This window comes from Mastigoproctus giganteus, chromosome 12, assembly GCF_048544385.1.
Source record: "Mastigoproctus giganteus isolate SK-2022 chromosome 12, ASM4854438v1, whole genome shotgun sequence".
NCBI lineage: Eukaryota > Metazoa > Arthropoda > Arachnida > Uropygi > Thelyphonidae > Mastigoproctus > Mastigoproctus giganteus.
In genome coordinates this window covers 100,262,430-100,743,993 of record NC_143586.1, presented here as the reverse complement: position 1 = coordinate 100,743,993, position 481,564 = coordinate 100,262,430, and the positions used below count along the sequence as shown (strand labels likewise).

The window sequence follows — 481,564 nt, the reverse complement described above, 5'->3', positions numbered from 1 at the left end:
ACTCTATTATTTTTCCACTCAATTATGCTAATATGCTTTGCTTTTATGAGAAACTATATTGGCTGAAATGCATTTCTGTAATTTATAAACAGTCCAGTGTAGACAAATAATACCAGCAGCTGGTATATTAAAAGAATTGTCCTCATAAAAGTAAAGATATTTTGTATTTTCAACTTAATATATGTAATGGAAATGAAACAATGGAAAATCTTAGAATTCTGCAGTACCCCATAAAAAAGTTGGCTTCTAATAATTCTTTTTAGCTATGTTGTAAATGGATGGGGAGTCACTAGCTTTTTTAAAAATGATTTTGGTGGACACATACAAAAAAAATAATTGCAACTTGCATTTATTTATACTGAAAGAATGGACTTACAGTTTACTAATTTGTGACTGACATTAACTAAGCTTGAAGGGGTGTCATCTGTTCAAACTGAGCATGTATCACAGTCTGCATACTGCTATCCACATAAGACAAATTATTACGCCACCTGGTAAGAATTTCGCGCAGATACTGCCACTGTGGCTTCCCAAAAGTGCGGTGCATAGTAGAACTAACTAAAACTCTCTTCTGCATTTGATCTATTTTAGCACGTACCATTTTTGTTCTTAAAACTGAAAAAAAAAAAAAAAAAAAAAAAAAGGAAAGTAACTATTATGGGCTAAATATTTACCTGTGTATCTATGTATAATTTCAATAAAAGAGTGAATGATTCCATACTGGGCACCTTTATGATAAAATTAGGTTAAGGGACTAATATTGCAGAAAACTTACAATTCTCTAATTATAATCCGTTTAGAATAATGGACTTTGTTAAAATAAAAATATAAATTTTTCACATACTCCAGCAAAAATATATATATATATATATTTTTTAAATATTTAAACACCAAAATTTAACCCATTCACGCTAGATTGCATATGACTGCTATGGACATTCTTAAGTGGCACTGACTTTCAGTTCTGACTTTTAAAAACCTGGATATTCATAGGCAAGAGGAAAACGGGTTTTTTGGGCAAAACAAGCAAAAACAGTTCGTTTATACTACTTGACTACATATGTATGCTATGTTTCATGAAATGTTTTGTGCAACACTGTGTTCTATTAATATTAATGTAATAAATAATTTTTTTTTTTTGTGTAGAACAATAAGTTGTTTTTTAGGGCCTATAAAAGTAATTTTTTAGGCTCAAAATCTCATATTTTGGTGCCCATTTCTAAAGCAAGAGTTCTCAAAACAAAAAATGAGTTTCTTGTAAAAAGCCAGAGTTTTTTTGAAGTTTACAGTGCACTCGAAATTAAATTTCACCAACAAAACAGAATTTTATATTAAAACTAGAATACCTGAAGCAAATATTTTGCCAAAACTGTTTCACAAGTAAAGATTAATATTGAAGTAATTACAAAAACCCTTCCTTCATCTACCTTCACTGCTAGCTAAGGTGTCAATGGGATAGACTTGTAAAAATGCAATAATTTTTTACGTGTATAACTATATGGTCCTTTAAAAAAATTTAAATTATTGCACAAAAATTAACTGGACTGGAAACTGCTACAAAAAGCTGTCCAGGACCAAAAATGCTAACTTTGTTGAAAGTCTGACCCTGTGATTTGATTACTATGATGACAAAAGCTAAGAACTTGTCTTCTCTTCAAAGTAAATGTCAGGTTAGTTTCACCAGAAATTAAATCAATTTTTTAGATTTGAAAATCAGCTGGAAAATTTTTTGGATATTCCCCTCCCCCTCTTAATTTTACTGCCAAATAAAACCTATTGCAAAAGGAATCAGGTCAAAAGTTTTAGTTTTTGAGTTATTCATGTTCAAAAAGCATTCTGGACAGAGAGAGAGAGAGACATAAGCAAATTATTATATAGTGAAGCCATATATTAGCTTACCAAAGATTTTTCTGTCTGTGCATTTCTGTTTGGATTGTCTCTTAAAAATCAATTGATTATGATTGCTTCAAGAAAGGTACTGTAGCAGACTTTTCACCTCTTCAGAAACACTGAATCAAAGTTTTATTTATAAAATGGCATTGCTTGTACAGACTTGGCTGTCAAGAGGATTTCCATAACTGCACCATTCTTTGACAGCATTACTATGAGGAATTATTAAAATGCCAAGAATGACTTTATATAAGTTTTCACATTTCGTGCTTTCTTGTGCACTGTCAGTTCCCCAACCAAAGACCACTGTAAAGAAGTTCTTTCATAATATACCTGATAGGCTCTCACACTGAAATTAGGTAACAGAACTGAAATATGTATTTCTTTACCTTCAATGATATTGAGAAGAGCCAATATCAATATCAATATCAATATCAAGAGCCAGAATCAATAAAGCAGAAACACACACACACACACACACTCACTCTCTCTCTCTCTCTCTCTCTCTCTCTCTCTCTCTCACACACACACACACACACACACACACACACACACACACACACACACACACACACACACACACACACACACACACACTTTGGATCAAAAAACTGTCATTGAATAGCACTACCAGATGACAAAATTGGTTCTCCAAATACAAATTATATTTAAGTTAAATAATAATATTTAACTTAAGCTTCCAAAAACTCAGTTGGCAACTTGCTAGATTAAAAGGGGTATGGAACTAACAGACTTTCAACTACCATAAGGAAATCCACTTTGCTCTTAGGAATTCATGTCACCTAACCATAAACTAAATCCACAATTTACCAAATTTATTCATAGTCTCATACAGTTTCTGATATGGGTGTTAAATATTTGAAGTTGTAACACTTCATTGGATTCTATCAGTATGAAAATCGTCTCTACAGTATATGTAAACCTGCAGTAACATGCATATGTTTTTACTGTATACATAAAAAGCTTACATTAAAAGTTTTACCACATCGACTTGTTTTAACATTCACAATGTACCGTCTCTCACTGGTCTTTTGAAATAGAGAAATAAGACAGCCTACTAATTTATTGACAAGGGAGGGCTGTGTTTTGGCTTCTGCTTCTTGACCACTGGCAAAGTGAGTTAGCAGATGAAAACATATAATTTATTTTCAAAGAAAACATAATAAATCCACAATATGATTAAAGATTTATTTTCTTTGAAAATAAATCTTTAATTATATTAGTTTTTATTAAACTTGAAGGTCTTATTAATCTTCATCATTTTATATATTGAGAGATGGTATCATCGCTAGGCCATAAGTATTCATTGCACTGGAAATGAACACCTGCAGAATAAAGTTTGCTTCTCGTCTCTACAGCTATCTGAATAATTATGGCAAACTATTCTGTTGTTTATCATGGCTATAATCTGTAATGAATTTTTAAAAAATTACTTTAACAGAGTTTTACTATTTTTTGGAAAAGAAAAAGACTGCACAAAATGGTATTTCTGTGAAAAGACAAAAATAAAAAAAAAAAAAACCACCCTAATATGACAGGCGGAAGAGTCAACCCGAGTCAAAAAAGATGGATTCATCATAAATTAAATAGGTGGCAGCTATGCCCACCCCCAACCTTAACTATTACATAACTTTCTCTATAGAAAGGCTAGGAAATTAAGATTCTCCCTAATTTCTCAGTCTTTTACTAACACCACTGAAAACTAACAACATCAGAAGTCAAATTTATTTCTTTTCTTTTTTATCATTATTTTTTAACTACTACTCACCATCAATTATGAAACCTTCCACTTCATCCGGCTTCAACAGTAATTCATTCTGAAGGGCTTCAAAAGGTAACTCCTTTTTATTCTCGGCCATTTGCATAAAAGTCAAAAGTCTCATTTTATGCATGTTTTGTTCATGTGATAATCCTATAAAAGAAAACTTTTAATAGAAAAGAAACAAAATACACATGAATTTAGTTGCTTTTTTTTCCTATAAACTGATTTACAGGCAGTAATTCAGTTGCAAAGATATTTTTATTAATATTAATCATAAAGTGTAATAAAGCCAGAGCTTTTGCTACAAAGCAAATGCAAAAATCCAGCAGGTCTTTAAAATTCCCAAAACCATCAACCAAAACTAACTTAGGAAGGCAACTTATTCCAATGATTAACAATCAATAAAGCAAATTTTCTAAAATCTGATCTTTAATTCTTCCCATTTAGCTTGAATTTATGGCTCTTGCCATTTCTTGCTCAATTCTTGCTCAGGGTTGCTCTTACCAAGAAAGGCATAAGTTCTGCAAATATTGCAGCGTCTGGAGATTAGGCACCTGCGAAGTGATCTGGTTGAGGTGTATAAGGCCTTGAAAGGTTTGAATAAGCTCAATGCTGATGGAATTCTTTCTCTTGCTGAGATTACATACCTGAGGGGGCATAAATTCAAATTGAGGAAAAGACAATTGCAGAATAGATGTGTGGAAATTTGCCTTTAGCCAGCGGGTGGTTGATTGCTGGAACAAACTTCCATCTGTCATTGCGGAAGTTGATAGCTTAAATAAATTCATAAATTCATAAAATAAACACACAAAAATATTGTGTGTGCACTGAGCATGCATAGCAGAAGTTAAATGAAACTTCTTTAGAATTTTTTGAAACATTTATTATTTCAATGTCGAATAATTATATCTAAAAAGGCGAGGATGATCTGCTCGACTGTTCGATCTCCATTTGCTCCTGCTCCCTTCTCTGGCTTCTTTGTTGAACTCCATCACACACTAATTTCGTCTGCTATTGAAGCTTAGATCTCTCCTTGGTCCTCAATGGAGGTAGTTGATTGGTTGAATTGCATGCCTTACAACGCTCACTATTAGTCTTCAGCATGTTCAATTATAAAATTTTTTCCTATGAAATTTTTTATGAAATAACAGTAGAGAATGATGAAAGAAATATTTTGATTTTTAAATTCGGACTGCTAGAAGCTGAGATAACGATTTAAAACAAAAATGCGACACACATGCGAATTGCACTGTAGGGGTACTGATTGCATCATCTGTCGCTACTATGTATGGTACCATGTCGCTCATGCCTAGTACGGAATGGTACAATGGCGGGGTGATGAATCATTTCATGTTGCATTTTCGTGGTGATTTTTGTCAATCCATGGACACAGGTTACTCCCATGTGAAAACTGCCTGGGACACACCTAAAGAAGTTACAGGCTGACATTTGACTTACCTTCTCTGGCTTCTTTGTTCAACTCCATTGCACACTAATTTCTTGAGCTGTCAAAATAGCTTAGATCTCTCCTTTGTACTCAATAGAGGTGGTCGCATTGCATGTATATGTGCTCTGTATGCCTTACAATGCTCACTATTAGTCTTCAGCATGTTGAATTATAAATTGTTTTCGTCAAAACTTTTTATGAAATACGGTAGAGAATGGTGAAAGAAATATTTTGGTTTTTAAATTTTTAAAATTGGACTGCTAGAAGCTGAGATATAGCAATTTAAAATGTAAACATGACACGCGTGGGAGTTACGATGTGGCCATGCTATACGGGGTACTGATTGCATCATGCATCACTGCCACATATGGCACTGTGCCGCTTGTTCCTGGTACGAAGTGGTACAATGGTGGGGGCAATGAATCATTCCATGTCGCATTTTTGTCAATCCATGGACGCAAGTAACTCCCATGTGAAAACTGCCTGGGGCGTGCCTAAAGAAGTTTCACTTCAAAATTTTACTCTCCCCTATTAAAGCGTTATAAACCTCTATCAGCTCCCCTCCTCCCACCACTAAGGCATCTAGTTATGAAGTACTCTAGACTACATTTTCAGCCTATTTTCACATGTGCCCCTTGCTTATCTCACCATGGAGTGTTACCCATCTCTGACCCTTTCACGACATTTGATGCCTTTATTTTATAGCTGCTATTTATGGGGGGATCCATACCTGGATTCCCCACCCACCCACTCTGAGCAATTATTTGATAGATAATTGACTGGATCTTATGGGGCCCTCCTTACCCTTATCTGCACTGCACAGAGAACTTAATTTCTGACTGTATCAAAACCCCCAAATCTCTTTCCTCTACCATTTTTAATTCAACTCTAAGTGCAAAAGTTATTTTGGGACTGTTATTTACCAGTGTAAAAACCAGCATTTTGCAGCATAATAACATAGGTGCCACTTATATGACAATTCCTGAAGCCTACTTAAGTCAACCAAATAAAAATTGTTTGACATTGTCATTAACCACTCTCCCAGTCTTCACATTATCTGCTAATTAACACTATGCTACCTGTATCCCTTTGTCAATGTAATTTAAGAAAATCAGCAACAGAAATGGTGCAAGCACTGATCTGAGGGGCTCCCACTCCTAACCATAATTCATTCATTCTGAAGAGTAGTCATTAATTAGTTCTTTGCCTCCTGTTGCAAAGTCATCCTGTTATCCAAGAATCCAGTGATCCCATATGTCCAAACTTATATATCACTTATCTTTCTTGGAGGGCGGTGTCAAATGCCTGTCAAAATTATAGCCAGCATTCAACATAGATGACACTATCATAATAGTTTATCACACTACAAGTGGTGTAGAAGTTGCATCTGAAGAACCTGACAGGTTCTCAGATGAAACTTCTGTATGAAAACCATAAAAAAAAAATAAAAAAAAAAAAAAAAAAAAAAATCACTTTAGAAACTTTCTTCTTCTTCAAGAGTAGTGTTTCCATTTACAACAGGTTATTTTTTGGTAGGGATTTTTTCCCACCATAAAGTGCGATTCAAGATGTCTTGGTCAGTTAAATTTCATGCTGTTGTACACTCCCGTACTCCATCCATCCATGTCCTCCTAGGTCTTCCTCTTCTTCTTCTTCCAGGAGGTATCCATTCCAAGTTAGCCTTTAGACATCTGGTTTCTTGCATCCGTTTTACATGTTCATACTATATTTAACGCTTTTCTTTCATAGTGTCAATAATATTATTTTCACTTCATTTTCTCTCTTATGTCTTCATTCCGTTTTCTGTCTCTTCTAGAACTTCTTGCTGAGCATCTCCAAAAATCCATTTCTGTGGAGATCAATTGGTTTTCCCCTCACCTATTCAACATCCAGGTTTCTGCTCCATACAATAGAAGACTTTGTACAATCCCGTACTCCATCCATCCATGTCCTCCTAGGTCTTCCTCTTCTCCTAGGAGGTATCCATTCCAGGATAGCCTTTGGATATCTGGTTTCTTGCATCTGTTTTACATGTCCATACCACGTTAAACGCTTTTCTTTCGTAATGTAAATAATATTCTTTTTCACTTCTATTTTCTTTCTTATGTCTTCACTCCATTTTTCTGTCTCTTCTAGAAGTTCTTTGCTGAGCGTCTCCAAAAATCCATTTCTGTGGAGATCAATTTGTTTTCCTCTCGCCTAGTCAATGTCCAGGTTTCTGCTCCATACAATAGAAGACTTTGTACAATCGTTTAAAGAGTTTGTTTTATTTAGAATATTTTTGCTCTATAGAACGGAATTCAACATGCCGATAGCCTTTCTGCCATCTGCAATTCTCTTATTGATCTCTGCTTGGGATGATGCATCACTTTGTAAGATTACTACTTTAGAAACTACTGTTATAAAAAATGTGACTATATTTAAGAAGTTAGAAAAAATTTCAAATTTTTAATCATTGGCTAATGCAGGAATCTTATTTTCAAGGATAACCTGACAGGTTACCTGCCATTACTGCTAATTCATTAACATTTCCAAATTGCATTAACCTTTCCAGGTTTTCCACTCCAATCATTTAAAATTAGAAGAAATTATCTAATTCCAGTTTCTTTATTTTTGCAATGATTGCTTTGGTTTCTTAAGTCATTTTTTCCTGTGCTTATTAAAAAAATTTCATTAGCTCTGCACTTCCTTTCTACTGTTTATGCGGTATCACTTCTTCTCCACATATTAACTATGTGCTCATTTAAACCATCAATTATGTATATAATTGATGGTTTGAAACCGTAACAGCATCACAAACCTGACATAAAGCTACAAAAGATTCTTCTTTAAGCAGAATCTTTTTATTTATAGAGTTTATTTCAACTTATGCATTACCATGAAACAAAGTTAAAATTTTGTTTTTAAGAACTTAGACAAAGAAGGAATCCAGTCTACCATTTTTAATTGAAAAGTTCTCAAATTTATGTTCCTTGTCAGTCTTTATATTATTCAAATGTTTTGAACTGGAAAACTAACAATCATGAGAAAGAACCTTAATTCTTTTCCTTTTCTGAAGTTTCTGGGCCGGTGCTGATAGCAAATGGAAGCTTGTTTGTTTGTTATTTGGTTTTTAGGAGCATTAGCAACTAAGGCCATATTGTTCCGGGGTATGCGGTTGTCATTCCCTGACCTTTCTGCATTTGGTGGTCACGGGCTCGAACCCCGGTCTAATCAAGAAGCGTGTGCTACGCACTATTGCTCCTACCCACCTAGCTACAGAGGCACCCTTAAGTGGAAGTTCTAACAATTATACTTCAGAGAATGGTTCTCAATCAACTTCTGCATTGTTTGACTGCAAAAATTCCTTATCTTCTAAAGAATTTTTTCACACTACCTCCAGTATTATTTGCTTGATGTAGATACCAGGTTGTTAGCCTTTGTAATATCAATCTACATAAATCTGAAGCTACTCTGTTTCATTCACAAGTGCACATGCGCACTCTCTCTCTCTCTCTCTCTCTCTCTCTCTCTCTCGAAATCTGCCTGTTAAATCTCCTAAAAGCTTCCACTGAGTCGTGGCAAAAGGAAAATATTTTTGGACCATCACAGCTTCGGAAAAATTGCTCAAATATAGTATCAATTTGTTATTTTAAAAAAAAATTGCATTTCAACAGCAGAATAGGATAATGATGACCTTTATGATCATTTTATATACTGTGATGACAAAGTGCCGGGGCTAATGAAAATATTTCTTCAAATCACAATTTATATTCTGTAAGAAAAATGTGAATCAGTAAAATCAAGGAATAGGTCTCACAAAAGTACAACCATTTTTAGAAAAACAAATAATGGGAGTGCAATGCCTGTACTCACAAGCAGTGACCAATACTTACAATTTTCTAATATCTGAAAAATTTATGAGCATGAGAAAACTTTCTATGACAATTATAATGGTGATAACTGACAAACAGATGCATAATTAAGATTTTCTTCAATGCTTTAACAATTTTTATACCTCTGATTTTTCCAGGAGTAAGCACCCTAAAATTAAACTGTTACCAGTTTTCAACAAGATTTTATTTAAAATGAATAGAGAATTTAATAAACTGTTGCATAATATGTTGGAAATAACTATCACATTCGCCTTGCTCATATAAATGCATTCACATACATGCAACTTCACAAATAAGTTCAATGGTGTAAATGCAGGTCTTGCTTTATTGTTCAGTACATCTAGAATAGATAGATTGTTTGCACAAGACTTATTCTTGGGTGCACCCCACATAAAAATCTGGAGGTGACAAAATAAGCACATTCTTCTCAGGAAAAGCATATATTCTTCTTCTCAGGACTGTAATATACAACTAATTTCACAATGAAACTTCCAAAATGAAATTTTCACAATGGAATTGTCTGAGGCTTATCACAGACATTCTTCCAGATATTACAGGCTAGGGCTTACTACAAGAGTCTAAAACAGTGATGGAATTGATATTCAAGTCCCACTTGTGAGTCAAGTGGACTGAATTTTGGTAAAGTCCAGTCATTCAACAACAAAATCATCTGTGTGCTCCCTCACAATGGGAAGACAGAGCAACTCTGGATTTAGCATCTACCCTCATGTGCAAGGCCTGAAATACTGCACCTAGTATACTGGAGGTGACTGCCCAGGTGTGAAAAGCATGAACCAACATAAGCAGTGGTTGGTGTGGCATCCAATATTGCATAAAAGAATACAACACCGTCTGTGTCACCAGGTAATATCATCCAGTGATACTGCACTTTGCTCATTAGAAGCTTGAAATGGCAAAACTCATGTTTAGTCTCAAGAGCAAAACTCTGGCAACTACCCTCTATTCCATCATGCAGTATAAATGATATATTTTGAGATTAAGATGGGCATCATGATGAAATCCAATATTCTTCACATTTTGTGAGTAAGTACAGTTTTAAAATGTTTTCTAAAGGCTAGCCACTAGGTAGTCCAATAGACTGCATTACTGGTAACTCTCTAGGAGGCATCCAGATCAGCTAGCATACAAAGGGTACTAGGAAAGTTTTGCAATACAGCTTTGTTTATTTAATTTTTTCAAAGTAATTTCCTCTATATTCAATACACCTCTCCATCCTCCGAAACCAATCTTTAAACCAGTTCTGCCAAGTTTCACTAGGGAGTAAAGCACACTCGTTGTCCCAAGCCCGTAGAAGGTCCTCATCACTGGAAAACCGCCTCCCTTTTAGCTTCATTTTCACATGCGGGAACAGTGCAAAGTCGCAGGGAGCAAGGTCTGGACTCTAGGGAGGGTGCTCGAGAAGTTTCAGTCCTGTCGTCGTCAAATATTCGGTGCAGGCTTTGGCGCGGTGAGCTGGAGCATTATCGTGATGGAGGTACCAGGTGTCCATTCTTCACTTTGGCCGCAGGTTCTTCATAGATCCAATGACTTTAGGCAGGCATTGTTCAGTATACCACTTAGCTGTGACTGTCTTCTGCGTGTCCAAAACGACACATTCCACTCGATTTGAAAAATACAGCTATCATTTTCTTCTTTACAGATCGGGATTTTCTGACAATTACGGGTGTGTCGTCATCATCAAAGACCCAAACTTTGTTTTGAGCCTTGGTTGGCAGATCGTAATAGTACAGCCAAGTCTCGTCACCTGTCACGATGTTGTTCACATACCGAGATTGTCCCTTATCAAACTTTAACATCTCCCGGCACCAAGTCACATGTCGTGTCATCTGCTCTTCAGTCAGTTGATGCAGCACCCAGAGAGAACAAAGTTTCTTCACGTGCAAATGATCTTGCAGAATCGAACGAATTGCTGGTGCATTTAGGCCCAAAGTATCCTCTATCTGTTGGTAGGTCACTCGCCTGTTTTCCTCAAGCATTTTCCTCAGAGCAGTAACGTTTTCCTCCGTAACTGACGTTCATGGCCTTCCCGGCCTCTCAGAATCCTCCAGAGTGAAATTTCCCCTTTGGAATTCTCTATACCACCTGAATATCATTGTACGATGTGGACAATCGTCATCTAGTACAAGAGTCATTTCTTCTAAGCACTGGTCTATGGTTAAACCACGCACAAAATTATACCGCAAAACTGTCCTTATCTCATTTCGTGACCACGATGCCATCGCAAGCACTTTACACTCTCACTACTAATGAATAACTGAGCCCATTGACTTGGTGCGGCGGCTACTATGCACGTATGAACATGTCTCAACATGCAGCAACAAGCAGCTTCCTGTCATTCATTGTTGCATCATATTGCAAAACTTTCCTAGTACCCTTTGTATAACCTTGCTGCCTCTACTCTAAGTGAGTAGGAGGGTGTTCAAGTAGTGTGTATGGAGGATGTACTGTCAAGGTTGCATTAGGTCAAGGAACAGGGTATATTCTTCTAGTGTGGCCATATCCAAAAATTTCATAAAACATTTACCCCACTTCTATTTTGCCCATATCTACACAATGCATCACAAATAATCATACTAACAGAAATTCCTCATTCATTTCATAAATATACGCACTCTTAGTTATAATTTCAATGCTGTCCATCTAAACCTATAATCTTCCAAGCCTCACTTCACTTACATTTTTGTTAATTGGGATTCTTACTTTTTTTTTTTTTTTAAATAAAAACCCCAATTATTGGTTGCCTCAACAGCTGCCCTGATTATTTGGCTCTGATTCCTTTTGCTTCAAAGGTGGTACTGTAGGCATATATTTGCTAGGGTATTCCTAATTTGGAATCTCCTCTTTTTGATCTCTGGCTTAAATCTCTCTATCCCATTCTGTCAAATTCAGCTGTTGCCTCTATTGTTCTCTCAACTCTGCTAATCACTTGGAACTCTGACTTCCTTTCTTTAAAATTTGACTTTTTATAGTCAAACTTTCATAATATTGAGATAGTTTTCCTTGGCAATTTTTATGTTCACAACTCCAGCTAGCTTCAGTTTTCTAGTCACATGGACCCAGCTGGTTGAAATACCGAAGCTTCTGCAACTATTAATGACCTCACACAACTTGCTCATTTACTTAATAGAATAGCAGGCAATCCTAACACTACGCCCAACATCCTTGATCTTTTTTCTCACTCACCAAAAACCCTTCAATTCAATTCACTGACATTCAATGTCAGTGGTTCTCTAGCACCTCAAATCACAACTTGGTGATGGTCTCTTCTCCACTGCAGCTTCTCTCTCATGGCAGCCTCATGTTGTTTGGCATTGTTTTTGTATATAGTGATAGGGAATTCAAATTTTTAATTCAGGTAGTTAGGTAGCTCTAACGTATAATTATAGAAACAGTAATACGCTTCACTGTTTCTATTAGTTAGCGTAGTATTGACATTTAATTTAATTTATTGATCTTATTAATTTAAAATATCATGCCCAAACTAGAGCAGCAAAGCAACGGGCACAAAGTGGCAGGAGTGCTGTGACTCGGGGGAGAACTGAGGGGGGGGCAATTCTCCAACATATCACAGCCTAAAAAAATGTGCAACATGCGAAATGTTTGCCGAACTATCTGGAACGGAACATGATATTGCCATGGGAGATGTCTTTGTGTGCGCGCGATGTAAGGAGTGTAAGGAAATCAGGCGACAACTCAGCATTGTTATGGGCCTATATGAGAGTTTGAAGGACAGGGTGGATGCCCTCGAAAGATCTAAACTGAGGGGCCCATCAGGCTCTCAGCTGCCCACATCAACGCTAGAGCTTGCACTTGGTCATCACGCAACACAGCGGCAACCCCCAAGGCAGAATGCACTGGTCCCACATGCACTAGTAGTTGTTGGTGACTCTATTGTCAGGGAGACGGGAAATATATTGTGTAAAAAGGATAGGTGGAACAGGACCAGGGTATGTCTGCCAGGGGCAAAGGTTGATGACGTTGTAGAGCAGATATCATCTTTTAGGGGCACAAAAGGTGATATAGTTATCACGTTGGCACTAATGATATTAAGAGTAGGAGACCGGCAGAATTACTTAACAAGTACAGGTCACTGATGAAAAAAAGCCGTGAGTTAGGGTTGAATTTGAAAGTGTCTGCAATTCTACCCAGACAGGATATGAGGGAGTATATGATGAGAGCCTTGTCGATCAATTCGGCCCTGGAAAGATTGTGCAAGGCTCAAGAAATAGAATTTTTTATAGCCTGGACTGTACTTGTTAACAGGAGAGACTGCTTCTACAGGGATGGGATACACTTAAATCGAAAGGGGGGCAAGAATATTTGCTGATGCTATCGAGGCAGTGTTAGGTGGGTCGGAAAACTGATAGCTTGGGGGGATACAAGGACTAATAGTTTAACAGTAGCCGTAGGCAGAGGTGAAGGTGATTCTTGCACAACTTCTATTAGAATAAGTAGCGACCTGGAGCAAGGGGTGTTGGGGGTTTCAGGAACGGATAGCAGTCATCGTGAAACAGGTGGGTATATGGGATGTGTTAGAGTAACTAAAAATAAGAATAGGTGCATATATACTTGCATGTATACCAATGCTAGAAGTATAGTAAATAAATTTGATGAATTTGAAGTGTTGGTCAAGACATCAAAGGCAGATATTGTTGGGATATCAAAGACGTGGTGTCACACAGATATAAGGAATGCCGAACTGGAATTTGGGGAGTACAATGTGTACAGAAAGGATAGACAGGATAGGAAGGGAGGAGGTGTTATGCTGTTAATAAAGAAAAACATAAAATCAAAAGAAGTGCATCCAGTTGATATAGATGAACAGTGCACTGTTGAGTCAGTTTGGTGTGACATAAGCACTGCGAAAGCAAAAATAAGAGTAGGAGTGTGTTATAGGCCTAATGACTCGAATGAGTACAATGAACAATTGTACAGAGAAATAGAGTGGGCTAGTAAATCGGAATGTCTTATAATGGGGGATTTTAACTTCCCAGATATTGACTGGAACTTGTGGGTTGGGCACTCACACACTAGTCAGAATTTTGTGGATTTATTGGATTGGTTTTTTTTTTTTTTTTAAGAGCATTAGCAACTAAGGCCATATTGCTCCGGGATATGCGGTGGTCATTCCCTGACCTTTCCACATCCTCCGTATTTGGTGGTGACGGGCTCGAACCCCGGTCTAATCCCAGAAGCGTGTGCTACGCACTGCTGCTCCTGCCCACCTGGCTACGGAAGAGCCTGGATTTATTGGATGATTGTTTTCTGCAGCAGCATGTTTGAGAGGCAACCAGAGAAAGTAATACTCTTGATCTGGTTATCAGCAGTGATCACTCATGTATTAGGAATTTGCAGATAAAAGAACCACTAGGTGGCAGTGATCACAGTGTACTGACGTGGGATTTACTTAAAGATTTAATTACCATCAGGGGTAAAGGAAAGGGTTTTTGCTTCCGTAAAGGTGAGTACACTGGTCTCCGACTGTTTTTAAATTCTGTACAGTGGGATCAACTGACAATGTTACCAACAGTAAATTCTAAGTGGGAAGCATTCAAGGAATTAATAGTGGAAGCTACTAAAAGTTTCATACCCATTAAGAAATATTGTTTAAGGTTTAGGCCTAAATGGTTGTCAAATGAACTAATGAGACTCGTAACAGAGAAGAAAAATGCATGGGATGCATATAAATTATGAAGCGACTCAGAAGCCTATGGCAGATATAAGTTAATCTGTAATCAGGTGACAAAGGAGGTTAGGCAGGCGAAGGCAGATTACGAGAAATCCTTGGCAAAAGATACTAAGAAAAACAGCAAGGATTTCTTTACTTATATAAACTCTAAAAGGAAGGGGATGAATCTGATTGGTCCACTTGACATCGATGGTTCGACTGTTGATGATCCTGCTTAGATAGCAAACAAACTGAATGAGTATTTTGCATCTACATTCACACGTGAGGAATTATTAAGTTTTGAAAATGGCAGAAGGTTATCAAATTGTAGCAGGGTGCTTAATGATTTTGTAATAACTGAGAGCAAAGTGGAAGAGTAATTGTTGAAGTTAAACATAAGAAAAGCACCTGGGGTGGATGGGATCTATCCAGTTATATTAAAGCAGGCGGCAAAGCAACTAAGCAAACCCTTAGCCATAATTATGAGAGCATCCTTGGACTCAGGGGAGGTTCCCACGGACTGGAGATGTGCAAATGTATCCCCAATTCACAAAGGGGGATTGAAGGGTGACACGAGTAATTACAGACCAGTTAGTTTAACTTCTGTTCCGGGTAAAATAATGGAGTCGCTGGTTAAAGATGCATTGCAGGATCATCTAGACAAGACTGCAGCAATAATTCAGACACAGCATGGGTTTGTTAAGGGAAAGTCTTGTCTGACAAATTTGATAGGATATTATGATGTGGTTACAAAGGAACTGGATGCAAAAAATAATTTTGATATCATATATTTGGATTTCAGGAAAGCTTTTGACACTGTTGCACATGGAAGACTATTGACAATGGATAAAAGGATGGTTAAGTGCGAGAAGACAGAGGGTGGTAATCAATGGATGCTGCTCTTCTTGGACTAATGTTATTAGTGGAGTCCCACAGGGTTCAGTGTTAGGTCCACTGTTGTTTTGTATATTTATCAATGATATTGATGAAGGTATATCAGGCTTAATGTCGAAGTTTGCAGATGATACAAAGGTTGGCAGGGTTGTTAATGACAGTAATGGCAGTGTGCTACTGCAACAGGATCTAGATAATTTGGGCAGATGGGCTAAGAAGTGGCAACTGAAGTTTAACCTTGACAAATGCAAAGTACTGCATATGGGTAGAAGTAACCCCAGAGAAACGTACCAACTGTGTGGTACTACACTAAAGGTGCTACACTTAAGGTGCTACCTGGGAGTAATTGTGCAGTCAGATAAGAAGTCTTCTGAGCAATGCAGACAGGCTGCCAGGGCAGGTCATGGGGTTTTGTCAATGATATACAGGAATTTTGCTAGCAGGGAAAAGTAGGTGATTATCCCTCTGTATAAGGCAATGGTCAGGCCACGCCTTGAGTACTGCGTACAGGTCTGGAGGCCTCATTTTAGGAAGGATGTAGATTTACTTGAGCGTGTACAGAGAAGGGCAACAAGATTGGTGAGGGGAATGAAGGGATCCTCTTACCAAGAGAGGCTTAAGTTCTGCAAATTGCAGTGGCTGGAGACTAGGCACCTGCGCGGTGATCTGATTGCGGTATACAAGGCCTTGAATGGGTTGAGCACGCTGAATTCTGATGGGATCCTTCCACTTGTTTTCCTTCTGCCTGAAAATTTACTCATATCCAACCAATTCCTAAACAGAAGCTCCAGGTCTTAACAGTATGTCTAAGCTTGTTCCAAAACCTATGCTCTTCTCTTCTTCACCTCTTACACTTTATAATTCCAAGGTGTTTTTTCTTCTGATTAAAAATTTACTCGTATCCAGCCAATTCCTAAACAGAGTGACAATTCCCTCCCATTCAATCATTGCCCCATTGAACTTACTTTCACTTGTTCCAAAATAATGCTGAAACTTATCAATTGCCAACTCAAACTATCTTGAAACCTTCCATCTAATCAATGATTACCAATATGGATTCCATCTCTATCAAGCCACTGGGAATATATTTGCTTATGGCCATCTTGAAAAAATTCAACAGAAGAATGGTGAAACCAAAGCTGCCACTCGGCCTTTCTAAGGATTTTGATTATGTTTGGCATAAAGGTCTTCTAAGTAATCTCCCATTATATGGACTGCCAAATGTTTTTTTGCAATTAGGCATTCTGTTTTCTTTCTGACAGCTCACTGTGGGTGATTGTAGTAAGTGCTCAGTATTCCAACTTCTCCACTAATGCTGGTGTTCCCAAAAGGTTCGGTTCTTTTTTCCTCTTTTTTTCCCTCTTGTATGTATTAATGACCTTCTTCCACTGACTGGAAATCCTATCCATAGTTTTGTTGATGACAACTTTCTACAATAACTTTTCAGTTTGAAAACTTGGCCCAATTCCTTAAATGCCAATATCCATGTAATTTGTCAATAATGCAAAGAAAACTTAACTTCAATCTTTCTAAAACTCATTCCTGTATTATTTCTCACAAAAAAGTCTACTGCTCCTATACTCATCTTTGATGATACTCTTATTTCTTGACAAAATCAGCTATCTCTATCAGGGATTACTGAAATTTCTAGTGTCTCATGGCAGAAGCACATCACAAGTATTGCTTCCTCTACACCAAAATCACTGCTTTCTTTTTTGCTCTCAGCATTATTCTTCTAACCAGATACCCAAATTCCAGTCAATGATGAAGTTTTCACCAGTCTGCAGCTGAATCTGCAGATAAATGAACCACTAGGTGGCAGTGATCACAGTGTGTTGAAGTGGGATTTACTCAAGGAGGTAACTACCATCAGAGGTAAAGGGAAGAGTTTTTGTTTTCGTAAAGGCGACTATGATGGTCTGAGACAGTATTTAAATTCTATACAGTGGGACCAACTGATGATGTTACCAACAGCAAACTCAAAATGGGAAGCATTCAAGGAACTAATCTTGGAAGCTACCAGGCTTTACATACTAACTAAGAAATATTGTTCAAGGTTTAGGCCTAAACGGTTGTCAGACGAACTGAGACATGTGGCAGAGAAGAAAAATGCATGGAATACATACAAATTAATGGGCGACATGGAAGCCTATGATAGATATAAGTTGGTCTGTAACCAAGTCACAAAGGAGATTAGGCAGGCAAAGGCAGCTACGAAAAATCTTTGGCAAAGGATGCAAAGAAAAACAGAAAAGAGTTCTTTACCTATTTAAACTCAAGAAGGAAAGGGATGAATCAGATTGGTCCACTGGATATTGATGGTTCAACAGTTGAGGATCCTGCTCAGGTGGCTAACAATCTAAACGAGTATTTTGCATCTACATTCACGCATGAGGAGTTATTCAGGAAGGAGAATGACGTAGGTAAAGTAGACATTGGCAGTGAACTAGATGATTTTGTAATAACTGAGAGGAAAGTGGAGGAGAGATTGTTGAGGATAAACATAAAAAAGGCACCTGGGGTGGATGGGATCTATCCAGTTATATTAAAGGAGGCAGCAAAGGAAGTAAGCAAACCCCTAGCCATAATTATGAGAGCTTCTTTGGACTCAGGGGAGGTACCCATAGACTGGAGATGTGCAAATGTAACCCCAATTCACAAAGGAGGATCAAAGGCTGACACAAGTAATTATAGACCTGTGAGCTTAACTTCTGTTCCAGGAAAATTAATGGAGGCACTGGTTAAAGAAGCACTGCTGGATCATCTAGACAAGACTTCAGCTATAGCTCAGATGCAGCATGGTTTTGTTAAGGGCAGGTCTTGCCTGACCAATTTGATTGGATACTATGATGTAGTCACAAAGAACTGGATGCAGGGAATAACTTTGATATTATATATTTGGATCTTAGAAAGGCTTTTGATACTGTTGCACATGGAAGACTGCTGCACAAATTGGAGCAGTGTGGCATTGGAGGCAAATTGCTGCTATGGATAAGGGGATGGTTGAGTGGCAGAAGACAGAGAGTGGTAATCAATGGACACTGCTCAACGTGGACTAATGTTATTAGTGGAGTTCCTCAGGGTTCAGTGTTGCGTCCGTTGTTGTTTTCGGTGTTTATGAATGATATTGATGATGGTATATCAAGTTTAATGTCCAAGTTTGCAGATGATACAAGGTTGGCAGGGCTGTTAAGGACACTACTGACGCTATGCTGCTGCAACAGGATCTGGAAAGGTTGAACAGATGGGCTGAGAGGTGGCAAATGAAGTTTAACATTGACAAATGTAAAGTACTACATATGGGAAACAGTAACCCCAGAGCAACGTATCAACTCTGTGGTAGTACACTGACAGTGGTGGAGAATGAAAAGGACCTGGGGGTAATTGTGCAGGCAGATATGAAGTTCTCTGAGCAGTGCAGACGAGCTGCAAGAGTAGCTCATGGTGTCTTGTCAATGATATACAGGAATTTTTCTAGCAGGGATAAGGAGGTGATTATTCCCTTGTATAAGGCAATGGTTAGGCCACATCTTGAGTACTGTATACAGGTCTGGAAGCCTCATTTCAAGAAGGATGTAGAGCTGCTGGAACGGGTACAGAGAAGGGCAACAAGATTAGTGAATGGAACAAAGGGTTGCTCTTACGAAGAAAGGCTTAAGTTTTGCAAATTACAGAGTCTGGAGACTAGGCACCGGCGAGGTGATCTGATAGAGGTGTATAAGGCTTTGAATGGTTTGAGCATGCTCAATGCCAATGGGATTCTTCCTCTTGCTCAGAATAATCACCTCAGAGGGCATAAATTCAAATTGAGGAAGGACGGATGTCGGATAGATGTGCGGAAATTTGCCTTTGGCCAGCGGATGCTTGGTTGGTGGAACCGACTTCCATCATTTGTTGTTGAAGTTGATAGCCTAAACAAATTTAAGGCTCAACTGGACAGGTATTTCGAACGAATGGAGGGGTGAAATGGGAGTGGTGTATTTTTTTTTTTTTTTTTTTTTTTTGGCTGATGTTGAATAAGCTTGCTTTCTTGCATCATATGCCTCTACTAATCCTAATGCTAATATAGCATGGAGAGAGTCAATGTAAATGAGCTTTCCATAAAGCAAAGTTTGTGCACCAGACAAAATTCAGTGAAATATGTCTATTACAGAACTTGCCCTGCACATAATGAAATCCTGTCCAATAAAGAAAAAACATGGTCCTGACACAAATGTATTTGAGAACTATGCTGGTCCCAAAACTTTTTTTTTAGAAATTTTACTGGTCCATATCTAAAAGACCGTGATCAACTGTTATAAACAACTACTCACTCTATACATATCTCAAATCAGCCCTAATGGAGTACTGCAACCACATCTGGGACAGTGTCCCAACACCTCTCATTAAGTTTCTAGACTCCACTAAAAAGAAGCAGTCAGGTAAATTCCTGCTTTATCTCTTACACAGTCTCTCCACACTCTGTCACAGAGATGTTCAGTATTGGTAGTATGCCTTTTCTATAGATACTTCCATGGATACTGTTCTTTTGAATTGGCATCTGTAATTCCTCATGCCCTTTCAAACTGGCTCAAATGCATGCTGCAACGTCTGCCATCCATTCACTATCCAACTCCAAACTCACAGAACCAACTTTTCCTCTTTCTCATTTATCCCTCCTACTTCTGTTTTCTGGAAGAACCTTCCTTCAAATTCTTTCCCAAAATTTCAATCTACAGAAATTCAAGTCTGATATCAATAAGTATCTTTTGTCTTCTCAGCCTTCAACCCATGGTGCCAAATCTATAGGTTCTAATACCTTTTATGACTCCATATCCAATGACATCATGTGCTCTCTTGCCATAGTTACCTAGGTACTCTTACCCAGTGAGTTGCACAATAAATGGATAACCCTGAATAATAAAAATGTTTTTATTAATTAATTTGTACATTAATTTTCTTAGTTATTAAATTGGACTCCTGTAAGTTAAATCAGATTTTCATAACTCTCCCACAGATTTCCCAATATGCTACTGCTTCCACATATTTGCAACTGCTTTTTTTAAATTCAGATGTTCAAAAGCACTAAGAAATTTGGGAACCAAATTTCTTAGTGATAAACAAATGTTAAAAAAAACATGGATTAGTAACATTAAAATACACCGATGAGCCAAAACACTATGACCACCTAACTAACATGATATTGGTCCTCCACTTGCAGTCAAAACAGCTCATACCTGGTGAGACATGGACACTACAAGATTTCTAAATGTGTCTTGTTATATCTGGTACCAACACATAACCAGCAGATCTTTTAACTCCTGTAAGGTCCGTGGTTGAGACACCGCAGATCGGAGTTGCTGTTCCAACACAAACCACAGATGCTCGATGGGATTGATGTCTGGGGAATTTGGAGTCCAGGGCAATACCTGGAAGTCTTCCTCATGTTCCACGAACTAGTCTCGAACAATCCAGGCGGTGTGGCATGGTGCATTATCCTGCTGAAAGATGGCACTGCCAGAGGGGAAGACCACTGCCACGAAAGGGTGTACCTGGTCAGCAATGATGTTTAGGTAGGTGGTAGACGTCAGAGTGCCCGGCACATGGATGACTGGACCCAGGGTATTCCAGCAAAACATCGCCCAAAGCATGACACCGCCACCACCGACTTGTTTTCCTCCCACAGTGCATCCAGGCAGCATCACTTCCCCAGGTAAATGACGCACACGTACCCAGCTGTCCACATGGTGCAACAAGAAACATGATTCGTCGGACCAGATGACCTTCTTCCAATCACATAAGGCCCAGTTTCAACGTGCGCATGCCCATTTTGGGGCTGTTGCCAACGAACTGTGGTTAGCATGGGCATTCGGAATGGCCTGTGGCTACGCAGCCCCATTTTCAGGGGGTTCGATATACTATGTGTTTTGACACATTACTCCCATCACCAGCATTCCAATTACCAGAGAGTTGCGTCGCAGTCGCCCTTCTATTACCATGTACCATCCAGGAGAGCCTTCGCTCACCTCGAGCATCGATGAGCCGTGGTCGTCCAACACCTCGCCAGCTGTTCGTGGGTTTCCCCCTCCTCGGACCACTTTCAGTAGGTACTAACTACGGCTGACCATGAGCACCCCACAACCGTGTTGTTTCGGATATGCTCTGACTCAGTCATCTGGCCATTACAATTTGGCCTTTGTCAAAACTCGCATAAGTCCGCTACCTTTCCCATCTGAAGAACAAGAATAACACTGATTAGTGGAGCTCAGTATCAGGTGTTTTTTATACCATGTCCTTACCTGGGCACGCACCGTAGTTCACCTGCAGTTGCTTCGATTTGCTTAGCGACTCACTGGTCGTAATGTTTTGGCTGATCAGTGTATATGCATTTTCCATATGTCCACACTTTATATATTGTATGGAAATTTGTTCAATTTTCAAAAATGAAAAATTAATTAAAAAACAATTTAATAAGCTGCAGGTCCTGAAATGCACAAAACTGCATATGCATGCACCTACTACTCATTTCTGTTTAGATTTGAACTTTTCAGGAATACGCAAATGACAATTATGGTAACACCATATGGTAACTGTTGTGGTGAAGGAATGTTTCCCTACAGCTTCACTCTGCGAAGCTGTAGAGAAAATCTTTAAAAAAAAAAAAAAACTTAATTTTTAATAACATTTGGTATAAACTAGTCTGTTTAACTTACAAGTTCAATCCTTTTTAGAAAGAGTTGAAAACATACCAAGCGAATGAACAAAGTCTCTATTTGCTTCATAAAACTGAAGGTAAGATGACAGCTTTTCTGATACAAAAATCGTCAGCAAATCATGGATTAATTCTCCTTCAAGGAAGCGAACTGGCTTCAGAGCTAACAAATGGTCCATCATAAATGTACTGGGATCACCAAGACATGCTACTATACACCTAATGTTGTGTAATAGAAAAGATAATTTACTAATCAATTATTTTTATGTATTGAGGATATTTAATTAAAGGCACATTTAAGAATATTTTCAAATGTAATTCTGGTATTTTTAAAGAATCCTCAGATGACACCATACATAGCTGATTTTTCCTGTCACCTTTTTGATTTTTTTTTTTTTTTTTTTTTTTGCTTATTTGAATTAATCTGTAGTATTTTATAAACAGTAAATACCTTAATATTCGTTGGGGAATACATTCCTCAAAATAATTATGAATATGTGGGATTTACTTGTTTGTTTGTTATTTGGTTTTTAGGAGCATTAGCAACTAAGGCCATATTGCTCCGGGAATATGTGGTGGTCATTCCCTGACCTTTCCCCATCCTCCATATTTCATGGTGATGGGCTCGAACCCCGGTTTAATCAAGAAGCGTGTGCTACGCACTGCTGCTGCTTCCCACCTGGCTACGGAGGCGCCCAGGGATTTACTTAAAGATGTAACTACCATCAGGGATAAGGGGAAGGGTTTTTGCTTTTGTAAAGGTGACTACAGTGGTCTCAGAGAAATTTAAATTCTATACAGTGATAATGTTACAGTGATCGACTGATGATGTTACCAAAGGTGAATTCTAAATGGGAAGCCTTCAGGGGTATAATCTTGGAGGGTACTAGGCTTTTTATACCAACTAAGAAATATGTTCAAGGTTTAGGCCTAGATGGATATCAGATGAATTAATGCAACTCGGGGCAAAAAAGAAAAATGCATGAGATGCTTATAAATTATCAGGTGGCACAGAAGCCTATGGCAGATATAAGCTAGTCTGTAATCAAGTCACAAAGGAGGTTAGGCAGGTGAAGGCAGATTATGAGAAATATTTGGCAAAGGATGAAAAGAAAAACAGCAAAGACTTCTTTACTTATGTACACTCTAGAAGGAAAGGGATGAATCAGATTGGTCCACTTAACACAGATGGATTTGCCTATTGATGATCATGGTCAGGTAGCTCATAAACTAAAGTATTTTGCATCTACTTTCACACATGAGGAGTTATTCAAGGAGGGGAATGCCAAACGTTTATCAAATTCTAACAGGGAGCTAAGTGATTTTGTACTGAGAGCAAAGGGGAGGAGAAATGGTTGAAGTTAAACATAAGGAAGGCACCTGGGGTGGATGGGATCTATCCAGTTATATTAAAGGAAGTAAGCAAACCCTTAGCCATTGAAAGCTTCAATGGACTCAGTGGAGGTCCCCAGGGACTGGAGATGTGCAGATGTGTCCCCAATTCACAAAGACGGAGATCAAAGGGTAACACAGGTAATTACAGACTGGAACAGAAGTTAGTCTAACTTCTGTTCCAGGGAAAATAATGGAGACACTGGTTAAGGAAGCAATGCAGAATCATGTAGACAAGACTGCAGTTATAGTTCAGATACAGCATGGGTTTGTTAAGAGGAACTCTTGTCTGACAAATTTGATTGGATACTATGATGTGGTCACAAAGGAATTATATGCAAAGAATAATTTTGATATCATATACTTGAATTTTAGGAAAGTTTTTGATATTGTGGCACAGGGAAGACTACTGTAAACATTGGAGCAGTATGGCATTAAGGGCAAGTTGCTACAATGGATAAAGGGATGGTTGAATGGAAGAAGACAGAGTGGTTATCAATGGACACTGCTTTTCATGGACTAAAGTTATTAGTCCCCCAAGGTTCGGAGTTGGGCCCATTGTTGTTTTCAATATTGTATCAATTTTCAGTATTTATATCAATTTTTGTTTATAACAAAAATTCATATAAAGACTATGACGATTTTATATAAAGAGTAAATAAAGAACATTCAACTTACCAACAATGATACTGTAAAGATAAAAAAAAAATTGTTAAAAAGTCATTATGGACATTTGTTTCATCTTTCATACAAATCCTTGTATGTTTCTTTGTAAGTGACCAAAATTGCCACCAATCCCCTTTAATTTTAGACTAAACGTCACTAAAGGGTCCATTTCAAATGTGTTGTCAGCCAGAGCTTTAGATGTGTCGAAAATCTCTAGTAGTGTCTTAAATGACAACCTTTGAATCCTATTATTCATTTCTTCCTTACTTCTTTCACCTCACTTTCTTTGAGAATATTAAAACCCTCTCCTCCAATATCTTGTGCCAAACTCACAATCCTCTGCTCCTCTTCTTCTACCAATATGACTTTCAGGTCTCCCACTCAATCAGGTAATAGCTTCCTCCAGAACATACAAGTCAATAGTTTGATCTCAACTATGATTCCTCTATATTTGTTATGCAGTCGGCAATGTACTTTTTCAAGCAATTGCTGACTGATATAGCGGAATCGCTTTACATCTGGTTCAGAATTCTCAAAAATGTGCAATGGGTATTATATGACTTAAATGTTACGATGAGATCCAAGTGCATCAGTCAAATCGGGTCTCACCTACACATCTGCAGCATAACTAAGTAGAGAGGTATGTGTATCTATATATGTTGGATATGTAAGTCTGTAAAGAAATTGGTCACAAAAATTTTGAAACCATGAATGTGAAACAGATATGCTATACATAATCAAAACTGCAAATATCAAGAGTTTACTTTTCACATTTTAAAGAAATAATTTCAAGATCTCAATGGCATACTCCTTAAACTGCTAAAACACTTTCTTAGATGATAAGATGCAATGAACCATAAGGCCTACCTACCCATGTTTCAGAACACAAATTCTGGGAAAAATTATTTTGTAGCTTATGCATGAAGCATAAATTCACATGTACTTACTAAATAAAATGTTAGTGTGGAATGAAGAATTCACTCATAATATGACTGAGGTTTTATCATAGATATGCTAAAACCTCAGTCACTACTGTCACACTTGAATACTCATGTAATGGTCTGAAGTTTCACTCTGTTCAAAGAGTGCGTCACTTTCAGTCCATTTAGGGCACTGCTGATTCAACACTTCTTGAAAGACTTGGCAAATGTCTTGTGTTTCACTAACTCCAACAAATTTTTAGCACAATCAGATGCCTAATATATTGTTGATTATTTGTCTTCTTGGTGTCAAATCATGATTTTATGCCTCTTTCATTTGGTCTACTTGTCATAATCAAATGCTAAAATGTCAAATGGTTGCAGCTAACTTTTGGAATCACACCTAATTACAGCCAGGGACTACAGGTAATTCAGTATTTAATTCAGTAATCATCCATTTTTTGTTGCCTCCATACACTTGTGAAAGTAACAAAAAGGACGATACTATAAGAGCCGGTGTTATTTTATTTTTTTTTAAAGGCCAGCTACATGTTTTGTCACACTTGATGCTCTTGTCTCTAGCCATGGCTAAAGATAAAAGTACTACTGCATGAATGCACCTTCTATACCTCTAGACCAGTGGTTCCCAAACTGTGCTTTGCAGATCCCAAGGGATATGTTGATAATTTCTGTAAATTTTACTTATTTATTTAAACAAAATCTAAATATCATTACAGACTGGATGTCACACCCAAAATGAAAATTCGGTTGACTACAATCACTCCCAACTTTAAAGGATGTTGTGAGACAAAAAAACACCATTCTTCACACTAGTAGCCTATGAGGTTGATTGCATACTCAAATATTGACTTTTTATTATTTTATTATTTGTGTAAGTCTGAAAAAGGTAGATTGTAAAATTCATTATCATTAAGCATTAAACTTCTAAACCTAATATATATAGGCCATGCGGAATTAAGATGACCTAAATAAGGCTGGCTTAATGACCAGAAGTGAATGAACACTAATGCCTATAGGTAAAAACCACAAAAAATAGGTAACAATCAAAAATTCGAACAATTAGAAATGTGTGTGCATGTGTGTGTGTGTGTGTTATATACAGGGTGTCTCAAAAATATTGATACAAACGTTTAGGGGAGGTAGATAACATCTAAAGGAATGTGAATCGCAGAGGAACCCATAACCAGAAACGTTAAGGCCTTGAATGGGTTGAGCATGCTGAATTCTGATGGGATCCTTCCACTTGTTCAGATTACGAACCTAAGGGGGCATAAATTCAAGTTAAGAAAAGACAGATGTAGAATAGATATGTGGAAATTTGCCTTTAGCCAGCGGGTGGTTAATTTTTTTTTTTTTTTTTTTTTTTTTTGATTTGGTAGTTGTTGGCGCATCGGCTTCTGTGGCCATATTGCACCTCCCAAGGTTTTTTGCAGTACTTTGATCCAAGCCCGAGGCGGGAATCGAACCCGCGACCTTTGGGTTGCCGGGCAGGTACTTTACCCACTCGGCTAGCCCGGTCGGCTGGGGGTGGTTAATTGCTGGAACAAACTTCCATCTGTCGTTGTGGAAGTTGATAGGTTGAATAAATTTAAGGAGGAACTGGACAGGCATTTGGAGGGAATGGTGTGATTTTTTTTTTTTTTTTTGTGTTGGCTGATGCTGCATAAGCTCATACACTTGCTTTCTTGCATCACATGCCACTGCTACTACGACATGGGAAAGTAGTAGCAGAGGCACAAGAAGCAGAAATGACACAAGACAGTAATTAGTGGCGAACATTTATTTTACATAATATTAACAATGGAGTATGAGATGGGTGCATTTCATGATGTTACAACAGATGCTTGAAGGTTCCACCATGAGACACGATGCATGCGTGACACTGACGCAGCATGGATTGGCAGACACGGTCGAACACACCTGGAGTTTCTTTGACAGTAGTGCAGACGAGTCTCGCCACGAGATACATTTGTCTCCACAGACGATTCATAGATGATAGATTTGAGGGCCCCCCACAGAAAGAAATCAAGGGTCGATAAATCAGATGAGCGTGGGGGGCCAGGCAATGGGTCCACCACGGTCAATCCATCGACACCCAAAACGCCTGTTCAAATGGTCACAAACACACCTTCCATAATGGGCAGGCGCCCCGTCATGTTGAAACCAAATTTTGTGTCTCACATTTGCTGGAACATCATCAAGTAACCCTGGTAGAACTTGTTCAAGAAAGATCCGATATTTAGCGGAGTTCATGCGGGATGGTAACAGGTATGGGCTGACTAAGCAGTCACCGACCATACCTGCCCACACATTTATTGCGAAGTGATGTTGTGCCGCATGGGGGCACACACCATGTGGGTTGTCGTGAGCCCACACATGAGCATTGTGCTGATTGAATAAGCCTTCCCGAGTGAAATAAGCCTCATCTGTGAACAAAACGTAGGCTGGAAAATTCAAGTCTTGAACAGTTTCTTAGAGAAACCACTGTGCAAAAGCCACACATGCAGGATGATCTTGGGGGAGCAGTAACTGAACCCTTCGGAGATGAAAGGGGTGTAAGAAATCGTCGTGCCAGACACGCTGTACACTGCAACAAGACACTCCTAAAGCAGAGGCAACGGCACGTGTGCTGGTAGTAGGATTATTCTGGATGGCATTCAATGCACTTTCTTCCATGGCAGGAGTTTGCATCGAACGTGGTCTGCCCGCACTACTCCTGTTACCTCTAAGTGACCCATAATCTCACAAATTTTGATGCACACACGCAAACAAATGGTGGTCCGTTACATGTCTGTCTGGGAAGTGTTCTCCATAAATTCGTTGAGCGGCTCGTCCATTCCCCTCTGCTAATCCATACATTGGGTGCATGTCTGCCAGCTCACAGTTCGTATATCGATGCATGCTCTTTGTGCGGCGACTACTGCTTGAATGAGTAAACCAGAAATTTTCCCTCTTGTGAACTGATGAACAGCGCCGTGTACCAACTTACGGTGACATTTCCGGTTATGGGTTCCTATGCGATTCACATTCCTTTAGATGTTATCTATCTCCCCTAAACATTTGTACCAATATTTTTGAGACACCCTGTATATCACACACACACACACACACACACACACACACACACACACACACACACACACACACACACACACACACACACACACACACACACACACACACACACATTTTAAACTCATTTCAAAGTATGTTACTCATCTTAAGTGCTGCCATCTCTTATCTATTTCTAAGTAATTGCAGACAGTTCATAAAGATGGCATCATGAAAATAGATTTTAAAATCGAAGAAAGAGATCATACTTATCAGTCATTATCCCATTTTGACTTACAAAATCTGAAATTGTCTGGACTTCGTCTGGAATTCAGATAAAGAAGGTGATGAAACTGAATCAAGTGATACAAGAAGACAGTGATAAGTGAAAAAAGAAGAAACGAATTAGTTCCTACAAATTTATGATTTTTTAAAAAAAATTCTGATTAGATTTTGGAAATAATTTCACTCTGATATTGGAAAATTAATCAAAATAAGAACAAATCAATGCATTTTTATATAAATGCTTTCGTTTAAAAAAAAATTGAAAAATTTTAAGTCATTCCTCGGGACTCCCAGAGTGCTTAAAAACTCACTCACAAAAAAGTTAAAAGTTAAAGCAGTTAGAGAGGAGAAAGTATTACTGCTGTGTGTGTGTGTGTGTGTGTGTGGTAGAACCCCAATTGTCTGAATTTAACCATGACAAAGGTGGTTTGGATAATCAAAAATTCAGATAACTGGATTATAAAAAAAAAAAAAAAAACTCTTACCCATAAAAAAAATTTATTAATTTAAATTATGATGGATATTACAATGCACTCTTATAGTTTAATAAATAATAAAAACCTTTTAAAGCAAGGGAAACATGAAAAATAAATAAATGCACAGTAATTATAAATTAAATTTTCAAAAAACTATATTAGAAAAAGTCTAACAATGATGTTTGTTCACCAGATGAAACTAGTTTTCTAGCTGCTAAGCCTCACGTGTTTCAGTGTAAAAAGATGTGGAGCATTACATTCATCCTGCTTTTCATATTACTTCATTGCTATTTCAAGGCAGTTGAAGGCTTCACTATGAGAGGGAGTCAATTCATCATTTTCTTCCTTATCTTTTTGAATACTGTCAACAATTTTCTGATCTGCCAAAATTTGGAAGCTATGATCATCCATTCTGTCACTTCAATTCCATCATCAGAACAACCAGGAATGCTATTAATAATTCAAGAAGTTCAACTCCCTTTTTTTTTTTTTTTTTTTTTCAGACTTCAACACTTTCCAATAAGCTTTGTTCAGGCTTTATACAATATTTTGGCTTTAAGACAGCTCCATGAATCAGCAAGCATGTAAGCACACTCAAGAATTTTATAAAGGTTCAACACAATTTTAATCACCATCACATAGTTAGTCTTCTCAATAGTTTCATGTACAGTTTAAGAATTTCAATAATCCCCAATCCATAGGTTGCAATAAAGGCTACATTTTGGGAGGAGGAACATGACTTTAAACTTTCCATCTTCATTCTACAAAAGTTCACTGATGATGCATTGTCTACAATGAGCAATACTTTCCCAAACTTTCCAATATTTTCTTGGTATTTTTTCACTTCAGGAATAAATGTCTTGTCATATCACTCCACATATAAATTAGGTGTTATATGCTTTGGTCTGATTCATATATGTCATGGATAAATTTTTCATATTCTTTAGAGCTTTTAGACATTTTGACTTGCCAATCAGAAGCAGATTTAAAACCTACTTTTGCCAAATGAATTAGCACAATACACCACTGTCACTCGATCCTTGCTCATTTTATAGCTGGGAGCAAAAGATTCACGTTTTGAGGTTTTTTGAGAAAGCCCTTTCCAGTTTAAAGATGCTTTGTTAGCATTATAAATAAAATTGGGATAAAGAATAACAATAAGTATATATCCAGTAAAAATATTTAATTATATACAACTACATCGGAGCTTTTGAGACAATCGTGTCTCTTTATCAACAAATTTGAAATTAACATATACAGTTATGCGTGCAGTGAGGCGAGTGAAGACACGTTATTCATTAAATTGGTATCTATTGTTGCTGCATGGAAAAATGCTAGAGTAATACAGCGCATGTCAGTGCAGCAACAATAGATACCAATTTAATGAATAACGTGCCTTCACTCGCCTCACTGCACGCATAACTGTATACGTTAATTTCAAATTTGTTGATAAAGAGACACGATTGTCTCAAAAGCTCCGATGTAGTTATCTATAATTAAATATTTTTACTGGATATATACTTATTGTTATTCTTTAACCATGGACACTAGTACTCCAGGCCCATTTGTCTTAAAATTGGGATAATTTTAATAAATGATGGCATTTCAGTAATGCATTCTTCGGCTGTTGTTGTTGTTATTTGGTTTTTAGGAGCATTAGCAACTAAGGCCATATTGCTCCGGGATATGCGGTGGTCATTCCCTGACCACCGCATCCTCATCCTCCGCTTTCCGCATCCTCCGTATTTGGTGGTGACGGGCTCGAACCCCGGTCTAATCAAGAAGCGTGTGCTACGCACTGCTGCTCCTTCCCACCTGGCTACGGAGGCGCCTGCATTCTTCGGCATTTTTCTTGTTAGCAGACAATTTCTCACCATGTATTTCATGCTCTTGTAAACCATTTCAAGATTTAAAATTACATAACCATTCAGAGCTGGCTTTAAAGTTGCTGTTGCCTCCTAACTCTATTAAGCATTAGCACTTTCTCAGGTCCTCAAATTGGCTTCCAGCTGATCTTTTTTGCATAAACCATTTGTACAATGTCTCTACTTTGTCATTATCAGCATTTTCATTGTTTTTCTGCTATAGCTAACACCTTCACTTTCTAATACAGAAATAAGATGAATAACTGACTTGCTATTCTTTTTAATGTCTAAAATTGTGACCAGCCAACAGCATATCTTTCGGTAATTTTCTTCCCTGATTCCCCTCTTTTTTCAACAAATTAATATTTCCACTTTGTCTGCCATTGTTATAACACATTTACCTGACCATAAATTTTTTATAGTCATGTAAATGTGTGCATGAAAATTAGAATGAGTTAGTTTGAAAATTAAACAAAACACAACACTAAACATTGACAAGTGGCTACAATGATGGCTAGGAAAAGACTGGAATAATGACCACATGAGCTGACTCAGTGAGTGGGGGGGGGCTTACAAAGGTCAATGCTCCACATTCCTTGGTTGCACTCATACAATTAATTGCAGTTCAGATAATCAGCACTGTGTGTGTGTGTGTAAAATGGTAAAAATAATGTTTAATAGTAAAAAACAAAGAAAGAAAGATGACCATGAATTTGCTTCTTCGCTCATTTTTCATTTTTTCTCTCAAAATGCTTATATATATATATATATATATAAAACTAAACAAACCAATAAAAGAATACATAAAAGGCTAGGATATGTGTGAAAAAGGCTAAATAAAAGAACTTTATATCCTCAGGATGTGATAAAGGAACTAGTACAGATTCTGGAACATTATGCTTTTGGAAAAATGTAATTGTGGAGTACTTATGTAACTAATTTAAAGTTAGTTCTTTATTGGAATTACTTAAGAAGATATCTCTTAAAGACAGGGGAAACAAGTATAATCAGGATGAAAAATGTCATGGCTTTGAACAGACCATTTAATAAAAGAGTGAAAACTTACTGACAAAGCTTAGAATGGGAGATGTAAATTGTGGGATATTACTGTTTGTCCTCCATAAAAACTCAGTTAGCATAACACATAAAACCATTCTGAGTGGTCTCGTTTCAATGCCCCTTGTCTAAAGAAAGAATTTCCAGTCCTTTCAATTGAGGCTGTTGTTGGCCAATGTCAAGAGAGGGAGTAGCTCCCCCTCCCCTGAGTTATTCTAGGTTTTTCAGGTCGCATAACAAAATAGCCCTATGAACAAACACTACTACAGGCAAAATATACAATATGGATATCATCAATGGACAACATCCTAAAAAGAGAAAATATGCCTCCTTTTTAAGTTTGCTCAGCCCTTTTACAGCCTTGCACACCTCAAGCATGCATGTGTCTAGTTTCCAAACTTTACAGCTTAGAAAAGTGGAGTCTTATCTAGCATGAGACTAATTGTACCCACAACTAGGTTTTTTTTTTTTTTTTTTTGTTTGTTTTTTTTGGTCCTCCTTTATACTCTTCCAAGCAAGTCAATATCTGCCCTGAACTGAGACTTCCACAACATCTGTACAGAGTATTCAAGATGTGGTCTGGCCACTGACTGGTACAATGGGATAATTACCTCTGTCTACCGGCAAAGTTCCCTCATATCAATGATAGTACCACATGCATTGTCCCTGCAGCCTTACTATAGTGTTAAGAAAACTTGGCATTATTACTGTATCTGAGAGTTAAGAATTACAAAATTATCTAACTATTAATACAAGATATTACTGTTAATAAATTTTACTCAAATCAGAGAACATACCTATGAGCATCATCTCTTGCTTGTGACGCATTATCTTCAGTATAAGTACTTAATAACTCAATCATCACCTTAGATGCCAACTCACTGCAAGTAAATCATATCTAATCCAATATTGTATTTAAATTCCTGAATAACACAAAATAAAATTACTTTAATATTTCTCTAATACTGCCATTTTTTTTTATTAGTATTAACAACTTTTATATGATTGATGCAAGGAAACTCAAAGCAAAAAAGGCCCTTTATTCTCATCTCTGTAGGAGCCTGTAACATAAATGATTCAATTCTACTAATGATTAAAACACAAAATTATTAAAATCTGATTAAATTTTACAATATTTGTAAGAGATTTAAGGATAACAGTTGCATTTTGTTATACTGAAATCAATCCGACAGCAAGAAGTGAAACAAAATGCAAAAGAAACCCTCCAGACAAAAAATAAGAAAAAAACAGATATAATAGTATGACCTGTTTATATAAAAAAAAATTAGCATCAGAGAAAGCTGTTCTTATCATTAATAAGGAAATGGAAACATGAAAGCTTGAAGTCCTTATTCTCTCTTTTAAGATGAAATGCACTATGAATCTATAAAATATTCATTGGAATTAGACAGAGGTATCCCAACTGACATTAATTAAACCAACATCAGATCAAGCGATGTGTGTGTGTGGGGGGGCAGGAGTTGCCATTTTAGCAACTGCCATTTGTGGATGTTGGGCATGCACTGGTATTGCAACAGAATGCTTCCGAACTGCATACACAAAGATCAAGCATCGATACATGCTAGTGTTTGCACATATAGTGGAGTATTCCAGTTTTGTAATGGCACACACTTTCCACTGTCCGTATGTATCCCTATCATGCCCAATAACATCGCCCTCTTCATACAAACATAAAGGTGCTGCTTTTACAATAACACTGTACCATAACTCCCAGTTTCTGATTAGATTCTGTTCACAGACACAGCATGCTACAAAGAAGAGGGAAGCACAAACTGCATAATCTCAACACCTGGGAAAAGAGGAAATCGATATGCAATATGCCATCTTACAAATAACACATGTACTTTCTGTAATTTAATTAAAATATTTAAATAATTTTACTTTTTTTTTTTAAATTGTTAAACAATACATTGAAAAAAAAAAAAAAAGGCATGTTAAGGGCATGTTATGCATTACAATTATGAAGAAATAAAAGCTTTCTCATACACAGCAAAGTTTCCCTTTCTTTTTTAGGGATGTTAGCATACAAACATAATGAACCTACTGTCTTCACCACGTCTGCCTGCCTGTCAGTCTCTCTCTACATGTAATAACTTGTATCCCGGTGGATGAATTTTCAAGAAATTTTATATTTGGACCTTTAAAAAGTTTTGTTGAGCCATCCTAAAATTCATAATATCAGACCAATAGAAATCCGGCAATTATTATTGCAAATTTTCATCATTATTATTTGCTAATTTTCTCATGTAAAAACTTGACACCCAGTGGATGAATTCTCATGAAATTTTATATTTGGGCCTTTTAGAAAGATTTGTTGAACCTTGCCAAATTTCCTTAAAATCAAACCATTAGAAATCTGGCAATTATTATTTATTTTTCATAACTGTCACACAGATACAGGCACTATTCACCTAGGCATTGATTCCACTAAAATCTGAAGATGTCTACAGGGATCTGCATCACTGCCTTCGAGGCTTTCCACAGTGCTGGAATAGATGATGGTTGCATGTCCATATGTCTCACTCGCCATTCCAAACAACAACTTAAGCAATCACCACTTGCCTGGCTAGTGGGTACCATGCCCAATGGGTCCATGGATTTATGTTGCTTGCGTGCACACCTGATGGCACGTTTCACCAGAAATTTGGACTCACTGACCAGCACAATCATTTCCAGTCTTCCATTGTCCAACCAGTTTGGCTTTTCATACCGCAAGACAAGCAGCATAGTCTATGAAGGATGGGGTTGTCATAATTCAGTGATCACCAAGTGTATATTGTATAATGTACCTGAAACACTCAATATTACATTTGCTGTCATGCACTGGTTGGAGGAATGAATGAATGGCAGATGCTCCTAAATGAAATGTTCTCGATTCATGCACGTCATTGTGTTTTACATTTTTTTGTTATAAATCATGAATTATTACTCTGCTAGTGCAGTTGAAATGTATAACACTGTGTGTGTGTGTGTGTGTGTGTGTGTGTGTGTGTGTGTGTGTGTGTGTGTGTGTATGTATAAACTACCTTGTTCAATCATTAATCGTTACATATGGTGCAAACTACTAGTATCTAGTCTCTCTGGTTGTGCAGTGTTATCACTTTTGCTTAATAAATTCACTTTAGGTTGGTTGGGTGTTACGGAGATCCCTTGGTATATTGAGTATTTCAGTCAAAACTTGCCACTTCGTGTATTATGCCTGTACAAATGCCACAGGCCAATTTGCATTGTTTTATGGACTGTACAACCAAGGAATAACTTGGAGGGGAACTCCCACTCACTCTGGCTGAAATAGGCTAACTGTAGCTTCAGCTGAAGAGGCATATGAGAATTCCTCCACTCTCCAGAAATGGAGAGTACTCCTAAAATAATCTGGTTTGCAGACAAGCTTTTTTTAGAACACATTGTTTGCATGTACATCCAGAAGTGCCTGAAATGAAACAATTCCTTTTCTTCTGGCCATAAGGAATTGTGAGATCCTGGGTAACACATGCAGACACAAATTTTACAATGTACAATTTGTGTCTGCACATGTACCCAGGACCACAGTCAGATCTCAGTAAAAAATGTTATAATAGGTACCTAGAATGACTACACTGGTGGCATACATGTGTGTGCATACACCGATCAGCCAAAACATTATGACCAGTGAGTCGATATGCAAATCGAAGCAACTGTAGGTGAACTGCAGGGCGTGGGCGGGTCGGGACACGGTATAAAAAACACCTGATACAGAGCTCTGCTATTCAGTGTTACTCTTGTTCTTCAAATGGGAAAGGCAGTGGACTTAAGCGAGTTTTACAAAGGCCAAATTGTAATGGCCAGACGACTGGGTTGGAGCATATCTGAAATGGCATGCCTGGTGGAATGCTCACAGTCAGCCATGGTTAGTACCTACCGAAAGTGTTCCGAGGAGGGGGAACCCACGAACCACCGGCAAGGTGTTGGACAACCACAGCTCATCGATGCTCGAGGTAAGCGAAGGCTCTCCCGGATGGTACGTGGCAACAGAAGGGCGAATGTAGCACAACTCGCCAGTAATTGGAATGCTTATGATCGGAGTAAAGTGTGTCACAGCACAGTACATCGAACCCTTCTGAAAATGGGGCTAGCGTAGCTGCAGGCCACTCCAAGTTCCCATGCTAACCACGTTCACTGGAGACAATGGGCACATGAGCATTGAAATTGGACCTTGAGTGATTGGAAGAAGGTCGCCTGGTCCGATGAATCAAGTTTCCTGTTGCACCATGTGAACGGCTGGGTCATTTAACTTGAGAAGTGATGGCACCTGGATGCACCGTGGGACAAAAACAATCCGATGGAGGCAATGTTCTGCTGGGATACCCTGGGTCCAGTCATCCATGTGTAGGGCAATCTGACGTCTACCACCTACCTAAACATCATTGCTGATCAGGTACACCCTTTCATGGCAATGGCCTTCCCCTCTGGCGGTGCGGTCTTTCAGCAGGATAATGCTGTTGTTGTTTTGGTTTTTAGGAGCATTAGCAACTAAGGCCATATTGCTCCAGGATATGCAATGGTCATTCCCTGACCTTTCCGCATTCTCCGTATTTGGTGGTGACGGGCTCAAACCCCAGTCTAATCAAGAAGCGTGTGCTACGCACTGCTGCTCCTTCCCACCTGGCTACGGAGGCACCTCAGGATAATGCGGCATGCCACATCCCCAGATTGTTTGAGACTGGTTCGCAGAACATGAGGAAGACTTCCAGGTATTACTCTGGCCTCCAAATTCCCCAGAGATCAATCCCATCGAGCATCTGTAGTTTGTGCTGGAACAGCAACTCCGATCTGTGGCGTCTCAACCACAGACCATACAAGAGTTAAAGGATCTGCTGGTTACGTGCTGGTACCAGATACTACAAGACACGTTTAGAAATCTTGTAGTGTCCATACCTCACCTCACGTGGAGGACCAACATCATATTAGGTAGGTGGTCATAATATTTTGTCTCATCAGTATACATGTATATTGACATCCCAGAAGACTGGTCTGAATACATCCTAATTTGCAGATGTACTGCAAAGTTGTGCTTCTACCGCTGTGGTGCAGCAGAGTTCCATCGTACAGAAATTATACATGGACACAGTGAATAAGTGTAACAGGTCTTGCAGCCCTGGGTATTTCCTCCAACTCCACAATGATCTTTTGAAACGCAAAACTGATTCTGTAAAGGCCAGAAAAGTGCAGTCTATGTAGTGTTGGGGTTTGTTGGTCTGTTGTTCATCTGGCCTCTTTGCTGTTTGGACTTGGAAGACAATGGGACATCTTTCAAGAGCTTGTCCAATTTAAGTGCTTTGCTCTATTTATTTTTATATACAGAGTGTTTCCCAATCGGCCTACCATATTTCAGGGGGTAATTTGGGAGGTAATATCGAGTAAAAGATATTAATATAATATTGGTCCAATTTTTATTACTATGTTTTACGAGATATACCTTAAGTAGAGAAAATCAGCATATCAATCTACGGAGCCACCTCCTCCCTTTCTAGAAAGTACAATAGAAAACACAATTCTCACTAAGTCTGATTTATGTAATGGAGATATAATATGGTAATGAAGATTTATGTGATCTAAAAAAAACGTTTTATACTTTGGTACACCCACTGGGTCAGAGGAGCTAACAATTAATCATTTTGACAATTAATAATCATCAACTGTATTTAGCAGTCATGCAGGTTTGGTACACAGTCCGCTAAAATGCTTTTCTTCAGCACTCTTGTGCTTGACCACTCAGCTACATTAGGCCAATACATCATTGCTGTTGCTACTGTTTAGTTTTCAACTTCACCCCATTATGAAGTTGGCCTGACAGTTGGTGGGTGTAAGAGCACTCAAAGTGAAAACACAAAATTATGCTTCCCCTCTATTCATATATAACACTTCTGATGAATACCTAATTTAAAACACAGTTGTTTGTAATTAGGAATTATAAATTTTGGAAATATTTAGGATTTAAATATCCCCACTATATAACAATCAATGATAACAACCTAATTTGTTTAACATGTAACAAGAACTATGAGGGGCATTCAATATATTATCTAGCTACCTATGAAGTAAATGAGATAGAGGCAAAAATCTGGTTTTATTTTTCAATGTAACTCCCCTGAACTTCAATACACTTGTTCCATTTTGTTGGCAATGAAATACCAGACAAATAAAATTCTTTGTCCTGTCCATCAATGAATGTAGAAACAGTAGACTTCAGTTCATTATCATCAGCAAAGTAATGTCCATGTAGGTTTTTCTTGAGGTGTCAAAACAGGAAATAGTCACGGGGGGGGGGGGGGGCAGATCCAAACTGTAAGGTGGATGGTAAAGTTGTGTAAAGTCACAGCCTCTCAAGCTGCAGCAAGCACATGTGACCTGTGCACTAGTGCATGGATAACTTTCCAGCACACCTCTGGAAAGTTATCCACGGCTCTTTCCTTTACGACATCCCTTAGGTCAGGCCTGGGCAAACTATGGCCCGCAGGCCACACATTTTTGTGCGGCCCGCGAGCTTTAATTGTATTTTCGAAAAAAGTTTACTTATTTTATGCCTTTTGCGACGCCTTTTTGAAAAATAAATTTGTATATGTAATACATTACAGGATTTGTCGACTTGTAAATTGTTTTATCATCTCTGTATTGTTCAAATTGAGATAGAATTTGAAATTGTGCACGAACCGGAGCGAGCCAACGGGCACTTTTATAATGGTATAATTTGTGATTATAAACTAACTGCACAAAACTATGGTAACAGACAACCGGTGATGACGAAAATGGCTTTGCTGCGGTGGCAGAGTAATAGGATAGGACTGCTGACCGGCCGCTGTTCCAATCTGTTTTCTCTGACGGTCCATCCCGCAGTTAGTTATCTTCAGTTATCATCTTGGTGCCAGTAGCAATAAAAATAATATTTACGCCCTTTTAAAAATGAATAAAAAATGAATAATTCAACAAGAGCATCATGTCTTCAATGACGAGTGGAACACAAAATATCACTTTGCTAATATAAATAACAAGACTATTTGTCTCATCTGCCGGGAGAGTGTCTCAGTGTTGAAAGAGTACAATATTAAAAGACATTTCACTACTAAACATTCCGAATATGGTGCCAATTTAACTCTGGAAGCAAGAAAGAAAACTGCTGATGGATTGATTCAAAATTTATTTAGTCAACAAAATGTGTTTACACGGCTAACTAAGGAACAAGAAGCTACTGTAGAGGCAAGTTTTGTTATTTCTCATATAATTGAAAAAAGCAACGAGCCTTTTTGTGATGGAGACTATATTAAAGAATGTATGACTGAAACTTGTGGAATTATATGTCCTGACATTAAACACAAATTTGAGAATATAAGTTTATCTCGGCGAACCGCAGTAAGATGAATTGAATGTATGGATACAAATTTGAATGAGCAATTATTATCAGTATTAGAATCCATAACATGGTACTCGATAGCTCTCGACGAAAGTAATGGCCAAAAGAATACTGCGCAGTTATTAATTTTCATACGTGGATGTACCTCAAATTTTCAAATTATTGAAGAGCTTCTTTCAATGGAATCTCTTAAAGACCAAACAATGGGAGCTGATATAATTGAAAAATGCTTAACAAGATATAATTTACAATGGAGCAAAATGGTAAGCGTAACAACTGACGGAGCACCAAGTTTGACAGGTAAAAATGTTGGAGCGTTAAAGAAAATTCAGGATAAAATTTGTGAAAATTATCCTGATAATTTAATTACAATTCATTGTATTATACATCAACAAGTATTATGTAAAAATGTGTTAAAAGTTCAACATGTCACATCTTGTATTATTAAACTAGTAAATTTAATATGATCGAGGGGCCTGAAATATAGTCAGGATTTAATACGATCGAGGGGCCTGAAACACAGACAATTTTCTTCAAGATATTGAATCCGAGTACACAGATGTTATTTGTTATTGTTTGTTATTTGGTTTTTAGGAGCATTAGCAACTAAGGCCATATTGCTCCGGGATATGCAGTGGTCATTCACTGACCTTCCCGCATCCTCCGTATTTGGTGGTCCGAGTACACAGATATTCCTTATCATAGCCAAATTCGATAGCTTAGCTTAGGAAAAGTTCTTTGGCAAGTATGGGATCTTAAAGATGACATCATTCTATTTTTAAAACTGAAAAACATTATGGACTTTCCCGAATTAACTGATAATAACTAGATTTGTGAATTTGCGTTTATCCTGAACATCGTGACACACTTAAATACTTTCAACACCGTGTTACAAGGGAAAAATTTATATGCCCATGATGTGGTAAAAAGTTTGAATGGATTTCAATTAAAACTCCAGTTGTTCCTTCGACATTTATTGATTAACAAGGTAGACCACTTTCCAACCATGAAGTTGCTGAAGATTCCAGAAAATAAATTTGAAAAATATTGTGAAATTATCAATGCTTTGAATGACGACGTTTCATGAAGATTTGGCGACTTCTGAAAAATTGAGACAAGTTTGGCAATAGTGCGCGACTCATTTTCAATAGAAATTGATAGTGCACCGAGTGAACCACAACTTCAGATTATAGATCTGCAGTGTGATACCGATTTAAGGGAATTTCACCGTCGTGAGGAAATCTGTAAATTTTACAATAAAGTAAACCCCCGCTTTTTGCGGGGGTTCCTGTGAAATGCCGCGAATACCGAAAATGCGAATACTGAGTTATGGCTCCCATAGTAATAAAGGGGTTCCGTTCCAAAGTATGAAATACATAAGAAAAACTAGTCTAAAATTTTGTCTATGTATGTATTATATGTACCTTCATAATATGACTATGTACATAGACAGTTAGAAATTTCAAACAAATCTTTCAAACCAGCGCCTTTGCTAGCAAAAAAACTTATCCCGCCAGTTCTATCACCAGTTTCGCTAAAGTGTTGATAAAGGAGTTTTGCCTTTTCACGAATGATGAGTGAACTTTAACGGAATTTTATTTTGAGTTCCGTCTTCTATCCACAGATTTAAAGCTTCTTCCATTTTTTCTAATTTAACGTCACGAGTTACAGAGCAAATTTTTGAAGCAATTAGTGCGTTTTCACGGACACTACGGCGGATTTTTTTCTTCCGATTTTTTGATTGATCGTACCGTTGACTCATTGATTGTATAATGTTTTGCCATTGAGGAGACACTTTCACCTTTAGAAATTTTGTCCAATAACTCAATTTTATTGGCTAATGTCATCACCTTCTTTGATCTTTTCACATTTCCCTTGTTATTCGTAGCCATATTTTTGAACGGGTTAGAAAGAACTTGTCCACAATAAAGTCACTTTCTTCCGTTAACACGCTCGAAAAAGTCTGTTTTACACCGCAAAAGGTTGATTTATCACTTTTGTAAGCATATCAATTTATAAATTGATAAATTTATTCAATTTATAAGCGTATAAATTAAAAGCAAACGACGAAACCTTCCATGACAAGCACACAACACATACTGAACAAGGATTAGCAAGAAACATCCACACTCGCGATTTTGTCACCCCCCCCCACCCACTGAGCACTGTTTTGACCAGGAAAGATAATTTTAGCCACGCCCATGTTTTTTTAAGGTGGAAAATGTTCACGGCACTTTAAAATTCACATTTTTTAAGATTACATTTTATATTAAATCAGTGATCGCGAATACGTGAAACTGCAAATACAGATACCGCGAATAGCTGGGGTTTACTGTACTCTTAATCAGGACAAATTTGACGAACTTAAAGATTTTTCCCGAAAAATGTTGGTTATTTTTGGATCAACCTACATATGTGAACAAACATTTTCCAGCATGAATCTAAATAAAAATTCTTTACGATCAAGCATCACTGATGAACATTTACAAGCAGTTTTAAGAATCTCAACTATAAAATTAACACCCAAAATTTAAAAAAAAATGTTAAAAGATGTAAAACAGTTCCATTCATCTCATTAAATTCTTGGTTGTTAGAGAATAACGAATTCTATTATTTGTACGATGTATGATCAGAAAGTTCAGGAAATGATGTATCGTTGCCCACACACAACGCTAGGAAGTAGACAGACTGCCCATAATTCACTGGCTGGTCTCTGTCAGTGGCGCCTTCTCTTCCTGGATAGAGACAAAAAAAAATAATAAATTAATTAAGGATGTAGTGAAGAGAATCAAAGAGATGAGTAAGAAATCCTACTCATCCTCCAGAGGTTGAGTAGGGAGATGACCTCACCTCGGGGGAACTTGTATCTTAAAAACGTGATATACAACTCCCAGGGGTCAGTGTTTCCAGTCATGGAGACCAGGTGCTCCAATGACTGTTTCTTCTTGGTTATAGGTTTGTGTAGTCATTCCTTAGCCTACAGTAGGTATTACGCAGGTCATTTACTTTACGGGGAAGCCAAGTAGGGCAAGCCTGTTGGAATTCTTTCCTCGCTGCATGAACTTGATGGCCGAGATGTTCCAGTGGGTTGCACCACCACCACCACAGGACGGCACTTGGGGAATGGTTTTGTTGATTGCTTTTGTCACTGGCATTGGTTATGATTGATTTTATTTTCCTCTGATCCTGGTTGTTGGTTGTGAGATTGTTGTTTCCAAGAATTTGAAGGGACCTTGAATTGTAGAATTAAAGAGATTCCAATCTGCTCTGGTTAGTGCATAGCAGATTATGTTGTTTCTAGGAGGCTGTGCTGCTTCTGTCGAGCATTGAAGGTTAAAAGTAGTCACTCAATGGTCGGAAGTTGTCCAAGGCTCGCGGACTAGCAAGTCAATGATCTGTCTTGTGGCTGTTGAGATAGATATCGTGGCCCTCCATATAGTGTTACTGAATGTGGGCAGGCTTTTGGGCTTATTAAGGATTATAAGAGAGGATGTAGCGAGGAAGTGTTCGAGTTGCAGGCTGTTGTGGTTGCCTGGGCTGAATTCCGAGTTACTGTGCCACATGCAGAATGACAGTTGATGTTAGCACAGAGAATAATCTTCCCATTGGGAGGCGGGTTTGGACTACTTGCAGATACCCGATGGCTGGAGCTATGCGCTCACCTGGGTGACTATAAAATTAACACCCAAAAACTTGCGGCCTGCCTTCTTTTTGTATTCCTAATGTGACCCTTCAGCCAAAAAGTTTGCCCAGGCCCGCCTTAGGTTGTACAGTAGGGATGCATACGATTCCCCAATAATTGTCTGCTTGTGTTCCAAGTAGTGAATGCATAAAATCCCTCGGCATCCCAAAAAATGATGGCTTACCAACTGAAGATCGCGTCAGACATTTTTCGGTTGGGGAGGAACCCGGGTGCTTCCATTGCATTGATTCTTGCTTGGCCTCAGGATCCCAGTGATCGGGAGATGAAAGTTTCAGGATCTCTTCCATAAAGCTATAAATTTTCCTCAACACCATACTCTGAATTAGCATTAGCAGAGCCATACGATGCAAGAAAGAACACTCCCATTTCACCCCTCCATTCATTCAAAATGCCTGTCCAGCTCTTAAATTTATTTAGGCTATCAACTTCCACAACAAAAGATGGAAGTCTCTTCCACCAATCAAATACATGCTGGCTAAAGGTAAATTTCCGCACATCTATTCTACAACTGTAGTTCCTCAATTTGAAACCGCCCCATCAGGTTCTGAATCTGAGCATGAGGAAGAATCCCATCAGCATTCAGATTGCTCAACCCATTCAAGGCCTTATACACCTCAATCAGATCACCGCACAGGTGCCTACTCTCCAGGCACTGCAATTTGTAGAACTTAAGCCTTTCTTGGTAAGAGCACCACCCTTTGTTCATCTAAGTATATGATATAAAAATTATTTTTGGCATTCAGTTCCTTTGTGACCACATCACAGTTGTTGTTATTTGGTTTTTAGGAGCATTAGCAACTAAGGCCATATTGCTCCAGGGATATGCGGTAGTCATTCCCTGATCTTTCCACATCCTCCATATTTGGTGGTCACAAGCTCGAACCACGATCTAATCAAGAAGCATGTGCTACGCACTGCTGCTCCTGCCCACCTGGCTACGGAGGCACCTCCACATCATAGTAACCAATCAAATTTGTCAGACAAGACCTCCCTTTAACAAACCCATGATGTGTTTTCACTATTACTGCAGTCTTGTCTAGATGATCTTGCAATTCTTCTTTAACCAGTGATTCCATTATTTTCCCCAGAACACAAGGTAAACTAACAGGGCTATAGTTACTTGTGTCACCTTTTGGACCCCCTTTGTGAACTGGTGATACATTTGCACACCTCCAGTCCATAGGGACCTCCCCCTGAGTCCAAGGAAGTTCTCGTAATTATGGCTAAGGGTTTGCTTACTTCCTTTGCTGCCTCCTTTAATATAACTGGATAGATCCCGTACACCTCAGATGCCTTTCTTATGTTTATCTTCAACAATTTCTCCTCCACTTTGCACTCATTTATTACAAAATCACTTAGCTCCCTGTTAGAGTTTGATAAACTTCCGGCATTCCCCTCATTGAATAACTCCTCATGTGTGAATGTTGATGGAAAATACTCATTCAGTTTATCAGCTACCTCAGCATGATCATCAATAGTCAACCCATCTTGTGAAGTGGTCCAATCTGATTCATCCCTTTCCTTCTAGAGTTTACATAAGTAAAAAACTCTTTGCTGTTTTCCTTTGCATCCTTTGCCAAAGATTTCCCGTAATCTGCCTTTGCCTGCTTAACTTCCTTTGTGACTTGATTACAGACTTGTTTACATCTGCCATAGGCTTCTGTGTCACCTGATACTTTATATGCATCCCATACATTTTGCTTCTCTGCCACAACCCTCATTACTTCATCTGACATCCATTTAGGCCTAAACTTTGAACAGTATTTCTTAGTTGGAATGAAAAGCCTAGTAGCCTCCAAAATTAAGTCCCTGAAGGCTTCCCATTCAGAAATCAATGTTGGTAACATCATCAGTTGATCCCACTGTACAGAATTTAAAAACTGTCTGAGACTCCTGTAGTCACCTTTATGAAAGCAAAAGCCCCTCCCTTTAGCCTTGATGGCAGTTACATCTTTAAGTAATTCCCACATCAGTACATTGTGATCACTGTCACCCAGTGGTTTCTTTATCTGCAAATTCTTAATGCATGAATAATCACTGCTGATAATCAGATCAAGAGTATTACTCCCTCTGATTGCCTCTCGAACATTTTGTTGTAGAAAACAGTCATCCAATAAATCCACAAAAGTCTTGCTCCTACACAAGGATCAGAAATCTGGGGACCCACCTTGCACTGACTTTACTCGTCCCTAAATCTTTATGGAGGATGGTTTTAACTGTTTCCTCAGATATGTCAGATTCTCTAGAGATTTGAGACACCTTTAAACATCTGTTATTTAGTACAAAGGTTTCCATAGCTTGGCACATTTCTGGAGTGGTCACTATCACAGGTCTTCCTGGATGTGGATCATCTTCAACGGATTCTCTACCCTACTTGGATTGTTTTCACCAGAATTTCATGTGGTACTCTGAAAGTGCACTTTTGCCATACATAGCCACCATCCTTTCATAAATGGCCTTTGGCCCATTTCCTTCTTTGGTGAGAAATTTGATGACTGAACAATGCTCCAATTTCAGCAAATCCATAATTTGATACAGGTGTCTTCCTACTTTCTGTTACAGCAACACAACCTAAAAACATAGCGAGATAAAAATTAGAGTGATTCAAGTTGAGATATGTAGGAACATGATAAATTATGAATCACTGAAATACTATTGGAAGTACCTTATGTAGATAATTTATTGAATGCCCCTCGTATCACTAAAACATGAAAAGGCCAAATTGATTGTAATTTATAATGAAAACTGATGCAGTGTGATAAATGGAATTACTTGACAAAATCCTGACTATACTTTAAACAGTTATACAGTCAGGATTTTGACTAACTGTATAATCATTATATAGTCAGTATTTTGACTAACTATAGTCATTACATAGTCAGGATTTTGACCTATATTGTCTCACAGAAACATGGATCCATTCTGGTGTTCTTAACTCAGAAATTGTCACTACAAATTTCAGAGGTGGGAGAGCTGAAATAATTTGTTCAAATAAACACTGAGTTCTTTCCTCCAAGTCATCTCCTATTACTGAAGGCAGGTACTGTCAAATAACAGTGACACATCAATGTACCTATTATCATTATGAACTGTGTCCTAACCACACACATTAGAAGTATTGTCATTGTTTTATCTCCTGCTCCAAAAGACATGCATCTCTTAAATAAACTTAAGTTCTCCCTAATGGAGATTGTACATTAATTCACACCTCAAACAAATTAATTGTTATTTGTAACCTCAACATTCATTGCCAACCAAGGTGGTCTTGAACAAAACAGTTGTCAACTTTCATTGAAAACAACTTCTATAACAGAACACGCATTTTCAAATCCAACCATACAATCATTTACTGCAACATCAAAATCAAAGTAGCAGGTATGATAAGTAACTTTTGCAAAGCCAACTGGTCCTGCATTACCAAATTCTAAAGTGCACAGGCACTTAAGGATGTTATCAAAGTTAATGGTCTCTCAGATAATTTCTTTTAATTAATTAACCAGAGTTACTATTCCACAATTTAGCAACCACAGCAACAAATTTCCAGTTTGGTTTTCAACTAATTTCAAGAATAAGATATGTTATAAAGTGTTGTACTACAACAGATTTTAAAAAATAATAATAAATAAAAATACAAGAATGAACTTTTCTTTACCCAACTCAAGAAACTCATACAAGAGACTAAAAGACTTAAGACTCAACATACCCATTATTTATATTGTTCAACAGTGTGGGATCTAGTTGAAATATGTAACCGTTTTGGAACTACATAGAGTAGTCTTCAAAGAGATATTCAATTTCTGCTCTCAGTGATCCTTTGGGTTATTTAATCTCAAACAAGATATGGCTAATTGTTTTTTGACTACTTTCAATCAGTTTACATGAATCTGACTCAAGAGCAAGACATCCAAAATGCTTTTTGGGCAACAACATTGTTATTAATATTAACAATCTCAAAACTAACTACTACGCTGGGCTAAAAAAGTATTCAAAGCATTTCAATAAGGGCCACATTATTCCAATCTTCAGAGCCAACACTAAAGACAGAGTTGAGAGCTATACAGAGGTTCATCATTCTCAACTGAAAAAATTTGAAACAAATAAACAAAAGCATATTTTAGACTTCTTTGCTCTATTCTCTACCCCTTACTCGAAGTGGCTTCACGAGGCAAGTGATGCTAACAAACTAACCTCACTGTCTCTTGGCAATTCATAACAAACACTGAACAGTGGCAGACAAGTAGATTTTCTTGCTATGGAATTGCAGACCCACTTCATTCCTGGCTAATTAACTATATAAGAAAGCACTGTGTTATCTGCCATGGATCCAGCTCAGTGGTTCATTCTTCTGTCTGCAATTCCCCTTAATAAATACCCTTTGCTGGGACCTCTACTTTTCAGCTTTTACCAACAACCTTGGAAGCAACAAAGTTAATACCAGAGTACAGCTATTAACATTTGCAAAAAACATGAAATTCTGTTCATCAATCAAAACTAAAGCATACACAAATTATATTCTTGCAAGTAATCAGCAAATCTGTTCACAAAATGGGCTACAGATAATTGCCTAGCATTCAAAATAGTCAAATGCAATTCATTATCTTTTAGAGAACCTTAGAAGGGCATTAGTAGAGGCATATGATCAACCATTTGCTGGCTAAAGGCAAATTTCGGCACATTTATTCTACAACTCTTTCCTCAATTTGAATTTATGCCCCCTCAGGCGTGGAATCTGAGCAAGAGGAAGAATCCCATCAGCATTGAGCATGCTCAAACCATTCAAGGCTTTATACACCTCAATCAGATCACCTCACAGGTGCCTAAGTCTCCAGACACTGTAATTTGCAAAATTTAAGCCTTTCTTTGTTCCACTCACCAATCTTGTTCCAGCAGCTCTACATCTTTCCTAAAATGAGGCCTCCAGACCTGTATGCAGCACTCAAGGTGTGACCCGACCATTGCTTTATACAATAGGATAATCACCTCCTTATCACTGCTAGCAAAATTCCTATAAATCATTGACTAGACCCCATTAGCTACTCTTGCATGAGTAATTTTGACAAATGTATTTGAATGTGATGACATCACATTCAAATACAGTTAAACTTCTCCTAACGGACACCTCTCATTAACGGACATTTTCAAATTCCCCAACTCACCTCCATTGGTTTTAACATGTTTGCAGCTTCTGTCTAGCGGACATTCTCTGTAACGGACGTGGGCAGGCAATCTGCACTGTTTCGTTTAGATTAGCACTTAATTTGATCTCCCCATAACGGACAGCGGGCGAGCTCACGGCCCTTTTTCTAGGAACGTTTCTTCCACGTATTGCCTCAATCGTGTGTTTATTTTCTATTTCCGATTCTCTGAATTTTATCAAGGTTTACGTCACGGTTCTAAACCCTTTTTCAAGAATTTTAAGGCTCGTGTAAAACTTCTGATGAATTCGGTGTGTGCAGGGGGGGAGAATATGGTCGGCCTTTCGTCTTTTCAGTTTCAGTTTTCAGTTTTGTTCAGTGTCGTGTGAAGTGCACAATGTATTCTCGTAAACATTTAACTTTAAAAGATAAAGTCGAACTCATTAATGCATAAGATAGGCAAAAAAATAGTGTTCGCAATCTCGCTACAAAATTCAAAATCAGGAAGACGCAGGTAAGCGACATCCTAAAGAAAAAAAATGAACTGCTCAAACAATTTTGGCAACACAGAAATGATCAGGTTCAAAAATCATTCCCAAAAACTGTTGGACTTCAAATTTGTCGCGCACGTGCTAAAAAAATTCCCATTAATGGGCCTATTATTAGGAAAAAGGCTTTGGAGGTTGCGAAATCTATGGGAGTAAATGAGTTCAAAGCTTCTGTGAGATGGCTAGACAAGTTCAAAACTCGGCATAAAATTTCTTGGAAAACCGTAAGTGGTGAAGGTGGATCAGTTGATACTGGGGTTGTAACAGAGTGGACCATCAAATTGGAAGATTTATGTTGTGATTTTGAAGCTAAGGATATTTACAACTGTGACAAAACAGGGTTGTTTTTTTAAAGCTCTTCCTGAAAAAACAATGAGTCTAAAAAACGAAAAGTGCCAAGGCAGAAAAATTTCTAAGGAACGCTTGACTGTACTATTGTGTACAAATATGCTGGGAGACTTTGAACAACCTCTTGTTATAGAAAACCCACAAAATCCTCGTTGTTTCAAGGGCATAAAGTTGAATCTTTTGGATGTTGACTGGAAGTCTAATAAAAAAGAGTGGATGACACGAGATATCATGAGCGAATGGATAAGTCACTTTAACCAAAACATGATTCGTCGAAACAGAAAAATTATTCTTTTCATGGATAATGCTGCATCTCACCAGCACATTGCATTGTCCAACATTCAAATCATTTTTCTGTCACCAAACACATCTGCAGAGTGTCAGACCTTGGATCAAGGGATAATAAAAAATTTTAAACTTCACTACAGAAAACGTGTTTTAAGACATCTCATTGCAAACATGAACGATGTAACATGTTCGAGTGACCTTGCAAAGAAAATCAGCATCCTAAATGCGATTTAATGGATTTCCTCTTCAGTCAACGCAATTAGAAAACAAACTGTCGTGAACTGTTTTGTAAACTCTGCCTTCTCAAACGCAAAAATTGAAGTTGTGAACAGCAGTGTGGAGCACCAAGAAGAACAAGAACTTCAACATCTATTGATAATGTACGATACTTCCGCTACAGGTGACCCTGGCTACAAAGATATAGACTCAAACCTCACTACAGAAGATGGTACAATTGATATCAACGACATTATCATCTATATTTTTCAAGAAGTTCCTCATGAGGATGAAGAAATGGAAGGAGGTCATTCTGTCGAAGAACATATTAACGACGAACCACCGATGAAAATAGAAGGGCTCATACAAATCAATCATTTAAAAATGTTTTTCGCCGCTGAAGAAGATACTGAAGGACTTTCGATGGTTTCTTCACTCCAAACAAATGTTGAAAACAAAATTATCAGCCAGAAGAAGGTGCAGAAGAAAATAAGTGATTACTGTATGCATTTTTCTTAAGATAAAGTCATAATATGCATAGCACAATTGTATATTATTTACAAAAATATTGTGAAAAATCTGTATATAATTTAATTTAATTTTACATTAAGTGTTTAACGATTTTTCTTTCTTTCTATTTTTTTTTTCCTCCCTCAGACTTCTTGTTAGTGGACACTTCTCTCTAACGGACACATTTTCGTTCCCCATGGCTGTCCGTTAAAGGGAAGTTTCACTGTACACAATTTGCCAGTAAGTCAAAAATGTATCAAACAAAGTATCTAGGCATTATTTTTAGCAACAACTACAGCTTTGAAACATGTGGCACATATACAGTAAACTGAGGGTCAAAGCACATGGACTTTATCAAAAGAAGCATATTTCATTTCAACCCTGATTTGCTGTTTTGATATCCAAAGCATTAGTGTTGCCTATGCCTAAATTTGCTTCCAGGCTTGGTGTACATTTAGAGATAAACCAAACTGAAATGATAAGAAAAGATTTATATGACACCTATCTTTTAAAGGACTGATGTTTTATCACAGATAGCACTACAAAGTTCTTTATAGTGCTATTTTGAATTTATGCCCCTTGAGAGCAGGAAGACTATCCTCCACCTCAATCTTCTCCACAATGTATCACGTAAAATTCAAGAACCAGAACTCCTACAGCAAATTCTAGATGACTAACTAAATACAAGAAAACTTTGTATATAACCAAAAACAAGAAAACCTTCCACATAAAGTGAACAAAGCTTAACCTGGCCAAGAACAGTGTCCTAAGCAGATCTTCAAACATTACAAACAATCTGGACCTGAACTTATCCCAAAGGCACAACAAATTTCCAAAATCTGCACAGGTTAATCAAATAACCATAGATTGTGGTCTTCAAACTTCTAGGAAAGTTATACATCAGATGGAACTCTGATGTGCTATACTCAATGAAAATTATTCATTCACTTTAGTGTAGTTCCCTTTCTGTGAAGTACATCAACTTCATTACGTCAACTAAACTTTGCTATTAAAAAGCAACTTCTGTTATACTGAACTGTATTTCTCAAGTGTTCATTAATGTTACTCTTTTAACATTTCAATTTCACGTATTAGGTGTTTCAAATAGATTGGTGTGTACAGGTGTGGGATGGTATGATGATACTGAAAAAGGATTCATTTGCTCTCTGTCTGAAGGAAATAGGCATTACTGTTAGTGCAGAGGAGACTGGGTTTATTAAAAGATGCACTGTTGATACAATCAAGTTATTTGTTATTGTTATTTGGTTTTTTTTTTTAGGAGCATTAGCAACTAAGGCCATATTGCTCCGGGGATATGCGATGGTCATTTCCTGACCTTTCTGCATCCTCCATATTTGGTGGTCACGGGCTTGAACCCTGGTCTAATCAAGAAGCATGTGCTACGCACTGCTGCTCCTGCCCACGGAGGCGCCAATACAATCAAGTAGAGATTATCATATGGAAATGGTGAAAATTTTTAAAATTGGTGCAAAGAAATAAAATCCATAACTGTGAGATGAAGACACCTAATTAATCAAATCTAAAAATAGATTAGAAAAATAGCTTGGAGAAAATAACATTCCATACAGCAATTCCATGCTAATAACAGAATGGTATGAACTAATAAATTTAAATAAGATGATTGGAAAGAAATATATTGATTTTCTTCTAAATGATCAGGGACTTACTATTCTTAGAGTGCTTTCTTACCACCCAGAACTAAATCCAACTGAACTCATTTGGACAAATGTAAAAAAATTGATTGGCTACAAAAACATTTTTAAACTTGATGACATAGAGGTGTTATGTGAACAAATATTTTGAAGAAATAGGGATAAAGGAATGGACTGCTTGGTGTCGAAACAAACAAAAAAAAAAAAAAAACAGAAACAGAATATTTTGAAAAAGACTAAAGAAAAAAATTTAAAAAAACAGCAATTAATACTGGAGATGATTCATCATCATAAACCATTAGTAAAGATGAATATCGTTTGCGCTGATGTCAAAGAAATTATGTACCTACACCTATTTCTATTTTCTTAAACTAATAGATAATTTTTGTATGCAGGCTTTTGAATGATGCTTTTCGGAAAATTATTTTAGATGGCCATTGGCATGATTTTGTAAGTAGTAATAAATATTACTTCATGAGGTATTATTTTTATATTCCTTTTAACATTAAATATATATTGAAGCACCTCATATAATTAAACTTCTATACCATTGACCTTGAAATGGCATCGTCCAATACTCAAGGCTGTGCATCAATCTAGTTGAAACACCTAATACATATACAAGGACTTTATTATGAAAACCCAAACACGAGAAGTATTAGAACCTATAATACAGTAAACCCCCACTATTCGCAGTATCTGTATTCGCGGTTTCGTGATCGCTGATTTAATATAAAATGAAATCTAAAAAAATGTGAATTTTAAGGCGCCGTGAATATTTTTTGCCATAAAAAACATGGGCATGGCTAAAATTATCTTTCCCGATCAAAACAGCATTCAGTGGGCGGGGGAAGAGGGGTGGCAAAATCGCGAGCGTGGATGTTTCTCGATAATCCTTGTTCAGTGTGTGTTATGCGCTTGTCATGGAAGGTTTCGTCGTTTGCTTTTAATTTATATGCTTATAAATTTAATAAATTTATCAATTTATAAATTGATATGCTTACAAAAGTGATAAATCTACTGTTTTGCAGTGTAAAACAGACTTTTTCGAGTGTGTTAACGGAAGAAAGTGCCTTTATTGTGGACAAGTTCTTTTTTACCCATACAAAAATATGGCTATGAATAACAAGGGAAATGTGAAAATATCAAAGAAGGTGATGACATTAGCGAATAAAATTGAGTTATTAGACAAAATTTCTAATGGTGAAAGTGTCTCTTCAGTGGCAAAACATTATAAAATCAATGAGTCAACGGTACGATCAATCAAAAAATCGGAAGAAAAAATCCAATGTAGTGTCTGTGAAAACATGGTAATTGCTTCAAAAATTTGCTCTGTAACTCGTGATGTTAAATTAGAAAAAAAAATGGAAAAGGCTTTAAATCTGTGGATAGAAGACGCAACTCAAAATTCCGTTAAGTTCACTCATCATTCGTGAAAAGGCAAAACTCCTTTATTAACACTAGCGAAACTGGTGATAGCACTGGTGGGATAAGTTTTTTTGCTAGCAAAGGCGCTGGTTTGAAAGATTTGTTTGAAATTTCTAATAAATATTACATTTAATATTAAATTGTTTCTTATTTTCATTTCGATGCCATATGCTTGCATTTTCACTATGTACTGTCTATGTACAGTCATATTATGAAGGTAATACATACATAAACATATAATACATACATAAACAAAATTTTAGACTAGTTTTTCTTATATATTTCATACTTTGGAACGGAACCCCTTTATTACTATGGGAGCCATAACTCAGTATTCGCAACATTTCTCAGGAATGTAACCCCCGCGAATAGCGGGGGTTTACTGTACTTAGTACCGTGCATGGGCTGAAGGTAGGGAAAGTGAAAGAAGATACAGGTAACCGTATAACACGGTAGTTAGGTTCCTACAAAATCTCGTGTAGTGCAAAACCATGTTATAAAGGATTATGAACCAATACAAAGGGGAGGGGGATTTCAATTTCAAAAGCTAACAAAAAAGTTAATTTTTATTAAAAACAGTAAAAATTAACGAACATCTTACAAACTGACACATGTTAGATAATATATGTTCATTTAATTTTCTTCCGCTTCATCACTGCTAAGCACAATCAAATGAGAATGTTTTCTCTGTTGCAGACCATCTTAACCTTAACTTTCTTCTGCAGCATCTATATTTCGTGTATCTTTGTTCTCTTTAAAAATCAGTAATCTGGGTTTGTTTGCTTTTGCTTGATAGATCTTTGCAAATTTTTAAATTTAACCTTTTTTATTTGCTTTCCAATATACCTGCAACACACTTTTATTTTCACCTTTCATTGCAGGATCTATAAACTATCATAAGTTTTATCATGCAATCTCCTGATGCGTTACTGCACATAACATTACACGATCTTTTGATGCCTTAAAACCTGATGCTCTTGTTTAAAATAAACGTTCTGTTGGGCATTTTTGTCCACCAAAGACCTATCTCATCGGCACTGAAAACCTGATGTGGTGTGTATCCGTGCCCTTCAATAATTTTTTGAAATCCTTCTGCATGCTTCTCATAGATTCATTATCAGCCGATGCACTTTCCCCTTGAATTCTTATGTTATGTAACGAGAAGCAGTTTTTAAATAGTCAAAAGAACCTTTATTGACAACAAAACTCCTGGTTAACAGAAGATTCTCCATTTTCTTTTAAATGGTTATAAATTTTTAGTGCCATTGCTGTCTAATGGGATCCATTTTTTACTGCTATTGTGAATCCAAATACTGAGTGCTTTTTCCATTTTCTCAATTATTGACGCTCAGGGACAAGCTGTCTTATTTGCGGAAATGAAAGATCCTGCAAGATCCTCATTTTTCTTTATGGTCTGGATTGTTGCTTCATTTAAATTTAAACTTTTTGCAACATGTGATACCTTTTGGTACAAGGCTGCTTGCTATACAAAGGGTACTAGGAAAGTTTTGCAATACAGCTTTGTTTACTTAATTTTTTCAAAGTAATTTCCTCTACATTCAATACACCTCTCCATCCTCCGAAACCAATCTTTAAACCAGTTCTGCCAAGTTTCACTAGGGAGTAAAGCACACTCGTTGTCCCAAGCCCGTAGAAGGTCCTCATCACTGGAAAACCACCTCCCTTTTAGCTTCATTTTCACATGCGGGAACAGTGCAAAGTCGCAGGGAGCAAGGTCTGTACTGTAGGAAGGGTGCTCGAGAAGTTTCAGTCTTGTCGTGGTCAAATATTCGGTGCAGGCTTTGGCGCGGTGAGCTGGAGCATTTTTGTGATGGAGGTACCAGGTGTCCATTCTTGACTTTGGCCGCAGGTTCTTCATAGATCCAATGACTTTAGGCAGGCATTGTTCAGTATACCACTTAGCTGTGACTGTCTTCTGCGTGTCCAAAACGACACGTTCCACAATTCCACTCGATTTGAAAAATACAGCTATCATTTTCTTCTTTACAGATCGGGATTTTCTGACAATTACGGGTGTGTCGTCATCATCAAAGACCCAAACTTTGTTTTTAGCCTTGGTCGGCAGATCGTAATAGTACAGCCAAGTCTCGTCACCTGTCACGATGTGGTTCACATACCGAGATTGTCCCTTATCAAACTTTTTTAACATCTCCGGGCACCAAGTCACACGTCGTGTCATCTGCTCTTCAGTCAGTTGATGCGGCACCCAGAGAGAACAAAGTTTCTTCACGTGCAAATGATCTTGCAGAATCGAACGAATTGCTGGTGCATTTAGGCCCAAAGTATCCTCTATCTGTTGGTAGGTCATTCGCCTGTTTTCGTCAAGCATTTTCCTCACAGCAGTAATGTTTTTCTCCGTAATTTATGTTCGTGGCCTTCCCGGCCTCTCAGAATCCTCCAGAGTGAAATTTCCCCTTTGGAATTCTCTATACCACCTGAATATCGTTGTACGATGTGGACAATCATCATCTAGTGCAAGAGTCATTTCTTCTAAGCACTGGTCTATGGTTAAACCACGCACGAAATTATACCGCAAAACTGTCCTTATCTCATTTCGTGACCACGATGCCATCGCAAGCACTTTACACACTCACTACTAATGAATAACTGAGCCCATCGACTTGGCGCGGCGGCTACTATGCACGTATGAACATGTCTCAACATGCAGTAACAAGCAGCTTCCTGTGATTCATTGTTGTGTCATATTGCAAAACTTTCCTAGTACCCTTTGTACTTAGGCTAAATATGGAGTCACTTAACATCAGCTTTTAAGTGTATATCATTAGATTATGTTGGTCCATAATTGAAAAATAAATAAATAAATAAAATAATAAATAAATAAATAACACATCTGTATATTTTATGACTGAAAACTGGAAGAAAACATTGGAAAATTGGACAACAAACCCAATTGTCAAAAATTCAGACATTACACCCAATTATTGGGTGTACTGTCGTTATTGAAAAAAATTAAATTGTAAGAGTTGGCAAGCAAGTATGCATATGGAAAAACACTACTTCGATTTCTGAAATGTCAAGGTACTAGTAGAAAGAACTAGGAAAACTAAAAGAACATTTTCACACCAGCAGAATTAAATGTCCTTAAATAGGAAGCAATTAACAGAAACAAAGATCAACAAATGAAGCATATACTTGAATGTTTTCATCACAGCTCAAATATGTATTCCAACAGTAGCAAAAATCCAATTAAGGAGTAATAGCCTAATCAATATGCTCAACTCTAGAAACAAACAATAAAATGTGTCAATGACAGTCATTTGTAACACAGCACCTTAAGAAAGAATATATAAATTTTCTGCAATATAGCAATAAGTTATTCTAATTGCAGATAAAAATAATAAAAAGCATTTTATCACACCAGGTGTGTGAAATCGAATACAAGACACTGATAACTTCAACAAACATTTGAATCAGCTATGAGTGAAAACAGAAGTTTTTTTTTTTTTAATTGAAAGTAAATGCAAAATACAAAAAAAAAAAGGAGGGAGCTTCAAATTTATCCCCAGGTGGCCAATAATGAATGGCTTAGCCTAGTGATTGTCACAATAGTATGAGGCTTTACAAGACTACCTGAAAATTCTGTAGCATGTTAATAGCCAGTTTATGATTAGGTAATAGGCGAGCATGCATTAGTTTGAATTTTTGTGCTCCAAAATGAAAGTGACTAATAGTTCATGTTTATAGCCTTCTTCTCCCACCAAGAGAATTTATACAAATTTTGATTTTTGAAAATGACAAGTGTAAAAACACATTTTTAAATTTAAATGTTACATTAAAATTAAGTATTTTGATTCATTGGAAAAAGGTCATGCATTGGTACACTGCCAACAGATTTTCAGAAATAATTGGACCTCTCAAGCCCCCCACCACCATGTGTTAACAATGGGAGTGTCACCACTGATGACCTAAGACTATTTTGAAGTCATTTGAACTAAAACCCTAACATTACCACCCAAAGACGTAAGTTTAAAAATGATATTACTGAAAGTTAAACTTAAATAGATGTCTTAATGACTAAGGTTTCTGATACTTAACAGCTATCATTTTTTTTTTAAATCAAAGTCTATATAGCTAACCTTTGTTTGCTTTCTAGTAGCATTTCATGCAGAAGTCTCAACAGCCTCTGGATTTTATCTGTACTGGTGTTCTGTTTTGACAACCAATTCTTCAGCTAAATTTTCATGGAACATGTGTTTTAATTAAATACTCTGATTATACAATGTAAAAGGAATAGCATCATGAATTATTTAACAGTATCCAGAAACAAATATAATTAAAAAACTGGATATGATGATTAATGTAATTTAAAAAATATATTAAAATCATAAAATATATATGACCCAAAGGAGGATTTCATATTATATTACATAACTCATATTCATTAAAATTGATTTTATGTTCCCAATTACATTAGTAGTGGCATGTCATGCAAGAAAACAAGTGTATGAGCTTATGCAGAATCAGCCAAAAAAAAAAAAAAAAAAAACACCACACCATTCCCTCCAAATGCCTTTCCAGTTCTTCCTTAAATTTATTTAACCTATCACCTTCCACAATGACAGATGGAAGTTTGTTCCGGCAATGAACCACCCGCTGGCTAAAGGCAAATTTCCGAACATCTATTCTACATCTCTCCATCCTCAATTTCAATTTATGACCCCTTAGGTTCGAAATCTGAACAAGTGGGAGGATCCATTCAGAATTCAACATGCTCAACCCATTCAAGGCCTTATACACCTCAATAAGATCACCGCGCAGGTGCCTAGTCTCCAGCGACTGCAATTTGCAGAACTTAAGCCTCTCTTGGTAAGAGGATCCCTTCATTCCCATCATCAATCTTGTTGCCCTTCTCTGTACACGCTCAAGCAAATCTACATCCTTCCTAAAATGAGGCCTCCAGACCTGTACACAGTACTCAAGGCATGGTCTGACCATTGCCTTATACAGAGATACAATCACCTCCTTTTCCCTGCTAGCAAAATTCCTATATATCATTGACAAAACCCCATGACCTGCCCTGGCAGCCTGTCTGCTTTGCTCAGAAAACTTCATAACTGACTGCACAATTACTCCCAGGTCTTTTTCATTTTCTACCACCATAAGTGTAGTACCACACAGTTGGTACGTTTCTCTGGGGTTACTTCTACCCATATGCAGTACTTTGTATTTGTCAAGGTTAAACTTCAGTTGCCACTTCTTAGCCCATCTGCCCAAATTTTCTAAATCCTGTTGCAGTAGCACACTGTCATTAACAACCCTGCCAACCTTTGTATCATCTGCAAACTTCGGCATTAAGCCTGATATACCTTCATCAATATCATTGATAAATATACAAAACAACAGAGGACCCAACAACGAACCCTGTGGGACTCCACTAATAACATTAGTCCACGAAGAGCAGCAACCACTGATTACAACCCCCTGTCTTCTCCCACTAAACCATCCTTTTATCCATTGCTGCAACTTACCCTTGATACCATTCTGCTCCAATTTGTACAATAGTCTTCCATGCGCAACAGTGTTAAAAGCTTTCCTGAAATCTAAATATATGATATCAAAATTATTTTTTGCATCCAGTTCCTTTGTAACCACATCATAATATCCTATCAAATTTGTCAGACAAGACTTTCCCTTAACAAATCCATGCTGTGTCTGAATTATTGCTGCAGTCTTGTCTAGATGATCCTGCAATGCATCTTTAACCAGTGACTCCATTATTTTACCCGGAACAGAAGTTAAACTAACTGGTTTGTAATTACTTGTGTCACCCTTCAATCCCCCTTTGTGAATTGGGGATACATTTGCACATCTCCAATTCATGGGGACCTCCCCTGAGTCCAAGGATGCTCTCATAATTATGGCTAGGGTTTGCTTAGTTGCTTTGCCGCCTCCTTTAATATAATTGGATAGATCCCATCCACCCCAGGTGCCTTTCTTATGTTTAACTTAAACAATTACTCCTCCACTTTGCTCTCAGTTTTTACAAAATCATTAAGCACCCTACTACAATTTGATAACCTTCTGCCATTTTCAAACCTGAATAACTCCTCGTGTGAATGTAGATGCAAAATACTCATTCAGTTTGTTTGCTATCTGAGGGGGATCATCAACAGTCGAACCATCGATATCAAGTGGACCAATCAGATTCATCCCCTTCCTTTTAGAGTTTATATAAGTAAAGAAATTCTTGCTGTTTTTCTTAGCATCCTCTGCCAAAGATTTCTCGTAATTTGCCTTCGCCTGCCTAACCTCCTTTGTCACCTGATTACAGACTAGCTTATATCTGCCATTTCTGAGTCGCTTGATAATTTATATGCATATCATGCATTTTTCTTCTCTGTCACAAGTCTCCTTAGTTCATTTGATAACATTTAGGCCTAAACCCTGAACAATATTTCATAAAAGGTATGAAACTCTTAGTAGCTTCCACAATTAATTCCTTGAATGCTTCCCACTTAGAATTTACTGTTGGTAACATCATCAGTTGATCCCACTGTACAGAATTTAAAAACTGTTTGAGACCACTGTACTCACTTTTATGGAAGCAAAAACTCCTTCATTTACCCCTGATGGTAATTATATCTTTTAAGTAAATTCCACATCAGTGCACTGTGATCACTGCCACCTAGTGGTTCCTTTATCTGCAAATTCTTAATACACAAATGATCACTGCTGATAACCAGATCAAGAGTATTACCCTCTCTGGTTGCCTCTCGAACATGCTGCTGCAGAAAACAATCATCCAATCTTCTTCTTCTTCTTTTTTGTCTTCGCCTTTTCCCACGTTATATGGGGTCGGCATTCAATGTTCTCAATTCACACTTTACATCCTCTTCTTCTCCTCTAGTTGGATCAACTTCTTAACTGGAAAAAAACTCATCCAATAAATCCACAAAAGTCTTACTAGTGTGTGAGTGACCAACCCACAAGTTCCAGTCAATATCTGGGAAGTTAAAATCCCCCATTATAAGACATTCCGATTTACTAGCCCACTATTTCTCTGTATAATTGTTCATTGTACTCATTCGAGTCACTAGGCCTATAACACACTCCTACTCTTATTTTTGCTTTCGCAATGCTTATGTCACACCAAACTGATTCAACAGTGCACTGTTCATCTTTATCAACTGGATGCACTTCTTTTGATTTTATGTTTTTCTTAATTAACAGCATGACACCTCCTCCCTTCCTATCCTTTCTGTACACATTGTACTCCCCAAATTCCAATTCTGCATTCCTAATGTTAGTGTGACACCAAGTCTGTGTTATCCCAAAAATATCTGCCTTTGATGTCTTGACCAACACTTCAAATTCATCAAATTTATTTACTATACTTCTAGCATTGGTATACATGCACCTATTTCTATTCCTAGTTACCCTGACACATCCCATATACCCACCTGTTTCACGATGACTACCATCAGTCCCTGAAACTCCCAGCACCCCTCGCTCCAGGTTGCTACTTATTCTAATAGAAGTTGTGCAAGAATCACCTTCACCTCTGCCTGTGGCTACTTTTAACCTTTTAGTCTGTGAATCCCCCCAAGCTAGCAGTTTTCCGACCCACCTAACACTGCCTCGATAGCATTAGCAAATATTTTTGCACCCTTTCTATTTAAGTGTATCCCATCCCTGTAGAAGCAGTCTCTCCTGTTAACAAGCACAGACAACGCTGAAAAAAATTCTACCTCTTGAGCCTTTCACATTCCCTCTAGGGCCAAATTGATTGACAAGGCTCTCATCATGTACTCCCTCCTATCGTGTCTGGGCAGAATTGCAGACACTTTCAAATTTAACCCTGACGCGACTTTTTCGCAACATTGACCTGTACTTGTTAAGTAAATCTGCACATCTCCTACTCTTAATGTCATTAGTGCCAACAGGTACAACAATATCACCTATTACACATTCTTCATGTCTTGCCTGAACTCTTATGTAATTTCAACTAGAAGCAATCCCTACCACCCACTTTTTACACAACTTAGTTCATCTCACCTGATAGAATATCATATCTGCTCACATCCATGATGCCAAAATCCAGGCTATCATTTGTTCCCAAGGAATGCCAATGCAATTATTTATATTAGGAAATTTACATGAATGAAACATGGCCCAATCTAAAGAATCTTCTCTGAGTGAACCACAATTGAGTTGCTGATATCAACATTATGTATCTGCCAGATGTGTTAAAAAATTAACAAAATAAAATAAAAATACCAAACATACACAGGAATGCAGACATTCTCTTTACACATTGTTATAAAAAAAATAATTGTTTTATTACAATTAAAAAAAAAATTGCAATAAAAAAATCATCTGTTAGCAATTAAAAAAAAGGTAAACTGCAGCCATTATCAATCAGGCTTCCATCCACTGCAGGATGGAAGCCTGAACCGAGTTATAACGAGGGCTTGCTGTAATGCTGTAGGTTATAGAAAAATACTATTATCACGAATGGAAGGTTTGTGGTGACTTGAAGTTGCTAACATACTTCTTGGGCAACACATGGGCTACACAAAATTCTCCTGCTTTCTATGCAAAAGGGCCAGCAGGGATAAAGCTGGTAACGGTTTTTGTATAAAGCTGATAGTTTTTGTATTAAAAAGGGGTGGTAAAAAAGGACTAATAACAAATAATACTTATGGAAAAAATGCATCAATGAGCTGATTGTCCTTAAGAGCTTATGCCATCACTACATATATAAAACTGGAACTAATTGACAGTTTAAGGTCATAGATAAAGAGGGATGCTGCTTTCCGAACACACTTCCATAATTTCCTGGAATAAGTGATGCTGAATCCCATACTGCTTTGTTTTCAACAGACCACAAATTATAACCTGCTGCAAGGTACAATTTCATAATCTTATATCTTTCAAGATGTTAATCAGCCCCCACTTCTAGAAAGTGAGTTAGCATTCAAGAACTGTTAAAAACTTTTTGGGCATTTATAAATCAAAAGACTGACTGTCAACAACATTCTTACTAGTTTCTAAAAACTAGGTTGCAATACAAGTGTGAAGGTTCATTTTCTGCACAGCCACTATGAATATCTTCTACAGAATCTTAGGTTTTGTGTGAAGAGGCAGGGTGAAAGGTTTTGCCAAGATATGGAGAACATAAGGTGGGGAAGATACCCTCTCTGAAGGTTCAGTGACACCTTCACGTTTACTAATGCCTTACATGCTTGGCAAGTTAATGGTAAGGAAAATTAAGTAGCTGCCACTGTATACTGATGTGAATCTTGTAAAAGGTGTATGCTTGAAGAAGCTTGCAAGCCTTAGCCTGGTTGTTCTGATGATACTGCTATATAACTGTCTCCCAGCAGCTGTAGGTTATGGAATAATGCTGCATTTCAAAGTCAGAAGACAAACTAATCATGTTCATGAACATATAACCCCAGGGGCTCACATCTGATGAGTATAGGCTTGCCCAAGGTCCTGGGCTGGATATTATCATTCTTCTCTTCTTGGTGATTCCCTTCTACTTTTGACTCTCTCTCTCTCTCTCTCTCTCTCTCTCTCTCTCTCTCTCTCTCTCTCTCTCTCTCTCTCTCAGGGTAACTTGGGAATTTTTTTTTTTTTTGGCTGGTGCAGCATAAGCCTCAGGTTTCCTTGCACCATGTAGCTAATAATAATAATAATAAATATCCAACAGTCTCTAATCCTTGAAATCTTTGGCTTGAAGACGGTAGTATAATGAGAAAACAAAATTTCTTATACAATGGACACTTTCCCATGTTGTGCAAATTTAATCTTGTTTACAGTTTCTTTGTAAAATATATGACAGGAGATGGGGGAGAAAGAATATTCAACACTGAGGGGACTTCCAGAAAAACGCCAACTTCTTGGATAAGATGCTAAGTTCTTACACATAACTAAATCCATGTTTCGCATTCTGAAGTGTGATTCAAATAATAACAAACAACAAGCATTATAAAAGTGCTACTCATATTTTCCTCAGATTTCATACACAATATACACTTGCCTTTACATAAAACATATACCTCTCACATTAAAAACTTGTAATATCTCGGATAATGAAAGCAAACTTTAAAATCAGCAAGAACAGAACCTTTGATAATTTTTTTTTTTTCTATTGCCAAATCATAATTAACTTCAAAATGTATTCTTCCTTAAATTCAATAGGAATTTTCAATAGGATATTTCTTTACTTTTCCCAAAGTTATACTTCACATACAATAAACAATGAAGAAATTAAAAACTACTATTCTTTTAACCATGAACATACTGACTGTTACTAATGAACCCAGCTTGAACAATATGTATTCTATGTATTGGTTTAACTTTACTAATGCAACCATGAATTATCTTCAATGGAAAAAGAAAAGTTTACCTTCCCACTTAAGACTGGTTTCTTCGTCTTTTAACCAACATTACCTCTAAAACCAATAAAAATACAATACGTGTACACATATTAAACTATACTGAAGTTACTAAGGTCTGATACAGCTGAGCAGCAAGGAGAAAGCGTGTAGTAGCACACATTCTTTAAGTGTAGTAGTAGTAGTAGTAGCAGTGGCATTTGATGCAAGAAAGCAAGTGTATGAGCTTATGCAGCATCAGCCAAAAAAAAAAATCACATCATTCCCTCCAAATGCCTGTCCAGTTCCTCCTTAAATTTATTCAACCTATAAACTTCCACAACGCCAGATGGAAGTTTGTTCCAGCAATTAACCACCCGCTAGCTAAAGGCAAATTTCCGCACATCTAATCTACATCTGTCTTTTCTTAATTTCAATTTATGCCCCCTTAGGTTCGTAATCTGAACAAGTGAAAGGATCCCATCAGAATTCAGCGTGCTCAACCCATTCAAGGCCTTATACACCTCAATCAGATCACCACGCAGTCTCCAGCCACTGCAATTTGCAGAACTTATGCCTCTCTTGGTAAGAGGTTCCCTTCATTCCCCTCACCAATCTTGTTGCCCTTCTCTGTACACACTCAAGTAAATCTACATCCTTCCTAAAATGAGGCCTCCAGATGTGTACGCAGTACTCAAGGCGTGGCCTGACCATTGCCTTATACAGAGGGATAATCACCTCCTTTTCCCTGCTAGCAAAATTCCTATATATCATTGAAAAACCCCATGACCTGCCCTGGCAGCCTGTCTGCATTGCTCAGAAAACTTCATATCTGACTGCACAATTACTCCCAGGTCTTTTTCATTTTCTAGCACCTTAAGTGTAGTACCACACAGTTGGTACGTTTCTCTGGGGTTACTTCTACCCATATGCAGCACTTTGCATTTGTCAAGGTTAAACTTCAGTTGCCACTTCTTAGCCCATCTGCCCAAATTATCTAGATCCTGTTGAAGTAGCACACTGCCATTATTGTCATTAACAATGCTGCCAACCTTTGTATCATCTGCAAACTTCGACATTAAGCCTGATATAACTTCATCAATATCATTGATAAATATACAAAACAACAGTGCACCTAACACCGAACCCTGTGGGACTCCACTAATAACATTAGTCCAAGAAGAGCAGCACCCATTGATTACCACCCTCTGTCTTCTTCCACTTAACCATTCTTTTATCCATTGTAGCAACTTACCCTTAATACCATTCTGCTCCAATTTGTACAATAGTCTTCCATGCGCAACAGTGTCAAAAGCTTTCCTGAAATCCAAATATATGATATCAAAATTATTTTTTGCATCCAGTTCCTTTGTAACCACATCGTAATATCCTATCAAATTTGTCAGACAAGACTTCCCCTTAACAAACCCATGCTGTGTCTGAATTATTGCTGCAGTCTTGTCTAGATGATCCTGCAAAGCATGTTTAACCAGTGACTCTATTATTTTACCCAGAACAGAAGTTAAACTAACTGGTCTGTAATTACTCGTGTCACCCTTCGATCCCCCTTTGTGAATTGGGGATACATTTACACATCTACAGTCCGTGGGAACCTCCCCTGAGTCCAAGGATGCTCTCTTAATTATGGCTAAGGGTTTGCTTAGTTGCTTTGCCGCCTCCTTTAATATAACTGGATAGATCCCATCCACCCCAGGTGCTTTTCTTATGTTTAACTTCAACAATTTCACCTCCACTTTGCTTTCAGTTATTACAAAATCATTAAGTATCCTGCCACAATTTGATAACCTTCTGCCATTTTCAAACCTTAATAATTCCTCATGTGTGAAGGTAGATGCAAAATACTCATTCAGTTTGTTTGCTATCTGAGCAGGACCATCAACAGTCGAACCATCGATGTCAAGTGGACCAATCAGATTCATCCCCTTCCTTTTAGAGTTTATATAAGAAAAGAAATCCTTGCTGTTTTTCTTAGCATCTTTTGCCAAGGATTTCTCGTAATCTGCCTTCGCCTGCCTAACCTCCTTTGTCACCTGATTACAGACTAGCTTATATCTCCCATAGGCTTCTGAGTCGCTTCATAATTTATAAGCATCCCATGCATTTTTCTTCTCTATTACGAGTCTTATTAGTTCATTTGATAACCATTTAGGCCTAAACCTTGAACAATATTTCTTAATACGTATGAAACTTTTAGTAGCATCCACGATTAATTCCTTGAATGCTTCCCACTTAGAATTTACTGTTGGTAACATCGTCAGTTTAACCCACTGTACAGAATTTAAAAACTGTCGGAGACCACTGTACTCACCTTTACGGAAGCAAAAACCCTTTCCTTTACCCCTGATGGTAATTAAATCTTTAAGTAAATCCTACATCAGTACACTGTGATCACTGCCACCTAGTGGTTCCTTTATCTGCAAATTCTTAATACACGAATGATCACTGCTGATAACCAGATCAAGAGTATTACTTTCTCTGGTTTCCTCTCGAACATGCTGCTGCAGAAAACAATCATCCAATAAATCCACAAAAGTCTGACTAGTATGTGAGTGACCAACCCACAAGTTCCAGTTAATATCTGGGAAGTTAAAATCCTCCATTATAAGACATTCCGGTTTACTAGCTCACTCTATTTCTCTGTACAATTGTACATTGTACTCATTCGAGTCATTAGGCCTATAACACACTCCTACTCTTATTTTTGCTTTCGCAGTGCTTATGTCACACCAAACTGACTCAACAGTGCACTGTTCAACTATATCAACTGGATGCACTTCTTTTGATTTTATGTTTTTCTTAATTAACAGCATAACACCTCCTCCCTTTCTATCCTTTCTGTACACATTGTACTCCCCAAATTCCAGTTCAGCATGCCTTATATCTGTGTGACACCACGTCTCTGCTATCCCAAAAATATCCGCCTTTGATGTCTTGACCAACACTTCAAATTCATCAAATTTATTTACTATACTTCTAGCATTGGTATACATGCAAGCATACATGCTCCTACTCTTATTCTTAGTTACACTAACACATATACCCACCTATGTCAGGATGACTGCCATCCGTCCCTGAAACCCCCCAACACCCCATGCTCCAGGTCGCCACTTATTTTAATAGAAGTTGTGCAAGAATCAACTTCACCTCTGCCTACGGCTACTGTTAAAATATTAGTCCTTGTATCCCCCCAAGCTAGCAGTTTTCCGACCCACCTAACACTGCCTCAATAGCATCAGCAAATATTCTTGCACTCTTTCCATTTAAGTGTATCCCATCCCTATAGAAGCAGTCTCTCCTGTTAACAAGTACAGTCCAGGCTGAAAAAAATTCTACCTCTTGAACCTTGCACATTCTTTCCAGGGCCGAATTGATCGACAAGGCTCTCATCATATACTCCTTTCTATCATGTCTGGGCAGAATTGCAGACACTTTCAAATTCAACCCTAATTCTCGGCTTTTGTTCAACAGTGACCTGTACTTGTTAAGTAATTCTGCCGGTCTCCTACTCCTAATATCATTAGTGCCAACGTGTACAACTATATCACCTTTTGTGCCCTTAAAAGATGATATCCGCTCTACAACGTCATCAACCTTTGCTCCGGCAGACATACCCTGGTCCTGTTCCACCTATCCTTTTTACAAAGCATGTTTCCCGTTTCCCTGACAATAGAGTCTCCAACAACTACTAGTTCCTGAGGGACCAGAGCATTCCGCCTTGGGGGTTGCCACTGTGTTGCGTGATGACCAAGTGCAGGCTCTGGCATTGATGTGGGCAGCTCAGAGCCTGATGGGCCCCTCAATTTAGATCTTTCGAGGGCATCCACCCTGTCCTTCAAACTCTCATATAGGCCCATAACAACGCTGAGTTGTCGCCTGATTTCCTTACACTCCTTACATCGCGCACACACAAAGATATCCCCCATGGCAATGTCATGTTCCGTTCCAGTGAGTTCGGCAAACATTTCACGTTGCACTATTTTTTAGGCTGATGTGTTAGGCTGTTTCTGGTTTATTGGGCTTTTCTGTTAGTGCAATCTGTTATTAATGAGTAGTCAAATCGATCTTATTGCATTTGTGATAGTACCAATAGCTGGAATTCTGTGGGTTTTATATTATTATGGTGAAGTGTGTTTTGCCTTCCATGAAATCTTTAATCATATAAAAAATACATGTATATTTTTAGAATCATTTCTTCATTATTTTTAAACTTCATAAACTTGTTATTCCATAACTCACTTGTGTTAGTTGCAATTTGTGTGTGCCATGTTCTTTGTTATTGATTGCTTATCTTTTTCAGTTTTAAATTTTACAATCCAAAAAAAAAAAAAAAGGCAATGAACTGAAATATCAATTAGTTAGTATGTGTATATTACAGTATCAATTAAGCTATGTATGCAAGCATAAATTTATTTTTATTTTGCTAACCTGCAGAAAATATTCTTATGATTTTTACATCATTTAATTTTGTTAATTGGTAAGATAATAAACTGTAAAATTGTGCTTTATATCTTTACTTTTATAACTTGTAGATAATATTCCTCCTATTTTTGCTTATTAGAACTGCTCGCCGTTTAATAGAATTAAAATTCAATTCACAAACACGATCACTTACTACTGCCGCTTACTACATATCGTATAGTGAACAATATTTTATTATGGAGAGTCCATCATAAAGTGATTTGATCGTACAGTGAACCAATCATAAAGTGGGGGTCCACTGTACTTTCCAGTCATGTGACTTGCCAGTTTCCATAAATGCATAGGTTACTTTATAAGCTGGAACAGGTTGGAATCACATGGAAAATCCTTAGATGGATAGCAGGGTGGCTTCAGGGCAGGAGGCAGCAGGTTGTGATAAATGGTTATTCCTCAGATTGGGTTGATGTAAGAAGTGGGTTTCCCCAAGGATCAGTATTAGGATCATTGTTGTTTTTGATTTTCATAAATGACACCAATGAAGGGATAGAGGGCATGATGTCTAAATTTGCAGCTGATGTAAAGATTGGTAGAGTAATTTATGATTGCCGCCAAGCAAAGCTTCTTCAGAATGACCTAGATAGACTTCAGAGATGGTCAGAAAAATGGCAGCTATGCTTTAATCCAGCAAAGTGTAACTTATACACTTGGCAGAGTTGAACTAAAGCTGGTAGTGGAGGAAAGGGACTTGGGTATTACAATACGGTCAGACATCAAGTTCTCCTAGCATTATAGACTGGTTGCAAGGAAGGCCCATAGTGTCCTATCGATGATTTATCAAACAATCGCCAGTAGAGATAAGGACATCATAATCCCATTATATAAGGCTACTGTTGGACCACACTTGGAATACTGCGTTCAAGTATGGAGACCGCACCTAAAGAAACACATTGTTCTTCTTGAAAGGGTCCAAAGACGGGTAACTCGCCTGGTGAGATTGGCAAAAGGGCACCCATATGAGGAAAGACTTAGAATATGTGGGTTGCAGAGCTTGGAAACTAGGCATCTTAGAGGAGACTTGATTGAGGTGTTTAAGGCTCTGAGAGGCATAAGCAAAATGAATAAGAATGAAATTTTCATGGTTATAAATGAGTCTAGAACTAGGGGCCATAATTTCAAGTTACGGGGGAGTTGTTTAGACTGGATTGCAGGAAGTTTTATTTTAGCCAGTGAGTTATAAATTACTGGAATAAGTTACCTACATGGGTGGTAGAAGCTGACAGTCTGGGGAAATTCAAAGATCGGCTGGATAATTACCTAAGGGAGGAGGGAAATGCATAGGTTGTCCATTTCCTTTTCTTTTATTAATTTTTTTTTAATTGTCTTATTATTATTATTAATTTGTTTTTATTCTTATTATTTTATTTATGTATTTTTTGTTGTTTTATTTTATTATTTTATTTTTTTGGCTGGTGCAGCATAAGCCATAGGCTTCCTTGCACCATGTGGCCATTACTAATACTAATTCAATTAGAGAAAAAAAATATCATGTCATAATTAACCTCATGCATAGCTTTTGTTTTGCATGGATCGCACAGAAAAGAAATTCAGTTTTACAGCTTTATCAACCTTTGCCTACAGGTATACCTTAAGTTTATAGGTAAGCTGCCTTTTCTTCCTTTATTTTACAGTACATTTTAACATTAATTCAGCTAACTTTTTTTTATTTAGTTCTGTTTAAACTTCAACTAAACAAACAACAATGTGTATTATAGCAAATACGGTGCCTACAATTATTTTAAAATATTAGTTAATAAATATCTAATTACCCTTTATTAGTTTCCTGGGGGAATTATTACCCAGCATAGGTTTCAAAAATTAAATTCTATAATCTTTGCTCTACCCATAGGGCTGAAACTCGCAATAGCTGGAACTAGAACAGTTGAATAGAGTAGAAAATATAGAAATAATTAGTTAATTTGGAAGGGGGGGGATATTTTGAAAACAAGCCCCCAAAAAATGTTAAAAATGGACAGGACTGAAGCAGGGAGGTTTTAAAAAAAATGCAAGAATCAAATTCTCTCCCAAGCCTTCATTAGAGCAGTAAATGTAAAGTTACTTCAGTTATAAAAGGGACCAAAAATGCATCTGATCATTTCATATTGTACTGATAAACAAAAGTAAGGACAGTCTTTAATTATATGCAAGCTAAACTTTCTTCATTGTTAAAATATTTTAACTGATAGTGAATACCAACAGACTGAGGCAGTCATCAAGTCGTCCCATATGGGATGAAAATACTGGTTTGGTGGATGCTGTCCAATGTTTCTGAAATTCATGTTGAGGTCTGTTAAAGTGAATGTGTTTAGATCTACTGTATCTATTACTACAATTAACTACTTGAATAACAAGTAATTTTTCATTTTGGATGTGCAAATATAGAAAAAAGATTGCTTTAAAAATTTGACATTTAGATATTTCAGGTTTAATATGAAGTTTTACTGAGGACATCTTTTTGTACCACTATAAAACAGCTCTTAAAAAAAAAAAAAAAAAAAAGCTTGAAGATATTATAAAACTGTGAACTTAAGAAGGCATAAATAAAGTGGTGGCTAGACAGTATACTTAACAGATTTAGTTTGATACAGATCAGAATACCCGAGTTTCAATTAAGAATGAATGAAAATACAATACTAAAACCTGAAAGTCACTTGGATGATCATGAGTGTGACCAAAAATCAAAATTGTTGTGAAAACAAGTTAAGGAAAGAAACCGCTTTTTGAGAACAAATTTCTTCTTTGTTCCACCTTACATGTTCTGTTGATGCTGATATCAAACTGATTTATACAAAAATCTGAATTATAACTGTTGCAATAACAATTTATGTAGCTAAACTAGTATGCTATGTAACTTCTTTTTTTTTTCTTTTTTTGTCCATAAGTTAAAAAGTCCAATGAGTAATGTTACCAGAGTTTCTGTGCACTAGCAAATTAATCCATATTAAGATGGGACTGAAATTTTTGCCCAGGGATTCACATTTCCCCTTCAAAAAATAAGACTATAAAAGATATTCTTTAAGTTTAAAAAAAAAAAAAATATTAATTAACAGAGATAGTATTATGCTGATAATAATAAAAAAAAGATTATTTTTTAAACAAAATATTACCTTAGCTACATCTGTAAATACAAGATGAATGCTGTCAGTCTGTCCTGCTACTTTTACTAGACTATAGTAGACCTCATAACGGAGAGGAGAAGACTCACCTAATCCCTCAAATAAGTTTTGCAACCTAAAAGCAAGCATATTCTATTACAGCTCATAATTTTTATTGAAAAATATAAATTTAATCAAAGTTTTGTAAGTTAAAAAAAAAAAGAAAAAAAAGTAAAGACCCAAATAATCTAATTTTTCACGTACAGTAATATACTTTTCAAGACAATGCTGGGTATTTTTCATTATTTTGCATTTCAGGTAATGTGGAGACTGGTATATTTCTTCAATAATACTTGAAGAAATATAATATACAGCAGACTCTCGATTTACCAGGACACTTAAAAACTCAAAATTAAAAAAAAAAAAAAAAAAAAAAACAACCAGAAATCATAAAATTCCAGTAATAACTAGAATAGGTATAAACAGATGTGAGACCAAATGTTTCGTTTGTTTTAGCGTGCTGCATCGATTGTTGTGTTCCGTCACACCGCAAAAGGACAAATTGTTTTGTTATTTATGTCAGAGATGTCGGATTTTTTTTTATAGTGTGTGTGTTTGTGCTTTTTTTTTTTTTTTTTTCAGAAATAGTGAAAACGCAAGAGTTGTGCTTTCAATTAAACAAAAACGTGAAATTATTCAAAAGTTAAAAAGTTAAAAACGGTGCATCCGTTAAATCTCTAATGAACCATTATAATGTTGGTGACCAAACCATATGCCACATTGTAAAAAATAAAGGGAAGCATTGTATTGGACACGTGGGTAGCGCATGGTAAGTTTTTTCATTTTCTATCTGTGGCCATACTTTTTACGTAGGTTGCTGAGCATTTTTTGATACAGCAAGTTCCCCCACTTACGTAGTAGCTTCGGACTTACTTTACATTATTTATATTTTTTATATGACTGAAGATTTCAGTGAAGGCGACACACATTTCACCATAATAACGTGAAAACCCACAGAATTCCAGCTATCAGTATTATTGCAAATGCATTAGGATCGAGTTTACTACCTGTTTATAATAGACTGCGCTAACAGAAAAACCCAATAAACCGGAGAGTGCAAATTGCTTTTATTGTCTGATGGCAGTGTCCTCCAGAAATGAACTTTAGTAAAATGTGAGTTCACTCGCATAATAGTGAGTTTTCGCCTTAACTCTGTGAAGTTCTTTTCAGAAAATTTAATTTTGAATGTTATCAGGGTGCCAACTAAGAGAATAAGTGACAGTGGTACTAGTAAATCTATCAAGAAAAGGAAAGCGATCAAGTTGGATCAGAAAATTAAAATAATAAGGATGCATGAAAATGGCCAAACATTAACAAGTATCACACGGAATTCAGATTTGTCAGTGGCAACGCTGAACGCAATAAAGGAGAAAGACAGAATACAAGAAGCGATCAGCACCAACGAAGTCAACTATAATAACAGGGCTACGAAATACATATCAGTTTTTACAGTACAATAACATGCATTTTTTCTTCCTTTTATGTTTTCTTTTCTTATGTGCCACTCCAGCTACTTCACTGCTGTCCCCAGATAAAGTTTTTAATTGAGCTAATTAAAAATATATAACTATCTTTCTTCATTCTTCTGAGGATATTACGTAGTTTTTGTAATTTTGGCATATCAGAGATCTAGTAGCAATATTTTATTAGTCATTCCTGAGTTACATAAAACTCGACTTACATTAGAAGTCCTGAAATGTATCTCTTACATATGCCGGAGACACTATTTTTGGATTATCCAATAAATCGATTATCCAGGAATTTTCTTTTACCATCTATACCAGAAAATCGAGTCTACTGTATTTCTTCAAGAATTATCAAGGGAAGTACCATTACCATCACATGCTTTAATGGGAAAAGAAGAGGAACCAAAGAACTAGAACCAAAGAATTGAAAACAGAATAGCAAGTATCACAGAAACCAACTTTGACTAGCTGTTTATTAAACTAGCACTGGAATGGGAATGGATTTTTTTTTTTTTTTTTAATGAAAACCACAAACAAGAGTTTGTGGCACATTACAAATATTGCTTCCTCTGCATCTAAAAAACTTGGTTTTCTCTTTTGGTGTCGGCGTTACTTTTCTTCCAAACAGCTGATCATTCTGTAAAAATCGCAAATCCGCCTTAACATGGAATATTGTTCCCACATCTGGGGTGGTGCCCCCAAAACCTCTCTCAGGCTTCTTGATTCCATTCAGAAGAGGACAGTTAGGTTAATTAATGATTCATCTCTAACAGAGTCTCTCCACTCGCTGTCTCATAGACATACTGTTTCTGCTGCATGCCTCTTCTACAGATATTTCGATGGGCAGTTCTTCTGAATTGGCTTCTATAATTCCCGCTCTCTCTTTAAAAACAGTCTGAACCCATGCCGCCACCAGCCAACATCCATATACATTGCATGTATACCAATGCTAGAAATATAGTAAATAAACTTGATGAATTTGAAGTGTTGGTCAAGACATCAAAGGCGGATATTGTTGGGATAGCAGAGATGTGGTGTCACACAGTTATAAGGAATGCTGAACTGGAATTTGGGGAGTACAATGTGTACAGAAAGGATAGACAGGATAGAAAGGGAGGAGGTGTTATGCTGTTAATTAAGAAAAACAAAATCAAAAGCAGTGCATCCAGTTGATATAGATGAACAGTGCACTGTTGAGTCAGTTTGGTGTGACATAAGCACTACGAAAGCAAAAATAAGAGTAGGAGTGTGTTATAGGCCTAATGACTCGAATGAGTACAATGAACAATTGTACAGAGAAATAGAGTGGGCTAGTAAATCAAAATGTCTTATAATGGGGGATTTTAACTTCCCAGATATTGACTGGAACTTGTGGGTTGGACACTCACACACTAGTCAGACTTTTGTGGATTTATTGGATGATTGTTTTCTGCAGCAGCATGTTCGAGAGGCAACCAGAGAAAGTAATAATACTCTTGATCTGGTTATCAGCAGTGATCACAGTGTACTGATGTGGAATTTACTTCAAGATTTAATTACCATCAGGGGTAAAGGAAAGGGTTTTTGCTTCCGTAAAGGTGAGTACAGTGGTCTCCGACAGTTTTCAAATTCTGTACAGTGGGATAAACTGACGATGTTACCAACAGTAAATTGTAAGTGGGAAGCATTCAAAGAATTAATCGTGGATGCTACTAAAAGTTTCATACCTATTAAGAAATATTGTTCAAGGTTTAGGCCTAAATGGTTATCTAATGAAATAATGAGACTCTTAACAGAGAAGAAAAATGCATACGATGCATATAAATTATCAAGCGACTCAGAAGCCTATGGCAGATATAAGCTAGTCTGTAATCAGGTCACAAAGGAGATTAGGCATGCAAAGGCAGATTACGAGAAACCCTTGGCAAAAGATGCTAAGAAAAACAGCAAGGATTTCTTTACTTATATAAACTCTAAAAGGAAGGGGATGAATCTGATTGGTCCATTTGACATCGATGGTTTGACTGTTGATGATCCTGCTCAGATAGCAAACAAACTGAATGAGTATTTTGCATCTACGTTCACACACGAGGAGTTATTAAGGTTTGGAAATGGCAGAAGGTTATCAAATTGTAGCAGGATACTTAATGATTTTGTAATAACTGAGAGCAAAGTGGAGGAGAAATTGTTGAAATTAAACATAAGAAAAGCAATAATAATTATGGCCAAGGGTTTGCAACTAAGCAAACCCTTGGCCATAATTATGAGAGCATCCTTGGACTCAGGGGAAGTTCCCACGGACTGGAGATGTGCAAATGTATCCCCAATTCACAAACGGGGATCGAAGGGTGACACGAGTAATTACAGATCAGTTAGTTTAACTTCTTTTCCGGGTAAAATAATGGTGTCACTGGTTAAACATGCATTGCAGGATCATCTAAACAAGACTGCAGCAATAATTCAGACACAGCATGGGTTTGTTAAGGGAAAGTCTTGTCTGACAAATTCGATAGGATATTATGATGTGGTTACAAAGGAACTGGATGCAAAAAATAAATTTGATATCATCTATTTGGATTTCAGGAAAGCTTTTGACACTTTTGCGCATGAAAGACTATTGTACAAATTGGAGCAGAATGGTATTAAGGGTAAGTTGCTACAATGGATAAAAGGATGCTTAAGTGGGAGAAGACAGAGGATGTTAATCAATGGGTGCTGCTCTTCGTGGACTAATGTTATTAGTGTCGGTAAAGGTTTCCACGTGTTTCAACTCCGCTAACCGTTCGTAATTTTCCCGCCTTTGTGATACGATATACCGTACTAGATAGCGTTAGTTGAACTTCGTTAGCAGTTAAATTGTACGTTTAAATAAATACATATAACGACTTAGATTACAAACGTAATATAATTACTTTTATTTAACATAATTAATTATACATATAACCACTTAGGTTACGTAACATAAATAATTAGTAAAAACAAATAATTAATACATAACTTGATACGAAAGTTATATAAAGGGATTTCGCAGATAACACTCGTTACTGAAACGTAAATATTTCGTAGATAACACTCGTTACTGAAACGTAAATATTCCGTAGATAACACTCGTTACTGAAACATAAATATAGCGTTATAACTGTGTTTGGATACAAGTTTAGGATTTAATTTTGTACAGAAATTGAAATTTTATTGAAAGTAAATCTAAATCATGACTCAAACCAGAGCAGCAAAGCAAAGGGCTCAAGCTAATGGGAATGCTGTGGCCCAGGGGAGAACTGAGGGGGGCAGTTGTCCTCTGAATCACAGCCCTGTAAGATGCACTATTTGCTTGATGTTTGCGGAGCAGTCAAGTATGGGACATGATACTGCCATGGGGGATGTCTTTGTGTGTGTGCGATGCAAGGAGTGTAAGGAGATAAGGCGACAACTCAGCGTTGTTATGGGCCTATATGAGAGCTTGAAGGATAGGGTGGATGCCCTCGAAGGATTACAAGTGAGGGGCCCATCAAGCTCTCAGCTGCCCACACCAATGCCAGAGCTTGCACTTGGTCATCGCGGAACACAGCGGCAACCCCCAAGGCAGAATGCGCTGGTCCCAAAGGAACTAGTAGTTGTTGGTGACTCTATTGTCAGGGAAACGGGAAACATGCTTTGTAAAAAGGATAGGTGGAATAGGACCAGGGTATGTCTGCCAGGGGCAAAAGTTGATGACGTTGTAGAGCGGATATCATCTTTTAAGGGCACAAAAGGTGATATAGTTGTACACGTTGGCACTAATGACATTAAGAGTAGGAGACCGGCGGAATTACTTGACAAGTACAGGTCACTGATGAAAAAAAGCCGTGAATTAGGGTTGAAATTGACAGTGTCTGCAATTCTGCCCAGACACATAGGAGGGAGTATATGATGAGAGCCCTGTCAATCAATTCAGCCCTGGAAAGATTGTGCAGGGCTCAAGGGGTAGAATTTTTTTCAGCCTGGTCTGTACTTGTTAACAGGAGAGACTGCTTCTACAGGGATGGGATACACTTAAATAGAAAGGGTGCAAGAATGTTTGCTGATGCTATCGAGGCAATGTTAGGTGGGTCGGAAAACTGCTAGATTGGGGGGATACAAGGACTAATAGATTAACAGTAGCCACTGGCAGAGGTGAAAGTGATTCTTGCACTGCTTCTATTGGAATGAGCCGCAGCCTGGAAAATAAGATGCAGGATATTTCAGAGACTGCTGGGAATCATTGGGGTACAAGTAAACACATGGGTTGTGTTAGGGTAGCTAAGAAAAAGAACAGGTGCATGTATACTTGTGTGTACACCAATGCTAGGAGTTTAGTAAATAAATTTGATGAATTTGAGGTATTGCTCAAAACATCAAAGGCAGATATTGTGGGGATTTCAGAGACGTGGTGTCACACAGATATAAGAAATGCAGAACTGGAATTTGGGGAGTACAATGTCTACAGAAAGGATAGACAGGATAGGAAGGGAGGAGGGGTTATGCTATTAGTTAAAAAACACATAAAATCCAAGGAAGTGAAGCCAGTCGACATCGCTGGACAGTGCAGTGTCGAGTCAGTTTGGTGTGACATAAGCATTGGGAGATCAAAATTGAGAGTAGGAGTGTGCTATAGGCCTAATGACTCTGATGAGTATAATAAGGAACTATACAGGGAAATAGAGTGGGCCAGTAAATCAGAGAGTCTTATAATGGGGGACTTTAATTTCCCAGATATTGACTGGAATTTGGGGGCTGGTCACTCACACAGTAGCAAGGCTTTTGTGGATTTATTGGATGATTGTTTTCTACATCAGCATGTTCGGGAGGCAACTAGAGGGAGTAATACTCTTGATTTGATTATCAGTAGTGATTCTTCATGCATTAAGAATCTGCAGATAAATGAACCACTTGGTGGCAGTGATCACAGTGTGCTGAAGTGGGAGTTACTCAAAGAGGTAACTACCATTAGGGGTAAAGGGAAGGGGTATTGCTTTTGTAAAGGCGACTACAATGGACTGAGACAGTATTTAAATTCTATACAGTGGGATCAACTGATGATATTGCCAACAGCAAATTCAAAATGGGAAGCATTCAAAGAACTTATCGCGGAAGCTACTAGGCTTTACATACCAACTAAGAAATATTGTTCAAGGTTTAGGCCTAAATGGTTGTCAGATGAACTAATGAGGCATATGGCAGAGAAGAAAAATGCATGGGATACATACAAATTAACACGTGACACGGACGCCTATGATAGATACAAGTTGATCTGTAACCAAGTTACAAAGGAGGTTAGGCAGGCGAAGGCAGATTACGAGAGATCCTTGGCAAGGGATGCGAAGAAAAACAGCAAAGAGTTCTTTACTTATGTAAACTCTAGAAGGAAGGGGATGAATCAGATTGGTCCACTTGAGATCGATGGGTCAACTGTTGATGACCCTGCTCGGGTAGCTAACAAACTAAATGAATATTTTGCATCGACATTCACACATGAGGAGTTATTCAGCGAGGGGAATGCCAGAGGTGTATTCAACTCTAGCAGTAAGCTAGAGAATCTTGTAATAACTGAGAGCAAAGTGGAGGAGAAATTGTTGAAGATAAACACAAGAAAGGCACCTGGGGTGGATGGGATCTATCCAGTTATATTAAAGGAGGCAGCAAAGGAGGTAAGCAAACCCTTAGCCATAATTATGAGAGCTTCCTTGGACTCGGGGGAGGTACCCATTGACTGGAGATGTGCAAATGTGACCCCAATTCACAAAGGGGGATCAAAGGCTGACACAAGTAATTATAGACCTGTGAGTTTAACTTCTGTTCCCGGAAAATTAATGGAGGCACTGGTGAAAGAAGCACTGCAGGATCATCTAGACAAGACTTCAGTTATAGCTAGGACACAGCATGGTTTTGTTAAGGGGAAGTCTTGCCTGACCAATTTGATTGGATACTATGATGCAGTCACAAAAGAACTGGATGCAGGGAATAACTTTGATATTATATACTTGGATCTTAGAAAGGCTTTTGATACTGTTGCACATGGAAGACTGCTGCACAAATTGGAGCAGTGTGGCATTGGAGGCAAGTTGCTGCTATGGATAAAGGGGTGGTTGAGGGGGAGAAGACAGAGAGTGGTAATCAATGGACACTGCTCATCGTGGACTAATGTTATTAGTGGAGTCCCTCAGGGTTCAGTATTGGGGCCTTTATTGTTTTCTGTATTTATAAATGATATTGATGATGGTATATCAGGCTTAATGGCCAAGTTTGCAGACGATACGAAGGTTGGCAGGGTTGTCAAGGACACTACTGACACTATGCTGCTGCAACAGGATTTGGAAAGGTTGAGCAGATGGGCTTCGAGGTGGCAAATGAAGTTTAACATTGACAAATGTAAAGTACTACATATGGGAAACAGCAACCCCAGAGCAACGTATCAACTCTGTGGTACTACACTGACAGTGGTAGAGAATGAAAGGGACCTGGGGGTGGTGGTGCAGGCAGATATGAAGTTCTCTGAGCAGTGCAGACGAGCTGCAAGAGTAGCTCATGGTGTATTGTCAATGATATATAGGAATTTTTCTAGCAGGGATAAGGAGGTGATTATTCCCTTGTATAAGGCAATGGTCAGGCCACACCTAGAGTACTGTATACAGGCCTGGAGGCCTCATTTCAGGAAGGATGTAGAGCTGCTGGAACGAGTACAGAGAAGGGCAACTAGATTGGTGAATGGGACAAAGGGGTTCTCTTACGAAGAAAGGCTTAAGTTTTGCAAATTACAGTGTCTGGAAACTAGGCACCAGCGGGGTGATCTGATAGAGGTGTACAAAGCCTTGAATGGTTTGAGCATGCTCAATGCTGATGGGATTCTTCCTCTAGCTCAGAAAAATCACCTGAGAGGGCATAAATTCAAATTGAGGAAAGACAGATGTAGGATAGATGTGCGGAAATTTGCCTTTAGCCAGCGGGTGGTTGGTGGGTGGAACAGACTTCCATCCCTTGTCGTGGAAGTTGATAGCCTAAATAAGTTTAAGGCTCAGCTGGACAGGTATTTCGAACGAACAGAGGGGTGAAGTGGAAGTGGTTATTTTTATTTATTTATGTTACTTTTTTTTTTTTTTTTTGGCTGATGCTGCATAAGCTTGCTTTCTTGCATCAAATGCCTCTACTAATGCTAATGCTAATGCTAGTGGAGTCCCACAGGGTTCGGTGTTGGGTCCACTGTTGTTTTGTATATTTATCAATGATATTGATGACGGTATATCAGGCTTAATGTCGAAGTTTGCAAATGATACAAAGGTTGGCAGGGTTGTTAATGACAGTAATGGCAGCGTGCTACTGCAACAGGATCTAGATAATTTGGGCAGATGGGCTAAGAAGTGGCAACTGAAGTTTAACCTTGACAAATGCGAAGTACTGCATATGGGTAGAAATAACCCCAGAGAAACAGTTGTTTGTTTGTTTGTTTGTTTGTTATTTGGCTTTTAGGAGCTAAGTTATTTTATGGCCATTATGGCAATATGGCCATTAGCAACTAAGGCCATATTGCTCCGGGGATATGCGGTGGTCATTCCCTGACCTTTCCGCATCCTCTGTATTTGATGTCATGGGTTCAAACCCCGGTCTAATCAAGAAGCATGTGCTATGCACTGCTGCTCCCGCCCACCTGGCTACGGAGGCTGGCATATAACAGGTACATCTGCTAGTTTTCATTATGAAAATACTGGTCTAGATCAGACTGTACAGAAGTGAGTTAAAAACAAGTGACAAGGTGACCAACTTGTTTTAAAAATCACATTTTTAACTCGTTTATTTTAAAGTCAATCATGGATAAAATTAACCACCCCATCAGAGCCTTGAGCACCCTAATTAGGTGGGGGGAGATGTGTATGCTACAAATCTGATTACTATTAAACAAAATATTATTAGGGCAAGAGGAGACAACAGACACTGATAGCAATCTCATAAGTCAACCAATGTTAAAAAGTGGATGGGAAAATGTGAGTTTTTGAAGCATTTTTTTGGGGGAGGGGGGAAACATTAAGTATGCCTACAGGCCAAAAAATTAGTAACCTTTATTCAATATCTAGTGGGCACCTTCTGCCTGAATGTTAGTGGCATGAGTATCACTATAACTATACAGTGGGTGTCTAGCCATGGATTTGATCATTCTTCCATCAAGGTATTTATCAGCTGCTGTATTGTGGTCAAGAGAGAACTACCCTTTCCAACATATCCCAGACATTCTCAACTGAATTCAGATCTGGAATTAGCCAGAATAGATGTTGGAAATGTTCCTTGAACCATTCAGATACAATTTTTGCATCTGTCCATCATGGACAATGCAACTGTCCATGATGGACAGTTGCATTGTCTTCCTGAATCCATCACAATCTGGGTAAAAATAAACATTGCTGAGTGAAGTTGGTGTGATAAAACAGAAAGGTATTCACTGGAAGTAACATGTTCTCATAATAACATGAGTGGACCCAGTCTGTACTAAAAGAACATACCATAACAGCACCTTTTTGAGCAGTAGACACGAAATAGTCTGAATGCATGGCTTTGTGAGGTTCCCGCCACACTTTCACCATTCCTTTGATGCAAAAAAAAAAAAAAAGTATATATATAGATCAACTCATCAGACAATATGATCTTTTTCAACTGTTCCACAGTCAAATTTTTTGATTTTTTTACAGAAAAAAATTGGGTTTTGTATAAGCATACTAATACTGCGAAATCCCAGATTCTTCACACTCCCATTGCATAGTTTGGTTGGAAATGGGTCTTTCTTTGCCTAAACTGAATTTTTCAGCCTTCTGATGCCCAATTTGCTTTAAATTTCTGAAATCGTGTTCTTGGACTACCAGCAGAAATGCTGCATTTCTTTCTTTTAGAGATGCTTCCTCCTTTCTTCTTCTTCCACTAACTGTATATTTCTGAGATGGTTGCACTCAACATACATACATAGTGATTTCCTTTGTGTTTGTAAATGTTGCTCCTGCTAAACATGAAGCATATTTATCTGATACTAAGAAACTTGTAATCATACCACGTGACAACTTACATTTGCAATCTGTTGTTTAATTACATGTTGACACCAATTGCAAAAGGTTTATAATTTTTGGCTGGTGAGTATAGTTAGTTAATATCAATCAATCAAGTGGACTATCTCAGACCAGTTAAATCTGCTGTTATGCAGATTTCACTGTTCACTCTGTACAAATTGCAAATCCACCCTACCATGAACTATTGTTCCCCCATCTGGGGTGGTACCACCAAAACCTCTCTCAGGCATTCTACATTTCATTCAAAAGAGGGCAGTTAGGTTAATTAATTAACAGTCTCTCCACTCTTTGTCTCATAGACGTTCTGTTTCTGCTGCATAACCTAGATGTCTCCTAGAGAGTTACTAATAGGTTTGGCCAACTATCTAGCGGCTGGTCTGCAAACACTGTTTTTGAGCCCTACATTTGAAATGTAAGGAATATCCAATCTTGACGGAGTCTGTAGAGTGATCTGCAATCTGGGTGGCCCTCAACTTTAAAGAAATAATGAAATTGTGCTGTAGTGACTAAACGGTCCACTTCAAGCTACAACTCGACCTCTGCTTACGTTGGTTCACAACTGGATGATCACCTGGGTATACTAAGTGCAGTATTTCAGGACTTGCACATGGTGGATAATACCCAGAGTTACCAACAGTCTCACCATCATTAAGGTGCAAGCAAAAAAGATTTTATTGTCACAGAATGTCCAGACTTCACTGAAATCTGGTCCACTTGATTCAAGTGTCACCAGATATCAGTCCCATCAGTGTTTTAGACTACTAGGTAGCAAGCCCTAAGTTGTCTTACCCGAGAGAATGTCTCTTACAAGCCTCAAGGCTGATCATGGGGAATATTTTGTTCCCTCCAAAAATTGATTAAGCTTGTTGTTACGTTCAACTTACAGACAAATACCATTATCCACAGTTCAGTCTAAGTTGCTAATATCTTTTTAAATTGCACAGCATCGCAAAATAAGCAAATCCACTATGCATTTAAAAATCTGAGACACTGCCAGGACAGCTGTATTTCATTTAAGTGAACACTGAAGCAGCGTATGGAAGAAAACCTCCACTTAAACACATATCAACCATTATGTGTGCATTCACCCAATTACTGGGTTACTAACCCTTTTCAATATTATAATATAGTATTGCAGGGGGATATTAATGCAGAAATTATATAGTCAGGTTTAAAGCACATTACAGCATTAAGCCAATGGTAGGGAAATTCTGTTTCCTCCAAAGATCAACTAAGCTTGGTTCTATGTGCAGCTTAAAATAAAATAAAATACTGTTACTGTTATCCGTATGTCCTTTACCATAGTTAGGCACATTATGGCCATTTGACCTTGTGCTGTAAAGTGCACAAACAAAACATATCCTTATGCTGAACTGTGGATAATGATACATCTCTGAATTGGACAAAAGGCCAAGTTAAATCAGTTTTTGTGGGAATGGAAGATTCCCTGTGGTCAGCTTGATGTGGTAATGCACTTTAAATCTGTCCATATTTAATTTCTGTGTTAATATCCCCTGCAATCCTATATTACAAAGCATGATATGTTTAGATATGTCTCCTCCTTACCTCCATGCACTAAGCTATTCACTCACTAACAATAGACTGTCATCATCAGCCAAAAATGAAGATACATTTTGATATTTAATTGTATTTAAAAATGTCAGCGTGCACTTAACATTTGTGTGCATCAAATTTTGTTTTAAAATTGGAAAAACTGAAAGTAAAATACCATATGGGAACCATGTAATGGGCAGCACACAAGTTTGACTGGCACCTTCATTTCAAAGAAGACGGAGTCTGTCAAGTGATGTGCAATCTGGGTGGCCTCAACTTTAAAGAAATAATGAAATTGTGTCTCAAATGAAAACTTGGGTACAAAATGCTGAAGATTAACTGCTGAAGAAACTATTCTTTTAGATCATGTTATTCCACTTAATGAAAACTTTGAACATCGGGTACATTTCTGCAAAGTTCATGTGGCAAGTGTTGAGAGAGGAATGAGGTAGACATCATTGGCAAGTTGTTCCCAATTTGTTTGAACACAAATAATGAATAAATATTTGAAATGTAGATTTCCATGTATGATCCTGAAACAAAACGGCATTCATCCCAGTGAAAGCCTCCCCCCCCCCAACCCACACAAAAAAAAAGTGCAGAAAGTATGCACTAAATGAAGGTCATGTTGCTGGCATTTCTAACTGAGGATGATGTTCACCACAAATACACTCCAGATGGGCAAACAATTAGAGTTCTACACTAAAGTTCTGAGATACCCTCATGATGTAGTTCAAAGAAAAAGACAGGAAAAAGTGGGATGACTCCAAAGACTTTGCTTCACCATGATAATACACCACTGCATTTGCTGCTACTTGAATATGATGGCTCAGCTTTCAGTGATTCCAAAATCAGCTTTCCCAAGAATGAGAAAATCATTGGACTAAGTGCATCACCTTAGAAGGACACTATTTTAAGAGCGATTAAAGTCATTCAATCTATGTTTATTATAACTATATCATAGCAGTCTGGATACTTTTTAAACAAACCTATCAAATATTGTACTGTCTCAGTTATACAATATAACATGATCTCTGTTAAATAGCACTACTGAATTTTGTTTACTAATAAATCAATAAGTAAATTCTATAAACAATAGCAGCTTATTTCTTTTATGGCAGTTAATACAGAAAAAGCTTGACAGTATTTATTACAATTATGAATAATAAAAAAGTATAAAAAAAATAAATTCTTACACTCTGAGACATACTAAACCCATCTTATTTGTGGGTGCTTTTGTCAGCTTCTCACAGAAAGCATAAATTAGATTTTCACTATCTTCAATAGGCACCATAATAAGGAGAGTAACAATGCTGTTTAACACAGCTTCTGTATCTAAAAATAGAAAAAAGCAATTTTATTATTATTATCATTAAATTTTTCAGAAAATTTTCAAACCTATATTAGAATTTGTGAAACTAATATTCAAATATTTGGGGGGGGGGAGCACAAAACCAAAAAAATACACATTTTTGGACATGCACAGGATGAATCAATGGAATAGGAATAGTCAGTCATGTGCTTCCAACGAACAATTTTAGCCAGTGAGTTATAAATTACTGGAATAAGTTGCCTACATGGGTGGTAGAGGCTGGCAGTTTGGGGAAATTCAAAGGTCATCTGGATAGTACCTTTGGGTCAGGGAAGCACATAGGATGATAGGTTTAATTTCCTTTTCTTTTACTAATTATTATTATTTATTTATTTTTTTTTTTTTTGTGACCCCCGCTTAACGCTGATAATTCGTTCCGGAAAAACAGAACGCTAAGTGAGCGCTGCATTTCCATAAGGTAACATATGTATTTGTGAGTTGCGGTCAGTGCCATAGGATATTTCCTAATCAATAATAAACAGTAGTGAAAAGATGCACAAATGTCGGTCAAAATATTTAATATTCAAATATTTGTACATATAAAATATTCTGCATTACATACATATATAATTATGTAGTAACTACTTACGTATCAAAATTAAACTTAAAATTCCAATTAAAATCATGAATTTAATTGATCTAAATTTATTTTAATTGATGAATTTAATCATGAAAAATGTGTCGATTTTGGGTTGAACTTTGGCCCTCTTCCAAATAAACTAAAAGGTGTATTAATTTTAACTCCCCCCGCAGCGTTACCACTTAACAATAAAGTCAACCGCTCCTTCGCCGCTTTGAAACCTGGCATGTTTTTTTCTTCTTTCAATATGAAACTTCTTTTAGGCATTCGTTTCCATAAAAGTCCTGCTTTGTCTATGTTAAAAACTTGTTGAGAAGTATACAGTAACACATAATACCTCTCTTCAATAATTATAACAAGTTCTTTTTTGAAAGTTTCGGCTCCTTAATCTGCACTTGCAGCTTCTCCCTGGATTTTAAATCTATTCAACCAGCCCTTACCAGTTTTAAATGGTTCCACATTTTTTTTTTTTTTAGGTCAGATTTTTTTAAGATCACCATATTGGCTAATCTCTTTCTCTCTCACTTTTTTTTTTTTTTTTTATAATATTTAACTTAACTGAATTCTGCATCGGATATTATCTTCAATAAAATTAGTCAAAGTCTTTCCATTTCAATCCTAATAACCGGCCTAGCCCTAGTTGCTTGCAGCTAGGGCTAGGCCGGTTATTAGGATTTAGCAGCGGGAACAGCTATCTTTCCCGCTGCTAAAATTAATTCTTTATTTTTTTATAATTGTTCTTACAGTTAAACTTGCAAGTCCTAAATTATGGCACACATCTGCTTGTCATTGATAGGAATCGATTCACTTCAAAACGTCTAATTTAATTTTCAAAATGTCTTTTTCGTACATTTATAGTCTTCGTACTGCACCCAGACATTGTTGCTTTTTCATTCTTATCGGCCATTATTAACTCTTCGAAAATGTAACTGCGTTGGTTGCATTAATTACGATACAATATTCGAGTAAACTGTCCGTTACGCACAATGTCTAATACTGTACTGAGTGATGACTAGACTTCAGATAAATGCATATAACGCAAATATTACAAGCAATATACTTGATAATTTTTTAAAATGTTGATCTCGGAACTATGTAACAAGTCACTGTACTGCAATTAAATTAGCACGCGAGAAAATTTCACTGAGCATGGGAAACATTTTAATGCTGTTTTGCTATTCATTTTCAAGCTATCGACTCCATCAAATGAAACGATTTCATTAAATATGCCAAAATGCAATCTGTAAAAGAGCGTTATAGTGATCTGTGACAGCGCTATAGTCAGATTGGTTTGGTTTAGATTTTTATTGGCGCATTAGCAACTAAGGCTATAATGTGCCAAAACCAGGTGATATATAAAAAAATATAAGCTTTCACTGACCTAATTACTTAGTCACCATGTCAAGATATAAAATAACAAAGGTATAAAATGTAGAAAAGATAAATCAATAAAGAAATAACAATAACATGTAAATTTTAAATACAAGTAAAAACATTTATTGATTGAAATGACACATAGTCATTGTTGGATAAAATCTGACTGAGTGTATATGGCTCAGCCAGATGATTAAAAGCGGTAAAACGGATATTGCTAAAATCTGGACAGTCAATTAAAATGTGTCTGATTGATAAAATTATGCCACAGGACTCACACATAGGAGGATCATCAGCCCTCGGCAAATACAAATGAGTCAAATGACTATGTCCTATGCAGGTCCGGGCAAGAACAACTCCTCACGATTCCTGCGCAGACTGCCACGGTTCAATTACAGGCTTGATACGATATAATTTATTCGTAGTCTGTCTATTCCATGAATCCTGCCATTGGGAGTATATCTTCTGGTGTATTATTTGCCTGTAGTCTGTATAGGTGACTGACAGGCAGTGATTATTATTGGGAATTGCTGATTTGGCTGCAGTGTCAGCCAAATCATTTGCCCTAATCCCAATGTGGCTGGGAATCCAGCAGAAGCGGATATCATATTCACATTCATGGAGAAAGTGAATCTTCTGCTGAATGCAAGACAGAACCAGATGAGGATTATATCTCACAGTTATCAAAGCCTGTAACAACACTGAGAGAGTCGGAATATAAAATGAACCGTTGGAAATGGCATTTACTAATGTGTTCCAAGGCTAACTCTATAGCGTGCAGCTCTGCAGTAAATATGCTGCATTCAGAGGGAGTCTGCTCCGACGTAGTGGTGTCTGTAAAGACAGCAGCAGATCCCACATGATTCCAACTTCGAGCCATCGGTGTAAACTGGCGCAAAGTCAGAATGTTCAGCTCGGTGTGCTGAATAAAGCTGCAAGTAGATGATGATGAAGTGTCCGACTTTCCCCAATTTCTAAGGGACAAGTCACATGCTGGAACATGGGAATGCCAGGGTGGAAGGGGTTGCTTTGGTGTTTGGGAAACCTTGTCTACTTGATCTTAAGTTCTTTGAGTAGCTCTTGGAGACGAATACCAAAAGGACGATTGGCAGTCTTACAGGTGTTGTACAAATTTTCCCATCGTGGCTCAAAAACGAATGGCACGTAGGATGGTCTGGCAGGGATTTCAGTTTTAAAGCATACTTTAGAGACAACTGCTTACGTCGAAGCGATAACGGTGGTTCGTTTGCTTCGACGTATAAGCTCTGGACAGGAGATGTTCGATATGATCCAATAGCGATGTGGAGAGCCTGATGATGGACAGGATACAGCCATCGAAGTACAGTCGCTGGCCGAATTGTATACCAGGGACCCATAATCTTGTCTGGATCGTACAAGCGCACAGTAAAGCCGGAGAAGGGTGCATCGGTCCGCACCTCAAGATGTAGAGGAGAGAGAGAGAGCACAGAATATTCAGGCCTCTTGTGCACTTTGTGTGGAGTTGACGGATGTGATCCAGAAAGCTCAACTTTTTATCAAATACGAGTCCCAAGAATTTTGTGTCCGCTGCTACTGGAATAGCATTTTGTCCGAGCCTTATAATTCAGGTTCAGGATGGAGATTATGCTTACGACAAAAGTGTAGGCAAATGGTCTGCTGTGGCGAGAACCTGAATCCATTAGATAGAGCCCAGGAATTTAGGTGATCAATGGCTTTTTGCAGTTGTCTTTCTATAACCCTCATGTCGCATGACTGACAAAATATGCTCAAGTCATCAACATAGAGAGCACTCTTTACAGTTGGAGGAAGTTGTTCGGTGATGGAATTTACTTTGATGGCAAAAAGCGTGACACTTAATACTGATCCTTGTGGTACTCCCTCCTCTTGACAGATGGAACAAGAGAGTGAGGATCCCACACAAACTTTGAAAGATCGATTGGCTAAAAAGTTTTTAATAAAAATGGGGAGATGCCCTCTAAGACCAAGGCTATGCAAATCTTTTAAGATGCCAAATCTCCAAGTTGTGTCACACGCTTTCTCCATGTCAAAGAATATAGACACCAAATGTTCACGTTTTAGGAAAGCATCCCGGATAGATGTTTCCAATCTAATAAGATGGTTGTTGTTGTTGTTATTTGGTTTTTAGGAGCATTAGCAACTAAGGCCATATTGCTCCGGGGATATGGTCATTCCCTGACCTTTCTGCATCCTCCGCATTTGGTAGTCACGGGCTTGAACCTTGGTCTAATCAAGAAGCGTGGCTACGCACTGCTGCTCCTGCCCACCTGGCTACCTAATAAGACGGTCCAGAGTGGACCAGTTCCGTTGGAAGCCGCACTGGATGTTAGACAGAAGGTCATTCAATTCTAAATGCCACATTAAACGAAAGTTAACCATTCTCTCTAGGATTTTGCACAGACAGCTAGTCAGAGCAATAGGACGATAATTAGTAGTTACTTTTGGATCCTTTCCTGGCTTAGCAAAGGCGAGAACGATTGCTTTGCACCAGGAATCCGGAAACTGCCCTTCAATAAAGATTCTATTATATAGAAGCAGCAGGTGATCCATAGATTTTGGTGAAAGATGCTTACTTGCCTTGGAAAGAGTGAGGGCTCTTTTCAGTTCCTGTATAGTGAATGCCCCATTGTAGGGATACAACGGGGCATTGTATCCCTACTCTTTAACTCATTAAATCTTTAAATCATTAACTCTTAGAGTTAAAATTAAGTGCCTGTTTTTCGATTTTATGTTTCAGGACCAGGAACTCTGGGGAATAGGAAGATGTCGCAGAGATGTTAGAAAATGTTTCCCCAAGAGAATTGACTATTGCAGTTGGATCTGTTATAGTGCATCCATTATAATCTAGGATCGAAGAATTGTGGGATGAATATTTTCCCTTCATTTTCCGGATTTTGTCCCAGACCAACTTAGTACTAGTGGACTCAGTAATTGATGAAGTAAAACGGATCCACGATTCCTTTTGACTCTGACGGCAGATGTAGCGTGCTTTGGCTCGTGCGCGTTTAAAGGCTATAAGGTTGGTCGTGGTATGATATCGGCGGAATATCCCCCACGCTTTGTTTTAAGCCTTTTTTGCTGCTGTGCATTGTGAATTCCATCATGGTTTGGGAAATAGTGGAAACCGGGCAGATGTTTTTGGGACGGCATTCGCAGCTGCTTAGACAATAATTTCTGTGATGTGCATTACTGCATCATTGATAGGCTCCTGACTGACGGTACTGAGGTCAAAATTTGCCTGATGTTGGAAGGCAGTCCAGTCAGCCTGATCAGTCTTCCACCATGGTAACCTGAAAGGAAGACACGGCTTCCCACTGTGTAACGAGGTTATCACAGGGAAATGATCACTTCCGTATGGGTTCTCCTCCACTTCCCAAGTGAGTGAAGAGAGTAGAGAAGGGGAGCAGATAGAAAGATCAATGGCAGAAAACGTACGGGTAGGCATGTGGAAGAATGTGTTGGTTCCCACATTTAGAAGGGAAAGGTCATTGTCATTTAGCATATGCTCTATGACTCGTCCCCTTCCATTATTGCTAGCACTACCCCACAGGGTGTTATGTCCATTAAATTTCCCTAGAAGTAAGAAAAGGAAGGCAACTGCGTTTCAAGATCATCAAGGTCTTCCTGGGAGATGTCAGTCCCAGGTGGAAAATAAATTAAACAGACAGTTAATAGAAATCCCACTGTAAGGCAAATTGCAACAGCCTCTATGCTGGTTGTAAGTAGCAAGGCCTGGTTGCCTACAAGGATAGCCACTCCTCCATGAGCAGGACCATCCGAAATTCTGTCCTTACGAAAAATTGTGATGTTATGCATGGTGGGGTCATCATTTGCCTTTATATAAGTCTCCTGGAAGCAAAAGCAAACTGGATCGTGCTTTTGCAGGAGGGCCTTGATGTCATCAATATTTGCCAGAATCCACAACAATTCCATTGTAGGAATTTAGCCATTATTTTGGCTTGGTGGGTCCATCAGGCGGCTTCCGAGGTGCCGAGGGCTTACTTTTGTCAGTCTTGGATTTATCTTTTTTGGGGAAGTGTGGACGCTCTCCCGTGTCCATTTCTTCCTCCGCAAAAAGTTCCAAGACTGATTCATCCAGTACCTCCTTATTCTCTACATCCATTGTTTCTAGTGTTACAGGTGGCTCTTCCGAACTTTTTAGCTTTTCTTTACCACTTGGTTCTGGTAGCGGTGGAGCACTAGGAGGTACGGATATAGGACTGGCAACCGATTGTGTTTTTTTGGTGGGCTTTTGTAAACTCAATAAATAGCATGCAATCTGAGTGAATGACTCTCTTGGTGGTATAGTCATCTCAGTTTGTGTACCGATAGTGCACTTAGCAGAAACCTTCTGGGCATATGAAGGTTTCCCGCTATTTATTGGTTGGATATGTTTTCTGGCCTCTGGGTAGGAGATATTCAGCTCTGTTTTCAGTTTTTGGATTTCTTTTTCATCCTTCCACTGCTGGCATGCTCTAGAGTAGGCGGGGTACTCTCCTTGGCAATTGACACAGATTGGTTTTGAAGCTGAAGATTCCTTGCTCTCGTGGTCTTTAACACCACATCGAGCACAGGCAGGGTTACCATGACAAGATGTTTGTGAGTGGTTGTATTTTTGGCATCTAAAACACCTCAGTGGGTTTGGGATATAAATCCTCACTGGGCAGTTTAGATAGCCTGCCTTGATGGAACTTGGAGGCCGTGGGGTGTTGAATGTGAGGATAAGAACTCGGGTAGGGACGAGATTTTCATCCTTATTGGAAGTTTAATGGGGCATAAACATCTAAGGCTATCGTGCGCCAAGTCTAAGGTAATAAAATATAAAAATATAAAATAGCATATCTAGTTAATATATTATAAACAAAAATATGGCATAAAACATTTACAATACATGAAACATTAGAGCAATCTAAATAAAACTATGTAGATTAATCAGTTGTAAAAAACTGAATACATCTGACACATTGTCATCGTCGGATAAAATCTGCCTGAGTGTATAAGGCTCAGACAGATGGGTAAAACATAAACAGCGTTCATTACTAAAATATGTACATTCGACTAAAATATGACGGATAGTTAAAATTGCTTTACAATGTCTACACACAGGACAATCATCAGCCCTCGGCAAATAAGAATGCGTCAGGTGAGAATGTCCTATGCGTAGCAAATGTGACCCTGCCAACCCTTCTATTCCTTTCTGCATAAAGAAGGGTGACACCTTTCCAACTGACTGCTCTCTGGTGGAATAGAGAATGAGGAAAAGCGGTGTCACTGATGGTGGTGGTGTATCCTCTTTTTGCAGATGTGTTTTCTGTGTCATCATCTCGATTAGGTAGGGGCCTTGTTGGGGCCCCAGAAGAAATAGGAATTAAATTACTCATATGAGTAAGATAAAAATTTCAGATGCCCTAAGTACCTCACCCACCACGGAGCCCTACGAGGGGACACCCACTCGTGAACAAGCAGGTACTGCGTACACGAATGGGACGCCAAGTTAGCTTAGGAGCACCATACCCACGTTTTCAATAAACCTTGATCCCATCCCAGGACCAAAGGGAGAGAAGACTTATTGGAACGCAGTCGACCCTAGCAGTAAGAACCACCCATCGATTGATCCCAGTCGGGCCAGTCCGGGACCACCCATCTTGTCAAAGCAGGAGCCAAAGTGGTGTATTAAGGCTGGGCCCCTCAACCACCAGGATCCCCCTTTCCGAATTCCATGGGTCGTGGCTGCACAAGCCGGATCCCAACAATGTAACCCTGGAACCAAGGTATGGGCGTTAGATCCCAGTGATGCTAATCTGGAAAACCAGCAGCATCACTGGGAGGTTCTCTCATCACGTACAGGTGCCCACATCGAGAGGCGTTATAATCAGATACGGATTATAATATAAGAATAGTGTTATAGCGAATCAGCATAAAGCAAACTGCGTTATAACGGGGGTCTGCTGTAACTGGCAACAGTGCAGTGTTATGCTTGTGGTAATACAAATAAAAGTAATATTTCTGATAGCAAAAATTTGAACACAACTTTTTGTTTAGAATAAACTGAAGTTTAAATAATATTTTGCCCAATTTAAACAAATGACAGTTTTTCAACAGTTCCTGTACACTTTCTACATATGTAAATTTTACCACAGTGTACATTTCTGTAATTTTGTTTGCCTTGCATAACCTAATTTGGCACTCATGCTTTTTGAGAGGTTTGATATGGTTACTGTTACTGGTTTGAGCTGCTGCTTTCTGTGAATCTATGTATTCTTTTCTGAGTTCTTCAGCTAGATTCAATATAAAATCTCTTCTCTTCATAACTTTCCCTGTCATCACTTCATTATAAATAATCCAAGCACTGACTACTGCAAGTTCTAATACATACAAAAGATTGAACTAGCCATGTACATGAACCAGCTTTGGTTGAATATTTTTTAGCAAACTGGCCTAAAATTTAAATCCAGTATTTTGTTTCATTGTAATACAATACTGTCACACTTTTTCATTGTACCATTACTTATTGCATGAAGTGTACAAAAGATATGTCATTTTTCATCAGAGTGAAATCTTCAAGTTTGAAATGGAGAGTTTTGAATCACCCTGTACAATAGTAACAGCCATATATTGCAAAGAAACAACAGGCTTTTGCAGCACTGGCCAGGGAAAAAAAAAAAAAAAAAAAAAGACACAATAAGAGAATACAAATTATTTGCTTCCCTTCTCACATAGGTAATTTATCCAGTTGACCTTTGAATTTATTCAAACTGTCAGCCTCAACTACTTGTGAAGGCAACCTGTTTCAGCAATGAACAACTCGCTGGCTAAAAGAAAACTTCCTAAAACTAGTCTAAACCTCTTCCCCTGTAATTGGAATTTATGCCTTTGAGTTCTTGAATTATCTAAAACAGCGAAATTTCCAGCCTTCCTTCATTTTGTAAACCCCTTTCCAGCCTTCCTTCATTTTGTAAACCCCTCTCAGAGCTTTACAAAATTCAATCAGGTCAACTCTGAGGTGCCTAATAAAAATTACAAGCAGGATTCACAGTTCTCACTTTAGTAGTATTTTTTTGGACTAATTTCTTTGCTAATTCTAAAACTGGTAAAGATGTTAACAGTGGTTACATTTCAACCTTGATTCCAAAATGGCTTAATTAGTTTTAGAAAATGGTTGACTAGCTGGATGCATACAGTCTTTCTTCAAATAAGGAAAGCCATTTGGTAGATATTTTGAAGTTGTGTCAGCTGCCAACCAAAACATTATATCAAATTTTTTTTGTTTTTTGGCCATATACTGGTGAATCAGCATCTAGTTTTAGTTGGAAATAGCTGCTCATCTATTGTAATGTTTGCTCCAGGTATATAGCAAAATAAATGTGCACCGTATTTCTGAAGCTAAAGCAAATTTATCATAATCTAGACACCCTTCCTTGAATAACGTATGCCAAATTTTATGAATTGCTCAATTTCATAAAATTTGTTATATGACATTGTAGTAGTGGCATGTGATGCAAGAAAGCAAGTGTTTGAGCTTATGAGGCATCAGTCAAAAAAAAAAAAAAAAAAAAGATTACGAAACAATCCCCTCTAAATATTTGTCCAGTTCCTCCTTAAATTTATTTAACTTTTCAACTTCTACAATGACGGATGGAAGTTTGTTCCAGCAATTAACCACCCGCTGACTAAAGGCAAATTTCTGCACATCAATTCTACATCTGTCTTTTCTTAATTTGAATTTATGCCCCCTTAGGTTCGTAATCTGAACAAGTGGAAGGATCCACTTGTTCAGCATCAGAATTCAGAGTGCTCAATCCATTCAAGGCATTATACATCTCAATCAGATCACCGTGCAGGTGCCTAGTCTCCAGCCGCTGCAATTTGCAGAACTTAAGCCTCTCTTTGTAAGAGGATCCCTTCATTCCCCTCACCAATCTTGTTGCCCTTCTCTGTACACACTCAAGCAAATCTACATCCTTCCTAAAATGAGGCCTCCAGACCTGCACGCAGTACTCAAGGCGTGGCCTGACCATTGCCTTATACAGAGGGACAATCACCTCCTTTTCCCTACTATCAAAATTCCTCTATATCATTGACAACACCCCATGACCTGCCCTGGCGGCCTGTCTGCATTGCTCAGAAAACTTCATATCTGACCACAATTACTCCCAGGTCTTGTTCATTTTCTACAACCTTAAGTGTAATACTACAGAGTTGGTACGTTTCTCTGGGGTTACTTGTACCCATGTGGAGTGCTTTGCATTTTTCAATGTTAAACTTCAGTTGCCACTTCTCAGCCCATCTGCCCAAATTTTCTAGATCCTGTTGCAGTATCCTTTGTCAGACAAGACTTTCCCTTAACAAACCCATGCTGTGTTTGAATTATTGCTGCAGTCTTGTCTAGATGATCTTGCAATGCATCTTTAATCAGCGATTCCATTATTTTACCCGGAACAGAAGTTAAACTAACTAGTCTTTAATTACTCGTGTCACCATTCAATCCCCCTTTGTGAATTGGGGACACATTTGCACATTTCCAATCCGTGGGGACCTCCCCTAAGTCCAAGTATGCTCTCATAATTATGGCTAAGGGTTTGCTTACTTCTTTTGCCACCTCCTTTAATATAACTGGATAGATCCCATCTACCCCAGGTGCCTTTCTTATGTTTAACTTCAACAATTTCTCCTCCACTTTGCTCTCAGTTATTAAAAATCATTAAGCACCCTGTTACAATTTTATAACCTGCTGCCATTTTCAAACCTTAATAATTCCTCATGTGTGAATGTAGATGCAAAATACTCATTCAGTGTTTGCTATCTGAACAGGAACATCAACAGTCGAACCATCGATATCAAGTGGACCAATCAGATTCATCCCCTTCCTTTTAGAGTTTATATAAGTAAAGAAATCCTTGCTGTTTTTCTTAGCATCCTTTGCCAAAGATTTCTCATAATCTGCCTTCGCCTGCCTAACTACCTCCTTTGTGACTTGATTACAGATTAGCTTATATATATCATAGGCTTCTGTGTCACCTGATAATTTATTGGCATCCCATGCATTTTTCTTCTCTGCCATGAGTCTCAGTTCATTTGACAACCATTTAGGCCTAAACCTTGAACAATATTTCTTAATAGGTATGAAACGTTTAGTAGCTTCCACTATTAATTCCTTGAATGCTTCCCACTTGCTGTTGGTAACATCATCAGTTGGTCCCACTGTACAGAATTTTAAGACTGTCTGAGACCACTGTAGTCACCTTTATGGAAGCAAAAACCGCTTCCTTTTCCCCTGATGGTAATTATATCTTTAAGTTAATCCCACATCAGTACACTGTGATCACTGCCACCTAATGGGTCCTTTATCTGCAAATTCTTAATACACGAATGCTCACTGCTGATAACCAGATAAAGAGTATTCCCTCTCTGGTTGCCTCTCGAACATGCTGCTGCAGAAAACAATCATCCAATAAATCCACAAAAGTCTTACTAGTGTGCGAGTGACAGACCCGTAAGTTCCAGTCTATATCTGGGAAGTTAAAATTCTCCATAATAGACATTCTGATTTACTAGCCCACTCACTCTATTTCTCTGTACAATTCTTCATTGTACTCATTCAAGTCATTAGGCCTATAACACACTCCTACTCTTATTTTTGCTTTCGCAGTGCTTATGTCACACCAAACTGACTCAACATTGCACTGTTCATCTATATCAACTGGATGCACTTCTTTTGATTTTATGTTTTTCTTAATTAACAGCATAACACCTCCTTCTCCCTTCCTATCCTGTCTATCCTCTTTCTGTACACATCGTATTCCCCAAATTCCAGTTCTGCATTCCTTATATCTGTACACCACGTCTCTGCTTTCCCAACAATTTGGTATCGTGAAAAAAATTGAGGCTCTCGAATACAGCTGACCAACCTATACAATTCTAAATTTCTAGCACAATATGCTCCTTGAGCTAAAAAGTTCAGCAATAAAAGCATCCAGTTCTTGAATGGATGTAGACCAATTATTATCCTTTAGTTGTTTTCACGCTTTGATTTCAGTGCAGTTCTGCATATATTTTATCACTGAAGCGTCTACAAATAAATGAAATGCACTTACCACAGAATCCATACACACATTTCCTTTTGCATAAGGAGAAGCCCAGGATTATTGTGAATCATTTCCTTTGTAGTGCATCCAGCTGAAGGACCATCAGATTTTATAACTTTCCATATGTGACCAGATTTTGAATTATGTTTGCTCACTGAAATGTATAGTTTTTACAAATGATGCCATGTATTATCATCTACAGCAGTGGTGTCCAACCTACAGCCTACAGCCCACAGGCCAGAACCGGCCAGCGATTAATTTTTATAAGGCCCCACCCCGAAGAAAGTGAACTAAAACAGCATCGATCGCCACTGCGTCTACAGGCATACAAGTGTCCAGCTTGACTGTGTACCTGTTTGACTGTGTCAAACAGGTACACAGTCAAGCATGTTCAATACAGATTAATTAATTATTAATCTGTATTGAATTTTAAAAAATCATTCTTAAAAATGTTTCAAAAGGGGAAAATCGATTTGGAGTGTTGTGTTTTTGATCCAGAGTGGACTGACGACTATTTCTTCATTGATTACCACGAAACAGCAGTGTGTTTTGGTGTGTCAGGAGACTGTGTGAGTTTTTAAAGAATATAATTTAAAATGACACTGATTCCAATCATAAATCTTATCATCAGCATAAAGGAGTGCTGTGAAACGAAAAGTGTTCAAAGTTACAAAATGAATTAAGAAAACAACAAAATATAGTGAAAACATATCAGTCAAGAAATTTATCTGCTGTACGTGACAGTTAACAAGTTTCACATTTAATCGCTTTTGAAAGTAAACCATTCAATGTTGGTAAATTTGTTAAATGTTGTTTGTTAAAAGTTGTGGAAGAAATTTGTCCGGAAAAACGAACAATGATACAAGACATTACAGCCAGGCCTCGCATAACACGAGTTCGATTAACGGGTTTTTTAGTTACCACTATTTAAAAAAATTATACCACTTTTCACATTTCCAGTTAACGCAATCTTTTTTTTTTTTTTATGTGATAGTTGAAAAAGATTTGAATCGCCCGTTAAGCTTACCGCGCGTCAGACGGGCAATAAACAAACATTTGCCTGCTGCCCACCTCGCTGTGTTCCATCCAACCATCGGAAGAAGACTTGTTATTTGTTTGTCTCCCACTAATAAAGTCAATGCAGACTTGCATTTAAAAATTCAAATTTTTAAATGAGCCAGATGAAAATGTTACCGAAGGAGATTAGTATTAGTAATGGCCGCATGGTGCAAGAAAGCCTATGGCTTAGGCTGCACAAGTAAAAAAAAAAAAAAAAAAAAAAAAAAACGAATAAAACAATGATAAAAAAAATAAATAATAATAATTAATAAAAGAACAGGAAATTAAACCTATCATCCTATGCGCTTCGCTTACACAAAGGTACTATCCAGATGACCTTTGAATTTCCCCAAACTGTCAGCCTCTACCATACATGTAGGCAACTTATTCCAGTAATTTATAACTCACTGACTAAAATTAAACTTCCTGCAGTCCAATCTAAACATTCCCCCCCCCCCATAACTTGAATTTATGTCCCCCTAGTTCTAGCATCATTTATAATCTTGAAAATTTCGTCCTCATTCATTTTAATGATGCCTCTTAGAGCCTTAAACACCTCAATCAAATCTCCTCTAAGGTGTCTAGTTTCCAAACTCTGCAACCCACATATTCGAAGTCTTTCATTATAAGGACACCCTTTTGCCGATCTCACCAGGCGAGTTAACCGTCTTTGCACCCTTTCAAGAAGCTCGATGTCTTTCTTTAGGTGCGGTCTCCATACTTGAACACAGTATTCCAAGTGTGATCTAACAAAAGCCTTATATAATGGGATTATTACGTCCCTATCTCTACTTGCAAAAGTTCGATAGATCATCGATAGGACACCATGGGCCTTCCTCGCAACCTGTTTACAATGCTCAGAGAATTTCATGTCTGACCGTATCATAACACCCAAGTCCCTTTCCTCCAGTACTGGGTTCAGTTGAACTCCACCAAGTGAATAAGTTATTTTGGGATTACTGTTTCCCAGGTGTAATACCTTACACTTTGTTAGATTAAAGCATAGCTGCCATTTTTCTGACCATTCCTGAAGTCTATCTAGGTCTCTCTGAAGGTCAACTTGACAGTGATCATTAACTACGCTAACAATTTTAACATTATCTGCAAATTTAGACATCACGCCCTCTATCCCTTCACAGATGTCGTTTATGAAAAATAAAAACAACAGTGGTCCTAATACTGATCCTTAGGGAACCCCACTTCTTACATCAACCCAATCTGAGGAACAGTGATTTATCACAACCCTCTGCCTCCTGCCCTGAAGCCATCCTGCTTATCCATCTAAGGATTTTCCCAGTGATTCCAACCTGTTCCAGCTTATAAAGCAACCACTCATGTGGGACTGAGTCAGAAGCTTTGCTGAAATCTAAATAAACAATGTCGAAATTATTCCCTAAATCCAGCTCGTGAGTAACCCTTTCAAAATAGCGAACCAGCTTTGTTAAACATGATTTTCCCTTTACAAAACCATGCTGAGTATCCTTGAGAATTTCAATTCGATCCAAATGATCCTGAATTCCACCCTTGATCATTACCTCCATGATTTTCCCTACCACTGAGGTCAGACTGACAGGTCGATAATTTCCCACTTCACTCTTAGAGCCACCCTTATGTATGGGTGGCTCTAAGAGTGAAGCATTGGCACTTTTCCAATCCAAGGGAATCTCCCCAGTCACATAATTTTTTTTTTTTTTTGGCTGATGCTGCATAAGCTTGCTTTCTTGCATCAAATGCCTCTACTAATGCTAATTAGCCTCAATGGTAGGCTCGAAAGTTTTTTCATTAAATAATCTTGTGAAATTTCAATATCATTAATTACATATTTTTCAATTTCGCTCCCACAATTTCCCATTGCCACAAAAGGTTTTTCATTTGTAAATATCGATGCAAAATAACTGGTGAGTTCATCTGCAACGGCAGCTGGTGTATTTAATACTATCCCGTTTCCCCTTACGTAAAGGTCCGATCTGGTTTATCCTGCTTTTCTTGGCATTTATATATGTGAAGAATTCTTTATCCCCCCCCCTCTTTGCTCTGTTTGCTAGTGATTTCTCATAAACTGCCTTTGCCTGTTGAACCTTTTCTGTGACTCTATTACAGATCATCTTGTAGCTGTTATAGGCTTCAGTACTTTTTATTGCTATGTAACCTTTCCATGCCACCTTTTTCTACTCAAGTAATGTGGCAACTTCACTATTCATCCAACTTGGAACCCTACTCATGGAGTATTTTTTTTTAATGGTAAATACGTATTCAAGGCATCTGTGATTAATGTTTTAAAAACATACCAAGGTTCAAATGTATTCATTCTCTGCACGATATCTACCCAGTTAATAGAGGCCATGTAGTACCTTAAGGCATCGTAATTTCCTTTTCTGAAATTATAACCCATTCCTTTTCCTTCTGCTGCTTTCTCTCTCTCTCTCTCTCTCTCTCTCTCTCTCTCTCTCTCTCTCTCTCCCCATCATCCACCGTAGAACTCCGTGATCATTTCCTGCTACTGGTTCCTCTACTGTCAGCCCTGTTATGTCATCTGATTCATGGGTGATGATGAAGTCTAGGATATTCTTTTCTGTAGTACTTACCCTGACATATTGATACAAATAACAGTCATCTAGTTGATTTAAAAATTTTTTTCCCCATGTCAAGTTTCCTTCCCATTTACTCCAATCAATTAGAGACAAATTCAAATCACCCATAATAAGACATTGACGCTTACTTTCCCATTCCATTTGCATGTAGAGGCTTTCATCATAATCTGCACAATCACCTGGTCTGTAGATTACTCCTACTCGCATTATACCTTTGTTTCCAACTATCTCACACCATACAGATTCTATACTAGCATGTGAAACATCTGAATCCGAGAAAGCTATCGTCGCACTCAGGCTGCCTCTGATAAGAAGCATTACCCCACCACCCCTTCTATCTACCCTATCCTTCCTAAATACATTATACAAGTCGTACTGAAACTCATCATCCCCAATCTCCAGGTGGCACCACGTCTCCGTAAGCCCTATTATCTCCGCGTTACTTGTTTTAACCAGCAGTTCGAATTCGCTCATTTTATTAACGACACTTCTAACATTAGCCTCTGGCTCCCAGTAGCCTCGTCAGCCAAGGCTGACGAGGCTAGTGGGAGCCAGACACGATCAAAGCCGCTAAGTGGATTTTTCTTATTTATTGATTTGAAATTATTGTTTTTCTAAAACTTTTGATTTAAATTTAGTAGTATAGCATTATTTTGTGATTTTCTGATTAATCTGGTGTATTTATTCTTTACTCGGCCTTGTATGTAATTGCATAAAAGTATTGGTAAGGGTATCAAATTCACGTGTTACAAGTTGCAGCTCCGCTCAACAAGAAGTTTTTTAGCCATATTGAGCCGCTTTATTGACCATTTTTTACATCAAATTATTTTCTATAAGTAGCTTATAGACCTAGTCAGGATCATTAGTTTATTCTGAATTGAGACAGCAAGATTTGTAAGTTAATTAATACTTAAGTGTCCGTAGATTTACCGTTCGTAACTTGCCGCCTTTGTTATACGATACGTTAAATTCCGAACTAGATAGCGTTAGTATAGTATAATATAATATTGTCAATTAATCAGTAAAATCTATTAAACTTGTTAAACTTCGTTGTCAATTAAATTGTACTTTTAACTAAATATAAATAACGACTTAGATTACAAGCATATCATAATTAATTAATACATAACTTGATACAAAAGTTATATAAAGGGAACTCATAGATAATTAATACTTGATACTGAAAAATATATATACCGTTATAACTGTGTTGAGATACAAGTTTAGGGTTGTAATTTTGTACTGAAATTGAAATTTTATTGAAATTAAATCGAAATTATGACTCAGACCAGAGCAGCAAAACAAAAGGCTCAAGCTAATGGGAGTGCTGTGGCTCAAAGGAGAACTGAGGGGGGCAGTTGCCCTCTGAATCACAGCCTTTTAAAATGCATTGCTTGCATGATGTTTGTGGAGCAATCAGGTACAGGACATGATATTGCCATGGGGGATGTCTTTGTGTGTGCACAATGCAAGGAGTGTCAACGAAATCAGGCAACAACTCAGCATTGTTATGGGCCTATATGAGAGCTTGAAGGACAGGGTGGATGCCCTCGAAGGAACTAAATTGAGGGACCCATCAAGCTCTCAGCTGCCCACATAAACGCCAGAGCTTGCACTTGTTCATCACGCAACACAGTGGCAACCCCCAAGGCAGAATGCGCTGGTCCCACAGGAACTAGTAGTTGATGGTGACTCTATTGTCAGGGAAACAGGGAACATGCTTTGTAAAAAGGATAGGTGGAACAGGAACCAGGGTATATCTGTAGTTTGTCTCGACAAACAATTATGCGATGAGTAGAAGATATTGGAAAGAATTTGTTCGAACAACTTTTGGAAAACATAAAACAAATGAAATATTTTAGTGTGGCACTGGATGAAAATATTCAATTTTAATGTTGTTAACTACCTGTTAATCCTTCTCCTGTCTCTTTAAAGCAAGCATCACATGCTCCAATTATCTGCTGCAGATTTATAACCAAACCTTCTGCATTTTCTTCAGAAATATCTGCTCCGACACTTTTTAAATACCATCTTAAATCTGAACACTGAAAATAATTAAGGTAAATGTTTAATAAAAATAAAAATAGTGAAATTTTATTATTTATAAAGCTTCAAAAACGTTCAACCCCATTTGACTTTCTTATGACCAAAGGCAAGAAATGAATTTTAAAAAATATTTCAATGAGTAGATACACCAACCATTTGCCAGACTGGTCAATTAAAAAAAATTGTAATGCATGTCAAGACTACTAAAGACAAAAATCAATCAATCAATTTTATATCCTTTTTATTTGTAAAAGAAGAAGTTTACCTCAATATGATATGTAGAACACTTCCATATAATACTCTCCATAAATTAAAACGAAAACAATTAAAAAATCGAAAATCTTATATTACAGTAAAAATTATTAAAAATCAAATGAACACAATTAAAAATTAATTTAACAAAAAAATTGCAAAACGATTTTCATTCCTGAATCTGACAATGCTTTTCAAACATATGTTGTGATCACAGGAATGAGAATTACTGAATAGGGGTGAGCATGGAACATAAATAGGGATTATTTGCCTTTGGTCAGAGATTAGATATGGCCGGCGAACATTAACAGAATTCTCATGAAATTTAATTTCGACGGTTTCTGCAATTCTTTCCACAAAACTATAAATTTTTCTCAACACCATACTCTGAATTAGCATTAGCAGAGGCATACGATGCAAGAAAGCAACATTATGCAGCATCAGCCAAAAAAAAAAAAAAAACTTCCCATTTCACCCCTCCATTCGTTCCAAATGCCTGTCCAGCTAAGCCTTAAATTTACTTAGGCTATCAACTTCCACAATGAAAGATGGAAGCCTGCTCCACCAATCAACTACCAGCGGGCTAAAGTCAAATTTCCGCACATCGCACATCTACAACTATCTTTCCTCAATTTGAAACCGTGGCCCCTCAGGTTCTTAGTCTGAGCAAGACGAAGAATCCCATCAGCATTCAGCTGCTCAACCCATTCAAGGCCTTATACAACTCAATCAGATCGCCTCGCAGGTGCCTACTCTCCAGGCACTGCAATTTGCAGAATTTACGCCTTTCTTGGTAAGAGCACACTCCCTTTGTTCCCCTCACCAGTGTTGTTGCACTTCTTTGTACTCGTTCTAGAAACTCTACATCATTCCTAAAATTAGGCCTCCTGGCCTGTACACAGTTTTTTTTTTTTTTTTGTTTGGTAGTTGTTGGCGCATCGGCTTCTGTGGCCATAGTGCACCTCCCAAGGTTTTTGCAGTACTTTGATCCAAGCCCAAGGCGGGAATCGAACCCGCGACCTTTGGGTTGCCAGGCAGGCACTTTACCCACCTGGCTAGCCCGGTCGGCGCCTGTACACAGTACTCTAGGTGTGGCTTGACTACTGTCTTGTATAACAGGATAATCACTTCCCTGTCCCTGCTAACAAAATTCCTATATATCATTGACAAGACTGCCCTGGCAGCCCATCTGCACTGCTCAGCGAGCTTCATATTTGACTGAACAATTATCCCCCGGTATTTTTCACTTTCCACTTCCTTCAGTTATCGCTACCCATATGCAGTACTTTGCATTTGTCAATGTTAAACTTCAGTTGCCACTTCTCAGCCCATTTTCCCAACTTATCTAGATCCAGTTGGAGTACCTTACTGTTATTAACAACCCTGCCAACCTTTGTGTCATCTGCAAACTTGGACATTAAACCTGATATATCCTCATCAATATCATTGATAAATATACAAAAACAACAATGGGCCCAAACCCTGGGGAACTCCAGTAACAACATTTGTCCACAAAGAGCAGTGTCCATTTATTACCACTCTCTGTCATCTCTCACTCAACCAGCCTTTTATCCATTGTAGCAACTTACCCTTAATGCCATACCTCTCCAATTTGTACAGAAGTCTTCCATGTGCAACAGTATCAAACGCTTTCCTGAAATCCATGTATATGATATAAAAATTATTTTTGGCATTCAGTTCCTTTGTGACCACATCATAGTTGTTGTTTGGTTTTCAGGAGCATTAGCAACTAAGGCCATATTGCTCCGGGGATATGCAGTGGTCATTCCCTAACCTTTCTGCATCCTCTGTATTTGATGGTCACGGGATCGAACCACGGTGTAATCAAGAAGCATGTGCTACGCACTGCTGCTCCTGCCCGCCTGGCTACAGAGGCACCTCCACATCACAGTAACTAATCAAATTTGTCAGACAAGATCTCCCTTTAACAAACCCATGCTGTGTCTTAACTATTACTGCAGTCTTGTCTAGATGATCCTGCAATGCTCCTTTAACCAGTGATTCCATTATTTTCCCAGGAACACAAGTTAAACTAACAGCTCTGTAGTTACTTGTGTCACCTTTTAAACCCCCTTTGTGAATTGATGGTACATTTGCACACCTCCAGTCCACAGTCCAGAGTCCAAGGAAGCTTGGCTAAGGGTTTGCTTACTTCCTTTGCTGCCTCCTATAATATAACTGGACAGATCCCGCCCATCCCAAGTACCTTCCTTATGTTTAACTGCAACAATTTCTCCTCCACTTTGCTCTCAATTATTACAAAATAACTTAGTTCCCTGTTAGCATTTGATAAACTTCTGGCACTCCCCTCATTTGTCAGCTACCTGAGCATGATCATCAATAGTCATTCCATCTATGTTAAGTGGTCCAATCTGATTCATCCCTTTCCTTCTATATAATAAGTAAAGAACTCTTTGCTGTTTTTCTTTGCATCCTTTGCCAGATTTCTCATAATATGCCTTCGCCTGCCTAACTTCCTTTGTGACTTGATTACAGACTAGTTTATACCTGCCACAGACTTCTGTGTCACCTGATACTTTATATGCATCCCATACATTCTTCTTCTCTGCAATGAGCCTCATTAATTCATCTGACATCCATTTAGGCCTAAACCTTGAACAGTATTTCTTAGTATTTCTCAGATGGAATGAAAAGCCTATTAGCCCCAAAATTAAGTTCATAAAGGCTTCCCATTCAGAATTCAACGTTGGTAACATCATCAGTTGATCCCACTGTACAGAATTTAAAAACTGTCCGAGACCTCTGTAGTCACCTTTACAAAAGCCCTTCCTTTTAGCCTTGATGGTAGCTACATCTTTAAATAATTTCCACATCAGTGCATTGTGATCACTGTCACTCTGTGGTTCCTTTATCTGCAAATTCTTAATGCATGAATAACCACTGCTGATAATCAGATCAAGAGTATTATTCCCCCTGGTTGCCTCTCCAAAATGTTGCCGTAGAAAACAGTCATCCAATAAATCCACAAAAGTCTTGCTAGTGTGCGTGTGACCAACCCACAAATTCCACTCAATCTCTGGGAAATTAAAACTCCTCATTATAAGACACTGATTTACTGGCCCACTATTTCTCTGCACAATTGCTGTTATACTCATCAGATTCATTATCTCATTTTTCCTTTCCCAGTGCTTATGTCACACCAAACAGTCAACATTGCATTGTCCACCAACATCAATTGGATGCACTTCCTTAGATTTTGTGTTTCTTATTTCTTACTGTAATGTAAGATCTTCGACTGTTTAATTGTTTTCGTTTTAATTTCTGGAGAATGTCATACTGAAGTGTTCATATTGAGATAAACTTCTCTTATTCTTTTACAAAAATTGATATCACATAGAACGTATTGAGCATTAAAGCTCTGGTTCATACTATCAAATATCGTTTTTATGAAAATAGAGTTTTGGAATCTTAAATCCTGCTTCTTTAACAATACAGTTTTCAAACAATATATTCTATAAATTCATAAAATTAACTTGACAAGCATTATTTCATTATTAGAATTTAGTATTTTTTTTTTCGCAATTTTATTTTTCAGAATTTAAAATGAAAGCCATAAAAAATAACTGACAAAAAAAAAATATATATATATATATTTTTTAAAGTTATATATATATTACTTATTACAATTACTTTCTGCTGAAATTAAAAACATTTTCTTACCTTGATCTTTAGAAATTAATATCATAGCAATGATTTTTTTTTTTGCTTCATATTTTTCTTTTATTAAGTGGTTGCTTTGTTAATTACTAAACTCCATAATTTTTAAGGAATTTCTAACATGGCAGAAAATTGATATTTAATTGAAATTTTTCCCAGTGAGTTCTTCTCTATGCACTGTTAAAATAAAGTATCTTATTTTAAATACAAAGTAATTTTTAAAAACTTCTACAACAAAATTGGCTCTTTTTGATAATTACTATACTCCATTTTCAGAATATTATAACATGACAGGAAATAGAATTTTTTTTGTCTAAAAATAAAATCGCTTATAAGGAAACAAACAGTCAGTTATTTTTCTAAATTTTTTTCGATCTAACTGGTAATTTCGGCCAATCATTAGAATGGGAAGTTATTGAAATTTGTTTTTCCTCTATCCAGAACTGGATCAGGAAGAATCATCTGCACAGAGCTACAAACTGGGAAATAAATGTGTGGCAGGCAGCTTGGAAACAACAATTTATAGATATTACAGATTATTTGCAACCTGGGTTACATAGTTTTCTATAAACATAACAGTTATACATTTTGATACATTTTATGTCTAATTAAACTTTTCTGGAGTACATAAGTTTTTTAAATATTTCTCATGATCATTTCAAGTAATGCTTCAAAGTATGTTATAAATCTTTCAGTAGGCACTTCTCTTTAAAGTAACTGTAGAAAGTTCATAACAACGCAGCAGCATGAAAATAGATTTTAAAATCAGAGGAGAAAGAGGAGATCATTCTTGTCAGCTATTATTGTACAATTTTGGCTTAAAAAAGCTGCAATTCTCTGGAACTCTGATCCAACAGAAATGTAACTGAATGATAATACATAACTAGATGCAGAAAGCAGCATTACATCAAAAAAAGAAGTGTAGAGTTTTTTTTTTTTTTTTTGCAATTTTTAAAAAAAATATTCTGATTATTATTGACAACTTCACGATAATGTTGGGCAACTAAGTCAAACTTCGTGTGACCGTATCATAATTCCCAAATCCCTTTCTTTCACTACTGATTTTAGTTCAACTCCACCAGGTGTATAAGTTATTTTGGGGTTACTGTTCCCCAGGTGTAAGACGATGCACTTTGCTGGATTAAAGCAAAGGTACCACTTTGATGACCATCCCTGGAGTCTATCTAGGTCACTCTCTGAAGAAGCTCTGCTTGGCAGTGATCATTAACTACTGTACCGATCATTACATCATCTGCAATATTGAAAAATCAAGCCCTGTATCCATTCATCAATGTCATTTAAGAAAATCACAAGAGTGGTCCCATTACTGATCCTTGGGGACGCACACTTCTTACATTAACCGAATCTGAGAAATAATCATTTATCATAACCCTCTACCTCCTGCCTTGAAACCATTCTACTATCTATCTAAGGATTTTCCCTGCAATTCCAACCAGTTCCAGCTTATAAAGTAACCATTCGTGTGGGACTGAGTCCAATGCTTTGATGAAATCTAAATAAACAATGTTGAAATTATTCTCTAAATTCAGCTCATGAGTGATCCTGTCAAAACAGCTAACCAGGTTTGTGAAACTATCCCCAGGGGCTCACATCTGGTGAGTATGGGCTTGGCACACCCAGGGTCCTGAGCTGGATATTATCATTCTTCTCTTTCTTGGTGATTTCCTTCTACTTTTGTTTGTTTCTCTCTCTCAGGGTAACTAGGGATTTTTTTTTTGGCTGGTGCAGCATAAGCCTCAAGCTTCCTTGCACCATATAGCTAATAATAAATAATAATAATAATGATTTTCCCTTTACAAAACCATCCTGTGTATCCTTCAGAATTCCATTTCTATCTAAATGATTCCGAATTACATTCCTTGTTCATTGCCTCCATGATTATCCCTACTACTGAATTAACTTGACCAATCGGTAATTTCCCACTACACTCTTAGAACCACCTTTCTGTGGCAACGTATTGCCACTCTTTGGCAATACATTGGCACTTTTCCAAACTAACAGAATCCCTCGAGTCCAATGGTGCTCTCATAATTAGTCTTAATGGTTCAATGAATCGACTTGCCGCCTCCCTTAAAATTTTAACATATATGCTATCAACCCCAGGAGTCTTACTCACCTGTAGGCTCAAAAGTTTTTTCATTAAATAAACGTGTGAAATTTCAACATCATTAATTACATTTTTTTTCAACTTTTAATTTCTCATTGACACAGGGTTTTTCTTCTGTAAATATTGATGCAAAGTAACCGTTGAATTCATCTGCAACTTCAGCTGGGGTATCTAATACTATCCTATGCCCATTACATAAGAGTCCGATCTGATTTGTCCTCTTCTTTGCATTTATATATATGAATTCCTTATCTCCACTCTTTGCCAGCAATTTCTCATAATTTGCCTTTGCCAGCCTAAACTTTTCTGTAGCCCTATTACAGATCAATTTGTAGCTGTTATAGGCTTCATTACTTTTTACTGCTCTAACTTTTCCATGCTGTCTTCTTCTGATCAAGTAATCTGGTAACTTTATTATTCAAACTTGGAATCCTCCTCACATGGAGTATTTTTTTAATGGTATATACACATTTCTGTATCCTTGTCACCTTGTCATTTGTCACCTTGAATGTGTACATATACACATTCAAGGTGTACATATACACATTCAAGGTGACAAATGTTTTAAAAAGGTATACCACAATTCAGTTGTATTCGCTCTCTGTAATATATCTACCCAGTTAATAGAGGCCATACAGCACCTTAAGCCTTCGTAATTTTCTTTCCTGAAATTAAAACCTTTTCCTAACTACTACTACTACCTCTCTCTCTCGTCATCGTCCACCGTAGAACTGAGTGATGACTTCCTGCTACTGGCTTCTGTACTGTCAGCCTTGTCATCTGGTTCATGGGTGATGATGAGGTCTAGAATATTCTTTTCCCTAATATTTTCAAATAACATTAATACAATTTGTACTGACAAAAGAAACGTCACTCACAGTTAACAATATTACATTGTTAACTGTGAGTGATCCATGATGTCTTCCTCAAGAAAACTTGATCCATGGTGTCTTCCTCGAGAAAGTATCCAGATGATAAACTTGCATTCATCTACAATAGGTATGATAGATCAAAAAAGGCTTCAGCAATTCCATCTTCAAAGAGTTCTGCATCCAATAAGTTGGGAGGCATGTTATCAGTGGTACAATCACACACTATATCTGGAAGGGTATAAGGTCTGACAACCTACTTAACATGTTTTTCAAATTTCCTGTCACACTGCAGAAAGCAAATGCACAACTACTACCCAGGTCTCCCATCCAGATTTTGACACCTGAATAGTGTATGAATGTGTAGTGAAAACGGCAGGCTGCACCACTGCTTCAGTTTCCTTTTTGTCAGTTTGTGAACTCCCCCACCATACTCAAAAACAACTCAGATTTATGTTGGAAACAGAGGATGCAGCAATATTAGTTTCATCAATGTATTTCCAAATTCAGGTTCAAATTTCAGTAGGAGTTTCTTCTGATAACTGTCTTCTTGCTGGTGACATTCCAAAAGGGTTTCAATGATAGAACGTTTAAATGGCATATTGCACAAGTTACCTTGATCAAATAGTACAGTTGAAGAATGTTGAGCTGTTGGAAACAGAAGTCTTTTGAAAAATTTTGCCTTATTTTTTTTTTTACTTAATTGACATATCACAATGCAAGGTCAATGAATAGTTTTAATAGTCCTATTCATATCTGCTAGCCTATTTTTAAATTTAGCTAAAGGCTTTTTAAGTTATGACTTAATAGCCATAGAGCCTTTGTATTGTTAATTTGGTATGAATATTGTATCTTGTAACCAACAACTCTTAGTGTAGTGAATGGTAGTGAAACTGCAGTGTTTTAATTTTGGTAAATAGGTAATTCAAATTCTAATATTACAGGTTGGCATATTTTTTTGTCAGCTAAGAATTCAATTAATAGATAATTATTACTTATTATAACTAATTTATAAATTACAAATGTAAGCATATAGTATAATACATAAAACAAACTTCAGTGTAATTATACAGGGTATTTCAAAAGTGATGGTCAATAATTTAAAGGTGAAACAGGCTACAATATGCAAAAAAAGCTTAGAAAACATGGGTCCTTAAGTGAATCGTTTTCGAGATATTGCACATTTCTAGTTGGGATCCACCACTGACTTGTTTGTTTAGGTTAGGTTATGCTCATTCTCTCCCTTTCCCCTCTCTCAACACTCTGAGACATAACAGGCATACTAGTACTTGGCAAAGGATAGTCAACATCGAAAGAGGTTACAGCAACGAAGGGTATGCGAACATGCACTTCATGTATGGTAAGGCCAACAGCAGTGCACTCGAGGCTGCACGTTTGTACCAAGAAGCATTTCCACACCGAAGGCAGCCCAACAGGTGCACATTCATCAGGGTACATCAATGCCTTAGAGAACATGGGCGCTTCACAAATGGAGTACGAGCGGGTAGGCCCAGAAGCATAACACCTGATGTTTTGAGTAAAGTGTATTAGAAAGAATATCCTGTGGTGTTGAAACCAAAAATTAAAAATATGTATTATCTTATGTTTAATAAAACCACCCTTAGCAAAGGACTCTCAGTTTTTTGCTAAACTAGTGCTCCCATAGTCAGCGGTGAATCTTAACAGAAAATGTGCATTATCTCGAAAACAGTTCATTTGCAGCCCAATGTTCACTGGGACTTTTTTTTGCTTATTTTAGTTTGTACAGTTTACCATTAAATTATTGACCATTTTTGAAACACCCTGTATATACAGGGTGAAATACGAAAAAAAAGCCTAGTAAACATGGGTCCTTAAGTGAATCGTTTTCAAGATATTGCACATTTCTAGTTGAGATCCACTAGGGCTTACAATACCGCGATCCCGGTAATTTTTTTCTTGTATTGAAATAGCGGTATTGATACAACAAATACCGATTTTTCTGTACTAATTTTAAAAAAATAATTGTTTATAATTTAATCACATAAAGGTTATAAAATCACCTTTATTTGATTAGGACGTTGCTATCTCTAGTAGCAAATGTTCGATAAATCATCGATAGGACACCATGCAACATTGCAACCTGTCCACAATTCTCTGACAACTTCATGTCTGACCATATCGTAACTCCCAAGTCCCGTTCCTCCGCTACTGACTTTAGTTCAACTCCACCAATTGTATAAGTAATTTTGAGTTGCTGTTCGCCAGGTGTAAGACCTTGCATTTTGCTGAATTAAAGCATAGCTGCCACTTTTCTGACCATCCTGGAAGTCTATCTAGGTCACTCTGAAGAAGCGCTGCTTGGCGGCGATCATTAACTACTCTACTGATCTTTACATCATCTGCAAGTTTAGACCTCGCAACCTCCATCCCTTCATAGATGTCATTTAAGATAATCAAACACAACAGTGGTCCCAATACTGATCCTTGGGGAACCCCACTTCTTACATTAACCCAATCTGAGGAATAACCATTTATCACAACAGTCTGCCTGGTGCCCTCGTGCTATCCATCTAAGGATTTTTCCCTATGATTCCAGCCTGCTCCAACTTATAAAGTAACCACTCATGTGGGACTGAATCAAATGATTTGCTGAAATACAAATAAACAATGTCAAAATTATCCCCTAAATCCAGCTCACGAGTGACCTGTCAAAATGGCTAACCAGATTTGTTAAACATGATTTTCTCTTTACAAAACCATGCTGTGTATCCTACAGAATTCCATTTCCATCTAAATGATCCTGAATTCCACCCTTGATCATTGCCTCCATGATTTTCCCTACTACTGAAGTTAGACTGGCTGGTCGGTAATTTCCTGTTACACTCCTAAAACTGCCTTGATGTTCCAATTTACACCAATCCAATGGAATCTCTCCTGAGTCCAGTGATGCTCTCATAACTAGCCTTAATGGTTCAATGCACTCACTTGCTGCCTCCTTTAAGATTATAGAGTATACACCTTCAACCACAGAAGCCTTATTCGCCTGTAGGCGCGAAAGTTTTCTCATTTCAAATTTCAACATCATTAATTACATTTTTTTCAACTTCACTTCCATAATATCTCATTGACACAAAGGGTTTTTTTATGTAAATATCAATGCAAAGTAACTGTTTTCATCTGCAACTTTAGCTATGCTATCTAATACTATCCCACGTCCATTACATAAGGGTCCAATCTGATTTGTCCTTCTTTTCTTTGCATTTACATATGTGAAGAATTCCTTAACTGCACTCTTTGCTCACTTCTTTATTTCTTATCCCCACTCTTTGCTCTCTCTCTCCCAGACTCAATAAAGATACTATAGTGAAAATTATACTTTTCTTAATAAAATGACCTTCTCCTTCAGAAAACGATGAACATAATTCAACCATGGAAGACCAACATTGAACCGAACATCAGTGTTCGCAAATTCTTTCCAAAATAAGAAATTGCCTGACTCCAATGAGATTTTAAAAGATGAACATGAGTTGGAAATTAATGAAATACTTAACTATTTTTGCTAAAAAAGTTCCTAGAAAATATGGACCGAGATAGTCTACAATTATCTCAGTACAATAGTACCAGAATAGAATTCGAAAGGGCATTTTCTGCCGTTAATCAAATACTGTATGTACCAAAATTAGGTCCATTTTAAACGATCATACTATTGATTGCTTATCTTTCTTAAGAACTCAATTTATTCGGATAGGTAGTGTGGATGCTTAAACATAACTAAACTTTGCAGTAACAATATGTATTTATTTTTTTTTAAGTTATTAATATACTGGCATAGACTAATAATCAAATAGACCACAGAACACTATTTTGGCGGAGTTAGCATTAGCATTACCATTAGTAGAGGCATATGATGCAAGAAAGCAAGCTTATGCAGCATCAGCCAAAAAAAAAAAAAAAAAAAAAACCACTCTCCCATTTCACTCCTCTGTTCTTTCCACATACCTGTCCAGCTCAGCCTTAAATTTATTTAGGCTATCAACTTCCGCAACAAAGGATGGAAGTCTGTTCCACTAAACAACTACCCGCTGGCTAAAGACAAACTTCCGCACATCTATCCTACATCTGTCTTTCCTCAATTTGAATTTATTCCCTCTCAGGTGATTATTCTGAGCAAGAGGAAGCATCCCATCAGCATTGAGCATGCTCAAACCACTCAAGACTTTATACACCTCAATCGGATCAGCTCGCAGGTTCCTAGTCTCCAGACACTAATTTACAAAATTTAAGCCCTTTCCTCTTAAGCGCAACCATTCGTTCCATTCACTAAACTTGTTGCCCTTCTCTGTACTCGTTCTAACAGCTCTACATCCTTCTTAAAATGAGGCCTCCAGACCTATATACAGTACTCAAGGTGTGACCTGACCATTGCCTTATACAAGGGGATAATCACCTCCTTATCCCTGCTAGAAAAATTCCTGTATATCATTGACAAGACACTATGAGCTACTCTTGCAGACCATCTGCACTGCTCAGTAAACTTCATATCTGCCTGCACAATTACCCCCAGGTCCTTTTCGTTCTCTACCAGTCAGTGTAGTACCACAGAGTTGATACGTCACTCTGGGGTTACTGCTTCCCATACGTAGTACTGTACATTTGTCAATGTTAAGCTTCATTTGCCACCTCTCAGCAAGCTGCTCAACATTTCTAGATCCTGTTGCAGCAGCGTACTGTCATTAGTGTCCTTAACAACCCTGCCAACCTTCGTATCATCTGCAAACTTGGACATTAAGCTTTATGTTAAGTTTGCATAGAAAAGTATGCATAGGGGTAATGACGTCTACGGTCTTATATACAATTTATCCTGGAGTACAGGAGCTGAAGGAAAGGGGGAAGCAAATCAATATCATAACTAAACTTACTTCCTTGTGTAATTTTTTTTATAATTATTGGTATTTCAAAATTTTTATTATTATTAAAATAAATAATAAAAGTTTATTTAAATAAATGATTATTATTATTATTAAAATAAATGACCATGGATCTGTGGTTGAAAAAGGGAACTTTAAAACAAGAAGCAAAGTACTTCTAGTAGTGCAACTGTGGTCGATGAATATGAACTCAATATTGTCACACTTCAAAGTGAGGATGAACAATCACAGCCTTTTTTCCCCCAAAAATCTGAAGTGAAAAAACAATGAAAGACCAACTAATGAAAGACCAAAACGAAAGTATGATGGCAGTACAGTATTTGAATTTCGGCTTTACATGTGTTGGAAATAAAGATGCTCCTGATGTATGTTCTCCACAAAATCATTCTTTTTAAAGCAGTTGATTATTATACTGTCTGAAACAATAACAATAAGGATCTGAGACATTTCACTTCAGCAGCAAATTGTTCTCTTCTATGTTGCAGATAAATAATGCCTTGGTCCAGTGGTTGCATAAAACTGATGATACTGAGTAAAACCAACAACTACATATTCGTAAATTTAAGTGCCTCAGCAGAACATGCTATGCAATAAACTAGAATCATTAAAATTTTCCATTTTCCTGAAGCCATTCTTCCATCCACACTCAATAACCAAAACAAACTTTGAATAACATCATAATCGCATGAAAATTGATAAAATTCTAAAACATCTTGGCCTGGATAATTTTCCAACCACAAGTGGGTGCAATTTTGTACTGCTGTCTACACTGCAGCATAACAGAATAATGGGTTGTTTTTTTTTACTTAATTTTCCACCATTAAAAGACTTCTCAAATGGAAATTGTTTTGTTTGGAAGCAAATTATAAAAAATACCTATCTTGTCATGATTAAAAATATCCTTTGGATTATATTTTTAAAGAATGGCTTGTATAGAACTGAAACAGTCTGTGGCCTTTTGTTTGTCAACTGATGCAGACTCACTGCAAACATTGTGAAAACTAAGTTATTCCTGTCCTTAAATCTTTGGAGCCAGCCAATGCTACATTTGAAGTTGTCAATTCCATATTGTTAAGATATATTGATAGATAATCAACCTTTTCTCACAAAACTGGACCTGATACTGTCAAATCAGATGATCAAATTTGTTTGTACCACTGAATAAGCTTTGCTTCTAACTCCCCATGTTTTGCACCACAAATTCATTCTTTTGTTTTTTATCGCCATTCCAGTGTTATGCACTTCAAGTTTTTTGTTTTTCAGTTTCATTGACAAAGCAGATAAAGGATGTTGTATTCTTCTGCAATGTCTGTTTTACTTCATTTCATCCGATCAACCTCCTGTATAAGTTTCAGTTTAATTTCCAGGATTAATTCTCTCTGCTTTCCCTTTTTTAGCATAACTGCTAGATGAGGTTTAATACAGACTTTAAATTAATTTAAAGACAAGCTCCAAAAGGATATCAGATATCAGCTCAGATCCTTTAAAAATTGCACAAAAGGCAACATAAAGTGCAACTAATCTACAATAGATGTTTTTCAGAGTTGTACTTATGTTGTAGCTACCAAAAACTGGCCTTGTTGTAAAAGTAAATTAAGAAGTCAATGCTATCTTTCAGGAAATGCAGACCTGGATAATCACATCTGGGTAGTGGGATTAAATATTTATAGAAAAACTGAACAGAAGTTTGTATTAAACATACAAAACCACATTTTCTCAAGGAGTAAAAAAGGACTTTGCAACATATATTTAACTGAGTTTTGCAATAAACAAATGTGTTTACTAAAAAAGCCTATCTTTTTGTAGAGGAATGACTTTGTCATTCCCCTCAAAAAAAAAAAGGCTTTTTTAGTAAACACAATTGCAACTAATCTACAATAGATGTTTTTCAGAGTTGTATTATGTTGTAGCTACCAAAAACTGGCCTTGCTGTTAAAAGTAAATTAAGAAGTCAACGTTATGTCAATGCTGTAGTCAGCTAAGTCAATGCTATAGGGGAATGACTTTGTCATTCCAATCAAAAAGATAGGCTTTTTTTAGTAAACATAGGCTTTTGTAGGAGAATGACAATGTCATTTCCCTACAAAACCTATTAACCAGGTTGTATTAATGAGATTCTTCTACTATATATATATATATCCAGTCAGAATCTTAATTAACTCAATTAAGGCCTTATGCAGACATCTAGTCTGCAAACTGTAACTTACAAAATTGAGTCTTTCCATAGGAATTGTCTTTAAACCAATAATTAACCTTTCTGTTTTTCACTATATCTTTAACAACAGATCCATAACCATCCTGATATGAACCTTCAAAACCTATTATAGAGCTCAACATGTATCCCAACCATGGCTACATATAATCAAAAGTAATTACCTCTTTGTCCCCACATCAAAATTCTTATAATTATAAAAAGCAGATTATGATGTCCTGGCAAACTGTCCATAATTGTGAGAAAACCCTCATGTCAGACTGCACAATCAGCTTCCTAGGACTTTTTTTTTCTTTCTCAACTGCTATATGTTTGTTCCCTAGTATTAAGATGATAATGTGGGATTAATATTACCTAAATGTAAAACTTTATATTTCCCAAACTTAAGTGCAATTTTTGAGTTCAATTGAGTAATTTAGGTCTTTCTTGGTTACTATCATTTATTAGCAATAATTAACCTTGCTGCTTTTCATTATACCTTTTATAATGGATCTATATCTATCATCAAATGAAAGTATACAGTTATAGTAGTAGTAGTGGCATGTGATGCAAGAAAGCAAGTGTGTGTCTTTTTTGGCTGAGCTTATGCAGCAACGGCCAAAAAAAAAAAAAAAAAAAAACACACCATTCCCTCCAAATGCCTGTCCAGTTCCTTGTTAAATTTATTTAACCTATCAACTTCCACAATGACGGATGGAAGTTTGTTCCAGCAATTAACCACCCGCTGACTAAAGGCAAATTTCTGCACATCAATTCTACATCTGTCTTTTCTTAATTTGAATTTATGCCCCCTTAGGTTCGTAATCTGAACAAGTGGAAGGATCCACTTGTTCAGCATCAGAATTCAGCGTGCTCAATCCATTCAAGGCATTATACACCTCAATCAGATCACCGTGCAGGTGCCTAGTCTCCAGCCACTGCAATTTGCAGAACTTAAGCCTCTCTTTGTAAGAGGATCCCTTCATTCCCCTCACCAATCTTATTGCCCTTCTCTGTGCACACTCAAGCAAATCTACATTCTCCCTAAAATGAGGCCTCGAGACCTGTACGCAGTACTCAAGGCGTAGCCTGACCATTGCCTTATACAGAGAAACAATCACCTCCTTTCCCCTGCTAGCAAAATTCCTATATATCATTGACAAAACCCCATGACCTGCCCTAGGAGTCTGACTGCATTGTTCAGAAAACTTCATATCTGACTGCACAATTACTCCCAGGTCTTTTTCATTTTCTACCATCTTAAGTGTAGTACCACAGTTGGTACATTTCTCTGGGGTTACTTCTTCCCATATGCAGTACTTTACATTTTGTCAAGGTTAAACTTCAGTTGCCACTTCTTAGCCCATCTGCCCAAATTATCTAGATCCTGTTGCAGTAGCACACTGCCATTACTGTCATTAACAACTCTGCCAACCTTTGTATCATCTGCAAACGTTACCAATAAGCCTGATATACCTTCATCAATATCACTGATAAATCCTTGCTGTTTTTCTTAGCATCCTTTGCCAAAGATTTCTCGTATTTGCCTTCGCCTGCCTAACCTCCTTTGTGACCTGATTACAGACTAGCTTATATCTGCCATAAGATTCTGAGTCGCTTGATAATTTATATGCATCCCATGCATTTTTCTTCTCTGTCACGAGTCTCATTAGTTCATTTGATAACCATTTAGGCCTAAACCTTGAACAATATTTCTTAATAGATATGAAACTTTTAGTAGCATCCACGATTAATTCCTTGAATGCTTCCCACTTAGAATTTACTGTTGGTAACATCGTCAGTTGATCCCACTGTACAGAATTTAAAAACTGTCTGAGACCACTATACTCACCTTTACGGAAGCAAAACCCTTTCCTTGGCCCCTGATGGTAATTATATCTTTAGTTAAAATCCAAATCAGTATACTGTGATCGTTGCCATATAGTGGTTCCTTTATCTGCAAATTCTTAATACACGAATGATCACTGCTGATAACCAAATCAAGAGTATTACCCTCTCTGGTTGCCTCTCGAACATGCTGCTGCAGAAAACAATCATCCAATAAATCCACAAAAGTCTTACTAGTGTGTGAGTGACCAACCCACAAATTCCGGTCAATATCTGGGAAGTTAAAATCCCCCATTATAAGACATTCTGATTTACTAGCCCACTATTTCTCTGTACAATTGTTCATTGTACTCATTCGAGTCATTAGGCCTATAACACACTCCTACTCTTATTTTTGCTTTCGCAGTGCTTAAGATGCAGGCTAACCATGGCTGCATATAAAGGAATAATTACATCGGTAATTATCATCAGCAACCTTTGTCATGAAAGCTTATGCCTTCATCAATATCATTAACATATATCAAGGAAACAATCAGAAACAAGTAATGTAACCTAGTCTCTCAGAGCAATAACCATTTCCTAATCAAAATATACTTTGACAAAATAATTCACATTCAGTTCCCTAGTATCAATCTCATAGGTTCTCAAACTTTCTTGATTCACGGCGCCCTTAATGTCTAAGTATTTTTTTTCACGGTGCCCCTAGTCCCAAAGAAATACTTAAAAGTTCCATTTATTAAGTAATTAGGTCCAAACAACTTAATAAGTAATTCTGAAACCATAAACTACCTTGAGCTAGTAGTTTTTTTTTTTTTTTATGAGAACCCCAAACACGAGAGGTATTATAACCTATAGTACTTAGTACCGTGCTTGGGTTGGAGGTTGAGAAGACGAAAGAAGATATTTGTTGATATTGGACTTGAACTTCTGTAGATTGTAATTTTCAGGAAATACGTATGAAGGAAGGTTGTTCCGGAAAACGGCAGTTGAATCAATAAATGAGGAAGATGAAAAGTTGGTTCTGTGAGTTTGAAGTTGGACAGTAAATGGCTGGTGGCGGCACGTGTTCGGACTGTTTTGAAAGAGAGAGCGGGAATTATAGAAGCCAATTCAGAAGAACAGTGCCCATGGAAGTATCTGTAGAAGAGGCATGCAGCAGAAACAGTGCGTCTATGAGAAAGCGAGTGGAGAGACTCTGTTAGAGATGAATCATTAATTAACCTAACTGCCCTCTTCTGAATGGAATCAAGAAGCCTGAGAGAGGTTTTGGGAGCACCACCCCAGATGTGGGAACAATATTCCATGGCAGGGCAGATTTGCGATTTATACAGAGTGAGCAGCTGTTTGGGAGAAAAGTAACGCTGAGAGCGAAAGAGAAAACCAAGTTTTTTAGATGCAGAGGAAGCAATATTTGTAATGTGCTTGTGCCAAGAGAGATTAGAAGTCAGGGTAATCCCCAAAAGAGATATATCATTTTGCCTAGAAATCGGAGTGTCACTAAAGAGAAGCATAGGAGCAGAAGAATCCTTTTTGCGAGATATAAGACAAGATTGAGTTTTAGAAGTGTTGAAATCAACTAAGTTGTCTTTGCTCCACTGGAGAATTACCTGAAGATCGGCATTTGAGGAATTGGCAGCAGATTTTCGAGAACTTGAAGCTGATTGAGCTGGACAAGGTTTCTCAAAATGGAAAGTTGAATGCAATGTGCTATCATCGGCAAAACTATGGATAGGATTTCCAGTCAATGGAAGAAGGTCATTGATATACAAGAGGAAAAGAGTGGGGGAAAGAACTGAACCTTGGGGGACACCGGCATTAGTGGAGAAGTTAGAAGACAGAGAGCCATCTACCATCACCCTCAGTGAGCGATCAGAGAGAAAACTGGATAACCAATTACTAAAAACAGTTGGCAAACCATAAGATGGAAGCTTGTTTAGAAGACCTTTATGCCAAACACGATCAAAAGCCTTTGAGATGTCAAGAGCAACTACTTGTGTTTCACCAAACCTTTCCATTGAATTAGTCCATAAATGGGTAACATAAGCCAGAATATCACCAGTGGATCGACACTGACGGAATCCATACTGGCGATCGTTGATCAGACGGAAGGTTTCTAGGTGGTTTAAGAGTTGGCGGTTAATTGATTTCTCCATTACTTTAGAAAGCGTAGAAGTAATTGCAATGGGACGATAATTGGATGGGAGGGATTTGTCACCCTTTTTAGGAACTGGCTGGATATGAGCAAATTTCCAAGCAGAAGGAAAAACACCTTTGGAATAAGAAAGTGAAAAAAGGCGGCAAAGAATAGGAGTAAGTTCAGGAGCACAGGTTTTGAGAACAAGTGGAGAAATACCTTCAGGACCTGGAGCTTTCTTAGCATCAAGATTCATCAAAATCCTTCTGATATTCTTTTGACGGAAGACCACAGGAGGCATTGAATGGAGCGTGTTAGGAATGGTGGGAGGTGTTTTACCAAGCTCATTAATACATGAGCTCGAAGAAAAATGGGATGCTAGCAGGTCAGCTTTATCCTTGGCTGAAGTGACAACAGAACCATCTGGTTTGGACAGAGGTGGGAGCAGAGATGGGCAAAAGTTGCGGCCAATAGCTTTGGCAAGAGACCAGAATGCTCGGCTACCATTAGGGCAAGAAGCAAGTTTTCTACTCTTAGCCTGTTCAAACTCTAGTTTGGACTGATTAATAACTGTTTTACAATTGTTGCGAGCTTTGGTGTAGGCAGAAAATGAAACTGAAGAAGTAGAAACAAGCCAATTACGATATGCAACGTTCTTCTCTTGGACAGCCTTAGCACATTTATTGGAAAACCAAGGTTTAGATAAAGGACGAGATTTTAAAGTGGAGTGTGGGATAAAGGATTCCATTCCTGCAAGAATAATTTCACTGACACGATCTGAGCAAACGTTGACATCAGAAGTTTTGAAACAGTAATCAGACCAAGGAAAAGAAGAAAAGAATCTCGCAGGTCATCCCATTTTGCATTCTTGTAATGCCAAACAATACGAGGTTGGGAATAGCCATGAGATAAAGGTTCCATTGGAGAAGAGACAATCACCAAGTTGTGATCTGAAGTGCCTAAAGGACCTCTCACTTCAACCTTGTACTTAGAAGGGTTGTTTGTGAGAAAAAGATCAAGCGTATTAGCTGTATGATTAGGATTGTCCGGTATTCTTGTAGGTAAATGAATAATCTGTGCTAGGTCATTAGTAATTGCAAAAGCCTCAGCATCTCGACCTGCTGGGTCGGTGTGACTAGAAAACGGAAGCCAGCTGGAGTTGTGAACGTTAAAATCACCAAGGAAAATTACCTCACTGTTAGGAAAGTTGGACTGGAGAAAGTCAAGTTGCAAAGAGAGGAAGTCAAAGAGCTCCAAGTGATTAGTGGAGTTGGGAGAACGGTAGAGACAACAGATGAATTTTACACAATGAGGTAGAGAGATTTTAAGCCAGAGAAGATCAAAGAGAGGAGATTCCAAATTGCCAAGTCTCTGACAGGGAATATCAGAACGGACATATGCACAAGTACCACCTTTGAGTCGAAAGGAATCATACAGCAAATAATTTGGACATCTGAGATGAGCAGTAGTTGAATCAACTGATAACTGAGATTCAGTCAGAAAAAGTACATGGGGTTTGGAAGACTGCAAGTGGAAATGGACATCATTGAGATTAGAATTGAGACCACGTATATTTGTGAAATGAATTAGGAAGTCCTTGGGAGGTTTAGATCTTTTCACAGATAGGCTTGCTCTATTATTTTGACAATTCATGGTGTATTCAATAGTAAGAAAAAGTGGGTGGGACATGCTGTATGAAGTAATGAAATTTTTGGATATGGCGTACATGTGGTAAGAATATACCCAGATCCTTGACATAACGTGGCCTCGACAATGCTCCCCGCATACACACTACTCGGACTCCCTCCAGTCACTATCTGGCAGAGTAGAGGTAGCAAGATTATACACTAGCTGATCCGGAAGCTTCCTAGAGAGTTACCAATAGGTTCAGTCCGGTGTACTAACTAGCGGCCGGCCTGCGAACACCGTTTTAGAGCTGTACCCTAGAAATGTAAGGAATATTGGATCTCGCCACGACATTCATCATAACCTCAAAAATCATCAATCATATTGCATGATGGAAGAGATAGGGAAGGGTTGGCCGGAACTTAGCTCTAGAGACTAAACATGGGTTCCATCACTTCAAACCTCCAATAAGCAAAGTGGTGGTATTTCACCGGTTGATGAGAGTCATCTACCACCTAGTACTGCCTGGTAACATAGAGGGGCGGCGTTCCTCCATGTGGTGTGGGCGCCACACCTCGACCCCTGCTTACGTTGGTTCACACCTGGGTGATCACCCACCATGTACTTGTGCATGAAGGTTATACCCAGGATTACTAACAGTCCCACCATCGTGAAGGTGCAAGCAGAGGATTTGGCTGTCATAGACCGTCCGGACTTGGCCGAAATTGGGTCCACTTTGACTTGAGTGTCACCCGAATATCAGTTCCATCAGCGTTTTAGACTCCCAGGTAGCAAGAACAGCTTGTCTGGGCATATCTGGGAGAATGTCTGTGACAATCTCAAGGACTGCAAGTTCCCGCGGCGTCAGACAGATGTCAAGTAAAGCTGTTTCCCTCAAATTTAAAATATCCGGTGGTGCCCCCCGTGAGTTTGATGTGGCACCACAGTGCAGTTTGGTAACCGCTGTCATAACTTATCAGATTAGCCATACATGATTTTCCTTTAACAAACCCATACTACTTTTCTTATACAATTTCATTTTTGTATGTCTAAACCATTTCACTCTTAAAACCACCTTTGTTAACTGGAGACCTTTTGCAAATCTCCAGTCCGATGGACTTCAGTCCAGAAGTACACACACACACAATTCATTGGGGTTTTAAATTCCATCCTGGAATTTAAATAGGATTTATTGTCAACCTATGCCTTGGGACCCTAAAGCCTGCTAAAAACTCATGCTTTGGGACCCTAAAGCCTGCTAAAAACTCATGCTTTGGGACCCTAAAACCTGCTAAATCATGGCTTGGGACTCATAAGAACAGGGGTACCCCAGTTTCATAGACTAAATAATACAATGTAAAAAGTTGTTCTTAATGCAATGACAATTCCACAACAATGATATACATAATAGGCTAATTGCAATTTGAATTTTTAACATAAGGTCGAAAATCTTGACGCACATCAAAACAGCAATAAAAAGTGTTTCCCAAAATAAAATTCGACGGCATTAAACTTCACATTAATAATTTAAATGTATTAGAATATTACATTAAAAAATCAGGAAAATAAAACCAACCTGTTCTTCAACCGAAACATCAATAAACGTCATCAAACTCATCTTATAAAAACGTGACGGCCAAAATACAGTAACAGCAAAAGGAAACACAATCGACACCTAGCGTGAATTATTCTGATGAATAGATGCCAATTTGTTTTTCCTTTCTGGATAAATACTGTTCTGAATTCGATAAAGTAAAATTACATGTACGTATATGGCTCGCCTCCGGAGAAACGGAATAAGGAAGTTGTAGGTAGGAGAAACAATTTACTAATCCTTTAATGAACACGAGTAATGCTTTAATGAACGCAGGTTTAATGAACACAACTAAATTACATAAAATAAGGCAAAACAAAACAAAATAGTAGCTTTCGAGTCAGAGAGACTCTTCATCAGCTGATCATAAACTTTAGTATCATACAAAGAATGTCTGGGCATGGTCATGTAAGGTAAACAAAGCGTGACACGAATGCAAGCAACAATCGCTGGTTAGAGCTAGATGTTTGTAGGTTGTGACTGCAATGCGCGTACGTGGGGTACGCGCCAACGTTTACACATTGTAGGATAACTGCCTCCATGATTGGATGAATACGTATGCCTTTATTGCGATTACAATCACCATGACAAATGCGATTACAATCATCATATTCACAGATGGTCGATGATTTCGATGTCTCGGCGTGGGTCAAGATCGCGTTGAGATAACCAAAAATATTCTGCGACTGAGGAGTGCTCCGAATCCGAAAACCGGATTGCCCTCTCATGTTCTGAGATCCGGTCTAGGAGCCTCCTGCCAAATTCCCCAATGTAGCAACCACCGCAGTCACGGCAGGCAATGCGATATACCGAGTCGCTCCGTAGCAAAGAGGGGTTGTTGGTTTTTACTGGGAAGTTGTAAACATTTTATACGGAGAGCGCGTAGAATTTTAGAGAGGCGATGTGAGAAGCCAGTGTAATGAGGATAAAGGCGGTCGAGATCGGGTCATCATAGTTGTGGGAGACCTTGGAGTGTGCGGCAAACTCACTAGCATACAGGTCATATTTTTCTAGAGCAGAGGTAGGGTAGTCACATTTAGACAGATCTGTTTTTTCTCTCGAATCTTAATCACGCCTTTCGTCTATGAAATAGGAATGGGTTCAGGCTAAGAAGTCGGTTGTGGGCATGTGTGCCTATTTATAGCTGGTGAATTAGCCGGTACACATAGGTTTACGGTAGACCGAGGTTCTTAAATGCGTGCCTTCGAACCGAACTAGAACATCTAGGGAGGAGTGGGCATTGTCCGACTGTAACTCGATAGTGAACTAGACGAAAGCCGATAGAGAGTTCAGGTGCTGTAAAAGCAGGGCTTCCGAGGCTTGGCCAATGATAACGAAGATATCATCGACGTTAAGACAGCAGAAGGCGATAGGAACTGGAAAGTTTAAACATTCGCGGCCTTGCAGCACTTCCATATGACAATATTCGCCTTGGGAGAGCTGACAGCCGCATCAATAGACATCTGCCTAAAGAGGGACTCTCCAAACAGGACTACACTGCCAGTCAAACACAAGTTGACAGAAATGCAAATGTCTTCGGCAGACAGTGGGGTTCTAAGAGTGATAATGAAGTTCTGAACAGAGACACAACATCAAACGAGGCCATAACTTGGTCTTCAGAGATGGTAATGTTAGAGATCAGGCGCAAGAACTTCCCATTGTTCAAGACAGTACGATAGACAGCCTACGAGGGAATATTGAAACAAGGGACAATTGGTCTGAAAGGAATGCCGGGCTTATGCACTTTTGGCAGTCGCAGGCGTGGGCAGCACAGTGGTATCGCACCGTCCTCCGCACACTGGGTGGAAAAGGCCCGGGTTCGAATCCCGTCGATGATGCGAGGTGCAAATGTGTCCCCAATTCACACAGGTGGATCGAAGGGTGACACGAGTAATTACAGACTAGTTAGTTTAACTTCTGTTCCGGGTAAAATAATGGAGTCACTGGTTAAAGATGCATTGCAGGATCATCTAGACAAGACTGCAGCAATAATTCAAACACAGCATGGGTTTGTTAAGGGAAAGTCTTGTCTGACAAATTTGATTGGTTATTATGATGTGGTCACTAAGGAACTGGATGCAAAAAATAATTTTGATATCATATACTTGGATTTCAGGAAAGCTTTTGACACTGTTGCGCATGTACAAATTGGAGCAGAATGGTATTAAGGGTAAGTTGCTACAATGGATAAAAGGATGGTTAAGTGGGAGAAGACAGAGGGTGGTAATCAATGGGTGCTGCTCTTCGTGGACTAATGTTATTAGTGGAGTCCCACTGGGTTCGATGTTGGGTCCACTGTTGTTTTGTATATTTATCAATGATATTGCTGAAGGTATATCAGGCTTAATGTCGAAGTTTGCAGATGACACAAAGGTTGGCAGGGTTGTTAATGACAGTAATGGCAGTGTGCTACTGCAACAGGATCTAGATAATTTGGGCAGATGGGCTAAGAAGTGGCAACTGAAGTTCAACCTTGACAAATGCAAAGTACTGCATATGGGTAGAAGTAACCCCAGAGAAACGTACCAACTGTGTGGTACTACACTTAAGGTGGTAGAAAATGAAAAAGACCTGGGAGTAATTGTGCAGTCAGATATGAAGTTTTCTGAGCAGTGCAGACAGGCTGCTAGGGCGGGTCATGGGGTTTTGTCAATGATATATAGGAATTTTGCTAGCAGGGAAAAGGAGGTGATTGTCCCTCTGTATAAGGCAATGGTCAGGCCACGCCTTGAGTACTGCGTACAGGTCTGGAGGCCTCATTTTAGGAAGGATGTAGATTTGCTTGAGCGTGTACAGAGAAGAGCAACACGATTGGTGAGGGGAATGAAGGGATTCTCTTACCAAGAGAGGCTTAAGTTCTGCAAATTGCAGTGGCTGGAGACTAGGCACCCGCGCGGTGATCTGATTGAGGTCTATAAGGCCTTGAATGGGTTGAGCACGGTGAATTCTGATGGGATTCTTCCACTTGTTCAGATTACGAACCTACGGGGACATAAGTTCAAATTAAGAAAGGACAGATGTAGAACAGATGTGCGGAAATTTGCCTTTAGCCAGCGGGTGGTTAATTGCTGGAACAAACTTCCATCTGTCGTTGTGGAAGTTGATAGGTTAAATAAATTTAAGGAGGAACTGGACAGGCATTTGGAGGGAATGGTGTGATTTTTTTTTTTTTTTTTGGCTGATGCTGCATAAGCTCCTACACTTGCTTTCTTGCATCATGTGCCACTACTACTACTACTACTACTACTACTGCATTAATGGGCTTTTTTCACTCCGTGGCGAGTTAATCGGTCTCAGGCGTAGATAACAAGGTTTTCCCCCATAAATTGGGGTTTTTTCATCCAGTAAGCAGGAAAATCAACCAGAGGACACACGGAATTTACAGACAAATAAATATATGGGTATATGTAACAAATTACGGGTGGCCCTAATACACTAATTTAAATTTTGAATTTTTTGAGTCTCAGGCGTAGATAGCAAGGTTTTCCAGCAGAAACTGGGGTTTTTCGTCCAGCAAAACAGACAAATCGAACATATAACACACGCAATTAACACACATAAGATGGCAGATGAATTTAATTATTCGACTGGCCTAAAAATAATAGTTAATAGTCCATAAAACTCCTGCGCGTGTAGCACAGTGGTATCGTCACTGTACTCGCCACACTGGGTGGAAAAGGCCCGGATTCCAATCCCGGTGAGGAACGTTAGTGAGCTTTTTTCACTCCGTGGCTGAGTTAGTCGGTCTCAGGCAAAGATAACAATATTTCTTCCCCCCCCCAGAAACTGGGGCTTTTTCGTCCAGCAAAACAGGCAAATTGACCAGAAAACACACGCAATTGACATACAAAATAAATATAGGGGTAGAGGAAATCATTTACGGGTGACTCTACCATCATAATTTAGTGCATAAAACTCTCTGCGCGGATAGCACAGTGGTATCATCACCATCCTCCCCACACTGGGTGGAAAAGGCCCATGTCCGAATCTCGTCGATGACGCGAGAAAGTTTAATGGGCTTGTTTCTCTTCATGGCTGAGTTAGTCGGTTTCAGGCGTAGTTATAAAGTTTTTTTTTTTTCCAGAACACTTTGAATGATTTTTTCATCCAGAAAAAAAAGGAAAATTGACCAGAGAACACACACAATTTGCAAACACGAAATACGGGTTTATGTATGAAAAATATAATAATAATAATAGTCCATAAAAGTCCACCCAAATATAATAATAGTCCATAAAAATGGGAAAGTTGACATCTAGTTACTTGCAGCTGCCAGCGTGTAGGTTTTGAAATATTCTTAGATTTTAACCAGCTGTAAATTAAATTGTTGACTGTAGCCTCCCATCGCTCCGAGACTATGATGGGAGGGTCATATACAGGTTCAAAAACGGAGCTGTAGTGCGGAAGGGACAGAGCTTTATCCTACTAGTCAAAATGATCTAGGACAAAGGTACGACGTCCCTTATCGGCCGAGAGAACGACAATGATATGATCCTTCCTAATTGAATTGAGAGAGTAAAGCTGACGGATGATGAGGTAATAGAAATAGTAATAGCAACAGAGCCATGCAATGCAAGAAAACAAGCATATGTTTGTAGCATCAGCCAACACAAAATTCACACAGTTATCTTTCCTCAATTTGAATTTGTGCCAGCTTAGTTAGGTAACATGAGAAATCGGAAGAATCCCATCAAAATTCATCGGGCTTAACCTAATCAAGGCTTTTTATACACCTATAAGATAATCTTGCAAGTGCGCTGAAATTTGCAGACCTTAAACCACTCTTGGTAACAGAACCCCTTGGTTCCCATTACCAATTTTGTTGGACTTCTTTGAACACGCTCAAACAAATCTACATCCTTCCTAAAATGACGCCTCCAGACCTGTACGCAGTGCTCATGCCATGGCCTGACAAATGACTTATTCAAAGAAATAACACCACTTTTTCCCTGCAAGAAAAATTCTCGTATATCGTTGAATAAAACCCATGACCCGCTTCGGCTGATTGTCTGCACTGTTGAGAAAACTTCATATCTGACTGCACAGTTACTACCAAGCCTCTTTCATTTTCTACCACCCTAAGTTTAGTACAACACAGTTGGTACGATTCTCTGGGGTTTCTTCTACCCATATACAATACTTTGCATTTGTCAATGTTCAACTTCTGTAACCACTTCTCATCCCATCTGTGCAAATTTTATAGATCCTGTTGCAGTAGCATACTACCATTAACAACCTTGCCAACCTTTGTATCATTTTTAAACTTCCACACTAAGCCTTATATACCTTTATCAAAATCATTGATAAATGTAGAAAGCAACAGTGGACCAAAAACTGAATATTGTGGGACTCCGCTAATAACATTAGTCTCCGAAGAGCAGCGTCCATTGATTATCACTCTCTATCTTCTCCCAATCAACCACCATTTTATCCATTGCAGCAATTTACCCTTAATACCATTCTGCTCCAATGTACACAGCAGTCTTTCATGAGCAACAGTGTCAAAAGATTTCCTGAAATTCAAGTAAATGATATCAAAACTCTTTTTTGCATTCGTTCCTTTGTGACCACATCATAGTATGCGATGAAATATGACAGAAAAGACTTTCCCTTAACAAACCCATGCTGTGTTTGAATTATTACTGCAGTCTTCTCTACATGATCCTGCAATGCATTTTGAACCAGTGACTCCATTATTTTCCCCAGAACAGCAGTTAAACTAACTGGTCAGTAATTACCCGTATCACTCTACGATCCCACTTTGTGAATTGGCGAAAAAGTTGCACAACTCCAGTTCGTGGGAACCTCCCCTGAGTCGAAGGATGTTTTCATAATTATGACTAAGGGACTGCTTAGTTCCTTTGCTGCATCCTTTAATATAATCCGATAGATTCCACCGCCCCAGGAGCCTTTCTAATGTTTAACTTCTACAATTTCACCTCCACTTTGCTCTCAGTTATTACAAAATCATTAAGCACCCTGTTACAGTTTGATAAACCTTTCGCATTTTCCTCTCTTAATACCTTCTCATGTGTGAATGTAGATGCAAAATACTGATCCAGATTGTTAGCTATCTGAGCAAGATCATCAATAGTCGAATCATCGATATCAAATGTACCAAACTGCTTCATCCCTTCCTTTTAGAGTTTATATAGCATTAGCATTAGTAGAGGCATTTGATGCAAGAAAGCAAGCTTATGCAGCATCAGCCAAAATAAAAAAAAAGTAACATAAATAAATAAAAATAACCACTTCCACTTCACCCCTCTGTTCGTTCGAAATACCTGTCCAGCTGAGCCTTAAACTTATTTAGGCTATCAACTTCCACGACAAGGGATGGAAGTCTATTCCACCTACCAACCACCCGCTGGCTAAAGGCAAATTTCCGCACATCTATCCTACATCTGTCTTTCCTCAATTTGAATTTATGCCCTCTCAGGTGATTATTCTGAGCAAGAGGAAGAATCCCATCAGCATTGAGCATGCTCAAACCATTCAAGGCTTTGTACACCTCTATCAGATCACCTCGCTGGTGCCTAGTTTCCAGACACTGTAATTCGCAAAACTTAAGCCTTTCTTCGTAAGAGCACCCCTTTGTCCCATTCACCAATCTAGTTGCCCTTCTCTCTACTCGTTCCAGCAGCTCTACATCCTTCTTGAAATGAGGCCTCCAGGCCTGTATACAGTACTCTAGGTGTGGCCTGACCATTGCCTTATACAAGGGAATAATCACCTCCTTATCCCTGCTAGAAAAAGTCCTATATATCATCGACAATACACCATGAGCTACTCTTGCAGCCCGTCTGCACTGCTCAGAGAACTTCATATCTGCCTGCACAACCACCCCCAGGTCCCTTTCACTCTCTACCACTGTCAGTGTAGTACCACACAGTTGATACGTTGCTCTGGGGTTGCTGTTTCCCATGTGTAGTACTTTACATTTGTCAATGTTAAACTTCATTTGCCACCTCGAAGCCCATCTGCTCAACCTTTCCAAATCGTGTTGCAGCAGCATAGTGTCAGTAGTGTCCTTGACAACCCTGCCAACCTTCGTATCGTCTGCAAACTTGGACATTAAGCCTGATATACCATCATCAATATCATTTATAAATACAGAAAACAATAAAGGACCCAACACTGAACCCTGAGGGACTCCACTAATAACATTAGTCCACGATGAGCAGTGTCCATTGATTACCACTCTCTGTCTTCTCCCCCTCAACCACCCCTTTATCCATAGCAGCAATTTATATAAGTAAAGAAGTCCCTGCTGTTTTTCATAGCATTCTTTGCCAAAGATTTCTCGGATTCTGTCTCTTCGCTTGCCTAATCTCCTTTGTGACTAGATTACTGACCAGCTTATATCTGCCATAGGCTTCTGTGTCGCCCAATAATTTTTATGCATCCCATGCATCTTTCTTCTCTGCCACGATTCTCATTAACTCAGTTGAAACCATTTAGGCCTAAACCTTGAACAATATTTCTTAATCGGTATGAAAAGCCTAGTAGCTTCCACGATTAATTCCTTGAATGCTTCCCACTTGGAATTTGGTGTTGGTAACATTATAGGTTGGTTCCACTTTACAGAATTGAAAAACTGTGTGACCACTGTACTCACCTTAAGGAAGCAAAACCCTTTCCTTTACCCCTGATGGTAATTATATCTTTAAGAAAATCCCACATCAGTACACTGTGATCACTGCCACCTAGTGGTTCCTTTATGTGCAAATTTTTAATACACGAAGAATCACTGCCGATCACCATATAAGTAGTGCTACCTTCTCTGGTTGCCTCTCGAACAAGCTGCTGCAAAAAAAAAAAAAAAAAAAAAAATCATCCAATAAATCCCCAAATCTTGCTAGTGTGCGTGCATCCAACCCACAAGTTCCAGTCTATACCCGGTAGGTTAAAATTTCCCATTAAAAGACATTCTCATTTACTGTCCCACTCTCTTTCTCTATACAATTGTTCGTTATACTCATTACAGTCATTAGGCCTATAATACACTCCTAGTCATATTTTTGCTTCCCCAGTGCTTATGTCACACCAAATGACTCGACATTGCGTTGTCCATCTATGTCAACTGGATGCACTTCCTTAGATTTAATGTTTTTCTTAATTAACAGCATAGCACTCCTCAAATTTCAATTCTGCATTCCTAATATCTCTCATAGTGTAAACAAATTATGGAGGCCCTAAAGTCTCGAAACTTTATTAGACAGTTCGACAGACAACTTGAGTAGTCGAGACCCGCTAATTTTCGTAAAGTCGCACAAATGCTACTAATTCATTGTGATTTTTCCTTGTAGTGGGTCTATGTATGTATGTATGTATGTAAGTATTTAACTGCCAAAGGCGGCACCCGGATATACATCCATCTCCACCAATTTAGCATATAGTACCATGTGTAAGTGTAAGTGTGTAAGTGCAAGTGTTAGTGTAAGTGTGTGCACACGTGTATGTAATGTGAAACAGGTTACTCTGCCAGGTGATATACTCTGCCCAATGGACTATCAGGTGATAGTCCATTGGGCAATTTCTACCTGGTGCCCATCCCTGGCACGAGGAGTTAAGCCTGGGTCTACTAACTCTGCGGTGCAGATTGCACCTAGATCCCGCACCCACCAGTAAGTGGGTGCCAGCAGTTCCGCTCCAGGGCTGTCCACACCCAAGAGCAAGCAAAAAAAAAAAAAAAAAAACATGCACCAACTAGGAGAATACTTCTTACTAGTGAGTGCAACAATCCCGCCTCATGGTCATTCCACAAAGCCTGCAAAAAAAAAAAAAAAGAAAAGAAAAAATTTTCTCCCCCCCCAAGACAGAAGGATTATCCATCCAGAGAAGGAGAAAAAAAAAAAAAAAGGGTACAGGTCTTTACTTAGCCTCCTTTTATTAAATGTCAACCTGCAAAACCGTTGAAATACAAAATTCCTTACATTAGACAGCCAAATTAATTCAGAACCCCCAATAAAATTAGGTACCAAATTAAATAAGTCTAATCTAAATTCGTCATAAAAATTGCATTCATATAAGATATGATCCCATATCTCCAACCTTCCACAAACACAGTAAGGATCTTCCACTAAACCAAATTGATGCATCTTACTTTTCAAGGAACCATGCCCCGTAATCAAATATGAGCATTCCATACTTGGATAAAACCTGCAATGCAATTATTCAAATTAAATTCGACACTAGGTATAAATAAATAAGTTACCCTACCAGTACTACTGGAATCCCAACGGTCCTGCCATAATTTAATTAATTTCACTAAAATTTCTTTATTCTGTTTGCTAATTGCAGAAGAAACTTCATTAGTAATCCCCATAAATGTAATTTGTTTTCCCTTACGTATAAAATAACAAAAAACTCTATCCACGACTGCTAAATCCAAATGCAATACCCCCGCAATCACCTGAAGAGCATTAGTCGAAACAGTCTTTAAAACACGCAAAATAGTTAACAACATTATTCTTTGTTTTGATAACAGATTTTGTTTAAATTTTACATTGACAGTACGAACGTACCAGATTGATGCAGCATACGACACAATCGGAATAAAAATAGCTTTATAATATAGATACAAAATGCGTTTACCTAATCCCCAATCTTTTCTGGTAACCCTAACTATAGAGGCAGTGTCATTTGTCATTTTCCTACATAAATAATTCAAAGGTTGTGAAAAGAATAACTTATCATCTAAGATAATCCAATAAAAATTTTACCTCGGAAACAAAAGGAATTTGTTTACTGTTTGCTAATAATCGAGGTGGTCTGTTGTAGTCTAATTTTCCTTTTAATAACATCATGACAGTTTTAGTAGATGAACCTTTTAGTTTGTTTAATGTAGCCGAATCAGTTAAATCCTGAATAATAACCTCAATTCTGCTTTCTAAGACTGCTCTAGTTCTCCCTGTCAGGCACAAAACCAAATCATCGGCATATGCCACCTTATAACAATTAGGGATTGTTCTACTTAACTACTGGTTTAAGACCAGATTCCATAAAATCGGACCCAACACAAATCCCTGTGGACAACCGCGATCAATAACTTTATTAAATGTTAGATGTTGGGATCTTATAATACAAATGTCTCGACAACTTGAGTAGTCGAGAGACCCGCTAATTTTCGTAAAGTCGCACAAATGCTACTAATTCATTGTGATTTTTCCTTGTAGTGGGTCTACTTTATTTCTGTCCCATATATTGAACAGTGGCATAAACAGCTTAATATTTTCTTTAAAGATACCGATATCACCAAAGATAGAGGTACCATTCTTGGTGATCTCTCTCTCTCTCTCTCTCTCTCTCTCTCTCTCTCTCTCTCTCTCTCTCTCTCTCTCTCTCTCTCTCTCTCTCACACACACACACACACACACACACATGGCGCCTCCGTAGCCGGGTGGGCAGGAGCAGCAGTGCGTAGCACACGCTTCTTGATTAGACCGGAGTTCGAGCCCGTGAACCACCAAATATGGAGGATGCGGAAAGGTCAGGGAATGACCACCGCATATCCCCTGAGCAATATGGCCTTAGTTGCTAATGCTCCTAAAAACCAAATAACAACAACAATAACATCTCACACACACACACACAGGGGGGTAACTCGGGAATTTTTTTTTTTTTGGCTGGTGCAGCATAAGCCTCAGGCTTCCTTGTACCATTGGCTAATAATAATAATAATATTAATAATAATAATTTCTTGCGGTGATTGCGACTCGTCTTACCAAAGTTCGACGCGATTTTCTCTGATTTTTTCTGATTCGTGTAAATCAACATAAAGCCTCAGTTCGTGCTTCTCGTTCAGCAGCGTCAGAATTAGCCTTTCATGCCCTTAACGAAAAACAAACTGAATGAGTATTTTGCATCCATATTGACACATGAAGAATTATTAAGGTTTGAAAATGGCAGAAGGTTATCAAATTGTAGCAGTGTGCTTAATGATTTTGTAATAACTTAGAGCAAAGTGGAGGAGAAATTGTTGAAGTTAAACATAAGAAAAGCACCTGGGGTGGATGGGATCTATCCAGTTATATCAAAGGAGGCGGCAAAGCAACTAAGCAAACCCTTAGACATAATTATGAGAGCATCCTTGGACTGAGGGAAAGTTCTCACGGACTGGAGATGTGCAAATGTATCCCCAATTCACAAAGGAGGATCGAAGGGTGACACGAGTAATTACAGACCAGTTAGTTTATTATTATTAGTATTATTATTATTATTATTATTATTATTATTATTATTATTATTATTAGCCATATAGTGCAAGGAAGCCTGAGGCTTATGCTGCATCAGCCAAAAAAAAAAAATTTCCGAGTTATAGAGAGAGAGAGAGAGAGAGAGAGAGAGAGAGAGAGAGAGAGAGAGAGAGAGAGAGAGAGAGAGAGCGAAGTAGAAGGGAATCACCAAGAAACAGAAGAATGGTGATATCCAGCTCAGGACACTGGGTGTGCCAAACCCATTCTCACCATATGTGAGCCCCTTGGTTTAACTTCTGTTCAGGGTAAAATAATGGATTCACTCGTTCAAGATGCATTGCAGGATCATCTAGACAAGACTGCAGCAATAATTCAGACACAGCTGGGTTTGTTAAGGGAAAGTCTTGTCTGACAAATTTGATAGGATATTATGATGTGGTTACAAAGGAACTGGATGCAAAAAATAATTTTGATATCATATATTTGGATTTCAGGAAAGCTTTTGACACTGTTGCGCATGAAAGTCTATTGTACAAATTGGAGCAGAATAGTATTAAGGGTAAGTTGCTACAATGGATAAAAGGATGGCTAAGTGGGAGAAGACAGAGGGTGGTAATCAATGGGTGCTGCTCTTCGTGGACTAATGTTATTAGTGGAGTCCCACAGGGTTCGGTGTTAGGTCCACTGTTGTTTTGTATATTTATTAATGATATTGATGAAGGTATATCAGGCTTAATGTCGAAGTTTGCAGATGACACAAAGGTCGGCCGGGTTGTTAATGACAGTAATGGCAGTGTTCTACTGCAACAGGATCTAGATAATTTGGGCAGATGGGCTAAGAAGTGGCAACCGAAGTTTAACCTTGACAAATGTAAAATACTGCATATGGGTAGAAGTAACCCCAGAGAAACGTACCAACTGTGTGGTACTACAGTTAAGGTGGTATAAAATTAAAAAAACCTGGAAGTAATTATGCAGGCAGATATTAAGTTTTCTGAGCAATGCAGACAGGCTGCCAGGGCAGGTCATGGGGTTTTTCAATGATATATAGGAATTTTGCTAGCAGGGAAAAGGAGGTGATTATCCCTCTGTATAAGGCAATGGTCAGGCCACGCCTTGAGTACTGCGTACAGGTCTGGAGGCCTCATTTTAGGAAGGATGTAGATTTACTTGAGTGTGTACAGAGAAGGGCAACAAGATTGGTGAGGGGAATGAAGGGATCCTCTTTCCAAAAGAGGCTTAAGTTCTGCAAATTGCAGTGGCTGGAGACTAGGCACCTGCGCGGTGATCTGATTGAGGTGTATAATGCCTTGAGCGGGTTGAACACGCTGAATTCTGATGGGATCCTTCCACTTGTTCAGATTACCAACCTAAGGGGCATAACTTTAAATTAAGAAAAGATAGATGTGCCGAAATTTGCCTTTAGCCAGCGGGTGTTTAATTTCTGGAACAAACTTCCATCTGTCGTTGTGGAAGTTGATAGGTTGAATAAATTTAAGGAGGAACTGGACAGGCATATGGAGGGAATGGTGTGATTTTTTTTTTTTTTTTTTTGGCTGATGCTGCATAAGCTCATACACATGCTTTCTTGCATGACTTGCCACTACTACTAGTGCTACTACTACTACTACGACTACACAAGTAGTTTCCAATTCACTCTCGTGTGATGTGAACCGTTCTCCACGCATAAGTTTCATGTCCATATCTACATTACGTTGCACTCGCTCTAATATCAACCCCTCACTTGTTTGAAATAGTTTCAGTTTTGTCTATATTGCGTGGTCCTGAAGTCGATTTTCTGTTTACAGGACGAAATATCCGAGTTTCAAGAAAAAAACAAAAAAACCCATGCTGTCCTCGGTAGAGATCGACTATCTTAACCTTGTTGTGAAAAAGACCCATAAAATTTCCACACGTCATCGACAGGATTCGATCTCAGGCGTTTTCCACTCGATGTGCGAAGGACGGCTATTCTACCATCTGTGCTACCCACGAGGGCTTCGAAACGTTTCATCTGATCAATAATCGCCAATATAAAATCAGTCAGTGTCGACCCACCGGTGTATTTCGGTTTATGTTACCCATCTATGAAAATTAAAGGGAAAAGTTTTGTGAATCTCAGCCAAACGCTCTTGACATTTTTAAGCCTTTTGATCGATTTTAGCATAGAATGTTTTCTTAACAAGTTTCCATCTTGGGACTGCAGATTGAATTTTTTATTGTAATTTAGTTTTCTTTCTGACTGCCTTCTCTAAGTGATGGTAGACGGCGTCTTGTCTACTACCTTCTACGCTAATGATGGTGTTACCCAAGGTTTAGTTCTTTTTGCCAATTGGAAATCATATCCATTGTTTTGCAGATGTAGCGCATTGCATTCCATCTTTCAGTATTAGAAACCTTTCCCTCCAAAAACAATCTCAACTTTCCGAATATCCTTCAATTCCTTAAATACTGATCTGTAGATGTTATCTAAAATAGCTAGATAACTTATTTAATTTCAAACTTTCTAAAACTTATTCCTGTCTTATCTGTCTCCAAGAGAGTTCGGTTCCTAAACATATTTTCGATCATGCGAGATTTCTAGGCAAGATCACGTCTCTGTTAGAAATACCCTGACTTCTAATCCCTCTTGGCACCAACACATCACTAATATTGATTTCTCTGCAATTTCAATCTTTCTAAAACTTATCCCTGTCTTATTTGTTTCCAAGCGAGTTATTCTGCACCCAAGCATATTTTCAATGATGCCGAGATTTCTAGACTAGATCCCACGTCTCGTTAGGAATACCCTGACTTCTAATCCCTCTTGGCATAAATACTCACTAATATTGCTTCCTCTGCATTGGCCCTTGTGGGGAGCACAGTTGGTATAATGATCGCTATCCCCACCCAAGAAAGGGTAGACCTGATTTCGAATCTGAATGACATGAGGAATTTTTATTTGTCCAAAGGGACTAAATTATTTGGTCTCGGGCAAGGGTAGCATGGTTTTTCCCTCCTGGAAACTCGTCTATTCACAAACAGCAAATCAATCACACACGCAATTTACATACATATTTCCATTTCGCAATATGGCCTCAGTTTCTGCATGCATATAATATGCCTACAACAACAAGAACTTGGGTTCGAATACCGGCAATGACACGGGATATTTATGGTCTTTTACACGTGGCTGAGTTAGTCTGCCTCATTCATGGGTAGTATGATTTTTTTCTCTCCAGAGCCTCGTTTTTTCGTTCAGCAAGCAGTAACTCGACCACAGGACACACGGAATACTTACACAGTGCCGGATTACCCATTAGGGCAATGAGGCACGTGCCTATGGGGCCCCAGGCTTTGGGAACCTCAAGCCAAGACATTTTCCTATAGTGTTCTAAAATAGATTAATGTTTTCAGTAAACATCATAAAAATCTTGATTAATTTAAGCGAAAATTTAAGCAAAAAATTCAAAAGTACAAAATTTCATTTATTTGCCACCTAACTTTTATTTATTTTTTATTCTTTTTTTTATTATTAATTTTTGGGGGCCCCCAAATATAATTTGCCTAGGGGCCCCAACTATCCTTAATCCGTCACTGTATTTACAGACTTAGGAAGTACCACAGAGTAGTAAGATAACTCTGTGTTATATACTGTGGTATATGGACTGTACTTAAAATGCCTGCAGCAACTAACCAGCCTAAGATGAGGTCTTACGTACGCCAAGAGTACAAAGATATTACTATTCTGTGACTTAAGTTATCTACCGAATTTAAACAGAAGGAACGGAACATTTATTCATACTTCTTTCAGTACATTCATTCAATATTTTAGTCACATGCTATATCTATTTGTGTTGAGTACAACATAATAAAAGAAACAAAACATAATTAAATAGTATAAACCGATTCATGAAGTGACGTTATATATAAGCCGACGAGTTTCAGTTTTGTTTCTATGCTTCAGGTGTGGCTACGTAATGGGGTTGTTGGTTGTTGAATAATGCTGAAATTGTGTTGTTTTTAGTATTTTTTGGGATAACACCTCCCCCCATTTTAAAATTAAAAATGGCAGAATGTAAGTTATTTTGATTATCTCTTATGTTAAAACTTATAGAAATGTGTGATAAATTTCTTTTCTGTAATTGAAACTGATGACACGTGTTCCGTATGCTCATAATAAATTGGGCATGGCAATAAAAATTAGAAATGAAGTTAATCTCTTCTTGCCCCTTCCCCAAAGTCGTTATAACTGAATTTTGGATTTTCATGTTTGAGAACTGGATTTAGTGAAAAGTTTATTATATTATTTAATGATATACTGATGTCTGTACTTGTGTCTTTGTAATGGCTTCGGTTGTGTCCGAGTGCTTTAGAATCGTAGTAGTGGCAAATGATGCAAAGGAAGCAAGCTAATGAAGTGTTAGCAACAAAAAAAAAATAACAAATAAAATAAAATAAATCATGGTTTGCTGTCCAAGGTGATATCTCTCTGTACATGAAAGGTCGAAATGGAAAATTTTACGAAACGGAACGCCATTTATATATATAACTCTGAATAGTCAAGTAATTTGATTTGGTCATTTTGCTCCTCTGAACTGTACGCGCATTATTTTTCTATTTATACAGATCCAACTGGTTGTGCAGATGTTGAAACCTTTGTTATTACTTGCTGATGCCGCCTAGCAAGTGTTAGACAAGTAGGAAAACTGCAAGTCTGTGGGGGAAAGGATACATTATTATTAGGCATATGGTGCTAGCCGGATGGGTAAAGTGCCTGCCTGGCAACCCAAAGGTCGCGGGTTCGAATCCCGCCTCGAGCTTGGATCAAAGTACTGCAAAAACCTTTGGAGGTGCATTATGGCCACAGAAGCCGATGTGCCAACAACTACCAAAAAAAAAAAAAAAAATGGTGCAAGGAAACCTAAGGCTTATGATGCTGCACCAGTCAAAAAATAAAAATTCCTGCGTTACCCTGAGAGAGAGAGAGAGCCCCGGGGGATCACATCTGGGAGTATGGGCTTGGCACACCTAGATCCTGAGCTGGATATCATCATTCTTCTCTTTCTAGATCACTCCCGTCTACTTTTGACTCTCTCTCTCTCTCTCTCTCTCTGGGTAATTCAGAAATTTTTTTTTTTGGTTGGTGCAGGTTTCAGGCTTCCTTGCACTGTATGGCTAATAATAATAATAATAAAGAGTCAGAAATAGAAGGAAATTGCCAAGAAAGAGAAGAATGATGATATCCAGCACAGGACCCTGTGTTTGCCAAGCCCATACTCCCCAGATGTGAGCCCCTTGGGTATAGATTAATTGTTAATAATTAATTGCAGCCATAACAAGTGGAAAAATTAATTCTTGCAGTTGGGTTGTGGAACAACCTGGAACATAAAGTGGAGTTATCAAGGGGGTTACTGGAAATCTTTATGGAACAAGCAAATTCAAGAGCTGTTTTAGTGTTACTAAGAATGCAAAGAGGCAGGCATTATTGTTTATTCTGGCATACAATTTGACTTCTTTTTTTTTTTTTTTTGCCATGAAATTTCATGCTTAATTATTTGGTATAAAAGTAGAAGTCATCTTTCACATCTCACATAGGGGTATATTACAGTAAGATCTGCATTAAGAAACATCATCTATGTTTTAATTTAATCACTTTTGCTCTTTCTTTTAAAAGTTGCATTTGACATTTACTGCTTTGCACTATAAAGAAAGCAGTAAGTGTATACAGTACCCCCTTAAATAGAAGGTCAGAAGACCAAAACTAACAGGCATAAGTCACAACGTGACATCACATTTATTGATGCTATATATGTATGTGGGAGGCTTTGATTATGTACCTAAGCCATTCCTTGATGATTGTTTAATCCTATACTGTAAATTGGCTTCTGTGAAAATAATCCTTCAATGTGGAAGTGCATTTTCTACAAGAAATTGACAATATCAAACATTTACTTTTAAAAAAGTAAACTGGAAAATATAACTCCAATTGAATTTCATGAAATTTCCTTCTCAGACAAAGAAGATGAACAAATTCTTGAATTTTAAAAGTCAAGCAACAACATGTTCATGTAAAAATATATATGTAATAAATTATAAATACAACCCCAGGGGCTTACATCTGTTGAGTATGGGATTGACAAACCCAGGGTCCTGAGCTGGATATCATCATTCTTCTCTTTCTGGTGATTCTTTTCTGCTTCTGACTTTCTCACTCAGAGTAACTCAGGAATTTTTTTTGGCTGCTGCAGCATAAGCCTCAGTCTTCCTTGTGCCATATGGCTAATAATACTAATAAAAATATTGGTATTAATTCATGTTTTTCTAACCCTGAGCTTCATGTTTTTCTAACCTTTAATTCTTGTTTAGTATTTTATAGTCCGAGTATAAGAAAGCCTTAAAATATAAGATAATTGTTTAGTGTTTCAAAAGTTAACTTATATGCTGGAATAGATGATACTTGCCTGTACACTGATGCTAGGAGCATATTAAATAAATTTGATGAATATGAAGTATGGATTAAGTCATCAAATATGAAAATTATAATGATATCTGAAGCAAGCCTGTGACTGCTAAATACGGTGCTCTTTCTTGTATTTTCTCTCTCTATTTTGTGAACTCCTCTGGACATGTGGTCGTCCTGGAGTATAAACAGAAAATTTATTTATTAATATAGGGATGCAGAATTTAGATATGTACAAAAAGGATATAGAGGAAATAAGTTATCATCCTTGTTAAGAAGGATTCTGAGACAGTAAATCCAGTTGACAGGTTGCTAATGTAATGTTGAGTCATTCAACAGTAGCAGACAAAAAAACTGCATCGCTTGTGAATTTTGCAAATAATGTGTTTTGTGCTGCATTGTGGGTTGCAGAAATGTTCAAAATGCATTTGTTAGATGGGATATATATCTCTGTGAATGAAATCCAATAAAAAGACTCCACCTGATATACCTAATTGCTACTAATTCCCAAAGGGTAAAATGCATAATTAATGGAAATATGAGAAATCGTGCAAATGGCAATCTGAAATGACAAGTTAGCGTCATAGTATTATGTACTGTAAATCAGCAAAATAAGTCCTCAATATTTTGTTGTTCTTCCTCGAGCTGCAATTACAGCCTTGCAACAATCTTGCATAGAGTTAATCAACTTCTGGATATACGGTTGCCCAATTTCGTCGTACCACGCATCCTTACAATGATCTCCTATGGCTGAATCCTACTTGTTGGCTTCTGAGCAAATTTAGATGACATTATGTAACAGCAATTTTCAATAGGGTTCAAAGGACTGTGGACGGCCAGTCCAACACTGTAATGCCAGCATTTCTGAGGTATGACTGTGCCTTAAGGGAGAAAAATGAGGGAATGCATTGGTGTAGGTATGTTTTAAGCTTTATGAGAGAAGAAAACAAACTCATCATTAAAAATAAATTGCATAAAACTTACCAATTTTTCTGTGTGGCAAGGTGCTGAGTTCTCATGAAAAATGTAGTTTTGGACGTCTGTGTGGTTGATCCCTAATAATGGGTTTCAGGCACTCCTCCAAGATAACAGTGTAGGTTTCTGCATTCACCGTTCTGTTAATAAACTTAATTTGCCCCCCTTTGCTTGTTATGCATCCGCACACCATCTGTCACGTGGGGAACTTTACAGTCGGTGTTATGCAGTCAGGATGGTATGCCTGCGATTTTCATCTTCTGACTTATTGCTTCCCATCCTAGCCATGCAGGTTAAATTTCGGTTTGTCAAAAAAGATGACGGTGTCCCATTGCTCTTTTGTCCATGAAACATGCATTTTAGCCCAAGCAAGTCGCTTCTTCCTCATTTGTTGGCTCAACAAAGGCTTCTTCTTGGGCTGATAGGCATGCATACCACATTCCAAAAGCAGTCTTTGAATAGTTCATGCACTTGTTTCAACATCAGAGGCCATCTCCAAGTCCAGTTTTAGATCAGGAGTACTGGCATGGTGATTGCGAAGGCATAGCCGTTTCAAATATCGATCTTGGGAAGGCGTAGTCACTCTCTTACAGCCTAATCCAGGTCTTCTCTTCACCTCGCCGATTTCACGCTTTAATTTCAGCACCAGGGATGCTGTTGGCTGGTGGCAGCCTATTTTATCAGCAATAGCACGATAGTGATAGTAGAAAGCGCTTCCTGGGTGAGAGCAATAGCTACACTTTTTTTTTTTCTTGGTGTCAATTGAACATATGGAGCCATGCTTACACCTCCGCGATACAGGATGAATGTGTACACCCTTCGAACGCCGTATTTATAGAAATGGCTGATGCAATACCTTGGAATTACTATCTGATGCAATACAAGTGTTATGTGACATAATACCTTTTCTTTGCAACAAACAAAATTATACGTTTCACTACAAATGTTATTTTTTTTTAAGGTGATGTAGTTTTTTTGTCTGCCACTGTAGTGCGACCAACACTGGGAACCAAAAATGAAAGTGGAAATATGTTATAGGCCAAATAATAATAACATTTATACTATATATACTAGTTATAACAGTTATATTATATAACTTTGAAAAATAATATGAACAGTTGTGTTCTTATTATGAACAGTGGAGCTGTAAATAAGATTGTCTTATCATTAGGATTTTAACTTTTCAGATGATGATTGGAACTGGTGGGTTGGTTGCTTACTCAGTATTAGAACATTACTTCATTTATTGGATGATTACTTTCTATACTAGCATGTTAGAGAAGTAGGAAGCGAAAGCAATACTCTTTATATGATTATCAGCAGTGACTCTTCATGTATCTCCTTCAGGAAAGGAACCACTAGGTGGCAGTAATCATAATATTTTGATATGGGATTTATTTAAAGATATAATTACTGTCAAAATCAAACAGAAGGAATTTTGCTTTTGTGAAGGTAATTGCAATGGCCATTGACATTTTTTAAATTCTTTTCCCTGATTGATGTGAGCAAATGCAGTGCTAAATGGGAATTGCTCAGGGAAGTAATTGTAGAAGCCCTTTATAGTAACTAAGGGTATTCTTCAATATTTAGACCTAAATGGATGTCACATGAACTGATAAGACTAACACTAATGGTAGAGAAGAAAAAATGCATTGGATTACTATATGTCAGGGGATACAGAAGCTAGAGGAAGTATACACTAGGCTTCAATCATGTTTTGAGTCATGCTGAAGTAGATTATGAGAAGTCTGATTAAAGAAAAGTAGTAAAGAATTCTTTGTAACACTAGATAGAATGGGACCATTTTGGTTCATGGATATGAATTTCATAATGATTGATCCTGTACAAGTTGCTGAGAAACTGAGTAAATATTTTGCATCATCTACATTCACATTTAAAGAATTTTGTGCAGATGGGGATACTAGAAGTGCACCTAATTCTAAGTGGGAGCTAAAACATTTTATGATAACAGAGGAATGTGAAAGAGAAATTGTTGAAGCTAAAAGTAAATAACACACTTGGACCAATTAAAAGAAGCAGCAAAAGAGGTAAGCAAAGATTTAGCCATAATTGTGAGAGCATGCTTGGATTTAGAAGAGGTTCCTGCAGGCTAAATATGTCTATCCTATTTGCTAACGAATAGGACAGACGTCCTATTCGTTAACCCTGAGTCAGTCACATGGGATCAATGAGACCCCCCAGACAATATTTCAGCCATTTGTGCTTCATCTGCTGAATCTACACAGCTGAAACTCTAATAGCTGTTTTTGAAAATATTTTCTATTATTTTACACTGAAAATTCCAGAAATCAACTAATTATTGCATTTTTAGAAAAATATTGATGATTAATTAATATAACCTAATTAATGCACATGTTGATGGGCATTTGTAATGTACAGTTATTGATACCAAGCGGGATTTATTGCTATGCATTAGCAGAGGCATATGATGCAAGAAAGCAAGCTTATACAGCATCAGCCAAAAAAACCAGTCCATTAGCTCCAGAAGTTTGACCAGCTCTTCCTTGAGTTTATTTAAGCTATCAACTCCCTTTAAGCTACCAACTTTCTTGCAGCCTGAGGCATAAGCCCTAATGCATTATAGTCAGTTCATCTTATACACCAGCAGGCATCTCTCATATTGTGGAGTTATACTTCATAACTGTTTTGCCATCATTACGTCACTTGGGTTTACATCATTACACCCACCCACCCACCGAAGAAGGGCAAAATAGTGCCAAAAAGGCCCTCAAACGATGCCGTCTGGGTGGTGGTATCCACTGAGAATAAGTTTTTTTTTTTTTGGCTGATGCTGTATAAGCTTGCTTTCTTGCATCATATGCCTATGCTAATGCTAATACTAATGCAAAGTAACAGTAGTCTTCTCCTTTAGGTGAAGCGTTACTTATTCGAAGTGCGCCTCCGTAGCCAGGTGGGCAGGAGCAGCAGTGCATAGCACACTTCTTGATTAGACCGCGGTTCGAGCCCGTGACCACCAAATACGGAGGATGCAGAAAGGTCAGGGAATGACCACCGCATATCCCCGGAGCAATATGGCCTTAGTTGCTAATGTTTCTAAAAAAAAAAAAAAACCAAAAACCAAACATTCAAAGTAGTGCAATATCATGGCAACTCATCGTGAAGGTATTCACAATATGAGATATGACTTAAACGATGCCGCCTTTGCAAATAATTTGCTAATCTAGAATTGGCAGTGTACTGATATGATGCATTTGCACTAACGTACATAGTCTAACTTTCTTGCAGCCTGAGGCATAGGTCCTAATGCATTATAGTTATCAACTTCCACGACAGATGGAAGTTTGTTCTAGCAATCAACTACCCACTGGCTAAAAGCAAATTTCCGCACATCTATTCTACAACTGTCTTTCCTTAGTTTGGATTTATTCCCCCTTAGATGCACAATCTGATCTAGAGGAAGAATCCCATCAGCATTGAGCTTTCTCAAACCATTCGAGGCTTTGTACACCTCAATCAGATCACCTTGCCGGTGTCTACTCTCCAGATGGTGCAATTTGCCTTTCTTGGTAAGAGCAACCCTTTGTTCCCCTCACCAATCTTGTTGCCCTTTTCTGTACTTGTTCCAGTAGCTCTACATCCTTCCTAAAATGAGGCCTGCAGACCTGTATATAGTACTCAAGGTGTGGCCTGACAATTGCCTTATACAAAAGGATAATCAGGGGCTAACATCTGGTGAGTATGGGCTTGGCATACCTAGGGTCCTGAGATGGATATCATTATTCTTCTTGTTCTTGGTGATTCCCTTCTACTTCTGACTTTTGTTTTTCTCTCTCTCACTCAGGGTAACTCAGAAATTTTACTTTGACTGGTGCAGCAAAATCCTCAGGCTTCCTTGTGCCATATGGCCAATAATAATAATAATAATCACTTTCTTATCCCTGCTAGCAAAATTCTTTTATATCATTGACAAGACCTCACTAGCTGCTCTGGCAGCTTGTTTGTACTGCTCAGAAAACTTCATATCTGAATGCACCAAGTTTTTTCATTATCTACCACCCTGAGTGAAGTACTATATGGTACATTTCTCTGCTACTAATATGCAGTAACCTCAGAGAAATGTACTGTGTGGTACTTCATAAGTAAATTTCAGCCCGCTCATGAACTCCGATAATCTGCTTTTAATCAGATTTAATCAGATAAGAAAAAACGGCGAAGGTAAAGAAAGCCAACATGAGAACCACGACAAACTTCAGGAAACTTTTAGCGGTCAAACACATTTCCTGGTACCACAGCTTCTCCCTGCATTCTCAGTAAACCTCTCCCTGAATTCAACTGAATTTTAACATTGACAAATGCAAAGTACTGCATATGAGTAGCAATAACCGAAGAGAAACATACCAACTGTGTAGTACTACACTCAGGGAAGTGGAAAGTGAAAAAGACCTGAAGGTAATTGTGCAGTCAAATATGAAGTTCGCTGAGCAGTGCAGACGGGCTGCCAGGGCAGGTCATGGAGTCTTGTCAATGATATATAGGAATTTTTCTAGCTGGGACAGGGAGGTCATTATCCTGTTATACAAGGCAATGGTCAAGCCACACCTAAAGTACTGTGTACAGGTCTCGAGTCCTCATTTTAGAAGGATGTAGAGTTGCTAGTATGAGTACAAAGAATGGCAACAAGAATGGCGAGGGGAAGAAAGGGATGCTCTTACCAAGAAAGGTTTAATTTCTGCAAATTGCAGCACCTGGAGAGTAGGCACCTGTAGGGTGTATAAGTCCTTGAATGGGTTGAGCAAGCTGAATGCTAATGAGATTCTTCCTCTTGCTCAGATTAAGAACCTGTGGAGGCACAGATTCAAATTGAGGAAAGACAGTTGTAGAATAGATGTGCAGAAATTTGCCTGTAGCCAGTGGGTAGTTGTTTGGTGGAACAGACTTCCATCCTTTGTTGTGGAAGTTGATAGCCTAAATAAATTTAAGGCTGAGCTGGACAGGTATTTGGAATGAATGGAGGGGTGAAATGGGAGTTTTTTTTTTTTTTTTTTTGACTGATGCTGCATAAGCTTGCTTTCTTGCATCATATGCCTCTACTAATGCTAAACAGATGGTGTGTGTGTGTGTGTGTTATCGATAACACTGTATTGATTAGTTTTTTTCTCATTATTAAAAGGAGATTATTGGAGTTCATGAGTGTTAATGCCTTTGCGGCTGAAATTTACTTACAGGTACACCCTCCAGACTGCTTCAGTCTTAGGGTGTTTATCCTCCCTTCCCTCTGTTTTAACCCGATAAAAAAACTACTTGTACTGCAATTACTGATAACACGCATTGTCTGTAGAAGTGGTTTCGTATCGGGTTAAAATAGCAAGTAGGGGAGATAAACTGAGGCAGCCTGGAGGGTGTATCCATAAGTAAATTTCAGCTCGCTCATGAACTTGTTACTACATTGTTATCAACTTCTACTGCCACTACCGATAACACGCACCATCTTTTTACCAGAATGCAGGGAGAAGCTGCATTTTTGACCAGGAAATGCTTTTGACCAGTAAAAGTTTCCCGTGGTTCTCATGTTGGCTTTCTTTACCTTAGCCATAGCATATTGTCATAATCCTGCCAACCTTTGTACTGTCTGCAAACTTGGATATTAAGCCTTATATACCTTCATCAATATCATTGATCAAATGGCAACCCTAGCTTTGTGACATTGATGCATCATCTAGGATCAAACCGTTGATGTGCACTTCACTTTTCATGCATCAAGTGCTCCTGTTACTGATAGAGTAGCATCTAATGAATCTAAGTTAGAGGCAGACTGGCCATAAGACACCGGGGAAACCCCCAGTGTTCTGGAGGCCGGTGTGATTTTAGCTGTAAACACTAGTATGAGGCATCTACAAGTTTTCTCTGGTAAGAATTTTTGACCCAGTCCACCTCTGGTAGAAGTGCATGGTTTTTAAATTTGCATTTTACTTGCCAACAAGGCTTAAAGGGAGTTTTAAAAAAAAATTAATTAAATATATATATTTTTAATATAACACGTGGAATTTAACAGTTGTGTTCAGAATAGATTGCAACTAAAGGTGGTTGAAAATTTTCAATTTTTTGCATGGCTGATTACAGGTTAGTGTGGGAAAAGGTGATCTTGTCTGACCAAACTGATTGACTACTATGATGTAGTCACAGAGGAACTGGATTCAAGAAATAATTTTGACATCATATACTTGGATTTCATTAAAGCTTTTGATACTCTTTCACGTGAATGTCTGCTGTACCAACTGAAACAGTGTAGCATTAGGAGAAATTTACTACTATAGATAAAGGGATGGTTAAGTGGCTGAAGACAGTAATTATTTAAAAGCCACTACTCTTTCTTGAGTAATGTTATTAGTGGAGTTTCTCAGGGTTTGGTGTCGGGCCACTTACTGTAACTATTAGTAAGGCCAAATGATATAAGGAGGCAGACTTTTTCTGATCAGCCAAAAAAAAAATAAAGTAATAATAAAATAAAAGAGAATAGTCATACTTGTTCCCATTTCTACAATGTGACCTTCCCTCTGATATTCTAATCATAGTTAGCTAAAACAGATATAGTGATGAACACTCAGATAAGCACTTTTTGGTCTTAGTCTCTTGTGTTGTAAACCCCACATAACAGCAAGGTAACCATCCAATTCTGTTATCCAGACTCACTGCCTTGGCAACATATTATAATGCAGTTTTATAGTTCACCAATGACTTGCTACTCATAGGTGCACTTCATGATATTCTATCTTTTTTTTTTATTTCTTGAAGTTTTATATATGTACCCCCTGGTTTTTATCTTATGATGAAGAACATGCCTTCCTCATTTATTTTGCTCAACATTTCAGCACTTTATACACCTCAGTCAGATCTCCCCATAGATATCTAGTTGTGAAACTTGCAGTCCACATCTTTTAAGCTATTCTTTATATGTGTATCAATATGCAGTTGTCATGAATCTGGTCATCCCTCCATGAATCCTTGAACCCTCTCCAGAAGTGCTATATCTTTTTTTGGTGCAGTCTCTAGACTTGAAAGTATAGCTGGATAAATTTTCCCCCCTCTCCCTAATAGCATAGGTCCAGTAAATCGTGGACAGGGCACCATGCACCTTCCTAGCTGACTGTTTATACTACCTGGAAAATTTCATGTCAGAATGAATCATAACACCCAAATATTTTTCATCTTGGAAAATTTTCCATGAGTGGTCCAGTTTTAGCTTCATAAACCTTAGTTGACATTTTTCAGACTACATATGCAACTGATCAAATGTTTTCTGAACCAGTGTGGCCTGCCTTCAATTAATCAGTAAACTTTGACAGATTCCCTTGGATGCCCTCATCAGTATTATTTATGAAAAGTAGAAATAGGAGGGAATACTTTGCTGAGCCCTTAGGGATTACACTAGTCCACCTTCAAGACTGACCATTTATGATAACCAACCCATGATCTGTGGGTAATTGTACAGTCATAAACACATCTTTTCACAAACTTACAGTCCACCATAGGATCTTACCAGCAACTCCAACTGCTTCCACTTTATATAGCAGACTTTCATAAGGTATAGTATGAAAAACCTTACTGAAGCCTAGATTATATAATGTCAAAATTATTACCTGCATTGAACTGTTTAATGACTAATCACAGTTTTTTTTATGCGATTGATCAGGCATGACATTCCCTTATCAAACCCGTGATTGGATCTACCATTATTTTTGAGGTGATCCTTAAATTACATTCTTAGTCATAGCTCTATGATCATCTTTATTACATAAGTCAAAACCACTGGCCTGTAGTTACCCAGCACTTCTTTAGCATCACTTCTGCTTCCAGTATTTATTATCAGCATTTGGTACACACATATCAAATTTAATGTCTAAGTTTGCTGATTATACAGAGGTAGTAAGCTGATTATACAAGACCTGGGAAATTAGGCAGATGGGCTGAAAATCACCAATTTTCATTAACATTGATAAATTCAAGTTTTTTTTCAGTTAGTAAGGTTCTGCACTGAAAGTAGTGGAGATTAAAAATGATCTGTGGGTAATTGTACAGTCAGACACGAAGTTTGCTGAGTATTGTAGACAGACTGTTATTATAGCTCATGAGGTTCTATCATGATATATACAGGAGTTTTGCTAGCAAGGAAAAATAAAACATTATCTCATTGCATAAGGAAGTGGTTAGGCCAAATCTTAGTACTGCCTATACATTGCAGTACTAAGATTTGCATAATGAATGTATATGCAGTACTGCATATGCATTCATTAGTTTCATTTTAGGAGGAATGTATACCTGTTGAAATGGGTGCAGAGAGCAACAAAATTAGTGAGGGATACAAATGGATACCCTTACCAAGAAGGACTTCAGTTCTGCAATTTACAGCACCTGGAAATATCAGCCACTTGCAACAAGACCTGATGGAAGTGTTTAAATTTTAAGTGGCTTGAGTAATCTGAATGTTGACAGCATTCTTACTTTTTGTTGGATGACACATCCCAAGGTTATGTGGATTTAAACTGGATAAGAATGGTTGCTAGATGGTTATGCATTTGCTTTCAGCCACAGTCTAGCTGATTGTTTAGTAACCTTCCACCTAGTGTTGCAGAAGTGGGTAGTTTGAATAAGTAGAGGTTGGACAGATTGTTAGGTGGTATGTACAGATGAGGTGGATAATAGCCTTAGCCATAATTATTTGATTGCTGATTGTTTAGTAAGCTTCCACCTAGTGTTGCAGAAGTGGGTAGTTTGAATAAAGTAGAGGTTGGACAGATTGTTAGGTGGTATGTACAGATGAGGTGGATAATAGCCTCAGCCATAATTATGTTGAATTAATGAAGCTCATGACAGAGAAGAAAAGTGCATGGGATGCATATAAATTATTAGGCGACCCAGAAGCCTATGGCAGATATAAGCTAGTCTATAATCAAGTCACAAAGGAGATTAGGCAGGCTAAGGCAGATTGCGAGAAATATTTGGCAAAGAAAAATAGCAGAGTTCTTTACTTATGTAAACTCTAGAAGGAAAGGGATGAATCAGATTGGTCCATTTAACATGGATGAGTTGACTATGTTTGTTTGTTTTGGTTTTTAGGAGCATTAGCAACTAAGGCCATATTGCTCCGGGATATGCGGTGGTCATTCCCTGACCTTTCCGCATCCTCCGTATTTGGTGGTGACGGGCTCGAACCCTGGTCTAATCAAGAAGCGTGTGCTACGCACTGCTGCTCCTTCCCACCTGGCTACGGAGGCGCCTGAGTTGACTATGAGAGCTTTCTTGGACTCAGGGGAAGTCCCTATGGACTGGAGGTGTGCAAATGTATCCCCAATTCACAAATTCAAAAGATGACAAGTAACTATAGACCTGTTAGTTTAACTTGTGTTCCGGGGAAAATAATGGAGTCACTGGTTAAAGAAACATTGCAGGATTATCTAGACAAGACTGCAGTAATAGTTAAGACACAGCATGGGTTTTTTAAAGGGAGGCCTTGTCAGACCAATCTGATTGGATACTATGATGTGGTCACAAAGGAACTGGATGCAAAAAATAATTTTGATATCATATACTTCGATTTCAGGAAAGATTTTGATACTGTTGCACATGGAAGACTGCTGTACAAATTGGAGCAGTATGGCATTAAGGACAAGTTGCTGCAATGAGTAAAGAGATGGTTGAGTGGGAGACGGCAGAGAGTGGTAATCAATGGACACTGCTCTTCATGGACTAATATTATTAGTGGAGTCCCCAGGATTCCGTGCTGGGCCCATTGTTGTTTTGTGTATTCATCAATTATTATTATTATTATTAATATCCATATGATGCAAGGAAGCCTGACGCTTATGCTGCACCAGGAAAAAAAAAAGTTCCTGAGTAACCCTGAGAGAGAGAGAGAGAGAGACAGAGAGTCAAAAGTAGAAGGGAATCACCAAGAAAGAGAAGAATGATGATATCCAGCTCAGGACCCTGGGTGTGCCAAGCCCATACTCACCAGATATGAGCCCCCGGGGTAATGATATTAATGAAGGTATATCAAGCTTAATGTCCAAGTTTGCAGATGATACAAAAATTGGCAGGATTGTTAACGACAGTAAAGACAGTATTCTACTCCAACTGGATCTAGATAAGTTGGGCATATGGGCTGAGAAGTGGCAACTGAAGTTTAACATTGACAGATGTGAAGTACTGCTTATGGGTTGCAGTAACCAAGAGAAACGGACCAAATGTGTAGTATTACGCTCAAGGAAGTGGAGAGTGAAAAAGCCCTGTGGGGGGGGGGGATAATTGTGCAGACAGATATGAAGTTCACTGAGTGGTGCAGACAGGCTGTCAGAACAGGTCATAGAGTCTTATCAATGATATATAGGAATTTAGCTACCAGGGACAAGGAGGTGATTATCTCGTTGTATAAGGTAATGTTCAGGCCAAACCTTGAGTACTGTGTTTGGTCTAGAGGCCTCACTTTAGGAAGGATGTAGAGTTGCTAGAATGAATACAAAGAAGGGCAACAAAATTGGTGAGGGGAACAAAGGGGTGCTCTTACCAAGATAAGATTAAGTTCTGCAAATTGCAGTGCCTGGAGAGTAGGCACATTCGAGGTAATTTGATTGAGGTGTATAAGGCCTTGAACGGGTTGGGCAAGCTCAATGCTGATGGGATTCTTCCTATTGCTCAGATTAAGAACTTGAGGGGGCATAGATTCAAATTGAGGAAAGACAGTTGTAGGGAAATTTGCCTTTAGTCAGTGGGTAGTTGATTGCTGGAACAGACTTCCATCTTTTGTTGTGGAAGTTGATAGCTTAAATAAATTTGAGGCTGAGCTGAACAGACATTTGGAGTGAATAGATTCGGTAATGGGATGTCTTTTTTTTTTTTTTTTTTGGCTGATGCTGCATAAGCTTGCTTTCTTGCATCATATGCCTCAACTAATGCTAACATTTTTTTTTTTTTGTCTAATACTATATAGCATTAGCAGCAGCAAAATGATCCAAGAAAGCAAGCTTATATGGCATCAGCCAAAAAAAAAAAAAAAACAGACACCTCCCATTTCACCTATTCATTCCCTGCAATTGTTTGACTAATTCTTCTTTGAAATTATTTAAGCTATCAACTTCCATGACAACAGATGGAAGTTTGTTCCAGCAGTCAACCACCACTGGCTAAAGGAAAACTTCCACATATCTATTCTACAACTCTCCTTCCACAGGTTGAATTTGTGTACTCTCTTGTGTGGTCTGAGCTAGAGGAAGAATCCCATGAGTGTTGAGCTTGCTCAATCCATTTAAAGCCTTAAACAGTCAGTTAGACTACCTTGCTGCCTGGTCTCCAGATGCTGTAGTTTGCAGAACTGAAGCCTTTTTTGGTAAGAGCAATCCTTTGTTCTACTCTATCAAACTTGTTTCCCTTTACTGTACCTGTTCCAGCAGCACCACATCCTTTCTGAAATGAGGCCTACAGATCTGTATGCAGTACTCAAGATGTGGCCTGACCATTGCCTTATACAATGGGATAATTACCTCTTTATCCCCATTAGCAAAATTCCTGTATATCACTGACAAAACCCCACGAGCTGTGCTGTAGCTTGTCTGCACTGTTCAAAGAATTTTAAATCTGACTGCACAATTATCCACAGGTCTTTTTCATTATCTACTGTCCTTATGTGTAGTACCACACAGTTGGTACATTACTCTGGGATTACTGCTACCTGTATGTGGTACTTTGAAGTAGTTTACTGTCATTAACCACTATGCCAACTTTTGTATCATCTGGAAACTTGAACATTAAACTTGATATGCATTGATAAATATAGAAAACAGTAATGGACCCAACACTAAACCCTGGGGGACTACAGGTAACCTGCCACCACAAACATTTTATTTTTCCTTAACAGCTCTCCCCCCTCATGTGAGGATGTCATCCCTTTCACACTTTCCTCTTCTAGTGTTTTTTTCCCCTTAGGGCCCTCCCTGACAAGCTCAGGTGCAGTCTAGGGTTTGTCCCTGCCAGAGAACTTTCTACCTGTACTACAGCCAGCTTCCTCCCTGAGGCCATTAGAGACCCCCTCCCCCGAGTAAATGCCAGAGGAACGACAACCCAAAACTACACTACACAAACTAACACTAAAACTCCTGCCTCTATTGTTTACAGAGTTTGTAGCATCACAATGTATATGTGGCTTGTAGGGGAACCCTCTGGTGCTGCTTGACAATATACACAATGCACTTTCTGTATACATTGTACGGGGGTCCCCAGTATCCGAGCCCTCACACTTATGATGTTGCAAATAATACATAAAAAAAATATATATGAAAACGTTAAAAACATAATAGTATCTATGTACTTTGTTTCAACTTACGTTGAAGCATTCCCACTACACACTTTACTATTTCTGCCCTGCTCTTCCTGCGAGCGTTCTGTTGACTCAGCTCCCTCTACCTACAGTCAGTTTCCCATTTTCAGTTGCTTATAGTAAATGCGTCTGATGTTTTTGATAATTTTTACATTAATTGAATTCTTAGTTTTCTTATTTTTATTAACTATGCATTTGAAGTGAAGTGCTGATGATGAAACATCACAAAAAAAAAAAAAAAAGACTGTGCAAAAGTTATGGTTTTGTTGTTAAATTATATCAATTTGGCTGCCAGGTGGCGCTTGATGAAGACGTAGACTTCTGTAGCTGCTGCAAGCCGATAAGTTTTCATTGAAATTTTATTGTATTTTTGATTAGTTAGCATATTAATTTGTGTTTTACAAATAGATTAAATAGGCTTAGTGGCATTCGTTAGCTTTTTTTTAAAATTTAGCTAGTGATTTTGTAAGTTACAACTCGCTACTCCTACTGCTGTCATAGGGGTGTTTTTGGCGGGAATATTGTAACGTAACCAGTAGCTCAGAAGAATAGTAAGGCTTAAATTGTAATAAATAAGTTTTTGAAGTGTTTAATCACCTTTTGGGCCTATACTGGTTGTATTTTTTGAACTGTTCACGTATTAATTTGTGTTTTACAAATAGATTAAGTAGGCGTAGTAGCGTTCATTAGCGTATTTTTTAAAATTTAGCTAGTGACTTTGTAAGTTGCAACTCGCTACTCTTACCACTATCGTATTTGTGTTTTGGCTGGAATATTGTAGCCGTAATCAGTAGTGTAGAAGAATAGTATAATTTTAATTTAAATAAATAATTATTTTTAAGGTTTTAATCACTTTTTGGGCATATATCTTTTGTATTTAGCTAAGGATATAACTAATTTAGTATTGTGATCGTTACAGTATAGCATAACTTGATAATGTATATCTCAAATTTGATGGCTAAGGTATAACGTAAAACTATATAGCAGAATACATATTACTGCATTAGCTTAGTATTGTATTGTATAGTCAAGTATAGAATAGTATAGTAAATTAATCAATTAAATTTATTAATCTTATTAATTTTCACTGTTAACTAATTAAATCGTATTTAAATGGAAATCGTGCCCCAGACTAGAGCAGCAAAGCAACGTTCACAAAGTAGCGGGAGTGCTGTGGCTTGGGGAAGAACCGAAGGGGGCGATTCTCCAGTGCATCACAGCCTAAAGAAATGTGCAACTTTTGAAATGTTTGCAGACCTTTCTGGGACGGGACATGATGCTGCCAAGGGGATGTCTTTGTGTGTACTCGACGTAAGCAGTGTGAAGAAGTTAGGTGCCAACTCAGCGTTATTATGGACCTTTATGAGAGCTTGAAGGACAGGGTAAATGCCCTCAAAGGACTTAAATTGGGGGACCCATCAAGCTCTCAGCTGCCCACATCAATGCCAGAGCTTGCACTAGATCATTAGTCAACACAATGGCAACCTTCAGGGCAGAAAGCAATGGTCCTACATGAGCTAGTTACCATCAGTGACTCTATTGTCAGGGGGACAGGAAATATATTGTGCAAAAAGGATAGGTGGAATAGGACCAGGGTGATATTGTTGTGCACGTTGAGACTAATGACATTAAGAGTAGGAGATATGCAGACTTACTTAACAAATAAGGTCAATTTTGAAAAAAAGTCGCGAGTTAGGGTTAAATTTGAAAGTGTCTGCAATTCTGCCCAGACATGATAGGTGAGAGTATATGATGAGAACCTTGTCAATCAGTTTGGCCCTGGAGAGATTGTGCTAGGCTCATGGAGTAGAATTTTTCATGGCGTGGTCTGTGCTTGTTAACAGGAGAGATTGTTTCTACAGGGATGGGATACACTTAAATCGAAAGGGTGCAAGAATATTTGCTGATGCTATTGAGGCAGTGTTAGGTGGGTCAGAAGACTCCTAGCTTGGGGGATTCACAGACTAATAGATTAACAGAAGTCACAGGCAGAGGTAAAAGTGATTCTTGCACTGCTTCTATTGGAATGAGCAGCAGCCTGCAAAGTGAGGTACTGGGGATTTCAAAGCTTACTGGGAGTCATCATGGAACAAATAAATACATGGGTTGTGTTACCCTAACACAACCCATGTTTAGTAAGAATAGGTGTACGTATATTTGCACCTACACTAATGCTAGTAAATAAATTTGATAAATTTGAAGTGCTGGTCAAGACATCAAAAGCAGATATTGTTGGGATATCAGAGACGTGGTTTCACACGGATATATGCACTGCAGAATTAGAACTTGGGAAGTACAATGTGTACAGAAAGGATAGACACGACAGGAAGGGAGGAGCGGTTATGCTGTTAGTTAAGAAACACGTAAAATCTAACAAAGTGCATCCAATTGACATTGGTGGACAATGCAATGTTGAGTCAATGTGGTGTGACATAAGCACTGGGAAATGGAAATTGAAGGTAGGTGTGTGTTGTTATAGGTGTGATGAATATAATGAGCAGTTGTGCAGAGAAATAGAGTGGGCCAGTAAATCGGAATGTCTTATAATGGGTGATTTTAACTTTCCAGATACTGACTGGAACTTGTGAGTTGGTCACTTGCACACTAGCAAGACTTTTGTGGATTTATTGGATGACTGTTTTCTACAGCAACGTTCTAAAGGCAACCACAGGGGGTAATACTGTTGATCTGATTATCAGCAGTGATTCTTCATGCATTAAGAATCTGCAGATAAAGGAATCACTATGTGGCAGTAATCACAGTATACTGATTGGGGTTTTACTTAAAGATGTAACTACAATCAGGGGTAAGGGGAAGGGTTTTTGCTTTTGTAAAGGTGAGTACAGCGGTCTCAGAGATTTTTTTAAATTCTCAGTGTGATCAACTGATGATGTTACCAACAGTGAATTCTAAATGGGAAGCCAAAAGGGATTTAATATTGGAGGGTACTAGACTTTTCACACCATAAGAAATACTGTTCTACATTTAGGTCCAAATGGATGTCACATGAACTAATGAGACTTGTGGAAGAAGAAAAATGCATGGGATGCATGTAAATTGTCAGGCGATACAAAAGCCTATGGTATATATAAGCTAGTCTGTAATCAAGTCACAAAGGAGGTTAGGCAAGCAAAGGCAGATTATGAGAAATCTTTGACAAAGGATGCAAAGAAAAACATCAAGATTTCTTTACTTATATAAATTCTAGAAGGAAGGGGATGAATCAGATTGGTCGACTTGACATCAATGGTTTGACTGTAGATGATCATTCTCAGATGGCTGCCAAACTAAATGAGTATTTTGAATCTACATTCACACATGAGGAGTTATTCAAGGAGGAGAGGGCCAGATGTGTTTATCAAACTTATAACTGAGAGCAAAGTGGAGGAGAAATTGTTGAAGTTAAACATAAGGAAGGCACCTGGGGTGGATGGGATCTATCCAGTTATATTAAATGAGGCAGCTAAGCAAACTCTTAGCCATAATTATGAAAGCTTCCTTGGACTCAGGGGAGGTACCCATATGCTGGAGATATGCAAATGTGTCCCCAGTTCACAAAGGGGATCGAAGGGTGACACAGGTAATTACAGTCTTGCTAGTCTAATTTCTGTTCCTGGGAAAATAAGGAGTCAATGGTCAAGGAAGCGATGCAGGATCATCTAGACAAGGCTGCAGTTATAGTTCAGACACAGGATGGGTTTGTTAAGGGGAAGTTTTGTCTGACAGATTTGATTGGATACCATGATGTGGTCACAAAGGAATTGGATGCAAAGAATAATTTTGATATCATATACTTGGATTTTAGGAAAGCTTTTGATACTATGGCATATGGAAGACTACTGTACAAAATGGAGCAGTATGGCATTAAGGGTAAGTCACTACAATGGACAAAAGGATGGTTGAGTGGGAGAAGACAGAGTGTGGTAATCAGTGGACACTGTTCTTCCTGGACTAATGTTATTAATGGAGTCTGCCAGGGTTCGGTGTTGGACCCATTGTTGTTTTTGGTATTTGTCAGTGATATAGTAGTAGTAGTAGTGGTAGTAGTGGCATGTGATGCAAGAAAGCAAGTGTATGAGCTTATGCAGCATCAGCCAAAAAAAAAAAAAAAAATCACACCATTCCCTCCAAATGCCTGTCCACTTCCTTCTTAAATTTATTCAACCTATCAACTTCCACAACAACAGATGGAAGTTTGTTCCAGCAATTAACCACCCGCTGGCTAAAGGCAAATTTCCGCACATTTATTCTACATCTGTCCTTTATTAATTTGAATTTATGCCCCCTTAGGTTCATAATCTGAACAAGTGGAAGGATCCCATCAGAATTCAGCGTGCTGAACCCATTCAAGGCCTTATACACCTCAATCAGATCACCGCGCAGGTGCCTAGTCTCCAGCCACTGCAATTTGCAGAACTTAAGCCTCTCTTGATAAGAGGATCCCTTCATTCCCGTCACCAATCTTGTTGCCCTTCTCTGTACACGCTCAAGTAAATCTACATCCTTCCTAAAATGAGTCCTCCAGACCTGTACGCAATACTCAAGGCGTGGCCTGACCATTGCCTTATACAGAGGGATAATCACCTCCTTCTCCCTGCTAGCAAAATTCCTATATATCATTGACAAAACCCCATGATCTGCCGTGGCAGCCTGTCTGCATTGCTCAGAAAACTTCATATCTGCCTGCACAATTACTCCCAGGTCTTTTTCATTTTCTAGCACCTTAAGTGTAGTACCACACAGTTGGTACGTTTCTCTGGGGTTACTTCTACCCATATGCAGTACTTTGCATTTGTCAAGGTTAAACTTCAGTTGCCATTTCTTAGCCCATCTGCCCAAATTATCCAGATCCTGTTGCAGTAGCACACTGCCATTACTGTCATTAACAACCCTGCCAACCTTTGTATCATCTGCAAACTTCAACATTAAGCCTGATATACCTTCATCAATATCATTGATAAATATACAAAACAACAGTGGACCTAACACCGAACTCTGTGGGACACCACTAATAACATTAGTCCAAGAAGAGCAGCACCCATTGATTACCACCCTCTGTCTTCTCCCACTTAACCATCCTTTTATCCATTGTAGCAACTTACCCTTAATACCATTCTGCTCCAATTTGTTCAATAGTCTTCCATGCGCAACAGTGTCAAAAGCTTTCCTGAAATCCAAATATATGATATCAAAATTATTTTTTGCATCCAGTTCCTTTGTAACCACATCATAATATCCTATCAAATTTGTCAGACAAGACTTTCCCTTAACAAACCCATGCTGTGTCTGAATTATTGCTGCAGTCTTGTCTAGATGATTCTGCAATGCATCTTTAACCAGTGACTCCATTATTTTACCAGGAACAGAAGTTAAACTAACTGGTCTGTAATTACTCGTGTCGCCCTTCGATCCCCCTTTGTGAATTGGGGATACATTTGCACATCTCCAGTCCGTGGGAACCTCCCCTGAGTCCAAGGACGCTCTCTTAATTATGGCAAAGGGTTTGCTTAGTTGCTTTGCCGCCTCCTTTAATATAACTGGATAGATCCCATCCACCCCAGGTGCTTTTCTTACGTTTAACTTCAACAATTTCTCTTCCACTTTGCTCTCAGTTATTCCAAAATCATTAAGTATCCTGCTACAATTGAAGCAGGATATTGAAGGTGTATCGGGGTTAATGTCTAAGTGGTTGGAACAGTTCCTGACTTCTCAGATCAATGAACAGCCAATAGCAGGGCAGAGATGGACAATCATGGAGAAGAACCTAATAGCTCCTGTAATCTTGAAAAAATTCAAGCAGGATGTGAGCGACCAACTACAATTAACAAATATGGACACTATGGAATCAGAACTGGAGGAACAGCAGTTACCAGAACTAGAACTGGAGAAGCCGAAGTCGAAACAGACAAGATCATGATATCTAGAATAGAAGAAAGAGAAGAGTAGAAAAAAGCCCTAACATAATTCGAGGGAATGGACCCCAGAAAGACCCACACCATACCAAATCTGAGACCCAACAGAATCATGTGGCAAGTCACACATCACCTCAATAGGCAAATAATATTGGATTATCTCAACAACAATGAAGTAACATTAGACAACATCTGCACAGCCAGTTACTGTGCTGCTATAGCAGTCACTAGGATTACTGGAAGGGAACCCACAGAACAACATAGCACAAAATGCAAAAACAAGAAACCGCCAGCCTGAGAAAGAAGGCTATACACCAGAAGAGATGAGTGAAGTTAGGCCAAGTGACCTAGTACCAACGGGGTAACAGAAGTAAGAAGCTGATCACAAAAGTGGAGGCCATCCTCAAGACAACATCCACAGCAAACATAAGACCTATAATCAGAGGATCGAAGATAATAATAAGTTGATTATAACAAGGTGTTACTGTATAAGTAAGTACCTTTTTTCTTCTTTTTTTTTATGCTACAAAAAATACATACTTTGTTTATTTTATTTTAGCTAAGTCATCAAAGAGAATCCAACCACTGTGGCATCCTCCCTGTTCAGATTCTCCAAAATTGAAACTATATAATAGTTTAACTAGGCAAAAGGTAATTTTTATTTTTTGATAATTTTTTTAACATTTGTGTGAATAATCTAAATATGGTAACAAATGATAAATTTCATTTCCAAGTAATGTTTATATTACTTTGAAATTACATTTTATATAATTATATAAACATAAAAAAATTATATTTACAAAAACATAAAATATTTCACTCTGCCTTTTTTTATATATATATATATATATATATATATATATATTTAAGATGGAAATAAGGTAACTAAATGTGATAATCCTCTGTGAAAGTCCACTGTTTACTTTAGAAAAAGATTAAATGAAACTAGGTTTCTGGGATGAATTAAAAATTATATAAATTGTTATTATGGATAGTGAAATTGAAAAAATTCAAAGCTGTATAAAAGGACTTAATGCATTATAATCACTCATATACTACAATAAATCCTCAACGGTGAAATTTATGACCCTAACCCCCAGGGAATCACTCAGAACACTTGCACTCAGAAAATGTATTAAATATTGTATATCAAATGTTAAAAAATAGTTGAAAACTCAGAAATTATTATGAAGAGGCTAAGTAAACTATAACCTTGTCCTGCACAAACTTAAGATAGATTGATACTCATCCTAAGAATGCTGAAAATTTGTGATCCAAGCCCGTGGAATTTACAACTCCAAATACATTAGATATTAACAACAGACTATTTTTAAACAGTTGATATAAACACCTATTCAAGGAGATGTTGTTAGTAAGGAAGACAAAGTCCTAAAAGAGAGAAAAGTGAAAATGGAATTAAAAGAAGGGACTGCCAGCGGTGTCTAAGCTTCTTAGGGATAGCTGCAACACCTGACATTTTAAATAAATTTCTAGAATTTTGCAACTGAGCTATGTTACAATTGTAAAAATACAACTGAATTGAAACTTAGTTAAATTAGTACTGAAGTTGCAGTCCTTCAAACAGTAGCTTGGTCATAATTGGTCTTTTACTTGTTCTATATTAATTCAGATAATGATAATAATTAGGCCTTGCCTACCATGAAAAAATGTGCTGAATATAGTGCATACCTTGTGCTCAAAGTTATTCACTGGCTATTCTGTGACACATTCATACCAATTCCAATCCCTCCTGATCAACAAACTCTTTGTCCAGGAAATGCATTGCTTACATAAGCATTTGGTACCGTAAATTATGTGGGTGATGACCTTCAACTGGTTATAGAATTTATCTCCACTGTAGTAATAGCATAACGTCAGTTGAAAATTTTAAAATATTACTTGAGATTTGCATATCACAAAATTATCTTACCAAGCAGAATACCAAAGACTTCATGAATATTAAAAACCACTATAATTTTTTAAAATTATTTATCCAAATAAAAAAATAATTAAATTTGTTTAGTAAATGAAATTATTCCTCACGAGAAATTGTACTTTTTATTTAATACTTCATTAAATGGAAATATCCACTTTTTTTAATCTTAAAAAATGATTGAAATAAAAATAAATAAAATATTGAAACCAAACTAAGTCTTTAAAATAAAGTACATGGCTTTTTTTGTCTTCAGCATAAATACGTATTGAAATGGCAGACATAATCATAATTTTTCATTTGATTTGTAATGTGGTAGTTAGCATTAGCACTAGTAGGGGCATGCGATGCAAGAAAGCAAGATTATACAGCATCAGCCAAAAAAAAAAAAAATTCCCATTTCACACATCCATTCGTTCTAAAAGTTCATCCAGTTCTTGAATTTATTTAAGCTGTCAACTTCCACAATGACAGAAAGAAATTTGTTCCAGCAATCAACTACCCAATGGCTTAATGCAAATTTCTGCATATCTATTCCACAGCTTTCTTTTCTCAGTTTGAATTTATGCACCCTCAGGTTCATAATCTGAGCAAGAGAAAGAATCCCATCAGCATTGATCCTGCTCAACCCATTCAAGGCCTTGTACACATCAATCAGATCACCTAACAGGTGCTGCAATATTGGTGCCCCTAACCCACAAAAATAATAAATAATTGCAGACAGTTATTTTAATATATTTAGTAATGTTCAATGAACACATAACAAAATACTGCTAAAGTAAAGAAAGCCAACACAAGAACCACGGGAAACTTTGGTAAACTTATACTGGGCAAACTTGTTTTCTGCTACTTCTGTTGGAGGTCATGGCACAAAAATGTTGGAGGTTTATTTGTGAATGTAAGATAGATAATATGGGGATAGATGATCCGGCAACCCTTTATTGGGGTGTGAAGAAGAAATAGCGTCTTCTATTGCGAGGAGCTGTGACTGCTATAAAGGCTTATTATTAAGTTGCATCTACATAATTAAATTTTCCTCCTTAATCAATAACCTTCCCCAACATAGTTATGGCTTTATCTGTGTGCCTTGTGGCTTTGTTTAGAACCAGGTTTCGTATACCCTGAACATAACAGATGAGATGGATAACCCATTTTTCTATTATATCGTGGTTTGAACCTGTTTTGCGTTGTGTACTAAAGAAGATTTAATTAATTATTATTTTTCTTCCCTAGCGCAATAGTTTTAATTGAACTTAATCAACCCCAGGTGATTACTGATGTGATCTGAGGACAGCAACGAGGCAGTATTGGTAACAAAACAATAATTTATTACTAATATATATAAACGCATTACAAAAGAAAAATACACATATATACTTTCCTCTTGCTCTCATAGCATTCATCTTCTTATTAAAATTAGAAGTTATTACAATTTCATTTATACCCTTTTAGTATTATACTGCTTTAACATTACCATGATTCCTTATAGTTACATTCCTCTTACAAGGGCCATGCAGTTAATATAACAATCTATAATATCCATAAAACATATATATATTTGGCTATTTGCCCTTGTTAAATATAAACTGGATACCAACATCTCTTTCACCCTTTGCTCCTCTGTTTAACTTTAAAACAGCTAATATTCCAGACATTTAATATTTAACATTTAATATTTGTGAACGTTTAACATTTAAGGCATTAATATTTTAAATATATACATTGGATTATCAAAGCTTTATGTTAACCAGTTAATTATCATGGTACCTATCTGTACCGCGACATATAATACAACTCATGTGTAACATACATAAACACATAGAAAGAAATCAACTTAGAAAGGAATCATCTTTTAAAACTGCGTCACCGTAATATTCCATTTAAACAATCTCTCGTTCTCATACATACATGATGAAACATTTCAGCTTACCGTTCTCCTGTATCTTTTCCCTTTCTTGCTTGCTTCCTTCAAACTTCCTCCTTCTCAGGGCATTTCCCTCTGTTTGTTTCTGCTGGCTGGAAATTACTTGGTTCCTTCAATACAATTTGCACTGGCGCGGTTTTTACTAGATAGTGTTTTTTCACTGTAACCAAAAATCGCGACTCTTTTAATCTTCTATCTAAGTCGAACTATTTTTAATTCTTCTCTCTTGAACTCTAATTTCTTTAATTCTAAATCTTCACACTCCTTATTATTCTCATTCTCTTTTCTATCTCTTTCTATTATTATTACTCCTGTTATTACTCTCTCTCTGCTTTTATATCAGGGTCAAACCCTTTTGTGCTTTTTTGCATCACTTGTCTCATTGGATGCTCGTGTTCCAAGGCCAAAAATCTTAGGTGGTCCGAGTATCATGTCATGGTCAAAGAATCTGTTGACTCTTCTTCTAAACCACTTAACGAGCAACAAACACTAGGTACGTCATGATTTTCTCGGTTGCTAAGAAGCCGTTGCCGACGCTGATGTTACTTTTGACCATCTTTGGGCAAGCGAAAATGTTATCCAATATCACAATCATTGAGAAAGAGCTCAAGGTATCTTGTTGTTTATGTGGGAAGACAATTTTTCCCCCGTTGTAGCATCCGGAGCGCTTGTGTGTTTACAAGGGAAGACACTTTCCTTGACTTTTCGTGACCTTACAGCGGAAGCTTTTACCATTGTACTGTACTGTACATGGCTTTCTCCTAAGCAAGGTTACGAGTGGGCATGGTCTTTAGAAGATATTTAATATCTTAATTCTAATTTTGAATAATATTTGTTTGATTTTACTGGTTTCTATCTTTGTTGATGGTATTGCAAATTTTATGAGTTTTAACGCGAAAAAATAAATATCAGCAATTAGGGAAACCAGACTAATACTTAATTTATGAATTACTAAAGATTTGATTTATCCGAAAAGAAAAAGGTGGGATTTATACCACTCGTAACACCTCAGTTTCTCCCTGCATTCTCATTAAACAGATGGTGCATGTTATCGGTAGTGGCAGTAGAAGTCGATAATGATGTATTGATTAGTTTTTGCTCATTATTAAAAGCAGATTATTGGAGTTCGCATGTGGGCTAAAATTTACTTGTAGGCACACCCTCCAGTCTTAAGGTGTTCCGCCCCCTTGCTGCTGTTTTAACCGATAGGAAAATGACTTCTACCGCCACTACTGATAACACACACTCACCATCTGTAGAAGTTGTTTTCCTATTTTAAAACAGAGGGGAAGATAAACACCCTAAGATTGAGGCAGTCTGGAGGGTGTACCCATAAATAAATTTCAGCCACAAAGGCATTACATTCATGAACTCCAATAATCTGCTTTTAATAATGAGAAAAAACTAATCAATACAACGTTATTGACTTCTACTGTCACTGCCGATAACACGCACCATCTGCTTATTGAGAATGCAGGGGGAGAAACTGCGGTAACGGGAAACAATTTGCCTGGTATAAGTTTACCGAAGTTTCCCATGGTTCTTGTGTTGGCTTTCTTTACCTTCGCCCAAAATACTTTTTAGAATTAAAGAATAACTATGTTCTAGCACATGACAATATAAAAAAAAAATGTCTTTTATTAGTATGTTTATAATTCTGTTTCTTATAATTTACAGCAGAAAACAAATAATTATATAATGGACAGGTAATGTGTATAGCAAAGTACAAAATAAAAATGTGAACAGTCATGCTTATTTTAAATTTTGTAAATTATTAAATTTCAGATTATTGTGCCCTCCCCTTGATTAAGACACCTTTGTGTGGTACACAGCCTGCACACCTGCATGTGGTAGCTCTGACTACCACCCTCCTAGCCTTTGTGTTGTCATTAACAAATATTAGAAACCACAAGGGGAGGATCCCAGTATTAAACTCTCTAGAACTTTACTCGATACTCCGGTCTACTCAAAGCAAAGACAGATCTAATCAAAGTTTGTCTTCTTACCATTGAAACAACCTTTTATCGACTACAGTATCTTTCTCCCAATGGCATATCATTGTTCCAGTTTATACAAAAGTTGTTTACTTGGAATAGTATCAAAGGTCTTACTGAAGTCTAAATATAGAGCATAGGCCAAAACTTTAATCAGATACTATGAAAATACAGGAAACCATAACAGTATGAAATCACTTACAAAGCATGAGGAAATACTTCAGTTTCAGGAGAACAAATATCTCTTGAATCTGTCGTGACATGGCACTGCAGACAAAGATGGTGTATTTCTTACATGTCCCCCAGAAAGCTTACTCAGTGATTTTCTTTGTGAAACAAAGTATACAGCTGCTGGTATCCAAAAATTCCAAACAAAATTCAACATTGAATTACCTTCTTGTACCACTGTGTACAAGAGGTATAATTATGAAGTTTGTGGAGATAGGTTGGGGAGATGGCAGACCAAATACATTAGAGGCTGATATTGGATGCATTCAAGCAGCATTTGTCATTGGCCCAAAGAGGTCATCACACTCTTAGATTTTATGAATAATCCTCCATTATGAATAACCAGAGGGTTATTCATAATGGATCAGGTGTACATTCCTTCAGTGACTAGAAATTTTCCTGTGTTGCAGTTGTGCATCACACAGGCGATAAACAAAGTGCACCAAGATATTCTGCTCGTAAAGGAAGAAATAGATTATCTGAGGTACCTGTAGGGCAAAAAGGTGTTCATATTGAACCTTTATAGATGAACTTGGCAATTTCTTACCGTTATGGCTTTGTATATTTTCTTAGTATTTGATTAAAGTTGTCAGCTATGTTTTGGCCCACCCTGTACTATATCAGAATTAGTCTTTGCATCCAGTTCGTTCATAATAATGTCATAATATATATCAGATCAGGATATAAATTCCCTTTCAGAGACCCAAGTATAATAACTCAATACTGCAATTCACCTGTGACTTATGCAGAGGGTTTATCCTACCAATCATACTGAATTCCCAATTCAACTTTCACACCTTTGTCCACCAAATCATGCAAAACTAATACTAATATACTACTACTAATAATAACACTTATACTAATTGAAGTGTTTAAGGCTGTAAAAGAGTTGAATAAATTAAATGCTGATGGCATCTTTACTCTTTCTCAGAGGACATGCACAAAAGAATGTAAATTTAAACTGAATATAGATGGATGGTTGCAGAACAGCTGTGGAAATTTGTCTTAAGCAGATTGATTGTCAGAATAAGCTTCCACTGTGCCCTTGACACTACTGAAAACGATACAGGGACTTCTCACATGATAAATGGCATAATATATCAATGTGCTCTGCTCAAATCCATGTTTTGTATTTCTTTTATTTGCCAATATAACAAAAATATAACTATAAAAATATGTATCAATATATATTTAAACTATAAATATTAATGTTATCACTTGTGATTAATAAATTTTAAAAAAAAATAATAATAATTTGCTATTTTGAATAGTGACGGTCAAAACTGAATGATTTCCACAATCAAATGAATAATCATTTGGTTATGAAATCAAAAACAACAAAAGTAAAAAAAAAAAAAAAAAAATTATGACAGCAGAGGGATCTGATGTAATGTTGATAAAGATTTGCCAAGTGGTATTATAAGAATTTCAGCTTTAGTTTTGTTAACATCAGTCAATCTTTCCTTCTCTTCTAACACACACATGCACGTGCACGTGTGCAAAGTTTAATTTAATGGATATAAGAAATATGAGAAATAAAGAAAATATAGTAGAGCAAACATTGGCAGCTGCAAAACATTTACCAACTGCATGTTGTTTGAATAAAGTATTGAACTAAATTAGAAATAGTATGCAGAAAGGCCAAGCCAAGTAAGATACAAAGAAAAACACTGCTTAACCACACTAAGAAAAGAGTATGGTGGGGGGGGGGAAAGTTGTTTGTTATTTAGGAGCATTAGCAACTAAGGCCATATTGCTCCGGGATATGCGGTGGTCATTCCCTGACCTTTCCGCATCCTCCGTATTTGGTGGTGATGGGCTCGAACCCCTGTCTAATCAAGAAGCGTGTGCTACGCACTGCTGCTCCTTCCCACCTGGCTATGGGGGTGGGGGAAGAAAGGTAAATTAAGAATGAGGGGTATTGTAGAAGAATGTGCCTAAATTAATTTAGAAATTATAGCCAATTAAAAACAAATTTATTGGTGCCACCTGAATGGCACCCCTGGTCAAATTGTGAAATACAGTCGATTCTGGTTATTTGGGACACATCGGGACTAGTGCATTTTGGCCCAACTAAGTGGCTGCCCCAATTATCCAAAGTTTCACGTAAATAGTTAAAAATACAATGGACCCCCCCCCCAGCTTTACAATTGGTTCAATGTACAATCAAATCACTTTATGATGGAGTCACCATAGTAAAGTACCATTGACTATACAATGTGTAGTAAGCACCAGTCATTGTGATCACGTTTGTGAACTGTATTTTAATTTTATTAAACAGCGATTCTAATTAGCGAAAATAGGAGGAATATTATCCACAGGCTATAAAAGTAGGCTCCTCCGTAGCCAGGTGGGAAGGAGCAGCAGTGCGTAGCACATGCTTCTTGATTAGACCGGGGTTCGAGCCCGTCACCACCAAATACGGAGGATGCGGAAAGGTCAGGGAATGACCACCGTATATCCCGGAGCAATATGGCCTTAGTTGCTAATGCTCCTAAAAACCAAATAACAACAACAACAGCTATAAAAGTAAAGATATATTAAGCACAAATTTACCCTTTATTACCTTACCAATTAAAAAATTTAAATGATACGTGAAAATCGGAAGAATATATGTGATAATTGGAATAATTAATACATACTGTAATATGTACATACTAACTAGTTGACATTTCTGTTCACTGACATTTGTGGGTGGGGGTTAAAATTTAAAACAGTAAAAAAGATAAGCAATCAATAACAAAGAACACAGCACACACACACAGATTGCAAGTAATACAATATGCGCATGTGAGAACGGAGTAACAAGTTACGAAGTTTTAAAAATAGAAATGAAGAGAAGATTCTGAAAATTAATTTTTTTATATGATTGAAGATTTCATGGAAGTGTAAATGCATTTCACCATAATAACCCACAGAATTCCAGTTGTCAGTATTATCTCAAATTCAATAAGATTGAGTTTACTATCCATTTATGATAGATTGCACTAACAGAAAAGCCCAATAGATGGGTGACTGCTAATTGTTTTATGGTTGTGACCTCCAGAAATCCGACCAAACCACGTGGTACGGTTGGAGACAATCATAGGGTAATCTCCAGTGCTGTGGTCTCCTGCCCCAATTAAATGGCATGTTGTCTCAATTAAGCAAAGTAAACCCTGGCTATTTTCTTGATTGGGTTCTGTTTTTCAAGATTTGCCCCAAATAAACGGCTGGCCCGATTAACCGGTGGCCCAAATAACCGGAATCCACTGTATTACTACAGCATGGAACTAAATATATGGAACTAAAAATCATAATGTGAAACAAAAACAAATCAAAACAAATAGATACTAAATGGTAATGGTGGCTTGGGATGTTAACAATGCCTATAATCTATATCCTGGTTATTTACTATTTAGCTTGCAAAGCCAAACTGGAAAATTTGGTTTCCAGTTTGGCTTTGCTTTGTGAGTGCTTTCTGCCAGCACATGTTATTTTCTCACTGCCTAAGGGCCACTGTTATGCAAATTATTGTATCAGCTCACTGATTATTTGTCAGTTGTGTTGATGCCTTGATTTGTTTAACGTTCAAAATGCAGTGGTTCCACAACCATTGTAGGCCTTGCAGTGCTCAGATGAGATGGGGCTTAATGGTTGGTCTGTTTTGATTTGTTTCTGTTTCACATTATGGTCCTGTTTCAGTAGGATTTTAGTTCCATATATATATTGTGTTATTTCACATAATTCATCCATGGATGCCATTTAGGGGGGGGGGTGCCACTAAGTTTGCTCTAATTATCTGTAATTTTGTTCTAATTGGCTATAATTTCTAAATTAATTTAGGAATGCATTCCTCTACAACAGTGTTTCCCAAACTTACAATAATCATGTACTTCTTTTGAGAATTTAATTTTTTTTACCAACGTACCCAATCTAGGGTATATGCTGGTAAGACTAAATAATTTAGTAGTAGTTTTTTTTAATACTGTTTTATATGGGCTAGAGCAAATACAATACATTATATGATATTCATTTGTTGATATATATAATGAAAGTTATATGTATATACTATAGAAGTAATTAAAAAAATTGAAGTAATAATAAAAATGTACAAACATTCTGATAGGACAGTGTGGATATATATATTTGGTGGATTCATACCAGTCTGAAATTAAAGTACACGTGTTATCTAGTGAAGAAAGCACACTTTTTAATACTTAATAAATTTAAATTGTTATATACCAAGAATTTTTTTTTTAACGTTTTACACAACAACTTTTAGCATTCACTGAGTAATAAAGGATTAGTCAAAATTTAACAATGTGGGCTTTTTGGAAAGACTGTTGTCACTGGCATTCTATAATTAACTCAATTACTATTCATGCATGCAACACAATAGATTCATTTGCAGAAAGGGAGACTGACAACAATCAGTAAACAAACATCATAATTATCAAGTGATTACTTCCCACAGATGACTATTAAAACGTTGCTTGGATCACTACATGTAACCCCTCCACACACAGAGAGAGAGAGAGAGAGAGAGAGAGAGAGAGAGAGAGAGAGAGAGAGAGAGAGAGAGAGAGAGAGAGAGAGAGAGAGAGAGAGAGAGAGAGAGAGAGCTAATAAGGATGCAAATCAAAATAACAAACCAGATCACTTGACAGTGCAGTCCAATAAAATTAGATGAAAGGAAGAAAAAGACAACTCGACAAATCACAGTTTATATAGTCCTATCATCTTTTATGATTCAATAAACTGAAATTGTTATTCTCACAAGAGAAGAGTTGTACACACTGCAACATATAAAAGGTTTGGGTTTTCAAGTTTTGATTCGATAAGGCGGCTGGTTCATTTAACCAACGATTCCTATTAGTGGAATCCACTGTATTAAATTTTAATGAATTGTTTTTTGCAGCTAAAAAAATTATAATAAAGTAAAATAAATAATTCTGCCATGTATTCTTTACAACCCTTTTGTGTACCCCTCGGGGTACACATACCACACTTTGGGAAACACTGCTCTACAATACAACATCATTCAACCATGGGTGTCATTCAGGGTGTGTGTGCTACTAAATTTGTTCTAGTTGGCTATAATTTCTAAATTAATTTAGTAATGCATTCCACTACAACACCCATATTCTTAGTTTCTTTCTGCCCCTTTCTTCCTATTCTTTTGCTCCTGTACTTAACTACTGCTTTTCTTTGTATTCATATCTTACTTGACTTGGCCTTTCCAAATGCCATTTCTAAGTTATTCAATATCACTATATACGAGAGGGTATCAAAAAGTTCACTCCCTGACCTACATATTCAGTAACTAACATGCAAAATTTCATTCCTATAGGTGATCGCACATTAGAGGTGGAGCCCAGAATCTGAGGAAGGATGCTGTGGTTGACAAAGTGGAGTATTGAACAGTAATCAAGTTCCTGCATTTGCAGGGCAAGAAAGCTCAGGAAATTGATGAAGAAATGAAAGCTGTGTATGGACAGAATTGTCAATCCTGCAGTATATTAAGCCCAGCAGTGTAAGATACTGCAGGACTTCAGCTTTAGTTTTGATAGCATCAGTTCAAACTTCTCCACTGTCCTTTCTTACTCATCATCAGCCATTTTCAATCCACTGCAGGATGAAGGCCTCTCCAGCAACTTTCCAGTTCCTTCTGTTTTGAGCACTGGCCATCCATTTACTACTCGAAAACTCATGAATTTCATCTATCCATCTCCGCCTTTGTCTTCCAGGTTTTCTTCTAGCTCCTCTTGGGTACCATTCTGTTATTTTTTTAGTCCATCTGTCATCATGTCTTCGAGCTATGTGTCCTGCCCAAGACCATTTTAGTTCTTTAGTTTTGATAAGAATGTCCTTTACTTGAGTTTGCTGCCTAATCCATGTGTTTCTTTTCTTATCTAACAGTCTGATTCCCAATATGATTCGTTCCATTCTTCGCTGTGTAGTTCTCAGCTTCTCTTCCATTCTTTTGGTGAGTGCCCAAGTTTCACTTCCATAAGTCATGGCGGGGAGTATACATTGATTCATTATTTTACGTTTCAGACAAACTGGGATATTGCTCTTCAGTATGTGACTATATTTCCTGAATGCTATCCATCCAAAATTTATTCTTCTCTTGACTTCCAGCCATTTATCATTATTACAGCTAATAACTTGTCCCAGATAAGTATATGACTCCACCTTTTCAATTACTGCTCCTTCAATCATTATTTCCCTTTCCGTGGCATACTTGTTCATCATTACTTTTGTTTTAGCCATATTCATCTTTAGTCCAAAATCCTTACTAACTGTGCATAACTGATTAAGATTTTCCTCTAATTCTTTGGGATCGTGGCTTATGACCACAATGTCATCTGGAAATCGTAAATGGTTTAGGTACTCTCCGTTCACATTGACTCCTTTCTGCGACCAGTCTAATCTTCTGAAAGCTTCCTCAAGGGCAGCAGTAAACAGCTTCGGAGATATTGTGTCTCCTTGTCGAACTCCTTTCTCGATTTTAAATTTGCTACTGTCTTTGTCTAGTCTAATAAAGGATGTAGCACTCTCATATATTTTCTTCAAAATCATAATATATGGAGTATCTATGCCTTGTCTTTCCAGTGCCCGAAACATTGCCTTATGCTGTATGGAGTCAAATGCCTTTTCATAATCCACAAATGCCAGGCATAATGGTGTTTTATATTCATTTGCTTTCTCCATTAGCTGTGATATTACGTGAAGGTGATCCATAGTTGAGAATCCTGTCCTAAAGCCAGCTTGCTCTTTCGGTTGATTCTCATCAAGTATTCTTTCTAATCTGTTAGTAATGACCCTTGTGAACAACTTGTAGATATGGGATAACAAGCTAATTGGTCTATAATTTCCAATTTCTGATTTATCTCCTTTCTTATGCAGCAAAACTATGATTGCATTATTCCACTGCTTAGGCATCACACCTTTTCTAATGCACTTTGTGAAGAGCCTTACCAGTTTTTGTGTTATGTCTCTTCCTCCCAATTTTAACAACTCTACAGTAACTTCATCTTCCCCCGGGGCTTTCCGATTCTTCATTTTCTTCAATGCATGTTCTACTTCATCAGGAAGAATATCGGGTATGTCGTATGTGTTGCTACTTTGCAATCCATCTTCCCCACTGCTGGTATCATTCCCTCACTCCTTGTATAATTCTCTATAGTAGTCTTCTGCTATTTGAATTATGCCTTCTCTGCTGTTTATAAGTACACCATCGCTATTCTTCAGTTTCAGTATCATTTCTCTTTCTGTATTACTGCTCATGGCTGCTGATTTAAATCCTTTGTTTTCCCTTAATGCTTGTTCTACTTTTCTTGTGTTAAATCTTCTTATGTCCTCTCTGAGTCTCTTTCTAATGGCTTTGCATAACTCAGTATACTCAATTTTCTCCCTGTCAGTGTTTTTCTTGCTCTTCATTTGTCGTCTTTGGTTCATCATGACAAGTGTTTCTTGACTAATTTTTTCTTCTTTGGATTTCTGTTTCCCTATAGGTTTCTTGGGCTTTATCACTTTCAGAAAGTTGTAATATTCCTCGTCGATATCTTGGTCCTGAGCAGTCTGCAGAAGCTCAAACTTTCTTACTCATTTTATTTTATTTTTTAACTTTTATTTTATTTTATTTTTTCCATTTTTATAATCAAATAATTTCATAATTGGTTTTGAAAATGCCATAATCATAATTGCCATAATTTTGAATGAATGTTGCATTTTATCTCATGGTCAAAGAGAAACACGGAGGAATGGAGATATGTTGTTTGGTTTTTAGGAGCATTAGCAACTAAGGCCATATTGCTCTGGGGATATGCAGTGGTCATTCCCTGATTTTTCCGCATCCTCCGTATTTGGTGGTCACGGGCTCGAACCCCAGTCTAATCAAGAAGCATGTGCTACGCACTGTTGCTCCTACCCCCTAGCTACGGAGGCGCTGGCATGGGGATAACTTCCTCTTTGACCTTGGGATAAAATGCAATGCTTGTTCATTATGTAATGTTTATTGTGCCAGTTCTTTATAAAAGTGTATAGAATCCAAATTTATATAACATTAAATGCTGTTAATACCATTAAAACTGTTTATTGTAGGTCAGAGTAGTAGTAGAGACATATGATGCAAGAAAGCAAGCTTTTGTTGCATAAGCAAAAAAAAAACCATTTCACACATCCATATCCTTGAAAAGTTTGTCCAGTTCCTCCTTGAATTTCCATAATGATGAAAATTTGTTCCATCAATCAATCACCCACTGTCTAAAGGCAAATTTCCGCACATCTATTCTACAACTGTCCTTCCTCAATTTGAATTTATGCAACCTAAGGTTCATAATCTGAGCAAGAGGAAGAATCCCAACAGAATTGAGCCTTCTCAACCCATTCAAGGCCTTATACACCTCAATCAGATCACCTTGCAGGTGCCTAGTCTCCAAACGCTGCAGTTTGCAGAAATTAAGCCTTTCTTGGTAAGAGAATCCCTTCATTCCCCTGACCGATCTTGTTGCCCTTCTCTGTACTCGCTCAAGCAACTCTACATCCTTCCTAAAAATGAGGCCCAGACCTATACGCAGTACTCATTGCCTTGTACCCTTACCATTGCTGTATACAAAGGGATAATCACCTTGTTTTCCCTACTAGCAAAATTCCTGTATATCATTGATAATATCCCATAATCTGCTCTGGCAGCCTCTCTGCATTGCTCAGAAAACCGGATATGTGACTGTACAATTACTCAGAGGTCTTTTTCATTCTTTACTTCTCAGCCCATGTGCCCAACTTTTCTAGATCCTGTTGCAGTGTACTGTCATTAACAACCCTGCAAACCTTTGTATCATCTGCAAACTTGGACATTAAGCCTGATATACCTTTATCAATATCATTTATAAATATACAAAACAACAGTGGGCTCAACATCTCATGGTCAAAGAACCCTGGGGGACTCCACTAATAACACGAAATGCAGCAGTATTAACGAAACAAACATAAACTGGTTAATATGGTCTTTAAATAAAAGCTCATATTAACCAGTTTGCATCTGTAATGAACTTAATAAAACTTAGATATCAATTAAGGGTGAAACAGTAGAGTAGAGTGTTGAGGAAGTGGGTGATTTGAATAAATTTATAGGATTGGAAAAATAAGAGGTGTAGCTATTAAATAATGAGACTGCATGCTCAGCCACTACACACCAAGTGCCACTTATGAAACAATGGCAAAGCAGTTGACCTTGAACCTTTCTTTGGTTGTCTGCCAAGGCACTTTCCAGCACACTCATTTGCTTTGCAGTGAGACTGGTTTTTACTATGTGTGTTTTTGCTGTTTGCTGGAAAAATGAACAAAAGAATTGAACAACAAACCAACCTCAAATTTTTAAGAAAACTGAAGAAAACAACAATTGAAAGTTATTTTTTCTTTAGTTTTGTTACGTCAAGTTTATGGAGAAGATGCTGTGTCAAGCGCTGCATGTTTTGCATGGCATAAAAGATTTTTTATAAGGAAGAGAGAATGTGGAAAACAATGAATGATCAGGCTGTCCAGTATCCATGAAAACTGATGAAAATGCAGACCGGGTAAGGACATTGATTAGAAAGATCAGTGTTTAAACATTAGAATCGTTGCTTCAGAACTCACTATGGACAAAGAAACAGATAAATTTTAACAGAAAATTTAGGCATGAGAAAAGTCTGTGCAAGGATGGTGCCAAAAATTTTGAATAAAGACCAAAGAATGAGAAGACTTCAAGTTTGTAAAGATGTTTTGCAGAAAATTTGAGACAAGATGACTTTCAGAAACATTTCTATGTTTGGAAGAAACATATGGAACTGTGTGTGTAAGCCCAATGCAATTATTTTGAAGGGGATAACTTGTAAGGTATGAAATATTTCATCATGTTTTTTTTATTTCAGCAGGCTTATTATTTAAATTGGGTAATTTTTTTTTTTTGGCTGATGGTGTATGAGCTTGCCTCTCTGCATTATTTTGCCTGTACTGATACTAATTCATTTTGCTTGATCCTTGAAATATGGATTTAAACTCCCTTAGAGAAATAGCCTTCATTTACTGATAGGCCAGATGCTTCTGCAATTTTATTTTTCAAATTATATTTCTCAGCAGGAGATGAGAGATGCCTTTTGATTGTTACTGGGTCATCAAGCATTTTGCTAATTTGGTGCCTGCATCCCACTGTTACAGTGCCAAATAGTACTGAAATGAACATCTGAAACGGAGAGGGGGGGGGTAACACATTATGAATAAGAAGCACTATACTTATATTTTAGAAAATTTCTGCAATTTCTGGTTTTATTTAGTACTGAGGCTGCCCGAGATAGTGGCCTCCTCAATTAGAGAGAAATCAGTGCCCTTTTGAAAAACTATCTTTTCTTTTATTTTGCTTGTTTTCTGAAATTATGGATGTAGCACCTCATATAGTAATGAGGTGCTACATCCTTTGTATATAAACATATACAAACTTAATTTCTGATAGCATTAAAAAAAAAACCTCTTCACGAGCATTACCACAGGTTTTAGACCTATTAATGTTTTCAAAAAAGTTAAACTGCATTTTTGATCTGTTAATTAAAAAGAAAAATACATGTGAATATTTAAGAGAAAATTTTTGAAGTTATTTTTCTACATTCTTTATTTGAACTTGAAAATGTGTTCATTTTATAGGAAGAATTCATTCCCCAGTTTGGAAAGAAAGTATTATGGTACAGTTGTGGGCCCACTGTATACGATGCTTCTCACATGGGTCATGCCAGGTAAAAGGAGAAACAAATTTTATTTTAAAATTAATATATTTCAGTAGGAAAGGTGTTAAACTGATGGTTTTATTTTTAAATATTGTTTTATAGTGTATTTGTTCTTTTTTACCAAACAAATTTAAAAAATTAAGATATGTGAATTTTTCTCGGCATGATCAGTATTTGTTAAAAGGAGAGACTTTATATAGAGATGGGATATGTTTAAACAGAAGGTGTGCAAGAGCTATATGCTCATACAGATTCTTACACATTGAAAAACTGAAATTTTATTCTGGCTTGAATTTTATTATATTTATTATTAAGAATACTTAATTTGCTATTCAGAGCATATTTGAAGTAGTGTAATACTGATGTAATTTGTTTGAAAGCAGAGTATGCTCCGTGTCTTTACACAAAATAGTTATTTTCTTTGCCTTTTCTCTGTGATGCATGAACTTACCACCTTAGAGCTCATGAATGGTTTATGTTCCATCTATGTACAAAATCTTGTTTGTAACAGCTGTTTGCAACCTGAATGCATTTTCTAATAGTAACAATTAAATAGTTCTTAGGTTTCTAGCTTAGCTCACAAAAGTCATAACCCATAATATAAAATTGAAAATTTCAATTTTAAAGTAATAGAAAATAATACAATTGCAGCATTAATAATTAAACAAATAGAACAGTAAAGTTAATAACCTGGATGGAGATTTCACCTTATGGAATTAGAAACAACTTTCTAAATATGGAAAACTATATTTAGAACCAGAAGAGGCATAAAATAGCACTTTTGCCTATATAGTTATCAGCCTGCAGCAGCCTACTTTCACTAAGTTTCATGTTGTATCTCTTTACAGTTAGGTAACATAATATAATGCAATGCATACATTATCTAACTTGTATATGCATCTCTTTTTTTTTTTTTTTTTTTTTTTTATAATTCCTAGTGCTGTAAGTTTTAACTATTACACTGTGCTTTGGAGCAGGAATGGATATCCAATAACAGCACTATGTAATAATGCTGACAATAAGATCAATCTTGACCAATAATAAGGTAAGATGGACTATTGTAGACAAGAATAAGAGATTGATAAGGTCTTTAATGGATAGCACACATTCCATAAAAGAAGCAAACAACTTTAAAAACTTATTATGCTAGTTACAATACTTGTTTAGTGGTGAGATATATGTTATTGTGGGATAAATTGAGTTTTATGTGGTAAGATGCTAATACACTTCCACTTGAATACTTTTCATCACACTGGAGACAACCAAATTTTATGGAAAAGAAGCAAAAATAATAATTTTTGTTTCTTTTCCATAAAACAAGTAAACTATTTTAAATGTTTATTGTAGAGATAGTATTAGTGATACAGTACTGAGTTTTATTTTTTTCAGGACAAGTACTCAAAATGTTGACACTTTGAGAATAGAGCATAGTGCATGTATGAGGTTGTAAGAATAATCTGCGACTCAAGTTATTATTATTATTTTTTTTTATATGAAAACAACAAGCATGAGAGGTATTAGAACCTATAGTACTTAGTACTATGCATGGGTTGAGAAGATGAAAGAAGATATTTGCGGCATATGTTCGGACTGCTTTGAGAGAGAGAGAGTGGAAAATATAGAAGCCAATTCAGAAGTACAGTGCCCATGGAAGTATCTATAGAAAAGGCATGCAGCAGAAACAGGTCTATGAAACAGAGAGTGGAGAGACTTTACAGCTGTTTCGGAGAAAAGTAATGCTGAGAGCAAAAGAGAAAATCCAGTTTTTTAGATGCAAAGGAAGCAATATTTGTAATGTGCTTATGCCAAGAGAGAGAGAGATTAGAAATCAGGGTAATCGCCAATAGAAATATATGATCTTGCCTAGAAATCTGATTGTTATCGAAGGTAAGCATAGGAGCAGAAGAATCTTTTTTTCAAAATATATAAGACAGGTCCGAGTTCAAAAAAGGATTGAAATCAACTAAGTTATCTTTGCCCCATTGGAGAATCACTTGGAGATCAGCATTTAAGAAATTAGTAGTGAATGTTCTCAAACTGGAAATTGGAATGCAATGTGCTAGCATCAGCAAAACTATGGAAAGGATTTCGGGTCAGTGGAAGAAGATCATTAATATACAAGAGGAAAAGAGCAGGAGAAAGAACTGAACCTTGGGGAACATCAGCATGAGTGGAGAAGTTAGAAGACAGAGCATATACCATCACCCGCAGTGAGCGGTCAGAGAGAAAACTGGATACCTAACTTGGCAAACCATAAGATGGAAGCTTATTTAGAAGACCTTTATGCCAAACATGATCAAAAGTCTTTGAAATGTCAAGAGCAAGTGCTTGTTTCACCAAACTTTTCCATTGAATTTGTTCATAGATGGATAACATAAGCCAGAATATCACGAGTAGATCAATACTGATGGAATCCATACTGGCAATCGATGATCAGATGGAAGATTTATAGATATAGTTTATAGTATGAGTTGGCAGTTAATTGAATTCTCCATTATTTTAGAAAGAGTAGAAGTAAGTGCAATAGGAAGATAATTGGATGGGAGGGATTTGTCACCCTTTTTCGGAACTGGCTGCTGTATATTAGCAAATTTACAAGCAGATGGAAAAACACCTTCAGAATAAGAAAGTGAAAAGAGGTGACACAGAACAGGAGTTAGTTCAGGAACAGGTTTTGAGAACAAGTGGAGAAATACTATCAGGACCTGGAGCTTTCTTAGCATCAAAATTGATCAAAATCCTTCTGACATCCTTTTGATGGAAGACCACAGGAGACATCGGATGGAGTGTACTGGCAATGGCAGTTTACAGATCATCAGTACATGAGTTGGAAGAAATGTAGGATCCTAGCAGGTCAGCTTTATCTTTTGCTAAAATGGCAATAGAACCATTTGGTTTTGACAGAGGTGGGAATAAAATGAGCAAAAGTTGCTGCCACTAGCTTTGGCTTCAAACCAGAATACTTGACTACCATTTGGACAAGATGCAACTTTTCTACTCTTAGCCTCTTTGAAATCTAGTTTAGATTGATTAATAACTGCTTTACAATTTTTTCTAGCTTTAGTGTAGGCAGAAAATGAACCTGGAGATTTGGAAACAAGCCAATTGTGATATGCAACATTCTTCCCTTGAACAGCCTTAGCAAATTTAATGGAAAACCAAGGTTTAGATAAAGGACGAGATTTTAAGGTGGATTGTAGAATAAAGGATTCCATTGCTACAAGAATAATTTCACTGACACGATCTGAGCAAACATTGACATCAGAAAATTTGAAACAGTAATCCAACCAAGGAAAAGAAGAGAAGAAATCTCACAGATCATCCCATTTTGAATTCTTGTAATGCCAAATAACATGAGGCTGAGAATGACTATGAGAGAAAGGTTCCATTGGAGGAGAGACCATCACCAAGTTGTAATCTGAGATGCCTAGAGGAGCACTCCTGGACCATGTACTTAGAAGGGTTGTTTGTAAGAAAAAAGATCAAGCATGTTGGCTGCGTGGATAGCTGTTGTTGTTGTTTTGGTTTTTAGGAGCATTAGCAACTAAGGCCATATTGCCTCGGGATATGCGTTGGTCATTCCCTGATCTTTCCGCATCCTCCGTATTTGGTGGTGACGGGCTCAAACCCCCGTCTAATCAAGAAGCATGTGCTACGCACTGCTGCTCCTTCCCACCTGGCTACAGAGGCTCCATGGTACGTGGATAGCATTAGCATTAGTAGAGGCATATGATGCAAGAAAGCAAGCTTATACAGCATCAGCCAAAAAAAAAAAAAAAAATTTCCCATTTCACACAACTGTTCGCTCTAAAAGTTTGTCCAGTTCTTTCTTGAATTTATTTAAGCTGTCAACATCCACAATGATAGATGTAAGTTTGTTCCAGTAATTGACCACCTGCTGGCTAAAGGCAAATTTCCGAACATCTATTCCAGCTATTCCCAACCAGTGGTTTGTGAACCTCTGGGGTTTGCACTAAAAATTCTGTAATGGTGTCTGCTTAGCTTTACATAGGTATATTATTGTTTGCAAACAATAATATATGGTGCGAACAGTGGTTTGCAAACCTCTGGGGTTTGCACTAAAAATTCTGTAATGGTGTCTGCTTAGCTTTACATAGGTATATTATTATAAACTACAAAATATAACTAATAATAAACAAAGTAAAATAAAATTAAATAAAAAGTAAAGAATTGCCAAAGAAAGAAACCACATCTCCCACAATTACTTATAATTAGTTTACTATCTTACAGAATATCATGTTATAAAAATTTTTTCCATACTAAATTTTTTATCATTCTCAAGGACCATTATGTATAGGTACTTTTTAAAAATTTTTTTTTTAGAACCTATAGTAATTAGTACCGCACAAGAGTTGAAGGTTGAAAAGACGAAAGGAGATACTTGTTGACATAAGACTTGAACTTCTATAGATTGTAATTTTCAAGAAATACATAAGAAGGAAGATTGTTCCAGAAAACGGAAATTGAATGAATAAATGAAGAAGAAGAAAAGTTGGTTCTGTGAGTTTGAATTTGGACAGTAAAAGGATGTTGACAGTTGTGGCACGTGTTCGGACTGCTTTGAAAGAGGGAGTCTGAATTATAGAAGCCAATTCAGAAGAACAGTACCCATGGAAGTATCTGTAGAAAAGGCATGCAGCAAAAACAGAAAGTCTATGAGACAGCGAGTGGACAGACGAGTCATTCATCATCATCATCAGCCATTTTCAATCCACTGCAGGATGAAGGCCTCTCCAGCAACTTTCCAGTTCCTTCTGTTTTGAGCACTGGCCATCCATTTACTACTCAAAAACTCATGAATTTCATCTATCCATCTCCGTCTTTGTCTTCCAGGTTTTCTTCTAGCTCCTCTTGGGTACCATTCTGTTATTTTCTTAGTCCATCTGTCATCATGTCTTCGAGCTATGTGTCCTGCCCAAGACCATTTTAGTTCTTTAGTTTTGATAAGAATGTCCTTTACTTGAGTTTGCTGCCTAATCCATGTGTTTCTCTTCTTATCTAACAGTCTGATTCCCAATATAATTCGTTCCATTCTTCGCTGTGTAGTTCTTAGCTTCTCTTCCATTCTTTTGGTGAGTGCCCAAGTTTCACTTCCATAAGTCATGGTGGGGAGTATACATTGATTCATTATTTTATGTTTCAGACAAACTGGGATATTGCTCTTCAGTATGTGACTATATTTCCTGAATGCTATCCATCAAAAATTTATTCTTCTCTTGACTTCCAGCCATTTATCATTATTACAGCTAATAACTTGTCCCAGATAAGTATATGACTCCACCTTTTCAATTACTGCTCCTTCAGTCATTATTTCCTTTTCCGTGGCATACTTGTTCATCATTACTTTTGTTTTAGCCATATTCATCTTTAGTCCAAAATCCTTACTAACTGTGCATAACTGATTAAGATTTTCCTCTAATTCTTTGGGATCGTGGCTTACGACCACAATGTCATCTGCAAATTGTAAATGGTTTAGGTACTCTCCGTTCACATTGACTCCTTTCTGCGACCAGTCTAATCTTCTGAAAGCTTCCTCAAGGGCAGCAGTAAACAGCTTCGGAGATATTGTGTCTCCTTGTCGAACTCCTTTCTCAATTTTAAATTTGCTACTGTCTTTGTCTAGTCTAATAAAGGATGTAGCACTCTCATATATTTTCTTCAAAATCATAATATGTGGAGTATCCATGCCTTGTCTTTCCAGTGCCCGAAACATTGCCTTATGCTGTATGGAGTCAAATGCCTTTTCATAATCCACAAATGCCAGGCATAATGGTGTTTTATATTCATTTGCTTTCTCCATTAGCTGTGATATTACGTGAAGGTGATCCATAGTTGAGAATCCTGTCCTAAAGCCAGCTTGCTCTTTCGGTTGATTCTCATCAAGTATTCTTTCTAATCTGTTAGTAATGACCCTTGTGAACAACTTGTAGATATGGGATAACAAGCTAATTGGTCTATAATTTCCAATTTCTGATTTATCTCCTTTCTTATGCAGCAAAACTATGATTGCATTATTCCACTGCTTAGGCATCACACCTTTTCTAATGCACTTTGTGAAGAGCCTTGCCAGTTTTTGTGTTATGTCTCTTCCTCCCAATTTTAACAACTCTACAGTAACTTCATCTTCCCCCGGGGTTTTCCGATTCTTCATTTTCTTCAATGCATGTTCTACCTCATCGGGAAGAATATCGGGTATGTCGTATGTGTTGCTACTTTGCAATCCATCTTCCCCACTGCTGGTATCATTCCCTCGCTCCTTGTATAATTCTCTATAGTAGTCTTCTGCTATTCGAATTATGCCTTCTCTGCTGTTTATAAGTACACCATTACTATTCTTCAGTTTCAGTATCATTTGTCTTTCTGTATTACTGCTCATTAGCATTAGCATTAGCATTAGTAGAGGCATTTGATGCAAGAAAGCAAGCTTATGCAGCATCAGCCAAAAAAAAAAAAAAAAAAAAAAGTAACATAAATAAATACAAATAACCACTTCGACTTCACCCCTCTGTTCGTTCGAAACACCTGTCCAGCTGAGCCTTAACCTTATTTAGGCTATCAACTTCCACGACAAGGGATGGAAGTCTGTTCCACCTACCAACCACCCGCTGGCTAAAGGCAAATTTCCGCACATCTATCCTACATCTGTCTTTCCTCAATTTGAATTTATGCCCTCTCAGGTGATTATTCTGAGCAAGAGGAAGAATCCCATCAGCATTGAATCCCATCATCATGGCTGCTGATTTAAATCCTTTGTTTTCCCTTAATGCTTGTTCTACTTTTCTTGTGTTAAATTTTCTTATGTCCTCTCTGAGTCTCTTTCTAATGGCTTTGCATAACTCAGTATACTCAATTTTCTCCCTGTCAGTGTTTTTCTTGCTCTTCATTTGTCGTCTTTGGTTCATCATGACAAGTGTTTCTTGACTAATTTTTTTTTCTTTGGATTTCTGTTTCCCTATAGGTTTCTTGGGCTTTATCACTTTCAGAAAGTTGTAATATTCCTCGTCGATATCTTGGTCCTGAGCAGTCTGTAGAAGCTCAAACTTGTTCTTAAGTTCCAGTACATACTGCTTTTTCTCCTCCTCTGTTATTTCAAAGACCTTTGTATTATTTACTCGAGTCAGTTTTTTCCTTTCCTTTCCTACATCTGTATCAAGTGTACATCTTACCATTCTGTGATCACTTCCAACATTTACCTTATTCAGGACGGTAACATCATTCACAATATATCTTCTGTTAGTGAGGATGAAGTCGATTTCATTAGTTGTTAATCCATTTGGACTCTTCCATGTCCACTTTCTGTTCACCCTTTTCTTGAAAAAAGTGTTCATTACTGACATTCCTTGAGATTCTGCAAATTCCACAAGTCTTTCACCTCTTTTATTTCTTTCACCAATTCCAAAATTTCCTATAGTTCCTCTTTCTGCGCTGTTTTGCCTTTTTCCAACCTTAGCATTGAAGTCCCCATAATAATAGTGTAGTGGGTTTTCTGCTCATCTAGAAGACTCAATTTCAGTGTACATTTCTTCAACCTCTTCATCATCATGGCTCGATGTTGGTGCATAAATCATTATAATCTTTAGCTTGTACCTCTTAGAAATCTTGAGTATTAGTCTTGACAGACACCCTTGGTGATGTACTTTTGAATTCCAAAATGTTGTTGTTTTTAAAATCTTTATGGAGCAGAAACCCAACTCCACCTTCACTCCTTTCACTGTTTCCATTGGTGTACACCAGATTTCCACTTGATAAACTTATAAGTGATTCATTTCTTCTTTTTGTTTCAGCCAAACTGATGATATTCCAATTCACATTTTCTAATTCCTTTTCCAGCTCTAATATCCTGTCTTCACCGATGAGTGATCATACGTTATAACAGGCCAAGTTCAATTTCCGTGCATGGCAGCCTGGTCGTACCCATAGATTCTTAGCACCCTCTGCTTCCACTCTGATCCTCTCGCTGCCGTAAGAGGGAGAGTGAAAGCTGCTGGGGACTGAGTGCCATTTGTATTGTTGTGCTCTCATTGCTGGAGGGTTTGGTCTTTTCCTCTTCACGCTGACCAGGCGTCTTGAAGAGAACCACTCTACATGTTCGTTGCCACCTAAGTGACGTAACATGGCTTACCATCGAGAAGGTGTGCATGAGCGGATTTTAGGGAGGCAGGCCAACCAGACTTCTCCAAGTCATTAATTAGCCCAACTGCCCTCTTCTGAATGGAATCTAGAAGCTTGAGAGAAGTTTTAGGGGCACCGCCCCAGATATGGGAAAAATATTCCATGGTAGCCCGGATTTGCAATTTTTACAGAGCCAACTGTTTGGAAGAAAAGTGATGTTAAGTGCGAAAGAGAACCAAGTTTTTTAGATGCAGAGGAAGCAGTATTTGTAATGTGCTTTATGCCAAGAGAGATTAGAAGTCAGGGTAATCCCTAAGATCTTGGCTAGAAATTGGAGCGGCATCAATGATAAACATAGGAGCAGAAGAAGAATCATTTTTGTGAGATATAAGACAAGACTGAGTTGTATAAGGATTGAAATTAAGTTATCTTTACCTCACTGCAGAATTACCTGGAGATCGGCATTTAAGGAAATGGTAGTGGATATTCGAGAAGTTGAAGCTGTTTGAGCAGGGTAAGGCTTCCCAAACTGAAAGGTGGAATGCAAGGTGCTATCATCAGCAAAAATATGCATAGGATTTTCGGTCACTGGAAGAAGGTCATTAATATACAAGAGGACAGTAGTGGAGGAAAGAACTGAATCTTGGGGAACACCAGAATTAGTGGAGAAGTTAGAAGACAGAGAGCCGTCTACCATCAACCAGTGAGCGGTCAGAGAGAAAACTGGATAACCAATTACAAAAAACAGCTGGTAAACCTTACGATGGAAACTTATTTAGAAGACCTTTATGCCAAACATGATCAAAGGCCTTTGAAATGTCAAGAGAAATGGCTTGATTTTCAAACCATTTCTCTTGACATTTCCATTGAATTCCATCTAAACATTTCCATCTAAACTTTTCCATTGAATTTGCTCATAGATGGGTAACATAAGCCAGAATATCTTCAGTGTAACGACACTGATGGAATCCATACTGGCAATTGTTGATCAGATGAAAGATTTCCATATAGTTTAAGAATTGGCGATTAATTGATTTCTCCATTACTTTGGAAAGAGTTGAACTAATCGTAATGGGGCGATAATTGGATGGAAGAGATTTGTCACTCTTTTTAGTAACTGGCTGGATATGATCAAATTTCCAAGCAGAAGGAAAAACACCTTTGGAATAAAGAAAGTGAAAAAATAAAACAGGAGTAAGTTCAGGGGCACAGGTTTTGAGAACAAGTGGAGAAATACCATTAGGACTAGCTTTCTTAGCATCATATTCATCAAAATCATTCTGACATCCTTTTGACGGAAGACTAGGAGGCATTGAATGGAGTGTACTGGGAATGGCTTGAGGTGATTTACCGAGATCATCAATACAGTTGATCATCAATAGAGTTGGAAGAAAAAATAAGATGCTAGCAGGTCATCTTTATCTTTGGCTAATGTGGCAACAAAACCATCTTGTTTTGACAGGTGTGGGGACAGAGATGGGCAAAAATTGTGGCCAACAGCTTTGGTAAGAGCCCAGAATGCTTGGCTACCATTTGGACAAGAAGCAAGTTTTCTACTCTTAGCCTGTTCGAAATCTAGTTTGGACTGATTAATAACTGCTTTACAAAGTATAATAATACTTAATAATAATTTTTATTATTACACAATGTCGCTTATAAAAACGTAGTACTGGAAATATTTTATAATAAAAATTCAGAAATATATGATTTCAGAGAATATAGGCTTTGTGGTTCGTGATAAAAAATATTACGTTGAAAGAGGTTTTGCGAGTCAAAGAAGGTTGGGAACTTCTGATCTATTCTATAACTGTACTTCCTCAATTTGAATTAATGCCCCATCAGGTTTGTAATCTGAGCAAGAGGAAGAAACTCATCAGCATTGACCCTGCTCAACTTGTTCAAGGCTTTATACACCTCAGTAAGATCACCTCGTAGGTGTCTAGTTTACAGATGCTGCATTTTGCAGAATTTAAACCTTTCTTGGTAAGACCACTCCTTTATTCCCCTCTCCATTCTTGTTGCCCTTCTCTGTACTCATTCTAGCAACTCTACATCCTTCCAAAAATGAGACCTCCAGTACTCAAGGCATGCCTGACCATTGCCTTATATAAAGTGATAATCACCTCCTTTTACCTGCTAGCAAAATTCCTGTATGTCATTGACAAGACCCATCCCTTGCCCTGGCAGCCTGTCTGCACTGCTCAGAAAGCTTCACATCTTACTGCATAATTATCTCCAGGTCTTTTTCATTCTCTACCACCCTGAGTGTAATTCCACACAGTTGGTATGTTTCTCTGGGATTATTTCTACCCATGTGCAGTACTTTGCGCATTTGTCAATGTTAAACTTCAGTTGCCACTTCTCAGCCCATCTGCCCAACTTTTCTAGATCTTGTTGCAGTGGCACACTGCCATTGCTGTCATTAACAGCCCTGCCAACCTTTGTATCATCTGCAAACTTTGATACTAAGCCTGATATACCTTCATCAATATCATTGATAAATATACAAAACAACAGTGGGCCCAACACTGAACCCTGGGGTACTCCGCTAATAACATTACCCCACAAAGAGCAGTGTTCGTTAATTACCACTCTCTGCCTTCTCTCACTCAACCACCCTTTTATCCATTGTAGCAACTTTCCCTTAATGCCATACTGCTCCTCCTAGGCACCTCTGTAGCCAGGTGGGCAGGAGCAGTAGTGTGTAGCACGTGCTTCTTGATTAGACCGGGGTTTGAGTCCGTGACCACCAAATGCAGAGGATGCGGAAAGGTCAGGGAAGGACCACCACATATCCCTGGAGCAATATGGCCTTAGTTGCTAATGCTCCTAAAAACCAAATAACAACAACCATATTGCTCCAATTTGTACAGTAGTCTTCCATGTGCAACAGTATCAAAAGCTTTCCTGAAATCTATGTATATGATATCAAAATTATTTTTTGCATCCATTTTGTTTTGGATTTTATTGGCACATTAGCAACTAAGGCTATAATGCGCCTTTTGCATCCAGTTCCTTTGTAACAAAATTGTAGTTTTTTTTTTTTTTTTTTTGATTTGGTAGTTGTTGGCGCATCGGCTTCTGTGGCCATATTGCACCTCCCAAGGTTTTTGCAGTACTTTGATCCAAGCCCGAGGCGGGAATCGAACCCGCTACCTTTGGGTTGCCGGGCAGGTACTTTACCCACTCGGCTAGCCCGGTCGGCCAAAATTGTAGTATCTAATGACATTGGTCAGACGAGACTTCCCCTTAACAAACCCATGCTGTGTCTGAATTATTACTGCAGTCTTGTCTAGATGATCCTGCATTGCTTCTTTAACCAGTGACTCTATTATTTTCCCTGAACAGAAGTTAATCTAACAGGTCTGTAATTATTCCCGTCACCCTTTGATCTCCCTTTGTGAATTGGGGATACATTTTCACATCTCCAGTCCATGCAGACCTCCTCTGAGTCCAACAATACTCTCATAAGTATGGTTAAGGGTTTGCTTACTTCCTTTGCTGCCTTCTTTAATATAACTGGATAGATCCCGTCCACCCCAGGTGACTTCGTTATGTTTAACTTCAACAATTTCTCCTCCACTTTGCTGTCAGTTATTACAAAATCATTAAGTTCCCTGTTAGAGTTTAATAAGCTTCTGTGTGAGATCATTAGTGATTGCATAAGCTTCAGCATCTTGACCACCTTCGTCCGTGTGACCAGAAATCGGAAGCCAGCTTGAGTTGTGAACATTAAAATCACCAAGGCAAATTACCTCACCATTAGGAAAGCTGGACTGGAGGGAGACAAGTTTCAAAGAGTTCCCAGTGATTAGTGGAGTTGGGAGAATCATAGAGGCAACAGATGGATTTGACAGAATGTGATAGAGAGATTTTAAGCAGAGAAGGTTGAAAAGAGGAGATTCCAAATTACTAAATCTCTGACAGGGAATGTCAGAACGGACATATGCACTAGCACCAACTTTGAAGTGAAAGGAATTGTACAGCAAATAATTTGGACAACTGAGATGAGCAGTGGTTGAATCAACTAATAACTGGAATTCTGTCAAAAAAAGTACGTGGAGTTCAACAGACCATAAGTGGAAATGGACATCATTGAGAATGGAATTGAGACCACATATATTTGTGAAATTAATGAGGAAGTGTTTGGGAGGTTTAGATCTTTTTGCAGATAAGTTTGTTCTACTGGTTTTGATGTACTGAGTACATGATATACTCAGTAGTAAGAAAAGGTGGGGAGGGGATGGGGATGCTTGTATGAAGTAATGAAATTTTTGAATATGGTGTACATATTTTAACGATATATCCAGCTCGTTGACATAATGTGGCCTCTATAATTCTCCCCTCCCACATACATACTATTGAAGATTGGATCTTGTCATGGTGTCCAATATAACCTGAAAAGACATCAAATGTTGCTGCAAGTTATAAGAGATGGGAGACATTTGCCAGAGCTTTGCTCTAGAGACTAAACATGGGTTCCACTACTTCTAGCCTCCAATAAGCAAGGTGGTGGTGGTATTGCACGGGTTGATGGGAGTCATCTGCCATCTAATATTGCCTGTTAACACAGAGGGGGCAGCATTCCTCAGTGTTTGTGTGTTCCACACTTCGATCCCTGCTTATGTTGGTTCACACCTGAGTGGTCACCAACTTTGTACTAGGTGCCATATGCTAGGATTTGCAAATGGGAATTACACTCATGGTTACTAACAGTCCTACCATCATGAAGGTGCAAGCAGAGGATTTGGCTGTCACTGAGTGACTGGACTTTGCCACAATTAGGTCGACTTGACTTGAGTTTCACATGACAGTTCCATCAGCATTTTAGACTCCCAGGTAGCAAACATAGCTTGGCACATCTGAGAGAATGTCTGTGACAACCTCTAGGATCAAATAATTATTGTAAATATCTGTAGAACTAATAATTACAACAAGGTGGCGTCTGTAAAGGAGAAAAGCAATAATGACTGTTTGAATAACGTTTAAAAACTGGTAGAAAGGCACAAGCAGAAGTAGGCCAGATAAACCAGACATATTTGACACTTCTCCAAAACTTGAAAACTTTATTTGTGCTAAAATACATAAATTCTTATTGCACTTTGTGTTCCTCAGTGTAACGAATTGTGCCTGAGTGGAAGCAATGGCACTGAGACCAGCATAGCCTTTGAACAGGTAGCCACAACCCACCCACCCTATAATTTTATAACTCTTAATAACAATTCTCCCCCCCCCGGGTCTGTGTGCAGAGTGGCAGACTCTACTTGCTGCCACTGTGTGGTTGTGTATTATCACTCTATTTCATGAAACTTTGTTCTTTGTTTTACCATAAAGTAGCATATATTTCAACATCATAATACATTTAATGTAACTTATATAATACATTTTTAAGGTTCTTTACTTCTTTTACTAACACCTTGTGTTTTATTTGTGACCGTTATGATGAATCAAAACATGGGATACTATGGTCCAGTAGTTAGTGTGCAGGCATTCAGTTTCTTTTGTAAATGCTAAAATACATAAATTCCTGTTTCTATTTGTGTCCCACAGGAATAAACTAAAGACTTACTTATTTTATTCCTGATTTTATATTTTAAAATATCAGTTTCAATTTGTCATATATCATTCTATAAAAATAAAATAAAATGCTTTGTTTGTTTCTGCATTTTGCTGATCAATAAGTTGTTTATAAACTAAGAATTTTGTGTACATTTAATTTATAAACCTTATTTGAAAATATAATGACGAGGTGTCTAATGTCTACTTTGTTTTCAGATCTTACATTTCATTTGATATACTTAGAAGAGTATTATCACAGTATTTTGGATATGATGTGTTTTATGTACTGAATATTACAGACATTGATGACAAGGTATTTTGTTAGCACTCTATCGCATGAAACTTGATTTGTTTTACCTTCCAGTAGCATATAATTTAACATTGTGATAACTGCAATGTTAAAGTTGAAAAAATAAATGTAAATATTGTATATTTTATATAGCATATTTGAAAGAGATTTATGGAGTGATTTAAAATTCCCCAAACATTGAAGTATGTGCTGGAGTTCAGCATCAGTTGTTGGCCTTGCTTATGTGTTTACATGGAAGAAAGTTGCAGAATGTGTTGAAAGTTTCAGTCACTTTCCTTCAGAATGTTATCTGCCACACAATTCTGGTGATGATATACCACATTGTTTTTAATGGTAGTATTGTTGATTTTCTTTTTAGTTAATTACAAGTGTTATGGAGTACCAAAAAACAATCTTGTTTGATGTTGCATTTTTCAGACTTCTTTCAACACACACACACGCACACATTGGTATAGTAAGATCCAAGACCCTTGGCCACAGCCCATTAAAGGTAACATTGTTAACAAAAGTATTGTTGTGTTCTCACTAAGGTAAGGGCTTATTGAAATCGGCATCTCATGGACGATTCATAGTGTTAGAGAAAAATGAATCACCTATAATCCTTAATAGTGTTGAACACTACATTTCAATTTTCAGAAAATGAAGGAAAATAAAATAGTAATAGTCATATAGTACAAGGAATCCACTGGCTTTTGCTGCACTGGCCAAAAAAAAAATCCAAGTAGATAAGAAATTGCAAATTATTTGCCTCCCTCTCACATAGGTAATTATCCAGTTAACCTTTTGAATTTATTCAAACCATCAGCCTCAACTACCTATGAAGGCAACCTATTCCAGCAATCAATGACTTGTTGGCTAAAAGAAAATTTTCTACAACCTAGTCTAAACCTCTTCCCCTGTAATTTGCTTTGTGCCTCTGGGTTTTGGAATTCTCTATAACAGTGAAAATTCCATTTTCATTCATTTTACTAACTCCTCTCAAAACCTTATAAACCTCAGTCAGGTCACCTCTAAGGTGTCTGATTGCCAAGCTCTATAGCCACATAATCTGAATCTTTCCTTGTATTTATAATTAGAGAATGAAATGTTCACAAGTGTCAGGATTCGTAGATGATGTGACTCATAGATGATTGAGAGAGTGATTAATAACAGTTGTTCACCAGTGCTGCTTCAGGGATGGTCAGATAAGTGCCAACTACATTTTAATGCTGCAAAACACATAGTTTTATATTTTGAAAATAACTCCAAATATAGGCCTTTCTTGTTCAATCATAAAAATGATTGAACAAGAAAGGGATTTGTGAGTATAGTCAGATGTAGATGATAGAGAAATAAAAGGGTCATTGAGGCTTACTGCATACATTCTCTCAGGTATGACAAGCTAGGGCTTGCTACCTCAGAGTCCAAAACACTGATGGAACTAATAGTCAGATGACACTCATGAGTCAAGTAGACTGAATTTTGGTGCAGTCCAGTTGTTCTGCAAAAACGAAATCCTCTGCTTACACCTTCACAGTTGTAGGACTGTTAGCAACCCTTGGTATAACCCCCCTCCCCCCACGTCTAAGTTCTAAAACACTAATCTGGTATGCTGGAGGACCATTCAGATGTGAACCAATGTAGTAGTAGTGGCATCTGATGCAAGGAAGCAAGTGTTATGTATCATTAGCCAAAAAAAAAAATTTCACACAACCATTCCCTCTAAATATTTGTCCAGTTCCTCCTTAAATTTATTTAACCTATCAACTTCCACAACCACAGATGGGAGTTTGTTCCAGCAATTAACCACCCACCGGCTAAAGGCAAATTTCCACACATCTATTCTACCTCTGTCTTTCCTTAATTTGAATTTATGTCCCCTTAGGTTTGTAATCTGAACAAGTGGGTGCCTCCGTAGATAGGAGGGCAGAAGCAGCAGTGCGTAGCACACGCACTGCTGCTCCTGCAGTGTGTAGCACACGCTTCTTGATCAGACTGGGATTCAAGCCTGTGACCACCAAATATGGAGGATGCGGAAAGGTCAGGGAATGACCACCACATATGGCCTTAGTTGCTAATGCTCCTAAAAACCAAAATAACAAACAACAACAACAACAACAACTGAACAAGTGGAAGAATCCCATCAGAATTCAGCATGCTTAACCCATTCAAGGCCTTATACACCTCAATCAAATCACTGCGCAGGTGCCTAGTCTCCAGCCACTGCAATTTGCAGAACTTAAACCTCTCTTGATAAGAGGATCCCTTTATTCCCCTCACCAATCTTGTTGCCCTTCTCTGTACAAGCTCAAGCAAATTTACATCATTTCCTAAAATGAGGCCTCCAGACCTGTATACAGTACTCAAGGCATAGCCTGACCATTGCCTTATACAGAGGAAAAATCACCTCCTTTTCCCTACTAGCAAAATTCCTTTATATCATTGACAAAACCCCATGACCTGCCCTGGCAGCCTGTCTGCATTGCTCAGAAAACTTCATATCTGCCTGCACAATTACTCCCAGGTCCTTTTTCATTTTTTACCACCTTAAGTGTAGTACCACACAGTTGATACGTTTCTCTGGGGTTACTTCTACCAATATGCAGTACTTTGCTTTTGTCAAGGTTAAACTTTAGTTGCCACTTCTTAGCCCATCTGCCCAAATTTTCTAGATCCTGTTGCAGTAGCACACTGCCATTACTGTCATTAACAACCCTGCCAACCTTTGTATCATCTGCAAACTGCGACACTAAGCCTGATATACCTTCATCAATATCATTGATAAATATACAAAACAACAGTGGACCCAACAGCGAACTCTGTGGGACTCCACTAATAATATTAGTCCACAAAGAGCAGCACCCATTGATTACCACCTTCTGTCTTCTCCTACTCAACCATCCTTTTATCCGTTGTAGCAACTTACCCTTAATACCATTCTGCTCCAATTTGTACAGTAGTCTTCCATGTACAAGGCCGACTGGGGTAGCTGGGTGGGTAAAGTGCCTGCCTGGCAACCCAAAGGTCGCGGGTTTGATTCCCGCCTCGGGCTTGGATCAAAGTACTGCAAAAAAATCTTGGGAGGTGCATTATACCCACAGAAGCCTATGCGCCAACAACTACCAAAAAAAAAAAAAAAAAAATCCATGTACAACATTGTCAAAAGCTTTCCTGAAATCCAAGTAAATGATATCAAAATTATTTTTTGCATCTAGTTCATTTGTAACCACATCATAATATCCTATCAAATTTGTCAGACAAGACTTTCCCTTAACAAACCCATGCTGTGTCTGAATTATTGCTGCAGTCTTGTCTAGATGATTCTGCAATGCATCTTTAACCAGTGACTCCATTATTTTACCCGGAACAGAAGTTAAACTAGCTGGTCTGTAATTACTCACGTCACCCTTTATGAATGAAGGGATCGTCTTACCAAAAGTGGCTTAAGTTCTGCAAATTGCTGTGGCTGGAGACTAGGCACCTGTGCAGTGATTTTATTGAGGTGTATAAGGACTTGAATGGGTTGCACATCTCCAGTCCGTGGGGACCTCCCCTGAGTCCAAGTATGCTCTCATAATTATGGCTAAGCGTTTGCTTCTTTTGCCGCCTCCTTTAATATAACTGGATAGATCCCATCCACCACAGGTACCTTTCTTATGTTAAACTTCAATTTCTCCTCCACTTTGCTCTCAGAGCGAACCTATCAGTTATTACAAAATCATTAAGCACCCTGCTATAATTTGATAATCTTCTAAACCTTGAACAATATTTCTTAATAGGTATGAAACTTTTAGCAGCTTCCACGATTGATCCCACTGTACAGAATTTAAAAACTTTCTGAGACCACTGTACTCACCTTTACAGAAGCAAAATCCCTCTCCTTTACCCCTGATTGCAATTATATCTTTAAGTAAATCTCAGCACCTCCGTAGCCAGGTGGGAAGGAGCAGCAGTGTGTAGCACACGCTTCTTGATTAGACCGGGGTTTGATCCCGTCACCACCAAATACGTAGGATGTGGAAAGGTCAAGGGAATGACCACCGCATATTCCCGGAGAAATATGGCCTTAGTTGCTAATGCTCCTAAAAACCAAATAACAACAAGTAAATCCCACAGTACACTGTGATCACTGCCACCTAGTAGCTCCTTTATCTACAAATTCTTAACACACAAATGATCACTGCTGATAACCAGATCAAGGGTATTGCCCTCTCTGATTGCCTCTCGAACATGCTGCTGCAGAAAACAATCATCCAATAAATCCACAAAAGTCTTACTAGTGTGCGAGTGACCAACCCATTCCAGTCAATATCTGGGAAGTTAAAATCCCCCATTATAAGACATTCTGATTTACAATACCAATCTATTTCTCTGTACAATTGTTCATTGTACTCCAGAATCCAGTGCATCTAGTTGATACAGATTAGTGGAGTCCCACAGGGTTCGGTGTTGGGTCCACTGTTGATTTGTATATTTATCAATGATATTGATGAAGGTATATCAGGCTTAGTGTCGAAGTTTGCAGATGATACAAAGGTTGGCAGGGTTGTTAATGACAGTAATGGCAGTGTGCTACTGTAACAGGATCTAGAAAATTTGGCCAGGTGGGCTGAGAAGTGGCAACTGAAGTTTAACAAATGCAAACAAATGCATATGGGTAGAAGTAACCCCAGAGAAATGTACCAACTGTGTGGTACTACACCTAAGATGGTAGAAAATGATTGCTAAAGAGAGTCAGCGCCCTCTCTTTAAAAATGTAAGCAGGGATCGAGGTGTGGTGTCCACACTACATAGAGGAATGCTGATCTTCTCTGTCACTAGGCAATATTGGGTGGTAGATTACTGATCAACTAATGCAATATACCACATTTTGCATATTGGAGGTTTGAAGCCATGAAACCTATGTTTAGTCTCCAGAGCAAAGTTCCAGTTGTCCCCATCATTTTCATCAAGTAATATGATTGGTCTTTTGAAGTTATGGTGGGCATCATGGTGAGACTCTTCCTTGCATCTTGAGGGCACAGCTTTAAAATGGTGTTTGCAGGTCAACAGCTAGATAGAGCACCAGAGCGAACCTATTGGTAACTCTCCAGGAGGTATCCAGATCAACTCAACTGGTGTATAATTCTGCTGCCTCTATTCTGCCAGGTAGTGGGTAGTGGGAGTTTGAGTAATGTGTATTGTGGGGGGGGGCATTCTTGAAGCCATGTTATGTCAATCAGCTCGGTATATATTGCTGTGTGTATGCCATATCAAAACATTTCATTACTTCATACAGTGTGACCTCCTCCTAGTTTTTCTTTATCTGCTGAATTCATCATAAATAGTCAAAATAATAGAACAAACTTATCTGCAAAAAGATCTTGACCTTCCAAACTTTCCTCATTAATTTTACACCTATATATGGATAGTTCTAATCTTGGTGATGTCCATTTCTACTTACAGTCTGCCAGGCTCGCTTACTGTTTCTGATAGAATCTCAGACACTACTCATATCATTTGCCCTAACTTTTTGCCATACAATTCCTTTCACTTCAAAGGTGATATTTGTCCATATGTCCACTCTGACTTAATAATTTGGAATCTCCTCTCCAAGACTTAATAATTTGGAATCTCCTCTTTTTGATCTTTGCTGGCTTAAAATCTCACAACCCCACTCTGTTATTCCTCTGTTGTTCTTCCAACCCCACTAATCCCTTGTATCTCTTTGACTTCCTTTCTCTAAAATTCAACTTAATTTCTGGAGAGATTTGAAGCCAGAGAAGATTGAAAAGAGGAGATTCAAATTATTACTAAGCCTTTGAGAGGTAATATCAGAGTGGACATGTGTGCAAATACCACAGTTGAAGTGAAAGGAATAGTATGGCAAAAAGTTAGGGCAAATGAGATAAGTAGGTGTTTGAGGCAACTGATAACTATGATTCTACCATTGAGATAATTTTCCATGGTGATTTTTTTTACTTTCACAACTCCGGCTAGCAAGATGCGGAGGCTTTTGCAATTATTAATGACCCCCAGATTGTTCATTTACTTACCAGAATATTGACAATTCTTCTTTTCTTTGGTGGAATTACTGTTTTAAATCTTCTGATGTCAATGTTTTCTCAGATTGTTTCAGTGAAATTATTCTTGTATGGGTAAAATCCTTTATTCCACACTCCACCTGAAAATGTCATCCTTAAAATCTTCTTCTTGGCGCCTCTGTAGCCAGGTGGGCAGGAACAGCAGTGTGTAGCACACGCTTCTTGATTAGACTGGGGTTCGAGCCCATGACCACCAAATATGGAGGATGCAGAAAGGTCAGGGAATGACCACCGCATATCCCCTGAGCAATATGGCCTTAGTTGCTAATGCTCTAAAACACAAATAACAACAACAATAACAACAACTTAAAATCTTAAGGAAAATCACCTTAAAATCTTGTTCTTTTTCTAAACCATTTTCATTAAAAGTGCTAAGGCAGCCGAAGATAAGAATGTTGCATATTGCAATTGGCTCACATCGAAAACTCCAGGTTTATTTCTGCCTACACTAAAGCTTGCAGCAATTTAAAACAGTTTTCAATAAACCTAAACTTTGTACAGGATAAGAATAGAAAACTTGCTTCTTGCCCAAATAGTTGAGCATTCTGGTCATTTGTCAAATTTATTGGCCACAACTTTTACCCATCTATACTCCCACCTCTGTTAAAACCTGATGGTTTTATTGCCTCCCCATACTATTCACAGTACACTCCACTCAGTGCCTCCTCTGATCTTTTGTCAAAAGGATGTCAGAAGAACCTTAATGCCAAGAAAACTCCAGATCCTGGTGATGTTTCTCCACTTGTTCTCAAAACCTGTGTTCCTTACCACAATTCCCTCTAAGCTGCGTGCATGTGTAGCCGCACATTGATTTCTATGAAGTTGCACAGGTACTTTTACTTCCTGTGCACACAGCTGCCATACTAGATGGCGACAGGAGTATTAGTGGAAGAATGGATATAGGAAGTGGGGGGGGGGATAGCTCATGCCATAAGATTTGCTATTGCATGACATGTTCCCACATCTTTTATATACAAATACATAGTGCATTGCAAATACATGGTGCATAGTGAAAAGTTATATGTGTTGATTTTTATTTATATGAAAAAATTATTACATTACAAATATATAAAGGACTGTAGCGGTTGTAGTTTATATTATGTTTTTAAGGTAAGTTTATTGTTATATAAATAATATAAATACCATATAATAGGGAAGGTCAGCATTTTTACATTCCGTCCACTCAACCACTCACATACACAGTATGTGTGGGGATAGAGTGTATAAGGAATGTATTGCAATTGTGAAAATTTTCGAAGTCGAGTTTTTTACATATTAATTTTTACTAATTAATATGTAAAAATATGTGGGCAGAATGTCAATGGATCTACTGATCTGGACTTTTTTTTATGTATAATCAAAAACGTTTAGTATTACTTAATATTTTATTAAAGAAGGTAAAATATGAAAAATTAAACTTTTTTTAAAATTTTTATAAACTATTTTAATAATGCATTAAAAATTTGTGATTTTTCCTAATATTTTATAATAACTTCATTTACAAAATACAGAGAATTAATAAAATTCTTTAATTTTAAAAATTTTTCAGATAAAAAATGTCCAGGTGCCTCCGTAACCAGGTGGGAAGGAGCAGCAGTGCATAGCATACGCTTCTTGATTAGACCGGGGTTCGAGCCCATCACCACCAAATACAGAGGATGCGGAAAGGTCAGGGAATGACCACCGCATATCCCGGAGCAATATGGCCTTAGTTGCTAATGCTCCTAAAAACCAAATAAACAACAACAACAAAAAATGTCCAAATGAAAAACTGAAGACGTAAATACTGTAAATAAAAAAACTTGCAAAACATTTAAAAAGAAATTACTTTTAAAACAAATTGATGCTGAAATTCCATCGTCAAGCAAAAAGCAAAGCCTAAAACTAGGAGATATTTTTCGATACAATGAAGAAAATGGTGTCGTCTTGTGTACTTTTTTTTTGCAGACGCAAAAGTTGCAGGAGAATTTAGTACAAGAAGAAAATGGGAAGAATGGAAACAAGATTATTTAAAATGACATCTAAGTCAGAAGATACATATAGATGCAGTTACCAAGTTATGTAATCTGAAAAAAGGTGGAATTTTAAGTATTTTGATGGAAACTGTAGAAGTACGTAACATAAAAAAGGAAAGAAGTGAACGATTGAAATAAAATTTTGATATGGTTATGGTTTTAATTAATGACGTGATATTAGCCATAAAAATTAATGCATCAATGAACTTTGTACAAGACATTCATGAATACGTGGAAAAATTTATAGATATACCTAAAAATTGGAGAAGCAAAAATTATTTATTTGAATTTGTTGAATGTATAAATTCTGTTCTCATAAAAAATATCCTGAACAAAACGTACTGATATTTCAGTATAAAAAGTATTAATTTTGTATTTTAAATTTCATGTGAAAAATTAAACATATTACAAAACAGTATTTGGAGGTATTTTGAAGCTTACAAACTGTGACAGTATGTCCATTTTAGAAAAAATAAAACTTTTTTATAACATATATAATCTTGATATTTAAAAGATGGTAATGTTCATGTCAGGTGGAGCAAGTGTTATGCTTGGAAGGAAAAATGGAGTAGCAGCAATTCTCAAAAAGGAAATATTACATCTATCTAAACAACATTGTGTTGCACACTGAGAAGATTTAGGATTGGACGAGACATGAAAAAATGTATCTATTATGCAAGATATAGAGACGTTGCTTAGAACTGTATACACAATGTTTAGCAGGTCTAGCTTAAAAAAAAGGAAAATTAGAAGAACTAGCCCAGCTTACAGAAGTTGTTGTATCTTTTAGACCATTAAATGAAGTCAGTTGGTTATCCAGACATTTTGCAGTTGATGCTTTAGTAAAAAAATTATGAAATATTAATCAAATATTGCAATGAGCAGGTTAATGAATGTAATGATCCTATTAGTAAATACTGTTTACAAATTTTGACAAATTCACAATATCATGTGGCATTAATTGCGCTCAATGATTTATTAGGAGAGCTTGCATCATTTGCAAATATCTACAAAAAAGTTGTTTAAACATTATTGATGCACATCAATATGTTAAAGCTAAAATAAACAAATTAAGAAGTCAATATCTTGGAAAAAATATTTTCTGGAGTGAAAATGTGAAAGAAGTATTATCAAAATTCAAAGTGATGTTTACACTGCAGCTATAAAATCACTTTATGAAACATGTATGTGATCACTTAGATAACAGATTTTCTGATGATGAATTAAACGATTGGAAAGTATTTGATATTAATGCTATCGCAAATGAAAGCAATAATTTTGACTTTTGGAAACTTAATGTCATATGCCTTGCAAAAAAAATATTCACGATTTATTACAAATATCGAAAGTGATGTTATTTCTAAAATATCAGAAGAATATTCAGAATTAAAATTTATAATTGCCAGGTATGTCTGCCAGGGGCAAAAGTTGATGACGTAGAGCAGATATCATGTTTTAAGGGCTCAAAAGGTGATATTGTTGAACAAGTTTTCACTAATGATATTAAGAGTGGGAGACCGGCGGAATTACTTAACAAGTAAAGGTCGATGCTGAAAAAAAGCCGTGAATTAGGGTTGAATTTGAAAGTGTCTGCAGTTCTGCCCAGACACGATAGGTCCTGAGACAGTTTTTAAATTCTATACGGTGGGATCGATTCGGCCCTGGAAAGATTGTGCAAGGCTCAAGAGGTAGAATTTTTTCAGCCTGGTCTGTACTCGTTAACAGGAGAGACTGCTTCTACAGGGATGGGATACACTGAAATAGAAAGGGTGCAAGAATATTTGCTGATGCTATTGAGGCAATGTTAGGTGGGTCGGAAAACTGCTAGCTTAGGGGGATACAAGGACTAATAGATTAACAGTAGTCACTGGCAGTGGTGAAAGTAATTCTATTGCACTGCTTCTATTGGAATGAGCAGCAGCCTGGAAAACCAGATGCAAAGTATTTCAAGGACTGCTGGGAGTCGTGGTAAAAGTAAACACATGGGTTGTGTTAAGGTAGCTAAGAATAGGAACAGGTGCATGTATACTTGTGTGTACACCAATGCTAGGAGTTTGGTAAATAAATTTGATGAATTTTGAGGTATTGCTCTAAACATCAAAGGCAGTTATTGTTGGGATATCAAGAGACGTGATGCACACAGATATAAGGAATGCAGAACTGGAAGTTGGGGAGTACAATGTGTACAGGAAAGATTAGAGGAAAGGAGGAAGGGTTATGCTTTTAGTTAAGAAACACCTAAAATCCAAGGAAGTAAAGCCAGTCGACATCGCTGGACAGTGCAGTGTCGAGTCAGTTTGGTGGGACATAAGCATTGGGAGATCAAAATTGAGAGTATGAGTGTGTTATAGGCCTAATGACTGATGAGTATAATAAGAAACTGTACAGGGAAATAAAGTGGGCCAGTAAATCAGAGAGTCTTATAATGGGGGATTTTAATTTCCAGGACATTGGCTGGAATTTGTGGGTTGGTCACTCCCACAGTAGCAAGGCTTTTGTGGATTTATTGGATGATTGTTTTCTACATCAGCATGTTTGGGAGGCAACTAGAGGGAGTAATACACTTGATCTGATTATTAGTAGTGATTCTTCATGCATTAAGAATCTTGAGGATAAAGAAACACTAGGTGGCAGTGATCACACTGTGCTGAAGTGGGATTTACTCAAAGAGGTAACTACCATCAGGGGTAAAGGGAATGGTTTTTGCTTTCGTAAAGGCGACTATGGTGCCCTGAGACAGTTTTTAAAGTTTATAGAGTGGGACCAACTGATGATGATGTTACCAACAGCAAATTCAAAATGGGAGGCATTCAAAGAATTAATCTTGGAAGCTACTAGGCTTTACATACCAACTATGATATATTGTTCAAGGTTTAGGCCTAAATGGATGTCAGATAAACTAATGAGACATGTGGCAGAGAAGAAAAATGCATGGGATACATATAAGGACATATAAGCTGGTCTGTAACCAAGTCACAAAGGAGATTAGGCAGGCAAATGCAGATTATGAGAAATCTTTGGCAAAGGATGCAAAGAAAAACAGCAAAGAGTTCTTTACCTATGTAAACTCTAGAAGAAAAGGGATGAATCAGATTTGTCCACTGGATATTTATGGTTCAACTGTTGATGATCCTGCTCAGGTGGCTAACAAACTAAATGAGTATTTTGCATCTACATTCACACATGAGGAGTTATTCAGGGAGGGGAATGCCAGAGGTGAATTAAACTCTGACAGTGAGCTAGATGATTTGTAATAACTGAGAGGAAAGTGGAGGAGAAATTGTTGAAGATAAACAAAAAAGGCACCCAGGGTGGATGTGATCTATCCAGTTACATTAAAGGAAGCAGCAAAGTAAGTAAGCAAACACTTAGCCATAATTATGAGAGCTTCCTTGGACTCAGGGGAGGTACCCATGGACTGGAGATGTGCAAATGTGATCCTAATTCACAAAGGAGGATCAAAGTGTGACAAAAGTAATTATAGACTTGTTAGTTTAACTTCTGTTCCAGGGAAATCAATGGAGTCACTGGTTAATGAAGCACTGCAGGATTATCTAGACAAGACTTCAGTTATAGCTCTGACACAGCATGGTTTTGTTAAGGGGAAGTCTTGTCTGATTTCCCGTTAACAAAAAGAATCTGATTGGATACTATGTTGTGGTCACAAAGGAACTGAATGCAGTGAATAACTTTGATATCATATATTTGGATCTTAGAAAGGCTTTTGATAATGTTGCACATGGAAGACTGCTGCACAAATTGGAGCAGTGTGGCATTGGTGGCAAATTGCTGCTATGGATAAAGGGATGGTTGAGTGGGAGAAGACAGAGAGTGGTAATCAATGGACACTGCTCTTCATGGACTAATGTTACTGTGCTGACAGATATGAAGTTTTCTGAGCAGTGCAGATGGTCTGCTGTCTCAATGATATACAGGAATTTTTCTAGCAGGGATAAGGAGGTGATTATCTCCTTGTATAAGGCAATGGTCAGGCCACAACCATTACTGTACTGTATACAGGTCTGTAGGCCTCATTTTATGAAGGATGTAGAGCTGTTGGAACGAGTACAGAGAAGGGCAACAAGATTAGTGAATAGAACGAATGGTCACTCTTATTAAGAAAGGCTTAAGTTTTGCAGATTACAGTGTCTGGAGACTAGGTCCCTGCGAGGTGATCTGATTGAGGTGTATAAAGCTTTGTATGGTTTGAGCATGCTCAATGTTGATGGGATTCTTCCTCTTGCGCAGAATAATCACCTGAGAGTCCATAAATTGAAATTGAGGAAAGACATTTGTAGGATATATGTGCGCATGTTTGCCTTTTGCCAGCAGGTAGTTTATTGGTGGAACAGACTTCCATCTTTTGTTGTGGAAGGTGATAACCTAAATAAATTTAAGGCTGAGGTGGACAGGTATTTTAAACGAACGGAGGGGTGAAATGGGAGCCGTTTTTTTTTTTGGGTGATGCTGCATAAGCTTGCTTTCTTGCATCGTATGCCTCTACTAATGCTAATGTTATGAGTCAGTGAGACTGTCTCATCTGCCTGTACAAACAATCATACGCACAGTAGTACTGTATTGTATAGGCCCATGGTTTGAATTCCCATGCTTATGAATGTTTAGCATTTATTTATTGCTATTAATGTTCATATTTTTGGATTAGTAGTAGTAGTGGCATGTGATGCAAGAAAGCAAGTGTATGAGCTTATGCAGCATCAGCCAAAAAAAAAAAAAAATCACACCATTCCCTCCAAATGCCTGTCCAGTTCCTCCTTAAATTTATTCAACCTATCAACTTCCACAACGACAGATGGAAGTTTGTTCCAGCAATTAACCACCCTCTGGCTAAAGGCAAATTTCCGCACATCTATTCTACATTTGTCCTTTCTTAATTTGAATTTATGCCCCCTTAGGTTCGTAATCTGAACAAGTGGAAGGATCCCATCAGAATTCAGCGTGCTCAACCCATTCAAGGTCTTATACACCTCAATCAGATCACCGCACAGGTGCCTAGTCTCCAGCCACTGCAATTTGCAGAACTTAAGACTCTCTTGGTAAGAGGATCCCTTCATTCCCCTCACCAATCTTGTTGCCCTTCTCTGTACACGCTCAAGTAAATCTACATCCCTCCTAAAATGAGACCTCCAGACCTGTACGCAGTACTCAAGGCGTGGCCTGACCATTGCCTTATACAGAGGGACAATCACCTCCTTCTCACTGCTAGCAAAATTCCTATTTATCCTTGACAAAACCCCATGACCTGCCCTGGCAGCCTGTCTGCATTGCTCAGAAAACTTCATATCTGACTGCACAATTACTCCCATGTCTTTTGCATTTTCTAGCACCTTAAGTGTAGTACCACACAGTTGGTACGTTTCTCTGGGGTTACTACTACCAATATGCAGTACTTTGCATTTGTCAAGGTTAAACTTCAGTTGCCACTTCTTAGCCCATCTGCCCAAATTATCTAGATCCTGTTGCATTAGCACACTGCCATTACTGTCATTAACAACCCTGCCAACCTTTGTATCATCTGCAAACTTCGACATTAAGCCTGATATACCTTCATCAATATCATTGATAAATATACAAAACAACAGTGAACCAAACACCGAACCCTGTGGGACTCCACTAATAACATTAGTCCACGAAGAGCAGCACCCATTTATTACCACCCTCTGTCTTCTCCCACTTAACCATCCTTTTATCCATTGTAGCAACTTACTCTTAATACCATTCTGCTCCAATTTGTACAATAGTCTTCCATGTGCAACAGTGTCAAAAGCTTTCCTGAAATCCAAATATATGATATCAAAATTATGTTTTGCATCCAGTCCCTTTGTAACCACATCATAATATCTTATCAAATTTGTCAGACAAGACTTTCCCTTAAGAAACCCATATGGTGTCTGAATTATTGCTGCAGTCTTGTGTAGATGATCCTGCCATGCATCTTTAACCAGTGACTCCATTATTTTACCCGGAACAGAAGTTAAACTAACTGGTGTGTAATTACTCGTGTCACCCTTCGATCCCCCTTTGTGAATTGGAGATACATTTGCACATCTCCAGTCCGTGGGAACCTCCCCTGTCCAATGATGCTCTCATAATTATGGCTAAGGGTTTGCTTAGTTGCTTTGCCATCTCCTCTAATATAACTGGATAGATCCCATCCACCCCAGGTGCTTTTCTTATGTTTAACTTCAACAATTTCTCCTCCACTTTGCTCTCAGTTATTACAAAATCATTAAATATCCTGCTACAATTTGATAACCTTCTGCCATTATTAAACCTTAATAATTCCTTGTGTGTGAATGTAGATGCAAAACACTCATTCAGTTTGTTTGCTATCTGAGCAGGATCATCAACAGTCGAACCATCGATGTTCAAGTGGACCAATCAGATTCATCCCCTTCCTTTTAGAGTTTATATAAGTAAAGAAATCCTTGCTGTTTTTCTTAGCATCTTTTGCCAAGGATTTCTCGTAATCTGCCTTCGTCTGCTTAACCTCTTTTGTGACCTGATTAAAGACTAGCTTATATCTGCCATAGGCTTCTGAGTCACTTGATAAATTATATGCATCCCATGCATTTTTCTTCTTTGTTACGAGTCTCATTAGTTCATTAGATAATCATTTTGGCCTAAACTTTGAACAATATTTCTTATTAGGTATGAAACTTTTAGTAGCTTCCACAATTAATTCCTTGAATGCTTCCCATTTAGAATTTACTGTTGGTAACATCGTCAGTTGATCCCACTGTACAGAATTTAAAAACTGTCGGAGACCACTGTACTCACCCTTATGGAAGCAAAAACCCTTTCCATTACCCATGATGGTAATTAAATCTTTAAGTAAATCCCACATCGGTATACTGTGATCACCGCTGATGACCAGATCAAGAGTATTACTTTCTCTGGTTGCCTCTCGAACATGCTACTGCTGTAAAAAACAATCATCCAATAAATCCACAAAAGTCTGACTCGTGTGTGAGTGACCAACCCACAAGTTCCAATCAATATCTCTGAAGTTAAAATCTCCCATTATAAGACATTCCGATTTACTAGCCCACTCTATTTCTCTGTACAATTGTTCATTGTACTCATTCAAGTCATTAGGCCTATAACACACTCCTACTCTTATTTTTGCTTTCGCAGTGCTTATATCACACCAAACTGACTCGACAGTGCACTGTTCATCTATATCAACTGGATGCACTTCTTTTGATTTTATGTTTTTCTTAATTAACAGCATAACACCTCCTCCCTTTCTATCCTGTCTATCCTTTCTGTACACATTGTACTCCCCCAAATTCCAGTTCAGCATTCCTTATATCTGTGTGACACCACATCTCTGCTATCCCAACAATATCCACCTTTGATGTCTTGACCAACACTTCAAATTCATTATTATGAGTCTGAACCCAGAGGCACAAATTTGTTGATATTTGATGCTTTGAAAAAAAAGAACTCATAAATCCAGGAACTCGTAAAGCAGGAACTGCCTGTATTTTAATCTTATCACTTTTAACACTACAGTTGTCAGTGTATTTAATTTTTACAACAAAATTTTATCCTGTCTTATTTTATTATGATTATGTTTTAATTTATGTTAATAAAGTTTCAGTCATATATGTTTGGTGAATTCCATTGAAGTTATTAGTCTGAACCCAGAGGCCGAAACCCAGAGGCCTATTTAAGAGCATTGGCAATTATTAAGTAGTTCTATTGTGTGGCAGAAGAAATTTAAATAAATTTTTGTTGACTAGTATATCTTTAAAAGTGATTAGTTAGTACTGCTCCAGCCTGTATTTCAGTGACCACTGATTTTATTAGACCTGTAAAGCCCAAAAATAAACAAAATTTGTGTTTCAACAGATTTTGAGGTAATGCTAGAGTAGATTTTAAAAACCATCACTGGAACATTTTATTACATTATAAGTATTGTTTTTATGTGTTTGTAGTTTTTAAAGTTCTTCTGTGACCTTGGTTTCATTAGTATTCTTGTTGTTGAAATGGATATAATCTTGCTATTTAAAATTCTTTTGATAACCATGTAAAAAATCTTTGTAGGAAGATTGAGTTTATTTTAGAATAGAGAAAAAATGTTCAATATTATATTATGGAAACACTGGTATTAATATATTTGTTTAACTAATATAAAACATTTTGTTTTAGATCATAAAGAGGGCTAGGCAAAATTATCTTATGCAGCAGTATGTATCAAATGACCACGAACTTCAGAAAATTACAAATGATATTCTCACTGCTCTTGATGTAAGTTGTATATTTTAGATAATAATATCAAAAAGCATTGTCTTTTCAAGATTATTGAGGAAAAAAATAAATATTATATTAAATTATTCTTGGGCTGGTTTTAGTATTTGTAATGATTTTTTGTGTGATATTTGTCTAAATTAATGATGTTACATTTTTCATATTAGGTATTTGCTCTTAATTTAATGGATTACTAAATATGCATATTAAATCCATGTAAGTTTTAAGTAGTGCTGTAATACAGAAATACTGCCCTGAAATTAGAATATGATAAAAACGTTTTGCACTCTCTGACAACTGAATGGATGAGCACACAAAAAATGAGACCTGTAAACTTTTCGGATTTTCATATTAGTAGTATTAATAGTGGCAAATGATGCAAGAAAGCAAGCTGATATGGCATCAGCAAAAAAAAAAAAAAAAAACATTTCACCTATTCATTCCTTCCAATAATTTATCTAGTTTTTCCTTGAATTTGTTTAAGTTATTCACTTCCACAACAACAGGTGGAAGTTTGTTCCAACAATCAACCACTCACTGGCTATTCTGCAACCATCCTTCCTCAGTTTGTATTTATGCTGAGCTGGACAGGTATTTGGAATGAACAGAGGGGTGAAATGGGAGCGTTTTTTTTTTTTTTTTTGGCTGATGCTGCATAAGCTTGCTTTCTTGCGTCATATGCCTCTACTAATGCTAATACTGTGCAACGTCATGTGTATAGTCTAAGAAAGAGAAAGGATCCCATCAGCATTGAGCTTGCTCAATCCATTCAAAGTCTTAAACTCCTCAATCAGATCACCTCTCAGGTGCCTAGTCTTCAGATGCTGCAATTTGCAGATCTGAATCCTTTCTTGGTGAGAGCACCCCCTTTGTTCCCCTCACCAATCTCATTGCCCTTCTCTGTACTCATTCCAGCAGCTCTTCATCCTTCCTAAAAGGAGGCCTCCAGACCTGTATGCAGTACTCAAGATGGGGCCTGACCATTGCCTTATATAATGGGATAGTCACCTCCTTATCACTACTAGCAAAATTCCTGTATATTATTGACAAAACCCCATGAGCCATCCTTGCAGCCTATCTGAACTGCTCAGAGAACTTCATACCTGTCTGCACAATAACTTTAGGTCATTTCATTTTCTACTACCATGAATATAGTACTACACAATTGGTATTTTACTCTTTGCATTTGTCAAGGTTAAACTTCAATTGCCATTTCTGAGCCCATCTGCCTAATTTTTGTAGATCCTGTTGTAGCAGTAGCATATTGTCATTAACCACCCTGCCAACCTTTGTATCATATGCAAATGTGGACATTAAACCTGATATGCCTTCATCAGTAACATTACTAAATTTATAAAACAGAAATGGGCCCAGCTCCAATGAGTACTGTCCTTTGTGGGACCTCCACTAATAACGTTATTCCACAAAGAACAGTGTCCACTGATAACCACTCTCTGTCTTCTCTCACTCAATAACTTTTTTATCCAAAACTGTAATGTCCTTAATGACACACTGCTTCAATTTGTACAGCAGAGTGCAATGTCTTTTATGTGCAAGTATCAAAAGCTTTCCTGAAATCCAAGTATGTGATATCAAAATTATGACCAGTTCCTTTGTGACTGCATTGTTGTATTCAGTCAAATCTGCCCATCTCCAGTTTGCCGGACTTCCCCAGTATTCAAAGATGCTGCCATAACTTTTGTTAAGGGTTTTCTTAGTTCCTTTGCTGCCTTCCTGAATATAATTGGATAGATCCCATCTGACCCATGTGCCTTTGTGTTTAATTTCATTTTCTTTTCCAATTTCCTCTCAATTATTACAAAATCGTTTAGCTCCCTGTTAGAGTTTGATAAACTTCTGGCATCCACTTTTTGAATTCCTCATGTGTGAATGTGTATGCAAAATACTTATTCAGTTTGTTAGCAACCTGAGCAGGATCATTCATGGTTGAATTATCAATATCATATCAAGTGGGCCAATGTGATTTATCCCCTTCCTTTTAGTGTTTACATAAGTCTTTGCTGTTTTTCTTTCATCCTTTGTGAAAGATTACTTGTAATCTGTTTTTGCTTGCCTGACCTCCTTTCTGACTTGATTTCAGACTAGTTTATATCTATCATAGATTTCTCTATCTTCTGATAATTTATACGCATCCCATGCATTTTTTTTCTCTACCATGTGTATCATTAGTTTATGTGACATTCAATTAGGTCTAAGCCTTCAATGGTATTTCTTAGTTGGCATGTAAAGCCTAGTATCTTCTATAATTATTTCCCTGTATTCCTCTCATTTAGTATTTCTTGTTGATAACATCATTAGTTAGTCCCACTGTTTGTTTGTTTCTTTGTTATTTGGTTTTTAGGAGCATTAGCAACTAAGGCCATATTGCTCCGGGATATGCGGTGGTCATTCCCTGACCTTTCCGCATCCTCTGTATTTGGTGGTCACGGGCTCGAACCCTGGTCTAATCAAGAAGCCTGTGTTATGCACTGCTGCTCCTTATGGCTACGGAGGCGCCAGTCCCACTGTATAGAATTTAAAGACTATCTGAGACCATTATAGTCTCCCTTAGAAAAGCAGAAATCTTTCCCTTTACCCTTGTTTGTAGCTACTTCTTTAAGTAAATCCCACAACAGTACATTATGATCATTGCCACTTAGTGGTTCATTTATTTGCAGATTCTTACTGCATGAATAATCACTGCTGATAATAAGATCAAGAGTAATTGCTCTCTCTTGTTGCCTTGCCTCTCTAACATGCTGCTGTAAAAAACAATCATCCAATAATTCCACCAAAGTCTTGCTAGTGTCTGAGTGACCAGTCTGCAAGTTCCAATTAATATCTGGAAAGTTATATTTCCCCCAAGACAATTTCATTCTGTAATTTCTGTACACATAGTACTTCCCATATTCAAATGCTGCATCCCTTATATCTAAATGAAACCATGTGTCTGATATCCCAACAATGACTGCATTTGATGACTTGACCAGCAGTTCAAATTCATCAAATTTATTTACTATGCTCCTAGCATTGGTGTATATGCACCTGGTGTTACTCTTAGTTATCCTAACACAGCCCATGTATATATTTATTTCATGATGATCCCTCCCTCACCCAGCAGTTCTTGAAACCCCAGAACTTTGCTTTCAATGCTGCTGCTCGTTTCAATAGAAGCAGTGCAAGAATCACTTTTGCCTCTGCATTGATAACATCAGCAAATAGTGTTGTACTCTTTCTATTTAATTGTATTCCATCCCTGTGGAAGCAGCCTCTTGTTAACAAGCACAGACCACACATTAAAATTTTATGCCATGAGGCTTGTACAGTCTGTCCATGGCATAATTGATTGACAAGGCTCTTATCATGTACTTTCTCCTATCATGTCTGTGCAGAATTGCAGACACTTTCAAATTAACCCTAACTTGTGACTTTTTTTTTTATCATTGATGCTGTACATGTTAAGTAATTCTGCAGTACCCCTACTCTTAAAGTCATTAGTGCCAACATGTGGAATAATATTACCTTTTGTGCCCTTAAAAGATGATATCTGCTCTACAACATCATCAATATTTGTTCTTGAGAGACATGCACTGGGCCTATTCCACCTATCCTTTTTGCATAATATATTTCCTGACAATAGAGTCACTAACAACAGCTGCACATTCTGCCTTGGGGGTTGCCGCTGTTGCCTGATGCACAAGTGTGAGCTCTGATTTTGAGTTGGGCAGCTGAAAGCTTGATAGTCCCCCATTTTAATTCCTTTGAGGGCATTCACCCTACTCATCAAGCTTTCATAAACTCTCATCAGAATGCTGAGATGGTGTCTAATTTCTTTAAACTCTCTGCACCGAACACACACAAGACATCCCTCTGGCTGTATCATATCCTGTTCCTGAGAGGTCCACAAACATTGCACAAGTAGTACATTTATTAGGCTGCGATTCTCCTACAAATCATGGCCTAATGATATGTACTATGAATCACGGCTGCGATTTGTAGGAGAATATCCCCTTCTGTTCTCACCCAAGCCACAGCACTCGCTATTTTGAGCCTGTTGTTTTGCTGCTCTAGGCTTGGGCATGATTTCTGTTTAAATTCACCATAATTGAGAATACTACACTAAACTGTAATAAATGACACTACTCTATTTGCCAGTATGCAACAATACGTATTTCATATTTCGTTATATCTATTACACTATCAGGTTTATGTTATATGTATTTCGCTGTCAAGTTTACGTTATGTGTATTTCGGTATACCGTTACGTTTGTAAAGTTATTTGTTAATTATAATAGATAATAAAATTATCTAATTATGCCAACTTATGTGATTTGAACTTTTTAGATACTTACTAGCTAATTTTTTATGCGGTTAAAGCCATTCAATTACACTGCTATGCACCACAACACTAGTTACGCAAACACCAAATCACCAAAACAAAAGGTCTTCTAATATTAATGTCATATGTTACGTACTATGTGATACAGTTTAGTTATTTAAACACATATGTATCGCTATAAATTATAGTTTATAAACTTCTAATATCTATTACGATGCTGCAAAATTACATAGAAACCTCCAAGTATTGCCTATATTAATACTTAAATCAATACAGCATAATGGCGGCAGAAGTCAACTGTGGTTTTTAAGCTTTGTTTCATATATATATCATCTTTGAGGAATTGTTTTATATGAGGCCCAATGAAAATTCCTTATTTCAATTTGCATATGTTAAATTGGAAACACTTCCCTTAGGTAACAGAATCCACTCCTTCTTTATCCAGAATCTTAACAAAATTCTTCATTAATCCGAGCTTTATATGCAAAGGTGGGTGAAGAACCTTTTTTTGGTTCAACCAGTGGAATATACTTTATATCGCTTATCCCTGGTAAATATTCTGCCTATTTTTCCCACTGCTGCACAATATAATGTTTTTCTACAATGCCGTACATGACTGCCCTACAAACAGAGAACAAGAGCATTTTGTGAAACCTCCCTGTAGACGATTGACTAATTATTACCTTAATATCAGCACAGACATTCCTAAAAAAGTCTGGTATAATGGCCCCGAGTGCCACTCTGTCGTTGTGGAAGTTGATAGCTTAAATAAATTCAAGGAAGAAGTGGAAAAACTTTTGGAGCAAATGAATGGGTGAAATGGGAAGTTTTTTTTTTTTTTTCCCGATGCTGTATAATCTTGCTTTCTTGCATCATATGCCTCTACTAATGTTTTAGGGCAAATTTTGAAAGTGGTTTAGAAATATTTTAATTTGTGGGGGGGGGGGGTCTGCTGGGTAAAACTAGGAATCAAAAGGGGTCTGTAGCTGAAAAAGTTTCATGATACTGGAATTAGAATTGGGCATAAAGCCTATTTAGGACCTAAAAAAAAACTCTGAAATCTTATATTGTGATGTTACACATCAATATAGATGGTTTCATAGTACATCACACATAAATAAAGATAAAACAGATAACAAATAATCATTCTAAACAAAATTGAAGACTGAAATTTTGGTGCAAAATTGGGTGGCACTGATTATGAGGCAGGTAATTTAGAACTAGGGCTTGCATAAAACCGAGAAATTTCAAAACCGAGTTTAACCGAAGTTTACTCATAAAACCGGTTTTAAAACCGATTTTCTCAGACTTAGGGAAAATAATTAAAAGCTTATAACACAGGTATTTATTTTATCTTGGGTAGATTGTACAAATCGTAATCAAATCTTTTAAACAAAATCTATCACCTCTTATAGTAAAAAAAAAATTAAAAAAATTAAAATGCTCCAAAAAAGTAACCAGCTTGAGATTATACAAAATTACAAATTGTATTCAAATCTTTTGAATAAAAACTATCTTCTCGTATAGTAAACAAAAAAATAATAAGCCCAATAATAATAATAATAAATAAATAAAAATAATGTGAAAAAAAACGGATTAAAGTATTTGTAAAATACTTTACTAAGCATTTAAAAATAAATACTTTACTATTTATTGCTCAGCTTTTTTCAGAAAATGATCCTTAAAAAAAAAAAACAGTATATTAAGCATTTTTCCTGATAGACTTGACCTTATTTTTGTGTTAAAGAGACCAGTGATCGAAAACACTCTCTCAGATTGGACACTTGTTGGTTTAATGGTCAGCAGTGCTCTATAAACTTTCTCCAGCTTTTCACTTCTACTGCTAGTTGCCTCCAAAATTTTAAATTCTTTGCTGATTTCCAATTCACTCAGATATTTTGAAGGCTCTTCAGTTAATCTCTTTATTACACTATCATACTCTCGCATGAGTGTATCTCCAACATTGGAACTAGACGAGTCTTTGTTTTCTTCTAAAAGAACAGTTCGTTTATTTTCAGTTTCTTCATTCAACGCTAAGACTCCTTCGGAATGTTTTGCAAATAATCTCTGATAAAGCTCTTCAGCATGCTTTTTCAAAACTTGCTTACTTGGAAAATCAAAAGTTCTTGAACCCGAATCTTCTTTCCTAAACTTTTTGGGGTTATGTAGATAGCTCAGCAAAGCTACAATTGTTGGGCAATTTCGCCTTGCATTGTAACGCTGCAAAAGGCTTTGGTGAAACTTTAAAGCAAATGGGTTTTCTGCTGTATCAAGCTTAGCAAACAGAAATTCTATTGAAGACTCTGCTTTAAGTAAGTCTGTATCTTCTGAGGTTATAGCCTTCAGAATCATTTCAACTGGTCGCAAAGTTTCACATAGCAATTCAAATGTTTTCCAGTCATCGTCAGACACAGTTTCAGTTGACAGTACTGCACATAGAGCATTTGGAATGCAATTTTTCAATTTCAAAAATCTCTCAATCATATAGAAGGTGCTATCCCATCTAGTCTTGCAATCTAATATAAGTTTATATTCTTTCCTATTAAATTTTGCTTTAACAAAATTTTGTAATATTTCATTTTTGGTAGGCGATTTTCGAAAAAGCTTGCAAATTTTTCTGCCTTTGTTAATAGTTTGTGCAATATTGGCCATTGGATTGAAGAAATAAATGAGCTCATCGGTAAAGTCGGTTTGATAAAGCATGCCTTGCTGTCTTTCTTCAACTGCTTCATCATCACTACTTTCTTCATTATTTTCATTTTCTTCATTGTCTTTGGGAGACTCAGAGACTGTGGCACCATAATTGATTGCTTTTTCATAAAGTACATCTATAACTGACAGATGTATACAATGGGCTATACATTGTTGATGATTAGGCGCAATTTACTTGTCAAACTTAATCATCATTGCTGCTCCATCGGTGGTGCAGGCAACAATATCCTCATCCGAGTTCAAACCAAATTCCTTCAGGTGTCCATTCACAATTTGCTCAGTTCTTCTGCTATCAAGTGAACCATTAATCTCAATAAGACCTAACGACCAGTGATTGTCTTTTGAATGCACATTTATATTCATATACCTTTTTATTTTGTATAGACGTATATTCGTCTAGAGTCAATGAATACCGTGCACCCAAAACCAATGAATTTTTGAAATGCTGAATGAGTTCTTCTTTCTTAGTTTTATAATTATTCAGAACCATATTTTTAATTCCATTCACTGAGACTGGTGGTAATTTATCATATTTATTTCACTGAAGGTGAAGGCTTGATTGTATGAACTCACTCTTGGCAATTGAATTAAAAGAAAATCCATCTAAAGCAGTTAATTTTGAAACCTCCTTCTTCCATAGATTTTTTAAAGTTTTTTGATGTTCTTACCATTTTTATGGAAGGTTCACTGTTATCTTGTTTAATGTCAATCTGATGCATTTTCTTTAAATGCAACATCAAAGATGATGTAAATCCTCCAGACGACTTCATTATCTTCTAACATTTTGAACATTGTGCTTCATCTTTGCTTTTTCGAGCAAAATAATTCCATATACATTTGATTTCATCTTAGACATATTAAGAGTAATAAATATTAATTAGTAGGAATTTATATCACCGACAATTTTAAATAAAAATATTGAAGATAACAAAGGCACAATACTATGCGTCACTACCGCAAGCACTGAATGAAGAGTCTAAACGAGGCAAGTTTCAAAATTTTCACAAAAGAAATTTTTTATTTATTTACTTGCAATTTTTTTTCCACAATTAAATCTATTATATTTTCAAAATTACATAAAAGCTAAATTTGGTGAAGCTGCTTTTTGGAGAACATTTGATCGCAAATTTAATAGGAATAAAGAAGAAAAAAACTGTCTACGATTGAAATTTGATGCAATATTCAGCGAATCTGTTTCTAGTGGGTAACCATCAATAAGGCGCGTTCCATAACTTGCCTGGCGAACAAGATAGATGGAACGGAGAAATATTGAGCATTTTCTTTTACGCTGTCGCTCTGACTCACTCAGTTGTAAATGAGTACACCTGCATCGTGCCATGATACAAGTGAGAAGATAAAAGGTACCGCTCCTAGATTTGGGCCACTTGCCCATGAGATTCATACCTAAACATAAAATAAAATAAAATAAAAAAACATGTTTAAAACATAAAGCAGTTGAACGATCCAGACAAACGAACAAACAAAAGAAAATGTGCTTAACAAAAAACTATATTCGAGGGCTAACTAAAAAAATATTCGAATCCGGTTTTAGAAGCTCGGTTTCGGTTTTAACAACTCAATATGAAAACCGGGTTTAACCGGTTTATAAAACCGGTTTGCAAGCCCTATTTAGAACGTCTCAATCGTAGCATGCACCATAAAAATTTCTGGTGTGGTTAACAGCATATGGCCTGGTATTAGCAAAGGCATCATACTGAAACCAAACCTGTTTCTGTGGCATGGTGTTTTGCCCATTGCCCATAAACATCCACCAGTTGGCAGTGGATTGCCGCTAATCTAGTACCCTTTATAATTGGATCTTGCTGCACAAATCATCTACATTTAGTTGTATTTCCAGTATTCTTTCCCACTTGAAACTGATTATGTTAGCAATACAACATATATGTGGTGCATAAGACTCAGCTGGACAGGTATCTCGAATGAACGGAGGGTTCACTCCTCCGTTCGTTCGAAATACCTGAAGTGGAAGTTTTTTTTTTTGGCTGATGCTGTATAAGCTTGCTTTCTTGCATCATATGCCTCTACTAATGCTAATGCTAACCCTGTAGTTGTATGAACAAACACAGGATGTATGTACTCCCATTGCCTGGTCAAACCTGCCCACAAAATACACTTATTGATGTGTGACGTACTGTTACTCTATTTTGTGAAACCTTCGTATAAGTTGATAAATCAGTATGATAATAATACAGAGTGCCTGCTCTGGATGGCCAAAAGCCAATTTTATGAGATGGAATATAAAAGGAATGCATCAAGATATAGGATTTCATAGTACATCACAACATAAATTAAAATAAAACAAACAGTAAATACATTGGCAAATAATCATTTTAAACAAAGTTGAGGTATATATATGTGGTAATGGTCAAAATGTTCAGTGTTGGTACAATTGCTGTTAGCAGTTCGAACTGTTCTGACTGGTTTGCATGAATAAGATCTTGAGTTGCATTAGTAACTGCTTATTGCCATTGGAAGCAATGGCCTGAAAAATTTCATTTTTGGGAAAAGAAAAAAATTGCTTGATGAGAGGTTAGGAAAGTAAGGCGGCTCGGTAACACTGTTTAGCAAGCTCTTATTCCATGAGAAATGATTGGTGCAGTGTCATGTAATAACTTTGTATTTTCACTTCCCACCTTTCTGGACATTTTTTGCCAAATTGATCTTAGTGAGCACAACACCTGTATATATCTTTCCTTATTCACACTGGCATTTTGAAGAGTAAATTCATAGTGCACAATAGCAGGATGGTCCACAAAATACTTGATATCAAGTATACACTTTCCCTTTCAACCTGTCTTCCTGAAGTTTTGTTTTTTACAGCAAATGAGGTGACATTCATGCTTTTAATTTCGGATCAGAGAGAAAACATTAAGTCAAGCTCCTGAAGTGATAGACTCTAGGAACAATACTGAGCAACCCAGTGCATGTTCAAATTATTGATCATATCATTACAACTGTGTGAAATGTTTAAAGCTTCTTAACATTTATCAACAGTCACACGCTGACCGGGCTAGCCGGGTGGGTAAAGTGCCTGCCTGGCAACCCAAAGGTCGGGGGTTCAAATCCCGCCTTGGGCTTGGATCAGAGTACTGCAAAAACCTTGAGAGGTGCATTATGGCCACAGAAGCCGATGCACCAACAACTAACTAAAAAAAAAAAAAAAAAAGTCACACAGCACTTCTGGTGCACTAGTTGTCTCGCTGTTTCAATGTGGGCTGTTAAAGATCTTCAGCACAGTCATTGTCATCTACTAAACTTCTTTTCCCTCTTTGAATTGAGAGTACCATTCAAACATGGTGGTAAAAGATGGAGAATGGAGATGTAGTAAAAGATCCATAAATGCAATGCATAATTTCTAATATTTTCGAAGTAGAGCATTGGTAAAATTTGATGTTTGGATGATGTTCTAAATTTGCCTTTTTTCACATTCAGAAATCATAATAAAACAAATGCACAAAGCAACAAAGCATACTGAATTATTAACAGACTACTAAATATGTGTAAATGCATGTTGAAACTTACAATATGACAAGTTGTTCTGTGCTTATTTGACTGTAGTGCTGTGTTCTGTTTTGACTGTTCTGTGTTCAGCTTAAATAAATTCAAGGCAGAACTAGACAAACATTTGGAGTGAATGGATGGGTGAAATGGGAAGGCTTTCTAATGCTAATGCTTGTACACTGAGTTTATGAAAATTGGATGCCAAAAAAAATTCGGCTTGATGATTGGATGTGAGTAAAGCCTTGCTGAAATATTGTGAATGATCCAGAGCATTTTTTGAGCAGGGCAGTCACCATGGTTCAGTCCTTTGAATAGTCCAGAGACAAAAAAGGAAATCCAAACAATAGAAATTGTCTCCTCCAAAAAAGAAATTCAGGTGGCTGTATCAGCTTGACAAGATTCTGTACAGAAATTTTTGGGATAAAGATGAGTTTATCCTGCAACATGATTCGCAATATCTGGACAGTATTATCTTTCCATCTGCTTAACAGATGGAAAGATGCCCTATGTGGAACTCTGTACAATCCAGAAATGCAGTGGGAACAGCAGTGTATCAGTGAGCACAGCAGATATTTGTTGACAGAGAGAGAGAGAGAGGGGGAGGCTGTGTAGAAAAGTATACCTTAGCAAAACCTTATACTATATCAATACCTATGAGAAATAAATGGAAGTTATTTATTTTTAAAGTCTTCTTTGAGATTGTAGTTAATCAGTTTCAGGCAGAGGGAGTAGCTTCCCCCCCCCCCCAGTGAGTTATAGTAGGTTTTTCAATCTGCATAACATGCAACACACACCTGTACAGGCAAAATAAAGTCTGTACAGGTGTGTGTACAGACCTTATTTTGTAAAAATATGAACTAGCATACCATGTAAACTGGCACCAGGAGAACGCTAGGAGTGTGCAGTGCCTGTGTGTGCAAAAATTTATACTGTCCCCCATTAATTAAAAACATCAGAAAATAATATTCTAAAATTCAACAAATTTTACCTTTGGCCTCCTGGCACCTGTGTGCGTTGCACATATGGACAGCATGCCCCTGACTGGCACACTCCATTGAAATAATCAATGGAGTGTGCGAAGACCAAGTTGAATCATTGGCAAACAGAATGAAACAAATGAAAAGTCCACCCTCAGCAAACATATTACATCATCATTATCCAAATCTGCTATAAAGGTATATGAATGATAGCCCAGAATAATGACATGTATGGTAGTTGTACTACCATACTTGTCATTCTAGACTACCAGCCAGCCATCCTCACTATTTTCTTCAATGTTGTCTATTTTCCATTAGATCTTTAGCTGTAGCTCTATCTGAGGTTAAAAAGGAGGACATTGAAGGGAATGATTTGGACAGGTATTGAGGAACACAAATGTTTAAAAAAATATATTTTTACCCTTGCATTTAATGTATAACATTATATAATTACCATAAACAGACTTTTAATGTAGGAGCAACACAATACAATGAAACAAATTTTTTTTGTTATAATTACTTTCTTCTCTTATTTTAAATTGGCTGTTTAACATATCTTCTATAACTTATTATTATGTTTAATATACCTTCACTTTCAGAATCTTGAAGAATTATCAATGAATTTTCTCATCTTTGCTGAAAAAGCAGCAATAGCAACTTATTCTTGTACTGCACTATGTTCTTTCTCCCTCTCTCAAACTAATAGATTTTTAAGAACAGGTTTCAAAAGTTGGCCTCTCATTCATTCTAATGGCTATAGGCTTAATAATCCATTCATTACATTGTAATAAAGATGTGATGACAAATACATTGTATTACATCACTATATCAAATACATTGTATTACATTAGTCATTACTTTGGTATTATGAAGTGTCTCATTTAGGGTTCTTTTATATACATCCATTATTACTTAAGACTGTTGCAATGTCGATGTCTATTCAGTATTATTATCTCCTTTTTCATTATATTCAAATCTGCTTATTTTGCACAGTACATAATTAATTTCCATGATGCACATCAGTTAATGAAACACCCTAAGTACCATTCACTTAACAATTGTGCATTTAAAATGAAAATGAAACAAAACATAATCAAATGGACAGGCAACCAGTATAAAGGCAGCTCTGAGTACCCATGCCTATCATTCCATTAGAAATAGACTCTCAATGGCCAAGTATACCTTTTATAGAAATTTTGGAGCGAAAGGAAGTGATTGTTGAAAGAACTTTTCTACCTTATTATCTGCTTTCCAATTGCATTTAAGTAGCACACTATAACTATAAGTGTAAATAAAAGCAGGACATGTTACCGAATTTTAAAATGTTGACCAGATAGCCGATGTAAGGGGAAAAAGTTGGACCTATACAAGTTTTGCTGGGTGTCTGGTAGCCATAGCCAAAATAAATCCTTCTTCTAATGCTTGACTGATGGTCTGTCTCTAGACCTTTACCATACTTTTTTTTTTTTTTTTTTTTCAAATCTCTTCATTGAAATGGCACACAGGAACAGCACAAGATGCCTTTCAAAGTAATCAAATCACGCTATGTAAATTCTATTTTAATATTTATTTGAACAGCTTTGTAGATGATCCCCAACAGATGTATTCTTTTTTATTAATTGTTACCAGGCTTCAAAGAAATTGAAGGATGAAGTTTCTGTTGCAGATTTTTTCCAATATTAGACTCATTTAATTTTAAGTAACATTTAAAATTTCACCTTCTGGGTTTTAATAATTGAAGAAAGGATAACTACATTAGAAATTTTTTTAAGTCTTTGTAGAATAGTTTCATAAACTGGGCAGGGTCATTTTATAAATGCTAAGTGTTTTTTTTTTTCTGTTTATGTATCATGTTTTTAAAATTTTGTTTCAGTTTTAACAGATTAACTTGAATTTCTTTCTAGTGTTTTGAAAATAAATTATTAGAATCTACTGACACTGACCAAAAGCAGTTGCTAGAAAGACTGATTGAGAAAACTAAAGATGCACTTTGTAATGCTGAAAACATGTTGAATTCAGAAAACGGGGATAAAAAACAGGAAATTAAGAAGGTAATTTTTTTTCAATTTTTGGTTTTAAATATATCCTAATGAAACATTTTATCGCTAGTCCTCTGTAAATAATAATGGGTAATTCTCAAGAATAATTTTTTGAAGAATATTATTTTTTTCCAAAAAATATTAGAAAATAAAAATATCCCAAATGTTTCCTTGTCATTACTTGCATCACTAGTTACTGTTTTCCAGAATGTTATTCTCATAAGTAGTTGTGAAAAGTGACAATGTTTTGAGAAACAATTTTCATTCATAATTTCTCAGATCAAAGCAGTGTGTTGACATTTTCAGTTTTAGTGTAAAATACGCAATTCCTTTTTTATTGTTAACATTACCAAGTTCATATATGTAGCATATTAATAGCTGTTAATTTTTGAAACATGTTAGTTAAAAATTAATACTTATTTTCTGCATGGTTTTATTGTGGTTGTTAAGTGCAAGAGCTACTGAGGCTAATGTGCCTGCTGTCGGTTTAATGATCTGAAACATATTCATAGATGAGCACAATTTTTGATAGAACTGTGTGTGTGTGTGTGTGTGTGTGTGTGCGTGCGTGCGTGTGTGTGAGAGAGAGAGAGAGCGAGACAGAAATTATGAAGGAAAGTGAAAGAAAAATATTGTTTTATTATTTAGGTAATTTGTGAATAACCAAAACACCACTTAGTAACAGGGTTTAAAAATATAGAACACAAATTTGCTATCCCTCCACATTAAACAATATTACATTATATGAAATTACATTTAAAGGGCACAGTAAAATTATTTTCCTTGTAAGCTAATGCCTGGATATAATGTCCTCTATGGTAATGTGAACCATTTTTTTTTTTTTTTTGTACAACAGTATTCCAATAACAAATTAAAATGTAGAGTTTTTCTCACCCATTTTCTTAGTGTGGTTGAGAAGAATAATGAGTAACATTCTAAAAATAAAAAAAAGTGATCTGATTCTCTGAAGGCTGTAGAGTGAATTAAGCACCAAAGTGACTAAGGCTATGAAGTGCGAGTATATTCTTTGGTTGGTTTGTTGTTTGCTGGATAAAAACCTCAAAGTACCCTGGAGTTAATACCATGCAGCCCTTGAAGAATTGAAGCTGTGACTTTTTTTTTTTTTTATAACCAATTCTTAACACTATGCAATGTGAAAATAATATTTTATTTGAACATACACTGAAAACAACTTCTGCAAGTAGCATTCATTGCAGATCAACATTTTTGGAATTTTACCTTTGTTACAAAACAAAAAATCTTCTAAAAAAGTAGTATCTAATGAAGAATAAGACTACAATATCTGTATCTGATATTTTTCTGTTTATCTGTATCTTTCTGTATTATCTTGTATTTTTTAATATAAAATGTGTTTCAGCTTTTGCATTCCTATAGTTAATGTTTTCTTATATAAAACATGTTATTTGTACCTGAAGTTAATTTGATTTATAATTTTACTTGGACCAAAAATAAAATTACAGAGCATTTTGGACTGTTTTATGAAATAATATTTGCTTTGCTAATATTAGAATGCCCTATAAAAGAGCACTAAAAATTGCATCACATCTGGCATATAGATGTGTCCTGAAAATGTCCAAATTTTTCTTCTTCAGAGTGCATTTTCTCCTGATTTTTTTTAATCTCCAGAAATCTTGTTCATTTTCATTCCTAAAAATCTGGTCACCCTAGTCAAAACTTTCTGCCCTAGATTTGTAATTTTTGTCTGAGTCATATGGACAGTGTGTAGCCTGGCATCCTGGTATATTATGATTTGTTGTCCTGTTAGGGTCTTCCTTTTTTTTGTTTAATTTTTTTAAAAAGTAAACTGGTATTTCAAGAATAACACACCATAAAATCAAGATGCAATTTGAATGACCCTAAAAAAATTACCATTATGTGTAAGGATTGGTGAAGTTGTATCTATCTCTGTTTTATAACAGTGGATCCATGTTTTTGTTTCAACAATTAAAAATTTGCAAAATGAAACATACTCTCATGAAATGTTTCCTGTTCCAGTACATGATTCAAAGAATAGAATAATGTCAGGATTGTGTATAGTTTCAAGTTTTATTCTTTGAGGACAACTGTGAAATATATATTAGTATTAGTAATGGCCACATGGTGCAAGGAAGCTTCTGGCTTATGCTGCACCAGCCAAAAAAATAAATAAATAAAATAATAATAATAATAAAATAAAATAACAAAAAATACATAAAATAAAATAATAAGAATAAAAACAAATTAATAATAATAAGAAGAAGAAAATTTTAAAAATATATAATAATAATAAAAATTAATAAGAGAAAATGAAATGAACAATCTATGCATTTCCCTCCTCCCATAGGTAATTATCCAGCTAAACCTTTGAATTTCCCCAGACTTTCAGCCTCTACCACCCATGTAGATATCTTATTCCAGTAATTTATAACTCGCTGGCTAAAATAAAACTTCCTGCAGTCAGTCTAAACAACTCCCCTGTAACTTGAAATTATGGCCCCTAGTTCTAGAACCATTTATAACCATGAAAATTTCATTCTTATTCATTTTGCTTATGCCTCTCAGAGCCTTAAACACCTCAATCAAGTCTCCTCTAAGATGCCTAGTTTCCAAGCTCTGCAACCCACATAAATTTAAAATGAAAATGAAACAAAACATAATCAAATGTACAGGCAACCAGTATAGAGGCAGCTCTGAGTACCCATGCCTATCATTCCTTTAGAAATAGACTCTCAATGGCCAAGTATACCTTTTATAGAAATTTTGGAGCGAAAGGAAGTGATTGTTGAAAGAACTTTTCTACCTTATTATCTGCTTTTCAATTGCATTTAAGTATTACACTATAACTATAAGTGTAAATAAAAGCATATGGGCACCCTTTTGCCTATCTCACCAGGTGTTACGAGTCTTTGGACCCTTTCAAGAAGAACAATGTCTTTCTTCAGGTGCGTTTCTCTGTACTTGAACTCAGTATTCCAAGAGTGGTCTCTGAGATATATATATATAATCAGAGACACATTGAATAAGGTTATTTATTCTGCATGAACAGTAATATTATTATTTTCATTAAGATGACCCTACACCATAAATGCATTAATAACTCTTATTTGTGCTTTAGAGAAGAAATCTGTGAAGAAAGTATCTGCCTTTCAAATTCTCAGGATTTATATTTATGTGAATTAAAAATTTTTTTTTTTTAGATCCTAAATCAATTTTTCTATAAAAATCTGCAAAATGATTGATAAAATTAAGTTCAACATTTCTCCTGAAAAACTGCCAAAAATATTCAGAACAGGCTTTGAGATAAACATAAATGCATATATCTTGGTCAGTAACAAGGAAAAGTTTGAAATGGTCAAGTCAGAATGTTAGTAAAATGGAAGTCAGTAATCACATGGCATTTTTTGGGTGCTTTTATCATCACAGGTTATGCTATGATTGGGGGGGGGGGAATTGTAACAACAAATTTATACAAATGTAGACATAAGAAATAAAGGGATATCTAACAGAAGCTTTACATGTGTTAATTAATAAATCAATTTATATAACCAGTTTTCTGATCTACTTAAAACGGATAAAAGGTATATTGGAGACTATTAATAAATGTTTTCTTTCACAGCAATTGTTAGAAGCTGCTAAGGATGTTCTTGCAGATTGGCTTGATAATTTATATGGTGCTGAGGTGACTGATAATTCTATATTTTTGTCACTTCCTTCCTATTGGGAGGGACAATATTATGAAGATATGGAATTGCTTAATGTAAGTACTGTTAATATTTTTGTACATAAGCAATATTTAAATTAAGACTATGCACTAATTTACTTATTTAATAATAATATATTATTGAAATAAAATGTATTAGCTTAGTATTCATAGAATATAGAGGGATCACCTCTGATGAGTGTTTCTAAGAGATATATGTATATATTCGCACAGCAGAACTCGGATGAAATTCCCTTATAAAAAGTTTCCCCCCGTACTAGGTTTGGTTTCTTAATTCCCAATTTCAACTGTATGTATTGTAACGTATTATTTTTCCATGTAAGAAGCTTCCCAGGTAAAAAGCTTTCCCGCATAAAAAAGTATGTGATAAAGAATACACAGTGAATTATTATAATGACATTTTCCCACTTACCTTCCCATTTCACTCATCCGGTCACTCTAAATATTTGTCTAGTTCAGCCTTAAATTTATTTAAGCTATCAACTTCTAAAACAACAGATGGAAGTCTGTTCCAGCAATCAACTACCCGCTGGCGAAAGGCAAACTTCCGCTCATCTTTCTACAATTGTCTTTCCTCAATTTGAATCTATGCCCCCCCCTCATGTTCTTAATCTGAGCAAGTGGATGCATTGAGTCTGCTCAAACCATTCAATCAGATGACTTCGCAGGTGCCTAGTGTCCAAACTCTGATATTGGCAGAACTGAAGCCTTTCTTTGTAAGAGCACCCCTTTGTTCCTCTCACCAATTTTGTTGCCTTTCTCAGTACTCGTTCTAGCAACTCTACATCCTCCTGTAGGCAGTACCCAAGGTGTGGCTTAACCATTGCCTTATACAAGGGAATAATCACTTACTTATCCCTGCTAAAAAAATTTGTATATATATCATTGAAAAGGCTACATGACCTTCTCTGGCAACCCATCTGCACTACTCAGAGAACTTCATATCTGACTGCACAATTACCTCAGGTCTTTTTCATTCTCCACTTCCTTGAGTATAGTACCACACACTTTGTACGTTTATCTTGTTTTCTGGATTCACTTGGGTTACTGCTACCCATATGCAGTACTTTGCATTTGTCAATGTTAAACTTCAGTTACCACTTCTCAGCCCATCTGCCTAACTTTTCTAGATTCTGTTGCAATAGCATACTGTCATTAACAAACCTGCCAACCTTTTTATCATCTGCAAACTTGGACATTAAGCCTGATATTCCTTCATGGATATCATTGATAAAGACACAAAACAACAATGGGCCCAGCACCGAACCTTGGGGGGGACTCTACTAATAACATTAGTCCAAGTAGAGCAGTGTCTATTTATTACCACTCTCTGCCGTCTCCCACTCAACCATCCCTTTAGCCATTGTAGCAATTTGCCTTTAATGCCATGCTGTCCAATTTGTATAGTAGTCTTCCATGAGGGCTGTCGTAGCCTAGTGGTCAGGCGCGCGGGTGCATAAGTACACGTGCCTTGAGTGACCAGGGTTCAAGCCCGTGACTGCTGAATACGGTGCTATTTCTTGTATTCTGTCTATCTTGTTAACTCCTCTGACTGTTTGGTCGTCCCGGAGTATAAACAGAAATTTAGTCTTCCATGTGCAACAGTATCAAAAGCTTTCTTGAAATCCAAGTGTATGATATCAATATTATTTTTTGCATCCAGTTCCTTTGTGACCACATCATAGTATCCAATCAGATTGGTCTGACAAGGCCTCCCCTTAACAAACCCATGCTGTATCTGAACTATCACTGCAGTCTTGTGTCATCCTCCTAAAATTACTGCAGTGATAGTTCAGTCTAGTTCTGATATCCATTGTTAGTTTTGACATTGATGCAGATTGCAGTAATAGTTCCTGCAATGCCTCTTTAACCAGTGACTCCATTATTTTCCGGCGCCTCCGTAGCCAGGTGGGAAGGAGCAGCAGTGCATAGCACACGCTTCTTGATTAGACCGGGGTTCGAGCCCGTCACCACCAAATACGGAGAATGCGGAAAGGTCAGGGAATGACCACTGCATATCCCGGAGCAATATGGCCTTAGTTGCTAATGCTCCTAAAAACCAAATAACAACAAACAAACCATTATTTTCCCCGGAATAGAATTTAAACTAACATGTCTATAATTATTTGTGTCACCTTTTGAATGCCCTTGGTGAATTGGGGGTACATTTGCACATCTCCAGTCCATGGGGACCTCCCCTGAATCTAAGGATGCTCTCATAATTATGGCTAATGGTTTGTGGTGCATAATAACTTTATACACTATTGTGCCAATAAAATCATAATTAATCAACTAACGGTTTGCTTACTTCTCTCGCTGCCTCCTTCAGTATAACTAGATAGATTCCATCCACCACAGGTGCCTTTTTTATGTTTAACTTCAACAATTTATCCTCCACTTTGCTTTCTGTTATTACAAAATCATTTAGCTCACTGTTAGAGTTTAGTATACTTCTGTCCTCCCCGTCCTTACAGAATTCGTCAATTGTGAATGGAGATGCAGAATACTCATTCAGTTTGTCAGCTATCTGAGCAGGATCATCAATATCAATTGGACCAATCTAATTCATCCCCTTCCTTCTAGAATTTACATAAGTAAAAAAACCTTTATTTTTCTTTGCATCCTTTACCAAGGATTTCTTGTAATCAGCCTTTGTTGCCTAACCTCCTTTGTGACTTGATTACAGACTAGCTTATATCTGTCATAGGCTTCCATGTCTCCTGATAATTTATATGCATCCCATGCATTTTTCTTCTCTGCCACGAGCGTCATTAGTTCATCTGATATCCATTTAGGTCTAAATCTTGAACAGTATTTCTTAGATGGTATGAAAAGCCTGGTAGCTTCCAAGATTAATTCCTTGAAGGCAAAAACCATTCCATTTACCCTTTCTGGTAGTTACATCTTTAAGTAAATCCCACATCATGGGATTTACTGTGATCACCATCATCTAGCTGTTATTTTATCTGCAAATTCTCAATGCATGAATAATCATAATCAGATCAAGAGTATTACTCCCTCGATTTTGCCCATCGAACACGTTGCTGTAGAAAACAATTCTCCAATAAATCCACAAGCATTGTGCTGGCCTGCAAATGACCAATCCACAAGTTCCAGTCAATATCTGGAAAGTAAAAATCCCCTGTTACAAGACATTTTGATGTACTGGCCCACTCTTTATCTTCACAATTGTTCATTGTACTCATCAGAGTTATTTTCAACTTCCTTAGATTTTATGTGTTTCTTATCTAACAGCATAACCCCTCCTCCCTTCCTATCCTGTCTATCCTTTCTGTGCACATTGTACTCCCCAAATTCCAATTCTGCATTAGCATTAGCATTAGCATTAGTAGAGGCATACGATGCAAGAAAGCAAGCTTATTCAGCATCAGCCAAAAAAAAAAAAAAAAAAAAAAACCCACTCCCATTTCACCCCTCCGTTCGTTCGAAATACCTGTCCAGTTGAGCTTTAAATTTGTTTAGGCTATCAACTTCAACAACAAGTGATGGAAGTCGGTTCCACCAACCAACCACCCGCTGGCCAAAGGCAAATTTCCGCACATCTATCCGACATCCGTCCTTCCTCAATTTGAATTTATGCCCTCTGAGGTGATTATTCTGAGAAAGATGAAGAATCCCATTGGCATTGAGCATGCTCAAACCATTCAAGGCCTTATACACCTCTATCAGATCACCTCGCCGGTGCCTAGTCTCCAGACTCTGTAATTTGCAAAACTTAAGCCTTTCTTCGTAAGAGCAACCCTTTGTTCCATTTACTAATCTTGTTGCCCTTCTCTGTACCCGTTCCAGCAGCTCTACATCCTTCTTGAAATGAGGCCTCCAGACCTGTATACAGTACTCAAGATGTGGCCTAACCATTGCCTTATACAAGGGAATAATCACCTCCTTATCCCTGCTAGAAAAATTCCTGTATATCATTGACAAGACACCATGAGCTACTCTTGCAGCTCGTCTGCACTGCTCAGAGAACTTCATATCTCCCTGCACAATTACCCCCAGGTCCTTTTCATTCTCCACCACTGTCAGTGCAGTACCGCAGAGTTGATACGTTGCTCTGGGGTTACTGTTTCCCATATGTAGTACTTTACATTTGTCAATGTTAAACTTCATTTGCCACCTCTCAGCCCATCTGTTCAACCTTTCCAGATCCTGTTGCAGCAGCATAGCGTCAGTAGTGTCCTTAACGACCCTGCCAACCTTTGTATCATCTGCAAACTTGGACATTAAACTTGATATCCCATCATCAATATCATTCATAAACACCGAAAACAACAACGGACCCAACACTGAACCTTGAGGAACTCCACTAATAACATTAGTCCACGTTGAGCAGTGTCCATTGATTACCACTCTCTGTCTTCTGCCACTCAACCATCCCCTTATCCATAGTAGCAATTTGCCTCCAATGCCACACTGCTCCAATTTGTGCAGCAGTCTTCCATGTGCAACAGTATCAAAAGCCTTTCTAAGATCCAAATATATAATATCAAAGTTATTCCCTGCATCCAGTTCTTTTGTGACTACATCATAGTATCCAATCAAATTGGTCAGGCAAGACCTGCCCTTAACAAAACCATGCTGCGTCTGAGCTATAACTGAATTCTTGTCTAGATGATCCTGCAGTGCTTCTTTAACCAGTGCCTCCATTAATTTACCTGGAACAGAAGTTAAACTAACAGGTCTATAATTACTTGTGTCAGCCTTTGATCCTCCTTTGTGAATTGGGGTTACATTTGCACATCTCCAGTCTATGGGTACCTCCCCTGAGTCCAAAGAAGCTCTCATAATTATGGCTAGGGGTTTGCATACTTCCTTTGCTGCCTCCTTTAATATAACTGGATAGATCCCATCCACCCCAGGTGCCTTTTTTATGTTTATCCTCAACAATCTCTCCTCCACTTTCCTCTCAGTTATTACAAAATCATCCAGCTCACTGCCAATGTTTACTTTACCTACATCATTCTCCTTCCTGAATAACTCCTCATGCGTGAATGTAGATGCAAAATACTCGTTTAGATTGTTAGCCACCTGAGCAGGATCCTCAACTGTTGAACCATCAATATCCAGTGGACCAATCTGATTCATCCCTTTCCTTCTCGAGTTCAAGTATGTAAAGAACTCTTTTCTGTTTTTCTTTGCATCCTTTGCCAAGGATTTTTCGTAGTCTGCCTTTGCCTGCCTAATCTCCTTTGTGACTTGGTTACAGACCAACTTATATCTATCATAGGCTTCCATGTCACCCATTAATTTATATGTATCCCATGCATTTTTCTTCTCTGCCACATGTCTCATTAGTTCATCTGACAACCATTTAGGCCTAAACCTTGAACAATATTTCTTAGTTGGTATGTAAAGCCTGGTAGCCTCCAAGATTAGTTCCTTGAATGCTTCCCATTTAGAGTTTGCTGTTGGTAACATCATCAGTTGGTCCCACTGTACAGAATTTAAATACTGTCTCAGACCATCATAGTCGCCTTTACGAAAACAAAAACCCTTCCCTTTACCTCTGATGGTAGTTACCTCCTTGAGTAAATCCCACTTCAACACACTGTGATCACTGCCACCTAGTGGTTCATTTATCTGCAGGTTCTTAATGCACGAAGAGTCACTACTGATAATCAGATCAAGAGTATTGCTCCCTCTTGTTGCCTCACGAACATGCTGATGTAGAAAACAATCATCCAATAAATCCACAAAAGCCTTGCTAGTGTGCGAGTGACCAACCCACAAATTCCAGTCAATATCTGGGAAATTAAAATCCCCCATTATAAGACTCTCTGATTTACTGGCCCACTCTATTTCCCTGTACAATATCTTATTATACTCATCAGAGTCATTAGGCCTATAGCACACTCCTACTCTCAATTTTGATTTCCCTATGCTTATGTCACACCAAACTGATTCGGCACTGCCCTGTCCATCGATGTCAACTGGCTTCACTTCCTTGGACTTTATGTGTTTCTTAATTAATAGCATAACCCCTCCTCCCCTCCTGTCCTGTCTATCCTTTCTATACACATTGTATTCCCCAAATTCCAGTTCCGCATTACTTATATCTGTGTGACACCACGTCTCTGATATCCCAACAATATCTGCCTTTGATGTTTTGAGCAATACCTCAAATTCATCAAATTTATTTACCAAACTCCTAGCATTGGTGTACACGCAGGTATACATGCACCTGTTTCTATTCTTTGCTACCCTAACGCAACCCATGTGTTTACTTGTACCGCAATGACTACCAGCAGTCTCTGAAATATCCTGCATCTTGTTTTTCAGACTTCTGCTCATATCAATAGAAGCAGTGCAAGAATCACTTCCACCTCTGCCAGTGGCTACTGTTAATCTATTAGTCCTTGTATCCCCCCCAACTAGCAGTTTTCCGACCCACCTAACACTGCCTCGACAGCATCAGCAAAAATTCTTGCACCCTTTCTATTTAAGTGTATCCCATCCCTGTAGAAGCAATCTCTCCTGTTAACAAGTACAGTCCAGGCTGAAAAAAATTCTACCCCTTGAGCCTTGCACAATCCCTCCAGGGCCGAATTGATCGACAAGGCTCTCATCATATACTCCCTCCTATCGTGTCTGGGCAGAATTGCAGACACTTTCAAGTTCAACCCTAATTCACGGCTTTTTTTCAGCAGTGACCTGTACTTGCTAAGTAATTCCGCCGGTCTCCTACTCTTAATATCATTCGTGCCAACGTGTACAACTATATCACCTTTTGTGCCCTTAAAAGATGATATCCGCTCTACAACGTCATCAACCTTTGCCCCTGGCAGACATACCCTGGTCCTATTCCACCTATCCTTTTTACAAAGCATGTTCCCCGTTTCCCTGACAATAGAGTCACCAACAACTACTAGTTCCTGTGGGACCAGCGCATTCTGCCTAGGGGGCTGCTTCTGTGTTGCCTGATGACCAAGTGCAAGCTCTGGCGTTGATGTGGGCAGCTGAGAGCTTGATGGGCCCCTCAATTTATTTCCTTCGAGGGCATCCACCCTGTCCTTCAAGCTCTCATAAAGGCCCATAACAACGCTGAGTTGTCGCCTGATTTCCTTGCACTCCTTACATCGTGCACACACAAAGACATCCCCCTTGGCAGTATCATGTCCCGTACCCAACTGCTCCGCAAACATCAAGCAAACAGTGCATTTTAATAGACTGTGATTCAGAGGGCAACTGGCCCCCTCAGTTCTCCCCTGAACCACAGCACTCCCATTAGCTTGAGCCTTTTGCTTTGCTGCTCTGGTTAGAGTCATGATTCCAATTTAATTCAATAAAATTAAAACAAAAATTAAATCCTTAAGTTATATTATATATATATATATATTGTTTTTTTTTTTTTTTTTTTTTTTCGGTATCTAGTGTTCCCTTTATACAACTTCCGTATCACGTGTAGCACTCTAGTTATGTATTAATTATTTGTTACGATTAAGTCGTTATATATATTTATAGAGTTAAAAATACAATTTAATTGACAATGAAGTTTATCAAGATTAATAGATTTACTGAATAATTGACAATATTATATTATGCACTATACTATACAAAGCTAATGCTATCGAATTCCGGATATGCTGTGTCGCGTTTCAGTAACGAGTGTTATCTACGAAGTCCCTTTATAACTTCCGTATCAAGTTATGTATTAATTATTTATTTTTACTAATTATTTATGTTCCGTAACCTATGTGGTTATATGTATAGTTAAAAGTACAATTTAATTGCCAATGAAGTTCGACAAGATTAATAGATTTACTGATTAATGTTCACGTAACAATGGCGGCTGTCTATGAACGGTAAACACGTGTATTTGATACCCTTTCCGATACTAAGTAATACCTACAAATCTCTATCTAAGTTACTTTAACTTTAAGTACCGTAAATAGGAATATAAAGCTACTCTAGAAATAAGTTAATATGTCAATTTAAACTAATAAAGCAGAAAATAAATCAGAAAAACTTCTCTGTTCCAGTAGCGGCAGAAAGGCACGTCCGTACAGGAAACTCTCGCCCTCAAGCCCCCATTTATTATATCTGTGTGACACCATGTCTCTGATATCCCAACAATATCTGCCGTTGATGTCTTGACCAGCAGTTCAAATTCATCAAATTGATTTACTATACTCCCAGAATTTGTGTACATGCAAGTATATATGCACCTGTTCTTACTTTTAGTTACCCTAACACAAACCATGTATTTATTTGTTCCATGCTGACTCCTAGCAGTCCTTGAAATCCCCAGCAACTTGCTCTCTAGGTTTCTGTTCATTCCAATAGAAGCAGTGCAAGAATCACTTCTGCCTCTGTCTGCGGCTACTGTTGATCTTTTCCCCCCAAGCTAGCAGTTTTCCAACCCACCTAACACTGCCTTGATAGCATCAGCAAATATTCTTGCACCCTTTCTATTTAAGTGTATCCCCATCCTGTAGAAGCAGTCTCTCCTGTTAGCAAGTACAGACCACTCTGGAAAAAATTTTACCCCATGAGCCTTGCACAATTCCTTCAGGGCCAAATTGATTGACAAGGCTCTCATCTTATACTCCCTCCTATAGTGTCTTTCAAATTTAACCCTAACTCGTGACTTTTTTTAAACATTGACGTGTACTTGTTAAGTAAATCTGCAGATCTCTTACTCTTAAGGCCTTTAGTGCCAACATCTACAACAATATCACCTTTTGTGCCCTTAAAAGATGATATCTGCTCTACAAAGATGATAACTGCATATTGTGAATGCCTTCACGAATTGCCATGAAATTGCACTAACTCCAGTAAGCAACTTTTTCCACTGGCGAAGACTAATGTTACTCATTCTCAGCAGACACCCCACCCAGGGGTGGTTGTATTCCCCGAGAATCCACTAGTGAATTGTTGCCTATTCAAGAATCCACTGTCGAAGATAGTTCAATATCAGGGCAACTCATTGTGAAGGCATTCACAATATGAGAAATAACAAATACAATGCCATTTCACTTACTTCGGTGACTTACTACAAACTAAAATGATATGGGCACTAGGTGCCTCCATAGCCAGGTGGGCAGGAGCAGCAGTGTGTAGCACACGCTTCTTGATTAGACCGGGGTTCAAGCCTGGCACCACCAAATACGGAGGATGCAGAAAGGTCAGGGAATGACCACCGCATATCCCCGGAGCAATATGGCCTTAGTTGCTAATGCTCCTAAAAATCAAACAACGACAATGATATGTGCACTAACTTGTTCAATTAGTGAATTTACCGCAGTCAGAGGCTTTCGGCACTAAAACCTTTTTAGTATAAACGTTTTGATATAATGGAAGTGACATATTACAATTGTATTCATCAATATCCATAATTAGATACGTCAACCACATTAAGTGTTAAGTTCTGATGGTTGTGAACAGTTCTGAATTACTCAGGGGATTGTTGCTCTGGCTTATTGTAATTGTGACCTTTTAATGTGTGTTGAAACTCCAAAGGAGCTCATTCTTCCAACTTGGTAATGAGTTTAATGAACAGAATGTTAAGCAATTAGAAATCCTCAGTTTAAAAATGTTTCTCGTAGGCAGAATAGAATATTTATAAATTCTGAAATAATACATAAAAATGATCTTTAACTTGTGTGTATGTTCTTTTAATTTTTTTTTATATTTTATATATATTAAAAAAAAAAAAAAAAAAATATATATATATATATATATACGTACAGTAGGTCCTCATTATAATGCAGTTCACTTTATGCTGATTCTCTATAACGCTGTTCTTATATTATCAGCATAATGCAGTTCACTTTATGCTGATTCTCTATAACGCTGTTCTTATATTACAACTCGTATCTCACTATGACACTGTCCCAAATCATTATAATGCTCTTTTACCAGTGTACAGAATGAATTTTTGGCATGTTTAACGAAAACGTTTCATCATGTGTCTATAGCTTGATAATGAATAGCTAAACAGCATTAAAACGTTTCCCATGCATACTTGAGAAATTTCCTACACTCATTGAAATTTTCTCAAACACTAATTTAATTGCAGTACAGTGACTTGTTACTAGTAAAAATAATAAGAGGAGTTTACCTCAGTATAGTGCGTAGAACACTTCCGTATGATACCCTCCAGAAATTAAAACGAAAAAATCGACAAATTACCGGTTTATAATTAAATAATCAATTTAAAACAATTAAAAATCAAATTAATGCAATTAAAAGAATCTAACGAAAATATTCAAAACGATTTTCCTTTCTGAAGCTGACAACGCTTTTCGACCATATGTCGTGATCACAGGAATGAAAATTACCGAATTGGGTTAAACCTGAACTTAAATAGAGATTATTTGTCTTCACGCATGCGTGTAAAGGTCCACGCATCGGAGATCAAATATGGCCGCCGAACATTAACAGAATTTTCGTGTAATTTAATTTCAACGGTTTCTGCAATTAATAGTCGCGTATAATTACGTTGAATGTTAGGTATTTTGGCTTCTTTAAATAAAAAAGTATGTTTTTCGTTAATGGCATGAAAGGCTAATTCTGACGCTGCTGAACAAGAAGCACGAACTGAGGCTTCATGTTGATTTACACGAATATTAAGAGAAAATCGGGTCGAACCCGAATCGGCTCGATATTTGAATAAACAAAAATACCTTTCTCAGGTTAGGAAGCTTCGCGATAAATTAAAAAATTATCTACATCCGAACGATTGGTTTGTACTGAAGACCTCCATAGATTTGCGACGGGAAGCACAGGGCTCAGAAATAAAAAACAGACACATTAATAAGTTGCAAACATTATCGGATAGGTCAAGACACGTTCATGCGAATTCTAACACATTGTCGCGGGCTTGCGACCAAGTTCATACGAGTTGGGTGACATCCCCCCCCCCCACAGACACACAACGTGTTACCACAGAATATGTCAGCTAGTTCACGAACACCCCCTCACCAATTATCCAACGAACCGACATATCAACAGGTTACAAATCTTTCCTCGTGTACGCTATCACAGGACCAGATTTCGCTTTTATCCAAAGGACTAAATTATAATTTACTACCTCGAAAACTGCTTAAAAAACAATGCGTAATTGATATTGAATTTGGACTTCGTAATGTTCCACAAAAAGATGTATTTATTCAACAAGTTAACCAAGTAGTGAATAACATAAAAGAAACGCGACTTCCTAAATTGAATACACATGACAGTTCAGCTTTACGAGAACTTCGGGGAAATAAGGACATTATTATACAGAGGGCAGATAAAGGAGATACAGTGGTAATACTAGATAAACATGATTATATTAATAAGTTAGATTCAGTTGTGTCAGATACCTCCACTTATCATGAAGTAGACCCGGCACTGTTTACCAATTTAGTCAATCAATACAAAAATAAAACGTTAACCACGTATCGAAAAAACGACTACATTACTATGGTTCAGTTAAAAGAATTGAAGTCCATAACATACAATATTCCTGCACTTTTTGGTCAGGTAAAATTATACAAGACTGGGTTTCCTATTCGACCTATTGTTTCCTACAGGAACTCGGCATTTTCATCCTTAGCCACACATGTATATAACATTATAAAATCCTTTAGACAGGTAATACAATTTGGGATTAAGAACTACGATACATTATTTAATAAGCTTAAAGACTGTAGACTCGGCGACAATGACAATTTATTCTCACTAGATGTTACCTCATTATATACGAATGTAAACGAATACACATTAGATATTATTTGGGATATGTTAAATAAAAACTCGACACCGATTAATTATACGAAGCTACCTATTAAGGAAATTTTTCACTTAATTAAACTGTTAGTTGAGGCTAACTACATCACCTTTCGAGACAAGGTGTACAAACAGATTTTTGGATTACCAATGGGTTTGAGCCTGAGTGGCTTAATGTCAGAGATCTATCTCTCAACGATTGAGCAGACACATTTGACACCTTTTTGAACCCGGATCACATACTATGGGAGGTATTTAGATGATGTTCTAGTTATTACCGATAGTAATACTATCCAAGACATTTTACATTCGTTTAATAATATTCATTCTAGACTCAAATTTACATTGGAAAGGGAGGATATGGATACTAAGTCATTAAACTTTCTAAATTTTACGCTTACCCGGGACTCGAATAAAATTCAATTTAGCATCTATCGAAAACCTACTAACACCGGTATGCTTCTACATTATAATAGCTATCGCCCGTTCACCTACAAAAGATTGATTATCATTAATCAATTTCTTAATGCCTATAAATATTCAACGACGGAATCTGCTTTGGACTCAGAAATACAAATATTAACTAGCAGATTCTTAAACAGGGGTTATTCCATTACCACAATAAACCGAATTAGGGTACAAGCTAAGGATAGGATACAAAATACTACACCAATCAACAATAGTAATATCAAAAAATACTTTATTTCGGTCCCATATGTTGAACAGCGGCACAAACAGCTTAACAGATTCTTTAAAGATACCGAATTTAAAATTGTAGCTAGGCCAATACGGAAGTTACACACTATACTGAACAATCGCTCGGTTCTTTCAGCGTTCGCAACACAAATTAACGATCTGGTATACAACATTTCTTCCGGTGATTGCGACTCGGCTTATCAGGGTTCGACCCGATTTTCTCTTAATATTCGTGTAAATCAACATGAAGCCTCAGTTCGTGCTTCTCGTTCAGCAGCGTCAAAATTAGCCTTTCATGCCATTAACGAAAAACATACTTTTTTATTTAAAGAAGCCAAAATACTTAACGTTCAACGTAATTATACACGACTATTAATTGCAGAAACCGTTGAAATTAAATTACACGAAAATTCTGTTAATGTTCGGCGGCCATATTTGATCTCCGATGCGTGGACCTTTACACGCATGTGCGAAGACACATAATCTCTATTTAAGTTCAGGTTTAACCTGATTCGGTAATTTTCATTCCTGTGATCACGACATACGGTCGAAAAGTGTTGTCAGCTTCAGGAAGGAAAATCGTTTTGAATATTTTCGTTAGATTCTTTTAATTGCGTTAATTTGATTTTTAATTGTTTTAAATTGATTTGAATTGTGTTAAATTGATTATTTAATTATAAACCGGTAAGGTGTCTATTTTTTCGTTTTAATTTCTGGAGGGTATCATACGGAAGTGTTCTACGCACTATATTGAGGTAAACTCCTCTTATTATTTTTACTAATATTATTATCAACGTAGAACATATTGAGTAGTACAGCTCTGATTCACGCTATCTGAGTGACTTGTTACATACTTCGGAGATCAGCATTTTAAAAAATTAGCATTAGTAGAGGCACATGATGCAAGAAAGCAAGCTTTTCAGCATCAGCCAAAAAAACACCTTCCCATTTCACTGATCCATTCATTCCAAATGTTTGTCTAGTTCTGCCTTGAATTTATTTAAGCAATCAACTTCCACAACAACAGATGGAAGTTTGTTCCAGCAATCAACTACCCGCTGGCTAAAGACAAACTTCCGCACATCCATTCTACAACTGTCTTTCCTCAGTTTGAATCTATCTGAGCAAGAGGAAGAATCTCATCTACATTGAGCCTGCTCAATCCACTAGTTCAATGTTGCCTATTCGAGAATCCACTATTGAAGATAGTTCAATATCAGGGCAACTCATTGTGAAGGCATTCACAATATGAGAAATAACAGAAACGATGCCATTTCTCTTACTTCGGTGACCTTATATATCTCAATCAGATCACCTCACAAGTGCCTAGTCTTCAGAAGCTGCAGTTTGCAGATTAAGCCTTTCTTCATAAGAGCACCTCTTTGTTCCCTTCACCAGTCTTGTTGTCCTTCTCTGTACTCATTCTAGCAACTCTACATCCTTCCTAAAATGAGGCTTCCAGACCTCTACACAGTACTCAAGGTGTGGCCTGACCAATGCCTTATACAAGGGGATAATCAGCTCCTCATTCCTGCTTCCAAAATTCCTCTATATCATTGACAAGACTCCATGACCTACTCTGGCAGCCTGTCTGCACTGCTCATAAAACTTCATTACCCCCAGGTCTCTTTCATTCTCCACAATTACCCCCAGGTCTCTTTCATTCTCCACTACCCTGAATGTAACACCATATAGTTGGTACATTTCTCTAAGGTTACTGCTCTAACCATATGTATTTCTTTGCATTTGTCAATGTTAAACTTCAGTTCACTTCTCAGCCCATCTACCCAACTTTTCCAGATTCTATTGCAGCAGCATACTCTCATTAACTGTTATTAGCAACCCTGCCAACCTTTGTATCACCTGCAAACTTTGAATTAATCTTGATATACCTTCATCAATATATTTGATAAATATACAAAACAACAATGGGCCCAACACCGAACCGTGAGGGACACCACTAATAATATTATTCCACGTAGAGCAGTACCCATTGATTACCACTCTCTGTCTTCGCTCATCCAACCATCCTTTTATCCATTGTAGCAACTTGCCCTTAATGCCATACTGCTCCAATTTGTACAGTAGTCTTCCCTGTGCAACAGTATCAAAAGCTTTCCTGAAATCCAAGTACAGTCGACTCTTGATTAACTGGGACACTTCAAGACTCCAAATTAAAAAAAAAAGAAAAAAAAAATCAACCAGAAATCAAAAAATTCAAGTAATAACTAGAATATATATAACAGATATTTTGCAAATCATAAATAAGCGAACAGCGGCATTATAAGTCGTCATCGGGAGATTAGTTTACCTATTATCTTGCAATCCCCGCTGTCTTCACACCTGGCGATCAAAAAAAAGAAAGAAAGAAAAAAAACAAAAGAGAGAGACCAAATGTTTAGTTTGTTTTAGTGCATTGTGTCGATTGTTGTGTTCCGTTGCAGCCAAAAGAACAAATTTTGGTTTGTTATTTATGTCAGAGATGTCGGAATTTTTTTATAGAATAAAAAAAAGTAATTTTTTTTTATTATTTTTTTTTTTGTTTAGAAATCGCGAAAATGATGGGTAAACGCAAAAGAGTTGCGTTTTTCAGTTAAACAAAAACTTGAAATTATTCAAAAGTTTGAAAACAGTGCATCTGTTAAATCTCTAAGGAATCATTATAATAAGAATGTATTAAAATGTCCGAACATTAACAAGTATCGCACGGAATTCAGATTTGTCAATAATAATATAGTAGCAATATGTTATTAGTCATTCCCGAGTTATGTAAAACTCGACAAAGTAAGAAACCCAGGTGCCTTTCATCCTGGAACGTATCTCTTACGTATGTTGGGGACTTTTGTATTTTTGGATTAACCGGGAAATCAATTATCCGGGATTTGTTTTTTACCATCTATCCCGGAAAATCGAGAGTCTGAAAATCAAAATTATTTTTTGCATCCATTTCCTTTGTGACCACATCATAGTATCCAATCAAATTTGTCAGAGAAGACTTCTCCTTGACAAACCCATGCTGTGTCTGAATATTACTGTTGTCTTGTCCAGATGGTCCTGTAATGCTTCTTTAACCAGTGACTCCATTATTTTCCCTGGAACAGAAGTCAAACTAACAGGTCTGTAAATACTCGTGTCACCATTTGATCCCCCTTTGTAAATTGGAGATAAATTTGCACATCTCCAGTCCATAGGGACTTCCCCCGAGTCCAAGGATGCTCTCACAATTATGGCTAAGGGTTTGATTACTTCCTTTGCCACCTCCTTTAATATAACTGGATAGATCCCATCTACCCCAGGTGCCTTTTGTGTTTAACTTCAACAATTTCTCCTCCACTTTGTTCTCAGTTATTATAAAATTAAATTATTTAACTCCCTGTTAGAATTTGATAACCATCTGACCTTCTCCTCCTTAAATAACTCCTTATGCGTAAATGTAGATGCAGAATAGTCATTTAGTTCAGCAGCTATCTGAGAGTGATTATCTACAGTCAACCAGTTGATATCAAGTGATCCAATCTGATTCATCCCCTTCCTTTTGGTTTATATAAGTAAAGAAGCCTTTGTTGTTTTTTTGCCTCCTTTGCCAAAGATGTTTCATAATCTGCCTAACCTCTTTTGTGACTTGATTTCAGACTTAGCTTGTATATACCTTCTATATACTACCATAGGCTTCTGTGTCGCCTGACAATTTATGTGCATCCCATGCATTTTTCTTCTCTGTCACAAGTCTCGTTAGTACATCTGACATTGATTTGGGCCTAAACCTAGAGCAGTATTTCTTAGTTGGAACAAAAAGCCTAGTAGCTTCCAAAATTACTTCCTTGAAAGCTTCCCAGTTAGAACTTGTTGTTGATAACTTCATCAGTTGGTCCCACTGTATAGAACTTAAAAATCTCTGAAACCACTGTACTTGCCTTTACGAAAGCAAAAACCTTTCCCTTTACCTCCGATGGTAGTAGTTACATATTTAAGTAAATCTCACATCAGGACACTGTGATCAGTGTCACCCAGTGGTTCCTTTTTCTGTAAATTCTTAATGCATGAATAATCACTGCTGATAATCAGATCAAGAGTGTTACTCCCTCTAACATGCTGTCATAGAAAACAGTCATCCAGTAAATCCACAAAAGCCTTGCAAGTGTGTGTGTGTCCAATCCACAAGTTTCAGTCTATATCTGGGAAGTTAAAATCCCCCATTATAAGACATTCTTATTTACTTGCCCACTCTATTTCTCTGAATAATTGTTCATTGTACTTTTTGGAGTCATTAGGCCTATAAGAAACTCCTACCCTTGATTTTGCTTTTCCAGTACTTAAGTCACACCAAACTGACTCAACACTGCATTGTCCATCTATGTCAACTGGATGCACTTCCGTAGATTTTCTGTGTTTCTTATCTAACAGTATAACTCCTCCTATCCTGTCTATCCTTTCTGTACACGTTGTAATCCCCAAATTCCAATTCTGGGTTGCTTATATCTGAGTGGCACCACATCTCCGATATCCCTACAATATCCATCTTAGATGTCTTAACCAGCTCTTCAAATTCATAAAATATATTTACTAATTAAATTATCAAGTACAGTATATTGGTTGTAATATTTGCGTTATATGCATTTATAATGGGAGTGCTGTGGTTCAGGGGAGAATTGGGGGGGGGGGGGCAGTTGCCCTCTGAATCAGTCTTTTAAAATGCACTGTTTGCGGAGCAGTGGGGTACGGGACATGATACTGCCAAGGGGGATGTCTTTGTGTGTGCACGATGCAAGGAGTGCAAGGAAATCAGGCGACAACTCAGCGTTGTTATGGGCCTTTATGAGAGCTTGAAGGACAGGGTGGATGCCCTAGAAGGAAATAAATTGAGGGGCCCATCAAGCTCTCAGCCGCCCACATCAACGCCAGAGCTTGCTTGCACTTGGTCATCAGGCAACACAGAGGCAGCCCCCTAGGCAGAATGCGCTGGTCCCACAGGAACTAGTAGTTGTTGGTGACTCTATTGTCAGGGAAGCGGGGAACATGCTTTGCAAAAAGGATAGGTGGAATAGGACCAGGGTATGTCTGCCAGGGACAAAGGTTGATGACATTGTAGAGCGGATATCATCTTTTAAGGGCACAAAAGGTGATATTGTTGTACACGTTGGCACTAATGATATTAAGAGTAGGAGACCGGCGGAATTACTTAGCAAGTACAGGTCACTGTTGAAAAAAAGCCGTGAATTAGGGTTGAATTTGAAAGTGTCTGCAATTCTGCCCAGACACGATAGGAGGGAGTATATGATGAGAGCCTTGTCGATCAATTCGCCCCTGGAGGGATTGTGCAAGGCTCAAGGGGTAGAATTTTTTTCAGCCTGGACTGTACTTGTTAACAGGAGAGATTGCTTCTACAGGGATGGGATACACTTAAATAGAAAGGGTGCAAGAATTTTTGCTGATGCTGTCGAGGCAGAGTTAGGTGGGTCGGAAAACTGCTAGTTGAGGGGGGATACAAGGACTAATAGATTAACAGTAGCCACTGGCAGAGGTGGAAGTGATTCTTGCACTGCTTCTATTGAAATGAGCAGAAGCCTGAAAAACAAGATGCAGGATATTTCAGAGACTGCTGGGAGTCATTGTGGTACAAGTAAACACATGGGTTTTGTTAGGGTAGCCAAGAATAGAAACAGGTGCATGTATACCTGCGTGTACACCAATGCTAGGAGTTTGGTAAATAAATTTGATGAATTTGAGGTATTGCTTCATCAAAGGCAGATATTGTTGGGATATCAGAGACGTGGTGTCACACAGATATAAGGAATGCGGAACTGGAATTTGGGGAATACAATGTGTATAGAAAGGATAGACAGGACAGGAGGGGAGGAGGGGTTATGCTATTAGTTAAGAAACACATAAAGTCCAAGGAAGTGAAGCCAGTTGCCATCGATGGACAGGGCAGTGTCGAGTCAGTTTGGTGTGACATAAGCATAGGGAAATCAAAATTGAGAGTAGGAGTGTGCTATAGGCCTAATGACTCTGATGAGTATAATAAGATATTGTACAGGGAAATAGAGTGGGCCAGTAAATCAGAGAGTATTATAATGGGGGATCTTAATTTCCCAGATATTGACTGGAATTTGTGGGTTGGTCACTCGCACACTAGCAAGGCTTTTGTGGATTTATTGGATGATTGTTTTCTACCTCAGCATGTTCGTGAGGCAACAAGAGGGAGCAATACTCTTGATCTGATTATCAGTAGTGATTCTTCATGCATTAAGAATCTGCAGATAAATGAACCACTAGGTGGCAGTGATCACAGTGTGTTGAAGTGGGTTTTACTCAAGGAGGTAACTACCATCAGAGGTAAAGGGAAGGGTTTTTGTTTTCGTAAAGGCGACTATGATGGTCTGAGACAGTATTTAAATTCTATACAGTGGGACCAACTGATGTTGTTACCAACAGCAAACTCAAAATGGGAAGCATTCAAGGAACTAATCTTGGAGGCTACCAGGCTTTACATACCAACTAAGAAATATTGTTCAAGGTTTAGGCCTAAATGGTTGTCAGATGAACTAATGAAACATGTGGCAGAGAAGAAAAATGCATGGGATACATACAAATTAATGGGTGACATGGAAGCCTATGATAGATATAAGTTGGTCTGTAACCAAGTCACAAAGGAGATTAGGCAGGCAAAGGCAGACTACGAAAAATCCTTGGCAAAGGATGCAAAGAAAAACAGAAAAGAGTTCTTTACCTATTTAAACTCAAGAAGGAAAGGGATGAATCAGATTGGTCCACCTGGATATTGATGGTTCAACAGTTGAGGATCCTGCTCAGGTGGCTAACAATCTAAACGAGTATTTTGCATCTACATTCACGCATGAGGAGTTATTCAGGAAGGAGAATGATGTAGGTAAAGTAAACATTGGCAGTGAGCTGGATGATTTTGTAATAACTGAGAGGAAAGTGGAGGAGAGATTGTTGAGGATAAACATAAAAAAGGAGAGATTGTTGAGGATAAACATAAAAAAGGCACCTGGGGTGGATGGGATCTATCCAGTTATATTAAAGGAGGCAGCAAAGGAGGTAAGCAAACCCCTAGCCGTAATTATGAGAGCTTCTTTGGACTCAGGGGAGGTACCCATAGACTGGAGATGTGCAAATGTAACCCGAATTCACAAAGGAGGATCAAAGGCTGACACAAGTAATTATAGACCTGTTAGTTTAACTTCTGTTCCAGGTAAATTTATGGAGGCACTGGTTAAAAAGCACTGCAGGATCATCTAGACAAGAATTCAGTTATAGCTCAGACGCAGCATGGTTTTGTTAAGGGCAGGTCTTGCCTGACTAATTTGATTGGATACTATGATGTAGTCACAAAAGAACTGGATGCAAGGAATACCTTTGATATTATATATTTGGATCTTAGAAAGGCTTTTGATACTGTTGCACATGGAAGACTGCTGCACAAATTGGAGCAGTGTGGCATTGGAGGAAAATTGCTGCTATTGATAAGGCGTTGTTGTTTTTGGTGTTTATGAATGATATTGATGATGGGATATCAAGTTTAATGTCCAAGTTTGCAGATGATACAAAGGTTGGCAGGGTTGTTAAGGACACCACTGACGCTATGCTGCTGGAACAGGATCTGGAAAGGTTGAACAGATGGGCTGAGAGGTGGCAAATGAAGTTTAACATTGACAAATGTAAAGTACTACATATGGGAAACAGTAACCCCAGAGCAACGTATCAACTCTGCGGTACTACACTGACAGTGGTGGAGAGTGAAAAGGACCTGGGGGTAATTGTGCAGGCAGATATCAAGTTCTCTGAGCAGTGCGGACGAGCTGCAAGAGTAGTTCATGGTGTCTTGTCAATGATATACAGGAATTTTTCTAGCAGGGATAAGGAGGTGATTATTCCCTTGTATAAGGCAATGGTTAAGCCACATCTTGAGTACTGTATACAGGTCTGGACGCCTCATTTCAAGAAGGATGTAGAGCTGCTGGAACGGGTACAGAGAAGGGCAACAAGATTAGTGAATGGAACAAAGGGTTGCTCTTACGAAGAAAGGCTTAAGTTTTGCAAATTACAGAGTCTGGAGACTAGGCACCGGCGAGGTGATCTGATAGAGGTGTATAAGGCTTTGAATGGTTTGGCAAGATGAAGAATGCCAATGGGATTCTTCATCTTGCTCAGAATAATCAGCTTAGAAGGCATAAATTCAAATTGAGGAAGGATGGATGTCGGATAGATGTGCGGAAATTTGCCTTTGGCCAGCGGGTAGTTGGTTGGTGGAACCGACTTCCATCACTTGTTGTTGAAGTTGATAGCCTAAACAAATTTAAGGCTCAACTGGACAGGTATTTCGAGCGAACGGAGGGGTGAAATGGGAGTGGTGTTTTTTTTTTTTTTTTTTGGCTGATGCTGAATAAGCTTGCTTTCTTGCATCATATGCCTCTACTAATGCTAATGTTATCCAGAGTCCAGTCATCACTCACTACAGTGTTAGACAGCATTCTTAATGGACCGTTTATTCGAACATTGTATCACTATTAATGTAATTAGCATTAGCATTAGTAGAGGCATAAGATGCAAGAAAGCAAGCTTATGCAGCATCATCCAAAAAAAAAAAAAAAACCCTCCCATTTCATCCCTCCATTCATTCCAAATACCTGTCCAGCTCAGCCTTAAATTTATTTAGGCTGTTAGCTTCCACAACAAAAGATGGAAGCCTGTTCCACCAATCAACTACCCGCTGGCTAAAGGCAAATTTCCACACATCTCTTCTACAACTATCTTTCCTAAATTTGAAACTGTGCCTCCACAGTTCTTAGTTTGAGCAAGATGAAGAATCCCATCAGCTTGCTCAACCTATTCAAGGCTTTATACACCTCAATATGATCACCTCGCAGGTGCCTACTCTCCAGGCACTGCAATTTGCAGAACTTAAGCCTTTCTTGGTAAGAGCACCCCTTTTTCCCCTCACCAATCTTGTTACCCTTCTTTGTACTGTTCTAGCAATTCTACATCCCTCCTATAATGAGCCCTCCAGACCTGTACACAGTACTCTTGGTGTGGCCTGACCATTGCCTTGTGTAACGGGATTATCACCTCACTGTCTCTGCTAGCAAAATTCCTATATATCATTGAGAAGACTCCATGACTTCCCCTGGCAGCCCGTCTGCACTGCTCAGTGAACTTCATATTTGGCTGCACAATAACCCCCAGGTCTTTTTCACTTTGCACTTCCGTGAGTGTATACCACCTATTTGGTACATTTCTCTTCCGTTATTGCTACCCATATGCAGTACTTTGCATTTGTCAATGTTAAACTCCAGTTGCCACTTCTCAGCCCATTTTCCTAACTTATCTAGATCCAGTTAGAGTAGCATACTGACATTACTGTCTTTAAAAACCCTGCCAACCTTTGTATCATCTGCAAACTTGGACATTAAACCTGATATATCTTCATCAATATCATTGATAAATATGCAAAACAACAATGGGCCCAACATCGAACCCTGGGGAACTTCACTAATAACATTTGTCCACAATGAGCAGTGTCCATTGATTACCACTCTCTGTCGTCTCCCACTAAACTACCCCTTTATCCATTGTAGCAGCTTACCCTTGATGCCATACCTCTCCAATTTGTTCAGCAGTCTTCCATGTGCAACAGTATCAAAGGTTTTCCTGAAATCCAAGTATATGATATCAAAATTATTTTTGGCATTCAGTTCCTTTGTGACCACATCATTGTAACCAATCAAATTAGTCAGACAAGACATCCCTTTGACAAACACATGGTGACTACAGACCTCCCTTTGACAAACACATGGTGGCTACTACCTGTGTCTTGACTATTACTGCAGTCTTGTCTAGATGATCCTGCAATGCTTCTTTAACCAGTGATTCCATTATATTTTTGCCGGAACACATGTTAAACTAACAGGTCTATAGCTACTTGTGTGACCTTTTGAAACTCCTTTGTGAATTGGTGATACTTTTGCACACCTCCACTCCATGGGGACATCCACTGAGTCCAAGGAAGCTCTCATAATTATGGCTAAGAGTTTGCTTACTTCCTTTGCTGCCTCCTTTAATATAACTGGATAGATCCCATCCACCCCAGGTGCCCTCCTCATGTTGTATAATAATAATAATAGTAGTAGTAGTAGTAGTGGCATGTGATGCAAGAAAGCAAGTGTATGAGCTTATGCAGCATAAGCCAAAAAAAAAAATCACACCATTCCCTCCAAATGCCTGTCCAGTTCCTCCTTAAATTTATTCAACCTATCAACTTCCACAACGACAGATGAAAGTTTGTTCCAGCAATTAACCACCCGCTGGCTAAAGGCAAATTTCCGCACATCTATTCTACATCTGTCCTTTCTTAATCTGAATTTATGCCCCCTTAGATACGTAATCTGAACAAGTGGAAGGATCCCATCAGAATTCAGCGTGCTCAACCCATTCAAGGCCTTATACACCTCAATCAGATCACCACGCAGGTGCTTAGTCTCCAGCCACTGCAATTTGCAGAACTTAAGCCTGTCTTGGTAAGAGGATCCCTTCATTCCCCTCACCAATCTTGTTGCCCTTCTCTGTACACGCTCAAGTAAATCTACATACTTCCTAAAATGAGGCCTCCAGACCTGTCCGCAGTACTCAAGGCATGGCTTGACCATTGCCTTATACATAGGGACAATCACCTCCTTTTCCCTGCTAACAAAATTCCTATATATCATTGACAAAACCGAGTGACCTGCCCTGGCGGCCTGTCTGCATTGCTCAGAAAACTTCATATCTGACTGCACAATTACTCCCAGGTCTTTTTCATTTTCTAGCACCTTAAGTGTAGTACCACACGGTTGGTACGTTTCTCTGGGGTTACTTCTACCCATATGCAGTACTTTGCATTTGTCAAGGTTAAACTTCAGTTGCCACTTCTTAGCCCATCTGCCCAAATTATCTAGATCCTGTTGCAGTAGCACACTGCCATTACTGTCATTAATAACCCTGCCAACCTTTGTATCATCTGCAAACTTTGACATTGAGCCTGATATACCTTCATCAATATCATTGATAAATATACAAGACAACAGTGGACCCAACACCGAACCCTGTTGGACTCCACGAAGAGCAGCACCTATTGATTACCACTTAACCATTGTAGCAACTTACCCTTAATGCCATTCTGCTCCAATTTGTACAATAGTCTTCCATGCGCAACAGTGTCAAAAGCTTTCCTGAAATCCAAATATATAATATCAAAATTATTTTTTGATATCATATTCCTTTGTAACCACATCCTAATATCCTATCAAATTTGTCAGACAAGACATACCCTTAACAAATATTACACAGCTTTGTTAAGACATTCCCTTAACAAAGCTGTGTAAGACATTCATAACATTCATACACAGCATTCATGCTGTGTATGAATTATTGCTGCAGTCCTGTCTAGATGAATCTGCAATGCATCTTTAACCAGTGACTCCATTATTTTACCCGGAACAGAAGTTAAACTAACTGGTCTGTAATTACTCGTGTCACCCTTCGATCCCCCTTTGTGAATTGGGGATACATTTGCACATCTCCAGTCCGTGGGAACCTCCCCTGAGTTGAAGGATGCACTCATAATTATGGCTAAGGGTTTGCTTAGTTGCTTTGCCGCCTCCTTTTATATAACTGGATAAATCCCATCCACCCCAAGGGCTTTTCTTATGTTTAACTTCAACAATTTTTCCTCCACTTTGCTCTCAGTTATTACAAAATCATTAAGTATCCTGCTACAATTTGATAACCTTCTGTCATTTTCAAACCTTAATAATTCCTCATGTGTGAATGTAGATGCAAAATACTCATTCAGTTTGTTTGCTATCTGAGCGGGATCATCAACAGTCGAACCATCGATGTCAAGAGGCCAATCAGATTCATCCCCTATCAGGTTACCTAAGTAAAAAACTCTTTGCATCCTCTGCCGAAGATTTCTCGTAATCTGCCTTTGCCTGCCTAACCTCCTTTGTGACTTGAATACAGACCAGCTTATATCTTCCATAGGCTTCTGTGTCACCTGTTAATTTATATTTATCCTATACATTTTTCTTCTCTGCCACCTTGGGCCTTGGTAGCACAGTGCTTATGGTGCTTGCTTGCTCATTGAAATGACCTGGCTTCAATTCCTGCTGGATGAGTTTCCAGATGTTTTTTAACCACACATCTGGTATGTGCTTGGCACACCCAGGGTCTTGAGCCGAATAACATCATTCTTCTTTTTCTTGGTGATTTCCATCTACTTCTGACTCTTGTCTTGTTCTCTCTCTCTCTCTCTCTCTCTCTCTCTCTCTCTCTTTTGGCTGGTGCAACATAAGCCTCAGGCTTCCTTGTACCATATGGCTAATAATAATAATAATATCTCATTAGTTCATCTGACATCCAGTTAGGCCTAAACCTTGAAGAATATTTCTTGGTTGGCATAAAAAGCCTAGTAGCTTCCAAGATGAATGCTTCCCATTTAAAATCTGCTGTTGGTAACATCATTGGTTGGTCCCACTCTATAAACTTTAAAAACTGTCTCAAACCTCTGTAGTCGCCTTTAGGAAAGCAAAAACCTTTCCTTTTATATCCCTGATAGTAGTTACCTCTTTGAGTAAATTCCACATCAGCACACTGTGATCATTGTCACCTAGTGGTTCCTTTATCTGCAGATTCGTAATGCATAAAGAATCACTACTGATAATTAGATCAAGTGTTTTACTCCCTCTAGTTGCCTCCCGAACATGCCGATGTAAAAAACAATCATTCAATAAATCTTCAAAAGCCTTGCTACTGTGTGAGTGACCAACCCACAAATTCCAGTCAATATCCTGGAAATTAAAATCTCCCATTATAAGACTCTCTGATTTACTGGCCCACTCTATTTCCCTGTACAGTTTCTTATTATACTCATCAGAGTCATTAGGCCTATAACACACTGTTACTCTCAATTTTGATCTCCCAGTGCTTATGTCACACCAAACTGACTCAAAATTGCACTGTCCAGCAATGTCAACCCGCTGCATTTCCTTGGATTTTAATATGTTTCTTAACTAATAGCATAACCGCTCCTCCCTTCCTATCCTGTCTATCCTTCCTGTACACATTGGACTCCCCAAATACCAGTTCTGCATTCCTTATATCTGTGTGACACCACGTCTCTGATATCCCAACAATATCTGCCTTTGATGTTTTAACCAACACCTCAAATTCATCAAATTTATTTACCAAACTCCTATCGTTGGTGTATATGCAAGTATACATGTACTTGTTCCTATTCTTAGCTACTTAACACAACCCATGTGTTTACTTGTACCACAATGACTCCCAGCAGTCCTTGAAATACTCTGCATTTGGTTTCCCAGGCTGCTGCTCATTCCAATAAAAGCAGTGCAAGAATCACTTTCACCTCTGCCAGTGACTATTGTTAATCTATTAGTCTTTGTATACCCCCAAGCTAGCAGTTTTCCGACCCACCTAACATTGCCTCAGACAATGCCACCTAACAAGTACAGACCAAGCTGAAAAAATTCTACCCCTTGAGCCTTGAACAATCTTTCCAGGGCCGAATTGATTGACAAGACTCTCATCATGTACTCCCTCCTGTTGTGTCTGGGCAGAATTGCAGACACTTTCAAATTCAACCCTAATTCACGGCTTTTTTTCCAGCATTCACCTTTACTTGTTAAGTAATTCCACTGATCTCCCACTCTTAATATCATTAGTGAAAATGTGTACAACAGTATCACATTTTGTGCCCTTAAAAGATGATATCTGCTCTACAACGTCATCAACTTTTGGCCCTGGCAGACGTACCTTGGTCCTGTTCTACCTATCCTTTTTGCACAATATATTCCCCGTTTCCCTGACAGTAGGAGTCAACAACAACAATTAATTCCTGTGGGACCAGTGCATTCTGCTTTTGGAGATTGTCTCTGTGTTGCCTGATATTAAATTGCAAGCTGGCATTGATGTGTCAGCTGAGAGCTTGATGGGCCTCTCAATTTAAGTCCTTCAAGGGCATTTACCCTGTTCTTCAAGCTCTCAGAGGCCTATAACAATGCTGAGATGGCACCTCATTTCCTCACACTCCTTACATCAAGCACACGCAAAGACATTCCCCTTGGCAATGTCATATCTTTTTCCTGATTGCTCTACAAACATCAAACAAGCAGTACTTTCAACAAGTTGTGATTCAGAGGACAACCCCCTTTCTCCATTCTCCCCCTAAGGTACAGCACTCCCACTACCTTGAGCCTTTTGCTTTCCTGCTCTGGTCTGAGGCATGATTTCAATTGATTTCTATCCCAATGCAGTAATAACACTATATATATATATTTCAGTATTGAGTTTTATCTCCTCCCAAATTACTTGATAGGAGACATGAAATATTAATTTCATGTCTCCTATCAAGTTTAAATTATATGTACTAAGTTATAACGTTATGTTTGTGAAATCTAAGTGGTTATATGTATTAAGTTAAAACATTACATTTGTAAAATCGAAGTATTTAAAATAGATAATAAATTTGACTATCTATTGCCACCCACGTGGTTCGAACTCTCACGCCAGCTATCTGTGCCAAATCACTGATTCTAAAGCTATACTTATATTATTATTTTCGTACGTTGCATCTACATGGCAGTTTAAATTATTAAAGCACGTAAGCAGTTCTATAATTTATAGTTTATATTTCTCTGCTGACACTGTTTACGCTGCTACAAGTTACATAGAAACTTCCATTATCTGCTATACTGATACAAAAAACAATGGCGGCAGATTTGTATGCTACTGTCGATATAATGTCAGCAGAATCGACTGTGGTTTTCTATGCAATTACGAGGCAGAGTAACGAATAAATGCACCAAATTAATCAGAAAATCACAAAAAATACTATACTAATAAATTTTAATCAAAAGTTATACAAAAACAATACAGCCACTCCCTGAATTAATGTAAGGGTTGCATTCTGCAGAACACTATATAAGTCGAATTTTACGTGTCCGAATTTCCCTAAATAAGCATATAGGGAAATTCTACACTTGTAATTATGCACGCTGAATTTGATAGAAGCAAAAAAAGAAATGTTTGATAAACATGTAAATAGAATTATTCATTTTTTTTAATCTCATGCGCAGGAAAAATTACAAAAGTATATAATATTACAAAAATTTCAAAATTATAAAATTACAAAAAGAGAGAGGAGACAGGCATAATGTCAGCAAGTTTTACCTTTCGAGCATTGTTGCTAGAATTAACTCTCCAGCTGATAACCATGCTGCTGTGGAAGTTGAGGGCTGTGGAGATTTAGAAGGGGTTTTTTACAACACACCACAAATTCTCTGCAGGTGCAGAATTGGCACTGGCAACTTCACCACGTACTTTAATGTTTTGGAAACCAGCATGATGCTTGAACCGATTAAACCACCCGTTGCTTGCCATGAACTTGGCTTGGGGTTTGCCGTGCTGATCGTTATCTTCTTGCTTGAATGGCCGTTAGATTCAGTGGCACTTGCTTCTGAATATGATTTTCCATCCATATTATTATTAGCTTTTCGATCTTCGATATAGCACCTGAACGGTGTTTTGCGATCACTGTTAGGGCGGACTGGCCCTGTTGTGAAATATGTTGATCCTTTAACATGTTCTTTTATATGTGCACTGTCCCTTAAAATAGTATTCACTGTTGAAGCAGTGAGACCTAATTCCGTGCAATAGATGACAAACTTTGTCCTGCTTCGTACTTCTTAATTAGTTATCTTCATTTCTAAATCAATTTTGTTTTATTTCATTTCCTATCACTTCCAGCACTTGCACTTTCCATTGATCGCTTTCCCTTTATCATTGTAATAATTAAATAGCAATGAAGAGAAGATTCTGAAAATTTATTTGTTTTTTATATGATTAAAGCTTTCAGTGAAGGGAGAACACATTTAACCATAATAATGTAAAAACCCACACAATTCCAGTTATCGGGATTATTGAAAATACAATAAGATTTTGAACAGGCTAAGAGTAGAAAACTTGCTTCTTGCCCTAATGGTAGCTGAGCATTCTGGTCTCTTGCCAAAGCTATTGGCTGCAACTTTTGTCCATCTCTGCTCCCACCTCTGTCAAAACCAGATGGTTCTGTTGTCACTTCAACCAAGGATAAAGCTTACCTGCTAGCATCCCATTTTTCTTCCAACTCATGTGTTAATGATCTTGGTAAAACACCTCCCACCATTCCCAACACGCTCCATTCAATGCATCCTGTGGTCTTCTGTCAAGAGGATTTTGTTGAATCTTGATGCTAAGAAAGCTCCAGGTCCTGATGGTATTTCTCCACTTGTTCTCAAAACCTGTGCTCCTGAACTTACTCCTGTTCTTTGCTGCCATTTTTAATTTTCTTATTCTAAAGGTGTTTTTCCTTCAGCTCGGAAATTTGCTCATATCCAGCCAGTTCCTAAAAAGGGTGACAAATCCCTCCCATCCAATTATCGTCCCATTGCAATTACTTCTAATGTTTCTAAAGTAATGAAGAAATCAATTAACCACCAACTCTTAAACTATAGAGACCTCCCGTCTGATCAACGATTGCTAGTGTGGATTCCATCAGTGTTGATCCACTGGTAATATTTTGGCTTATGTTACCCATTTATGGACAAATTCAATGGAAAAGTTCGGTGAAACACAAGCATTTGCTCTTGACATCTCAAAGGCTTTCAGTCATGTTTGGCATAAAGGTCTTCTAAACAAGCTTCCATCTTATGATTTGCCTATTGTTTTTTGTAATTGGTTTTCGAGTTTTCTCTCTGATTGCTCACTAAGGGTAATGGTAGATGACTCTCTGTCTTCTAACTTCTCTACTAATACTGGTGTACCCCTAAGGTTTGGTTCTTTCCCCCACTCTTTTCCCTTTGTATATTAATGACCTTCTTCCATTGACTGGAAATCCTATCCATAGTTTTGCTGATGATAGCACATTGCATTCCATTTTCCAGGTCACTATCATAAAACATTACAAACAATTTGCAGTTCCGGTTTATTGGGCTTTTTTGCTAGTATAAAAGCCTCCTATAAATCAGCAAACAAGACGACTATCTACCTTAAAGTCTGCTCCTGGTGATCCCAGGACCTTACTACTCTTCGGAAATCAGTTCACCATGCTTGTTGGTTATACCAACAACACCAACTGGCCTGTGGATGATGTTATGCGATTATATAATGACTACATTATACATTGTCAAAAAAGATGCCTTTAGTAAAGCAGTTGCAACAAGAAAGCAAGAAACCTGAACTGTATTTGTAAAAGAATCCAACAGCAAAAACCCATGAGGCCTCATGTTCAAGATAGCGTGGGAGAGAACATTTACCTCTAATGTCCTCGGCCCTGTTACCACTGCGAGTAGGCGCCTCCGTAGCCAGGTGGGAAGGAGCAGCAGTGCGTAACACACGCTTCTTGATTAGACCGGGGTTCGAGCCCGTCACCACCAAATACGGAGGACGCGGAAAGGTCAGGGAATGACTACCGCATATTCCCGGAGCAATATGGCCTTAGTTGCTAATGCTCCCAAATAACAACAACAACAAACCACTGCGACTCATGAAACCTCTGGCTGGACAGACTCTATCATCCAAATTCTTGACAACTTATTCCCTGTGGATAATGCTTCTGAAGATTCTCCAGAGCATATGGCAATTTGGAAGGCAAATAACAAGTACACCACTGAAGAATGTACTAAGCCATTTACTTTAGAAGAACTTACCTCGGCGGTCAAGAAGATCAGTGTGAAGAACTGTCCAGGAATGGATATGATTGAATGTTTTTTTTTTTTCTCTGGCTGTTAAAATTAAGACCTCTACCTGCTCTTGCTCTTCAGTAAATGCCTCATGGAAGGCTTCTTTCCCTCTGTTTGGAAGGTTTCTTTGCTCCATGTAATCAAAAAACCAGATAATCCTGCCTCAAATCCACATGCTTACAGATCAATTGCGCTGCTTGCTAATCTTGGGATCTTCAAATGGCTTATGGTTCTTTGACTAACAGCTCTGTTTCAATAGCAAAATCTCTTTTCCACCTGTCATTATGGCTTTACCTTAGGTCATTCTTGTGAGGTGGCCTTGTTTGATTTCGTCTGGCACATTAAAAATTCTAAGTCCAAATTTTAACTAGCTATTATGATCGACTTCAAGGGTACCTTCAACACTGTCTGGTGAAGTAGTGTCCTTGAACGTCTTCGGTCTGCCAGATGCTCCCTTCATATGTACAAGTTATTTCAAAGTTACTTCTCTGACTGCCCAATAATTGTCAAATCAAAATTTTTTCAAGGAAGAAATTACTTGTAAAAGAAGTAGACCTTTGATTTTCTGAAATAGATGATAAAAAAATATTCCCAGATAATTGTTTTCCAGGACTTCTTACGTAAGTCGAGATTTGCGTAACTTGAGAATCACTAATAAAATATTGCTACTATATCCCTGATATGCCAAAATTACAAAAAAACCCCATAATATCCTGGGCTTTTCTGTTAGTGCAATTAATTATAAACGGGTAGTAAACTCGATCTTATTGCATTTGCAATAACACCGATAGCTGGAATTCTGTGAGTTTTGACATTATGGTGAAATGTGTGTCCCCTTCACTTGAAATCTTCAGTCATATAAAAAAAATTATAAATAACGTAACGTAAGTCTGAAGATACATAAGTCGGGGCTTGCTGTTTCGAAAAATGTTCAGCAACCTACATAAAAAGTATGGTGATAGATAAAGAACTTACCACACACACTACTTGCGTGTCTAATATGATGCTTCCCCTTATTTTTTAAAATGTCGGGTTTGGTCACCAACATTATAATGGTTCTTTAGAGATTTAACAGATGCACAGTTATCAGACTTTTGAATAATTTCAAGTTTTTGTTTAAATGAAAGCACAACCCTTGCATTTGCTCATCATTTTCATAATTTCTAAACAAAAAAAAAAAAAAAAAAAATCCAACATCCCTGACATGCATAATGAAACAAAATTTGTCCTTTTGCAGTGTGACGGAACACAACAATCGACACAACGCACTTGAACAAACTAAACATTTATACTTTTTTTTTTTTTTCTCTCTTTTGAGCGGAGGATGTGAAGACAACAGGCATTGCATGATAATAGGCACACTAATCTCCTAATGACGACTTATAATGCCACTTCTTGTCGCTTATTTATGACTTGCAGAACATCTGAGAACTCTCGTCTGAGAACGAGAATAGCCTGTGCAGACATACATTTTTGCCGCTCCTGGAACAGAGAAGTTTTTTCTGATTTATTTTCTGTTTTATTAGATTAAATTGGCATATTAACTTATTTTCTAGAGTAGCTTTATATTCCTATTTATGATACTTAGTTTAAAGTAACTTAGACAGAGATTTTGTAGGTATTACTTAGTATCGGAAAGGGTATCAAATCCATGTGTTTACCGTTCGTAAATTGCCGCCATTGTTACGCGATAATAGATAGCATAAGCTTAATATAGTATAGTATAGTACATAATATTGTCAATTAATCAGATAATTAATCTTGTTGAACTTCATTGTCAATTAAATTGTACTTTTAACTATACATATAACGACTTGGGTTATGTAACATAAATAATTAGTAAAAAATAAATAATTAATACTTAACTTGATACGGAAGTTATATAAAGGGATTTCGTAGATAACACTCGATACTGAAACATAGATATAACGTTATAACTGTGTTGGGATATAAGTTTAGGGTTTTAATTTTGTACTGAAATTGAAATTTTATTGAAATTAAATCAAAATCATGACTCAGACCAGAGCAGCAAAGCAAAAGGCTCAAGCTAATGGGAGTGCTGTGGCTCAGGGGAGAACTGAGGGAGGCAGTTGCCCTCTGAATCACAGCCTATTAAAATGCACTACTTGCTTGATGTTTGTGGAGTAGTCGGGTATGGGACATGATACTGCCATGGGGGATGTCTTTGTGTGTCCGCGATGCAAGGAGTGTAAGGAAATCAGGCGAGAACTCAGAGTTGTTATGGGCCTATATGAGAGCTTGAAGGACAGGGTGGACGCCCTCAAAGGATTAAAAGTGAGGGGCCCATCAAGCTCTCAGCTGCCCACACCAATGCCAGAGCTTGCACTTGGTCATCACGCAACACAGCGGCAGCCCCCAAGGCAGAATGCGCTGGTCCCAAAGGAACTAGTAGTTGTTGGTGACTCTATTGTCAGGGAAACGGAAAACATGCTTTGTAAAAAGGATAGGTGGAACAGGACCAGGGTATGTCTGCCAGGGGGCAAAGGTTGATGATGTTGTAGAGCGAATATCATCTTTTAAGGGCACAAAAGGTGATATTGTTGTACACATTTTCACTAATGATATTAAGAGTGGGAGATCAGTGGAATTACTTAACAAGTAAAGCTGAATGCTGAAAAAAAAGCCGTGAATTAGGGTTGAATTCGAAAGTGTCTGCAATTCTGCCCAGACACAACAGGAGGGAGTACATGATGAGAGTCTTGTCGAACAGTTCGGCCCTGGAAAGATTGTGCAAGGCTCAAGGAGTAGAATTTTTTTTCAGCTGGCTCTGTACTTGTTAACAAGAGAGACTGCTTCTACAGGGATGGGATATACTTAAATAGAAAGGGTGCAAGAATGTTTGCTGATACTATTGAGGCAGTGTTAGGTGGGTCGGAAAACTGCTAGATTGGGGGAATACAAGGACTAATAGATTAACAGTAGCCACTGGCAGAGGTGGAAGTGATTCTTGCACTGCTTCTATTGAAATGAGCAGAAGCCTGAAAAACAAGATGCAGGATATTTCAGAGACTGCTAGGAGTCATTGTGGTACAAGTAAACACATGGGATGTGTTAGGGTAGCCAAGAATAGAAACAGGTGCATGTATACCTGCGTGTACACCAATGCTAGGAGTTTGGTAAATAAATTTGATGAATTTGAGGTATTGCTCAAAACATCAAAGGCAGATATTGTTGGGATATCAGAGACGTGGTGTCACACAGATATAAGGAATGCGGAACTGGAATTTGGGGAATGCAATGTGTATAGAAAGGATAGACAGGACAGGAGGGGAGGAGGGGTTATGCTATTAGTTAAGAAACACATAAAGTCCAAGGAAGTGAAGCCAGTCGACATCGATGGACAGGGCAGTGTCGAGTCAGTTTGGTGTGACATAAGCATTGGGATATCAAAATTGAGAGTAGGAGTGTGCTATAGGCCTAATGACTCTGATGAGTATAATAAGAAATTGTACAGAGAAATAGAGTGGGCCAGTAAATCAGAGAGTCTTATAATCGGGGATTTTAATTTCCCCGATATTGATTGGAATTTGGGGGCTGGTCACTCGCACACTAGCAAGGCTTTTGTGGATTTATTGAATGATTGTTTTCTACCTCAGCATGTTCGGGAGGCAACTGGAGAGAGTAATACTCTTGATTTGATTATCAGTAGTGATTCTTCATGCATTAAGAATCTGCAGGTAAATGAACCACTAGGTGGCAGTGATCACTGTGTGCTGAAGTGGGACTTACTCAAAGAGGTAACTACCATTAGGGGTAAAGGGAAGGGTAATTGCTTTCGTAAAGTCGACTACGATGGACTGAGATAGTATTTAAATTCTATACAGTGGGACCAACTGATGATGTTACCAATAGCAAAATCAAAATGGGAAGCATTCAAGGAACTTATCTTGGAAGCTACTAGGCTTTACATACCAATTAAGAAATATTGTTCAAGGTTTAGGCGTAAGTGGATGTCAGATGAACTAATGAGACATATGGCAGAGAAGAAAAATGCATGGGATACATACAAATTAACACGTGACACAGAAGCCTATGATAGATAGAAGTTGATCTGTAACCAAGTTACAAAGGAGGTTAGGCAGGCGAAGGCAGATTACGAGAAATCTTTGGCAAGGGATGCAAAGAAAAACAGCAAACAGTTCTTTACTTATGTAAACTCTAGAAGGAAGGGGATGAATCAGATTGGTCCACTTGATATCGATGGGTCAACTGTTGATGATCCTGCTTAGGTAGCTAACAAACTAAATGAATATTTTGCATCGACATTCACACATGAGGAGTTATACAGCAAGGGAAATGCCAGAGGTGTATTCAACTCTGGCAGTAAGCTAGAGAATCTTGTAATAACTGAGAGTAAAGTGGAGGAGAAATTGTTGAAGATAAATACAAGAAAGGCACCTGGGGTGGATGGGATCTATCCAGTTATATTAAAGGAGGCAGCAAATGAAGTAAGCAAACCCTTAGCCATAATTATGAGAGCTTCCTTGGACTCAAGGGAAGTACCCATGGACTGGAGATGTGCAAATGTGACCCCAGTTCACAAAGGAGGATCAAAGGGCGACACAAGTAATTATAGTCCTGTTAATTTAACTTCTGTTCCCGGAAAATTAATGGAGGCACTGGTTAAAGAAGCACTTCAGGATCATCTAGACAAGACTTCAGTTATAGCTCAGACACAGCATGGTTTTGTTAAGGGGAACTCTTGCCTAACCAATTTTATTGGATACTATGATGCAGCTACAAAACAACTGGATGCAGAGAATAACTTTGTTATTATATACTTGGATCTTAGAAAGGCTTTTGATACTATTGCACATGGAAGACTGCTGCACAAATTGGAACAGTGTAACATTGGAGGCAGGTTGCTGCTATGGATGGAGGGGTGGTTGAGGGGGAGAAGACAGAGAGTGGTGATCAGTGGACACTGCTCATCGTGGACTAATGTTATTAGTGGAGTCCCTCAGGGTTCAGTATTGGGTCCATTATTGTTTTCTGTATTTATAAATGATAATGATGATGGTATATCAAGCTTAATGTCCAAGTTTGCAGACGATGCGAAGGTTGGCAGGGTTGTCAAGGACACTACTAACACTATGCTACTGCAACGGGATCTGGAAAGGTTGAGCAGATGGGCTGAGAGGTGGCAAATGAATTTTAACATTGACAAATTTAAAGTACTACATATGGGAAACAGCAACCCCAGAGCAACATATCAACTCCTGTGGTACTACTCTGACAGTGGTAGAGAATGAAAGGGACCTGGGGGTGGTTGTGCAGGCAGATATGAAGTTTTCTGAGCAGTGCAGACGGGTGCAAGAGTAGCTCATGGTGTATTGTCGATGATATATAGGAATTTTTCTAGCAGGGATAAGGAGGTGATTATTCCCTTGTATAAGGCAATGGTGAGGCCACACCTAGAGTACTGTATACAGGTCTGTAGGCCTCATTTCAAGAAGGATGTAGAGATGCTGGAACGAGTACAGAGAAGGGCAACACGATTGGTGAATGGAACAAAGGGGTGCTCTTACGAAGAAAGGCTTAAGTTTTGGAAATTACAGTGTCTGGAGACTAGGCACCAGCGAGGTGATCTGATAGAGGTGTATAAAGCCTTAAATGGTTTGAGAATGCTCAATGCTGATGGGATTCTTCCTCTTGCTCAGAATAATCACCTGAGAGGCCATAAATTCAAATTGAGGAAAGACAGATGTAGGATAGACGTGAGGAAATTTGCCTTTAGCTAGCGGGTGGTTGGTTGGTGGAACAGACTTCCATCCATTGTCGTGGAGGTTGATAGCCTGAATAAGTTTAAGGCTGGACAGGTATTTTGGACGAACAGAGGGTTGAAGTGGAAGTGGTTATTTTTTATTTATTTTTTTTTTTTTTGGCTGATGCTGCATAAGCTTGCTTTCTTGCATCAAATGCCATTACTAATGCTAATGCTAAATCTGTTTATACCTATTCTATTCATTAGTTGAATTTTATGATTTCTGGTTGTTTTTTTTATTTGGTGTCTTGAAGTGTCCCGGTTAATCCGATCCTGGTAAATCGAGAGTCTGCTGTACCTTCAGACTTTATTATTATTATTATTATTATTATTATTATTATTATTATTAGAAGGAAGCCTGAGGCTTATGCTGCCCCAGCCAAAAAAAAAAAAATTTTTTTTGAATACCCTGAGAGAGAGAGAGAGAGAGAGAGAGAGAGAGAGAGAGAGAGAGAGAGAGAGAATCACCAAGAAAGAGAAGAGTGATGATATCCAGCTCAGGACCCTGGGTGTGCTGAATCAGCACCAGAGTAGTGGACCAAAATAGTCCAACACCTGCGTGAGTGGGAAAACAGTTTGCTCCTCTGCTATCCTGGATAACAAAGCATATACTTTCAGAAGACATTTAGAGATTTCTCTGTAATCCTGGGCACCAAAATTAACTATATTTTCTTCTATGGGTCATGTACACAAGAATTGTCATTGCACTGATCCTAAGTCATCGGTTCGACTTTTGAATTATCCTGGGTACAAGAGTACTTATTGAAGACTACTTTTTTTATTATTATTATTCTTAACCAGCACTACTGTTTTTTTTTTTTTTTTTTTTTTGTTAACCAGCGCCACTGTCTTTTATTTATTCTTATATTAATTAATTAATTAATTTTATTTATATATATATATATATATATAACAATTTTTATAGTATGAACCAGTGCTATAATGCCCAATACATTCTACGTTGATATTAATATTTGTAAAAGAATAAAAGAAGTTTACCTCAATATGATGCATAGAACACTTCCATACGATACTCTCCAGAAATTAAAACGAAAACATTTAAAAAATCTAAAATCTTACGTTACAGTAAGCAATAATTAAAAATCAAATGAACACAATTAATCAATTTAGCACAATTAAAAATTAAGTGACAATTTTTTTTTTTTTTTTTTTGATTTGGTAGTTGTTGGCGCATCGGCTTCTGTGGCCATATTGCACCTCCCAAGGTTTTTGCAGTACTTTGATCCAAGCCCGAGGCGGGAATCGAACCCGCGACCTTTGGGTTGCCGGGCAGGTACTTTACCCACTCGGTTAGCCCGGTCGGCTAAGTGACAATGAACCTACATATATATATATATATATATATATATATATATATATATATATATATAACAATATTTATAGTATGAACCAGTGCTATAATGCTCAATACATTCTACGTTGATATTAATATTTGTAATATTTGTGGCTCAATATGGTACCCAGGAGGCACCCTCTCCTTACTGCTGATCATTGTTGATCGCAAATGCTCAGATGAGTCCAAATACCTGCTGCAACATGCTGACAGACATACTTTCGTGTGTGTGCCACGAATAATACAAGTCCATGGATCCATCATACATGATGCCCACTATCCAGGCAGGCGGTGAGGGTGGATGCTTAATATGGGCATCTTTTGCTGGCAATAACTAGCACCCGTGATGTGTATGGACTGACTTTTCATTGGTGAAATCTCCTGGCAGATGTTAGGAGACCATGTGCACCTTGCCATGTAATTTTTCCTGGACAGAAATGGGATCTTCCAAGCTGATAATGCACTATGTTGTTGGGCCCACACTGTGCAGGAGTGGTTCAAGGAACACAGTGAAGCTATCACCCATCTTGATTAGAGTCAAAATTCTCCTGACCTCAATCCAGTTGAATACCTGTGGGATGTTTTGCAGTGGGAAGTGAAGCATATGGACACACACAACCATCATCTATTCTGACACTGGAAAGCTTTCCATATCACTACTGATTTCTTCAGACATTGTCTGAAGAAATCAGTAGTGATTTCTTCAGACCAGTAGTGCTTTCTTCAGAAATCTAGTGATTTCTTCAGATCAGTAGTGCCTCCATTACGTGAGACTGGTTGTTTCACGAGAGGTACCATGAATCGAGAGCGAATGATGAGGACGCCAGACAATGAGGAGAATGTCCTACGCCTTGCAGAAGGCAATCCGAGTACGAGTACTCGAGCAATAGGTCAACGATTGGGTATTTCCCAATCCACTGTATGGATGATACTGTCAACAAACCAAATGAGTTCATACCATCTGCAACGCGTCCAATCATTTGAGCCTGCGGATTATCCACTCCAGAGGACTTTTGCTACTTGGTTTCTTCAACAGAAATGGTTCGCAAATGCTGACTTCCAGCGGGATCGCTGTTCACGCAACCTCCCATTCAACGTCCTCTACCGCATGACGAAGGCATTTCAGACCCTGCAATGCTATGTGATTCCGATTTGTCTTTGTGCCCCTTACACCTCCTGCAAGTTTGTCACACTGGTAGTGAATCACCCTGTATATATATATATAAAATACACTTTAAGAGCATAAACAATTTTTAATTAATAAATAAATGGATTTTTGTATTAAGTAAAAATTAATGTAATATTATTATGTCAAAATTAGAACTAATAGCATAGAAAAGATAAAAGAAAGAGTATATAAATAAATGATCATAAACCAAAGTACACATTATCTTATCAAGAAGCCACAACACGACCATAGTTTATGGAAGCACAAAGTATTTTGTTTAGCCAGACAGTTTAGTGCAAGTTTGGCAAAACTGTTTTACTTATTACATTAATTATTATGTATTTGGTAACATTTTCTGTTTTAAATTTTGTACATCTAATCTGAATGGCAGCGGCTTCGATACTTTGTAACCGGAGTGGAATGAAGAAAGAAAGAAATGTGGTTTATAATAACTATTATTATAAATCACTTTTAAATACTGTAACGTACTTATGGTGCCTAGACAGTTCACGTGCAGGCAGTAAATGAGACAGAAGAAAAAAAAAAAAAAAACCTTCCCATTACACCCATCCATTCACTCCAAATGCTTGTCTTTTTCTCCACCCTTTAGCTAAAGGAAAATTTCCACACATCTATTCTACAATTGTCTTTCCATAATTTGAATTTATGTTCATTCAGGTGAGTAATCTAATCAAAAGGAAAGATCCCATCAGCATTGAGCTTGCTCAAACCACTCAAGGCTTTATACACCTCAGTTAGATCAATTCACTGTGCCTAGTCTTCAGAAACTGCAATTTGCAGAACTTAATCCTTTCTTGGTAACAGCAACCCTTTGTTCCTTTCACCAATCTCGTTGCCCTTCTCTGTACTTGTTCCAGCAGCTCTACATTCTTCCTAAAATGTGGCCTCCAGACCTGTATGCAGTACTCAAGGTGTGGCCTGACCATTGCCTTATATAAGGGAACAATCATCTCCTTATCCCTGCTAGCAAAATTCGTGTATATTATTGACAAGACACCGTGAGAGCTACTCTTGCAGCCTGTCTGCACTGCTCAGAAAACTTCACATCTGAAGTTTTCTGTTAGTAAAGATAAGAATTTTTGAATGTGTGCAAGCATTACTTTAACCCACCCATAATGTCAGTTAAATGTGTTTCTCTATTATCCTTCCCCCTAACCAGCAGTTTTCCTGAACCCATAGGGTATCCTCAATAATACAGGCAAAACTCTTGCACCACCTTTGTTCAAATTAATACATTCTCTACAAAATAAATTCCTTCTATCTACAAATTATTTAGGGGAATGAAGCATATCCTTTACTAGATTGCCTTTTGAAACTGGGAGAAATTTGACCATTGAACAGGAGCTTATCAATAAACATTTTATTCAGAACAAGAAAAATGCTTGAATGCTCGGTGCCTCTGTAGCCAGGTGGCTAGGAGCAGCAGTGCGTAGCACATGCTTTTTGATTAGACCGGGGTTCGAGCTCATGACCACCAAATATGGAGGATGCGGAAAGGTCAAGGAATGACCACCGCATATCCCCGGAGTAATATGGCCTTAGTTGCTAATGCTCCTAAAAACCAAATAACAACAACAGCTTGAATGCTCTTTTGAATTTTTTGCTCAAAATGGCACATATTGTCAAAAAGCAGAGAAATTGACATTATTTCTAGCAGAAATAATTTATAACTTATTCTTTTTATCAGTGATAGATGCATTCTAAAATTTTTGTATGCAAGATTTTTCATTTATACTGCCTCAGATAAAGCAGCTTCTGCCAAGACTTTGAGAAAGTGGAAATTTCAATTAGTTTGGACAGGACATGGTTTATATACATGATAGCTATTTTATTAGCCAGAAAGTCTAACGAAATGGGTTTTTTATGGGTTTTTTTGCTTTATAGTAATTTCATTTGATATAACAGAACTTTTTCAGACTCTGTTTTTGGGGTTAGTTTAACCAAGCAATGTGAATTACGTCGTAAATAAAATTTTTTTTTTGTTAGTTTGTTTACGAATAACTGAAGAGATGCTTTATTAAAATTTTCTAATATTTTCAGTTTTCATTTTAGGTTTTGCCTCCTGATGTTATTACTCGTGTTAGTGAATATATTCCTGAGATTATTGCTTTCATCCAGAAGATCATGAATAATGGTGTAGCGTAAGTATGCTTGTTTAACACTAAAGTTGATCATTCTTACGTGATGTCTTTCAGTTCTTGTTTTTTTTTTTAATTTTTGCTCAAGGTACATTAATCCATCAAAAGATAATTGGAAATGGTTGCTATTTACAATGCTTAAATGATCTTTTTATCTCAAAAATTTAGTGAAATGCTTTGAGTAGTTTACTCTAAAAAACCTCTCAGAGAAAGGTGTTTTTTTTTTTTTTGTTTGTTTCATATGTTTATGGTTTTAAAGTCACACCTTAGGGAAAGATTATTGCAAGATTAACAGATGTGGTTTTTTTCATCCAAGGATTTGCATGTTCCAATTACATTACATTCAGAGAAAAATTTATTATTGTGAAAGTCATTTTAGCAATATAAATTTTGAAGGTCATTCATTATACAGGTCAAAATGATATAATAAGGAAAAGCACCTGATCGACCTTAAAGAAACACAATTTAATGATGAGAGTTTACATAAAAGGTTAATTAAAATATTTTAAAATCAATCCAGATGGGTTTTTGTTTGAACATTCTACCAGCTATGCTCATTGACCGCAGACACAAGAACAAGGAGAACTAGAAATAATTGGAAGAACCACAGGCAAGGTCAAGTTGGAAGAGAAGGGAATTGGAAATTGAAAAGAAGAAAGACTTCCCTTTTTACAGCAAATTTGGTTCTGTTAAAGGAGCAAGGTTTCTGGTTACTTTGTATGTACACTTTCAGAGTTACATATGGTTGTGAATTTGTCTGTATTATGAAATAGCTGGTGTCTGACACTGGGGGGAAGCCATGCTGATTAGGATGGTCTGTTCTTGGTCAGAAATTGTTCAGCCCACTTGCAAGGACCTAATTAAGCTGTTATTGTTTTTTTTTTTTTTTTTTATGAAAACCCCAAACACGAAAGGTATCAAAACCTATAGTACTTAGTACCGTGCATGGGTTGAAGGAGAAGTATGGGGGGGTGGGGGGGGCGGAAACTTTGCTCTAGAGACTAAACATGGGTTTCACCACTTCAAGCCTCCAATAAGCAAAGTGGTGGTATTTCACCGGTTGATGAAAGTCATCAGAGAAGGACTCATGATAATGGTAGATGTGATAACTTGGAGGGTAGATCACTTTCAGCCCTGAGTCCATTTGCTTTCCCCAAGCGTTGGGGAACTCAAAAAGGTTACTTCCCTGTCAACAACTAGAACTGAAGGTTGCATGAGAAGTGAGGATATGATTTTTTCCATATGAGAAGTGTCTTGTTCCAGATGAACTAAATATTTGTGGAACAATATCATTATCACATTTCTGGTGTAGCCAAACAAATGTGCTTTTTCAGCAAGTTGAAACAGGTTCACATAACTAAACTAAAACAATGTGAAAGTCAAGTGTTTTTGAGTGGAATAAGTGGTATGCAGGAGGAAGAATGAATAGGATGGATAACATACAATGCCCCATCAAGTGGATAAAAATGTGAGAAATTTAGCTTGCTCTGAGTTTGACAGTAAGAATGATGGTGAAAAATTTGAAGTTTAAATTTGAACAGAGAAGCTGTTTAGGTTATCTCCACAAGAAAAGTGTGCACACATATGCCAAGGTGGTTCCAAAGAACTTGAGTGGCAAACAAAAAAAAGAAGCTCCATTTTGTTTCATACAAAAACAAACCTGCCATAACAGTGGTAGGCTTGTTTGTGTATGAGACTAAAAACTTTAATTAAATGCACACATTTTGCATCAACAATAATGATTCAGGAAATTGTGACCAAGGAGCTAAATAGTCTTTCAGAAAACTACTTTTGAGGGTTCTTTGAAGTGATGCTTGGTAAGTGGGTATAACTTGCAGGATGGTTGCCTTAACAGCAACCAAAAAAACATAATTGCTGATTTTGGAATTACTACTTTGTCAACTTTAAAAATCTTTCCATTTTAGCTCTACTTTATTGGTTTGGTTTCCTGCTTAACACACAAACAGAGAATTTGTAACTCTTACAACTTGTGTTCCCTTAAAAACATACTTATGTGGCAGGCTGGTCTTAATTCTCTTATAGACAATAAGCACACTAAAATTCAATAAATATATATTTCTAAACACAAAACAGTACTTACAGAAACAAGTTAGCATGTAATAAAAGTTTGTTACAAATATTGATCATCAATGATCAAGTTTTCATAATGCAGGAAATCTGGTTCAACTTTCCATCCAAGAACAATGTGTGCAATGTCCATTACACCTGACTGTGTTCTGGCACATTTAAAAATGCTATATGTTATGTGTATTACATGAAATATATAGCATGACAAGCATAATTAAGCACTACTTTGACTACTTGCATAATTTTCACCTTCATACCAAACAGCCATTCCAGTGTTCCTCCCTTTTTTTTTTTTTTTTGTCTTCATCTCTTATCAATTAAAAAATTGTTTTTTTCAGCTTAAAATCACTTTAATCATTCTTAGCAACAGAAATCCCCTTCACTCTTACCTCTTGCAACAAGCTAATCTACCTTGTTCAATTCTCATCTGATTCACTGTGATGGCTGCCATACAGATGACTGTGTTTTGCCTTGCTTGTTATACTGAATGTTCTGGTAATTAGCATTAGCACATGATTCAAGAAAGCAAGCTTATATAGCATCAGCCAAAAAAAAAAAATCCTTATTTCACCCATCCACTCGCTCCAAATGTTTGTCAAGTTCTGCCTTGAATTTATTTAAGCTGTCAGCTTCCACAATGGCAGATGGAAGTGTGTTCCAGCAATAAACAACCGCTGGCTAAAGGCAAACTTCCACACATCTATCCTACAACCGTCTTTCCTCAATTTGAATTTATGCCCTCTCAGGCGATTATTCTGAGCAAAAGGAAGAATCCTATCAGCATTGAGCATGCTCAAACCATTCAAAGCTTTATACACCTCAGTCAGATCACCTCACAGGTGCCTAGTCTCCAGACACTGTAATTTGCAGGAGCAGCAGTGCGTAGCACACGCTTCTTGATTAGACTGGGGTTCGAGCCCGTGACCACCAAATACGGAGGATACGGAAAGGTCAGGGAATGACCACCGCATATCCCCGGAGCAATATAGCCTTAGTTACTAATGCTCCTAAAAACCAAATAACAAACAAACAACTGTAATTTGCAAAACTTAAGCCTTTCTTCTTAATAGCAACCCTTTGTTCCATTCACTAATCTTGTTGCCCTTCTCTGTACTCGTTCCAACAGTTCTACATCCTTCTTAAAATGAGGCCTCCAGACCTGTATACAGTACTCAAGATGTGGCCTGACCATTGCCTTATACAAGGGGATAATCACCTCCTTATCCCTGCTAGAAAAATTCCTGTATATCATTGACAAGACACCATGAGCTACTCTTGCAAACTGTCTGCACTGCTCAGAAAACTTTATATCTGCCTGCACAATTACCCCAGGTCCTTTTCATTCTCTACCACTGTCAGTGTGGTACCACAGAGTTGATACGTTACTCTGGGATTACTGCTTCCCACATGTAGTACTTTACATTTGTCAATGTTAAACTTCATTTGCCACCTCTCAGCCCATCTGCTCAACTTTTATAGATCCTGTTGCTGCAGTGTACTGTCATTAGTGTCATTAACAACCCTGCTAACCTTCGTATCATCTGCAAACTTGGACATTAAGCCTGATATACCATCATCAATATCATTTATAAATGCAGAAAACAACAATGGACCCAACACTGAATCCTGAGGGACTCCACTAATAACATTAGTCCAAGAAGAGCAGTGTCCATTGATTACCACTCTCTGTCTTCTCCCACTCAACATAGCAGCAATTTGCCTCCAATGCCACACTGCTCCAATTTGTGCAGCAGTCTTCCATGTGCAACAGTATCAAAGGCTATTCTAAGATCAAAATATATGATATCAGAGTTATTCTTTGCATCCAGTTCCTTTGTGACTACATCATAGTATCCAATCAAATTAGTCAGACAAGACTTCCCCTTGACAAACCCATGCTGTTTCCGAGCTATGACTGAAGTCTTGTCTAGATGATCCTGCAATGCTTCTTTCAGCTTAAAATCACTTTCATCATTCTTAGCAACAGAAATCCCCTTCACTCTTACCTCTTGCAACAAGCTAATTTATCTTGTTCAATTATCATCTGATTCACTGTGATGGTTGCCATCACAGTGAAATTTTTTTTGGAAAATTTTTTTTTTCTTCTTCTTTTGTCTATCTCATTATTTTATTTTAAGTGTCAATTACTCTGTTAAACTCCATTAAATTTTACAATTCTTAGCAATCAACTATGTAGTGATCCAGATATAGGCCTAATAATATGGAATCAGTGTTATGTGCATACCACTATCAATATTAAGTGTCATATTGGATATGGCAAGTGAATTCTACATAAATTTTCAAAATAAAAAAAAAAAATCATTGAATTCCAGAACTAGGGGTACCGCTAGTTCTGGAATTCAATTCTACGGAGGTGCACTGGTGGGCTCCTGCCCACCAGGGCACCGCCGTAGCCAGGTGGGCAGGAGCAGAAGTGTGTAGCACGCACTTCTTGATTAGACCGGGATTTGAGCCTGTGACCACCAAATACGGAGGATGCGGAAAGATCAGGGAATGACCAGCGCATATCCCTAGAGCAGTGTTTCTCAAAGGGTGTGCCGCGTCACATTAGTGTGCCGCAAAATTTTCCAAGTGTGCCGCGAAATTTAGAAATTTCTTCTTCTATGACTACGTAGGTGTGCCGCGAAATTTTTCTTCTTTGGAAAATGTGCCACGAGAGTAAAAAGATTGAGAAACACTGCCCTAGAGCAATATGGCCTTAGTTGCTAATGCTCCTAAAAACCAAAACAACAACAACAATCCTTCTCAGAGCCTTGTAAACCTCAATCAAGTCACCTCTGAGGTGCCTGGTTGCCAAGTTCTGTAGCCCACATAATTCTATTCACTACTCTTCAGATTTAGTATTATTTTTCTTTCTGAATTACTGCTCATGACTGCTGATTTTAAGACCTTTGTTTTCCCTTAATGTTTATGATACTTTTCATGTGTTAAATCTTCTTATGTCCTCTCTGAGCCTCTTTCTAATGTGTCCGCTGATTCAATTACCTGCAGTTAACCAAGAAAAAAACTTAACATGTACTACTCACGTGTCCAATACAGTGCTTCCCATTATTTAAAGCACAACTCTTGCGCTTGCCATTTTTGCAATTTCTAAACAAAAAAAAAAAAAAAAAATCCGACATCCCTGACATAAATAATGAATCAAAATTCATCCTTTTGCAGTGCAACGGAACACAACAATCGACACAACGCACTAAATAAAACTAAGCATCTGGTCTCTTTTTTTTTTTTTTTTTTGTTTTGAATGGTTGGTGTGAAGACAGCGGGGGTTGCAAGATAATCGGTACCCTAATCTCCCAATGATGACTTATAACACCGTTTCTTGTCACTTATTTACGACTTGCAAAATATCTGTTTATACTTATCTAGTTATTACTTAAAATTTATGATTTCTGGTTGTTTTTTTTTTTTTCTTTTTTAAATTTGAGTCTTAAAGTATCCCAGTTAATCGAATCCCGGTAAATCGAGAGTCTGCTGTACTTTATTATTACATTATTGTGTGTTTAATTTATCAATTAAACTTTATTGTACGTATGTACGTGCAAGAAAATCATGTTATATAAGGGGTTAGCAGGTTTTCATTATATCTGCAGTTTCAGCCATCCACGGTAGGTTTTGGAATGTATCCCCCGTGAATACGGAGGTCTTACTGTACTCAGTTTTGTCCTTGTCAGTGTTTACCTTGTGGTTCATTGTGACACGTTTCTTGACAAATTTTTTCTTCTTTGGATTTCTTTTTACCTATAGGTTTCTTGGGCTTTATCACTTTCAGAAAGTTGTTGAACTCCTTGTCGATATCTTGGTCCTGAAAGGTCTGCAGAAGCTCAAACGTGTTCCTAAGTTCCAGTACATACTGCTTTTTTTTCTCTTTTGTTATCTCAAAGATCTTCGTATTATTTATTCAAGTCAGTTTTTTCCTTTCTTTTCTTACATCTATATTAAGTGTGTGTGTCTTACCATTCTGTGATCACTTCCAACATTTACCTTGTTCAGGACTAACATCGTTCACAATATATGTTCTGTTAGTGAGGTTGAAGTCAATTTTATTAGTCGTTAATCCATTTCGGCTCTTCCATGTCCACTTTCTCTTCATCCTTTTCTTGAAAAAAATGTTCATTACTGACAGTCTTTCGAGATTCTGCAAATTCCACAAGTCTTTCACTTTCATTTCTTTCACCAATTCCAAAATTTTCTATAGTTTCCATTTCTGTGCTGTTTTGTCTCTTTCCAACCTTAACATTGAAGTCCCCATAATGATGGTGTAGTGAGTTTTCTGTTCATCTAGAAATCTCTCAATTTCAGTGTACATTTCTTCTACCTCTTCATCATCGTTGCTTGATGTTGGTGCATTTATCATTATAACCTTTAGTTTGTACCTCTTAGAAATACTGAGTAGTAGTCTTGACACCCTTGGTGATGTACTTTGGAATTCCAAAATGTTGTTTTTAATATCTTTATGGACCAGAAAGCCAACTCCACCTTCACCATTTTCATTGTTTCCATTGGGGTACAGCAGATTTCCAGTTCATAAACTTGATTCATTTCTTCTTCTTCTTGTTTCAACCAAGCCAATGATATTCCAATTCACATTTTCTAATTCATTTTTTAAATAATCGCTACTGATGATTATCCCATCATCACCAATGAGTGATCTTATGTTGTAGCAGGCCAAGTTCAGTTTCCATGCATGGCAGCTTGATTGTACCCAGAGATTTTTTAAACTCTCTGCTTCCACTCTGATCCTCTGGCTGCTGTAGGAGGGAGAGTTAAAGCCGCTCGAGACTGAGGACCTTTTGTTCTGTCATGTTGTCATATTTAATCAATTGCTGGCGGGTTTGGTCTTTTCATCTTCACACTGACCAGGCATCTTGAAGAGAATCACTCTACGTGTTCGTTGCCACCAAAGTGACATAAAAGGTTTTCCAATGAGTGGATTTTAGGGAAGCTTGCCAACTGGACTTTTGCTAAATCTTCTAAAATAGAAAGATATTGGATCCATCAGTGTTTTAGGCTTGAGCGTCTGATAACACACAGAATGCCTGTTCCCCTCTAAGCCCCCATAATACAGTACACACATGCAAGAAACAAAAACATTCCCCTTTCTTAGCATTCTTTGCCTACAATAATTTTAGGAGGTACCTTGGGCAAAATGTTTGAGAACCACTGTATTAGATGATTTTATAAAATTAAGTGTTTTATTTTTATGCATGTAGAAAATTTATATCTTACTGCAGTTTTGTTTTATAGATATGAATCAAATGGATCTGTATATTTTGATACAATAAAGTTTGATCAAGCAGATGGACACCATTATGCAAAACTAGTTCCTGAAGCATTTGGAGATTTAAAATCTCTACATGAAGGAGAAGGTACTGTGTATTTTTATTGATACAGTCTTACATTCAATCATCATTTTCACCATTAGTATATAAAATATATAGTAGGTTTAATAAATTACAAATTTTAAAATTAGCAGTTAGGAAATAAATTTTTGGTCTTTCATATGGAGCAATCTTGCCTACATTATTTTTTGGTTTGACTAACCTAACATCTGTCCCGGTGATAATTGAAGATATTATCAAATTAAACAGTTACCTGGATACAGTGCAAAAATTGCACTTCTCCACTGCTTTAAATAACAAAAAATGGAGTTCTTGCTGTTTTATTTCCTGTCTGTTTTTTGATAGTGGTTGTCTGTTCTGTTCTTATTCTTTAAATTCTCTATGAATATGGAAAACCATTCCATGCTCCCAGACAGATTTATACATTTATAATCCAAAACAGTTCATAAAAATTGAGAAATAACTATATCAAACCCCAAGCATTAGCATTAGTAGGAGTATATGATGCAAGAAAGGAAGCTTATACAGCATCAGAAAAAGAAAAAAAGCCCCCATTTCACCCATCGCTCCAAAACTTTCCAGTACTTCCTTGAATTTATTTAAGCTATCAGCTTCCAAAACGACACATGAGAGTTTGTTCCAGCAATCAACCACCTGCTGGCTAAAGACATATTTCTACAACTATCATTCCTCAATTTGAATTTATGCTCTCTCAGGTGCATAATCTGAGCAAGAGGAAGAATTTCATCAGCATTGAGCTTCCTCAAACCATTGAAGGCCTAATACACCTCAATCAGATCACCTTGCAGGTGCCTAGTCTCCAAATGCTGCAACTTGCAAAACTTAACCCTTTCTTGGTAAGAGCAACCCTTTGTTCCCCTCACCAATCTCGTTACCATTCTCTGTGCTCGTATCAGCAGCTCTACATCCTTCCTAAATTGAAGCTTCCAGAGCTGTATGCACTACTCAAGGTGTGGCCTGACCATTGCCATATGCAAAGGGATAATCACTTCCTTATCCCTGCTAGCAAAATTCCTGTATATCATTGACAAGTCCCCATGACCTGCTCTGGCAGCCTCTCTGCACTGCTCAGAAAACTTCATATCTGACTGCACAAGTGCCTTAAGATCTTTCTCATTTTCACTACCCTGAGTGTAGTACCGATACATTACTACACTTAGGTACATTACTCTGGGGTTACTGCTACCCATATGCAGTATTTTGCATTTATCAATGTTAAATTTCAGTTTCTGCATCTCAGCCCATCTGCCCAACTTTTCTGAATCGTGTTGCAGTAGCTTACTGTCATTAACAACCCTGCCAACCTTCATATCATCTGTAAACTTGGATATTACGCCTGATATACTTTCATCAATATCATTGATATGTATAGAAAATAATCGGCCGAACATCGCATCACAAGGGACTCCAGTAATAACATTAGTCCACAAAGACCACTGTCCGTTGATTACCACTCTCTATATTCGTCCACTCAACCATCCCTTTATCCATATCATCAACTTGCCCTAAATGCTATACTGCTACAATTTGTATAGTAGTCTTCCATGTGCAACAATATCAAAAGATTTCCTGAAATCCAAATATATGATTTCAAAATTATTTTTGCATCCAGTTTCTTTGTGACAACATCTTAATATCCAATCAAAGTGGTCAGACAAAACTTCTCTTTAACAACCCTGTGCTGTATCTGAACTATAACTGCCATCTTCTCTAAATGATCTTGCAATACTTCTTTAATCAGTGATTCCATTATAACTGGTCTCTGATTACTCATATTACCCTTTGTTCCATCTTTGTGAATTGGAGATACTTTTGTACGTCTCCGGTCCATTGGAACTGGACTGGAGATGTACTGAATGAGTATTTTGCATCTACATTCATACATGAGGAGTTATTAAGGTTTGAAAATGCCTGAAGGTTATCAAATTGTAGCAGAGTGCTTAATGATTTTGTAATAACTGAGAGCAAAGTGGAGGAGAAATTGTTTAAGTTAACCATAAGAAAGATACCTGGGGTGGATGGGATCTATCCAGTTATATTAAAGGAGGTGCAAAGGAAGGAAGCAAACCCTTAGCCATAATTATGAGAGCATCCTTGGACTCATGGGAGGTCCCCATGGACTGGAGATGTGAAAATGTATCCCCAATTCACAAAGTGGCATCGAAGGGTGACACAAGTAATTACAGACCAGTTAGTTTAACTTCTGTTCTGGGTAAAATAATGGAGTCACTGGTTAAAGGTGCATTGCAGGATCATCTAGATCAGGATCATCAGGATCATCACAGCATGGGTTTGTTAAGGGAAAGTCTTGTCTGACAAATCTGATTGGTTATTATAATGTGGTTACAAAGGAACTGGATGCAAAAAATAATTTTGATATATACTTGGATTTCAGGAAAGCTTTTGACACTGTTGCACATGGAAGTCTATTGCTTGGGACAGTATTGCATTGCACAGCAGTTGATTATTGCCTCAAGTGTAGTAATCAATTGCTTCAGAAAGAGTGGCTTTGGAGAGAATCTTTTTTTTTTTTTTTTTTATGTAGTAGTAGTAGTAGTGGCATGTGATGCAAGAAAGCAAGTGTATGAGCTTATGCAGCATCAGCCAAAAAAAAAAAAAAAAAAAAATCACACCATTCCTTCCAAATACCTGTCCAGTTCCTCCTTAAATTTATTTACCCTATCAACTTCCACAACGACAGATGGAAGTTTGTTCCATCAATTAACCACCCGCTGGCTAAAGGCAAATTTCCACACATCTATTCTACATCTGTCTTTTCTTAATTTGAATTTATGCCCCCTTAGGTTCATAATCTGAACAAGTGGAAGGATCCCATCAGAATTCAGCATGCTCAACCCATTCAAGGCCTTATACACCTCAATCAGATCACCACGCAGGTGCCTAGTCTCCAGCCACTGCAATTTGCAGAACTAAAGCTTCTCTTGGTAAGAGGATCCCTTCATTCCCCTCACCAATCTTGTTGCCCTTCTCTGTACACTCTCAAGCAAATCTACATCCTTCCTAAAATGAGGCCTCCAGATCTGTACGCAGTACTCAAGGCATGACCTGACCATTGCCTTATTCAGAGGAACAATCACCTCCTTTCCCTGCTAGCAAAATTCCTATATATCATTGACAAAACTCCATGACCTGCCCTGGCAGCCTGTCTGCATTGTTCAGAAAACTTCATATCTGACTGCACAATTACTCCCAGGTCTTTTTCATTTTCTACCACCTTAAGTGTAGTACCACACAGTTGATACGTTTCTCTGGGGTTACTTCTACCCATATGCAGTACTTTGCATTTGTCAAGGTTAAACTTCAGTTGCCACTTAGTCCATCTGACCAAATTTTCTAGATTCTGTTGCAGTAGCACACTGCCATTACTGTCATTAGCAACCCTACCAACCTTTCAATCAACTGCAAACTGTGACACTAAGCCTGATATACCTTCATCAATATCATTGATAAATATACAAAACAACAGTGGACTCAACACCGAACCCTGTGGCACTCCACTAATAGCATTAGTCCATGAAGAGCAGCACCCATTGATTACCACCCTCTGTCTTCTTCCACTCGACCATCCTTTTATCCATTGTAGCAACTTACCCTTAATACCATTCTGCTCAAATTTGTACAATAGTCTTCCATGCGCAACAGTGTCAAAAGCTCTCCTGAAATCCAAATATATGATATCAAAATTATTTGTTGCATCCAGTTCCTTTGTAACCACATCATAATATCCTATCAAATTTGTCAGACGAGACTTTCCCTTAACAAACCCATGCTGTGTCTGAATTATTGCTGCAGGCTTGTCTAGATGATCCTGCACTGCATCTTTAACCAGTGACTCCATTATTTTACACGGAACAGAAGTTAAACTAACTGGTCTGTAATTACCCGTGTCACCCTTCGATCCCCCTTTGTGTATTGGCGATACATTTGCACTTCTTCAGTCCGTGGGGACCTCCCCTGAATCCAAGGATGCTCTCATAATTTTGGTAGGGTTTGCTTGGTTGATTTTTTTTTTTTTTTTTGCCGCCTCCTTTAATATAACTGGATAGATCCCATCCACCCCAGGTTCCTTTCTTATGTTTAACTTCAACAATTTCTCCTCCACTTTGCTGTCAGTTATTACAAAATCATTAAGCACCCTGCTACAATTGGATAACCTTCTGCCATTTTCAAACCTTAATAACTTCTTATGTGTGAATGTAGATGCAAAATACTCATTCAGTTTGTTTGCTATCTGAGCAGGATCATCAACAGTTGAACCATCAATATCAAGTGGACCAATCAGATTCATCCCCTTCGTTTTATAGTTTATATAAGCAAAGAAATCCTTGCTGTTTTTCTTAACATCCTTTGCCAAAAATTTCTCGTAATCTGCCTTCGCCTGCCTAACCTCCTTTGTGACCTGATTACAGACTAGCTTATATCTGCCATAGGCTTCTGAGTTGCTTGATAATTTATATGCGTCCCATGCATTTTTCTTCTCTGTCACGAGTCTCATTAGTTCATTTGATAACATTTAGGCCTAAAACTTGAACAATATTTCTTAATAGGGATGAAACTTTTAGTAGCTTCCACAATTAATTCCTTGCTTCCCACGTAGAATTTACTTTTTGTAACATCATCAAGTGATCCCACTGTACAGAATTTAAAAACTGTCTCGACCACTGTACTCACCTTTACGGAAGCAAAAACCCTTTTCTTTGCCCGTGATGGTAATTATATCTTTAAGTAAACCCCACATCAGTACACTGTGATCACTGCCACCTAGTGGTTCCTTTATCTGCAAATTTTTAATACACGAATGATCACTGCTGATAACCAGATCAAGAGTATTACTCTCTCTGGTTGCCTCTCGAACATGCTGCTGCAGAAAACAATCATCCAATATATTCACAAAAGTCTTACTAGTGTGTGAGTGACCAACCCACAAATTTCAGTCAATATCTGGGAAGTTAAAATCCCTCATTTTAAGACATTCTGATTTACTAGCCCACTCTTACTTCTCTCTACAATTGTTCATTGTACTCATTCGAGTCATTAGGCCTATAACACACGCCTACTCTTATTTTTCTTTCACCGTGCTTATGTCACACCAAACAGACTCAACAGTGCACTGTTAATCTATATCAACTGGATGCACTTCTTTTGATTTTGTTTTTCTTAATTAAAAGCATAACACCTCCTCCCTTCTTATCCTGTCTATCCTTTCTGTACACATTGTACTCCCCAAATTTCAGTTCTGCATTCCTTATATCTGTGTGACACCACGTCTTCTATCCCAACAATATCCGCCTTTGATGTCTTGTCCAACACTTCAAATTCATCAAGTTTATTTACTATACTTCTAGCATTGGTATACATGCAAATATACATGTACCTATCCTTATTATTAGTTACTCTAACACATCTCATATACCCACCTGTTTCACGATGACTGCCAGCAGTCCCTGAAACCCCCATCACTCCTCATTCCAGGTAGCTACTTATTCTAATAGAAGTTGTGCAAGAATCACCTTCACCTCTGCCTGCAGCTACTTTTAACCTTTTAGTCTGTGAATCCCTCCCAAGCTAGCAGTTTTCCTACCCACCTAACACTGCCTCGATAGCATCAGCAAATACTCTTGCACCCTTTCTATTTAAGTGTATCCCATCCCTGTAGAAGCAGTCTCTCCTGTTAACAAGCACAGACCACGCTGAAAAAATTCTATCCCTTGAGTCTTGCTTATTCCCTCTAGGTCCAAATTGATTGACAAGGCTCTCATCATGTACTCCCTCCTATCGTGTCTGGGCAGAATTTCAGACACTTTCAAATTTTACCCTAACTCACGACTTTTTTGCAACATTGACCTGTACTTGTTGAGTAAATCTGCACATCTCCTACTCTTAATGTCATTGGTGCCAACGTGTACAATAATATCACCTTTTTTTATGCCCTTAAAAGATGATATATGCTTTACAACGTCAGACATACCCTAGTCCTGTTCCATCTATGCTTTTTACACAATATATTCCCCGTCTCCCTGACAATAGAGTCACCAACAATAACTAGTTCCTTCGGGACCAGCGCATTCTGCCTTGGAGATTGCCGCTGTGTTGCCTGATGCCCAGCGGCGCCTCCATAGCCAGGTGGGGAGGAGCAGCAGTGCGTAGCACACGCTTCTTGATTAGACCGGGGTTCGAGCCCATGACCACCAAATATGGAGGATGCGAAAAGGTCAGGGAATGACCACTGCATATCCCCAGAGCAATATGGCCTTAGTTGCTAATGCTCCTAAAAAGAAAAAAAAAAACAAATAACCTGATGCCCGGAGTGAGCTCTGGCATTGAGTTGGGCAGCTGAGAGCCTTGACAGGCCCCTCATATTAATTTCTTCGAGAGCATCTACCCTACATCTCAAGCTCTCATAGACTCCCAGTAGAACGCTGAGTTGATGCCTAATTTCTAGACACACTCTGCACCTGGCACATGCAAAGACATCCTCCTTGGCTAGATCATGTTCTGTTCCATAGAGTTCGGCAAACATTTCACAAGTTGCACATTTTTTTAGGCTGTGATGCATTGGAGAATTGCCCTCCCCCCCTCAGTTCTCCCCCAAGTTGCACATTTTTTTAGGCTGTGAAGCATTGGAGAATCGCCCCCCCCCCTCAGTTCTCTCCTAAGTCACAGCACTCCTGCCACTTTGTGCCTTTTGCTTTGCTGCTCTAGTCTGGGGCATGATATTTGAAATTAGTAAGATCAATAAATTTAATTAATTAGTTGTCAATACGACGCTATGTAAACCCCAAACACGAGCGGTATTAGAACCTATAGTACTTAGTACTGTGCTTGGGTTGGAGGTTGAGAAGATGAAAGAAGATATTCGTTGACATTAGACTGGAACTTCTGTAGACTGTATTTTACAGGAAATACGTATGAAGGAAGGTTGTTCCAGAAAACGGCAGTTGAATGAATAAACGAGGAAGATGAAAAGTTGGTTCTGTGAGTTTGAAGTTGGACAGTAAATGGATGTTGGCTGGTGGCGGCACGTGTTCGGACTGTTTTGAAAGAGAGAGCAAGAATTATAGACGCCAATTCAGAAGAACCGTGCCCATGAAAATATCTGTAGAAGAGGTATGCAGCAGAAACAGTACGTCTATGAGACAGCAAGTGAAGAGACTCTGTTAGAGATGAATCATTAATTAACCTAACTGCCCTTTTCTGAACAGAATCAAGAAGCCTGAGAGAGGTTTTGGGGGCACCACCCCAGATGTGGGAACAGTATTCCGTAGTAGGGCAGATTTGTGATTTGTACAGAGTGAACAGCTGTTTGGAAGAAAAGTAATGCCGTTAGCGAAAGAGAAAACCAAGTTTTTTAGATGCAGAGGAAGCAATATTTGTAATGTGCTTGTGCAAGAGAGATTAGAAGCCAGGGTAATCTCCAAAAGAGATATATCATTTTGCCCCTAAAATCGGAGTGTCACCAAAGATAAGCATGGGAGCAGAAGAATCCTTTTTGCGAGATATAAGACAAGACTGAGTTTTAGAAGGATTGAAATCAACTAAGTTGTCCTTGCCCCACTGGACAATTACCTGGAGATCAGTATTTAAGGAATTGGTAGCAGATATTCGAGAAGTTGACACTGATTGATCAGGACAAGGTTTCTCAAAATGGAAAGTGGAATGCAATGTGCTATCATCGGCAAAACTATGGATACGATTTCGAGTCAATGGAAGAAGCTCATTAATATACAAGAGGAAAAGAGTGGGGGAAAGAACTGAACCTTGGGGGACACCGGTATTGTGGAGAAGTTAGAAGACAGAGTGCCACCTACCATCACCTTCAGTGAGCGATCAGAGAGAAAACTGGATAACCAATTACAAAAAATAGTTGGCAGACCATAAGATGGAAACTTGTTTAGAAGACCTTTATGCCAAACACAATCGAAACCCTTTGAGATGTCCAGAGCAACTGCTTGTGTTTCACCGAACTTTTCCATTGAATTTATCCATAAATGGGTAACATATGCCAGAATATCACCAGTGGATCGACACTGATGGATTCCGTCAGTATGCATTCCGTCATTGGATCGACACTAACGGAATCCATACTGGCAATCGTTGATCAAACGGAAGGTTTCTAGGTAGTTTTAAGAATTGGCGGTTAATTGATTTCTCCATTACTTTACAAAGAATAGAAGTAATTGCAATGGGACAATGATTGGATTGAAGGGATTTATCACCCTTTTTTAGGAACTGGCTAGATATGAGCAAATTTCCAAGAGAAGGAAAAACACCTTCAGAATAAGAAAGTGAAAAAAGACGGCAAAGATCAGGAGTAAGTTCAAGAGCACAGGTTTTGAGGACAAGTGGAGAAATACCATCGGGACCTAGAGCTTTCTTAGCATCAAGATTCGTCAAAATCCTTTTGATGGAAGACCACAGGAGGCATTGAATGGAGTGTGTTGGGAATGGTGGGAAGTGTTTTACCGAGATCATTAATACATGAGTTGGAAGAGAAATGGGATGCTAGCAGGTCAGCTTTATCCTTGGCTGAAGTGACAACAGAAGGTTTGGACAGAGGTGGGAGCAGAGATGGACAAAAGTTGCAGACAATAGCTTTGGCAAGAGACCAGAACCCTCAGCTACCATTAGGGCAAGATGCAAGTTTTCTACTCTTAGCCTGTTCAAACTCTAGTTTGGACTGATTAATAAACTGCTTTACAATTGTTGCAAGCTTTGTTGTAGGCAGAAAATGAAACTGAAGAATTAGAAACAAGCCGATTACGATATGCGATGTCAGATGAACTAATGAAGCATATGGCAGAGAAGAAAAATGCATGGGATACTTACAAATTAACACATGACACAGAAGCCTATGATAGATACAGGTTGATATGCAACCAAGTTACAAAGGAGGTTAGGCAGGCGAAGACAGATTACGAGAAATCCTTGGCAAGGGATGCAAAGAAAAACAGCAAAGAGTTCTTTACTTATGTAAACTCTAGAAGGCAGGGGATGAATCAGATTGGTCCACTTGATATTGATGGGTCAACTGTTGATGATCCTGCTCAGGTAGCTAACAAACTAAATGAATATTTTGCATCGACATTCACACATGAGGAGTTATTCAGCGAGGGGAATGCCAGAGGTGTATTCAACTCTAGCAGTAAGCTACAGAATCTTGAAATAACTGGGAGTAAAGTGGAGGAGAAACTGTTGAAGATAAACCCAAGAAAGGCACCCGGGGTGGATGGGATCTATCCAGTTATATTAAAGGAGGTAGCAAAGGAAGTAAGCAAACCCTTAGCCATAATTATGAGAGCTTCCTTGGACTCAGGGGAGGTACCCATAGACTGGAAATGTGCAAATGTGACCCCAATTCACAAAGGAGGATCAAAGGCTGACACAAGTAATTATAGACCTGTGAGCTTAACTTCTGTTCCAGGAAAATTAATCGAGGCACTTGTTAAAGAAGCACTGCAGGATCATTTAGACAAGACTTCAGTTATAGCTCGGACACAGCATGGTTTTGTTAAGGGGAAGTCTTGCCTGACCAATTTGATTGGATACTATGATGCAGTCACAAAATAACTGGATGCAGGGAATAGCTTTGATATTATATACTTGGATCTTAGAAAGGCTTTTGATACTGTTGCACATGGAAGACTGCTACACAAATTGGAGCAGTGTGACATTGGAGGCAAATTGCTGCTATGGATAAAGAGGCGGTTGAGGGGGAGAAGACAGAGAGTGGTAATCAATGGACACTGCTCATCGTGGACTAATGTTATTAGTGGAGTCCCTCAGGGCTCAGTGTTGGGTCCATTATTGTTTTCTGTATTTTTAATGATATTGATGATGGTATATCAAGCTTAATGCCCAAGTTTGCAGACGATACAAAGGTTGGCAGGGTTGTCAAGGACACTACTGACACTATGCTGCTGCAACAGGATCTGGAAAGGTTGAGCAGATGGGCTGAGAGGTGGCAAATGAAGTTTAACATTGACAAATGTAAAGTACTACACATGGGAAACAGCAACCCCAGAGCAACGTATCAACTCTGTGGTACTACACTGACAGTGGTAGAGAATGAAAGGGACTTGGGGGTGGTTGTGCAGGCGGATATGAAGTTCTCTGAGCAGTGCAGACGGGCTGCAAGAGTAGCTCATGGAGTATTGTCAATGATATACAGGAATTTTTCCAGCAGGGATAAGGAGGTGATTATTCCCTTGTATAAGGCAATGGTCAGGCCACACCTAGAGTACTGTATACAGGTCTGGAGGCCTCATTTCAAGAAGGATGTAGAGCTGCTGGAACGAGTACAGAGAAGGGCAACAAGATTAGTGAATGGAACAAAGGGGTGCTCTTACGAAGAAAGGCTTAAGTTTTGCAAATTACAGTGTCTGGAGACTAGGCACCAGCGAGGTGATCTGATAGAGGTGTACAAAGCCTTGAATGGTTTGAGCATGCTCAATACTGATGGGATTCTTCCTCTAGCTCAGAATAATCACCTGAGAGGGCATGAATTCAAATTGAGGAAAGACAGATGTAGGATAGACGTGCGGAAATTTGCCTTTAGCCAGCGGGTGGTTGGTTGGTGGAACAGACTTCCATCCCTTGTAGTGGAGGTTGATAGCCTAAATAAGTTTAAGGCTCAGCTGGACAGGTATTTTGAACGAACAGAGGGGTGAAGTGGAAGTGGGTTTTTTTTTTTTTTTTTGGCTGATGCTGCACAAGCTTGCTTTCTTGCATCAAATGCCTCTACTAATGCTAAAATGCTAATGCTAATGCGATGTTCTTCTCTTGAACAGCCTTAGCACATTTATTGGAAAACCAAGGTTTAGATAAAGGACGAGATTTTAAAGTGGAATGTGGGATGAAGGATTCCATTCCTGCAAGAATAATTTCACTGACACCATCTGAGCAAACGTCGATATCAGAAGTTTTGAAACAGTAATCCGACCAAGGAAAAGAAGAAAAGAAATCTTGCAGGTCATCCCATTTTGCATTCTTATAATGCCAAACAATGCGAGGCAGGAATATGATGCCTCATATTGTTTATGATGGCAGCAGTCCCTGCAAGTTGAAGAACAACAACATGAGCATAATCTTCAGCCATAGTAATGACTGACCTTATGAGCATAACAGTCAGTTGTCAACTTACGCTTTTTCCATACACCAGTATGCTGTAAGAAGCTGAATAGCAATGTTGCAGCAGCTTGGATGTACTGGACACTGTGAATGTTATATTATCTCTGCTGTTACACATCATTCCCCTTGCATACAGAACAGCCAGCTAATATGCCCTTCTGTTCATCAGAAGCATTATTACCAATCCCTAAATTAGTACCCAAGGTGGCATATAATTTAAATGTAGACATTTAAATTCTCATTCTCATTTGACTCATGTCCTCAGTGTGTGTATATATATATATATATATATAAAAGTTTGTATTAATATATTGAATAAAGTATGCATAAATGGATGTGAAAGTTACACAAAGTGTCAGTAACTAGAAGGGTGAGGAAAGTAGAAAAAGAAGTATAGTAGATTTGTGAAAGACTGTTATTATCCTAAAGGTTATGATGAATTAAGAAAATTATGGACTGAATTACTAAGCCAATAGAAAGTGGAAGAACTGTAAAGTAAAATTTGTACATCAAAATACTAATAAAATAAAAATAAAATGCAAAGAAAAGAAAACTCCCATCAGATATGGGGGGGAAACATATTTAGAAAATGGTCGAAGATAGGTAAGGCAAATATGCTTGATCTGATGTCAGCTGAAATAAATATTGATGCATGATCAGGTATTTCATCAGGGGACTACACTAGACCATGTATCGGGAACTGCATTTCCATACTTGTCTATAGTAGTAGAAGAAAAGTGAAAGGCCACAAAGCAACGAAAATGAAATTAGCATATTCTAATACAGTATGGACAAGGTAGTCCCAACACAGGGTAATTTATTTAGGTAAAAATAAGGATCAAGTTAGAATAAATATGACTAATATAAATATGTTTAATATAAATATGTAGAATTTAGTGTAGGATTTATTTTGTATAGATAGGAATTCAATGATTCAATAAATAAATTTGGAACAAGCACATGGTATAGGGTGAGGTATTAAATTGAGGATGGGTAAGGGAAAAAGGAGTATTTTAAATAAATAAAGATGAAAAATAGTAATAGAAGTAGGTTAGTAGGAACGTTCGTATCACCCTCATATACATGAGGGTGATACGAACACTAATAGTTTTACGAATGGGAAGAACAGTAGAAATAGACAGCAGAAAGATAAGAAGCAAAGAAAAAGTTATTAAATAACGCTAAGCTTGCTGTGAAGTGTAAGTGAAGTGAACCTTATAGTAAGGGCTCTGGCATTTGTAAGCATTAGTATAAACTGGGGCTAATACCAAATGCTTGTATTGAAAGTAAAAATATGTGTCAAAACATGCCTAGAATCTAAAATGAAACCGAAAGTATGGCAGATTTATTGGGATTGGATTAACAGGACACTTCAAAACTCAAAATTTAAAAAAAAAAAAAAAAATCAACCAGAAATCATAAAATTCAAGTAATAACTAGAATAGGTATAAACAGATGTTTTGCCAGTCGTAAATAAGTGACAAGAAGTGGCGTTATAAGTCATCATTAGGAGATTAATGTGCCTACTATCTTGCAACCCCCGCTGACTTCACACCCGCCACTAAAAAAAGAGAGAGAAAGACCAAATGTTTAGTTTGTTTTTGTGCGTCGCGTTGATTGTTGTGTTCCGTCGCACCGCAAAAAGACAAATTTTGTTTCATTATTTATGTCAGGGATGTCAAATTTTTTTTTTATAGTAAATATATATATATATATTTTTTTTTTGTTTAGAAATCACGAAAATGATGGGTAAATGCAAAAGAGTTGCACTTTCAGTTAAACAAAGACTTGAAATTATTCAAAAGTTTGAAAACGGTGCATCCGTTAAATCTCTAATGAACCATTATAATGTTGGTGACCAAACCATACGCGACATTGTAAAAAATAAAGGGAAGCTATTAGATTTAAAATCGACTTTGCAAAAAATAAAGAGAAGCATCGTATTGGACACACAAGCAGTACGTGGTAAGTTTTTTTTATTTATCGCCATATTTTTTACGTAGGTTGCTGAAAATTTTTCGATACAGTAAGTCCCCGACTTATGCAAGTATGGATTAACATAAATTTGTTTTCACTCAATTTTTTTATTTTTAGGATTGTAAAATTTAAAACAACAAAAAAAACCAAAAAACAATAATAATAATAATAAGCAATCAATAACAACGATGACGGAACGCACAAATTGCACAAGTGAGATCAGAGTAAAAAGCAAAAAAATAGGGAAAAAAGAGAAGATTCTTACAATTATTTATGGGTTTTTTTTTTTATATGACTGAAGATTTCAGTGAAGGACACACACACTCTTCACCATAATAACATAAAAACCCACAGAATTTCATCTATTTTTATTATCGCAAATGCAATAAGATCGAGTTCACAACCCGTTTATAATAGATTGCACTAACAGAAACGCCCAATAAAACAGAAAATGCAAATTGTTTTTATTGACCTTCAGAAATGTGCTTTAGTAAAATGTGAGCTCGCATGAGGTGATAATACTGAGTTTTCGCCTTAACCCTGTGAAGTTCTTTACAGAAAATTTCATTTTGACCGTTATCATGGTGCCAACTAAGAGAATAAGTGACAGTGGTACTAGTACATATACCAACAAAAGGAAAGCGATCGATTTGGATCAGAAAATTAAACTAATAAGAATGTATGAAAATGGTCAAACATTAACAAGTATCGCGCTGAATTCAGATTTGCCAATAATAATATAGTAGCAATATGTTACTAGTCATTCCCGAGTTACATAAAACTCAACGAAGCAAGAAATCCTGAATGTATCTTACATATGTCGGGGACTTCTGTATTTTTGGATTAACCGGGAAATCAATTATCCGGGATTTGTTTTTTACCATCTATCCCGGAAAATTGAGAGTCTACCATATAATAATAAAGTGAAAGTGAACAATACCTGGAGTATTTCAAGAAATGCATAGTGAAAATAAGCTGGCGGGAAAAACATACATAGCAGAAAGAAAAAAGTGGGGAGATGAAACAAGTGCACATATTCAGTAATCAGAGTAGCAGTAGTAGTAGCATGTGATGCAAGAAAGCAAGTATATGAGCTTATGCAGCATCAGCCAAAAAAAAAATTCACACCATTCCCTCCAAATGCCTGTCCAGTTCCTCCTTAAATCTATTTAACCTATCAACTTCCACAACGACAGATGGAAGTTTGTTCCAGCAATTAACCACACGCTGGCTAAAGGCAAATTTCCGTACATCTATTCTACATCTGTCTTTTCTTAATTTGAATTTATGCCCCCTTAAGTTCATAATCTGAACAAGTGGAAGGATCCCGTCAGAATTCAGCATACTCAATCCATTCAAGGCCTTATACACCTCAATCAGATCACCGCGCTGGTGCCCAGTCTCCAGCCACTGCAATTTGCAGAACTTAAGCCTCTCTTGGTAAGAGGATCCCTTCATTCCCCTCACCAATCTTGTTGCCCTTCTCTGTACACACTCTCAAGCAAATCTACATCCTTCCTAAAATGAGGCCTCCAGACCTGTACTCAAGGCGTGGCCTGACCATTTCCTTATACAGAGGGACAATCACCTCCTTTTCCCTGTTAGCAAAATTCCTATATATCATTGACAAAACCCCATGACCTGCCCTGGCAGCCTGTCTGCGTTGCTCAGAAAACTTCATATCTGACTGCACAATTACTCCCAGGTCTTTTTCATTTTCTACCACCTTAAGTTTAGTACCACATAGTTGGTACGTTTCTCTGGGGTTACTTCTATCCATATGCAGTACTTTGCATTTATCAAGGTTAAACTTCAGTTGCCACTTCTTAGCCCATCTGCCCAAATTATCTAGATCCTGTTGCAGTAACACACTGCCAGTACTGTCATTAACAACCCTGCCAACCTTTGTATCATCTGCAAACTTCGACACTAAGCCTGATATACCTTCATCAATATCATTGATAAATATACAAAACAGAGGACCCAACACCGAACCCTGTGGGACTCCACTAGTCCCACTAAAGATTAGTGGAGATCAACCATCCTTTTATCCATTGTAGCAACTTGCCCTTAATACCATTCTGCTCCAATTTATACAATAGTCTTCCATGTGCAACAGTGTCAAAAGCTTTCCTGAAATCCAAATGTATCATATCAAAATTATTTTTTGCATCCAGTTCCTTTGTAACCACATCATAATATCCTATCAAATTTGATAGATGAATGCATGGAAATTTCAACTGCATTGGCAATATATATCTACATGATAAAGCAATTTATAGTAGTGTAGTGAACTTAATAGTAAGCTGCGAAGAAATGCAAAACAGTGGGAAAAAATAGTGACCTCTATTGTCGTATTTAGAATAAAAATGTATGGAGATAATTGAAAATTAGTGTTGGAAAAAGAAATGCAGTTGGAATAGTATGACTTTACTGTGATAAAGTCATACAAAATTATAAACATACTACCGTGAATAGATAAATAAAGATTGTTGAACAATACAGTGGCAAAAAACATATATGCATGAGACAAAATGAGGCTATGTTATATGAAGCTGAATAGTCTCATATAAGGGAATGATTGTAAACGTATCAGAGTATAGAAAACAAGAATCATCAATTGTTTTGAGATATAAATAGATTAATAATTATAATCTGTAGTCCAAAAAGGTATATAGTAAGAATTCAATTTATAAAGAATCTAATTTAGCAAGAAAATACACCCAAGGAAAAAGAACTAATTTAAATTAGTGGATTAAAGAATGTGATATAATTCCTGGGATATAAGTAACATGATCACTTTAGATCCAATTATAAAAGAACAGGAAATAAGTCCCTGTATATGAAACAATTCCAAGGAAAAACTATAGTAAGGAAGAACAGAAAATAATTCTATATATATAAAACTAGATGAATCCATAGGTAGTATCAGGCGTGAAATCCATTTGTTTGATGAAACCATTTCATCAACTGATTACCTGTTTATCCTATGTAACTTTTTAAACATTTCCTTTAAGGGGTTACATTTAATATTCATTTATATATATATATATATATATATATATATCCATCCGATAATTCATATTTAAATAATGGCTTAAAAGTTTAACATAAAATAAGAAAATAAATAAATATTAAGCTATCATTAGGGACAGCCAAAATGCACTTCCTCCACATGAAGCCCAGGTATATCCGATAATAAAAATAATATTTATTTATTTTCTTATTTTATGTTAAACTTTTAAGCCATTATTTAAATATATATATATATATATATATATATATATATATATATAATAAATAAAATAAAAATAATAAGGGAGAGCAAGAGAGAGAATAAAGTGATGGAAGGAAAGAAAGAAAGAGAAGGGAAAAAATTGGAAGGAGTGACAAGTGAAAGGAAAGGAATAATGGAGAGAAAGAGAGAAGGAAGAAGAACAGGTAAAAAAAAATTGTATAATACATGTAAAACATAAATTTAATCAAGAAAGGATGTTGCTGTACAACTCGCAACCCCTGCATCATCATCGAGTGTCAGCCACCAGAATTGCAAGAAATAACAACAAAGCCATGCAGATAAGGCTAAAAACAAGTTAAGTATAAAATGAAATTTTGTAGAAATTTTAGATTAAAATTAATAGAAAGTAAAATAATTAAAACCAAAAAAAAAAATATATATATATATATATATATAAAGTTATTTCTTCACTTTCATTCTGCTTTTATTTATTTTGGTTTCTATTAATTTAATCTAAAATTTCTACCAAATTTCATTTTACCTTGTTTTACCTTTATTGGCATGTATTTTACATCAGAAATGAGACACGATGTTGCTGTTATTGCTTGCAATTCTGGTGGTTGATACCCAGTGATGATGCAAAGGTTGTGAGTTGTATGGTAACATCCTTTCTTGATTAAGTTTTATATGTATTATAAAATTTTTTTTTTTTACTTTTCCCTCCTTTCTTACTCCCCTTTTTAATCTCCTTTTGTCTCTGTTTTTACCTCCATTATTTCTTTCCTTTGACTTGTCATTCCTTTCAATTTTTTTTCTCCTTTCCTTCATTATTATTCTTATTTTATTCTCCATGCATTGTTGAGGTTTAGCATTGGCTGCCTTGGTCTGCATTAGTTTATTTTCTTACCTGCTTTCTTTTATTCATTTACACACACACACACATACACACACAATTTTTACATTGAAGAATTTAAGGTAAAATTAATTATATAACTAGGGGACTTGAGCGTTTCAGAAGACAAATTGAGTGAAAAGAAAAATGCAAATGATTTTGCACTTTGGAAAGCATCCAAGCAAGGAGAGCCATGCTGGGCTTCCCCATGGGGAAAGGTAAGCCTTCCTAATTCAGAGGACTTGCATGAAATTATTTATGATATTTAAAGTTGTACACTTCTGTCCTTCCAAATATTCTTTTAACAGTCCAAACAGTTGGAAACACAGAATGTATTTCAAAGATAAAATTATTTTTTATTATTATTATTATTATTATTTTATTTGATTTTTAATATTGTAGAGCCCATTGATACATGCTTGTTTGAATCCAATTGCCATCACAATTGCAGAAGGCAGTGGGAAAGCCACTGCAGTAACCTGTATAAAATTTCTAGTATGAAAGATCTGCTTGGCAGAATGTTTATCATCATCCTTTCATCAGAAACAGTTACGTTGTTGTTATTTTGGATTTTAGGAGCATTAGCAACGAAGGCCATATTGCTCCGGGGATATGCGGTGGTCATTCCCTGACCTTTCCACATCCTCCGTATTTGGTGGTCACGGGCTCGAACACCGGTCTAATCAAGAAGCATGTGCTACACACTGCTGCTCCTGCCCACCTGGCTATGGAGGCGCCTAGAAACAGTTACAAAGGTTACGTAAATTTGACTTGTGGCTGAATGGCCATACTGTCTAAGTTTATTTTTATAAACTTAGACAGTAATGAAGGACAAAAATATATTTCACCTGTGATTTTTATTAGTAATTTACAATTAATAAAGTTTTATATTATTTTTTATGAAGTATCTTTTAAAATGTTATGCATGCAATTCAAATGCAATTTTATTATGTGAAATATTAATTCTTTATTCTTGCTTAATATATATATATTAGTACCAGTCATATGATGCAAGGAAGCCCCATTCTTTTACTGCATGCAATAAATAAATAAAATAAAAATAAACCTCTCTCTCTCTTTATGCATTTCACTCCTCATGTAGGCGTCCCTACAACAGCTGACCTTTGAATTTTCATGAAGCTTATCAGCCTCAGCTACCCACGGTAGTAATTTATTCTAATAATTAGCAACTTGCTTGTTAAGAGACCTTCCTGCAGTCTGTTATATACCTCCTCCTCTGTAATTCTAATTTTTGACATTCTATTATCATTTATAGCATATAGCCATGGAAATATCATGTTTTTGTTCATTTTTCTGTGTCTTGAGGATCTTGTACACTTTTGCCAGTCTTACTAAGTTTTTTGCCAATTTTTGTACTATTCAAAAAGCTCTCTCTCTCTCTCTCTCTCTCTCTCTCTCTTTTTTTTTTTTTATCTGTGATCTCCATACTCGGATACTATTCCAAGTATGGTTTTCACCATTGCCTTATACAGTTGGATTATGGCCAACACTTGCACTTCAAGCAAGTGTTCAATAAATCATTGATAAGACACCATGTAACCTCCTTGCTACCTGTCTGTATTGCATGGAGAATTTCATGTCTGCATGTATTGTAACTAAACATCCCTTTTTTTGAGTCTACTGTTTTCAGTTCAAGTCCTTTAAATGTATATAAGTTATTTTTGGGTTATTATTTCTCAAGTGTAAATTTTGCAGTATTGAGACATAGGTACTACTTTTCTGACCATCCCTGAAGCCTATCCAAGTTGTTCTGAAAGAACACCCCTTGATGGTGGTCATTAATCACCCTCCAAACTTAGATATTATCTGCAAATTTTGATATCACACCCTGTATGTCTTTGTCAATATCATTTAGCTGCCACAGGTCTAAGAAAAGATTAATTCTTTGGGCTACCAACATTTTTTTATTATTGTGGAGCATAACCAGTGTACTTAACACACACACATATGATGAAAATGTGAAATATGTCACTTGTGATTGCAAGACAAGTACCGCGTGTCTCATACTACACATTTATATTTATGCTATTTTTTTCTCCAATTTATGGGAGGTTAATGAAGTTATTGCATTATCAATATAAATAGTAATTATATTAGCTTATGAAGAAAAGTGATGTAATTACAGTATGAGATAATATTTGAGCATGTGAGAGATAATACTTGAAATGTTCATATGATAGAATAGTCAGAGAGAACCATAATCCATGTCTCAGAGTGCAGTTTGACAAGTAGAAAGTGAAATGTTTTGTTTTACAGTTACCCGATAGGTATAAAACAAATAAGTAGTAACAAAGACCTTTACGTGGAATTTGACTAGCATAAACTTTTTATTTAAACCATTTTCCAGTGTAAAATTTTATATAAATATATAAACTGAATAGTACATTTGTATCTGCTATTTCACGTGTTTCATCAATGTTTACTTCACTATGATGCGATTGATGAATAGGTGAACACCATTTGTAAAACATGAACTTTTGGATACACGTTTTGCATTTTATGCTATTTCATGGCACCTCCGTAGCCACGTGGGCAGGAGCAGCAGTGCGTAGCACACGCTTCTTGATTATACCGGGGTTCGAGACCGTCACCACCAAATATGGAGAATGCGGAAAGGTCAGGGAATGACCACTGCATATCCCGAAGCAATATGGCCTTAGTTGCTAATGCTCCTAAAAACCAAACAACAACGACAACAACAACATGCTATTTCATTCCCAACACTTTAAGTTTTGCAGTGCATAGAAGAATACAAATTTACGCCAACAGCCTTTGCTTCTACCACGTGTTCAGTTGACTCACGTGCTTTGCATATATTAAAGGAGGCAGCAAAGAAAGTAAGCAAACCCTTAGCCATAATTATGAGCACTTCCTTGGACTCAGGGAAGGTACCCATGGACTGGAGATGTGCAAATGTGACCCCAATCCACAAATGAGGATCAAAGGGTGACACAGGTAATTACAGACCTGTTAGTTTGACTTCTGTCATTCAAATTTCCAAGGAAATTAATGGAGGCATTGGTTAAAGAAGTATTGCAGGAAGATGTTGTTGTTGTTATTTGGTTTTTAGGAGCATTAGCAACTAAGGCCATATTGCTCCGGGGATATGCTGTGGTCATTCCCTGACCTTTCGTGGCTCACGGGCTCGAACCCCGATTTAATCAAGAAGCATGTGCTACGCACTGCTGCTCCTGCCCACCTGGCTACGGAGGCGCCATTGCAGGAAGATCTAGACAAGACTTCAGTTATAGCTCGGACACAGCATAGGTTTGTTAAGGGAAAGTCTTGTCTGACCAATTTGATTAGATACTATGATGTAGTCACAAAGGAACTGGACGCAAAGAATAATTTTGATATATATTTGGATCTTAGAAAGGCTTTAGATACTGTTGCACGTAGAAGACTGCTGCACAAATTGGAGCAGTGTGGCATTGGGCGCAAATTGCTGCTGTTCATAAAGGGATGGTTGAGTGGGAGAAGATAGAGAGTGGTAATCAATGGGCACTGCTCTTTGTGGACTAATGTTAATAGTGGAGTACCCCAGGTCCATTGTTGTTTTCTGTATTTATTAATAATATTGATGATGATATATCAGGCTTAATGTCCCAGTTTGCAGATGATACGAAGGTCGGCAGGGTTACTAATGACAGTATGCTGCTGCAACAGGATCTAGAAAAGTTGAGCAGGTGGGCTGAGAGGTGACAACTGAAGTTTAACATTGACAAATGTAAAGTACTACATATGGGAAGCAGTAACCCCAGAGTAACATATCAACTGTATGGTGCTACACTGACAGTGGCAGAGAATGAAAAGGACCTGGGGGTAATTGTGCAGTCAGATATGAAGTTTTCTGAGCAGTGCAGACAGTCTGTAAGAGTTGCTCATGGTGTCTTGTCAATGATATACAGGAATTTTTCTAGCAGGGATAAGGAGGTGATTATCTCCTTGTATAAAGCAATGGTCAGGCCACACCTTGAGTACTGTATACAGGTCCGGAGGCCTCATTTTAAGAACGATGTAGAGCTGTTGGAATAAGCACAGAGAGGGGCAACAAGATTAGTGAATGGAACATAGGGTTGCTCTTACGAAGAAAGGCTTAAGTTTTGCAAATTACAGTGTCTGGAGACTAGGCACCTGCAAGGTGACCTGATTGAGGTGTATAAAGCCTTGAATGGTTTGAGCATTCTCAAACCATTCAAGGCTTTTGCTGAGAGATTGTTCCTCTTGCTGAGAATAATTGCCTGAGAGGGCATAAATTCAAATTGAGGAAAGACAGTTGTAGGATAGATGTGTGGAAGTTTGCCTTTGTCCAGCGGGTGGTTGATTGCTGGAACAGACTTCCATCTGTCATTGTAGAAGTTGATAGCTTAAATAGATTCAAGGCAGAACTAAACAAACACTTGGAGCGAGTGGATGCTCCAAGGTGAAATGAGAAGGTTTTTTTTATTTTTTTTATTGGCTGATGCTATATAATCTTGCTTTCTTGCATCATGTGCCTTTACTAATGCTAATCTGACACCAATCTGACCAAAGGCATCTGCCTTTGGTCAAATTAGCCTCATTAGCATTAGTAATGTTCAATGCTAGTTGTGGATGGGTTCAAGGAAAGATTTAACTCATGCCATCATGGACATATTGCAAGAGAAAGCTTTGGCTGTGTTGCTAATGGTTATATGTTATATGGTTTTTTTAGGAGCATAATGCCATATTGCTCCGGGCATATGCGGTGGTCATTCCCTGACCTTTCCGCATTTTCCGTATTTGGTAGTCACGGGCTTGAACCTCAGTCTAATCAAGAAGCGTGTGCTACGCACTGCTGCTCCTGCCCACCTGGCTACGGAGGTGCCATTGCTAATGGTAATGAACAGTTAAAAACATTGTTGGTATAAAATGATGCCAAGAATACTCTGCCTGTAGTTTTATGAAGTAATAAAAATGTACGAATGATAAGAGTTACCTTTACAGAATGGGTTAATAACTATTTAGTTCCATTTGTGGAAAATTACAACAAAGAAAACAATGTGGACAACAAAGTGCTACTCGTTTTAGACAATGCTCTTGTATACATAACTCTGACATTGTATTAGGAGGCAAAAATAATTTTTCCTCCTAATATAATGGAGCTTTACAACTTGTGGGGCACCTCCTAGCCAGGTGGTCAGGAGCAGCAGCACGTAGCACACGCTTCTTGATTTGACTGGGGGTTCGAGCCTGTGACCACCAAATACGGAGGATGCGGAAAGGTCAGGGAATGACCACCGCATATCCCCAGAGCAGTATGGGCCTTAGTTGCTAATGCTCCTAAAAACCAAATAACAAACAAACAAACAATACAGCTTGTGTGGAACAAGGAATCACCATTAAAAACATCATTGTTAATTAGCTTTGAATGTTGCTAAATATTTAAAGCTTATTAACTTTGTAAATATTTAAAGCTATATAAGCTTGCTTTCTTGCATTATGTGCCTTTACTAATGCTAATGTTAAACTGGAAGTGTTCGAGGAATTAATTATGGAAGCTGCTAGGCTTTTCATACGAAATAAGAAATATTCTTTCTTATTCATGGCAGAGAAGCCATGAATAAGAATAAGTGGTGAAAAAGTTCATGGGATGCATATAAATTATCATGTGACAGAGAAGCCTATGATAGATATAAACTAGTTGCTTTAAAAAAAGAAAGCAAAAATAGTCTCCACACTTATCTACTATTACAAAATTTGTTACATCTAGTGATAGAAAAACCGTATTAGTTGAAATATCTGCAGAAATAGTTAAAGATGTATCTGTGGAATTAGTGACTGTAAATGGTAGACCATTTACTCTGTTTGAAGACTTAGGATTCAGAAAATTACTGGATCCAATTGTTATGGGACTTGGTTGTAAACTTCAGATAAATCTTCAAAATATTCAAGATGAGATAATTAAGAAGAAAACCTGGAAGACAATGACGGAGATGGACAGATGAAATTCATGAGTTCGTGAATTTCATCTGTCTGTAAAGAATTTATAGCTGTTTTGAAGGGTAGATTAAATTATTTAAAACAAGATACTACAACTCGATTTGAGAGGTCAATTTTGGGAATAAATGTACAATTTTTTGATTGTGACAAGATTGTTCTAAAAACACTTGCAATGCGAGAATTGAATGATCGGGCTGTGAGCGATAATTTATGCTATTTAGTTTCAAGTGTCTTGAAAGAATTCGAAATTAAATTAGGACAATGGGGCTAATATGATAAGGTCATTCAGATTTCTTGTTCAGGAACAATCTGGAAAACTCAGTATAGAAGATAATGATACTGAAGATATCGAAGAATCTTAGACTATAGACTCTAGTGATACAATTGTATATAAGGAAAATTTCCATGATCTTCGTGTTCAGGGTATTATGGTATCTGTTTGTTGTTGCTGCACATTCTCTGTTAAAGATGTTCTGAAACGTGTTGAATTGAAACTTCCCTTGGCTAAAGCATGAGCAGTGGTGAAAAAAGCTGCAAATCCCTTCTATTCTTATACACATTAAAAGAGAAAATTTTAGAAACCAATACAGTGGGGCCTCGACTTACGATGACATTGACAATTGATATTCTCAGAAACTGATATACCTTCATATGATCTTTTATTTTAAGAACCGATGGCTTTCCGATATAGCTGAAACGATACAAGGGTGGAAATTTTCAGATGCATGGCGCGTGGAACATCACTCATACGATTATTCTCAACCAATTAGCATATTTGTTACTGTTCAATCAACATTCCCATGTGTTACAGTACTTTGGAGAGTTTCTTTATGTTCTGTTTGATGTGCTTGTTCAGTGTGTTAGCAGTATGTTTTTGTTAATCATATGTAGTTACAATAATTTAATTGTGGTTCTTTTTGAATTTATGAATTAAATAAATTGAAATTAAATAACAATGGCTCCTAAAGTGCAAGTTAAGAATAAAATTTCTATTAAAGTGAAGCAAGAGATGATAAAAAAAACATGAAGGAAGAGTAAAAATTAGTGCATTAATGTGAGTATGGTTTTCCTCAATCGAATATTTCTACAATACTTAAACAAAAGGATATTCTAAAGAGTGTTAAAGTTAGTGATGATTCCACATCAGTACATAAGGGAAGAGACTTTATTGTGGAAATGGAAAGGCTTTTGTTGATATGGATTAGGCTGCAGCTGTTTCATTATATCGCATGGATGCAGCTGTTTCATTATATCGTACAGTTAATTTTGAATGAAACTGTTATGGTTTAAGATTGATTATTCCGTAATCTATGGATAATCATTATTTAACATCTTTCCCAAGTTACATTTTGTGAATAATATAATCATAATTAGAGTATTTAGTTGTAATTATAACTATTTTTGCGTAAATTTTAAAATTCTCTCTATTATAATAGCATGTTTCTCTTCAATTCAAAATTATACTATACATACTCCTTGAGATATGTAAACTCATAAATCATTTGTAAATAAATCATTTGTCTAGGTTTTTAGTCTTTCTGGAAGAATACATACTTCCCATTCAGTACTTATATTCGCAAGTTTTCACTTCACCTCTCATGTATATGTATAAACGATTTCTGTTACACTTTTTCATAATCTTAAAGATTTTTTGTATTTGGATAAAATTGCCCTTCAACTATGCCATCAAAGTGTAAGAATGATGTTAGCAAAGGTAGTGACAGTGTAGTTAAGAGGAAAAAGTCTGCAATTACACTTGAAAAAACGTTTGAAAAGATTACGCTTGAAAAAACGTTTGAAAAGATTACGCTTGAAAAACGTTTGAAAAGATTACGCTTGAAAAAAGTAAAATGATTTATAAAACATGAAGATGGACAAACATTGTCAGCCATTACATTTAAAATGGACCATCCTGTACCAACTGTTCATATAATTGAAAACGACAAAGCTTGCATCATTGAAAGCACTAAAGGCTCTGTAGCATTGAACAAAACAATTATTTCAATAAAGAGCAGGGTCCAATTTCGGAAATGGAAAAAATTATTGACCCACTGGATCAGGATTCTGACTCAGGAATGGACACCATTAAGCCTAATACTAATCAAAGAAAAGGCAAAGCCTTTGTCATCATCATCGGCCATTTTCAATCAGCTGCAGGATGAAGGCTTCTCCAGCAACTTTCCAGTTCCTTCTGTTTTGTGCAATGGCCATCCATTTACTAACCACGAACTCGTGAATTTCATCTGTCCATCTCTGTCATTGTCTTCCAGGTTTTCTTCTAGCTCCTCTTTGGTACCATTTCTCTTAGTCCATCTGTCGCCACTTCGAGCTATGTTCCTGCTCAAGACCATTTTAGTTCTTTAGTTTTGATAAAAATATCCTTTACTTGAGTTTGCTGCCTAATCCATGTGTTTCTCTTCTCATCTAACAGTCTAATTATATAATTATTCTTTGCTGTGTAGTTCTCAGCTTCTCTTCCACTCTTTTGGTGAGTGCCCAAGTTTCACTTCCATAAGTCATGCTGGGGAGTATACATTGGTTCATTATTTTATGTTTCAGACAAATTGGGATATTGCTCCGCAGTATGTGACTATATTTCCTGAATGCTATTCATCCAAAATTTATTCTTCTCTTGACTTCCAGCCATTTATCATTATTACTTGTCCCAGATAAGTATATGAATCCAACTTTTCAATTACTGCTTCTTTAATCGTTATATCCTTTTCTGTGGCATACTTGTTCATCATTACTTTTGTTTTAGCCATATTCATCTTTAGTCCAAAATCCTTACTAACTCTGCATAACTGATCTAATTCTTTGGGATTGTGGCTTATGATCACAATGTCATCTGCAAATCGTAAATGGTTTAGGTACTCTCCATTCACATTGACTCCTTTCTGTGACCAGTCTAATCTTCTGAAAGGCAGTAGTAAACAACTTCAGATATATTGTCTCTCCTTGTCGACTTCTTTTCTCAATTTTAAATTTGCTACTGTCTTTGTCTAGTCCAGTGTTTCCCAAACTTTTTTAATCATGGAACACTTTTCATCTCACAACATATTCACTGAACACTTACAAAACACAAGTTTAGCAGGAGCCAAAGAACTATTTGCTAATATTTTATTACATATGACGCACTGTGCATCAGAAGAATCTTTATTTCCAACACATGTAAAGCTGAAATTCAAATAACTGTCATGATACTTTCGTTTTGGTCTTTTATTAGTTGGTTCCTGTTTTTCACTTTGGATTTTTGGGGGAACAAAAGGCTGAAATTGTTCATCCTCACTTTGAAGTGTGACAATATTGTGTTCATTTCATCGACCACAGTTGCAATACTAGAAGTACTTGCTTCTCGTTTTAAAGTTCCTTTTTCCAACCACAAATCCATGGTCATTTATTTTAATAATAATATTTCAAAATACTAATAATTATTAAAAAAATTTATACAAGGAAGTGAGTTTAGTTATGATAACAGTTCGCTTCCTCCTCTCCTTCAACCCATGTACTCCAGACTAAATCGCATAAGAATGACATATTAGATCACTACATTGCTACTTTTTCGTAGATGCCATTACCTCTACGCATACTTCTCTATGCAAAAGCCTGCCACAAAAAGTGTTCCGCGGTCTATTTGATTATTAGTCTTTGCCAGTATATTAACAACCAAAAAAAAATTATGTTAAATGTTATAATGATACAAAAGTGGTATACGCTACAAATATGCAAAATTTATTTATTTTATTTTTTTAATTATTAATTACGATTTTTCGCTGAACACTTGTTCACATCTCATGGAACACAGTTTGAGAAATGCTGCCTTGTCTTTCCAGTGCCCAAAACATTGCCTTATGTTGTATGAAGTCAAATGCCTTTTCATAATCCATAAATACCAAGCATAATGGTGTTTTATATTCATTTGCTTTCTCCATTAGCTGTGATATTACGTGAAGGTGATCTATAGTTGAGAATCCTATCCTAAAGCCAGTTTGCTCTTTCGGTTGACTCTCCTCAAGTATTCTTTCTAATCTATTAGTAATGACCCTTGTGAACAACTTGTGGGATAACAAACTAATTGGTCTATAATTTGCAATTTCTGATTTATCTCCTTTCTTATGCAGCAAAACTATGATTGCATTATTCCACCCCTTAGGCATCACACCTCTTCTAATGCATTTTGTGAAGAGTCTTGCCAGTTTTTGTGCCATGTCTCTTCCTCACAATTTTAACAACTCTACAGTAACTTCATCTTCTCCCGGGGCTTTCTGATTCTTCATTTTCTTCAATGCATGTTCTACTTCATCAGGAAGGATTTTGTCATATGTGTTATTAATTTGAGATCCATCTTCCCCACTGCTGGCATCATTCACCTGCTCCTTGTATAATTCTGTATAGTAGTCCTCTGCTATTTGAATTATGCCTTCTCTGCTATTCATAAGTACACCATCGCTATTCTTCAGTTTCAGTATCAATTGTACAGTAACTTCATCTCCCCCCCCCCCGGGCTTTCTGATTCTTCATTTTCTTGAAGAATCAGAAAGCTCCGGGGCATAAACTCCCCCCTGGCGCTTTCTGATTCTTCATTTTCTTCAATGCATGTTCTACCTCATGAGGAAGGATTTTGTCATGTGTTATTAATTTGTGATCCATCTTCCCCACTGCTGGCATCATTCCCCGCTCCTTGTATAATTCTCTATAGTAGTCCTCTGCTATTTGAATTATGCCTTCTCTGCTATTCATAAGTACACCATCGCTATTCTTCAGTTTCAGTATCATTTGTCTATTTGTATTCCTGCTCATGGCTACTGATTTAAGTCCTTTGTTTTCCCTTAATGCTTGTTCTACTTTTCTTGTGTTAAATCTTCTTATGTCTTCTCTCTGAGTCTCTTTCTAATGGCTTTGCACAACACAGTATACTCAATTTTATTCTTGCCGGTGTTTATCTTGCTCTTCATTTGTGCTCTTCGGTTTATCATGACAAGTGTTTCTTGAATAATTTTTTCTTCTTTGGATTTCTTTTTACCTATAGGTTTTTTGGGCTTTATCACTTTCAGAAAGTTGTAGTATTCCTTGTCGATATCTTGGTCCTGAACAGTCTGCAGAAGCTCAAACTTGTTCTTAAGTTCCAGTACATACTGCTTTTTCTCCTCTTCTGTTATCTCAAAGACCTTCCTATTATTTACTCGAGTCAGTTTTTTTCTTTCTTCTCTTATGTCTATATAAAGTGTGGATCTTACCATTCTGTGATCACTTCCAACATTTACCTTGTTCAGGACAGTAACATCATTCACATGTATCTTCTGTTAGTGAGGATAAAGTCGATTTCATTAGTTGTTAATCCATTTGGGCTCTTCCTAGTCTTTGTACAATGATTTAAAGGAGAAGTGAAACATTAGGAAGGGAACATTTAAGAATGAATGTGCCCTCCCCCATTGTTCTATTGCTATTGCTGGATAGTTTTAGCAATACAAGAAACATGCAGTACTGCATAATGTTAAAGTTTCTGGCACAGCAGGGGGTGAAAGAATTTCCTGAACTTTTTGCTGAAATAATCACGGAGAGGCAATATTTGCCCTAATAAATATTTAATGTAGGTGAGACAGGATTATTTCAGGAAAAAGGATGCCAAGTTGGAACTATATTTCAAAAGAAGTAAAGCCGATACCTGTTTTTAAGGCAGCTAAGATACTATGGACTACATCACATTGCTTGGAGCAAATGCCAGAGGTGATTTCAAGCTTAAATCCCTTGCAATCTACCATGCACCTTCAAGAAAACCTAGCATGCTTTCTGTAACCTGGAAGTCAACCTCAAAGGCCCGGATTACATGTGTAATATTTGATGACTGGTTTAATAACCATTTTCATCCCTCAGGTGAAAGAATATTGTTTCTGAAAAGAGATTCCCTTTGGTGTTATTTTTTTTCTATAGTATCTATAAACAAAATCTAAAATTCTTTAAGCCAGTAGCTGAAAGTTGATTCAAAAAGTGCCAGATAATCACAAAAAAAAAAAAAATAATAATAATTAATGTGTCATATTATCAACTCTTGTTTTCTTCATTCTTTTCATTTCTGAATACTAAGAAAAGACATTTTAATATAGGGCCGTCCTGGGTGGCATATTGAATGTTCTGTAATGGCTAGTGCAATGCTCGGTGAATCTCTAGATATTCATACTGGAGGTTATGACTTAAAGTTTCCTCATCATGATAATGAATTAGCTCAATCAGAGGTAAGTCATATAATATGATTTATGTTCACTTACAAATCTGTAATATTTTAGATGAAGTGTAGTGTTTGCTTTTGGTGTCTTAAAAGAATCATATAACCAATTTATCAAATTCTATATTGTTAATATTTATACAGATTTATCTGGTAATTCAAAATTTCTTTGTCTATAGAAATGGGAAAAAAAAGTGCAAGATTTATGTAAAATCAAGTAGTAGTAGATTAATTCTGATAAAAATTTAATGTTTATACCACTATGCCAGTTTGCTTATGTTTTTTTATATTTTTGTTTATATTTTGTTTAATGCTAAAACAGAACTTGCCTGTCATTTTGCTGCTAATTAATTTGTATAAATAAGAATCAATTTTTTTTAAATTTCAAGTACAGTTAGTCCTCGTATAACACGTGTTTACACTACATGAATTCAATCATACACAATTTATAAATAGGGGAACGATATTGTGTATAACACAAACTGAATTTGCTTATGCACGATTCATCTTTGTGTATACAAGAAATGGCAGTCCAATGCGGAATCACCCCAACTGAACACAACATGATAGGAATAAAGAGAAGATTCTGAAAATGTATTTTTCAGAATTTTTTTAAATCAGTGAAGGGGTAACACATTTCACCATAATAACGTAAAAACCGACACAATTCCAGCTATCGGTATTATTGCAAATGCAATTAGATTGAGTTTACTACCAGTTTATAACAGATTCCACTAGCAGGAACGCAACTGGAAATTGATTTTATTGTTTTAGGGTAGTGACCTCCAGACATGTGCTTTAGTAGAATGGGAGCTAGTCAGATGTTAGTAGAGTGTCTCTGCCTTTACGGTGTTGTTTATTCAGTTCCCACACACACACTAGCTTTGTTTATGTGTATCAAGTGTGCTTCTCATTTTGTAATTGTGCTTTATTGCCTAAAAATGAGTAAAATACTTAACTTTATTACATAATAAAATATAAATAAGTATTTTAAAATACATAAAATATACGTAAGTATTTTATTACGATTATTTATTGTTTTTGGTAATGTTTTGGTTACAAATATATGTTCGATCTTGAGTGGTCGGCATCTAACCATATTTTTCCCATAAGGCCTGTTATTTCTATTGCACGATTTTTCATTGCACGAGGGTTTCTGGTAAAACAATGCTGAAAATGGTCAAAGCAAAGCATTATTGTCAAGCATTTTGAGATACGTATACATTTATATTTCCCTGTATTTTAAACTTTGAAAATTGCAGACAAGCTTACATAATAATTCAGTTCAACTCCTGCCAAAGATGAAGTTCATTGCTTACCAAAGATACTGCTGAAGTGAATAATGATTGTAATCAATATTTTTCTTATAAATAAAAAAGGGGAGGATTTTATGAATGACATTCATAAAATTAATTTACTCGTGAAGAGAATGCATTTTCCCAGAACTTCACTGCAGTGCCCCTTTTTTTGTAGTCTCTCTGAGATAGTGGGTTTGCGATTTGTCACTCATTTAGAGTGGTCTGGGTTTAAATCTATTTGAGTACTGGAAGAATTCTTAAAGGCCTTTTCATTTGTACCTGTAGTTATGGAATTTGCAGAATCTCAAGGAATGTCAGTAATGAACACTTTTTTCAAGAAAAGGGTGAACAGAAAGTGGACATGGAAGAGTCCAAATGAATTAACAACTAATGAAATCGACTTCATCCTCACTAACAGAAGATATATTGTGAATGATGTTACCGTCCTGAATAAGGTAAATGTTGGAAGTGATCACAGAATGGTAAGATGTACACTTGATATAGATGTAGGAAAGGAAAGGAAAAAACTGACTCGAGTAAATAATACAAAGGTCTTTGAAATAACAGAGGAGGAGAAAAAGCAGTATGTACTGGAACTTAAGAACAAGTTTGAGCTTCTGCAGACTTCTCAGGACCAAGATATCGACGAGGAATATTACAACTTTCTGAAAGTGATAAAGCCCAAGAAACCTATAGGGAAACAGAAATCCAAAGAAGAAAAAATTAGTCAAGAAACACTTGTCATGATGAACCAAAGACGACAAATGAAGAGCAAGAAAAACACTGACAGGGAGAAAATTGAGTATACTGAGTTATGCAAAGCCATTAGAAAGAGACTCAGAGAGGACATAAGAAGATTTAACACAAGAAAAGTAGAACAAGCATTAAGGGAAAACAAAGGATTTAAATCAGCAGCCATGAGCAGTAATACAGAAAAACAAATGATACTGAAACTGAGGAATAGTGATGGTGTACTTATAAACAGCAGAGAAGGCATAATTCAAATAGCAGAAGACTACTATAGAGAATTATACAAGGAGCGAGGGAATGATACCAGCAGTGGGGAAGATGAATTGCAAAGTAGCAACACATACGACATACCCAATATTCTTCCTGATGAGGTAGAACATGCATTGAAGAAAATGAAGAATCGGAAAGCCCCTGGGGAAGATGAAGTTACTGTAGAGTTGTTAAAATTGGGAGGAAGAGACATAACACAAAAACTGGCAAGGCTCTTCACAAAGTGCATTAGAAAAGGTGTGATGCCTAAGCAGTGGAATAATGAAATTATAGACCAATTAGCTTGTTATCCCATATCTACAAGTTGTTCACAAGGGTCATTACTAACAGATTAGAAAGAATACTTGATGAGAATCAACCGAAAGAGCAAGCTGTCTTTAGGACAGGATTCTCAACTATGGATCACCTTCACGTAATATCACAGCTAATGGAGAAAGCAAATGAATATAAAACACCATTATGCCTGGCATTTGTGGATTATGAAAAGGCATTTGACTCCATACAGCATAAGGCAATGTTTCGGGCACTGGAAAGACAAGGCATAGATACTCCATATATTATGATTTTGAAGAAAATATATGAGAGTGCTACATCCTTTATTAGACTAGACAAAGACAGTAGCAAATTTAAAATCGAGAAAGGAGTTCACCAAGGAGACACAATATCTCCGAAGCTGTTTACTGCTGCCCTTGAGGAAGCTTTCAGAAGATTAGACTGGTCGCAGAAAGGAGTCAACGTGAACGGAGAGTACCTAAACCATTTACGATTTGCAGATGACATTGTGGTCATAAGCCACGATCCCAAAGAATTAGAGGACAATCTTAATCAGTTATGCACAGTTAGTAAGGATTTTGGACTAAAGATGAATATGGCTAAAACAAAAGTAATGATGAACAAGTAATGATGATGCCACGGAAAGGGAAATAATGATTGAAGGAGCAGTAATTGAAAAGGTGGAGTCATATACTTATCTGGGACAAGTTATTAGCTGTAATAATGATAAATGGCTGGAAGTCAAGAGAAGAATAAATTTTGGATTGATAGCATTCAGGAAATATAGTCACATACTGAAGAGCAATATCCCAGTTTGTCTGAAACGTAAAATAATGAATCAATGTATACTCCCCACCATGACTTATGGAAGTGAAACTTGGGCACTCACCAAAAGAATGGAAGAGAAGCTAAGAACTACACAGCGAAGAATGGAACGAATCATATTGGGAATCAGACTGTTAGATAAGAAGAGAAACACATGGATTAGGCAGAAAACTCAAGTAAAGGACATTCTTATCAAAACTAAAGAACTAAAATGGTCTTGGGCAGGACACATAGCTCGAAGACATGATGACAGATGGACTAAGAAAATAACAGAATGGTACCCAAGAGGAGCTAGAAGAAAACCTGGAAGACAAAGGCGGAGATGGATAGATGAAATTCATGAGTTTTTGAGTAGTAAATGGATGGCCAGTGCTCAAAACAGAAGGAACTGGAAAGTTGCTGGAGAGGCCTTCATCCTGCAGTGGATTGAAAATGGCTGATGATGATGATGATGATGTAGTTACGTGACGTTAGATGAAGGGACTAGGATTTTTCTCCATGAATTATTCTTTGTTTTTTTTTTTTTTTTTTTTTTTTGTTATTTGTTATCCCAAATAGCGAGCAAATCTGTTTGTAGACACATGGACATTTATATAGATATAAAAAAGTGAACTATACAAGTCTGAATGCTATATGAACTAAGATTCTATGATCAAATTAGTCATTGGTACCAGTTCATATGGCAAAATTGAAATTATAGTGCCAGTTTAATAATCCAAGGCGAGAACAGACTGGTTTACAAAAGCACCTGTGGTGTCTGCAATTCTCTGTGACAGTATAGTAGTTTTGTCACTTGTTTGGAGAGATTTGGGTTCAAATCCTGTCAAAGGCTGGAGAAAGGCTTGATGCCCAGTTATGTTAGCTTGGCTTTAATGGATTCAGATATTGTAGGGATTTCAGAGACGTGGTGTCACACAGATATAAGGAATGCAGAACTGGAATTTGGGGAGTACAATGTCTACAGAAAGGATAGATAGGATAGGAAGGGAGGAGGGGTTATGCTATTAGTTAAGAAATAAATAAAATCCAAGGAAGTGAAGCCAGTCGACATTGCTGTCGAGTCAGTTGACAGTGTCGAGTCAGGTTGGTGTGACATAAACATTGGGAGATCAAAATTGAGAGTAGGAGTGCGCTATAGGCTTAATGACTCTGATGAGTATAATAAGAAACTGTACAGGGAAATAGAGTGGGCCAGTAAATCAGAGAGTCTTATAATGGGGGATTTTAATTTCCCAGATATTGACTGGAATTTGAGGGCTGGTCACTCACACACTAGCAAGGCTTTTGTGGATTTATTGGATGATTGTTTTCTACACCAGCATGTTCGTGAGGCAACTAGAGGGAGTAATACTCTTGATTTGATTATCAGTAGTGATTCTTCATGCATTAAGAATCTGCAGGTAAATGAACCACTAGGTGGCAGTGATCACAGTGTGCTGAAGTGGGATTTACTCAAAGAGGTAACTACCATTAGGGGTAAAGGGAAGGGTTATTGCTTTCGTAAAGGCAACTACGATGGACTGAGACAGTATTTAAATTCTATACAGTGGGACCAACTGATGATGTTACCAACAGCAAATTCAAAATGGGAAACATTCAAAGAACTTATCTTGGAAGCTACTAGGCTTTACATACCGACTAAGAAATATTGTTCAAGGTTTAGGCCTAAGTGGATGTCAGATAAACTAATGAGACATATGGCAGAGAAGAAAAATGCATACAAATTAACACGTGACACAGAAGCCTATGATAGATACAAGTTGATCTGTAACCAAGTTACAAAGGAGATTAGGCAGGCGAAGGCAGATTACGAGAAATCTTTGGCAAGGGATGCAAAGAAAAACAGTAAACAGTTCTTTACTTATGTAAACTCTAGAAGGAAGGGGATGAATCAGATTGGTCCACTTGATATCGATGGGTCAACTGTTGATGATCCTGCTCGGGTAGCTAATAAACTAAATGAATATTTTGCATCGACATTCACACATGAGGAGTTATTCAGCGAGGGGAATGCCAGAGGTGTATTCAACTCTGGCAGTAAGCTAGAGAATCTTGTAATAACTGAGAGTAAAGTGGAGGAGAAATTGTTGAAGATAAATACAAGAAAGGCACATGGGGTGGATGGGATCTATCCAGTTATATTAAAGGAGGCAGCAAAGGAAGTAAGCAAACCCTTAGCCATAATTATGAGAGCTTCCTTGGACTCAGGGGAAGTACCCATGGACTGGAGATGTGCAAATGTGACCCCAATTCACAAAGGAGGATCAAAGGGCGACACAAGTAATTATAGACTTGTTAGTTTAACTTCTGTTCCCGGAAAATTAATGGAGGCACTGGTTAAAGAAGCACTGCAGGATCATCTAGACAAGACTTCAGTTATAGCTCTGATACAGCATGGTTTTTTTTAAGGGGAAGTCTGGCTTGACCAATTTGATTGGATACTATGATACAGTCACAAAAGAACTGGATGCAGGGAATAACTTTGATATTATATACTTGGATCTTAGAAAGGCTTTTGATACTGTTGCACATGGAAGACTGCTGCACAAATTGGAGCAGTGTGGCATTGGAGGCAAATTGCTGCTATGGATAAAGGGGTGGTTGAGGGGGAGAAGACAGAGAGTGGTAATCAATGAACACTGCTCATCGTGGACTAATGTTATTAGTGGAGTCCCTCAGGGTTCAGTATTGGGTCCATTATTGTTTTCTGTATTTATAAATGATATTGACGATGGTATATCAAGCTTAATGTCCAAGTTTGCAGATGATACGAAGGTTGGCAGGGTTGTCAAGGACACTACTGACACTATGCTGCTGCAACTGGATCCGGAAAGTTTGAGCAGATGGGCTGAGAGGTGGCAAATGAAGTTTAACATTGACAAATGTAAAGTACTACATATGGGAAACAGCAACCCCAGAGCAACGTATCAACTCTGTGGTACTACACTGACAGTGGTAGAGAATGAAAGGGACTTGGGGGTGGTTGTGCAGGCAGATATGAAGTTTTCTGAGCAGTGCAGATGGGCTGCAAGAGTAGCTCATGGTGTATTGTCGATGATATATAGGAATTTTTCTAGCAGGGATAAGGAGGTGATTATTCCCTTGTATAAGGCAATAGTCAGGCCACACCTAGAGTACTGTATACAGGTCTGGAGGCCTCATTTCAAGAAGGATGTAGAGATGCTGGAACGAGTACAGAGAAGGGCAACAAGATTAGTGAATGGAAAAAGGGGTGCTCTTACGAAGAAAGGCTTAAGTTTTGCAAATTACAGTGTCTGGAGACTAGGCACCAGCGAGGTGATCTGATAGAGGTGTATAAATCCTTGAATGGTTTGAGCATGCTCAATGCTGATGGGATTCTTCCTCTTGCTCAGAATAATCACCTGAGAGGGCATAAGTTCAAATTGAGGAAGGACAGATAGACGTGAGGAAATTTGCCTTTAGCCAGCGGGTGGTTGGTTGGTGGAACAGACTTCCATCCCTTTTCGTGGAAGTTCATAGCCTAAATAAATTTAAGGCTCAGCCGGACAGGTATTTCGAACGAACAGAGGGGTGAAGTGGAAGTGGGTATTTTTTATTTATTTATTTTTTTTTTTTTTGGCTGATGCTGCATAAGCTTGCTTTCTTGCATCAAATGCCTCTACTAATGCTAATGCTAATGGCCAGTAAGTAGGTAAGTTGTGTACAAACCTGGTGAAAACCATGGGGAGGGTCTGGGAAAGATCTTTTTTACATTCGGCAAGAATTTCTGGGTGATTTCACCCTTTGTAGAGTTAGACCACCTACTCTGTTACAACGCCTACTTAACCACCTGCTTGCAGGTGGTTAAGTAGGCATTGCTTCTCTTCCTTACATCCATTAGCCAGGTTGGTTGTTTAGTTGAGGATGGTATGTGAAACTCCTTTTGAGAGCTGGTATAGAAATCCCCTTCGTACCACCTCCAAATAGAGCTGGTATAGCAATCCCTTCGTACCACCTCCAAATAGAGGGTGCTGACTCTCTTTAAAAATTACAGCTGTGAATTACAGGCTCCGAAAAAGCGATGTGTTTGCCTATTTATTTAACTAATTGTTATTTTATATTGTACTTTATATGTAGTCTTATAGGTATTGTTACGCTGGTTATTTTTAATTTAGATAAAGAGTTTTTGTAGATTACTACTTAATATAAGTAAAACCGTTATTTTGTTCGAATCTTGCAGCCATTGTTTTTATATAGAGTAGTAGAGAATTCAAATTTTTTAATTGTGGTAACTAGGCAGCTCTAACATATAATTATATAGCGTAATACACATCACTGCATTTAGGATTCTATTAGATAGCGTAGTATTGACAATTAATTAATTACATTTATTGATCTTATTAATTTAAAATATCATGCCCCAGACTAGAGCAGCAAAGCAACAGGCACAAAGTGGCAGGAGTACTGTGACTCGGGGGGAAATTCTCCAACGCATCACAGCCTAAAAAAATGTGCAACTTGTGAAATGTTTGCCGAACTCTCTGGAACAGAACATGATGGAGGATGTCTTTGTGTGTGCCAGGTGCAGAGAGTGTCTAGAAATTAGGCATCAACTCAGCGTTCTACTGGGCGTCTGCCGACCGGGCTAGCCAGGTGGGTAAAGTGCCTGCCTGGCAACCCAAAGGTCGCTGGTTCGAATCCTGCCTCGGGCTTGGATCAAAGTACTGCAAAAACCTTGGGAGGTGCATTATGGCCACAGAAGCTGATGCATCAACAACTACCAACTGGGCATCTATGAGAACTTGAGGTGTAGGATAGATGCCCTTGAAGAAATTAATGTGAGGGCCCCATCAAGCTCTCAGCTGCCCAACTCAACACCAGAGCTCACTCCTGGGCATCAGGTAATACAGCGGCAATCTCCAAGGCAGAATGCGCTAGTCCCGAAGGAACTAGTTATTGTTGGTGACTCTATTGTCAGGGAGACAGAGAATATATTGTGTAAAAAGGATAGATGGAACAGGACTAGGGTATATCTGCCAGGGGCAAAAGTTGATGACGTTGTAAAGCATATATCATCTTTTAAGGGCAACAAAAGGTGATATTGTTGTACACGTTGGCACCAATGACGTTAAGAGTAGGAGATCTGTAGATTAACAAGTAGTGTCAGGGTTAAATTTGAAAGTGTCTGCAATTCTGCCTAGACACGATAGGGGGAATACATGATGAGAGCCTTGTCAATCAATTCGGCCCTGGAGGGAATGTGCAAGGCTCAAGGGATAGAATTTTTTTCAGCATGGTCTATGCTTGTTAACAGGAGAGGCTGCTTCTACAGGGATGGGATACACTTAAATAGAAAGGGTGCAAGAATACTTGCTGATGCTATCGAGGTAGTGTTAGGTGGGTCAGAAAACTTCTAGCTTGGGGGGATTCACAGACTAAATGGTTAAAAGTAGCCGCAGGCAGAGGTGAAGGTGATTCTTGCACAACTTCTATTAAAATAAGTGGCGACCTGGAGCATGGGGTGTTGGGGGGTTTCAGGGACGGATGGCAGTCATCCTGACATAGGTGGGTATATGTGTTAGGGTAACTAAGAATAAGAGTAGGAGCATGTATGCTTGCATGTATACCAATGCTAGAAGTATAGTAAATAAATTTGATGAATTTGAAGTGTTGGTGAACACATCAAAGGCGGATATTGTTGGGATAGCAGAGACGTGTCACACAGATATAAGCAATGCAGAACTGGAATGTGGGGAGTACAATGTGTACAGAAAGGATACACAGGATAAGAAGGGAGGAGGTGTTATGCTGTTAATTAAGAAAACCATAAAATCAAAAGAAGTGCATCCAGTTGATATAGATTAACAGTGCACTGCTGAGTCAGTTTGGTGTGGCGTAAGCACTGTGAAAGCAAAAATAAGAGTAGCAGTGTGTTATAGGCCTAATGACTCGAATGAGTACGATGAACAATTGTACAGAGAAATGAGAGTGGCTAGTAAATCAGAATGTCTTATAATGGGGGATTTTAACTTCCCAGATATTGACTGGAATTTGTGGGTTGGTCACTCACACACACTAGTAAGACTTTTGTGGATTTATTGGATGATTGTTTTCTGCAGCATCAGCAGCATGTTCGAGAGGCAACCAGAGAGGGTAATACTCTTGATCTGGTTATCAGCAGTGATCATTCGTGTATTAAGAATTTGCAGATAAAGGAACCACTAGGTGGCAGTGATCACAGTGTACTGATGTGGGATTTACTTAAAGATATATAATTACCAACAGAGGTAAAGGAAAGGGTTTTTGCTTCCGTAAAGGTGAGTACAGTGGTCTCAGACAGTTTTTAAATTCTGTACAGTGGGATCAACTGACAATGTTACCAACAGTAAATTCTAAGTGGGAAGTATTCAAGGAATTAATCGTGGATGCTACTAAAAGTTTCATACCTATTAAGAAATATTGTTCAAGGTTTAGGCCTAAATGGTTATCAAATGAACTAATGAGACTCGTGACAGAGAAGAAAAATGCATGGGATGCATATAAATTATCATGCGACCCAGAAGTCTATGGCAGATATAAGGTAGTCTGTAATCTTGTCACAAAGGAGGTTAGGCAGGCGAAGGCAGATTACGAGAACTCTTTGGCAGAAGATGCTAAGAAAAACAGCAAGGATTTCTTTACTTATATAAACTCTAAAAGGAAGAGGATGAATATGATTGGTCCACTTGATATCGATGGTTCGACTGTTGATGATCCTGCTCAGATAGCAAACAAACTGAATGAGTATTTTGCATCTACATTCACACATGAGGAGTTATTAAGGTTTGAAAATGGCAGAAGGTTGTCAAATTGTAGCAGGGTGCTTAACGATTTTGTAATAACTGAGAGCAAAGTGGAGGAGAAATTGTTGAAGTTAAACATAAGAAAGTCACCTGGGGTGGATAGGATCTATCCAGTTATATTAAAGGAGGTGGCAAAGCAACTAAGCAAACCCTTCGCCATAATTTTGAGAGCATCCTTGGACTCAGGTGAGGTCCCCATGGACTGGAGATGTGCAAATGTATCCCCAATTCACAAAGGAGGATCGAATGGTGACACGAGTAATTACAGACCAGTTAGTTTAACTTCTGTTCCGGGTAAAATAATGGAGTCACTGGTTAAAGATGCATTGCAGGATCATTTAGACAAGACTGCAGCAATAATTCAGACACAGCATGGGTTTGTTAAGGGGAAGTCTTGTCTGACAAATTTGATAGGATATTACGATGTGGTTACAAAGGAACTGGATGCAAAAAATAATTTTGATATCATATATTTGGATTTCAGGAAAGCTTTTGATACTTTGCACATGGAAGACTATTGTAAAAATTGGAGCAGAATGGTATTAAGGGCAAGTTGCTACAATGGATAAAAGAATAGTTCAGTGGGAGAAGACAGAGGGTGGTAATTAATGGGTGCTGCTCTTCGTGGACTAATGTTATTAGTGGAGTCCCACAGGGTTCGGTGTTGGGTCTTCTGTTGTTTTGTATATTTATCAATGATATTGATGAAGGTATATCTTGCGGGCAGCTGCGGAAGATATTTTTGGAGACTTTCTGATGTGGAGCATTAATTACGACAGTTCTGTTGGAGAGATATGATTTGATGTCGCAAAGATTTTTAGAGATTGAAGCTCTGCAAAGCCTGCCAAGGATGCTCAGCCACCAAAATGAGTCGAATGCCCCAGCAAAGTTGATAGCAATAATCAAGAAGTACTTCTTGTCTGTGTCAGCAGCCGCTATGAGAAGATTTTACAAGGCATCAACCATGGAGGATGGCGCCTCCATAGCAAGGTGGGCAGGAGCAGCTGTGTGTAGCACACGCTTCTTGATCAGATGGGGTTCGAGCTGGTGACCACCAAATTCGGAGGATGCGGAAAGGTCAGGAAATGACCACCACATATCCCCCGGAGCAATATGGCCTTAGTTGCTAATGCTCCTAAAAACCAAATAACAACAACAACCGTGGAGGAACCATGTCTAGACCCATATTGTTTTGGTGAAGGCAAGTTGGCACTATCGTTGTGCTATAAAATTCTATTGTGAAATAATCTTTCGAATAGTTCACTAAGTACTGGAAGATGTGCTATTGGGCGGTACGATTCTGGTAACTCTGTAGGTTTTGTGGGTTTCTTAAGGACGAGTTTCAAGTTTGCTATTTTCCAATCGATTAGGAATATTCCAGCTTGCAAACAGCAGTTGAGGAGATTTAAAATGACCTCAGGGGAGTGTACTCGACAGTCTTTTTGATTATTTCAGGCTAAAAAAAAAGGTCTCGTCCCAGGCATTTTCTATCCCTAATCAGAACCCTTGCAGCGTGCAGCTCATCAACACTAAATGGGGACTCCAGGTTATATATATCATAGTGGTCATTCTCATGGCATAGTTTGAGCTGTTCCACAGTAGAAGGAGCTGGCGGCTTTTGGAACATCACATCCAGGATGTTACCATCAGATTGTTCCCAGGAGGTAGTCACTGTGCCCTGTGGGGTCCTAGTATGAGTAACAATCTCACTCCTAGGGAGTTTGTTGGTTGTGACTTTATACACCATTCCCCATGGGTCAGTGTTCCCTGAGGCAGATACCAGTGCCTCCCAGGATTGCTGCTTACACCTCCTGATTTTTGCTGTGTACATATTCCTGGCTTCCCTGTACAGTTTCCTGAGGGCTTCAACTTCAGGAGCAGGCCAAGATCGTCGTGTCCGCTGGAAGGCCTTTCACCTTGAGTTCACCTCCCTGCGGAGTATTTGAAGTTCCTGGCACCACCAAGGAATGGCAGCAGGAGCAGGGTTCTTCTTTCTTATTGTCTTGTCACACAAACTAGTAATTATCCTTATTATATCCTGCTGGAGTTCATTTGGCTGTTGCTGTTGGTTTTACCCTATTGTAATCTGCCTTGTGGAAGTGATCAGCGAGGTCTTGAAGAGCTCCAAGTTGCTTTGTTTATTGCTTATCTGTTAAGATCTCAGTTAACTCTTAGTTACCCTAACACAGTCCATGTATTTACTTGTTCCATGGTGACTCACAGCAGGTCTTGAAATCGTTGACCCCTTGCTTTCCAAGCTGCTGCACGTTCCAAAGAGGCGCCTCCGTAGCCAGGTGGGAAGGATCAGCAGTGCATAGCACACACTTTTTGATTAGACCAGGATTCGAGCCCGTCACCACCAAACACGGATGATGCGGAAAGTTCAGGAAATGACCACCACGTATCCTGGAGCAATATGGCCTTAGTTGCTAATGCTCCTAAAAACCAAATAAGAAAAAACGTTCCAATGGAAGCAGTGCAAGAATCACTTTTTCTTTTGTCTGTGGCTATTGTTAATCTATTAGTCTTTTGTATCCCCCCAAGCTAGTAGTTTTCAAAATACCTAACACTGCCTCTATAAAGTCAGCAAATATTCTTATGCAATGTCTGTAGGGCCGAATTGATTGGCACGGCTCTCATCATATGTCCATCCTTTCCTGTTTGGGCAGATTTGCAGACACTTTCAAATTTAACCCAAAAATGACTTTTTCTCAACACTGCTCTGCACTTTTTAAGCAATTCCTTAGTTGTTTGTTTGTTTGATATTTGGTTTTTAGGAGCATTAGCAACTAAGGCCATATTGCTCCGGGATATGCGGTGGTTATTCCCTGACCTTTCCGCATCCTCCGTATTTGGTGGTGACGGGCTCGAACCCCGGTCTAATCAAGAAGCGTGTGCTACGCACTGCTGCTCCTTCCCACCTGCTACGGAGGCTCCAATTCCTTAGATCTACTACTGTAATGTCATTAGTGCCAACTGAAACAACATCATCTTTTGTTCCCTTAAAAGATATCTACTCTATAGTGTCCTCTACTTTTGTCCCTGGCAGACCTACCTTGGTACTATTCCACCAGTCCTTCTTGCACAGTATATTTCCTGTTTCCCTGACATTAATGTCACCAATAATATCTACTTCCTGTGAGACCCCCCCTCAACGTGGGCACCTGTACGTGGTGAGGGGACCTCCCAGTGACGCTGCTGGACTTCCAGACTAGCATCACTGGGATCCAACGCCCACAGCCCAGGTTCCAGGCTTACATCAATGGAATCCGGCGTGTTTGCCGTGCGCTGCGACCCGTGGAAATTCGGAAAGGGGGATCCTGGTGGTTGAGGGGCCCAGCTTCAATACACCACTTTGGCCCCTGCTTCGACAAGACAGGTGGTCCTGGAAGGCCCGGCTAGGATCAATCGGCTAGTAGGCTCGCCTGCAAGGGTCAACCGTGTCAATGCCACGCCCCTACCCTCATGGTCCGAGGGACAGGATTCAGGCTGGCGGCGGTGCGGGTATAGTGTCTGGGTAGCCCTGGCATCCCACTCCCGAGCGCATTTATTGCATGCCGGGTAGTGGGCGTCCCTTTGGGCTCCGTGGTGGGTGGGGAGCCCGGGCACTGAACAATTAAAAAAACTCCATGAATCCTGATAAACTAAATTCTTCAGGGGCCCCAACCCGGTCCCTATCTGAAAACATTGATATAGATTCAGATAGCATTATTGCTACAAAGAGGCAGCGAACAGAAATATCATCAGGGCCTGTTCCAAGGTTCCTAATTATGCACTCAACCAGTGAAAAACCAATTGGAAAAATGTCACCCTTTTTTATACAAAAAGGATTGGATGGGTTAGCAGGTTCACCCAAGTCAGTTAAGAGGCTCCGTTCTGGGGACCTCTTGATTGAAACAAAAAATGACAGGCAGTCTGAACATCTACTCCGAGTAACATCAATCGGAGGAATCTCTATAACAGTGACACCACACAGAACACTCAATTCATCGAGAGGTGTCATTTTGGAGTGGGACCTTCTCGACGTAACCGAGGAGGAAATCTGCTCCGAATTAAAACCACAGGGAGTTACTGCCGTCAAGAGAATTACTGCGCGAAGGGATGGAAAAATTGTTAAAACCAGGAGCGTTATCCTGACTTTTAACTCTCCTAAACCTCCTGACGAGATTAAAGCTGGATACATCAACTGTTCAGTGCATCCATACGTTCCAAACCCTTTACGGTGTTTTAAATGCCAGAAGTATGGACATTCTCAAATGGCCTGCCGTGGAGTCCTTGCATGCGCTCGATGCGGTGCAAAGGACCACGAAACAACAGCATGTTCAGCCGCAAAACCCACCTGTATTAACTGTGAAGGCGAACACCCGGCCTACTCACGAGCATGCCAGAGGTGGAAAGAAGAAAAAGAAATTCAACGGCTGAAGGCAGAGCTAAATATATCATACCAGGAGGCAAGGAAATCGGTCAAACCCCTGAATATCAACAAACCTACCTACGCCCAGAAGATAACAGGGAGATGTTCCGTCGGACCTCAGACGGACATGACCATTCCTCCAAAGGAGTCTTTCACTCCCATCGCACGGTATCTCTTAAGTTCTCAAAAACCTGCACAAAAGGACCAATCAGCTGCCACTCCTATATCGGTACCTCCTAATGCTCCACAAGTAACAAAGGTAGTTATGAAAGAAAAGAATAAGAAAGGGGGAAGTCCCCCCTATTACCCAAGAAAGGGGAAGTCCCCCCTAGTACCCGAAGATTCAGTCTTGGAACTCTGCGGAGGAGGAAATGGACACGGGACAGCGTCCATTCTTCCCCAAAAAAGATAAATCCAAGACTGATAAAAGTAAGCCCTCAGCACCTCGGAAGCCGCCTGATGGACCCACCAAGCCAAAATAGTGGCTAAATTCCTACAATGGAATTGTCGTGGATTCCGGCGAAATATTCATGACATCAAGGCCCTCCTGCAAAAGCACGAGCCAGTTTACTTTTGCTTGCAGGAGACATATCTAAAGGCAAATGATGATCCCACCATGCACAACATCACATTTTTTCGAAAGGATAGAATTGCGGATGGCTCTGTACATGGGGGAGTGGCTATCCTTGTGGGTAACCAGACCCCAGTGCAGCCCTTGCTAATTACAACCAGCATAGAGGCTGTTGCAGTTCGCCTTTCAGTGGGATTTTTAATAACTGTGTGCTCCATTTATTTGCCACCTGGGACTGACATCACCCAGGCAGACCTTGATGATCTTCTAACGCAGCTGCCTCTCCCTTTCTTACTTCTCGGGGATTTTAACGGACATAACACCCTTTGGGGTAGTGCTAACATCAACGGAAGGGGACGAGTCATAGAGCGTATGCTCAATAACCTTTCCCTTCTAAATACTGGAACAAACACCTTCTTCCACATGCCTACCCGTACTTTTTCTGCCATTGATCTCTCTATCTGCTCCCCTTCTCTACTCTCTTCACTCAGCTGGGAATTGGAGGAGAATCCATACGGAAGTGATCACTTCCCTGTGATAACCTCGTTACACAGTGGGAGACCATGTCTTCCCTTCAGGTTACCACGGTGGAAGATTGATCAGGCTGACTGGACTGCCTTCCAACATCAGGCAATTTTTGATCTTAGCATGGTCAGTCAAGAGCCTATCAATGATGCAGTTAAGTACATCACAGAACATATTGTCCAAGCAGCTGCGAATGCTGTTCCAAAAACATCTGCCCGGTTTCCACCATTTCCCAAACCTTGGTGGAATTCACAATGCACAGCAGCAAAAAAGGCTCAAAACAAAGCGTGAGGGATATTTCGCCGATATCCTACCACGAACAATCTTATAGCCTTCAAACGTGCACGAGCCAAAGCACGCTACATCCGTCGTCAGAGTCAAAAGGGCTCGTGGATCCATTTTACATCATCTATTAACCAGTCTACCAACTCTAAGGTAGTCTGGGATAAAATCCGGAAAATGAAGGGAAAATATACATCCCACCCTTCTTCAATCCTAGATTATAATGGATGCGCTATTGCAGATCCAACTGCAATAGCCAATGCTCTTGGGGAAACATTCTCTAACATCTCTGCAACATCTTCGTATTCCCCAGAGTTCCTGTTCCTGAAATATAAAATCGAAAAAGAGGCACTTAACTTTAAATCTAAGAGCATTTATCCCTACAACGGGGATTTCACTATTCAGGAACTGAAAAGAGCCCTTGCTCTTTCCAAAGCAAGTGCCGTTGGACCAGATGGCATCCATTATGAAATGATTAAACATCTTTCACCAAAATCCATGGATTGTCTGCTCCTTCTGTATAACAGAATCTTTACTGAAGGGCAGTTTCCGGACTCCTGGCGAAAGGCAATCGTTCTTGCCTTTCCTAAGCCAGGAAAGGATCCAAAAGTCACCACCAATTATCGTCCTATTGCTCTGACTAGCTGTCTGTGCAAAATCCTGGAGAGAATGGTTAATTCTCGTTTAATTTGGTATCTCGAAACAAATGACGTTCTCTCCAACATCCAGTGCGGCTTCCAAAGGAACCGGTCCACTTTGGACCATCTTATTAGATTGGAAGCATCCATCCGGGATGCTTTCCTAAAACGCGAACACTTGGTGTCGGTGTTCTTTCACATGGAGAAAGCGTATGACACAACTTGGAGATTTGGCATCTTAAAAGATCTGCATAGCCTTGGCCTTAGGGGGCAACTCCCCATTTTTATTAAAAACTTTTTAGCCAATCGATCTTTCCAAGTTTGTGTGGGATCCTCACTCTCTCGTTCCTTCAGCTAAGAGGAGGGAGGACCACAAGGATCAGTATTAAGTGTCACGCTTTTTGCCATCAAAGTCAATTCCATCACAGAACAACTTCCTCCAACTGTAAACTGTGCCCTCTATGTTGATGACTTTAGCATATTTTGTCAGTCATGCAACATGAGGGTTATTGAAAGACAACTGCAGAAAGCTATTGATCGCCTCAACTCCTGGGCTCTTGCTAATGGCTTCAGGTTCTCGCCGGAGAAGACCGTTTTCGTACACTTTTGTCTTAAGCGTAATCTTCATCCTGAACCTGAATTAAAGCTCGGACAAAATGCAATTCCAGTAGCAGCAGACACAAAATTCTTGGAACTCGTATTCGATAAAAAGCTGAGCTTTCTGGATCACATCCGTCAACTCTGCACAAAGTGCACAAGAGGGCTGAATATTCTGCGCTCTCTTTCCTCAACATCTTGGGTTGCGGATCGATGCACCCTACTACGCATCTATCGTGCACTTGTACGATCCAGACTGGATTACAGGTCCTGGTATACAATTCGGCCAGAGACAGTGTACTTCGATGGCTGGATCCTGTCCATCATCAGGCTCTCCGTATCGCTACTGGAGCATTTCGAACATCTCCTGTCCAGAGCTTATACGTCGAAGCAAACGAACCACCGTTATCACTTCGACGTAAGCAGTTGTCTCTAAAGTACGCCTTAAAACTGAAATCCCTGCCAGACCATCCTACGTGGCCATTTGTTTTTGAGCCACGAAGGGAAAATTTGTACAACACCCGTAAGACTGCCAATCGTCCTTTTGGTATTCGTCTCCAAGAGCTACTCAAAGAACTTAATATTAAGGTAGACAAGGTTGCCCAAACACCAAAGCAACCCCTTCCACCCTGGCATGCTCGTGTTCCAACATGTGACTTGTCCCTCAGAAATTGGGGAAAGTCGGACACTCCATCGTCTGTCTACCTGCAGCTTTATTCAGCACACCGAGCTGAACATTCTGACTTCGCGCCAGTTTACACAGACGGCTCGAAGTCGGAATCATATGTGGGATCTGCTGCTGTCTTTACAGACAGCACTACATCGGAGCAGATTCCCTCTGAATGCAGTATATTTACTGCAGAGCTGCATGCTATAGAGTTAGCCTTGGATCACATTAGTGAATGCCAATACCAACGGTTCATTTTATACTCCGATTCTCTCAGCGTGTTACAGGCTTTAATATCTGTAAGATATAATCCTCATCCAGTTCTGCCGACCGGGCTAGCTGAGTGGGTAAAATACCTGCCTGGCAACCCAAAGGTCGCGGGTTCGATTCCCGCCTCGGGCTGGATCAAAGTACTGCAAAAACCTTGGGAGGTGCAATATGGCCACAGAAGCCGATGCGCCAACAACTACCAAATCAAAAAAAAAAAAAAAAAATCATCCAGTTCTGTCTAGTATTCAGCAGAAGATTCACTTCCTCCTCGGACGTGAATATGATATCCGCTTCTGCTGGATTCCCAGCCACATTGGGATTAGGGGAAATGATTTGGCTGACGCCGCAGCCAAATCAGCAATTCCCAATAATAACCGCTGCCTGTCAGTCCCCTATACAGACTACAGGCAAATAATACACAAAAAGATATATTCCCAATGGCAGGATTCGTGGAATAGACAGACTGCGAATAAATTATATCGTATAAAGCCTGTTATTGAACCGTGGCAGTCTTGTCTGCGCAGGAATCGTAAGGAGGAAGTTGTTCTTGCCCGGACCCGCATAGGACACAGTCATTTAACTCATTCGTTTTTGTTTAGGGCTGATGACCCTCCTATATGTGAGTCGTGTGGCACAATTTTAACAATCAGACACCTTTTAATTGACTGTCCAGGTTTTAGCAGCACCCGTTTTACCGCTTTTAATTATCTGACTGAGCCTTATACACTCAGTCAGATTTTATCCGACAATGACAATGTGTCTGCGATTTTTAGCTTTTTGAAAGCAATAAAGGTTTTTAATCGTATTTAAAATTTATATGTTGTTGTTATCTCTTTTATTGATTTATCTTTTTTATATATTTATTTTTAGATCTGGACATGGTGGCCTAATTAATTAGGTCACTGAGATGTTAAATTTTTACCTGGTCTTGATGCATTATAGCCCTAGCTGCTAATGCGCCAATAAAATCGAAATCAAATCAAATCAAATCAAATCCTGTGAGACCAGTGCATTCTGCCTTTTAGAGCCATTTTTGTGGAATGGTGATGCATTGGTATTTCTCCAATCCAAGGGAATAACTTCTGAGTCTAGTGATGACCTCATAATATACCTTGGTGATTCAATGTGCCCCCTTGTCACCTCCCTCAATATTGCTGGGTATGTGCTATCAACTACAGCAACCTTATTTGCCTTTAGACTCAACATTTTTCTAATAAATTATCTGAAATTTCAGTATTACTAATTTCATGCTTTCTAGGCTTCACCATAAAGTGACTTCCTTCTGTAATTAATGATGCAAAGTACCTGTTCAGTTCATATGCAACATCAGCAGGGTTATCTATAACTTCAGTGCATTCATTATGCAAGCCTCAATCAGACTAACTCTTTTCTTCTTTATTCACATACAAAAAAGTGCATAGTCTCCATTCTTTGCTCTCTCTCTCTTAGCCAGTCATTTCTCATAATCTGCATTTGCCAACCAAAGTTTTTTTGTGGCATTGTTACAGATCAGTTTGTGGTTGTTACACACTTCAGTACTTTTTATTGCTCCCTAAATTTTCCAAGCCATCTTTTTCTGTGCTATTAAACTGGCTAGGCATTATTCTTTCATCTTGGAATCTCCTTGTGCTATATTTTCTTAATGGTATTTATGCTTTCAAGGCATCTGTGACTATACCTTTAAAATTATAACATAATTCTAATATATTTAGGGAAATAGCTCACCTCTATCAAGATAGGGAAGCTATCTTGATAGAGGCCATGCAGTAATTAGTTACTTAAGTTGTCATAATCTCCTTTCCTGAAATTTAAACCCATTCCTTTGCCTTTAACAACTGCTCTCTCTCTCTCTCTCTCTCTCTCTCTCATATCATCCAGTTTTCCAATTTATAACTCCACGATGATCTTTGTGTTTACTGTATTGCAATATATATCCTTGGGATAAAAGAAGAGATTTTATAGCAAGACCATTTGTTTGTATAGAGAATGCAATAAGCATGCCTTCATTACACTACTGTTACTTCTTCAAATGCATGCCAGTGTTAAGCATTTTCTGCTTCACATTTTTTAGTACCAAGTTTTAGCAACAATAATATAGAGTAAGAGAGAGAGCGGCATTAATGGAAGTCATAGTGGATAGGAAAGCATTTAGCTTAACTTGAAATTGATTATGGATTTCTTAGTTTTCTACAGTTGTTTAATAATGCTACTTGCAGCGTTTAAGCTGTTAACAGTAAATTTATTGTTAAAGGAAAGTAAATCTAATGAATAAGAGGTTTGTTGTTTTAATTAGGTATTGCTATTATTTAAATGAGCTATTTAAAATGGAACAAGGATTTTTCAATATTTGACCAAAAGAAAAGTGGAAAACAAGAATACAACATAGTTCTCTTAGTCTTCACTTAGAAACAAAGATTGAAGCAAGAGAGGATTTGGTATTTTTTATTAACAAAAAAAATTAAATTAGTTCGGAGAGAAGTTCTTGATGGGGGAAAATTGGCCTATTTAACGAAGAAAGTTTACACTGTTTTTAAATTACATTTGAATATAGCTAAAAAAAAAAACAAAACATGATTTATCTTCAGAACTAATTTTGCTTGAGAATTGATTAAAAATGTTAAAGAGAAGCATGATATTTGTTCTTTATAAAAGTAATATTCAGATACACAGTCCTACTTAAGCAATAATTTAGGTCATTGCATGTCAAAAGTTAACTGTAAATTTGAATTGTTGTCTCTCATTTCCAGGATTTATTGAATTCTGATGCTGTTAAACAAGTATTACAGACAAAACTCTATAAATGTGGTACCTGCCTATTAAGGGGAACCCAACTGGCAAATTACTCTGAACAGTTTGCTGAAATTGAAAAGTTGAACTTTCAGTGGTTAGCTGGGCAGTCATTAGACAAAGAACTTGAAACCTGTGATTGTTTATACATAAAAAAACTGTTCAGTGTATCTGCAGTATACTTCTTGGCAGTGTTTGTGTTTTAGCTTAATAATTGTTATTTAGATCTTGCATAACATCTAGTAAATATAGTAGTTTCCAACAGGTAAACAGATAATTTGGTACTTTAGCAACTTTTATATGCATTTGTTGCATTGTTATTGCAGATAAAAATATCTTAATACTGCCAATACATATATAATTTTGAAAAATGTTCTTGAAAGAAAGGCAGTCTCAGTAGAGGAGTCAGTGAAAAATATCTTATGGAATTAAATGGGGGGGGGGGGAAAAAAAGAAAAAAAAAAAGCACACGATTTCTGTCCATGCATGTGGGCATAAAATTAAATTCAGTCTGTTGTTAGCTAACCCCTTAATGGATTATCCCAAGATATCTCGTTTTTAGGTTTAAAAGTTATTTGGAACATACACGAAATATCTCGGGATATAATAATACCCGAAGCAAACAATAATATCTCCAAATTTAGGACTGAACATATTTTCTCTGGCATTTATCTGGCTAATTTTGCATTAGGCAGGTAAATCCCGGTTTTTCTCAGGATTTTCTTACACCTGGCAGCAAACGACTGGTTTATTTATACTTATATTGTACGGCAACGTCAGAACAGTATTGCACGTTCCTGTGCCACCAGTAAGCAAAATATAATTTGCTGTCCTAAATGCAGAATACTGAACCCACAAAAATAATTCACAAAAACAATATTGAAAAATATTTCAGCACCTTCTTGAACTTCCGCCCGTAAGCAATGCTTACCTCGCCTGTCCACTTGTGGCGACCGTGTGTCAGAATGTAGTTAGTTCGCGATTACTGCTTGTGGTGGGAGGTTACTGCTTGTGCATTCCACTTGATTTTTAAATTTATTTATATAATGAGTAATGAGGACGTTTTTCTGTGCCTTTCTTTTAGCTGAAGCGCTAATTTATCAAAATAATTTGTATAATTTGCTCACTTTTTGACGTACCCGAGATAACTCTGGACAGCCCAAATGGGTTAATTACTCCCATGTATTTTCTACTAAAAAATTAATAAATGACACAAAAAATTATACAATGAGTATTCGCATGATGCATACTTTTAATCTGTAAAATAAAAAAAGTCGATCCCTTAAGGCACATTTTCCAGAAAAAATGTTCCAGGAAGGGGTTAATAAAAGTGAAGTGCATTATTTCCAGTATTATTAGCCTGAAGGCAAATAGGCCTGTGGTACTGGATTCCATGGTTACAGAGTAACAGTACAGCATATTCAGTGACACAATTTTTAATAACTAAGTATGGAGCTTTTAGGGTAAACAAACCCCTTCTTCAGCAAAAGACATATAGCAAATACTAACAAAATATAGTCATTAGAGATAGAATTGAAATAAATAAATACCAAGTGAGTTGCATGTGCTCTAATGCACACATGACTATGTGATTGATCATTATTCACTAGATTGGCATTTATTGTTGGTGCACAGACAAGTGTGGGTTTGCTACCAGTGCTTGTCGAGTTTCAAGACTATTGATTCCAAGATAGGGTGTAGCCTTGCAAAAGTTCAGCAAAAGATGTATACAAAATATAGATGTTAGAGATAGAATTGAAATACCCAGTGAGTTTCATGTGCTCTAATGCACACACATGGCTGTGTGATTGAACATTATTCACTAGATTGGCATTTATTGTTGGTTCAAGCATTTCAAGGCTTTTCGACAGCACGATATGTTCAACGATACAGCAGCCAACCGGGCTAGCCGAGTGGGTAAAGTACACCCAAAGGTCGCAGGTTCGATTCCCGCCTCGGACTTGGATCAAAGTACTGCAAAAACCTTGGGAGGTGCAATATGGCCACAGAAGCCGATGCGCCAACAACTACCAAATCAAAAAAAAAAAAAAAATCAATCAACGATACATCATGCTGTCCAAAAGCCATGAATTGTTGCAAGGGTACGAGGCTACACCCTATCTTGGAATTAACAGTCTTGAAACTCGACAAGTGCTGGCAGCAAAACCACACTCGTCCGTGCACCAACAATAAATGCCAATCTAGTGAATAATGTTCAATCACACAGCCATGTGTGCATTAGAGCACATGCAACTCACTTGGTATTTATTTTATTTCAATTCTATCTCTAACATCTATATTTTGTATATATCTTTTGCTGAAAAAGGGTTTGTTTACCCTGAAAGCTCCATACTTTGTTATTAAAATTTTGTCACCGGATATGTTGTATTGTTACTCTTTAATTATTAGCCTGCTTGGTTTCTTAAAAAAACTTACATTTTTAGTTTACCTGCAAGAGTTTTAAATGCTTAAATTATATATATATATATATATATATATATATAAAATTATTTTTATGTGTAGAATATAGTAAGTATACATATAAGTATCGAATTTAACTAATGCTACTAATGAAAATACGGTGTACCCTGGGAGCATTTTTTGGATCTAGACATTAAGTTAAAAAATGGTATAGCCTCCATCAATTTGTACAACAAACATGAAGCATTCAACTTTAGCATAGTAAACTTTACACAATGGAATTCCAATACAGTCGGTCCTCGTATAACACGTGTTTACATTACACGAATTCGGTCATACACGATTTATAAATAGGGAAACGATATCTTATATAACACGAACCGAATTCGCTTATGCACGATTCGCCTTTGTGTTTACAAGAAATGGCAGTCGAACGCGGAATCACCCCAACCGAACGCAATGATAGGAATGAAGAAGATTCTGAAAATGTATTTGTGTTTTATATCAGTGAAGGGGAAACACATTTCGCCATAATAACGTGAAAACCAACACAATTCCAGCTATCGATATAATCGCAAATGCAATTAGATGGAGTTTACTACCAGTTTATAACAGATTCCACTAGCAGAAACGAAACTGGAAATTGTTTTATGGTAGTAACCCCTGCTACCATAAATGTGCTTTAGTAAAATGTGGGGTGTTAATAGTGTATCTCGGCCTTTACGGTATTGTTTATTCAGTTGCTATACGCGCGCAGCTTTGTTTATGTGTATCAAGCGTGCCTCCTCGTTTTGTAATTGCGCTTTATTCCCTAAAAATTAGTAAAATACTTAAAAGGTATGAAAAGGAAGCGTCCTGGCGAAGACACTGCAGATTCAGAGAGAGAGAGAGAAAGAAGCAATATCGATAAACAGAGGCGGACTGGGTCAAAAATTCTTACCCGGGAAAATTTATAGTGGTCTCATACTACGGTTTATGGCCAAAATCACACCGGCCTCCGGCCCACCGGGATTTCCTGGGTAAGGCTTATAGCCAGTCCGCCTCTGTCGATAGAGAAAAAAATAGGAAATTGTGAAACGCTTTGAGCAAAATGAAAGACCATGTGATATTGCACGTGCTACAGACCTAAATGAGGCAATGCTGAGAATTACAAAGAATGCGGAGAAAATAAAAACAACTTTCATAGCGGGAACAACTCAAAGTGTAATTAAAATCCATTAGATTAAGACACAAGAATTGGAAGGGATGGAACGGCTGTCATCTGTTTGGATATAAAAAATCAAACAAAAAACAAGTTTGCTTACGATAGAAGCAAAAGCATTAGCAATATTTTATTACGCAATAGTCATTACGTATTATAAAATACGTAAGTATTTTATTACGACTATTTTATTTAATATAATAATTTTTTTATGAATAACATACGTATTTTATTCGTAAAAAATACTTTTTTAGTATTAAAAAATACTAAAAATACTTTATTATAATATAATAAATAATAAAAAATATTTATTATTTATTATATTATAATAAAAATATATATTATATTTTTTATTAGGTATTTTAATCGTTATAAAATACGTAAGTATTTTATAACGATTAAAATTACCCGATTATTTATTGTGTTTGGTAATGTTTTGGTTCCAAATGTGTGTTCAATCTTGGGTGGTCGGCACCTAACCCCACTTTTCCCATAGAGCCTGTTGTTTATATTGCACGATTTTGCATTGCACGAGGTTTTCTAGGAACACAACTATCGTGCTATACGAGGACAGACTGTATTTCCAAACAGGTACATGCTAATGTTATCCTAGTACAATGCATCAGAATAGCAACCATATGCAGTGACAAAACAACAGCTATTGATAACATCAGAATATTATACAGTAAGCTGACCAAAAATCTTTTTCCTATTGCATATCTGCGCCATCATATCAATAAAGCCCTTAACATATTAAGGCACAAGAACCTAATAGATATTAATATAAACAGCATTATTGACTTATAATTATTCCCATACGCATCAAGTATGTATATAGTGTAAATACAATACACTAGGCCTCTTTGGTGTCTTACAGTCCGGAAAACTCGTACCCACCGATTGGCCTAACACAGTGTATTTATCTTGTAATTATTTTTAAGCCTATCTTGATTTATTTATTTATTTAATCGTTAATTGTGATTTGATTGTAACTTAAATGTACACAATTACACTTTTAACACAACTGACTTAAATACATGATGCACTAACTCTCGGACATTCATTCAGGGTCCTAACTATAGGAACGAGTTTGCAACCCCGAATTACCCTAGCCCAACTACATATTTCTAATTTAATCATCTTTTTACTTTACTAGATTCTACATTTTATGCTCTGTGCGCCATTAGTTTACCAAACGCTATACCAGAGCACTATTTTTCTTACTATACCCAATCTATTTTTTCGCCTTAACAAAGTTTAGCTGCCTTCTACTGCTACTTTGTCAGCTATTATATTTCTTAGCTATGTTTCTTAGCTATCCTGGGTGTTTGAGCATCATGTACTTAATCTTAGCCTAGCGCAGCTCCACCGCCTACGTAAATTCATTACATAATATACAGACACCAAAATTCGTCTAACGCTAGGCGCCGCTAGCGTATCTACGCATATATACACGGGTTAGCCTCCGGCACAGTCTTTTCTGTCAACACGACCAGTAGTGGTAAGTCCTTGTCATTCGGTCACTCCTTTCCTTAGTCTTCGCCTATTTCACTTTCATAGCGGTCTACTTACTTCTGTAAGGTCATCCATGTTCTGTATATAATACTTTAGTAACACATAATAGTTTTGCATAACTTGATTTTAATTATTTATTCAAAATTTGTATTCAAAATTCACCTACGTAAATTCATTACATAATATACAGACACCAAAATTCGTCTAACGCTAGGCGCCGCTAGCGTATCTACGCATATATACACGGGTTAGCCTCCGGCACAGTCTTTTCTGTCAACACGACCAGTAGTGGTAAGTCCTTGTCATTCGGTCACTCCTTTCCTTAGTCTTCGCCTATTTCACTTTCATAGCGGTCTACTTACTTCTGTAAGGTCATCCATGTTCTGTATATAATACTTTAGTAACACATAATAGTTTTGCATAACTTGATTTTAATTATTTATTCAAAATTTGTATTCAAAATTCCTTTTAGATTTTACCACGTGGTTTCTTACACGTGCTCTTTGACATACAGAACATGTCAGAAACAGAAGTAAGAGTATTGCTGTTCTTTTTCATAATTTTGGTGGATGACCTCTGAAGAAGACACAAAAATTATGAAAGATACTGCAATGCTATTTCTACCTTGGTCGTTGTTTTTTCAAAATTTGCATTTTGGTTCTTTTCATTTTATATTGTTACACTTATTTTCTTTTCCTTTCTTCCACCCTTTGTTCAACACATATATCGCTCCCAGGGTACACCGTATTTTCATTAGTAGCATTAGTTAAATTCGATACTTATATGTATACTTACTATATTCTACACATAAAAATAATTTTATGTATATATTATGGTTGTAGGGTACATTTGCGCTTGCAGTGTCCCTGATCCATAATTCATATTATCGCAATTCTAATCCATCTAAATCTTAATTTTCTTCCCCCACATTTATTTTTATTTTTATTATTCGTAATTATATATATATATATATATATATATATACATAATACATACAGGGTGTCTCAAAAATATTGGTACAAACATTTAGGGGAGGTAAGTAACATCTAAAGGAATGTGAATCGCATAGGAACCCATAACCGGAAACGTCACGAAGAAGTAGTAGCAGCGGCACAAGAAGCAGAAATGACACGAGACAGTAATTAGTAGCAAACATTTATTTGACATAATATTAACAATGGAGTACGAGATGGATGCATTTCATGATGTTACAAGAGATGCTCGAAGATTCCACCATGAGACGCAATGCATGCGTGACACCAATGCAACATGGATTGGCGGACACGGTCGAACACACCTGGAGTTTCTTTGACAGTAGCAGCAGCGCAGACGAGTCTCGCCATGAGATCCATTTCCGTCTTCACAGGCGATTCATGCACGATATATTTGAGGACCCCCCCCCCACAGAAAGAAATCAAGGCTCGATAAATCAGGTGAGCGTGGGGCCAGGCAATGGGTCCACCACGGCCAATCCATTGATGCTCAAAATGCCTGTTCAAATGGTCACAAACACACCTTCCATAATGGGCAGGCGCCCTGTCATGTTGAAACCAAATGTTGCATCTCACATTTGCTGGAACATCGTCAAGTAACCCTGGTAGAACTTGTTCAAGAAAGATCCGATATTTAGCGGAGTTCATGCGGGATGGTAACAGGTATGGGCTGACTAAGCAGTCACCAGCCATACCTGCCCACACATTTATTGCGAAGCGATGTTGTGCCGTATGGGGACGCACACCGTGTGGGTCGTGAGTGCACACACGAGCATTGTGCTGATTGAATAAGCCTTCCCGAGAGAAATAAGCCTTATCCGTGAACAAAACATAGGCTGGAAAATTCAAGTCTTGAACACTTTCTTGGAGAAACCACTGTGCAAAAGCCACACGTGCAGGATGATCTTGGGGGGAGCAGTAACGGAGCCCTCTGGAGATGAAAGGGGTGTAAGGAATCGTCGTGCCAGACACGCTGTGCACTGCAACGAGACACTCCTAAGGCAGGGGCAACGACACATGCGCTGGTAGTAGGATTATTCTGGACGGCATTCAACACACTTTCTTCCATAGCGGGAGTTTGCATCGAACTTGGTCTGCCCGCACTACTCCTGTTACCTCTAAATGACCCATAATCGCACAAATTTTGATGCACACGTGCAAACAAACGGTGGTCCGGTACAGGTCTGTATGGGAAGCGTTCTCCATAAATTTGTTGAGCGGCTCGTCCATTGCCCTCTGCTAATCCATACAATGGGTGCATGTCTGCCAGCTCACATATATCAATGCATGCTTTTCGTGCGGCAACTACTGCTTGAATGAGTAAACCAGAAATTTTCCCTCTCATGAACTGTTGAACAGCGCCATGTACCAACTTACGGTGAAGTTTCTGGTTATGGGTTCCTATGCGATTCACATTCCTTTAGATGTTAGCTACCTTCCCTAAACATTTGTACCAATATTTTTGAGACACCCTGTATATGTATATAATCATGCCATTGGATATTGCCATGCTACTGGCAATATCCTATTTTAATTTAGCGTGTGTGTGTGTGTGTGTGTGTGTGTGTGTGTGTGTGTGTGTGTGTGTGTGTGTGTGTGTGTGTGTTTATTTATTTTTAAAATTTTTTTCTTCTTTTCAGGCTTATTTTGGCAATGACAATTGGGTTCGATATTTCTTGCATTCAGGTCATCTGACCATTGCTGGGTGCAAAATGTCAAAATCACTAAAAAACTTCATCACAGTTAAAGAAGCTCTACAGAAACATTCGGCTCGTCAGTTACGATTTGCCTTTTTATTGCATTCCTGGAAAGATACATTAGATTACAGTGAAAATACAATGGAAATTGCCATCCAGTATGAAAAATTTGCAAATGTAAGAATATTTACTGAAACACTTTCTTTCTTTCTTTCTTTTTTTTCATACATTAAATGAAATTATTTATAATAGAATTAAAATAATGAAATAAAATTTCTGGTTGAACTTCAATGGATGCATAAGGTCAGATAAGTTTCAAGATATGGAATATATTTATTTCAGGATGGAGAATTCAATCGTCTTTTGTTTAAATTTTTGTCAAGTTTTATTAAATTGGACTGTTAACAGAAGTTATAAACAGTTCAACTGTAACTCTAGTGGCAGCCATCTTGTTTCAAGATTGTGGCAGTTCAAAGAAGTGTCTAATGTGATGATTTAACTGACAGGTCCCCCTCCCCCCCCTCAAAAAAATATTTTGGTTTGGATCAGACTATAGGCACACTAACGATGGCTATTAGTTATGCACCCAGATTTCTGAGTGGATAACTAAACTTAATTTCAAATTTTTTAGATTTACTACATGTTACCTTTTCTTTTCAGTCTGTTATAGTAATGTGAAGGGACAGAGATATTCTTAACTTTTCTGTTTTTTCACTTAATAAATGCTGACTACATACAGTACAGTGTGTCAGTCAGGCCATCGTCAGTGTGCCTATAGTCTGATCCAACCTTCAAATGTACTTGTCACAGTTTGAAGCCAGTTCTGTGTTTCTTTCTTCCTCATTGGGATGTATTTTTAACTGGGATATTGAAGTTGGTTAATTTTTTTCAATTTCCTAGTGTACCTTTGTTTTTAATGTGTACAGTAAGTTGATTTTATGGTAAAACAGTTTTCATTTGTTTGAATTTGAATATTGCTTGTAATAGAATTTATTCATTTTATTTATAAATTTGGAGCTAAAATCTGAATTAAAAATTTGTATGATATAGATATGGACGTTATTTGTGATTGGCTCAGTTTTGTCATAATTACAGGCGTTCTTGTATTTTATTTCACTTATATTGTTTCCTTTTTTTTTTTTTTTCTCATTTTGTTTATTGTGATGATTGTGTTGAAAATTTTCATACTTTCAACAGCCAAATATTAAAAACTGTTAAATGTTAATGTGCTGTTTTCATTTTTTATTTTAGGAATTTTTTCTAAATGTCAAAAACATCATACACACTAGCATTTCAAAGGGGGTTCAAGCATACCATAAGTGGACAGAAGCAGAAGTATTCTTAAATGACAAGTGAGTATTAATGAATAAATTCTGCCCTTTTATTTATTTATCAAATAAATAAAAGAGCAAATTTACTTTGAAGTTGAATTTCAAACAGCACAAAAGTTATTAGTAGCAACAATTAGTTTTTTAACAATGGATCTGAAGAATATTACATTGAAAATTATGTTGTTCTTCCTCACTCATTAGTAGTTAATGGCAGAAATCAAGTACTCAAGAAATCAATTAAGTAATTATCTCCCATTATACTTCCAATTTTTTACCATGGGTGGATTTATGGTCAAAGCTTGCTTTTATTCCTTTGTCCTATTGCAAGGTTCATCCATCTTTAAGCAGGTCTTTTAATACTCTTTCCATCTATTCTGATTACATCTTACCTGGATGCAGTTATTCCTGAAAAAAATCTCAGGTAAGAGATTTCCTGACTTAAAATATAATATTTCTTAATATCTTATATATTTCATTTATTATTCTAGTTTTATCTGATTAAAATGCAAAACATTGATTTAAATTCAAAATGAGGACAAGAGAAAATTACAATAAGTTAGCATTTGTCTGATGTTTCGAATATTAGCGGGTCTTGATCACACAAGTTGTCTGTCCAGCATGTCTAGTAAAGTTTAAAGATAACAGGATTCCCATAATGTTTTTTATACAGTGCCTAATTTATATGTGTATTCAGATGTATATGACAATCATATGGTTGTTAGGTCTGTACTGTACCTGTAACATTGGAAAGGGGGAGGCCATCACATGCAAGATCTTGCTTTTGGTTGTATAAAAACATAGCTGTCACTTTTCTGGCCATCGTTGAGACCTGTCTAAGTTATCCAAATGAATGCTTGGCGCTGACCATTAACTACCCTTCCAATCTTCACATTATCTATGAATTTGACATCTTGCTCTCAGTCCCTTTGTCAATGTCATATATGAAAATCAGAAGCAACTGTATTCCCAGAACATATCCTTGGGGGGGGGGCTCCACCTCTAACATTAAACTAATCTGAAGGATACCCATTAATCATTACCCTCTGCCTTCTGCAGCTACTTCAGGGATTAAGTCAAATGCAATCTTCAGGGATTAAGTAAAATGCCTTGCTAAGATTCAAATAAACAATCTCAAAATTATTTCTGCACCAGCTCAGGAGTAACTCTATCAAAATAGCTAACCAGGTTAGTTGAATATTGGTTTCCGCTTGACAAAATCAGATTGTTTCTCCTTCAGAATTCTATTTCTAGTTAGGTAAACAGAAAAAAAAATGTTAATATTAGTCCTGAATATCTCTAAGTTTTAATTGGTAGAAAATATGCCTCAACAGTCATTATAAAGACTGGAAATAGAAAAAAATGAATAAAAATTGGGGCAGGGGCAGAAAATAGTTTAGTGACTTTGGAAATGGTGGGTTAGCATTAGCATTAGCAAAGCCACATGATGCAAGAAAGCAAGCTTATATAGCATCAGCCAAAAAAACACCCTTATTTCACCCATCCACTCGGTCCAAATGTTTGTCAAGTTCTGCCTTGAATCTATTTAAGCTATCAACTTCTACAACGACAGATGGAAGTTTGTTCCAGCAATCAACCACCCGCTGGCTAAAGGCAAACTTCTGCATATCTATCCTGCAACCGTCTTTCCTCAATTTGAATTTATGCCCTCTCAGGTGATTTTTCTGAGCAAGAGGAAGAATCCAATCAGCATTGAGCATGCTCAAACCATTCAAGGTTTTATACACCTCAATCAAATCACCTTGCAGATGCCTAGTTTCCAGGCACTGTAATTTGCAAAACTTAAGCCTTTCTTCATAAGAGCAACCCTTTGTTCCATTCACTAATCTTGTTGCCCTTCTCTGTACTCGTTTTTTTTTTTTTTTTTTTGGTAGTTGTTGGTGCATAGGCTTCTGTGGCCATAATGCACCTCCCAAGGTTTTTGTAGTACTTTGATCCAAGCCCGAGGCGGGAATCGAACCCGCGACCTTTGGGTTGCCAGGCAGGCACTTTACCCACCTGGCTAGTCCTGTCGGCTTCTCTGTACTCTTTCCAACAGCTCTACATCCTTCTTGAAATGAGGCCTCCAGACCTGTATACAGTACTCTAGGTGTGGCCTGACCATTGCCTTATACAAGGGAATAATCACCTCCTTATCCCTACTAGAAAAATTCCTATATATCATCGACAATACACCATGAGCCACTCTTGCACCCATCTACACTGCTCAGAAAACTTCATATCTGCCTGCACAACCACCCCCAGGTCCCTTTCATTCTCTACCACTGTCAGTGTAGTACCACAGAGTTGATACGTTGCTCTGGGGTTGCTGTTTCCCATGTGTAGTACTTTACATTTGTCAATGTTAAACTTCATTTGCCACCTCTCAGCCCAACCTTTCCAGATCCTGTTGCAGCAGCATAGTGTCAGTAGTGTCCTTGACAACCCTGCCTACCTTTGTATCGTCTGCAAACTTCGACATTAAGCTTGATATACCATCATCAATATCATTTATAAATACAGAAAACAATAATGGACCCAACACTGAGGTCTGAGGGACTCCACTAATAACACTATTCCATGACGAGCAGTGTCCATTGATTACCACTCTCTGTCTTCTCCCCCTCAGCCACCCCTTTATCCACAGCAGCAACTTGCCTCCAATGTCACACTGCTCCAATTTGTGCAGTCTTCCATGTGCAACAGTATCAAAAGCCTTTCTAAGATCCAAGTATATAATATCAAAGTTATTCCCTGCATTCAGTTCCTTTGTGACTGCATCATAGTATCCAATCAAATTGGTCAGGCAAGACTTCCCCTTAACAAAACCATGCTGCGTCCGAGCTATAACTGAAGTCTTGTCTAAATGATCCTGCAGTGCTTCTTTAACTAGTGCCTCCATTAATTTTCCTGGAACAGAAGTTAAACTCACAGGTCTATAATTACTTGTGTCAGCCTTTGATCCTCCTTTGTGAATTGGGGTCACATTTTCACATCTCCAGTCTGTGGGTACCTCCCCTGAGTTCAAGGAAGCTCTCATAATTATGGCTAAGGGTTTGCTTACTTCCTCTGCTGCCTCCTTTAATATAACTGGATAGATCCCATCCACCCCGGGTGCCTTTCTTGTGTTTATCTTCAACAATTTCTGCTCCACTTTACTCTCAGTTATTACAAGATTCTCTAGCTTACTGTTAGAGTTGAATACACCTCTGGCATTCCCCTCGCTAAATAACTCCTCATGTGTTAATGTCGATGCAAAATATTCATTTAGTTTGTTAGCTACCTGAGCAGGATCATCAACAGTTGACCCATCAATATCAAGTGGACCAATCTGATTCATCCCCTTCTTTCTAGAGTTTACATAAGTAAAGAACTGTTTGCTGTTTTTCTTTGCATCCCTTGCCAAAGATTTCTCGTAATCTGCCTTCGCCTGCCTAACCTCCTTTGTAACTTGGTTACAGATCAACTTCTATCTATCATAGGCTTCTGTGTCATGTGTTAATTTGTACGTATCCCATGCATGTTTCTTCTCTGCCATATGTCTCATTAGTGTCTCATCTGACATCCATTTAGGCCTAAACCTTGAACAATATTTCTTAGTTGGTATGTAAAGCCTAGTAGCTTCCAAGATAAGTTCTTTGAATGCTTCCCATTTTGCATTTTGCTGTTGGTAACATCATCATTTGGTCCCACTGTATAGAATTTAAGTACAGTCTCAGTCCATCGTAGTTGCCTTTACGAAAGCAATAACCCTTCCCTTTACCCCTAATGGTAGTTACCTCTTTGAGTAAATCCCACTTCAGCACACTGTGATCACTGCCACCTAGTGGTTCATTTATCTGCAGATTCTTAATACATGAAGAATCACTGCTGATAATCGCCGACCGGGCTAGCCGAGTGGGTAAAGTACCTGCCCGGCAACCCAAAGGTTGCGGGTTCGATTCCCGCCTCGGGCTTGGATCAAAGTACTGCAAAAACCTTGGGAGGTGCAATATGGCCACAGAAGCCGATGCGCCAACAACTACCAAATCAAATCACTGCTGATAATCAAATCAAGAGTATTCCTCCTTCTAGTTGCCTCCTGAACATGCTGATGTAGAAAACAATCATCCAATAAATCCACAAAAGCCTTGCTAGTGTGTGAGTGACCAGCCCCCAATTTCCAGTCAATATATGGGAAATTGAAATCTCTCATTATAAGACTCTCTGATTTACTGGCCCACTCTATTTCCCTGTACAGTTTCTTATTATACTCATCAGAGTCATTAGGCCTATAGCACACTCCTACTCTCAATTTTGATCTCCCAATGCTTATGTCACACCAAACTGACTCGACACTGCACTGTCCAGCGATGTCCACTGGCTTCACTTACTTGGATTTTATGTATTTCTTAACTATAGCATAACCCCTCCTTCCTTCCTATCCAGTCTATCCTTTCTGTAGACGTTGTACTCACCAAATTCCAGTTCTGCATTCCTTATATCTGTGTGACACCACGTCTCTGATATCCCAACAATATCTGCCTTTGATGTTTTGAGCAATACTCAAATTCATCAAATTTATTTACTAAACTCCCAGCATTGGTGTACACGCAAATATACATGCACCTATTTCTATTCTTAGCTACCCTAACACAACCCATGTGTTTAGTTGTACCGTTGGCGCCTCAGTAGCCAGGTGGGAAGGAGCAGCAGTGTGTAGCACACGCTTCTTGATTAGACCGGGGTTCGAGCCCGTCACCACCAAATACGGAGGATGCGGAAAGGTCAGGGAATGACCACCGCATATCCCGGAGCAATATGGCCTTAGTTGCTAATGCTCCTAAAAAAAAAAAAAAAAACTTGTACCGCAATGACTCCCAGCAGTCTTGAAATGTCCTGCATCTTGTTTTTCAGGCTTCTGCTCATTTCAATAGAAGCAGTGCAAGAATCTCTTTCACCTCTGCCAGTGGCTACTGTTAATCTATTCGTCTTTGTCTCCCCCCAAGCTAGCAGTTTTCCGACCCACCTAACTCTGCCTTGATAGCATCAGCAAATATTCTTGCACCCTTTCTATTTAAGTGTATCCCATCCCTGTAGAAGCAATCTCTCCTGTTAACAAGTACAGTCTGTCCTCGTATAGCACGATAGTTGCGTTCCTAGAAATCCTCGTGCAATGCAAAATCGTGCAATATAAACAACAGGCCCTATGGGAAAAGTAGGGTTAGGTGCCGACCACCTAAGATTGAACACACATTTGGAACCAAAACATTACCAAACACAATAAATAATCGGGTAATTTTAATCGTTATAAAATACTTACGTATTTTATAACGATTAAAATACGTAATAAAAATATTATATTATAATAAAGTATTTTTAGTATTTTTAATACTAAAAAAGTATTTTTTACGAATAAAATACGTATTTTATTCGTAAAAAAAATTATTATATTAAATAAAATAGTCGTAATAAAATACTTACGTATTTTATAATACATAAGTACTGTATAAATTATAATACGTAAGTCGTAATAAAATATTGCTAATGCTTTTGCTTCTATCGTAAGCAAACTTGCTTTTTGTTTGATTTTCTATCCAAACAGATGACAGCCGTTCCATCTCTTCCAATTCTTGTGTCTTAATCTAATGGATTTTAATTACACTGAGTTATTTTTATTTTCTCTGCATTCTTTCTAATTCTCGGCGTTGCCTGATTTAGGTCTATAGCACGTGCAATATCACATGGCCTTTCATTTCGCTCAAAGCGTTTCACAATTTCATATTTTTTCTCTATCGACAGAGGCGGACAGAAGCCTTACGGGGAAACCACGGTGGGCCGGGGGCCGGTGTGATTTTGGCCATAAACCGTAGTATGAGGCCACTATAAATTTTCCCGGTTAAGAATTTTTGATCGATATTGCTTTTTTTTTTTTCTCTGAATCTGCAGTGTCTTAGAGAACGCTTCCTTTTCACACCTTTTAAGTATTTTACTAAATTTTAGGGAATAAAGCACAATTACAAAACGAGGAGGCACGCTTGATACACATAAACAAAGCTGCGCGCGTGTAGCAACTGAATAAACAACACCGTAAAGGCCGAGATACACTATTAACACCTCACATTTTACTAAAGCACACTACCATAAAACAATAAAAACAATTTACAGTTGCGTTTCTGCTAGTGAAATCTGTTATAAACTGGTAGTAAACTCCATCTAATTGCATTTGCTATTATATCGATAACTGGAATTGTGTTGGTTTTTACGTTATTATGGTGAAATGTGTTTCCCCTTTACTGATATAAAACACATAAATACATTTTCAGAATCTTCTTCATTCCTATCGTGTTGCGTTCAGTTGGGGTGATTCCGCGTTCGACTGCCATTTCTTGTAAACACAAAGGCGAATCGTGTATAAGCGAATTCGGTTCGTGTTATATAAGATAACATTCCCCTATTTATAAATCGTGTATGATCGAATTCGTGTAATGCAAACACGTGTTATACGAGGACCGACTGTACAGTCCAGGCTGAAAAAAATTCTACCCATTGAGCCTTGCACAATCTTTCCAGGGCTGAATTGATCGACAAGGCTCTCATCATATACTCCCTTCTATTGTGTCTGGGCAGAATTGCATACATGTTGCAGCAGTGTACTGTCATTAACAACCCTGCTAACCTTCTTATCATCTGCAAACTTGGACATTAAGCCTGATATACCATCATCAATATCATTTATAAATACGGAAAACAACAATGGACCCCAACACTGAACCCTGAGGGACTCCACTAATAACATTAGTCCACAAAGAGCAGTGTCCATTGATTACCACTCTGTCTTCTCCCACTCAACCATCCCTTTATCCATAGCAGCAATTTGCCTCCAATGCCACACTGCTCCAATTTGTGCAGAAGTCTTCCATGTGCAACAGTATCAAAGTCTTTTCTAAGATCCAAATATATCATAACAAAGTTATTCTTTTCTTCCATTTCCTTTGTGACTACATCATAGTATCCAATCAAATTAGTTTGACAAGCCTTCCACTTAACAAACCCATGCTGTGTCCAAGCTGTAACTGAAGTCTTGTCTTGACTTTGGAAATGGAAGTTTTAGAAGAAAGTGCCAAATTACCTGTTAAAATGAGTACATAAGTAACTGATTGCTCTTTTTTTCAAAGCAAGGATTGTTATTTCTTTTATATTGCATAAAAAACATGAAAATGTTCAACAATTAATATAAGAAACACCATGTGGGATTGATTAATTTCTTTATTAAAGGTCAAAGGAAAGGGTGTTATAGTACTGCTTGGATACAGTACTTCTTAGCCATTGGCCTGATGGCAGATTTCCAAAGATGATTTAGAAACATTGCTTAAGAGTTATTTTGTAATTAGAGACATTTTATTGTTTTCTTTTTTTTTTTCTTTTATTATTATTATTATTATTATTATTATTATTTGTTTTTGTTTTTTTTACACATTCAGTAACTAAGTAGTAAATTCCATATTTTGCATAGCATTTTTTTTCTTGTATAAAATGTTATTTCTCTTATCTTGACATAATTACTGCATTACTTTACTAATGAAATGAATTATCTCAATACCTACTGTTTCAGGAAATATATTGTAATTGTATATGAAGGACAATTGTTCCAAAGAAAAAGTGCAAGAGATAAATGTAGTTGAGAAAGTAGTTCAGTGAGTTTATGGATGGACCATGAACTGAAAATTGTAGGTCTTGAAAGATTGGAGCTTATGCTCAAATTTTATTAGTTTGAAGTGTATGAGAGAGCATCATCTTAGATGTTTTTATTTAATGGTTTCTATTTACATTATAACAGAACAAACCCTTATTTATCATAATGATAGTATTAAAACATTATAGTAAAGGTCTCATAATAAGTAATATTTATTGTAGCAGATGTACTTTCATTGCATTCATTATAATTTATTTAAAAGTATAAAACTATACAGTCTGATCAATTAATTAACTGAATTAAAGTAACAGTTTTTTTACCACATGTAAATTTACTGCTGACTACAATAAATTTTGCTTATGTGATTCTACCATTACCTACATCAAGCTCTAATTAAATAAACAAATTAAGCAATTCAAAAGGAAATTAAATCAACCAGCAAGAGCTGATACTCACCCAGAAAAGTACAACAGCGTGTAAATTTTCAAGATTAGGAGCACCTGCAGCCTGGATTGGTGCAAGGACCACACACCCATCCATAAAATCCAAAAGCAAATACTGACACCCACTCTAAGTTGAATAATAATTCAAAAGAAAACTTGGGGCACAATAGTTACAACTTTGTCAGGGAAGCAGCAGCTGCTACGAATTCCAAAATGGTCATATTTCTGTCATAGCCTTCTTGCAGAAGGCAAAGCAATCATGGACATGTATATACTATTGAGAAAGACTAACAGATCAAAAACAGATTTGTTATAACAGATATTTAAATATGGTAGTACCCTCTAAGAAGAGCTGATGTTTGTCTAGAGAAGTACAGCAGCATGGAATCCTGCAAGATTAGGCACAACTGGAGCCTGAAATGCAAAAATCCCTCTTGTAAAAATTTATTTTTGTTTTCCTTTTAGCATGAGTTGTTAAGAGTTAAGTTGCCTATTTGGATTGCAATGTTAGTCTTTGTTGATCAGTTCCAGTTGGTAGTGAAATTTACATTTTGTATTTTATTTTCTTTGAGTCGTTTTAGATGGCTATGTTGTGCATGTTTTTTACTTTCATTGGCCTTTCTCAGTCATATAGGTGCATCCATGATTTATTTACTTTTTACAAGCATGACATGGCAGAAATATGACCGAGTGAGTAGTAGCTGATGCTTCTTCTCCGATGAAATGATTACTGTGGTTTTCTCAAACTTTCTTTTGTGCGTGGGGTATGGAAGCCTTGTGTCATTCAAGTTGCTGTTGCATCCATGCTTGCAAGATTCTGTGTTACTTCTCTGGGTGAGTATTTTCTCTTGCTATTAATTTACTATCCTTTTGTTATTATTTAGTTTGTTTATTTAATTATAGCTTTAGTATAATTAATTATAGCTTTAGTAGGTAGCAGTAGTACCTCACAAGCATAACTTGTGATTATCAGCAAATTTGCACATGATAAGAAAGTATGTTTATTTTTCAGGTTTCTTGGAAAACAGTCTAGAATTCATGAAGCACTTTGTGGTAAGAATATTTTTTGCAAAGATCTAAGATATTTCTAAATTCTCTTCAAAGTATAATTTTAATAGTTCATCACATTGGGTAATAATTCTATTAGGTAGTACAAATATAAATAATTTAAATAATTTGTGCACAGTTAATGTGAGTTATATAAATCATAAATCTTCAGAAATGTAATAATATAAATATAAATATGTAAATTTTCTCTATATGCATTTGTTGGAAGGTAAAAATAGGGATAGAAAATTATTGCTTTGTTGAAAATTCCTTATTTATGATTGTTTCAGCTATATCTTTGTTGTGAGTGAGTTGTGTTACTTAATTTCTTATTTCGTTTCAGTTATGTGGATGGTTGATCATATGCATTACTGAAATGAAGAAACTGCCTTGAAAGAAAGTAATTTCAAGATAACATTCATTTAACAGAAACGAGCAAACATCAATTTCTTGTTTGATTAGTATTATTATTTTGATATTCTGCTCATGTAGCAAACTGAACCTCAGCTTGCAAACTCTAGGGCAAGGCATATACATCTGCAAGTGATATAGTTACTATGTCATGTAGCTTCCAAATGCACTTTTCAGAATTAATTTTTACTGATACTTAATGAAATACTATCAATATTGGATGTGAATATATTTAACGGCCTTATTCATACAGCAAAGAGACTTTTAACTGTTCTGCACCATTGATTATCTATCAATTAGCTGGTGGCATCCTTATGTTAGTACTACTAGCATTGCTTATACGACGTGAAGACGTAGACTTCTGGAGCTGCTGCAAAAAAATAAATTTTCTTAGAAATGTTATTGTATTTTGATTAGTTAACATATTAATTTGTGTTTTACAAATAGATTAAATAGGCTTAATATCATTCTTTGGCTTATTTTTTGAATTTAGTTAGTGATTTTGTAAGTTACAACTCGCTACTCATACCTCTATTGTATCTTTGTTTTGGTGGGAATATCATAGCACATACCCAGTAATATAATAGCATATACATAGTAGGGTTTTAATTTTAATAAATAAGTATTTTGAAGATTTTATTTGCTTTTTGGGCATATATCTTTTGTATTTAGATAAGGATGTAACTAATTTAACATTGGGATCGTTATGGTATATAACGATGGTAACTTGATAAGCTAAGATATAACATAAAACTATATAAACTATATAGCAGAATACATATCACTGCATTAGCTTAGTATAGTATTGTATAGTGTAGTCAATTAATCAATTAAATATATTAAACTTATTAATTTTCATTGTTAATTAATTACATTGTATTTAAACGGAAATCATGCCCCTGACTAGAGCAACAAACCAACGTGCACAACATAGTGAGAGTGCTGTGGCTTAGGGGAGAATCAAAGGGGGCAATTCTCCAATGAATCACAGCCTAAAAAAATGTGCAACTTGTGAAATGTTTATGGATCTTTCTAGAACAGGACATGATCTAGCCAAGGAGAATGTCTTTGTGTGTGTGTGTGTGTGTGTGTGTGTGTGTGTGTGTGTGTGTGTGTGTGTGTGTGTGTGTGTGTGTGTGTGTGTGTGTGTGTGTGTGTGTGTGTGCTAGGAGCAGAGAGTATGAAGAAATTAGGCGCCAACTCAGTGTTCTGATGGGTGCCTGTAAGAGTTTGAAGAGTAGGGTAGATGCCCTCAAAGGAATTAAAATGGGGGCCCAACAAACTATCAGCTGCCCAATTCAATGCCAGAGCTCTCTTGTGCATCGGGGAACACAGCAGCAATCTTCAGGACAGAACGCGCTGGTCCCACAGGAGCTAGTTATTGTTGGTGACTGTATTGTCAGGGTTACGGGAAATATATTGTTTCTTGATTGGACCAGGATTCGAGCCTGTCACCACCAAATACGGAGGATGCGGAAAGGTCAGGGAATGACCACTGCATATCCCAGAGCAATATGGCCTTAGTTGCTAATGCTCCTAAAAACCAAATAACAAACAACAAAAAAGCATCATATGATTTCACTCCTCCGTTTGTTCCAAATACCTGTCCAGCACAGCCTTAAATTTATTTATGCTATCAACTTCGACAACAAAGGATTTTTTTTTTTTTTTTTTGGCTGATGCTGCATAAGCTTGCTTCCTGGCATCACATGCCTCTACTAATGCTAATTCTAATGGAAGTCTGTTCCACCAACCAACTACCCGCTGGCTAAAGGCAAACTTCCGCACATCTTTCCTACATCTGTCTTTCCTCAATTTGAATTTATGCCCTCTCAGGTGATTATTCTGAGCAAGTGGAGGAATCCCATCAGCATTGAGCATGCTCAAACCATTCAAGGCGTTATACACCTCAATCAGATCACCTCGCAGGTTCCTAGTCTCTAGACACTGTAATCTGCAAAACTTAAGCCTTTCTTCATAAGAGCAACCTTTGTTCCATTCACTAATCTTGTTGCCCTTGTCTGTACTCGTTCCAAGAACTCTACATCCTTCTTAAAATGAGGCTTCCAGACCTGTATACAGTACTCAAGATGTGGCCTGACCATTGCCTTATACAAGGGAATAATCACCTCCTTATTCCTTCTAGAAAAATTTCTGTGTATCATTCACAAGAAACCATGAGCTACTCTTGCAGACCATCTGCACTGCTCAGAAAACTTCATTTCTGCCTCCACAATTACCCCCAGGTCCTTTTCGTTCTCTGCCACTGTCAGTGTAGTACCACAGAGGTGATATGCTACACTGGGGTTACTGCTTCCCATATGTAGTACTTTACATTTGTCAATGTTAAACTTCATTTGCCACATCTCAGCCCATCTGCTCAACTTTTCTAGATCCTGTTGCAGCAGCGTATTGTCATTAGTGTCCTTAACAACCCTGCCAACCTTTGTATCGTCTGCAAACTTGCACATTTAGCTTGATATACCATCATCAGTATCATTTATAAATAACGAAAACAACAATGGACCCAACACTGAACCCTGAGGGACTCCACTAATAACATTAGTCCACGATGAGCAGTGTCCATTGATTACCACTCTCTGTCTTCTCCCAGTCAACCATTCCTTTATCCATAGCAGCAATTTGCCTCCAATGCCACACTGCTCCAGTTTTTTCAGCAGTCTTCTATATTTAACAGTATCAAAAGCCTTTCTAAGATCCAAATATATGATATCAAAGTTATTCCCTGCATCCAGTTCCTTTGTGACCACAACATAGTATCCAATAAAATTGGTTAGGCAAGACTTTCCCTTAACAAAACCATGCTGTGTCCGAGCTATAACTGAAGTCTTGTCTAGATGATCCTGCAGTGCTTCTTTAACCAGTGCCTCCATTAATTTTCCTGGAATAGAAATTAAACTAACAGGTCTATAATTACTTGTCTCCCTTTGATCCTCCTTTGTGAATTGGGGTCACATTTGCACATCTCCAGTCCATGGGTATCTCCCCCTGAGTCCAAAGAAACTCTCATAATTATGGCTAATGGGTTTGCTTACTTCCTTTGCTGCCTCCTTTAATATAACTAGATAGATTCCATCCACCTGGGGTGCCTTTTTTATGTTTATCTTCAACAATTTCTCCTCCACTTTCCTCTCGATTTTTACAAAATTATCTAGCTCACTGCCAGAGTTTAACTCATCTCTGGCATTCCCCTCCCTGATTAACTCCTCATGTGTGAATGTAGATGCAAAATACTCATTTAGTTTGTTAGCCACCTGAGCAGGATCATCAACAGCTGAAGCCTCAATATCCAGTGGACCAATCTGATTCATCCCTTTCCTTCTAGAGTTTACATAGGTAAAGAACTCTTTGTTGTTTTTCTTTGCATCATTTGCCAAAGATTTCTCATAATCTGCCTTTGCCTGCCTAATCTTCTTTGTGACTTGGTTACAGACCGGCTTATATCTATCATAGGCTTCCATGTCACCCATTAATTTATATGTATGCCATGCATTTTTACAAAGGCCTCATTGAATAACTGAATATAAGGAAGGGATTTTTATTTCATAAAGGTGACTATAATAGTCTTATAGTTTTTAAATTCTTTTCAGTGGGCTCAATGATGATGATGTTACCAAATTCAAATTCTGAATGATAAGCATTCCGGGGTGTAGTCATAGAAGCTGCTAAGATTTTTATCAACTAAGATATTTTTCAAGGTTTATAACTAAATGGTTGTCAAATGGACTGATGAGACCAGTGGTAGACAAAAAAAAAAAAAAAAAAAAAAAAATTTCATGGGATAATAATAAATTATCAGTCGTTATACGAAGGGATATAACACAAACTACTCTGCAACCAAATTGCTATAGGGTTTAGATGAGTTAAGGCACATTATAAGAAATAATGTTAACACTAGAAGGAAAAGTATAAACCACATTGGCCCACTGGATATGAATGGCATAACTATTTGATGTACCTGCTGTTCATATTGCTAATAATCTGAATAAATATTTTGCATCTACATTTATGTTTGAAGTTTTTATGGATTTCAATACCAAAGTATACCAAGTAGAATTATTAGGAGCTAAATAACGAAAACAACAATGGACCCAACACTGAACCCTGAGGGACTCCACTAATAACATTAGTCCACGATGAGCAGTGTCCATTGATTACCACTCTCTGTCTTCTCCCAGTCAACCATTCCTTTATCCATAGCAGCAATTTGCCTCCAATGCCACACTGCTCCAGTTTTTTCAGCAGTCTTCTATATTTAACAGTATCAAAAGCCTTTCTAAGATCCAAATATATGATATCAAAGTTATTCCCTGCATCCAGTTCCTTTGTGACCACAACATAGTATCCAATAAAATTGGTTAGGCAAGACTTTCCCTTAACAAAACCATGCTGTGTCCGAGCTATAACTGAAGTCTTGTCTAGATGATCCTGCAGTGCTTCTTTAACCAGTGCCTCCATTAATTTTCCTGGAATAGAAATTAAACTAACAGGTCTATAATTACTTGTCTCCCTTTGATCCTCCTTTGTGAATTGGGGTCACATTTGCACATCTCCAGTCCATGGGTATCTCCCCCTGAGTCCAAAGAAACTCTCATAATTATGGCTAATGGGTTTGCTTACTTCCTTTGCTGCCTCCTTTAATATAACTAGATAGATTCCATCCACCTGGGGTGCCTTTTTTATGTTTATCTTCAACAATTTCTCCTCCACTTTCCTCTCGATTTTTACAAAATTATCTAGCTCACTGCCAGAGTTTAACTCATCTCTGGCATTCCCCTCCCTGATTAACTCCTCATGTGTGAATGTAGATGCAAAATACTCATTTAGTTTGTTAGCCACCTGAGCAGGATCATCAACAGCTGAAGCCTCAATATCCAGTGGACCAATCTGATTCATCCCTTTCCTTCTAGAGTTTACATAGGTAAAGAACTCTTTGTTGTTTTTCTTTGCATCATTTGCCAAAGATTTCTCATAATCTGCCTTTGCCTGCCTAATCTTCTTTGTGACTTGGTTACAGACCGGCTTATATCTATCATAGGCTTCCATGTCACCCATTAATTTATATGTATGCCATGCATTTTTACAAAGGCCTCATTGAATAACTGAATATAAGGAAGGGATTTTTATTTCATAAAGGTGACTATAATAGTCTTATAGTTTTTAAATTCTTTTCAGTGGGCTCAATGATGATGATGTTACCAAATTCAAATTCTGAATGATAAGCATTCCGGGGTGTAGTCATAGAAGCTGCTAAGATTTTTATCAACTAAGATATTTTTCAAGGTTTATAACTAAATGGTTGTCAAATGGACTGATGAGACCAGTGGTAGACAAAAAAAAAAAAAAAAAAAAAAAAAATTTCATGGGATAATAATAAATTATCAGTCGTTATACGAAGGGATATAACACAAACTACTCTGCAACCAAATTGCTATAGGGTTTAGATGAGTTAAGGCACATTATAAGAAATAATGTTAACACTAGAAGGAAAAGTATAAACCACATTGGCCCACTGGATATGAATGGCATAACTATTTGATGTACCTGCTGTTCATATTGCTAATAATCTGAATAAATATTTTGCATCTACATTTATGTTTGAAGTTTTTATGGATTTCAATACCAAAGTATACCAAGTAGAATTATTAGGAGCTAAATGATTCTGTGATAATGAGAAGAAAATAAAGAGAAATTGTTGCAGCTAAAAGGAAACAAAACATCTCGGCTGTTGAAATCTCTCTCTAATTATATTAAAAGAAGTAAGCTTTTGGCCATAAATGTGAGATCATCCTTGGACTGAATGGCAGTACTTATGAATTGGAGAAGTGCAAATGCTTTTCCGATCACAGCATGGACTTGTTATGGGGAGATCTTGTCTGAGCAATCTGATTAGCTTTTGATGCAGAAAATAATTTTGATAATATACCCTTAGATTTTAACAATGCTTTCCACATGAAGAAATGCTATATGGATTGGAGTGTAGCATAAGGGACAAGTTACTGCTAGTGATAATTGGATTTCTGAGTGGCAGAGAATTGGTTGCTAATGAGAACAGTAGGTGGTTTGGTTAATAATGAGGATTTCTCTTCTTGTACTAACATTAATGGTGTCCCTTGGGATTCAGTGCTGGGCCTCTTACTGATTTCAGTACATATTGATGAAGGCATAACAAGCTTATTGACTAAGTTTGTAGATGATACAAATGATGGCAGGGTGGTTAGTGATAGCAATCAAGGCATACTGCAACATGATCTAGAAAAATTAGACAGTTGGACTGAGAGTTTTAACATAGATAAATACAAAGCACTGTATGTGGGCAGCAGTAATCCCATGATAACATATCCCATGATGAATATCAGAATCTTGTGTGTGGTACCATGGAAGAATCTGGTACACTCCAACATGAAGTTCTCTGAACAGTGTAAATTGTCTGATAGAATAGCTCATTGGGTTCTGTCAGTAATACAGCAGGCCCCCGTTATAACGCGGTTCACTTTACGCTGATTCGCTATAATGCTGTTCTTATATTATAACCCATATCTGACTATAACGCTGTCACAGATCACTATAACGCTCTTTTACAGATTGCATTTTTGGCATATTTAACAAAATCGTTTCATTTGATGGAGTAGATAGCTTGAAAATGAATAGCAAAACAACATTAAAACGTTTCCCACGCTGACTTCAGAAATTTTCTCGCACGATAATTTAACTGCAGTAGAGTGACTTGTTACAGATCAACATTTTAAAAAATGATCAAGTATATTGCTTGTAATATTTGTGTTATATGCATTTATCCGAAGTCTAGTCATCACTCAGTACCGCATTAGACATTGCAAAACAGACAGTTTACTCGAACATTGTATCATAATTAATGCAACCAACGCAGTTACATTTTCAAAGAGTTAATAATGGCCGATAAGAATGAAAAAGCAACAACGACTGAGCACAGTACAAAGACTATAAATGTAAGAAAAAGACTGAATTTGAAAATTAAATTAGACGTTTTGAAGCGAATCGATTCCGGTCAAAGACAAGCAGATGTGTGCCATAATTTAGGACTTGCAAGTTTAACTGTAAGAACAATTATAAAAAAAAAAATAAAGAATTCATTTTAGCAGTGGGAAAAATAGCTGTTCCACTGCAAGCAACTAGGGCTAGGCCGGCTATTAGGATTGAAATAGAAAGATTTTAACTAATTTTATTGAAGATAATATCCAATGCAGAATTCAGTTAAGTTAAATATTATTAAAAAGAGAGAGAGAGAGAGAGATTAGCCAATATGATGATCTGAAGAAAACTCACCTAAAAAAAAAAAAAAAAAAGTGGAACCATTTAAAACTAGTAAGGGCTGATTGAATAGATTTAAAATCCAGGGAGAAGCCACAAGTGCAGATTAAGGAGCCGAAACTTTCAAAAAAGAACTTGTTAAAATTATTGAAGAGGGGTATTATGTGTTATACTTCTCAGCAAGTTTTTACCGTAGATGAAGCAGGACTTTTGTGGAAACGAATGCCTAAAAGAAGTTTCATATTGAAAGAAGTAAAAAACATGCCAGGTTTCAAAGCGGTGAAGGATCGGTTGACTTTATTGTTGCGTGGTAACGCTGCGGGGAATTTAAAATTAATACCCCTTTTAGTTTATTTGGAAGAAGGCCAAAGTTCAACCCAAAATCGACACATTTTTCATGATTAAATTCATGAATTAAATTAAATCAATTTAGATCAATTAAATTCATGATTTTAATTGGAATTTTAAGTTTAATTTTGATACGTAAGTAGTTACCACATAATTATACGTATGTAATGCACAATATTTTATATGTACAAATATTTAAATATTAAATATTTTCACCGACATGTGTGCATCTTTTCACTACCGTTTATTATTAATTAGGAAATATCCTATGGCACCGACCACAACTCACAAATACATATGTTACCTTATGGGAATGCGGCGCTCACTTAGCGCTCTGTTTTTACGGAACGAATTATCAGCGTTAAGTGGGGGGCTACCTGTATACAGAAATTTTGCCAACAGCAACAAGGTGGTGATTACTCCACAGTTCTTGAAAATAGTTCAGTATATTAAATACCATTATGTCTATTTATTTGATCAAAATCAGTGGACATAATGGTACACCTACTGTACATTTTTTATAAATAAAGTTGATTAAATTGTTTTCTAATTTCTTTTATATTGCTTCTAAAAATCAAAAATTTTTAATAGCTAATAAGCTAAACTTCACCATTTTTATCAATAAAAAGTTTTATCTCATTCCCCCCAACAGCATCATGCAGAGTTACAGAATTTTTGATCATGTGACCCAGTTTAAACAAAGTTAGATACACCTGCTCAATAGAAATACTTCTTTATACTAATAATGTTCTTTTCAATGCTTTTTTTTTCCAACAGATGCAAAATGGAAGTTGCCAAACTTCCATTATGGGTCTGTTGGAAAAAAAGTATGTTTGTCTTTACCAGTCCTTTATATGATGGAGAAATTACTTGTTTCTTCCTACTAGTAAAATTGGCGCCTCCATAGCCAGGTGGGAAGGAGCAGCAGTGCCTAGTACACGCTTCTTGATTAGACCGGGGTTCGAGCCCATCACCACCAAATACGCAGGATGCGGAAAGGTCAGGGAATGACCACCGCATATCCCGGAGCAATATGGCCTTAGTTGCTAATGCTCCTAAAAACCAACCAACCAAACAAACAAACTAGTAAAATAAAATTCTTGTGCATGATTGATTAAATGCTATGTGCTGGCCTGGCAGCCTGCTGCACTGTTGAGAGAAATTCATGTTTAATTATGCAGTTACTCTTCAGCCTTTTTCATTACCAAATACCTTAAGTTTGTTGCTTCCCAAGTAATAAGATGATCTGAGATTACTAGAATATGCATGCCTGTTACTTTGGCACTTGTAACTCATTTGAAAAGGTCTAGTTTCAAGTCCTATCATAGTTTTTTATATTAAATCCTTTATTTGATAACATAAACCATAATTCAGAAAAAATATATATATTATTTCTGAACAGATGGCCTTGCAGGATTTACAATTAAAATAGAAACTCCACTATATGCCTTACAAATCAAAATTAATTTCTCTTTCTCCATAAAGTAAGTTTTAGCAGAGTACATAATATTTCCATTCATGATACACATTAATTAATGTGATGAAAATTAATTAATTAATGTGCATCATCGTCTTTATTATTACTGATTTTAAAGTAAGGTTTCAGAGTGCAGTTCTAATGAGTTCCAGCAGAAAGACCTGATCTCTCTGTTAAAAGTTTACACATTCTGATTTCTCAGAGTTGTCAAGAAGACATTTGTTATATAAATGCTGCTAATAGTAGTAGTAGTAGTAGTAGTAGTAGTAGTGGCACTTGATGCAAGAAAGCAGTGTAGGAGCTTATGCAGCATCAGCCAAAAAAAAAAAAAAAAAAAAAAAAAATCACACCATACCCTCCAATTGCCTGTCCAGTTCCTCCTTAAATTTATTTAACCTATCAACTTCCACAACGACAGATGGAAGTTTGTTCCAGCAATTAACAACCCGCTGGCTAAAGGCAAATTTCCGCACATCTATTCTACATCTATCCTTTCTTAATTTGAACTTATGTCCCCGTAGGTTCGTATTCTGAACAAGTGGGAGGATCCCATCAGAATTCAGCGTCTCAACCCATTCAAGGCCTTATAGACCTCAATCAGATCACCGCGCAGGTGCCTAGTCTCCAGCCACTGCAATTTGCAGAACTTAAGCCTCTCTTGGTAAGAGGATCCCTTCATTCCCCTCACCAATCGTGTTGCTCTTCTCTGTACACGCTCAAGCAAATCTACATCCTTCCTAAAATGAGGCCTCCAGACCTGTACGCAGTACTCAAGACGTGGCCTGACCATTGCCTTATACAGAGGGACAATCACCTCCTTTTCCCTGCTAGCAAAATTCCTATATATCATTGACAAAACCCCATGACCTGCCCTAGCAGCCTGTCTACATTGCTCAGAAAACTTCATATCTGACTGCACAATTACTCCCAGGTCTTTTTCATTTTCTACCACCTTAAGTGTAGTACCACACAGTTGGTACGTTTCTCTGGGGTTACTTCTACCCATATGCAGTACTTTGCATTTGTCAAGGTTAAACTTCAGTTGCCACTTCTTAGCCCATCTGCCCAAATTATCTAGATCCTGTTGCAGTAGCACACTGCCATTACTGTCATTAACAACCCTGCCAACCTTCGTGTCATCTGCAAACTTCGACATTAAGCCTGATATACCTTCATCAATATCATTGATAAATATACAAAACAACAGTGGCCCCAACACCGAACCCTGTGGGACTCCACTAATAACATTAGTCCACGAAGAGCAGCACCCATTGATTACCACCCTCTGTCTTCTCCCACTTAACCATCCTTTTATCCATTGCAGCAACTTACCCTTAATACCATTCTGCTCCAATTTGTACAGTAGTCTTCCATGCGCAACAGTGTCAAAAGCTTTCCTGAAATCCAAGTATATGATATCAAAATTATTTTTTGCATCCAGTTCCTTTGTGACCACATCATAATAACCAATCAAATTTGTCAGACAAGACTTTCCCTTAACAAACCCATGCTATGTCTGAATTATTGCTGCAGTCTTGTCTAGATGATCCTGCAATGCATCTTTAACCAGTGACTCCATTATTTTACCCGGAACAGAAGTTAAACTAACTGGTCTGTAATTATTCGTGTCACCCTTCGAACCTCCTTTGTGAATTGGGGATACATTTGCACATCTCCAGTCCGTGGGAACCTCTCCTGAGTCCAAGGATGCTCTCATAATTATGGCTAAGGGTTTGCTTAGTTGCTTTGCCGCCTCCTTTAATATAACTGGATAGATCCCATCCGCCCCAGGTGCCTTTCTTATGTTTAACTTCAACAATTTCTCCTCCACTTTGCTCTCAGTTATTACAAAATCATTAAGCACACTGCTACAATTTGATAACCTTCTTCCATTTTCAAACTGTAATGATTCCTCACGTGTGAATGTAGATGCAAAATACTCATTCAGTTTGTTTGCTATCTGAGCAGGATCATCAACAGTCGAACCATCGATGTCAAGTGGACCAATCATATTCAGCCCCTTCCTTTTAGAGTTTATATAAGTAAAGAAATCCTTGCTGTTTTTCTTAGCATCTTGCCAAAGATTTCTCGTAATCCGCCTTTGCCTGCCGAACCTCCTTTGTGACCTGATTACAGACTAGCTTATATCTGCTACAGGCTTCTGCGTCGCCTGATAATTTATATGCATCCCATGCATTTTTCTTCTCTGTCACGAGTCTCATTAGTTCATTTGATAACCATTTAGGCCTAAACCTTGAACAATATTTCTTCATCGGTATGAAAAGTCTAGTAGCTTCCACGATTAATTCCTTGAATGCTTCCCACTTAGAATTTACTGTTTGGAACATCGTCAGTCGATCCCACTGTACAGAATTTAAAAACTGTCTTAGACCACTGTACTCCCCTTTACGGAAGCAAAAACCCTTTCCTTTACCCCTGACGGTAGTTACCTCTTTGAGTAAATCCCACTTCAGCACACTGTGATCACTGCCACCTAGTGGTTCCTTTATCTGCAAATTCTTAATACACGAATGATCACTGCTGATAACCAGATCAAGAGTATTACTTTCTCTGGTTGCCTCTCGAACATGCTGCTGCAGAAAACAATCATCCAATAAATCCACAAAAGTCTGACTAGTGTGTGAGTGACCAACCCACAAGTTCCAGTCAATATCTGGGAAGTTAAAATCCCCCATTATAAGACATTCTGATTTACTGGCCCACTCTATTTCTCTGTACAATTGTTCATTGTACTCATTCGAGTCATTAGGCCTATAACACACTCCTACTCTTATTTTTGCTTTTGCAGTGCTTATGTCACACCAAACTGACTCAACAGTGCACTGTCCATCTATATCAACTGGATGCACTTCTCTTGATTTTATGTTTTTCTTAATTAACAGCATAACACCTCCTCCCTTTCTGTCCTGTCTATCCTTTCTGTACACATTGTACTCCCCAAATTCCAGTTCTGCATTCCTTATATCTTTGTGACACCACGTCTCTGCTATCCCAACAATATCCGCCTTTGATGTCTTGACCAACACTTCAAATTCATCAAATTTATTTACTATACTTCTAGCATTGGTATACATGCAAGCATACATGCTCCTATGCCTATTCCTCGTTACCCTAACACATCCCATATACCCAACTATTCCAGGATGACTGCCATCCGTCCCTGAAACCCCCAACACCCCTCGCTCCAGGTCGCTTCTTATTCTAATAGAAGTTGTGCAAGAATCACCTTCACCTCTGCCTGCGGTTACTGTTAAACTATTAGTCTTTGTATCCCCCCAAACTAGCAGTTTTCCGACCCACCTAACACTGCCTCGATAGCATCAGCAAATATTCTTGCACCCTTTCTATTTAAGTGTATCCCATCCCTGTAGAAGCAATCTCTCCTGTTAACAAGTACAGTCCAGGCTGAAAAAAATTCTACCCCTTGAGCCTTGCACAATCTTTCCAGGGCCGAATTGATCGACAAGGCTCTCATCATATACTCCCTCCTATCGTGTCTGGGCAGAATTGCAGACACTTTTAAATTCAACCCTAATTCTCGGCTTTTTTTCAACAGTGACCTGTACTTGTTGAGTAATTCTGCCGGTCTCCTACTCTTAATATCATTAGTGCCAACGTGTACAACTATATCACCTTTTGTGCCCTTGAAAGATGATATCCGCTCTACAACGTCATCAACCTTTGCCCCTGGCAGACATACCCTGGTCCTGTTCCACCTATCCATTTTACATAGCATGTTCCCCGTTTCCCTGACAATAGAGTCACCAACAACTAATAGTTCCTGTGGGACCAGCGCATTCTGCTTTGGGGGTTGCCGCTGTGGTGCGTGATGACCAAGTGCACGCTCTGGCGTTGATGTGGGCAGCTGAGAGCTTGATGGGCCCCTCAATTTATTTCCTTCGAGGGCATCCACCCTGTCCTTCAAACTCTCATATAGGCCCATAACAACGCTGAGTTGTCGCCTGATTTCCTTACACTCCTTACATCGCGCACACACAAAGACATCCCCCATGGCAATATCATGTTCCGTTCCAGAGAGTTCGGCAAACATTTCACAAGTTGTACATTTTTTTAGGCTGTGACGCGTTGGAGAATCGCCCCCCTCAGTTCTCCCCCGAGTCACAACACTCCTGCCACTTTGTGCCCGTTGCTTTGCTGCTCTAGTTCGGGGCATGGTAGTTTAAATTAATAAAATCAATAAATTAAATGTCAGTAGTATTTGAATAGAAACTATGAAATAGAAACAGTGAAGCGTATTACTATATAATTATGCGTTAGAGCTACCTAGCTACCTCAATTAAAAACTTTGAATTCCCTATATACAAAAACAATGGCTACAAAAGACCTGATCTCTCTGTTAAAAGTTTACACATTCTGATTTCTCAGAGTTGTCAAGTAGACATTTGTTATATAAATGCTGCTAATATATGTTTATAACATAGTACCCAATTAGTATTAGTTTTATCAAGTTTTATACTGTATGACACAATTTGTATTCTGAATATTTTGTGATTTACTCTTATTAATAAAGCTGTTAAACTGTCATCCTGGTATATTCAATGAAGTTCATTTGAAAACAACCAAAACTCATGGATCAAGAATTAATCAGTCATAAAGATCCTTTCTCTTACAAAGGATCTTTGACTGATTAATTGTTGATCAATGAGTTTTGGTTGTTTTAAGAGATACAAGAGATACAAGCTAAAGGTTATAATGATTTATACACCAACATCGAGCCATGATGATGAAGAGGTTTAAGAAATGTACACCGAAATTGAGAGTCTTCTAGATGAGCAGAAAACCCATTACACTATTATTATGGGTGACTTCAATGCTAAGGTTGGAAAAAGACAAAACAGTGCAGAAAGGGGAACTATAGGAAATTTTGGAATTGGTGAAAGAAATGAAAGAGGTGAAAGACTTGTGGAATTTGCAGAATCTCAAGGACTGTCAGTAATGAACTCTTTTTTCAAGAAAAGGGTGAACAGAAAGTGGACATGGAAGAGTCCAAATGGATTAAAAACTAATGAAATCGACTTCATCCTCACTACAGAAGATATATTGTGAATGATGTTACCGTCCTGAATAAGGTAAATGTTGGAAGTGATCACAGAATGGTAAGATGTACACTTGATATAGATGTAGGAAAGGAAAGGAAAAAACTGACTCGAGTAAATAATACAAAGGTCTTTGAAATAACAGAGGAGGAGAAAAAGCAGTATGTACTGGAACTTAAGAACAAGTTTGAGCTTCTGCAGACTTCTCAGGACCAAGATATCGACGAGGAATATTACAACTTTCTGAAAGTGATAAAGCCCAAGAAACCTATAGGAAAAAAGAAATCCAAAGAAGAAAAAATAAGTCAAGAAACACTTGTCATGATGAACCGAAGACGACAAATGAAGAGCAAGAAAAACAGTGACAGGGAGAAAATTGAGTATACTGAGTTATGCAAAGCCATTAGAAAGAGACTCAGAGAGGACATAAGAAAATTTAACACAAGAAAAGTAGGAACAAGCATTAAGGGAAAACAAAGGATTTAAATCAGCAGTCATGAGCAGTAATACAGAAAGACAAATGATACTGAAACTGAAGAATAGCAATGGTGTACTTATGAATAGCAGAGAAGGCATAATTCAAATAGCAGAAGACTACTATAAAGAGTTATACAAGGAGCGAGGAAAAGATGCCAGCAGTGGGGAGGATGGATCACAAATTAGTAACACATACAACATACCAGATATCCTTCCTGATGAGGTAGAACATGCATTGAAGAAAATGAAGAATCAGAAAGTTCCGGGGGAAGATGAAGTTACGGTAGAGTTGTTAAAATTGGGAGGAAGAGACATGACACAAAAACTGGCAAGACTCTTCACAAAATACATTAGAAAAGGTGTGGTACCTAAGGAGTGGAATAATGCAATCATAGTTTTGCTGCCTAAGAAAGGAGATAAATCAGAAATTGGAAATTATAGACCAATTAGCTTGTTATCCCACATCTACAAGTTGTTCTCAAAGGTCATTACTAACAGATTAGAAAAAATACTTGATGAGAATCAACCGAAAGAGCAAGCTGGCTTTAGGACAGGATTCTCAACTATGGATCACTTTCACGTAATATCACAGCTAATGGAGAAAGCAAATGAATATAAAACACCATTATGCCTGGCATTTGTGGATTATGAAAAGGCATTTGACTCCATACAGCATAAGGCAATGTTCGGGCACTAGAAAGACAAGGCATAGATACCCCACATATTATGATTTTGAAGAAAATACATGAGAATGCTACCTCCTTTATTAGACTAGACAAAGACAGTAGGAAATTTAAAATCGAGAAAGGAGTTCGACAAAGAGACACAATATCCCCGAAGCTGTTTACTGCTGCCCTTGAGGAAGCTTTCAGAAGATTAGACTGGTCGAAGAAAGGAGTCAATGTGAACAGAAAGTACCTAAGCCATTTACGATTTGCAGATGACATTGTGGTCATAAGCCACGATCCCAAAGAATTAGAGGAAAATCTTAATCAGTTATGCACAGTTAGTAAGGATTTTGGACTAAAGATGAATATGGCTAAAACAAAAGTAATGATGAACAAGTATGCCACGGAAAGGGAAATAATGATTGAAGGAGCAGTAATTGAAAAGGTGGAGTCATATGCTTATCTGGGACAAGTTATTAGCTGTAATAATGATAAATCGCTGGAAGTCAAGAGAAGAATAAATTTTGGATGGATAGCATTCAGGAAATATAGTCACGTACTGAAGAGCAATATCCCAGTTTGTCTGAAACGTAAAATAATGAATCAATGTATACTCCCCACCACGACTTATGGAAGTGAAACTTGGGCACCCACCAAAAGAATGGAAGAGAAGCTGAGAACTACACAGCGAAGAATGGAACGAATTATATTGGGAATCAGACTGTTAGATAAGAAGAGAAACACATGGATTAGGCAGCAAACTCAAGTAAAGGACATTCTTATCAAAACTAAAGAACTAAAATAGTCTTGGGCAGGACACATAGCTCGAAGACATGATGACGATGGACTAAAAAAATAACAGAATGGTACCCAAGAGGAGCTAGAAGAAATCCTGGATGACAAAGGCGGAGATGGATAGATGGAATTCATGAGTTTGTGGGTAGTAAATGGATGGCCATTGTGCAAAACAGAAGGAACTGGAAAGTTGCTGGAGAGGCCTTCATCCTCCAGTGGATTGAAAATAGCTGATGATGATGATGATGAAAGATCCTTTTCCAAAGGATTACTAGCTTTGTTTTTTTAACTAATTTTCCTTAATATGAGTTTGCATGCTCTTAAGATTTCTACATCTTATTTAAATATTTTTCTTTGATGATCAACAAAGAGTTGAAATGCACATTTATTGTTGCAGATAATGTAGATACCAGAAATGCCTTGGAGCACATCAGAGAGTTGATAGTGTCTGGTAACATATACATTAGAGATAAGAAATTAGCGAAGTTAGTTCCAAATAGATTGTTGCTTAAAAATGTAGCTACCTATATTACTAAACTATTTAGGGTAAGTATATATAATTTTCATACTTTTTTAAAAAACAAAGTTTAGAATTGAACTATACAAGTAGATATATATATACAGCGGCCTAGAAGTTGCATTAACTGTTTCCACTACCTAAAGTTTTATTAAGCCATCCTGCCTATATGAGTACCTTCATTATCCTTATATTTTTGAACTTGGGCCCATCAGTATATCCATTTTCATATGAGTAAGGAAAAATAAATACTCTACAACAAACTTCTTTTCACAGATGTTCATTATGCTTTCATGCCCTGCAACACAATATACATAGCAGAGTAACCAACTTGCTTTAATAATGGCATGATATCATCAAGCATATGCACACTTGAAGTAAATACTTTATTCTTGACCATAGTGGGTTTTTTTTTTTTTTTTTTTTTAAGTTTAGTAGAACGAAGTACTTTTAATTTAAAATTAATCTTCATTTGTTATTTTAACTTCCCTTTTTCCTTAAAATACATTTCAAATTTATACAATATCTTGACACTAATACCAATCTAAATGGCCCACATGGCTGTAATTGTCATGTGAATTTTTCCCAAATGATTTTTTTTACAACAAAATTCATTGGAAAAGTCAGAAAAATAAATATTGTGTAAAGTTGTGTGTATGCCTTTAAAAAAAGTACCTTTTCAAGAAATATTTGAATTGGGTTTTAAGTTGATGATTTCATTTATATAAACAGAAAATGCAGAAAAACTGAGGGTCAGTCCTCAGTTTTCCTGCATTTCTGTTTATTTTAAGCATTGGCTACCCACTGGCTAAAGTAAAATTTCTGCACTTCTATTTGACAATTGTCTTTCTTCAATTTCATTTTATGCCCCCTCAGGTTTGTAATCTGAGCAGGAGGAAGAATCCCATCAGCATTGAGCCTGCTAAGCCCATTCAAAGCCTTATACACCTTAATCAGATAGCATCGCAGGTGCCTAGTCTCCAGACGCTACAATTTGCAGAACTTGAACCTTTCTTCGTAAGAGCACCCCTTTGTTCCCCTCACTAGTCTTGATGCCCTTTCTGTATTCATTCTAGCAAGTCTACATCCTTCCTAACATGAGGCTATCAGACCTGTACGCAGTGCTCAAGGTGTGGCCTGACCATTGCCTTATACAAGGTGATAATCACCTCTTATCCCTGCTCACAAATTTCCTGTATATCATTGACTCTGTGACCTACTCTGGCAGCCTGTCTGCACTGCTCAGAAAACTTCATATCTGACTGCACAATTACCCTCAAGTCTCTTTCATTCTCCACTATTTTAGTTAGTACATTTGTCAATGTTATACTTCAGTTGCCACTTCTCAGCCCATCTGCCCAACTTTTCCAGATCCTGTTGCAGCAGCATATTGTCATTACTGTTATTAACAATCCTCCCAACCTTTGTATCATCTGCAAACTTTCACATTAAGCTTGATATACCGTCATCAATATCATTGGTAAATTTACAAAACAACAATGGGTCCAACACCGAACTCTGACGGACACCTCTAATAACATTATTTAATGAAGAGCAATATCCATTGATTGCCACTCATTGTCTTCTTCCAGTCAACCATCCTTTTATCCATTATAGCAACTTGCCTTTAATGCCATACTGTTCTAATTTGTACAGTAGTCTTCTCCATGCACCAGTATCAAAAGCTTTCCTGAAATCCAAGTATATATCAAAATTATTTTTTCCATCCAGTTCCTTTGTGACCATGTCATAGTATCCATTCAAATTAGTCAGACTAGACTTCCTGTTAACAAATCCATGTTGTGTGTGAATTATTACTGCAGTCTTCTCTGGATGATACTGCCAAGCCCCTTTAATCAGGGACTCCATTATTTTCCCTGGAACAGAAGTCAAACTAACAGGTCTGTAATTACTCGTGTCACCTTTTGATCTCCCCTTTGTGAACTGGAGATACATTTGCATATATCCAGTCCGTGGGAATTTCCCCTGAGTCCAAGGATGCTCTTGTAATAATGGCTAAGGGTTTGCTTATTTGCTTTGCCACCTTCTTTAATATAACTGGATATATCCCACCCACCCCAGGTGCCTTTCTTATGTTTCATTTCAACATTTCTACCCCACTTTTCTCTGAGTTACTACAAAATAATTTAACTCCCTGTTAGAGTTTGATAAACATTTGGCCCTCTCCTCCTTGAATGAATCCTCATGTGTGAATGTAGATGCGAAATACTCATTTGGTTTGGTAGCTATTTGAGAATGATCATCTACAATCAAACCATTGATATCAAGTGGACCAATGTGATTCATCACCTTCCTTTTAGAGTTTATATAAGTAAAGAAGTCTTTGCTATTTTTCTTTGCATCCTTTGTCAAAGATTTCTCACAATCTGCCTTTGCTTGCCTAACCTCCTTTTTGACTTTATTACAAACTAGCTTATATATACCATAGACTTCTGTGTCGCCTGATAATTTATATGCATCCCATGCATGTTTCTTCTTCCACGAGTCTCACTAGTTCTTGTGACATCCATTTGGACGTAAATATAGAACAGTATTTCTTAATTGGAACAAAAAGCCTAGTAGCTTCCAAGATTACTTCTTTGAATGCTTCCCATTTAGAATTTACTGTTTGTAACATCATCAGTTGGTCTCACTGTATAGAACTTAAAAAAATCTCTGAGAACACTAGTCACCTTTACGAAAGCAAAAACCCTTCCTTTTACCTCTGATGGTAGGTACTTTAAATAAATCCCACATCAGTACACTGTGAGCACTGCCACCTAGTGGTTTCTTTATCATGAATAATCACTGCTGATAATCAGATCAAGAGTGTTACTACCTCTGGTTGCCTCTCTTATATGTTGCTGTAGAAAACAATCATCCAATAAATCCACAAAAGCATTGCTAGTGCATGAGTGACCAATCCGCAAGTTCCAATCAATATCTGGGAAGGTAAAATCCCCCATTATAAGACACTCTGATTTACTGCCCACTCTATTTTTCTGTATAGTTCTTCATTGTACTCATCAGAGTCATTAGGCCTATAACAGACTCCTACCCTCATTTTTGCTTTCCCAGTGCTTATGTCACACCAAACTGACTCTACATTGCACTGTCCATCTATGTCAACTGGATGCACTTCCTTAGATTTTGTGTTTCTTAACTAAAGCGTAACCACTCCTTCCTTCCTATCCTGTCTATCCTTTATATATTCATTGCACTCCCCAAATTCCAATTCTGCACTGCTTATATCTGTGTGACACCATGTCTCTGATATCCCGACAATATCCGCCTTTGATTTCTTGACCAGCACTTAAAATTCATCAAATTTATTTACTATACTACTTGCATTGGTGTACATGCACATGTTCTTAGCCTTAGGTACCCTAACAGAGCCCATGTATTTCTTGTTTCATGATATCTCCCAGAAGTTCATGAATTACCCAGCAACTTGCTTTCCAGGCTGCTGCTCATTCTAATAGAAGCAGTGCAAGAATCACTTTTGCCTCTGCCTGCTGCCACTGTTAATCTTTTAGTCTGTGGATCCCCACAAGCTCTCAGTTTTCTGACCCACCTAACACTGCCTCGATAGCATCAGCAAATATTCTTGCACCTATTTAAGTGTACCCCATCCCTGTAGAAGCAGTCTCTCCTGTCAACAAGCACAGACCAGGCTGAAAAAAAGTTGTTAGCTTAAATAAATTCAAGGAAGAACTGGATAAAATTTTAGAGTGAATGGGTGGGAGAAATTGGATTTTTTTTTTTTTTTTTGGCTGATGCTGTATAATCTTGCTTTCTTGCATCATATGCCTCTGCTAATGCTAACTGTGCCAAAATAGCTTACTAAGTCAGTTTAAACATGATTTTCTTTTAACAAAACAATATTGTGTGTCTTTCAGAATGCCATATCTATCTAAATGTCCCTGGATCTGTCTCTTAATCATTTCGTCTAAGATGAAAACTTTTTTTATTTTTGTTGCTCAGAGCAAAACTGTAAATACAACTAATGAGCTTTCGGCTGGGAGGCAGCCTTCTTCAGATTGAATACATGAATGGCAGTTGGAATAGAGATGGCACTGCCAGGATGGTGCGTGAGGCGCGTGGTTAATTGTTTGATGCTTGTGGCTGTGACATATCGTGGTGACGTGGCCAGTGTTTGTCTATGGATAGAATTACTGCCTCTGTGATGGGGTTAACTTGGCAACCACTGTTCCTGTTCAAGGAGGCATCCGAGCATTTTATATTTAACGATTCCAACCAGGTGCGCTTTAGGTAATGGTGGGACCTGTCCACGACATCGCGGTGTGGGTCGATGTCGTGGCGGGTTGTCCAGACATGCTCGGCGATAGCTGAGTGTTCTATATCTGCCAAGCGGATCGCCCTTTTATGTTCTGAGAGACGTTTCTCGAGTCGACGTCCAGTCTCTCCAAAGTAGCAGCTGGTGCAGTCACGGCAAGAGATGCGGTAGACCAAACCGCTCTGTAGAAGAGTGGGGACGGGTGTTTTTACGTTGGAGATAAGAGAATGCAGTTTCTTGCCTGGGAGCTGGATGCACTTTATCCCATATGATTTTAGAATTCTACCGATCTGTTGTGACATATACCAGCATATGATATGGTCGTGAGACTACAGAAAGATTTTATATTTATAGCCCGTGCCAGACAACACCTGAGGTTTGCACATAGATGCAAGGCTAACAAGATTATACCGAAAGGGTTTCGGTACAAACAACCGTTTTCTAATGAACGTATGGGACGTGCCTGTCGGAACTTCGGCTTCAAGACTGCGCATATGGATTGGCTGCCTCCATCATGACATACAACGTGCTTCAGCGAGCAAAGCATGCCTACTAGCCGACCTTAAGGCTTTGATTCCCAATCCGGTCTACACCAATGTTATCAATACTTTATGTTACCAGGCCGTCAGAGAATCAGATCATTATTGTGCCCGACAGAAACGTAAGTTCAATACTTTATTTAATGAATCCCAACAATTTCGTCGCCAGCATAATACCCCTCTCACAAATTGTACGGACTTTGTACTGAACCTAAGCAGCAAGCAGTTATCTGCAGAACAAATAAACTTATTGACCCTTGGCATGACATTTGCCGTTCTTCCAAAGCACCCACCGATCACCGACATCGCCTTGGGTGTGGAAGCGAGCTTATAACGCCTCCCGGAAGATACAGCCAACGCTATCCGGTTGAAGACTGCAGCAGTTCTACACTATGCTCGCCCCGTCTCTTCAAACCTCAGCCGTATGCAGATTTCTACCCTCAAGGCACTGAAACAGGATTCGTCCATCGTCATCCTACCGGCGGACAAAGGCCGTCGTACGGTTGTGATGAACCACGCTGATTACATGGCGAAAGCCTTACGGCTTTTACGAGACACTTCCGTCTACAAACCCTTAGCCGTTAACCCCAACAGAGCTTTGGAACGATGGGAGTCAGAGGTGAATATCCTCATCAACAGCTGGCTGAAACAAGAAAAAATCACACAGTCAACCCGTAATCACCTCCGTGCCTCCGGGTGTCAGATCCCACGGTTTTACGGCCTGCCGAAGGTGCACAAAGAAGACACACCACTAAGACCAATTGTATCCTGCTGTGGATCACCGACTTACGAGCTGTCCAAGTTTGTCTCGAGACTTCTTTCTCCTCTAGTTGGCAAGACCACCTACACCGTCTCCAACAGTGTTGAGTTCATAGAAAGGATCCACTCTTTATCCATCTCACAAGATCAGGTCATGGCTTCGTTCGATGTAATATCACTATTTACCTCCATCCCAGTGGAACTTGCCATCTCTTGCGCAAAACAACTCTTGGACAACGATGATACCCTTAGCGACAGAACTAGGCTGACGCCTGATGACATTTCCGCCGCCCTCAGACTGTGCTTAACAGGGGGTGCAATCATGTTTAACGACTCCATCTACCAGCAGATACATGGCACAGCCATGGGTTCCCCTGTCAGCTCTGTCACAGCAAACATCGTGATGGAGGAGTTAGAGGGACGTGCGTTTACACACGCACCAGATCACATCGCCTTTTGGTGTCGCTATGTAGATGATGTGTTCGTTGTCATCCCTAGAGACTCAGGTCAACGACTCCTAACCCACCTCAACTATCGTGTCTGGGCAGAATTGCAGACACATGCACATTCTGACCTAACTCGTGACATCTTTTTCAGCATGGTCCTATATTTATCCAACAGATGGTCAAGTCTTGTGTGTTTATTATCATTAGTCTCCACATGAAAAATAATGCTCTCTTTATCATGCCATGATACAAAAAGTCCCTTGGACGTTTTGTGCCATAAAAACCAAAACCAAACCAATTTACCTCCCTTAATTTCTGACAATGTTGGTAATATCATCAATTGTTGCTCTTGGCAAACACTCTGGTTCTGGACCACCTATCTTTATTACCAAAAATGTAACCCATTTCCCTGACAATAAAGACTCTCAATAAAACTAGATCACCTTCAAACAGAGTGGTATGCACTTGACTATTCGTATCTGGAACCTGAATCGGGGGTGCATCACATTTGTTTCTAGGGCAAGCGCTCACTTTATCATTGATTTAAATTCTTCTCATAATGTACCAGGTTCTAATTTGAGGTCAGTACATTCCTTACATTGGTTGCAAAGAAAAGAATCATCAGATGAGCTAGGTCTGTCTACTAGACCAACCTTAGAATATATGCCACAGGCTAAACAAACAACAAAGTCTCGACTCACACTGGAAATGCCCGAAGACATTTCCGTCTGAGTCCTGATGTCCTTGGATTTTGTATTGTAAGTGGATCTTGTAGCAATCATTATTTAAGTAAAATTTGAACTTTCAAAACTTACAAAATTTAAATTTACAATATATTACTTCAGCTTAACATTTTTAATGGTAATCTTTTGTTAAAATTTCAATGTATGTTGTATTGTTTCCTTACTTGTGAATAGTAACCTTTGTAAGCCTTTGTACTTTCATGACCATAAGTGAGATTTGCAAAAGTTAAGCTGAAATAGTTGCCCAGCATTAATTAGGGAAAACCACACAGCATGTGATTGGTTTCAATTCATCACTTCCATTGGTTGCACCAAGGTTAAAGAGAAAATCACTTGCATCCAAGTTGTTACTTTAAAACATTATTAGAGAGTTTATTCATCTAGTAGGCAACAGTGCATAGCACACGCTTCTTGATTAGACCGGGGTTTGAGCCCATCACCACCAAATACGGAGGATGGTGAAAGGTCAGGGAATGACCACCGCATATTCCCGGAGCAATGGCCTTAGTTGCTAATGCTCCTAAAAACCAAACAACAACAAGAAAAAAAAAAACAGTATGCAGGAGAGACAATGTAATACAGAGGTTCTCAGTAGTTAATCATCTCCTTAAAGTAAAATAAATTATCCTGACTTCTGGATAATTAATAATTGTAGATGAAACTGAAGTGTCTTCAGTGTCTCAGATTCTCATAATGCACCAAGTTCTAATTTGTGATCGATACACTCCTTACATCAGTTGAAATTGAAACTGATTTGTATACGTTCACATTGTGCTGATGCACAGTACATGCAATATAGTTATGTCATAGATGTGCTGCATTCAACAGTTCACAGGCTTATATTACAACCTTATTTTTAAATGCTTGAGGTGCACAGAAACAATTATCACTAATGGCTAAAAAAGGAAGAAGTTTAGAATGTATATAATTTTTATTCCAATGGATGTATTCCAAATCTTAGTGGAAGTTAACTTTATGGATAAAGGCATATAGGAGACTGATTCTTCATGAACTATTCACTCATTGTAAAGTGTTACCTTTTGGACATGAGATTTACTATAACATCAATTTTCACTTATAGTCTTAAAAGTTAAGCTGAAATAGCTGTCCAAAGTCAATTGCTAATTTTAAATACTTTATACCAGAAATGAATTTAAACCTTATATAAGTGCCTGCTTGGCACAGTTATCTTATAAAAATTGAACATTCAACAAATTTGTATTTGTTGAATGTGTAAATAACTAAATGTTTAAATATTTTTTCCCTTGTTAACATTACGCTGGTCAACATCCAAAATGTTATGAAAATGAAAATACCCAATTTTGACTAATTTTATGCTGCTGAACACGAAAATCACATTAAAATTTGTCGATTGGCTCTCATTTTCGAAATACAGTTGGGGTCTCGTATTAGTGAGTTACTCTATATCATCAACTATGGGTCTTGACGAAATGCATGGCAACACTGCAGTCTCAGTATCACCATGCTCTTATCATGTGATCATCAACTGTCGCCTCACTCTGCATCAAGTGATCAGTTGTTTTTTGCTTCACATGCATCTTCAACTCTGAATACGGCTAGGTACTGTGTGATTTGTTCTCAGTTAACAGTTGTTCTCTGTGAGATTACTACTTTTTGTGCAGCATTTGTGTCATGTAAGATTAATATGTCCCATAATTGTGTGAATATTCTGGATGACTTCTGTTAGGTACGTGGAGAAGTCACGTTAGCAGCTTCAAGAAAGCGTCCCTTAACTGGAGCCATAAAAAAGGCCTACTTCTTGTACTTTGGGTGTAAAGTAGGCGACCAGGATAAGACCTGGGCTCCACACATATGCTGTACTACCTTTCATCAAAACTCAACACATGGGTGAATCAAAAGGGACATTTTATTACTTTCACAGTGTCCATGATATGAAGAGAGCCAACAAATCATGTCACAGACTATTACTTCTGTATGGTATCTCCTATTAGGAAAGGGGTGACAGTGAAGAAAAAGTGAACGGTGACGTACCCAAATATACCATCCGCAATTTGTTCCATGCCTCATAGTGAAGTGCTACATATTCCTGAACCACCTGATCATTTTTCTGTAGACTCTGATGAAGATGAAGACACTGATGAACATCAATTTGATATACATGAAGAAGTACAGTAGCAATCTACATCAAGGGATCCACCATTTTGTCCAAACATTTATCCTTCTGAACCACATAAGATCACAAAAAGTGAGCTTAATGACCTCATTAGGGACTTTGAACTGCTGAAGAATAAGTAAGAGCTTTTGATTTCGAGGCTACAACAGTGGAATCTTCTAGCTCATTCTGTGAAAGTGACAACATTTCATACTCAAAAAAAAAAAATAAATAATAAAAAAATAAAGACTATGATAAAATTCTATCAAACAGAAGGTGAACTCGTTTGTAAGGATGTTGATGGTCTAATGGCAGCAATGAACATGAGGCATGTTCCCAAAGATTGATGACTATTTATAGGCACTTCTAAGGTTAGCCTTAAGGCTGTGTTATTACACAATGGAAATATGCTGCCTTCAATATCTCTTGCATGTGCCGTGCACAAAAAAGAAACATATGCAAATGTGGTATACACTATTGATAGTGTACTCCTCTTAGGTGTACACTATCAGAAGTATGAGTGGCAGATATGTGATGATTTAAAGGCAATCGTCATTTTATTAGGACTACAAAATGGTTACACTAAGTATTGTTGCTTTCTCTGTGAGTGGAATAGTCGTGCCAAGGATATGCACTACGAGAAGATGAGTTAGCATCAGCGAAAATCATTAACACCTGGAATTAAGAACGTAGCATTTGAACCTCTGGTAGATCCAAATAAGGTTTTGCTTCCACCACTCCACATCAAACTTGGGCTCATGAAAAATTTTCATGAGCCCAAGGCTTAGGAAGTGAACGGTTTTGCATTCACATACTTCAAGAGAAATTCCCAAAACTTAATACAGAGAAGATTAAGGTAGGCATTTTCATTGGTCCACAAATTAGGCATTTTCAAAGACGTATCAGTTTGAATGTATCCTTAGTGATAGCAAGAAATCAATGTAGAAAGCCTTTCGAATGTATCTTTAGTGATAGCGAGAAATCAGTGTTTACAAAATTTCGACCGGTTTTCTAGGAAATGTTAAAGCCGGCAGCTTATGGAAGATCTCATTACTTCTTACGAAAAACTGGGGTGCAACATGTCATTAAAGATGCATTTCTTGCACTCAAACCTGGATTTCTTTCTGCCAAACTGTGGTGCCATCAGCGATGGAACAAAGATACAAAAGCAAATGGAGTGCTGCTATGTTAGCTGATTATTGTTGGATGGTAAAAAGGGATGTTCCTGAAGCTGAATACAAGTGAAAGGCAAAAAAGGTCCCATGTGTGATACAGGCATGTTCATAGCTACATCTTACTGCTATATAAATAAAAAATACCTTGTATAAATATAAAAAAACTACTTTTTTTTTTTGAAAAGAAGAGCCAATCTGCCATTTTAAGCATTATTTCCATGTTTAGAACTCCAAAATCTGTAAAGTAAACTGACTTTCATGCCCGTAACAAGATATGACCCAAAATTTATTGTTTATGTTATTATTGTATATTTAAATTAAAAATCTTATTCTGCCTTTTACATACTAGTGTAAGATTTTATTAAAACATCACCATCATAAAATATGTCACAATGGGCAAAAACTAACAATGCACCAGAATATCCCAAATAATGAAGCAACTAGTCATCATAAAATCAAATAATGACACAAAAGTACCTTGCTTAACAAAACATTTCTTTCTTTACGAATTTTATATATATATATATATATATATATATCTGATAATTAAAATAAATATGATATTTAAAATAAAAAACATCAGCCAGTAGTATGGCATATACATAAATATATATATATTTATGTATATTTATATATAGTGAAACCCCTCTGAAGGAGACACTCGGGCCTGGATCTCAGTCAGAAGTATCGGAAATTGTATGTTAGTTGACCTCTCCAAAGAAAGAGAGGTACGGACACTTCAGTAGGCATTCTTTTGGTATTTTCAGCCTCCCTAGACAGGACACTTTCAAGGATAATTGACACACACACACATGCATTTTCATGGGTCAGCAGGCATTTGTAATGAAAACAAGTGAAGGTCAAAGTCATTACAGTAACGCTAATTAGACTTGTGATAACTATGGATTAATTGCAGAGCAGAAGGCACAATATGTCATTAATACTCACCGCTTTACAAACTTATTTAGACTGTCCAATGCAGTTTCACTGTTTTTATCACTTAGCAAGATGATAAAATTTCCAAACTAAAAAATGCCATTTCCAGAATTTAAAAGAAACAAAAAAAAAAAACAGTACTGTAGCAAGTCTATATACAGAATTCAATTTGTAATATGCAAATAAAAATGTAGGTAATTTGGTAAATTCCACCAATAATCATGGTGGAATTTACCAAACCCAAGAAGTTGCAGTGTGGTCTTTGATTCAACAAGCTGCAGTCTGCCACTGTTATTATGTGTAAATTTCAAACAGTTTAAAAAGGAACCAGGGAGTAGACCCACAGTTACGCAGTGCTACATAAATACATAAAGGATGCATGTTTCTGCAATCATCCTGGCAGAAGTGTTATCTGAACAAAAGTCTGTGAAAGCACTGTTGTGCTTTTACAGACTCGAGAAAGTTTTATGCAAAGCCAAAGGAAATCCACGTGACATAGTTGTGAGCTTAAATGTTATGTTACTATCTGAAGATGAACCATACGAGTTACAGCTCATACAGAAGTTTTTGATTGATGACAAAGCCAAGAAGATGGAATTTTGTTTGTAAATTTCTTTTTTAAAATTTTGTTTTAAAATTTCAAGATTACAGTTTTGCAATTATGCTGCCATCTATTTTTTTTTTTTTTTTTCATTAGAATGCAGTCAGAAAATGTACATTAGCATGCACATTTTCTGATTGGTGAATAAAAACTTGAAGATATCTTCTATCACTTGGAAGTTATATACATTTGTATCATATACTCAGTCCATGCAGTAGTATTTTAGTTTTGTAAAGATTAGTGGATATTTGACATTACTTACATAACTGCTTTAGCAATTGCAGTGTCCAACTGTTTTGAATGAGAGACAGTGACAACTTTTCTGTGCTGTCAATTACGACTTTCTATCAGCAGTGAGAAATGGCTAAATTTTTAAGAAATGAAATTTCTTAAAAAGTTAGCATACAATTTTTTGCAGCATGGCTGAGAGCAAAAATTTAAACAAGGGGGAGTTAGTAGTAGTAGTAATGGAGGCATGTGATGCAAGAAAGAAAGTGTATGAGCTTATGTAGCATCAGCCAAAAAAACAATTTCACACACCATTCCCTCTAAAAGTTTTCCCAGTTCCTCTTTGAATTTATTTAAGCTATCGGTGAAAGTAAAGAAAGCTAACACAAGAACAAGGAAAAACATCGGATAACTTACATGGAAAATTAGTTTCCCGATACAGCACTCTAGCGCTGTTCGCTTGGTAAACAGACAGTAGGTGTTATCGATCTGGAGCAAAGTCGAGAATGATATATTGATTGACAGATAGGCGTGGCAAACGATGAAATGATTAGTGCGCAAACACAACACGCAATAACATTGGGTTAGTATCATTTTACTAGCACTCAGAAGCACTGATGGTAACTTGCCCTAATGAACGCTTTCCATAATGGTGAAAAAAGGTCAGGTTACCTCCACTTGAATCCCATGGGAGCTTGAACCCCTCCCAAAATGGAGGGGGTAACCTAACCTTTTTCTTTAGAATCATGTGGACTAGCACATAAATTGTTTATTAACAAAATAGGTACTTTTATTTTTAAAGATACTCGTGCGGATACACACGTATCGTAACATCAATCAACACCTCAACAGCTATTCGCTATATATATATATTTTATTATTTAATATGTTAGTTTTAATGGTAGAGTCTAATGGTGTATTTATAATCAAAATTTAGCAGGTTATAGTGTATACCGAGATACCAACCGGTAATATAATGGCCCAAGAAACATAAGAACCTATGTACGCACCTACTGCAACCTAGAAAAAAAATATATGTGCAATATAACATAAGGCAAAACCTTACATATCAAAATTATATTATAATATAAAATTATGTTAATTATAGGTATATAGATACATTGAAAGGGACTTTTTCGAGGGCTAACCCTCTCAATGTATCAACCATAATTAACAGGCTATCCGTTTCTGTAGTCATCGTCCAGCTTAACGGTGTCCAGAATATAGCTATGTAATATGAGATAGCAATACTAAATGAAGGTAATCTAGTTTTAGATCACAAAACCAAAATATATTACGGTTAACTAAAATTAATATATCCCAATTTAGTAGTTAGCTGGCTAGATGACTGTTAGCCCGACGAATAGCTAATTTACAAAAAGATAATAGTACGTAGCTAATGTAGAAAGAGATCCATACTTTGTTAAACATATACATATGTGGTATATTATATATCATATAGGTAGCATAAATTTGGTATTTATTATATTTAGTTTATTGATTATGCATTTTACATACTTTGGATATATATATATATATATAGAATCTTTCTTTCTTTTCTTATATTATTTCCTAACCTACCATTTAAGGTCAGGTTACAAAACATAACAAAAAATAAAGAAACCTTTTCCTTTTTTCGTAACAAAACCTAAATCAACGGTATAGTAAAAACAGTCATGAACTCTGAAAATCTGCTTTTAATAAGGAGAAAAAAAAATCATGAAGAACATAAAAATGAATAGAACAAAACTTTTATTAATTTAGTTTTCATCAAAAAATCAACCAGTTTTATTTTCCTTACAAATTTCTTCCATCTTTAAAAGATTCATTGCTACTGTTACCTGTTTACCATTCATTACAAGACTACTATGCACCATTCTTTACTCATAAATACACATTATAATGCCACCCAATGACTACACAGTAGCTTGTCCTCTGTCATGCTGATTCCCGCCTCGGGCTTGGATCAAAGTACTGCAAAAACCTTGGGAGGTGCAATATGGCCACAGAAGCCGATGCGCCAACAACTACCAAATCAAATCAAAATCCTCTGTCATGCCCACCACCAATCATTTTATTGTTTGCCATGCCTACCTGTCAATTAATATATCCTTCTCGATTTCGGCTCCAGACCAATAACACCTATCGTCTACAAAGGGTACTAGGAAAGTTTTGCAATACAGCTTTGTTTATTTAATTTTTTCAAAGTAATTTCCTCTACATTCAATACACCTCTCCATCCTCCGAAACCAATCTTTAAACCAGTTCTGCCAAGTTTCACTAGGGAGTAAAGCACACTCGTTGTCCCAAGCCCGTAGAAGGTCCTCATCACTGGAAAACCGCCTCCCTTTTAGCTTCATTTTCACATGCGGGAACAGTGCAAAGTCGCAGGGAGCAAGGTCTGAACTGTAGGGAGGGTGCTCGAGAAGTTTCAGTCCTGTCGTGGTCAAATATTCGGTGCAGGCTTTGGCGCGGTGAGCTGGAGCATTTTCGGGATGGAGGTACCAGGTGTCCATTCTTGACTTTGGCCGCAGGTTCTTCATAGATCCAATGACTTTAGGCAGGCATTGTTCAGTATACCACTTAGCTGTGACTGTCTTCTGCGTGTCCAAAACGACATGTTCCACAATTCCACTCGATTTGAAAAATACAGCTATCATTTTCTTCTTTACAGATCGGGATTTTCTGACAATTACGGGTGTGTCGTCATCATCAAAGACCCAAACTTTGTTTTGAGCCTTGGTCGGCAGATCGTAATAGTACAGCCAAGTCTCGTCCGTCACCTGTCACGATGTTGTTCACATACCGAGATTGTCCCTTATCAAACTTTTTTAACATCTCCCGGCACCAAGTCATACGTCGTGTCATCTGCTCTTCAGTCAGTTGATGTGGCACCCAGAGAGAACAAAGTTTCTTCACGTGCAAATGATCTTGCAGAATCGAACGAATTGCTGGTGCATTTAGGCCCAAAGTATCCTCTATCTGTTGGTAGGTCACTCGCCTGTTTTCGTCAAGCATTTTCCTCACAGCAGTAACGTTTTCCTCCGTAAGTGACGTTCGTGGCCTTCCCGGCCTCTCAGAATCCTCCAGAGTGAAATTTCCCCTTTGGAATTCTCTATACCACTTGAATATCATTGTACGATGTGGACAATCATCATCTAGTGCAAGAGTCATTTCTTCTAAGCACTGGTCTATGGTTAAACCACGCACGAAATTATACCGCAAAACTGTCCTTATCTCATTTCGTGACCACGATGCCATCGCAAGCACTTTACACTCTCACTACTAATGAATAACTGAGCCCAACGACTTGGCGCGGCGGCTACTATGCACGTATGAACATGTCTCAACATGCAACAACAAGCAGCTTCCTGTGATTCATTGTTGCGTCATATTGCAAAACTTTCCTAGTACCCTTTGTATTTACCGAGTGAGCAGCGCTAGAGTCCGGTGTCGGGAAACTAATTTTCCACATAAGTTATCTGATGTTTCTTGTCGTTCTCGTGTTGGCTTTCTTTATCTTAGCCAAGCTATCAACTTTCACAACTACAGATGAAAGTTTCTTCCACCAATTAACTACCTGCTGGCTAAAGGCAAATTTCTGCACATCTATTCTACAACTGTCTTTCCTCAATTTGAATTTATGCCCCCCCAGGTTTGTAATCTGAGCAAGAGGAAGAACCCCATCAGAATTCAGTGTGTCAACCCATTCAAGGCATTATACACCTTAATCAGATCACCTTGCAGGTGCCTAGTAAACAGCTGCTGCAATCTGCAGAACTTAAGCTTTTCTTGGTAAGAGAACCCATTCATTTCCCTCACCAATCTTGTTCCCCTTCTCTGTACACACACAAGCAACTCTACATCCTTCCTAAAATGAGGCCTCCAGATCTGTACACAGTACTCAAGTCGTGGCCTGACCATCACCTTATATAAAGGGATAATCACCTTTTCGGTACTAGCAAAATTCCTGTATAACATTGACAATACCCCATGACCTGCTCTGGCAACCTGTCTGCATTGCTCAGAAAGCTTCATATCTGACTGCACAATTAGGGCTTACAATACCGGGATCCCGGTCATTTTTTGCCGGTATTGAAATACCAATATTGATACAAAAATACCTGTTTTTCGGTACTAATTAAAAAAAAATAATAATTGTTTATAATTTAATCACATAAAGGTTATAAAATCACCTTTATGTGATTATGACATGATTATCTCTAATAGCAAATGTTCGATAAATCATCTATAGGACACCATGCAACATTGCAACCTGTCCACAATTCTCGGACGACTTCATGTCTGACCATATCATAACTCCCAAGTCCTGTTCCTTCCTCCACTACTGACTTTAGTTCAACTCCACCAAGTGTATAAGTTATTTTGGGGTTGCTGTTCCCCAGGTGTATACCTTGCATTTTGCTGAATTAAAGCATAGCTGCCACTTTTCTGACCATCCCGGAGGTCTATCTAGGTCACTCTGAAGAAGCTCTGCTTGGCGGCGATCATTAACTACTCTACTGATCTTTACATCATCTGCAAGTCGCAATATCTTACACCCTCCATCCCTTCGTAGATGTCATTTAAGATAATCAAAAACAACAGTGGTCCCAATACTGATCCTTGGGGAACCCCACTTCTTACATTAACCCAATCTGAGGAATAACCATTTATCGCAACTCTCTGCCTGCTGCCCTCAAGCCATCATGCTATCCATCTGAGGGTTTTCCCTATGATTCCAGCTTGCTCCAACTTGTAAAGTAACTGCTCATGTGGGACTGAGTCAGATGCTTTGCTGAAATCCAAATAAACAATGTTGAAATTATTTACAAATTCCAGCTCTTGAGTGACCCTGTCAAAGTAGCTAACCAGATTAATTAAACATGATTTTCTCTTTACAAAACCATGCTGTGTATCCTACAGAATTCCATTTCCATCTAAATGATCCTGAATTCCACCCTTGATCAATGCCTCCATGATTTTCCCTACTACTGAAGTTAAACTGGCCAGTCAGTAATTACCCATTACACTAGAACCGCCTTTATGTTCCAATTTACACCAATTCAACGGAATCTCTCCTGAGTCCAATGATGTTCTCGTAACTAGCCTTAATGGTTCAATGCACTCACTTGTCGCCTCAAGATTATAGGGCATATGCCATCAACCACAGGAGCTTTACTCGCCTGTAGGCGCGAAAGTTCTCATTAAATAATCATTTGAAATTTCAACATCATTAATTACATTTTTTTTCAACTTCACTTCCATAATATTTCATTGACACAAAGAGTTTTTTATGTAAATATCGATGCAAAGTAACTGTTGACTTCATCTGCATCTTTAGCTGTGGTATTTAATACTGTCCCATGTCCATTACATAAGTGTCCAATCTGATTTGTCCTTCTGTTCTTTGTATTTATATATGTGAAGAATTCCTTAACTGCACTCTTTGCTCACTTCTTTATTCCTTATCCCCATTCTTTGCTCTCTCCCAGACTCAGTAAAGATACTATGTTGAAAATTATACTTTGCTTAATAAAATGTCTTTCTCCTTCAGAAAATGATGAACATAATTCAACCATAGAAGACCAACATGGAACAGAACATCGGTGTTCCACAACTTCTTTCCAAAATAAGAAATTGCCTGACTCCAATGAGATTTTAAAAGATGAACTTGAGTCAGAAATTAATGAAATACTTTTAACTATTTTTGCTAAAAAAGTTCAAAGTCTAGAAAATATGGACTGAGATCGTCTACGATTATCTCAGTACAATAGTACCAGAATAGAATCCAAAAGGGCATTTTCTGCCGTTGATCAAATACTGTATGTACCAAAATTAGATTCATTTTTAACGATCATACTATTGATTGCTTACATTTCTTAAGAGCCCACTTTATTCGGACAGGTAGTGTGGATGCTTAAACATAACTAAACTTTGCAGTAACAATGTATTTTTTTGTTTTTAGAATAACTGTATTTTAATGATTTTTTTCAGAATATTTATTATTGCAATAAAAGTTTATTTAAAACATGAATTCAAGTAATTACAGTACTTGTTTTTTCCTTACTTTATTGCACCTAATTGTCATCAAAATTTATTGAAAAAAATGTTTGTTTTTGGAATACTGGTATCCCGGTTTCATAAATGAATAATTGTAAGACCTATGCACAATTACGCCCAGATCTTTTTCATTTTCTACAATCACACACATAGTATGTTTCTCTGGGCTTACTTCTACCCATATGCTACCCTGCATTTGTCAATGTTAAACTTCAGTTCCAACTTCTCAGCCCATTGCCCAAATTTTCTAGATCCTGTTGCAGTAGCACACTGCCATTACCATCATTAACAACCATGCCAACCTTTGTATTATCTACAAACTTCGAGATTAAGCCACTATACCTTCATCAAAACATTGATAAATATACAAAACAACAGTGGGCTCAACATCGAACCCTGGGGGACTTCACTAATAACATTAGTCCACGAAGAGCCCATTTACTACCATTGAGTCCATTGAGCAACTTACCCTTAATACCATACTGTTCCAATTTGTACAATAGTCTTAAGAGAATTAAGAGAAGGAGACCGGCGGAATTACTCAACAAGTACAGGTCACTGTTGAAAAAAAGCCGTGAATTAGAATTGAATTTGAAAGTGTCTGCAATTCTGCCCAGACACGATAGGAGGGAGTACATGATGAGAGCCTTGTCGATCAATTCGGCCCTGGAAAGATTGTGCAAGGCTCAAGGGGTAGAATTTTTTTCAAACTGGACTGTACTTGTTAACAGGAGAGATTGCTTCTACAGGGATGGGATACACTTAAATAGAAAGGGTGCAAGAATATTTGTTGATGCTATCGAGGCAGTGTTAGGTGGGTCGGAAAACTGCTAGTTTGGGGGGATACAAAGACTAATAGTTTAACAGTAACCGCAGGCAGAGGTGAAGGTGATTCTTGCACAACTTCTATTAGAATAAGAAGCGACCTGGAGCGAGGGGTGTTGGGGGTTTCAGGGACGGATGGCAGTCATCATGGAATAGTTGGGTATATGAGATGTGTTAGGATAACAAGGAATAGGCATAGGAGCATGTAGGCTTGCATGTATACCAATGCTAGAAGTATAGTAAATAAATTTGATGAATTTGAAGTGTTGGTCAAGACATCAATATTGTTGGGATAGCAGAGACGTGGTGTCACAAAGATATAAGGAATGCAGAACTGGAATTTGGGGAGTACAATGTGTACAGAAAGGATAGACAGGACAGAAAGGGAGGGGGTGTTATGCTGTTAATTAAGAAAAACATAAAATCAAAGGAAGTGCACCCAGTTAATATAGATGAACAGTGCTCTGTTGAGTCAGTTTGCACTGCGAAAGGAAAAATAAGAGTAGGAGTGTGTTATAGGCCTAATGACTTGAATGAGTACAATGAACAATTGTACAGAGAAATAGAGTGGGCCAGTAAATCAGAATGTCTTATAATGGGGGATTTTAACTTCCCAGATATTGACTGGAACTTGTGGGTTGGTCACTCACACACTAGTCAGACTTTTGTGGATTTATTGGATGATTGTTTTCTGCAGCAGCATGTTCGAGAGGCAACCAGAGAAAGTAACACTCTTGATCTGGTTATCAGCAGTGATCATTCGTGTATTAAGAATTTGCAGATAAAGGAACCACTAGGTGGCAGTGATCACAGTGTGCTGAAGTGGGATTTACTCAAAGAGGTAACTACCGTCAGGGGTAAAGGAAAGGGTTTTTGCTTCCGTAAAGGGGAGTACAGTGGTCTCAGACAGTTTTTAAATTCTGTACAGTGGGATCAACTGACGATGTTACAAACAGTAAATTCTAAGTGGGAAGCATTCAAGGAATTAATCGTGGAAGCTACTAGACTTTATATACCGATTAAGAAATATCGTTCAAGGTTTAGGCCTAAATGGTTATCAAATGAACTAATGAGACTCGTGACAGAGAAGAAAAATGCATGGGATGCATATAAATTATCAGGTGACGCAGAAGCCTGTGGCAGATATAAGCTAGTCTGTAATCAGGTCACAAAGGAGGTTCGGCAGGCGAAGGCGGATTACGAGAAATCTTTGGCAAAGGATGCTAAGAAAAACAGCAAGGATTTCTTTACTTATATAAACTCTAAAAGGAAGGGGATGAATATGATGGGTCCATTTGACATCGATGGTTCGACTGTTGATGATCCTGCTCAGATAGCAAACAAACTGAATGAGTATTTTGCATCTACATTCACACGTGAGGAATTATTACAGTTTGAAAATGGAAGAAGGTTATCAAATTGTAGCAGTGTGCTTAATGATTTTGTAATAACTGAGAGCAAAGTGGAGGAGAAATTGTTGAAGTTAAACATAAGAAAGGCACCAGGGGTGGATGGGATCTATCCAGTTATTTTAAAGGAGGCGGCAAAGCAACTAAGCAAACCCTTAGCCATAATTATGAGAGCATCCTTGGACTTAGGGGAGGTTCCCACGGACTGGAGATGTGCAAATGTGTCCCCAATTCATAAAGGTGGATCGAAGGGTGACACAAGTAATTACAGACCAGTTAGTTTAACTTCTGTTCGGGTAAAATAATGGAGTAGCTGGTTAAAGATGCATTGCAGGATCATCTAGACAAGACTGCAGCAATAATTCAAACACAGCATGGGTTTGTTAAGGGAAAGTCTTGTCTGACAAATTTGATTGGTTATTATGATGTGGTCACAAAGGAACTGGATGCAAAAAATAATTTTGATATCATATACTTGGATTTCAGGAAAGCTTTTGACACTGTTGCGCATGGAAGACTGCTGTACAAATTGGAGCAGAATGGTATTAAGGGTAAGTTGCTACAATGGATAAAAGGATGGTTAAGTGGGAGAAGACAGAGGGTGGTAATCAATGGGTGCTGCTCTTCGTGGACTAATGTTATTAGTGGAGTCCCACAGGGTTCGGTTTTGGGTCCACTGTTGTTTTGTGTATTTATCAATGATATTGATGAAGGTATATCAGGCTTAATATCGAAGTTTGCAGATGACACAAAGGTTGGCAGGGTTGTTAATGACAGTAATGGCAGTGTGCTACTGCAACAGGATCTAGATAATTTGGGCAGATGGGCTAAGAAGTGGCAACTGAAGGTTAACCTTGACAAATGCAAAGTACTGCATATGGGTAGAAGTAACCCCAGAGAAACGTACCAACTCTGCGGTACTACACTTAAGGTGGAAGAAAATGAAAAAGACCTGGGAGTAATTGTGCAGTCAGATATGAAGTTTTCTGAGCAGTGCAGACAGGCTGCTAGGGCGGGTCATGGGGTTTTGTCAATGATATATAGGAATTTTGCTAGCAGGGAAAAGGAGGTGATTGTCCCTCTGTATAAGGCAATGGTCAGGCCACACCTTGAGTACTGCGTACAGGTCTGGAGGCCTCATTTTAGGAAGGATGTAGATTTGCTTGAGCGTGTACAGAGAAGAGCAACACGATTGGTGAGGGGAATGAAGGGATTCTCTTACCAAGAGAGGCTTAAGTTCTGCAAATTGCAGTGGCTGGAGACTAGGCACCTGCGCGGTGATCTGATTGAGGTCTATAAGGCCTTGAATGGGTTGAGCACGCTGAATTCTGATGCGATCCTTCCACTTGTTCAGATTACGAACCTACGGGGACATAAGTTCAAATTAAGAAAGGACAGATGTAGAATAGATGTGCGGAAATTTGCCTTTAGCCAGCGGGTGGTTAATTGCTGGAACAAACTTCCATCTGTCGTTGTGAAAGTTGATAGGTTAAATAAATTTAAGGAGGAACTGGACAGACATTTGGAGGGAATGGTGTGATTTTTTTTTTTTTTTTTTTTGGCTGATGCTGCATGAGCTCCTACACTTGCTTTCTTGCATCATGTGCCACTACTACTACTACTACTACTTCCATGCACAACAGTGTTAAAAGCTTTCCTGAAATTCAAGTATACGATATCAAAATTATTTTTTGGATACAGTTCCTTTGTAACAACATCATAGTGTCCGATCAAATTTGTCAGACAAGAATTTCCCTTAGAAAACCCATGCTGTGTCTGAATTATTAGTGCAGTCTTGTCTAGATGATCTTACAATGCATCCTTAACCATTGACGACATTATTTTCTCCGGTACAGAAGTTAAATCCAAGGAGGCTCGCATAATTATGGCTAAAGGTTTGCTTACGTCCTTTGCTGCCTCCTTTAATATAACTGGATAAATCCCATCCACCCCAGGTGCCCTACTTAGGTTTAACTTCAAACAATTTCTCCTCCACTTTGTTCTCAGTTATTACCAAATTCATTAAGCACCCTGTTACAGTTTGATAAACTTCTGCCATTTTCCTCCCTTAATAACTCCTCATGTGTGAATGTAGGTGCAAAATGCTCATTCAGATTATCAGCTATCTTGGTAGGATCATCAACAGTCAAACCATCGATATCAAGTGGACCAATCTAATTCATCCCCTTCCTTCTAGAATTTATATAAGTAAAAAGGTCCTTACTGTTTTTCTTAGCATCCTTTGCCAAATATTTCTCATAATCTGCCTTCGCTTGCCTGTATTCCTTTGTAACTTGATTACAGACTAGCTTATAACTGCCATAGGCTTCTGTTTCACCTGATAATTTATATGCATCCCATGCATTTTTCTTCTGTGCCACAAGTCTCTTTAGTTCATATGACATTTATTTTGGCCTAAACCTTAAACAATATTTCTTAATCAGTATGAAAAGCCTAGTAGCTTTCACAATTAGTTCCTTGAATGCTTCCCACTTAGAATTTTCTGTTGGTGACATCATAAGTTGGCCCCACTGTGCAGAATTTAAAAATTGTTGGAGACCACTGTAGTCTCCCTTATGGAAGCAAAAACCTTTCCCTTAACCCCTGATGGTAATTATATCTTTAAGTAAATCGCACATCAGTACACCTTGATCACTGCCACCAAGTGGTTCCTTTATCTGCAAATTCTTTATACACAAATAATCACTGCTGATAACGAGATCAAGAGTATTACTCCTGCTGGTTGCCTGTCAAACGTATTACTATAGAAAACAGTCATCCATCTACCAGCACTGCACAAAAGTCTTGCTGGTATGTGAGTGACCAACCTACAAGTTCCAGTCAAAATCTGGGAAGTTAAAATCCCCATTATAACACAACCTGATTTACTGGCCCATTCTATTTCTCTGTACAATTGTTCATTGTACTCATTAGAGTCATTAGGCCTATAACACACTCCTACTCTCATTTTTGCTTTCCCAGTGCTTATGTCACATGAAACTGACTCAGCACTTATATACATCCCATGCATTTTTCTTCTCTGCCATGAGCCTCATTAATTCATCTGACATCCATTTAGGCCTGAACCTTGAACAGGATTTCATTTCAACTAAGAAATACTGTTCAAGGTTCAGGCCTAAATGGATGTCAGATGAATTAATAAAGCTTGTGGCAGAGAAGAAAAATGCATGGGATGCATATAAATTATCAGAGGACACAGAAGCCTATGGCAGATATAAGCTAGTCTGTAATGAAGTCACAGAGGAGGTTAGGCAGACGAAGGCAGATTACAAGAAATATTTGGCAAGGGATGCAAAGAAAAACAGCAAAGCGTTCTATACTTATGTGAACTCTAGAAGGAAGGAGATGAATCAGATGAAGCACTTAACATAGATGGTTCGACTATTGATGATCCTGCTCAAGTAGCTGATAAACTGAATGAGTATTTTGCCTCTACATTCAAGGACGGGAATGCCAGAAGTTTATGAAACTCTAACAAGGAGCTGAGTGATTTTGTAATAACTGAGAGCAAAGTGGAGGATAAATTGTTGAAGTTAAACATAAAAAAGGCACCTGGGGCAGATGGAATCTATCCAGTTATAATGGAGGCAGCAAGGGAAGTAAGCAAACCTTCAGCCATAATTATGAGAGTACCTTTAGAGTCAGGGGACATCTCCTTGGACTGGAGATTATTATTATTATTACTCTTATATTATTTCTCCTTAATTGGGGGGGTTCCACTCTGTGATGGGTACTGCTACCAAATACATAGGGTGGTTGTAATGTCTAGTGTTACTGTCAGTCGAGGAAATCTCTGACTATCCTACAGGCGTTCAGGATTGCGACTTTCTGGAGTTCCTTGTAGGTGTTCTCTGGGAGACCTATTGCTGCTAGGCTGCTATGTAGAGTCTTTAGCACCATACTGGTGGTTGACACAATGACTGGGATGGTTGATACTTCATGCATATGCCACATCTCCTTGATCTCATGTCTCAGGTTCGTATACTTACTAATTTTTTCCTCATGGGTTTTCTGGACATTCCTAGTGTTCGGCACCGCTATGTCCATCAAGTAGGTAGCCTTTTCTATCTTGTCCACAAGGGTTATGTCCGTTTTGTTGTGCGGGATGGTCTTCTCCGTTATTATGACGTGGTCCCGGTACAGCTTATGGTGGGTTCGGGGCTCTAGTACTGCCTAGGGTTCGTACTTGTAGTATAGTACACTTTCTTTGGTCAGTTGGTATGTCCTTGCTAGCTTCTGATGTATTATCCTGGCTACCTGGTTGTGTCTGTGAGTGTACTTAGTCTTGGTGATCACCTTGCACCCCGCGGTGATGTGTTGGATCGTTTCTGAGGCCAGGTGGCATCGTCAACATGTGTCATCTGACATTCCGGGCTCCTTTGCAATATATTTTCTATAGTTTCTGGTCTTGGATGGCCAGCATGAATCCTTCAGTCTCGGGGAAAAGCATCACGCTTGTGAGCCATGCATTGGAAGCAATGGTATCGATGTGATCTTGATGAAGGTCATTGTAGTGTCTGCCATGGGGTGTCTTGTTTGCCCATCTTTCTAACTTCGTTTCTTCCACTGTCTGGGCGGGAAGGGTTTCCCTCACTTAGGTTGAGTGGGGTATACCACTTAGCTATCTTCCTTATGGCCTGGTGGAGTGGTGCTGTGTTGTTCTCGAAGTAATCCTTCAGGTTAACTATTGCTGTTTTCTGTTGTCAGGTCTATCAGGCCCCTTCCTCCCTCTTTTCCCTTCTGACTTCGGGTGGTGTTGGCAACTCTTGGTCATCACTGTCCTTGTCTTTCGCATGATATCTTCTAGCTCGGTGTTAGTGCAATCTATGACCCTGAATATGTATGTTATTACTGGAGCTGCGTAGGTGTTTGCGGTTTTAACTGTGTTCTCTCCATTCAATTTTGCTTTCAGCAGGCTTCTGAGTCTCTGATTTCGCTCAGGTACTTCTTGATTTCCTTGTGTTCTAACTGCTCAGCCTGCATCATCCCTAGGTATTTGTAGGGCTCTCCTTCTGTCATAGCTTCGATCTCTTTACCACTCAGCAGCTGGTAGTTTTGGCCAACTAATTTTCCCTGGTGCAGTGTGTAGGTCTTGCATTTTTCTAGACCAAATTCCATCCTGATGTCCTTGCTGAATTCTTCGGTGATCCGGAGTAGTTGCTGGAGCTGCTTCTCAGTTGCTGCGTAAAGCTTGATGTCATCCATGTACATCAGGTGGGTGAGGATGTATAGGTTCTTTCTTCCTTCTTTGAGGTTATATCCATACTTACTTCCGTTGAGCATGGTGGATAGCGGGTTGAGTGCTAGACAGGACCACAGTGGGCTCAGACCATCTCCCTGAAAGATTCCTCTTCTAATGGGGATTGGCCTGGTTGTGATGTTCTTGACCTTAATGGTGGTACTCCATTTTGTCAAGGTTTCGGTGCTTCTTGAAGGCTTGCTCCATAACTGCGGCATCTATGGTTAATTGCTCCTTGCATCCTTTGCTCCTCCGCTTGCATCCTTTCTGCTTTTCAGCCATTATGTTCTGATTCTCTAAGTGGTCGGATATCTTCTTAGTTATGCAGCTGGTCAGGATCTTGTACATCGTTGGGAGGCATGTAATTGGCCTGTATTTTGCTGGGTTTCTTGTATCTTCATCTTTAGGCTTCAGATATGTGACTTCAGTGAGAAACTTCGGTTGTCTCTGGGTTGCTTATCATTCGAGTGAACTGCTATGCTAGATGCTTGTGTGTGTGCAGGTGAGCTTCTTATACCAGTAGTTGTGGATGTTATCAATTCCCGGGGTTTGCCAGTTGTGGGTGTTCCTGATCAACTGTTTTACTTCTTCTCGAATCTTCCACTCTCTCATCTCTTGTATGTCTTTCGTTTTCTTCCGTTCTACTTCTATCCAGGGTGCTCTGCTGTTGTCCTACTTCATGCTCCAGATATTTCCCCAGAATGCTTTGATTGTCTTCTTCTTGGTGGTCATTTTTCTGCTTTCTCACGTTCACTCAGTTTTCTACAGTTTCCTGTAGAAGGCTCTTAGGCGCCTCCGTAGCCAGGTGGGAAGAAGCAGCAGTGCGTAGCACACGTTTCTTGATTAGACCGGGGTTCGAGCCCGTCACCACCAAATACGGAGGTCAGGGAATGACCACCCACATATTCCGGAGCAATATGGCCTTAGTTGCTAATGCTCCTAAAATAACAAACAACCATCGTAGATCGTAGAAGGCTCTTTGGTCCTCATCGAAGATTTGGTTGTTTATTTTCCTCTGGGAGCTCTCTTTGTATCAGTGTAGTCTCTGCTGAGTGCGAGGAGGTTCTGCTTCAGTGTGTCCAAGTATTCTCCTATTCTCTGATTTCTGTTCTCATGTTTGCTGTGGACACTGTCTCTCTTGAGAATGCTCTGCACCTTTCCCATCAATTCTTACTTCTATTATCCTGTTGGTACTGGGTAAACTGACCTATCTTGACTCTTAATTCTCTATCTTCTGCTGAAGTCTTCTTTCCCAAGCTGGCTGTTCCTTCTATTTTCGGTTCTTCTGCTGCTGTCTCTCGTTTCTTTTCCATTAATCCTAGTGGCTGCTATGGCAGCACAGTATACGGCTGTGTGGATAGCCTCCATCATTGCACCATTGTTGTCAAGGTAATGTGGCATTTTGCTGATTGAAGTGGTCTGTTACTCTCCACAGGATTTTATTTGGCCTCTGCTTAGGTATCACATGGGTTCTTGTGGGGTCCATTCCTTTGAATTCTGTTAGGGGCCGTCTTCCACTCATCTTCTATTCTGGATAGCAAGACGTCGTCTCTTTCCACTTCAGCTACTCTGGGTTGTATTTCTTCTTGCTGTTCCTCCTCTGGTTCCATATTGACCATATTCTTTGTGCTTTGTAGCAGATCGCTGACATCTTGCTTGATTTTTTCCAAGATGGCAGGAGCTATTACGTTCTTCGTGACGATTGTCCTTCTTTGGTCTGCTAATTGCTGTTCGGTGACATGAATATCCGGGTATTCCAACCATTTGGTATGTAGTCGTGATCTGTACATTGTTATATCGGTCTCTAGCCCGGTTATTTCATAGTGTGCTCGCATGATGTGTATGTATTCATTTCAATGCTCCACTTCATGCTCTGGCGTTTTCTTCCTTCTTGGATGGTTACTAGTGCAGTTGCGCAGGAAAGCTTCCAGTTGTTGGGGCTGGATGGTGGTAACCTTACGGGGAACAGTGCCACTTGCTCCACTGTCTTGCTAGAGAGAGACTGTTTCCAACTTTTCGAACTGACCCCTCCACCTAAGGCCCGAACATGAGTGACTTTATCCTGATCCACACTCTATGCAGTATAAATAATATTCTGCGACATCATCCATCTATGGAGGTTACTAATTATTATTATTATTATTAGCTACATGGTGCAAGGAAGCCTTAGGCTTATGCTGCACCAGCCAAAAAATAAAAATTCTCTGAGAGAAGAGAGAGAGAGTGTGTGTCAAAAGTAGAAGGGTGAGAGGGGAGAGAGAGAGAGAGAGTGTCAAATCACCAAGAAAGAGAAGAATGATGATATACAGCATGAGCAAATGTATCCCCCAATTCAAAAGGGGGATTTCAAAGGGTGACACAAATAATTATAGACCTGTTAGTTTAACTTCTGTTCTGGGGAAAATAATGGAGTCACTGGTTAAAGAGGTGATACAGGATCACCTAGACAAGACAGCAGTAATAGTCAGACACAGCATGGGTTTGTTAAGGGGAAGTCTTGTCTGACCGATTTGATTGGATACTGAAATGTGGTCACAAAGGAACTGAATGCAAAAAATAATTTTGATATCATATACTTGGATTTCAGGAAAGGTTTTGATACTGTTGCACATGGAAGACTTCTGTACAGATTGGAGAGGTATGGCATTAATTATACATTACTGCAATGGATAAAGGGATGGTTGAGTGGGAGACGGCAGAGAGTGGTAATAAATGGACACTCCTCTACGTGAACTAATGTTATTAGCAGAGTACCCCAGTGTTCGGTGCTGGGCCCATTGTTATTTTGTGTAATTATCAATGATATTGATGAAGGTATATGAGGTATAATGTCTAAGTTTGCAGATGATACAAAGGTTAGCAGGGTTGTTAATGACTGTAAAGACATTATGCTACTGTAACAGGATCTAGAAAAGTTAGACAGATGGGCTGAGAAGAGGCAACTGAATTTTAACATTAACAAATGCAAAGTACTCCATATGGGTAACAGTAACCCAAGAGAAACGTACCAACTATATGGTAATACACTCAGTTAGGTGGAGAATGAAAAAGACCTGGGGGTAATTGTGCGATCAGATATGAAGTTCCAGTTGTTGGGGCTGGATGGTGGTAGCCTTACAGGGAACAGTGCCACTTGCTCCACTGTCTTGCTAGAGAGAGACTGTTTCCAACTTTTTGTTCACAGTTTTGTCAATGATATATAGGAATTTTGCTAGCAGAGACAAGCAGGTGATTATCTCTTTGTATAAGGCAATGGTCAAGCCACACCTTGAGTTTGTATACAGGTCTGGAAGCCTCATTTTAGGAAGGATATAGAGTTGCTAGAACAAGTACAGAGAAGGGCAACAAGATTGGTGAGAAGCACAAATGGGTGCGCTTACGAAGAAAGGCTTAAGATCTGCAAATTGCAGCATCTGGTGACTAGGCACCTGTGAGGTGATCTGATCGAGGTGTATAAGGATGCACTTCCTTAGATTTTATGTGTTTCTTAATTAACAGCATAACCCTTCCTTCCTATCCTTTCTATACAAATGTTTGCCCCAAATTCCAATTCTGCACTGCTTATATCTGTGTGGCACCATGTCTCTGATATCCTAACAATATCTGCCTTTGATAGCTTCACTTCAAATTCATCCAATTTATTTGCTATACTTCTGACATTGGTATACATGCGCCTAGTCTTATTCTTAGTTACGCTAGCACAGCCCATGTTTTTATTCGTTTCATGATGACTCCTACCAATACCTGAACCCCCCACACCCCACCCTCCAGGCTCATTCTAATTGAAGCAGTGCAAGAATCGCTTTCACCTCTGCCTGCGGCTACTATTAACCTTTTAGTCTGCGAATAACCCCCCCCCCCCCCAAAGCTAGCAGTTTTCCAACCCAACTATGCTTCAGTAGCATCAGCAAACACTCTTGCACCCCTTCTATTTAGATGTGTCCCATCCCTGTAGAAGCAGCCTCTCCTGTTAACAAGCACAGACCACGCTGAGAAAAATTCTACTCCACGAGCCTTGCACGTTCCTTCAAGGCCCGAATTGATTGACAAGGCTCTCATATACTTCCTCCTATCTGGGCAGAATTGCAGACACTTTCGAATTTAACGCTAACTCACGACTTTTTTTTTCAGCATTGACCTGTACCTGTTAAGTAAATCTGCAGATCTCCTACTCTTAAGGTCATTAGTGCCAGTGCACAACGATATTAGCCTTTGTGCCCTTAAAAGGTGATATCTGTTCTACAACATTATCAGCTTTTTCCCCTGGCAGACATAACCTATAAAATATATTGTGTAAAAAGGATAGGTGGAATAGTCTCCCTGTTTTTGATAATAGAGTTACCGACAATAACTAACTCTGGTGGGACCAGCACATTATGCCTTGGAGGTTGCCTCTGTGTTGCCTGATGCAGAAGAGTGAGCTCTGGCATTGAGTTGGGCAGCTGAGAGCTTGATGGGTCCCTCATTTTAATACCTTCAAGGGCATCTACTCAACTCTTCAAACTCTCATAAGCACCCATCTGAACTCTCAGTTGGCGCCTAATTTCTTGACACACTCTGCACCTAGCACACATAAAGACATCTTCCTTGGCTAGATCATGTCCTGTTCCCGAGAGTTCTGCAAACATTTCACAAGTTGCACATTTTTTTAGGCTGTGATGCATTGGAAAATCGCCCCCATCAGTTCTCCCCCGAGTCACAGCACTCTTGCTACTTTGTGCCCGTTGCTTTGCTGCTCTAGTCTGGGACATGATATTGAAAATGAAAATTAATGAAAACTAATACGATTGATAAATTTAATTAATTAATTACCAGGACTACACTTTCTAACAGATTTCTAAATGCAGTGATACGTATTATGCTATCTTGTTTTACGTTAGGGCTACCTATTTACCACAATTCAAAATTTGAATTCCCTACCACTCACTCTATATGAAAACAATGGCTGCAAGATTTGAATGAAACAATGGTTTTATGTATTTTAAGTAGTAACCTACAAAAGCTATCTAAATTAAAAATAATGAGCGTAACTATAACTATAAAGCTACTTATAAAGTACAATATATTTGCTAAATTGTCTAATTTGCTAATACGACAATTTAGTAAATAAAATAGCAAAACACTGATCTGTTTTTTAGAGCTTGTAATTCACAGCTGGAACTTGTAAATAGGGTCAGCACCCTCTCTGTTTGACCATTAAAGGGGGATTTGTTAATATCTTATTACATTAAAAATTCTATGATAGCAAAAATGATGAATATATACTAAAACTAGTAAATGATCTAATTATCCATGATGAAAGTGAAATTTCCAAAATGAAAAATTAATGTTTACTAAAAGTTGTGTTATTTATTGAAAGTTAATTGAGACTCATATGTACAATGATAATCAGTATAAAAAAAAAAAGCTGAATAAGCAACCAATTATGGTGAATTTCGTTTTTTAAAATTATTGAAACTGGCTACACTGACCTCTGCAGTGTGGACACTTCTCTATAACTGACACTTTCTTCTCACCCAGTGGTGTCTGCTTTATAGAGGTTTTACTGTAGTTGATATATGATTGAATTGTTGAAATTTATTTAAATAATCCATAACTACTCTATGTTAGAACTCAGATTTAATAGGATACTGTATTGATAACTACTTAGAGGAGCTTACATGACAACTATTTATACTATTTCTTAAATTTTATTTTTAATATATTAATATTTACTCAAATATTAAGAATTGAAACTGATTTATATATGTTCATAGATATTTGGTGCTATTGAAGATGAAGATGTATTAGGATTCCCAAGTAGCAAAGCTAGTACAGAAAATGTGAGTCATTTTTCTTAACTGACAATTTGGCAATATTCTTAACAATTCAGTACTACAATTGGGCAGTACATTGTCATTTTCATTCTATAATTTTAGTTTTTTTCAGTAGTTTTATAAACAGTGTTATATAATAATTATAATTTTCTCTTTGAAGCCTCCCTTGAAAATTTAATTCGATATTTTCAAGGAAGTTAAAAGTTCTTATTACTCTTCAGTAGTTCCAATAGATTTTAAAACAGTACTGGTTGCATGGGATCAATAATGGACCCAGAATTCAAATGATTATAATACAGTTATTCATAAATATTTTTTGTAAATTATTTTTCTATTAGTTAATCGTTGTAACAAAATAAACATTATTATAACATGTATAAAACTTGCTGCAGACTGCAGCAAATAATGTTAAAGAGGTACATGTAAGCACAAAATAATTACAAAATAAACTACATAATGAAAAAAGATAAAATAAAATAAAAATGCAAATTTGATAAGCAAGGACCTGCATGCACTCAGGTGCATGGAATCCTGTGATATGTTGCAACTCTACTTGAAATTGTTCAAAGAAATCTCCCCCCACATCATCCTATAGGGTGATTACAGACACTACAAGAACTTTTATAATATCAGTTTTAATATTTCTGTTTTAATTTTTCATTATATAGTTTTAATTTAGGTGTGCGTGCATGTTTTTCTGGCATTTACAGAGGTACTGTACTTCTTCACAAGAGTACCTATTGCACAGATGTGAGAAACCATTGGCATCTGACCCCAAAAAACAGCAGAAAATTTTTACAATTTGGTACTCATTGAGTTGTGAAATTTTTTTGCATATTTGCTAACAACAGCTATACAATATACACTAAAAAATTGTTGAAGTTAAACATAAGAAAAGCACCTGGGGTGGATGGGATCTATCCAGTTATATTAAAGGAGACGGCAAAGCAACTAAGCAAACCCTTAGCCATAATTATGAGAGCATCCTTGAACTTAGGGGAGGTTCCCACGGACTGGAGATGTGCAAATGTATCCCCAATTCACAAAGGGGGATCGAAGGGTGGCACGAGTAATTACAGACCAGTTAGTTTAACTTCTGTTCCGGGTAAAATAATGGAGTCATTGGTTAAAGATGCATTGCAGGATCATCTAGACAAGACGGCAGCAATAATTCAGACACAGCATGGGTTTGTTAAGGGGAAGTCTTGTCTGACAAATTTGATAGGATATTATGATGTGGTTACAAAGGGACTGGATGCAAAAAATAATTTTGATATCATATATTTGGATTTCAGAAAAGCTTTTGACACTTTTGCGCATGGAAGACTATTGTACAGATTGGAGCAGAATGGTATTAAGAGTAAGTTGCTACAATGGATAAAAGGATGGTTAAGTGGGAGAAGACAGAGGGTGGTAATCAATGGGTGCTGCTCTTCGGGGACTAATGTTATTAGTGGAGTCCCACAGGGTTCGGTGTTGGGTCCACTGTTGTTTTGTATATTTATCAATGATATTGATGACGGTATATCAGGCTTAATGTCGAAGTTTGCAGATGATACAAAGGTTGGCAGGGTTGTTAATGACAGTAATGGCAGTGTGCTACTGCAACAGGATCTAGATAATTTGGGCAAATGGGCTAAGAAGTGGCAACTGAAGTTTAACCTTGACAGATGCAAAGTACTGCATCTGGGTAGAAGTAACCCCAGAGAAACGTACCAACTGTGTGGTACTACACTTAAGGTGGTAGAAAATGAAAAAGACCTGGGAGTAATTGTGCAGTCAGATATGAAGTTTTCTGAGCAATGCAGACAGGCTGTCAGGGCAGGTCATATGGTTTTATCAATGATATATAGGAATTTTGCTAGCAGGGAAAAGGAGGTGATTGTCCCTCTGTATAAGGCAATGGTCAGGCCACGCCTTGAATACTGCGTACAGGCTGGAGGCCTCATTTTAGGAAGGATATAGATTTACTTGAGCGTGTACAGAGAAGGGCAACAAGATTGGTGAAGGGAATGAAGGGATCCTCTTACCAAGAGAGGCTTAAGTTCTGCAAATTGCAGTGGCTGGAGACTAGGCACCTGCGCGGTGATCTGATTGAGGTGTATAAGGCCTTGAATGGGTTGAGCACGCTGAATTCTGATGGGATCCTTCCACTTGTTCAGATTACGAACCTAAGGGGGCATAAATTCAAATTAAGAAAGGACAGATGTAGAATAGATGTGTGGAAATTTGCCTTTAGCCAGCGGGTGGTTAATTGCTGGAACAAACTTCCATCCGTCGTTGTGGAAGTTGATAGGTTGAATAAATTTAAGGAGGAACTGGACAGGCATTTGGAGGGAATGGTGTGATTTTTTTTTTTTTTTTGGCTGATGCTGCATAAGCTCATACACTTGCTTTCTTGCATCACATGCCACTACTACTATGTACACTATGTTGATAATGAGTACTGACAATCATATGTAAATTTTTCTCAGCCTAGGTATGAGTATTTCAAGAGTTGAGAATTTAATTTTGACACCTACAAAAGTGTCAGCATTTATACAGGGTCTCTCAAAAATATTGGTACAAACGTTTAGGGGAGGTAGGTAACATCTAAAGGAATGTGAATCACATAGGAACCCATAACCAGAAACGTCACGGGAGAGTAGTAGCAGAGGCACAAGCAGAAATGACACAAGACAGTAATTAGTGGCAAACATTTATTTGACATAATATTAACAATGGAGTACGAGATGGATGCATTTCATGATGTTACAGCAGATGCTCGAAGATTCCACCATGAGACGCAATGCATGCGGGACACCGACGCAGCATGGATTGGCAGACACGGTTGAACACACCTGGAGTTTCTTTGACAGTAGCAGCAGCACAGACAAGTCTCACCACGAGATCCATTTCCATCTCCACAGGTGATTTATACACAATAGATTTGAAGGCCCCCCCTCAGGAAAAAAATCAAGGCTCAATAAATCAGGTGAGTGTGGGTGCCAGGCAACGGGTCCACCATGGCCAATCTATCGATGCCCAAAACGCCTGTTCAAATTGTCACGAACACACCTTCCATAATGGGCAGGTGCCCCGTCATGTTGAAACCAAATGTTGCATCTCACATTTGCTGGAACATCGTCAGGTAACCCTGGTAGAACTTGTTCAAGAAAGATCCAATATATTTAGTGGAGTTCATGCGGAATCGTAACAGGTATGGGCTGACTAAGCAGTCACCAACCATACCTGCCCACACATTTATTGCGAAGCGATGTTGTTCCGCATGGGGGTGCACACCGTGTGGGCCCTCTGCTAATCCATACATTAGGTGCATGTCTGCCAGCTTACAGTTCGTATCTCGATGCATGCTCTTCGTGCGGCGACTACTGCTTGAATGAGTAAACCAGAAATTTTCCCTCTCCCGAACTGATGAACAGCGCCGTATACAGACTTACGGTGACGTTTCCGGTTATCGGTTCCTGTGCGATTCACATTCCTTTAGATGTTACCTACCTCCCCTAAACGTTTGTACCAATATTTTTGAGACACCTTGTATACCATGTGACAACAGTCCTCTATACACTTTTAGATGAAACATTTATGTGATCTGACGACCTTCTGGTACTTATGGTAAGAGATACTTGAACAGTATGATGTTTTTGCTCTTTTAAATTTGCATTTAATTGAAATGGCCCTCTACCACCATTTAAACATAATCGTTTTGGTAAACTGTTTCTACCAATTGTCCCTCCCCAGCAGAAAATGTTTACAATTTGGTACTCATTGAGTTGTGAAATTTTTTTGCCATATTTGCTAACAACAGCTATATAATTTGTGTGAACCTAAGCATAAATTAAAATCATGTCAGTTAACTTGGGAACTGACATGATTTTAATTTACGTAATTTGGTAACTGACATGATTTGACTGACATGGCAAAAGTAATCAGATTTGTTTACTTTTCTGAGATATTAAACATTAATTTATGATTAATGTTTAGTATCCTGGAAGTAAATTTTTGAGACATGTTTATAGGAACGTTTTACCCCTTACTTTATACTGCAGAATATACTGCTACATTTGTTCTGTACAATTTTGAAACATCCTATATACCATCAATATGAGCAATGTCACATGGTCTTGTTCCTTTATATTTTAGCATCTTTGAGCTTTTTTGTAAAGGATTATGGTAATTTCATTATAATTACCTTTTCTTTTACTATTTGCTGTGTAGTACTGTTAAAAATGTTGCATTACAAAACTTAGAGAGTCAGCGGGTGATATTAGCATTAGCATTAGTAGAGGCATTTGATGCAAGAAAGCAAGCTTATGCAGCATCAGCCAAAAAAAAAAAATAAAATAAAATAAAATAAATAAATAAATAAAAAATAACCACTTCCACTTCACCCCTCTGTTCGTTCGAAATACCTGTCCAGCTGAACCTTAAACTTATTTAGGCTATCAACTTCCACGACAAGGGATGGAAGTCTGTTCCACCAACCAACCACCCGCTGGCTAAAGGCAAATTTCCTCACGTCTATCCTACATCTGTCCTTCCTCAATTTGAATTTATGCCCTCTCAGGTGATTATTCTGAGCAAGAGGAAGAATCCCATCAGCATTGAGCATGCTCAAACCATTCAAGGCTTTGTACACCTCTATCAGATCACCTCGCTGGTGCCTATTCTCCAGATACTGTAATTTGCAAAACTTAAGCCTTTCTTCGTAAGAGCACCCCTTTGTTCCATTCACTAATCTTGTTGCCCTTCTCTGTACTCGTTCCAGCATCTCTACATCCTTCTTGAAATGAGGCCTCCAGGCCTGTATACAGTACTCTAGGTGTGGCCTGACCATTGCCTTATACAAGGGAATAATCACCTCCTTATCCCTGCTAGAAAAATTCCTATATATCATCGACAATACACCATGAGCTACTCTTGCAGCCTGTTTGCACTACTCAGAAAACTTCATATCTGCCTGCACAACCACCCCTAGGTCCCTTTCATTCTCCACCACTGTCAGTGTAGTACCACAGAGTTGATACGTTGCTCTGGGGTTGCTGTTTCCCATATGTAGTACTTTACATTTGTCAATGTTAAACTTCATTTGCCACCTCTCAACCCATCTGCTCAACTTTTCTAGATCATGTTGCAGCAGCGTACTGTCATTAGTGTCCTTAACAACCCTGCGAACCTTCATATCGTCTGCAAACTTGCACATTAAGCTTGATATACCATCATCAGTATCATTTATAAATACAGAAAACAACGGTGGACCCAATACTGAACCCTGAGGGACTCCACTAATAACATTAGTCCACGATGAGCAGTGTCCATTGATTACCACTCTCTGTCTCCTCCCCCTCAACCACCTCTTTATCCATAGCAGCAATTTGCCTCCAGTGCCACACTGCTCCAATTTGCAGCAGTCTTCCCTGTGCAACAGTATCAAAAGCCTTTCTAAGATCCAAGTATATAATATCAAAGTTATTCCCTGCATCATCCAGTCCTTTTGTGACTGCATCATAGTATCCAATCAAATTGGTCAGGCAAGACTTCCCCTTAACAAAACCATGCTGTGTCTGAGCTATAACTGAGTCTTGTCTAGATGATCCTGCAGTGCTTCTTTAACCAGTGCCTCCATTAATTTTCCGGGAACATAAGTTAAACTAACAGACTATAATTATGGTCTATAGTAATTTGTCTATAATTACTTGTATTTGTGAATTGGGATCACATTTGCACATTTCCAGTCCATGGGTACTTCCCCTGAGTCCAAGGAAGCTCTCATAATTATGGTTAAGGGTTTGCTTACTTCCTTTGCTGCCTCCTTTAATATAACTGGATAGATCCCATCCTCCCCAGGTGCCTCTCTTGTATTTATCTTCAACAATTTCTCCTCCACTTTACTCTCAGTTATTACAAGATTCTCTAGCTTACTGCCAGAGTTGAATACACCTCTGGCATTCCCCTCGCTGAATAACTCCTCATGTGTGAATGTCGATGCAAAATATTCATTTAGTTTGTTAGCTACCTGAGCAGGATCATCAACAGTTGACCCATCGATATCAAGTAGACCAATCTGATTCATCCCCTTCCTTCTAGAGTTTACATAAGTAAAGAACTCTTTGCGTCCCTTGCCAAAGATTTCTCGTAATCTGCCTTCGCCTGCCTAACCTTCTTTGTAACTTGGTTACAGATCAACTTGTAACTATCATAGACTTCTGTGTCACGTGTTAATTTGTATGTATCCCATGCATTTTTCTTCTCTGCCATATATCTCATTAGTTCATCTGACATCCACTTGGGCCTAAACTTTGAACAATATTTCTTAGTTGGTATGTAAAGCCTAGTAGCTTCCAAGATAAGTTCTTTGAATGCTTCCCATTTTGAATTTGCTGTTGGTAACATCATCAGTTGGTCCCACTGTATAGAATTTAAATACTGTCTCAGTCCATTGTAGTCGCCTTTACGAAAGCAATAACCCTTCCCTTTACCCCTAATGGTAGTTACCTCTTTGAGTAAATCCCACTTCAGCACACTGTGATCACTGCCACTTAGTGGTTCATTTACCTGCATATTCTTAATGCATGAAGAATCACTATTGATAATCAAATCAAGGGTATTACTCCCTCTAGTTGCCTCCCGAACATGCTGGTGTAGAAAACAATCATCCAATAAATCCACAAAAGCCTTGCTAGTGTGTGAGTGACCAGCCCCCAAATTCCAGTCAATTACTGGCCCACTCTATTTCCCTGTACAGTTTCTTATTATACTCATCAGAGTCATTAGGCCTATAGCACATTCCTACTCTCAATTTTGATCTCCCAATGCTTATGTCACACCAAACTGACTCGACACTGCACTGTCCAGCAATGTCGACTGGCTTCACTTCCTTGGATTTTATGTATTTCTTAACGAATAGCATAACCCCTCCTCCCTTCCTATCCTGTCTATCCCAATTATTCTAATATTCTAATATATGCCACAATGAGTTGGTATGCTTAGTGTAACTAAACACAAATAAAGCTTAATTGCCATCCTGTTCTTCACTTTACACTACAAACTAAAAAGCTTAATAAAAATAAAATGTATCTGTATTCAATGCTGATTCTTTTTAGAAACAAGTAATTATTATACACTTCTTTCAACGAATTGTATGATATATTAACTGTAAGCACAGTCATCACACAATAGTGCATTCTAAAATTCCTGTCAAAATTGAGGATTGCAAGGATGTGTGAAGTAATCAACAGCCACAGTGTAAAGGTCTAATTTCAAAAGAAATTAGACCTTTACACTGTGGTCTTCAGTTGTTCAAAAAAAAAAAAAATTTTTTTTTAATTTTATTATTTTTTTTATTGCTGCTCTGATTGTGGTTGGCTGTGAGATTGATGGCAGGTGAACTGAACGCAAGTCACTGAGCCATTCATGGTATTTTAACAGAACATTTGGACATGTGCAAAATTTGTATGAAAATGGGGCCAAAATCTTACTGAAGAACACACGCAAAATCGGAAAAACATCTGCCTTGACCTTCTTGATCAAGTTGAAACTGAGAGAATTACTTCAGCAAGTGATAACAGGTGATGAAACATGGATTTTTGAGTACGATCCAGAAACAAAAAGACAGAGTAAAGAATGGCACACTGCAAATTTGCAATGCCTTAAGAAAGCATGAATGAACAAATTTAGAATCAAATCAGTGTTCATCTGTTTTTTGATCAGCATGGAGTGGTGTGGAACAAAGTTCATGCCTCAAGGTAAAACCATCAACCAAACTTTCTAGAGAAAAGTCCTTGAATGGCTGCTAAAAAAGAGTTCTGACCACATTTGATCTAAAAAGGCCAAAAACTAGATTTTGATCACAACAATGGGCCCTGCCACTGTGCAATGTCTGTTGTGGAGTTTTTGACCTCCAAAAACATTCCAGTGCTCCCGCAGCCATTGTATCTCCAGATCTGTCGCCATGTGACTTTTTCTTTTTCCAAAGATTAAAAAATTGCCTCAAAGGGCATCGTTTTGGGACAATCAACATCCAGAGTGCCATAAATGATGCACTGAAGTACCTCACAGAAGAAGACTTCCAGCACTGCTTTCAGAGACTGAAAGAATTCAGGAGGCAATGTGCAGCTTCCCAAGGAAGCTCCTTTGAAGGAGAGAACCTTCAGTTGTAGAAAATTTTACAATAAATTTTTTTTTATAAAATCAATCATTGATTTTGTGACAGACTTTGTGTATTTTTTATCATGTGTCTAGTTGAGGCAAGGCAGGAGAGAAATTGCAAATCTACATTAATGGGCTGCAGATAAGTTCTATAATTATAAAAATTTATTCTAACTTTAATGTGTTACAGGAGAGAATAGGATAGCTACCTTGTCCTCACGCAGTGAGAGCGAGAGAGAGGAACTAGAATAAAATTAGTGTTTTTCACCATACACAAATTTTTTTTTTCCCTTGGAGAACATGGTATACTGAAATTGCACTGTACTATATCTTCTTAATAAAAGTGATTGCATGGAATATTTATGATTATATTTATACCTGAATATTTATTTCAATTATTGCATGGTTACCATATGAGTGCTTTTCATTAATTTTTTTTTTTTTTTTTTTGTTTTTGTTTTTGTTATTTTCTTAATTACTAATTCTGTAGTTACTCTGAAATGCAAAATATCTGATTTTATTTAGCAGAAATGGATTTATTTTTTATAAAAACTTTTGTAAAATTGGAACATAAAAACCAGCCAATTTTTACATGGCAATTTTAAAGCTTATATTACCAATGTCAGTAGAGTTTTCTGATTGAAGCTTTTAACTAAATAAATAAATTTCTATTTACTCTTGATATGACTGAGGCAAGAATATTTGTATTCTATTCAATAATGCCATGCAGAATACAAAAATAAAGTACCATATTTCCTTATTTACAAATACGCAGTTACCAGGGTTGGGTAATCTCATTCTACAGCACACTTGATTATCTAGGGATTAACTGATGTCTGCATGATGAAAGTCTGTCAGATAACAAAAAAAAAAAAAAAAAAAATTCATGTAATCCATTATAGGTGCTGTTTATTTAAAAGTTGTAATATTCCTATAGACAAATCCTTGGATTTCTCAGAAACCATATTCCTATTTTTACTTTCTACCCAGCTTCTGTGTACTTCTGTTTCACTAGTGTATAGTTAATTTTAACATTGTTCACCGAGTTTTTGAATTTGTGTTCATGTTCATCCATCATTTTAAAACCGAAAATAATCATTCTTTCTATTGAATATCAGCTCATCAATAAACACGAAAAATACACCAAAGTGTCAACTTTAATGAATCTCTGCTCAACTGTATGTAAAAACAAGATGGTGCTTCAAAATTTGTAGTACCATTCACACAAAGAGAAACCAAGGGAAAAGGTCAACTTCATTATTTTCCTTTTTCAGAGTATCATACAAAGGAGGTGGGGTTCAAAAAAGATTTGTATTCACCCAGTAGATGATTTTTTTTTTTTTTTTTTGATACCTTGACGTCTCTATAGAAACCACACAAATTTTGGTTTCAATCTGACAATTCTTTTTTTTTTTTTTTTTCTTCTCCTCCCTTTGCAGCACTGAATGAAATGAACTGCCACAATGGATAAAGTGGAATACAGATCACTGATTCGGTTCCTCTTTCTGCAAGGGGAAAACACCTAAAACAATCCACAAAGAAATAGTTGCTCTTTATGGAGAAGACTACCCAGGTTACAGTATTGTTGCACATTGGTATTAACAGTTTAAATGTGGAAGAACCTCAATGCATAATGAAGAAATCCCAGGATGCCCAACAACTACTGTAACAGAAGAGAATGTGTTACAAAAATTGAGGCAATTAATCCTGGAGGATTATTGTATTAACATTAGGGAACTAGCTGCTGAGCTCCAAATTAGTGCAGTGTCTGTGGAGAACATCATCCACCAATGGTTTCATATGAATAAAATGTCTGCTAGATGGCTTCCCAGACTCTGATCCATTACCAGAAGAAAGAAAGAGTACAATGGGTACATGAAATATTGTCAATATGCCGGGAAAAATTGAAATATTGCCACATTTTGCTTATCCCCCCCTGACCTTGCACTCTCAGATTTCTTCTTCTTTCCTGCCCTAAAGTCCCTTCTTTGCGGAAAACACTTTGCTGCTAATGATGAGATGATTTCTGCTACCAAGTCGTGATTTGAAGGACACTCAAGAACTTCTACAAAACTGGCTTGCAGAAGTGTATTGAGAGGTGGAAAAAATATGTCATTTTGTCAAGTGACTCTGTTGGAAAAGTATAATATATGGTGTTTGTCTCAACCTTCTGCCACAACTACGGTGAATACAATTTTTTTTTTTTTTTTTAATCCCCCTCATATGTTCATATTAAATTATGTCAAATCATGCTATTGTGTACTTTTATAAATATAGGTAGTATATATGTATGTAAAAAAAATTGTTTTTGTCATATTTATGAGTTTGTCTCTCATCTTGTAGGTTATCTGGGTTTTTATTATCCAGGAAAATGTCATAGAAGTTAGTGCATTAGCATCATTTCTATATACAGTAAACCAACCAAAGTTGTGCAGTGGCATCATTACATAAAATCTCATATTGTGAATTCCTTCACAACAAGTTGCCTATATCATTATATCTCAAATAAGTAACACTTCCCCAGTAGAGAAGGCTATTGTTACTTATTCTCAGTTGGCACCATCACCACCCAAATAGCCATTTTAGGGCTATTTGACCCCTCATTGGTGAGTGATTAGGTATCCCACTGGTATAACAACTGACAACCCTGTTATGAATAATTTCACAATATGAGAGATGTCGAGTGGAATCCTACACATATTCAGAAGTCTGCTGTATTTTCTGTATTACCATTTAGAAGCTTATTGTAAACTGTATATGAACACTTATTTATTTTTTCCTTATAGTCAGTGATGCCATAATTGCTCTGAATATAAAGGCTCTCATAACCTAAGTTAGCACCAGTATAGTTTTCTGATTGAAATCTGGCTTTCAAAAGAAAAACATTCTTATTTAGATGTCCTAGGATTGGCAAACCAATGGCGTACATGCCTCAAGTGGCACACAGAAAAATATACCAGCACACAATCACTGATAAATTTGTTTTATGGCCTCTCAGCCCACTTAATGGTGAAAACCATAATTTGAATTGCATGCAGCAGAATTGTGTTCGTGCTTTTTATAATATCAATAAAAACTATTTACCAATTAGACTTAAATCACTCGAGGTCAAAACAAATGGTGCTTATAAGTTAAGTGGGAGCTATCTTGTTTCAAGATGCCAGATCAAAATAAAAACACTCTTATGTGAAATCAGTATCAATATATATGAAGATATCCTCTTGTTGATGTGTTTGTAATTTGAGTGGTGGCTATTATGTTTCCAGATGTGGAGTGACCCAAATGGATACTCTAGGAAATTCTTTCATTTCATCAGGGCAGTGGTCTTTTTTTTTTTTTTTTTTTTTTTTTTAATTCTCCCACCAGGCCATATAGACAGACAAATTTTTGTTACTCAATTTTAATTTTGACCACATAACTCTACTGGATAATTCTTCCTAGCCAATTGAACATTACAGACTAGTTTCAAAAGCCATTGCAACACCTTTTTTGCACTATATCTTCCAAAGTGAATCAAGCTAATAATAATTATTGCTTAGCACAGCTCATCTGTATCCATCCACTTGGCTTCTTTGATACCTACTATTCTTTATATTGTATCAAGCTAGTTTTGCTAATTCCACTTTTTTCCACTTAACTTTTTTAGCATTGATGGTACCTACTTGATGATTGTGTCCATTGAAAATACCATGGTTTTTCATTTGTTCTACAGTTTTTAAAATGGAGAATAAATGGAAAAAAACAATTTTGAATGAAAAACAAGAGACCCCAGTGTATACCTTTATGGGGATTAGAAACCTTTTAGAAACACAGGTAGCCCTCGATTTATGTTGGGGTTAGGCTCCTGGGGGGACAGGTGCAAATGGAACCCTTTATATAATGGAGTCAACTGGAAATCACAGGGTTAGGTTCCAGGCACCAAAAATTTTACCTACCACTTTGCATCGATTGTTTTATTTTATTAGCATTCATCATAGTTATAGAAATAGTCGATGGAGGCATATTCATAGCCCTACACACATTAGGGTGGCTTTCATCAAATTCTATCTTCCGAATATTGCACTAGAATTCAATGAACTACTTTTACCAGATATGGCGTGTCTTTATTCTGTTAAATTAAAAACTTTATAACATGATTGGAAAAAACTGCACACGGCTATCACTGTTATTATTATTATTTAATTTATTAATAGCACAATTAATAAAAAAATGTTGGCGTAATAAATTTCCAACACATGTAAATAGCGTAAACAATGACCAACTGAATGCTTCATCCATGGACCTTTACCACCCACATCCACGAGTGGCTACTTTGAGGGTGGGAATCTTTCTCATCTCTGATACGAATGCGCTAATTGCTGATTGGCTCAGATTGTCCTAAATCACATGAACAGTGCATGATACATAGCATAGTATGATACCAGTAAATTTTGTCTGACGATTTTAAACTTTCAATTTATAAAAAAATTGGAAAAAAAAAATGCCGTTGTGGTTAGTAATCGGCGCGCTATTGCAAGTCAGTGCAAATTGGACCAGCGCAAAACAAGGGCTACCTGTACTGTTCCATATTCTCCCAAATGAATGGGCTCGTATATCAAATTAATTTTAATAGAATGGTTAAGATAAGTGAAATAGTCACAAACAGAAATTTTTACAAAATAAATCTTTTGTTTATAGAGGTCACATATTATGCATAGCTTAATAGAGGTGCATTATGGCCACAGAAGCCAATGCACCAACAACTAACAAAAAAAAAAAAAAAAAAAGGGACCTAACAGGATCTGCAGTGGATTGAAAATGGCTGATGATGATGATGAAGGTCCATGGTTGAGATGCCGCAGATTGGAGTTGCTGTTCCAACACAAACCACAGATGCTCAATGGAATTGATGTCTGAGGAATTTGGAGGACAGGGCAATACTTGGAAGTCTTCCTCATGTTCCGTGAACCAGTCTTGAACAATCTGGGTGGTGTGACATGAAGCATTATCCTGCTGAAAGATAGCACCGCCAGAGGGGAAGACCGTTGCCATGAAAGGAGGGTGTACCTGGTCAGGAATGAAGTTTAAGTAGGTGGTAGACGTCAGAGTGCCCGGCACATGGATGACTGGTTCATATATCCCAGCAGAACATCGCCCAAAGCATGACACCTCTGCCACTGGCCTGTTTTCGTCCCATTATGCACACATACCCGGCCGTGCACATGGTGCAACAGGAAAAACGATTCATCGGACAAGACGACCTTCTTCCAATCACTCAAGGTCCAGTTTCGATGCTTGCGTGCCCATTGTAAGCACTGTCGCCTGTGAACCGTGGTTAGCATGGGTACTCGAAGTGGCCTTCGGCTATGCAGCCCCATTTTCAGCAGGGTTCGATGTACTGTTTGTTGTGAGACATTACTGCCATCACCAGCATTCCAGTTACCGGTGAGTCGTGCCATAGTTCTGTTGCCATGCTCCATCCCGGAGAACTTTCGCTCATCTTGAGCATCAATAAGCTGTGATCGTCCAACACCTCACTGGCTGTTCGTGGGTTTTCCCTCCCCAGACCACTTTCGGTAGGTACTAACCACAGCTGACTGTGAGCATCCCGTGCCATTTTGGATATGCTCTGACCTAGTTATCTGGCCATTATAATTTGACCTTTGTCAAACTCGCTTAAGTCCGCTGCCTTTCCCATCTTAAGAACAAGAGTAACACTGATTAACGGAGCTCAGTATCAGGTGTATTTTTTACAGTGTCCCAACCCACGCACACACCATAGTTCACCTGCAGTTGCTTTGATTTGCATAATTAATCGCTGGTCGTAATGTTTTGGCTCATTGGTGTATACATATATATCTTCTTTATTTTTTTTAGGGGTGTTTAACAGATTAAAAAGATTTACTGTTATATATTACTAGAAATTAATACAATAGTATAGATTTTTGTGCACCATATATTATTAAAATTAATGTTTACTAAATTTTAATAGGTTCATAAATTAAATGAGTGAAAATCACAAGGATATTATTGAATGTAATGATATTTAATAAATTTTTTAAAATATAAAAAAAAACTATATTTTGCCACATAATTAATGATTAATTTAAAAAACCAAAGTCTAGCCAATATTTAATTGCCAGCCTAGAGTTATCAATATCATTAATAGGTATAATGTTATAAAAAACTTTTAACAATTGATTCAGTAAGTATCAGTTTTAGAATGTAGCATACATTTTGATAACTCTAGACCAACTTTCTTACACAAATTTTCAATGGAAAAACACAATGAAAAAAACGCAAGCTGATCCTTTACTTATGAACAGGACTATGTTAAAATAATTATTAAAATTAATAGTGATTAACTGATTATATGTAAAGTTAACTGTAACAGTTTTGAATGGCAATATTTTTGGTGAATTAAGATAGTGTTGGTGAGTTTGGTGTTATTAAACACGAAACATGAATTTTTTTATTCACATTATTGAGCAGTATGATTTGTGCGTGAAAAGGTTTTATGAAACTAGCAGTTTTGTTACAGTGCACCATAAGTTTAACATGAGATTTGGCTGCAGAAAAGATCCTGAAAGGGAATGTGCATGGAAGAAACGTTTTTCCGACAAGATGGGACAAGACCACATATGTGAAATGCCCTTCTTAATATCCTTGTTGTTGTTATTTGGTTTTTAGAAGCATTAGCAACTAAGGCCATATTGCTCCGGGAATATGCGGTGGTCATTCCCTGACCTTTCCGCATCCTCTGTATTTGGTGGTCACGGGCTCGAACCCCGGTCTAATCAAGAAGTGTGTGCTACACTGCTGCTGCTCCTGCCCACCTGGCTATGGAGGCACCTCTTAATATCCTAAAGAAACAATTTAATGATTGGGTCATCGCTAATCAGCATCCTGGGTGATATGGGATTTGGATAGCCTTGAATCCTTGTGATTCTTGGAGGATAGTAGGGATTCCAGAAGAAAAATGTCTATAGTAATAATCCAAATACAGTAGACTCTCGATTTTCTGGAATAGATGGTAAAAAAAAATTGCTGGATAATCAATTTCCCGGTTAATACAAAAATACAGTATGTCCCTGACATACGTAAGAGATAAGTTCCAGAACTTCTTACATAAGTCAAGTTTTACATAACTCAGGAATAACTAATAAAATATTGCTACTATATCCCAAAATATGCCAGAATGATATGCCAAAATTAAAAAAAAAACACATAATATCCTCAGAAGAAAAATAGTTATATATTTTTAATTAGTTCAATTAAAAACTTTATCTGGGGACAGAGGTGAAGTAGCCAGAATAACACATAAGAAAAGAAAACATAATAGGAAGAAAAAACGCATGTTATTGTACTGTAAAAACCAATTTTTATTTCGTAGCCTTGGTTATTATAGTTGACTTCATTGGTGCCGACCGCTTCACCACTTCTTCTATTTTGTCTTTCCCCTTTATTGTGTTCACCGTTGCCACTGACAAATCTGAATTCCGCACAATACTTGTTAATATTTGTCCATTTTCGTACATCCTTATTATTTTAATTTTCTGATCCAACTTGATTGCTTTCCTTTTCTTAGTAGATTTACTAGTATCGCTGTCACTTATTCTCTTAAACAGCACCATGATAACAGTCAAAATTAAATTTTCTGAAAAGAACTTCATAGAGCGAAAACTCACTTATAACTCCAACCGAGCTCGCATTTTACTAAAGCACATTTCTGGAAGTCACTACTATAAAATAATAAAAACAATTTGCAGTTTCCAGTTTCTTGGGCTTTTCTGTTGGCACAACCTATTATAAACAGGTAGTAAACTCGATCTTATTGCATTTGCGATAATACCGATAACTGGAATTCTGTGGGTTTTACGTTATTATGGTGAAATAGGTATCCCCTTCACTGAAATCTTCAGTCATATAAATAACATAATGTAAGTCCGAAGCTACATAAGTCAAAGACTTACTGTATCAAAGAATGTTCAGGAACCTATGTAAAAAGTAAGGTGATAGATAAAAAATGAAAAAACTTACCATGCACTACTCACGTGTCCAATACACTAGTAGCGCGTATTGGACACGCATTTATTTTTTACGATGTCAATTTTAAATCTAATAGCTTCCCTTTATTTTTACAAGGTTGCATATGGTTTTGTCACCAGCATTATTATGGTTCTTTAGAGATTTAATGGATGGACCGTTTTTAAACTTTTGAATAATTTTTCTAGTTTTTGTTTAATTGAAGGCATAACTCTTGCATTTACCCATAATTTTCACGATTTCTAAACAAAGAAAAAGAAAAAAATTACTATAAAAAAAGATTTTGACATAAGTAACGAAACAAAATTTGTCCTTTTTGCAGTGTGATGAGAACACAACAATTGACACAATGCACTAAAAGAAACTAAACATTTGGGTTTTATTATTTTTTTTTTTAGTGCAGCAGTGGGTGTGAAGACAGCAGAGATTGCAAGATAATAGGCACACTAATCTCCCAATGGCGACTTATAGTGCAGCTTCTTGTCCCTTATTTACGAATTGCAAAATATCTGTTTATACCTATTCTAGTTATTACTTGAATTTTATGATTTCTCATTGATATTTTTTTTATTTTTTTTATTTGGAGTCTTGAAGTGTCCTGTTAATCCGATCCTCATAAATCGAAAGTCTGCTGTACATTGAAGAATTGAAGGATGAAATCACAGCTGCTGTGAAGGGCATACCTCAAGAAATGTTAATTGTAGTTATGATAAAGTTCAATCACCATTTGCAAATGGTCTTGGATACACAGACATCACATACTGAAATATGTGTTTGATTCAATAATAAACTGCCATGTCTTATGTGTTCAGTGCAATGCTTCAAAAAATGTGGCCATTCAAAACTCTTGCATCTGTTCTTGTTGATCTTATATTATGATTTTGCTTTATAAAGAAAGTAGACATTTCTCAGTGTGTAATTCTGTTGCATGATTCATAATTATTTTTGTGCAACACTTCTGAGTATCTTTATCCAATAATCATAACTATATTTTCAGACAGAAGAGATAGTAATTCCTTACCTTAGAGCCTTAGCAAATTTTCGAGAAAATATTAGGCATACAGCAAGAAAGCTGAAAGGTTTGTTATTCACCTCTTTTAAAAACATCACTTTCTTATTAAATAATTAGGATCATTTTTAGTTCTGTATAATAATTTTCACATTGACATTTCATTTATTCAAATTAATTTATAATATTGATTTCTACAAATTAATTTATAATATTAATTTCTACAAATTTATAAATAATATTAATTTATTAATAAATTTACAGCTGGAGACTTGTTAAACCTCTGTGACGAACTTAGGGATGAGATTCTTCCTAATCTTGGTGTGAGACTAGAAGATCATGAAGGTATGAATTTAACTTCCTTGTGGCATTCTCATATAAAAAGAATATTATTCGTATAGATTGAAGTTACATTGAAGATACGCTGTTAGTTGTTCCAATTTAGCTTCAAACTTATCAACCTGGCTGTTTTTCATGTTTACTAACTGAAAACAGTTTTTTCTTCTATATGCATTGAGTGCAGGAAGGCATAATGTGAGTATGAATCAATCAGTACCTAAAGTATAAACTATTTATTGTGTCCTAAATATAATGAAATGTGGATAATCAAAATTCAGAGGGACTCCTAAAAAACTTTAATTATCTGAGATGAAGAATTTTGTGAAGTTGAAGCTTGTAGGCATAATAACAACTAGATAACTAACAGAATAATGCATTTTGTGTTTTAATAATGACAAAATGTATTAAGTTATAGACTCCTTATAAAAAATTAATAAATTTTATTATGAACTACAACAAATAACATTTATTGCAGTGCACAAAATTGCATTGAATAATAAACAGAAACAAATTAAAATGATGGCTACAAATAAGTCAATGTCACATAGAAAAAAATGTGTGAAATATAGTCATAGTACAATAAAATAATTAAAATAATCATAACTTTTTAATTTAAGTACTAACTGGTGACATAAATTGTCAAACACTGATTTTAGCATTGCATTTAGCATTAGCAGAGGCATATGATGCAAGAAAGCAAGCTTATGCAGCATCAGCCAAAAAAAAAAACATGCTACCATTTCACCCCTTCGTTCATTCCAAGTACCTGTCCAGCTCAGCCTTAAATTTAATTAGGCTATCAACTTCCACAACAAAGGATGGAAGTCTGTTCCACCAACCAACCACCCACTGGCTAAAGGCAAACTTCCGCACATATATCCTACATCTGTCTTTCCTCAATTTGAATTTATGCCCTCTCAAATGATTATTCTGAGCAAGAGGAAGAGTTCCATCAGCATTGAGCATGCTCAAGCCATTCAAGGCTTTATACACCTCAATCAGATTACCTCGCAGGTGCCTAGTCTCCAGACACTGTAATTTGCAAAATTTAAGCCTTTGTTCCATTCACTAATCTTGTTGCCCTTCTCTGTACTTGTTCCAACAGCTCTACATCCTTCTTAAAATGAGGCCTCCAGACCTGTATACAGTACTCTAGGTGTGGCCTGACCATTGCCTTATACAAGGGAATAATCACCTCCTTATCCCTGCTAGAAAAATTCCTATATATCATCGACAATACACCATGAGCTACTCTTGCAGCCCGTCTGCACTGCTCAGAAAACTTCATATCTGCCTGCACAACCACCCCCAGGTCCCTTTCATTCTCTACCACTGTCAGTGTAGTACCACAGAGTTGATATGTTGTTCTGGGGTTGCTGTTTCCCATATGTAGTGCTTTACATTTGTCAATGTTAAACTTCATTTGCCACCTCTCAGCCCATCTGTTCAACTTTTCTAGATCATGTTGCAGCAGCGTACTGTCATTAGTGTCATTAACAACCCTGCCAACCTTCATATCGTCTGCAAACTTGGACATTAAGCTTGATATACCATCATCAATATCATTTATAAATACAGAAAACAACGGTGGACTCAATACTGAACCCTGAGGGACTCCACTAATAACATTAGTCCACGATGAGCAGTGTCCATTGATTACCACTCTCTGTCTTCTCCCAGTCAACCATCCCTTTATCCATAGCAGCAATTTGCCTCCAATGCCACACTGCTCCAATTTGTGCAGCAGTTTACCCATGTGCAACAGTATCAAAAGCCTTTCTAAGATCCAAATATATGATATCAAAGTTATTCCCTGCATCCAGTTCCTTTGTGACCACATCATAGCATCCAATCAAATTGGTCAGGCAAGACTTTCCCTTAACAAAACCATGCTGTGTCCGAGCTATAACTGAAGTCTTGTCTAAATGATCCTGCAGTGCTTCTTTAACCAGTGCCTCCATTAATTTTCCTGGAAGAGAAGTTAAACTAACAGGTCTATAATTATTTGTGTTGCCCTTTGATTCTCCTTTGTGAATTGGGGTCACATTTGCACATCTCCAGTCCATGGGTACCTCCCCTGAGTCTAAAGAAGGAGTTCATAATTATGGCTTAGGGTTTGCTTACTTCCTTTGCTGCCTCCTTTAATATAACTAGATAGATCCCATACACCCCGGGAACATAAACATCCCATTGAGAAGTTATGCCATCTTAAAATGCTTATGAACACTTATAACATGTGCATTTATGGATACTTCTTGTTGAAATTTTATTTTTTCTGGTAAAGCAATGCTTTTCTTTGTAACTGTTTAATGCAGTGCTTTTCTCTGTAACTTTGAAAATGTATTGCAATAATAATAATTTGAAAATATTGAATAGTTTGAATAAGTAGTAGTCATACTAATAATAATAATAATTTCCTCTACTGATGGTATTTCTAGCTTGACGTGGTGGTGGGGCTTGTATGCTCTAGTGATCCTGAGAGCTATGTCGGTGGTAGCTTAGCTACTGGTAGGGCCTTCCAAGCCGGACAGGTCGAAGGTCAAAAGACAGATGAAAAGAGATACTCTAGTTCTCTGGGTTGGGCACAGGGCTGACAACCCTACCCTGTAAAAAATTTTAACCATTACGTATAACTTGACGAATGAAACTGGACAGCCCTTACGGAAACAGACCAGGCCTCGAAATATGGACACGAGTTTGGTATTGAGATTTGGAACTTGGAATGTGCATACCTTGTTGCATGCCACTGCTATGAACAGCATAGCAGAGGAAGTTGATAAGTTTAAGATGGATATTGTTGCCCTCCAAGAAGTTAGTTGGAAAGGTAAAGGTGTGATTAATAAGTCGAAATTTACAATGTATTACTCTGAAATTGATGACAGACAGGGAGAACATGGTGTAGGAGTTCTGATTTCTAAGAGAATGCTCAGATCAGTACTTGCATTTACACCAGTGTCTGGGAGAATTTGCAGCCTTAGAATTAAAGGAAAATTCCATAATGTAACTTTTATTAATGTGTATGCTCCATCTGAAGGTGCGGATGATGATGATGGTGTTGCAGATGGATTTTACGATGAACTCCAGGCTGTGTGTGAAAGAATTCAAGACATGATGCTATTATAACTCTCAGTGACTTCAACATTCAACTAGGCAGGGAAGAAGTTTTCGTGGGTCTATTTGGGAGACACAGCCTCCATGAAGAAACAAACAGCAGTGGTCTTTGAGTAGCACAATTTACTGCTGCCAATAACTTTAAGGTCATGAGTACCTCGTTCCCAAGAAAGAATATTCATAAAGGTACATGGAAAATCCCTGGTACAAATCAGGCTCATCAGATTGATCACATACTGGTCTCTAAGAGGTGGGCTACTGTAATTGAAAATATCCAGCACCCTGAATGGATTCAACTCAGATTCTGATCATTTTCTAGTGGGAGTCAGACTGAAGTATAAAATAGCCCTAGTAGCAAGAGGAAAGACCGAGAAAACTAAGTGAGGTGGAATGTAGAGAAATTGAAAGATAGACTTGTTGAAACGAAGTACCAAGCAGAGTTGGCCCAAAGACTGCAGGAACCGGAAAACAATGACAAGATTGAAGCTGAATAGACTTGCATAAAGGAAGTAATTCTGGGTGCAGCATGCTTAACCTTAGGAGAGACCTCGAGGCCAAGAAATGAGGAATGGTATGATGACAAGTGCTGAGTAGCAGTAGAATCGAGGACAAGCTAGGGTGAAATGTTTGCAGTGGAATAGCAGAGTAATTAGTGAACACTACAAGGAAAAAACGGATTGCCACAGCTAGGATATGAAGAAGAAGAGAGAAGCCTTGAGGAGGAAGGTTGACGAAATGGTAGAACATTACAACAAGAAGGCAGTTCTAATAGTTACAGACCAATATCTCTGTCAAGTTGCCTTGGTAAAATTCTTGAAAAAATGATCCATAGTCGACTCACTTGGATCATTGAAACTCAACATCTACTGAGTAATTGTCAACATGGCTTTCGTAAAAACAGGTCATCCCTAGATCTGATGATCAAGGCGGAATCTGAAATTCGCAATGCCTTTGTGAAAAACGAACACCTTGTCATGGTCTCCATTGATATAGAGAAGGCATTTGATACTACCTGGCGGTATGGCATTCTCAGTGACCTATATAATCTTGGTCTACGAGGCAACCTACCCATATTTATTAGGAACTTCCTCAAGAGCCGATCTTTCCAGGTGAGATATCAAAATTCCCTTTCTGCTACATTCTCGCAAGAAGAAGGAGTACCACAAGGATCAGTTTTGAGTGCAACCTTGTTTGCCCTTAAAATTGATTCCATTACAAAAGTACTCCCAAATACTGTAGAGGCTTACCTTTACGCTGACGATCTCGCTATTTCTTGCCATTCTCAGAACATGAGATCTGTCGAAAGGCAATTGCAGATGTCCCTCAATAAAGTTCAAAAGTGGGCTGAGCTCAATGGATATCGTCTTTCCCCAGAGAAAACAGTTGCGATCCACTTTTGCTGTCAACGCAAATTGCATGCAGATCCTGAACTTCGGATTTCAAATTCCACCATTCCGATTGCCAGCAATATGAAATTCTTGGGACTAATCCTGGACAGTAAGCTCAACTTCTTAGATCATGTTAAATTAATACGTACTGCCTGTCTCAAAAAGATCAACATGCTAAGAGCTTTATCTGCCCTCTCTTGGGGAGCAGATCGTACAACATTGCTGCTCTTATATAGAGCACTGATTAGATCCCGTTTAGACTATGGTGCTCCAGTTTATGATTCTGCCCGAAGGAGTGTGCTACGCTGGCTGGATCCTATTCAACATAATGCATTGCGGATTGCAACTGGTGCATACAGGACATCTCCAACTCAGAGTCTATACATTGAAGCTAATGAGCCCCCTTTGCATCTTCGTAGAAAAATGTTACTACTTAAATATGCAGCCAAAATACAGACTTGCCCTTTGCATCCTATTCAGCCATACCTTTTTAATCAACCACTAGTTAATCTCTATAGAAATAAACCAAGTAAAATCCAACCGGCTGGCCTACGGCTCCTTGAAATATCGCAGAACTGGAATGTTCCTCTCCACAATATGCAACAGATAAAGAATTACTCTCATCCACCATGGACCACCTTTCCTCAACTGACCTCTGATACCTATTTTCTTCAATGGGGAAAGAATTGCCTGCCGGCAGTGACTGTGCAACAACTCCATGCTAGCCATCTTCAAACTTATGCCGACTTCTTACCGATATATACGGATGGTTCCAAATCTCTGTCAACTGTTGGAGCAGCAGCAGTGTTTCCCTCTGCTATCATATCAGCTTCTCTTCCACCTGAGTATAGCAACTTTTCAGCAGAACTGTATGCAATACAGTTAGCTCTAGAAAATTTGAATTTACATCCATCTGCAAAATATATAGTTTATACTGACTCTCTCAGCTCAATCAAAGCAATGCAGAATACATCTCAAAAGAATCACCATATTGTAATGAAAATCAGGAGTTTGTTATTGCAGATTTATGATCGTCAACAACTAGTGAAGTTTTGCTGGGTTCCAGCACATTCAGGCATAAAAGGGAATGAAGTGGCTGATACATCCGCCAAAAGTCCAAGTTCAGACCTAACTTCTGTCCCTATTCCAGCGCCCGATTATAATATCTTAATTCAAGCAGCATGCCATGCACAGTGGACAGAATTATGGCATAACCAAACGAATAACAAGCTTTTCCAGCTGAAACAAAACCCAAAGTTCTGGCATTCCAGCAATCAGACAGTGCGGCGGGAAGAAGTGGTACTCACACGAATGAGAATAGGACACACCCATCTGACTCACCTCCATCTACTAATGGGCGATGATCCTCCTCAGTGTCCATACTGCTTAGAACATCTAACAGTCAAACACATTCTGATTGACTGTCCGCAGTATCAACAACATCGAGCTGCAATACTTCAAAATCTGGCTAATCGTTCAGAAAGATTGACATTACATCATATCATTGGAGAGGACGCAAATGTTAACAAACTTTTCTGCTTTTTAAAACAAATTGGAGTGTATCATCTTTTATAAATAGGCTACAGAACTGAAACTAATTTAAACTGGATTATTTTTTTAATATTCCTACGAATAGGCGCACTATAGCCATAGCAGCTAATGCGCCAATAAACATCCATACCACACACACACACACAACAAGAAGGAAAATAGAAAGTTTCATAAAAAGATTAAAGAAAGTACACAGGAATTCCGATCAGAAGTTACTGCATGTAGAGATAGTGAAGTAAACTTACTGACTGAGAGAAAGGAGGTTCTGAAATGGTGGAAAGAGTATTTTGAGCATCTTGACAGGAAGTAAGACTGAAACAAAACAGCTGTTGTACTATACAGTAGAGCCATGCGTTGAAGGCCCTAGCTTCGAAGAAATATTCAAAGAGTTATTAAGTACTTAAAGAACTTTAAAGCACCGGGAGCTGATGGAATAACTGCAGAGTTGCTCAAGAATGGTATAGTGACACAATTTTAATTTCCCAGATATTGACTGGAATTTGTGGGTTGGTCACTCACACACTAGCAAGGCTTTTGTGGATTTATTGGATGATTATTTTCCAAATCAGCATGTTCGGGAGGCAACTAGAGGGAGCAGTACTCTTGATTTGATTATCAGTAGTGATTCTTCATGCATTAAGAATCTGCAGATACAGGAACCACTAGGTGGCAGTGAACACAGTGTGTTGAAGTGGGATTTACTCAAGGAGGTAACTACCATCAGGGGTAAAGTAAAGGAAAGGCTTTCGTAAAGGCGACTACGATGGTCTGAGACAGTATTTAAATTCTATACAGTGGGACCAACTGATGATGTTACCAACAGCAAACTCAAAATGGGAAGCATTCAAAGAAATTATCTTGGAAGCTACTAGGCTTTACATACCAACTAAGAAATATTGTTCAAGGATCAAGCCTAAATGGATGTCAGAGGAACTAATGAGACATATGGCAGAGAAGAAAAATGCATGGGATACATATAAATTAACATGTGACACAGAAGTCTATGATAGATATAAGTTGATCTGTAACCAAGTTACAAAGGAGGTTAGGCAGGCGAAGGCAGATTACAAGAAATCTTTGGCAAGGGATGCAAAGAAAAACAGCAAGGAGTTCTTTACTTATGTAAACTCTAGAAGGAAGGGGATGAATCAGGTTGGTCCACTTGATATCGATGGTTCAACTGTTCATGATCCTGCTCAGGTAGCTAACAAACTAAATCAATATTTTGCATCTACATTCACACATGAGGAGTTATTCAGGAAGGGGAATGCCATAGATGAAGTAAACACTGGCATTGAGCTAGATGATCTTGTAATAATTGAGAGTAAAGTGGAGGAGAAATTGTTGAAGAGAAATACAAGAAAGTCACCTGGGGTGGATGGGATCTATCCAGTTATATTAAAGGAGGCAGCAAAGGAAGTAAGAAATCCATTAGCCATAATTATGAGAGCTTCCTTGGACTTGGGGGAGGTACCCACAGACTGGAGATGTGCAAATGTAACCCCAATTCACAAAGGAGAACCAAAGGCTGACACAAGTAATTATAGACCTGTGAGTTTAACTTCTGTTCCAGGAAAATTAATGGAAGCACTGGTTAAAGAAGCACTACAGGATCATATATAATGAAATACTTAAGGCACTAACTTCTGCTTTATTCCCTGAAGTAAGGAGCTAAGAAGAACAATATTCATCAGTAATGACCAGATTTTCAACGTTCATATAGTTTTCAAAATTTATTTCAGCGTGACTTACTCGAGTTCCCTATTCCTCAGATGGTCTAGAAGCTGGCCTGAATCTTCTATGGTTTTAGGTTGAAGACAGGTAACTTTTTTTATTTAAAACTTGCTTTTCTAAAAAGACTTTAATCGTTGTTGTTAAGACATCTTGTCAAGTACTGTTAATCAACCTGCATGCTGCTAGAATATTTGTATTAACTGTGATTCTTGTTCATTTTGTGAGCAGGTGTCATGAATACTCAGGATTTTTCTTTGGTGGTGGGGTGTGTTTGGGTTTTGGGAGGGGGCTGAAGATCAAAGCCACTGCTTTTACTTAGAGAAAATTTCTCCAGAAGCTGATGGAATTTTGAATTATGATAGAATGCTTAAAATTGTATTGTCCACCTCATTGTTCCATAGAGTGTTGTTAGAATGCAAATGTATTTTCTATCTTGTGAAGTAAAATATTAAGAATCAGTTTCAGTTTTAAAATTGAGAAAAATAGGTATTTGTTGTTATGAACAGGCTTGCAGTGCAATTTCCTAAAAAAAAACAAAAAAAACAATTCATATTTTGACAAGTATATTACATATTTATTTTGTATTTTGTTAAATAGGTCTTGCAGTGCAATTTCCTAAAAACAAAAGAGAAAAAAATACTGTTGCTACTGTTTTAAAGTATTCTGCATCAATGCAGTAGGTATACATCTCGTATTGCATGGGTGTCATTTTAACCTCAATGTATTGATTTGTGCACAAATCAACATGCATCGCCATCAAAATGACAACTCGCACAAATTAACTACAAGTGTTTTAGTTAATTTGTGACAAGACAAGTCATGACAGAAGGCATGATTACCAGAGGATTTTATAACACATCATGAATACAATCACTAATAGTGATTATTATGTGGGGGAGACGGGATGATGTTTAAAGGACCGTCTGGGGGAGTACATGACCGCTATTAAGACTGCTAATTATGCGAGGTCTGCTGTGGCAGAGCATTTCTGGGAGAAGCAGCATCGGATCTCCCCTGAAGACACAGTCATTACGGACCGTGCCCATGGATTTTGGGAACGCAAGTGGCTCGAGAGCTTGCGAATCGGTTCATCCAGTCGTAATACTATTAACAGGGACAGGGGGACACGTTTACACCCCCTGTTTGAGGCGGTTGTCCTCAGATGGGATGACCGGTTCTGTTTGACACGCTCCCGAGCCACTTCCGTTTCCGATGCGCACGTGGGGAATGCCGACCATGTGTCTGATGGACCACGTGCATGAGTGCCATGGGTCTGCTACTTAAGGATGTGTCATTGCAGTAATAGTATTCTGTTGAAGAAGGAGACAGCAGTCTCCGAATGCTTCAGGTTTTATCGCTTTTAATCCAGTTTATTTTAGATAATTTTATTGCTTCGGTATATTTTTAACTATATTTTTAACATTTTATCGTAATTTATTTTATCGTAATTTATTGTAATATTTCCGATAGTGTATCACATTATTTTTATAGTAAAAATTTTTTATTCCTTGGCTGGTGTTTGTCTTTAATTATTGCAGTAATCACTAATAGTATTTAGTAGTCATGTAAGCTTGAACCACAGTCCACTAAAGCAACATGGATGTCAGATGAACTAATGAGACATATGGCAGTTACAAAGCCAAGTTACAAAGTTACAAAGGAGGTTAAGCAGGCAAAGGCAGATTACGAGAAATCTTTGGCAAGGGATGCAAAAAAAAAAAAAACAGCAAAGAGTTCTTTACTTATGTAAACTCTAGAAGGAAGGGGATGAATCAGATTGGTCCACTTGATATCGATGGGTCAACTGTTGATGATCCTGCTCAGGTAGCTAACAAACTAAATGAATATTTTGCATCAACATTCACACATCACGAATTATTCAGTGAGGGGAATGCCAGAGGTGTATTCAACTCTGGCAGTAAGCTAGAGAATCTTGTAATAACTGAGAGTAAAGTGGAGGAGAAATTGTTGAAGGTAAACACAAGAAAGGCACCTGGGGTGGATGGGATCTATCCAGTTATATTAAAGGAGGCAGCAAAGGAAGTAAGCAAACCCTTAGCCATAATTATGAGAGCTTCCTTGGACTCAGGGGAGGTACCCATGGACTGGAGATGTGCAAATTTGACCCCAATTCACCAAGGAGGATCAAAGGCTGACACAAGTAATTATAGACCTGTGAGTTTAACTTCTTTTCCCGGAAAATTAATTGAGGCACTGGTTAAAGAAGCACTGCAGGATCATCTAGACAAGACTTCAGTTATAGCTCAGACACAGCATGGTTTTTTTAAGGGGAAGTCTTGCCTGACCAGTTTGATGGGATACTATGATGCAGCCACAAAAGAACTGGATGCAGGGAATAACTTTGATATTATATACTTGGATCTTAGAAAGGCTTTTGATACTGTTGCACATGGAAGACTGCTGCTATGGATAAAGGGGTGGTTGAGGGGGAGAAGACAGAGAGTGGTAATCAATGGACACTGTTCATTGTGGACTAATGTTATTAGTGGAGTCCCTCAGGGGTCAGTATTGGGTCCATTATTGTTTTCTATATTTATAAATGATATTGATGATGGTATATCAAGCTTAATATCCAAGTTTGCACACGATACGAAGGTTGGCAGGGTTGTCAAGGACACTACTGACACTATGCTACTGCAACAGGATCTGGAAAGGTTCAGCAGATGGGCTGAGAGGTGGCAAATGAAGTTTAACATTGACAAATGTAAAGTACTACATATGGGAAACAGCAACCCCAGAGCAACGTATCAACTCTGTGGTACTACACTGACAGTGGTAGAGAATGAAAGGGACCTAGGGGGTGGTTGTGCAGACAGATAAGAAGTTCTCTGAGCAGTGCAGACAGGCTGCAAGAGTAGCTCATGGTGTATTGTCAATGATATATAGGAATTTTTCTAGCAGGGATAAGGAGGTGATTATTCCCTTGTATAAGGCAATGGTCAGGCCACACCTAGAGTACTGTATACAGGCCTGGAGGCCTCATTTCAAGAAGGATGTAGAGATGCTGGAATGAGTACAGAGAAGGGCAACAAGATTAGTGAATGGAACAAAGGGGTGCTCTTACAAAGAAAGGCTTAAGTTTTGCAAATTACAGTGTCTGGAGACTAGGCACCAGCGAGGTGATCTGATAGTGGTGTATAAAGCCTTGAATGCTTTGAACATGCTCAATGCTGATGGAATTCTTCCTCTTGCTCAGAATAATCACCTGAGAGGGCATAAATTCAAATTGAGGAAAGACAGATGTAAGATAGACCTGCGGAAATTTGCCTTTAGCCAGCGGGTAGTTGGTTGGTGGAACACACTTCCAACCCTTGTCATGGAAGTTGATAGCCTAAATAAGTTTAAGGCTCAGCTGGACAGGTATTTCAAACGAACAGAGGGGTGAAGTGCAAGTGGTTATTTTTTATTTATTTATTTTTTTTTTTTTTGGCTGATGCTGCATAAGCTTGCTTTCTTGCATCAAATGCCTCTACTAATGCTAATGCTAAAAGAAATAATCTTGGAAGCTAATAGGCTTTACATACCAACTAAGAAATATTGTTCAACGTTTAGGCTTAAATGGATGTCAGATGAACTAATGAAAAATGTGGCAGAGAAGAAAAATGTATGAGATACATATAAATTATGTGGTCACACAGAAGCCTATGGTGATAGTAGTAGTAGTAGTGGCATGTGATGCAAGAAAGCAAATGTATGAGCTTATGCAGCATCAGCCAAAAAAAAAAAAAAAAAAATCACACCATTCCCTCCAAATGCCTGTCCAGTTCCTCCTTAAATTTATTCAACCTATCAACTTCCACAACGACAGATGGAAGTTTGTTCCAGCAATTAACCACCCGCTGGTTAAAAGCAAATTTCCGCACATCTATTCTACATCTGTCTTTTCTTAATTTGAATTTATGCCCCCTTAGGTTCGTAATCTAAACAAGTGGAAGGATTCCATCAGAATTCAGCGTGCTCAACCCATTCAAGGCCTCATATACCTCAATCAGATCACTGTGCAGGTGCCTAGTCTCCAGCCACTGCAATTTGCAGAACTTAAGCCTCTCTTGGTAAGAGGATCCCTTCATTCCCCTCACCAATCTTGTTGCCCTTCTCTGTGCACGCTCAAGTAAATCTACATCCTTCCTAAAATGAGGCCTCCAGACCTGTACGCAGTACTCAAGGCGTGGCCTGACCATTGCCTTATACAGAGGGATAATCACCTCCTTTTCCCTGCTAGCAAAATTCCTATATATCATTGACAAAACCCCATGACCTGCCCTGGCAGCCTGTCTACATTGCTCAGAGAACTTCATATCTGACTGCACAATTACTCCCAGGTCTTTTTTATTTTCTACCACCTTAAGTGTAGTACCACACAGTTGGTACGTTTCTCTGGGGTTACTTCTACCCATATGCAGTACTTTGCATTTGTCAAGGTTAAACTTCAGTTCCCACTTCTTAGCCCATCTGCCCAAATTATCTAGATCGTGTTGCAGTAGCACACTGCCATTACTGTCATTAACAACCCTGCCAACCTTTGTATCATCTGCAAACTTCGACATTAAGCCTGATATACCTTCATCAATATCATTGATAAATATACAAAACAACAGTGGACCTAACACCGAACCCTGTGGGACTCCACTAATAACATTAGTCCAAGAAGAGCAGCACCCATTGATTACCACCCTCTGTCTTCTCCCACTTAACCATCCTTTTATCCATTGTAGCAACTTACCCTTAATACCATTCTGCTCCAATTTGTACAATAGTCTTCCATGCGCAACAGTGTCAAAAGCTTTCCTGAAATCCAAATATATGATATCAAAGTTATTTTTTGCATCCAGTTCCTTTGTAACCACATCATAATATCCTATCAAATTTGTCAGACAAGACTTTCCCTTAACAAACCCATGCTGTGTGTGAATTATTGCTGCAGTCTTGTCTAGATGATCCTGCAATGCATCTTTAACCAGTGACTCCATTATTTTACCCGGAACAGAAGTTAAACTAACTGGTCTGTAATTACTCGTGTCACCCTTCGATCCCCCTTTGTGAATTGGGGATACATTTGCACATCTCCAGTCCGTGGGAACCTCCCCTGAGTCCACGGATGCTCTCATAATTATGGCTAAGGGTTTGCTTAGTTGCTTTGCCGCCTCCTTTAATATAACTGGATAGATCCCATCCACCCCAGGTGCTTTTCTTACGTTTAACTTCAACAATTTCTCTTCCACTTTGCTCTCAGTTATTACAAGATCATTAAGCACCCTGCTACAATTTGATAACCTTCTGCCATTTTCAAACCTTAATAACTCCTCATGTGTGAATGTAGATGCAAAATACTCATTCAGTTTGTTTGCTATCTGAGCAGGATCATCAACAGTCGAACCATCGATGTCAAGTGGACCAATCAGATTCATCCCCTTCCTTTTAGAGTTTATATACAGTAAAGAAATCTTTGCTGTTTTTCTTGCCAAGGATTTCTCGTAATCTGCCTTCGCCTGCCGAACCTCCTTTGTGACCTGATTACAGATTAACTTATATCTGCCATAGGCTTCTGAGTCGCTTGATAATTTATATGCATCCCATGCATTTTTCTTCTCTGTTACGAGTCTCATTAGTTCAATTGACAACCATCATCATCGTCATCATCATCATCAGCCATTTTCAATCCACTGCAGGATGAAGGCCTCTCCAGCAACTTTCCAGTTCCTTCTGTTTTGAGCACTGGCCATCCATTTACTACTCAAAAACTCATGAATTTCATCTATCCATCTCCGCCTTTGTCTTCCAGCTTTTCTTCTAGCTCCTCTTGGGTACCATTCTGTTATTTTCTTAGTCCATCTGTCATCATGTCTTCGAGCTAAGTGTCCTGCCCAAGTCCATTTTAGTTCTTTAGTTTTGATAAGAATGTCCTTTACTTGAGTTTGCTGCCTAATCCATGTGTTTCTCTTCTAATCTAACAGTCTGATTCCCAATATAATTCGTTCCATTCTTTGCTGTGTAGTTCTTAGCTTCTCTTCCATTCTTTTGGTGAGTGCCCAAGTTTCACTTCCATAAGTCATGGTGGGGAGTATACATTGATTCATTATTTTACGTTTCAGACAAACTGGGATATTGCTCTTCAGTATGTGACTATATTTCCTGAATGCTATCCATCCAAAATTTATTCTTCTCTTGAGTTCCAGCCATTTATCATTATTACAGCTAATAACTTGTCCCAGATAAGTATATGACTCCACCTTTTCAATTACTGCTTCTTCAATCATTATTTCCCTTTCCGTGGCATACTTGTTCATCATTACTTTTGTTTTAACCATATTCATCTTTAGTCCAAAATCCTTACTAACTGTGCATAACTGATTAAGATTTTCCTCTAATTCTTTGGGATCGTGGCTTATGACCACAATGTCATCTGCAAATCGTAAATAGTTTAGGTACTCTCCGTTCACATTGACTCCTTTCTGCGACCAGTCTAATCTTCTGAAAGCTTCCTCAAGGGCAGCAGTAAACAGCTTCGGAGATATTGTGTCTCCTTGTTGAACTCCTTTCTCGATTTTAAATTTGCTACTGTCTTTGTCTAGTCTAATAAAGGATGTAGCACTCTCATATATTTTCTTCAAAATCATAATATATGGAGTATCTATGCCTTGTCTTTCCAGTGCCCGAAACATTGCCTTATGCTGTATGGAGTCAAATGCCTTTTCATAATCCACAAATGCCAGGCATAATGGTGTTTTATATTCATTTGCTTTCTCCATTAGCTGTGATATTACGTGAAGGTGATCCATAGTTGAGAATCCTGTCCTAAAGCCAGCTTGCTCATTCGGTTGATTCTCATCAAGTATTCTTTCTAATCTGTTAGTAATGACCCTTGTGAACAACTTGTAGATATGGGATAACAAGCTAATTGGTCTATAATTTCCAATTTCTGATTTATCTCCTTTCTTATGCAGCAAAACTATGACTGCATTATTCCACTGCTTAGGCATCACACCTTTTCTAATGCACTTTGTGAAGAGCCTTGCCAGTTTTTGTGTTATGTCTCTTCCTCCCAATTTTAACAACTCTACAGTAACTTCATCTTTCCCCGGGGCTTTCCGATTCTTCATTTTCTTCAATGCATGTTCTACCTCATCAGGAAGAATATCGGGTATGTCGTATGTGTTGCTACTTTGCAATCCATCTTCCCCACTGCTGGTATCATTCCCTCCCTCCTTGTATAATTCTCTATAGTAATTTTCTGCTATTTGAATTATGCCTCCTCTGCTGTTTATAAGTACACCATCGCTATTCTTCAGTTTTAGTATCATTTTTCTTTCTGTATTACTGCTCATGGCTGCTGATTTAAATCCTTTGTTTTCGCTTAATGCTTGTTCTACTTTTCTTGTGTTAAATCTTCTTATGTCCTCTCTGAGTCACTTTCTAATGGCTTTGCATAACTCAGTATACTCAATTTTCTCCCTGTCAGTGTTTTTCTTGCTCTTCATTTGTGGTCTTTGGTTCATCATGACAAGTGTTTCTTGACTAATTTTTTCTTCTTTGGATTTCTGTTTCCCTATAGGTTTCTTGGGCTTTATCACTTTCAGAAAGTTGTAATATTCCTTGTCGATATCTTGGTCCTGAGCAGTCTGCAGAAGCTCAAACTTGTTCTTAAGTTCCAGAACATACTGCTTTTTCTCCTCCTCTGTTATTTCAAAGACCTTTGTATTATTTACTCGAGTTTTCGTCAGTTTTTTCCTTTCCTTTCCTACATCTATATCAAGTGTACATCTTACCATTCTGTGATCACTTCCAACATTTACCTTATTCAGGACGGTAACATCATTCACAATATATCTTCTGTTAGTGAGGATGAAGTCGATTTCATTAGTTGTTAATCTATTTGGACTCTTCCATATCCACTTTCTGTTCACCCTTTTCTTGAAAAAGGTGTTCATTACTGACATTCCTTGAGATTCTGCAAATTCCACAAGTCTTTCACCTCTTTTATTTCTTTCACCAATTCCAAAATTTCCTGTAGTTCCTCTTTCTGCGCTGTTTTGCCTTTTTCCAACCTTAGCATTGAAGTCCCCCATAATAATAGTGTAGTGGGTTTTCTGCTCATCTAGAAGACTCTCAATTTCAGTTTCACTCAATTTCATTTGACAACCATTTAGGCCTAAACCCTGAACAATATTTCTTAAAAGGTATGAAATTTTTAGTAGCTTCCACGATTAATTCCTTGAATGCTTCCCACTTAGAATTTACTGTTGGTAACATCGTCAGTTGATCCCACTGTACAGAATTTAAAAACTGTCGGAGACCACTGTACTTGCCTTTACGGAAGCAAAAACCCTTTCCTTTACCCCTGATGGTAATTAAATCTTTAAGTAAATCCCACATCAGTACATTGTGATCACTGCCTCCCAGTGATTCTTTTATCTGCAAATTTCTAATACATGAATGATCACTGCTGATAACCAGATCAAGAGTATTACTTTCTCTGGTTGCCTCTCGAACATGCTGCTGCAGAAAACAATCATCCAATAAATCCACAAAAGTCTGACTAGTGTGTCAGTGCCCAACCCACAAGTTCCAGTCAATATCTGGGCAGTTAAAATCCCCCATTATAAGACATTCCGATTTACTAGCCCACTCTATTTCTCTGTACAATTGTTCATTGTACTGATTTGAGTCATTAGGCTTATAACACACTCCTACTCTAATATTTGCTTTCGCAGTGCTTATGTCACACCAAACTGACTCAACAGTGCACTGTTCATCTATATCAACTGGATGCACTTCTTTTGATTTTATGTTTTTCTTTATTAACAGCATAACACCTCCTCCCTTCCTATCCTGTCTATCCTTTCTGTACACATTGTACTCCCCAAATTCCAGTTCGGCATTCCTTATATCTGTGTGACACCATGTCTCTGATATCCCAACAATATCCGCCTTTGATGTCTTCACCAACACTTCAAATTCATCAAATTTATTTACTATACTTCTAGCATTGGTATACATGCACCTATTCCTATTCCCAGCCACTCTAACACATCCCATATACCCACCTGTTTCACAATGACTGACATCCGTCCCTGAAACCCCCAACACCCCTCGCTCCAGGTCGCTACTTATTCTAATAGAAGTTGTGCAAGAATCCCCTTCACCTCTGCCTACGGCTACTGTTAAACTATTAGTGCTTGTATCCCCCCAAGCTATCAGTTTTCCGACCCACCTAACACTGCCTCGATAGCATCAGCAAATATTCTTGCACCCTTTCTATTTAAGTGTATCCCATCCCTGTAGAAGCAATCTCTCCTGTTAACAAGTACAGTCCAGGCTGAAAAAAATTCTGCCCCTTGAGCCTTGCACAATCTTTCCAGGGCCGAATTGATCGACAAGGCTCTCATCATATACTTCCTCCTATCGTATCTGGTCAGAATTGCAGACACTTTTAAATTCAACCCTAATACACGGCTTTTTTTCATCAGTGACCTGTACTTGTTAAGTAATTCTGCCGGTCTCCTACTCTTAATATCATTAGTGCCAACATGTACAACTATATCACCTTTTGTGCCCTTAAAAGATGATATCTGCTCTACAACGTCATCAACCTTTGCCCCTGGCAGACATACCCTGGTCCTGTTCCATCTATCCTTTCTACAAAATGTTTCCCGTTTCCCTGACAATAGAGTCACCAACAACTACTAGTTCCTTTGGGACCAGCGCAATCTACCTTGGGGGTTGCCGCTGTGTTGCGTGATGACCAAGTGCAAGCTCTGGCGTTGATGTGGGCAGCTGAGAGCCTGATGGGCCCCTCAATTTAGATCTTTCGAGGGCATCCACTCTTTCCTTCAAACTCTCATATAGGCCCATAACAACGCTGAGTTGTCGCCTGATTTCCTTATACTCCTTACATCGCTCATACGCAAAGACATCCCCCATGGCAATATCATGTTCCGTTCCAGACAGTTTGGCAAACATTTCACAAGTTGCACATTTTTTAAGGCTGTGATGCATTGGAGAATTGCCCCCCCTCAGTTCTCCCCCGAGTCACAGCACTCCTGCCACTTTGTGCCCGTTGCTTTGCTACTCTAGTTTGGGGCATGATATTTTAAATTAATAAGATCAATAAATTAATTTAAATTAAATGTCAATACTACGCTATCTAATAGAAACAGTGAAGCGTATTACTGTTTCTATAATTATACATTAGAGCTACCTAACTACCTCAATTAAAAATTTGAATTCCCTATCACTATATACAAAAACAATGCCTGCAATATTTGAATGAAATAACGGTTTTATAAAATATTACATATATCCACAAAACCTGTTTATACAAATAAAAATAAAAATAACCAGCATAATTAGAACTATAAGACAATGTATTAAGTACAATATAAAATAACAATTATTTAAATAATAAGCAAAAACTTATCGTTTTTTTTCAGAGCCTGTAACTCGCAACTATATTTTCTAAAGAGAGTCAGCGACCAGATATAGCTGGTCTTTATTTATTTCACCTAGGAGATAAGGCAAACAAATGCAGATTACAAGAAATCTTTGGCAAAGGATACAAAGAAAAACAGCAAAGATTTATTCACTTATGTAAACTCTCGAAGGAAGGGAATGAATCATATTGGTCCACTTGCTATTGATGGTTCAACTGTTTATGATCTTGCTCAGGTAGCTATCAAACTGAATGAGTATTTTGCATCTACATTTACACTTGAGGAGTTATTCAGGGAGGGGATTGCCAGAGGTTTATTAAACTCTGGCAGTGAACTAAATGATTTTGTAATAACTGAGAGCCAAGTGGAGCAGAAACTGTTTGCGGATAAGCATAAGAAAGGCACTTGGGGTGAATGGGATCTATCCAGTTATATTAAAGGAGGCAACAAAGGAAGTAAGCAACCCTTAGCCTTAATTATGACAGCTACCTTGGACTCAGGGGAGGTACCTATGGACTGAAGATGTGCAAATGTGATCTAATTCACAAAGGAGCATCAAAGGATGACATAAGTAATTACAGACCTGTTAGTTTAACTTCTCTTCTGGGGAAATTAATGAAATCTTGAAAAGACTTCAGTTATAGTTTGGACACAGCATGGGTTTGTTAACAGGAAGTCTTGTCTGACCAATTTGATTGAATACATACGATGATGTGGTCACAAAGGAACTGAATGACAAAAATAATTTTGATATCTTATATTGGATTTCAGGAAAACTTTTGATAGTGTTGCACATGGAAGGCTACTGTACAAATTCTAGCAGTATGGTATTAAGAACATGTTGCTACAATGGATAAAAGGATGGTTGAGTGGGAGAAGACAGAGAGTGGTAATCAATGGACACTGCTCTTTGTGGATTAATGTTATCACTGGAGTTCCACAGGGTTCAGTGTTAGGTCCATTGTTGCTTTCTGTATTTATTAATGATATTGATGAATCTATATCAGGCTTAATATTTAATTTGGCAGATGATATGAAGGTTGTCAGGGTTGTTAATGACAGTATGCTGCTGTTAGAGGATCTAGAAAAGTTGAGCAGATGGGCTGAGCGGTGGTAACTGAAGTTCAACATTGACAAATGTAAAGTACTGCATATGGGTAGCTGTAACCCCAGAGTATCAACTGTGTGGTACTACACTCGGGGTGGTTGAGAATGAAAAGGACCTGGGGGTAGTTGTGTAGTCAGATGTGAAGTTTTCTAATCAGTGCTGACTCTCTCTGCAAGAGTCAGCCCATGGTATCGTCAATAATATACAGGAATTTTTCTAGAATGGATAAGGAGGTGATTACTCTCTTATATAAGGCAATGGGCAGGCCGCTCCTTGAATACTGTATACAGGTCTGGAGGCCTCATTTTAGAAGGATGTAGAGCTGCTAGAATGAGTGCAAAGGAGGGAAACAAGATTAGTGATTGCAACAAAAGGTTGCTGTTATGAAGTAAGACTTAAATTTTGCAAATTAGTGTCAGACTAGACACCTGTGAGGTGATCTGATCGAGGTGTATAAGGCCTTAAATGGTTTGAGCAAGCTTAATGCTGCTGGGATTCTTCCTCTTGTCGAGATTAATCACCTAAGGGGACATAAATTCAAATGAGAAAAAACAATTTTAGAATAGATGTGCTCAAATTTGACTTAAGCTAGCGGGTGGTTGATTTCCAGATCAAACTTCCATCTGTCATAGAAGTGGACAGCTTAAATAAATTCAAGGCAGAACTAGACAAACATTTGGAATGAATGGATCGGTGAAATGGCAAGGTTTTTTTTTTTTTTTTTTTATTCTATTTAAGCTTGCTATCTTGCATCATATGCCTCTGCTAAAGTGTGAGTGAATGTATGTAATAGTTGTAGTTAATGTTGATTCATTTAATTCACTGGGTGAGAAATGAGTTGTTGAAAAAAAATCTGTAAAGTGTGTGTGTGTGTGTGTGTGTGTGTGTGTGTGTGTGTGTGTGTGTGTGTGTGTGTGTGTGTGTGTGTTACATCTTTTCAGAGTACTGTTATAAAAGGAATCATTCTATGTGAAAAATGAGAAATGAGAATGTCAAATAGATGTTAACCGTTACACCCTGTGTGTTATACATAAGAGAAAAAGAAAAAGTTTCTTTCCACGTTAAGATATACAAATGTGAGTGCAAGTAAAGTCACCCATGTAAACTGTGCATTGGCCGAATAAATATAGTTGTGATCAGTCAAAAAAAAAAAAAAAAGGCTGCCTTGATCGTTATGCAGTGAAACTTCTCCTAACGGACACCTCTCTTTAACGGACATCTCTCTACAACGGACATTTTCAAATTCCCCAACTCACCTCCATTGGTTTTAACGTGTTTGCAGCTTCTGTCTAGCGGACATTCTCTGTAACGGACACCGACAGGCAACTGCACTGTTTCATTTAGATTAGCACTTAATTTGATCTCCCCATAACGGACAGTGGGCGAGCTCACGGCCCTTTTTCTAGGAACGTTTCTTCCACGTATTGCCTCAATCGTGTGTTTATTTTCTATTTCCGATTCTCTGAATTTTATCAAGGTTTACGTCGCAGTTGTAAACCCTTTTTCAAGAATTTTAAGGCACGTGTAAAACTTCTGATGAATTCGGTGTGTGCAGGGAGGGGGTGGAATATGGCCTTTTCAGTTTCAGTTTTGTTCAGTGTCATGTGAAGTGCACAATGTCTTCTCGTAAACATTTAACTTTAAAAGATAGTCGAACTCATTAATGCGGATGATCGGCAAAAAAATAGTGTTCACAATCTCGCTGTAAAATTCAAAATTGGGAAGACGCAGGTAAGCGACATCCTAAAGAAAAAAAATGAACTGCTCAAACAATTTTGGCAACACGGAAATGATCAGGTTCAAAAATCATTCCCGAAAACTGTTGGACTACAAATATGTCGCGCACGTGCTAAAAAAATTCCCATTAATGGGCCTATTATTAGGGAAAAGGCTTTGGAGGTTGCGAAATCTATGGGAGTAAATGAGTTCAAAGCTTCTGTGGGATGGCTAGAGAAGGTCAAAATTTGGCATAAAATTTCTTGGAAAACCGTAAGTGGTGAAGGTGGATCTGTTGATACTGGGGTTGTAACAGAGTGGACCGTCAAATTGGAAGATTTATGTCATGATTTTGAAGCCAAGGATATTTACAACTGTGACGAAACAGGGTTGTTTTTTTAAAGCTCTTCCTGAAAACACAATGAGTCTAAAAAACGAAAAGTGCCAGGGCGGAAAAATTTCTAAGGAACACTTGACTGTACTATTGTGTACAAATATGCTGGGAGACTTTGAACAACGTCTTGTTATAGGAAACCCACAAATCCTCGTTGTTTCAAGGGCCTAAAGTTGAATCTTTTGGATGTTGACTGGAAGTCTAATAAAAAAGCGTGGATGACACGAGATATCATGAGCGAATGGATAAGTCACTTTAACCAAAACATGATTCGTCAAAACAGAAAAATTATTCTTTTCATGGATAATGCTGCATCTCACCCGCACATTGAATTGTCCAACATTCAAATCATTTTTCTGCCACCAAACACATCTGCAGAGTGTCAGTCCTTGGATCAAGGGATAATAAAAAAATTTTAAACTTCACTACAGAAAACGTGTTTTAAGACATCTCATTGCAAACATGAACGATGTAACATGTGCGAGTGACCTTGCAAAGAAAATGAGCATCCTAGATGCGATTCAATGGATTTCCTCTTCAGTAAATGCAATTAGAAAACAAACTGTCGTGAACTGTTTTGTAAAGTCTGGCTTTCCAAACGCAAAAATTGAAGTTGTGAACAGCAGTGTGGAGTACCAAGAAGAACAAGAACTTCAACATCTATTGATAATGTACGATACTTCCGCTACAAGTGACCCTGACTACAAGGATATAGACTCAAACCTCACTACAGAAGATGGTGCTCTAGATATCAACGACATTATCATCGATATTTTTCAAGAAGTTCCTCATGAGGATGAAGAAATGGAAGGAGGTCATTCTGTCGAAGAACATATTAACGACAAACCACCAATGAAAATAGAAGAAGCGCTCATACAAATCAATCGTTTAAAAATGTTTTTCGCCGCTGAAGAAGATACTGAAGGACTGTCGATGGTTTCTTCACTCCAAACAAATGTTGAAAACAAAATTATCAGCTGGAAGAAGGTGCAGAAGAAAATAAGTGATTACTGTATGTATTTTTCTTAAGATAAAGTCATAATATGCATAGCACAATTGTATGTATATTATTTACAAAAATATTGTGCAAAATCTGTATATAATTTAATTTAATTTTACATTAAATGTTTAACGATTTTTCTTTATCTCTTGTGTATGTAATTGTATATTATTTACAAAAATATTGTTCAAAATCTGTATATATTTTAATTTAATTTTACATTGAACGTTTATAACGATTTTTCTTTCTTTTTTTTTCTCCCTCAGACTTCTTGTTAGCGGACACTTCTCTCTAACGGACACATTTTCGTTCCCCATGGCTGTCCGTTAAAGGGAAGTTTCACTGTATTTATTTAGGTGGCATCTGTGTCCTGTCTCTGAATGTATACTGATGTATGAAAGGAGGCACATGAGTGATGGATTGTTATCTGTGTTACCTATCTGTCAGCCCCTAAATTAGTAATAATAATAATAATAATAATAATAAAAAGTGTTTATACTTGTGTATCGGTAAGAGTGGAAGGTGTGCGTAACATATGAAGTGTGTGTGTTTTGGCAGGCCCCTTTACTTGGACTGCAGTAGGGAATCACCCCTGCCTTACTGACACCATACACCAGCAAGACAGGGGTGTTTCCTTAGCAGCTCTCCCCTTGTGTGAGGATGGGCTCCTCCCACAGGGATGCCCTCCTATCCCTTTAACTTCCTATTTCCAGGTAGACAGCCTTCCTATTTTTCACCTTAATCTTCATCTGTTCCCTCCCTCCTCACTGTCACTCCCTTTTACGCTCTCCTCTTTTAGGGTTTTTTTTTTTTTTTTTCTCCCTAGGGCCCTCCCTGACAAGCTCAAGCGCAGTCCAGGGTCCACACCTGCTAGAGAATTTTCTACCTATACTACACCTGGTTGCCACCCCGAGGCAAGGACGGGCAATGTGGAATATGCTGGAGGAACAACAGGCCAACCCAACCCAACCCAACACTACACTACACAAACTAACACTAAAACCTACACTATCTTTGACATTTACAGAATTTGTAGTGTCACAATGTATAATATGTATAATATGTGGTTTGTAGTGGGGGGAACCCCCTGTGCCGCTTGACAATATACACGATACACAGTCTACTTTCTGCGTACATTGTACTTCCCACATTCAAATTCTGCATCCCTTATGGCTGAGTGACAGCATGTAATTACAATAATGTCTGCATTTGATGGCTTGACCAGCACTTCAAATTCATCAAATTTGTTTACTATGCTCCTAGCATTGGGATACATGAAAGTATACTCATTTTTCACAATGTAAAAATTTTTAATGTGATCTGGTCTTACCTTCCCTCCTTCCACCCCTACTTCACTTTTCCCTTTTGCCACTTGTCTTTGCAAGATAATTGTATTTTTGTCAATAACAATATTAAAAAGCCTTTTCATTATGTAAAATGTTCAAATATGAAATTACAATTACACTGAGCTAATTAATGTTGTGAATTGTGAAAATAAACTCGTGGCTACACTATATTACTATTACACGCCTACTTAATGATTAAAGAGGTGAGAAATAAATAGTCCTACCTATTGTCATAGATTGGAATTACTTCCCAATTCAAAAACAGCAGCGAGGCATGTGGTGCAGTGTGCGGAAGTTTGCCTTTAGCCAGTGGGTAGTTGGTTGGTGGAACAGATTTCCATCCTTTGTTGTGGAAGTTGATAGCCTAAATAAATTTAAGGCTGAGCTGGTTAGGTATTTGGATCGAACGGAGGGGTGAAATGGGAACGGGTTTTTTTTTTTTTTTTTTTTTTTGGCGGATGCTGCATAAGCTTGCTTTCTTGCATCATATGCCTCTACTAATGCTAAAAAAATGCTAATATGTGCTACGCTCCTTATTCCATTCTGTTCAATTACATCGTAATTGAACAAATGGAGGGGAATTAATAATAATAAGTGAAGCAATGAACTTTAAAATACAATCTGTTGCTTGACTACAAGACTATTGCAGAAATAAGAATGCTAATTATACCATGAACTAAATGCTGTAATTTATTACATTTTGTTAATTTCATTGCTTTTCATGATGACATGCATTAATTAGTTATCATTGATTCAGAAGAGTAGCCTGGGAACACTGTTCACACCATGCCTGACCAGAATGAAATTCTGTAGCGTTCTGGCTAAAGTCAGATCTCTAGTCTCTCTCTCTCTCTCTCTCTCTCTCTCTCTCTCTCTCTTTAATTTCTAAAAGTTGGTAGCTAGTCTTTCAAGCATTATGTAGAAGCTGAACATGTAAACATTGCAAATACTAAAGAGTGGCATGAGACCAAAAATAGTTTTGCCATTACATTTGTGTATGATTAATAACAAAATTGTTATTGGAAATTTTTAAAACCAACCTCATGTTAAGGTATGTAGTTCACATTGCTTAATTTACAAGGGGTAATCAAAAAATATTGAGGCAAGTTAAATATATCAATCACTTATTGAGCTTCTGTTGGTTATTCATTTAGACATAATTCGTTTCGTTCAATACACTTGTCCTGTCTCTCAATTGATTTTCAGAATTGGTATTAGTACTAGTAAGGTCAGTTGGTTCAAGGAGTGGACATTTTCTGCATCAACAAAAAAAGAAAAAAAAAGAATTACTAAAATAAAACAGAAGATTCAGATCATTCCCATTCTCACAAGGTAATCATCTAATTCTGCTTTTGAATTTAACCAGACTCGCTGCCTCTGCAGCACTGGAAGGAAACTTATTCCAGTGTTTGACAATTTGCTGCCCAAAAGGTTGAACTTCGTGAGATCCAGCCTTATGTTATAACATCCATTAATTGGTTATCAATGATAATTAATTAATGCATGTCATCATGAAAAGCAATGAAATGAACAAAATGTAATAAATTACAGCATTTAGTTCATGGTATAATTAGCATTCTTATTTCTGCAATAGTCTTAGTAGTCAAGCAATAGACTGTATTTTAAAGTTCATTGCGAGATTTTATATTTGTGCCCTCTGATTCTTGTCTCACCTATGAGGGAGAACAGACTTTCCTCATCCATTTTACTTAACCCTTGCTTTATACATCTCAATCAGATCCCCTTAAATGTGTAGTTATCAAACTCTCCAATTCATCCCTTATAACTCACATGTGATATGCACTTCAATTTGCCCTCATCAGTAATCGGCACCTCCGTAGCCAGGTGGGAAGGAGCAGCAGTGCGTAGCACACGCTTCTTGATTAGACCGGGGTTCGAGCCCATCACCACCAAATACGGAGGATGCGGAAAGGTCAGGACATGACCACCGCATATCCCGGAGCAATATGGCCTTCGTTGCTAATGCTCCTAAAAACCAAATAACAAACAAACATCAGTAATCTGTTGATCCTTCTTTGAGAATTTTCATCAGAACTTCTATGTCTTCTTTTAGGTGTGGTCTACAGAGCTTAATACAATATTCCAAATGCATTCTGACCATCATCTTGTGTAGAGGGATAACGATGTCCTTGTCTCTACTAGCAAAGAACCCATAAATTATCATTTCCAAACTTTATGGAACACTTATGAAACGCAAGTTTAGCAGAAGCCAAAGAACTGTTTATCTAATATTTTATTATGAAATACTAATAATTATCAAAAAAATTATACAAGTGAGTGAGTTTAGTTATGATATTGGTTGTTTGTGTGGTAGCACAGTGGTATTGTGACTGTCCTCCCCACACTTGGTGGAAAAGGCCAGGGTTTGACATGAGGAACTTTAATGGGCTTTTTTCATTCCGTGGCTGAGTTAGTCGGTCTCAGGCATAGATAGCAAGGTTTTTCGTCCAGCAAAACAGACAAATCAACCATAGAACACACGCAATCAACAGACATAAAATACACATCAAGGCAGATGAATTTGATTATTCGGTTATTCGGGTGGCCTAAAAATAATAATTTAGTTTTTATGATATCAGTTCGCTTCCCCCTCCCTCAGCCCGTGTACTCCAGGCTAAATCGCATGTGTGAATGGCATATTTGATCACTGCATTGCTACTTTTTTCATAGGTGTCATTACCTCTACGAATACTTCTCTGTGCAAAAGCCCGCCAAAATAGACCACGGAACACTTTATGTTCCGTGGTCTATTTGATTATTTGTATACGCCAGTAGATTAATAACCGAAAAAAAAAAAAAATAACGTTGAAAATTATAATGATAAAAAGGTGGTGTACATTACAAATTTGCAAAATTTATTAATTTTGCACTAGTGTTCCACAGAACATAGTTTGGGAAACGTTGCCATAAATCTTGGATAGGACACCACGTGCCTTCCTAACCGCTTGTTTATCCTATTTGGAAAATTCCATATCACAGTGAATTATAACATGTCTTTGTCTTGAACCACTTTTTCGCTTCTCTCTGTCTCTGATTTCTGTTCCCCATATGCATAATCTTACTTTTAGTATTAGTAATGGCCATATGGTGCAAAGAAGCCTAAGGCTTATGCTGCATCAGCCAAAAAAAAAAAAAAAAGAATAAAATAATAATAATAAAATAAATAATAAAATAAAAGGAAATGGACGACCTATGTGTTTCTCTCTTCCCATAGGTTACTATCCAGATGACCTTTGAATTTCCCCAAACTGTCAGCTCTGCCACCCATGTAGGTAACTTATTCCAGTAATTTATAATTTGCTGGCTAAAATAAAACTTCTTGCAATCCAATCTAAACCCCCCCCCCCCCCATATCTTGAATTTATTGTCCTTAGTTCTAGAATCATTTATGAAAATTTCATCATTTATTTTACTTTTGCCTCCAAGAGCGTTAAACACCTCAATCAAGTCTCTAAGGTGTTTCCAATCTGTGCAATCCACATATTCGAAGTCTTTCCTCACATGGATGCCATTTTGTTGATCTTACCAGATGAGTTACCAGTCTTTGGACCATGTAAAGAAGCTCAATGTCTTTTTTTAAGTGCAGTCTTCATACTTGAACACAGTGTTCCAAGTGTGGTCTAATAATAGCCTTATATAATTGGATAATGACATCCTTATCTCTACTAGCAAATATTCAATAAATCATCGATCGGACACCATGGGCCTTCCTTGAAACCTGTCTACAATGTGTAGAGAATTTCATGTCTGACTGACATAACTTCCAAGTCCCTTTCTTCCACTACTGACTTTAGTTCAACTCCACCAAGTGTATAAGTTATTTTGGGGTTACCGTTCCCCAGGTGTAAGACCTCACACTTTGCTGGATTAAAGTGTAGGCTGCCACTTTTCTGACCTTCCCTGAAGTCTATCTATGTCACTCTGAAGAAGTTAGACATCGCACCTTCTGTCCCTTCATCAGTGTCATTTAAGAAAATCAAAAACAACAGTAGTCCCAATACCGATCCTTGGGGAACCTCACTTCTTACATTAACCCAATTTTTGCAACCCTTTGCCTCCTGCCCTAAAGACATCCTGCTATCCATGTAAGTATTTTCCCTGTGATTCCAATCTGTTCCAGCTTATAAAGTAACTGCTCATGTGGGATGAGTCAATGTCAAAATTATTCCTGAATCCAGCTCATGAATGACCCTTGTCAATATAGCTAGCCAGATTTGTTAAACGTGATTTTCTCTTTACAAAACCATGCTGCATATCTTTCAGAATTCCATTTCTATCTAAATGATCCTGAATTCCACCCTTGATCATTGCCTCCATGATTTTTGCCTACTACTGAAGTTAGACTGACTGGTCGGTAATTTCCGACTACACTCTTAGAACCATTCTTATGTATTAGAGATACATTGGCACTTTTCCAATCCAACGGAATCTCTCCTGAGTCCAACGATGCTCTCATAATTAGCCTCAATGGTTTGATGCACTCACTTGCTGCTTCCCTTAAAATCAATTCAATATACTTCTTGTTAAGAGATGGTCCTAAATTGTATCCTTAACCACCGACTTCAGAGTATGTACTTACGAGAAGCAGTTGTTTGAGAGGGGATTTAAGATACCCTTAGTCTATTTATTAGCTTGGTGTCTGATGGAAAATGACAATCCTTTGGTTCACTTTTGAGCTCAAGAAATATAAACAGTCACAGGAGACAGTCTGAACTAACAGGGTGGGAAACTATTTTATTGATTAACTCATGTAGTGTTTCCTCAACAAAGTGGTTTTTGCATTGTTGTGATGCAGTGGTCATCTAGATGTTTCCAAATAAGGTCTTTTTTGGCTTACTTATGGATTCAATTTCTTTAGAACTTCATTGTAATTTTATCCAGACACACTACATTTTTTCAAGTGTGATGATTGTAAATAAGATTAAAGGGGATGGGCAAATGATACAAGTAGTGTTTTTTTTTTTTTTTAGCTTATACAGCATCAGATAAAAAAATCATCTTTATATACATTTATATAATCATCTTATGAAAAAAAGAGGTGATGACCACATGCTTGCTTGCAGACCTCATAGATTATACCTTCTTTGGAGATTTGTTATGCTTGTACAAGTAACCCTCGTATAAACAGTAGTTTGATTCCTACAAAATCTTGTGTAATGCGAAACTGTGTTATACAGGACTAAGAATCAGTACAAAAGGGAGATTACGTTCCAAAAGCTAACAGAAATATGCCATTTTTTTTTATAACTATTGGTAACTTTATTTTTGTATTAGTAATAACTTAATATTTTAACTTTATTTTTATAATAGCAGTAACTTAAATAATAATAACTGAACAAATGTCTTACCTTAAAACTGTGATACTTATATGTTATGTGAGATAATATATGTTCATTTAATTTTCTTCCTCTTCATCACTGCTAAGCACAGTCTCTTCTGCTCTCTTTAAAAGACACAAACTTCACTCTTCGATGTCACAATTATTTTTTATGGTCTCAAACAAGCACAAGTTAAATAGCACAGAACCTAACCAGGGATCTCCCAACAAAATACAGTGAACCCCGCTTTAAGCGATACATGAAAATCTGATGAATATTTTGCAGTTAGCAAAATAAAAATAAATTTACACTTACATACATAGCTTAATTAATATGTACATACTAAGTGATATTTCTGTTCACGGACTTTTTTTTTTTGTTGTTGTTGTAAAATTTAAAACAGTAAAAATGATAAGCAGTTAATAACAGAGAACACGGCATATGATTGAATATTTCATGGATCACCAAATAACGTAAAAACCCACAAAATTCAAGCTATCAGTACTATAGCAAATGCAAGAAGATCGAGTTTGCTACCCATTTATAATTGATTATGGTAACAGAAAACACCAATGAACCCGAAAGTGCAAATTGTTTTTATTGTTTTATGATAGTGACCCCCAGAAATGTGCTTTAAAAAAATATCACAGAGGCAATAACAACTAGTGAATCAACAGTTGGGATTCACAAAAAGGAATGGAAACGTTGAAAAATTACATCCAACATAATAGAAAGGTTTTTCCCAACACAAAAGTGAGAAAATGTCATGTTATGCAAAATTTCCAGAAATTCTCAAACTGTGTTAGAGCGAAACCTTGTCGTAGAAGTACCATGTTGTCTGAGGATTGCCACAAGTTATCAATCGTGTTCGAGGTGCCTCTGTAGCCAGGTGGGCAGGGGCAGCAGTGCGTAGCACACGCTTCTTGATTAGACCGGGGTTCGAGCTCGTGCCCACCAAATATGGAGGATGCGGAAAGGTCAGGGCAATATGGCCTTAGTTGCTAATGCTCCTAAAAACCAAATAACAACAACAAAAAGTCACGTTAGAGTGAAACCGTGTTGTAGAAGTACCATGTTATATGGGGGCTGCCTGTACCACAAACTTGGTTGTTTTGATTCAGGACTCATCTTCATTAATAATTCTGCTTAACAAAATCAGTTTTCTGATGCTGGTAAGTGTTTATGAGGCAAACACAGCTGTCATCTTTAACCTGCCTTTATTTGGAAATAAGGAATCAAGGAACTTATCATGAACAAGCATATGTTATCACTAAATATTCTTTCAGAATGCCTTGTGTACTCCTGTAACTAATACCTGAGGCTTCTGTACGTTTTCCAATGGTAATTCATCTGTCTTCATGGATAACAGTAGATGCTGTATTAATAATCACATTAGTTATTGATGTTGATATAAGACCTAAGAAATAAGATCACATTCTGTGGTGGTTCTTCCATCTTTAAACTATTTATGCCACCTAAATGCAGCATAGCAAACATTGCAAAACCACCACAGATTCATTGTAAACTTTTACAGAAGTTGTAATGTTTCTGTTGGTGTTTTAGACAAAATTTCACATTTGGCTTGCTGTTCATTATTTTCTTTGTGGATAATTTATCTATATTTGAGTGTGAGCTACTTTTCAGAAATTATTGTAAGCCTGTAAAAAAAAAAAAAAAAAATATATATATATATATATATATATATTACAAGTGAATATCAGAGAGGTTGAAATGTATGTAGTTTTCATTAATAATCATTCTGCATTTTGTGTAGTAAAGTTACTTAGTCTTTTTTGATGGAGCTGCATTTTATATGATCATTTCTTCATATAAATATAATGAAGAAATTATAATTATGATATTGGTTGGTTAAGTGTACATGTATTCATTGTTTTTTTTTTTTTTTTGTTGTTGTTTTTTAATTAAATAAATGATTATACTATTTTGGCATCTATAGGTCAGCCTCCTGTTGTGAAATTAGTGGATAGAGAAACTTTGATGAAAGAAAAGGAATTGAAATTAAAGGTGAAAATATTAGAATTAAAAGTAAATTTTTGTTGAAGTTTTTGTTTCGCTTTTAAGTTCAGGGGTTGCTAGAAATATGTGTTGTTTCTCTTCAAAATATACAGGGTTGTTAAAATTAAAGTATCCCTATGTAGAGGGCTCTGGAGCGAGTTCTAAGGCTCGTTCTGAAGAGAAATTTGGACAACAGGTACAATAAAGAATACGCTTGCCATTTATTGGGGGAAAAAAATTAGTTACAAAATTTGTCACTATATGGTGCTGTGGCAATACAAATCACTTGAACAGTGCTACAATTGATCAGTGTGTCCTCCATTTTGGTAAACAACAGTTTCCATTCGAAGAACAGTATTTTCTACGGCAGAACGTAACATATCAACTGGAATAGCCAGCACATGACGTCTAATTCTGGACTGTACTTGTTAACAGGAGAGATTGCTTCTACAGGGATGGGATACACTTAAATAGAAAGGGTGCAAGAATTTTTGCTGATGCTGTCGAGGCAGTGTTAGGTGGGTCGGAAAACTGCTAGTTGGGGGGGATACAAGGACTAATAGAGTAACAGTAGCTACTGGCAGAGGTGGAAGTGATTCTTGCACTGCTTCTATTGAAATGAGCAGAAGCCTGAAAAACAAGATGCAGGATATTTCAGAGACTGCTGGAAGTCATTGCGGTACAAGTAAACACATGGGTTGTGTTAGGGTAGCTAAGAATAGAAACAGGTGCATGTATACCTGCGTGTACACCAATGCTAGGAGTTTGGTAAATAAATTTGATGAATTTGAGGTATTGCTCAAAACATCAAAGGCAGATATTGTTGGGATATCAGAGACGTGGTGTCACACAGATATAAGTAATGCGGAACTGGAAATTGGGGAATACAATGTGTATAGAAAGGATAGACAGGACAGGAGGGGAGGAGGGGTTATGCTATTAGTTAAGAAACACATAAAGTCCAAGGAAGTGAAGCCAGTCGACATCGATGGACAGGGCAGTGTCGAGTCAGTTTGGTGTGATATAAGCATAGGGAAATCAAAATTGAGAGTAGGAGTGTGCTATAGGCCTAATGACTCTGATGAGTATAATAAGATATTGTACAGGGAAATAGAGTGGGCCAATAAATCAGGAATCTTATAATGGGGGATTTTAATTTCCCAGATATTGACTGGAATTTGTGGGTTGGTCACTCGCACACTAGCAAGGCTTTTGTGGATTTATTGGATGATTGTTTTCTACATCAGCATGTTCGTGAGGCAACAAGAGGGAGCAATACTCTTGATCTGATTATCAGTAGTGATTCTTCATGCATTAAGAATCTGCAGATAAATGAACCGCTGGGTGGCAGTGATCACAGTGTGTTGAAGTGGGATTTACTCAAGGAGGTAACTACCATCAGAGGTAAAGGGAAGGGTTTTTGTTTTCGTAAAGGCGACTATGATGGTCTGAGACAGTATTTAAATTCTATACAGTGGGACCAACTGATGATGTTACCAACAGCAAACTCAAAATGGGAAGCATTCAAGGAACTAATCTTGGAGGCTACCAGGCTTTACATACCAACTAAGAAATATTGTTCAAGGTTTAGGCCTAAATGGTTGTCAGATGAACTAATGAGACATGTGGCTGAGAAGAAAAATGCATGGGATACATACAAATTAATGGGTGACATGGAAGCCTATGATAGATATAAGTTGGTCTGTAACCAAGTCACAAAGGAGATTAGGCAGGCAAAGGCAGACTACGAAAAATGCTTGGCAAAGGATGCAAAGAAAAACAGAAAAGAGTTCTTTACATATTTAAACTCAAGAAGGAAAGGGATGAATCAGATTGGTCCACTGGATATTGATGGTTCAACAGTTGAAGATCCTGCTCAGGTGGCTAACAATCTAAACGAGTATTTTGCATCTACATTCACGCATGAGGAGTTATTCAGGAAGGAGAATGATGTAGGTAAAGTAAACATTGGCAGTGAGCTGGATGATTTTGTAATAACTGAGAGGAAAGTGGAGGAGAGATTGTTGAGGATAAACATAAAAAAGGCACCTGGGGTGGATGGGATCTATCCAGTTATATTAAAGAAGGCAGCAAAGGAAGTAAGCAAACCCCTAGCCATAATTATGAGAGCTTCTTTGGACTCAGGGGAGGTACCCATAGACTGGAGATGTGCAAATTAACCCCAATTCACAAAGGAGGATCAAAGACTGACACAAGTAATTATAGACCTGTTAGTTTAACTTCTGTTCCAGGTAAATTAATGGAGGCACTGGTTAAAGAAGCACTGCAGGATCATCTAGACAAGAATTCAGTTATAGCTCAGACACAGCATGGTTTTGTTAAGGGCAGGTCTTGCCTGAACAATTTGATTGGATACTATGATGTAGTCACAAAAGAACTGGATGCAGGGAATAACTTTGATATTATATATTTGGATCTTAGAAAGGCTTTTGATACTGTTGCACATGGAAGACTGCTGCACAAATTGGAGCAGTGTGGCATTGGAGGCAAATTGCTGCTATGGATAAGGGGATGGTTGAGTGGCAGAAGACAGAGAGTGATAATCAATGGATACTGCTCAACGTGGACTAATGTTATTAGTGGAGTTCCTCAGGGTTCAGTGTTGGGTCCGTTGTTGTTTTCGGTGTTTATGAATGATATTGATGATGGGATATCAAGTTTAATGTCCAAGTTTGCAGATGATACAAAGGTTGGCAGGGTTGTTAAGGATGCTATGCTGCTGCAACAGGATCTGGAAAGGTTGAACAGATGGGCTGAGAGGTGGCAAATGAAGTTTAACATTGACAAATGTAAAGTACTACATATGGGAAACAGTAACCCCAGAGCAACGTATCAACTCTGCGGTACTACACTGACATTGGTGGAGAATGAAAAGGACCTGAGGGTAATTGTGCAGGCAGATATGAAGTTCTCTGAGCAGTGCAGACGAGCCGCAAGAGTAGCTCATGGTGTCTTGTCAATGATATACAGGAATTTTTCTAGCAGGGATAAGGAGGTGATTATTCCCTTGTATAAGGCAATGGTTAGGCCACATCTTGAGTACTGTATACAGGTCTGGAGGCCTCATTTCAAGAAAGATGTAGAGCTGCTGGAACAGCAGCTCTACATCTTTCTTGGTACAGAGAAGGGCAACAAGATTAGTGAATGGAACAAAGGGTTGCTCTTACGAAGAAAGGCTTAAGTTTTGCAAATTACAGAGTCTGGAGACTAGGCACCGGCGAGGTGATCTGATAGAGGTGTATAAGGCTTTGAATGGTTTGAGCATGCTCAATGCCAATGGGATTTTTCCTCTTGCTCAGAATAATGACCTCAGAGGGCATAAATTCAAATTGAGGAAGGACGGATGTCGGATAGATGTGCGGAAATTTGCCTTTGGCCAGCGGGTGGTTGGTTGGTGGAACCGACTTCCATCACTTGTTGTTGAAGTTGATAGCCTAAACAAATTTAAAGCTCAACTGGACAGGTATTTCGAACGAACGGAGGGGTGAAATGGGAGTGGTGTGTGTTTTTTTTATTTTTTTTGGCTGATGCTGAATAAGCTTGCTTTCTTGCATCGTATGCCTCTACTAATGCTAATGACATCCTTACCGATACACATGGTTCTTCAAAACACCCCACAACCAGAAGTCACATGGGGTGAGGTCCAGTGATCGGGGTGGCCAAGATGTCTGGAAACAATGGCTGATGACTCGTTCATCTGTAAAATGTTGCCTTAGCAATCTTTGGACACAACGGTGGATGTGAGGTGGTGCACCATCTTGCATGAATATGGTATCCTGAAGGCACCCACGTTGTTGCAGCTCTGGTATTGCGAAATTTGCCGTTTCATAATATCGCTATCCAGTGACCAAACGGAACAGGTGCAGTGTCCAGTCGGTGTTACCTGTTCAAAAAAATATGGCCCAATCATGAATGTAGCCGTAAATCCTCACCACACTGTCACTTTTGGAGAATGCAATGGGACCTCTTGGATAACTCAAGGGTTTTCTGTTGCCCAAATGCGACAGTTATGCGTATTCACTTAGTCCATTTAAGAGAAATGGGCTTCATCACTCCAAGGGATGTTCCATGGCCAAGTGATATCCACTGTCATTCGCCCCAGAAACTGAAGTGTGTATGTGAAACGAATATCTGCATCACCATGCTTGACTGCTGTAGCATGCATCTTGTTAGGATAGTACCACAACACCTGACGCATTACTAGCCTTACAGTGGAATACAGCATGTCCACTTCACGAGAAACAGCTGGCACACTTGCACTACCACATGGAGATTGACTTGATAATTCCACGACAGCCATAGCCACATCTTCAACATGAGAGGAGTCCACTCGTTTTCTACCTCTACCTAGTTGAACATCAAGATGTCCTGTCGCTTCAAATTTCGCAATCATTTTGTGGACAACACAAATAGTCATAGGCCCGTGCCTTATGCGTTTCTGATGCCGGAATTCTCTGATAGCCACAGCTGCATTGTTGCTGTTCTGATAGTACAGCTTCACTAATAGCACCTTTTCCTGCAATGTTGTTGGCATTGCTGCTGCTGCTTCAGTGCAGGCAAACATCTACTATATGATTTTGAAGAGACTGCTTATGTGGTAGATGACTTTCATCAACCGGTAAAATACCACCACTTTGCTTATTGGAGGCTTGAAGTGGTGAAACCCATGTTAAGTCTCTAGAGCAAAGTTTCCGGCATCCCCCCCCCATACTTCTCCTTCAACCCATGCACGGTACTAAGTACTATAGGTTTTGATACCTTTTGTGTTTGGGGTTTTCATAAAAAAAAATATATATATATATAGTAGAGCTGAGTAGTGGTGCTGTGGCAATAATTTAATTATGCAAATAACTTACGTTATTTGCATAATCGTACCTAAGAGTTATGCACCATACAGTGACACTAACACAGCGCCATGCAGTGACAAATTTTGTAACTATTTTTTTATTTATTTATTTTTTTTTTCCAATAAATGGTGAGCACATTCTTTATTGTACCTGTTGTCCAAATTTCTCTTCAGTACGAGCCTTAGAACGAGCCTCCAGAGCCCTCTACATAGGGATACTTTAATTTTAACAACCCTGTATTTTATATTACTTTAAAAGATAAATCATTATTGTATTATATAAGTCATTTAATTTTTATAAAAATCATATTATGAAAATTATATTGTAATTAAATAAAATCATTTTTTAATAATGTGCAAAAGTATAAAATCACAAATTAAGTATGTAAGAAACATTTATTTCATATATATTTGTTTATCTATTTATTGGAACAGAGATGAGTAACTGTAGACTGGCGAGTTTGGCTTCTGTATTGAGGGAGGAATCAGTAATTAAGGAAACAATTTGATAAGAGTGAAATCCAAAAGAGGTCACAGCACGTATTTATGAAGGGAGTTTTCTAACAAATCTAGTTAATTACTGATGAAACCATAAAGCATTAAAATGCAGAAAGCAGTTTCAATATGGTGTATGTAGATTTTAGTTTGGAAAATTAAATGCACTAGGCATAATCCTTATGGGTTTTGATAATTAACTATATAATATCAGTGTAAATACACCATAGTTAACCCATATATTTGAGCTACGATTGTAGCGTAGAAGGCATCGTTTTAAATGTATCTCATAATGTGATTGCCTTCACAACAAGATAGCTACTATTGAATTACTTCAAATAAATAACGCTTCTCTAGTAGAGAAGGCTACTGTTATTTATTTTCAGCGGTACCACCACCCAGACGATCGTTTCGAAGCTTTTTGGCTTCGTCATCAGTGAGCGGGTAGGTACCCAGGTAATACAACAAGCCATCTCAGTTGCGAAGTTATATCCACATTATGAGAGATGCCAGAAGGGTGTGGTGGTAATGTATTTGGAAAATTAAATGCACTAGGCATAATCCTTATGGGTTTTGATAATTAACTATATAATATCAGTGTAAATACACCATAGTTAACCCATATATTTGAGCTACGATTGTAGCGTAGAAGGCATCGTTTTAAATGTATCTCATAATGTGGTTGCCTTCACAACAAGATAGCTACTATTGAATTACTTCAAATAAATAACGCTTCTCTAGTAGAGAAGGCTACTGTTATTTATTTTCAGCGGTACCACCACCCAGACGATCGTTTCGAAGCTTTTTGGCTTCGTCATCAGTGAGCGGGTAGGTACCCAGGTAATACAACAAGCCATCTCAGTTGCGAAGTTATATCCACATTATGAGAGATGCCAGAAGGGTGTGGTGGTAATGTATTTGGAAAATTAAATGCACTAGGCATAATCCTTATGGGTTTTGATAATTAACTATATAATATCAGTGTAAATACACCATAGTTAACCCATATATTTGAGCTACGATTGTAGCGAAGAAGGCATCGTTTTAAATGTATCTCATAATGTGGTTGCCTTCACAACAAGATAGCTACTATTGAATTACTTCAAATAAATAACGCTTCTCTAGTAGAGAAGGCTACTGTTATTTATTTTCAGCGGTACCACCACCCAGACGATCGTTTCGAAGCTTTTTGGCTTCGTCATCAGTGAGCGGGTAGGTACCCAGGTAATACAACAAGCCATCTCAGTTGCGAAGTTATATCCACATTATGAGAGATGCCAGAAGGGTGTGGTGGTAATGTATTTGGAAAATTAAATGCACTAGGCATAATCCTTATGGGTTTTGATAATTAACTATATAATATCAGTGTAAATACACCATAGTTAACCCATATATTTGAGCTACGATTGTAGCGTAGAAGGCATCGTTTTAAATGTATCTCATAATGTGGTTGCCTTCACAACAAGATAGCTACTATTGAATTACTTCAAATAAATAACGCTTCTCTAGTAGAGAAGGCTACTGTTATTTATTTTCAGCGGTACCACCACCCAGACGATCGTTTCGAAGCTTTTTGGCTTCGTCATCAGTGAGCGGGTAGGTACCCAGGTAATACAACAAGCCATCTCAGTTGCGAAGTTATATCCACATTTTGAGAGATGCCAGAAGGGTGTGGTGGTAATGTATTTGGAAAATTAAATGCACTAGGCATAATCCTTATGGGTTTTGATAATTAACTATATAATATCAGTGTAAATACACCATAGTTAACCCATATATTTGAGCTACGATTGTAGCGTAGACTACAATCGTAGTCTACAATCTCTACGCTACAATCGTAGCTCAAATATATGGGTTAACTATGGTGTATTTACACTGATATTATATAGTTAATTATCAAAACCCATAAGGATTATGCCTAGTGCATTTAATTTTCCAAATACATTACCACCACACCCTTCTGGCATCTCTCATAATGTGGATATAACTTCGCAACTGAGATGGCTTGTTGTATTACCTGGGTACCTACCCGCTCACTGATGACGAAGCCAAAAAGCTTCGAAACGATCGTCTGGGTGGTGGTACCGCTGAAAATAAATAACAGTAGCCTTCTCTACTAGAGAAGCGTTATTTATTTGAAGTAATTCAATAGTAGCTATCTTGTTGTGAAGGCAACCACATTATGAGATACATTTAAAACGATGCCTTCTACGCTACAATCGTAGCTCAAATATATGGGTTAACTATGGTGTATTTACACTGATATTATATAGTTAATTATCAAAACCCATAAGGATTATGCCTAGTGCATTTAATTTTCCAAATACATTACCACCACACCCTTCTGGCATCTCTCATAATGTGGATATAACTTCGCAACTGAGATGGCTTGTTGTATTACCTGGGTACCTACCCGCTCACTGATGACGAAGCCAAAAAGCTTCGAAACGATCGTCTGGGTGGTGGTACCGCTGAAAATAAATAACAGTAGCCTTATCTACTAGAGAAGCGTTATTTATTTGAAGTAATTCAATAGTAGCTATCTTGTTGTGAAGGCAACCACATTATGAGATACATTTAAAACGATGCCTTCTACGCTACAATCGTAGCTCAAATATATGGGTTAACTATGGTGTATTTACACTGATATTATATAGTTAATTATCAAAACCCATAAGGATTATGCCTAGTGCATTTAATTTTCCAAATACATTACCACCACACCCTTCTGGCATCTCTCATAATGTGGATATAACTTCGCAACTGAGATGGCTTGTTGTATTACCTGGGTACCTACCCGCTCACTGATGACGAAGCCAAAAAGCTTCGAAACGATCGTCTGGGTGGTGGTACCGCTGAAAATAAATAACAGTAGCCTTCTCTACTAGAGAAGCGTTATTTATTTGAAGTAATTCAATAGTAGCTATCTTGTTGTGAAGGCAACCACATTATGAGATACATTTAAAACGATGCCTTCTACGCTACAATCGTAGCTCAAATATATGGGTTAACTATGGTGTATTTACACTGATATTATATAGTTAATTATCAAAACCCATAAGGATTATGCCTAGTGTATTTAATTTTCCAAATACATTACCACCACACCCTTCTGGCATCTCTCATAATGTGGATATAACTTCGCAACTGAGATGGCTTGTTGTATTACCTGGGTACCTACCCGCTCACTGATGACGAAGCCAAAAAGCTTCGAAACGATCGTCTGGGTGGTGGTACCGCTGAAAATAAATAACAGTAGCCTTCTCTACTAGAGAAGCGTTATTTATTTGAAGTAATTCAATAGTAGCTATCTTGTTGTGAAGGCAACCACATTATGAGATACATTTAAAACGATGCCTTCTACGCTACAATCGTAGCTCAAATATATGGGTTAACTATGGTGTATTTACACTGATATTATATAGTAGATTTTAGTAAAACTTTTGATTTAGTCTCCCACGAGAGGCTACTGTGCAAACTGAGTGCCTAGTTTACTAGAAAGATCTTTAAGTAGATCAAGGGTTGGCTGAGTGAAAGGAGACTGAGGTGATAATCAGTGAACATTGAAGAGTGGATTAGTGTAGCATACAGAATCCCTCAAGGTTCAGCTTTTGAGGGTCTTCTGTGTCTGATTTTCTTCACTGACGTTTGACTTGGCGCATTATTGCCTTAGATGCTAATGCACCATAAAACCCTGAAACAAACAAACAAACAAACAATCTTCACTGACGTAGATAAGAATATACAGGAAAAGCTGTTGAGATTTTCTGATGACTTAAAGGTATGTAGGATGGTAAATAATGAGGGACTAGGTTGATCCTTTTAAATGTAAGATTTTGCATTTCTGTTAAAGAAGGCCTGAAGGTGACTTCAGATGAGGAGACACTGAGTTAAAGGTGGATAAGGACTAGAAGGCTGAAGTTATGACATAAACAGGCATGAAGCTTTCCTTGCAGTCAATGATCAATGATCTTTATAAGACCTGACCTTTGGTAGCAAAGAGAAGGATGTTATTATTATTCATCTTTATGAAGTGACAGTGAGACAACATTTGAAATATTGTTTTCAGGTATGGAGGCCTCACTTAAAGAAGGGCAGCTAGATTGGTTGAGAGTGCTGAGGATTGCCCTTATGAGGAACAATTTACATGTGCACTGAGACTTAGAGACAAACTGATCAAGATGTTTAAGGTTCTTTCATGAATATACAGTGAGCGAGGGAAGTATATTGGTATTACCAGGTGAAACTAGAACAAGAGGACACAAATATAAAATTTTGGGAAGCAACAGATTATATCTCATGAAGTTCATAATCAGGCAGTGTGTTGTAAAAAAATAAGTTACCTACCAAGATAGTTGAGGAACAGCATTTCAAATAGTTCAAGGCAGAATTGGATAGTTACTTTTTAGTAATGAACAGATTTTGATTTTTCCTTTTTTTGATAAATTTAGAATAAGTTTGCTTCTTTCATCATTTGGCCTGATTAATACTAATACTATTATTTTAACATATAACATACTTTTACATTATTATATAAAATAGGTATTTTTAAAATAATACATAAGCAGAGCATCCCAAAAAAGTACAGGGTAGAATTGGATATTACTTTTTAGTGATGGACAAATTTTGATTGTTTTTTTTTTTTAAAGAATATGAATATTCTTCAGGTTGGTGTAATGTCAGAAGTGCAGTTCCTCGATGATTGGTTCTTTGACTACTGTTGCTTCTGATTTTCATGAATAACATCAATGAGAGGATATAGGACATGATATCAAAATTTAATTATCAGTTCCAAGCAGCTCTTTCAGGATGACCTGGACAGGCTTCAAGGATGGTCAGAAAAGTGGCACATGTGTTTTAATGCAGCAGAATTCAAAGTCATACACTTGGGGAATACCATTAACTTATATACTTGGTAGGGCTGAATTGAAAATAGTAGAGGAAGAAAGGAAGCTATGATATGAGTAGATATGAAGTTTTTCTGGGGTGTGTAAATAAGCAGCCAGGAAAGCCCCTGTTGACCTATTGATGATTTATCGAGCAATAGCCTGTAGAGATAGGGTCATAATCCCAGTTTATAAACTTGGAATGCTGTGCCTGAGTATGGAGACCTCATCTAAAAAAGACCGAGCTTCTTGAAAGATAGGCAACACGCATGGTGAGATCTGCAAAATCGCATCCATGTGAGAAAAGATTTTATGTGAGCTACAGAGCTTAGCATCCAGGCACCTTAAATGGGATTTGATTGAGATCTATAAGGCTTTGAGAAGAGATAACAAAATGAAGCAAAATTTTCACTGTTAAGAAGGATTTCAGAACTAGGGACCATAAATTGAAATTATGGGGGAAGAAATTTAGACAGCATTGTAGGAAGTTTTCTTTTAGTTAGCAAGCTGTTGATTAGTGGAACAGGTTACCTCCATGGGTAGTTGAGGCTGGTAGTTAAGAAATTCAAATACCAACTAGATAGTTGCCTGTGTTACCTACATGAGGAGGGGAGCACATAATTAGCTGATTTTCCTATCGGCCCCGAGTGCCAAGCAAGTGACTATAGCGATTTACTTAAAAGAGCAGTTGATTATAGAATAGTGTTATTTTTCTGAAGTTATTTAATTTTGCACTTCTGAAGTAAAGAAGTTAGCTCACTTGACAGAAAGGCAAGACACCTTTCTTTTTGTATATAGGAATAACTTATTAACACACTAACAACTAATCTCTTTATCGCTTCGTCACTGGTGGCACCGCTCCTGCCTCCACGTGGCGGGGCTGGAAGTCTGGGAGAAGAAATCCACTCTCCCAGGGCTAAAAGGAGCAGTGATGGAAAACACAAAACAGTCCAGCTGCGGATCTACTGATCCAGATATAGATAGGTATGACCCAGATCATGACTTAAACCCATCCCATGCCAAGAGACAAAAAAAAGAAGGGACAGATTATTCTGCTCCTCTCTTTTTAATATTGCATTCCTCCACAGATCACTGAGTAAGTTATCTCCATTTTTGATTCAGAAATGTCTTGAAAATGTGGCTAGCCCTCCAAAAATGGTTCGTCGATTAAGATCTGGAGATTTATTAGTGGAGATGAATGAACATAGACATGCAAAGAGACTCCTGAAAATTTCTACCTTTGGTGGAATTCCCACAAAGGTTACCCCACATGCATGCCACCTTGAACTCCTCTAAAGGGGTAATATCAGAATGGGATCTCCTAAATGTATCAGAAGATGAACTTGTTCATGAATTAAACAACCAAAATGTAATCCATGCCAAAAGAATTTTGATCAAAAGAGATGGAGAGCTTGTCCCTACTTGGACAGTTATACTGACTTTTAAAACACCAATTCTCCCCACAACTATAAAGGCTGGATACATCAGATGTCATGTTCGACCATACATTCCCAATTCGGTATGGTGCTTCAAGTGCCAAAAATTTGGTCATTCGCAAACTGTATGCAGAGGTGTAGTCACTTGTGCTGCTTGTGGTTCTAAAGAACACACACACGTACCGATTGTAACAAGGAAACTCAAAACTGTCCTAATTGCCATGGAAATCATTCTGCCTTCTCTAAGGACTGCGATCAATGGAAACAAGAGAAGAATATTCAGAAATATGAAATAGAGCATAAGGTGTCATATTAAGAGGCAAAAAAATAATTTACAATTCCTGTTAAATCATCTACGTATGCATCAGTTACTCAACGACTACACTCAGTATCAACTCAAACTGAATGCTCAGTCCCTCCAAATATCTCTATATCTGGTTGGGCTAAATCAGTACTTTCTTCATCAAAGGAACACTCTCCTTCCAGATATGTAACAAAAGAAGTAAATACACCAGTAACAGTTCCTCCAGATAAGAATACCAAACAGCAACAGAAAGAACAAATCAAGAGCTCTGAAAGAAGTGATAAATACAAACTCAGATCTGATACCATGGACATCGATGAAAAAGCAGGCGATGACGATACAATTTTTGAAATTCATCCAGAAGATGACATCGACACAGGCAGACCAGTATTCTCAAAGAAGGAAAAGGAAAAAATAGACAGGCGTAAGCAGACTACTTCACGGATGTTAGCAGACACCAGTTAAAACCAAACAATGAGTACAGTTATTCAGTGGAATTGCCGTGGGCTCCGTGGTAATGTAGATGACTTTTACGATCTATTAAGTAAATATAAGACTGTTGCAGTATGCATTCAAGAAACCAATCTCACGAATACAGTATCTATGTCAATTAAGCATTATACTATATATAGAAAAGATAGAAGTTCCTCTAATTCAGCTCATGGAGGAATAGCAGTCATAGTGAACTCTGTAGTTCCCTGTAGACCTATCCCCATGCAAACATCTTTAGAGGCGGTTGCAGTTCGTGTCACCATCGGTATAACAGTAACATTAGTTTCGTTGTGTCTATCGCCAAACCATACATACAGCCTTGATGATTTAGATGATATAGTTAAGCAAATGCCTGTTCCCTTTTGTATTATGGGTGACTGGAATGGCCATCACCCCCTATGGGGTTCCCAACATCTTGACTCTAGAGGACAGATAATAGAAAAATTTTTAGATAAACATAATCTAACTATTCTAAACACTGGTGATCACACATACATACACTCTCCATCTGGTTCAACTTCAGCTATTGATCTTTCAATATGCTCCCCATCAATATTTCCTATCATAGACTGGACTGTTACTGATAACCCTTGTGATAGCAATCACTTTCCTATCATCTGTACTTTTAGCTCAAGCTCTCCTTCCCAGAGAGACATTGGACAACCTGGAAATTTGAAAAGGCTAACTGGACTAAATACCAGGAACTAGCTCGAATAGATACTTCCGTCATTACAACCCTCACAATTGATTCTGCAGTCAGGTATACTACACAAAAAATAATGAAAGCATCGGAGGTTGCTATTCCAAAATCTTCATCCAAAATCAGGCTTCATCCAAAAATGTGGTGGAATGAAGCATGCAACGATGCTAAAAAATAAAGAAATAAGTACTGGAATCTGTTTCGAAAATATCCAACCACAGCCAACCTCCTACAGTTTAAGAGAGAGCCAGAGCTAAACCTCGTCATATAAGACAAGAGAGTAAAAAAGAAGCATGGGCACGTTAAGCTTCCACCATAAACAGATCCACAGATACTTCTATAATCTGAAAAAAAATCAAACAAATTAATGGCAAATACTCGCAAGCAACTTCTCCTATTCTACTTGTAAGAGGGAAGGAAATTTCTGAACCTGTAGAGATTGCCAATGTCTTAGGTACTTCATTTGAAACACTTTCAGCTGTTGCCACATATGAGCCAGCATTTCAATTGTTAAAATCCCGGACAGAAAAATACAAACTAAAATTTAATACTGCCATCTCGTATTCGTATAACCTACCTCTGACCATGATTGAATTGCGCAGTGCACTTTCCCGATTGAAGAACAGTGCTCCAGGCCCCGATGGAATTTTTTACACCATGATCTGTCATTTAAGTGAGGATTTGTTAACTGCCCTATTACAACTGTATAACAGAATTTTTCTAGAGGAGTATTTCCCTGCTAGCTGGTGCCATTTTTATGTGCTAGCTTTCCCGAAACCAGGAAAAGACCACACAGGTGCCAGAAATTACCGCCCTATTTCTCTAACCAGTTGTCTGGGAAAAACATTGGAAAAAATAGTTAACGCTAGATTGATATGGTTTCTAGAAACGGAAAACATTCTAAGTCCAAACCAGCATGGCTTCCGGAGAAGAAGATCTACACTTGATCTCATTATCAAAGCAGAAACAAATATCCGGAACACTTTCCTCAGAAATGAGCACCTAGTCATGATATGCGTAGACACAGAGAAAGCCTTCAATACAACTTGGCGATATGGGATTCTTCAGGACTTACATAAATGTGGACTTCGGGGTCATCTGCCGATATTCATTAAGAACTTTCTAGGCAATAGATCATTTCAGACCCGATTCCATTCATCATTATCTCGAGCATATGTACAAGAAGAGGGAGTTCCCCAAGGTTCAGTGTTGAACCCCACACTCTTTGCAATTAGGATTGATGCCATAACCAAGTGTATACCTAATACAGTTGATGCGTACCTATACGCTGACGATCTTGCCATCTCATGTCACCCTCAAAATATGTGATTAATTGAAAGACAACTACAAGGTACCATTAACAAAATAGTCTCTTGGGCCAAAAACAACAGATATCGACTTTCTAAACCAAAAACAACTGCCGTACACTTCTGTCGCAAACGTTCTTTTCATCCTGATCCAGACCTAAAGTTAAATTCTCATCGTATTACTTTCCAGCCTAGTATTAGATTCCTTGGTGTAATATTTGATAAAAAATTAAACTTCCTGGAACATATAAAACATATTCGTACAAGTTGCCTTAGAAAACTAAATCTTCTCAGAGTAATTTCTTCTATGTCATGGGGCGCAGATCGCTACGTGTTGCTACAGCTATATTGCTCGCTGATTAGATCCAGGTTAGACTATGGGTCTCCTGCATATGACTCAGCCAGACCGAGTGCACTGAAATGGCTCGATCCCGTACATCATAGTGCCCTACGAGTTGCACTGGGGGCTTTTCGTACTTCACCAATCTTAAGCCTATATACCGAAGCCTATGAGCCACCATAATAAACTTTTTGAAATCAAGAGAGAGAGAGAACCCAAGAACTTTATGAAAGTAAACCATGGCTCAATAAACCATCTGGCATTAGGCTTCAAGCTCTTATCACAAGCTGGGACCTGAATTTTACTAACATACTTCAGGATACTAGCATGGAAACCCAGCCATGGCAATATACGGTATTGTTCTAGTCCTAGAGAATATCAAAGAAGACTCATATACCAAATCCATCATATATATGGACTCGTTAAGTGCTGTTAATGCTCTCCAGTATAAATACTTCCCTAGTCATCCGCTGGTACAAAAAATTTGGACACAGCTACTAGAACTTCATGGACGTGGACAGCTAGTAATATTTTGTTGGATCCCTGGACACGTTGGAATACCAGGAAACGAGCAGGCAGATTTAGCTGCTAAATGTGCTACAAATGTGATACCATCTAATTTCAGGACTCCTTATATTGACCATAAATCCATTATCAAACAGATGTATAAACAAGAATGGACAAGCATGTGGCAAGATCAAGCAAATAATAAACTTCTTGAAATCAAGAGAGAGAGAGAGAGAGAGAGAGAGAGAGAGAGAGAGAGAGAGAACCCAAGAAATGGCAATCCAGTCTGAGACGAAACAGAAAGGAAGAAACCGTCCTGGCCAGATTTCACATTGGTCATACATTCCTCACTCATAGCTACCTACTAACAAACGATGATCCTCCACAATGCAGCAACTGCTTATGTTCATTAACAGTAAAACATATCATCCTGGAATGCCCGCTATATCTGAAAGAACGGAAAACTGCTTTCTTCTCTCATTTTCATAACTCCAGCCAGTTATCATTACAGTGTGTTCTAGGAGATCGTGAGGATATGGATGACATTTTTCTCTTTCTAAAATTGATAAATAAATATCACAATATATGAGTCATATCACGCGTAAGACAAACGAAGAAGATATTAGACAGTAATCAGTGCATTATAGCCTAAGTTGCTGATGCTCCAACAAATTTAACGACAACAACGATTTTCCTATCTCCTTTTTGTATGTTGTCTGTTTTTTACATTTTCCTTTATATTTTATTATTTTTATTATTAGTTATTTATCTAGCATACAATTTAGTGCAATTGCATCATTTCTGTACGTAGCCAACTACTTAATTAGTTATAAATTGGCATCATTATCTCATATTGCGAATACCTTCACGAGTTGCCATGATATTGCACTACCTCGAATAAGTAATGCTTCACCACAGGAGAAGACTATTGTTACTTATTCTCGGCGGATACCAATACCAATTCGGCACTGTTTCGGAGTTTATTGGCTCCTCATCAGTGGGTGGGCAGGTACCCTGGTGTTGCAGTGATGACAACCTAGTTGCCAAGTATAAATCCACAATATCTCTCATATTACACTACAATGAATGACTTATATAATGCAAATGCATGTGTATATATGGATTAAATGATGGTAATTTGTTTTTCAAAATGCTGTTGTGTATCAAACATTAATTATAATAAAATTTTAATTTTAAAAAATCTGATATGAAATTTGAATATGGCAAAATTTTTGTAACTTTTTCTTTATAGTAACAGTTTTTTATAATGAAATTATTTTCGTTTTAATACTTTAACCCTCACATGGCATCTGAACAGATACTGCTCAGATGCCTTTTTGTTTATATATATTTTTTTTCTTGCAACCATGACCAATCTTATTATAAAGTTGATTATTACAAAATGGTCACATTCTCAAAATCCCTGAGAGAGTGATAAAGAAATAAGCAAAGTTAGAGGAGCCCTCCAGAAATATGGTTTTCCTAAGCAGGTCCTAAAAACAGTTGTCAATAGATTATTGGGAACTGTTTTTGATCCATGAACACAGAAATGACTATATAATTCATGTTCATACAACATATTCACCAAATACTGAAATAAACTGCCCCACTAGTATGGCTTATATTCTTTCTATCTAGGGGTGGGGGGGGGGTATCACAGGATATATCTATAATCCTTTGAAAGTATAATATTCATACAGTATAAGTGCCTGAAAGAAAATTACAGACCAAATATACTCTCACCTTCTGAAAACACCCATGTCAGCAATGAAAAGGAATGGTGTTATTTATCACATTCCTTGTTGCAGTGAGGCCATTCATTGTCTAGAGGACTGATAATACATAGCCATGTTGTGGTGGTGGCCCCGGGTGCCACGCATTATAGCGATCAAGCGATTCCCTGAGTGATTTCTAGAGCGTTTTTGTCAAAGCTACAGTTATATTAATTTGTAAAAGTTTTCTTACGTTCCCATTAATTATTTGTTAACTTAGTATTACGAATTGTAACTAAATTACAGGAAGGAAATTCACCTTTCTTTTTTTCTCTTTAAACTAACGCATTAACCCTTATACCGCTTGGTCACTCCAGCAGCACTGCTCCTGCCTCCCCGTGGCGGGGCCGGTAACCTGGGAGAAGAAATCCACTCTCCTGGGGCTGAAAGGAGCAAAGATGGAAAACAGTTCTTTTCCACCTTTAGAGCCATCGAGCTCAAGACTAGAAAAAGACACCGAAAATGACTATTCTCAACCAAAGAGGTTGAAAACAACCCCACAAGAGGAAATACCAGCTTTCCTCATACTGTACTCTCTATCAGAGCTGCCTCTGAGTAAACTGTCCCCATTCCTTGTCCAAAAATGCATCGAGTCTGCTGCAGGCTCACCAAAAACAGTAAAGTGGCTCCAGTCTGGGAATCTTCTTGTAGAGACTATGAAATCACAGCATTCCGAAAAATTATTAAACATGACTACTTTTGGCGGACAACCAATAAAAGTTACTCCCCATGCCACCTTAAATTCCTCGAAGGGAGTAATCACAGAATGGGACTTGTTAACTGTATCAGAGGAGGAGATAGTTCAAGAGCTAGGTAAACAAAAAGTCATGCAAGCAAGGAGAATTATGACTCGAAAAGATGGTGTTCTTGTTCCCACTAGGAGCATAATTCTCACTTTCAGCTCTCCCATCCTACCATCATTTGTTAAAGCAGGCTATCTCCATTGCCGTGTCCATCCTTACATCCCAAACCCAATCAGGTGCTACAAGTGCCAAAAATACGGACACTCCCAAACTGCATGTCGAGGTGAGTCAGTATGTTCAATTTGTGGATCGAAGGAGCACAATCAAACTGAATGCACTGCTACGACTTCTGTTTGCCCAAACTGTAAGGGTGATCACTCAGCTTTTTCCAAAAGTTGCGAACTTTGGAAGCAAGGAAAAAAAATCCAGAAATATAAAGTTGAGAATAAAGTGACATATTCAGAGGCGAGAAGGCAAATACTAAAAACAGATCCAACATGTACATATGCAATGGCTGCTAAACAATTTCAGTCAATAGGTACACAAACAGATGTTGCCGTTCCCCCAAATATGTCAATTGCTAATTGGGCACGCTCCATTCTCTCTGCCCCCAAACAGTGTCCTTCGCAACAAAAAAACTGAACAAGCCTGTAATACCCCAATTACTATTCCAGCTAATGTAAATCCAACAGCAAAACAAAAAGTGACAGACACCATGGTACTGAAACCACCAAATTCAACCAGAACGGATATTGACCAGCACAATGACTCCGAAGAGGCCATATTAGAACTTCATGCGACTGATGAGAAGGATGTAACACGTCCCTACTTTCCAAAGAAAGACAAAGGAAAATCGGATCGATGCAAACAAGTCACAACTAAAAAGCAGTCAGAAACCAAAACAACCAACAAAACCGCTTAATGGAAAGAATTCTTCAATGGAATTGTAGAGGGTTTTGCAGTATAAAAGATGATATATGTGATCTCATCCACCGTTATGATCCAGCAGGCATATCCCTACAGGAAACTTATTTAAATTCACAAGTGTGTCCTACTATAAAAGATTACTCCATCTTTAGAAGAGATAGAAATATGACTCTCCAGCCCGTGGAGGAGTGGTGGTTCTTATAAGAAACAACGTACCATCCAAACATATTGCTCTTCAGACTCCTTTTGAAGTAGTGGCAGTGCGCATTGAAATTGGCATCACTCTTACAATAGCATCTATATATATATTCCTCCTAATTTCTCATTTTCTTCAGATGACCTAGAAAATCTAATAGAACAGCTACCGTCTCCTTTCTGCTTACTTGGAGACTTTAATGCTCATCATCCGATGTGGGGATCTCTAACAATTGACAAGAGAGGCAAGTTAATAGAATCCCTTCTGGACTCTTATCAACTTACCCTTCTGAACACTGGTGAACCTACCTATATTCATTTTTCGACAGGATCCATGAGTGCAATAGACCTATCAATCTGTTCTCCTTCCGTATATAGTATTATGGAGTGGTCGGTTCTTGAAAATCCGCTAAACAGTGACCACCTTCCAATTCTCTGCAAGCTGCAAACACGGGTAAACTCTCCTCCACTACGTCGCTCCACTTGGAAATTTTGTAGGCCACACTGGTATGAATATGCATCTCATGTGCAGTTAGACAATAAAATAATCCAATCTCAACCCATAGACAATGTCACAGAACATGTAACTAATCAAATATTACAAGCTGCTACCTTTGCAATACCAAAATCTTTCTCGGGGAAACGGAAACATAGTAATTACTGGTGGAATCAAGATTGCACACATGCCAAACAGTACAAAAAAAAGAGCATGGAATTTATTCCGTAAATTTCCCACAACTACCAATCTAATTAACTTCAAAAGACTGAAAGCCAAGTTCCGCCAAATAAGACGAAAAGCAAAGAAAGATGCCTGGATCAGCTTTTCCTCCAACATAAACAAGGATACAGACAGCAGAATTATCTGGAGGAAAATACAAACGCTCAATGGCAAATACATTCAGTCCCCAGCTACAATACTAAACTGGGAAGGGAAAGTGTCATCCCCGGGAGAAATAGCAAATGCCTTAGCGGATTCATTCGCCAGTATATCAGCAATAGTCTCCTACAAACCAGTCTTTCAGCGAATTAAAAAAACTGCAGAGCAGCATAAGATTAATTTTTCCACGAGAGTTTCACATCCATATAACCAGCCATTCACATTAACAGAACTTTTTGGAGCGCTCAATAAAACATCAAATAGCACTGCTGGTCCAGATGGGATCTACTATATAATGTTAAAACAACTGAACGACAGAGCAAAAAGATCATTGTTAAACTATTACAACCGAATATTCTTAGAAAATGCTTACCCAATCTCCTGGTGTCACTCAATAGTTCTAGCCTTCCCAAAGCCCTGAAAGGATCGTACCTTTCCACATAACTATAGGCCAGTTTCATTGACCAATTGTTTAGGTAAAGTCCTGGAAAAAATGGTTCACAGGTGGTTAATCTGGTTCCTGGAAACAAACAACTTGCTAAATAGTAATCAGTACAGGTTTAGAAAAAACCGTTCCACCTTAGACGTAATGACAAAAGCAGAGTCAAATATACATAATGCCTTTATAAGGGGACAGCGTCTGGTCATGATTAATCTAGATATCGAGAAAGCCTTCGATACCACCTGGCGATATGGTGTTCTTCAAGATCTTCATTCTTTTGGCTTGAGAGGTCATCTACCCCAATTTATACAGAGCTTCCTATGCCATAGAACTTTTCAGGTCAGATACATGAATAATTTATCCAAAACATTTGAACAAGAGGAAGGTGTACCACAGGGTTCCATTCTGAGTCCAACATTATTTGCAATAAGAATCACCAGCATGACAAGGGATGTACCAAATACAGTACAAACGTACATGTTCGCCGATGACCTCATTATCTCTACTCAATCCCAGACTATGAACACCATCGAAAGGCAACTTCAAATTGCTATAGCTAGAATAGAATCATGGGCATTGCGGAATGGTTATTCCCTAGCAGAAAAGAAGTCTGCTGCTATTCATTTCTGTAAAAAACGGAAACTACATCCGGATCCAGAAATATTTTTAAATAACAGCCTGATTCCTGTCACTAACAATTTCCGTCTGTTGGGATTACATTTAGATAATAAACTTAACTTTGCTTCCCATGTGGCGTACCTCCGGAATACTTGTCTTAAAAAACTGAATATCCTAAGAGCTGTCTCTGCTATGTCCTGGGGTGCTGACAGAAGCTCTCTCCTACATCTCTATAGAGCTTTCATAAGATCACACTTGGATTATGGAGCACCTATCTACGACTCCTTCAGGAAAAGTTCTCTATTACGTCTGAACACCATCCAGCATAGTGCCCTTAGAATAGCTGTTGGAGCCTTCAGAACATCTCCGGTTCACAGCATGTATATTGAGGCAAACGAATCCCCTCTGCATCTCAGGAGAAAAATGTTATTGTTAAATTATGCAGCAAAGATTGGAAGTACTCCAGCCCACCCCAGCTGGCAGTATCCGTTTGATTCACAACACACCCTGCTATATCACAATAAACCTAATGAAAACCGCCCCGCAGGGATTCGACTGCAAGAACTCATGATCAGTTGGAAAATTAACTTTAAGAATATATTCTAAGACCTTGCTACTCCTGAACCTCCCTGGACTGAATTCATACCTCTCTGTGACAATTTCTTTTCAAGGTGGGGAAAATCTTCCCTGGCAAATACCAACTTTCAACAGCTACATAAACTGCATTCTTTGGAAAACTCAGAGAAAGTTCATATCTATACCGATGGCTCCAAAACATACGGCTGTTGGTGCAGCAGCAGTTTCTGCCACTTTCTTAACAGCTGCCTCTCTTCCCACTGAATGCAGTATCTATACTGCAGAATTATTTGCAATAAAACTGGCTCTAGATAACATAAACAAATATCATATCAAACAATCTCTGATATATATATATACAGACTCTTTAAGTGCAATCAATGCCTTTCAATCTACCTTTCCTCCCTCTCATCCTGTTCTTAAAGAGATCCAGTCTAAATTATTTTACCATCAAACAGCCAACTACAAGGTTATCTTCTGCTGGATTCCTGGTCATGTCGGCATCCAAGGTAATGATCGTGCAGATGAGGCTGCTAAACATCCTGACTCTGGATCTTACAGTCAACTGAAAGTTCCATACACAGACTATAAATCCATTATTAAAAAAACATGTTGGAAACAATGGTCTGACCTCTGGCAGTCTCAAACCAATAATAAACTGTTCCAGATAAAAAAAGATCCCCAATTGTGGACATCTAGTTTTAGAAGAAACAGGCGACAAGAAGTAATTCTCGCAAGGCTTCGCATCGGTCATTCGCACCCAACTCATCTGCATTTGCTTTTGGGAGAGACTCCTCCTCAGTGTTTTTTTTGCCAGTCGCACCTAACAATAAAACATATTCTCATTGAATGTCCCCACCTTTCAACTGTCCGAAATTCCAGCTTCAGCTCCCTCTCCAACTTGAAGGAACCCTTAACCTTATCACATATTCTTGGCAATGAAGCAAATTTCGAGGATCTGTTTAAGTATTTAAAACGTATAAATTTATATAATAGCATCTAATCATAACGTGAAATATACAAGACCCTGCCCGATTACTAACGTCCCATCTAGCATTAACCCCTAATCACTAACCATTATCTCCCTTCCTTTGTCTCTCCTTCCTTACATTTGCACCACTTATGATGTATGCATCTTTCTTCCCCCTTCCCAAACCAATACATAAAGAATTTCTTACCACCCCCTTTACTACAAATTCACAGATAATAGTAGCCCACCTTCCGTGACCTAGGTAACCTGTTCCATGATGGCATATTATTTGCAAAACCTTTCAGCAACTAATTATATAGCCTCCACCTTTATATAATGTTTCTTTGCTGAGAAAGGCTCCATATAGAACCCAAAAGCTACTGTCTAAATTGTGTTATCAATTTTATTTTGATATACTTTTAACAGTTTTTAACCTCCACTTGTCATTATTTTAATCTCTTGTAGTAATAAACTTTATCATAACATTGGTCAGTGGTTGCCAATTCTTATACATTTTTCCTGTAAACCTGAACTGGCCTTTTTTGTGTTCTTTACTTATAGGTACCTGTTTTATTATTATTTTCAGAATTTGGAAGTAAGAGCATAACCTCTACATACCTTCTATCACCTGTTTTCTCTAAAAATTTCCATTAGTTGTTGGTATCTAGTAGACATCAACACAGCAAAAATCCAAAAAAAAAAAAAAAAAAACCCCACTGTCATATCAGCACTGGCTTTCTGTATTATTTGTAATTAGTTTGGATGCACAAATATCCTTCGTATAGAAACCATAATACATCATTACCACTTTCCCCATATGGACAGTATTCACAGATGGAGTACTGCTCCATATTTAGTCTCTGACTCCTATATTTTGGTTCACTGTACCGAATTACTCAATTTTTATTGAAAATTGCATTTCATCAAATGTAATTTGCAGAGGGAAAACCAGATAACTGTCAGAAGTGGGGTATAATATAATGAGCGAGAAAACTGGGATAAATTATGAGAGTCCTAAAATATAACTTTCCAATTCAAAAGTAGCTGTATTCCACTCGGGGGCATAATTGACAGAAGGCTAATTAATGAGATGATATTATTTTATGCATCGGTGTTTAAAGAAGAATTTAGCTCTAAATATAATATTGATAAATTTATAGCAAAAGTGAAAAATATGTAAGAAATAATCTCTCTGGAAATATAATAAAAAGTGCTGGATAAATTGAGAAATGTTTTTCAGGAAAAGTAGTGTGGGTTTTTGTAGTAAATAAGATAAATATTTATTCATACTTCAAGAAAATTGTACGTGATCAGAGGCAGTCAAAGATCCACTTTGACTGCATATTTCGAGGGTTTACTGTCGAACAACGTTAACTACAAAATTGCATTTTTTTTTTTTTTTTTGAGACAACTTTAGTTTTACTTTATACAAATAACAATGCATATCATGTTGTATCAATGCATATCATTTTTGGGAACGAGAGCATCACCGTATCGGAGAAGATTTTATGACTCCATCAAACGGATAAGTATTTGTTAAATTTTTGCCGTTTTATTGACTTAATTGGCATATTAATTTATTTTCTAGAAGTAGCTTTATATTCATAGTCACTCTCCTTAGTTTATTTTGAACTTAGATAGAGATTTTGTAGGTTACTACTTAGTATCTGTAGAACCTTGTACCATTCGAAACTTGCCACCATTGTTGTATATTTTAGATTGATACAGAATAGTGTAGGGTATAATGTAAAACTAGATAACATGATATGTAGCACTGTATTAGGAGTCTGTTAGCTTAGTATAGTACACTGAGTGGACAGAAATCATGGGATACTTACCTAGTAATGGCTAGGCCCACCTTTTGCCCAGACAAGGGCAGTCACACAGCGAGGCATTGAGTCCACTAGTTCACAAAAGTGTTCCACAGGTATTTCCATCCATGCTTGCTGCACCACTGAGGCACCTCCGTAGCCAGGTGGGAAGGAGCAGCAGTGCGTAGCACACGCTTCTTGATTAGACCGGGGTTTGAGCCCGTCACCACCAAATACAGATGACATGGAAAGATCAGATAATGACCGCATATCCCAGAGCAATATGGCCTTAGTTGATAATGCTCCTAAAAACCAAATAACAAACAAACAAACAAAGCTGTACCACTGTCCATAATTCCATCGTATTTCTGGGTGGAGGTTCCAAAGCTCAAACAGACCTTTCCACAGCATCCTAAAGATGCTCCACAGGGTTCATGTCTGGTGAATGAGGATACCATTCTATGGTGGTAAAATCTGTGGAATGATCTTTGAACCGTGTTATAGTCACCACGGCTCTGTGGGGAGGTGCATTGTCCTGAGTCGCCTCCGTAGCCAGGTGGGCAGGAGCGGCAGTGCAAAGCACACGCTTCTTGATTAGACCCGGGTTCGAGCCCGTGACCACCAAATACGGAGGATGCGGAAAGGTCAGGGAATGACCACCGCATATCCCTGGAGCAATATGGCCTTAGTTGCAAATGCTCCTAAAAACCAAATAACAACAATAACAGCATTGTCCTGCTGTAAGAGTCCATTGCCCAGTGGGTGCATGATGACCACGAAGGGATGCAAATGATCTGCTGGGATGGACACAACCTAAACCATTCAGAGCTGTGTCTAGACATGCCAGAGGTCCCAACATACGCCAGTTGAACACACCCTAGACCATTACCGACCATCCACCTGCCTGAACAGTTCCTTGACATGACAAGTGCATAGCTTTGTGCAGTATCCGCCAGATACGCGCCCTCCAGTTCACTCGAAATAACTGGAAACAGGACTCATCAGACCAAGAGACCCACCTTCAATCATCCAAAATCCGGTGCCAATGTTTTTTCACCCAGTTGAGGCATAGAGTCCTGTGTTGTGGTGTTAGCAATGGGACTCTGGTGGGTCAGCATAACCTGTTGTGGCTAATGATCCTGATGGCCTTGGTGGAGATGTTTCTGGCACCTCCCTAATTGAAGTCCGGTGGTGATTTGTGCCACTGTTGCTCTCCAGTTGGCTGAAACAGTGCGAGACAGATGTCGACACTCACGTTCATCTACCACCTTTCTGCGCCCACAGTGCTGTCCACGATCAGGTGCTTTTCTGGAAATAGTGTATTTCCGATACACTCTTGATACTGTCGAACGGAGATAGTGCAATTTCTGTACTACCTCCGCGATAGAGTGACCCATACGTCAGGCACCCACTATCATCCTTCTTTCAAAGTCGGATGCTTAGTTAACATTTATCCATACTGACATTGAATTATAATCTATGTGAATGCAGTGTACCTGTATACCTGCCAAGTAGTGGTTTTGGCCACTAGCGAAAGGGGTGACAGCATCTTATTGCCCCAGGAACCAAGTATCCCATGAATTGTGTCCTTTCAGTGTATTGTGAATTAAATTTATTAATCTTATTAATTTTCATTGTTAATTAAATTGTGATTAAAAGGAAATCATGCCCCAGACTAGAGCAGTAAAGCAATGTGCATAAAATAGCAGGAGTCCTGTGGCTCTGAGGAGAACCGAAGGGGTTTTTTAGACTGTGATGCATTCTCCAATGCATCACAGTCTAAAAAAATGTGCAAAATGTGAAATGTTTGCAGCCTTTCTGGAACAGGACATGATCTAGCCGAGCAGGATGTCTTTGTGCGTGCTAGGTGCAGAGAGTGTGCCAAGAAATTAGGTACCAATTCAGCATTCTGATGGGCATTTATGAGAGTTTGAAGAGTCAGGTAGATGCCCTCGAAGGAATTAAATTTGGGGACCCATCAAGCTCTTAGCCACCCATCTCAATGCCAGAGCTCATTAGGCAACACAGCAGCAGCAATCTTCAAGGCAGAATGCACTGGTCCCACAGGAGCTAGTTATTGTTGGTGACTCGATTGTCAGAGAAACAGGAAATATATTGTACAAAAAGGATAGGTGGAAGAGGACCAGAGTATGTCTGGCAGGGTCAAAAGTTTATGACATTGTAGAGCAGATATCATCTTTTAAGGGCACAAAAGGTGATATCGTTGTACACATTGGCACTAATGACATTAAGTGTGACCTGCAGGCTTAGTTAACAAGTACAAGTCAATGTTGAAAAACAAGTCGCAAGTTAGTGTTAAATTTGAAAGTATCTGCAATTCTGCCCAGACACTATAGGAGGGAGTATAGGATGATTGCCTTGTCAATCAGTTCGGCCCTGGGGAGATTGTGCAAGGCTCATGGGGGTAGAATTTTTCTCAGTGTAGTCTATGCTTGTTAACAGGAGAGATTGCTTCTACAGGGATGGGATACACTTAAATAGAAAGGGTGCGAGAATATTTGCTCATGCTAACGAAGCAGTGTTAGGTGGGTCAGAAAACTGCTAGCTTGGGAGGATTCACAGACTAATAGATTTACAGTAGCTGCAGGCAGAGGTGGAAGTGATCCTTGCACTGCTTCTATTGGATTGAGCAGCAGCAGCCTGGAAAGCAAGTTGCTGGGGATTTCATGAATTTGAAGTGCTGGTCAAGACATCAAATGCAGTTATTGTTGGGATATCACAGACATGGTGTCACACAGATATAAGGAATGCAGAATTGAAATTGAAGTACAATGTGTACAGAAAGGATAAATAGGATAGGAAAGGAGGAGAGTTTATGCTGTTAGTCAAGAAACATAAAATCTAAGGCAGTGCATGCAGTAGACATTGGTGGACAGTTCTGTGTTGATTCAGTTTGGTGATATAAGCACTGGAAAAGCAAAAATAAGGGTAGGAGTGTGGTATAGGAAAAATGACTCTGATAAGTACAATGAATAAATGTAGAAAAAGAGTTATTTTCTATAGTTGTTTAACTAAGAAAATGTCATTTGACATTTTCTTAGTTAATTACAAAAACTTTACTTACAAAATGATTTTATAGTTAACAATTGACACTAAACCCTCAATTTGTAGTATCATGCAGGCTTGATAATGTTTGAACATCTTTTTTTCTGAGCCACGGCCAAACCAATATATTCTAGCTTCTCATTATTCAAGTAAGCTTGCATATCCTTGCTTCAAAGATGTTATATATACTTTTATCTGCCCCATTCGGAAAAAGAATAATAATAATAATAGTAATTTTTCAAATTTTTAACACTTGAGTAGCCAAATTAATTTGTATAGATTAATAGATTGATATTTTTATAGGTTCAGGTTCAAAGAATTATTTGTTGAGTTATTGTTCTAGGCAGAAGAACAAAGGAGAATAGAAAAAGAGCTCAAGCAGAAACAACAGGAAGAAGCTCAAGCTGCTCGAGATGCCCAAAGAAGAATTCCTCCATGGGAGATGTTCAAATCTGAGACAGCCAGATATTCTAAATTTGACGATAAGGTTAAGATCTTTTTCTTATACATCTTTTTATGAATAGTATTTTAGCTCTCATGTTTTAATTTTATGTCTGCCTAATTTCTGAAGTATGAATTGTTGTTGGCTACCAAAACAGTATTCTACAAATGACATAATATATTGGTGAATCATTATTTAAATGAATTTACCTCAGGTATATTAGACTGAACTATACAAAATTAAGAGTAATAAACATAACTAAACTATAAAAAGAACAAAAATAGTTGCTTTGCATTATAATAACATTGCTTATTCCCTTCCTGAATGCACTTGTGATGGCATTATAGTTGTTGATGTCATATAGTATTTAGAGGAATGTGTGAGTAACTGCACAGTTACCAGAGTGGGGGAGGGGATGAAACAGCAGTGGAATCATAACAGTTTAACGTAGATTAATCTTTAATGAAATTTTAATGTAAACAAATGCAAATCAGATAATAAAAGGAGCAAGCTGTGAGTCAGTTCATATAGATGCCATGGTCAGGTATCAAAAATTCTTACAAATACAGGTAGCCCTCGATTTACGTTGGGATTAGGTTCCTGGGGGGACAGGTGCAAATGGAACCCTTTATATAATGGAGTCAATCGGAAATCACAGGGTTAGGTTCCGGGCACCAAAAATTCTACCTACCACTTTGCAGCGATTGTTTTATTTTATTAGCATTCATCATAGCTGTAGTAATAGTCGATGAAGGCATAGTCATAGCCCTATACCCATTAGGGCGGCTTTCGTCATCCAAATTTTTATCATCCGAATATTGCACTAGGATTTAATTAATTACTTTTACCAGACATGGCATGTCTTTATTCTATTAAATTAAAAACTTAATAACATGATTGGAAAAAACTGCACATGGCTATCACTATTATTATTATTTAATTTATTAATAGCACAATTAATAAAAAAAATGTTAGCGTAATAAATTTCCAATGCGTAAATAGCGTAAACAACAACCAACTGAATGCTTCACTGCATGAACCTTTACTACCCGCATCCACAAATGATTACTTTGAGGCCGAGAATCTTTCTTGTCTCTGATACGAATGCACTAATTGCTGATTGGCTCAGATTGTCCTAAATCACATGAACAGTGCACGATACATAGCACAATATGATGCTGATAAATTTTGTCTGATCATTTTAAACTTTCAATTTATAAAAAAATTGAAAAAAAAAATTGAAAAATAAATAAATAAAAATAAAATGGCGTTGTGGTTAGTGATCGGTGCTATTGCGAATCGGTGCAAATCGGACCAGCGCAAAACGAGGGATACCTGTATAAGCTTTTCATCAACCTAAAAATGATTGTAGAGGTTAACAAAATTGCAATGACAGTTTGAAATAGTAAAAGTAAACTTTTACTATTTGAATATATTGAAATAATGATTTATTGAAGGGCACCTAAAGAAAACATTTTTCATCTAGCTATTCCCATAACATTTTACTACTGCTACCATGAAGGTGCAAATTATTTCATATAATGTAGGCATTGGGCATTCTGGTGGCAACTGTAACTGAAAATGTTGGAAGTATTTTGGCATTCAGTTGAGTTGCAAATAATAGCACAGAAATTTAAATTGTCCTTAGGATTCAGAAACCTGCTTCAGGTCATTGACTTACAACTCTCAAACAGTTTTCCCCCACACTATAAATTAACTTACAACTATTTTCTAAATAATTATGCCATAAGCATTCACACTTTAGCCTAAAATAGCTGTTTTATCTGAGGGTTCTTTACTTATAGAAAATGTGCATGCATGTGTATGTTCTCTCTCTCTCCAGAAGGCGTGAAATCATATCTTCCATGTATCTTTTCTCGCCAGTTTTCTCTGAAGATCCATTACTTGGCATCTAAGAGATACCATGTGAACTAATAGGAATGTTTACTCTGCAAATCCAGCAAAAGGAACCTTCCCCTGGTTCCTTCCATGTCCTTTTTTGATGTGGCTGTCACTAGTTAAATGATGCCCATGTCTAAGTCATGATTTGGCATAGAGAACCACATCAGACTCTTTCAATAATTTCCCTATTAAATTTTATTAATTTTTGTTCACCTTTCAATGCATGGAGCTCCACAAATGTTATTTGGCCAAGTTCCAGGATTCAATAAATTGAAAAAACTTAAAAGTTCATTATATTTTTCACTTTTGTCATCAAACAAAAATGCATTTTTGTACTTTATTAAACAATCTAATAGTTTTTCTCTTGGAATTGATGCTTTTATGTATTGTTTCAAAAGGTATATCATATTTATTCATTTTTATAATATCTTCTGCTTCTTTTTCATAGTTTCCTTTATTTAGTTTTGTGTGTTCCTTCATTTTTATCGTTCGTCAAATTAATCTGTCAGCTTTAATAACTGAAACATTTCTTTCTTGTAAAACTAAAGAAAGTATTGATATCTCTGTTAGAATGTCATTCAAGCCAAATTTCTAAAATAATTTTCACCTTCCAAATGTTCAACTATTCCCATTTCACAGTTTCTATTAAAATGAATATAGAATATTCAAAGCTTGATACAATTTCCAAACTGCTTTTGCAGCTCTGGCACTACATGCTGCCCATCGAGGTCCAAATATTCTTACAATTTTCATTATTTCAATTTCTTACTCTTCAGATATATTAGTTAATTCTCTCTGATGTTTATTTAATGTATGGTAGTAAACACAGAGTTTATCAAGAAAAGATTTAAATTGATTTAATCTTTTATTGCATCATCCAGAGATTATTGAATACAGTGACTGAGACAGTGCCAAATTAAAACAGCCAGAAAGTTTTCTAAAATTTTGCCTGAAACTCCAGCCTTTCTCCCTAGCATTACACTGTATAAAATCATTTGAGGTTATCATGTAAATATTTCTCATTCACCTTGAGCACTGATAATAAAGTTTGATGAATTATTTTAGCTGTTGTTCTTTCCAGCTCCACAAGATCAACACAAACATTAAACTATCTTCAAATTCTCAAATTTTGTATTTTAAGTAAATGATTAAAACACTTTTATGTGAAACAGGTGAAGCTTCATCGATAATAATTGAAATTTTTGAAGTTCTATTAAATATTTCACATCTGAAAATGGTCAATTATTTTAATTATACAAATAGATATTGTTAAAAATTCTGATGGTACTTTCTAAATGTTTTTCAGGAGCTTTATATATTCTTTGACAAAATATTTTTTTCAGAAGTTTTTATTATTTCAAATTCTTTATTATGTGAAACTGATTCATGATGTTCTTTTAATTTTTTCCTCATTAATGATAGCAAATTTTCTTTATTTGAACCATGAGCTTTAACAGAACATGATTGCCATTCAGATGAAATATGTGTTTAGCACTTTCAACATTTAAAGGTACAACTTTTGAGCACCATTTGCACCCGACATTTATGTCACTAGCAATAATAAGTTACTCATATTTTTTGTTGAAATAATCAAGTTGTTTTTCATTCCAGAAATACAAAATATTTGTGTTATTGTGTTCTGATTCTTACAAAGTATTAAAAGATGTTCCAGGATACGGTTCATTATTAATATTGTTTCTTCTTTGTTCTCCTGCAGATTCAGAAGATTCATGTTTATGATATTTAGAAGGAACATTAAAAGGCTTTTCCAAACTTTGTTGTCTATTCATTCTGGATGTTCTTTTTTAATATTTTATTATAAATTCTTGAATTTATAAATATAAAACCACTGCAGAAAAATTATCTTAGTAGTAATTAGTAAGTCATACTTACTACTTACACAAATTTAAAATGCACTAACAATGAAACCAAAATAAAATCGAATTTAAAAGCAGTAGCAACTACATAATTCAAGGTTAATGATAACCCGGCGATTCCCCTAAAGAATGAGCAACGCAGCCACCACGCCAACATTTATATTATTAATTAATTTTACTTATAGTTATTATTATACTATTTAACAACAAATTTGGAGGTATGTAAATATTTTAACAACCGAAATGGCCATATCAGCATGTACCAACTGAATATCAGCCCTACCTAGAGGTACATGTGAGCTATGATGCCAATCAGGAGAGATGCCTTGGTTATCATTGTCACCAAGGTAACAAGAGGAATTCAGTGATAGTTTTAAATAGCAGAACACTAAGGTGGAGGCACTGTTGGAGGACCAAGAAACCTATTCCAGAATCTGGAAAGATCCCATGAAACCAGTCCAAAACAGAGACAAACTCAAACAACTTATCTCTGAGTTTGACCCTGACCATGACTCTGACTGGAAAGAAAATAAACCAAGAGACTTTCTTCCATCTGAACAAGATCAACCCTTAACCATTTGTGTTTGATAGCATAAAAACTCAGAGAGATTTCCATCTTCCAGACCCATCATCAGTGACAAAGAAAATTCCAGGGCATCACTTTGTGGTTGGTGAAAACAATCTCTCCAGTCATTCCCAATAACTTGAGGACACTCAGGAACACTCAAAACTTACTGAAAAAATTCAAGGCCATTGAAATTAAACTAAATTATTTACTCATCTCTTTAAACATGGGCTCCATTTTCAACTTGCATCCGCTTGCCAGCCTGGCTATCAAGATCAGTGGCTCAGCTCCACAGAATCTGTGTTGATCATTGACAAAATAATGAGGTTAGCAAAAAGGTACAACATCAGAACAAGGTTCACCGCTTTCAAGTCCCTAAAACATCTCTTAAACACAGAGACCTGTCCTTACTACCCACTGGCAAAGGAGCAATCCACAAAATTAATTGCCCTAACAGTGAAGGATGTCTTCTGTACAGTATAGTGATTTTACCACTTGCTACTCATTTGGAAAGGTCTGCACCCCCGAGATTGAAGGAATTCTAAAAGATACGTTCAATCAGGCTTGTAGTAAACTGATCTCAGGTGGAGAGAACAGTGTCCCCCCCCCTCGGAGTTATTCCAGATTTTCCAGCCTGCACAGCATGCAAACTGACCTGTGAACGCTCTTCTGCAAAATAATACGCAGAGACCATGGACGAAATTCAATGGAAAAGGTTAGTAAAAATAAAGCAGTTACTCCTGACATTTCTAAAGCTTTTGATCATGTTTGGCAGAAGGCCTTCTAAACAAGCTTCCATCTTAGATTTCTGACTGTTTTTTGCAATTGGATATCCAGTTTTCTCTCTGACCACTTGCAGCAGGTGATGGTAGATAGCTCTCTGTCTTCTAACTTTTACACTAATGTTGATGTTCTCCAAGTTTCAGTTCTTTCTCTCACTCTTTCGTCTTTTATATTAATGATCTTCTTCCACTGACTGGAAATCCTGTCTGTAGTTTTTCTGATGATAGCACATTGCATTCCACAGTCCAGTTTGAAAAATCTTGCTCTGCACAAACAGCTTCAAGTCCTTGAATAGGCACCACCAATTCCTTAAATTCCAATCTCCTGGTAAATTTCCAATGAGGCAAAGAAAACAATTTCAGTCCTGTCTTATTTCTCACAAAAAAAGAATCTACTGCTCCTGTGCTCATCTTCAATGACACTTAGATTTCTAGACAAGATTGCATACCTCTATTAGGAATTATCCTGACTTCTAATCCTCTCTTGGCATAAGCACTTCATAAGTATTGCTTCCTCAGCATCAAAAAAACTGGGTTTCCTTTTTCACTCTCGGCTTTACTTTTTTTCTTAACAACCACTAACTCTGTATAAATCTCAAATCTGCCCTACCATGAAGCAGGACAGTGCCCCCTGAACCTCTCTCAAGCCTCTAAGACTCCATTCAAAAGAGGACAGTCAGGTAGTAATAACAGTAATCGAGGTATGTGATGCAAGAAAGCAAGCATATGTAGCATCAGCCAAAAAAAAAAAAAAAAAAAAAACCATTTCATACACATTCCCTCTAAATGTTTGTCAAGTTCCTCCTTGAATTTATTTAAGCTATCAACTTCCACAACGACAAATGGAAGTTTGTTACTGCAATCAACTACCCACTGGCTAAAGGAAAATTTCTGCACGTCAATTCTATAACTGTCTTTCCTCAGTTTGAATTTATGCCCCCTCAGGTTTGTTTGTAATCTGAGCAAGAGGAAGAATCCCATCAGAATTGATCCTGCTCAACCCATTCAAGGCCTTATACACCTCAATCAGATCACCTCGGAGGTGCTTAGGTGCTGCTGCAGTTTGCAGAACTTAGCCTTTCTTGGTAAGAGGATCCCTTCATTCCCCTCACCAATCTTATTGCCCTTCTCTGTACATGCTCAAGCAACTCAACATCCTTCCTAAAATGAGGCCTCCAGACCTATATGCAGTACTCAAGGTGTAGCCTAACCATTACCTTATACAAAGGGATAATCACCTCCTTTTCCCTGCTATAAAAATTCCTGTATATCATTGACAATACCCCATGACCTGGAGCAGCCTGTCTGCACTGTCAGAAAATTACAAATCTGACTGCACAGTTACTCCCAGGTCTTTTTCATTTTCTGCCACCCTAAGTGTAGTACCACACAGTTGGTGCGTTTCTCTGGGGTTACTCGTACCCACATGTATTTGTCAATGTTAAACTTCAGTTCCCACTTCTCATCCCATCTGCCCAAATATTCTAGAACCTGTTGCAGTAGCGCACTGCCATTACTGGCATTAACAAACCTGCCAACCCTTGTATCATCTGAAAACTTCGACATTAAGCCTGATATACCCTCATCAATAGCATTGATAAATATACAAAACAACAGTGGACCCAAAACCAAACACTGGAGGACTCCACTAATAACATTAGTCGACGAAGAACAGCGTCCATTGATTACCAGTCTCTGTCTTCTCCCACTCAACCATTCTTTTATTCATTGTAGTAATTTACCCTTAATACCATACTACTCCAATTTGTACAATAGTCTTCCATGCTCAACAGTGTCAAAAACTTCCTGAAATCCAAGTAAATGATATCAAATATATTTTTACCATCAAGTTCCTTTGTAACCACATCATAGTATCCAATCAAATTTGTCAGACAAGACTTTCCCTTAACAAACCCATGCTGTGTGTGAATTATTGCTGCAGTCTTGTCTAGATGATCCTGCAATGCATCTTTAACCAGTGACTCCATTATTTTACCTGGAACAGAAGTTAAACAAACAGGTCTGTTAATTACTAATGTCACCCTTAGATCCCCCTTTGTGAATTGGGAATACATATGCACATCTCCAATCCGTGGGGACTTCCCCTAAGTACAAGAATGCTCTCATAATTATGGCTAAGGATTTGCTTATTTCCTTTGTCGCCTCCTTTAATATAACTGAATAGGTTCTTATATTTAACTTCAACAATTTCTCCTCCACTTTGCTCTCAGTTATTACAAAATTATTAAGCACTCTGTTACAGTTTAATAAACTTCCTGCATTTTCCTCCCTTAATAACTCCTCACGTGTGAATGTAGATGCAAAATTCTCATTCTGATTATCAGCTATATGAGCAGGATCATCAACAGTCGAACGATCGATATCAAGTGGACCAATCTGATTCATCCCTTTCCTTTTAGAGTTTATATTAATTAATTAATATAAACTCTAGCCATTAATTAATAGGGTTAATTAGTGGCTCATCTCTTACAAAGCCTTTTTACTCTCTGTCTCATAGATATTCAGTTTTTGATGTATTCCTTTTCTATAGATAGATAGATCCATGGGCAGTGTTTTGAACTGGCATCTGTAATTCCACTCTATCCCTTCCAAACCAGTCCAAACACATGACATAACCATAGCAAACATTCACTCTCCAACTCAAACTCACAGAACCAAATTTTTTTTCTCTTCCTCATTTATCCCTTCTGCTTCTGTTTTCTGGAACAACCATTCTTTACATTTGTTTTGCAAAAATCAATACAAAATACAGAAATTCAAATCTAATGTCAACAAGTATTTTCTGTCTTCTCATTGTTCAAGTCTTGCTTGATATGCTAAGTGATGTTAGGTTCTGACACCTTTTGTGTTTGGGGTTTTCATTAAAAAATAAATAAATAATAATGATAATAATACATAGTGCAATATGGCCTTAAATACTTATGTGTTATATAAATAATAACAGCAACAAATAACGAAGTCTGCTATGTGGGTCGCTGTAAGAGAAAGCTGATATTTCATGTCAGAGAACACCAGACAGACAATGAAGGACACAACACATTAAACCTCAGACCCTGCAACATATATACAAAAAAAAGATCAGATTTGAGATTTCCCCAACATGGGTATCCTAAAAATAAACAAGCATCATATTTGCAATCTTTTCACAGTAGCATTTTGTATAAGAGCACTGCCAAATGCAATTAGCAGCCTTAAAAGGCCGCCTTATTAGATACATGGTGTCTCATAACGGATGCAGAATTTGAATACGGGGAGTAAAAAATGTACAGAAAGGACAAAGTGCACAGTGATTTGTCAATCGTCACCAGGGGTACCACCCCCAAATCCATATAATATACTCTGTGATGCAGTACAAACTCTGTAAAGGCCAGAGATAGTGAAGTTTTAGTGTATCTGTGGTGTGCAGTGTTGGGTTGTGTTGGTCTGTTGTTCCTCTGGCCATTTATCCTCAAGGTCCCTAGTGAGATCCCACGTTGCCCATCCTTCACCCCGTGGTGCCAGGCCAGGTGTAGTAGAGAGTGACCCAGAATTCACACACATTTATACAACTTAACCTGCAGAATGTGGATTTTTTTCTTTCTCTTAATACAATGCCACATTATGGCCTCAGCTGCCAATGCCATAAAATGAAATCTCTTTCTGGGGCAACCCTGGGCATCGCCAGAGAGAGTCCTATTAAAAAAACACACTCGCACACCGTCATGCTGGTGTGTGTGTGTGTGTTCTTTTTAGAAAGGGAGAGTAAGGTGATAGTTCAAGTATTGGAGAAAAGGTGGATGACAGGAAGACTTTCCACCTAGAAGTAGAAGGTTAAGGGGCAGAGGGGCACCCCAGTGGAGAGAGTCCATCCCCACAAATCTCTCTTCTCTTCTGTCAAGAGAAGAGAAGAGAGATTTGTGACAGTAGAATTCACCAGGTGAGATGAGAGGTGGGGAAAGGATATAGGTAATGAAGTGCTAAAGTGTCCTATGTGGGAGGGGAGATCATGCTGTATGAATGGAAAGCACTTCGCTATGGGCACATCAGCATGGGGGATTATCTTTCCCCTACTGCAGCCTCATTGGGGGGCCTGTAGAACTACACACACTCTACATGTACTCATCCCAACTGCATGTGTCATACACAAACACTTTTTTCTTTCTTTTTTTTTTTGTCATATTCAAGTTACACTTAAACAAGTTCACTTTTTTTTTTTTTTTTATGTATTTAGGGGCAGACTGTAAAACAGCACATAACACAACACAACACAACTTAACTTGCACTTGTGCCTTCTTACATTCGTCATCATACAGGGACAGAATACAAGTACCATCTAAATATGAACAACTACCTAGATAGTCACTTTTTTTAATGTATATAATATTAATCGCAAATATTCACTCAGTCATCGCATAGTTTACACAGGTGACCCAGCATTGACACACATTTATACAACTTAACCTGCAGAATGGGAATTTTTTTTCTTAATACAATGGTGCATTATGGCCTCAGCTGCCAACACCATTAAAAACCAAACCAATCTTAATACAAATTCAGGGTAAAATTTGAAAGTAATGCCTATTAAACAGTCTAATTTCTCACCCACTATAGCAAACATTTACGTATTGGGACCATCATACATACATTCACTCACACTACTACATCCACTCACATTTCGCACATTTGGACATTCACCCATACATAGAACGGAGAGGTACATAGGGTCGGTGAGGGGTGAAATGCACACAGACACAAGCTCTCAATCATGTTTGTCAATACGGATGCAACAGAGAGCCCCAACCAGGGTTAGATCATTTTCCACCAGACATGCACGTAGACACAAGCTCTCAATCACATCCAGCAACGCATTCCGAACAGAGAGTGTGCAGCCAAGGTTGACTGATATACAGATTTTGTCTCTTTACACAGTCACTTGCAGTTCTCTGCCCACAGCTAAGTCCACCCAAATTCAGCCACAGCAGGACATACACACATGTAACCAGAACACAAGTAAACATTGGCACATTTAAACCCACTTATACCCATAAATTTTATTCATTCATTCAATAACATGTAATCATGTACTCATTAATAACAAATATAGGTATACATAAAACATAAAGGGACATAACTATGGTACACATAAACATACATACTACTAACATCAGAAATATCTCACATACTTTCTGACTGGGTTGGGAACACATCCTGATAAGCCAATCTCATTTAGGGTTGTCTACTTTGGTAGGTGCCACAATCAGGTAGGCATTCTTGCTTAAATAGTGGGGGGGGGTCTCACAGTTTGTGCTGGCATAGCATGGTTGCTTCTCCTGGTCTGAAAAACTTTGAGCAAACTCAGAGATTCCATTTAATGCATTTCATCAGAGATGAGTAATTGCTCATCTCCATGATTTCTTGTTCCAATCTTTGAGATAAGTCTACATCTGTGGGGATGGTAATTGGGGCAGTCATAAAGGACATGGGCCCAATCCTCATTAGCCCCACTGGTACATTTGGGATGCTAGATGAGAATCAGTTGGCACAACTTTGCATTCAGGGAGCTATGCCCTATTAGCAAAAATGTGGTGTAGCACCCTGAGGCATACCAGGGGAGGTGGTCTGGGGGAAACTAGGGTTACCTGTGGCAGAAACCTCCTAGTGATAACTTCCACTTTAGGTGTCTGCTCCCATCGATTCTGCCATAGCTAGTAGAGTGTGGACAGGATCCTTTTCTTCTCCTGTTGCCTCAGCTTCAGTGTTTATAGCAGTCCCTAAGATGTTAATTGGGATTTCCTTTTCAGGATATAAATAAAGTCTCTTTTGATTGCATTCTAAGTCTAATGCCTGTGCCACTGCCAGGACCTGTAAAGCAGGTGTACTGATGGTGTGGCATGCCCTTGTGTGATAGTTAAGAGTGTAATCCTCTGTGTGGACTTTAGCATCTTTTTATTTCTATCTAGAGTGACTCTGTGGTACCATACGCTGTACCATATGTAATGCCTGGGAGGAAGGTAGCCTTGTAGATAAGTACAAGTGTCCTCCTTTTTAGGGCCCCACTCAGCATGGCTGATTCTAGCAATCATACCAGCATAGTTGATTCTACCCAACTTGTAAAGGCACCTCCGTAGCCAGGTGGGCAGGAGCGGCAGTGCGTAGCACACGCTTCTTGATTAAACCGTGGTTCGAGCCCATGACCACCAAATACAGAGGATGCGGAAAGGTCGGAGAATGACTACCGCATATCCCCACAGCAATATGGCCTTAGTTGCTAATGCTCCTAAATAACAACATAACATAACAACCAACTTGTAAACTTGGCTTAAGTTTACAAGGTGTGGGTAGAAGTTTAACTTATCAAATATTATACCTAAATATTTCAGTTCAATGACTAGAGGTATTGTTTTACTTGCTATTTTAATCTGTGGACATCTGTTCAAGTTATCTTTTTACAGAATTGATTTAGTTTTATTGCTGAATATTTTTAGTTTGTGTATACTTGCCCAGTGCTGGAGGGTATTGATTTGCTAAATTGGTGTGCTGTTCCAAAACAACCCTGGCTTCCAAAACAGCCTAAAATTGGCCTTAATGAGCAAGACAAGATCATTAGCAAAGGTCACCCTGTCTGTTGGGCCTATGTCCATTCCCAGGAATTCATCCAGCACCAGATTCCAGAAACAAGGACCCAGCACTGAACCTGGGGACATCCTTATTTCATTTTTCTGGTGATGCACTGGTATCTGGTTTTGACTGATACCTCACCGTCTCTAAAATAATCTTGTATTATCTAGTACAGATTTTGTAGCATTCCAGCGTATCACAGTCTGCAAAGCATGCTGGGCCACCATAGCATCAAAGACTCCTGTAAAGTCTATTGATATGGCAAGCACGTAAGTTTCTTCCACTGTAGTTGCTATTTTGACTATGTAATTCATTGCGTCCTCAAAGTGTAGTGTGTTAGTGTCTGGCAGCATCAGGGAATTCCCCCATCTCCACGTTGTGTACTCTGTGGAGGCCAGAGGTTTTCAAAAAATGTATGGGGGACTGTCAAGGAGAAGGTTTTTGTGACCTTGTACCAAGAACTCTACAAGATCTGTGGGAAAAACCTATGATATCACACCAGAAGAGACCATTGAAAAGATGTTTTTACATCTTGAAAAAAACACTAGAATGATGCCTCCTTGAGCACATCCTTTTTATAAAATATAAAGTGCACTGTAATCATAACATGAAACTATTTTAGGATACTGTATTCTGGCCATACTGTGTATATTTTGCTTTTATAAGTATCAAAAGAATATATCAAAACTGTATTATTAAAATTTTCATTATTCCTTTTATTCAACCTTAAAACAAGGTATTACTTCTGATTTTCCCATTGCTAATTTCTATTTTTGCTTCGTTTTTCAGGGAATACCAACACACGATAGTGAAGGTAAAGAGATTAGTAAAGGGCAACATAAGAAGCTTACAAAATTGTATCAAGCACAAGAAAAAAAGTATAATGAATATTTACAAACCACTGCAAGTGATAATAATATTATTCTAGATGGACATAAGTCTTAAGTAAAAGTACTTAGTAGCCATTAAAAATTTTGTATTGTATGCTCCTGTTTTGAAAATATCACATTCAGTTATTTAAAACATTCCATTCCACAAAAAGAAATGCTTATACTTATTCTTATACCTCTTTACACAGATTAATTATAATTTAAATCTCATTGTTCATACATTCTCATTTAGTAATGCCACTCACTGTCTTAACATCGTGGAAAAAACAAAAAAAAAATTTATTTTTTCCCTTAGTAATTATAGAGTTTTAAAAATATTTCTATATTCAAAATAATTTCAAGAAATATAGTTTTCAACAATTATTCTGAGGATTGATTGGATAACCATTTCTCAAATTATTGTGTTATATTATCATCGGAGCATTACTAAAATTGAAAAGACTTATTTAATCAACATATAATTTAGTTTTATAGTCATGGACATCTGTAATTTATGTAAAAAGACAGTCCCCTTAAAAAGTCATTCTTGTGTTTTTATATAGAAAGCCTTCCTCTTTATTTTATTTTATTTATCATCGGAATAAGTTTATAGTTAATTAGTAACATAATCCCTCAGTCTGAAACAAATTTCACTGCAGTTTATCTCTTTCAAAAAGAATATCAAATAATCTTAAGGATTTCAGCATAGGTGTTTGCTCAGATTACCAAAAAATGTTCTGTACTTTCACACATACTTACAAAGAGTACTTTATTTAAACATGTTCGAATACAAAAAAATAAGATTATTACACAACTTGAATTTACTTATTTCTATATTTATTGCAGAATTGCAGTTTAGTCATGTCTGTGTACAGTCAGTCCTCCTATAACACGTGTTTACATTACACGAATTCGATCATACACAATTTATAAATAGGGGAATGATATCTTATATAACACGAACCGAATTCGCTTATGCACGATTCGCCTTTGTGTGTTTACAAGAAATAGCAGTCGAACGCAGAATCACCCCAACCGAACGCAACACGATAGGAATGAAGAGAAGATTCTGAAAATGTATTTATGTTTTTTATATCAGTGAAGGGGAAACACATTTCACCATAATAACGTAAAAACCCACACAATTCCAACTATCGGTATTATCGCAAATGCAATTAGATCGAGTTTACTACTAATTTATAACAGATTCCACTAGCAGAAACACAACTGGAAATTGTTTTTATTGTTTTATGGTAGTAACCCCTAGAAATGTGCTTTAGTATAATGTGAGGTGTTAATAGTGTATCTCTGCTTTTACGGTGTTGTTTATTCAATTGCTACACGCGCGCAGCTTTGTTTATGTGTATCAAGCATGCCTCCTCGTTCCGTAATTTTGCTTTATTCCCTAAAAATGAGTAAAATACTTAAAGGTGTGAAAAGGAAGCGTCCTGGTGAAGACACTACAGATTCAGAGAGAAAAAGAAAAGCAATATCAATAAACAGAGATAGACTGGGTCAAAAATTCTTACCTGGGAAAATTTATAATGGCCTCATACTATGGTTTATTGCCAAAATCACACTGGCCTCCAGCCCACTGGGGGTTTCCCCGGTAAGGCTTATGGCCAATCCACCTCTGTCGATAGAGAAAAAATATGAAATTGTGAAATGCTTTGAGCGAAATGAAAGACCATGTGATATTGCACGTGCTACAGACCTAAATGAGGCAACGCTGAGAATTACAAAGAATGCAGAGAAAATAAAAACAACTTTCATAGCAGGAACAACTCAAAGTGTAATTAAAATCCATTAGATTAAGACACAAGAATTGGAAAAGATAGAACGGCTGTCATCTGTTTGGATAGAAAATCAAACAAAAAACAAGTTTGCTTACAATAGAAGCAATACTTTATTACGATTATTTATTGTGTTTGGTAATGTTTTGGTTACAAATGTGTGTTCAATCTTTGGTGGTCGGCACCTAACCCTATTTTTCCCATAGGGCCTGTTGTTCATATTGCACGATTTTGCATTGCACGAGGGTTTCTAGGAGCACAACTATCGTGCTATACGAGGACTGACTGTACTTTGTTATGGTGAAATTGTACAGGATGTTTGTGAGGAGTGAATTTTGGAGAGTAGACCTTACTCCCCAACTTTGGCCAGACTTTTCAGAATTACACTGTCTATGTGTAACCTTGGCAT

General features: G+C 37.7%; 2 protein-coding genes across 3 annotated transcripts; one reads left to right on the top strand and one right to left on the bottom strand.

Annotated features, from left to right (window-relative positions):
- Positions 1 to 333: 333 nt before the first annotated feature.
- eIF3m (eukaryotic translation initiation factor 3 subunit m) lies at positions 334 to 123,819 on the bottom strand. Its single transcript, XM_090386747.1, has 9 exons — positions 123,694 to 123,819; positions 102,321 to 102,459; positions 84,532 to 84,670; positions 71,227 to 71,350; positions 57,377 to 57,471; positions 32,799 to 32,882; positions 22,307 to 22,488; positions 3,680 to 3,823; positions 334 to 615 (listed from the first exon to the last, which is right to left on the bottom strand). The coding sequence occupies exons 1-9, from the start codon at positions 123,733 to 123,735 to the stop codon at positions 404 to 406; spliced, it is 1,161 nt and encodes a 386-aa protein (XP_090242873.1). The 5' UTR covers positions 123,736 to 123,819; the 3' UTR covers positions 334 to 403.
- A 15,036-nt stretch (positions 123,820 to 138,855) lies between these two features.
- Positions 138,856 to 479,565, top strand: CysRS (cysteine--tRNA ligase, cytoplasmic). 2 transcript variants are annotated; one of them, XM_090386775.1, is made up of 21 exons: positions 138,856 to 138,966; positions 161,147 to 161,238; positions 177,332 to 177,420; positions 191,320 to 191,416; positions 207,666 to 207,764; positions 221,219 to 221,365; positions 224,970 to 225,110; positions 265,682 to 265,770; positions 273,124 to 273,245; positions 290,600 to 290,712; positions 302,581 to 302,709; positions 331,439 to 331,672; positions 332,747 to 332,847; positions 341,954 to 341,994; positions 358,951 to 359,099; positions 390,242 to 390,307; positions 407,472 to 407,553; positions 407,748 to 407,828; positions 438,918 to 438,985; positions 466,651 to 466,794; positions 479,283 to 479,565. In XM_090386775.1, exons 1-21 carry the CDS (start codon positions 138,957 to 138,959, stop codon positions 479,436 to 479,438), a joined length of 2,250 nt encoding a protein of 749 aa, XP_090242901.1. In that variant the 5' UTR covers positions 138,856 to 138,956; the 3' UTR covers positions 479,439 to 479,565. The 2 variants fall into 2 exon arrangements, with proteins under 2 accessions (XP_090242901.1, XP_090242902.1); XM_090386776.1 differs by lacking the exons at positions 138,856 to 138,966; positions 191,320 to 191,416.
- Positions 479,566 to 481,564: the final 1,999 nt, after the last annotated feature.

Coding starts and splice junctions, on each gene's coding strand:
- eIF3m (XM_090386747.1), bottom strand. CDS start 123,735: ATGAGTTTGATGACGTTTATTGATGTTTCGGTTGAAGAACAG. Junction 57,472..71,226: donor TATTTACAGATGTAGCTAAG/GTAATATTTTGT, acceptor ATGAAAATTTAG/CTGAAGAATTGGTTGTCAAA. Junction 32,883..57,376: donor CTACTAGAAAGCAAACAAAG/GTTAGCTATATA, acceptor ATTTACTTGCAG/TGAGTTGGCATCTAAGGTGA.
- CysRS (XM_090386775.1), top strand. Junction 302,710..331,438: donor ATGAATTAGCTCAATCAGAG/GTAAGTCATATA, acceptor TCTTCTTTTCAG/GCTTATTTTGGCAATGACAA. Junction 331,673..332,746: donor AGTATGAAAAATTTGCAAAT/GTAAGAATATTT, acceptor TTTTTATTTTAG/GAATTTTTTCTAAATGTCAA.